This window comes from Heloderma suspectum, chromosome 5 (genome assembly GCF_057233095.1).
Source record: "Heloderma suspectum isolate Gila_16-S chromosome 5, 16-S_ref, whole genome shotgun sequence".
Taxonomy (NCBI): Eukaryota; Metazoa; Chordata; class Lepidosauria; order Squamata; family Helodermatidae; genus Heloderma; species Heloderma suspectum.
Window position 1 is genome coordinate 153,737,276 of NC_139462.1, and position 476,966 is coordinate 154,214,241.

At 43.6% G+C, this 476,966-nt stretch overlaps 1 protein-coding gene across 3 annotated transcripts; it reads left to right on the top strand.

Moving 5' to 3' along the window:
- Positions 1-43,296: 43,296 nt before the first annotated feature.
- Positions 43,297-448,467, top strand: ELMO1 (engulfment and cell motility 1). Of its 3 annotated transcripts, XM_084857863.1 has the most exons (22): positions 43,297-43,577; positions 116,995-117,154; positions 138,200-138,240; positions 140,485-140,557; positions 162,223-162,273; positions 172,231-172,400; positions 180,263-180,298; positions 190,028-190,127; positions 190,537-190,688; positions 191,986-192,064; positions 193,655-193,705; positions 195,866-195,988; positions 197,474-197,605; positions 233,182-233,286; positions 251,676-251,784; positions 318,847-318,983; positions 426,701-426,864; positions 429,225-429,337; positions 431,388-431,495; positions 440,303-440,385; positions 443,871-443,948; positions 447,183-448,467. In XM_084857863.1, the coding sequence occupies exons 2-22, from the start codon at positions 117,077-117,079 to the stop codon at positions 447,381-447,383; spliced, it is 2,184 nt and encodes a 727-aa protein (XP_084713989.1). In that variant the 5' UTR covers positions 43,297-43,577; positions 116,995-117,076; the 3' UTR covers positions 447,384-448,467. The 3 variants fall into 3 exon arrangements, with proteins under 3 accessions (XP_084713989.1, XP_084713991.1, XP_084713990.1); XM_084857865.1 differs by lacking the exon at positions 140,485-140,557; XM_084857864.1 differs by lacking the exons at positions 43,297-43,577; positions 116,995-117,154; positions 138,200-138,240; positions 140,485-140,557 and adding an exon at positions 141,284-141,344.
- The last annotated feature ends 28,499 nt before the right edge of the window (positions 448,468-476,966 follow it).

Genomic DNA, 476,966 nt, shown 5'->3' on the forward strand with positions numbered 1-476,966 from the left:
GGTTGCCTGCACTCATAAAGCCCACTGACAGGCATCCCTTTCTTCTTATCCATGTGGGAACAAATGATACCGCCAAGCAGAGCTACGAAGAAATCATGTCAGACTTTGAAGCTTTGGGAAGGAAACTCAAGAACTTTGGGGCCCAGATAGTTTTCTCATCCATCCTTCCAGTAGTTAGAAGAGGGATAGAAAGGGAACGAAAAATACTCCAGGTGAATGACTGGCTACGAAGGTGGTGCCAACAATAGAGATTTGGATTCTGGGACCATGGCCTATACTTCCTGGAAGATGGGCTGTTGGCAAGGGACAGGTTGCACCTCACAAAGGATGGGAAGAATGTGTTTGGCCACAGCATGAAGAACTTCATCAGGAGGGCTTTAAACTGAATCCTACGGGGAAGGGAGATCTAATATTGGTGGTAACAATGGACGTAGGCGCATGCACTGCAACGGAGAGAACAGCTCTGATAGCACCCAATAATAGTCTTCAGACACATGTAGGAAGAAAGACTATGAAGCACATGGTCTTCGATGTCTATATACTAACGCCCAGAGTATGGGAAACAAACAGAACGAACTTGAACTCTTAATACAGGAGGGAAATTATGACTTGATAGGTATAACTGAGACTTGGTGGGATGACTCTCATGACTGGAATACAGCAATTGAAGGATATAACTTGTTCAAAAAGAACAGGAGGAACAGAAAGGGAGGTGGGGTTGCACTGTATGTGAAAAATACATATCTCTGCACAGAAATACAGGAGGATGAGCTTGGTAGCCCCATCGAGAGCATCTGGGTCGAAATGAATGGAGCAAAGAATAAAAGGAACCTGATGGTGGGAGTCTACTACAGGCCACCCAATCAAGGAGAAAACGAGGATGAAACTTTTGAAAAGCAAATAGCCAATGTTTTAAAGAAGCATGATGTAGTAGTAATGAGGGACTTCAATTTCCCCGATATTTGTTGGGAGACAAATTCTGCAAAACATGGCCCCTCCAGGAAATTCCTGACTTGTGTGGCGGATAACTTCCTCCTACAGAAAGTAGAGGAAGGAACTAGAGGATCGGCTATCCTTGACTTGATCCTAACCAACAGAGATGACCCAGTGGATAAAGTAGCAGTTACAGGAACTCTGGGGGAAAGCGACCATGTTGTACTTCAGTTCTTGGTTCCAAGGGAAGCAAAAGCTGAGTGTAGTCAAACGCGTCCCTTGGATTTTAGGAAAGCTGATTTTCATAAACTCAGAGCAGTGATCAGTAAGGTCCCATGGCAAGTGATGCTAATGAGAAAAGGAGTCCAAGATGGGTGGGAGCTTTTAAAAAAGGAAATTCTCAAGGCACAATTACAAACAATTCCAACAAGAAGAAAAGGTGGAAGACAACAGAAGAAGCCAATGTGGCTTCACAAAAAGCTTAGAGATGACCTGAAAACAAAAAAGGACACACATAGGAAGTGGAAAGAAGACCAAGTAATGAAGGAAGAGTACAGGCAGATAGCACAGAATTGCAGGGATGGCGTCAGGAAGGCTAAAGCTGAGAATGAGCTGAGGTTAGCGAGGGATGCTAAAAACAACAAAAAGGCTTTCTTCAGCTACATGCATAGTAAAAGGCAGAGGAAAGAAATGGTGGTTCAGATATTAAATAAGGATGGCAAAATGATAACAGATGACAAAGAAAAGGCAGAGGTGCTCCATTCCTACTTTGGCTCAGTCTTCTCCCAAAAGAAGGTCTATGACCCCCCTGGCAAAGGCGAAGTACAGGCTGAAGGGGCAGGATTGTAGCTTGAGATCGATAGGCATATGGTCAAGGAACACCTAATTACTTTGAATGAGTTCAAATCTCCAAGGCCAGATGAACTGCATCCTAGAGTAATAAAGGAACTGGCAGAAGAACTCTCAGAACCGCTGTCTATTCTCTTTGAGAAATCATGGAGGACGGGGGAAGTGCCAGATGACTGGAGGAGGGCTAATGTTGTCCATATCTTCAAAAAGGGTAAAAAGGAGGAACCTGGGAACTACAGAGCAGTCAGTCTGACATCAATCCCTGGGAAAATTCTGGAGCAGATGATAAAGGAATCCATCTGGAAGCATCTTGACAACAATGCCGTGATTACTCGAAGCCAACATGGATTTGTCAAAAACAAGTCCTGCCAGACGAAACTGATCTCATTTTTTGATCAAGTCACCTCCCTTGTGGACCATGGGAATGCTGTGGACATCATATGCCTCGACTTCAGCAAAGCTTTCAACAAAGTGCCCCATGATATCCTGATGAGCAAACTAGCTCAAAGTGGACTAGATGAAACGACGATCCAGTGGATCCACAGTTGGCTACAGAATCGGACTCAAAGAGTGCTTATCAATGGGACCTTCTCAAACTGGGGAGAGGTAACGAGTGGGGTACCGCAGGGCTCAGTCCTGGGCCCAGTGCTCTTCAACATTTTCATTAATGACTTGGAGGAGGAGGTGCAGGGAATGCTGATCAAATTTGCAGATGACACAAAATTGGGCGGGATAGCTAATACTTTAGAAGACAGAGACAAAATTCAAAGTGATCTGGATAGACTGGAGTGCTGGGCAGAAAACAACAGAATGACATTTAATAAGGATTAATGCCAAGTTCTGCACCTAGGAAAAAGAGACCAAATGCACAGTTACAAGATGGGGGATACGTGGCTCAACAATACCACAAGCGAGAAGGATCTTGGAATTGTTGTCAATCACAAGCTGAATATGAGCCAACAATGTGATGTGGCTGCAAAAAAGGCAAACGCTATTTGGGGCTGCATTAATAGAAGCATAGCTTCCAAATCCCAGGAAGTACTAGTTCCCCTCTACTCAGCACTGGTTAGGCCTCATCTGGACTACTGTGCCCAGTTCTGGGCACCACACTATAAGAAGGATGCAGACAAACTGGAGAGGGTTCAGAGGAGGGCAACAAAGATGATCAGGGGACTGGAAACAAAGCCCTATGAAGAGAGACTGAAAGAACTGGGCATGTTTAGCCTTGAGAAGAGAAGACTGAGGGGAGATATGATAGCACTCTTCAAGTACTTGAAAGGTTGTCACAGACAGGAAGACCAGGATCTCTTCTTGATCAGCCCAGAGTGCAGGACACAGAATAATGGGCTCAAGTTACAGGAAGCCAGATTCCGGCTGAACGTCAGAAAAAACTTCCTGACTGTTAGAGCAATACGACAGTGGAACCAATTACCTAGGGAGGTGGTGGGCTGTCCCACACTGGAGGCGTTCAAGACAAGGCTGGACAGCCATCTGTCAGGGATGCTCTGACTTGGATTCCTGCATTGAGCAGGGGGTTGGACTCGATGGCCTTGTAGACCCCTTCCAACCATACTATTCTATGATTCTATGTTGGTGGACTGCATCTCCCATCGGCCCCAGCCAACATAGCCAATAGTGAGGGATGATGGGAGTTGCGGTCCAACAACATTTGGAAGGCCACACTTTCCCCTGCTCTAACTGGTTTTGTGATGGTGGTGGTGGTTGAAAGCACAGTATGATTAAAAACGCTGGCTTTTCAGAGGTAAAGAGGAGCTTAAACACAGTTGTCTTAAGGGAGTAAACTTTGTTCGTTATTGGGGCCCTTTGTGGAAAGGGACCAAGGAACAGACCGGCAGTCCTGAAAAGGGGAGAGGGCTGAACACTTGTCTCTCCCATTCTTCTAGTGGCTGTCACCCTTAGTGTAGTATGGGCTGCTGGTTTGTAACTTCCTTGTGGATTCCCATGTGGTGTGGGATCGCCAGGCAGTATTGCATTCAAATTGTTCCATCATGTGAAATGAGTATCCTTTCCAGCTCAACCCGTTGCTCTGAGTCCCTTCATGCAGTGAAGTATTTATGGATATGTTTCAAGTGTGAAGTTCATAACACTGCCATGTGCTGTGTGGGGAAAACTAGAGCCCTACACCACCATGTTTCTTAAGTGTGGTTTGTTTTCCTTAACTATGGTTCAGCAGTATGTCTGAATACCTAAACCATGATTTAAAAATATTGTATTTATAATATACACATATGCAGCACCACTGAATATAATAACACCCTTAAATGATTAAGGACTGACTGCCAGCTAGGATGTGAAGGCATGCCTTGAAGTGGGTTTACAAACCATGATTTGCATTAACTGTTAAGCACTACATCTACACTTAGCAAACCATGGTTATAGCAGTTTCCTTGCTCCTTTGCTTACACGGTGACAAGCAGGTCATTGTGGCCTGTGTTTCTCTGGAGCTCAGCAAACACACTGGAGCTCAGCAAGCTACCCATGACTAGGGCATGGTTAGATAGAGAAGACTTCTTGATTACAGTGTTGATGCACCAAGCTACATAGAAATTAAAATTGACCCCAATAATTCCATGAGGCTGATGTAATTATAGGCAACAGCCAAAACTGTCTGCGGGATTGTGTCTCACACCCCCTTGTTGATTGCAATCTGCTTTCTCCTCAAGTCCTGACTGATTAAATGTCAAGTAATGACCAGTAATTGATGATAGTTAAGGAAAATCACTATCCTGATATCCTTTCCTGATATCATCTACTTTTAGTAATTAAGACCAGACCTGGCACAACCCATTTCAAAGCCAGTATGTCCTTTGGCTAGTTTAAATTTGCAAGTGTAATTAAACCGATTGGAGCAAAATTCCCTGGGGGGAATGTTAGCAGACAAATCCTTTTGAAAAAGAGAAGTTTTTACTAGTGGGAGGGGGCCATCGCACAACACCCATCCTAGGGATTTGCAGCCATTCCTATTATCTTTTATGTGAAGAGCTAAATCCTAGCTTATTAAGAATTAGAGACAGCTTATCACAACGCTAGCAATACAGAGCGGAGAAATTGGAATGATGTTATATGCTTTTAATTTCCTGAGCTGCTTGTTTGTTGATTCCTTATTTTCTGTATTTTACCAGTAACAATACTTTAAAGCTCTAGACTAGTATTTTAGACCAGAAGCTGTACTCTCTCCGCATGTCCAGATGACTTGTATGTTATTGATTTGAAAGGAGAGCATATAGGGAGGTGGAAAAGAACCCATGCCCAGAGGGATGGTTTGGGGTGGCGTAGTCACAGACCTGCCCTTGTAGTGTACCTCCTGAGGACCAAAGGTTTGTGTATGTTCCATGTCAAACCGCTGGAGAGATTCTGCTATCTTTGTGTGTGTCAGTTCAGAACAAAAGCAAGCAGGCAACCAAGCAACATGTCTGCCTACTAAAGAAGTTCCTGCAATGCTGTGTTCAGGAGTTATCAGTGGGACACATGGACGTAGCACAAAGCACATATTATTTTAAAGATGTAGCTAGCAGATAGTCATTTTTTCTTTTTTAATCTAGAGTAAGCACAGGACCCCTGATCTGGATCAGGACCTAGCATGGGGGATAGGAGGGTTTAACCCTTTCCCCCTGTTGCAGTCCCGGTTTCAATCAGGGGCTCACAGTTGTAGTATATATTGCCAAATAGAGATGGGATATTTTGCTTCACCTTATTCAATTAGTGGTACTTTATCTGCTAAGGCAAATATATACCTGACCTAGTTCACAGATGCCATAGGTTAAGCAAACTTCACATAGACCTGATTCTCACATAAGGACAACCCTGAGTATGGGATGTCGTTGAATCATGGCATGTCCTTGCGTGCGAATCCTGCACTATGGTTGAAGTATAGGTTGTCCACCATGAACAACCCAGGAAGAGAACCCTTGGTTTGTTGTTGGGTTGTGCACTCTGGGTTGTTTGTGGTTAACAACCCGTAGTTAAACAGGGCAGGGTTCGCACATAATGACAACTCACAATTCAACAACCACCCACAACGACGACAACCCATACTCAACCCATACTCTGGGTTGTCATTACATTAGGTCATAGATTTGCATTGTCATCCAATTAACCTCACATCCACAGGTGTGTGTGGCATCTACCAATCTCTGAGACACAGCCCAAAAGAGTAGGTTTTAGTCAGAAATTGCAGCACCCAGTAAAAAAAGAAGGGTGTGTGTGTGACCAACTTCCTCAGGTTAGTGATTTGTGACAGACTTTATGGCTGCACTTGCCCTAAGCAGAATGAGGCACTCAGAGATTGTTTTAAGTTAAAATATGTTATCTAGACATAAGCATCAACTCCATAGCACTTTTACATGTACAACACACATCACAAGCATTAGCTAGTTGTAATCCTTACACCAACCCTGTAAGGGGTGATAATATTATTATCACCCATATTGCAGATGGGATGACTGCAGCTGAGAAAGCGAGAGTGGCTTGTTCATGGCCGAGATAAAATATGCCATAGGGGCTCCCTGATTCATAATTCAGTCTTCTAGTTACTATGGCATACTAGGTGAGAAATTGATTTTTAAAACCATAATAAAGTAAAGAATGAAGAGAAAAACCTTCATGTCAATAACACACTGAAGATGGTGAAAGAACTTAGCATCTCACAAATTAGTTGTTATTTGCTTCAACAAGTTTATATAGTGCTTTAGATGTTGAAAACACTTCTTTTTCTTTTTCTCAGTAGTCCTTGCGACAGCCCTGTAAGGTAGGTCAATATTATTATCTGCACACAGTATATGGGTGTGACATTGGTAAAGATGGGTGAGAGCAGCTTGTCTATATTGTATGTAAGGTTTTAACTTCTGTCAATTGCCCAGAGAGCTCTGGCTGTGGTGTAGTACAGAAATGTTAATGATGGTGTGATCTAGTGGGTACATGGCTAAAGCAAGATTTGAACCACATACTTCCTGGAAATATGACCTGAAGGACACAGGAATGACGTATTTGAAAGAGCAATTTGTGTTTTTCATTAAATATATAAGGTACAAACAGAAGAACAAAAGGAATTCTATCGTCTCCCCTCTTTTGTATTTTTAAAAAATGAATGATGAGACTTTCTGAGGAATTGAAGGTGCCTGGGTTTGGTTTGGTTTTTTAATGTCTGTACAGTTTCCAGCTTCAAAGGCCTAGTCAAATGTGTTTCATATCTGATTTTGCTTCTGAAGCTGTGAGGTTAAATTGATAGCGATAAAAGTCTGTGAGAAGTTTGCGTAATCCCTGGCATGTGTGAACCAGGCCTTACCAGCAAAAGACTTCAGAGCCAACAAAGGGAGACAGAATTCCCAACTGCCCCATGTTTGTGTTCAACAGCCCCATTCCTGACCAGTTAAGTTTTTAAAAAATTAAATGCTTTTCACAATCTTTTGGCAAGTAGAAATCTTAATTTTTAGAATGTGATACATGAACTTTGTTGAAGGGTGGTGTATAAATGCCGTAAGACATAATTTTTTTTTTTATAAGGCCTTTTTTGACCACAAATTTTCAATGCAAGCGGTGCCCTTGGCAGAACTCCTGGCTTGGGGAGGTCACTCATAACCATGCAGCTGTGTGCCACTCCGCTGAAGAAAGACTCTGCAGCAATGGGAAGACATTTGCTGTTTCCTAGGTTGCCTTGAACAATTGACTGAAACTGTCTTACAGAATGGAACACGCTTTGAAATTCCAGCAGGACCATGAATGGCGAAGCAAATTCTTTCCTCCAAAAGTTACTTCACAAATTACCTCAGCTTTGAATAAGCAAGGCTGCCAACAGCATCTTTCAGTAAACTTGCTCAGGCAGCTGGCATGGCAAACAGCAACAGGGATCTGCTACATTCCTCCCTGAAAAGCTATGAAAACAAGCTGGAGGAGGGAGAATTATTCAAATCCACAGGAAGCAGGAGCAGCAAAGGAAGGAAAATAGACACTAACAAGTCACACAAAGAGATGAGCGACAGTAGCAGGATGCTGACTGTACTTGGGCTGATCAACTAAATAATCTAGTTCACTAATGATCTGCCTTTTAAATGATGAATTAATTGTCTTAAGCAAACTTGCATATTACCCAAGCTTCAATATAGCTATTTTTAAAAAAAGATATTGAAAGTGTCAGGTGACTCATAATTTAGGCTGCAGTCCTATAGTTACCTGGGAGTAAGTCCCATTCAACTCAATGCAGCTTACTTCTTAGTAGACGTGGTGTGGAGGGGTAGGCTACTGTAAGTGTTGCAATAGCTTTAAGATGTTTAATCTTCCATATGCAAGGTCTCTTCCACCATGCCTTCCATCACACAATAGTGGAACTGACATAGGATGTTAATCACTTGCCTTTCAGTTGCTATGGCAACTGTGGGAACACTTTGTGGACAATAGTGGATAGCTGGCAGGTGCAAAACCTGCAAATATTTCTTGAGAGTTTCCCAAATTGCATAAAGTTGACAGAAACCTAGAATGGGACCTGGTCCTAGATATTTTGCAGCCATGGACAGACATCTACTTTTTGTCCCTAGATATATACCTCCTTCCTCCATCCCCATCACACTGCTGAATACAGTACTGTATACCTGGGGCTGGGGAAGCTCAGCCAGGTGACAATATCTTCAGGGGATGTTATGCTTTGAGTTGTTAATTTAGCATTCGGGACAGGGGTGAATATAAATCTCAGTCTAGACTGTGTCCTCTTCACCTTTTTCCTGACAGTTTGACCCACAAGTAGTTGAGAGTTTCTGCCTTTGTTACTCACATGCAGCAAAGCCTACACTGCAATCCTGTATATGTCATTTGAGATGTAAGTCCCATTGAGTTCAGTGGGATTTATGCCAGATTAAGGGTGCAATCCTATGTTGATAGTTGGCAGCCTCTGAAGTTGGAGGCTGCCGAGTATTGTAATGCAGGGTGGCCGAAGCATGGAGGCGATCCTCACCTCCGTGCTCTGGCTGCCCTGCACTTTTGCTAGATGGGTGATTTCACCTGTCTAGCCACAGCACTTCAGAGCAGGAGGAAAGGAGGCTGGGGTGAGTATAGGAAGCTGTGTAAGGCAGCTTCCCTGGTTTCCTTCCCTCCCTGCCCCTGGGACCGCCCCTTTTTCCCATCTCCATGCTCATCTTTCTGAGCATAGAGAGGTAGCCAGCGTGGTTCTCTCAGAGCTGGCTACGAGCAGGGGGAGGCGGTGGGGAGCACAGTTTCTTGTCTCAGAGCTCAGAGCCCTGTCCCCGACCTTGGAGCCAGTAAACCCAACAATCCTGTAGCCACACAGACACTGTCTAGGGACTATAGGATTGCTCTCTAAGTGTGTATAGGACTACAGCCTAAAGTTACTTAGCACGTGCAATCTTTAGGTGTGAATGCAGAACATTACACTAGGGCAGTGCTGGGTCCAGATATTTTGGGGGTGGGTGGGTGCACTTAGTGGATGCCCCTCTCTGAGTGGCCCATCTTGTTTTTGCCACTACTGCATATTTTTATTTATTATTACATTTATATCCTGTGTTTTTTCCTGTTGCAAGGAACCTAAGGCACCTTACATGGTCATCTTATCCTCACAACAACCCTGTGAGATAGATTAGGCTGAGACTCAGTGACTGGCCCAAAGTCACCCAGCAAGCTTCCATGGCCAAGTGGGGACTAGAACCTGGATCTCCCAAATCCCAGTCCAACACTCTAGCCACTGCACCACACTGGCTCTCCGTCCATTTGCTTCTTTCTCTGGGCCCAATCTGCCTAGAGGGAGAGCACAAGAAACATGGAAGATACTGTTTCATCTCCTTACCTGTAACACTGCTTCCATGCTCAGAGGGGGCAGATGAACAGGCAGCATCAGCAAGGAGAAGGGGAAGCTAGAGGCTCCAAGGGTCAGCAGTGGTCCCCCTACTGATATGGGTGGGTGGGTCAGCAGGTGCCCAATGATGCTGACCCCCACTAGGATCCCTTTCTGAATTTCACAGATTTGTAACTCAAGCGCAGCACTGACACCGGCTAGAAGCTACATCCCAAACGGCTCTCTTTCTATCTCACATTAACAGCATTCACACATATTATACAAGTAGCACTGGGAAGAGACTCAGGGATGCTTTTAATGTCCTGTGTGAAAATGACTTCGACTGCAGAGGGGGAAACGTAGCTGAGATCTTCTTACGTTTAAAGGAGGGCATATTTGTGAGCAGAGGTCATATAGGAGGATGCCTTGCCTGATCATTTGTAGCTCTCCATGTTGGAAGATAAGACATGTTTTCTGGTATGTTGTCTGAAATGGGCAAAGCTCACTTGATGGTTCAAGGCTGGGGCGCAAGAGTAGCTAAAGTATGCTCTGTCCGCCAGGGTTGCCAGGTTCAGACTCCGATGGCTCCTGGACACAGGAGGGATCTGCATTTGGTGGGATGTTCCCCTTCTAATGCAGCTCTTAAGCACTTTGGGGCCACCTCCAAATCGAGGGCTCTCACTGTTGCTATGATCTTAACAGATTCGGACCCTGGGCCCATAGGACACAAATCTGCATAAATGTTGCAGAGGCTGGTTTATATCTATGTATGCAAATGCAGAAATAGGGACTAGGATTCAGTTAAATTTCACAAGAGGCGTGCAACATGTGAGGATGGGAGAGTTGACCCTCCCCTCCCCAGGCGCCATCCCCTTTGAGAACTTCTCCTTGCATGGCAATCAAGCTAAGAAAAAACCTTCCACTGATGGACACTCAAGGCTTTGGGGAATTGATCGAGGGCCTGAATAAATAGATTCAAGGCCAGGGCCGCAGGCCTGGCAGCACCCCTGGCTGGTATCCTTTACTTTCAGCAGTAAATTTCTGAAAAATTTGCTTGCAGCTCCAATTGCCAGCCGCTCAGTTTTCCAGCAGTTGATTACACTTGTCTGGCACGAGATTGGAGTCTCTGTTTCCGACTGATGCACACTCTTTGGTGTTGCTGGGATGGGGATTTGCCCTGTTAATCTGTTGCTGCAGTCACACACAAGGAGCTGTAAAGGTTGCAAAGTTAAATTGTAGGAAATAAAGAAGCTGCTTCTAGTTCGCCTGCCTTCTGTTCCCTTCATGGGCCATTTTAGCTGCACTCATACTGTCTGGAAATAAGTGTCTGGGGATTTTTGTGTGTGGCTCTGACTCAGATAATTCATATGGTCGCCTGCTTTGCTCACATCTGCTTCTCCCTCCCTCCTTTCTTGCTTGGCACCTTTACCTTCTGGTGGATAATAACACATTTTTTAAAAGGGCCAGAATGCTTTTCATTCTCCAGCAGAAATGTTCTGTTTCCTAAATTCTGCAGTTTGCTCTGTCCTTGTTCTCTCTGAGTTTCTCATTACTGGGATGTGATCCGGTCAGCTAGTTTATAAAGATACCTAATACTTCATGTAGCATTTGTCACAAAGCACTCCGACAGCCATGTTCTTACAGATACTTCAACTAACCTACATAGCTCTGCTTCAGAGGTCTGTATCTGTAATGCCTATTACCTCAGAGAAGTAAAAAACATAGTTAAAGACTTGCTGCCAAACACAAATCCATTTCCTACGCAGAAAAGGAGCGCAGAACGCACATCTCTTTGCCCAGTTCAAGGGCCAAGTTGGATGATACTTCAAAAGTCTGATCAAACTCCACATGGAAGCCCCCACACATTCCCACAGGGACAGCCTGTCTGAAGACAATTTCTGTGTAGGATGGCCATGTGCCCTGCCTTACACAGGACAGTCCTCTGTTTGAAGGCATCTACAATTTCAGGGGTGCAGAACCACAGGCCCATGGGCCAAATCTGCCCCCGCCCCGGGATTCCAATGCTGCCCTCTGGGGTTCCCCAGATGGCCATGCCCCCTTTCCCTGGCCCCACCCCTTTCCTCCAACTACCAATCGTTTGGTAATTTCCCAGCTTTTGTGTGTTTTTTCCCCCATTCTAAGAGGTTGAAATGCCTCTCCTAAGGCTTAGTTATTGTCAGGAAGAGCTTTAAGCTCAAACATGCTGTTATGTGTGGTATTTTACCTTTTACCTTTGGCCTTGCCCACCACCTGAGAATAGCCCCTGAGAGCTTCTCTGAAATGGAAGTTGGCCCTTGGACTGAAAGAGGTTCTGCACCCCTGTGTGATTTGATGGGCTGTCCAGTCCAACTGTGGTTTAAAAATTAGGACCCATAAGAAGGGAGCATGGAGGCCTTGAAGTTGCTCATCAGCAGTTAACACTGCTGGGAGAGTGTGATAGAGCACATGCTTTGCATGCAGAAGGTCCTAGGTTCGATCCCCACCTTCTCCACATAAGTGAAGATAGGATTCCTGCCTGAAACCCCGGAGAGCCGCTGCCAGTCAGTGTTGACAGTATTGGGCTAGATGGACCAACGGTCTGACTCGGTATAAGGCAGCTCCCTATGTTCCTATGTAATACCTGCATGGCAGCAGACTGAGCAGGCACGCACATCACTTGGCCAGTTTTCCCCACAATGGTGCCATGTTTTTCTATTTAAATTATAGCAACTATTTCTAAATTTGCATCTATGTATATATGGTAACATATGCATACATTATGCAGATCTGTGTCCTCTCTTTTGGTGATGCATCAATGGCCACCTATAAAATCCTATGTATATAGCCCCAAATAGTGCAGTTGATTCATGCAATGCTGGCCGAATCTTACATAGAGATAGGCCACATTTGGACAAGCCCTTTCTACATGAGTGATGGAGGCGGAGCAGACATGCCAGCTCTGTGTAGGGCCAGATTGGATCATTCAAGTATTTTCCAAACTGGCCCAATCCTTTTTAAAAAGTAAGCTGCTAGGCCTCAAGCCTGCCTGGAAGCCTTAATTTTTTTAGATATGGGGGCAAGCTGGGAATACTCATAAGCAGGAGAGCTGCACTCTGAATATCCTGAGATGCATTTTTGTCTTTATTTTTCATTCACGTGACCCTTGCAAGTGAAAATGAGATTTAAGGCTCAGCCCTGACTCAGCTAAGCTCTCCCTTTCCATTTACATTGGGTTATGACAGCACGGGCAATTGGAAATCCGCTCTCCTGCTGTCTTCCTCCATTAAAAGGGCACAGCATGAGCTCTGCTGGTTAAGAGGCAGCACACTGGACAGATAAGCAAGTTTAAAATACTAAAAAATATGAATAATAAGAATGTTTCCAGTGGAGGCTGGTGGCTCCGGTTTCGGTGGGGCTGTGAATCCTTTCTGGGTATCAGTCAGGACAAGCCAGAACTCTAAAGGAGCTATCCAGGGTGCTGATGATGATCCCCAAAATGGGTTCAGTACCTTGGATAGCTCCTTTAGAGTTCTGGCTGGTTCTGACTGAAACCCAGAGTGGATTTACAGCCCCACCGAAACTGGAGGCACCAGCCTCCACTGTCAGTTTCTCAAAGAAATATCTGGCAGCTGCCTATGGCAAAATGGTCCTCTATAAATGCATTGCTCCAGAACTCAGATCATGGGACTGAATACATTCCATCACATCACCGCATGCATGTACGTCGGAGGAAACGTTATCCTGGAGTCCCCTCTGTTGGAAAACTAGTGCTGACTCTGAGCTGCTTGGTTGCTGTTGTCTTTCAAGTGGTGGTAAGGGTTTCCCTTCAGGAGACATGAGATCCCCGAACTTGCAGCCTAATCTTGATTCCAGGAGAGATCAGAATTTGCCTCTGAATGGCAAGACTCAGAAACGTCACATCAGACTTAGCCATGACATTCTACTAAGGAACACGTCAAAAAGAAGGACTCCTTGCAGTCCATACGGCCACAGATTTTCATTATTCTGTAGATGTGGCAGAACTCTGGACACGTGAAACAGGCCCGTTCAGTATATAAAATCCACCAGCAGAGAGCAGTAGAGTGGTAGAAGCCTTTTCGAAGCCAGCCAAATTTTGATGGCGTCTTCAGACCTGGCTTCCAAACCGTAATCCCTTCCCTTAGCTCAGGGATAGGGAAGGTGTAGCCCTCCAGATGTTGTTGGACCACAACCCCTACCATCTCTCACCATTCGTCATGCTGGCTAGGATTGATGTGACTGGCAGTCCACAGACATCTGGAGAACCACGTGTTCCCCAGCCCTGCTATTATCTCCTTGAAAAATGATTAGGGAACCTTCGTAAACCGATTCCACTCGTTCATGCAGTGTGGAATAGACCTACAAAGCAGACCTTTTTACAAAGCCTGGAGCTTATGCCTTTGTCCTGTTCTTCTCCAGCTGAGCATCAAGTATTTAAGCAGCCCTGAAACATTGTAGAATTGTTTGTCCAGAAAAAAAACATGACCGAATGGACATAATTAGCCTCTCTCTGCTAGTATCTCACAAGCCGAGAGGCAGACCAGCTCCAAAGGACTTACAAGTCACCATCAGGAATACTCACTGTGTTATTGTTTGTTGGTTTGTTATGACATTTATATCACACTTTTTTCCTGCTTGCAAGAAACCCAATGTGCCATACATGATCCTCCTCCTCTCCATTTTATCCTCACAACAACCCTGTGAAGTAGGTTAGTCAGTAACTGGCCCAAAGTCGCCCAGTGAGCTTCATGGCAGAGTGGGGACTAGAACCTGGGTCTCACAAGTCCTAGCCCAACATTCTAACCATGACACCACACTGGTTGCCAATTGATTGGAGGGGGGGGGAACTGGCCTGGCCTGATCCTGTGTCTTTAGCAGCAGTTTGAGCTACAGAAAACAGCAAGAAATGTTTTCACAATTTGGAGAGAAGCCTTATCACCTGCTTATGTCTGTAGATCAAACTACTTCTAGTGGTACAAAAATAAGGGCCAATAAAAAAGGCAACTTTACATAGTTATAAACCTTGTGGTAGGGCCAATCTGTGTGATGAACAGGTACACTAAATGTCTCAAGCTGCAGAGCAGTCCACACAGGGAGGAAAATTATTACTGGGGCCATTTATTGGGAACATATTCCTTACTTGTTAAAACAGCTTCACTGGCTACTGGTTTATTTCCAGGCACAATTAAAAATGTTGAACATGGCTTATAAAACCCTACAATGCTTAGGTACTTGAACTGAGACTTTTTAAAAATTTAGACAGCCCTTTGGCTTGCAAATTGTTGCTCGCTTTTCTGTTGCCTCTTGGGACTTATTGATTTACCTTTAACTGGCTGCTGCTCTGTTTTCTTGGACTGGTTTACTCTATTTTAATTTTATGTATTGGTTGTCTTCTTTAATATAACTATTTTTATTGTGTGTTTGTTTATGTATTGTTATAGCTTGCCTTGGGCGTTGAATGTTGAAGTAATAAATGTGCCATTGCCAAGTATCAACAACTCAGACACCCTGCACTATAAAAATGTCCAAAGTCCTGCTCAATACAGCAAGTGGAAGAGAAGCAGGCAATAGGTCTGAGGGAGGAACAGGTGGGAGAAACTACTTCATTGCCTGGAGAATTTTAGAGGTATACTGCGGTTCCTGGGTTTGGCAACTCTCACTGTGGGAAGAGGCGTCAAGTCAGGCCTCAGTTGCTCTATGTTCCTGTTAATGCAGAGAGTGGATCTTATGTACACCCACATGTAAAGAGGTTTGACACAAACTGTTATCTGAAGCTATTGGCACTTCTTGAGATCCACACTTGATTTTCAGAAGTATTTTAATAATGGGCAACAACATTGCTGCCATATTGCTATCTATTATTTATACATCTCACTTTAGTGGGCTGGACAGCTGAACCTCTGAGGTGGTAGATGCCCCTTGAAAGAAGCTGTGGTGAGGTCCTTGTTGAAGAAACCATATTTAGATCCTATGGTTTTGGATAACTTCCACCCTGTGTCAAATTTGCCATTCTTGGGCAAGGTGCTGGAGCGTGTGGAAGCCTCACAACTCCAAGGTGTTTTAGATGAAACTGATGATCTAGATCCATTCCAGTCAGGTTTCAGGCCTGGTTATGGGATGGAAACAGCCTTGGTCACCCTGGTTGATGACTTACGCTGGGGAATGGATGTGGGGGAGTGCAACTCTGTTGGTTCTTCTGGACCTCTCCACAGCTTTCGATACCATCAAACATGGTATCCTCCTGGATTGTTTATCTGCACTGGGCTTGGGAGGCATGGTTTTTAAAGTAGTTCCGCTCCTTCCTGGAGGAGGAGTCTCAGAAGGTGGTGCTGGGATCTTCTGTTCCACCCCATGGCTGTTAGCCTGTGGGGTGCAACAAGTTTCTATCTTGTCCCCCATTCTTTTTAACATCTACATGAAACTGCTGGGGGAAGTCATCAGGAGGTTTTGGCCGAAATGTCATCAGTATGCGGATGATACTCAGCTCTACCTCTTGTTTCCATCTGCACATCCCAGGGAGGCTGTGGAACTCTTGAACCAGTGTCTGGAGGCTGTTTTGGGATGGATGAGGGTGAACAAGCTCAAATTTAATCCAGTCAAGACGGAGATACTGTGGGTTGGGAAACCAACTACTTCGGATGGAGGTTTACAACTGATCTTAGATGGGGTTGCACTCCCCCTAAAAGACTACATGTGGCGTCTGGGAGTCCTCGTTGACTCTGAGCTAACTGGGAAAGCCCAGATGGCTGCAGTGTCCTGGAGTGCATTTTACCAGCTTAGGCTAGTACGCAAGCTGTGTCCCTATCTGGAGAGAATGGACCTTGCCTCAGTTATCCATGCACTAGTCATGTCCAGGCTGGACTACTGTAATGCACTGTACATGGGACTGCCCTTGAAGACAGTCCAGAACTTCAGTTGATGCAGAATGAAGTCGCCTGAGTATTGGTGGGGGTGAGGCAATTAAATCACATAATGCCTATACTGTGCCAGCTGTGCTGGTTACTAGTATGTTTCCAAGCCCAATTTAAAGTGCTGGTTTTGACCTTTAAAGCCCTAAACGGTTTGGGACCCAGTTACTTGAAGGGCTGCCTTCACCCATATCAGCCTGCCAGCACTTTAACAGAGGCCTTTCTCATTTGCCCACCCATGAGAGCACTTAGGTGGGTGACCACACACGAGAGGGCCTTCTCTGCAGTGGCCCCACACCTTTGGATCAAGTTGCTATCTGAGATCCACCATGCTCCATCATGGCAGGCTTTTAAGAAGGCCTTGAAAACTCATTATTTTACTTTCTCTTGATATGATTGCTGTTGTTGCTGTTATTGCCATTGTTGTTGTTGCTGGCTTTATTGTTGGCTTTTATTGTTGTTTTTATTGCTATTTTATTGTGTTTATGGTTTTTTCCGCTTTTAATATTTTAACTATTTTTATGTGTTTTATTGCTGTAAACTGCCTTGGGAGGGCTTCTGCCCTGAAAGGCGGCCAAGAAATATTTTAAATAAATAAATAATAAATAAATAGTATGACCACTTATGCATTGCCAAAAGAGAGGACAAAATAGGACACAGATTTGCATAATATTTGCATGCACTAAGTTAAATTTATAGGTGCAAGTTCACAAATCATTAATATAATTTAAATAGAAATATACTACATCTCACCACATTGGGAAGAACTGTGACCACGTGACCTGTGTGACTGTTCAGTCTGCTGTCCAGGGGGCTGTCTTCACAGGGGATTTCTTGCTGATTGGGAACGTTTTGAGGTTGTTCGTGGTACATGACATCATGGTCAGTGTGCTGCCAACCAGCAGCTTCCATCTTGAAAAGCCACATTAGCGGTAAATTGTTTTATCCCTTTTTTTTTTTTAGTTAAAGCAGCTCCGAGGCGGTTCTGTTGCAGTGTGCCGTTTTCCTCCACATTAACTCCTGGATGTGCCCTTGTGACCTGGCTGTGACCTGGCAGTCATGTGGTCAAGCGGTGGGGCCACCCTTTCCCCATGCACTCATTTTCCACATTGGCAGTATTATCTCCAGAGAGAGTAACTAGCCTGCCTTTCTGACTCTTCAGAATTGTGCTGCATTTCCTTTTCACCAGTGGGAGTAACTAGCCTCTGTTTTCTCATTGAGAGCCATAATTATGCACTTCTCTGATATCTGCGTTACTTCGCTTCTCTGATTTTTGCATTACTTCACTTTCTGATGTCGCATTAATTAGCTCCTCTGAAGTTGACTCTTTTTAGAGTTATTTATCTTTAAACTGGACTTGGGCTGGGCACCCCTTCAAAGAGAGGACACTGTTGAATAGAGGGCTACAGGGGCATCTTTAGAAGAGGCCCACCTGGGCACTGGCCCTGGATCTTCTGAGCTGTCCTAATTGCCATTTTTTTACATTTCTCCATTGACTTGCATTGGAAAACAGAAATGGTCATAACTTTTTTAGTTTGTAAGATACGTACATGAAATATGGAGGCCTGATAGCCCCCATGAAGCTGACTGAACTTGCCAAATTTCAGACAGTTAGGCATGGTGGCTTTTGTGCTAGTCACAGGTCAAATACGCTTTTTTCAACAAAATCTGTCCAAGCAAAGAGCTATAATTTTTTTGTTCTTCCACATAAGTGCATGAAATTTGGGGACCTGGCAGCCCCTATGGAGCTGACTGAGCCTACCAAAGTTCAGACAGTGAGATCTAGTGGCTTTTGTGCTAGCCATGCATAAAGTTTCCTTTTCTCAAAGACTAAAACAAAAAGTAAAAACTGTCAAGCCACACAGGGGATTAGAGATCTTAATCAGAAGGTGTTTAAGGTGACCATTAGGAGGTCACTATCCCTAATCTCTGGTGTAGGGTTTTGTTTTGTTTTTGAGGTGCAAAAACCCTCTTTCCCCCTACTTTTCTGCTCATACATGCTCACTGTTGGGAGCTTGCTTTCAGTTAAATTTTGAAGAGGAAGATGGAATATTTCCCTGTGAAATATTGGTATTTCACATAGCATCTGATTTCACTGCCCCAAACTGGAATCTTTGGATTCTGCAGAAGTTTAGTAGCTTCAGTACAGCAAAGGATCCAGTCAGCCTCCACAAACTTCTTTCTCCCCCTGCAATTTCTCTAAAATAGCTGTAGGACTCAAATTATTCCAAAAGGAAGGTTAGAACTATGTGGCATCATGTTTGAGGAATTGCTGAGGCTTTTAAATAGGTTCCAGATGGGTTTTTTTTTAAAGCTAGAAAAAGCCCTCAGCCACCTCACTTCATAAAGTTAATTTAAGTACTGCAATCCTTACAAACCCTCCACAGCCTCCTAAATTTTTCTGAAGTACTATTTCTCTGAAAGGAGCCACTTGGCATAAGGAATACTCTCCACCACCCCTGCATTTCCAATCACCATTCTTCTTCCCTCACCTATCCTTTTCTTCCTTTCTCTTCTTTATTCCACCCAGAGCATACCTTGGGGAATTCTTTAAGAGAATTCTCTTCAGTGGGCAAGAAAAGTTCTGAACTGTATTTGACTTTATACAAATAGACAAGAGGGTTGGTTTTTCTCCTTCCCCTCACTCAAGTCTTCATGAAGAGTAGGTTCACATGGTTGCAGAGAAACAAATCTGGGGCTGTTTTGTCAGTTGCCATTGTCCAGCAATAGGAAGGGCTGTAGCTCAATGGTAGAACACATGCGTGGTGTGCAGAAACTCACAGGTTCAATCCCCAGCTTGTCCAGGTAGGGCTAGGACAGAATCCTACCTGAAACTCTGGAGAACTGCTGCTGCCAGTCAGTGTCGACAAGACTGGGCTAAATGGACCCAGGGTCTGACTCAGTATAAGGCAGCTTCCTATGTTCCTATGAACAGAAAGCTTTAATAAAAAATAGGGGGGTTGGGGGGGGGTTAAGTGGAGGGGAGATACTGCTCATTTATACAATCCTATGTATGCCTACTCAGAAGCCCCATCATGTTTAATGAGGCTTGCCTTCAGGAAAGTGAGCATAGGATTCCAGCAAAAGTTACTTTTTCAGGGAGGTTTTCACCTTGATGTTCTGCATGTTTACTCAGACACAAGTCCTGGGTAGTGAGCACGGTAGTGCGAGCGTAATGCAGTGCCTACCCAGTTCCAGCTAATGAATTGACTACCCTTTCAGCTCATTCCTATGCATGTTTTGTCATTTGGGATGGGGGGTTGCTTGAGTCCTAGCTTCAGTGGTGAGGCTGAACCTTGGTGAACTCTTGGCACAAACGAAGTTATGGGGAGGAAGATACAATGAGAGCTTGTTCACAGAGAGGAGCTGCACAAAACAAGGCATCTGTTTTTATGAAGAGTTGCTGGAGGATGGTAGGATGCGGAGGAATGGTTGCATGGACGGGAACAGAATTGGTAGGGGGAGAATGTAAGTGCTCAGTGGTGAAAGAGAAGCATTCTGCATATGCTCGGAGGCACTCTGTATTTAAGAATGTAAGAAGAGCTGTGCTGCATCAGTTCATACATTCTGTTCATACAGTGGCCAACCAGATGCTCATGGGAAATCCCCAAGCAGGACATGGGTGCAATAGCATCTTCCCACCCATGTTCCCCTGCTGCTAAAATTGGTGAAATGTAAATAAATTCTAGTAATTCTAAATTTGCATGCATGGATATCCTTCAGAAACTGCAGGTTTCTTGCCTGGGGGACACCTCTAATGACCTGTGCATTTTCATACCTATCTACCCAAAAACTATTGGGGAGGGGGTGAAGGGAAGGGAAAGTAAAGTATTCCCTCCTCCAAATTGGAGAACTCCCCTTCCACATGAACTGCTGCACCTATCCTTCTGAAACTTTGCTGGTTTCCTATTTAGGGACACCTCTAGGCTATCTGTAATTTTCAGAATAATGGTCCACAAGAAAGGTCAGGAGATAACAATGTCCTCTTTTGGAGACTTCAAAATGTCAAGGCCACCCTTGCACAAACACGCTTGTGGCTATCATTCTGAAATTTGGCAGGCATCATCTCTTCTGATGTGGCAATGAATCCTGAAGTTTTTATCCAATTCTTCCAAGGAATAAAAATGTTATTGGCAGTTCCCTTTAAAAGAAAATCAAAATACAAACCCTGTATCTGTTTTTCTGACATTGGGCAGGTGTTATCCCTTTCTAGGGGGCTACTATGCCTGAAATTACCATCCAGTTCTGAAAAAGAGAAAAAAGTTACAGGTTTTTTTTTCTAATTTCCTATGATAGTCAACAGGAAGCATAAACAGTCATTTTTCCAAACCTTGACTCAGGTTTGGTGCTGTGCTGAAGTGGACTGACCACAAATTGGCACAAGCAGAAGTGGGATGTTTTCCAAAATGCTGAATCGGGGTCTGAGTTGAAGTGGGGTGGGGTGGGTGGGGGTCAGTGCACATTTCTTATGTATGCATGCATGTATGTATGTAATCTATGCACACACATAAGCATACCACATGCACACCCTCCCCCCCACACACACACAATTACAGGTCTACTTAGACTCAGATAGATAGATAGATAGACAGACAGACAGACAGACAGATAGTCAGACAGACAGATACACAGACAGACAGACAGACGTGCATGTGCAAATTTGTGTTATGGGTCCCCAGATCTTTTAAGAAGAACCTAGCAACGCCCCTGGAGGGCTATCCTCTGACACGCCTGCAAATAATCCTCTGTAAAGTAGGACCTATGGCCACCCCATCGCCATCCAATGTATGTTTACTCAGAAATATGTCCCATTGAATTCAATAAGAGTTTACTCTCAACCAAGTCTGTCAGCATACGATTGTACTCAAAAGTAAGCCCGATTGATTTCATTGAGTTTCTCCCAGGTAAGTGTACATCAGAATGCATTCTTCAAGAAATGAAACAAACAAATTTAATGCTCACAAGGGCAGGCACAGATTTTGATGTGACATGTTATTTATTGATGCACTCTGGATACAGCTTAACATTTCCTTTCTGCATCAGAGCACTGAATATTTATTAACGTTTCATTGGCCTTGAAATGGGAACAGCAAGTTCTTTAATAGACAGCCATTTGGTCTTCATTTCACCCCAGTCTCAGTAAATACATAAGTACCATTCTTTTCTTTTTCTTAATATTGCTGTACAGGTCTGGCTTATGCTCTTTCAAGTGGTTGCAGTGCAACAGAGGGAATATGACTATTATTGAAACAATCCTTTAAAGCAGGTGTGGGCAACTTTTGGCCTTCCAGGTGTTATTGGACTGCAGCTCCCATGATCCCTCACCATTGGCTATGCTGGCTAGGGCTAGGCTGGCTAGGGCTAGGCTGGCTAGGGCTAGGGAGTTGCAGTCCAGTAACATCCAGAGGGCCACACATTCCCCACCCCTGAATTATACTAGATATAGGAAGATAGGAAGCAAACTGGAATATAATCACCACAGTTCCCTTTCCCCCTTACACCCAAATCCTGAAGGAAGAAAAGTGCTGGAAAAAGAAGCTTCACCCTGCCCAATTCTTAGATAGTGCAATCCTATATGTCTTTACTCAGAAGTAAGTCCCATTGAGTTATTAGGAACAACAAAACTCTCACAAAGTAGTGAGCAAGCTTTTGAGCTCTCCAGAACTCTTCTCCACGCTGGATAAGTAAAATAGGGTGGGGGAAAGTTGGCTTAATGTTGAAGCCTAAAAGTCTATAGTTTCAACATCATGCCTATCTCTCTCTCTTTCTCTCTCTCTCTCTCGCACAACATACACACGCACACAGGTTTTGCTTAACATCCATCCAGAAGAAAAGAACTCAAAAGTTATGGAGAACTCAAAAGCTTGCTACTTTGTGAATTTTTTTAAAGTTGGTCCTAATAAAGCAGCGGTGTGGAACTAATCTTTGGCCCCCATGAGGCCCTGCATTGGCTGGATTATGTCAGTGTGCATCAGAGGGGGCTGGTGGCACCTTGGATAACTCCTTTAGAATTCTGAGTGGTTCTGACCGAAAGCCGGAGTGGATTCACTGCCCCACTGACATCAGAGCCACCAGCCTCCACTGGCGCGCATGAAGCTCCATGCTATGGAAGTCCCAATGCCGGAGGAAGCGGCACACAGGGGAATCCCCACTGTTATCTCCGATCAGGGATAATGAGCCCTGACCCTTGAAGGAAGCCCAGGAGGCTTTGCAGACTGCATTTGGGAGCCCAGTAGGCTGGGGGTTCTGCACCCTTGCAATAAAGGTATCATCATACTGTGGCTTTTGGATTTTTTCCCCCCAAACTGAGCAACATGGCTACCTACAATTTTTGAGAGGGAAAGCAAGACAAGGTCATAGGCCTAGTTCTCCCCAAAGTGGTAAAACAATTGTGACACACAACCCACTTCTCCAAGGAGGAAGATGTTCAAAGGGTGCAGAGCTCCCCTGGGTTGGGTTTGGAAGGACGTCCCTGGAGGCTTATCGGCATCGAGTCATACCTGTGTTTTATTTACAAATGTACCGGTTGAGCATTGGTGGAGGCCCAAAGCTTAAATACCCCCAACAGTTAGTCCAAAATCCAGAGCTCCCACATCAGATCTCCTGGGGCACACAGCCAGCAGCCCAAACTGCTGTTGGCTTTTCAGACTATGAGGGGAAAACTGCCATTACTCATCTGGAATTTTACAGCAGGTGATCAGCGGGGGATGGGAGGAAACATTTTCATTCTGAATCCAGATCTCACTTGACTAACCAGCTCTTATCTGTCCTTTGTTTCTCTGTCCGATCTTGGAGCCAATCTAAAGGGCATTTGTTCCAGGGCGAGGTGTTGAACCTCTTTCAGGCCAAGGGCTGAATTCCATTTTGGAGAAGCTCTCAGGGCCATATCCCAGTGGTGGGCAGGGCTGAAGGCAAAAGGGGCAAAGCCAACACACCAGAGTATTTTTGCTTAAAGCTCTTACTGCCACTGACTAAGCTTTAGGAGAGGCATTTCAACCTTCTAGAATGTGGTCGGGCTAATGGCACAAAAGCCAGGAACCCACCAAACTATCTGGAGACAGGGGGGCAGTGGCTATCTGGGGAACTCCATAGGGCCAGATTGGGACCCCAGGTGGGTCAAATTTGGGCCCCAGGCCTGAGGTGTTGCATTCCTGCTCTAGGGAGAACAAGCTCAAAGTCAGGAGTTTTCAGAGTGATGGGAGAAAAAGACTGGTGCATGTGATTTTGCAGATGTAACCTAGGGATGCTGGAGAAATCCACCACGGACTCAAATGAGGCTGGATTCCAAAGAATTACTTCTGGGTCTGGAAGAGTTCCTGCAGGCTGGCTCTCCAGCTTCCTAAAAAACACGATACACTAATGGCGGCTGCCATTAGCTCATCGCAGGAAAGTTACAGCTGTAAATGGCATATTGTATGCCATTTGCGGCCATAAAGCACTTATTTTTACCTAAATGGAGCTGTAAACAGTTGCAAATTAGGTGAAAGCAAGTGCTTTATGGCTGCAAATGGTGTAAAATATGCCATTTGCAGCTGTAATTTTCCCGCAATAGGCTAATGGGAGCCACCATTAGCGTGTCGCATTTTTTAGAAAGCCAGAGAGATGCTCCACCAACTCCAGCAGACATGGCAGGGGTCCAGAGGACTCTGTGGGGCCCCAAATAGCCTGAATTGCCCCGCAGCAGACACACCCACCCCCCAGGACTGGACAGTGTGGGGCTCGTACATGCCTACTGTAACCTGCAAATGTACCATCACAGGACTTTCCTAGGTTCCAAATTCAGCTTCTAGTACTATTCTTCCCCTGTTTCTCCCTGCCTCTCTTTCTGTCCTCTTCCTCTGTTGTCTCCCTTGTATCTGCTTCCAGAGTGTAATCCTGCTGAGTAAGGTGTAGTAGATAAACAGTGAGCTTGGAAGGGGAAAACCTGACTTCAATCCCAGCTCAGTGATAAAGCGCCCTTGGACCTGTCACTTTCTCTTCACCTAAGCAACCTATCGGGGCTGATGTACAGATAAAACTGGGAACCAATTGCACTGCTCTGAGCTCCTTGGCCAAAGGGCGGGATACTAATGTAATGATCGACTGCCCAGTGTGCATCTAAAGGAGGTATCACATGTGACAGAGGCTTGGATGTGCATCAGGAGGAAGATCTCTCCAAAGTGTGGGTGGATACACTGGTTAGGTTCACAGAACACAACAACCCACACTCAAGGTTGAGTGTGGGTTGTCACTGAACCATGGGTTGTTGTGTTGTGTGAACCCAGCCGCACTAACAAACTATGGTTTAACCACGAACAACCCACAGTTCACAACCCAGCAACAAACCATGGGTTATCTTCATGGACAACCCACACTCAACGTTGAGTGTGGGTTGTTGTGTGAACCAGGGTCAGTTCACACAAACACTTTTGCTCTACGTTTGAGCCATCCCAACCTTTTCTTGGACAAAGGTAACAAATGAACTGGGTGTTCACAAATACATCTAACCTCAGTCCATAAATGGTGGTGGCAATTTTTCCACTGACTGAGATCACGGGAAATGCAGCTGGTTGGATTAATCATGATTGCCTTAAACAAAAGTTACATTATTCATACCAATGGACAACTGGGGTAGATTAGGAGTGCTCAGGAGTAGGAAAAACATCTTCCTGGAATCTGGTTTCAGTCTGTGGTTTTCCCCATGACCACCCTATTATCACCACTAATTAGCACCTAATGCATGGATATTAGCACATCAGACATTCTTGATCTTTACAATAATAATAATTATTATTATTACATTTATTAATCGCCCATCTGGCTGGTCACCCAACCACTCTGGGCGATGTACAGCATATAATAAAACAGTTTAAAACAATACAATTCTACAATAAAAACATTTTCTAAAATACCCTAACCCACCCCAAATGCCTGCCTGAACAACCACGTTTTTAATGCATGGCAGAAGCTCATTAAAGAGGGGGCATGGCGGAGTTCCCTAGGGAGGGAGTTCCACAGAGTGGGGGCCACCACAGAAAAGGCCCTCTCCCTCGTCCCCACCAGTCTAGCTGTCCTGGCTGATGGGACAGAGAGAAGGCCATTTGAGGCTGATCTTGTTAAGCGGCCTGTCTGGTGTTGCTGGAGGTGCTCCTTAAGATAGGCTGAGCTGAAACCATATAGGGTTTTAAAGGTCAAAACCAACACCTTGAATTTGGCCCGGAAAACAGCTGGTAACCAGTGCAACTCCTTCAGCACTGGTTACTAGCTGTTTTCCGGGCCAAATTCAAGGTGTTGGTTTTGACCTTTAAAACCCTATATGGTTCCGGGTTTTTTGCCTGAAACAATAAGGGTTCCAGGCAAAAGAACAACTCAACTCATTACCTTTTTTTTGTCTGCGGAGCAGCTTATGATACTATTGAACTGTCTTATATCAGTCACTCTTGATCTTCATAGCCTGATCTTTGCAAGTTTACACTGAAGGAAATTCTACTGAGTTAAATGGTGCTTACTTCCAAATAAAAAAATATGGCTGGATCCAGATTTATGTTGCATCAACTGTGCTGATGGAAGTGGACTTCCCTGCCCTCTTCTTCCCACAGCAGCCCTGCCAGCCCCCTGAAAATGCTACAGAACCCTGCTGAATGGGGAGTTGAGGGGGAATAATAAAAAATTGGGTGGAGGAACCTTCCATGAGCGGAGCCCTTCCTCACATGAAAGACAGATCCTGCAGCCATTATTATTTATTATTACATTTATATCCTGCCTTTTTTCCTCTTTAAGGAACCCAAAAGGCCATGTTCATGGATGATGTTTCATGGGGTGTTAATAAGTAGGACTACCAACTTCTTTGTGTTCCTGATTTTTACTCTTATGCCTTTAACAGCATCTTGATCTTCAGAAATTTGCTGATCATGCTCATTTCCATGCTGTGGACAGCTTCACCTGCAGATTTCTGAGGATTAAACTGCTGTTAAAGACAACTGCATTTTTAGGCCTTGGGACAAATTAAGTTTAAAACAATGATAAAAACGGAGCATTTTTTAAATTCCACCCCCCACCAGAAGACTGGAGGCCAGTTATTTTTGGTATACACTCAGCCTGCTATTTTCTGCTGTTACTGAATTTCATGCAGACAATCTGCTGTCTTGAGATCATATTAAAACAGCTGCATAATGCATTTAAACCTCTGGTATGATGTTTGCTTCATACATACATTCAGTGGAAAGGAACGTTATTTACTGAGCCAGAATCTCATTTAGGCACAGCTTTCTTTGAGCACCCATGGGGTCATTCTTGACTAGCCACTCAAGTAGGTTACAATGACCTAATTCGCACATAACACCAACCCATGGTTTATTTTACCCATGGTTTGTTGCCCTACCCAGGGTTTGTTGCCCTACCCAGGGTTTGTCTGGCAGATGATTGAACAAACTGTGGTGTGTGTTTTTCTCAGTTCCTGGGTTGTTTCTTTCTACTCCCACCCCCTATTCTAAATGCCTTTGCTGTGCTATAGTACTAGCATGGAGAGTAGCAGGATTTTTTTTTCTGCTCTTGCCTGCCTCTTCTGTAGCCTTGTGAAACAATCCATGGTTCTTGGATTGCACATAACAGCCCATAGTTTAAACAAGCCAGAGTTCACAACCCAACAACAAACCATGGATTCTCTTTCTGGGTTGTTTGTGGTTAACAAACCATGATTTGTTAGTGCAGCTGGTTTTCCACAACATGACAACCCAGAATTCAATAACCCATGGGTTAAATAAGTTATGGGTTAGCATTATGTGCAAACTGGATGATTCCCCCTGAGGTGTGAAAGGGGCTTGTTCTGGACATCAATTAATGAGGGTGAATTCGCAGGTTCACCTTACAATCCAAAGTTTGTGTTCTCTCTCTCTCTGTCTCTGTCTCTGGTGCATGTTGCTCTTCACCACACATCCGGAGGCACGTTCAAAGGGATGAATTGTAGTTATTTCTGGAAACATGCTTAGAGAGACCACGTGACCAAAAAAATAGCTGTGCATCTTTGCATATTGTGAAAATAATATTCAAATGTTATACATTTTATATTACTTCCTTGGTGCACGTTTCTCAGTATGGCACTTGGCAACAATACAGCATTTTCCATAACTATATCTCATCCCATTTTTGTAGCCCTCCGGGCGATCTATACACATTTACTTGGCAGTACGTTCCACTGAGTTCAGCAGAGCTTACTTTAAAATATGTATGCATTGCACAGTATTGGAGTTGTGCAGTACAATCCTATGCATGTGTACTCAGGAGTAAGTCTCACTGTGTTAAATCAAACTTACTCCCCAGTACTTATGTATAAGGAATTCAGCCTTGCTGCACAATTCTGTGCATGCTTATTCAGAAGTAGGTCTCACAGTATGTAATGGGGCTTACTTCCAGGTAAACCTCTACAGCAGGCATGGGGAATGTGTGGCTCTCCAGATATTGTTGGACTGCAACTCCCATCATCCCTCACTATTGGTTGGCTAGGGCTGATGGAAGTTGCAGTCCACCAACATCTAGGAGGCCACATATTCCTCACCCGTTCTAGAGCATGAACCAGCCTTAACATTTTGTTTAATACCAGGTAGGAAAATAAGGGCTGATGCACACATGCATGGCCCTCACAATGTCTCAATAGTCAGTGTCCAGGGCTGGCCCTACCATTAGGGACAGTAAGGCAATCATCTCAGGTAGTGTCAGGAGCGCTCTGGCGGCCTCTCCCAGTAGATTCCAATAGCCAACTCAAGACACAGACGAAAGGATTTCTTTTCAAAGCTTTAATCCTTTTACAACTTAATGACTCTTTCAGATGCTAATCACCAGCGACTAAAGCAAGGAACAGCAGTGTGGCCTAAGCTTCAAGTAGTCAGTTGATCCCCATTTGAAAGAGAGTCACTTGAAGACCCACAACTTATGGGCTAGGGAGAGATCCTCCCTCTTTCCCTTGGGTCTGTGGGAGGCGGCCATTGCTTGCGCGCCAAATGGGTGCTACGCCTGCTTTCCGCGCCCTCCATCGCTCGTCGCTCTTTGCGTCTGCGTCGAGCATCTAAGAAGCCCCCCTCCCGCATTCCCTCACTGCCAGGGTCGCTATCTATCTTAGGAATGCTGGCAGGAGGAATCTCTGCCAGGTGCTGAGCCTGGGAGGGATGAGCTGGCCCCTCTCCCATGGATAGCTGTTCCTCCTCAGAATCCGAACTGCTCTGAGGCTCTCTAGGCTCAGTTTCCACCCTGACATCTGGCAGATACTGCGGGGCAGCAGTAGCAGCCTCCTTGCTGTTTCACTTAAACTCCCTGGCTGTTCCCTTCTTTGGAGGATAGACCTGTGTGTGCCAAAAACTCCTGGATCACCTAAACTAGCCTGCTGCCTCAGGTGTACCTAAAGTAGACACTTGACAAGGGACCACAGCTCATCCTGGCTCCCTGATGAGTGCACCCATGTTTGCAAATACATTGATCACATCCACACTTCACAGCAGCTTTCTCCAACCTGGTGGCTCTCTAGGTATCTTGGACTTCTGCTTCCATCAGCTCCACCTAGCATGACTGAAATCCTGGGAGTTGTAATCCAAAACATCTGGAGGGCACCAGATTGGGGAAGGCTGCTTTACAGGTTAAGATATACTCATAAAATATCTCTGAGCTGTATATGTAAAAACATGACACCAATGTGGTGTGGTGGCTACAGGACTGGATTAGGACCAGGCAATTGCAGGTTCAAACCTCAGTCAGCCAAGAAGCGTACTCAGTGATTTTGAACTCATCACTATTTCTCAGCCTAACCTGCCTCACAGGGTTGTTGTGAGGATACAGTTGAGTGGGACAGCCATGTGTGCTGCCTTGAACATCTTGCACCTAATAAAGAAATTTATAAAGTGGCTTCTGAGAACAATCACCATGACACTTTTTGCGCAATTAACAGTAAATTGCAGAGTATATTGGCTAGTTGTGACTCTGGTTATCAATATACATTCTGTTTACTATTTTTTTTGTCTTGGCAGCCTTGCTTTATTCTAAAATATAACCCAAGGGCAAGGTCTCCTTTTTTCAAAATCCCTCCCCTTCCCCTCCGTTACCTAAGCTTCCCTTCTCTCTAAGAGCCTAGGAGTACATAGTGCTGTATGTCTGGTTCCTTGCAGCCTGTAGATGGATCTATAGCTTTAAAAGAAAAGCTTCAAACAGAATTTGTCCTGTATTATGTCCACTCTGCAAAAATACACAAAAATGATCTTGAGAGGTATTTGGTAAAGAGGGAAAATTGGCAGTCATCTTGCGGATATGGCTGTGTGGATACCATTAGAACACTGGCTTTCTGAAAATGCATTTATAATAAACAGCTGCGAAAGTGAGATCGTCTCAGCCACATATTGTATGTTTGGCTTAAATGAGGGAACTCTATAATTCTTTTCATACTGAGAAAGAACCAGGGAGAAAGCTGAGGCTGTTTATTTAGTCAATGATCCTGGTTTGGGAGAAAGACATAGATTGTGTGATCATGTGCAAATGTTTTCTTTATAGTCTCTTTTCCTGGTGTGGTATTCCATATCATTTTAAGTCATAGCATTGCCAAAGGCTTGTTCCTATTTAAATCACAATCGATGCAGTTAAACCAAACCAAACCAAACCAAACCAACCAACCAAGACACGAAGTTCCATACTCCAAGGATACCCAACCTTGTGATACCCAACCTCAAGCCTGGGGTCTCAATCCAGTCTCCTGGGGTCCCAATCCAGCCTCTGGTGTTCTCCAGATGGTTACACTTCCTTCTCCTGGCCTCACCCCCTTTCCACTGATCATTTGGTGGGTTCCCAGCTTTTGTACAGTTTATCCCCATTCTAAAATGTTGAAATGCTTCTTGTAAAGCTTAAGTACTGACAGTAAGAGCTTAAAGCTAAAATATGCTGGCATTTTACCCCTCTCCCTTTGCCTCTGGCTCCGCCCACCACTGGAATACAGCCCCTGAGAGCTTCTCCAAAATGGAATTCCAGCCTCAGGCTGACAGAGGTTCAGTACCCCCGATATATTGGCATCAGAAGAAGCAGTGTTATCTGTCTGTTTTTATCTTTTTATTTATTAGTCATACTTATATGCCATTCTTCCTTGAGAAAGCTCAGAGTACTTACGCGTTTCCCTTTCTGACACTGATTATGTCTGCATCCCATTAATTTCTACAATGCTACAGCCCAGAGTTTTACAGTTACACAGTCATTCATCTAAAGGCCTTAACACTTCTGAACAATTGTCACCATACAGATATAAAAAAAAATAATAAAAAAAAGCATTGATGTGGTACTGTCATAGATTTGGTTGCTCAGTTTCAGGTACATTGCTCATGGGCCTTGGAATTCAGATGCTAAAGTCTCAACAGCACATTTTAACTATTAAGCTGCTCCCGGACAAGGCAAACCTCTTTATGACATCAGAGCAAGTAAGCCGACAGGCAAAGGAAATTATTGGATTTGGTTTCAGAAGAATGGCAGTCAGTCAGGTGTGAATTTACCCAGAGATATGTAGTATTTAATGCAGTAATTAACAGCATAAGTACGCTGGTTTGCTAGGGCAGTTGGCAATTTTCATGATTTTAGAGTTGGTTCACATAATTGCATTCACAAGCAGTGAAGGCCATGCCTTTTGCCTAGGGATGTATGAAAGTCACTTACCTTTTCAAAGGGTGACATTCGCGGTGGGGGGGGAGGCACTCCGTCCCTTCCCCCGAAATTCTCTCCGGCCAGCTCCACTCTGTGGAGCTGCTGGCTGGGGCCGCCCGCAGCCGGATATCCAGCCACTGGGCAGCCTGCAGGGACGCAAATGGCGGCTGCCGTAGCTGCCGCCATTTGTGTCCCTGTATTTTGCTGTGATAGGCTACGTAAATATTTACGTAGTCTATCACGGCAAAAAACCCACCAAAAACAGCGGATGCAAATGGAGGCGGCCACGGCAGCTGCCATTTGCGTTCCCTTTTTTTTGCCGTGACAGGCTATGTAAATACTTATGTAGCCTATCACGGCCTCTGCAGGGACACAAATGGCGTCCCTGTGTTAGCCGTGATAGGCTACGTAATTATTTACGTAGCCTATCACAGCTATAATGAGGAAGCGAATGGCAGCCGCAAAAGCGGCCGCCATTCGCAAAGCAGCGCGAACGGCAGCAGGTAAGTGCTTCATTTCACTCGCCTTTCATGGGGTGGGGGGGCGGGGGGCTTCGTTCTGCCACGGATTTCGGGGGTCCGAATGCACTGGCATTCGGCCTCACCGAGATCCATGGTGGAATTCTCTGACATCTCTACTAGGGAAGTACGAAAGTCACTTACCTTTTCGCAGCTTGGAGTCGCGGTTGTGGGGAGGCGCTCTGTCCCTCCCCCTGGAATCCTCCCTGGGCCAGTTCTGCTCTGTGGCGGCTCCGCAGAGCTGCCGGCCAGGGCCATCCGCAGCCGGAGTTCTGGCCATGGCTGGCTGTTGCGAACGCAAATGGCGGCCGCCATAGCGGCCGCCATTTGTGTCTGGCCAGGCTGCCGTGATAGGCTACGTAAGTATTTAGGTAGCCTATCACGGCAAAGGCAGCTACGCAAATGGTGTGGTGGCCACCATTTGCGTGGCTGCCTTTGCCGTGATAGGCTACGTAAATACTTATGTAGCCTATCACGGAAAGAGCAACGGTGCAAACGGTGTAGCGGCTGCCGTTTGCGCCCCTGCGCTTTGCCGTGATAGGCTACGTAAATACTTACGTAGCCTATCACAGCAGCCTGGCCGGACGCATATGGCGGCCACTACGGCTGCTACCATTTGCATCCACAGCAGCTGGCCGTGGCATTTGGCCCCCTGAAACCCGTGGTGGAATGGCCTCCCACCCCCCTGCAGAATCCCACACAGGACGAAGCTTACCTGGGGCGGATGTTCCGGCGGTGGCGGCTTGGGCGGCAGCTGGTCTCTCAGCCGGCTGCTGCGGACGCAAATGGCGGCCACCGTAGTGGCCGCCATTTGCATCCGGCCAGGCTGCCGTGATAGGCTAGAACCTGTGGGAGCTTAGGCTGGTGTAGAAATGCTCTTAAACTGGGGCCTGGTACACTCAAAACCCACACTAACTGGTTTCAAGGATACCAGTATGACTCAAGTCCACCTGTGTGAAAGAATGGCAGACTCTGTCGATGAAAAATGGATGCAGAGAAAGCAAAAGCAAAGAAAGCTTACACATGCCCTCAAATCACTGAAATCCGTGGCAGAATTCTCTGCCATCCCTAGTTTTCCTCTCTTCATGAGGGAACCCAAGAGCTGTAATTTGATAGCTCATTATCGCCAATCTTTTTAAAAAATGGAATAAAGGTCATTTTGTGTGGGAGACACCCTGGAGGTTAATGACATCATCTAAAGGACCCACAAACTTCCAAGAGTAACCAATCTTAATGGCAGGATAAAAGTTCCATGTGAAGAAGCCCTAAGACAGGAACCAGCCCAGAAATTCATGGACAGGGGAAGGGAAACATCAGAGAAGATTAGCAATCAAGTGACATGCAGAAAGCAGGAAGAGCATGGATAAGCATGGCAAGATCCCTTTGCTTCCCAAAAGTTAGAACCTATACAACAAATGCAGCTTATAAAAGACCTTACTGGGTCCTGCTCTCATCTGTTTTTCCAGGAGCAAAGCAGATTTCACATGACCACCAGATTCTGGATATGTCTGATGGAGTATCACTTGCCCCAACAAGCAAGAATATAAATTCCCTCTTGGGCATTAATATTACCCACCAATATTTATGTATTACATTTGTATCCCACCTTTTCTCCTCCTTAAGGAATCCAAGGAGGCGTACATAGTCCTCCTCTTCCTCCATTTTATCCTCACAACAACAACCCTGTGAGGTGGGTTGTACTGAGAGTCTGTGACTGGCCCAAAGTCACTCAGTGAGCTTCCATGGCTGAGTGGGGACTAGAACCTGGATCTCCCAACTCCCAGTCCAACACTCTAGCCATTACACCACACTGGCTCTCAACTCCATCTTGTCTGGATTCAACTTCAGCTTGTTAACACCATCCACTTGCTCATGGCTTGCAATCAGTGCTTTAAGGTTGAGACCGCTGCTTCCAGATGTTTTGATAAGAGAAATGTAGAGCAGGGTGTTATGAGCTTATTGATGTGGCCTAACTCCAAAGGTCTGGATGAAATCTCCCAGCAGCTCTACAGAGGTATCAGATAGCATCAGCAATCACTCAGAGTCATGAGGGATGCTGCAGGTCTGTTCTCATGATGCTGTACTAGCATCCCCAAGGACCACCTGCTGAATACGGTTGCATAGGAATGGCTTAAGCCATTGTATTGCCAGGCCAGATGTCCCAAACAGATGTTCATGCTGGTTTTACTGAACAGGAAGGGTGGGCAGTCTGTGGTCCTAGGGCCACAAATGGCCCTCAGCAGAATTTCAGAAGCCCTCTTCATGCAATCAGTTCAGACCTCTGGCAAGAGGGAGCTGTCCTTTCCCTGGCAGTGCACTGTGCAGGAAGGAAGAGGAAGAGAGAAAGAGAGAGAGAGAGAGAGAAAGGCAGTGGCATACATACACACAGAGCGAGCGAGCGAGATGGAAGAAAAGAGAAAAGGAGTGAGCCACCCACTTATGGCCCTGGCCCTGGCCCTGCCCACTGCTGGCTTCGCCCCCCCCCCCGCCCACTAGCATATGGGCCCCAACAAATTACCCACAAGGGAATGCAGCTCTCGATAGAAAAAAGGTTGCCCCCCCGATCTGTAGCTTGAAAATGTGCTGAGACATCCAATATGAGGAAGTATTCCTCCTGATACCTCAAAACACCGATAGGCCAGCAGGACCACTAATGCAGTCTCAGTCCCATGACTAAGTCAAAGCCCATATTTGAAAGGCTTAAGGGAAAACGTTTTATCCAAAAAATTATTGGAATTGCTCTATTATTTTGGAAGTTTGGGATGGAAGTTTAGTTCTTGGGTCTAAAATTAGCTGGGTAATTCTCTACATGGGACTGCCTTTAAAGACAGCTCAGAAACAACAGTTGCTACAAATTATGCTGCCACAATGTTGGTTGGTGTACTGTGAACGGAGTACATCACACTGATCTTATATGACTGCACTGTTTATCTGTTTATTTATGACTCAGTTTAAAGTTCTGGTATTAACCTTTAAAGTAGCCTTCTTCAACCTGGTGCCCTCTAGATGTTTTGGGCTACAACTCCCAGCAGCCCCAGGCAGCATGGTAAATAATCAGGGATTATGAGTCAAAAACATCTCAGACACTCAGGTTGGGGAAGGCTGTTTTAAAGCCTGGGATGAAGTTTCCTCAAGAACCATCTCTACCCATATAAACCTGTCCAAGCCCTAAGATCAACTTTGGAGACCCTGCTCTCTGCCTCATCTCCATTAGAAATACTATGGGTGGGTACCATGGACGGGACATTCATAGTGGTGGCACAACATACACAATTATTTCCTTAGGGAGATCTGACTCCCTCTCTTTCCTTCTAGGTGGTCTATGAAAACTTTTGAAATTCAGACTGGCATTTGATGTATGATTTCCCGCACCCCACCCCTACACACACCCCCCCCCCCTGATTTTAACTGTTTTGTGCTATTGTAGTGCTGCTTTAGTGTTTGTTTTTATTTATAATAATTTTTAATGTTTATGTTAATATTTTCTGTGCCACTTTAGGGCTCCCCACTCTGGGAACATGATTGAAGGGCAGTATAAAAATATCTATAATAAATACATTTCTGTAGAAAAGTGGGACAAAAATGAACAGGAATTTAAGGAATGGACAGATGCTTTCTTTAACACAGTTGATACCTTGCCTTTTTCAAAAGAAGCATTGATGACCCAAGCAACAGTCCACAAAGTTCATTTTTATTGGCCTTAATGTTCTGTTTAGTATATCTTTATCTAGCACAATGGTGCTTTTCTTTGATCTCTATGATGAATTGCATTAGCCCATAGTTAAAAGCAAATTTCTATCCTTGCGGCCCAATCCTCAAAGTGCTGCACTAGTGCAAGATCCATGGAAATGAATGGAGCTGGCCTGGCACTTGTGCCAACAGTTTGAACATTGCAATCTTACTATATTTTCCCCCAAGTCAAATTGGTCCCCATGAAAGCTATTGTCTTTACCTATTTATTTTAAGTAAAAGAAACAGCCTTCTGCTTAGTCTCGCCAGCTGCTTTGAACAATCCCAAGAGTTTCAGTATGTAAATAGTGCAAAGAGGAGGAAAATAAATCTTTGCACATCTTTACATTTCAGAGCATGTTTCCAGTGTTTGACTCCCTTTTCCTCTCTCTTTCTTGTTGTGGGGGGTCGGGGTGGAATACTCAACAAAGCATCCTAATTGTGAAACTTTACAGACTTGACTGTGTGGTTTCTGCTTGCTCCTTCCATCTCTGGAGAGACAAAAACAACCATTCCTGAAACAAGCAGCCGTATTCTGTGCCAGCCACTCTGTGTTAATTACAAGACAGCTGTCCTCTTTCAGGTTCAAAGGCAATCTGTAGAATGCAGGGCTTCAAGCCACTTAGCAGAAATTACTAAGGAATAGTTTCTTCCTACCTTCGGTGGAAAGGTTGTGTTTATTCATGTACGGCTAGGGTTCCATCTATTTATTTTAAATGAATGGGATTAAATGAATCTATTTATTTACTTTTCAGATTTTGGCAGATGCTCCAGATTTATTTATTTTAATGTATGTATGTTTGTATGTATATATGTATGTATTCTTTTAAAAAGTGCTCACAGGTTTCTACTTTCTCAGCCTCAATTTACAACTTTCCCCTCCCTGACAGCGCCAAAATGGCTTGTCCTCAATTCATTAACGCAGCATTGAACCTTCTTTTTTATATAGCCTCTTACTCCCAGGAAGCAAAGGCACAAATCCTTCTGGTAGGGTTAAGTGTGAAAGATATACCAGAGAAAAAAAGAGGCCACAGCATAAAACTTCTGCTGTGCATGTATTTTGATGTTCTCCCATTCATGTAGACACAGTCACATTGTGAACTGCGCATAGGCAATGGCAGGAGGCCCTCAGAGGTCTACTCTTTTCCATGACTATGCAGGCAATTTTCAGCATGTCAAAGATCCACAAGTACAAAATGCCTCTTTCCTTTAATTTGAATAGACCAGCCTGTCCCAACCAGATGTCCTCCACATGTGTTGGACTATTGCTCTGGTCATTCCCAGCCATCAGAAAGCTAAAACAGACAAATATAATGTATTTCTGTGTTGAATAAATGAGACTTTCCACCATTACACAGCTGTTTTCATTAAGACAGATGATCTTTTCCACAACTTTATGAGGTGGTTTATTAATATTCCCACTTCAGAGATGGATAAACTCAGGGGTGGCCCGGCCATACAGATGAACTAGGCGGCCACCTAGGGCGCCAAGTAAAGTGGGGTGCCAAATTCTGGGGGAAAATACATGTACTGGTGGGATCTCCTCCTGCTCTGCTGCTGCTCCCAGCTGGGCGTGAGAGGCTCCCCGAGAGCAGCCGCTCCCTTTGCCCTCGGAGGGCTGAGCCCAGGGGCTGGTGGTGCTTCATTGGCCGTGTTGCCCCAAGCATGCAGTCGGGACCCTTCTTCTAGGGACATCGCTTGGATGTTGTGGATGGGACTTCTGTTCCTTCGCAGAGCAAACTCCTGTGCTCGTCCCCTTTGTTGTTTTGATCAGACCCTCTGTGCTGATACAGCTTAGTCAAACAACCAGACACATACACAATTTGGGCTTGTTTATTATAAATGGTAATACTTCTGCTTCCAAAGATGTGAGGTGGGGGTGGGGTTGCCTCTTCATTAAACGGAAAAGAGGGTCAAAATGTTTCCCAATTTACCAAAAAACTCAGCCTAGATCGGCTCTTGGGGTTTGGGCGCAGGGGTGTCGACTGCATGGTTTGCCTAGGACCCCAGTTGCTGGCAGCTTGTCTAGGGCCGCCCCTGGCTCAACTGAATCTGAAAAATGTTGAGCTAGATCCCCAAGCTGGTGCCCTCCAGGTGTTTTGGCCTACAGCTCCCATTAGCCCTAGCCAGCATGGCCAAAGATCAGGGGTGATAAGAACTGTACTCCCAAATATCTGGAGGGACCCAGGTTGGCAAAGTCTGCTCTAAGCATAACCAAGAAACACAACTCGAGGCGGGGCTATGTAGATCTCCCGCTTTGAGGTTGTTGGGAGCACCTCTACACCAGCCTAAAATCCCACATCTAAAAAGGGGTTTTCTGTTTCCATTTTAAATGCAGGATCACTGTGGGCTCCCTTTACACCTGCTTCCTCCTACCCGCTTTCCCCCCTTATCCGAGTCTTCCTATGTTTCATTATACAGCTGCTAGATGGCGCTGTGGCCTCGCTCCTCGTATTCCAGCTTTTCCTTTGTCATGAGGGAACTCAACTGAAATTCAAATGCTGTAATTTGATAGCTCATTATCTCCACAATCTTTTAACAAATAGAATAAAGGTCATTTAGTGAAGGAGATGCCCTTGGGTCATCTAAAGGACCTGAAAACTTCCATGAGTGACCAATCTCAATAGCAGGATAAAAGCTCCATGTGAAGAAGCCTGTTATCCAATTAAACCAAAATGGAATCATATTTCCCATTGTTTCAAAGGGGAAAAATATGAGACTGCAGTGGCTAATAGTTATCTTAATTTATATGCCGAACAAACTAAAATGGAAAAACTGGTTGGTAGCCATGTTGTCATCTGAGAATACAGAATGATTTCAGAAGAGCTGTTCTTCCAAAAAACACAACAAACATATTCAGTAGCACTTCTTTCAGTAAAGAAAGGCACTGTGGGGAGGGGTGGGGGAAAATCTATTCATCTTTGGGACAATTTATTTTTCTTTTCTTCAAGCAATCAGAGTAATGGTATTATCTGGCTTTTAACTAAAATGCTCAGGGGCAATAGCAGTAGTTTGTCTAGTATAAAACACTAATCTTTAGTGTTCATTTCCATTTGGGAAAACTTAGCTCAATTTGTTCTCCTCTTTCCCTCTGAAATACCTATTCCCCAATTCAGAAAATTGTGGTACTATGGGGTTAAAATGTTCAGAAGGAAGTGGTTTTATTTATTTATTTGCTACATTTGTATACCGCTCCACATCTTGACAGATTCCAGAGCAGTAAGCAATTTATAATGGCCAGATGCAAAGACAGACAGAGCTCCCATGCTTTTAAATTGCACAGAAGAGGGAATTTTGGCAAATGCTACTTTTCTCACCTCTGTATGATGAGCTGCACTTGCCAAAATTCACTCTTTGATCCAATTCACAACACTGATTTTATGCTCTGGAATTCCTTTCAACATGAGGGCACAGCATTGGACTTATAAATCATTGGCCATTACCCGATGCTTTCACTGAAGCCTCTGGCAGTTTTCAGTGACATATTCTAAAGCTATTATTATTGGCTATTCATGTTGTCATGATATATGCTAGACAGGCTACACGAAAGCAAGTATATTTAAAGGTTCAAAAAAAAAGATGCATTCCAGCAAGCCAGGAGAGTAGATACAGGGCTGATACTGATGACAGCTTGCAGGAGGGCAGACCTGCCCATCTTACGACCAGCCAGTCATGTGCTGCGGGTTGCTTGATAACCCCATTTTAACAGCCTGAGGCAGAAAGCAAAAACACAGCATTCACTGAAGCTCCAGTGGGTCACCACACAACACATGGTCTGTGATATGCAAACGCAGACAACTAGCCTCATTTTCTGTCACGTGGTGCAGACATTTACACCTGTGGAAAGAACTAAATGCTACCACAGATTATGATTGCCATTTTTTAATTGGCCCTGTTCCTGTTATTCACAGAACACAGGAGATAAAGTTTCCCCCCCTAGAGTTGGAGATAACATGGGAGGAGAGGGGAGGAAGGGGAGAAGCTTCACCTGTTGTTATGTACTAGACTTCCAAGAAGCCAATTTTGACTGCATCCTGCAGGTGCATAAAAAACTGAACCAACTCCAGCCGCAACCACTCCCCCCACCCCACACATGGGGAGCGGGGAGGAGGGGAAATAGCCCAGATTAACCTTGCTGCTCAGATCAAACTTTGGTTTATGTTCTCTGACAATGTTGTTCATGCTTCCAAATTATCTTTAAAATGTGCATGTGTGAAGATACTTTGGCATGCAGTTTGCACTCTAATCAGCTCCATGGCCTTAAACATTTCTTTGGCATGGGTAGCATTTTTCAGCCATAAAAATAATCTTCTTTTGTGAAATATGCAAAAATATAACACGACCGAAAAGCAAGGTACTGTATAGGGGACGGGAAATTGAATAATGGTATGCTCATCAAGGCAGAAGGAAGGAAGTAACAACTAGAGGTATAAATAGATCAACATCTGGGGCCCTGCAGAGGTTGCAAACCTCATGTGCATCACTTCAAACTGCAGGTGGGGACTGACATGATACCAAAAAATAAAATAAAATCCTCCACATAGAAACCTAGGGAACAATCCTATCTACTTCAAAACTGAACCACTCAAGGCACAAAAATTTAAAAGTAACTCCTCCTCCTCAGTAATGTATGTCATTGATAACTAGTGCTTCTAGTTTATCAGATGTTGTCAGTAAAGCCATTGAAGGGAGCAATCCTATGGCCGCTAGTCAGCGGCTAGACGGCCAGTGGATATGTGGGTTTCCGGGAACTGACCTCGGAGCCCGTGCTCTGTGGTCAGTTCCTGGAGAACCAACTTCCCCCCTTCCCATGCTGCCTCGCAGACCACACTCGGAAGAAGAGCGCTGTAACGATTGCAGTAATTTAGAGACATTTCCTTACAAGAAACATTGGGATGGGAATTTGGAGATGATCCCTGGAGAGTGGGGTGAGGGGGTGGAGCCTGGACTGGCTGGGAGAGCTCCAGCAAAGAACTTCTTGTTGTTACAAACCTATTTAATAAAAACCACCATGTTATCTTCTTAAAATATGGACCCAAACTTATTTGAAGCGCAGAGCAGTGAAAGCGGGGCATTCCAGGGGCGTTCCGGGGTGGAGAAGGCAGAAATGCCAGTACGTGTCGTCTGGCAGCCTTCTCTCCCACTCTGCTTTCCTGCAACTAGACAGTCAAAATCGGCTGTCTAGCTGGAAACGCAGGTTGGCTGAAGTGTGGAGGGGACGATCCACTCCGTGCTTCTCCTGCCCTGCATTGGATAGGTGTCGCCCCTGAATTTGGAGGCGGCTGCCTATCCCCATAGGATTGCGCCTTAAGTCTAGTTTTCAGAGAATAAGCACCCACATCAAAAAAAAGAACCCAAAACATCTAGTTCCCACATAAACCCTTTGATGTCAAGCTTATTGGATTCCAAGACGTGAATAACCAGTGGAATAGAAGTACATAAAAGTAAATAAATTAACGCACTAGACAAAGGACTATCCTCTCACACCAAACCTGAGACAATTAGATGGATGGTCTGGAAACTTTCATAGTCCTTTCAGTATGGCTGCACTGGATTCTTCTTAGCTAAACAGAAAGCTGCAAGATATTGGCCTGGTCTGCACATAACAGCACCTAAATTACAATTCATCAGCAAGTTCAATTTGATTGCCTCTGGTTTGAATCAGGATAATGGGTTTTTTTATCACACTATATGTGTTAATTAGCTTACCCATGCCATGTTTGTGTTATCCCTAATACTGCTTTCAGGATGTTTGTGTTATCCCCAATACTGCTTTCTGAAAGGTCACTGTTAACGATGTTATTGTCATTGGGTTGGATCCAGGATCTACATTCCATTAATGGAAGGACTCTGCTCACAGAAGGTGCCTCTTCATGGTTTCCAGGGATTCCCCTTCTCTCCTCCACACCACAGCTCACCCCATTCAGCAGGGTCCCCCAAACTTTGGTGCAGCATTTTTAGGTGCCTGCAGGGGCTGATGTGGGGAAGACGGGGAAGGAAAATCCACTTCTGCCTGCCCAGCTCTATGTGTCCAAATCGAGATCCAGCTCACCCTCTGTACTTTCTGCATCTCATTTCCCTCTAATTTCACTGTTTACAATTCCCATCCTTCCCCCAACCATGAATACCTGCAACTTAGGATAACACTTCATGCATCTGATGAAGTTGGCTCTAGTCTACAAAAGCAAATAGCATAATACATTTGTCAGCCTTTAAGATTCTTTGTTGTCCTTGCTGCAACAAACCAACAGGCTTAACCCTTTGGAATATTTGTGTGTACGGTTACAACAATTCAAGGGGAAGAAACCACATTTCTCTCCCCCCACCCCTTTACTGGATTTTTAGCTAAATTGTGTGGATAATCAATTAGTTATCTGGCCTGCTATGCCCAGTGATATGGGGTGGAAAATTTTCCAGTGCTTTATTTTTCTGCGGAAAATATTCTGTTCCATAACTTCACTAGTAACAATGAATGGATGGCAACTGCAAACACAATATTAGCCGAGCTTGGCAGTTTCAAAGTTATAATTAAGATTTTTCAGGTGATTATCCCTAGCAAGTATGTAAAGAAATATATAGGTCATTGAAATACAAATACATCTCAGCGTGAAATGGAACTAATAAGTATGGGCAATGAAAGGTGCTTCAACAACCTCAGTGGAAGAGAGCAGAACACTACTGAAGTAGATGAGTGGCTGTCAGCATGTCATACATAGTTCTTTGAGTTATTAAAATTAATCAGTGCAGTCTTCCCCAACCTGGTGCCCTCCTGGTGTGTGGGGCTTCAGCTCCCAGTATCCCCAGCCAGCCATGCTTAATGAAGGATGCTGGGAGTTGTAATCCAAAGTATCTGGAGGGCACCAGGTTGGAGAAGGCTGAATTAGTGTATCAAGAGTTTTCAGCACTTGTGTTTCTTTCTTACATTTAAAAAATATAAGGGGAGGGAGTACATGTTATTTTCTTTAAATTTTTACAAGTTTTCCAACAAAAATGTCTGCATAGTATAAAATTTAAATCACATTAAGTGAGCTTTAATCCCTACCCCACCCCCAAATATTTCAGGTCAATTACCTGTGATGTACTGGGACAAAAAATTAACAAGGCGTACTTTTCCAGCTCTGTTGTTTATTTTACTTGTATTTCGTAAACACGCTGAACCCTTTCACAACATACAGATAAACATTATCACCTGCTTAATACCACCAAATCAGGCCTTGCAAGCTCAGCTACCGTAGAGGCTGGTTGAACATTTGGCAAAACTATTTTTAGGAGGCGGTGTTTGTGTTCACTACCGCCCTCTTTTGGCGATGATCTGAGCTGTTGAACTACGCCGCAAATCCTTCCGAAAATGAAGAGAGCGAGTTCCCTTGGGTCAAACTACAGCAGCGCGTGTTTAGCATCAGCTTTCTCTAAACCCCCACCCCGGTGAATGAAAAGCAGCTACTGCATCGGTGGCAGCAGTCCGACTCGCAGGGGCATGTTTAGCCTCACACACTGAGTACTAGGTCTCCCCCCCCCCTTCGCCTCTTATAGGTGTGTTTTGAAAGCAGAGACGGGGGGCAAGAAAAGAAAAAATGTCATGCACCTATCTTCATACGAAGGCTTGCAAGTCTGGAAGACCCCGATCGTGGAAACGACTGTGTGCACGGCTGCAATCCTATGCATCTTTACTTCACCCACTGAACTCCGTGCGACTTACTTTCGAGAAAACGTGGTTAGGATCGGATTGTAGATTTGCTGGGTCAGGGAGGTAAAGCGTGACGTCCAAAGGATTACTTATTTATTTATTTATTTATTTATTTATTTGCGGCGAACTCTTCGTCTCCAAAGAAGCGATGCGGGAGTTTCTAGATCATCTTCGGCGCTTGGTGCAGATGTAAGTCGTGTCTCCGGCCAGCAGGAGGAAGGAAGAGGAAGTGAGAGCAGAGACAGCAGGCAGGAGCAAGCGACTGAGAGGCTGTGCGCGCGTTGCGAGTCTGATGATGGGATAGCGAGACCGAGAGCATCAGAAAGCGAGACACCAAAACAAGCCGCGGCGAAAGGCGAACTTCCATGGTGGCGGCGGCGGCGCTCGCGCGCAGCGACAGGAGCTGCTGGGCGCTGTAGTCTCTGCGACAGGGCAGCCAACTTCATTCTCCACCCGCCCCTGCACTTTGTGGAACTGATTCTAGCTGGCCGAGGCTGGTTCTTTTCAAAACGAAAAAGGTACTTTAGTTTCCGATTAGGGGGAGGAGGTGGAGGTGTCTCTCTGATCTGTATGTTTTTATCTGGGGGCAGGGGGAGACAGATCGTGGGTTGCCCTTAGAGGAGGGGACCGAGCAGTTGATTTATTTCATTATTTCTCGTGGGGCACCCGCACTCCGATTCCAGGAGCGAGCCCCGCTGAGTTCAGTGGGGGTCACTCCGGAGTCCGGGTGTGTGTGTGTGTGTGATGCTGCGTCTGTGTTGTTGTAGCGGCAATGAGGCTACCTGCGCTGGCGGGGCTCTCGCTGCCGAGGAACGCGTGCGTGGGAAAGGCGGTGCGAGGCGATGGCAGATGGACCCTTTAATTGCACTAATGAGGCGGGGGTGGGGGCTGCGAGGAAGGGGGGGATGGACGGGCGCGCCGAGGGGGTGGACGCGGGCGGCAACAGAGAACGGTGTCCCCTGTGCAGCGAGGCAAATGGGGGTGCTGCGAGTTGCCGGAGGTTTTGGGGCTCGTGTGGCCGTCTGTAATGGCTCAGTGCGGGTGACCCCTCTCCCGTGGACCTCCCCGCAACAAATGTCAGTGTTTGGCTGTGAGGAAGTCTGAGGGGAGCGCGGGTTGCTCTCGAGTGCACTCCCGGCTGGCGAGAGAAGCGGCGTTTCTCCCTGGGTGGGGAGCTGGAGGCGTCAGCAGCAGCAGCAAAAAAAGAGAAAATTAAAAAAGGGGGGGGGATGTGCTCGGTGCTAGGAGACTGGGCAATGTCTGTAGTTAAACGCCCTGAGCTGGGCGAGGGGGAGGAGGAAATTGCTGCAGTTTGCCTTTGAGGAAGAGGAAGCGCCAGCCCTCGTGGCTTGTCAGGGGTGGCTGAGGCTCGCCAGTCGCTGCCCTAGTTTGAGAGCGTGAGGTCGCTGGGGGAGGAGAAAGGCGACGCGCGCCTCTTCCGAGCTTCCCGCCTTCTTGTCGCTGCCCTAAATAGCGACCTCCGGGCTCAGCCGGTGCCGCCAGCGCGGCTCCGTTTGTCACCCGGGCAGAAAGCGCCACCTCCCTGCCCTCGCTCGGTCGCCTCTGGATTCTCAACCAGTCGCCACAGGTTCCTCAAAAGGCGAGAGAGGCTGTGTTTCGACACCTGACTCCCGGCACGTGTGAAACCCGGCTCTCCCCCCCCCCCTCCAAAAGTCTGATAAAGGCGAGAGAAGCCAGAGTTGACAATGAGCAAAACTGCCAAAAATAAGAGGAAGGGGACAGGACGGAAGTAGCCTTAGAAAATACCTCTTTCCTCTTCCATCCTCTGTCCCCGGAGGAACATCTCATAAAGCAGAAGATGCATACATGCGCACGGAGTGAGAGAGAGTGTGTCTCCGCAGCATTTTTGGTGCCTGAGGCAGAGAAGCTAAGTTTTCATAAGATATGAAAATCTTCCATATAGTAGGCCACATTTTGGACTAAACTGAGTCACTAACCCATTTGTTACCCCACAATATGGCACCTGAGGTGAGTCACCTCTATCTGCCTAGTGGTAAGACCAGGCCTATGTATAAATACACAAAAGTTGCAATCCTGTACTCCCTTCCCATTGAACTCAATGGGGCTTACTTCTGAGTAGACATGCATTGGATTGCATTGGAACTATCACACACTGATTCCTTGATATAATTCAAAAGCTTTACCACCTTTTACCTTCTGAAGCTCACTCAAAAGATTCCACCCTTCCTCCTTTGGTGCCCTGTATACCTGAAGCAGAAACAAATAATATCTTTGTGGTGCCCCCTCTTTTACTTCTTTCAAATCCCTGCTGAAAACCCACTCTTTCCATGAAGACTTTGGCACAATCTCCTAGTTCTCACCTGATTCCTTCCCCTTCCTCTGTTTCCTCTATATCAAATTTGACCACATAATAATAATAATAATAATGTAGGTCAGTATGTTCATGAGTCTGAGAACAGCATGCTGTACCCATCTACAAGTGAATAAATCTGTGTCATGATGGAGTAAGTTACATTAATCTTTCAAACGCATCATTTAACTCAGTGTAATTTAATTCTACTACAACTAGTTAGGCATTGCATAGAATTGAAGAGTGAGGTGTTGAGAGTGGGCGTGAATAAACAGGTGCGGAGTACTAGCAGAATTTTGTGGAGATCTGACTAAAAAAAAATCACATTAATCTCTTGAGTTTACTGTATAAGCAATTACTTCTGACTAAATAGTTAATCTGCTTCCATTGGTGAGGGTGACAAAAAAAAACCCTGCTGCAAAGGGAGTTTATAGTCTCTTGGCAATCCTAGTCTCTATAAATTATAGGGTTACTTAACTTCCCCCAGCTATCTCGGATCCTATTTTTGCACATGTTCATAAACTCTGCTTTGTGCATTTATCAAGGAAGTTTAAAGGGAGAAGGGAAATAAAACTTTGCTATAACTCTTGGGGCAAAAAAGGAGTCAAAATCTTACCAAGACCCTAATTTCAAGTAACTGTTCACATCTATACTGACAACTTACTCAGGAGCAGCAAGGAGAAATGGTTCTAACTGGAGGATCATTTGGTTGCAAACCCTTGTGTGCCATTGAGGGTAGACTTTGGCAGAAAGCTACAGTCAGTCCTGGTCCCTAGCAAGTATGCCTATTTGTAAGTACAGTGTTACATTCATACTTTATATTTTTTTTAGGTGTACACTTAAAACATCATAGATGTGGATTTGAAAAACATGGGATGGGTCCAGGCAAAGTTAAGCACTTTTCGGTCCCACTGATTTAATTGGGAGAGATTTAATCATGTGCTTAACTCTTCCATTTAAATCAGTGGGACTTGGGCTGAATAATACCCAGTGTGTAAATCAGCCCACACTGGTAGTGTGTGCAGTCTGGCACTTCACTCACTGTTTTAATTCCTTTTTCTTTATTTCTTTTTCTACGGTGATGGAGAATGACCTGTTCTGCTATAATTCAAAATAATATTGTAGACAGATTTACGTTATTTAAATGGCACGAGGCAGCAATTGCTGAGAGAGGCTGTGTAAATTGGCACAAAATCATTGGTGTCAGAACACCTGATATCCAGTAGGTATCTTTCTAGTTGGATTATATATGCACATGTATCCTTAGCACATAGGAGTAATCCATACTGATAAGTTGACCTGTTTCTTATGTGTATTAATATTTTCTCCTTCCTCAGTATATGACTTTCAGTTGTTACTTATTAGTTATTTAGTAGCAGCTAATTAGGGCAGCAAGATCTTTGAATCATCCATGAGGAGCAAGAACCCACGCTGTCTAGTGACACAACACTCAGCATCAAACAGAACAAAGCACGACATTCATTACATGTACATAAACTTCAGCCTTTTCAGAAAAGTCACAAAACATTTGTCACTTTAGTTACACAATATGTTCAGCGTGAAAATGTGCGCATAGTCATTTTTGACAAAATATGTAGAATGGCCTACAAAAAGTAAATATTGTAAACTCCCTGTTTCATTTTACTGCCATGTATGGCTGTAGCCTGCAACCTTTTTACTCTGAAAGACTTCTATTAAAGTCAATGGAATTACCCTGGAGCAAGTGGGTTGTGCACTGTATAATATATATTGTAATATATAATATTATATATAATATAGAAACAGTACACGTGCCTTGTAGTGAAGACTGCATTTCCCTTTTCCACCTTAGGTAGTTAGTCTGCTATTTAGTCTCTTGTATTTTCTCTGCCAGGACATGGAAACAACTAGACTGTTGGTTTCTGATTGAAACAATAGTGCGTGTAATAGTACTTCCTCACGGTGTTGCCTTTCTGTGGCAAACTGCTGAGCAGATGTACGTTCGTATGGTGCAGCTCCACCCTTCCTTCCGTCCTTTGTGTACTGAAATCTCTTGGATTGTAAAGTTTGAGCTCGTGTGGGCTTTCTTGTTTTTGCTATGAGGCTTATTATGCTATTGCAAATTGCTTAGGATGTGATCTCATTCTTTCCAAACTGACAAGCAAATGTGGAATACGTTTGCCCTCCTGTCCTTACATTGTAAAGGGATTCCATGTGCAAATGAGAGACTTGATAACACTGGCTGCTGGGGATGCTTGTCCAAAATGTGTTATGTTGGAGAATGACCTGTTTGGGTATAATTCAAAACTAAGGGATTTGAAAAACTGAGGGATGTTATATTGTGTTGTATAGCTTTGAAAACCAGGATGGCCTTTTTTGTTCTATGAGCCTTTGAAGTTATTGAATAAGAAAAACTGCTAAAATAAAGGAACATATGGAAACCCTGCTGCCTTCCAGGCTTGGGTAATTAAAACCATTCCACTGAGCCCTTCTAAAATGTCCTTTCACTAATAAGCTGTACATGTTGCTATTCCTTTGATAAGACCCTTAAAGCAGGCTACCTATCTCTACTCAAAACTGCTTCACATTTTGGACTAAATGTGAGCTTGAAGTTTCTTCTTTAGATACGTAGCCTACCCTATTCAAAAGAGCCCAAGGTAACTAACAGCAATTGAACAAAACATGATGGATGGTTCCTGGCCCCCTAAAGTACTTGCAGTCTATAAATGTCATTAGATATTAATGAAGTTATTGAACATCTTAGAGAGAACCATGTGCTTTGTTGCATAGATTGCATCTATTCCAGGCTCAGCATGCTTTATGTGCAAAGTTTTTGTGGCACTGCTCTGGATTAGAACATATGAAGTGCAAGCACTGAGTCATTCCTGACCCCTAGAGAGACGCCGCTTACGCTGACGTTTTCATGGCAGACTATAGCGGGGTGGTTTGCCATTGCCTTCCCCAGTCGTGACTATCTTTCCCCCAGCAAGCTGGGTACTCATTTTACCGACCTCGGAAGGATGGAAGGCTGAGTCGACCTGAGCTGGCTACCTGGGCGCCAGCTTCGGCTGGGATCGAACTCAGGTCGTGGGGAGAGTTTCGGTTGCAATACTGCCACCTACCACTCTGCGCCACACGAGGCTCTAGTCAAAACATATGAAGCCACCTTAAATCAAGTCAGACCATTGGTCCAACTAGGCCAAATATTGTCCACACTGGTAGTTTTTAGTCATGGAACCTGGAACCCACTTTTAGCCTAGACATGCATTTTGGGACTCACTTTATTATTTTTTTAAACATATATTTGTATGGCTACAGCACTGCTCTTGCACTTTAGTGTAGGATGGTCTGCAATCCAGTAAGTGGGTCTTCATCTACCAGTTCTAGACCAATGGTCTCTATACTGACTTGCAGAGATTTTTTCCAAGATCTTGGTAGAGATATTCCCCAACCCTGCTAAATGAGATCCTTTAACTTCAGGTGCTGAGATTTAACCTAGGAACTCATGTGTGCACTGAAGTATGGGCTCCCTTTTGCTGCAGAGTCTTTCTTGATTTGTCTGGTTTTGTAATTGTTGTCACTGAAAAGTTTTGCATTCAGCCAATTCTATGTCAAGCTGTTGAAATAATTATTCTTAAAGGTCTAAGCAGACAATGAAATGTTGTTCTGCATACATAAATAAGCAGTTCTGGAGGTGGTCAGTGCCTAGATGGGAGACCATACAAGGGCTAAACCATACATTACTTTAATAGAGTGGTTAGCATTATTGGGGAAGGGGGATTTAACCATTCCCCACCTGTGATCATTACAAAAATCCTCCTTCCCCTTGCAGCTATGAGGCTTAGAAAAACAGTTCCCATTGGCCGCTGAAGAGAGAGCATTCAAACATACAGCCACTTATTTGCATCCTGAAATGACACATCCCGGGAAAAGCATTACCACTTGATTCTGCTAATTATATAGCTTGGCTCCAATAAGTGTCTCTTGTATTTGATTGAGGACAGTAACTGTTAGTGGCAGGTAGCTGGATGATTGCTCTCCCCCCACACACTCACTCAAACATCTTAGGGTGCAATCTTATGTATGTTTAGACAGAAAAGAGTCCTACTGTTGTCTGGGGGATGCTGGGAGGTGTAGAAGTTTTTTTTGTCTAAACATCCATAGGATTATGCCGTTAACCAATCTATCTGCAAATTGCAGATTTCTTTGAATGTTTTGGTCTTTGCCCCCATATGTAATCCCATATCTATTATGTATGGTATTGGAATCCCTTCCCCAATATTATTTGAAGTTAGGATGTTACTAGCAAATTGGTCCCAATTGCTTAAATGGGCATCTTTGTTTTTCTTCAATACCTATGTATCCTTTTAACTAGAAAACAAATTGTTGCCAGTATAAGGTAGTGGATATACTGCTAAATCCTTTGTTGCATGGTAGCAACCAAAAAGCTTGCTTTCACCTTGGGAGACCATTTACTTGTTCGTACAGAGAATGGGCAATGAGGAAACAAAATTTTCAGTAATCCTGAATTTTTCTGTTCTCAGGAATTGCATCTACAGGACAAGACAGTTCAAATCTTTTGGCTTAGTTTCATCTTTGTTACTTTTTGTGACAATTTAATCTAATCAATGTAATTAAGGCCACAATCCTATGCATGTTTAGACAGGGAAAAGACCTACAACTCCCAGCGTTCCCTAGCCAGCTTGGCTGGCTGGGGAATGCTGGGAGTTGTAGGCCTTTTCTCTGTCTTGACATGCATGGGACTGCACCCTAAATAAATGAAAATTAATCTAACCTAGTATCTAACCATCTCAAAAGAACCAAAAGATACCCCTCTAAATTAAAATAGATTTAGAACTGTGTAGCTGTAAGAACTTTCCCCTGTTCTGAATATGCTTTTATAAGTAAGATTAGCTTGGAGCAAAAGAGAAACAAGCTAAGTATGCACTGTTAAACTACGGAATTATTTCCTCTTTATTTTCCTCTATGCCTCTCCCCCACACACTTGATCTTAGACAGAGTAGCCAAGCAATAAACTTTTAGAAGTTAGCATATTGGTGGGAATTAAATACTATGTGCAATATCATACCATGTGTTTCATAGCATAAGGTAGCCAGCTATATTCATATGATATCACAAATCTGGGTTTAAAAGACAAGCCAGTATATTGCAACAGTTGTAACTCTGTCCTCTTGTTAGGGGTCTGTGCTACTACCAGGGTGTTTCTTTAAGTGTGTGAAGTCTGTTTAAAAGTGTTACAAAACACAACTGTGATTTATTGATACGTTGGCATCTTTAAGGCTGAATTACTTTGCTTTTGAATAGGGAGTATAAACAGGAAAAGTGTCAGGGAAGCAGGTTCGAGACATTTTACTCTGTGGTTCTATGAATAAAATTTATTTTGGGCCCACTTGCTACTTTTCTCATTTGACACACCAGTTCCTTGCCCTCCCACTTTAGCCTTTTGAGCAATATCCAATGTTAGTCCTACATGGAGTAGACCCATTGAAATGAATGAGAAGTTAGTCACAACTAACTTAAGTCCCATTCATTTCTATGGGTCTACTCTATGTAGGAGTAACATTGGATAATGGGATACTACCCATTATCTCCGATACCATCTTCTAGAAGCTTGGTGAAACCACTTCCCCTGCTAAGTTTACTACAATTGATACTTGGGTCCCAAACTGTGCTTTGAGATCGCTTCATGTTTTATTACTCATGGTTTCAAACCAGAACTAAGGATACGATCCTGTATGCACAGCTACCTGGGGCAAGTCCCATTGAACTCAATCGGGGATACTTTTGAGTAAACATATATACCTGTAAAGAGAACTCTTTTGTCTAGTTCGTGATTTTCCTTAATGTATCCTATAATTTTATATCACTCTGGGACCAGTGGCAGGCAGAAAATAGATCCTTGTTTTAAATCCCAGTTCAGTTACAAAGCTTAAAAGTAAAGCTTTATTTATAAAGTGCTATCAAATTATTAATTTTACATATCTTTAAAAGAGAGAGAGAGATAATGCCACACACAGACCAATTGTCTTTTTCTTTCTCCCGCCCCCACCTACCACACAGGATCCTGTCACAGTGATCACCCCCCAACACACACACACACACACACACACACAGAGAGACAGAAGTGAATGACTCTGACCGGCATCACTGGAAAAGCTTATAGGTCCACAATCAGAAGGAGGCAAAATCTGGTTCCTGTACCAGATACTGGTTACCGATTACAACCCTTTACTTTCATCCATGGAAGTGAAAAAAATTCCATTAACTTCTGTGGAAGAAAGTAAATAAAGCTTGATGGGCACTTAATAAGTGTAATGTAAGTAGTTCATTTCAGCAGAAATACGTAGGATGCTGTGTTCTAGCTATTACATTGTGCTCAACTGTATTTTATTGCTTAGCTACATTGAGTAGGAGTCCTCTGTGTACTATGCTGATTGTGAGGACAGGACTTGAAAACCATTTCTGTTTTGAGTGTACGATACTTAAAACTGTTTTAAGTGCTGCACCAAAAAGAGTGGCAAGCCCTGTGTCCAAAGGCTTATAATCTAAATAGTGGCAAAATAAGAGGCAAGTGGAGGGAGAACTGAAGGGAATATTAGGATATGCAAAGTAAATTAAGACTGCATCTTGTTTAAAACAAGTAAGCCGCCGTGAGCATTTTTTACAAATGGAGAGGTGGGTTAGACATATTTTATAATTAATACATGTTTATAGAGTTGTGTGGTTGTTGTTTTTTAAAAGACAGACACGTAGGAAAATAAGTAGGAAAATTGTAAAGAGGAATATGCTATCTGGATAGACACACAGTTCTTGACGGTAATTTAGTGCACAGGTATGCTTTGATGACAAGTATATTCTTGAATAAGGCACATGCTTTTAGTATAGCCCGTATTAGAGAAAATAGTTGATTTTATGTACCTACCTACTTCTCTTTTGAATGAATAGATACAAAGGAGATGGAAGGTATGTTGTTCTGAGCCCTCTTGCATGCATCCTTTGTACTCTAACTGTATCCTTCCTCTCACTCTGTTACGTAGAATGTAGTAGTCACATCACACATCCATTCTCTTAGCAACAGCCATGGTTTCAGAGCTGAACTGCTGAAACACTTCATCCAAAATGACTAGTACCAACGGTGCTAAAATGGTGCTAAAAGTGGTGGTGCTAAAAGTGGTGCTAAAATGGTGGATTTTAGATTTTGGGTTCTTGTATAAATTAGTTCTTAAGCTTACTCCTCACAACTTCAGACATAAATACTTTAGCCTCGTTGTTCTGGAAATGGAATCTAGCATGCCAAATGACAATCACTGTTTAAAAACCAGTATATTTTCAGTTTAATTTTCTCACCAGACTTTTTGGTGTTTTGTCAAATGGCCCTTTGTAGTACAGTGTGTTCCCTTTGCCAAACTTCTCTCCCCGCTCCCCACATTTTCCAAATCTGGTGCTATAGCAGGTGTTATCTCTCTCCCCGCCCTTTCCAAATTTGTTCTTATGAGAAAAACTAATTTAGGAGGTTTTAACACATGTTGTAACCCCTGTAGGCAGAGCCGTAGTGCTTACACCTACAGTTACCGTTGCCCAATGCTTCCTGTTATACCGGGCTCAAAGTTCTGTTACTTAGAATTGTGGCAAACTAACCACTTGGACTGATGGGTGGAGTAAAAGAAGGAAGTCAAGATAGCAGTAAATTGGGGGATGGGAGTATGGAGCATAAGAGGGTTGTCAGATTGCAGGATACGAACCTGCAGGACATAGAAGGGAGTTTCACAGGAAGGGGTTTGTATGAGCTAATGGTAGGAGGATCTGTGGATCTGCATGAGCAAAAGCATTGACCACTGATAGCAGATCACATTTATTTGCAGGATACAAAGACAGAAGAGAGGGCAGGCAGAGACGCAGGCACACTATTTCAGATTTCAGTTCATGAGCAGAGATATTTTGGGGTGGTGGTGGTAGTGGGGATATTTGGCAAGGTCTAAACTACATGACCTCCAAAGTCCCTGCCAACACCACCATTCTATAAGAATATTTGTTTAGATTATTATGCTTCACAAAATCTAAAGCAAGTATCATCAACAAAATATGGGATGGTCATTTTTTTTCATGAACTAAAGGGATTTGTACATTTGAAATGCTTACAAACTAAAGTCATTCATTGTTTAGAACAGTCTTTACTAATATGGAGCCTTCCAGATGGTTTGTACTTCATCTCCCATCAGTCCCTCTTAGCATGGCCAATGGTCAGGAATGTTGGTCATTTATAGTCCCAAACATTTGGAAGTTACCAGGTTGGGAAAGGCTGCTGTATTGCCTTCCTTATGTTGCTGTCTAGATTGTAAACCGTTGGGGGTAGGGAGCTGGCTTCTTATTCTTTATAAAGTTGACGTCAACATGGAAGGTGCGAAATTAATCCAATGTAGGTGCTGATGAACTACTTCTAGGGTTCCTAGCGCTACCTGTCAGGAGGACTGTGCAGCAATTCAGTCTTTTTTGGCTTAACAGATTTTTGTGGTAAGAAAAAAGTTGGTGTGAAAACATGGGAGGGATTACAAGTGGAAATTGTTATCAGGACCCCCCTGTAAAATTCTTTGAATGAGGCATTTCGCTGATGGTGTAAAAGCCTCATCTGGAATCACCCTAATTCTGAAGTTTAGGGGGGTGCAGATATTGCTGTGGAGAAGGGATTGTATGTTTTTGAGCTGAACTTCCAATTTGTTAATCATGGTTAAGCAGAAACTGGTAATATGCCTCCATTATTGGCCCTTTATGCATTTTGTTTTCAGTTTAGGCTTGACCACCTCCATGAGTCTAATTAATATGATGTTGAAGAGGAATTAATATTCAACAAGCAGATTTTTAGGTTACTTATTACTGAAGTAACAATATTGCGCAGGAATACAGGGTTCTTTTCTTATTGCTGAAATGTTTGCATAATACATGATGCTTTTCAGTAGTCTTGACAAAAACACTCATTATCTCTTTGCTGCTGACAGTGGCTTTTGTTGTATTGCTATCTGAAGACATGCAGAATTATGCTGCAAATGAAACATCAGAAAGTCCTGGCCTGCAGCATTGGTTCCATCAGTAACAGTTGCAGGAGAAATGCTGCTGTCCCTAGGTCTGAATCTTGTGCAACAGCATGCTTAAATGTATTGAGGGAGGAGCAGTTATTTATTGCTGACTTAGAGCCAGTAGGTTTCTGATACAACCTTTGGTCAGAGTAATTCTGACCTGAGGATTTTGTTTTGTGTGTTTTGGAAGGTTGATCTTTTCAGAATTGGTATAAATTGCTTTTTATTGTTAAATACAATATTTTCTACAAGTGTGGGAGATAAAATTTTGGATTTCCAGAATCTGTAATATTTGTATTTGGAATTTATATCTGCATTGTAGGAAGGTGCTATTTTGGAGCATAGAGAGATATACTGAGAAGTTTACCTTAAATCTTTTTGTTTTGTTTTGTTTAAAGTGTAAAATTGTTTGGATTACTTATGCAATAACTTTCTTTTGTCTTTGTTCAGAAATTCCCCAACCTGAAGCCGAGCTGATGTGTTGGACTCTGACTCCCATCATCCCCTGTGGTTGCTGGGGATGATGGGAGATGTCCCAACACATTGAGAAGGCACGACGTTGGGGAATGGCTGTTCTAGGCTTTCTGCTTCTCAAGAAATACAGAGGATTGATTGTCATGTCACTTGGTATAAATGGAGAAGTCAGCCTCCAATATTTTCAACAAGAAATACTGCCATTTTGTATTAAAAGTGGTTCTTGGGGGAGAGTAGAATTGGATATTGGAAGAAGACTAAGCAAAATGATCATTCCTGCCATTCCTTCCTTGATGGGAATAAAAAATAGTAAACTATTGTGGCTTGTCAAGTACTTGGTTTTGTAAGCTGCAAGAGGGAAAGGGAAATTGGAAGGTTTATTGAGCCCTTGGTACGCTGTAGTGTTATGCTTATGAGGAGATCCTGAACAGGAGCAGCTAGAGTCTAGAAAGATAAAATAGTGAAGTGATTAGATTCTGCAATGCTTCTCTGGAAAACATGGAATCCTGCAGTTCCATGCTTGCTCTCCCTAGATAATTCATGCATAGTTTGCTCAATTACAATACCCCCCGCCTTTGAGCTGTGTCCTGCAAGCTTTATCTGTGATCTAAAAGCCAAGTTGCCGGGTTCCAAACATTAGAATTGCTCTTAAACAGCGGTCTTCACAACAAGGACTCCATTTAGGTAGCTGAAGCTATGTGTTGTCAAGCTAGAGCAAACATACCAAGTGTAGAGCAAACATAAGTCTGGGTCTTTGCTGTGCACTTTATTGGGCTCTAGGAAGTGGGAGTAACAGGTTGTATAAATTGGAATGGAACTCTGCAAAGCAACCACATGCAGATGCGGTGCTGAACAGTTTGCAACTATATTGGCATAATGCCCCATCCTGGCTACAGTGCAAATAGATTGAAGGCTGAGTGCCTAGCATGGTGCAGATGTATCAGGCCTCGCACAGAGCTTTCCAAACATAAAAAATACAATAACCTTGGGGTCCTCCCAGTGCATTCTGCAGCACTCCTCCTCCTCCATTCTAGCCAAACCACTGAGCCAACTTCAGGGCCAGGAGGCCAGTGGACTTCATAAAGCTGCCTCAGCATTGTCTGTCTTGTATACTGAAGTGAGTATTTCTCAGCATCTCGGCCTTTTCTGCTGTTTCCTTTAAATCAGCAGTAGTGATGTCAACCTGTGCGGTTAATGGAGTGCAGAGCATTTGAATGGTGTGTTTCCAGCAAGCCAGTGTTTGCAGCCAAGGGGACTGGAATTGGGGATGGAGTGGGTGGTGGTGGTCTGTGGATGATAGGGGTGTTTAGGCTGGCAGGCTTGGAGGGCAAGCAGTTGCATCTGAGAAGGGGGATTCGATGGTGGGAGTGGTGAGAGATGAAGTGGGATACTCAGGCTTAGGTGGGAGCTGATATTTGGGGACAGCAGTGTGAGTGCTGAAGACATTTTCAGAGGCAAGAAGTGGGTGGATGGCACACTGGGTTTGGATGGCAAGGGATATATATTTTCAATAAATTAACCACTGCCAAATGCCTCTCCTATCAAACTAATGCTGTCTCAGGCAAAAATCTCAGCTCATATTGAATCAACAGTTTTATGAGAAAGCACAATAAGAAAGTAAAGGGAAGAAGGTAATTTGTTTTCAGAGCAATCCGGAGGTATGTAGGAATGCAGGGGCACATAGCCATAGAGCAGAGATGGGCAACACATGGACTGCATGCCCCCCTCCCCATGGCCTTGATTATGGCCTCTGCTGTTTTCAAGCCAAATAAGGTCCTTTTGAGTCCCTGTAGTGGTTTGGTCCTGGATTTCAGTGACAAAAAACCAGATTTTTTTGCTGGTGTGGCCCTGGCTCTGTGTGTGTGTGTGTGTGTGTGTGTGTGGAAATTGCCCCCCAGACTGCTTAAAGTTGCCTACCCCTGCCATAGAGAGTGTAGAAACTTGGTCTCGGTGCTGGAGCTGTTTTGTTTTTTAATTGTATACACTTCTGGGTTCGGATTAATGATTGGTGAAAGGATTACTGAGATGTGAAACTCCAGGCATCTACACCAGCCTAAAATCCTGCATTTAAAATGGGGCTTTCTGCTTCCATTTCAAATACAGGATCACAATGACTCACTCTTTCACCTGCTTCCTTCCCCCCCTTCTTCTCCCCGTATCTGAGTCATCCATTGATCTTGCTCCTTTTCTTGCAGCTTTTCCTCTTTTCACAGAGGAAACTGAAGCGGAACACAACGGGGTAATTTGATAGCTCATTATCTGTGATCTATTTAAAAACAGGACAAAGGGCATTTAGTGCAGGACATACCTTGAATGATCATGGCATCATAACAGGGTAATTTGATAGCTCATTATCTGTGATCTATTTAAAAACAGGACAAAGGGCATTTAGTGCGGGACATGCCTTGAATGATCACGGCATCATCAAAAGGGCCCACAAACTTCCATGAGGGAGCAATCTCAATCGCAGGGTAAAAGCTCAGTGTGAAGGAGCCATCTGTCACGTCTCCTGATCCTTCCAGCACACACACTCTGGCAAACTGACATAGGATACCCAAATCAGTGCAACTTCTTTATTGCAGGAAATCCCACAGCAAAAGCTTAATAGTTATACTTTTCAGAAATCATAAAGCTGATGGGCAGTAGTTACAGGCTCTGTGTAATTTCAGAACACTCAAAAGCTAAAAACTACAACCATGACATAGATACACACAACGGGTTTCCCCACTGAAATCTCTGAGGCTCGAAACACAGGGGAAGGGGCTCGGGATTCCTGGGGTCATTCTTCCCAGGCAATCAAGGACAAGAGTCAGTAACGTGAATGATTCCTGGGGTCACCCTTCCCAGACAATCAAAGGCAAGAGTTCTAGAAAAGGCCCAAACAAATCCACACACAGAGAGACTTCATCCAACCGAGAACCTTTTCTGGGATCTCTGTGCTCATGGGCGGGGCTTATTAAGTCTAAGAGTAAGTCCACCCAAGCAGAGAGTTCCACACAGAGAGTTCCACGCAATGAAGATGAGAATGTTCCTAGCCAAGGCTCCTCAGCTTTGTGTCGACTTAAAACGGGAAAATGTGACTGTAAGACACCTCCTCTGAACCACTTGACAGACAAGGGCTTTTGGCCTTTGAGCAAGGCCTCTGTCCAAACAGGGCTTCTCTGTTTGGCCCTCCAGCTTTGACACTTCATTCTGGGTGACCCTTCTGCACACCCCACCTCTGTCAGGTTCTCATGGAGAGCTTCCTTGCCAAGGCCAAGCCAGCAGATGGATGGGGAGTAGGGTGACTTCCCCTGGCTCTGCTCAGAGAACACTGACAGAGATAAAACTCACACAGATTCTGACATTCCAGAGGCTGAATAGGCCCAAACTCTTCCAGACTACTTCTAATCAAATCCTGTCTATAACCTATATGGCCCACTGCAGTGCTGAAACTGGGCCCTGACAAGCTCTTTGAACATTCTAAAGCAGGTATGGGTAACCTCTTTTTGTCAGGGGCCAGCTTGCCCCCCCCCCCGGACCAAGCCAGCAGGCCAGATGATTGGTAGTAAGGATGGACGAAAGTCCCTTACCTGGTCCCGCAGCTGTTTTCGGTGGGGGGGGAGGCGCTCCGTTTCTCCCCCCAAAATTCTTGGTGGGGGGGAGGCACCCCACCCTTCCCGGCTGAAATTCAGGCCGGGGGGGAGGTGCCCCATCCCTCACCGCCGAAATTCTGGCCGGGGGGGAGTGCCCCGTCTCCCCGGCCGCAAAATAAAAAAGTAAATTGTAAAAAAAACAAAAACGTGATAGGCTACATAACGATTTATGTAGCCTATCACGGCTAGATTTTCAAAGTCAGCTGTGATAGGCTACGTAAATCTTTACATAGCCTATCACGGCTGACTTTGAAAATCTAGCCATGATAGGCTACGTAAATCGTTACGTAGCCTATCACTTTTTTTTTTTTACTTTACTGGGAAATGGCGGCGGCGGCAGCCGGTCGGAAGACCGGCCGCTGCAACGCCGCCGGGACCCGCCGCCGAGAGGGACATTCGACAGAGGTAAGTCCCATCCCGGGGGGGGGGCGGAGAATTCCCCCACCAGTTTCGGGGGGCCGAATGCGTTGGCGTTCGGCCTCCCGGAGATTCATGGAGAAATTCTCCGACATCCCTAATTGGTAGTGTAGTGGCAAGTTCAGAAGCGCAGGGTCCCTTTGTGAGTCACAGCCACGCCCCCTCACAGCCACGCCCCTTCTAAGATTGTACAACCTTGTAAGGTATACCGCCTTTAACTGGGATCCAAAAACAGTGCAGATGAGAGTGACAAAGTGGTATTTCAATTGGATGTCTGGGATAAAATGCAGGGGTGTTAATCTTTTTCACCCACTCACTCAAACACAAGCATTTTAGGTTTTCAAAATATGATACTCTATGGAAGCTTCACCCTCTCAATTCAGCCCTCATGGACAGATCCCTTCTCATTTAAACAGCCCCCTTGCACACTCCCTTAGCGCCCCAACTTTTCCCATTAGCCTTTCCTAAGCTCCATTATATCTCCCCATCCAGCAACAGAAATGTCCGCACACCCAGCTGGATTGAAACACACACACACACACACACACACACTTCTTTCTCCCCTCCCAGCAACAGATTTTTTTCTGTTTCGCTTCCCTCCACCGGGGTTTGTTTGCCCAGGCACATGCCAACCTTGTACCAAAAATGGTAGCTGACGGAGCAGTTTGCATTTGACAAGTCCGCTTAGTGTAGAAATTAATGTTCAAGAATTAACAGTGCAATCCAATGTGTGTTTATTTCGAATTAAATGTATAGAGATCTTGGGAAGGCAAGTAAGGCTGCAGTCCTAGGCACACTTACCTGGGAGAATGCCCAGCAATTGAACATAGTGGGACTGACTACTGCGTAAACACACATAGGACTGTGTGATAAATCCTAAAAACTGGCACAAACCAACTCTTACAATGAATATTAATAAATCAATAGCTGAACAAGACATCATTTTGCTTCTCATTTGCACCACCCATCTGCCTCCCTCTTTTTCATGTTCATCAAGATGTGAAAGAAACTTTTCCATAACATTTCTCCCCCCTCCCCGCATTGTGAAGCACGAAAAGGCACCGATCCTAAACACACTTACTGAGGGAGCTGTGTGGCCCTGTTCTCCTTGCCTGCCCTGGGATTGTGGGAGTGGGATAGGATGGTTCCTGGCTGGCTCTGGCTGCTGGTACTGGGGTATAGTTTGGAGAAATATTAAGGGTGATGCAGTAATGAGGCCCCCCACCATAAATAAACCTCAGTTAAGGGTATGTAAATCAGCTTTATGTGTGTTTTTTAATAAGAGGTACAAAACAATGGGAGCATATGTTCAAGAGGAGGACAAGGGTCTAGGCCATTCACATCTCTACACCCTTACTTCCTAAAGGCACAGTATATCTAAATGGTGTGAGGAAAAAGGAGAACATAATAATGATGATAATAATAGCTTGTATAATCAAAAATTAAGTTTCAAACAGCTATGTAACTTTAGATTACAAATTAATTTTAAATTTAGATTATAAGCTTCTAGGGGCAAAGACCTGATTTTTTTGCTTATGATTCTGTGTAAAGTACCACATATATTGTAAACATCAAAGTCTGTGCATCTTCTGGAAGCAGCTGAAGACATGTTTTATTCAAACTGTCTTTTGGTGACCAGCAACAGGGAAAGATAAAGTAGATTGATTAGCATATTGTTTCCAGCCCTGAGCCTTTGGGATGAAGTAGACTATACATCCAACCAATTAATTAAATAAATAATACATCATATATGGACAACAATGATGATATATTTTTTTCTACCTCAGATAAAATAGTAACCCTATCATACGGATAGAATAAAGCCTCATGGCCGTGGGGCTTACTCTCAGGTATGGGAACTTACTCTCAAGTAAGCGCAAAGCACATATATGGAGGAAATCAGTGTGTGTGTGTGTGGAGAGGGAGAACAAGAGAAAAGCTTTCTTAACAAATTTATTTAAAGACCATCAGGGTTGCTGGTAATGTGCACTACGGCCAAGAAGAAATGCAGCAGGCTTCAGCTGCCCTTCCCCAACCTGGCGCCCTCCAGATTTGCTGGACGACAACTCCCATTGGCTCCAGGCAGCATATTGGCTACGCTGGCTGGGAGGGGGGATGATAGGATTTGCAGTCCAACACATCTGGAGGGCACAAGGTTGGGAAAGGCTTGGTGAGAGAAGTTCTGCGGCCCCTGCCCAGAGCTGTGCGGAGGCAGGCGAGGTGGCCGCTTCGTCAGGGCTCCCAATATCCACAACATACATGTCTTCTTGGAAGTAAGCATATAGATTTCAGTGGGGTTTATTCCCAGGTATTTCTTATCCTTTTAATTTAATTTTTAAAATTTTGTTTATTTTTCACTCATATAGACTTCCTCCTCCTTCCCTCCGCCCCCCCCACTGCCTTTTTTGGCTGCTGCCACGCCCCCCACCCCAGGCCCCAACAAACTGACTGAGCTGACCTATCTGAGTCTGACGGCCAGCATGTTCTCCAGTGTGTTGTGGTGTGTGTGCGCTGGGTTGCTGCTGCTGCTGCTCTGGCTGGGCTTGCTGGGGGCACGGGACTGATGATCACGTTCAGCGTTTCCAGCAAGCATCTTAGGCTGGCCCACGTGCTCACACCCTTCCCTGAAACCGGATGATGATGGTGCAGGCACATGCATGGTGGCAGTTCCTCTATCTCTCCCTCTCCGAGTGAGAGAAGGTGGGCTGCAAGAGGGGGTAAATTAACCCTTTGCCAAGTGAGGCTGCCTTGCCCAGGTGGCCTCTCAGGCCAGGGGAGGGGGGAATTTGCCATTCTTCCTGCCCCATGCCTGGAGCTTTGGGGAGAGTAGCTGCTGTAGCAGCAGCAGCTCGCAACAGCATCTCAGGCTCTTCCAGCCGCCTGCCCCACAGCGGTAGGCTGGGAGTGGGAGGGACCTGGCTGAGACCTGGCTCTAAAAAAAGTCCTGGGCCTTTGTCCCAGTGCAACCCGCCACCACTGCACCCCTGCAGATGATGTCAAGGAGGTGTGGCTGTGGACCAAAGCCCCTCTCTCTGCTGTGCCATAATCTGACCAGGCTCCACTTTTCTTTTCTTTGTGCAGAGAGAGTCACACAGCTCTGTGCCTTTCTCTACATGGAAAAAGGTGCTTGGCCAGGGCTTCCTTCCCATACTATGCTTGTCCTAGCTGGGGTGGCATGAGAAGGGGCTCAACAACAAGTACGTTCAGGACTGGATCCTGCAAGTGCTTGCCAAGTTGGTTGCAGCACCTCCTTAGGGGAATTTCCACGTTATTTCTGTTTTCTGATTGGAGATAACAAAGGGATTCCCTTTTGCACTGGTCAGCTTCCCATTGGATTGCTTTCACCCACTTCCTGTCCAAGCCACCAAGCTGGGGTGGGGCTTGGGAGGGGATGAGGCCCACAGATGATACCCAACCCTCCTTGGGCCAGATTAGGAACTTCTGCAGGCTGGATTAGGCCTTTGGACTGGAGGTTCCCCGTCCCAGCTCTAAAAAATCATACAAATGCTAAGTATGATGAAAATGTTTAATCAATTGTGTGTGTGAAAGGCAGAGATGAAATTTTGTTTTATAACTCGTGCACCATAATTTTAAATAATGGTGTATGCAGGAGGAGAGGATGTGAGAGCCCTTTTATGCTGAGGAGAAAGAAATGGGGTTAATATGCTGTTTGGCACTTCATTTCATATTGCTTTACTTGGAAAATAATTACAGAGGTTGCTGATGAATAGAGATAATGGAAATTTCTGTATGCAGTCTGCAGTTTTACCAACATCAAGGTCTGTAAAATACCAGGAACTCTGTAATAACTGACTAAGCATCTCTATTAAATATCTGCTTCAGCCTTTATAACTCATTAAAATATTAAAACTCATTCCAAATGTACAGGATTGCAGTAAATAGATTTTAACAAATGCTTGTAAGTAGTTCCTTCACATCCCAATTCTTTTGTTCTCATCCCTGAATATGTGAACTTTGGGAAAGAATGTTATAAGTGGTATTGTAGCATGATCTTCTTACTTGTGCTTGAGGCTGGTGTGTTATGCTGAAACATTTCACATTTTTAAAATCTGTTTATAATTTTTAAAAATCTATACACTTACAAATTGTATGTGCTATCATTGTTCTTTTTTTCTGGAGCGCTATGTCATCCAGAGAGCTTTGGCTATTGAGTGGTATAGAAATTAAAATAAATAAATAAATAAATAAATAAATAAATAAATGTCATGCACATTGCATCACCTAAGTATCAGTTCATTTGAAAGAATGTCAGGTACATCCAGGCTGCACTACTGCAGTGCTCTCTGTGTGAAGTTGCCTTTAAAAACAGTCCAAAACAAAGTGGCCAGACTTTTGTCTCTCTCTTGCGGATTGAGATATATAACTCCATTATCAAATCATTTACACTGGTTACCTGTTTGTTTCCAGGTTCTATTTGAAGTTTTGCTGTTGACATTTAAACTCTAAGTGGTGTGGGGCTGGGCTATCTTAAGGACTGCTTGCTCCCATATGGACTTGCCCAGGCTTTAAGATCAAATGGGATGACAATGCAAGTTGTTTGAGGGTTCTGAGTCTTTTCAGTGGTGGCATCCCAGATCGGGACGGCCAAATGAACTGCATCAGGCACCTTTCAGTAGAAACTGAAAATGTACCTCTTTGAACAAGCTTTAAATGTTTGATGAACTGTACAATCCTATACATGTCTACTCAGAAGTAAGTACCATTGAGTTCAGTGGGGCTTAGTCTTAAGTAAGTGGGTATAGGACTGCTATTCTATTAATACTTAATTCTGCCTGATTTTTTGGTCTTAATGGTACTTTTGTGTTTATTTTTTGTCTATATTCTATTGTAAGCCACTCCGGGTATGAATATAGATGAGTGGGATATCAATAATAAATTATTAATAATAATTATTGCTGTTAACTATGGACATCATCTGAATTCAGAAATCACACCAAAACTTAGTTTGTGCCATCCATAATTTAGAACCCAAATCAGAGACTGAGCTTTCAAACGTTCATGGAAACCATGATTTAGAGCTGTTTGTCTGCTTTTGTTTTGGACTTGCTCGGCCCTTTTGCTTCTTGGTGTAACTGACCTCCAGAGGCAGAGAATTATGGCTTAATTCAGACATTGCACTAAACCACAGCACAAAACCATGCTTTGTAGATGATGATGATAATAATATATCTAACCATAATTTCTGATATCTGGTTTGCCGATTCAGACATCACACAAACTATAGTTAAGCTTCCTTAACTGTGGTGTGGTGTGATGTCTGAATTGCATTTTTGTTTAGTTATTTAGGCTTTCAGTGGAATTTTGATGCCTAATGCATGAGCTGCTGTTTATATACTGATTAGAGAGCAGAGACTTTGAACTGGGAGGTCCCCTGCTTGAAATCCTACAGCCATTAATTTAGTGGTTGGCCTTAGCAAGCCATCATTTTCTCACCCATTATTCTTTATTTCTAACATGGCAGTAATGGTGGACTGCCTTACAGGACTGTTGTAAGGCTTACTGAGATGTAGTATGCAAACGTGACAAAATTGGTATGTGTAGTCTTTCAGACCCACTTAAAATCAATTAAGTTTTCATTTATTCTCACACTATAGCCCTAATATGGGGCTCTGAAAATAAGGGGTATAAACTCCCCCAACTTGTGATTTTAAACTATCAATCAAAATTAAACATAAAAGAATGTGAGCCTGAGTAGAGAAAGCGAATAAAGTATTTACTAGGCATTTATTGGTATCATCTGTGTGCAATTTGCATTTGGTGTCCCACATCTGCATACAGTGAATAAAAGCACTACTCAGTCTAGATCAACAGTAGGCCCAACAAATGGGGGGGGGGGGGGCATCAGAATTGCTGAAGCTAACGTAGATGTGGATTTAATCACTTCCTTGGATGGATTACTATTTGGAACCCCATGTAAATATTCATTTAAAAAAATCTGGGTCAGTAGTAACCACATAGAATGCAATCCTGTATATGCACTTGCCTGAAAGTAAGTCCAACTGAAGATCTAAACTGTGTGTCAAGAGAGAATTATGACAAATTTATTGTGGGGAGAAAATCTAGATCAGTTATTCATGGTTTTGCACCTTTTCCTTCTATTTAAAGTTGTAGAGGTTTTGGTTGCTCTTACATTTGTAATCCACAAGCAAAACTAACACACAATATTTCAAAGGTTTCCGTCTATTTCAGTACTCTTTGTTCATATTTGTGAAATTGCTACACACATGGTTTCAAATTCTTAGCTTTCGTACTTGACTGATCCTGCACACAAATTACACTCTCAGATGTTTGTATACTGGCATATTTTAAATAATCCTGCCCCCCACACACACCTTATCCATTGGGAAAGTACTAAGTGGTTGAGCTTCCTTTCTTTCTCTTGAGATTTCCAGGCCTGGTTTCACACAAACAGTAGGTGAGATGCTAAAAGTGTTCCTGGTGGACTAGCTCATTAAAAAAGAACTTCCTACATATATCAAGCTAGAATACTGGGGAGAAGGCTAAGCTAGAACACCTTTTCCTTGCATCTGATTTTCTATCTGCAGGTTTTTTGTTGTTTTAAAAAATGGGATAGTATTTAATTCTGCAGTGCCCACCTGCAGCCTGAAGGAGCTCTGTCTAGGAACAGTTGAACCACTGCATATATTTGTGTAAACTAGGACTAATATAAGTGTAATTCTTATATTATCGTATTTCAAAAACTATTGTCAGCCAGTAGGAGATGTTATATGGGACCTGTTAGAGGTAAAATTTGGTGCCATGAATAATACCGGTGTTGCCTCTAGACAGTTTGTTCTGTTGGCAAGACCCTGGTTCTGTTTTTTATAAGTAGAAAACATGTGAATCCATGTGTTGGGTAATTGGATATGCTATTTCAGGGATAGGCCCTTGCCAACATGACCAATGGTCAGGTATTATGGGAACTGTAGTCCAAAACATCTGAAAGGCATCCGGTTGCTTGTCCTTGTATTTATTTGACTTTAAGGAATATAATGGTTGATGGGTTTCTCATGCAGTCAGCTCCCTATTGAAGTCAATGGCAAACTTTTCTTATTTGGGTTTAAATAGTGTTGGACTGCTAACCTATTTCAGTCCCCTCATCTATTACTACATCTATTCTTTAAAAAACACAAACATAGTCCTGGATTCTGGAGAACACATCTGGACAGAACAAACCTCTGGGCCTCTTTACATTTGTAAATCATAGGAGCTTGTTGTCTAGTATTGCAGGCAAAACCAGTAGTAACTACTCTTGAAACTACAAGAGCCACAAGCTGAAAATCCTCTAGCATTCAGTGAGACTTCTTTTGCTGCTTGTTGTCTAGAGAGTCTGCTTCTGTTGTTGCCTGACAGAAGATGCTCTTGCTGCATTAGCAGTCTTCAACAGGACCAGCTGCCCATCACCTCTGCGCTGTAACTATGCATTTTCAGCTTTTGTGCAGACGCAGATTTGCGAGAAAAGGGAAGTTTCCAAACCATGGTGCGAAATCGTAGTGCAAAATGAAAAGATGGCTGTGGAAAGGTCTCAGAGCTTGTCCTGACAGTTCTTCCGAAATTACGTTGCTGCTGTTTGGTCAAAATAAGCAGAATATTTGTCATTATTACTCCCAATTGACTAACAATAACCACCATCAGAAAGGAGGAATTAACCATATCAATGGCACACTGTCTTTGATCATGCCTTTTTTGGTTGTTGGCATGTGTCTTTGCATTGTCTGGGCTTAGTGCAAAAGGGGACACTACAGGTATGTCTATCACCACAGAAAGATTATGCCCCCCCGCTGTGTTTGCCCCTTCAGAAATTGGGGACAATAAGTGGGTTTAAAGATAGGAAAATGCCTTATTTACACTAGCTCTGGGTGACTTTTGTTAATTGCATTGAAGGAAGAGTGGGGCTGTACCTGCCAGCCCCACCCTGTGGCCCCACCCTCTTGCCATACCCATATTAGGGGAGCCTGCTCATAGTGAGTAGGTTTCCTTTCCATGACGTGGAACCCATCTACAGATGTTCCCTCAGCCAATATCTAACCAACAGGAGTGGGGCAGAAGCCATAGCCTCACTCTCCCTCAGCCCTCCGTGTGATTGTTAATTGTGTGAGGGAAATGAATGCCCAAGTAGGGCTAGTGAATCAGACGGTTTCTCATGCTTGACTCTGACATAGGCTGAGATGACCCTTTAGTTGAAGAGCATGACCTGATGGAGCATACAGACCCTGTGGGGCTCCTTGGCTTTAGTGAGATCCCAGGCACCTCTGGCATCCATGGAGAAGATATACCAGGCCCTTCCAACAGCAGTGAAAACCAAGAAACACCCAGATAAGATCCTTAATGACTATTCCTCACTCGAGGTGTCAGAGGAGAAGGCCAAGTGTCTGCCCTGCCCTTGAGTGTGCTGGCTCCAGAAGGTGGAGCCACAGACTGCCACACAGAGGTGAAGCATGTATCTCAAGGCCCATAGCAATGGGGCTCCTCAGGAGTAAAAGCCTACTCAGGAGTAAAATTCTTAATCATGAACAAAGTGTTCAGACTGCCAAAGTGCTGATGACCTGCAGCTGAGTCTTGGGTGGGGTTCTGGAAGCTCTGGCTAGTTGGAGATTGCTAGCTGCTGGAACAACATATTTCTGTTAGCTCCAGTGCCTTGAACTCTTGCTTCCTCGACCTTGCTTCATGACTGATCCTCTGTGCTGCTGACCTTTGAACACCTGGTACCTTCTACTCTTTGGACTTCATTTGTGTTGGACTGCTTACCTGTGTTTTGACCTTGGCCACGCTGTTGAAAGCAACAGCTGATGCTGGATTAGGAGGGTAGTGAGGATGTCAAGTGGTGGCGTGAAATGCTTTTGTTCGGATGTTTAAACATGGGCAGGTATGTTAACAGGAGTTGTCTGGCATGAGTGGCAATCTTTAGCAGCAACAATCAGATCATAAGCTACTACTGTAGCTTATGTTGGCCAGGAAAAAGCTTTTAGCTTCCTCAAGTGCAGGATATCCGCATGGCCAAGTGGGCAAATGCCTGTATATCTTGAGACCCATCTTTCTGCCATAAGAAACGTGCACTATAGCAGGAATGGGCAACATGTGGCTGCAAAATGTTTGCTACAGAATTTCAACAATGAACTGCTACTGAGAGGTAAAAAAAAAAAGTCAAATCTAGTTTGAGAACAAGCTACATTTTACATTTTTACTGTTCTGTAGTGGGTTGCTGCTGAAATCTGAGTGTGGCCTGGGTGGGGGTGGTAAAAGTGGCCCCTAGGCCACCTGAAGTTGTCCATCCCTTCACTATAGGTTTTCCCTCCTATGCATTTTCCTTGCATTTCTTTTCAAGCATCATGGGAAGCTTTATGGCCTAAAAACTGGCTTTTATCATCCAATGAACACATCGTTGCAGCTTATCTAAAACAAGAATTCAGTTCACTTTGTTAATGCATCCCTCTTGGAGTTGTCATAAATCCTGAGTAGTAAGATTCATTTATAGCTTAAACAGTGTATTTCACTTTAATTTAGCACCATTCATGCCTAAAGGTCACACAAAGGCCTTTGTGTATTAATAAGCAGAGGAGGGTGCCAATTCAGTAGGCCCTATTGTCTCTGCAATAGCTGTTGTACATCCTGGCATGCTCAAAACCTGTTACACTGGAAATGCTATTGCTGCTAAATATCATGGAAAGAGGTATACTTGGCCAGACTATCAGGTTTGACTTCTTTCCCTCTCTGTCTTTATTTTAATAGGGGCAGAATACCCTCTTGCTGAATGGTTCTATGCAAGGAACAAACTCTTCAATTGTATGGCAGTTCCGTATTAATTGAATGCATGGGTGTAATTCTAGACTCCTCTGCTGATCACAAAAGAGAGAAGAGTATTTCTGGGGCTGCTTCTGGAAGCTGTCATGTTGAATTGTTGTGTAAGAAGTGCTTTGTTTCCACTGGTGTGTGGGGTGTCCTTTTGTTCCTTTCACTTAGAATGCTACCAATCATAAGGCATGCATGGAAATAACTTCTCTGGCCAGCCAGGAAAATACATGCTTTCTGTTCTGTACCTTTAAGATGATAATGAATGAACGCAACAAAATAAAACTTGTGTGAGGCTGATGGAAAACAATAGTTAAACTTCAGGGTTTCTTTAAAAAGTTTAAAGGGGAAAATAGCCTATTAAATCCATCTGTGCTAGCATTGTGTTTAAACATGCCAGCGTGGCAAGTGTCCGTTTTTAGCTTGAATGGTTTTACAGGTGGATTGCATCTTGGTTTGTCAAGTGCTAGAGTTATCGAAGGGTACAAAAATCAACAGTTAAATGTCATGCCAGCCAAGGCCAGATCTCTGCATGCTTCCATATGGAATGTTTCTTTCCTTTTCTTTCCCCATGGGAAATAAATGCAATGTCCTAGTTTAATTTAGTTTATTATATTTGCAGAGCCACTGTGTCCAAACTTGGCTGAGGAACTTGGCTGGACCAGAATGCTGTTTTTTGGCATCGGAGGTCCAAAGTTCATGTTTTATAGCAGACATATGTAACATCAGCTCAACCAACCCCTTCTTCATTACAAAGTATGCTTAAAGGGGGGTGCGTTGCAGTGGGAAGGGGTGGAAGAAAAGGAATGCCTAACCATTATTTTCCCAGCTATTCTCCCCCCACCCTCACCCTGAACTCTTTCCTAGGAGGAGTTCCTGGGGCTGTTTTTCTTCTACTGTCAGTGTTTCAGAGTAGCCTTTGCCTCACAAACACTGTTCTGGAACCCTGTGGGAGAAAATCAGATGTGGACATGGAAGCTCAGGGTAAATGTTGGCTGGCAGGGGAAGAATTAAGCAACTTTCCCACCATCCTTTCTTTTCTTCAGGAGGGCACATAGAGCTGGGAGGGTGTGTCAGGTGCCAGAGCCAGAGAATGAGGTGGCAGGCAGAACCAGTAAAGATACTGTCAGGAGTGCCCTAGCTGCTTCTTGCAGTCCCCTCCAATAGCCAACTCAGGACACAGACGACGAGGATTCTTTCCAAAGCTTTATTCCTTTATGACTCTTTCAGATACCACTAGCGACTAAGCAAGGAACTGCACTGGGGAAAGATAGCAGAGTAGCCTAAGCTCCAGGTAAGGCAGTTGGTCCCTGTTTGAAGGAGAACCGCGGGAAGACTCTGAACCTATGGGCTATGGAGAGATCCTTCCTTGTTCCCTTGGGTCCTCAGGACGCGACCGTTGTTTTAGCGCCAAACTAGCGGAGCGCCTCCTTTCGGCACCCTCCATCTGTCGTCGCTCCCTGCGTCTGTGCCAAGCGTCCAGCAAGCCCCCCTCCAGCGCTCTCACTGCCAGGGTCACTATCTCTCCCAGGAATGCTGGCAGGAGGAATCTCTGCCAGCTCCTGTGCTTGTGAGAGATGAGCAAGTTCCTCTCCCACGGATTGCTATTCCTCCTCAGAATCAGAACTGCTGTGGGGCTCTATGGGCTCAGTTTCCACCCTGACAGATACTAATTGCCCAGGCAAAGCAGTTACTTGAACATCTTCAGTTCTGTTGGCTTTGTGGATACTCTCACTGTATGGCTACCATTTACTGTTTGATTATCTAGTTTGAAAAGGAAGGTTAGTGGTGCTAGCAGCACCACGTGCTCACTTCTGCTTCCTCTCACCCCCCCCCCCCCCGCCCTGAATATCAGCTGTAGGTTGGACAAGGGCAACATACCAACTGCTTTAACAGTGGGAATGCTTTTGCAAATATGGTGGTATGAGTGGCAGAAAACTGTCAATCACACTTTATTTCCAGTTGGGGAAGTACAGTATATCTACTTTGCTATCCAGGTGCTGGACCCTTCACCTATCCTCCTCTGTGTCCCTTCTTCCTTAAATGTGTAGAAACTTCTTTTATCTGCTTCTAAGTAATCTAGACCAGTCTTGTCCATTTTGCACATTCTGCCTTTTTTTTTTTTTAGTAACAATTCTGGTTGTTCTGGAGGATAATAGGATGTACTAATCACTGATCAACAGGTCTCGCCTGTGGTCTGGTTTGTGTGGTAAAATGAATGTTGGGTTTGACTGTGGATAAGATCTGCATGTTAGCAGTTTGCCTGAAAAAAACACCAGTGTTCAAAGCCTATATATGTTTACTCAGAGGTAAGCCCCATTGAGTTCAATGAGACTCCCAGTTAAGTATGTATAGGGTTGCTGCCTTTTTTCCCTGCCCGCTGTTGCTTTTCTTTGCTGGTGTTACCCATCCAGTTTCTGTTCTGGTATCAATTCGCCAAACAACCTTTGCATCCTACTTAATTGTGCCCTAGGGGCTATCATTTTGTGATATGATCATAAGTAGAGTTGGAGGAGTTTCACTTTACCTAGGAGCCAGCTGTGTAGGGAGCTGAGAAAATTCTTAGTTAAAGCAGACTCGTGCGGTTTTTCCAGCTTTGATCACCTATGGAGTGTACCTGTGCTTCTTGATATGACCTTCCTATTCTGTCAGAAGAGAAGGCTCCTTCCTTCCTCTCCATGGCTTCTAGGATATGGGTGCTAAAGGATCTTTAGTAAACCACTCTGTACCTTGGGTTCAAAAGAATTTTTAAAAATATAAATATACAACTAAAATAACCTGTCATTGGATTGCTACTAAGGCATCACCTTTACAGAAATAATATTGCCCCTAAAAGATGTTCAGGCTTCGACAGACTTCCAAAGGATGAGCTGGTGCATACCTCTCATGGCAAAACGCTCATGAATGCTTGATCATGTCCTGTGATGTGTGTCATGCTGAGGTCTAGTGGAATGCTCGTCTCCTAAGAAAGATCTTGGGTCAATCCTTGCTGTGGCCTCTCAGGTGACAGTCATCATACACACCTTCTGGGAGGCTTCTTTTTACACAATGGATTTTTTATCCCCTCAGCTTGTAGCCTCCATTATGCTGAGGACGCTCTTGGAGACAGCTAGTAGCTGGGGAGGGAGAAAGATGCATCAGCTTGGGATGTGACATCCTGCTGCTGAAAAAGAAGGCAAACTGACGGTTGAGTTACTTGCTGCTGGTTTTGCTTCAATGGGGAATTATGCCAAAAATATTCATAGGCACACTGTGCTTTAGATTAAAGGGGGCCTCATGAAAGGTGGCCCATTGTTCCTTCCTGTTTTAGCCTGAGGCTTACTAAGACAAGGGAAGGAAATGAGTTATTAAGATCTTTGTGATGAGAAGGGCTGAGCTGCCTCTACACATCCTACAGATTTCATGGAAACTACAGGCAAGATGGCTCTAACTTGCTCATCTTGTGGTTGGAAGTGGGGCCAAAGGTGATACTTTTTTTCTTCTAGGAAATGCTTCTCTAGCATTGCTCCTATTATGCAAATTAAATGCCAGTGTGGTGTAATGTTTAGAGCACAGCAGAACTTCAGGTCCAGGGGCCAAATCTGGCCCTTCAAGGTTTCCCTAGAAGGCCATGCCCCTTTCCCTGAACTACAATTGTCTAGTGGTTTGCCAGCTTTTTTGTACTTTTTTCCCCATTCTAGAAAGTTGAAATGCTTCTGCTAAGCTGTAGTTACTGGCAGTAAAAGCTTTAAGCTAAAATATTATTGGTATTTGGCGGGGGGGGGGGTAGGCCCTGCGCCCTTTGCCTTCCATTCTGCCCCCTGCTGGAATGCAGCCCCTGGGGGCTCCTCTGAAATGGAATTTAGGCCTTGGGCTGAAAGAGGTTCTGCACCCCTGGTTTAGACTAGGATGGGGAAGACTTGAATTAAAATGCCTGCTCAGCCATAAATGGCTCACTGGGTGACTTTGGGCCCATCTCTCTCTCTCTCTCTCTTTCTCTGACTAACCTACTTCACAGGGTTCTTGGGAATATAACTTGTGGGGAGGATCATAGTCACCTTGAGATCCTACTGCTAATAAATGTAATAAATAAACGAATGCCTGGACATCTTGGAGATAAGGTCAACCCCATGCAGCCCAAATGTTTGAGTGGCCCAGCACACTTGCTTTAATTTCTCAGCTGGGCAGGGGGCAGAGAATGGTTGCAACTGAAGGAATAAGAAATTAGGTTAAGCATCATTAAACTTTGCAGCTGCCTGAGCCATTAAGCAATGGAAGAAAGGTACAACTCGCACCGAGTTCCATGTTCAGGTTCTTCTATGATTAAAAAAAAAAAGATAATAGAGACTGTGGATGAACCCCAATTTGGACTGGGACCATGATTTCTCCTGTGCTGTTTTCCCAGTTGAAATCCCCTCACTGAAGCTTCTGTTTGTGTCCTGGGGGAGAATAAACTCAGTTATGATACAAATATCTGTATGCTTTACCCATGAAGTAAAGAGTAGCTTCAGCATGGAGATGGATTTAATTGGGGAAAAGGGCATAGAGGGACGGGTAACACCTTGCCCCCAAATGCCTTAGCCTCAGTTTGACTTGCAGCTGCTATTGACTTTATTTATTTAGAACATTTGTATACCACTCCATATCTAAAACAGATTTTGGAGTAGTAAACACAAAAGATAAAACCATAAAAGAATAAAAAGCTTTAAAAACTATACTAAAATTATGCTTTAAAAAACACAGAATGCCAATAGAAACTGCAGCTGATCAATTAAGAAATGCATCCTGGAACAGTGCTGTTTTCAGAAGACACCAGAAGCAACACAGTGTTGGTGCCTGCCTGACCTCCAGGGGCAGGGAGTTCCAAAGAAAGGGGGCCACCACACTGAAGGCTCTTTTCCTGGTGGACTCCAATCAAGCCATAGGTCCATGTGGAACCACCAGGAGCTTGCCCTCCTGACAGTTTAATGAAAGACTGTCAGAGATCCTGATGGGGATCCATTGCATTGTATCCAGTTTGGCTGTAGGCAGCCTAGGGTGGTTGTGGAATCTCCGTTAACAGACGTTTTCAAGAACTGGGTAGACAGGCATTAGTCAGGATGCTTATAGCACAGAATGTCTGATCTGTGGAGCAGGGGCCTTTGACTGGGAGCCACCTCTGCATTCATCCAGTATTTGAACTGAAGCCAGGATAGGCAACCCAGTGCCATCCAGGTGTTTTGGACTACAACTCCCATAAGCCCTTGCCAACATGGAGCATAGTGGTAGTTCTACTCCCAGGTTGCCTAATCCTGCCATGCGGTTGTCCTTTCCAAGTCTGATGTGGAAATAATTCCAGCAGTGTTTGAAAAAGGAGGAATTGTCTAAGGACCAGGTCACATGATTACCCAGTCCACCTATTCTCTTCCTGTGATGGAAGAGCCCCTTTGTAATGTGAGCACTGTTGTAAGGGAAGCCTGACATGAGTGGTTGTGCTCAGCTCCCTAAAGGGGAGGAGATTGCAGGAACCAGGTTGGTGGGTGTTGAAAGGGAGCATGCATGGTTGCTCCTCTACCACAAGAAGAAGATAGTTGAGCCAGGAAAGTATCTTTTAGAGATTTCCCCTTTACGTTTTAAACAAAATGCTATAATTACTGCCTTTTAACTTCACTGAATATTAGTGGGAATGAAAGGACGCTCTGGTGGTTTTTATGAACTTGCTCCAAACAGGCTTTTAATGTCTCTCTTTGTTCCCTTTTAGTTTATCTTGAGACTTTGAATTGATGTCTCTTAATCCAGAGCATACTTATCCCATTTATGTTCTTGCTTTTAGACCCCCAGTCCTGTTCCCATTAGGTCTCTATTCTTCGTGCTACATTTTCATACATTTCATATAGTTTAGATTGTTTCTTTGCAGGCTCTTTTGCCTAATGGCACTGCTAGCAGGACGGTCTGTTAGGGAAGTTAGCCTCTGGGCTTGGTATAGCTATTGCAGTGTGTTTTGGGGTAGGGCAGGGAGAGAGATTTTAAGAAAAATTGGTGCAGTTAATGTAATTACCAGTTGTCCGTTCAGATACCAACAACAGAGGGCAAGTTCAGTCACCAGTAAATCATTCCAAAGTGAGGAATGCAGCCAAGTGGAGGAAATAACTTCTGACCCGGTGCATCCATGCACCTTTTACTGGGGACATCAGAACATAAGAGGAGCCCTGCTGGATCAGACCAGGTAGCATTATTATATTCCCAGCAGTAGTTGCCAAGAAGCCTTTCAGAAACTTGCAAGCAGGGTATAAAAGCAACACCCTATCATTCAAGAATTGGTTTCATTTTAATTCCAGCAGCAGTAATATCTAAGGACTTGGGAGAGGACATTTTATCTTATTGCCCCTCTGGGGACTTCCGTCACTCACCACGGACATTTCTTTTCTTTTTAAAGAATGTTGTGTCCTAGGGTGCTTTGAGATGAGGATTTTATTGTGTAGTTGCCCTGCCTCATTCACAGAATTTTAACATGGCATCCAGACATCGTCGTCTTCCACTTGTACCCCTACCATGTTTTCCCACTGCTGCTTCCGTCTTTTTTCTTACCAAAGAAATATGTTAAGGACGGAAAGATGGAATAGTTGCACCATGTCTTTAGATTGGTAGTGCTAGAAGCCATCTACCTGGAAGCACCATTTCTCTTATTATCAGCTTCCTTGGAGTTTGGTTATTAATAACTAAGGTGGTTCATAAATATTTTTAAATGAAAATAAGTAAAATAATTATTTTGTAAAACCAAGATGGTGACCATTACCACATAATGTGGTACTGAATATTTTTGTGAATGAAGTGAAGTTTCTTTTAGTTGCTACACCCATGTGAACCATCTCCAGATGGGGTGGCCATGTGTCTTCTTTTATAGAGGACAGGCCTCTATTTGAAGGGCTGCCAGAGGGCCGTCCTTTATTTTGAAAAGCTGTCCAGTCCAAGTCTGGCTGAAAGATCAAGAACCACCAGAAGGAAGAGCTGGGTCTTGAAGGTGCCCATCAATAGCACCTGACGGCAGACTGAGCAAGGCACCTGGTCACAGTCTTCTCCACTGTGGTGAAATGTACTGTATTTCTGTTTAAATTATAATTATTTCAAAATGTGCATCTATACATACAACATTTGCAAAATTTATGCAAATCAATGTCCTCTTTTGTCCTTTTTGGGGGGTGATTCACAAGTGGCCACCAAATATCCAGGAAGGGGTGTGTGTGTGTGTGTGTGCGCGTATGCGTATGCACTGTATCAGATATTACTTTATCCACATGGTTGCATCCTTGGGGCAATTGCATTTTGGTTCAATATGCTAACATCTGAATGAGTCCACAGTGGCATATCCAAGCTCCTGCTTTTCATTTGATAAGCTTCCTAGAGCTGTGAGATATTTCCCATAAGCTCGTCTTACTGCAAAGAACAAAGCAAAACTCCCAATAATTGTGTTTTTCTGTTAACACTTTCAGGAAATTCTCACTTAGACATCTGTTTCTATAACATTTTGCCACCCAAGTACCTTTTCATATATAGAATATAAAGTCCTTTTGTAAAATGTAACTGCCTTTCTTGTAGCGCTCACTGAGGTGATGTAAGGATAACTAACTTATTTTTGCCTCACTAATACATAATCTTTTGGGGCTTACCAAGCAGGAAGCATCCGAATCTGGTATTGCCAGCCCAGTGCCTCTTCTACTGGGGTATCTTAAAAATAGCAACTTTGCCATGAGTTTAGTCAGTGGCAGACGAATTGTTAAATGCAGGATTAAGATTCTGTGCAAGGACTGTTGTTGACTCTTAAGGTAAGAGCCATGAGGAGAGTGTGGCTTTCATCCCAAGCACCATATTAAGTTGGATATAAGGGGGAACGTTTGGAAACGTCATTCCTGAGCTTGCTGTATGAGTATGAACACCTGACCTACTGTAGCCTTCCCCAACTTGGTGCCTTTCAGATGTGATGGATTACAACCCCCATGATCCTCAGCCAGCATGATCATTGCCCATGCTGGCTATGATGGGAATTGTAGTCCAACACATTTGGAAGGCACCAGGGTGGGAAAAATGGCTGCAGCAGTGCAAACTAGCAAGTCACTGGCAGAGAGCATCTTCCAGCTACCTGCCAACTTTCTGCAAAGGTTGTGACCTCCTGACAGGCCATGTAACAGCTGCAATAATGTCTTTCTTTATTTAAAAGACTTGTACTGTGCTTTTCTCATAGTGATTCAAAGCGATTTACAATAAATAATGCAAATAAGCAATTTCTGTTGTAAATTAATAATTTGGAACTTCATTTTTGTTGTTGTTGGTGGTGGTGGCGCTCCTTTCAGTGTTTCTTCTATAGACAGCTTCGTTTGCTTTAGTAACAGAGTTGGTTCCCTTCTTCTTTTGGGCACATTCATTCATTTATTTATTTATTTAAAGTGCCATCCTATAGAAGTAAGCAGCATTGGATTCAACAGGACATATTCTCAGGTAACTCTCAGGTGTATAAGACTGCAGCTTTACAGAATGTATGGGCCTCCTTTCGGCATAATCGCTGCATGCTTACTTTACTGCCTCCCCCTTCTATCCTGGGAAAGAGCAAAGTAACATTCCCCTTCTCTCTTCTTTAGTTGCAAATGTATGGGAAGTGAAGATATCCTTAACATTAGAGGTCAAACCTCTATTCTGGAAGCCTGCAGCAGATGCCGAATCTCAGCTGTACACAACTGGATTCATACTGGTCACTTTACTGTACCGCTACCCCAACAACTTAAAAGTCTAGAAGCTATTATCAGCTTAGCAGGTTAGTAGGTTAACAGGCTTCCATTTGTGGAAATGAAATATGGTGACGATGAATAGCATAAAAAGAGAAGCAGTTTGGAACTGTTGTTGTTACCACTATGTACACAGGCAGAGCCATGTTCCCCTTCATGGATCACTGCCTTGTTGTGGCGAAGGAACTTGCGTAACTCAGTGAAGCCATAAGCTATGCCGTGCAGGGCCACCCAAGACAGACAGGTCATGGCGGAGAGTTCTGACAAAATGTGGTCCACTGGAGAAGGAAATGGCAACCCACTCCAGTATTCTTGCCAAGAAAACCCCATGGAACATATCACAAGGCTAAAAGATATGACGCCGGAAGATGAGCCCCTCAGGTCGGAAGGTGTCCAATATACTACTGGGGAAGAGCAGAGGCATTTTCCAAGTAGCGCCAGAAAGAGTGAAGCGGTTGGGCCAAAGCCAAAAGGACACTCAGCTGTGGATGTGTCTGGTGGTGAAAAGAAAGTCTGATGCTGTAAAGAACAGTATTGTTTAGGAACCTGGAATGTAAGATCAATGAATCAAGGTAAGCTGGAGGTGGTCAAACATGAGATGGCAAGATTGAACATCGACATCTTGGGAATCAGCGAACTAAAATGTACAGGCATGGGCGAATTTAATTCAGGTGACCATCATATCTACTATTGTGGGCAAGAATCCCTTAGAAGAAATGGAGTAGCACTCATAGTCAAGAAAAGGGTGGGAAAAGCAGTACTGGGGAACAATCTCAAAAACCGACAGAATGATCTCAGTACGAATCCAAGGCAAACCATTCAACATCACAGTAATTCAAGTCTGTGCCCCAACCACTGATGCCGAAGAAGCTGAGGTTGATTGGTTCTATGAAGACCTACAACACCTTCTAGAACTAACACCAAAAAAAGATGTCTTCTTCATCATAGGGGATTGGAATGCTAAAGTAGGAAGTTAAGAAATCACTGGGATAACAGGCAAGCATGGCCTTGGTATACAAAATGAAGCAGGACAAAAGGTAATAGAGTTCTGTCAAGAGAACACACTTCTCATAGCAAACACTCTTTTCCAACAGCACAAGAGGCGACTCTACACATGGACATCACCAGATGGCCAATATTGAAATCAGATTGATTATGTCCTTTGCAGCCAAAGATGGAGAAGCTCTATACAGTCGGTAAAAACAAGACCTGGAGCTGACTGTGGCTCAGATCATGAGCTGCTTCTTGCAAAATTTCGGCTTAAATTGGAGAACGTCGGGAAAACCACTAAACCATTCAGGTATGACCTAAATCATATCCCTTATGAATATACAGTGGAGGTGACGAATAGATTTAAGGGATTAGACCTGATAGACAGAGTGCCTGAGGAACTATGGACGGAGGTCCGTAACATTGTTCAGCAGGCAGCAACTCAATCCATCCCAAAGAAAAAGAAATGCAAGAAAGCCAAGTGGCTGTCTGATGAGGCTTTACAAGTAGCTGAGGAAAGAAGGGAAGCAAAAAGCAAGGGAGAAAGGGGAAGTTATATCCAACTGAATGCAGAGTTCCAGAGAATAGCAAAGAGAGACAAAAAGGCCTTCTTAAATGAACAATGCAAAGAAATCGAGGAAAACAATAGAATGGGAAAAACTAGAGATCTTTTCGAGAAAATCGGAGATCTCAAGGGAACGTTTTGTGCAAAGACGGGCATGATAAAGGACAAAGAAGGCAGGGACCTAACAGAAGCAGATGAGATTAAGAAGAGGTGGCAAGAATACACAGAAGAACTATATAGGAAAGATCTGAATGTCCCTGATAGCCATGATAGTGCAGTCACTGAACTTGAGCCGGACATCCTCGAGAGTGAAGTCAAGTGGGCCTTAGGAAGCATTACTAACAACAAAGCTAGCGGAGATGACAATATTCCAGCTGAGCTATTTAAAATCTTAAAAGATGATGCTATTGAAGTGCTGCACTCAGTATGCCAACAAATTTGGAACACTCAACAGTGGCCACAAGACTGGAAAAGGTCAGTTTACATTCCAATTCCAAAGAAGGGCAATGCCAAAGAGTGTTCAAACTACCGTACAATTGCGCTCATTTCACATGCCAGCAAGGTTATGTTCAAAATCCTACAAGCTAGGCTTCAGCAGCATGTGAACCGAGAACTATTGGAAGTACAAGCTGGGTTCCGAAGATGCAGAGGAACTAGAGATCAAATTGCCAACATTCGCTGGATCATGGAGAAAGCAAGAGAATTCCAGAAAAAGTCTATTTCTGCTTCATTGACTATGCTAAAGCCTTTGATTGTGTGGATCACAACAAACTGTGGCAAATTCTGAAAGAGATGGGAGTACCAGACCACCTTACCTGTCTCCTGAGAAACCTGTACGAGGGTCAAGAAGTAACAGTAAGAACCAGACATGGAACAACCGATTGGTTTAAAATTGGGAAAGGAGGACGACAAGGCTGTATATTGTCGCCCTGCTTATTTAACTTATATGCAGAGGACATCATGAGAAACGCTGGGTTGGATGAATCACAGGTTGGAATTAAGATTGCCGGGAGAATTATCAACAACCTCAGATATGCAGATGATACCACCCTAATGGCAGAAAGCGAAGAGGATCTAAAGAGCCCCTTGTTGAGGGTGAAAGTGGAGAGTGCAAAAGCTGGTTTGAAACTCAACATTAAAAAAACCAAGATCATGGCATCTGGCGCCATCACTTCCTGGCATATGGAAGGGGAAGAAATGGAAGTAGTGACAGATTTTCTTGGGCTCCAAGATCACCGCAGATGGTGACTGTAGCCATGAAATTAAAAGACGCTTGTTCCTTGAGAGGAAAGCTATGGCAAACCTAGACAGTATAGTAAGAAGCAGAGACATCACCTTGCTGACAAAGGTTCGTATAATCAAAGCTATGGTTTTCCCAGTAGTAATGTATGGCTGTGAGAGCTGGACTATAAGGAAGGCTGAGCGCCGAAGAATTGATGCTTTCAAAGTGTGGTGCTGGAAATTCCCCTGGACTGCAAGGAGGTCAAATCAGTCAATCCAAAAGGAAATCAACCCTGACTGCTCATTGGAAGGACAGATATGAAGCTGAAGCTCAAATATTTTGGCCACCAAATACGAAGAGACAAGTCACTGGAAAAGTCACTGATGCTGGGAAAGACTGAAGGCAAAAGGAGAAGGGGATGGCAGAGGATGAGATGGCTAGATAGCATCACCGATGCAATGACTATGGACTTGAGCACACTCCGGGAGAGAGCGGAGGACAGGAAGGCCTGGCGTGCTATGGTCCATGGGGTCACGAAGAGTTGGACACGACTTAACGACTGAACAACAACAACAAGAGCAATGTTAGAAAGGATTTCTTCAGAATGTAGTGGCTTCTGTTCTGATGAAAATCCAGGCAGTTTGGCTATATAATGATGTGAATGGTCAAATCATGGTGTGATTATACATTTGGTAATAAATGCAATCTTCTCAACTCCCACCTACATCATCTTTTAAAAGTCAAATACGCTGAGCTTCACGAAGTATGCCAAACATGCATTTAAATTATTTGCCTTCTGATCTTTATATATAACTTGTGACTTTTCAGCATAATAGCACGTTGTCTAGCACGAGTAGAGTTAGAATCTGTTCATTCTTATATGGAAGAAATATTTTATTTCAATGCTCAATGAAATTAGTATGCAACCAGTACAACATTACTGGGTGGTGTATATTTTAAAGGTTTGGAAGAGCAGAATAATCATAGTTTCCCCCTTTTTTGGCAATTAGTCAGACCACTTCTAGGGATTTTATCTTATCTTTTGCAATTACAAAAGATAAGATAAAATCCCTAGAAGTGGTCTGATTCAGATGCTTATCTCAGAGCTATGGATACAACTGAAAATAACTTCTGCATGGCTGGAGCAACATATAAGAACATAAACAGAGCCTTGCTGGATCAGACCAAAAATCTATGGGGCAGTGGAGTCATAGGGTCGAAGTGCAGGACTTTTTAATTAACAAAGATGCTGACATCATCCGCCAACCCTTTCAGACATTTTGTTCCTTCAACATCCCACCCTCACTGACTTCGCAAAGACTGAGAAGCTAGCCCCCGCCCTCGCACTGCGAATATTTCAAATGGTGGCGGCTGCCGCAGTAGAAACCCACAGGGAAATTCACCCATGGTAGCTTCTTGTTACGTGCGAAGTAGGCCTGCGTGTGTGTGTGTGTGTGTCTGTCTGTCTGTCTGTCTGTCTGTCTATCTATCTATCTCTATCTATCTATCTATCTATCTATCTATCTATCTATCTATCTCTATCTCTATCTCTATCTCTATCTCTATCTCTATCTCTATCTCTATCTCTATCTCTATCTCTATCTCTATCTCTATCTCTATCTCTATCTCTATCTCTATCTCTATCTCTATCTCTATCTCTATCTCTATCTCTATCTCTATCTCTATCTCTATCTCTATCTCTATCTCTATCTCTATCTCTATCTCTATCTCTATCTCTATCTCTATCTCTATCTCTATCTCTATCTCTATCTCTATCTCTATCTCTATCTCTATCTCTATCTCTATCTCTATCTCTATCTCTATCTCTATCTCTATCTCTATCTCTATCTCTATCTCTATCTCTATCTCTATCTCTATCTCTATCTCTATCTCTATCTCTATCTCTATCTCTATCTCTATCTCTATCTCTATCTCTATCTCTATCTCTATCTCTATCTCTATCTCTATCTCTATCTCTATCTCTATCTCTATCTCTATCTCTATCTCTATCTCTATCTCTATCTCTATCTCTATCTCTATCTCTATCTCTATCTCTATCTCTATCTCTATCTCTATCTCTATCTCTATCTCTATCTCTATCTATCTATCTCTATCTATCTATCTCTATCTATCTATCTCTATCTATCTATCTCTATCTACCTACCTACCTACCTACCTAAACACACATAATACACACACGCACACAGATAGATCAACACAGCTGCCTGTATTTTTGGACTCTTCTTGTAGGCGTGGCTATAGGGACTGTCACAACAAGTGCCTGCACATCAAAAGTTACCACTATACCACTGATATGTAGCCTAGCATCCTGCTTGTAACAGTGGCGAGCTGGATGCTTCCCCGAAGCTCATGAGGAGACTCTGCTTCTCACTGGGATTGCCTGGTTCATGTGGTAATACTTGTGTTACATTTCCATGGGTATTTTGGACCACATGTGTACCATAGTTAAGGGTTCTAGCTTGTGGGAGAAGAAGTACCCTAGCAATTTCAGTGGCCCTATGAGTCAGTGAGGTTGGAGTGTGTTTACGCTAGCCAATGAAACCTGCATTTTACAAACATAGCTTTGTTTCTGTCTGCTACCAGAAATCCAAGTCTGAAGACAGTCAATGGAGTCCACAGCCCAACATTCTGTCCCTCTGTCATGAGGTAAATGTCAGGCCCCTAGTTGTGAGTGTGAGGTACAAAAATGTCCCATTTTCAGGTGTTTTCAGGAATTGGTGTGTCTTGGCTATGTATGTATCAAATTCCAACTTTCTGGATTTATTTTATTTAACATTATGTTCAGTCCACCCTTAAGGGTGGGAACTTCCCTGGCAGCATACATAATAAAAGAAATAATACAACAGTAAACAATAAAAAATTCAATAAAAGGACTAAATGCCGGTGATAATGCAACCAAAATCCAGTACACAGACATCAGAATTACAATTACTAAAGCCATCTGCCAAAAAAATACAATTCACGGAAAAGCCAGTCCAAAAGGCTTTCAAAGAAGGAGCATGATGCATCCCTGATGGAAATTGATTCCAGAGGTGCAGGAATCCTCATATTCACCAGCCTGGCTGCCTTTAGTGGCACACTAATGAGAAGGGCCTTTGCTGGTGGCCTCAAAGTGCAGATAGGCTGGTATGGGTAAAGGCTGTCCTCAAGTAACTCAGGCCCAAACTGTTAAGGCTTTAAAGGTTAAACCAGCCCTTTAAATTGGGCTCGGAAACCAGCGCAGTTGTCTTGGTATTGGTGGCACATGAGCCGACCACCCAGCCCTCCCCAATATCCAGGTGGCAGTATTCTCCATTGACTTGAAGTTTCCAAAACATATTTAAATGTGAGTTTATCCACACTAAAGTGTGGATAACTGAGGCACGATCAGCCCTCTCCAGACAATACTTTTTGGTAGAAATGCTCAGCATTTGGAGGTATTCTTCATCCAACCATTTCTAGGGAGGGATTGCTCAGGATTCCAGCTCCGGAGGAAGCCTGTGTGCATAATAGGCTTCCCTGCTGTAGACAGCCATGCACAATGTGTGGACATCAGAGGCAGGATAAGGGAAGCCACATAACATCAGGGGCGAAGTCAGTGGCCCTGTTGCCCCTTTAACAATGTGGAGCCCCTTCACACAAGTATTGCATGAAATAGGCTACTGTTTCTTGGGTAATGCGTGTACCAATTTTCAGCTTTCAAGGTGGTCTGTGAGCACCTTAAGTATACTTCATGTCCTCCATTTCTGCAGATAGCATTACAAATGTCATCCATTAAACTTTACTGGTAATCAGGGTGTCAAAGGCAACACGTGTGGCAAATGTTACTTCTTGGTATTGTGTAAGCAACTTAACCATTTTTGGTTCACTACAGGGGGTTCAGACTGCTCCGCCTTGCTGCCTTGGGCGTTCAGCATACCAGTGAAGGACTGTACTGCATATATAGAGGTCCTTCACACGTTGGCTGAACATGCAGGCAGTGGAGGGCATGGTTGCAGTGTGCCTTGGTAGGGGTGGGGGCTAGCCAGTGTGACTCCTCCCCCCACAACACCCCCACAGATTCTGTCATTGCTTGGAGGGCTTGTCTGAGGGAGAAATGTTCTCCTTCTGATTTTCCCGCTAATCAGTGTGTCTTGGGACTTGTGTGCAAACTAATTTCATCTTTCTGAGTCATATGGAAGTATTTTAACCATTTTTATACCCAAATAAATCAGTCAGTGAGATGGAGATGTTGTGTGTCCTTTAGAGTCCCAGGCTCCATCTACATGGCACCACTTTCACCCCCCACCCCATTGCAACCACGCAGCATTTCAGCTTCGAAGTAGCTTCTAGTAGTATACACTTGAGGTTTACTGTGCGCTTTCCTAACAGACTCCGCCGTGCCCTTTGTTTTGCCATTATACTTAAATGTGCATCTGTGCAGTCCCGTGAGTGTGGGGGTGCAACACTTCAATGGCTGTTTTGTATTTTAGGGCTCTGCTGTGTCTTTCTGTCCCTCGTTAGTTAAAAAGTGGGTGTTTTGTGTGCCTTCATTTTCATGCCACCTATTTGTCAGTTCCCCAGCCTGAGACTCTCGCGATGGTTCGCACTCACAAGTGTGAGTGGTACGTGCCTACCCATCGCTCCGAAATGGTGGCTGGAGTGAAGTTGATCCTCCCTGCAAGAACCCCCCGGCCCTGGGGCACTGAGTCCAAAAGCAACCGTTGCGAAGATACGAAGGTGCAAAAATGTCCGAAAGTGTGATTAGATTGATGAAAATGTGCCTCTGTGCCTCTGTGTAACTGCACGGCTGCGAACGGATGGGGGAGTAAAGGGGCATCACAGAGCTACGCAAGCACTGCGCACGCCTACAACACACCCACCGCAAAATGCGAAGTCAGTTTGGGGAAGGGACAGACAGCTCGCATCTGCGGGAAACCTGCAGCAAACCAAAAACATTGCAGCAAAACGCCTCCTTGGAAATTGACATTTTCCAGGAGAAAACCACAGATGGTTGTGAAGTGGCGACTGCATGGTCCAGTCCAAAGGACCTCGACGCACACCTGCCCCAGAGTAAACGGCTCATGTAGATGGCCCCCCAAAGGCTTGTGTTATTCACCTTCTTAAGGCGCTTTGAGGTCTCCTAACTTGTAAGTCCTGTTTGATCTTCAGGAAATACTCTATTTTTTAAAGTAACAGTCTATACATTATGGAAAGTAGGAACTAACCTTGGGAACCAAACGTGTTCCTCCTTTGAATGATCATGATTGTTTGTCTAAGTTACATATCGTTTATAGGATTTTGGGTCCCGAATCACAAAACACACATTTTCATTAGCCTTGGGCATGATGACACACTTGTCTATTAAAAGCATATGGCTTCTCATTATAGTTGAAACAAAACACTATGATCATAATTTAAGAAAGGGCCATTGTGAGTGTGTCCTTTAGGGAAAGAGGGTTTGCTAATTAGCTTGGTTCAGCAAATACGTTTAGCCTTCTGAGACAGTGATGGCTTTCAAGGGTGATTTTGAAGAAAAAGGGACATGAAGGCATAAGATGAAAAAGAATGAACAGGGTATGCAGTATTGGTTAAAACATACAAAGCAATTTCACTTCCTCGCGGTTTCAATTGAGAAGGGGAAGGAGTTGAATTTATGAATAAACCAACATTTGGCAACAGTAGGGCATTGAAAAAGCATTAACTTCAGGCAGAAAGAATTTAACGGTGAAGGTTGAGTTGGTGACCTACTTCGGATCTCATGGAAAAATGTCTGAGATTAAAAGGTATGTCGTCTTCAGGGAAAGTACTTCTCCAAACATTCAGCAAAACATGAAATATTTTGCTCCATTCCCCCCCTTCCATTAATGAGAGGACAAGACAGTCACCATCCTGATAAAATGGAATCTATAGCATCTGAAAAGGCCATTTTCACTTCTGTTGGGAGGTTTGGGGTGGGGAGGCATTTGTTTGATTGATTAGCTTATTAAAACATTTTAATAAGAGCAACTGTGTAGGAAAGGAAAGTAATGTAGTGTTGAGGGAACAATCTGTACTCCTGGCAATGTTGGAGAAAGTAAGCCATTATCTGAAATGTGATTTATTAAAATTTTAAGTGTAAAACCAGACCTATCTCTTTTTTGTGTGCAGCCTGTTTAGTATCCTGGGAAACCTGTTGAGGAAGTGCTCACATAAGAGCTGTTCTACATGTTATACTAGAATGTGGTGGTAGACTGAAGCTACCCAAAAACTTTCTTTAGTGATGTGTTAGCTCACTTCATGCATGAATTCTGTGTAATGTGTAGAATAGGTCCTCCTGCATGCCTGGCTGGCATGTAAATCCAGACGTGTTTGAGAGCCTGCTAGGTACAAATCTGCTAAAGCTCGATATTGGCCTTGTAGTGTTATCCACTGCTAATAGAGACGGTGTAGTGTTTTCCAGCTGGTTCCTTGGGATGAGGCCAATCCTTTGGCTGCCAGACTGCAGGGCTGAAGGAAGAGGACTTCCTGCTCTTCTCATTGCTGTGCATGTATGTGTGTGCGAGTGAAGGATACTTCCATTCCAATGCATCAAGGCCCTGGGGATGCAGAAAACAGGGCTGTGCCAGAAGAATAGGGTGAAGGAGATGGGTGGTGGTCGTGGAAGTTGATGAAGAAACTGTGGCATGAACAGCAGCTGGGCGTTGGAGGTGCTAAGCCACCATGTTATCTTGGCAGCTGAACCCGGAGGAGGGGAGCACAGGTCTACCAGCAGTGTTGGCCCCAAATGCTCCCACAGCCAGCTTTTTTGCAAGCCAAGACCGACTTACAAGTAGGTTTTATTACATGAGCCACCCTGAGAATGTTTTGTTATAGGGCAGCATGTAAATAAATAAGTATGGAGGTGGAAGAGAAAATGGAGGCAGCTTGGAGAGCTCCTGATCAAGAGTCAAAAGGAGAAAGTCTGGAGGACGATCTCCTGTGCTGCTCTCAGAGCCAGAGACCCTGTGAAGATGAGGAAAAGGAGGAGCATGGTCATGATAATCAACCCCCTTTCCTCCTCCTGAGGCCTTTGAAGCCAGCTGGAGTAGTCAGGATGGAGAATCTTAATGGTCTCTCCAGGGGGTGGAGTCCCTCCCCCACACACAACATGTAGTCCCCTGGAAACTGGCAGAAATAATGTGCTGTGATGGATGGGGAAGGGAGAGGTGCTGGAGGTACTGTCCTTCATTTGACTATTCTCTTCTGACTGATACTGGCTGCATTTACAGATAACACAAACCCATGGTTTAGCGTTATGAGAACAAGCTTCTGCAAGCCTTGGGTTCATGGAACCCCATCATCATCTGATGCAGCCAGAAGCAGAGTTTAGAAGCTTCTACTTCTGCTTTTGACTAACCACAGCTTAGTGTTAAGTCTAAACCTGGAAAAACTGCAAGTTAGTCTTAAATATGGTTCACTAAAATCAACCAACTTCAAGCTGTGAGCTATGACGTTTGCTTGTTTCAATAAACCATATCTAATATTAACCACAGTTTAGGATCAAGACAGAACTCTAAACCATGGTTAATTAAAAATGGAAGCAAAGCTTCTGATCTCCTTGCAGCCATACCAGCGGAGGAAGGCTCTCACGGGCTCATTCTTATGCATCTGAATGCAGCCAACACAACACTGAATGAAGACAAATGAATTGCTCTTATCCTTTGTCCTGCCCATTTTATTCTTGGGAGTTGCTATCTGGAACTCAGTATAATACCATCGGTGCATCAAATCTGAATAGTAAATTTGTGGTTTACTTTATTTTATTTTTGCTTGGCAATTTGCCAAAGATTCAGCTTCTCCCAGAAGTGGAGCAAAATGTAGTTGTTTGGTCTGGGGTTTGATAGCTAAGGTCAAGTTGACAGACAGAAGATATGACAGGATAATAATTGAAGCTGCCATCCCATTGTGGAGACATGACATATCTACCTATCTATGTCACTGTTAATCATACTCCTGAAGGTTGAGGGGTGTTGATTGCACAATAAAGTATGGTCTTGAGCTACATGGAGATAGATTTAGATTAAACGTGAGGAGGGAAATCCTAAGGGACTATCCGTAAAGTACGTCGTACTTCTGGAGGCCTTCTTAATTTCCCCTTCTGGTCGCATAATACCCTGTTTTTCTCACAGTAACCTATTTGTCACAACCTTGTGATTCTGCCAGCCTCCCTTGAAGCATGGCAGATTTATACTTGACCCCCAAATGAAAGGACATGGTGGCACTGGGGCAAACTTCACAGTGTGGGCATGGAATCTCCTACTGAGGAGGCTTTCCAGAACAGGCTGGAGAAGCTTCTGTTGGGCACTATTCAAGCAGAGGATGTCCTGCTTTATGTTAGCAAGTTACCTTCTAACAAAATCCCTCCCAATTTAGGGCAGTTATTAGGCAACCTATGTTTTTAGAGATTCAGCTGACCCTTGTTAGAGTGTGGGGTAATCAAGTGTGACCTGAAGGCATGTTTAGTATCCTGGGAAACCTTGTTCCTCATTCCTATATCATGGCTACACAGTGGGGAGGAAAAGGAACTATGTTCATGCCAGGTGCACTCTGTCACCACTTCACATATTCAGAGTCTGAGTCCTAGCACTGTAAATAACTTCTGATGTTGAGCCTTGGCTCAAGTTCAGCACTTGGAAGCTCAGAAAGAGTGCATCCCTTATGCCTATTCTATCTAGACAACTATATGCCAGAAGAAGAAGTAGGGTGGGGGAGGATTGAGCAGTGTTGCAGTACAATGCAGTTGCAAAGAGAAAAATCCAGAACTGAGTGCACTGTAAAGTAATTGCACATGCTCGGAAAAAGGGGGACAATGAGATTTGCTACAACCCACCACATTTTAAAAAAAAATGTTAGGAAAGGACCCGCGTGGGACCTCTCCTTCCCAAACCCTGTGCTTCATGCAAAATTTGTATTAAGAAAGAAGTGCCAGGTTGTAGGGCTTCCTGAAAGTCACCGTATGGGCCCTTATTGCAAATGGGAGCTGGTTGTGGATGCTCAATGGAAAGTACTCCACATATACTCTGGATGCCTTCCTTCATGACTACTTTGTATGTTCCAGAGCTCAGACTTGAAGTTTGAAAGTAAGTTCTGTGGTTCAGCCTTGCCTGTTCTCCATTTAATTTTTTAAAAATATTAATCATAACATCATTTGATGACTTATATGACTGTATGATTTCACTAACAAATGGTGCACATGAAAAATCAGAGCTTAATTAATGAAATGTAGCATAAATAAAGAATGCAGCCCCCCAAACCGACTTATCAAGCAAGTCACATACAGTGTAACGCATTAATAAAGGTTCGGATTTGATAACTAAAAGTGTTATAATAATAGGAGCCCTATTTGGGCATTATCCTTCTGGCCCTTCCCCCATGGCCCTGCCATTCATGCATTATTATTTTGAACACTTGCACTATCAGGGTACTAAATCACGGGGAGAGGGGACCATGTGAATGTAGATCAGGGGCTCCCACTACAGACTTACCCCGTAACACATCGACAGGGGTGGTGGTGATGGGGGTCAGGAGCAGCAGATGCAGTCCTGTTCTCCCTCCGTGCAATTCTTAAATTGCATGGGGGATAATACCTAAGCAGGGCTAGAGGGCCATGGCTTGGTTCAGTCTCACAAGGAGAACAAGCTTGGAAAGAACCTTGGACTTACATTTTCCCTCCTCGGGGTGGTGGGGGGAAGGGAGCCAGCTGCACTAATATTTATTAGTGCTGTGCCAGAAATTCAAATTCGTCCATTTTCAGCATTGCTGGGGGGCGGGGGCAAAATGAAAACTCTGGAGAAAGAGGCTGGGAGAGGGGAGGATTTCGAAGGATTTTCTCCTTGGAGTGGGGGACAGGGTTTCCACATACCTTTTTAAGTGTAGTCAATACTTGAGGGGTCTTCTTTCTATTTTTTATTTCTTTTTAAAACACCCTCTGCACTTGCAGGAGCCCAAGACTCTTCTCCAGCCCGGCAGTTCTTTCTGAACACCGAGGAGACCATGTGACCTTGATAGGCATTCAGGAAAAACTCCCGGCTGGAGAAGAATCCTGGGCTTCTGCAAGTGCAAAAGTTGTTAGGAAAGGTATGTGGAAACCCTGTCCCCCTCCTCAAGGAGAAAATTCTCCCCCTCTCTGTGAAAGAGGCAGAAAAAACAATGCAGTTCCTGAAAATAGGGGGCAGAATTTGACACAGCACTAGTATTTATACTTCCTAACATGTTTTGAGAATCTTCTCTATTAAGGGAAATCGATTATTTCAGAACTTCCAAATAATGCTTAGAACTCCTTGCTTCTAATTCAGTTGTCTTCTAACTCACTGTCTTTCTTTTTTTAAGCACATTATGAGCTACTTCATATGTAATGATGTCAGATATTGCTTCTGTGAAGGAAAAACTGTAAGCAGACAAGTGAGCTTTTGGTCGTATCTATTGTGTATGGTGAGAAGGTGCAGTTGACTTCCATTTCCCAGTGTGTGGACTACAGGTCCACACTGACTGCTGCTTTGACTCAGACCCTGATTTGGCCCTTTGAAAAATGGCCCACTTCTGCTCAGATCGATTCAGAGTCGGTCTGCTTCAACTTGGTACTGAACCCAAATCAAAGTTAAAAAACCAAGGCTTTGTGCTTCACATAGACTAGCATAGGTAATAAAAAAACAGCTGTATCATTTTTCCCTTTGTCAGAATTGTATGATACATGTGGTCATAGTAGCCCCTTAGGGCCCAGTGTTGGAAAAATAGGTGCGGGGGGGGGGGGCTGGGTTGTGTTGTACACACACACACGGAACTGCTGATAACTTTTTTATTTCTTGGCAGAATTGGATGAAAATTGTTGAGACAGTTGCCAGTTTTGAGGGGATCAAACATGCCAGATTTCAGAATGATGGCCACAGGGTTTTTTTTTTGTGCAAGAGCACAAAGTATTTGGAGACAAAAAAAGTCTGCAGGCACATATTCTATCTGAAACACGTCAGTCTTGCTTTGGTTCTGTTGGCTTCAGAGGGAAGACCACTTTGCCTCGGGACCCAACAGAACTGGACCATAGAGACCAGGTTCTACTCAGGCTTTGGACTTTGTCCGAATTTGAAGCACATCCCTAGTGCAAAATAGAAACATGTTAGCTTGTCATACATTGTGGCGTATACACATCCAGGTAGGAAATCATCTGTGAAGCAGTCCTGGCACTGTAGCAGACCAGTCTGTTCTTGCCTAACTTGAATAAAGGTCTCTTGACTTCAGAAAGAAACCCCATAACTGTTATCAAGGTCATTATTCAGGTCATTAAAGTACTTTGAAAATTGCATCAGTTTTCCATGTCTAGGCTATGATTTATGCTCCTGTTCTTGAATCAAGCTAGCTTTGAAATGCAGATTCATGCTTTAACTCTTTCTCTAAAGACCTATTTCTGGAGCTTTTAGTGTAATTGTTATTTTTTTAAAATGTCACTGTTTCAAATATGTGTTTAATAATTTGAAAGTAACTACATTATTTGAATCAACACAAATTATTCAGTCAAAAGCTATTTCCCCACACAATTAGCATAACTTATAAAAGGTACACTTAATGTAGTTCTGTGCCTAGCTAGGGAGAACACTGGAGTAGGTGTGGAGTGCTTTTTATGTGATGTGTGAAGAAAATACTACCTTGTTAAAAATGTAAGGCTTCCTTTCAGTATTTAATTTTTATAATATACATTATAATGTAAAAGGTAAGTTTGGATTGTAAAGGTTATGTGACCCAAAGGCTGGTATGAATCTGGCTGTCTTCAGAAATAACATATGCTATTTTTCTCTGTGAACATTTCTGCACCTGAATAAGATGATTCCAGTTGGGAGTTGACTAATGCAACCGTACCAATAAGGACCAGAAAAAACAGCTGTAAGGCTGGAAACCAAAATAACAAAAGAAACAGCTGCACCAATTGAATCCCCAATGCTTTTCGACACTGGTCTTAATCAAGGGAAAAACTCTTAGAGCTTTTTCTGGAGGATGCCCTCTCCCTGGAAGAAGCGAGGGAGAGGGAATCCTCCAGAAGAAGCTCCAGGAGTTTTCCCCTTGATAAAGACCAGTGTTGAAACGCGTTGGGAGTTAACAAATGCGGCCTCATTGAACTGTGACTTGGTTTAGTCGTAATGGAAAATCATAGTTCCCCCTTAAAAGGACAAGTCATGGCATCCCCCTCCCCTCTTTCATGTATTTTGGGAGGAGAATCTTTTAATCGTAAATGAACCACATGCCCCATGACATCTGAGCTTGGGGAACTGTGATTTGTTTAAACTATGGTTAATGAGAATAACAGATTCTGAAACCGAAGTTTGATCCTTCATTGTTCCAATTAGCCATAACGTGAACAAACCACAACAGTTCCCTGGATTTGGGTGCCATGGGGAATGGTGATAATTTAAAATCAGAAACAGAAGCTTTCCATCTCCTCCTGACAGGGGCAAAAGAGGAGAGGGGAAAATGCACAAGCTCACTGTAGCTCCTAGCAGAAACCCTGGCTTCCCATTACGTCCAGCCTGTGTCTGCAGATGTTTTGTGAGGCAATGATTTTAGAATCGTAACCACTTAGAATCTGAACGTATGAGGATAAAATGTGAGTTGGTCAACACTACTGTGTGACTTGCCTCCCTCTCCCCCAGCCTCCCACAAATGGAACAGCTTTTCCTATTTAAAAATGGCACAAACCATTGGGTGTGGCTACTTTTTGTTTTAGTTTTGGTATTCTTGCCCTTTGATTTTTAAAACGCTGTGCTATGCCAAAATAACATTTAATTGCTGCTCTGGCTTGTAAAAGTTTGTCACTGTAATTCCGCACAGCACAGAACTCTATAATTCTACAAAGTACAGATAACAGGGCACAGTTGTGGTTGCAAATTAGGCTGTTTTAATTAACTGCTGTGAAAGTATTTCTTGGTTTTGCAATGTAAGTGCTACTCTACGATTACAGTGTGTATTAAAATAGAGCAAATGGTGGAAGCGCCACAAAATATACTATGCCGAGCATATTTGAAGGAGAATGTTTTAAAACAACATTGTTGTTTTATTTTAAGGGTATGTATGTTATGTGTGTGTTTTAGGCAATGGTTTATTGTGTTTGATCCCCCCAAAATAACATTTCTGTTGGGGCAACTTTCTCATGAAGTGGGAGTTCTGAGTTCTGTGGTTTTAGCCGTCTGATGAATCATTCTGGTTTGCTGAAGAGATCTGCATAACTTGAAAGCTTGCATACCTAACAGACCAAGAATACACACACACACACACACACACACACACACACACACGTATTACTTAATTGAGCCTAAACTAGATTTGAATTGAGTTTTTTAATGTTCTGTATGTATCCTGAGTGTCTCACAATTGGTTTTAAGTACTTTGGAGTTACAACTGGGTCTCTAACCCTGTTTATATTAATGACATGGAAGCAAAATGAGTCATTTGTGACTATATCATTATTTAGTTTTACACTAAGAAGTAGGACTCCCTTGACACTTTCTATTGTACATTTAACGTAAGCCTTCTTTACAATCTATCATAACTCCTACCTTTTCACAATGTTCTACAGCCTTTGTATCAGAGTCACACACTGCTGTTTGCCAGAGACTTCTACGAGTTTATTTTTTCTTCAAGCTGCAGATGTTAGTGGGTAACACTGTCATTATTTCGTATTGCTCTTCTGTGATCTTAGTGGATAGTGTTGGATTTGGATGTGCAGAACAAAGTGTTCAAGTCTTACAGGAGGAGGAGCTTGGTAGCCCCATCGAGAGCATCTGGGTTGAAATAAATGGAGCAAAGAATAAAAGGAACCTGGTGGTCGGAGTCTACTACCGGCCACCCAATCAAGGAGAAGACAAGGATGAAACTTTTGAAAAGCAAATAGCCAATGTTTTAAGGAAGCATGATGTAGTAGTAATGGGGGACTTCAATTTCCCCGATATTTGTTGGGAGACAAATTCTGCAAAACATGGCCCCTCCAGGAAATTCCTGACTTGTGTGGCGGATAACTTCCTCCTACAGAAAGTAGAGGAAGGAACTAGAGGATCGGCTATCCTTGACTTGATCCTAACCAACAGAGATGACTTATTGGATAAAGTAGCAGTTAAAGGAACTCTGAGGGAAAGCGACCATGTTGTACTTGAGTTCTTGGTTCTAAGGGAAGCAAAAGCCGAGTGTAGTCAAACGCGTACCCTGGATTTTAGGAAAGCTGATTTTCGTAAACTCAGAACAATGATCAGTAAGGTCCCATGGCAAGCGATGCTAGCGAGAAAAGGGGTCCAAGATGGGTGGGAGCTTTTAAAAAAGGAAATTCTCAAGGCACAATCACAAACAATTCCAACAAGAAGAAAAGGTGGAAGACAACAGAAGAAGCCAATGTGGCTTCACAACAAGCTTAGGGATGACCTGAAAACTAAAAAGGACACATATAGGAAGTGGAAAGAAGGCCAAGTAACAAAGGAAGAGTACAGGCAGATAGCACAGAATTGCAGGGATGGCATCAGGAAGGCTAAAGCTGAGAATGAGCTGAGGTTAGCGAGGGATGCTAAAAACAACAAAAAGGCTTTCTTCAGCTACGTGCATAGTAAAAGGCAGAGGAAAGAAATGGTGGTTCAGCTATTAAATAAGGATGGCAAAATGATAACAGATGACAAAGAAAAGGCAGAGGTGCTCAATTCCTACTTTGGCTCAGTCTTCTCCCAAAAGAGGGTCTATGACCCCCCTGGCAAAGGCGAAGGACAGGCTGAAGGGGCAGGATTGCAGCTTGAGATCGATAGGCATATGGTCAAGGAACACCTCATTACTCTGAATGAGTTCAAATCTCCAGGGCCAGATGAACTGCATCCTAGAGTCATAAAGGAACTGGCAGAAGAACTCTCAGAACCGCTGTCTATTCTCTTTGAGAAATCATGGAGGACGGGGGAAGTGCCAGATGACTGGAGGAGGGCTAACGTTGTCCCTATCTTCAAAAAGGGTAAAAAGAGGAACCTGGGAACTACAGACCAGTCAGTCTGACATCAATCCCTGGGAAAATTCTGGAGCAGATGATAAAGCAATCCATCTGGAAGCACCTTGACAACAATGCCGTGATTACTCGAAGCCAACATGGATTTGTCAAAAACAAGTCCTGCCAGACAAATCTGATCTCATTTTTTGATCAAGTCACCTCCCTTGTAGACCGTGGGAATGCTGTAGACATCATATACCTCGACTTCAGCAAAGCTTTCGACAAAGTGCCCCATGATATCCTGATGAGCAAACTAGCTCGAAGTGGGCTAGATGAAACAATGATCCGGTGGATCCACAGTTGGCTACAGAATCGTACTCAAAGAGTGCTTATCAATGGGACCTTCTCAAGCTGGAGAGAGGTAACGAGTGGGGTACCGCAGGGCTCAGTCCTGGGCCCAGTGCTCTTCAACATTTTTATTAATGACTTGGAGGAAGAGGTGCAGGGAATGCTGATCAAATTTGCAGATGACACAAAATTGGGAGGGATAGCTAATACTTCGAAAGACAGAAACAAAATTCAAAGTGATCTGGATAGACTGGAGCGCTGGGCAGAAAACAACAGAATGGCATTTAACAGGGACAAGTGCCAAGTTCTGCACCTAGGAAAAAGAAACCAAATGCACAGTTACAAGATGGGGGATACGTGGCTCAACCACACTACGAGTGAGAAGGATCTTGGAATTGTTGTCGATCACAAGCTGAATATGAGCCAACAATGTGATGTGGCTGCAAAAAAGGCAAACGCTATTTGGGGCTGCATTCATAGAAGCATCGCTTCCAAATCCCGGGAAGTACTAGTTCCCCTCTACTCAGCACTGGTTAGGCCTCATCTGGAGTACTGTGTCCAGTTCTGGGCACCACACTTTAAGAAGGATGCAGACAAACTGGAGAGGGTTCAGAGGAGGGCAACAAAGATGATCAGGGGACTGGAAACAAAGCCCTATGAAGAGAGACTGAAAGAACTGGGCATGTTTAGCCTTGAGAAGAGAAGACTGAGGGGAGATATGATTGCACTCTTCAAGTACGTGAAAGGTTGTCACAGAGAAGAAGGCCAGGATCTCTTCTTGATCATCCCAGAGTGCAGGACACGGAATAATGGGCTCAAGTTACAGGAAGCCAGATTCCGGCTGAACATCAGGAAAAACTTCCTGAGTGTCAGAGCAATACGACAATGGAACCAATTACCTGGGGAGGTGGTGGGCTCTCCCACACTGGAGGCGTTCAAGACGAGGCTGGACAGCCATTTGTCAGGGATGCGCTGACTTGGATTCCTGCATTGAGCAGGGGGTTGGACTCGATGGCCTTGTAGGCCCCTTCCAACCCTACTGTTCTATGATTCTATGATTCTATAAGTCCTATCATGGCTACATATTCACTAGCTGTGTTGAGATAGATTCTAAGCCATGGTTTAGTGTTATGAGAATGAACCTAGCCTGCCCCTGGGCTTGTGCACTCCCCTAGTTTCCTCTGCATGGCTGCAAGAAAGAGACTAGAAGCTTCTGCTTCCATTTTAGATTAACTGCAGTTTAGCATGTCATCCAAACCCTGAACTGTGGTTAATCTTAACTATAGTTAGTTGAAACAAGCCAGCTTCATAAAGCTTCTGAACTTCTCCTTGCATCCGTGCTGAAGTGGGGAGCATGTATGCCTGAATTAGACCATTGGTCCATCTGTTGCCTACAGGCTCATTCTCATAACATCAAACTACGGTTTATCATCTTGTCTGAACCAACACCTTCAGTGTCGATGGTCAAGTTTCAGCCTCATTTGCCAAAGTAGGGATTATAGTGACCCAGTTTGCACAATTGCAGGGTGGTTAATAAGCCATCGTGGCTTGTTAACCACCCTGCACATGCTGGTTGCACCCATGGGCGATTGTAGGGTTTGGGGGTGGCTTGTTAACCATGGCAACAGGCCACCCTGGCTGGGTTCGCACAACAGAGGGAGCTGTGCTGCTGAAGATAATTATGCTAATACCCCCAGCAAGTGTGGCGGGGACAGCATGATTGTGTGAACATGGCCAGTGGCTTACTTGGCAGGCATCAGGGCAGGAGATTTCACTGTTATTGTGGAGATTCAAGATTTTACCATAGCAAAAGCAGTAGCAATTATGATTAATGATAACATATGGAGGTAAACAGGAATATGAAAATGAAGAGAGGGATTTAAACAGCCTGATTGAAAGAACAGCAGCTGCCCCAATGTTTATGAAAGTGCTTCTAGCATTATTGAAGATCTGGGATGTTTGCAAGATTTGGGGTGATCCATTATTAGCTGCTGCTGAAGACCTAAGGGTGGAAATGTGTTTGGCATCTTATATAGGTCTTTGAAAATGACTGTTAATTAATTTGCATCCAACTTATGATTGTATCTACTTTGAAGTAACTAACAAAGTGGCCATATGTATATGGGCAGTTTTGGTATGTTTTCCTTCTGGGGAAATAACATCTCCAGTGATTTTTATAATTTAATAAATTGGTAATTTTTACTGTATGATTTTGTTCTCAGTCTGGTTTTATTGGAGGGTGTTATTTTTCTTGGTGTGTTTATTGGGAGGACAAACAAACCATACAGGATGTAAAGCACCTGTGGCTTTCTTAAGTTCTTAAAGGCCTTTGAGGACTAGGGCTAGGAGCATAGGAAGCTGCCTTATCCTGAATTGGTCCATCTCTTGCCTACACTGACTGGAAGTGCCTTTCCAGGGTTTCAGACAGGGGAATTTCCCAGCCCTACCTGGAGATGCTGGGGACTGAACCTGGGACCTTCTACATGCAAAGCAGGTGCTCTCCCACTTAGCTATGGTCCCTCCAGGTAGGAGGGAGGTAGCAAGATGTGGTTGTCAAGAGGGCCTGTTCAACACTAGCTGATTAGTGTGTTTAGCTCTCCGATGCACCGTTACTGAACCTGCTGGCACTCCCCCCACCTCACTTTATTTCCATAAGTGAAAGGACTGATTCAGTGAAAGGGCTTAGAATACTTGGGTTTGGGCCAGGCAAAGAGATCCCAGCAGAGACAGCCGAGCCATAAAATACCTGCTCCTATGCCGTAGCATCAAAGGCTGGTGAAGTTGGACATCTACTAGGGCACGCCCTCCATCTCAAAGTCCGCTTTTGCCCCTGGACCTCCCCACAAGTAATCTCCTCAGATTGGGGAAATGAGGCTGAGTGATGTTCCTTCAGGGGGCTGATTCGGATGTAACACTAAACCATAGTTTAACACCATAAGAATGAGCTTTAGTGAGCCTCAAGCCTACACACATGGTCCTCCCTTCTCTTCCCATGTACCCATGAAGGGAAGCGTTGGCTTCAGTTTTAGATTAATTGCAGCTTGCTATGTTGTCCAAATGTGGAAAAACTGTATTTAATGGAAACAGGACAGCTTCAAACCATAGTTTATGAAGCTGCCTTGTTTCAACTAACTATAGTTAAGATAAACCACAGTTTAAGATTTAGATGGCATGCTAAACGGCAGTTATTCTAAAATAACTTGTCCTTGTCAGAGGAAGAGAGTAGGGAGCAGACTGGAAGTGTGTGCCTGGATCTTGTCATTTTGCATTTATCGTGTGTGTGTGTGTGTGTGTGTAGAGTGGGGAGAGAGTGAAAGTGTGTTTGCCTGCTTTTGTGTGACAACACAAAAACTGTGCCTGCAGCTGCTACATAGGATAGCAGTAGTTAAAATAACAGACTCCTCCTTTAAGAAGAGAAATGTCATTCAAAACTACTTTTCTCATTTCTGGTTTCTGATCTTGAGATTCACCATCTCCAATGTCCAAGCAGCTGAAGATATCAGAGAATGGAAATTGGAGCCAACTGTTTTGGTATACGCTTGTTTCTGAGATGTGATTTGATAGAGATGATAAAGCCCCATTCTTGACCTTAAGCCTGATTTGAATTATGGGGAGAAAGGCTCTCAGCTGGGGAAACCATTTAGGATATAAAAGCTTGCACTTTAAAGAGCACGGTTTATCCTTGAATTAAGCATGTTTTGTATTCAGAATTGAACACTTGGGCCTCTGACCTCTGACCTCTTTAACAGGAAAAGTACCTGCTTTTTTATTGACTTCAAAGCGCAATTGGCATTTTAATTAAGTGACATCTGCTCTCTCAATCTGTGTGCAGCAACAGTTGCTATTTTAAAAAAACTGTAATGCTCCATGATAAGAAATCAAAATGTAACAATACAATGTGTATTTGAGCTTTGCAGGGTGTTCTTTCTTGGACCAAGACTGATGAGCATTTTATTCTAAGATGTAGAACTCAGAAACTGGATGATGAATAGGTTTTCCCTAAAGTCCTCTGTTCCACATTAAGTAATCTTGAAAAACTAAAAACATTAATAAATCAAAGTGTGTTGGGGATCAGGCACGTGGGTTTATTTTAATAAAGGATGAAGTCTAAATCTCACTGAGCTGCCTTTGTTCACCACTTGTTCTCTGGAGTGTATGAATCAGTCGCTTTATTGGTATTGCTTAAGCATTTCCAGTTGGCTATATATATTAAAAGCATGCACAGCATAAGACTGTAGCATATTTGGTTTGGTTTGCCTTAAGAACATATATCTAGGTATGAGGAGGGTTTTGGAGATCTCTTTCCCTTCTTTTTTTAACATTTTAAAACTTGGTTCTGTGTGTGTGTGTGTGTGTGAGAGAGAGAGAGAGAGAGAGAGGGGTGGGGTGGGGTTCTGGATGCTATTGCTAGTTTTTGTATATTAAAAAAAAAAAAAACTTGGCCAACTTAACAGAGACCTCACAGAAGCACACACTGTCCAGATGAGAGCATCTAACAATTCCCCACTGCCCCAAAAGTATTATTGGAAATGAGCATAGAATTTATGTTGCAGAGTCCAGTATTGTATGATGGGCAATTTTGATATCATAGAGGGGCATGCTAACATTAATAGGCAATTTTAAAACAATGAAGAAATAAAGAGGGACTCACTGTGTGATCTGTTTTACCACATGCTTGTGTTCTGTAACAGCCTCCCTCAACCTAGTGTCCCCCAGATATTTTCATAGAATCATAGAATAGTAGGGTTGGAAGGGGCCTACAAGGCCATCGAGTCCAACCCCCTGCTCAATGCTGGAATCCAAGTCAGAGCATCCCTGACAAATGGCTGTCCAGCCTCGTCTTGAAGGCCTCCAGTGTGGGACAGCCCACCACCTCCCCAGGTAATTGGTTCCATTGTCGTATTGCTCTGACACTCAGGAAGTTTTTCCTGATGTTCAGCTGGAATCTGGCTTCCTGTAACTTGAGCCCATTATTCCGTGTCCTGCACTCTGGGATGATCAAGAAGAGATCCTGGCCTCCTTCTCTGTGACAACCTTTCAAGTACTTGAAGAGTGCTATCATATCTCCCCTCAGTCTTCTCTTCTCAAGGCTAAACATGCCCAGTTCTTTCAGTCTCTCTTCATAGGGCTTTGTTTCCAGTCCCCTGATCATCTTTGTTGCCCTCCTCTGAACCCTCTCCAGTTTGTCTGCATCCTTCTTAAAGTGTGGTGCCCAGAACTGGACACAGTACTCCAGATGAGGCCTAACCAGTGCTGAGTAGAGGGGAACTAGTACTTCCCGGGATTTGGAAGCGATGCTTCTATGAATGCAGCCCCAAATAGCGTTTGCCTTTTTTGCAGCCACATCACATTGTTGGCTCATATTCAGCTTGTGATCGACAACAATTCCAAGATCCTTCTCGCTTGTAGTGTGGTTGAGCCACGTATCCCCCATCTTGTAACTGTGCATTTGGTTTCTTTTTCCTAGGTGCAGAACTTGGCACTTGTCCCTGTTAAATGCCATTCTGTTGTTTTCTGCCCAGCGCTCCAGTCTATCCAGATCACTTTGAATTTTGTTTCTGTCTTCCAAAGTATTAGCTATCCCTCCCAATTTTGTGTCATCTGCAAATGTGATCAGCATTCCCTGCACCTCCTCCTCCAAGTCATTAATAAAAATGTTGAAGAGCACTGGGCCCAGGACTGAGCCCTGCGGTACCCCGCTCGTTACCTCTCTCCAGCTTGAGAAGGTCCCATTGATAAGCACTCTTTGAGTACGATTCTGTAGCCAACTGTGGATCCACTGGATCGTTGTTTCATCTAGCCCACTTCGAGCTAGTTTGCTCATCAGGATATAATGGGGCACTTTGTCGAAAGCTTTGCTGAAGTCGAGGTATATGATGTCTACAGCATTCCCACGGTCTACAAGGGAGGTGACTTGATCAAAAAATGAGATCAGATTTGTCTGGCAGGACTTGTTTTTGACAAATCCATGTTGGCTTCGATTTTGGAGTTCAGTTCCCAGAAGCCCCAGCCAGCATGGCCAATAGTCAGGAATGCTGGGAGTTGTCCCAAAAATCTGGAGGGCACCAGGTTGGCAAAGCCTGTTCTATAACAAAAAACCATTAAAGCTGCAATCCTATAGACTTTTGTGGGAATAAATCCAATTGAACTCGGTAGGGCTTACTTCTGAATAGACATGTATAGAGTTGCATTATAAGTGCAGCCTCCTTAAGTAATTACTCTCTGTGTGATTTCAATCCTGTGGAGACAGAGCAGAAACATACCTGCCTGCCCTAGCCCCGCACACTGGGGGTTAAGTTTTGAAAATGTGGAGCCTGACTCGATGCTGGTAGGCTCCCTCCATGATCTCGAACCTGAATCATGCAGGTTTGTGAATGCTGTGGTGGCCAGTGCTTATACAGCATCCTATCTGCTTCAGAGACTCAGCTCCGGTTCATGGATGGCTATCAGGGTATGTAATGACAGGGCCTGTGAGCTCGGCAACACTCTTCCCCTCACACAGTTGTCATTGTGTGAGGGAAGAATGACTGAAGGGGGCTACGTGTGTGTGTGTAAATACCCCCGGGTTTTTCATCTTTCTCATGGCTTTCCTTTGAAGTAGTTGTAATAATTGGCAGCGAAAGGACCTTTACTTGGGGTTATCAGAAAATTTGAGTTGACTATCGTTGGGGAAAGGTGTTTGTATGTGTGTATGGCTTCTGGCCACCCATCCAACATCTCATGTGGCCCTTGGGGCCATACAAGTTGACTTTATATTATAGCCATAGGTTTTTTACCTAGTTGGGAAGAATCCATGGGCGAATATCCCCAGATGTGGAAGGTGAGGTGAGATACATATTTGTCAGTAGAGCAGAGCATGCCCACCAGAAATGTGCTCAGCAACATAGATAGCTTGGGATATACCAAGTCTGATGCTACTGCACCTCTGTAAGACTGGTTGTTAGGATGAAATGTCACTGGGTTTCCACTTTAAATTCTAAGTGTGTCTCCGTTTCCCAGAGCCCTCCATGTCATAAGGAAAGCCAAATAAAAAGTTTTATGATGCCTTTCTATATTTGGTGATGAGCAAATTAGAATGACTCAAAAGCATGAGATGATTGGTTATAAATGAAATGAGCAGAAAAAGCAGAACATTATTAAAGCAAATTTGTACATAAAACAAATCTTAAAATAATGCTCAAGAAAAAAAGAAATATGCCAAGATGAATGAAGAAATGTCACCATAACCATTTAGGTGGTTGTTAGATTAATTTAACCTAACAATAGTAAATGGAACAAAGTTCCTAGCTAGCCTAGAGATTAATATGACCCCCCCGCCCCCGACAGTCCTTAACAGCCTGGCAAAGGTTGATAATTTACAGTTACCAGCATGAAATGGTATTGTTGATTCAAAAGTGATCCTCTGATTATTTGCTAGACCATTCTTTTACAGAATAAAACTTCAAATTAATCTTTCGAGGTTTTGAATATGATGTTCCACTAGCTGACCCAGTCTAGTTTTGTGAGTTTGAAGACTCCTGCATCTGTAGCCCTTGACAACCTTTGCTCAAAACTAGAGATTAAGGCCTGTGGTTTTTTTCCCATCTGTTAATGGCCACGCTTGTTCCTAGCGTTAATGTATTTGACATAACTCATCTTTTCTGCCTCTCACCTTGCATTTCATAAGCACAGATGTCGTATTGGTTCAGTCCCAAACTGAAGACAATATGCCAGTAAATCAGCTGTGCTGTTCAATCTTCAGAAGGTAGATACTTCAACCCATTTCCATCTTAGGCCTACATCTTTCCTTATAGCAAAAGCAACATTCAAAATGGCAGAATAGCTATATTTTAAAATGGCTGAAATATCTGCTCCGGACAACATTAGGGTGGCCACTTATGAATCCCCCCAAAAGAGGAAGTGCAACACCAGGTTGCATAAAAATACTAATTTATACACATATATATGCAAATTTAGAAAGAATAATTATAATTTAAATAGAAATACAGTATATCTCACCGTAGTGGGGAAGACTATGTCCTGTGTGCCTTGCTCAGTCTGTTGTCCAGGTCCTGTTGGTGGGCAATTTCAAGGCCTAGCTCTTCCTTCTGATGGTTCTTTATCTTTAAACCAGACTTGGACTGGACTGGACAGCCCTTCATTTAGAGGACGGCTCCACAATAGAGGACAGTTCTCTGGCATCCCTTCAAGTGGGGGACTGCTTTCTATAAAAGAGAACACATGGTCACCATAGCTCAACATGGTGAAGCAGTGTGCCATTAGAGAGGCATTTGTGAGGATGCCCATCAACTGCTTTGGTGCAGTCATTATTGGGAGTGGGGATAGCTTTCAATAAGCATGAATATGAAGGCCAGGTGGTATGCTCTGCCCAAAAAGTATCATCTCATGGCAAGGTAAAGAGGTTCACAGTGTAATCCTATGCATGTTTACTTGGAAATAACTCCCATGGAGACCAATGGGACTTTCCAAGCAAACATGCATAGGGTTGTAGCCTTAGATGTGGATAACTTCCTTCTTCCCTGCGGTTGGCTAGTTGCTTGGGTGTGTGTTTTCTCCATCCACAGGGTCTCTAGGATGTCTAACATATTCATTCTCTCTCTCTCTCTCTCTCTCTCTGTCTCACACACACACACACACACACACACACTCACTCACTCATGGGCAGGAGTGTAAAGGTTTTTCAAAACCTAGGAGCCAGCAAGATTTTCTAGGAGATTTTCTAGGAGCCAGATAGGGAGAATTCCTGACCACTGTAGCAACCCAGTTGCCAGTTAGTCGGCCCAGTTTTTAGGGTGCTGGAGGCTTTTGGAAACCAGGAGTTTTGCACCCATGTTCATGGATATTTTAAAAGTTGCACACATTTTACTTAAATAAGCTATGTGTATGAGCAGTGGCCGACTTACCCACCCATTCTCCCTCTGTGAGAAGCAGTAACTCTAGAAGATTAAGTTAAGATCAGAACAAATTAGTTTCTACCCTGCGTTAAGTACGTTGGCTGAAAGCTAAACACCATATTCCTTGTTTTTAGCAGCTGAGCTGTTCTGATATAACAGATCAGTCCTGAATTGTGAAGGAAACAACTTCACAATTGATCACCTTCCACCTTTTCCCTGCGGTGCTGCCGGTTTCCTTGCAAAATTATAGCACTTGAGGGGTTTTTTTCCAGAAGGCGCCAGCCCCCTAGGAATCTTTGAATTGCCTACTTCAGTTGAAAACTTTATTTTGAAATGTTTCATGCTGTGTGAACCTTCTTGGAGCTGCATTAAGCAAACAGTGATTTCTCTTGAGTGCAGTTGCTTGGGGGGAATACCGTAGAATAAGAAATTTGGGAGATTAAGAGACTCTTAAGGGTTTTACAGAAGTCTCTGCTGCATTTCTTGGCTCTAGTCATTGGGCTACTTACTCATTCAGTTAGGTTTCTTCGAACAACTTTACCATGTGGATATGGATAATTAGACACAGCAGTTATTGCAATGAATGGACAAGGGTGTATAGATGGGGCAGGGGCAGGAAGGGAGGGCTTCTCTATAAGATTCCCAATTTTAGTTACAATTAAGTTACCATAAAGTCTACACTCTGGCTATGTGGAAATGCCATATGTAGTTTGAAATGGACTACTAATGTATACAAAATGGCTGAGTTGACTGGCCTGATGAACATGTACCTTGTGTGAATATAGTTAATTAAGGTCAAGAGTAGGTCCTGATTGTGGTTGATACATTTTTAAATTCTTGACATATTGGCTGGGATTATAAACATATATGCCATAATCATTGGGTTGTTTTCCTTGGCTGGTTTTGTGTTTCAATACATAGAGCTTTCATACAACGTTTCTCTTTCCTGAATAGGAACTGGTATTGACCAGTGGTGTGTCATGATGCTTGTAGCTGAAGGAATTGAGGGCTGATGCTTTGAAAAAGGATATTATAGGGTCTAGACCAAAAAAAGAAGAAGATTAAGTGGGAACATAATAGAGATTTACCAAATTATGCATGTTATTGAAAGTGTGTATAGAAAGAAAGTGTTCACCTTTTCTCATAACAGCAGGACTTGGAAGTTGTCCAACAAAGTCTATTGGCAGTAGGTTCAAGAGGACAGACAAGTAGAAGTGATTTCTTTGTGGGGATAGCTTTAAAAAGGCAAATTTATTATGGAAAATAGGTATATTGGGAGCCATGAGCCATGATAGCAAACTGAACAGGTTTTGGAATGGTGTATTTATTAGTGCCTGATTTATGGCTGTCAGCTTCATAGGGTTGTATCAAATGTTAGTAATGTTGGATACAATCCATAATCTGTATGTGATCTTCCCAAAGGCTGGAACCAGAATGCAGGACAGATTTGTCCATTTGATCCAGCCTGTGAATTGGCACATAAATTAAAAAAATATTTTTTAATGTTTTTGGTTTTTTAATGTTTTTGGTTTGTGTTGTTTGGTTAAAATTCACAATAAAAAAATGATTTAAAAATTCAAGAATTTCTGTTAGGACATCAACGTAACAATGGTGATGTCCCAGGAAGCCGTGTGTTATTTATATGGAATATGTCAGTTGTATGCTGTTGGTGTTACTCTGGGGATTTTTATAATGTGACCAATGCCCAAGGAGTGCACATATGTCCATAATCTAGAGTAACACATTCTTTGGAATGTGGTACCGTAAATTATTAACAAAAGCCTGATTACGATGAAGGGCTGGGTGTTGTCAATGCAATTAGGTTTCAAACAGGCAGTACTTTAGAGGCCAGTCTCTACAGCCGGGATTAAACCTGGACATTACAACCAAAGGAGATTGCAGAGCAAAGGTGCTGTTGATTCTGAGCATATATGGAACTAGGATTTTACTATGCCATTAGCTTAGAAACTCATATCAAGTACCAGCTGCTGTTTTCTGTTTCTACTATGTACTCTGATATTTCTGTGGACCAGCTGACCAATCCTAATTTAAATCAATTTACTCTTCCTTGAAATTCAAGCAGATAAAATTGCATTAATAACTTCTGAGATGTTTTGAAAATTAACATTCCAACCTCCGAAAAGAAGTTGCTTACCAGAGTAATGTGGCTGCTGTTGTTTGGAATTGGAGTCCTTGCTGTGCAAGTTGAATCTGAGTGGTGAAGGGAAGTTAAGCACTCCATTATTTGATCAGTTGGTTTTGACACTTTGCTATTATTGTCTGCTGGAAACTTCATCCTCACCCCACTCCACCCCCCAAAGTTCTCTTAAGCTGGACCAAAGTTTCCAGAATTGGTCCAAGGGGTATGTGTGCTTCCTGGGAGGACTTGCTCTTTGCCTTGCTTTCACTGTTGAGGCACTGCTGTGGGGTGATGCCAGTCTGAATTTGTCCTGTGGCATGGATGTCAGACACAGGATGAAGGAGTCTGTTGATTTGTTCTACAGTATAATATACGTGGAATCCTGCCTTGGCAGAGGCTGGGAACAACTTCTATTCAGATATTTTTTTGTAAAGCCAGCCAGTGGAGGCTGGTGGCTCTGATGTCAGTGGGGTGGTAAATCCACTCTGGGTTCCAGTCAGAACGCGTCACAACTCTAAAGAAGCTATCCAAGGTGCTCCCCACTTGGATAGCTCCTTTAGAGTTCTGACTGGAACCTGGCACGGATTCACAACCCCAATGACATTGGAGCCACCAGCCTCCACTGAAGCCAGCTTTGTAGACAGGTGGGATAGAAATCTTTTGAATAAACAAACAAGTTGCGAGGTTTTTCAGAGAGCAGAAGGCGTGTATGCTTGTCCCTCTGTCATCTGTTGTCAGACATTGTTTTGGAGGGGGTCAAGGGCAACTGTGCTCCCAAAGAAATGAGTCTGCGCACCAAGAATCACAATGTCTCTGTGGTACCGCTTTCACCTCCAAAATAACTAGCATCTGTTTCTAGCCTTTGTTTGCCAACAGGAGAGCTTTAAAATGCCCTTTGCCATATATCTGATCCTGGTCTTATATTCCGGTTAGTAAGCCGAGATTAAACTACAGTTTCCCAGTTCAGATGTAGTTGGAAACTGCAGTTGAAAGAAGCCATGACAGAAGTGCCAAAGCCAGCGTGAGAGGAGCAAAGAGAGGCAAGCATGCAGGCTCAACCCTCATTCTCAGCTTACTATGCCATGACCGGTTAAGCTGAGATTGTTACATCGGAAGTAGCCCATTGGGTCAGACTGCTGGTTCATCAGCCTAATATTGCCTACTCTGACTGGCAGAAGCTTTTCAAGGTGTTAGGCAGAGATCTTTTAAACTGTACATCCTTTTAACTGGAGATTCCAGGCACTGAACTTGGAAATGGAAATAAAAGGGAAGAGACATCGAAGGAAGTCTTCTTTAAGATATGTGAAATGAGCAATTGGTCAGAGGACTGTCTTGTCTATGCACCCATGAGGCACTTTGAATGTCTCCCAGGGAAGAGAGAAGTTATTTCAAAATAGCGAATTGCTTTGTTGATGCCCTCATTCTAATCAAAGGCTGGGAAATGAGAAGATGCCTGTGTTACCTTGGTTTGATGGACTGATATTCTCTGTTGTAACCCATTGAGAAATACAGTGAATCCTTTGATGCAGCGTTTCCCAGCCTGTTGCCCTCCAGATGTTTTGGACTTCAACTGCCATCACCCCCAGTCAGCATGGCCAATGAATGGTCAGGGATTCTGGGAGTTTTAGTCCAAAACATCTGGGGGGCACCAGGTTGGAGAAGGCTGTTTTACTGTATTAGCAGCAACACAGAGAGAGCATTTACAACTCTTCTAGATCTGGCTGCTCATCTACGCTGTTTTAAATGCACAGGTAACTCTCTTGGGGATCTTAATTTAGTGCTAGATTATCTTTCTAAAACTGTTAATCAGACTTGCTCTCGGAGGGCTCTTCCTATTTGATGCTGCTTTTGTAAGCCTGGGCCTTTAGACTTGAATACAAGTTTTTAAAAATGATTGTACTTGACAATGTGTGTTTATGCAAGATCCCCCAATGGAGTGCAATTTCCCTTTTTTTATCATGCCACGTTTGTACTCACTTGGGTAGGAAGTCATCTTCTCCAATGCTGTAAGAATATACTTGTAGTCATAGTCAAATTATTACCAGTTTCATTTTTTCTAATGCTTCATATGTCAGACTTCACATGGGGGCCTATTAGGAGTCTATTCCAACAGATTGCTAGAAATCTCTGAATTTTTTAAGTACTTTAAATACAAGAAATGGTATAATATTCTTTCGGTTTTCTTAAACACTAAATTTAAATGGAAGCATTTCATGCCTCTGGCTTTCTTCTTCCAAAAGTGACTGTGTCTGTTAAGACTGTGACCAATTAAAAATTTATGACTTTAACATCAAGCCAGCTCTCCCCCCTGCCCCCCCCCCACACTTTGCTTCACATCCATCCTGATGAAGAGTTCTGAAGTTTGCTCACTTTGTGACATTTTGGTTGGCCCTGGTAAAGGTTTGCCCTACTGTGGATGCCGCTGTCCTATATGTGATTGCTTCGAATCAAGTGAACAACACGGAACTTACTTCTGAGTAAATATGCATAGGATTAGACTTTCATTATATTATTTATAGGGCCTAATGGATCTCATGAACATAGTATACTAGAAGAACGCTGATTTTGTGAGCCACAGGCTGGATTGCAAGCCAAGACACCAAGGAAGCATCCCTAACTTTGAAATGACTTTTTCCATCTGTAAGCACAACGAGGTTTATTAGATTCGCATGTCATGACATGAATAGATCTCAGTTTAGAAGTGATCCTAATTCATCGTATGCGCGTCCCCACGCACACACTTTTGAAGCTGAGCTAGATATATATTCTTTGTATAATACTTACGCTGCATTCCTATATGCACACCTATATGATTTGGAGCCAAATAGAGGCACAGTCTGGCCTCCCAGGAAGAACATCATGGCAAGAGGAGAACCAGCATTGTCCCATCCATTGGCTGGGGAAGGAGCAGCTGCCAGAAAGAACGCTTGGTTCCAGCTGCCAGTTCCTTTAGAACCGGAGAGCTGAAGGGAAGTGCACTGCGAGTCCTGATGGCTACTAGTCCTGATGGCTCTATGCCACCTCCAGTATCAGAGGCAGTATGCCTACGTACACCAGTTGCCGGGGAACATGGACAGGAGGGTGCTGTTGTGCTCATGTCCTGCTGGTGGGTTTCCTGTGGGCAGCTGGTTGGCCACTGTGTGAACAGAATGCTGGACTAGATGGACCCTTGGTCTGATCCAGCAGGGCTCTTCTTGTGTTCTTATGTACGCTTTCACTTCTGCTGTTAGCCGGGAGACCTAGGACCTCTGGGGGCTGCAGCCCCTGCCTCTGTAGGTTAGAGAAGGAGCAGCTGCAGGGAGCTTGCTTCCACCCATCTCCCTGCCAGAAATAACACACTGTTCCAACTGCCAGTTGTTCTTGGACTGCAGAACCAAAGGGAAGCATGTATTATGGGATGCTGGTGTGTGTGTGTGTGTGTGAAGAGGTGGTTTTTGGTAGTGTGCTTTTTCTGCAGGGGGGATGTATTACAATCTGTTGCTTGTGAGCTGCCTTGAGCAGCAAAAATATCGGATTATTCATTCCAGCCTCTGGCCCTGTTCACGTGTGACACAGTGGCCACAGTGGTACAGGCACTAGTAACCTCAAGACTGGATTACTGCACTGCACTCTAAATGGGGCTGCCCTTAAGGCCGTTCCAGAAGCTGGAGCTAGTGCAGAATGCAGCTTGGCTGTTGTCAGGAGCTGCCCCCTTTCAGCATGTAACTCCTTTGCTGAGGGAACTGCACTGGCTGCCTATTCACTACTGGGCCAGGTTTAAGTTTTTGGTACTAGTATACAAAGCCCTAAATAACTTGGGACCAGGATACCTGAGAGAACGCCTTCATCAAAGGGCGTGCTCCTGGTGGTTCCACATGGATCTATGGCTCGATTGGAGTCCACCTGGAGAAGATCCTTCAGTGTGGTGGCCCCCTTTCTATGGAACTCCCTGTCTCTAAAGGTCAGGCAGGTGCCAACACTGTGTTGTTTCCAGAGCCCCCTGAAAACATCTTTATTTCAGAAAGCCTTCCTTGACTGACCAGCCACATTTTTTACTGGTATTCTCTCTGTGTGTGTTTTTTAAAAATGTTTAATATGGAGTTTTATTCTTTTATCTTATCTTTTTATCTTTTATTGTTCACCACTCCAGAATCTGCCTAGATGTGGAGCGGTATGTAAATGTTCTAAATAAAATAAATAGCAGGAATTCATGGGTCAATTAACCCATGATTTGCCACTGCTAATTAATTCATGATTCACTGCTGTGAATTAACCCACAATTTGCAGGGTTGCATGTCATGTGCAACCTTTCGCTTTGCATAATCAACTTCAGATTAGAGATTGTTGTGTGATGTGTGAACCCAGATACTATGGGTTATTTGTGGGTTAAACAACCCAAAGTTAACCTAAGAACTAATAATTAACCCACATGCAAACCAGGTTTCTGTTTCCCTCAGAGAAAAGAGGTATAGTATCCCTGTAAATGCAAGCTGTGGAGGAAAAATGAATGAAGATGCAGCATCCTATAAGCTCTGAGCCTGTAGGCTGCTGCTTTCCCTTCTAAGTATTCTAGCTCAGAAGGTAGAGATCAGCAATTGGAAGGCCCAAAGCTGGTCTTTTGAAGGCATGATGCTTGCATGTCAGTTGTCCATGTTGTAAGATCTCTTCCAAATATTCTAGCTCAGAAGGTAGAGATCGGCAATTGGAAGGCCCAAAACTGGTCTTTTGAAGGCATGATGCTTGCATGTCAGTTGTCCATGTTGTAAGACCCCTACCTGTTTGAACTGGTCTTTGAACTTGAAGCTAAATTAGGAGAAAGTGAGTGAATTTCATGTAATCATATTTTTTTCTGTTTTGCTTATTTTTGCCATTAAAATGATAAATCTTATATCATCTTAAAGAATAACAAACTTATAACATCTGATGGAGTGGATTTCAGACCATGAACACTTCATAAATGCATTTAGTCTTTAAGGTGCTGGAGAAGACTCTTACGAGTCCCCTGGACTGCAAGGAGGTAAAATCAGTCAATCCTAAAGGAAATCAACCCTGACGGCTCATTGGAAGGACAGTTACTGAAGCTGAAGCTCAAATATTTTGACCACCTAATGCAAAGAGAAAGCTCACTGGAAAAGACCCTGATGCTGGGAAAGACTGAAGGCAAAAGGAGAAGGGGACAGCAGAGGATGAGATGGCTAGATAGCATCACCGATGCAATGAATATGAACTTGAGCACACTCCGGGAGAGAGCGCAGGACAGGAAGGCGTGGCGTGCTATGGTCCATGGGGTCATGAAGAGTCGGACATGACTTAACGACTGAACAACAAGAAGACTCCTTATTGTTTATGCAGCAACAGATTAACTCAGCTACTCCTCTGGAGATGTTTTGCTATTGTGATCTATCTTTAAGCCTTTTAGATGGGGTGGACTATAAATGTGGATAAATAAAGACCCAGAGGTGAAAGAGCAATGTGGAAGAAATAGCAGGCCATATTGAGAGTTTGGGCTGTTGGTCCACTTGTTCCTGGAAAACTAGTTACTGACCAGAACAGCAGTAATCTTCAAGCTTTTCAGACCCAGCACCACCTTTAGTCCAAATATGCTTTTGGGGAACTACTTCTTATTTTTGTTTACAATATATTTGTATGTTGGTAGTATGCTGTTGTAACCCAGCTGGGAATCCCAACACACCAGTTGAAGACCAGGGTGCTAAAGCATCCAAATTCTAAACTCTCTTTAGAGGCTCCAGTCTGCTCAGTGGGGCTGCTCACATGTAGTGGTGGCATTAGGTGGCAAATCAAGGGTAAGGTACAAAAAACAACCCATGGGTTAAATTCGGGTTGTTTAACCCACAAATAACCCAAAGTGTCCAGCTTCAGATGTCACGCTAAGAACCTATGAATGGGGGACGTTCATAGATGGTTGCTCCAAACAGGAAGCAGTGCAATTTGCCGCCCGATGCTGCTGTTTACATGCGAACCAGGTCACTCCCTGTAGGTGACTGTTCAAACCGATTTAATGCCTTGTCTTCTTGGTGTTGGTACCTGGAGATGTTTTAGATTGGAGGGGAGGGCCCAATCCCAATGTTTTCATGCTGACACATGGGGAAATATCTCAAAATAGTCTCATGTCCTGTGTATCCTTAGCAACACATCCACTCAAATGCAAACTACGTAGTCATTGCATGCACGCTGTTAACTTTTTCTTTACAGACAAAAGAATATTATAAGTGTATGGGTTATAGTTGAACTCATTCGTTAACAAAATCAATGTTTTAGAGACTGAGTATATAGGTTTGCCCCCCAAAATAAACAAAACAATGAAAATCTGTATGTTAATGGCACTGCTCAGGTATTGAATTAATCTTCCAGAGCCTTGTGGATAAATTGAGAGGTAATGCATTTTGCATTAACTGCTTGGATCAGGGATAGTCCTGTCTCTTCCAACTTGTGAGTTAATTACCACAGCACAGAAGGATGTCTCCCAAAAATGCTGCATTGTGCTTGATATTCACCATGCTTTTCCAAAGGAATACACAATGTCCTGACTTACCAAGTTCCAGAGCTTGCACTGTAATGGGGTAATTTAACTTGGTTTTAAAAACTTTTTCTGGCATCCAAATTTCTGATCTTTGCCAAACTTCAGGATGATGTGTAATGCATACTTCTGCAGTTGCCTAAGCCTCATCCAGAATTACGAACTTTGCATATTTTGGGCAGTTGTCAATTTAACACATGTTTAGCATGTCAGGCTTTTCCCCTTCCCAACCTTTTAGGATGTTTTTGATAAAAAAAAATATTGGTTTTGCCTTTATGGTTGTAGTCTGTGAAAAGAGGACATGTTCATAAAAAGAAAAAAAGTGACACTTTAATTCTCAGTCCTGCATGGAGAGCCAGACATATTGAACCCTGTGCTGATATAATCTTCTTAATGCCTAACTCTAAGGACAATGTATATGTTGCTCAGTCATATGCTGGTTTTAGTGACTAACATAAGACATTGCTCTTCTACACTGATTACTGTAGAGGAAGCCAGCAGGGTGTGAACAGAATTCTATTCTTGTCTGTATTTATAAGAGAAATGCGGAGGAGAGTGAGAGACAGGGATGTGGATGGCAACTCTGTATGTCATTCCTATCCCTCTGCACTCCTCCAGATAGAGATGGTATGGGGCTTATTTTTAAAAAAAAAATTCCAGGAAGGAAGAAAAGAGGACTGTCGTGTGAAGAGTGGAAATAGAACAAGTTGATTTCAGGTCTCAGAAAAGTTGTAGTTGATGTAATCCTCAGGAGTGGGCAACTTGTGGCCCTCCAGATGTTTTGGCCTACCACTCCCCATCAGCCCTAGCCAGCAAAACCAGTGGTGAGGCATGATGGATGTTGCAGGCCAAAACATCTGGAGAGCCACACATTGCCCACCCCTGTGACCTAGAGGAATAAGAGGAGGCAATTCAAGAGGTTGGTTTCTCCAGTGATCATACAGCAGCAGAAAAAAAATAGGAGGATGGGGGAAAGAAGGCAGAAAATACATCTAGTTTTGTCGGGGGTGGGGGAGCTTTGTTGCACAAGCTAGATTTGTGAAAACAAAATTATGGCATATTTTACAGTAATGTTCCCATACCAAACATTTTCTCTTCAGTGAATTCTCTTGATTTTGATGGGGTTCACTCTCAAGTAAGCATGTTCAGACTGAGCCTTATTTTGATCCCTAATTTATGATTCAGTTACACTGTGTATGTGAAGAGTGTCTTTCCTTCAAGGAACCACAGGGGACTAGCGATGGGGAAGGCAGATGGGTTGCTTCAGGGCCAGCCTCAAAGGTAGGCATGGTTGGGCACCTGCCCAGGGCCCACACCCCAGCAGGGGACTTCTGATGAGAACCCTCTGCAGCTGCTCCTCCTCTTCCCCATTGCAACCTGTGTGTTCCCCTGCCTCTCACTCTGGCCCAGACAACGATGGTGGTGAGAAGGTGCAGTAGCAGATGCCACTGGCTACTTGCTCACCAGCTCTCTGTCTGCCAAGCAAGCAAGTGGTAGCAATGATGAGGAAGAGGAGCATTAGCAGCTGGTGACGATAGCAGCAAGGAGGTAGACTCAGCAAAGGAGGGGGCCTATTGAGCTTGTCTTGCCCAAGAGCCCTCAAAAACCTGGAACCGGCACTGGGTTGATTGTCATGGGGTGGCACTTGCTTCTTTTTCCTGCCTCCTCTGGTTCCTAACGCTTTTGCAGGTGATAGGCAGTGGGGTGTTCTGGTCATCCACAAGCCAGGTGTCAACTGTGCCAAACCCCTCAGTCATGAGGTAGCAGTACTGGCATGGTGAGGAATGAGCAGCTGTCGTGGGATCGGTGCAGCAGTATCCCATGATTCATTGTCAACACTTCTATGAGGCCCTTCCTGTTTGAAGCTTCACTCAGTGGGGAAGCTGATACCGGGAGCATATTGTCAACATAAGAACATAAGCCCTCCTGGATCAGACCAAGAGTCCATCTAGTCCAGCATTCTGTTTGCACAGTGGCCAACCAGCTGTCGACCAGGAACCCACAAGCAGGGCATGAGCTAAATCCTGTCCATTTAGCATGTGTAAGACATACTCTCTCCCTTTAAATTTTCCTGCTGGATAAATCATGAATGTCGATTACCCTCCCCAAATATGAAAGGCAAATACAGACCCCAACCCTTTTACACTGAACTCATTACTCACCTGAGCCTGCGGCATGCAGAATTGTCAGTGAGAATGTGAAGGGGAAGCTCTGTAGCGAACAAGTTGTTTGAGCTCAGTTGATACGCCAGGTATGAACATACTGGATGCAAAGCCCTTGATGGACTAGGGCCGAGAGGTCCAAGAGGACCCTGCTAGCCTGTTGAGATCAGTATGGGTGGTTCTGGCTTATCTGAGTAGCCAAGGCTGCACGATTTTGGAAAAATGAATTATTTCTTTGTGGGATTTCACTGGAGTCTCCCCACCACCACCACCACCACCTTTGTGCCCCAGAAGCACCAAAGTCTGGAGCCACTGCTGTTTTTTCCAGGCCGTCTTCAAGTTACCTCTCTATCCATACAGCAGAGCCTGGGATGGCCATCTCCCACCTTGGTCCCCACCCTATTTCCTCCAACTGCATATTGCTTGGCAGTCTTCCAGCTTTTATGCAGTTTTTCCCCATTCTAAAAGGTTAAGATACCTCTCCTATAGCTTAATTACTGGCAGGAAGAGATTTAAGTTACAATATGCTGGGGTGTTGGTTTTTTTTTTTGTATTTTTGGCTTTACCCCTTTTGCCTTTTCCCCAGTCCCTTTTCCTTTGGCCCCACCTCCCACTGGAATGCAACCCCCAACAGCTGATCTGAAATGGAATTTAGCCCGTGGCTGGAAGCGGTTCCCACCTCTGCCTTATGGTGAGCTAGTCCCTTCGTCTTGTAAACTGACATTTGTCTTTTGAATGACCAAAACCCAAACAATCAAAATCATGATTCATTCTTTAAAATTGCAAGGCTTGAAATAAAATATGGATGGGCTCATATTATTTGAATTCAGTCTGCTGTGTTCACTACCCTCTTCTTTCAAGCATACATTGACATGAGGGCTAGAAACTTGCCTTTTAATGAAATCTGACTCTTACTAGAGCTTGTATGTTGTCCAGCCCTGAAAAACAAACAAACGAACAGACAAACAAACAAACTACCCATAGTATCAATTAGTTTGCATGGTAGTATAAAGATATGAAATTATTTCATATCATACATAATTAGAATACTATAGCCAGTGTCCCATTTATTAAAAAACAGAAGTATTTCCAAATCAGTATTTCAGAACAGGGACTTGTGTGCATATGTGCCTTCCAACAATAAGGTTGATGTACTATGCGCTTTTTGGGGGTGTGTGTGTGTGAAAAACACTGTTCTTTTTTGCCTTCTTCCTGACACCCTGGTTGCTATAGTGCAATGATCTATTTGTGAACACACAGGAGATCATTGCTGTAGTTAAAGAGAAAATGTTTTCTGGTCATAACTTCATGGATACTCAGCCTTCTTGAAAGGTGATAGAATAGAAGATCTAGCAGGTTATTTGGCTCTTCAAAGAGCTGGAATGTAATGTTCAATCTCTTTCAGACTTTCTCCAATAATACAATTTTTTTTCAATTTTGGATAATTTCTGTTTAAAAGCTAATGCATGGCTGTTCACAGTACATTGTAGTGCTTCAGCCATCTTTTGAGCAGATTGGCTAGTGGCACGCTGTGCGGTATAGTACTGACTGTCTTAAGCCTTTAGTTTGTGCATGAACGTGATCTTTCACAAACACACACACCTTTTGTGTACCTGCCGAGTCATGCAAATAGACATGTTTGTGTTGGAATTTGTTTTGAATGGTACTTTTCCCTTCTCTCCCTCCAGCTGTGAATGAAAGAGAGCGAAAGAGAGACGGCAGCACACAGTGTTCAGTTTCACTAGGTCTGAAGAACAGTGACAACTAAAAATGCCGCCTCCTGGGGATATCGTGAAAGTGGCTATAGAATGGCCTGGTGCCATCGCTAAGTTGATGGAAATTGATCAAGTAAGTGCTTAATTCTGTGTATTTGTACATATCAGTGCACTTTTACATAGGTAATTTTAAAATATTCATTATGACTCCTAGACAGCCTTATCGTACAACTATGGGACTGACACCCTCCCTTTACCTAAACTGAACATTTGCTATTAATTTTGGACGCCTCCTTCAGCCCATGGTTGAATCAAATTTTAATGTTCTATAAGTTTATGGTCTTCAAAATTACATGGATACTCTACAAAGAGGTATGTTTGGATTATAATCCATATGAATGATGGATAAGAATGAATGGTTATAATCCATATGAACAGATGTACAGTTATTGTTTTCTTTGTGACTTCAGATTCTTAGCTGGTGCTTAGCTTGCTTTTAACTAAGGGATGTCTTTAATTGTCTGTTCATATGTAGTTGCTGTTAAGTGTTCCATCCATTTCTTGATGGTGCGGGCTGCATATAACCAAACATGGGGTCAGGTGGGGTGCGTATGGATACATGATTCAAAACTTTAAAAATGGAGTTGCTCTATTGAAGTGTCAGCAGCTGCCTGTGCTGGAACTGGAAGCCTTCAGCTCTGTGTGGCTGCCTGGTGTGGTATGAGCTATTAGAATTTCAGCTAGGAGCATGGTTCATTTGTTTGTTACATTTATAACTTGCCTTTTCCTCCAGGGAGCCCAAGGTAGCATGCATGCTCCTTCCTCCCCTCTCCCGTGAGGTAGGTTAAGCTGAGAGTCAGTGAGTGGCCCAAAGTCACCCAGTGAGCTTCATTGCCGAGTGGAAAGTAGAACCTGGATCTCCTGAGTCCTAGTCCAATACTCTAACCACTACCCCATGCTGGCATATTCCTGGCAGTAAACTGCTCTCAGGCTCTTCGCTGGTCCCTCCCATCCAAGCTCGTCAGTGGGCCCTTCTGGACAGGAAGGGCTGTAAAAGGCTTCCTGTTTGGGCTTGGAACTTGCCTGAATAACCAGATCCATTGGTTCTGGTGTGCTTCTGGGTGTTGTTTGGCTCTGACTCCCAACCTACCTTTGACTGCAGCCTATGGCTCAGCTTTGACATGAGGTGGGGAAAATGGAGATGGTCAGTTGTAGATAATCTTTCTAATATAAAATAATGATGAACTGCCATTGTGGAACCTTGTTATTATTGCAATTGTAGCCATGAGCCGCATGTCTGGTGGAGATAGCTCTATACTGTGGTCAGGAATTAACTCACATATTTCCTGATCATTGGCCATGCTGGCTGGGGCTGATGGGAGCTGCAGTCCAAAACATCCAGAGAGCACTAGGTTGCCTACCACTGCTCTATAACACTTGTTGCTTCATGCAAGTAGAAACCTTTCTGCAGCTCCTGGCTGGCCTAAGGGATTCCGTTAGAATGTGGCAACAGTCCTTCACCTTCTTACCCCATCAAATGCCCCCTGTGTGTTGTTCCTGTATTCATGGGGGCCCAGTGCTTGAGCTAGGGAATCAAGAGCTATAGATGCTTCAGGTGAGGGTCTACTCCTGGCACTAGGATCTCCTGCTGCCTGGCCAACTTTGGTTGATTCAGGCATGGTCCTCAGGCAAACTAGAGGCAGATCCACTTATCAAAGTCAGCAGGGAACCAAAGGTCAAAAGCACACTATACCGGTACAGAAAAAAGGGCAATCCAAAATCAGGATGGAGTGCCAGTAGACCCTCACCTGAAGCAACTATAGCTCTTGATTCCCTAGCTCAAGCATTGGGCCCCCATGAATACAGGAACAGCACACAAGGGGCATTTGATGGGGTAAGAATATTAACAAGGTCTTATCAGGAGTCAGCATCATGAGAGATCAGTCCAAGGTGAAGCCAAGTTTCAAGGTATTGGGAGCTGAAATAAGGTGTGGTTCCAAGCAGCAGATCTCAACTGGAGCCCTACCCAGCACATCAGAGGCTTTGTCAGAAGCCTACTCGTGACCTGATTTTTGCTCATGTGGAGGCCTTTACTGTTGACGAGACCTCTTCAGCAAGTGGGACTCCTTTGCCTGTCCACCATCCTAGTCTGAATCTTAAGACACCGGCATTCTTGAGGGATAGATGGTGGTTTAGCATCCCCCTCTGCCTCAAAGGCTGAGCTGTCTGCCTCTTGAGGAGGCAGATCTGAAGGCATCACCCCTGAGGGCCCAGGACCATCCTACATAGGCATGGGGTCCTCTGAGGTGGCCTGTTCTCTGGGGACATCTGGTGAAGGTTCAAGCTCTTCCTCTGATGAGGAATCCCCCAGGGAAGTCATGCCACTGCCACTGTACAGATGCGCTCTTTGTATCTTCTACATAACACCATACCAAAGATGGTCCAGCCCTCTTTGTTCCAGGGCCAAACACTAGTGCCCTCCTGCTCATACACTGTAAGAAAGAGCACTGCAATTCCAACATGAAATTTCATACAGAAGAAGAATTGGAACGCTGTATGGGATCTTTTCCCCAGTTTCGCCACCCCTCCCATTTCTTGGTATGGGTAAGACCTGCAACCATTCCACATGAGCTCAGGTTTGTTTTTGTTCTTTTCCTCCCAGCCTGGATTGCACCTAGCCTGTGGTAAATTGATCATCTGAATTACTTGTTGCAAGCAATTTCTATGTGCTGCAGTTTAGATTGCCTTAAGGTTTGTGGTGGCATCAAGTATTGCAATTTTTGTTTGTGATACACTGCATACTGTGTGCACAGTGTAGTTCAGACTAGAAAATAATCAGACATGTGGAGAGAGAATGTGTGAATTAGCCCTGACTCTTGCTAATTTTAGTCAGGATCAGAAAAGTGGAATGGCCTCTGAGATTTTTAGAATGCAGATGTCCTTTTTGAAAGTTAATACTGAAGTGTGTCTTCAGTTTTAATCCAACTTCCTCCCCCTGTACCCCAATGTTCCATTATCAAAAGTTTGGGAACTCTAGTCTAGACAAAGCTATAGGACTGTAAAACTGTCATTCTTTTGTGGCATTAGAGCATATGTTCACCACAGAATATGAAGGAGTTGCCTAGACAACACTATTTAGTCGCACAAATAAGGGTGCTGGAGTTCTTTGAGTTGCTCTTACCACACCAGGTCATTACTGCCAATGGAAGTAGATGTAATGATATCCTAAAGGGAGCTGTGTGGTAACCCCCCCCCCCATTTTTTGGCATTGTATTACCACATAAAAACTCTCCTTTACTGCTCTTTGCTCATGCTGTTATACGCATCTCAAAACTAATTTACATTTATATTAATACGATTAAAAAGCTGAATAAAAGGCGTGTAGTTATTAATCTCTCTTCCAAATGCTGCTGCCACTGCCAGAAGCTTCAGGAAATTTAATAGAGGCTTTATTATTGGCCCAATGCACCTGCACATTACAGGGACCATATGTAGGACTTTATGCTAAGCCTTTCCATAAGCGTTGGCTTCCTAAGTCTAGTCAGACTCTTATCTCAGTAGCTTCCTGATTTCTGGGAGTGTGTTTGCTTTCTGCTGTTTTGACTTGTGTTGCTCATCAATACAGTGTATTGTCCAGAGAGAGGATTTCTTTGCTGGTTTGAGGGGAAATGTTATCTGCAGTGATGTGTTGCTTTTCTCAGAACATTGCCACACATTTTATCAATAGACATGCTGTAGAGCAGCTTTCCCCAACCTGGTGCTCTCCAGGTGTTTTTGACTACAAATCCCATCCCCCTGACCATTGGTCATGTTGGCTGAGGCTAATGTGAATTGTAGTCCAAAACATCTGAAGGGCGCCAGATTGGGGAAGGCTGCTTTAGAACAACATTCCTCCAGCCCAACTGACAATTTGTGGACCTTACAAGCGTCTCCAAGCCCAAGTTGTCTCGAACAGGACAGAAAGTAGATTGCCAGATGTTTTCGACTTCAGCTTCCAGAATTCCTGACCATAGGCCAGGCTAGCAGGGGCTTCTGGGAGTTGAAATCCAAAGCATCTGGAGATCTACCATCTCCCCACCTCTAGTCTAGACCTATGAGAGCTTCCAACAACTTTGGTTCTTGTGTCTATCCTAAGACTTATTCAGGCCTTCTATTTCTGAGTAACTCATGAGAGGAGAGAGTGAGAGTGAGCGTGTAGCTCTGCCTCCCTCCATCTCCATTCTTGTCACCCTCCACGTACTGAGGAATGTCTTCTCTGTCCATGTAAATGTCCTTTCTATCTCAATGTGGTGTAGGATCCTGGAAAATCAAGGTTCTAAATGTCAGAGGGAGCCTACGCAGATAGAAAAGGCGTTCCAAATAGAGGGTGATGAGAACAGGGGTGGAACAAGCATGCTCATCCTCACTCTCCCCCTGCCCCCCACTGCATGTTAATTAAAGCCAGAAATAGAATGCTTCAGTTAGGGCTATAGCCAAGCCCTGTTTGGAGGAAATGTGTGGATCTGTGTGTGGAGATCTCTGAAGGAACATTGCCACCTCAAGACTGTCTGGTGCACTCTTATCCTTTGCCTCCCAACTTGGACATTCCCATTAGGACAAACTGCACATTACATACAAATGATGTAACATGACTGTGATGGCTGCTTTTTAGGAAGTTAAACAGCTTTGAAGGGCAGGTGTTTTGAGCAGATAAGTGTTGGATCAGTCCTTTCCCCAATGACTGCTTTCTCATGCCAAATCCCCCTCACTTCCACTATAAATAAACCCCCTTCAAAATGACCCCCCTTGACATGCCCCTGTGGGCTGTGTTACATGCATCTCTGTAATTTGACTCTTAGCACTGATATGTTACTTTAGGACAGAGGTGCAGAACCTCAGATCCAGGGACTAAATCCGGCCTGCCTGGGTTCCCCCCGGGAACCTCACCTCCTTCCCCTTGCCCCTTCCCCTTGACTACAGATAGGTTTTTTTGGTATTCCCCCCCCCTCTTTTGCCCCACCTTCAACTAGAAAAAATCTCCAAAATGGAATTTGGCCCTCAAGCTGAAAGAGGTGTCCTACTGGAGACTTGAGAAACCTCTTGGTTTTGCTGCCTGCTTGTGATTGCAAAAAAGAAAAGAAAAAGTGGTGGTGGTATAGAGCCCTTAGCTTGGTGGGTCACAACTTGTAAAAACTGAACAATGGTGATTTTTTTTTTTTAAATAACTAGCTACAACCTTCTCCAGTGTGATGCCCTCCAGATGTTTTGGGCTTCAACTCCCATCAGCCCAGCCAGCATGGACAATGGTCAGGAATGCTGGTAGTTGTAGTCCAAAATACCTGGAGAGCTCCTAGTTGAGCAAGGCTGAACTAGCATATCTTGACAGATGTACAGTTTGTTTTTCAATCTTGGGTGCCTTGTAAGAAGAAGAAGTTGGTGTATTATATTATGTAAGCAAAAGAGCAGAAGAAAAGACAGAGAAAGAGAGTAGAGTGTTCTGCTGTTTGCCATCAGAATAAGCAAATGACTCAGTGAAAAGCCTGGGCCCATTCGGTGTTGCAGCACTTGTCAAGCTAAGCAGGTGCAGGCTGGATCAGTGCCTGGATGGGAGACCACAGGGGAGCTTTATGTAAGCCGTTTGGAGGATGAACAGTGTATAAGTATAATAAATCAAATCTTGCATGCTTGAAATGCAATCATACCACAGTTATCTTAAATTCACTGTGTCTTCCATGAAACATCATGACTATACAACTGTGCATTCCTTATGTATTCAGATGTCTGACTAGCATGATACTTTTGATACCCTCCATTCTCCATGCGGTTTAGCTGATGGAGGATTGTGATGTGGAGCTGCCCTTCACTATCTGTTTCTTTAAAGCTTAAGCCCATCTTATTTTAATTAATACTTTTCTGGCCCCATCTCCTAGCCCAAAAGGTGATAAAGGGATTTTCTGTAGCATGTCTCCTAGCCCGAAAAGATGCAAAGAGGTTCTCCCTGCTTGTGTGCCGCTTGTCTCCCCTGCCCACCCTGGCCAAATAGCCAAGAAGGAATGTGGTTCTTTAGTCCTTTATCACTCTGGTCACTACTTCCTTTGACCATTCCAACATTCCCCAAACTGGTGCCCTCCCAATGTTTTGGACTACAACTCCCAGCATTCTTGACCATTGGCCATGCTGGCTGGGCCTGATGAGAACTGAAGTTCCTCTTTGTGGTCTCAGTGCATCACACATATGGGCTCTGCGCCTGCGCAGAGACTCGTTCGGGAAACTTCCAAGCTGAACAAGTTTTTGGCCGGAACCCCTCCCCCACCGTCCCTGGTATATATAGCGTGGGTTCCCACCTTCCCCTCAGTTTCTTTTCGACTGCCTTAGCGTTACTTTGTGGGAAACTTCTTGACATTCTGTCAAGCTGCTTCTATCTTTTTCTTGTCTTCTTGCTTTTTTCTTCCTTTATCTTTTTCTTCTTTATCTAAACCAGGGAGAGAGAGAGAGAGAGAGAGAGAAGGAGAGCGTTTGGAGAGCGTTGTTTGTCTCAGCAGCGACACATTTTTCCTCCAGCTTTTGGCCCAAAAGCCTCCATTCAGAAAGTGCACAGCTTGTGGCAGCAAGGTGCCTTCTTCGGACGGTTCACTTTTTATGCCTAATCTTCTTGGGAGAATCCCATAAAGTTGAATCTTGCCACTACTGCCAATCACTATCAAAGCAGGCTTGCAAGAATAGAGCTGATGATCCTTTGCGATCCTTTGGCAACGGGCCCTTCAGGCAGCTGATATGCCTAAGGCCCAAATGCCTCGAAAACAGCCCGCAGTTGTTCCTTCCACAAGTGCAAAAGGAGTGGCTTCTGCGGCTCAATCTTCCCCTCTGTTAACTATAGAGCCGATTCAAGTAGATCCACCTACGCTGGGAAGGAACCTAACTATTTTGGTGGCTAAAAAACTTTCAAAAAAAGGCAAAGCACCCTAAATCGGCAGCAGACACACCGGTGAAAAAGAGGAGAGAGAAAATCTCTAAACAGCAGGAGAAAGAGCAGGACATCCTGGCCCCTCCTCCTCTACTTGATTCTCCCATCCGTGTTGTGGCCCCTTCCACACAGGTTGTGACTTTGGATCTGGCCTCCACGGTCTTGGAGGGTGAGTTGCAGGACACGCCAACCCCACCACTCCGCCCAACTCAGACAGCTCCGGAACAGAGATCCAGGTCTCCAACACCATGCCATCACGATACACAATTACCTCGGTATTGGCTGACACTCCTTGGCAGCTTCCTCGATACCCATCTCCGGATCGATACTGTATGGATCATCGGAAGGGACAATACGACTGTGATCGCTCCTGCTCTCCATCCCGTGATTGGGATCATTTTTCTGTTTCGTTGTCTCCTCCCCATAGACTGCAATGTGATGCAGACTGGAGACTTACGAGGGTTCATGACCTTTTCCTGGATCGCTCTTGTTACTTGGGAGCTACTTCTCCTTCATTACTCCATTTCAACCTGAACAACGACCATGGTTCGAAATGCATGAGACTTTCTGTCCCCCTCCTCCGGTACCAAGATGTTCTACATCTCTAACACTACACCAATCCTGCCGAGACCGTCAAGCCCCACCGCCTCCAATTCCACCTCACAGTGCGACTCATGTGGTACAGCGACCTGCCCCCTCACCGGAATCCGGTGAGGACTATCAGTCCGACTCTTCCTCAGTCCCCCCATTGATCTCATCCCAGATGATGTCATTGGGACACGAGATAGAACCTTGCCTTCCAAGGATATGGGACACTTTTCTGAGCAAGTGCTCAGAATGGCACAATCGTTGGGCATCGAGGTGCAACAACCTCCACAACAACTCCACGATCCAGTGTTCGATGCCATCACGGCAGACATGTCCACCCCGGTGGCCATTCCCTTTCTCCCAGCTTTGTTAAGTACAGTGCAACAGACATGGAAAACGCCTTCATCCTTGACCCCAATGTCCAAGAGGCTAGAATCAATGTACAGGGGTCAAGAGACAGACACTTCTTTCCTCTTTGCACATCCCAAACTGAACTCAATAATCATAGAGTCTGCTCAAGGCTGCTCTCAAAAAACACATGCCTCACCTGTGGATAAGGAGGGCCATAAACTTGATTTCATCAGATGCTGCCTCTACTCTTCAGCAGCATTGAGACTTAGGATTTCAAACTACTAGACAATGATGGCTGGTACCAATTGTTCCTTTGGGAAAAAATAGTTTCCCTTATCACGTACCTTCCTGAGGATCAACGTGAGTTAGTAAGAATGATCCATGCAGAAGCATCCAAACTATCCTGTCAGCAGATCAATACTGTCCATCATCAGGTGGACTGCAATGCCAAAGGGATGTTGGGCTCCATTGCCCTAAGGAGACATGCTTGTCTCCGTTCTGTGGGCCTAACTCCTGAAGCTCGCTCTAGAATAGAGGATCTACCCTTCGACAGCGAGGATTTATTCAGTGCGAAAACAGATGAGCAAATGGACTCTGTGCAAAAAGCCAGAACAACCGCTTGTAAGATGTGTGTCAGCCAAGTCCAGCAACAACAGCACCACGTCCCTTATTGTCAACGTCACTGGTACCGACAACACCAGACCTATGCCCCTCAGCAAACTGGGGATTGAGCACCCAGATACCCACAGGAACAACAGTAGCAACAAAGGAAATGTTATCCTTTCCCCAAGTTTCAGCAAAAGGTGAAGGGCGATGGATTTTCTAAGTGTCATCTTTGACTCCACTCTTTCTCCCCTCTGTACTGACCATTACAAACCACCCTTTGGAGACCTCCTGAGCAAATTCTACTCAACCTGGATGAGAGTGACATCAGACAATTGGGTGATAACTATTGTCCTTTGAGGATACAAAATAGAATTTAGCACACTTCCACCACTGGGTTCGGGGCGGACAACCCCACTCTCAAAGGTCCTTCAGGAGGAAACAGAATCTCTCCTAAGGAGGGGTGCTATCCAGTGCATTCATCTAAACCTCGGTACGGAGGGGTTTTTCTCCAGGTACTTCACCATACCAAAACGGGATGGAATTCTCTGACCCATTCTAGACCTTTGGGACCTGAACAAATTTGTCACTCACAAGAGATTCAGAATGACAGCCCTAGCCACGATTCTCCCACTCCTCCGAAAGGACTCATGGTTCACCATGGTCGATCTCAAGGATGCGTATTTCCACATAGCGATAGAACACTCACACAGAAAATTGATCCGCTTTGCGATCGGCACAGAACTCTTCCAGTTCAGTGTTCTGCCGTTCGGACTCCAAACAGCTCCATGTGTATTCACGAAGTGTGTGGCTGTGGTTTGTGGTTATCTCTGCCTCAAGGGTGTCGAGATCTATCCCTATCTCGCCAATTGGCTGTTAGTGAACCCCTCTTGGGAAGCCCTATTGCCCGCTGTTACAGATGTTCTGAATCTCCTTCAGGCACTGGGACTAAGGATCAACAGGGAGAAATCCCGTCTGACCTCCACACAAATAGTTCAGTTCATAGGGGCCATCCTCAATTCCAGAACTGGCCGGGTGTACCTTTCTGCAACTCGCATCAAAAACCTGGTCAAACATGCCACTTCAATATTCCTTGATCGCTGTCAGGAGCGCCCTAGCGGCCTCTTTCAGTTCACTCCAATAGCCAACTCAAGACACAGACGAAAGGATTCTTCTCAAGGCTTTAATCCTTTTACAACTTAATGACTCTTTCAGATGCTAATCACCAGCGACTAAGCAACGAACAGCAGAGTAGCCTATGCTCTGGGTAGGCAGTTGGTCCCCGTTTGAAGGAGAATTACTTGAAGTCCCTGAACTTATGGGCTAGGGAGAGATCCTCCCTCTTTCCCTTGGGTCCACGGGATGCGGCTGTAGCTTGCGCACCAAACGGGCGGTACACCTCCTTTCTGCACCCTCCATCGCTTGTCGCTCCCTGCGTCTGTGTCGAGCGTCTAGCAAGCCCCCCTCCCGCACTTTCTCACTGCCAGGGTCACTATCTATCTCAGGAATGCCAGCAGGAGGAATCTCTACCAGCTGCTGTGCCTGTGTGGGATGAGGTGGCTCCTCTCCCACGGGTTGCTGATCCTCCTCAGAATCAGAACTGCTCTGGGGTTCTATTGGCTCAGTTTCTACCCTGACAATTGCCGTGCCAAAGCACGTGACATTCGATGCCTACCTGGTCATATGGCAGCAACAGTATCAGTTGTGGAATGGGCCCGACTGTGGATGAGGCCCCTGCAAAATTGGTGCACCCAAACCTTCGACTTGACCAGCAACCCCTACCTTGTCACACTTACGGTACCAGAGGAGGTCGCTTTCAGCCTGAAGTGGTGGATGAATTCCAAACATCTGACTCAAGGGATGCCATTTTTCCCTGCTCCCCCATCCAGGGTCCTGACCACAGATGCTTCCTTACTGGATTGGGGAGCACCTTGCGGACCTCTACGTGCACAGGGTCTTTGGTCATCCACAGACACAATCTACCACATACATTTTCTGGAGTTGATGGCAGTCTGGAAAGCCCTCCACACCTTTGAACCATACCTTTGGCACTGACACATCCAGTTCCTCACGGACAGCACTACAGTTCTATGGCAGCTAAACAAACAAGGGGGAACACACTCCTCCCATCTCCTTTCTCTCACTCTGGACATTTACAACTGGGTAGTTACAAGGGGCATTCGTCTCACTGCTCTCCATACTGCAGGAGAAGACAATCTCTTGACAGACTCTCTCAGCCGCTTCCTCCGGTGCTCCCACAAAAGGCAGCTGGCCAAGCCAACTCTATAGCTGATTTTCAGACAATGGGGTCAACCCGAGATCGATCTCTTCGTGACTCCAGCGAACACGGCCTGCAGACAGTTTTGCTCCAGGGTGGGAGTCGGTCAAGGATCGCTAGGTGATGCTTTTTTCCTGGAATGTAAGGATCACCTATTCTACCTCTTTCCTCTGTTTCTGCTCCTCATGAGGGTGATCTCAAAAATCAGACAGGAAGCCACGAACTGCATCCTAATCGCCCCATGGTGGCCCAGACAACCTTGGTTCAAAACACTGAGGGACCAGTCGCAGGGACATTGCCTACCGCTCCCGCAAATAGACAACTTAATTTCTCGAGACCGAGGTCGAATTCTCCACCCCCGTCTCCATACCCTGAAGCTCATGGCATGGAGGATCCAGTGCCTGGACACTGCTCCCCACTGCTCCCGGTGACAGTACAGGCTATACTCAATCTGGCGAGAAAGCCATCGATGTGCCGCTCGTACTCAGCTAAATGGGCTTCATTTGTGAAGTTTGCATCTGACAGTAATTGTAACCCTAATGACTGTTCCCTTATGGATATTTTATGTTTTCTCCAACATTTATACAGTAGAGGACTGAAATATTCCTCCATCAGAGTATATGCCTCAGCGATTTCTGCGATGAGGGGCAATGTAGATGGGTGCTTCCATCTTCAGCCGCCCCTTATGCAAACAATTCTTACAGGGACTTTGAAATCTGGCTCCCCCCATGAGAGACCTCATCCCTCAGTGGAACTTGTTGCTAATGCTCAACAGCCTGATGTCTGCGCCCTTTGAACCTCTTGCTACCGTGGACTTGAGGCTGCTTTCTTGGAAGGTCGCCTTCTTGGTAGCGATTACAACCCTGAGAACGGCGAGTGAGCTCTCTGCTTTACAAATAGACTCACCTTACACCATTTTTCATAAGGACCTAGCTTTCCTCCCTAAAGTGGTGACAGACTTCCATGTGAATCAGACAGCTGTCCTCCCTGCTTTCTTTCCCTCTCTGACTTCCGATTTGGAGAAGAGACTGCACACTTTAGATGTCCAGAGAGCCCTGTCCTTTCATAAATCACGGACTGAGTCTTTCCGTAAGTCGCAACAATTGTCCCTGTGCTACGGAGGTCATAATAAAGGCTCACCAGTTTCCTCTCAGAGGCTAGCCTCCTGGATAGTACAGACTGTTAGCTTGGCGTACCACCTCTTGGGGAAAGAGTTACCGCCTCAAATCTGAGCACATTTGATAAGGGGAATGTCGACTTCCATGGCCTTTACAAGAGGTGTGCCTCTGGTGGACTTGTGTAATGTGGCTACTTGGTCTAAGCCTTCTACTTTCATAAGGCACTATAGACTAGATATTTGGGCCCAAGCAGACTGTGCCTTTGGCAGGGCTGCGCTCTCATTGGTACTACAGTGAGACACCGACCCACCTCCGGTAAGTTAACTTGTTGTTCGCCCATATGTGTGATGCACAGAGACAGCGGAGAAGAAAGTCAGGTTGCTTACCTGTAACTGTAGTTCTTCAAGTGGTCATCTGTGCATTCACACAACCCTCCCACCATCCCCACTTTGGTGTCAATATGATTATTGGTACCATTGTGTTTTTTCTCCTCGGCCCTGGACTGCTTTGCGGTCTTCAGGAACTGAGGGGAAGGCGGGAACCCACGCTTTATATACCCAGGGACACTGGGGGAGGGGGTCCCACCAAAAACCTGTTCAGCTTGGAAGTTTCCCGAACGAGTCCCCATGCAGGCGCAGAGCCCATATGTGTGAATGTGCAGATGACCACTCGAAGAACTACAGTTACAGGTAAGCAACCTGACTGTCTCATCAGGCCCAGCCAGCATGGGCAACGGTCAGGAATCATCCGGAGGGCACCAGATTGGGGAAGGCTGGGCCATCTGAAAATGCTGGGTGTGCTACAGCTTTCCAGGTGACTCTAGCACTGTATTTTACGCCAAAGAGTTTAGCGCACGTTAGCAAGATGTTTACCATTGGCTTTTTTCCCAGTACCCCTTCTGCTTTCCCTTTTTGTCTCCTATTATATCCCTTCCATAACCATTCTCCTTCAGTTGGATATGAGATTTGAATGTGAGCTTCTGACGCCCCAAGAGAGGCTTGTCTCGCCATCTGCCTAGCCCCTTGACTCACCCATCTGTGTTTACCTATTTGTGCCTAAGGGGAAGTAAGAGGAAAGCAGGCCACCTGCCAACAGTGGCAGGAGTTCTCAGCTGCTCACTACCTCTTCTGCTCCTGGTAGATATCTAGTTCATAGCTCTGGGGTCCACCTACCCAGGGTTCGAAGAACAAGGGGGTGTCAGCAGCAGTCTACCAATCGGACTCAAATACAACTGGCCTGCCTCACAAGGCAGGTGTGGCATGGCAATAATATGGCATTGCTGGTTGGGGAATGAAGGTTGGCCTGACGATTATAGAATAAACAGGGAACCATCCTATTCTAAGTTGCTGCCTAAAGCAATATGAAAGGGCAGTAGGTAGTACACCAATTCTGTATTAATGGAAGCTACTGTGGTTAACACAACCTGCCCTGTAGCCACAGCTGCCTTGTTTTTTGTTAAGCTTGCGTGAGTATGTGAAAATTTAAAAACTATACTGATAGTTTTCAAGTGCTGGTCATTTTTTAAAGCCTGTGCCTGTATCTGGATGGAGAGTTGCATTATGCAAAACAGATGGTAGCCAAGATTTGTGGACCAGTAGGAGGCAAGAGTCGTGGCGACCACCAGAAGCAATAACTATGAGGGAATAGTGGAATTTTTAATATTATTTTTACCCGACTTTATTTTTAGGCCCACTTTAAGGGTGAGACCTTCTCAAAGTGGTGGAAGGCAGAGGATTCACTGCCACATTTTCTAGAATAACAATATTCCTACTTCCTCTAGTTAGCAGAATTGCTACATCCACCTGTTCAAGGTTCATTTTGTGTAAGATGTTTAGTTCAAAGAACAACCGTGTTCTGGATTTTCAGTTTCTCTGATGTAGCTGAAAAGTGTGTGAGGATGTGCATGAATACACTAAAACACACACTAATTTTTAATTGTTGTAATTATCAATACCATGTCAACTTGGAAAGAAATGTAAAATTAAATATAGCAGCAGTGATATGGAGCAGAACATTTTTGGAAATATTTCCAGCCCTTTGTTTTCCTGCAGAAAATTTTCCATTTCACAAGTTCACTAGTAATAATGAAGGGATGCCAAATACAGGTACAATATTAGGCAGGTTTATCTGCTTCAAAGTTGTGATTAATGTTTTCAGGTGATTATCCCTAGCAAGTATGTGAAAAAATACATATATGTCATTGAAATACGTTTCGGTGTAAAATGGAACTAATGTGTTGTGAATAGTGTAACTGAAGGTGCCCCCAATAACCTCAGTGGGAGTTGAATTCTATTGAAATAGAGGACTGGTTGTCAGCCTATCATGCACACTTCTTTGGGTTGCTAGAATTTATTAGTTTGTCCACAGTTTTCAATACTTCATTTTTTTCTTAAAATTAAACAAGGGAAGTTAATGCTATTATCTTTACATTTTTACAAGTATTCCACTACAATTGTCTACATAATATAATATTTAAATCACATTAAGTATGCTTTAATTTTCCCCTCAGATATTTTAAGTCAAAAACTTGTGGTGTATTGGGACAAAGAAATTAACATAGGGTACTTTTTAAGAAATGTGTTTACTAAAGACAAGTAAAATAATTATGCTAAATTAGATCATTTTCTAGGGCATAAAAAAATCCATTGCAGACTTGAACATTTTCTGATGTAAATTACCCTATGTAAATTAATTTGCTGAGGAAAAATTCCCAACATTTTCTGGAAAACCCATATCAATACCCAGCAGTGTACAAAAGGTTAAAGTGGAAGAAATCACCATATCTCCATTTTACTAATAATCATTTGTAAAATGAGTGTATTAGTGTCCTACTTCACGGGAGAGTTGTGAAGATTAGTCAGAGCAACATTGTACAAAACGGTCCATGAAGAGCTATAAATCTATTTTAATAATAAAAACCTGTTGTAGCTGTGCTCATCTTTTCTTTTTCCAGCTGCTAAAACTGGCATCTGGTTAACAGGCTCTTCTAAAAGACTAACTTCTTCATTGCAGTGGCTTGCCACATAGATGTACATTGTCATTCAGCAATGCTTAACATTCTCCTTGTTTTATGGAGCATCACACAAGTGGAGTGCCAGCCTGGGGAAATGAAGCTACCGCTCCATTGACAGAATGAAGGAGGGAAGATGCTTTGGTTTATGCAGAAGATATTGTAGAAATGCATTTTAGCATTAGCCTAAGCTGAGAATTTAGTTGTGCATAAACTAGTCAGCCTGAAAAATCTGACTGAATAGTGGCAATGGGTGTAGAGACCTAGAAAAAGTTGCTTATTTGAGGCTTCAGCAAATCTTTAGATCAGTCTAGCCCATTCCAGATGTGCTGGACTGCAGCTCCCATAATCCCACAGTCAGCTATGCTGACAGGGGATTTGCAGTGGGAGTTGCAGTTCAACACGTCTGGAGGGGGCCAAGCTGGGGAAGGGTGCTTGTCAGGAGCACCCTAGCTGCCTCTTGCAGTCCCCTCCAATAGCTAACTCAGACAACAGATGATGAGGATTCTTTCCGAGGCTTTATTCCTTTATGACTCTTTCAGATACTAATCACTAGCAACTAAGCAAGGAACAGCACTGGGGAAAGATAGCAGAGTAGCCTAACCTCCAGGTAAGGCAGTTTGGTCCCCATTTGAAGGGGAACCACGGGAAGACTCTGAACTTATGGGCTATGGAGAGATCCTCCCTCTTTCCCTTGGGTCCTCGGGACGCGACCGTTGTTTGAGCGCCAAACGAGTGGTACGCCTCCTTTCGGCGCTGTCCATCTGCTGTCGCTCCCTGCGTCTGCGCTGAGCGTCCAGCAAGCCCCCCTCCAGCGTTCTCTCACTGCCAGGGTCACTATCTCTCCCAGGAATGCTGGCAGGAGGAATCTCTGCCAGCTGCTGTGCTTGTGAGAGATGAGTAAGCTCCTCTCCCACGGATTGCTGTTCCTCCTCAGAATCAGAACTGCTCTGGGGCTCAGTTTCCACCCTGACAGTGCTTTAGGTTATGTATTTGATGCTTCGCTCACCAGGCATCAGGTGGTGTATTGTGCATTCTTATTTCCTTTGGTTCTCACATATGCTTGGGGCCTGTTAACATTTATAGTATCCTCTATAAGGTAAGGAATGTGCTGGGGCCACTCATGAGAACTGCTACCTTCATGGTGGGGCTGTTTGCAGGGCGACAGTGTCCCAAAAAAGTGCTGTTGGGTTGTACAAAGTGCAGTAGCTGTGCTTATACCCTCCACATGGAGGTGTGCCAGTTCTCACAATGGCACCTCACTGTGAGACCTGCCTAGTGGCAGCCCCCCTCCTCCCTGTCCCCTTGTCACATAAGTGAGGACTTTGGTGCCTCTGCACTAGGCCTTGATCTGCATACAGTCCATGAATTGTGACTTTGGTGAAGAATTGTGTTCTGTTTAAGAAGCATTAGTCAAGTTTCTTTTTTTTAAAAATCACTTGTTTTTAGAAAATCAGATTGTTGAACTGGGTGGGGGTTAAACAAGAATGATGTTATCATACCAGAACAATTTATCAATTGTTGTTGATAAAAAACAACAATTTCCCCTTTTCCCTGGCACCTGACAAATATTTACAACTGAACAAGACAAACAGTTACATTTCAAAATAGTTTGAGGATTGGGGGTGGCATTGTGTTTGGGGAGAAGAAGAAATGAGGAGACCTTTAATCTTTTTGTTGTTAAAAAGGGCTGGTTGTTTTGCTTCCCTTTTCAGTTAATTGCACTTAGTTCTAAAGTAAAGAGTTTAGTGTTTTTGTTCTTCACGTTTTGTTCCCCATATCAGGTGGTGCTTAGAAAAGGTTCTGGATGCACTGTTCTCACCGGAGAGAAGATCTATGTTGCTTACAAACCCAGCTATCTCTTTCACAGACCGTGACTGTCTTGTTGGTTGGGGGGGGGGGGCATGTTGCATGTGTGGCATGTTGCAGTAATATGTGTGTTACACTTTTGATCTTTCTTCCTTGCCAAGGTCTGTTCTGCAGCCACAAGTTATGTAATTCTGATGGTGCTTGCGCCACAGAAGGAACTGCGGAGGCCTTCCTGGAGTGGTCAAAGTGCATCTTGCTTACAGCTGTTAATGTTTTTGCTTTGCAGACAAATTGGGTGATGTAAAACACACACACAACACAGCAAACAAACCCAAGAGAAGTGTTTTATTATATGGGAAATATGGCTCATGAAGAGGAACGAAGAGGCAGATTCAGATGATCTCATTATTTCCTTGATTTCATGTTTTTGTTAAGGGTTCTTTATTCTAGGGATCTGTAATGTGCTTAGTAGTTACTAAAAGATAACGTTAGATTCTGTGTCCTTGAAGTGCTATGCCTAGTTATTTCTATTGCTGTTAACTAAGATGGCTGGTTGTTTCAACTTGGAGAGCTGCCTTTTGATTTGACAATGTCCTTGTATTTTGAAAAAATAAAACACAAGTGCACATAGAAGCTCAGCATGGCTGTCAGAATGCTTCCCCTCCCTCCCTTGAATGCCTGCTCTCGTGATCAGCCCAAGAAATAGTTGTGATGGTAGACTAAACCTCCTTCTGGTGTTCCTGTGGCCAACAGGGTGCACCATGGTAGGGGCCATGCCTAGGGCTGCCAGTGGGCATGGCTTCATTGCGATGGGGCAGGCACAACATGTCCAGCTCTGACAGCTGTGTTTGCTGTATTAAACTATGGGCTATTCCAGCCCCTGCGAAGCTGGGTCCGTTTGCTAGTACATAATATATCAGGACCCGCTCCAGTGCATTTGTCTTTACTGCTAACCTAAAAACAGGAAGTGGGGAGTTGGGGGAGTGTTCTACTGCTCTGTGGAGGTTATTGCAGTTCCTGGGTGCCACAACCAAAATGACCCTTTCTTGCTACCTTGGCTGGTGGTGGGACCTGAAGAAGTAACTCTAGTGGAACAAAGGTCCTGGGTATAATAGGGCTTCATAGTTATGGAACATAGCTTTGACGTTATATCTTTCCCTTATTTGTGAATCTGTGAGCAAACATTTTGCCATGCCTTGATTTTAAAAAATTGGTAGTGTTACCAGAAGCCAGATAAAATTGCTTCAGATGGCATAAAATGGTCATAGAGCCTATCAGTTCATCACTATCAAGGACTGCAATAGCTGGGAGAGAAATTCTACCTGCTGAAACATTTCCCTTTGATGCTGTTCTTGAAGGCACATGGAAGCCCCTTTCCACTGATAACTCCATATCTGTTCTGGATGTACAGTTGCAACAAATGGAAAACCATTGCCGCAGTTGATCGTCCCCTGTTGTGGACATCAAGACCGATAATGCCAGTGCCTCCAGATGGTTCCTCTAATTCATTCCAGCGAGGACAATTGTGTGGGATGACTTTGTGCCAATAATTCAAACCATATTCCTGTTCAAAGCAGTATAATTGGAGCCCCAGATGTTTCCTAATGAAGAGTTGCATCCTTTCTGTAATAGCACAAATCTTTTAGTCAGTTACAGATCCAATCCACAGCTGAACCACATACTTTGTAGGTGGCTGTAATTTTTGTTATGAGTGCAGTGCTATTGAATGGAACGTGTTAACAGTATTAAGTAGTTCTGTGCCATGTGGACCTCCTGTAAATAGGTGTACTTGATCTCGGGATGCAAATCATCCCCTGACCATGCTGAAATGGCTACAAGCACAGACTATTGATTGATTGATTGATTGATTTCATTTCTATACCGCCCAATAGCTGAATCTGAAGACTATGACCAGGTTTTCATGATCAAAACAAGCCACTGTGTCTTAAAGAATTGAGATTGTCACAAAGATGAGGTAGCTTAATTGCAGGAGTCACAAGGAAACAAACAAGTTGAACAAAGAGTGTGGGCTCGGTTGCATGATCAAAACAAGTGTGCTTGTGCGTCGTGGTGTGTACTTGCATGTGGCAGGAGCAATTTACACAATCACTTCCAGGCTGCGGTTTATCATGTCATCTGCACCTGGGCAGTGCGGCTTGTTGGAGGGCCGCAACCCCCCAAACAACCCTCAAATAACCCTACAACTTCCCATGGGTTATTTGAGAGTTAAACAACCCTCCAACAAGCCACGCTGCCTGGGTTCAGATGACATGATAAGCTGCGGCCAGGCAGTGATTATGCAAATCATGCCTGGTACATGCAGTGACTCACACAACAAGCTACGGTGGCTTGTTTTGATCATGTGAACTGGCCCACAGTCTTTGTTCAGCTGAACAGCCCAGTCTTGTTTGTTTCCTGGTGGCTGCTGCAATCAAACTACCTCATCTTTGAGACAATCTCTTTTATTTTCTTTCAAACAAATAGCTCTTCATTTTTTTGGGTTGTTGTTTTTGCTAGGGATGCATGTGTTTATGGTTACAGCAGTGCTCAGAATGTTGTGACATCTCCAGACCAGACAGTGTTCTTTCTATTTTGGGGACCAAAAGAAAACTAACTTTAGCCAGACTGTATGGTACCATGCAGACTTGCTGCATTGCAGATTTACAGCAAAGTGGGGAGTGTGTTATACTGGAATTCATGAAGACTTTTAGTGGATAACTCATTGAGAGGATGGAAAATGCTCTCTCTCTCTCTCTCTCTCTCTCTCTCTCTGTACACGCACACTGTATACAATAGAGCTAGTTTTGCTAAATTCTCTATTCAAAACACCCTTCAGTCATGACGCATAACTGTTACCGGGAAGCAAGAAAGGCTGCTTAAAAGATCACGTTGTTTACAAGTTAGTTTGTACATCTTTCTGAATAATGTTAGCTGTGGAATCTGAGGCTTAACTTTTGACTCTGTTGGAGATACAAGTGGATAGAAGGACTTAATAGAAACCCTGTTAATGCCCAGTACCTAATTAGTTGCAGCATTAATGTTATGGTCATCACTGATAGCCTGACATCTCCCCCACCCCTCCACTCCTCTCCAAAAACATGTACTAAAAAGGGCATATTAATTAAATGAACATATTTGTGGGGTCAGTGACCAGAGCATCAGGGAGTAATTATGCCAAGTCAATTTTTTCTTCATTCATTATTTAACAGCCTTGTTCCATAACTCTCTTGATTGAGGACCAAGCTAGGTGCAACAGCAGCAGCCCTGCTAGTTTAAATTTGACTCTGCCCCAATTGCATATAAAATAAGGGGTGGGATGGGGGGGGTCTGATTTTTAAAGCAAAAGGGTCATGCAGTTGAAGGGAACCTGAATCCTCCCTACTATTTATCTCCCTGCCCTGTGGTGCTTTTCTCGTATTTGAGCACACGTCTGCTTTCAGCTTTGGATGTTATAAGTCATTCCGGCAGTACAAGTGCTTTGTGCCTCTGCCTTATGTACGTTTCCTGTAATATCCAAAGGGAAGTCTGCTGCGTGTGCGTGTATAAGTCTGTGTGTGTGTGTCTGAGAGAGAGAGAGAGAGAGAGAGAGAGAGCACAAGTTGCATTCCTGGGGTCAACCATTAGTTTATGAGATGGTCACTTGACAGAAGGGATGAAACGTAGTGAGTGAGACCCTACCCCCCATCCCCAAAGTGGATTCCTAGCAAGTCCGGTTGTCACAGCCACCAACACCATGCTTCTGAGCTGGCAACTGGAGTCCAAGTCGTCCTTGGCCCTGAGAGGTCTTTACTGTGTGCACCACCTGAGGCTTGTGCACCCCCTCTCCCATGCAGGTTCCCTGTTGGATGTTGCAGAGGGTGCATATAAAGTGGAAGCAAGGAATCCCTTCTTATTAGAAACAACACAGAGTTTATTGGATACCACGATTAACTGCAGTACAGCGTTATGTCTAAAAGAGGCAGCATTTAGACCTTTGTTTCTTTTTTAAAAAAACCCAACTTCTGGAACTCTCCGCCGTATTGGATACTTTTTGACCAGTCTCCAGTATTCCATTCACTCCAAGGTGCTGGAGCGTATGGTGTTCAAAGTGCTTCATATACATTATCTCAGTATTCCATTGACAATTGCCAAGTAATACAGATCACTGTTGTGTCCCATATTGCGGATAGGGTGCTAAGAGGGAATATCCTTCTTTAAGGCTACCTAACAAGTTCAAGGGGTTAATGTGAAATTTGAATTAGATCCGAGTAGGCACTCCCCTACAACAGGCTGAACTTTAAAAATGGATGGATTCTATGCTTAATTCAGCTTACTTCTTTTATTTAATTGGACCATTTGGTTATTTATTTAAAGATTTATATACCATTTTTCAAGAAAACATTCTCAAAGCTGTTCGGTAAATGTGTATATAAATGTGTACTGGTTATGCTGTGATGTTCATAAGCAATTATTCCCCCCCCTTTTTTTTTTATCCTCAGAAGAAACCATTGACTGCAATCATAAAGGAAGTCTGTGATGGGTAAGTTCTGTTTTTTTGCTGTACTTGCTTTCAAGTCTCAAAATGAATAGCTCTGAAATCGATCCGACCCCCTCTTTGTGGCTTAATTCAAGTATCTCTTAGGAATCTCAGGAATTTTACAGACCTGCTTCATCTTTGCATCTTCAGTTATATAGCCTATACTGAGGTGAACAGTATCACTGTACTGGAAAGAATTAAAAAGTCTCTGAGTGTGGACTTCAATTTTTCTTTAATTTTATAGAATGAACTGGGTGGAGGGAAACACTATTGCATTTATTACATGTATATCCCACCTTTCTTCCAAGAAGCTCAAGGCTCCCTCCACCCCAAGTTTCTCCTCATGATGACTCTGTGAAGTAGGCTAGGCTAAGAGATGGCCCAAGGTCACCCAGTAAGCTTTATGGTTGAGTAAAAATTTGACTCTAGGTCTCCCCAGTCATTCTAACTACTACATCACACTGGTGCAAAGTAGTGTGCTTAGGCAGGCTTTGGTGTTTGTGTGGAGCTGTGCATGTGCAGGAACTGGCCACTTCTCCTAGATGTCAGGGAATGTTTCACTCAGCAATACACATGGAAATGGGAGACCTGTGAGTACCTGTCAGGGTTGGATCGGAGCCCATAGAGCCCCAAAGCAGTTCTGATTCTGAGGAAGAGATAGAAACCATGGGAGAGGAACCCGCGCGCTGTTCACTGGCGCTGCCGGAGGGAGAGCCCCTCCCTGCTCACATTCCTGAGAGTGGTAGCGACCTTGGCAGGCAGGGGGAGGGAAAACTGGAGCTTCAGGACGCTAGGCACCGGCGTAGGGACAAGCAGGAGATGGAGGGCGCCGAGAGGAGGCACTTAGCCTGCTTGGCGCGACGTCAGCAGCTGCACCCCGATGCCCCATGGGAAAGGAGTGGACTTTCGCCTCCTAGCCCTTAAGTTCAGGGGCTTCCCGCCTTTACCTCCAAATGGAGATCAACTGATTCACTAAGGCTAGAACTCCAAGTAGGCAGCTCTCTTAAGTTTCCCTCAGTAGGCTCCTGCAATTAGCATCTGTAAGCATCATTAGGTTGAATGGAAATAAAGCCTTGGAAAAGAGTCCTATGGTCTGTGTGTTGATTCTGGCTACTTGAGGATTTCAGAAGGCAGCAAGGGTGCTCCTGACAGCACCTCCCTTAGTGGTATCTAGCTATCTTCTGTTGTCCATGCAGACTATTCCACTTAACCCCATGGCGATCCCCTTGGAGATCTGCATATACGGGAGGTTAAGGATTGTGCAATACATTAATTTCAAAACAAATCTTGCGTTGGGAGGAATAATTTTCTTGTATTTGTTCTTTTTTTTCTTTTTTTTAAATCCAAGGAATTGCAACACCTGTGGGGGTTGACTGATATTTTTTAAGTGGAGACAAGAGAAAGACAATGACTATGTTCGCACATAACAATATGCTAAAATGTTTAGCTTAATACACCACAACATGAACAAGTTGCATACTGATGTTCACAAATTGTTTGCACTTCCCTTCATGTGAGTTGCAACCGAAACTCTCCCCATGACCTGAGTTCGATCCCAGCGGAAGCCGGGTCTCGGGTAGCCAGCTCAGGTCAACTCAGCCCTCCATCCTTCCGAGGTCAGTAAAATGAGTACCCAGCTTGCTGGGAGAAAGGTAGTCATGACTGGGGAAGGCAATGGCAAACCACTGTAGTCTGTGGTCTATAGTCTGCCATGAAAACGCCAGCGTAAGCAGGCGTCCCTCTAGGGGTCAGTAATGACCCGGTGCTTGCACAGGAGGAACCTTTCCTTTTCCTTTCATGTGAGTAGGTAGTCATAACCTGGGTTTATGGTAAAGTGTGCCCAACAAGCCAGCTTTAAACCAGGGTTTGCTGTTGTCTTACGAATCCTGGCTTGTTTGGGTGCACTTAACCATAATCCTGAGTTTGGATGTCATGGAATATTATTCTTTTCTGGTTTGTTTGCCCCCTCAAGCGAAGAGAGGACCAAACTGGGAGAAAATGAGCAGCTTGTTCACACTGTGCTTTCTTAAACCAGAATTTGTTAAATACAGACATAGCTTATTGTTACATACAGACATAGCCAATGTCATTTTAAAAAATGTTCCTAAAACTATTATCTATATTTATCTTAATGTTCTGTTTAGTTACAGAACAGGTGTTTGTATAAGAAAGGAAAAGCTGAGTGGTGTTCTTGGATTTCTATCGTCTGTGTACATTTTACTAATAAAAGTGTTTGCATATTTTAAGGTGGTCTCTTCCAAACCATGAGCATTATGCACTGCAACATGCTGATAGTTCCAATTTCTATATCACTGAAAAGGTAGGAAGATATTTCTACACAATTTTGGTGTGCTCTGCTTAAAAAAAATTGCTCTTCATACTGACAATCTGATTTCAGAGCTAATGTTGAGGAAAATTGCATTTTTATCCTCATTTTTCTAGTACTTAGACCCAAGTAGGTTATAATGGGATCACTGTGCCTCATCCTATTGGTCTGAACTCTTTCTGGTGGCAGTGTAATAGTACAGTTTTGCGGGTAGAAGTATATAATTGGTCTATTGCAGAGGTTTCTAGCCAAGATTTTAATTGGATAAGTATTGTCCAGATGTTGGCAACAGTTTCTTGTTAATTAAGCAACATGTTATCAGAATTAATTGTGGAAAGGTTTTTGTGAGCCAAATTTTACAATGCCGCTGATATATCAATAGGGCTAGAGAAGGATCTTGAGCTTAGAGCACTTGATTCAAAATAAATATGAATGTGTGATGTGCTGAGGCTAGTTTTTTTTTTTTTAAAGAATGCTTATAAAATAACATGCTTTCTTCGCGTTGCCAGCTCAGTTGAAATTATACTTCTAAAATGTGTCCTTGGTTTATTTTTTCCAATCATTTCTAGCAATGAGGACTACAGAAGAAAGGTGGCATACTCTACTGCTGCCTTTCCCAACCTGATGTCCGCCGGATGTTTTGAACTTCAACTCCCTTGAGCCCCAGCCAGCATGCTCGATGGTCAGGGATGCTGGGAATTGTAGTCCAAAGGGCCCCAGATTGGGGAAGGCTGGTCTACTATTTTCATTTCAAGGATACTACCACCACAGATCTTAAATGGTGAGGCAGACCTGCTAAAGAAGAGGCTCAGGTTGATTCTTACGTTGATGTTGAGGCCCTTCCTAAAGTTTGGTCTGCATCAGGCCTGCCCAACCCATGGGCTGCATGCAACCCCCCAAGGCCTTAACTGTGGCCCCCATGGGTGCCTTGGCCCCCCTACTTTCCACCCCTCCCCCAGCTGATACAACTTGCTCTTTTCCCTCTGCTGCTACCACTGAGGACAGAGCTATCTGTATTGGGATCGCTGGGGAAGGCGTTGGAGAGAAGGCTACACAAACTGCAGATCATACATTAAAACTGTTCCTGGACTGTACCACTTTAGACACCAGATTTGTGTGCATGGTGCGGGTGGGGGTTCATGTTGGAAGGCTCCAGCACCAAAAAATAACATCCTGCATATAGGAAGTTTGCATGAGAAGGCTAAGCTTTAGACCGCTTTTGTCTGACATTTAGTTATAATATGTACATGGAGGTGTTTATTTTTTCACGGTAAAATATTCAAGCATGTAACAATGGCCTCTCTGTAGGCTTGAAGTGGTACAGTCCAGGATCAGGTTTATTGCAGATCTTCATTTATGCAAGTTAATAAGTGTAAGGCTGGCAGGGGGTGGGTGGAGGGAACTTAAAAGTTCCTCTGCTATCAAGAACCCCTTTCTTGCTCTGTAGACTGCTTTAGATAGTAAGTTTTAGCTGGCATTTGTTCATGATCAGGAAGTTTTCGGGAAGCAGCAGACAGGAAACCTGAATGAGACATACACATGGCTGGTTGTTAGGTAAATAAAACCTCATTTGCACCACTTCCCCCCCCCCCCCCAATGGTAGCTGAAGAGAAATCTTATGCATTAATAGAAATCTTCATGACAAGAGATGCCTGAATTCTTGCCATCATGTATATGATGCCAAATTGTGCCCCACCAGGCTGCAGGCCAGATGACATCAGTGGACATGGCCCTATCCCTGATGACAACTTGGGGAGTGGCCATGTCCACTGATGTTCTCACCCACCCACTGTTTTTTTTTTCCTTTTCTCTCCCTCCCCCCCACTTTTTTTTTGCTTCCTGCTCAGAGAGGGCAGATATCCATGCTTCTCTCAGTGCAGAGAAAGGTGAACTTGAACCCATTCATATCTCACTTAGTTTGTGGTTTTACCTGTTCTCACTAACCTTACTCAGTCCCTCTACACCACAATCCACTTCAACAAGAAAGGTCCCTCAACCCTCATGAGAGCTTATTTGGGGATGCAAGGCGGGGAGGGGGTGGCAAAGTCACCTTCCACCAGCCCCTGCTGGTGCTTCCCAGGATCCAAGTCACTTTATTTCTCTTGGGTTATTTTATGTGAGCTGCTTTGGGGGTCCTTTTTAATAATTAATAATTCTATAATTAAATTGTCAGCTAGAATGAACTTGAGCACACTCCGGGAGAGAGCGGAGGACAGGAAGGACTGGCGTGCTATGGCCCATGGGGTCACGAAGAGTCGGACACGACTTAACGACTGAACAACAATAACAATAGCTAGAAATGAAATATTATTTTTCCATGCATTTATCTGATTTATTTTCTAGCCTACCTTTTGATCCAGAAGAACCCTCAAGGCAGCTCACATAAAGTAATACAGTAACATTGCGGCTGCTTCCTCCCCCTTTGGCACGTGGCATAGCTCGGGGGTGGCATATCCCTCACCTGGGACTGCAGGTCTGTTTACTGCCCAAAGGCAGAAAGGGAGGAGACAGGTCCAGCATTTGGACCTCAAGCTGTGATGAAGTTCAATTTCTGAAGGATGTCATGGTTGGTCAACATTCCTAAGAATTCAAATGTAAGCAGTGTAATACAGTATTTGAAATTCATCAAGGTATACTTCGGGGAGGGGGCAAGAGAACTTATGGAAATTCTAACAAATTAAACATTAAATGCTTTACACTTCAGGAGCTGAAATGCTAATTCAGTTAGTGCTAAAATATGCAGAAATAAAATGTTAACAATACAACTGTTAGGGCTGGGACAACATAATACGCTTGGCATAATATGTTTCATAGTGCTTAACCTCCTTTCACCAAGAAAATCCTGTGTTAAGCGCTGGGTTTTAGTTTCAAGATATTTCTAGGCTTGTCCAGATGAAAATCCATTTGGCTTGTTGTCAGAATTTATGCTTCTTGCAAGCTCTGCGAGACTGCTTTATGCTAGCCAATTCACACAGGATGCATGTCTGTTGCTTGGTGGTTCACAGTTCAGCACATGAACTACCTCCATCGGAAGGCTATGTGTTTGAGATGATATGGAAGTTTTGTCTGTGATGGCTTTCCCATCATGCAAGACATCCCTGAATGACGAATGTGCTCCTGTGAAATCTTCTTGTGTGCTTCTTTGGGCAGGACAGACTTGTCTTGCAGGGATCTGAGTAGGAAGCACAAGGCCAAGCAGCTGTAAACTTTTGCATCGTAAAAATTGTCCCACCTGCTTTCTTCCATCCAACTCCGACATAGGTATTCTCCCTGGATTAATGGGTCGTTTGAGAGAATTTGGTATGTGCTGTTTTTGTTGCAGCACCGGTGGTGGTATGGTGTATTTTGGTAGAAAAACACAGACAATGCTGTTAACGTGTGCTCAGGACAGACAGGGACTCTCGTGTGTATTATTTATGCTGCAGGGGAAGACTCTGTTAGGGTTAAGCTGCCTATAGGCTGTCTGAGTCACCCAAGTAAGAGAGAGAATAAATAAGGGCGAGGATTAAATGCCATTGGTATTACTCAGATGTTTGTGACTACTGTTTACATGTTCCACTCTTTACTGCCACTGGCTGAGTGAGGGAGAAATGCCAAGGGTCATGATGACCGTTTAATGGAAGTGTGAATAGATGGCTTCAACAAATGCGCATTCTGAACTTTCGCATGCTAGGGTTCGAACTGCCTTACCCAGGCCTCTTAGCAAAGGCAGGGATGTTATTTTCTCAGAGGAGCAGGAAGGACAGTTTTAGGGCTTTTTAACTGCTTAAATGTCTTCCTGAAGTTGCACTTGCTGACCTGGCAGCCCTTGCCCATAAGTTGCTGCACCCGCAGGCTGATGTGGGTCACTGACCAGTAAACTCATGAGAAGGCATCCCTGTACCTGGGTGCCTGGGGGCAGTGGTGGCCCAGAGTGCTTCTGCCCAGCTGAGGCTCATGCGCCAACTGTGCCCATTCCTTGAGGATGGGTAAGATCTTGCCATGGTGATGCATGCCTTAGTTATATCTCACTTGGACTACTGTCCGGGCTGCCCTAAGGGGGTTTGGGTGGGGTGGCTGCCCCAGGCACCAAATTATGTAGGCGTCAAATGACCCCCTGAAGGTGTTGGTGGCAGTCATGTGGAGGTGGTGGCAGTGCTCCAGCTTCTCTTCTTCCTTCTCCTAGAGGACCACAGCCACACACGTCTCCACTGCTGCCACAGCCAGGAGGGCCACACGCTCCAGAGCAGCGGGCCGATGCCTTATTCTGAGGGGTTCTCAGAGCGAGGCACTGGCCTGCCCGGTGCTCCAGAGAGTCACGCCAGCCATTCTCCTGCTGCCTCAGCAAGAGAATGCCCAGCACAGCTCTCCAGAGGGCTACCTGCCAGATGCTGAGCTCTGAGAACTCCTCAGAGCTAGGCATCAGGCAGGTGGGCTCTCTGGGAAGCCCTACAGCTGCTTCCCTACTGTGACAAATGCCTCAGCAGAAAAGCAGGTAGTGCAGCTCTCCAGAGAACCCACCCAGCCAAAATGCCACAACCCTTCCTGAGATCAAAGCATTTTGGGTGAGGTAGCTTTGAAGATCACCTGTGCTGCCATGGTACAGGTGAACTCCAGGCCCACTTTAAGCAGAATGCCTCTCTTTAGGGAAGTACCCCTCAAAGTGAGGTATGGAAGGTGAGGCAGGCAGCAGCGTGCTGTGCCACCAGGGAAAGTAGAGGAGGAGGAATATGGCGGTGGTGGTGGCTGGTGCTGGAAAAGGAATGGTGATTGTCACCACCACCATGAGGTGGGGAGAGAGAAGAGAGGGCAGTGGGATGGAGAAGAGAGGGAGGCAGCATGTCCACCAGGGTCCCAAAATAGCTGGAGATAGGCTTGACTACTGTACATGTATGCTTTATGTGGGGCCGCCTTTGAAAATTGTTTGGACATTCTGGCCAATGGCTAACAGTTCAGTTTTGGGCCCAGTTCAATGTGCTGGCTGGGATCTATAAAGGCCTAAACAACTTGAGACAAGGTTACCAGAAGGACTGCCTCTCCCCAGTACAAACCTTTCCCGGTTTTAAGATCTTTGGCTGAGGCCCTTCTCTGTGTCCCACCACCATTTAAGTACATTTGGTGGGGAGGCAAGAAAGGGCCTTTTTTAGTGGCTGTGCCCACACTCTGGAACTCTGGCCTCCTGCCAACATGTAAAACACCTTTTTTGTTTAGGCAGGCGTTTGGCCTCCTGAGCTGAACTGTTCACTGTTGCTGCTTTTGCATGGCTTTAATTGTTTTTTAATTGGCCAATTTTTTTAAAACCGTAAACCATGTTTTTACCAATGTATTATTGTTGTTTGGGTAACCACCATGGTTGTTGGGGCAGGACACTGTGACCTCAGCACAACTGAATGTCACAGCCATGACAGTATTTCAACCACATTCTACAGATTACTCAGTGCCATAGGTGCACTAGCTGGAAATGAGGTGGGAAATCACAGTTTACAAGCAACAATGTCATTTCACATTTTCCAAAGAATAACATTCTGTGGGAAGAATGGTCCGAAGGCGCAGAATACTGTTAAGTTATTAAAGCTAAGAAGCTGTTATTGTGCCCAGCCAGCTGGATGCGTCATACATGATGTGCAAGGGTGTCCAAGACCTTCTTGAATGGTGTGCTGTTCAAGTCGCCCTGGTTAGTTTATTTATATACCACCCTTCCATTAAATAATGAACCCACTTACAAAAAGATTTCAAAAATGCACAAATCAAAACAGCCATTAGAACAAACAAATACAAACAGCATCAGTTAAAACATTAAAAAGCAGCAGTGCTAAAACTTCAATCAGTTAATATATATCCACCAAAACCATCCTATATATATAATATAAATAATTAATCCACCAAAACCATCATACACGCATGCACCCCCCCCCCCGATCATAGATTAAAAGCCAGTAAAATTCTTTTAAATTCTAAGCCCTTTGTCTCAAGATGGAAAGGGGCAGCTTAGCAAATCTCCACTGGGATATGGAGTCCCATAATTGCAGTGCCACTACTGAGAAGGCCCGATCTCTATCTGCTCACCTAATATTACATATAGGTTGGCGCAAAGAACAGGTCCTCTAAGGCTGAACTTAAAGACCAGGCAGGTTCATATAGGGGCAGGTGGTTGCTTTTTTTAGAATCTTGGGAGCTCATGAAACTCTTAAAACAAACACCAGGGATGCTACCGCCTGCCTCCGTACAGCAATACATCACCATTTTATTCAACACTTTTCTTTTTTCCTATTTAAATTCAGGTTTTTTGGAAGCCTTTCATTCCCTCACTCCAGTGCAGGAGTGCACATCACTCTCCTTAAAAAGCGGCTTCTGGTCTACAAGAGCCTGTGATGGGAAATTCAAAGGCACCTCAGCTCTTCAACATTTTCTGGCAATTTTTCTAACTGAGTGACACATGCGGAGCACACAGAAACCTATTCAGGTATTCAGGAGAATACACAAGCGCTCAAAGTGTGTACTGGCATAGGGCTGTGCATAGTAGCCCTGCCCCCTACATCTTGGTGTACACAGCCCCTGCACACACCTGCCCTCAGTTCAGACCTTGCCATGTTGATCAGCAAGGTCTAAATGGGAAAACCTTTCCCGACCGTGGTGAGAGTCTTACTCGCATTCAAGCAAATGTGAGTGGAGCTTCTGTTCAGACCTTGCTGTTCAACACAGCAGGGTCTGAACCCAGGGCCCCATCCCAGTACACACTTTGAGCTCTGATGCATTCTCTTGAAAGCCAGAAGAGGGCTCCAGTGCTTCCTCTTTCCTTTCATCCTATCCATCCAGCATAGGGGCATAGGGGCATATAAATAGTTGAGTATGGAAATCTTTCCAGAAGCTGCCTTCATGACAGCCAAACAGTGGTGGTCCACAAAGAACAAGGAAACCAGAAAAGTGCTCCCTGATAGATCAAAGTTGAAGAATGTCTGGTTTAGTAAAACCATCAATATGGTTCAGACATAACAGCCAAGCCTTGAGATATTGGGCAAAATGAAAAAATTCCCATATGAAATATGAACTATATTCAGAACAAATGAGTGGAGGATTTGCTAGCATTTGTCTGGCCAGCATTGCAGGACACAGTGCTTGGTTAGATAGACATTCGGTCTGATCTAGCACAGCAGTTCTAATGTTTTTACTAGGATTTTTAAAAATATTAAAGTTTCTCTCTCTTCATGGCTTATTTCTGACCGTTATGCAACATTTTCTTCTCCTTCCTTCCTGTTACAATTTGCATCTGTACTTGTGTGTCACCAGAAGACAAAGCATAGTATTGTCTGCTTTTAGTTTGGCATTTTCCACTTTGACTTTGTGTGATTAAATGAAACTGTCTTTGCCTGGATTCCCCTCCAGGTCAGTCCTCATGAATCTACCTTCCTTTCTGTGGATTTTATGTCTTGTTTTTGAGCCCTGGACACAGTAGTTAAATTGTTCTGCGTAAAAAGTTACTGTTTCTTGTGACTTGTTTTTTCCCCCTGAATAATATCTGTAACTGTATATGCTGGAGAAACTCTCCCTACACCAAAGCAGGTTTCATGCGGGGGCGGCTATACAAATTAACAAAAAGCAACAAACCAATATTTTTATTGTTTCGATTCTTCACTTCAGTCCAATAATATTCTAAGTCACCCTTCCCCAACCTGATGCTTCCCAGATGTTTTGGACTTCAGCTCCCATCAGCCCCAGTCAGCATGGCCAATGCTCAGGAGTGCTGGGAGTTGTAATTGAAAACATCTGGAGGGCACCAGCTTGGGGAAGGCTGTTCTGTTCTGACTCCATATGTGACCTGGTTCTTTAGCATATGCTAATAGAATAAGGGCTGTGCCTCCATATAGGGAAAAAGTATCTATACTGTCATGTATATAGAAGGCCTGGAGAGTAAAATACACTGTCTTGGATCCTAAGTGAGCCTAACTTAAGAAGGTTCATGGAAGGAAAGTTTCTTGTCACTTCATACATAAGGATGAGTTGTCTTTATGTAGAAAAAGTGCCATCTGTCTGTCTGTCTGTCTGTCTATCTATCATTCATTTATTCATTCATTACATTTGTATTTTATGCTCGTATTTAGAATGTTTGCTGCTATTGCTGTTTTTACTGTTTTTATTACTGTATCGGTTTTCATTATGTTTTATTGTTGTATGCTGCCTTGGGAGACCTTCTGCCCTGAAAGGCAGCCAAGAAATATTTAAAATAAATAAAATATTTCACATTTCTTCCAAGGAGCTCAGTGTGGCATACATAGCTCTCCCACTCCTTACCCTCAATTTTATCATCACAATAATCCTGTGAGATAACTTTGGCTGAGGTAGTGACTAGTTCAAGGTCAGCCAGTGAACTTCATGGTTGCATGGGGATTTGAACCCAAGTCTACCCAATTGTAGTTTGATACTCTAACCACTACACCACCCTGGCTGTCATGAAGTGACTCTAAGAATATTGGTCTTCCTCCTCAACTGAAACAAAGCCTCAGTTATGTATAATTGCATTTGCTTGGATTCCTCCCTCCGTGCTGTCCCCTGATAGTCTCTCCTGCCTCACCCCTTATCAATTTGGATTTTAAGGAGATAGGGACCTGTACCTTGCTTGTGTAACTATGTGAAGCACAATCTATGGATGGCACTATCTGTATAATAATGTGAAAGAATAATCTTGTTACCGCATTTCACCTTCTAAAACAGGGCTGCAGAACCTCAAGCCTGGAGGTGGGGGGTGGGGGGCGAATCTGTCCTGAATGGGGTCCCAATCAGGCATTTCAGGGTTTTCCAGACAGCCACGCCACTTTCCCCAGGCCTATCCTCTTTCCCCCAACCATCAGTCATATGGTGATCTCCCACCATTTGCGTGCTTTCCCCCCATTCTAGAAGGTTGACATGCCTCTCCTAAGACTTGGCTACTGGCAGAAAGAGCTTTAAACTACAGTATGCTGGTATTCTTGGCCCTGCCCCTTTTGCCTTTGGCTCTGCCCCTTTTGCCTTTGGCTCCGCCCCTTTTGACTTCATCCCTGCCCGCCATTGGGATGCCGCCTCCAAGAGCTTCTCTGAAATGGAACTCAGCCCTCAGGCGGAAAGAGGTTCTACACCCCTGTTCTAAGAGCATATTTGCAAACGTTTTAAATATAAATCTTTGATGCTGGTCCTTTGTTCTGGCAGCAAATTAGGGCCCATGTGAATGATAATTTCTTGCAGTGGCAGTCCTGTGCTAGCATTTACCTGCACTGCCATGAACAGAGGGGACAGTGTGACTCTGCACAGATTGAGTTTTAGCATAATTTGCTAAATTATATTGCATAAATATATTGCATAATTTAGCATAATCTGTTCTTTTAAAATGTTTTAATTGTTTTAATTATGGGGTTTTAGTCTTTTATCTTGTTGTTCACCACTCCGAAATCTTTGATGTGGAGTGGTATATAAATATTGTAAATAAATAAATACATAATTTATGGCCAAAGAGCAGCATTCGAGTGTAAAATCTCATGTGCAGGAGCTCTGTGTGTTCTGGCCAACAGTCTTATTTCCACCCATTGCCTATGGCAGTGGAGCTAAAACTCATCCCACGTTGACTGTAACTAGCACAGCTTGAGAAGGACATGCAAATGGACCCCTGACCCTTGCCTTTAATCTAGAAAGTCATTATCTGAAATACAGGGATAAAAGGCTGCTAAAATAGCACCTAACAAAATTCTTGTTCTTTAATTAGCAGGGGACAGACAGTGTGGCATTCAAAGCTCTGTCAAGCTGCCCAATTACATTAAAAATAAAAAAATAAGAAAGGAATGTGACAGACGTAGTTGCAAAAAAAAGATTTGAACATGGGATGAAAATGTTTGGGTTTGGGATGCTGAGGAGGAGACTTTCAGGGATGCCCCACCTGGAAGAAATAGTTGAATAGAAATGAAGTACTCTGTTTAGGGATGTCCACTGCTGGGAAATCCTGTTCTTTTTTTGCTAGATGGACTTCTGTGGCATGTAGAACTCGATTTGCGTTTATGAGCCAATCCACAGGCTTTCCCCCAAACTCTGGGAACCTTTTTTTGCACATTTTTTCCCCACAGGTTCCATGGCTCATGCAGATTTCTGAACAATTTGTGCAGATCATGGCCAAATTTGCACAAATTCAGCCATATTTTGTGCAAATTGCAGAACCTGCAGGAAAAAAATGCATAAGGTGCCTGGAAAATCCACAAACTGGGCCAGCTTGCTGCAGACCAAGTTGGGAGCCACAGTGGGAACTGGAAAGAAGTCGGGGGGGGGGGAATCTAGGAAAAGTAATCAAACTCCATCCCCCAAATGGACTTCTTCAACATCTGTAAATCTGTTTGGAAAGGGGCAAAGGGTGGTGATGTGAGAGGATCCCTTCTCACCCAAGAATGAAAGCTCTAGGTTTTGTTCTAGGACAGGGATGGACAACTTGTGGCTCTCCAGATGTTTTGGACTACAACTCCCATAATCCTCACCATTGGCGATGTTGGCTAGGGCTGATGGGAGCTGTAGGCCAAAACGTCTGGAGGGCTACCAGTTGCCCACCCCTGCCCTCAAGTGTTCCATTTAAGCCACTTCCAGCAACTTGTGTACTCTAAATCATGAATCATTCTTTGTGGGGTTGCAGAAATGAAAGGGTAACAGCATGACAAAACAATTTTCATATACTTCAGTATGTTATTTTCAAAAGACTGTTGCCTCAAATGCAACCACTTTTCCAGTATAACCCTGCTTAACTTCAAATGGAGTCTGAAAATGGTATTTTGATGGTTGAGCTATGACAGCATTTTCCAATAATGCTCTTTTTAGCTTAATTTGAGTGCCTCTCTCTGAGGCCAGTTCTCATGAGCAGCACACATATGAGGATGTAAACCTGGGTCTGGACTGTTATCATTTCAGATAGTGGGTGAGGGCTTACACCACTGTCTTCTCCACACCAAAATAAAATTAAATCCTTGCAAATACGGGCAGTGTTTCCTGTGCCCACAAGGAGGCATCTATTGCTCTGGTGTAGCTCTTGCAACTTCTGCCTAATCCTCCCTGGTTCCAAGTGGAGCCTAGTAAGTGGCAGTGTGGGTCCTGGTAGGGTGGGACTTGTGGGGTAGTGGTGAGAGTAGTTGATTTGAAGTAGTTGGTTGAATTGGGAAGAGTGTGTGTGTGTGTGTGAAGGAATGAATAATAAATGCAAGGATGGTGTTCTCCATTATGGTGCAGGTGATGGTGAAAGCTATTGATGGCTGGGGAATGTTGGGAGTTATAGGACTCTTTTCTACCTAAATATGCTTAGAATTGGACCCTTAAACATTTAGCATACAGCTTGTTTGCTTTATAGGACCAAGGTAGAATATACAGTTGCAGAAATTATAGATGTTAAATATAAAGATTCTTAGAATCTTGACTTGTCAACCTAGAGAATCTTTAATGCTTTTAAATACAAATTTGCAGTTTTTGATCTGGAATATTTTTTAGTACTGTGGTCAGAAACAGAGAGGTTTTATTTATGTAGTCTTCTGTTAATCCAACATCCTTGATTTCACTGGGATTAAGTAGACAGATTAGCGCTGTGTAATTGTATTCATTGAAATTGGCTGACATGCTGAATGCTGTTTCATTCAGCTTAAAGTGGAAAATCCCTTTGGTTTTATTGTGCTCTTATGGACTGTTTCTTTGCGGCTCTTAAGTAATTGTTTGGGAATGGAGAAACAAAATTGGATTTTTAATTGGAGAGCAGATATTTCCACTTGGGTTTGGCTGGGCTGCTGCATTAGAAAGCTGAGGTTTTTGGGTGCATTCCAGTGATGTACATAGGAAATGCTTCGTAAGCCCCTGTTTACCCGTGGCATTTTCAGATTTTTTGTTATGACAGCTCTGGTTGGAGGTGAACCACAAGGGCCATGCCATTGAGAGCTGCAGACTGATAGCACTCTGGTGGTGGTAAGTATATTGAACAGCTCTTAAGAGTGTTCAAAGCACATAACTATCCCCCTAATCCTTACAGCAACTTTGCTGAGAGAAATTGAAATGGATTGTCTAGCCCTAGACTATAGGGTCATCTAATGGGCTTGAGGCAGAGGTGAGATTTGAATCTGGACTTTCCTGGTACACAACTCAGTCTCTCTTAGGTCCAAAGCACACATTACTTTAGGATGTAGCTAGCTTTTTTTTCAACTCTAGAGGGCAGGGTCCCAATCTCAATTGAGACCCTAGCATGGAGGTGGGGTTATGGGGCTTTAATTCTCCACACACACACAGCAGTTTCAGCCTAGATCAGGGCCCCACACCTGCAATGAACATAGCCAAATAATGATCCATTTGCTCTACTGGATGACTATTTGGTGATATAAATTGCAGTGGTGGGGGCCTGATCCAGATTGGGACCACAGCTGGGGAAAGGGTTAAGGTCTCCTATCCTCCAAGCTAGGATCTCAATCCAGATCAGGCCCCCCATGCTTACTCTGGAGTAAAAGAAAGAAAGAAAGAAAGAAGCCACTACAACTTCAAAGTAATGTGTGCTTTGGGACTCAGTCACTTCTGCCCACTATTGCTCTTGTTAAAAAGGTCCTTTCTTGTCAATGCTATACCGATGAAACATCCAAGTGTGGGAGATTTTGGTCTTGTACTTTTAAATCTGGGTTCAGGCTGATGGATGAGATGGAAAAATAGTTGCCTTCAGTGTTCGATGCAGTTTGTTTCCACATTCTTTCACTCATTTGCAGACTGCTGTATGCCCTTGAAGACAGTCATGCGATTGGTGGCTCCTATGTTCAAGTGCAGCCCACAGTTTAAAAATAGAAATTTAACAAGGTGATTGAAGTAGATTTAAAACATTGTGTTTATAGATTCGCTCAATGCAGTGAATTTATATAATGCTTAAGAGCTAGCTGTTTGGAGTGGCATAAGAGGTTGTGTGTTTTTTGTGTCTTTGCAGAAGCATCCTGAACGTTGATCTAAAAATCCATTAAACAAATAACAAATACAACCCATTGATTGTCTGCTGTTTAATGTGAGATTTGTCCATCTGGCTCCCAATGTTATTATATGCCTTTAAAAGTGTACAGAACTTGCAAAATAAAAGAAGTTGGCTTCTTTCTCCTCACTCCAAAACTGTAAAGCATAATCAGTTGACTGATAGACTGGCTGTTTGTTTTGGCTTATAAGTACTGCCTGACCACATGCCAAGGGGTGAGTGAGATATCCCAAGGGAGTGGTAGTAGAAGACATGCTGTTTAGTTAAGTGTCAAAGACACGGGGACTATTTCTCAGACCACTCCTGCTGTTTCCGGAATGAATTACATAATATAGGCCAAGGCTTTCCAAACTTTGTGATAGTGGAACTCCCCTCCCCAGTCAAGGAAACACAGGAGTGTCCCTAAAAGAGCAGCTTACTCCAGTCTAGAGTTAGCCGCTGGGTAGCTCAGCCGCTCCTATAGATTTTCTGTATAACCGTTTTGAGCATAGAACATAACTGCAGTTCCGCAAGAAATTAACTGTACTGGCGGTCTGCCATTTGGTTGTCGTTAGCTTCCAGTTCCCTGATGTTAGGTGTTACCACCGGCTATAATAATCACACTTATAGCCACCGAATACTGAAGATGTTCACAAAATTGGACAATAATGTATGGGCACGGTGTTTGCACCGACGTGTTTTAGTATGGCGTACTCCTCTTCAGTGAACCACAAGGCCTGTGCCTGGTCCCAGTGTTGCTCTGTTAAGTGGCAAAGTCTGAAGAGCAATTCTACCCGCATTCACTTGAATGCAAGTAAAACTCTCCATGTGATCAAGAACCCTGTGTGGGCTCGAGTCCCTGCTCATGCTTAAGTTAATCCTATACATTAGGGCCAGGCAACCATTTTGGGCTGTGGGAACATGTGGCAATTTGATAAATTGTTCTGGGCACCACCACAAAATGGCTGCCACGGGAGGCATCGCAAAGGACAAATAACCTGCTGAAAATGCAGAGTACAGGGAAGAGGTGGGGTCTGAGCAACCCCTTTGAACCCACAGTTTTCAGCACCAACAAAAAACTATTTCACAATCCCAGCTGCCTTAAAGAAAATGTGTTAATAATAATAATAATTAAGAATTGGTTGGGCAGGCACCAAGAAAGGTGTCAGGGGGCACCATGTCGTCTACGCTTACTACGCATGAATACTGAGTTAATTCTTTGAGTTTTTGAGCTGTATGTAGCGAAAGCGGCACTGTACATGCAGAAAAGGAAGGCATCAGCAGGCTTTGGGAAATCCCAAAGTGTTCAAAGTACAAAAAAATGGGGGGGGGATGCCTAAACCCAAAAAACAGCCCGATGAGGGCTGAGTATGCTCAGTATTTGTGGAATACTAGCTGACTGTTGGTGGGAGGATAGAAATGCAAGGGGAGGGGAAGGGGGAATGGAATGGAGTAACCTGGAAAAGGGCATAGGACGTTGTAATATGTTGGCTCTTTATGTCTTTTGAAGCCCTTTTAAGGCAGAAGGGAGAGAGCTCCTTACGCAGACAAAATGGCATTACATTTCTACATCCGCCAGTTCTGGGCACCACAGAGAATTGCAGATATAGGATAGTGGTTAAGACTTTGTGCTATGAACCAAGGAGTCATAATTCAAATTTTGTTTCTGCCCTAAGCCTGTGTGGCCTTAGGCAAGCCACTGTCTTTCATCTCCAGTCTCCATTCTGCAATATGGAATTTCATAATTCTGATCTACCTTACAGCTTTTGTTGCAAGGATACAAAATAATGTGAGATTACACATAATGAAAGAATGTATGCAGCTTTCTTTGAATCACATCCAATACTTTTATTAGGACCAACCAAAATTCCACAAAATTGTGCAAGCTTTTGAGTTCTCCACTTCTGGAGAACTTGAAAGTTTGCAGAATTTTGTGGAATTTTGGTTGGTCCTAATAAAGGTTTTGCCCAAGTGTGGATTTTGGATTTTTTTCTCATGTACCAGCAGAGCTACCTTTGTTTTGTGTTTTACGTGCTTCAAATACTCTAGAGTGCCATTTGTTGTTCAGTTGTGTCCGACTCTTCGTGACCCCATGTACCATAGCACCCCAGACCTTCCTGTCCTGCGTTCTCTCCCGGAGCGTGCTGAAGTCCATATTCATTGCATCAGTGATGCTATCTAGCCATCTCATCCTCTGCTGTCCCCTTCTCCTTTTGCCTTCAGTCTTTCCCAGCATCAGGGTCTTTTCCAGAGAGTTTTCTCTTCGCATTAGGTGGCCGAAATATTTGAGCTTCAGCTTCAGTATCTGTCCTTCCAATGAGCAGTCAGGGTTGATTTCCTTTAGTATGGACTGGTTTGACCTCCTTGCAGTCCAGGAGACTCGTAAGAGTCTTCTCCAGCACCACAGTTCGAAAGCATCAATTCTTCGGCGCTCAGCCTTCCTTATAGTCCAGCTCTCACAGCCATACGTTACTACTGGGAAAACCATAGCTTTGATTAGATGGACCTTTGTCGGAAAGGTGATGTCTCTGCTTCTTACTATGCTGTCTAGGTTTGCCATAGCTTTCCTCCCAAGGAGCAAGCGTATTTTAATTTCATGGCTACAGTCACCGTCTGCAGTGATCTTGGAGCCCAAGAAAATACAATCTGTCACTGCTTCCATTTCTTCCCTTTCCATATGCCAGGAAGTGATGGGGCCAGATGACATGATCTTGGTTTTTTTAATGTTGAGTTTCAAACCAGCTTTTGCACTCTCCACTTTCACCCTCAACAAGAGGCTCTTTAGATCCTCTTTGCTTTCTGCCATTAGGGTGGTATCGTCTGCATATCTGAGGTTGTTGATAATTCTCCCGGCAATCTTAATTCCGACCTGTGATTCATCCAACCCGGCGTTTCTCATGATGTACTCTGCATATAAGTTAAATAAGCAGGGCGACAATATGCAGACTTGTCGTACTCCTTTCCCAATTTTGAACCAATCGGTCGTTCCATGTCTGGTTCTTACTGTTGCTTCTTGACCCTCGTACAGGTTTCTCAGGAGACAGGTAAGGTGGTCTGGTACCCCCATCTCTTTCAGAATTTGCCAGAGTTTGTTGTGATCCACACAATCGACGGCTTTAGCGTAGTCAATGAAGCAGAAATAGACATTTTTCTGGAATTCTCTTGCTTTCTCCATGATCCAGCGAAAGTTGGTGATTTGATCTCTAGTTCCTCTGCCTCTTCGAAACCCAGCTTGTACTTCCGGTAGTTCTCGGTTCGCATACTGCTGAAGCCTAGCTTGTAGGATTTTGAGCATCACCTTGCTGGCATGTGAAATGAGCGCAATTGTACGGTAGTTTGAACACTCTTTGGCATTGCCCTTCTTTGGAGTTGGAATGTAAACTGACCTTTTCCAGTCTTGTGGCCACTGTTGAGTGTTCCAAATTTGTTGGCATATTGAGTGCAGCACTTTAACAGCATCATCTTCTAGGATTTTAAATAGCTCAGCTGGAATACTGTCATCTCCGCTACCTTTGTTGTTAGTAATGCTTCCTAAGGCCCACTTGACTTCACTCTTGAGGATGTCCGGCTCAAGTTCAGTGACCGCACTATCATGGCTGTCAGGGACATTCAGATCTTTCCTATATAGTTCTTCTGTGTATTCTTTCCACCTCTTCTTCATCTCATCTGCTTCTGTTAGGTCCCTGCCTTCTTTGTCCTTTATCATGCCCGTCTTTGCACAAAACATCCCCTTGAGATCTCCGATTTTCTTGAAGATATCTCTAGTCTTTTCCATTCTATTGTTTTCCTCAATTTCTTTGCATTGTTCATTTAAGAAGGCATTCTTGTCTCTCCTTGCTATTCTCTGGAACTCTGCATTCAGTTGGATATATCTTCCCCTTTCTCCCTTGCTCTTCGCTTCCCTTCTTTCCTCAGCTACTTGTAAAGCCTCATCAGACAGCCACTTTGCTTTCTTGCATTTCTTTTTCTTTGGGATGAATTTAGTTGCTGCCTCCTGAACAATGTTACGGACCTCCGTCCATAGTTCCTCAGGCACTCTGTCTATCAGGTCTAACCCTTTAAATCTATTTGTCACCTCCACTGTATATTCATAAGGGATATGATTGAGGTCATACCTGAATGGTTTAGTGGTTTTCCCGACGTTCTTCAATTTAAGCCGAAATTTTGCAAGAAGCAGCTCATGATCTGAGCCACAGTCAGCTCCGGGTCTTGTTTTTACTGACTGTATAGAGCTTCTCCATCTTTGGCTGCAAAGGACATAATCAATCTGGTTTCGATGTTGACCATCTGGTGATGTCCATGTGTAGAGTCGCCTCTTGTGCTGTTGGAAAAGAGTGTTTGCTATGATCAGCATGTTCTCATGGCAAAACTCTATTAGCCTTTGTCCTGCTTCATTTTGTACACCAAGGCCATGCTTGCCTGTTATCCTGGTGATTTCTTGACTTCCTACTTTAGCATTCCAATCCCCTATGACGAAGAGGACATCTTTTTTGGGTGTTAGTTCTACAAGGTGTTGTAGGTCTTCACAGAACCGATCTACCTCAGCTTCTTCAGCATCAGTGGTTGGGGCATAGACTTGAATTACTGTGATGTTGAATGGTTTGCCTTGGATTCGTACTGAGATCATTCTGTCGGTTTTAAGATTGTACCCCAGTACTGCTTTTCCCACCCTTTTGTTGACTATGAGTGCTACTCCATTTCTTCTAAGGGATTCTTGCCCACAGTAGTAGATATGATGGTCACCTGAAGTAAATTCGCCCATGCTTGTCCATTTTAGTTCGCTGATTCCCAAGATGTTGATGTTCAATCTTGCCATCTCATGTTTGACCACCTCTAGCTTACCTTGATTCATTGATCTTACATTCCAGGTTCCTAAACAATAGTGTTCTTTACAGCATCGGACTTTCTTTTCACCACCAGACACATCCACAGCCGAGTGTCCTTTTGGCTTTGGCCCAGCCGCTTCACTCTTTCTGGCGCTACTTGGAAATACCCTCTGCTCTTCCCCAGTAGTATATTGGACACCTTCCGACCTGAGGGGCTCATCTTCCGGCGTCATCTCTTTTAGCCTTGTGATACGTTCCATGGGGTTTTCTTGGCAAGAATCCTGGAGTGGGCTGCCATTTCCTTCTCCAGTGGACCACATTTTGTCAGAACTCTCCACCATGACCTGTCCGTCTTGGGTGGCCCTGCACGGCATAGCTTATGGCTTCACTGAGTTACGCAAGCCCCTTCGCCACAACAAGGCAGTGATCCATGAAGGGGTAGAGTGCCATAGAAAGATATTATTAATTGTAACTAGTGCCCAGGCAACTGGCTAATTACAAATCTTCATGAGCTATATAACTCATGAATTTGGTTGAAGGAGGGGAAGCAATTGTCCTATGGGCTCTGAATTTTGATGAAATGGTCTTATGTGAGTTTATCAAAAAGAAAATTAACTGATGCTTTTTCCTTCCTTCTCTCAATGTGAGATAACATTCTTGGCTGTTTAAAGAAGCAGAGGTTCTTTGATGTCCACATACTTTTGCGTGTACATTAGCATCAGTGCTTTGTGTCTGAGAGGGAATGCGAACTTGTGGTGTCAAATCTCAATGGCCGATTCCAGTGGTTTTAAGATTGCATATTGCACTTATGGGAAACAGGGCACCGGAGGAATACCACTGCAGTGTTACAGATGTTTAATGATGGGTTTCAGCAGACCTACAAACTCCTCAACTACATGACATCAGTTTAGAGTCAAATTTCATAGGGCAATTTAGTTATGGCTTTTACGCAGAATGTGGACTTTAAACTATTGCTTGGAGGCTGGCAGTTGCTCCAAACCTGAGAGCGGCATGAACTTGAGTTTGAAAGGTTGGAAATCAGATTCGGATTATTTTGCTTCCTTTTCAAGAAGCAGAGGAAAACCAGGGTATCTTTTCCCATGCCCCTTTCTTTCAAAGGAGAGAGGAGTTAAAATCCGTCTATACACATAAGATGGGTGGAGAATGAGTGATTGGGAAGCGCTGGTGGTTTCAAAGCCAAATAAGTGCAGCCCTGGAGTCCATCAAGCAAAGAGCATACAGAGGCTATTATACCATCGTCTATGTCTTCCTAGCACAAGGAGGGGGAAGCTCTTTAAGTTTAACCCTCCTTGATCTGGTAACTTCCTGCACTACTCTTTGCACATGTGCAGTCCATATACACAAAAAGCATCCTCAAATTGACTTACGGATAAAAGCTCCCCAAGGGTGTCACAGAAAGATCTGCTGGCATCACAGACGGCAGCCATTCTCTGCAAACATACCTGCTGCTTTGGCAAGGGAGAGGCTGCAGCCCTTAATCTCCAGCCAATCTGCTTTTTAATATGAAGCAACAAGCTGGAACCATCCCCCTCTCTAAGAACTCAGAAAGCTGCTTTACAATGACTGGATTTGCAGCCTGTGTTGCAGCTCAAGTTGGCAAAGCTGCTTTACAATGACTGGATTTGCAGCCTGTGTTACAGCTCAGGTTGGCATGTCATCTGAACCCAGTATGCAGCACAACAGGGGTGGCTTCAAGCCCATCCTACAGCCCATGAAGTGCAGTAGGGGTTGTAGGGTAGGTATGAAGCCACCCCCGCCGCGTGCTTGGTTCACACGGCACGCTAACCTGTGCTGCAGCGCAAGTAATTATGTTAACAACTGGTGTGTGCAAGGCATGCACAGGGGAGGAGGAGAAGCCATGATGGCTTCTTTCACCATTGGGATCATGCGAACCCTCCCACTGAGTCAGATCATGGTCCATCTAGCTCACTTGTTCAACTATGGGGATGAGATGCAGACTATTTATGGGGCATATCTTTGAAAACAATTGATGCAGACAAACCCTAAAGGTAGAATTCCATATCCAAATCAAACTGTGTTCTTTCTTTATAACAGACCGAGGGCCAGATGAAATGCCGGAGAAGCTCTCAGGGGGCACATTCCAGTAGTGGGCATTCCGGTAGTGGGCAGGGCCAAAGGCAAAGGGCTGGGCCAAAGGGATACCAGCATATTTTTTCTTAAAGTTCTTACTAGAGCTGTGCGCAAATGGCCTCTCAGAATTCTCCAGCGTATTTGTGGGCAGAGAAATTGGGGGGACAAAATGGCCTCAAAATGGCTTCTTAAAAATGGCCTCTCAAAATTTTCCAGCCTATTGATGGGCAGAGAAATTGGGTGGTGGGGGGACAATTTCACTGAATTTCTCCTGGTGGAGGAGAAATTCTCCAACAGTTTCTCGGAGATATGGCTTACTTTTGGCAGGCATTTTAGCACAGGTCCTTTCTTTTTTCCTAACGGGTTTATTGGTTTATTGCACTGCTTCTGTAGGTGGCAACAACATCAACTATGTTGAGGCTTCCACTCTTCTGAGGCAGAATGTAGGATTTCTTTTGGTGGTATTTTTGAGCTTACCTAATCACTGCAAGGTGGCCGAGGGTGTTGTGTGTGTTTTCTCTCTCCATTACACATCTTTCCATTGCTCTGCAGCCTCCCAGGCCACCTGCACTTCTTGAACTGAAAAAGCCCCATGGGAGGAATTGCCTCATGATGTCTTTAACTGAAGTGTGGGAAGCCGAGGAGGCTACAGGTTGCCACAGAGATTACTGCACAATGGCAGATAGGACACTCATGCACACGCCTCAGCCACCTCATAAGTAAGGTAAGCGCAAGACCCCTGAACCCAGCTCACGAAAATTTCTCCGAAATTTCTCCTCCTCTGAATTTCTTCTTGAAAGCAATTTGAGGTTCAACACCCCTGCTGTATAAGATGGTATACTTAAATTGCCCCTTGCAGATATCCACATGCATCCTTGTCTTTGAACTTGTTTGACCTGTGTGTGGATGAAAGGCCCAAGGCTTTGTTGGGAATACTTGAATAAATTCACCACTAAAAAAAGTTCATCTTGTGTTTGGGGGGAATGTGTGTGAGCTAGTCCTGTCAATGAAGCCCTGTGCTTCTAATGTGGCTTGGAACAGGAACAATTTTGGAATGCTCTTGACTTTAATTGTTCCCATTAATCAGTGGGTTCCACCTTGAATATAGAGCCAAGGCAAATGTATCTGAATGTTATTAGATGAGACAAGCCTAGGCTTCACAAATATACTTTCTTGTAGGGTTGTGCAAACTCACCTGAGTCTGCCCCGCGACCCACTTGCTGGATCCCTGCCCATTGCTGGACCCGGTTCATGCTGGGGTGCGACCTGGCTGGTGGTTCACAGGGGCCCGAACAGCAGCAGAGAGGGGCGCAGTTGCTCTCTGCGGCAGGAAGGGACGTGCCGCTTCCCTCCTGCTTCCCTTCCTGCCATCTCCATCATCGCCTAGAGCACTGGCAGAGAGGGGCGGAGTTGCTCTCGGCAGCAGGATGGGAATGCTTCCCATCCTGCCATCGCAGCTTGGGCAAGGAGTGGGGGCTGCCGCGCTTGCCCAACTCGGCATGTGCCAAGTCGGGCAAGAGCAGGAAGTTGCAGACTGGCACCCGGGGGGCTGAATTGGTGGGAGCTTGAGCCCCCAGATGGATGCTCGCAACATCCCTACTTTCTTGTAGCTATTGTTAGTAAGCAAACACAACAGATGCACATTAATTTTCACATGCAGTGGGAAATGCCTAATGAGTGCTGCAGAAGCAGTCTATTCTGTATACATTGCATGATCGATGCAAGGTGCTTTTTTTTTTAAGCCTGAATTATGGATGTTTGACATTTGCAATTTTCTTTTCCAGAATCGTAATGAAATTAAAAATGGAACAATTCTTCGATTAACTACATCACCAGTAAGTTACTGATATGTTTGCATCCCTTTAATTTTCTTGTTTTGTTTTTAATTTGTTTTTGACATGTGTTAATAGAAGGGAGCCCTTACCTATATGTCAGTGATCTATACCTTTATTAATTCAGAGAGAAAAATCAAACAGATTTTAAAAAGTGGTTCACACTGTGTGCCCAAAATGTTTGGTGGCTTTGAATCCCCTGATGATGATCATCAGTGTTGAGAGATTTTTGTGCTTGGTCAGGTCTTGTGGGAATAATGCTGGAGCATTATGATGCTTCTCTTGTTCTCTTTCATTCGTGCACTCATCTTGGCAAGGCAGTTAGGTTCAGAGCATAGCCATCACAAATCCTTCTTCAGTGAATTACCACTCCAAAGTAAGATTCAAAGTGCAATCCTATGCTTTCCTACTCAGACTTCAATGGGAATTACTCCCAGATAAGTGTGTATAGGGTTGAAGCCTCATAAGATCTTCATAATTAAATGTCACTGCATTTGGAAATGGGATTGAATGACTCCACAAAATTGGCCTTCACCCCTACCTTCACTCCACTACATATTAAGACAACATTGTTATGGAATTACCTCTTGCTGTTTTAATGTTTGGCTAAGTTGCATTTTTTTTTAGTGTGCATCATTGCACATGCAACCTGTTCAGTTATTTCCTTTTCTCTATTTGAAAATTTCATGTAATTATTTATTACACTAGGTTCCCCCCACCCACCCCCACTTTCAGAAACCTCTGCAGGCACACTCAGTTTCCTAGGTTACAGAAGTACTGGCTGAATTTTCCCAATTTCTTTACTCTTTTCTGCTCTTGCTATGAATCATTCCTCTTTTATTTCTCGGAAAACTCTCCACCTCCTACTTTTTTTCCTATAGATGTATCAGGCTCTTAGGATCTGTCAGTCTCATTCCTGTCTTTGTACAGCCCTGTACTCCGGTGCTGTTGTAATTTCAAGCACTTTATTATGGAGAGCTCCACATAGTTCCTCCATTCCTTCCATGTCATTTCTAGTCATCATCAGACTTCAGAGGCTCCTCCTCTTCTTCCACAGAATTGGAAAAAAGGAGCCCATCATCCAAAACCCCCCCCAAAAAATCTTCTACCTCAGCACTATTGTTCATCCCACATCAGATAATCTCTGCAACTATAGTGGAATTTATTAGAGCTGAATGACATGGTGTATAGCACAATATTTTCCATATATTTTATACTAGCTATGCAGATGCAGCATTCTGAGAGTGAATACTTCTGCAGATTCTTCAGTAGTATTGTAAATCTGGTTTCCAAAACCCACGAGCTTTGGATTTCATTTTTTCCACTTTTATCCTACAAAGGGTGTTTAGAAATGAAGCATTATAAACATTACAATATAACCCATCCAGCGTTAGACTTGCTGATATATGTATTTTTTCACATGCCAAAGAGATGTAGCATCGCTTAGTTCTTCCCGCCCTATCATGTACCAGGCAGTCTGTCTGCCTGTTCTTTTTTTAAAAAGTTTCACAAATGGTTTTAAAACAGTTGTAAACCTACTTTGGACATTGGGATGAGGGAAGTGTGTTGCTGGAGGCACAGGTGCTAGCCAATAGCTTCCCACTACACCTGGCTTTTCACTGGTTCATCCTGAACCACAGTAAAACGCCCGCAGAACTGGTTTTTCAGAGCTTGCCCCAGAATACTGACTGATGTGTTCAACTCTGTTTTTGTGCAAAGTGTCCACGTTTTTTTATTTTAACAATATAATCACCTTGTGAATTTGTTTTTTCCATATTTACCCTATAAGGGGTATTTAGGAATAAAAGCTACAGCAAATGGTGGTCCAAGAAAATATATTATCTTGATCTACTTTATGACCTTGGACAAATCAGTTACTATCTTTCTAAATTAATTCCTTTTTAATTATTTGAAGAAAAAAATTACCCCTGAGATTTTGTTAACTTGTTCAGTGCATTGAGCATGTAAGACCCAATTACAGAAGTTTATTATAGAAATCCTAACCTATTTTGCTTAGGCAGAAAGGCCTAAAAACTAAATATATTTCTACCCATAATGCAGTTCACTTAATCCAGTGCTTTAGTAAAGTGCATGCTTCTCAGTGCAGCACAATGTAGTTGTTTGGATGAAGTGACAGCATGAAATAGATTATGTTTCATTGGTTGGTTTGGTGTAAAGTGTGATGAATTAGGCTCTTTATTGTTGCTTGCCTTCTTGGCTATGGGGGATTAGCCATGCGGCTGTTGCCCATATAAATAGCAAGGATGTGACTAATATATCTACATAATATGACAGGAGATACAATGTTGTATTTCATTAGGTTATGTCACATGACTGTGTTTGGCACGCCGCAGTGGTTTTAGAACAGTGCCATCTTTTTCCCTTTTAAATGGATATGTTAACTCACTCTCCCCCCTGCACACACTTCTTCATCATCATTACTTTTTAAAAAATGGATATATTAAGATGTAAAACAAGACAGTCTTTAAATAGATTAAAACACCACACTTCCTACCTAGTAAATGCTTTCACTAAACTATTTTTAAAAATTAATTCTACCTCAATAAAATTCAGTGAGCAACTTGTGGCCCTCCAGATGTTTTGGCCTACAACTCCCATCAGCGCTAGCTAGCATAGCCAATGGTGTGGGATTATGGGAGTTGTAGACCAAGACATCTAGAGGGCCACAAGTTGCCCACCCTTGTTCTAGAGCTTTAAGATATTAAAGACAGTGTTTAGTAATTTGGGGTAGGCAACCTGGTGCCCTCCAGATGTTTAGGACCGCAAGTCTCATAATACCTGGCCATTGGCTATGCTAGCTGGGACTTCAGGGAGGTGTGGTATGGTATGGTTGCCCTGAGCCTTTAAAGGAAGTGTTACAACTGGGAAACCTTTAAAGAACTTGTTAAGGCACTTGGTCCTTGTATTTGGTACCACTGAGGTAAAGGACTGTGTCTGGCCACAGAATGAGATCTTTAACAATGTCCTAGACCTGCCAAATGACAATGCAACATGTACAATCCTGTAATGGCTGCAATTTTCCTTTCCACCCCTAGGGGGTAGATAATTTTCTTGTCCCAAAGATCTTGGCTGCATATATATGGCCATATACCACCAACAGTAAGGATATAGCAGGGGTGTATTTTTCTTTCTGGGCATATATGTGCTACAAGTGGAGTAAATCGGGGATTATTACTCCCCCAAACATGAATTAACAAGATCAACACCAGTGGTGCACATCTGGAGGGCACCAGGTTAGGAAAGGCTAGAGTAGGGGATGGGATACCAATCTGAGAGATGAAATGGTTAAATAGTACAGATGGTTGTGCAACACCATCAGTATGTAGCGCTAGCCTGATGTACACACCCATTTCCACTATTGTACCAGCGCTGGCATTAGCTCCTGTCAAGAGTGCAAGCATGACCAAGTTCGTCAGTAGTTATTAGCAGCATATATAACTAACTTGATGCAAAAGAGAGTGTTATACCAATAAGGATGAGGCATGTGTTCATCTGTTGTACCCTGTCTCAGCCCCACTGGTGAGGTGAGGTGAAAATGGTGGTGGTGGTGGTGGTGGCAGATGAGTTGAGGTGATGTGGAACCAGGGAGTTGCAGTGGATATGGAGATAAGAAAGATGGTGTCACATGTAGCAATGATTTTTGGCTCACGCACTTGTATAATAATTGGTTTGGAGAATTTGGTGTGTATTTAAATTCAATTATTTGTAGAGGAGTACAGCACTGAAACAATCTGGGTGTTGGACCTGTGCCATAAAGTTTCCATAGTGGGGACACACTGGGTAACCCAATTGTCCAGATTAACTGATGGTCCCTGACAGCAGTTGTAATTTATCTATAATGTTGCTGCTTAATAATCTTTTATCACAGGGGTATTCAACTTGGTGCCCTCCAGATGTTTCGCACTACAACTCCTAGAAGCCCCAGCCAGCATGGTCAGTGCCCAGGAATTATGGGAGTTGTAGTCCAAAACATCTGGAGGGCAGCAGGTTGCCTATCCCTGTCTTACCATATGAACACAGGAAGCTGCCTTATACCGAGTCAGACCATGGGGCCATCTTGCTCAGTATGTCTGCTCCAACTGGTAATGGCTCATCAGGGTCTCACCTAGTCCTTCTGTCAGAGATCCCTTTAACTGGAGATGTCAGAGATTGAATCTGGGACCTACATGCAATATACTCTACCACTGAGCAATTCCCAACTGATGCAGCCTTAATGACCTCTGACTCCAAAGATCTGGTTTGTTTTTAATGCAGAGTTCCATGTCTCTTTGGCTCCGAAAGCTCACTTACTCTCTCTCGTTTAACTTAACAACCTTGTTAAATTGTCTCAGTTGTTTAAAGCATTACAGTAGAAGGGGTAGCAGTGTCAGCCAAACTCAGACATGGAAGCCTTTTGAGAAAGAACATTGAACCTGTTTCCTCTGTCATCCTCAGAGTGGACATGCTGCGCAGAGTAGCTTCATTCTTTTCAAACAGCAGCATCCCTTTTCAAATCTCTCCCAATACTGCAGAAGGTTTTCAATAAGATGAATGTTTCTATGAGGATCGTTTTTGCGTTTTAAAAGCAAAACTAAGGATAGCTTTTTAGTAACCAAAATTCTATGTCCTGATGAGCTGCTCTCTCTGCTGTCCTGCCTACCATGGATCACAAATTGCTGAATGCTCCTTGGAAACTGCTCACAGTACATGTCCTGTAGGTGTCATTTTGATGTCACAATGAGAGAGAGCGAGGAAGTCTGTGCTCCATAGGAGTGCCTATAAAGCACTATGGAAACAAGAGCTAGGCTCAGTGAAGGCACCACACTGAGTGAAGCAATGTTTCCATCTCTCAGTCGTGACAGCAGCCAATGTTACTCCTGGCCAGTTGCCGCAAGAGACAGCTAACAGTGTTAGTTTTTGGTAAACGAAAATATTTGTTTAATCTGTAATCACGATAAATCTGTTCTGCCTTTGTTTGTTCTGTTTTACAGAGCATTGCTGCACTAATTCCAGAAGGTTGTTTGTAAATGAGATCCCCACCACCACTTGAAGAACTCTTATGGCTTTTGTTGATTCTTTCAAAGCAATGTTTGTTTGTTTGTTTGTTTATTTCCTAATATGTAATACCCTGCCTTTCTATAAAAATTAAGACAGTATATAGTAATATAAAAACAAAATGTCAGTAAAGCCAACAATAATCTTAAAACATTGAAAGACTAAAATGAGGCAGTACCAGCAGAAAACAACTCGTGGCGCAATCCTATGTATGTTTAAACAGAAAAATGTCCTACAACTCCCAGCATTCTCCAGCCAACCATGATGGCTGGGGAATGCTGGGAGTTGTAGGACATTTTTCTGTCTAAACATGCATAGGATTGTGCCCTTACAGTTTTTGCCTACAAAAACAGATGGTTGCCTACAAAAAGCTGGCTGAAACTGAACAGTGTTTGCTGCCATCTAAAAGCGAGCAGTGTAGGAGCCAAGCAGGACTATCCTTGGGAGATTGTTTCATATTTTGGCCACAGTGGTTGAAAAGGCCCTATCTTAGGTACCCATGTGCTGTATTTCTGATGGTGTGGGGACCTAAAGTAGGGGTGTCAAAGATAAGTGGTCAGGAAAGTTCATATAGAGCAACTTATGGACCTCCAGATGTTTTGGCCTACAACTCTCATCACCCCTCATCAGTGGCTATGCTAACTAGGGCTGATGGGAGTTATAGGCCAAAACACCTAGAGGGCCACAAGTTGCACACTCCTGCTTTAGGTCAACAAAGAACAGAACAAATCCCCCTTTTACCCCCACTTCATAAGCTCAAAGTACTATTGATAAGGTTTAGTGAGTAACTGGAGCACCATGACACAACAGCGTCATTAAGGCAGATAAAGTTGAAGTCATGGATGTCTTTGATAATTCCACATCTTGCAGTAGGTAATTTTCCCATGTTGCCCACCCCTGATATAGAGGAAGGTGATTCTTGAGATATTCTGATCCCTTTTAAAGGATTTTTGTGAGGAGCCCCAGATATGGCCCATCCATTCCTTGGAGGAAGGACTAAAACCAATTTCAAACACTAGCTTCAGACTCCGGCTTTTTAGGAGAACAGCTAACTGGGAGTCTTGGTTCAAACATAACCTTACGCTTTTTCCTCCTAGTGAGTTCCTGGATACTGAAGTTGCTCCTGCTGATGGGAGGACTCAAGTGGGAGCAGCCTTCATCAACACTCTTACTCGTGAATAATATGCCAGGATTTACCAGAATTCTGGTTTATCATTTTGTTTGAGCATGGCCAATGTAAATGGTTACTGCTGTGAAAAAGGCCTCTGCACCCATGTTGAATATTTTCTAAGTCATTAATTTTATTTGTTGGAGAATTAGGAAAGTGAGGATTACCTTGTCTCAGACTTCAGTCAAATGCATAGTCTTAGGCATCTCAATAATTTATAACAAAAACGGTTAAAGGGAGATTCCAGCATGTAACTGCTGATCTGGAATTCATTTGCAGATTTGAAACTATCTGACTCAGTAGAGAATAGAGACTGGGAATGATAATTCAGCCAGAAATTGTCAGTCATCAGGTGTCCATCTGGTACCTTCTAGATGTTTTGGATTACAAGTTCCAATATGCCTGACTGGCTGAGGCTGATGAGAGTTGTAGTCTAAAACATCTGGAGGGCACCAGGTTGCGGAATGCTAATATACAGTTTTGCTTTGCTAGTTCATTGCCAATTTGGAGTGGGTCATGCCCACTCTGGTTGAACTGTTTGCCCTTTTCACTGGAGCTTGTTTGCATTTGACTCAGGATAATAATGGGCCACACGTATCTCTTCCCTTCTGGTCTCAATTTGTAATAACATTTCTCCAACTCTTCTGTCTGTTCCTGTGTGTGTGTGTGTGTGTGTGTCTGCCAACTGAGAATCAGACTTCATGCATCTGAGTTCACTAATTTATGTGTGCCTTTAGCCAGCCAAGACTTCACTGCATCCCAAATGTGGTGATAGCCTTAAAGCATTGTGCAGGAAACTGAGATCATAAATTTAGAGCACCTATAGATACATATAGTGTTTGTGTGGCCTATGGTAGAATATGGCTTGTGACAGAATGGAGTATGTCTTGTAAAGTGATAGAGGTTCAGACAGTAGAACAAATGATAGCCTAGGAAGCCTGTCAGAGTCTCATCATGTGGTAAATCTGTTCTTAGATTGTACCACTTCAGGCTACAGAAGGGAAGAATCATATATTGAATATTTTCCCATATTAGAAAGAAAAGAAAACGCCCTGACATAGAGAACTAAGCACCAGGAAGTAATGTTCTAACCTAGCTAGTATCCTTCTTATATGAAGCCCCCACTCTCCATGAGAAAACATTCAGAGAATCTCTACACCAGGCTGAAATCCTGCATTTAAAATGGGGCTTTCTGCTTCCGTTTTAAATGCAGAATCACGATGACTCCCCTTTTCACCCGCTCCCCTCCCCGCCTTCTTCCTGTATCGGGGTCTTCCATGATCTTTCATTGATCTCGCTCCTCTTCTTGCCGTTTTCCCTCTTTTCATGGAGGAAACCTAAGCAGAACACAATGGGGTAATTTAATGGGTCATTATCTGCGATCTATTTAAAAACAGAACAAAGGCCATTTAGCGTAGGAGACACCTTGGACGTTCACAGCATCATGTAAAGAGCCCGCAAACTTCTGTGATTGAACAATCTCAATAGCAGGATAAAAGCTCCGTATGAAGGAGCCCTCAGTCATACAGTCCTCTGTCTGCATTCTGAAATGGAACAGTCTAGGAACCATTTTACCACATGATAAGCCCTTTGTCTTGAAAGCTACAACATTTCTGCAATTGATAAATCATGTGCTTTGTTGTTTTTAAACTAACTTCATTGCTGTAGGGATCGTACCTGATCAAGTTTAATATAAATGATATGTGTTATATATTTAGCTTAACGTATGTGAGACTATTGTTTTGTGATGCAATTAGATTGTTCTGTTTTCTTTAAGTCTATGGTAAACAGCTATGTTACCTAGCAAGCTGGTGGCTTAGATGCTACTATGAAGCAAGACAACCTCCATTGTTCCCCATGAAATTCTCCTGACATAGCTTCCAATTGGGGGGAGGGGAGTAAGAGAGAGCCCTCCCTTTCTCTTCTCCCCATTCCTTTTCTACCCTCCCAGTCTCATAGCTGACTAGAGCTCCCATTTTCCTCTCTTGATTGCCCAGAATTGGTCTCCTGCTCATTTGGGGCTTCTTCCGTATGTTCCTTATTACTCCAGGTTACCCTGAGGAATACCCTACCGAGTAAAATTTGTCAGGCTCTGATGCTTTATTGCTTTGTACAGTGAAAATATGCAGAGGCTTTTATCTGAATGCTCTCTCTCTATATATATATAAAATTAATTTTGGGATAAAGCCATGCCAGCTTTCTCTACTGTTCTTGGAGATTATTTATTGTTGTTGGCTTACTATGTTAATATTGGGTGAGTTTGTTAAAAAATGTCTTTAGAGAGAGTGGATGTGATGCATATTTTTAAATGTTGTATGATTTTTTAAAAAAATGTTAGCCATCTTAGTTCCATTTTTAGAAATAAGGCAGGATGTAAGGATTTGTGTTTTTTTTTTTAAGCAATCCTATGCATGTTTAGACCATAAGAAGTCCTACAATTACCAGCATGCCCCAGCCAGCTGGCTGGGGCATGCTGGGAGTCGTAGGACTTTTTCGCTTTACACATGCATAGGATTGCACCCTAAATAAATTAATAGATGGAAGGAGCAATCCTACGTCCCCTAGACAGCATCTGGGGGACATAGGATTTTTTTGGTTTCCTGGCTTCAAAGACAGGACTCAGAGCCAGGAAATCATGCTCCCCGCCTCTTCCCCTGCTCCCTCGTAACTGGCATGGAGAGAACCATGCCTGCTGCCTCTCCACACTTGGTAAATGGCGTGTGGAGATGGGGGAAAGGAGGTGTTCCTGGGGGCAGGAAGGGAAGGAAGCTGAGCAGCTAGCTTATGCCTTTTCCTATTGCCACCCCAGTCTCCTTCTCTCCCCTCCCCAAAGCCTCCGCTAGACAGGCAAAATTGCCCATCTAGCTAAAATGCAGCACAGGAGGCACAAGGTGCCGCCCCCTCTGCATAAAATACTCATAAGCCTCTGAGTTCAGGGGTTTACGAATACCCGGGGTGCAACCCATAGGATTGTGCCCTTAGGCAGTGCAGCCTATGAAGCAGTGATGGCAGAGCCATAGGCCTTGGCTCAGTTGGCTGGCCAGATAGAAGCCATCTATCAGCCAGGTTTGGCCTGGAGCAGGGGGCACCGATGGCTGGCAGTGTAAATGGTGGGGAAAGTGGCTGATGGTATATCTACATGGCAAAACTGAAATTGGGCAAAGGGAGTACCTGGACAGAGTAGATGTGCACTTCAGTGCCTGCAGTATGAATCCAGCCCAAAGCCAGCTGCTGCATGGACAACCAGGGGCAGGTGAGAGAATAGTTTGAACTGACATAGTCTGCACGGGTAGACTGCTCACATAACTGGATTGAACATACATCAAATGCCCTTCAAATCTACTATGTCGGGGTGAGCAACTCCCAGGGGTCTGAACCCACTGTGGGCCACAGCCCTGCACTGCACTGCTGAATTTGCTGCACGGCAGCAAAAAAGGGCTGCTTTTTCTTTTCAAACGGCCCTTTCTTGCTGCAGCAAAATTTTGGTGGCAAACGATGGCTTGTTTTATTGAAAATCAGTGGAAATTGGCCCCTTTTTGCTGCTCTTCTGCAGAATTTTGCCCACCCCGTACTATATAGATGAATCCTGCAAAACCATAACACTCACTTTATAAAATGTTGCTTCATTTTTTTAATTTGTTTTTCAACCATCTGATAATTTCACTTGAAATTAAGGTCTGTGTTCCTTTCTGTCTCCCCCTACCCTCTCTTCTATCCAATGTTCTGTCTTTGGTGAGACCCAAAATGCCCTTCTGCTCCATGAAAGGATCCAATCTGCTAGTATGGATGCCAAGTTGGAAGCACTGAAAGACCTAGCTAGTTATTCACGTGATGTGACATTTGCCCAAGAATTTATCAATCTAGATGGTATTTCCCTCCTAACGCAGATGGTGGAAAGCGGCACCGAGTAAGTATTTTCCTATAATGCTATGTGTTTTTGCACGTTTTCATACTTATATTACTGAGATAAGCCAAACAAATTACTTTTGCTGATTTTTTTTAAAAAAACACCACTGTCAGAAACTATAGTTTCAGCACCTAATTCTGTGGAAATGAACAGAAGTTTTAAGTGTGGCAAATTAAAGAGAATTAGGGAGGAATCCTGTGGTCCCTGGGCGAGCATCCCAGACACCATAGGGTTGTTTGGAGTCCCCCTTCCAGGATACAGTGCTCCGACCTCAGAAGGGGGAGTCAGAGATCTGCCCCCTCACAGCTGGCATGAAAAGAACCACACTGGCTGCCCTCCAAAGTCAGAAGTGTGTCCTCAAAGGAGGAGGAAAGGGGGCATTCCAGTGGGCAGGGAAGGGAGGAGATTGGAGAGGCCAGGATATGAGTTATCCTGAGCTTCCTCCAGCCTCCTTCCCTTCCCCTCTGAAATGCCCTTGCTTAAAACCCATCTAGCAAAATCTGCAAGGACGGGGAGGCAAAGATTGCCTCTACCACTTATCCAGCCCTGTATTGCATGATTGGACACCTCTGAGTTCAGGGGTTCCTCTCACTGAGGGTGCAATTAATGGGATTGCCCTTTAGTTACTCTAGTAGAGGGCAGTTTTTATCAGTTATCTGCCACTGGAAACCCTGAGATTAATACACCTTCTCAAACCTAGTCTTAAATACTATAGACCACATTGTATTTTAAAGTATAGGCAACGTGGGGTATACTAATAAAACACTAAGACACGAAACAAGCTTTAAAGCAAACATTTCTGGTTTAAAAAAGAATATGCGAATATGGAGAGACAGATCAAAGTTGAATTTCCAAAACTTCTGATACCTACGGCATGCTTCTTTACTCAGTTACAATTGGAGTCTGTTACAGATTTGGGAGTGGGGAGTGGCTTTCCTAAGTGGTGGTCTCTTCTTTATAAGGAGGAGGAAAGGAAGGGAGGAGGAAATACAATTGTGATGTGCTCTTCATGATGAAGTGTTCTCTGCAAGGCACCTTCAAGCTACTGTCTTCACCAACATCCAATATTACTCATGCTGAAAAATGAGTTGATTAACTTTGGTGCTTAACTGATTAAAGCATGTAGCCCTAGTAAGCAGAGTTGGATGTATTCTGCATAGCCATGTTTTGTGTGACAACAGACAAGCTGTATTTGGAATCCACAGGTTCCTACACTTTGCACCAGCCCCAAACTTAAAACAAAGTTTCTAGTCTTCATGGTTCTGGAGAAAAATGATTTGAAAATGTGTACAAAAGGCAGTGATGGCTGAAGAGACAGCACATAGAGACAGTGCACCCTGGAGAGGTGGTATCATATCCTCAGGAAGATGGAGCACAGTTGTGGACATGCAGTTCAGCATACTAGACTGTATGTCCAGAACTATGGACACGCAGTCCGTACAAGACAACTGCAAGGTGTTACCACACAACTGGAAGATGTTTTAGACTTCATTTTCCCGTTGAAGAGCAGGGTATGAGAATGAGATTTCATTCTCATTTAAAAATATTCTAAAAGCCCTGAACTTACAATTGTGGTACGCTTAAGACAGGGACACAGATGACTAGGCAGCATTTTACATTGGAGATGTGATACATTCTCCCCTTACGTACGTGGGAGTATCGGTCTTCCATACATCAGAATGTACATTGGTTACTGAACTACTTTCTTTCTGCTCTTCTAAGAATTCCGCTCCCATTGGAATTCTTAGAAGAATTGGAATTCCATTGGAGATGCTGTAGATCACAGTAGAGTCCTTGGAAGCAGAAAGGGAGTACACTGCATCTTTAATTTGGAGACGCATATGTCTCCTACCTCTGGTACATTATCTTAAATGAAGCTATTTGCACCAGCAGCATGCTAACTAAATAATTCCTTTCCCCTGAGCATGGCTTAATTCTGGTAATGGCAGTGGTGTGGTGGTTATAAGGCTAAATAGTAAGGGTGTTCGTGTGCGAGCTATATAGTGGGCCATCTTTTCTGTGTTTCCTGTGGCACTCGTTCTCTCCATATAGGCCTCAGTTTCTGCCTATTATTATATGCATCCTTTCCTCCCGCCCCACCCCACCACTGCCTTGACCCCTTGTGGCCTTCTGCCACAATTCCTTTGACAATTCTTGTCAAAATATTTGAAGTTCTAGGAAATCCCCCATCTTGCAAACAACATATCATCGTGTGGACCTGTAGCTTTGCAGAATTAATCTGTGTATAGAATTTGGGTTTTCCTTGGGGCAGGATTTAGGTTCTTTTTTTACAAAATATGCATGGCCCTGAGCCTCAGACAATCATTCTCTGCCCCCCCCGTGTCCCCCCCCTCAAGTTATCCTAACTAAACTTGAAAGCAAGGGCCTTTCTTGATGTACAACTAGCGTTTTTGCCAAATAAGCCACAAAGGAGTGGGTTTCGTCAGAACTGGGGAAATTTGGCTCTGCTGGAAGTTGCTCCTGGCAGATACTGGAGTTCACATTCAGCAACTATTAAGCCTTTGTGGCATGAGGAATTCCAAAAGGAGCTGCTGTCCTTTTGGAAGGGAGCCAACAATGTAATCCCGAGTCCCTTCCAGGCCGGACAGTGAGCATACTGTGGTAGACAAATGTCTAAGCAAGCATCCTTTCACTATTATTCTTTAACATTATATTGCTATTCCCTTTCAGGTTTTTTTCTTCTATTAAAATTAACCTGAACAGAAGTCTGTGGTTGGTTGTTCATATGGCTCGAGTTACCGTGTGTGTGTGTTGTTGTTTATACTGGTTGAATTTTGGGCTCTTTTAAAAGGGGTTCAGTTTTCTCAGAAAGCTGCTCTGAATTATTGGGATGCTTCTGGCCCACTGATTTCAGTGTATCAGCCATCACTCGTGACCCCCAAAAGGCCAAATATTGTGACTTCAACCTTTGGAAATACATCATATAGAACAAAGACATGACCAGTCTGGTTAACCTCACAGGAACTTTTCTGACAAGCAGGATCAGTTTGAATTTGCTTGTTTCCCTAGATGTTTTGTTTAGGAAATTCCAGGTCTAGGGAGAATATTCCAGTTAGAGTAGTGATTGCTTCTCCTTCTAGCCTGATATAACATGGAAAATGTATTCTAATCACAGCTTTTGATAGATCTATTTCCTGAGCAGAGGTGGTTATAACCTCAAAAACCTGCTCATCTTTAAAATGCTGGGGGCTTTTCTAAAACACAAAATAAACCTATATTTTAAATTGATCTAAATGTTAAAGTTTAACTTGGTTTCACTGCCCACGTCTGTACTTCATGCCACATTTGAGAGGGGCAGCATTTTCTACAATAAAGGCTGTGCCTCAAGTACCAAAGAATTCTTTATTTAAAACAATTTTTTATCCTCCTCAGCCAAAAAGGCTCCTAGTGTGACTTACATGCAATCAATAAAAACAAGACAATATTAATAACAATTTTAAAAAAAACATGATGGTGATTTTTTTTCATATGAGGAAAAAGCCCCCCCCAACTCAGAAGTCATCTGTGATAGCTTCATCAAAAATTAAGTTTCAAACAGCTATGTAACTTTAGATTACAAATTAATTTTAAATTTTGATTGTAAGCTTCTAGGGGCAGAGACCTGACTTTTTTGCTTATGATTCTCTGTAAAGTACCACATATATTGTAAAAAAAAAATTTCTTTGAAACTTCCATTTCAGAGTTCTGATTCAGAACATATCTGATCAGGAATTTCTCCTTCACAAGCTGAATGTTGTACAACTGCTATTAATTTCAATAGGACTCATTCAGAAGATGTTCATAGTGGATAATGTCCCTAGAGTCCATCTTGGGGGAAAACCCCAAATGTTAACTATAGTTAATCTTATGTTGCCCAGATTAAGTGAAAGAGTTGGGACACCCAACTAACCCTGTATAAGTGGTGCTCACATTTGTATCAGGATTGTGCCATGGCAAATGAATTGTCCACCTTGTACGCTATCATGCCCTGTCATAGTAACTTGTTCTTGTTACTAGTACAGCACCTTGGTTTGATGCAATCTTCTCATGCTTTGTTGTGCCGTTTGGTGCAAGTATTCTGAAACACAAGACGTCAGGTTGCCACTAACAGTGATTCCTTGCTGCTTTATGTGACTACTAGGAAATCCAATATTTTTAGTACAGGAAGACTGACATGGCAATATCGGTAGCACTGATAACTTACTTTTTACTAATGAAATTGCATTGTTGACTCATAGTTTTTTAATAGGGCAAGTAAGGAGAGTGACTATAAATTCTTTAATAAGGACATAAATTATTATTTATTCAGTTTGTAGCTTTGATGCTGTAGTGTCTGGTGGTTTATATGGGCTTTAACAGTACAAGTTTAAAGTATCCATTCTTACGATATACCTGTGGGTAGCTAATCAGCACGCGTAATAACATAAGTACCCTGTGTATCTTGTTCAGTTGTCTTCTGCTCTATATGCAGCATTTGGACATCTTTTAACTGGCTCCTGTCATTCACAAATCTACAGTGACCAGCCTGGTGACAGACTTCCCCTAGCCATGCTGCTCAGGGACCAAAGCCATCTGTCAGCACTGATGCTACGGAGTCCCTGAATAGCCTAGTTGGGAAAGGAAGCCACCCAGGCTGAAGAACCTGGTAGCGCCCCCTCCCAGTACTGAATGAGAGGATGCACCAGAAGCTTTCCACAAAAACCTCTGGGGCATCCCCTTAGTTTACCTTGGGAGGGATGCTTTTATGAACCATAAGTCATTTCCAAAAAATGTTCATGTTGCTTCCCGTTGTTGTTCAGTTGTTCAGTTGTGTCCGACTCTTCGTGACCCCATGGACCATAGCACTCCAGGCCTTCCTGTCCTGCGCTCTCTCCCGGAGCGTGCTCAAGTTCATAATGCTTCCCAGCTCCTGCAAACTGAGGCGGGTGCTGGATGTGAACCATGTGGGGTTGCATTTGTCAGTTCTGCTTACTGTAGAAATTAATGTTCAGGAATTAACAGTGCAATCCAATGGGTGTTTATTTTGAATTGAATTTACAGAGATCTTGGGAAGGCAGCTAAGGCTGCAGTCCTAGGCACACTTACCTGGGAGAAAGCCCAGTTGGCAGTTGGACGTAGTGGGACTGACTTCTGTGTAAACACACATAGGACTGTGTGATAAAACCTAAAAAGTGGCACAAACCAACTCTTACAACGAATATTAATAATCCAATAGCTGAACAAGACATCATCTTGCTTCTCAATTGCACCACCCATCTGCCTCCCTCTTTTTCATGTTCCTCAAGATGTGAAAGAAACTTTTCCATAAAATTTATCCGCCCCCCGCCATCCCCCTGCACTGTAAAGCACAAAAAGGCACCAGTCCTAAACACATTACTGAAGGGGCTGGTGTATTGCTGTGGCCCTGTTCTCATTTCCTGCCCTGGAATTGTGGGATTGGGTAGAATGCTGCTCTAGCTGGCTCTGGCTGCTGGTACTGGGGTATAGTTTGGAGAACTGCCAAGAACAAGTTTAAGCATCAGGAGGTTTAAGGGTGATGCAGTAATGACCCCACCCCTAAACAAACCTCAGTTAAAGGTATGTAAATCAGCTTTATGTGTGTTTTTAAATAAAAGATTACAAAACAATGGGTGCATATGTTCAAGAGGAGGACAAGGGTCTAGGCCATTCACACCTCCACACCCTTACTTCCTAAAGGCACAGTATATCTAAATGGTGTGAGGAAAAAGGAGAACAACATCATCATCACTTCTATAATCAAAAATTAAGTTTCAAACAGCTATGTAACTTTAGATTAAAAATTAATTTTAAATTTAGATTATAAGCTTCTAGGGTCAGAGACTTAACTTTTTTGCTTATGATTCTCTGTAAAGTACCACATATATTGTAAAAACCAAAGTCTGTGCATCTTCTGGAAGCAGCTGAAGACATGTTTTATTCAAACTGTCTTTTGGTGACCAGCAACAGGGAAAGATAATGTAGATTGATTAGCATATTGTTTCCAGCCCTGAGCCTTTGGGATGAAGTAGACTATACATCCAATCAATTAACGGTGCAATCCTATGCATATTTAGACAAAAAAAAGACCTACAACTCCCAGGATTCCCCAGCCAGCTAGACATGCATAGGATTGTGCCCTAAATAAATAAATAAATAAATAAATAAATCATCAGATATGGACAACAATGTTGTTGTTTTTTTAACCTCAGATAAAATAGTAACCCTATGATATGGATAGAATAAAGCCTCATGCTTACTCTCAGGTGTGGGGGCTTACTCTCAAGTCAGCGCAAAGCACATATATGGAGGAAATGAGTGTGTATATGTGTGTGTGGAGAGGGAGAACAAGAAAAAAGCTGCTTTACTTAAATTTATTTAAAGACTGTCAGGGTTGCTGTTAATGTGCACTTTACGCCCTCACCCTCTGCAGGAACAGCCAAGAAGAAACAGCAGTCTGCAGCCTTCCCCAACCTGGCGCCCTCCAGATTTGCTCGACAGCAACTCCCATCTGCCCCAGGCAGCATATTGGCTATGCTGGCTAGGAGGGGGGGATGATAGGATTTGCAGTCCAACACATCTGGAGGGCACAAGGTTGGGAAAGGCTGGGTGAGAGATGTAATGGAGAAGTTCTGCAGCCCCTGCCCAGAGTTCTGCAGGCTGTGTAGAGGCAGGCAAAATGGCCGATATCCACATATATGTCTTCTCAGAAGTAAGCATATAGATATCAATGAGGTTCATTCTCAGGTACTTCTTATCATTTTAATTTAATTAAAAAAAAATATTTTCATTTATTTTTCACTCATATGGACTTCCTCTTTCTCTCTCTGCCCTCCTCATGCTGCGACCCCACACCCTGCTGCCGCTGCCCAACAAACTGGCTGAGCTGAACTATCTGGGTCTGATGTTGGCCAGCATGTTCTGGGGCGCAGGGCACGTCGTGTCTTTCTCTGCAGCATCCTATGCATGCTGGGTTGCCGTCGCTCTACAACTGGCTGGGCTTGCTGGCAGCACAAGACTGACGATCAGGATCAGCATCTCCAGCAAGCAGCTTAGCCTGGCCCAAGTGCTCCCATCCTTCCACAAAACCAGATGGCTACGGTGCAGTCTCAAGCGCTGCAGGCAGCTCCTCCATCTCTCCCTCTCAGAGCGAGAGAAGGCGGGCTGCAAGAGAGGGTGAATTAACCCTTTGCTGGGTGAGGCTGTTCCCCCCCCACACACACACACACACTCCTGCTGTCGTGGCCAGCAGCACCAGCAGCCCTGAATGGGTGGCTGGTGCTGCAGGATGACGAGGGCAGCGCTGGGTGCATAGGCATGGAGCAGGGATGAGTGGAGAAGCAGAGAGCTGAGGAGGAGGCGAGAGGAGGCTGCAGAGCTCCCTCAGGCTCCCCCTCTTGCCCCCTTTGTCTGGCCAGCTCTGTGTGGTAGAGGAGAGGCAGCCGCCAGCCTCCCGCACTCCCCCCCCCCTCTGCCCTTTCACTTGCTTCTGTGGCAGCTATTAAGATTGGGAGGTAACTGGGAAGGAGTGCTGGAACCCTTTGGCTGAGAGGTGGTGGTGTACTGCTGCCCTCCATGCTCAGGACATTCTGATACACAGGCAGAGTTCTTAAGCGTTCCTATGAATAATTCAAAATGTGTGTCTCTTCCCCTTTCTGTCGAAGTAAAAAGAGTGTTGGGTTGCCTTTCCTTGTTTCCTTCCGAAGATTATTGAAGCGTATTACCATCAAGTCAGCTTCAGTTGAATTATTGCCAGCTGCAGTCTCTCTGGTTGTGTTCATAAGACCTTGTAAGTCGTACAGAGATTCGAAGAGTAGATGTCCTAAAATCTTTCTCCTTACCTGAAAGTTTTTGAATTTTTGCAGACGATATCAGAAATTGCAGAAGATAATGAAGCCCTGGTAAGAATCTGATTGGCTCATGTCCTTGCAAACTTCCTCTTCTTTGCATGATTAAATTCCAGGCTTCCCTGCTGACTTTATTTATTTAAATATCTGTGCTTATTTTGAGCCAGGAAATATTTTGCTTCTCTTTCTTGCTTTTTAATGCTATATGCCAAAGTTTTATTACACAACTTTTAATTATTTTAATTTTATTTATTTTTTTTTGCATCGCTTGTGGAATGGACACTTCCTTTTTCTGTGCCCACTAAAGCTATTTGCTGGTGCTGTTTCCTGTGGCTGGGCTCTTTTTTTGCTTCATCCTATCAACTCTTTATTTTAAACATCACAACATGTTCCTGCCTAGTACTTCTGCAATGTTGATAGACTTAACCATAAACTTTAGAGTCATGGTCACTTTAATTTCTAGCATTTTGTAATATGGTGATATCTGGTCGTGTGTGAGTCCTGTAACTGTGTTCAGCTCAGTGTGCTTACACTGCCTTTGAAGATCTTCCCTGGCAAAAGAGGGGGGGAGAGGTTGGGGGGAGGGGTGCTGTATGTGTCCCTGGGTCCCTCCACACTTACAGTGAACCCCTCTTTGGAGAATGTCTGAAGAGGGCTTCTGTGTCCTTGTTCTTGTAATATGTACTCTCAATCACTGCTGAGATGAATCTACCTAGAAGCTTTGCACATATTTTTTTCTCCTGTTTTTCTTTATGTATGGTGCTCCTCACCCTTTGTTATGGGTATAGTATACAAAAAGCAAATGGCAGCACATGGAAAGGCATTTTGCTCATGTGCCCCTCTGCGTCCTGGTCAGGACCATGCAGAGGGGAAAACGCTGGCAACAGAATGTCTAATCCTTCTTTTAAAGTTGTCAAAACAAGGTTCATTTATGGAAACTTGGTTCCCATTCATACCTTATGTAAACAAAGACGCTTCTGTATTGAGCCCACTGATCACCTTTCATTTTGGAGAGATTCCGTTACTCGGAAAAGAGAGTGAAGAACATTATAAGCTGAATAATTCAGACGTCATGCAATATATTATAGAATATAGACTGATTTTTTTAAAAATACTTTTTAAAATACTTTTAAATACTTGTTATAATGCGCAGTATCCAATCTCGGTAATTTGCCAGCTCTTGTGGTAATGGGAACAACTGCTAGTACAACAGGAGAGTAGCGCTTGCTAGTGCAACCCCAGAAACCACCCAAAACTAGCGCTTCTGGCATAGGACACATCAGTGGAGCTCCCTTCCACGATCTCCACTGACGTGTCTCATTCTGGAAGCCGTAGTTTCTGGTTGTTCCTGGTTGTGGTAACTACTGCTACTTTCCCATTGCACTAGCAGTCATTCCCAATAGTGAAGCATCAGTATTAGATATTGTCCAATATGTTGTTCCTTGTTTATTGTCTAGTTAAAAATAAATGTGTGTTTTTTTTTAAGTTGCCTGGTGAAATACATTTAAAATGGATTTTCTTGATCTTCATTCTATCCAAGACCACTAGGAAGCTAACTTATTTCTCAGTGTTGAGGTAGTAATGATAATAGCCTAGATTCTGGGGAAAATAGGGACTAGAGAAAAGCATTTGAATCTCAGGAGGCATAATTTGCTACAGCCCCTGCTGATGCATGATTCTTTCTTATGCATTGTGGTGCCTGATGTTTCTCAGTTTTGGGAGCATGAAGGCTACTGCATTCATGAAGTTGTAGTTGACTTTTCTGTATCCCCTTCTCCTTTTTCTCAGCAGGAGTGTGGTATGGCTTGATGATTTGTTCATCTTTATCCTGCTTATTTCCACAGATCTGTTTCACAATATCCATGTATCACCAAAGACTCTTACCTTCTGCTCCTAAAAATACAGTGCAGTTTGGGGTTTTATGTGTTGTCTGCATCAGTGATGTATACAGCTTTAGTTCACATCTCACTTTTAAGAAATGTGTATGAGGATGATTACATAAGTTTCATAAATTCAAGCTCATTCTATGACTTTTCTCTGAATTAAAACAAACAGTCCTGCATTCTACTGAAATGGGGTTTTCATACTGAGTAAGTCTGTATTCTGGGGATTCTTATACATTAACTGCTTTCAGTAGATTTCTGCAGATGCCTCCTCTAGGTGGGAGAATTTAGTACTGTCTGAAGATGCACTAGAATCACTCATTTACACATCTGATCAGCAATTAAATGCATTGCAGAGATGTTGTTAATGTGACAGTTAGATACGGTGATCCAAATTTGTAAAGTCAGGATGTAAAGCAGTTACAAAAATTCTAGAAATTGTTCTTTAAAATCTATGTTGCCATGCACCATAGATTTTAAAGAATAATTTCTAGAATTTTTGTTGTGGGGGTGGTCTCTGGCAATGGATTTGTTGTGGGGGTGGTCTCTGGCAACGATTGGCTGAGCTACCCAATGTCACAGAGGATTGGAGGGTGCAGAAGGACCTCTAGCTGCCTTTGGCTGAGATGCTCTGATCCTTATGAGGGACAGGAGGACAGGTAGAAGGACTTAGGAAAGAAAGGATAGAAAAAGCGGGGTCTCAGGAAAGGTGGAGGCAGGGACCTTGCCAGGAGAAGCAAGGAGGCTTAACACATGAGGGTTGAAAGAATTGAGTGGTCTAGAGGAGAAATCCAGTAGGAAGAATATGACTGGAAAAGAAAAAGTAGGAAGCTGAATGGCCTGGGGAAATGGGAGCACCTGGTCATGTGATATAGTGCATGGGAAGTTCACATTTGAAATATGCTCTGTGCAGGCATTCACCTGCTCGTGTGTAGGGCTAAAGTGGGGAAGGGGACGTGGTTGTACATGTAAGACCTGCCCCCAACATTCCAGTGTGCCTGGCTGCTGGTTAGAGAGAGGCTCTTTAAGCACGTTCAGTTAAACGCACTTACAGAGCTGATTGTGAACTCTGCCTTATCGGGGTTTCTGATCACAGGCCGATTGAACAAAGTTGCATTTAGATATGTGTTGTCTCTGTGTATACTGTCTGTGTGTTTTTTATGTTTTTAAATTTTGTGTATTTCAAAAGTGTTTAACCTTGGTAAACTACTCAGTTTTGGGGCCAGATGTTTTTGGGCCCTAAAACAGGCATGAACATTTGATGGGGCCACCTAACTACTACAAGGTGATAATGACTCATAACATCTTTGTTGATTACATAGTACAGTCTGAGTCAAACTTTGGTTTTTATAGCTACTCTGAAATATTCATACTGACACAGGAGGAAATTATTGAGAAATTCCAGAGATTACCTCATGCGGAAGCACACGCCCCAGCCCTAGTCACAAGAACTGCTGAGTCCTGGGTAACTGTAGAACTGGCATCATCCAACAGCAGCCTTGAAATGGTGATTTCAGCCGTTAGATCAGGGCTGGGCAACTTGGGACCCTCTAGATATTTGGGCCTACAACTCCCATGATCCCACACCATTGGCAGTGCTGGCTAGGGCTGATGGGAGTTGTAGGCCAAAACATCTGGAGGGCCACAAGCCCCCCTCCATTTATTTATTTATTTATTTATTACATTTCTGTACCGCCCCATAGCCAAAGCTCTCTGGGAGGTTTCCAAAAGTTAAAACATTAAAATGCAATATACAAAGTTTAAAAACCATTTACATAAAAGCATACAGACAGTATATACAAACAACATAGAACTAAAAACAACTTTGAACTAAAAACATTTTTTTAAAAAATCCAACAATAAAACAACACAGCTTAAAAATAGTATGCAAGAGTTCGCAAAAGGAACAAGTTCTCAGAAGGGAAGGCCTGCTGGAATTATACCTTCTTTAATTCCTGCTTAAAAACCTTCAACGAAGTCAGCAGACGCATTTCAACCGGCAGGTCATTCCCCCACTGAAGGGCAGCAAAGGAAAAGGTCCTCTTGTGCATGGCTGCCAGTCCCACATTAGGCAGCCGTAGCAGAGAGCCCTCAGAGGAGCTTAAATGGCAGCCTGGGACATTGGGGAGAAGGTGCTCCCTAAGGTACCGTGGACCTAGACCATGTAAGTCCTTAAAGGTAAGAACCAGCACTTTATCTTTTGCCCAGAAACAAATTGGCAGTATGTAAAGATTTTAAAACCGGTGTAATATGGTCTCCATGAGATGTCCCAGAGACCAACCTGGCTGCCATATTTTGTACCAGTTGAAGTTTCCGAACTACATATATGGGCAGCTCAAAGTACAGCGCATTACAGAAATCAAGCCTAGAGGTTACCAGCACGTTCACCGCTGTTACCAGGCCCTCATGTTCCAGGAATGGGCATAGCTGGCAAATCAGCCGAAGCTGATAACAGGCACTTCTCACCGTTGCCTCCACCTGGGGTGCCACGAGCAGGGTTGGGTGGTCCTTCAGGGGCAGTGCAGCCCCATCCAGAACTGGTTGACATACCTCAATATGGATATAGATGGATATATCAATTTAGATGGATATAGTAGTAGAAATGTATCTAGAGCCAGTGTGGTGTAATGGTTAGAATGTTAAACTAGGAGTGGGGAGACCCAGGTTCTAGTCCCCACTCTGACATGAAGTCATTGAGTGACTTTGGCCCAAAGTCACCCAGTGAGGTTTATGCCAGAGTGGGGACTAGAACCTGGGTCTCCCCAGCTAACTCTCAGCCTGAGCTACCTCACAGGGTTGTTGTGAGGATTAAATGGAGAGGCGGAAGAGGATCATGTACACCGCCTTGCAGGAAAAGGCAGGATATAAATGTAAGAAATAAATAACTTCCCTTGTGCTGTTGCCTTGTGGTTCTTCAGTTGTTCTATACTTACCCAGGATGTAGTCATTGTAAACTGCAAAGCACTTCCATGTAGGACATTGCACGTGCGCCATCACATGGGACTCATGTAGACCTGTCTGTTTTGCCGTATGTCAGTGGAGCCTGGTGGTTCCAATGTCAGTGGGGCGGCGAATCCTCTCTGGGTTTCAGTCAGAACTATAAAGAAGCTAGCCAAGGTGCTTCATGTGGGTCCGCGTGTGTTTGTCAACATGTGTTTGTCACCTGTGCAAAGGTGGAAAAAATCCTTTTCACTTTTCCCTTCCTCCTTGGGGGAGAAACTGTAGAGCACGTGGCTTACATGCAGACGGTCCCAGGTTTTCCAGTGAAAAGCAGCAGATAGCATGAAAGTCACTACCAGTCTTAAGTGGGCCACACTGGGCTAGATGGACAAAATTGTCTAACCTGGGGTAAAGCAGCTTCCTACGATAACCCATGCAGGAAATGTACATCATCTGTAAAGCATCTCTCCTCTTCAGTCTGTAGCTATATGCACTGTTGTGGGAATCAGCTGAGCCTGGAGGCAGCCTTCTTTCTGACGGTAGCTGGGTTGCTCTCTGCCTCAGGGCTTGTCCCCCCTGTGGCCTTTCCCTGCTGCATTAACCTCACAACTGTTGCCTTAACTGAACATTTCCACTTTTGGCACTTGTTCGTACAAAGCAGATGCCAAAGGAACGTCATTGACCTGAGGCAGTTTTGGGCTGCTGCAAGCAGGGGAAGTACATTCCTGCTGCAGTCCCGCTGCACACAGATGTGGCTGAGCACAGGATCCCAGATGAATCCCACTCTCTGCTGGAGGAGGCAGGGAGGAAAACTCCTGTTCCTTCCTTGCCCCAGAAATGCAACCCTGCTAGCCTGTTTATGAGATCTTGAGAAATGAATGTGAGCATTAAGAGGCTGCCCTTTTACCACGTATGCATTTACTTCACCTGGATTTGAATATATGCCCCAAACATGCTATATAAATTGGGCATTGCTGTGCAATCCTGCGCATATTTACTCAAGTCCTGCTGTGTTCAATGCCCAGGTAAGTCTGCATAGGATTGCAATGTCAGCAATTTAGGGTGCACTCCTATGCATGTTTAGACAGGAAAAAAAAATCCTACAATGCTGGGACTTGCAGGACTTTTTTTTCTGTCTAAACATGCACAGGCCTGTGCCCTTAGTCTTCTGTTCAGAAATCTCAACTTTTTTCTAGGATGGTTCTTTGACTCAGTTAAGAGCACTTTTTCTTCACTAGCCTGCCTTGGGAAGCTTTTCTGGTGCTATGCTGACATCTAGTGGGAGAAGAATAAAATGTCCCAATGGAACATGTAGAAACTGCTGTCAGACAGGATAACAGTTATCTGTATTTTTCTCATCACAACTAATAGCAACTTGGGGGAAGGTAGTCATGTATGGGGAAAGGATTCAAGGATTCACCCTTCCATAATGCCACAGCCCTGATCCAAAGCCCACCCACACCCCTGTCTTTAAGCAAAGAAAGATGTATTTGGATATCACACGTCTCCCTCATCACATCTAGTTTGGCATTGTCTTCCAACATTTCCTGTCAATGTGCCCCTGGATAGATATAGACAATTAGATTTTTCTCCCTCCCTTTTGTGTTCTTTTTGATGATGTTGTTGATATAGTTGTGATGAAATACAATACTAAAACAGATTTTGTTGAGTTGTCATGGCTAATAGCCATTAATAGGCTTATAGCCATTTAAGTCAGTAAAAAGGTAAAGGTGTCCCCAACCAGTCGTGTCTGACTCTAGGGTGTGGTGCTCATCCCCGTTTCTAAGCCAAAGAGCCAGCACTGTCCGAAGACGCTTCCGTGGTCATGTGGCCGGCATGACTGAACACCGAGGTGCACGGAACGCTGTTACCTTTCCCGCCGAGGCGGTACCTATTTACCTACTTGCAATTTCTTGCTTTTGATCTGCTAGGTTGGCAGAAGCTGGTACTGAAGACGGGAGCTCACTCCGTCACACAGCACTCGGGTCGCAAACTGCTGACCTGCCGACCTTCCAGTCTGCAGTTCAGCGTCTTAACCACTAAGCCACCGCGGCCCTACCATTTAAGTCAGTAGCCATCCCCATATCTTGTGATAGCAGATTTCATACATTAATTATGCACTATGTGAAGAACTGATTTCCTCCTCTATATCTCTCCTTTTGGTCACCTGACTCTTATATAGGAGTTCTTCGTGTGTGAGGTGGTGCCGAATAATTCATAGAATCAGAGAATAATAGGGTTGGAAGGGGCCTATAAGACCACTGAGTCCAAACCCCCATTCAAGCAGAACCTTAAGAGTGCTTCATATCTAAAGCATGACCTGTGAATTTTGCACTTGAGTACAAACAGAAGCAGCGACAACAACAATAAAAACCTTGTTTGAGAGAGCTCTCTTTGGTTAGTTCCCCTGTAATGCCAAACCATGGTTTATCTGTCCTCAGACTTGTGAGGTCCCTCCTCTCCACTCCCTGACTTCCTGGTTCATGGCAAACCATAGTGTGCTAGGTTCAGATCTAATGGCTACTTCAAACCAGGGAGCCAGCAAGGAGGGAGAGAGCATGAGTCCAGGGGTGGCCAAACCATGGTTTGGTGTTGCAGCAAACCCACCAAGGGACTCCACTGCTCAGGATACCTAACTCCTCCCAATTGTACTTCAAAATGAAATTGTGGAGGGTGTCGTATTTGCTGCTGCATGTGAGGAGCAGCGAATGTGTGTTATTCCATGAATATATGGCAGGGTAGGGGAGCTGCAGCTGATCCCAGGTGCCTGGTACATGCACTTATGCAACGTAAGTGTTGCATGTAGATAGTACATTTTAAATTGCATTTGTTAAAAAAAATAAAAATGGAATACATGAAGCCACTCTCAGTACTTCAAGATATCAGGTGTCATTATAGAAGGGGCAGTTCCATGAATGTAAAAGGAACTTTGTCAAAATGTGATGAGCTACTGCTAACCCACTCTGGCATTTAAAAATGCAAGTAAAGGCTGTAAACAGATTTTGAATGTGCATAACTTGGTCCTTTATGACAGACTAGGAAGCCCACTAAGAAATAACTGTGGCTGCTAGGAAACTGGAATTCACTAATCCCAGGAAATTCTAGCATCCTGGACAGCTGATATGATGACACAATGGAGGTTGTCATGGCACTAATGCGTGGGCTTAGTTTATCCACCAGGACCACATCGAGTGAGCTTTTATCCTGACTGATCCTAAGGACTTATTTCTGACCAAGTGGCCTCTTGGGCTGAATTATCATGGTCTGGAGGTACCTGGTTAGTTTTTGAATTAAGTAGAATTGTAAGAGAAGGGTAGTTTTTACAATAGAGATCCATTAGTACAAGCTTATATCCTGATTTATATTAGATCTGCCAATTGGAAAATGGTTGCTTTTTTAACACAGATTCTTAGTGCAGTTTTATTCTCAAAACCTAGCAGTCTGCTCCTTACTAGTTGCAATAGCATATAGCTAGTGGTCAAATTATTGTAGCAGGTGGAGGATCTGTGGATGTAACATGCTTCATGCCTTAATTATGGTTCAGAGCTCATGTATTGCCCTCCCCCCTCTGGTATGAATCCCACCCTTCCTCTGCTAGATGTAGCCATGCTTAAGGCTTACATAAACACTGGCATTAAGCAGGGCGTTCTCTTTTACCATGATTACGAAGCCAGGATTTGATGTTCCATTTCCAAACTCTGGTTAACAGCTGACAGAGCGCTTCTCCCGGTATGAACCTATCCATACACTACAATCATCATCTGAGGCCCCCTTCCAAGCGCCTCCTCCCAAGGAGGTTCAGAGGATGGCAACAAGGGAGAGGGCCTTCTCACAGGCAGCTCCCTAATTATGGAACGTTGGCTCCCTAATTATGGAACGTTCTCCCCAGTGAGGTCTGTCTCTCACCAACATTGCCATCTTTCTGGTGCCAGCTTAAGACTTTACTCCCAGGCATTTGACGGCATATGAACATTTTTAATGGGTCCTGCGATTTGAATTATTTGTGCAAAATTGTTTTACAGTTTTGTATGTGTATGGTTTAATATTACATTTTATATTGTATTTTTAGGGTTTTAATCTTTGAAAATTGCCCAGAGAGCTTTAGCTATTGGGTATGAATTAATGAGGGGCCACGGTGGCTTAGTGGTTAAGATGCTGAACTGCAGACTGGAAGGTCGGCAGGTCAGCAGTTCGAGACCCGAGTGCTGCGTGATGGAGTGAGCTCCCGTCTTCAGTACCAGCTTCTGCCAACCTAGCAGTTCGAAAGCAAGAAATTGCAAGTAGATAAATAGGTACCGCCTCGGCGGGAAAGGTAACGGTGTTCCGTGCACCTCGGTGTTCAGTCATGCCGGCCACATGACCACGGAAGCGTCTTTGGACAGCGCTGGCTCTTCGGCTTAGAAACGGGGATGAGCACCGCACCCTAGAGTTGGACACGACTGGTTGGGGACACCTTTACCTTTTTATGAATTAATGAGCACTGTGTAGTATCAACCACAGTTAAGGCTGGTGCTGATGTAAGCCTGAAATGTGGTTAGGTCCAGTAGGCAGAATTCATGCTGGAGAAGGGCATAAGTGACCCTGTAGCCTGTCTCCATGTTTGGATGTGTATGTCCAAAAGCAGGACATGATTTAAACAACGATAGATCTATCAGTGGAAAGAGAAGCATTTGTTTCCTCTGTCTATCTTTTGCATGGGCAGGATGAAATCCTCATCAGCGATTTTTCTTGGGCATGATCTTTTTCTCGCAGAATGCAGACACATTTTATTCCAGGTGACAGGGCTTTGACTTCCACATGGAATCATTTTGATGCTTCTTTGCTGCATGGCCTTCATTTTATTCTGCTTCTGCCTCTTCTTGCATATCCTTGCTTTGTTGCTCCTTTCCCCGCCCTGAGCTTTTCACTTCTCTCCACATCGTCCCCCACCCATTACTGCTGTGGCTCATGTCTCTTCCAGCTTTGGAGATATGTTATCCTTCACGCTGACTGCATTTGTTGAGCTGATGGATCATGGAATTGTATCCTGGGACACTTTCTCTGTAGCGTTCATAAAAAAGGTATGTTTATATTAAGGGCCATGCTAGGTGAGATGGCATTGGCCACATTTATTTATATTAGCATCCAGATTGAAAGCCTGTAGGCAGGGTACTTTGTCTCTTGATATTTTGTAAAGTGCCTATTGGTGATGCAGATGTTGGCCTTTAACTATGGCTTCAGAAGTGAGGTGGGGGATTACGTGCTTCCTTGTCACATGCTGATTCCCCCTTCTACTGTTACCCATAGTTCAGTGTTACATACATGCTGATATTAATGTTTCAGACAAATGTGAGTGTGCTATTATCCCACCATTCTGACACCTAGGATTTATCATTTTGGGGAATTACTCCCACTAACTTTTTTATTTTGCTGGATCATTTCCTTCTCATCCAACCATTGTCTCATGTAAGAAACTTGATTTATTTACAGATAGCAAGTTATGTGAGCAAGTTTCCTACTGACATTGCTATACTGCAGCGCTCATTAGCCATCTTAGAGTCAATGGTGCTGAATAGCCACGATCTATACCAGAAGGTGGCACAAGAGATAACAATTGGCCAGTTAATCCCGCATCTTCAAGGGTGAGTAGCTTTTGATATTGTCTTGGTTTATTTATTTTAGTCTGAGAGTAACATTTAAGATAGAGTGGATATACATAATTTCTTTTTAAAAATGCCTCACAGATTAACGAAATCTCATTACACCCGATACCATCAGCCCAAGACCAAAGTTCTTACCAAACCTTAGCCAAAATACAGCCCTACCATGAGTAAAAGGCAGGGCTATGCCCAGAGAACTAGAAGCTGATGAATGAAGATCAGTGGCTGATGAGGAGCCCATCCTAGCTTATGCCGCCATTTCCTCCCTAGAGCAACTCACCTGGCGGTGCTGTATGATGCTCTCTTTTCTCTGAGTGTATCCAGTGACTGTATTCTCTGTGGAGCCACTCATTCTCCTGGTGTCTTTGTTCAGCCATGAATCTCACTACCTTGTCTTCAGCAAGTCACTTACCTCTCATTTTAAACTATCTCACAGGAATATTTTGTTCCTGAGGAAAACGTCTGCCACCTCATATATGGCCAGCATAGGCTTCAAAAAAGAATGAGAAACAAATATGATAGATGGAGGGAGCAATCCTATGGCTGCTAGTCAGCGCCTAGATGGCCACTGGATATGTGGGTTTCTGGGAACTGACCTTCCCCCCCTCCCGCACTGCCTCACAGGCAGCTCGGAATGGCCCCGTGCTCCACACTCAGAAGAGGAGTGCGGAGTGGCAAAAACGGGGCATTCCAGGGCAGGGAAGACAGAAATGCTGATACAACACATCCTATGTGTCTTCTGGCAGCTTCCTCCCCTGCTCCACCTTTCTGCAGCTAGACAGCTGAAATCGGCTGTCTAGCCACAAATGCAGGGTGGCTGAAGTGTGGAGGGGATGATCCCCTCCATGCTTCTCCTACCCTGCAATGGATAGGCAGTCGCCTCCAAGTTCAGAGGCAGCCGCCTATCCCCATAGGATTGCGGCACAAAACTGTTAAACTGACAACTTGCTTATTACAATCAAGGGTGCAATCCTATGCATGTTTAGACAGAAAAAAGGAATACAACTCTCCCAGCATTTCCCTGGCCAGCCATGACTTGCATAACTTTTTTCAGTCTAAACATGCAAAGGATTGCTCCCTAAGAATCTTTATATTAATTTTGAATGTAATTCTTTTAAAGTGTTGCCCGATTCCTGCCTCTCAAGTTATATTTGCAGTTTAATCTTCTCTTTTCTCTTCTGCAAAACAATAACAATAATGACAACAAAACCCCAAACATTTTATGATGCTTGACTTTCATATACTTTTCTCATTGTTTTACAATTATATTCTGATGCAGGGCAGATCAAGAAATACAAACGTACACCATTGCCGTAATAAATGCACTTTTCCTTAAAGCACCTGATGATCGGAGGCAGGTGAGCTGTTGCTGTTAATTGTTAGGGTTGTTATTTTTAAAATTACTAGGCAGGCCTTTCTGTGGTGGTCCTCTAGCATAGGTAATAAACAAGGGGATTCCATGGTACAAAAAAGACAAGAAGGACAGAAAGGAACAAGACAGATTAAGAGGGAACTTTTAAGATGGCATACATAGAGGTGTCACCTAGAAGGGCTTAATACTGAGTCCTGCAGTGCCATTGCTCCCTGTGTGAAGGGAAAGGTAGGCATGCACCCCATATATATATATATTTCCAAACTGAGTTTCATAGTTTGGGGATGAAAAAAATTGAACCTTATTCTTTTTGTTTGAGTTGGATTCATCCCTAGAACAGACCCATTTATATCAATGGGACTTGCATGCACCTGCTGACATATAGGGCTAAACGGGGTAGGGGGAGATGGGTGCTCACATAAACCGTGCCCCAATTGTCCCCGTGTGCCCAGCTTCTGTGTGCGTGAAGGACTGAAGTGGGCTCTAAACGTATGTTCAGCTGAATGTACTTACAGATCTCTTGTGATCGAAAACCCTGAAAGTCAGGGTTCGTGATCATGGGAGCTCTGTAAGCGCATTCATCTGAATGGACTTACAGAGCCTTTTTCTAACCGGCAGCCAGGCACATGGGGGGCAGAGCCTTACCAGGATTTCTGATTAATTTCAGTGGGTCTACTCTAAGGATGACCAAATCTGGATCCAACCTTTTCTTCTCATAATGGCCTTGTGTGAATTAGGTCAGTACCATTCCCATTTCACAGGCCTAAGGTCACTCACTGAAGTTCATCTGATGAGCAATGTCATCCCAGCTTCAAGTCCAGAATTCTTTCTGCTGGTTCTGTCCATTTGAATCTGTTATTTCTGTTGCTCATTCTCTCCAGCTGAACTAGGTGGGGATTGGGTGGCTGTCAGCTGTCCCAATGTGTCTGGATTTCAGCCAAACAGTGTATGTTTTGAGCAGTTGGAGCTTGAACCCTTTTTATATGAAAACTTACATTGGCAAAGTTGAGATGTTCCACCCTGCTGTAATTAATAAATTTATTCTGGCAAAGGTGTAGTATATTGGTATATTTCTGGCATATTTTTGATATATTTCTCTAAATTGTGTTTTAAACTTTCAGACCACCGTTCTTGTAAAACCTACAAAAAAAAAAATTAAGCCTGCACCAGGCACTGCTACCATTCTTTTTTCTGAACTCAGAGTGTCATCCCTTTTATATCTTGGCTTTAGAAACAAAATAGAAAATGGCACCTTACTAGTAGTTTTACCCTATTCAAATACTGCTGTTGTTCCTTAAAATGCAAAATGACTGGCAGCTCTGCAGTAAAATCACACTGAAGGTTACAAAGTGTCAAGTTCCTGCGCTTGGGAGCAATGAGATCCTAGCAATCCTTAGGAAGAGATCCAGTCTAGTCAATTTTTTTCCATGTTTTGTCATGCAAGTGAGCCATAGCAAGGTAAATGTTTTGTTCTGTAAAATAGGTTATAGTTTGCTTCTAATACTGTATCAATGCTGCCTTAGTAGATCATATACCCCCCAATTAAATTATTACTTCTTCTTTTTTCAAAATTTAGGAAATGGCAAATATTTTAGCACAGAAACAACTTCGGGGCATCATTTTGCAAGTGAGTACTTTTTCCTGCATCTGTTTTTCTGCAATTTGTGCTAAACACACCTTGTTTCCTGCATTTGTTTTTCCAATTTGTGCTAAAGTAGCAGTTACATGCTAATCTTGCAGTATCAAAATTGAACCAATTTGTGTTTCTCTACTCAGTATTTTAAAGTAACTGTGATTGCATTGCATCATAAGCAGGAATTTGGGCTAGTGCAGCCTACACAATTTGTGAGTCGACAAGCCAGACTCAGCTCACCAGTGGTCCTAGGCAACCCCTTTGTTTCTGCTGTCCCAGGCAGGCAGGCAGGCAGCAAGAACTGGTGGTTTTATTGATCTGGAGGGCTGATACATGTGGCTGGTGTGTTTGGTTTGATGGGTCACATGTTGTATAGCCTGTTCTAGAGAATGGAGAGGATGGATGGGAATGAAGGGAGGAGCAAAGCAATTATATTAGGAAAGGGATCACTAGAAAAGGAAGATGGACAATTGCTTACATGAAACTCCAAAGTGTTTAATTTATTTACAATAAAGACTTCTATGCCTTGTCCAAGTTTGGTCATGGAGGATCATAGAGGGGCTATTGCATGTTTCAGAAAATAAACTCTCTTCCCTCTCTGCCCCTCCTCCAAATTGAGAAGGACTAAAATATTGTTGAGCTTGAAAACTCATTTCTATCATTTGTCTTGTATCCTCAGAATTATCCTACATTAATAGGATAATTTAAGTCATTTGTCAAGGCTGCATCCTAATGATGTTGCAATGAACTCTGGGATATGTATTCCCTTTACACAAGGTCAGCTGGAATTTGCCCTGTGCTTAGGCTGAATTTACATGATCATTTGGGACAAAAAACCATCACCATGAAGTAATTTGTTTCTCATTGTTCTCTCATAGTGAAGCTTACCCTTGGATCCCCTTCTTGCTTGCCTAAATGTAAACATTGCTTAGAACTGCCTTCTCCAACCTTGCCTCCTCCAGAGGTGTTGGGCTGTAATTCTCATCAACCCCAACCAGCCCAGCCAGTCATCCTGCCTGGAGATGATGGCAGTTGTGGTCAAGCTGCCAGGTTGGGCAAGGCTGCCCTAGATGAACAATAGAAATCTCACATTTTCCAGGAGATCCTTGTCCAAAATATTTGTGTAAATTGTTGTTTGCTTTGGAGCACTTTGAACTTGGCCATCCAGCAAAGTGGACTTGACATAATTTAATGGTACTAGAACTTGCTCTGTGGTATGAACATGTTAAAAATATTTCCATCAAACATGAAAGTGCATTGTGTGTTTAGGGGAGTTTAACTTTTAAACAACTTTGCATATGCAGAATGAGATGACACCTATAGATCCAGTTTGCATGATCAAAGAACCCATGGTTTGTTAACCATGGGTTGATTGTGAACATGCGGGAGAGAGTGTGTGCACTCTCCTGACTGCTCGCCCACTTTCACTTTGCTAAACAACCCAGGAACATTATTCTCCATGATGTCTGGACCCAGAACTCTGGGTTGTTGAGGGAAAAACAACCCAGAGTTTTGACCCATGGTTTGTTCTTGGAAATATCTGGGTTGTTTCTCTCTCAACAACCCAGAGTTCCAAGTTTGGACATCACGGAGAACAACCCAGGAACATTCCTGTGTTGTTTAGCAAAGCAAAAATGGGCAAGCAGTCAGGAGCCAGCATCCAATGCTCACTCCTGCGCTTGCCAAACTGGGTCTGTAAGAGGGTTGTGGGACAGTCAGATTTTTATGCCCTTGCAGCAACAGACCTTGGAACATTCATTACATGAGAAGCATGGATAGATATACTCTACAGCTTTGACAGCCATTCATTTTTTTTTAAGCACACATTTTTCACAGGCCAAGAGCAAAACAGAAGTGACTTTTCAACTTTCACCTTGTATTCATCAACACGATCATATGCATACAAATATATGACAGAGTAGTAGTTAAGCTGCATTAATACCAGGACTTCTAACAAATGGCACCAGTTAAAAACAAAAGCACATATTCCAGCCTTAGCACATTTCTAGCTCTAATGTGCCCTTTTTCACCATCCACCAATAATCATGTACCATTCCTTAAATTTCCACAAAGAAGAATGGAGTGAATCACTGGCAAAATGCACGCAGGTGGATGATCTACTGATTTTGTTCTTGCTGCTGCTGTTGTTTTCAGCATGTTATCAGAGCTCAGAGGGCCATCAATAATGAAATGGCACATCAGCTTTATGTTCTGCAAGTGCTCACCTTTAATCTACTGGAAGACAGAATGATGACCAAAATGGATCCTCAAGATCAGGTAAGCAAAACAGTGCAGTGCTACCTTTATTCTGTAGAGATAGGCAAAACATTTCAATTGGATTGGAAACTTCTTTTATACATGAAGGATAAATAGTGCGCAAGATTTTTGAGGCCATGAAGGAAAGAATAGCATGTAGTTCCTATACACCTCTAATCAGAGTTAGGCATCCTTTGCTTCCTCCCCAGTTGTGCCTCCTCTGAGGGCAGGAAATACATTTCTGCTGCAAAATCTAATGGTTTCTGATCTAAAGCTGGGCCTGGATGAGAGACTGTCGGGGAAACATATGTAAGCTTTTCAACTCCTTGGAGGGAGACCAGGGTATACATATAAAAATAAATAACAAAATATGTCAATTAATAGCCTCTACTTCAGTATGCACAAGTGCTTAGGATGCTAAAAAAAACAACCCACAACCAAACAAAAAACCTTGAAGCAATCTTACTTCATTTACCTTCTAAAATCAAGAGGACATTAGAGGGAAACAACTAGTAAATATGTCATGTCTCGTTGTCCTCATTTGTTCACTAAATCCATAATCTTATTTGACTGGTGGTACTGAAGTCCGTCAGCAATGTTTCATTATTACTGTCGACCTTTTTCAGTCACTCTTGTGCAGAAATAGAAAGGAGCTTCAAGTAAGGATCTTGTGAAGATAGCTTTTTAAAATATAGCATGTATAGGCAGTTTATAACGTTTTTATCAAAACTAAATCAGTTCTTGTATATTGGCATAACTTAGTGAAATACATTTATGTATTTTTCATTTTATTTGCAGAGGACGTAAATGGTTTTGTTTTACAGAGTATACCTAATTACAGTCTTGCATGAATCACTCAGATTTCTGCTACTGTTCCATCCTTGCAATGTGTGAGCTCTAATTAAACTGACACATATCATCTGTGCTGTATCAGATGCTGCCTGTACCTCCCAGTTCTGCCAATTATAGGCTGTAACAGTGGTAGAGCATATGCTTTGCATCTCCAGGTAGAGCCTGCTTGAAACCTGGGAGAGCCACTGCCCTTCAGTGTAAACACTACTGAGCTAGATGGATCAGTGGTCTAACATGGTGTAAGGCAGTATCCAATCTTCCTATATTCCTAGCATGTGACATAGAAAAGTGGATTTCTGGTAGACCAGGCAAAACTAGTTTTTAAAGGAATTTAAAAGAAAAAAAGAAGTACTGACTGGGAGGGAAGAATTGAGGGCCATTCCAAATATATGTTATAGAATGGAAAAGAGATGTCAACAAATAGCAATATGCAGTTTCAGGAAATTTCTACAAGGAAATCATAATGTAAATTAGTACATAAAGTATTCTGAGTGCTGAAAAAGTATTGCATCACGTTTTCTTTTTTTTAAAAAAATTAACAGCTGTTTATCAAATTATATTCAATTAAAATAAGGACAGGTGCAGATGCTACTTTTATTCCAAATGGCTCTTTTAAAAACCTTTTACAGTGTATTTTTTAAAAAATTCCATCAGGCCCAGAGGGATATCATATTTGAACTTCGAAGAATTGCTTTTGATGCAGAATCTGAACCCAACAATAGTAGCGGCAATGTTGAAAAACGCAAATCCATGTATACCCGTGATTACAAAAAGCTTGGGTTTATCGTGAGTATTCTTGCTTAATTCTAGTATCTTTGTAACTTCTTTGTTATGATGCCTATAAGTTGTTCCACAGATGAGTAGAGTCATGCTCATTTCATATGTTTGGATGTTTATCTTATTTTGGCTAAATTTGTACACGCCTGTTGGTTATCATGTGCATAAGGATATGCAAAACCTGCCCCTTTATATCCTTGGAGTTTTCCAGATCAAGGTCTTGAATATCTGTGGAAATTTCACAAAGTGTTTTCACGCATCTTTGTGTTTTCACGCATCTTTGACTTTCGGAGCTGCAGACATGAATTGGATATACATCAGAATGTGCATTCAAATGCAGAAGTTGTCCATAGCCTTCAATGCGATGTGCACCAGAATGCACATCCTCAGTCTTTAAACCCCGACACAACTAGCTTGCAGAAGGGAGGCAGTTACCCTCCAATAACTTCTTTTATTCTCAATGGAAAGTAAACTGGATATAATCAGGTGAAAGTGGGTTCAGGATAACTGTCCATACCAACAGAACTACAATAAGTTGGATTCAGATTTATGCTGCATCAACTGTGCTGACAGAAGACTTCCCCATCCCCTCCTTCCCACAGCAGCCCCTCCAGCTCCCTGAAAATGCTACACAGAGAGTTGGGAGACCCTGCTGAATGGGTGAACTGTGGTATGTGTGTGTGTGGGGGGATCCTCAAAATCAGATAAGAGGGTCCTTCCACAAGTGGAGCCCTTCTTCTCAAGTAAGGCAGATTCTGGATCCAACCCAACATCTGTGTTGAAAATCAAATCTGCATGGTTACTGCAGCATAACTAGTTCAGCACCACAAAGGCTACGTTTTGTTTCTTTTCATTACATTTCAGTGTTTGTACCCTGCTTTTCCTTCCAAAAGGGAGCCCAAAGCAGCTAACAATAACAAAGCAAAACAAATATGATAGTCTGAAAAACCAAAGCAATCAGTATTTAAAATTATGGGTTGCATTCAAAGTTATGCTAGCAGAAAAATTACAAGAGTTGCCCTTGTTCTGCTAGTGGAACAGCACAACCACTAGCAGAATAACTACCACAACTAGCCTAAGCTGCACCTGTCAGGGTTGGATCTGAGCCCATAGAGTCCCAAAGCAGCTCTGATTCTGAGGAAGAGATACAATCTGTGGGAGAGGAACCCGCTCGCTTTTCAGAGGCGCAGCTGGAGGGAGAGCCCCTCCCCCGCTCACATTCCTGGGAGCGATAGTGACCCTGGCATGGAGAGGGAGGGACAACTTTAGCTTCTAGATGCGAGGTGCAGGTGCAGAGACAAGCAAGAGGTTGTGAGCGCTGAGAGGAGGCACTCAGCCCAGTTGGCGCAACGACAATAGCTGTGCCCCGATGCCCCATGGGAAAGGGGGGGACTGTCCCCTCCTATTCCTTAAGTTCAGAGTTGTCGCGCTTAGGGATGGCGGAGAATTTCTCCCCGAATCTTCGGGGGGCCGAGTGCCAACGCATTCGGCCCCCCGAAATCAGCAGTGAAATTCTCCGCCCCCCCTGCCCCCCCCGGGACGGGACTTAACTTTGGTGAATGCCCCTCCCGGTGGTGGGTCCCGGCGGCGGTTCGGCGCAGGCGGGGGCGGTGGCCGGTCTCCCGACCGGCTGCCGCCACCGCCATTGCAAAAAAAAAAAAACTAAAGTAAAAAAAAAACAAAACCCCCGTGATAGAAAAATAGAAACTCTATTTTTAGAGTTTCTACAAGTGGTAGACGTTTCATGCTAGCAGAATGACTGAATTGGATACAACACTATATAAGAATAAAAATATTATAATAATCAATGTCATTGGAATTCAATCCTTACTGAAAAATTAACGAGTTAATAAAATTTTAAAATCATGAACATTAGATCCATATATTCTTACAACACCAGCATCCCAATACATAAGCAGCTTGTAATAAGCAGACCAGAGCAGGTAAAACACCCATTAATATGATAACTGCATAGGTAACAAAGAGCCACTACGTCCCCCCAAAAGTTCATGTCAAACCTGTCCTCTCAGCCCTGTTCTGGCGGGACTAGTGCCTGTGAGTCAAGCTGAAATCTGATAGGGGAAGCAGGGCCAGTCCACCAACCCTGCTGAAAGTCTACTGAATTTTTTCCTCTTCTTTTTCCACCCCTTTTTCCTTCTGTGTCGTGTCTTTTTAGATTGTAAGCCTGTGGGCAGGCTCATTTTACTGTAAGCATGTAAGCCATTCCGGGAGCCTTTTTGGCTGAGGAGCAGGATAAAAGTGCTTCAAACAAACAAACAAACTTTCCCTAAGGAATTAGAAGCCATCATTTTCATGAACCTGATAAAGGCTCGTAGTTGAAACAGACTTCATAGTAGGCTGTTTATAGCATCTATGACATTTGAGATTTATATATATTTAAGAATCGATATGTTTTCAGCCTTTTACTATAGTACAATATAGGTGCTATTTGTATATAATCGGGTCTCTTTATTTGCTGTGTTGTTCATTGTGATGAGACTCTCATTGTGTGTATTTTTATAACTATATCCAAGAGTGCTGTAGCTACGTATTGTACTAATTCCTTCCTTACCCCGATCTTAAGATATTTTATTTATAGTTGTTTTGCCCCACTCGTCAGCCCCCCCAAAAAAGGGGGAAAGAGAGCAGCTTACAAAGATCTGCCCCTGCTCTTAGACTTACCATCTAAAAACACGAGCTTGGGAAAGAAGTGGGGAAAAGCAAACCCAGGCAGTCATTCTTAGTTACAAAATTTGTATAATGACCAGGTAGAATGGAAACAGTTCAAGGAGAGGAGGAGACAAAAGTTGCTTGTTTCTGAGCTGAGCCAACGGAGTGGCCCTGCTTCTCTTCAGTCCCTCTGCTGCAGTCTGATGGAATGGCTGTTGCCAGGTGAAAGTTGAGGGAGAGGAAAATCCTGGTGGAGCTGCCTTCTCAGCAGAGCTGATGGAGTGGCCTGCTTCTCTTCTCTCCTTCTACTGCAGCCTGATGGAATATTGGATATTGGAAGTGATCCATCTTGTTTCTCCAGCTAAGACTGTAATGCTAACATATTAGGTTCTGGTAGTGCTAAGATGATTGCAGTATTAATGAAAATAACTTTATTGAGCTTGAATCGTTCCACCAAGAATATCCTAGCTTCCCTTATCCCCTGAAGTGATGACTGAGGCGTCTCTTTCTAGTTTCAGCTTTGGAAAGAGCTGCCCTTTGTAGTTAAAATAGTTACCAGGCTCTTTGAATGCTCTAGTATCAAAATTAGTAAAACTAGAATACAATCAAAATGTTGTCTACTTTTCATTAAAAGGATATTACTTAGTGTAATGACTTCTGTAACCAAACTAGTTCACGTCTTCTGAAATAACCATTTAGCCATCACTGATTAACTGTATCTACAGGCATGGAGGACCCGAAGGAAAAGGTACAATCAGCGTGATTTGTAAGGAAGCCAGAACTATTTGTATGGAGCAGATTAGTTGCAGTTAATTAAGCAGTAAATTGGGGACAGGCTTTAAAAAAGGAGAATTTCAGCAAGACATGTGGGGCAGTCACTGTGCCTGGCAGGAATATTTAATCAGAAGCTGGATTCCAGGTCCCATAACTGTCTCAAATCATTAATTTAAACAAGGTTTCTATAGCCCCTTGGGTCCTCTATTTTGGACATCTGGTGTCGCTAGTAACAGTTGTTCATTAAACAAAATGTTGAGACATTCTGGCCTAGAACAGTAGAAATAAACCAGAGATTTGTGCATGTGGGCAACTCACTTACTCATTCTTTTCCCAATACAATTAAGAGGCAGTACTTCTATATAACAAAAAGAATGACCACTAATTATTGGCAGTAGAATGTCAGTTGAGGGCAGCAGGCACTTGAGGGCTTAGAAAATCAAACTAAAGCAGACTGATGTGAAATGTTGTTTTGGTTGCCTTTTGTACAGATTTCCTGTGATCTTCATCATCATCAAGTTACAAATGTTTAATAAACAACACAGAAGTCATTCAGACAATGTATTGATCCAGTCAACATTCCTCACAATAAGACTAATACACGAATTAATGTGCAGAAGTAAAATTCAACATTATCACTTAATTTACAGAGGCAAAATCCAAAAGTATAGTTCAGGTATCTCTATTCATAACCCCTCCCCCTGATTACTCTAATTAAAAAATATTTTAGCCCATATCCTCATTGCTCTCAGCAAATATTTAGCTGCAATTTCTGTAACAGACCCTTTTGTATTAGAGAGAAAAAGAACATAGTATTCATATGATCTTCTAGGATACAAAGAGATTAATGGATTAATTAATTTACTACAGAAATCTCTGTAAAAATTACAGAAAAACATGGCTTACTGTTTCTGTTTCTTCTGAACCACAAGGACATAATCTGCTGGAATAAAATATTCCCCTGAATCATCCATCCAAGAGAACTGAAGGTATCACATTAAACATGCAAGGATGAACACCCCCTTATATTTTGAAATACTTAAATTAAAAGTATGGCTTGAACACTTTTTACACAAACTAAGCTACAGTCCTGGGCACATTCACTGTGGAGCAAGCCCCATTGAACACAGTGGAACCTTGAAGTAAACAATGCATGGGATTACACTGTAAGGGAGTTCTCCATATACATACAGTGCATTCTGCTGTTGACTCCCTGAATGACGATTTTGACATTTAAACTGTGTGTGCAGCTGGCCATTCCTTTGAAGAAAAAGAAGGGGTAAGAGCTTGCAAGTTCCTATCTCCTAGTCTGGGGACATTCCTGGGCTGCTTATTTATGCTCAGTCCACACACAGAGACAAATGCCTAAGAATTCGGTGCAAGTAAGACCCTGCTGGTCGAGTGCTTACAAGTATATGCACTGGCCTGAAGGCCCGCAGCCATTCCCCACCAATGGATCTACTAAGACTGTGGCTTCCTGTTTCATACTCCAGATCCAGCAAGTGGGATGGACATATCTTCAGCCCTGTCTCCCCTTTCCACCCGCTGATTCTCGGATGAAAAGGTGTGCTTGGTGCAGAGGCAGTCTCAGGGCAGCTTTGGGAATTTTGAAATAGTGCTGCTAGCCAGAGGTCCAGACACTTCTGTATTTGCATGCTGAGTCAGACAGAGAATTTTCAAATTTCCCCCTAACATGAGATGTGCAACTTCCTGCATGTCTTAATAGAGGGAAAAGAAGACTGAAAGTTCCTCTTTGGATATTGCAGAGAAATACAGCCAGCTGAATGTGGATATCACAGCACAGTACAGCCATCTGACTTTGCTTCTTTGGACCTTCTGAAGCCATCCTTAGTTGGATGGCTTAATGAAATGGAGAAATAAGCTATGTTTCTTTTAAAGATTTATTATAGCAGTCACAGTTTAGTCCACATTTTGTGTTAAACATTCTGGATGTTCTTTTCATTTTATTATGATTGTGAAAATATTTTCAACAGTCCATGATGGCCTGTCTAATTTACAACATTTTATCTCCAATGAAATCAAGGTGACGTACTTCCAAGTAAATCTGCGAAGGGATTGTGTAGTTTTATACTGCTTTATTTATATTGTCTGCCTTGGGTTTGAGGAAAGGATCTGGAGAAGGGAGGTATTGCATCCATTCCCCAGTCTTAAAAGTGGCTTTTCTCATGTGCAGTAGGAGAAGGTTTGGAGTTTAAAGATCAACTCTCCCACTGTGTAGACAAGTAGGACAGTGTAAATGAGCACATGCTCAGATCCAGCAATTACTCTCAGTGCAGAGAGAGCTGTGCTCATGCATGGTGCCTCAGGCTGTCCATGCAGTAATGATACTATTAGTATTATTAGTATTAATAATAATGTTCCTATTACTATTATGCCAGAAGTTTTCTACTGTTGTAAATATTAAAAACCAACACAGTTCCTGCCTGCAAGCTTACAATCTGACAGACATAATACAGTAGGAAAAAGGGATGGGGAGGGAACAGGAAAACAGGCAAACTCAAGCATTTGTTGTTGTTCAGTCGTTCAGTCGTGTCTGACTCTTCGTGACCCCATGGACCATAGCACGCCAGACCTTCCTGTCCTGCGTTCTCTCCCGGAGCGTGCTCAAGTCCATATTCATTGCATCGGTGATGCTATCTAGCCATCTCATCCTCTGCCGTCCCCTTCTCCTTTTGCCTTCAGTCTTTCCCACCATCAGGGTCTTTTCCAGAGAGTTTTCTCTTCGCATTAGGTGGCCAAAATATTTGAGCTTCAGCTTCATATCTGTCCTTCCAATGAGCACTCAGGGTTGATTTCCTTTAGTATGGACTGGTTTGACCTCCTTGCAGTCCAGGAGACTCGTAAGAGTCTTGTCCGGCGCTCAGCCTTCCTTATAGTCCAGCTCTCACAGCCATACGTTACTACTGGGAAAACCATAGCTTTGATTATACGGACCTTTGTCGGCAAGGTGATGTCCCTGGTTCTTACTATGCTGTCTAAGTTTGCCATAGCTTTCCTCCCAAGGAGCAAGCGTCTTTTAATTTCATGGCTACAGTCACCGTCTGCGGTGATCTTGGAGCCCAAGAAAATACAATCTGTCACTGCTTCCATTTCTTCCCCTTCCATATGCCAGGAAGTGATGGCGCCAGATGCCATGATCCTCGTTTTTTTAATGTTGAGTTTCAAACCAGCTTTTGCACTCCCGTCTTTCACCCTCAACAAGAGGCTCTTTAGATCCTCTTTGCTTTTTGCCATTAGGGTGGTATCATCTGCGTATCTGAGGTTGTTGATAATTCTCCCGGCAATCTTAATTCCGACCTGTGATTCATCCAACCCGGCGTTTCTCATGATGTACTCTGCATATAAGTTAAATAAGCAGGGCGACAATATGCAGCCTTGTCATACTCCTTTCCCAATTTTGAACCAGTCGGTCATTCCATGTCTGGTTCTTACTGTTGCTTCTTGACCCTCGTACAGGTTTCTCAGGAGACAGGTAAGGTGGTCTGGTACTCCCATCTCTTTCAGAATTTGCCAGAGTTTGTTGTGATTCACACAATTGACGGCTTTAGCGTAGTCAATGAAGCAGAAATAGACGTTTTTCTGGAATTCTCTTGCTTTCTCCATGATCCAGCGAAAGTTGGCGATTTGATCTCTAGTTCCTCTGCTTCTTCAAAACCCAGCTTGTACTTCCGGTAGTTCTCGGTTCACATACTGCTGAAGCCTAGCTTGTAGGATTTTGAGCATCACCTTGCTGTCATGTGAAATGAGCGCAATTGTACGGTAGTTTGAACACTCTTTGGCATTGCCCTTCTTTGGAATTGGAATGTAAACTGACCTTTTCCAGTCTTGTGGCCACTGTTGAGTGTTCCAAATTTGTTGGCATATTGAGTGCAGCACTTTAACAGCATCATCTTTAGGATTTTAAATAGCTCAGCTGGAAGACTGTCATCTCCACTAGCTTTGTTGTTAGTAATGCTTCCTAAGGCCCACTTGATTTCACTCTCTAGGATGTCAGCTCAAGTTCACTGACCACACTATCACGGCTATCAGGGACATTCAGATCTTTCCTGTATAGTTCTTCTGTGTATTCTTGCCACCTCTTCTTCATCTCATCTGCTTCTGTTAGGTCCCTGCCTTCTTTGTCCTTTATCATGCCCGTCTTTGCACAAAACGTTCCCTTGAGATCTCCGATTTTCTTGAAGAGATCTCTAGTCTTTCCCATTCTGTTGTTTTCCTCAATTTCTTTGCATTGTTCATTTAAGAAGGCCTTCTTGTCTCTCCTTGCTATTCTCTGGAACTCTGCATTCAGTTGGATATATCTTCCCCTTTCTCCCTTGCTCTTCGCTTCCCTTCTTTCCTCAGCTACTTGTAAAGCCTCATCAGACAGCCACTTTGCTTTCTTACATTTCTTTTTCTTTGGGATAAATTTAGTTGCTGCCTCCTGAACAATGTTATGGACCTCCGTCCATAGTTCCTCAGGCACTCTGTCTATCAGGTTTAATCTCTTAAATCTATTCGTCACCTCCACTGTATATTCATAAGGGATATGATTTCGGTCATAGCTGAATGGTTTAGTGGTTTTCCCTACGTTCTTCAATTTCAGCCGCAATTTTGCAAGAAGCAGCTCATGATCTGAGCCACAGTCAGCTCCGGGTCTTGTGGATTGGCCACTGATGGAGACAGTTCTGAGAGAGGAGCCAAATACAATAGGTCCCACCTGAGCCAAAAGAGTAGGTTGTGCTATTTCACTTCTCTCATTCATATCTCTCTCTCCCCCCCTCCCTCCCTCCCCCCCTCCCTCCCTCCCCCCCCCCTCTCTATGTATCACATATATTTTTTAGAGAGGTGCTTCGGCGAAAACAGATTTCTTTCTTTTTTCATGTGGTTCAACTTAAAAATAGCTTAACTGTCACTTTTAGGAAGAAATAGCGAGCGTCCAACTTCAGCCTTCTTAAACAAACTCTGTTTCACACAGTTTAAAACTGCCCCCAAAAAGAGTCCAAATGAAAACGTCTGTGGTTTTAGTGCTAAATTTGGAATCTAGGAAAAATACAGTTGATCAATTTCACAGCTTGAATTCTTTGATACAATTTTGATCCTGAGATATGTGGGATCATGACTAGAGTGTGGAGGGGTACATGTTCTTTTGTTAACATAGTGGTATGCTAAGTTTCAAAGTGACATTTAATAAGTTCAACGGAGTCAGATCTGTTTTGGGGAGGCCTGTTGCCCTTTAACCAAAGGAAGCTGAGGTCTGGAAATGGTAAAGAGTAGAGGCGGCTTATTGCATTCCTACATTTTAAAACGTATATGAGAATGTGTATCTAGGGTGGGGGAAGCTAGTGTAAACATATCCGTAATAGACAACTGGTCTAACGCTTTTAGTTTATGTATGCATTTTTAATAGGGAGTCTGGTTCAGTTGAGTATACACCGTTGGTTTAATGCAGAAGTGGGCAATTTGTGGCCCTCCAGATGTTTTGGCCTATTACTCCCATGATCCCTCACCTGGCTAGGGCTGATGGGGGCTGTAGGCCAAAACATCTCGAGGGCCACAAGTTGCCCATCTCTGGTTTGAAATGTAAGTATTTGGTTTATTCTTTGTGGGTACCACTAGAGGTCAGCAACTTACCAGCAGAGCAACAATAAAGGGTTCACATGCTGTTGGCTGCACAGCAGTCGATCAAGCACAAGTACATCCTGATGTTTGACCCTGTTGTTCATTGCAAATTGTCACTCTTGTGTGGGAACCTCACACTGGTAGTTGTCTGGTGTGAAAAATGCCTTTTATTTACAATGAAATGACAGGTAAGAGCGTTTTCCTGTGTGCTGGGAAGGAAGGAATAACAGCATGGTAGATGTTACAGCAATAAAAATGGTTGCTCCTTAGTCTCCTCTCAACTGCTTCCTTTTCTTCTATGAAGCATTCTAATTGTAAGTGTAAAATCAGTCTCCTGCCATCCACACCTATCATCAAGGTTTTATTTCTCCTGCCAAAAGCACCTACTATTTGCTTTTCTGTGTATCAGGTAACCCCTGATTTGTCAGTTAATACTGGTGGGGCTCTAATAGGGATGTACAGATTTTGTTAAATCCTTTCCATCTATGTTTCATGGATTGTCAGGTGTCTTTCATTCTGTTGTCCAGTCATAAACAGAATCAGATTTTTAAAACCAGAATTTCATCGATTTTCACTAATTCGCATTTGTGCAAGTTTGCACTTGCGCTAATGTAGATTAGCATTAATGTGCAGATTAGCGCTAATGTGCAAATTAGCCCAAATCCACCCACCCCCCAGTGAAAAAGCAGTCCACAGGTCCTAGAAATCTGCATGACTTGTAAAAAGCCAGTCAGCTGCAGAATGCAGAAGTTGGATTCATAGAAGTCTGAACACATTTGAATCCATTGTGGATTTTTTGACATCCCTAGGGTCTGACAAAGTGAGTTTGTCTGGAGAAACATGTTTGAGGATGGTGGAAGTTAAGAGGTCAGGAGTAAAGGGGGAGAGTTTTGTCATGTACTCTTTTTTCCTTCTGCAGTTTGGGATGGGGGAGAAATTCATTTCGTTCAGTTTAATATGAACTGACCTAATTCCCACTTCCCAAACTAATACCTGGATGCAATTATCCTTCATTTTTTGCACATCTCCAAATTTTGCAATACAGTTTTCCAATCAGAATTTGTGTGCAGAAATGGGTTAATCAGGAGAAATTGCATACAAAAAGGACATATATTAGGGAAAAGTTCTTGCAAAAATGCACAGATCAGGGAATATTGTATTCAAAAATGCATCCGAAATTTCGTGTACAGATGTTCATGTGGACTTAAAAAAAACATTTGCAAGCTGATACAGAAATAGGAGAGAATCAACTTATGCTTGAAAATATGCTAACGTTATAGAAAGTGAAACAGATTTGTCCATCTTTATATGAAATCAGACCCCCACCCTGGCTGTCCACTGTTTTGTCTGTCAAGTTAAGACACTTTTATGGCCTAGGGCTTAAAAACAGTTGCAACAAAAGATTGATTGTGCGTAAAATTGGAAGGGGAAATTTTACTGAATAAATACATAGGTAAATATTATTCCCAGGAAACACCGGAAGAAGGGACAGCTGGCTAATTCAAGACTTCTACCCTACAGTTTCTATCTGGATTTAAATACCTGTTTGGCTTTAGATTGTAAACTCCTCAGAGCAGGGACTTGTCTATTCCTGTTTATGTTATTTTAGGGTGTCACGTGTACTGGTGGCATTGTGTAAATCATATAATAATCTAGTGACAAAATGGCAGGCTTATTGTTGCTTTCATTTGATGCTATTTTAGAGTTACTTCCTACATGTTTATCTCATTCTTCCTTCAAGAAACTCAGAGCAGTCTACAGGCCTCCCTACCCCTGCCCCATATGTTATCCTCTTGACAAGTTTGTGATGGAGTCAGGGAGAGAGAATGTAACTGGCTCAACATCATCCTGTGAGTTTAATTCCTGAGTGGAAATTTAAGCCTGGGTTTCCCTGGCCAAAGTCCCACAATCTAGCCCTGCCTTCCCCAACCTGATGCCCTTTAGATGTGTTGGACTACAACTCCCATCATTCTCAGCCAGGAGTTCAACACATCTGGAGAACACCAGGTTGGGGAAGGCTTATCTATCTTCTATACCACATTGGCTATCCAGTAGTCCAAATTTAATTTAATCTCCGATATAAATAATGGTCATGAGCTTAATGTTCTACAATACAAGATGTGACTTTGAAAGGTCCAAGAACTGTGATATCTTTGCCATTGACTGCACTAGAGCATTCATAGGTGGAACTCTGTCACATAGGTGGACCTCTATCATGTGAATGACTGAGACAGATCTGCTGTCTTTTTTGTGGACTGCTGTAATCAGGGATGTTTGTGTTATGTGCAGCAAAAATTAAAAATGTTATACTTGGGCAACCCAAATTCTTTATCAGGAAAAGTTGAATCTTATAATCTTGTAACTATGCAAATGGGAAAGAAATGTGTTATTTCTCTTATTTTGCCTGATTCATTCTTCATTTTTTATTCTACTTTTGTTAATCATGGGACAGGACAAGGGTTTTTGCAGGGCCATGAAAGCCCACCTCTCATCAGTGGGAATTTTGTTCACCCACCTCTCTGGCTTCTGAGATTCCAGGAGGCATTGCTCATATGCTTTGCTTTCAGGCATATCTCCACCTTCATGATGTCTAGAAAGTGGATTTATTATGATTTTAAATAAAAGCTGACACTCACAGGAAGTTGAATTCTGTGCCAAATACCAGAATCGGTGTTTTTTCTGTGTTCCTGTAGAATTGCAGGTTATACATACACCTGGCCCCTTCATGGATCACTGCCTTGTTGTGGCGAAGGGGCTTGCATAACTCAGTGAAGCCGTAAGCTATGCCACCCAAGATGGACAGGTCATGGTGGAGAGTTCTGACAAAATGTGGTCCACTGGAGAAGGAAATGGCAGCCCACTCCAGTATTCTTGCCAAGAAAACCCCATGGAACGTATCACAAGGCTAAAAGAGATGACGCTGGAAGATGAGCCCTTCAGGTCGGAAGGTGTCCAATATACTACTGGGGAAGAGCAGAGGCATTTTCCAAGTAGCGCCAGAAAGAGTGAAGCAGCTGGGCCAAAGCCGAAAGGACACTCAGCTGTGGATGTGTCTGGTGGTGAAAAGAAAATCCGATGCTGTAAAGAACAATATTGTTTAGGAACCTGGAATGTAAGATCAATGAATCAAGATAAGCTGGAGGTAGTCAAACATGAGATGGCAAGATTGAACATCGACATCTTGGGAATCAGCAAACTAAAATGGACAAGCATGGGTGAATTTCATTCAGGTGACCATCATATCTACTACTGTGGGCAAGAATCCCTTAGAAGAAATGGAGTAGCACTCATAGTCAACAAAAGGGTGGGAAAAGCAGTACTGGGGTACAATCTTAAAAACGATAGAATGATCTCCATATGAATCCAAGGCAAACTGTTCAACATCACAGTAATTCAAGTCTATGCCCCAACCACTGATGACGAAGAAGCTGAAGTTGATCGGTTCTATGAAGACCTACAACACCTTGTAGAACTAACACCAAAAGAAGATGTCCTCTTCATCATAGGGGATTGGAATGCTAAAGCAGGAAATCAAGAAATCACCAGGATAACAGGCAGGCATGGCCTTGGTGTACAAAATGAAGCAGGACAAAGGCTAATAGAGTTTTGCCAAGAGAACACGCTGATCATAGCAAACACTCTTTTCCAACAGCACAAGAGGTGACTCTACACTAGGGATGGCGGAGAATTTCTCCATGAATCTCCGGGAGGCCGAATGCCAACGTATTCGCCGCCCCCGAAATTGCTGGAGAAATTCTCCGCCCTCCTGCCCCCCCCGGAATGGGACTTTCCTTTGGCGAATGTCCCTGGCACTGGCGGCTCCCGGCAGCGGTTCGGCGGCGGTGGCCGGTCTTCCGACCAGCTGCCACCGCCGCCATTTCCCAGTTAAAACAACAACAACAACAAACGTGATAGGCTACGTAAAGATTTACGTAGCCTATCACGGCTAAATTTTCCAAAAACACTGTGATAGGCTACGTAAATCCTTACGTAGCCTATCATGGCTGACTTTGGGGGGGGGAAGCGCGTACGCAAATGGTGGTGCCCATGGGCGCCGCCATTTGCGTTCCTTATTTGGGCACGTGTAGTCTACGTAAAGATTTACGTAGACTACGGCGAAAATATTTTAATTATTTAAATATTATATTAAATATTTAAATTATTTTCGCTGTAGTCTACGTAAATCTTTACGTAGACTACATGTGCCCAAATAAGGAACGCAAATGGCGGCGCCCATGGGCGCCGCCATTTGCGTACGCGCTTCCCCCCCCCAAAGTCAGCCGTGATAGGCTACGTAAGGATTTACGTAGCCTATCACGCGGCTGACTGCAGGGACGCAAACGGCGGCGGCTATGGCCGCCGCCATTTGCATCCCGGCCGGCCAGCAGGATTCGCGGCTGAAGGGACAGGGCGCCTCCCCCCCGCCAGAATTTCGGCCAGAGGGACGGGGCGCCTCCCCCCCGGCCAGAATTTCGGCCGGAGGGATGGGGTGCCTCCCCACCAGCCAGAATTTCGGCGGGGAGGAACGGAGCACCTCCCCCCCACCGCGAAGCAAGCTGCGGGACCAGGTAAGTGACTTTCGTCCATCCCTACTCTACAAATGGACATCACCAGATTGTCAATATCGAAATCAGATTGATTATGTCCTTTGCAGCCAAAGATGGAGAAGTTCTATACAGTCAGTAAAAACAAGACCTGGAGCTAACTGTGATTCAGGTCATGAGCTTCTTGTTGCAAAATTTCAGCTTAAATTGAAGAACGTAGGGAAAACCACTAAACCATTCCGGTATGACCGAAATCATATCCCTTATGAATATACAGTGGAGGTGACGAATAGATTTAAAGGGTTAGACCTGATAGAGTGCCTGAGGAACTATGGATGGAGGCAGCAACTCAATCCATCTCAAAGAAAAAGAAATGCAAGAAAGCAAAGTGGCTGTCTGATGAAGCATTACAAGTAGCTGAGGAAAGAAGGGAAGCGAAAAGCAAGGGAGAAAGGGGAAGATATATCCAACTGAATGCAGAGTTCCAGAGAATAGCAAAGAGAGACAAGGCCTTTTTAAATGAACAATGCAAAGAAATTGAAGAAAACAACAGAATGGGAAAGACTAGAGATCTCTTCAAGAAAATCGGAGATCTCAAGGGAACGTTTTGTGCAAAGACGGGCATGATAAAGGACAAAGAAGGCAGGGACCTAACAGAAGCAGATGAGATGAAGAAGAGGTGGCAAGAATACACAGAAGAACTATACAGGAAAGATCTGAATGTCCCTGATAGCCGTGATAGTGTGGTCACTGAACTTGAGCCGGACATCCTCGAGAGTGAAGTCAAGTGGGCCTTAGGAAGCATTACTAACAACAAAGCTAGCAGAGATGACAGTATTGCAGCTGAGCTATTTAAAATCCTAAAGATGATGCTGTTAAAGTGCTGCACTCAATATGCCAACAAATTTGGAACACTTAACAGTGGCCACAAGACTGGAAAAGGTTAGTTTACATTCCAATTCCAAAGAAGGGCAATGCCAAAGAGTGTTCAAACTACCATACAATTGTGCTCATTTCACATGCCAGCAAGGTTATGTTCAAAATCCTACAAGCTAGGCTTCAGCAGTATGTGAACCGAGAACTACCAGAAGTACAAGCTGGGTTTCGAAGAGGCAGAGGAACTAGAGATCAAATCGCCAACTTTCGCTGGATCATGGAGAAAGCAAGAGAATTCCAGAAAAACGTCTATTTCTGCTTCATTGACTACGCTAAAGCCGTCGATTGTGTGGATCACAACAAACTGTGGCAAATTCTGAAAGAGATGGGAGTACCAGACCACCTTACCTGTCTCCTGAAAAACCTGTACGAGGGTCAAGAAGCAACAGTAAGAACCGGACATGGAACAACCGATTGGTTCAAAATTGGGAAAGGAGTACGACAAGGCTGCATATTGTCGCCCTGCTTATTTAACTTATATGCAGAGTACATCATGAGAAACGCCGGGTTGGATGAATCACAGGTCGGAATTAAGACTGCTGGGAGAATTATCAACAACCTCAGATACGCAGACGATACCACCCTAATGGCAGAAAGCGAAGAGGATCTAAAGAGCCTCTTGTTGAGGTTGAAAGAGGAGTGTGCAAAAGCTGGTTTGAAACTCAACATTAAAAAAACGAAGATCATGGCATCTGGCCCCATCACTTCCTGGCATATGGAAGGGGAAGAAATGGAAGCAGTGACAGATTGTATTTTCTTGGGCTCCAAGATCACCGCAGACGGTGACTGTAGCCATGAAATGAAAAGACGCTTGCTCCTTGGGAGGAAAGCTATGGCAAACCTAGACAGCATAGTAAGAAGCAGAGACATCACCTTGCCGACAAAGGTCCGTATAATCAAAGCTATGGTTTTCCCAGTAGTAACGTATGGCTGTGAGAGCTGGACTGTAAGGAAGGCTGAGCGCTGAAGAATGGATACTTTCGAACTGTGGTGCTGGAGAAGACTCTTACGAGTCCCCTGGACTGCAAGGAGGTCAAATCAGTCCATCCGAAAGGAAATCAACCCTGACTGCTCATTGGAAGGACAGATACTGAAGCTGAAGCTCAAATATTTTGGCCACCTAATGCGAAGAGAAAACTCTCTGGAAAAGACCCTGATGCTGGGAAAGACTGAAGGCAAAAGGAGAAGGGGACAGCAGAGGATGAGATGGCTAGATAGCATCACTGATGCAATGAATATGGACTTGAGCACGCTCCGGAAGAGAGCGCAGGACAGGAAGGCCTGGCGAGCTATGGTACATGGGGTCACGAAGAGTCGGACACGACTGAACGACTGAACAACAACAACATAGACCTGGATTTAGTATATGGGCTGAAATAGCGAATAGGGAAGAGCAAGCTTAACAAGATTTATTTTTAGGGATACACTTTTAATCTCTGAGGTTTCTCATCTCTTCTGGAAGTTATCATGGAATTCTGTCGATGAAAACATTTTTGTAAATGTGGCCTTTGCAATTCTGAAGCTGCCTTACAGCAGGTAATGATAATTCTGCAGTAGGATTTGCTGGCAACATGCTTAGTTTTGCAGAGTCCATTTTTGAGCCCCCGTCATCATTGGAAACGTGGTTCACTGCTCAAACAGCCCTGTTGGTCGTGTCCAGTAATCACATTCAGCAGAATATGTCAAAACCACAATCCTCTTCCTCTTTTGAGCAGCATCGTGCAGCCTGCCAAATTTGTTTGGCATACAGCACTGAACAAATAACAGTGTGTGATGCAAATTGTTAAAAGAAACAAACCTCCTTTTAGCACATCCATGATTTACTTGCTAGATTTGAACCTGGCAGAGAAAGATGGCTTATTTTATTTTATAGTCTCTCTGTAATTTCCCTTTGGCTGTGAAGAGATGCTCTGTTCCTCCATGAACTGACGGCATCCGATTTTGATGTGCTGTCAACATGTTGCAGCATTAATGTTTTAAAGATTATGTTTGAAGAAAATAACTCAAAGCAATGTCTTGACTTTTCTTTTAAAAGAGTTGGACCAGATCAGTCTATTTTTAACTGGAAGAGTTAAGTACATGCCTAACTTTCCCCCAGAACGTTCACTTGACTGGTTTTAGGCCAACCTTCCCCAACTCCCAGCTTTCCTGACCATTGGCCATGTTGGCTGGGGCTGATGGGAGTTGTAGTCCCAAACATCTGGAGGGCACCTGGTTGGGGAAAGCTGCTTTAGAGCCAGAACATATAAAATCAATTCAGAACCAAGTAACACTTTTGTCCACAACACCAAGTGCTGTGTCAATTTCACAAGTGTGTAATCAATCCTACATTTCAATGAAGGAACCTGACTCAATATCTTCATTCTGACTTGTGCTGATATTTGAGCAAGGATTGATCGGAGCTTGCTCGCTCTCGTGAAAATCATTCTCACAACAACGCTGTGAGGTAGACCACTGTTTTCACTGTCTTACAAGTGGTGGTCTGCTTAAGGTCACCAGGAATCTATGGCTGAGCAGGAATCTCAATCCAGGTTTTGCAGGTTAAAATCTAATGTTTGCATAGGGGCTGTTGCTCAGTATTGTAAAAGTAGTGAATATGCAGATTAAGAGGGGACAAAGGGCAGTTTCAGACCAGACAAGCAGTAAATTCTTCTATACAGGAGACGCACATCTTCACTGTAGATTGATCACTGGCTCATGAGAGAGGTATGAATAAATTACGTTTAGCAGAAGAGACAATCTAGAAGAACAAAAGGGGATTCCTAGATCAAAGGAAAGTGTAAAATCACAATTTTTGTGTGGTTCGATTATTTTCCCTGGTCAGCAGCTAGCTTTAGTGGAGGGCTTCTATCTAGAACCAATGGGGAGTTACATGTTTCTCCCTTCCTAAAATGGACTTCCAGCAGATCACAGTGAAACACCTGTTATGTCCTCAGCATAAAACTTGCCTTTGGGTTGGCAGTGTTGCGGGGAGGAATAGTACCCCTTAGGAGGCCAAATTTGGCCTTGGGGCTGCCAGTTTCTGATGCCTACTGTACGTGGAACTCAGTAAACAAAATACAAATAAAAAGAAGCATCATATGCATTGCATTTAACAGTCTTCTGTCCTTCTGTCAGTCAGTGAGGCACCTATCATGGGGTGGGGTTGGGGTGGCAGGGAGAGAAGGGTCTGCAGTATGGTGGTTTCTGGAAATGCATCCACGCAGAGTCATTTTTATATGTTTTGCTGTAGATGGCCGTGTAGAATCCGCAGTTTTTTCCCCAGCAAAACCTAGGCAGTGTGTGTGTGTCAGACAGATCTGTGTGATGAGCACTGAACACAAATAGCTTAGTACATAGAAAACCCTCCTTGCAATTGCATTTCTAGAGTGAGAGTCCCCATAGATGCATGGGACAGAGTCCTATGGAAAGAGAAGTTGGAACTGGGACCCAGGGGTTTTGGATACTTGAAGCCTTACTCAGACAAGTTAACCCAACTTAACTGCAAAATGAGACCCATTGTACTACCAGCAGCACTCTCCTACCCTTGGGACATAGTTTCTGTCCGTGCATAACATTTAAACTGGGTTGCCTGGTGTTGAAATCTTAACAGCTGCTGCCCATGTTTCCTAGGCAGCTGGTAACATTCAGATGGCTGATTCATTTTGAGAGGCTGACTTCTTTTTGTTTGAACATGTCACAGTTTGACCCATTCTTCTGTACACACAATGAGGCACTGTTGGCTTGTTTGGAAAGACACATTTTCAAAATGCTCACCTGAATTTCCTCTTCTGAATGTGTCACAGGATCTTCCATTCGTCCTTTTAGAGATCTGATTCCTTGATAAACAATAGCCACCATTTGCTATAGGTGCTATTGATTTGTGCCTGTTAGCTTGCTCTTAGAAGCCAGGGGTGTTCATCTACAGCAGGGGTATGGAACCTCTTTCAGCCTAAGGCAGAATTCTGTTTTTAAGAAGCTCTCAGGGGCTTCATTCCAGCAGCGAGTGGGGCTGAAAGCAACAAGGGTGTTGCCAAAAATACTAGTATATTTGAGTTCAAAATGCTTACTGCCATAACTAAGCCTTAGGAGAGGCATTTCGACCTTTTTTCGGGGGGGAGGACACACTACCAAATGAATGGTGATCAGAGGAAGGAAGTGGGGCCTGGGGAAAGGGGTGTGGCAATCTGGGAATCATGGTGGGCCAGAGTTAGCCCCTGGTCCTGAGGTTCTGTACCCCTGATCCTACAGTATTTTGGTAGATGTTAAAACGTACCCACATTGTCTGTATCTTGAAATACTGTCAAGACATTATATACTTTCATTACGATATGGTCACCTTCCTGCCTTCTAGGAGGCACGTATACATCAGAATCCATGTGTGAAGGTTTGAGGCCTATAGAGGCAAAGGTAAAAAGGGGTTTTGTTTTTGTTTTGTTGGGAAGGGATAACCCTGAGAAGAGTAGTTTCATTTCCCCAGTTAAGTTTCATTTTCCTGAGTTAGGTTTCATTTCTTCAGGTTTGAAACAGTACTTTCAGTTTTGGAGGAGGAAGGGATATAAAGGAAGAGAGAGCCAGTCAGAGTGAGACCAGAGAGAGGAAGACAAGAGCATGAAGAGATACCAGGAAGAAGCAGCCTGGAGAAGTCTTAAGTGCAGCTAGGGTAGAGGAACCTACATTTTTGCAACCTTTAGTATCTCTTAATGCCTTTTGTATCACTCAGCTCTATTCTGTAAATACCTTTAGTTGTAACTTGCTTGCTTTAATTTACCAGTAAACTGATATAGTTAACACCCAGGTGTCTGAAGTGCCAATCACCCCATGCCTACAGCCTAAACCCCACATTACTGGAAAGGGGAATGTAAAAGAAGGAAGGTGGGACTCTTAAGGAGGCAAGAAATCCTTAAGGAGTTATTCAGGGGTCCAGGTCATAAGGGAAACCCTGACATCATATATGATAAAGATATGCTTTGCCTGCAACCAAAATAGGGTCCTGGGCTCCATCTTGTCTTCTCACCTGGCTTACCTTCCCAGAAATAGTCTTAATTAAAATGGAAAGGACTCATGCCAAACCTGCCCTGCCTACCCCTTTTTGTTCTGCTTGATTCTCTGTACATAAGCAAGGTGGGAAAGAGATGCTGAATTATGCAAGGGTGAAAGGCACATGACTGATCCTCTTTTCTCTTGATGCTGCAGATTCATTGCATCAGGTGATAGATATGACACTGCCACTGCCTCAAGACAGTGGGGAGGGAGGGTCCATGCTCCTTGAGCCATTCAACCCACAGTTGTGGCCAGACTGCACAGAATCTCCCCCGCTCCACACTCAGCCTTCAGAGACATCTGAACCCTACAGCCATTCGTGATGATAAGGATGATGCTAGTTGAGATGAAATATCCCCACCTAATGTTCCCTATGTCCATGGTTGAATGCAGGGATGGGCGAATGAGCGATGTTCAAGATTGCCAGCATTCTCCAAACATTGTCCCGCTGCTCGTCTTGTGCCCGATTCCCATCTCCGTTTGCGATAGCTACTCTATTTGCGCAAACAGGAAACTTGCACACATAGAGCAGCAATTGAACAGGAGATTTGTGCAAATCCCCCCAAATTTGTGCAAATTTCCTCCACAGGCTAAAGCAGAGCTGATTTTGTCTCCTGAGGAAATTTGCACAAATCCAACTGGGAATTGGGAACAAGAAGGATGCGAGCACACGTTCGTCAATTTACGAATATCTTCGGCGGACATGTGCTTGCGCTTGCATTGGGAGCTTTGAACAGGGCATGCTCACATGTTTTGTGAGCAGAAATGAAATCTTCCTACATCCCTTGTTGAATGTAGATCGCTGCCTTTTGAACTGATTCACCAGCCTAGGTAAGAGAGATACTGTTGGAAAGCACAGAAGAGTTGGTTTTGGCTCTCAAAATAAAATGCTTTGCAGCCATGTTAATATTTTAGCTCTAAGAAATTACAGAAAGAGATCAAATATTTCATAAGTGACAGACCAAAAGTAATGCCATTTTAATCCTGTTTTTGCAGTTGCGTAGAATTTTGTGTCAGTACTGCTGAAGAAATAACTGTAGTGCTCTGGTTTTATTTTTTTGAGACATTTTTGTTCATGCATTATTGCATTATAGTTGAAATTGGAGGTGCTGAAGAAGAATTTAACACTGCGGATGCCTCTTGTATTAATGATTTGTGCTAAAGGATCTTAAGAATTTGGATATCTCCTTTAGATTTGTGAACATCACTCTTTAAATTGGTATATGCAGATGTTAGATTTATGTTTAGCAGTCTGCAAGGTAAACTTATAGCTAAGGATGTTATGATCTTGTAAAGCTTTAGACTATAAAACACACATTTGCATATTTTGTATCTTATGTTTTCTAGTACTTTTCACCCTCAGAATGTTATGAATTTAAAAGCTCTGATAGTATTGTCATAACTTATTACATTGAGTTATGAAAATTCTTCTCTAACCTTTTATAATGCATTACTGTTAGTTCGGTACTTGCTTTACAAGAATATTTTTGTATTTGCGTACACAAGCCAGCCCTAATACAAAATGCATGAGCACTCCATTAAGGATGAAGCAGTAAGCCTGTGTAAATTCAGGTTGGTGTCTCTTTCAAAGTTTTAGGGTGGATGGAGAAATTTTGGGTAGCTTTCCTGAGTTTAAAGAGACCTATTTCCGCATGCATGCATGCTCCATGCACAGTTAAGTGAGATTTGGACCTAAAACGAAGACGTTCATATTTTATTTATTATTTTTTAATCTGCCCAACAGCCAACATTCCCTGAGATTACAAACAGTTAAAAGACTAAAATCTATACAAACAGTTAAATGTATAAAATACAATACAAATATTCTAAAGAATAAAATACAATTGTTGTTGTTGTTCAGTCATTCAGTCATGTCCGACTCTTCGTGACCCCATGGACCATAGCACGCCAGGCCTTCCTGTCCTGCGCTCTCTTCTGGAGCATGCTCAAGTTCATATTCATTGCATCGGTGATGCCATCTAGCCATCTCATCCTCTGCCGTCCCCTTCTCCTTTTGCCTTCAGTCTTTCCCAGCATCAGGGTCTTTTCCAGACTCATAAGAGTCTTCTCCAGCACCACAGTTCGAAAGCATCGATTCTTTGGCGCTCAGCCTTCCTTATAGTCCAGCTCTCACAGCCATAGGTCACTACTGGGAAAACCATAGTTTTGATTAGACGGACCTTTGTCGGCAAGGTGATGTCTCTGCTTCTTACCATGCTGTCTAGGTTTGCCATAGCTTTCCTCCCAAGGAGCAAGCGTCTTTTAATTTCATGGCTACAGTCACCGTCTGCGGTGATCTTGGAGCCCAAGAAAATACAATCTGTCACTGCTTCCATTTCTTCCCCTTCCATATGCCAGGAAGTGATGGCGCCAGATGCCATGATCTTCTTTTTTTAATGTTGAGTTTCAAACCAGCTTTTGCACTCTCCTCTTTCACCCTCAACAAGAGGCTCTTTAGATCCTCGTCGCTTTCTGCCATTAGGGTGGTATCGTCTGCGTATCTGAGGTTGTTGATAATTCTCCCGGCAGTCTTAATTCCGACCTGTGATTCATCCAACCCGGCGTTTCTCATGATGTACTCTGCATATAAGTTAAATAAGCAGGGCAACAATATGCAGCCTTGTCGTACTCCTTTCCCAATTTTGAACCAATAGGTCGTTCCATGTCTGGTTCTTACTGTTGCTTCTTGACCCTCGTACAGGTTTCTCAGGAGACAGGTAAGGTGGTCTGGTACTCCTATCTCTTTCAGAATTTGCCACAGTTTGTTGTGATCCACACAATCAAAGGCTTTAGTGTAGTCAATGAAGCAGAAATAGACGTTTTTCTGGAATTCTCTTGCTTTCTCCATGATCCAGCGAATGTTGGCGATTTGATCTCTAGTTCCTAAAATACAATACAAAACAATAAACAGCACAGAAATAGATAAAAGAGCCATAAAAACCTAGAATGGTCTCTAAAGTCCCTGGGAGAAAAGAAAGGTCTTTCTCTAGTGCCCAAAAGATAACAACATAGGCACCTGGCAAACCACTTTGGGGAGGGCATTCCATAAGCAGGGTGCCACAACTGAAAAGGCCTTCTCTCTTGTAGCCACCCATCTAGGTTCCTTCAGCAGGGGAACCCAGAGGAGTTGATACAAGCCTATTTTTGCCTGTAAAATATTATTTCATTAAAAATGGAGTTGCATATTTTAAAAAGTGGACTTTAAAGTAACACAGAAGAGACCACTAATATATAAGTTAGTGGTCACTGAAGTCTTTATCCAGTTACCACAGTGGCATGGTGCTGAAGTAATGCGACAGATCTCTCAACCATCACTGCCATGAAATGCCCCCTCACTTCACTTTCCTTGTCAGTGCTAACTGTGGTGTACAATACGTATGTACTGGCTCTAACAGTAGTTAACATTAACCAGAGTTTGAAACCAGGGTGTGACACTGGTTTTGCTAATCCTGGTTAATATAGGTGCGGCTGTAATGCTACTTATGGAATTCACTTGTAATGCTACTTATGGAATTCACTTAGGAAAGGGATGGAGGTTATGACAACATTACACCTGCACTGGGCTAAGGATTAAGGAAGATATCTGTTGTCTTCAGTGAGCTTTTATCATGGCCCAATATTATTTCCCACAGATGTGACATTATGCGCTTATTTTACTATATTTATTTCACTGATATTTGGTACCTAACTTGGTATTTCTCCATTGTGGTCAACTTGAAGACAAAATACCTACTTTTTATTTGTTTCAGCTAAAGCTTAATTTTCAGTTACATCAGTTTTTGTAAATATGCAGTGCAATTATATACAAGTTGGCTCAGAAGTAAGGCCACTTTACATCAATGGGACTTATTCCTCGGTAGGTTTGTGTAGGATTCCAGCCATAATTACTTACATAGATCAGTATAAGAGATGTGAAGGCATGGGAAAAAAACAGAAAAAATGAGTGTGGGGCAGGGGTAGAAACATTCAGCAAAAAGGTTTTCTCCCCAATTTTCCAAAGGTTCCTGGAAATAATGGGGAAAGTGTGTGTGGGGGGGGGATTTACATTTTTCTAGCTCTCTCTCCCCAATTGTTCCTGTTTTTTTTTTTTTTTTTACAGGCCATATCTCTAATCGCTACATATCAGCATATGGAGCTGTCTTATGAATTTAGCTGTTATTTTATCTAGCCTGTCTTATTTTGACCAGTTGCAGCAGGATTTGTGACCCACATTCTGGACAGTCCTACTGACTGGGTTCCTGAATGCAAGGTGAAATATTGAACCTGCATTTTGATATTACCACAACCTATAGCTCTATATGTTAGTTAATGGTTCTGGAACCTCTTCCATATTGAGGACTGCAGGTACATTTTGCTTTCTGTGTCACCCACCTCCATATTAATGTATTGGTGTGTGTTTTAAATATGGCAATCTGTCACACTTCATTATAATGTGGATCGATTGTTCATGGATGGGAACCCAGATGTGGTGTGGATCCGTGATCACTGCTGAACCCTGGCCCACCCTATGGCTCCATACTGTATCAAGAGCAGTATTGCATCCCAGTTGACTTTGCTCATCAGAATCTTGTACGTTTTGTGCTCGGGGCTTAATGTGGGCTTATTTAATATTAAGGCCATTATACATATTGTAAAATATCCATCCAAGCAATGCTGCAGTAGAAACCCTCAAACATTTACCATATTCAAAGCATTAGTTGGACTTTTTGTATGGAGACCCAGTGTGAACAATGGATATGGAGACCAACGGCAATGTGGAAGAACCCTTTTCATGATATGACTCTTGCTGTGCTTGGTGTTCATAAGAACATAGGAAGCTGCCTTAAACTGAGTCAGACAATGGTCCATCTGGCCCAGTATTGTCAACACTGACTGGCAGCAGCTCTCCAGGCTTTCAGGCAGGATCCTTCCCTAGCCCTACCTGAAGAAGTCAGGGATTGATCCTGGGACCTTCTGCATATAAAACATGTGCTCTGCCCACTGAGCTGTGGCCCTTCCCCTAAAAAATCCATTAGGAAGTTTGGAGCATCACCTGTAATAACAGTGGTGAGACTTGTATCTTCTTTTTATTGGCTTCTTGGGGGGAAAAGGATGAATTCTTTAATCTGGGTTGCCTTCACTCATATGTTGTATTCCTAAAATCCGTAGTCAGGCAATACGGTTTTTAGGATTAACCACATATGCACAAAACTGTGGGCAAGCTTTTGAGATCTCAAGATCTTTTCATCAGGCCAGATGTTACAAAAAGCAGGGGGTGGGGAGAGAAGAAAAGGCTGACTTGATGGATTGGAGGAAAAGTCACAGGCTTACATGGATTAAACTCTGCTAGATGCCATGCAGGTTTCAGGTCACACCTAGGGATGCTGGGGCAAACAAACACATAATGGCTGAACTCCCCATTTTTGAAAATATATAATACAGCAGTTGCTCAGATTTATCTCCAGCCTTACTTGAAACACACAGGTTCCTTGGTAGGCAGAGAGCAAAAGTGAAGATAAACATAGCAGTTTTTATATAAGCAAAGCTGGAGATTAATTCTGCGAAGTAGTTGTTTGAATACAAAAGAAAAAAGGGCATACTTAGGAGGCATTTCAGTCCCCAAAATCATAGCTTGAACTAATAAAACAAAAATATGTTCCCCTTGCTGACAAATCATCACTTTTCTTCATAAACAAAATTGGCCCACCACCTGAAGTCTCTGATGGTTGAGCTAGATACTTTTTTATGTCGAAAAGGCACGTTAAGACTTATAGATAAAAGAGTTTCTAGATAACTATTGTCTAGAAAACCGAAATCAGAACTCAAGAATTAAGATCCAGAACAAGCATGTTGGAAAGTAAAAGACTTTGATGTGTATCATACCACATAAGAGGTGTTTCCCCCGCAATGCTGTACTTTAAAAAAAAAAAACTCTCTGAACTGATATTTTACTACCTGATATTTTCCATGGCTCCCATTGAATGATGTACAGTACCTAACACATGGTTGGTACGTAAACACGTTTCATAGTAGCAGTACATTCTTGGGAAGAAGACCGAGTATGATGCTATGCTATGTTCCTAGTGAAAAACAGCAACTTCTTTGGTGCCTTTGCAAAGCAGATGGTAATGATATAAAGTAGCTTAAGAGAGGAAATGAAGGCTGCTTTCTCCAGCTGCGACTACAAGAGAATATTAGGAAGGCAGAATGTAATTTCCAAAACTGGAATCTATCCAGAGAAGCTCTAATCTGCCAAAACATGCCATGAGCTGCTTAACGACCACAAGTAATCACAGTTTTAGATTTACATTTCATCAAAGCAATGGCATCTCTAGTAGCACAATCTTCTATTAAGCTGACTAAGGTTCACAGAGGTTTTCTAATCTTTATGTAGCTCCAGTTGCTATGCACTATTCAGAACCAGAAAGGTGGGAGTGCAGTATATAGTCTACTATATACTGCTAGGCACTTTGCTAGGCACTTGGAGGAGAAAGTCGCTCATATTCGCTCAGAACTTGAGGCCACAGTTATCGCAGAGTCTGGGGAGGTGTCCAGCATTCCATCTGGTTGTGTTTCCTGGGATCAGTTTCATTTGTTGCAGCCTGATGATGTGGACAAGACAAGGGAGAGGGCCTTCTCTGCTGTGGCACCCTGGTTGTGGAATGCCCTCCCCTTGGAAGCCTGATTGGCGCAGACATTGGTCTCATTTTGGCGCCAAGTAAAAACATGGCTTTTTTACCAAAGCCTTTGAGGGCTAAATGCATTCCCTAGCACATTGTTTTAACTGTTTTTTTTTAGATTTTAACTGGTTTTAGCTTGTTTAATATGTTTATAGGTGTTTAAATTCTTTATTGTTTTATACTGTTTACAGTGATTTTATCTGTATGCCACTCTGAGATCTTAATGTTATAGGGCGGGTTAGAAATGTTTTAAATAAATAAATAAAATAAATACTATGAAAATATATAAATAGATCTTGGGTTCTTTTGATTTACAAGCCAAGATCTGTAATCTTGCACCCAGTTACATGCACAGTCAGCTTCGATGGATTTCAGTGGGAGTTACATGCACATACCAGGTTTAGGACTTCAGAAAATGAAGGTCACTTCTGCACTACAACAAACTCTTTGGGGTTGAACACAATATTTATTCACAGTATCTGGTTTCCTTCAATTGAGTACTGAGTTCAGTTATGTCTGGCCATGTGTTCTTCCATTGATCCCTAAAACCACATCTAGTGCCTAGCTGCGTGGCCATATATTTTGTAGTACCCTTTCTTCTTTTTGAAATTAATTGTGCATTTGGTTAGGGATGGTATCTGTTTCTTTCGTATCTCCATCTCACATTCAGCTGCTACTCTGTTTCTTTCTTCTGTTGTCCACTTGAACTCCTTTGACATCCAGTATTCATAGCAGTAGATAGAACTCCACTCATCCTTGGCTCTTTTTATGGCTGCTTCCACTGCCTCTCTTGTGCCCTGAACATGTCTCCTTGCCTAGTCTTTAGCTTCCTATCTTCAGACATGTCTCCCATTGCTGTGGTGCTTTGTTCTGCTGGCTTACACAGGGTGCTATTGCCTGTCTATGCCTCCTGTCCCTCAAAATAACTTCTCAGCTGTCTCCCTTCCCTACTTCCTCAATGCAGTGTTATCTCCTCATCTAGCCCCAGCTCCAGGTTTGCAAGGCCCTTGGGCAACACACCCTCAGTGGGCCCCCTCCCTCAGTGCGTCTGTCATCTTATCACCATTGTCACCAGCTGCTATTGCTCCTCATCCTGTTTCCCATCGTTACTACCACTTGCTTGCTTGACAGGCAGAGCCAGGGAGCAAGTAGGCCGTAGCATCTACTGCTCCTCCTCCTCACCACCCCCGTTGCCTGGGCCAGAGTGAGAGGTAAGCGAACAAGCAGGCTGCAATGATGAATAACTCCAGGGGGCTGTTGTCAGTGGGCCTCAGCTGGGGTGTGGGCCCTTGGCAGTTGCCCAACTATGCCTACTTTTGACACTAGCATTGTCCCTATCACGTTTCATTTTTGGGCCAGTTTGCATGATTGCAGCAAGTGGCTTATTTATCTTGCCATGCATGCTGGTCACATGCCAGCCAGGTATCCCTAATTACCCTCAATGCTTCCCATATCATCTGAATTCAGGCAGCATGGCTTGTTTGGAGTGGGGGCAGCAACCTTCAAATAATCCAACAACAGCCCATGAGCTATTTGAGGGTTGCTCCCCCCTCAAACAAGCCATGCCACCTGGGTTCAGTTGACGCAACATGCTGTGCCAATGAGGGTAGTTAGGGAAATCCAGCTGGCACGCAACCAGCATATGTGGCAGGGTTAACAAGCCACCGTGGCTTGTTAACCATGGCACGTTTGTGCAAACCAGGTCTTTATTTCTTACCACTGAGATGTGTATGCAACTTTTTAAACATACCTTCAAGAAAGAAGCGGAGGACAAACTGGCCCTGCAGATTCTACTTTTGGTTGACAAAAAGAATAGACCCTGTATAGGATTTGTGAAATTTGCATCCACACATCTGCCTACAGCATCATAACTTTAAGCAGGCATATTTCTTCTTTGGACTGGCACAGTTTTCAAACTAACATTGCATTCTGCTGCTTCTACGCCATTCCCATATGTTGTCAGTGCAAGTGAGGCTAGTCAGATGTGTGTTAATGATCCCACACATCTGTACTGGTAAATTAGTGGTGGAGAGGCATTAGTTTCCTTGAACAGCCCTTGTACAAGGATGGCTGGCCCAGTATTAAAGCACATCTCGCCCTCCCACACTCCACTAATGGACTATTAACTAGAGGAGTTACTGGTTGCTGGGATTCTTGCAAAGAATGTTGAACTAAGTGGGTTTAGACTTGGCCAACAATGTGCCAGTATTATGTATCTTGGGCAAAAGTGCATACTTGGGATCACTTGGCAGATGAGTGATGGTTTTGGTTAGTATGTAAATGTTTTATTATTGTAAGCCATCCAGAGAACTTTATTGGGTGTTATATAAACAGTGTTGATGATGATGTCTTAACTGTTTAGAGACTGTGAGCAACAACCCTTGTTTTGCAGATAATCGAGATTCCAACAAAAAATAGGCCATGGAAGACTGAACTCAACCCCCTTGTTCTTATCAGTAAACCCTCTGTTTCCTTTCCCAGGAGCTTTGTTAGGTGGCTGCTGCACTGTCTCATTTAGCTTTTGCTGACCTTGTTGTTGCTTGCTTCCTGCATGGACAGTCTCCTCAGCTGGCCTCAGTTCTTTTGCTTGGGCCCTCACTACCTCTGCCGCCCTACATACCTTGAGAGTTTTTTCTAGCGCGAGATCTTCTTCATGCAACAGCCTTTCTCGTATGGCATTCTCCCTAATACCACAAATAATCCTGTCTCTGATCAGAGAGTCTGTTAGGGTCCCAAAGGCACAGGTCTTCCTAAGAGTTTTGAGCGCCATAGCATATTGCTCTGTGCTTTCCTCCATTTTCTGCATGCATGTAAAAAATCATGCCTTTCAAAGGTCTCATTCTTTTTGGGTATAAAGTACTCCTCAAATTTTAACATTACTGCACTGAACTTCATGTTTTCCCCTTCCGCAAGCTGGAAGTTATTGTAAATCTCTAATGCGTCCTCCCCCACCACATGAAGCAGTATTTATGATTCCCTTCAGCCCCTGTGGCTGCCAAATAGAGGTCAAATCTTTGCTTGAATTTTCTCCAGTTTTCTGCAGCATTCCCAGACATTTGCAGGCTAGGTGGGGGTTATAACAGCTCTACAGTTACTTTGTGCTGTAGAAGCCGGTGGGTCTGCTACTCAGTCGAGACCAGGCCATAGGCCTTTGGGTAGGGCCCTTCTTGCCCTCAGCCGGCCCAAGGCAGAAGAAAGCTACACAGCTTCAGAGGCCTAGTGGCCTCCACTTCTGACACCATGTAATAAGTTTGGGTCCCTATCTTAAGAAGGTAACCTGGTGGTTTTTATTAAATAGGGTTGTAACAACAAGCAGTTCTTTGCTGGAGCTCTCCCAGCTAGTCCAGGCTCCACCCCCTCACCCTACTCTCCAGGGATCATCTCCAAATTCCCATCCCAATGTTTCTTGTAAGGAAATGTCTCTAAATTACTACAATCACTACACCTTTTACTTGGGCTTTCTGCAGCAAGAGTATTTTGGTTTGACTTAAAAAAAAAGACAACCAATGGTCCTTCAACATAAGGCAAGTATGGTGTCTGGGGACCCCTCCAAGGCTCAGACTTAGATATGAGATATCTGCTGAACCCTATAGAAAATCAGCCCTTGGTGTGTCGGTCTATTCTTTCAAAACATATGTTAAGTGTATTTGGTCACTTACAGTGCATTCCTGTATATGTCTTACCTCTAAGTCTCATTTTACGCAATGAAGTTTACACCCTAGGTAAATGAGTATAGGACTACAGCCTTAGTTTACCTAAATGCCTACTAGAACTTCACTTGGGAAAGTCGGCCTTCACCTTGAAGGACTTCATAGTGCAGCTTGGCTCATTATGTTTAGAGGGGATGTCAGATTACCAGGGATCATATTCTGTTAGCTAAAAACTTAGGACTGCCTTCAGCGTTACCAGAGGCACCTGAGAGAATGTGCATTTGAAGGTTATTCCTACAATCTGTTGTGGATACTAAAATGTAGGGGTGTATGAACCCCACTCACTCGAGTCCGCTGGGGGGTCCGCAGCGGGGGAGGCGATCCATTCCTCCCCCCGGAATCCTCCCTGGCTGGCTCCGCTCCGTGGTGAGTCCATAGAGCTGCCGGCCAGGTCTGTCCACTGCCGGACTTCCGTCTGCTTCCGGTCTGCGGACGCAAATGGTGTCCGGCGCAGTGGACGCCATTTGCGTCCTTGCTCTTTGCCGTGATAGGCTACGTAAATCTTTACATAGCCTATCACGGCAAAGAGCAGGGACACAAATGGCATCCGCTACACCGGACGCCATTTGCATCCGCAGACTAGCAGCGGACAGCAGCGGAGTGAGCAGACAGACACAGACCCGGCCAGAGGCAGGTGGGATCCAGCCGGTGCGAACTTTGCAGGGTGGCAGAGGTGAGTGGTCCATTCCGCCACGAACTCCGGGGGACTGGATTCTTTAGAATCCGGCCTCATTGGAGTACATGGCGGAATTCTCCACCATCCCTACTAAAATGTCACCATGAAATACTGTACAAACATGTCGCTTTGAAGATGAGACCATTAATTTATAAGTGGGAAATAATAAGCAGACCTTTGTTTTCCTGTCCATTTTCAGTCTCCAAAAAAGAGAAAGACTGAGAAAAATAAAAAAATGAATCAGCCAGAGAAGAGCTGCAAGATGGATGCAGCAGTGGCCTTCTGATTTGCAGTTACCCAGCAGTAGCACTCAACAGCTACATAACTAGCCAGCAAATGTCTGACAAATTGAAGGTCTGCCTGTTTCAGCTATATGTTAAACACAATGGAATTGCATGTTGCCTTAAATATGGGGGCACCTCCAAAAATAGCATCTGCTTGTCTAATTCCCCCTCCCCTAGAAATGCACAATGCCATGATGTCAAGACTCAGGTTCATTCTTCTAGATGTGAGGGAAGGGGAGGAGGGATTAAACACACAGGTGCTGCTTTCAGTGGCAGCTGCATGTTTAAAGTCAACATACAGTGAAAAGTGGGTAAGAAATGTCTCAGTTAAATAAATAGATAGATAGCCATATAGACAGATAGCCTGCCTGGTATACTATAGTGTAGTTTAGTACAGTCTTCCTCAGTCTGGTTCCTTCCAGATGTTTTGGACTATTACTCCCATCAGCCTCAGCCAGTATGGCCAATGGTCAGGAATGCTGAGGGTTGTAGTCCAAAACATCCAGAGGTTACCAGGTTGGAGACGGCTGGTTTAGAAGATATTCTAATGGACTCAATACCTTCTGGTGATTAATCTTAGTGCTCATTTTTCTTTTTTCTTTCTCCCTTTTTTGAATAACCCTTCTACTTTTCATTCTCTGCCAGTCATCTGAAAGGTGTAGAATGATGAAGGAGAGCTCTTGGTTACCTGCTGAAATATTCTGTGCCTACTAATCATTTCATCTCAAAGGTTGGGGGACATAACTAGTGTGATGGAGGCATTGCACATTAATATGGGGCTTCTGACGGTATTCACCCATTTTTCACCCATCCCAACTCGTATATCGATCAGGTCCCATAGTTTGATTGATTTCTATACCATCCAATAGCCAGAGTTCTCTGGGCGGTTCACAAAAATTAAAACCACAAAGCGCAGCATAAAACGATATAAAATATGAAAACTTTAAACCGCAATATAACAGTTCAACCAGAATAAAACCTAGCAGCAATACAGAGAATTAAAATACAGATTTAAAACACCAAAGCTAAAAGTCTAGGAAGCTAAAATGCTAAAATACTGGGAGAATAAAAAGGCCTTCACCTGGCGCCGGAAGGAGTACAACGTAGGTGCTACTATAGATCCCCCCTTGCTCCCCCCTTGCCCCATAAAAAGGGCTTGATGGGGAAAGTGAGGTGATGGTGCTTTTAAATTCTTGGTGTAATGGGCATGAAAGATTTCATAGCTGTTCACAAGCCAAACAAAATCAAGTTGTGTGTCTTAACTGTCCTTGGCTAAGACAAGGATACCAATTGATGCTTGATCCATCTGTTAATCACGTTGTATTTATATTTTAGTATACTAACTTGACAGGATTTGTACTCTGATCCAAATCCATGTTGTTGACAGGTTTCAATAAATCTATCATTCACTTACTGGTAAGGGATTTCATGGTTTTGAATTAAGTTCATATCTTATTGCTTCCTTCCTTGGCCATGGAATTTGGATGGATAGTTTTGTAAATACCCTTGTTAAAGCATTTTCTCCCCCACCCTCCAGTAGGACATGGATCAGGCTGATGGGGAATAAACAGGTGGCATAAGAAATCTATGCTATTGTTACAGAGTTGCTTTCCGTGTCACAGGTGTTCTTTTTGAAAACTCATTCCCACCTGAGTCTTACACAGTGCATATGAAAAGCCAAAGACTTCTTGGTGCATTAGAATGGGCTGAAGAAATTGAAAAAAAGTCCCTTGACAGGAGCATGCATCAGGAAAGTTAAGAATTTCCAAAGGATTAGCACCTATGCAGTCTCATCTTTGGGGAGTGGCCACCAAACATGCTAACTTTAACAGCAGTTGAAAGCTGCTGCGAGGAATGCTACAAATGTTTAGGATCCAAGCTAGGAAACCATGTGAAATATGATTGCAGGTGTACCTAGTAGTGGTAGGAATCGTCATTCAGGTGGATCACCGCCGTGCCCGCAGCCATGAAGAGAGAAAAAAATTGAGCAAACCTGCTGGGGCACGCACTCCCTTCCTCCCATACTACTCGCTGGCTCCCTTCACTTGCTCTGTGTTGCTGCTGGGCAGCCACAAGCTTCCTTGACTCCTTGCCCAACTTCAGTTCTTCTCCTGTGCATGTGTGCACAAGCACAAATTTCCTCCTCCCCAGCCAGGAAATAAAGGATGAAGGCTTGGCTTGGAGGGTGACCTTGCCAGGCATGCCTCCCAAGACACAGGAAGTAAGGGGGGTGGGAGGAACCCCGCATTTCTCAGGATCCTAACCAATCCTGATGAAGTTCAAGGCTAGGGAGGGGGGGGGGGCGCTGAATGGGCAGCAGTGAGGCAGCACAGACCACTGAGAAGAAGAATGAGATAGAGTCAAATGTGCTTGCAGTGGGCCAGTGGATTTTTTTCTGAGTCAATTGTGGTGTCTGGTGGCCATTTTCTTTTCTTTTTTCTTTTTTTGAGCCATTGATGCTTGTTGTGGGGTAGTTGTTTTAATGCAAAGCAATGCACTTTAAAACATCATTATTGGCTGTGGCTTGACTAATTTTGTGTCTTTAGAAAGATGTACCTCAGCGGCCAACTTTTCCAGAATTCTTTTTTCCATTGTGTTGTTGCACCAGGTAGCATTGCATAAAACTGCTATGTTGCACGGGCTTGCCAACTTCCATGCTTTACAAGTCTCCTCCACCCTGGCTCTGTGCTTCACCGTGTAACTTTGTGTAAAACTGCTATGCGGCATGTGTTTGCTAACTGTTCTGCCTTTCAAGTCTCCTCTGCCCATACTCTGTGCTTTACTGTATAACGTTGTATACCGTTCCTGTGCTGCACATGCTCGCCAACCATTCTGCTTTTGAAGGGTGTTTACTCTGTTCTTTAACATGTAAAGTTGTGTAAAACTGTTTAGCTGCACATGCTACCCAACTGTTCTTCCTTTGTTCTGGAGGCTGTGCAGCAAAATAGGTGTGCTTGGCTCTGCCCATGGTGACTCCTTGGCTCCGCCTCTGCTGACCTGATGTCACAGTGGAAACTGAGCCGATAGAACCCCAGAGCAGTTCTGATTCCGAGGAGGATCAGCAATCCGTGGGAGAGGAGCCAGCTCATCCCACACAGGCACAGCAGCTGGCAGAGATTCCTCCTGCTGGCATTCCTGAGATAGATAGTGATCCTAGCAGTGAGAAAGTGCGGGAGGGGGGCTTGCTAGACGCTTGACGCAGACGCAGGGAGCGACGAGCGATGGAGGGCGCGGAAAGGAGGCGTAGTGCCCGTTTGGCGCGCAAGCAACGGCCACCTCCCGTGGACCCAAAGGAAAGAGGGAGGATCTCTCCCTAGCCCATAAGTTCAGGGTCTTCAAATGATTCTCCTTCAAACGGGGATCAACTGCCTACTCGGAGCATAGGCTATTCTGCTGTTCATTGCTTAGTCGCTGGTGATTAGCATCTGAAAGAGTCATTAAGTTGTAAAAGGATTAAAGCCTTGAGAAGAATCCTTTCGTCTGTGTCTTGAGTTGGCTATTGGAGTGGACTGAAAGAGGCCGCTGGGGCGCTCCTGACACCTACCCTCCGCCCCACCACTCCAATTGGCCACCTGCCACTACTGGGTGTACCCTTTTGTTTTTTGCCGAACTAGTCACAAGACTCCCTTGGGTCAATACTTCCAATTTTCACCCATTTTACAAAAAATGACCAAGCTTCTGTTCTCATTTGTGTACAGTGTCTAGTGCACAAGAGACCCCTTTGTTCTATCCAAGGCAGGGCTCAAAGCCTGGGAGAGGTTCTAGCCTGACTGGGACATGAACTAGGAACATGCTGCAAGTCCCAGGTCAGGATCTAGTAAGCAAAGTCAGGCCAAGGAGATGTCAGGTTCCAGCAGGGCAAAGTCAAATGAGTCAAAGTCAGGTTCAGATAAGAGAGGCCAGGAGAAGCAGAGGTCAAGCTTTGATAAGGCAAAGCAGGTAGCAGTGCCTTATTCAGAGACCTCCTGGTCAGAGGACACAGTTCTGTTATCATCCTCTGGCTCAGAATGAGTCCCCAGCAGAACCTCCATTTTCCCAACTTCACAGAGATCTCAGGCTACAGGCCCTTTAAACAGCTCAGTCAGCTCCTTCAGTAGGGGTAGAGCTGACCACACTACAGATCTTGTCAACCTACATAAGTCTTCAGTTGGCTTTAGCTCCCTGTTGAGACAACATCCTCCTACTGTTGTACAGTAGTAGGAGAAAGTTCCAGCTAGCAGGACCCACTTGGAGCTATCTAATGTCCTGTTTTCTTCTTGCTTTGTTCTGACTGCCATCAGATGCTACCAGCTTTCCCTGTGAACCTCAGGGACCAGAGAATGGGACATGTAGTCCTGATGACAATTGGATCCCCCAACACCTATAGTTAAAGGAAACACAAGCATATTTGCATGCTGTGCATTTAGCATAATATGTAGTTTGGCCCACAGACAAGGCCTGTTCCCTGCTTCCCATCCATGTGAACTCAGGGTGGGGGAACATGGAGAAGGGCCTCACCAGGTGATCTGAAAGCATGGGAAGTTCATACAGGAGCAGGCAGGCCTAGAGAGAATCGGAGGTTGTTGGAAGCTAAACCCAAGCACCTTTTGAGGAACTTTGAAATGCTTGCATTTTGTTTGATGTGCCAAGCAACTAGTTCAGTTATTTATGTGACAACATGTCTGATGGTCTCACTTGTTGCCTTTTCACAGAATCATGTGAACCCTGCAATGGATTTTACGCAGACTCCTCCAGGAATGCTAGCCCTTGACAACATGCTCTACTTTGCCAAACATCAACAGGATGCTTATATCCGGGTAAGAGTGCTTTCTTATTGTGGGAAGTGCATCATTTTCTTTTTCTGTTTTTTTTTTTGTTTGTTTTTTTGAGGTGGGGTCCATCATTCTAGGAAAGCAGATGGGCTAATGACATTGCAAATAGCAAGTAATTGCTGGAAGGCAATGCCACAGAGAACCATGATTTTTCTATGTAAGCTTTGACGAATGCTGAGCAGTGGCTCCAAATTTATTTTTAAAGGAATATAAATACCATCCTGATAGATGATTTGAAGACCTGAAGACCTCTTCTGCATGGTTTGATTCCCAAGAAGAAGGAATCTGCTGTGATTGATTTTACTTAGACATGGGGGGATAAAGGAAGCGTGATTCATCCTTCTATTTTCCTTCTCTCATTTCCTACCCACTTCTTGCCTACTTGGCTTATTTGAAAGGTAGCAGTGAACTATATTTCGTTTCTTTTGCATATTCTTCCTGACATTTTAGCAGAGCATGCCTGAGTAAGCTTCATAAACTTTCCTAGCTGACATGGAGGCAGAGGAATGGAGAAGTTCTGAATGGCAGGGTACAGATGTCATCCAGTATTCCTAAATCTGGTTGGCTTCAGTTCATGGAAATAGAGAAATAGCCTAAAATGAACTTTAAGTTGCATTAGTGAATCTGCAACCTTTATTCAAGCAGGCATAAAACCAAAGCCTCTGAGAGTTTTGTAAAGGGCACCTTAACATCTAAGAGACAAAGAAAGAGAGACTTCTAAATAGACATCACCGGGTTAGAAGACAATAAAGGACAGTGACTTTCAATTCTGCATTTTCAAAGATTTCTCGTCCCAAATCTACCATGGCCATTAAAGCGAGTAATGGTAGCGTGGATCACAGTGAATGTTAAATGCATCATAAAATAAGATGTTAACAGCAAAATCCTTGGCATATCTACTCAGAAGTCAGTCCTGTTAAATTCAATGAGGCTTACTCCCAGGTAAATGCGCATAGGATTGCAGTCTTAAAGACAGATATATGCTTTAAAAGTTCAGTTTTTGGAGTTGTAGCAGAGAATATGATAGTGTGTGTATCAGGTTATTCTTTAAACGGGATGTGCTCAAGAAAAGTTAATTATACCTTGTATATCTTGAATACTTCATAAAGTCTATGGCAATCTCTTGGTTCTTTTCTGGGCTAATGGATTTTTCTTGATACTGTCTTACCATATTCTGGAAAACAGCATCTCCTAAATATCAAAGAAGAGCACAATTACTAGTCACCTTTTGCAGAAGCTTCTTTCATGATCTCATCTAAGATTGCTTATAATTTGAGTCCAGTTTATAGCCACTATTACATATGGATTTTTGTCCTCCATTAACTTTGCCCATGTATTTAGCCTTTTAGGGAAGCTATTATTACCAAGATTTTTTCAGGTGTTTTTATTGGAGGGTATAGGGAGTAAGTGGCCTTTAATGTCCTGGTGTATGGCAGCTGAGGGATTAATCATTGTTACCCTTCCTATAGAATATTTTTAAGTGGACAAATTGTTTTATGGTTCTTACTCCATTTATCATTTAACAAGTAATGCTTTGAGTTTGAATTCATATAGAGGGGACGTGATTATTTCTTATGGTCTCCCTAACAAGAAAAAAATGTTGTATGAGGCCCAGAAAAATTGGAATGTGCACAGAGTTAAAGTTATGAGTCTTTCCGCCCAACTTTCCAAGGCTTGTGCATTGTCTCAAGGAATATCCCTTGTCCTAGAGTGTGCTGTTATGTTTTCCCTTCTTACAGACTTCTCAAAATCAGTCCAAATGAATGGGAGGGGGACATATAGAAATGGGAAGGGAACTTGGGGAAGGTGAGGTAGGGGTGTGTGTGTGTGTGTGTGTGTGTGTGTAGGTGGGGAGGGAGAAAGCTTGAGAAAGGGGAGAAACTGAAGTTACAAATCCTAACCTTGATTGATTCCTGTCATATAAAGAGCTGAATCTTTAACTCAAACCCCTCTTATGCAGAAAGTTGCTTGGCCCATTCTCTTCCTGAGCTGCAGGGCATGCTTATTAGCAGCCCATTCTATACTCTGGCTATTTAGCACTCCTGGAAGTGGATCAATCACTGCAGTTCTGCACAGCACTTAATACAGTATTGTATTACATCCCCCTTACTATCCTGCAATGCCCATTTCCACAGCAAAGGCAAATGTGGGTGGTACATTATTACACCAGTGTAGCAATCCCAAGGAAATATTTTGAACATATGTCCACATAAATGTAACATGTCTATTGCCACAATGAAAAGGTACCTTTAAAAGGCTTCTATTTAATTTGTGAATGGAAAACCAGCCAAGGAAGCCTGCCTCTTTGCCTGCCTAAATGACTTTCTAAATGATGCAGGATGTAAGCCATGTGTTATGAAAATATTTAAAGCCTTGGGGAAAGGTGCCTTAAAACTGCACTTTTCTCCTGCTTCAGATGTGAAAAGGGCAGCATTCTGGTCAATTTCAGGCAACTTTACCCAGAGTTCTGGGATTCGCACTTCCCTCCATATCTTTATGCCACCCTTCTTCGCTCTGCTATCTATTGTCTCAGTGTTCCTGACTCCCTCCCAATGGAGCAGAGATCCCAAGAAGAGCAGTAGCAGTTAGAACACGTTTATTTAAATATATTCATTCTGAATTAGCACACTTTCACTTCCGTGTGAAAAAGGAAATGAGAAAAGAGCCAAGAAATGTGGGAAAGTAATATAGGGGAATGGACTGCTTTTGGGGATATGCAATAGTGGTGGTGCAACCAAGAATGGCTGGGCAAGCACTGCAGAAAGACCATCTGCCTCATGGACTACTTCTCTACTAGGTGAATTAATAATGCCTTGCTAGTCCACACTGCACAGCTGGGACTGCACCTGTGTTGAAAGTCAGAAAACTGGACAAAAACATGGTCTATTAAAAGGAGGAGTGCAAGAGGGGAAACACCGGAGTGCAACAGTTGCAACCTCTGAGGGGTTGAATATTGTACCAATTCTGAGTGACATGTCTTGACCCTCAGTAAGGGTTTGCTTAGGCCAGGATGGGCAACCTCTGGCTCTCCGGATGCTTTGGCCTACAACTCCCGTGTTCCCTCACCATTGGCTGTGCTGGCTAGGGCTCATGGGAGTTATCTGGAGGGCCCCTGGCTTAGGCATGTGGTCCTGCATCAATGTCTTGTAGTTCCCAACACGTTTTGAGAATATCTCTTTATCAAGTGAAATTCTTGATTTCATCTAAAACTTCCAAATGTTGCTTACAACTTCTTGCCTCTAACTCACTCACGTACTTCCTTGAAGCAAGATGCTCTAAGCAACATTTGGAACTTTGGGATGAAATCAAGAATTTCCTTCAATAGAGAGATGTTCTCAAAATACAACTAGACTACAAAACATCAGTGCAGCTGATTTTTTGCTGCCTTGTTTTGCTTATATAGTTGTTTTTAAATCCCTTTTGTTGTTGTTGCACATGGTCCTAGCCATTTGCTAATAGTGTATGGATGCTTGCTCTTTAGAAATGCATTATTTGGCGGGGGAAGGAATGGAAACACACACTTCGCACAATGTGGTACTGTGTTCCTTGGCTTGTAAAACTAACTCACTGTTACATTTTTAAAGAACATTAGAAAGGTGGAATTCTCAGAAAAAGATATGTAGAAGCATTCTAGTCTTGATCACTTGCAACCACTTAATAATTCAGGGTTTGTTTAGAGTCATACTTTTTTTTTTATAGGCAGTTTAGTTAAGTTACTATTTGCCCTTTTAATATTTCTTTGAAACATCATAAATCTTGATGTAGGAGGAGGTTTGTTTCAGAAGTCATAAAGGTGCAGACAAATGTAACCGCTCTACGTAGACCGTTCAAAACTTAATTAGGTTGAGTCAGTCAGATTGTGTGCTGTATATTTCATAACCTGTGCATTTGTTGTATAGAAGGCAGCCTACACATCCTTCCGCTAGCTCCAGAAAAAGCCTTCTGCCCACTCATGTTATCTTGATCAAAAATGAGTTGCCTGATATGTTGTGTGATAATTTCTGAAGTTAAATTCAACACAATGCTGGTAGTGCTTACTGCATACTGCATTCAGAAGTATGCAGATAGGAATGCAATTACCTTTGCAAAAAATGAGTAGGGTTGTAATTCTTTCCCTTTCAACAAAAGTAGAAAAGAGAAATATGTTAAATTTCGCTAATTACTTTTTACTAGGTTGCTTTTACTAATGTAACATATTCAGAACATTGCTTAAGAGACTGTTATGTTCCCAATCTGTTGTGTGATCATATCTTCACTGTGTATATTCTTTCTGGATCCTCTTCATCTGTTCTTCCTTTCTTCCTTCTCCTCCAGCCCTTTCTGTGTCTGCTTCCATTTTTTTTTAGTCTTAACAAATATTGCCCCCTCCTTCCCCCTTGCTGATTCTTAAAGGCCATTTCCAGGGCTGTCTGAAGACATTTTCGTATCCAAGGCAGAAATCAAAATGGTTCCTGAGGAGGAGGATACATTAAATAGCTGACAATTTGCTGTATTTACTAGTGCTTGTTCGAACAGCTCACTAAGAATGAATGGGGCCATGCATGCAAAAGGTCCCAAATTCAATCCCAGGGATCTCCAGGTAGAGCTGGAAACATTCCTGCTTGAAATCCTGGAGAGCCACTGCTTGTCAATGTTAAGAAGACTGGGCTAGATGGACCCATTGCTTGTTTCTATATAAGGCAGCTTCCTAGGTTCCTAGAACCATAGAGTTGGAAAGTACCTTGGAAGTAAATAATCGAGTTCTTTTCAATAAGGATTTTTAATGCAGGCTGAAGCTCACTGCAACAATTTTTTAATAAAGTTCCCAATTACACCTCACCATTTGGGAATGCTGCCTCAACTACAAAACCTTTAACTGCTGCCACCTAAATAAACCCTCCATACCTAAAGGAAAGTCAGTAGGTTGGTTCGTATGGCATAGGGATTGACACCACTAATACAGACAGACTTTTTTTTTTTTTAAGATGTTTATTAAGGGGACTTATTTTCCAAAGGGAATAAAATGTCACTCTTGAAAATAATAGGTTGAGATTGCTTAAAGGTTCTCAAATTAAATATGCTTGGTTAACTCCCTAGCTAAATAAGCTCTCAATACCTTTTCCTTCAGACCAGATTTCCCTAAACTCCACCCCAACCAATTCCTCATAAACAGGAGCAGATGCTGTACATAAGTCTTCTGCCTTCAGCTCTTTTTGTTTCTTCTGACTTCTAGAATGATTCAGATGCTTCAAGGACTATTGCTGAAGTTCTAGTCAGACATAAAATAGGAATCTAAAATGTATTGTGCATAACGTGGTTTGCTAATAAAATTACCATGTTTGGGTCTATTAAATTCAAAAGTATAGATTACTCAGATAATAACTACAAATTTACTAACTGAGTTTACTTTTAAATGTTTTTAATGTTAATGATAATTTTATGAGCAAACTTAGTTATATATAATGCATTTCATGTTCCTAAACTAGCAAAGTGACCTTAGATCTATTAAGGGTGCTAAAAAAATAAATATTGCATATTTTTAAGATTTCCCATCAAAAAACATGGCTTTAAACTTCCTGGAAATTTCACATCTCTGTCTGTGGCACTCCACTTGAGACTCCCCTCCAGGTAGACACAGAGTCATTAAGGAGCACTTACTGGGTACGGTTGCTCCACCACCTGTGGATCCATTCAACAGTAGTTTTGTGCAGCCTACATTCTTCTACATCTTGCCAACAAGGATAACATGGGAGATTTTGTTAAATGCATTGTTGAAATCAAGATACACTATGCCCCCAGCATTCCCATGATCTACAAGACTAGTAACTCTGTCAAAAAAGGAAGTAAGTCATGACTCATGCTTGATAAACCCATGGTGGCTCCTAGATGCTTGTAGACAGACCAGCTTCATTTTCTCTAGGGCTGGTCTTGGGTATTTCACATGCTACACTTAAAGTACCTCATTATGACTCACCATGTGAGCAGCTTTTTCACTGCAGGTGTACAGATACTGCACCTGATAGTGGCCTTCTGATGTATGCATTGCAAAAAAAAAAAAGAGAGAGAGACACACATTACAAATAGTATGTGGTATGCATGCTCTTTATGACTCCTAGTCACAATGTTGGTAAACATCTGCTGTCTGGAACAGAATTTAGAAGGGAGGGATTCTTAATATCCTATGTCTGTATGGAGGATTAATTTGTACAGAGCTAGTTCCAAATAAAACAAGCCAAGATGTTGCAAGATTAGAAATAGCTGCCTTGTAAAAACCAAACTGATGTTCTGCTTAGCCTAGTACAATCTATCCTGCCTCCCAGCAGTTCTCTAGGATTTCAGGCAGATGTTCTTCTCAGCTCTGGTATACAACATCCCTTTTAATGGAGGTTCTGGGTCCTGAACCTGAAATGTTAAAATAATATGAATTGTTCTATGATTGATTGCACCATATAACTATGCCTAAAAGGGGAAGCAGCTTCAAGTGTAATAATTTTGGTCTGCTTCAAAAGTCACATTTCTAATGAAATTTCCACAGCTGTTGCTTAAAGGCGTAGCTATGCAAGGGTCATGTCTGATTCAGTTAGGTTCCAAGCTAAATCCTAGGTGATAATTTTGAAGCTTTAAAGCTGTGAATGGCCTGGGTCTAGGGTAATTGAGATCAGGCATTCTCCTGTATCAGCCTTTCCTAACCTGGTGCTCTTCAGTTGTTTTGGACTTCAACTCCCATCATCCCCAGCCAGCACAACCATTGGTCAGGAATCCTGGGAGTTGTAGTCCAAAAACATCTGGAGGAAGGCTGTCCTATATGAACCTTCTTGCCAGATATCAACACATTTTGGCTGGTGTTTGTGGCCAGTCACTGTTTCTAGTAGCCAATGGGACTTAGTTTTCTGTTCATAGAGGCAACAAATTCATCCCTTTTGTACCCACTGTCCAGCAAGGGTTTTATAATGGAGGAACAACAAGGTTGTATGTATGTGCTCGTAATAACGTCTTCCCAATACCTTATGCTACTGATGTTTTATGCTGAAACAAAACACAAATGAGGGTCATTTTGAAACAGGCATGCACTGCATCTCTATTCTGCCAGGGATGTTCAAAAACATCCCTATCATACAGTATAGACTACAGGCTTTTCCTGCTGGTAATTAGAATCAATATATGGTAATCTAGCTATATTGGGTGCTTCTCTCCTACATATGACGATCTTTGTGTGACATCTTTCTCTAAGGTGCCTTCCTTGTCTGAGTCAGGTTGACATCCATTAGGATCAGGGGCTTTGGGGCAGTGGCACCTCCCTATTGGAATGCTCTTTCCCATGAAATCCACAGGGCATCCTCATTAACGGATGTTAGGAAACTAAGAAAAGCTTTTCTTTTTTGTCAGCCATAAGGGGATAGTACTATAGCTTATTATAACTGTTTAGGTTTTGTTGTGAATTGTTACTTATGTATTTTATTTATTTATTTATTTATTTATTATTAAATTTATTAATCGCCCATCTGGCTGGTCACCAAGCCACTCTGGGCGATGTACAACATACAATAAAAACAGTTTAAAACAATAAAATTCTACAATAAAAACATTTTCTAAAATACCCTAACCCACCCCAAATGCCTGCCTGAACAACAACGTTTTTAATGCATGACGGAAGCTCATTAAAGAGGGGGCATGACGGAGTTCCCTAGGGAGGGAGTTCCACAGAGTGGGGGCCACCACAGAAAAGGCCCTCTCCCTCGTCCCCACCAGTCTAGCTGTCCTGGCTGATGGGACAGAGAGAAGGCCATCCTTCTCAAGGCCAACTACAAATAAAATGTAGTTTTATTTAGACTTTTAAAAAAATTGCAAGGCTTTTTAGGATGCTAAATTTGACGGATGAGTTAATCTGCCTCTTTGAAAAGTTCTTCTGTGGCTGTTTTCTTATGTTTTATTGCATTAACTTATTGATGCTACATTGTTGTTGAAAAAATTGTAAACTGCGTTGTAACGCTGTATACTTGAAAAGCAATATATATAAATACTTATTTACAGTACATATTTTAGGATGCAATCCTATCCAATGCAGGGCAGGAGAAGCACAGAGGGAATCATCCCCTCCTCACTTCAGCCGCCCTGCATTTGCGGCCAGACAGCCGATTTCAGCTGTCTAGCCACGGGAAGACAGAGCCAGGGAGGAGGCTGCCGGACGACACATAGGATTTGTCAAGCCAGCATTTCCACCTTTCCCACCGTGAAATGCCCCCAGGAACACCCCATTTTTGCTGCTCCATACTCCTCTTCCAAGCGAAGAGTGCAGGGCCGTTCTGAGCTGCCTGCGAGGCAGCGCAGGAGGGGGAGAAGGTCAGTTCTCAGGGAACCAACCTCAGAGCGTGGGCTCTGAGGTCATTTCCCAGAAACTGGCATTTTGTTGTATCAGTGTATTTATTTTAAATAGCAGGAAGGAAAGGCGCCTTCTCCCTTGCCACCTGCCAAGTCACTAAAGTCATCTGATGAGGTGCTGCTGGTAGTTCCACATGGACAACAGCTCAGTTGGAATGCACCTGGAGTAGAGTCTTCGGTGTGGTAGCTCCCTCTCTGTGGAACTCCCTGCCTCTGGATGTCAGGCACGCACCAACATTGTTTTATTTCCAGCGCCTGCCAAAGACATTTCTATTTCAACAAGCCTTCCCTGACTGACTAGCCACAGTTTTTATTGGTATTCTGTTATTATTCTGTTTTCTAAAAAACATGTAATATTGTGTTTTGTTCCTTTTATCTTTTATTGTTCACCACTCTGGAATCTGCTTAGATGTGGGGTGGCATATAAATGTTGTAAATAAAATAAATAAATAGCATCCAGAGCTTATTATTTTCCTTAGCTTGGTCTGTTTTTAACCTGTTCAATATTTCTCGCTCCCTACCACCACTCTTTCAAGCCCTGCCCAATTTTTCAGAGTCTTCTGTGACATTACTTAACTAGTATTGGGAAAAAATATTGAAACAGCAGAGCATGCATCTGAAGTGATAATGTTCTGTAACAAGAGGCACCTTAATTAACAAAGCTGTGGGAGATCACTGATAGAGATGATGAAACTACCGGGAACCACAAATGAGTTTTTGTTCATGTAGCTGAATATTCATTTTCATGCTCCTTTAAAAAAAACATTTTGAAAAATCTCTCTCTCTCTCTCTCTCTCTCTCTCTCATAAAGAATAATGAAAGATCGGGAAGAAAATACCAAATTTTATGTAAAAGAGCATGAGTTCATCTAGGGTAGATCATGCACTTCTAATCTGATATCTGTTCAACAAGCTATCTCGGAGGAAGGGGAGGTCTTTTTAGTGTAAAGGTAAATGATTTAGCCACATGGTAGTCTAGCAAACATTTTGATGGAGTACCATGTAGGATTTTTCTATTTAGAGTGCTTCTGAACATTGTTACAATATTGACTTCTAGAAACTCAGATGTTCTGGATCTGACAACCTAATCCACGTAGGATAAGGCAGATTCATATGTTCATAATGAAGTCAGAGCATTGTCCATCTAGTCCAGTGCTGAGTAATAGGTGATTACTGACCATGGTCCCAAGCCCCAAAGGTCTTTTCCAGCCTTCCTTTAACTGGTTATGCTGAGGGTCAAACCTGGGACCTTTTGCATGTAAAGCATATGGTCTGCTATGGGCCCTCTTCTTCAATCTGTTTTCTGTAGTGTTATTGTACTGGACATATTGAGGGTTTTTTTCTGTGATGTCACAGCACTACAATGCCTGCAATATCTAGTACAACTGCTCTTGGTTGTTTGCCTACTGTTCATTACCATTGTTTGATTCTGATAGCAAAAGTAATATTGGACTTTGTGGAAGTACTTAGGATAGCAACAGTATTGGTACTAATATCTCCCTGTCACTCTTGCCTAAACATCAGATAGCACCATTTAAATATACCAGTTCTGTTTAAAAACAGTTTCTTGCTTTTGTGTAAGTATGTGTGTGTGTGTGCATACATCTAACAGAATAGCAGAGCATTTGGAATGATGGTGTTTGAGTTAGGGTGCACGCAGGTACACAGCTACCTAGAGTATTTGTTTAATTTTGTTTTCAAAATGACAAGGGGCAAACAAAAGGTGAAATGCAGTTTTACAGTTTGTTAGCATTAATGAGCAACAGGTCTCTGATCAGTTTATAATTGTGAACATTAAGGAGGGGAAAAGGGTCTTCAGACATAGCCTCACAGCATAAGTAACAATTCACCTATACCATGTTTATCACAGGGATGTGGACTGGAGGACAGCAAATACTATTGCTTGAAAACTAGCCTTCTGCATCACTTGCTAGTTTTCTGGGTGCAGGGTTTTAAAAAATCTGGTAGAGCGTGGGTAGGCAACCTTTTTGGGCTGTGGGCACATTTAGCAATTTGAGAAACTGCCCTGGGCACCACCACAAAATGGCTGCCATGGGAGTCATAGCAAAGGACAATTAACCCGCCCAAAAGACTGAGTACAAGGCAGAGGTGGGGCTGAGCCCCAACACACTAAACAGCTCCTTTGATCCCACACTTTAAGCTCCAGTAGAAACCTACTGCATAACAATGCCAGTAAGAAAATGTGCTAATTTAAAAAAAAAAAGTGGGAGGGATAGAGCATCTTTGGGGGCATCAAGAAAGGTGTTTAGGGGTGCATTGGTGCCCACAAGCACCATGTTGCCTACTCCTGTGGTAGAACATTAAACATGTTGAGCCTCACCTGAAGTGGTACAGTTCAGCAAGACCTGAGCTATATGATTCTGCTGATGTTGTTGCTTTGCTTTGGGTATTTTTTGTTCTCCATTTCCTTATTTAGCTTCTTCCCCAGCCAGAGGTTTTAAAGGAAAAATAAGCAAAACTATATATTTGTCAGCATCATCTGTACTATGTTGCAACAGATTATGAAATACTGCAGTATTACAGCAGATTATCCGCATGCTTATTGCTTTCAATATTTATTGCTAAGCTTAGTAATGATTTCTTTCTGGTTGTTTACACTGCTGGCTTCCAATGTACGTGTGTTGTCATAAATGTTGATCAGTAAGTTTTTGTCATTACATCCATGGAGCTAGATGTGGTATAACTCCTTCCCTGTTGCCCAAAATAAATTTTTTTTGCCTTGTTGCTTGTTCTGTAAATATGGATAGCTAGAGAATACTGCTTTGCATATTGATTACTTAAGATGCCATTTTATTTGCCACATTGTAAATTACAACACACTTTCTCAATGATTCTCAGATAATCTTACTGACTGCTGTAACCCTGCCTTATGGCACATGCAGAAACACTGTCACCATTAAATACCTTACCCACTCATGAAATCTTAATATATAGAGGCAATGTAAGAATCGGCAAACGTAACTGAAAGAAAAAAGATATTGCTGAGTCTGATGTCTTCGTCCCTATCCTTTCATTTTACTTTGCCTCTTCATTGATTTTTATTACCCACTTATATTAGCTGTATCTAAATTGCCAACAGAATGGCGTCCTCTGCTATGTAGGATTAAATTTTTGTTATGAGAATAATGCTGATCTAATTTCAGTGATGTTAGATGCTGTGGTTGCTTCTTTGGTCGGATCTTTTTATCATCTCTGTCATACTTCAGAACTGTTAGTTTTCACCATGAAAGGCTCTAAAGCTGAAGGGATGACTCATTCAGTAAGTACCGTGTTCCTGAAGGGAATCTGTAGAAATGTAAAAACAGAAACTGCAGAAGCGTTTCTTAGGTTACCTACAGTACTTTATCCATAGCATTTCAATTAGGTGTAGTTTAAACCTTTATTTTTGGCAGCAAGGGGAAAATTCTTTAGGAAGCCAAGGACTGAATCCAATTGTGCCTTTCCATTTGTCAAAGGGCTTTCGATCTAGCAGATGCCTCCACTAACAGAAGAGGAGGGGAGACATTTTTTGCAGATTCCCACTTCTCCCTGCACCTCTAAAAACCTGTTCCAGATAATGGAGTGGGGGAAGAAGGTATGGAGGGCTGCAGGAAGAAGGAAGAAGTGGCAAAAATTGCCTCTCTTCTGCAAGTGGAAGGCCACCATTGGATTCAATCCCAAATGTTTTGATTTCTCTGCTGGAGTGTTAGCCTGGACTGTTGTGCTTATGCATTTTACTCCATCATAGGAGGCTAGGAGGAGCCAGAGACATTTAGCAAATCTATCCATCAGCAGCCATTTTCTATCATTTTAGTGGCTGATGCCCGACATATCCATGAGGTGAAAGGTTTCATTGCCTGGATGCTGGTAGTGGATTGTTACTGGCACAGAGATCTTACTTCATCACCTATATAATGTCCCAATGTTAAGATGCTATAATATGTGTTTGTTTGTCACATTTGCATCCTGCCTTTCCGCCAAGGTGCTCAAGGCAGCATATATGGCCTTCCTCCTCTCCATTGTATCCTCACAACAACCCTGTGGGGTAGGTTAGGCTGAGAGTCAGTGACTGCCCCAAAGGCACTCAGCGAGCTTCATGGCCAACTGGGAACTGAACCTGGGTCTCCCCATTCCTACTCCATTACCCAAACCAGTACACCACACTGGGTCCCAGTGATATTGGATAGGGGCAATTTTTTTCTGGGGTTCTTCTTTATATTTAAGGATTAAATGTAGCACACATATAGACTGTTTTAGTTGTTTGGATGTTTTAATAAATTTTCATGAGCTTTTGTGGGTTACGACCCACTTCATCAGGTGCTATAAATGGAACTGGAAACTTTCAGTCCAAAAAGACAGTTAAACAGGTTAATCTGCAGCAAACATTCTATTCCCTTAAAGCAATTGTTACAAACCACAGAATGCACTAAATTTATTTAAATGCAAATTTATTAAAACATCTGAACAACTAAAACAGTCCATATGTGTGCTACACTTAATCTTTAAACAAAAGGCTAACATGGTTATACTATAGTATTTATATATATATTTATTTGATTTATGCCGACTTTCCCTTGAATAACCTCAGAGTAGACATGTAGGTTTTCACAATCATGTCAGGTCCATTGGGCTGAGAGATACTGTCTTTCCCAAGATAACCCAGCTTCATAAAGGAGCATGGATTTGATTCTTCTGCACTACTCAGAAGGCTTCTCTTATCTAAGCCTGGCAATCTTAACTACTATACCCTGCTGATTCTTCTGCACTACTCTTATTCAAAAAAACTGATACAACACAAAAAGAAAACTTTTTCTACTGGTTTATTTCCCCTCCCTTCCATAGTAGAGAACTACGTGGTAGGATAGTTAAAATTAATAATGCACTTTTTAAAAATCACCATGGATCACATCTTTTTAAACCCCAAGGAACACTTCCATTGAAGAGAAGTGAATAAGCTGGACAAACAGTATGAGGCAGAGTGACTTGGTTTTATATTTTATTTCATTTATTGTTATATTTTCCTGCATGGGGAAGCATTTGGAATCTCTGTCTCAGGTGCCACAATATCTGGGCCCAACCCTGCAAACTGCCTGAGGTGGAAAACTAAACTCTTCTTTATATTCTCATCTCCAGAGCAGTTTGAAGGAGTCTGGAGTCTATTAAATATTCGTGAGGTCTCAGTGAAAAGAAATGGCTCCAAGATACCCTATTTTCATAACTTATCTGTGTGCTCTTTCTTGATGTGATAGTCTAGTCACTCCTGGCCCAGCAAAGATATTCTGCCTCCTTAGGCTATGGGTATGAATTGTTCAAGGGCTGCTGGTTGTAGTAATACAAATTAATGGGTATTTCTTTCCCTGGAAACCCCCAGATTCACTCAGATACCTAGAATATAATCCTTGGTTACTTCACTTTCTTTTTGTAGGTGTTTTTCCCTGTCAACTCTCTTGTTTGTATGGAACTTTTTGAGTACTCTACAATGCAGTTTTAGTTTAATGTTCTTTTGACTGAAATAGTTGGGTTTTTATAAAAAAAAAATAGCATTCCAAGATTTATTTCCACACCTCCAGACTTTCCCATTTGTTAGCCTCTGTAATTTTTCTATACCCAAGACACACACACACAATGTGACTTTTGCAGTTTTTGTCCAAACCTTCATCCTTCAGATCTGTTCCACACAAGTAGTCTTGGATCCCTAGCATGGGGTGAAAGAGCTTTGAGCTTTTCTTGTGCCAATTAAAATAAAGCCAGACGATTTTGTAGGTAATGCACATCAATAGAAAGTGAGGTTGGCAGAAAGAAATCCCACAAAGAGTTCTATTTTAAATGCTTGTCTTTCAAGGAAATTCGCAGTGCTTCCAAGGTACTGTTTGATATGAAGGAGACATTTGAAATGTTTTGATATTTGGGCCAAGTAGCAGTTGCTTGGAACTTCAGCTTTTCTGCCCATCTGTTCTGAAGAACTGGTAGTAGAGCTTATCACAAAACACAGTTCTCTGTAGAAAATCATTCTGAATTATTTTCTAGACCTAGGTTTTCTTTAAAGTTAAATATAAAAAGCATGCATTATTTAGAAGCAAACTCTAGCTTTTTATCTCTCTCTTTACGTTGCTCATTGAAACTCTGGGTCTGAAGCAGATGTGACAACAAACACAGATTGATCAGTGGAAATGGCAGTCTCAAGTCCCTCCCACTTCTTGGCCCATAGCATCTAGTTACAGAACCATGTGACATGATGACACATAGTCATACTTCAGCATCCCTGCTCCACATGATTGGCTGCTGCTCGAAGTGGCTAGGGGAGAAGAAAAACATGACATGGCAAACATCTCATGTTACCATTAATTCATGCATATTATTGTAATGGAAAGGGGTGAAAAAATATATGAGGGCCAGAAAGTATGGAATGTGGGGAGTCATAGGCAGTGTCTCAGTGTTGTAAGTATTAAGTGGGGAAAAAACCCTGACTATCAAAACCCTAATCCAGATGTTCTGTTTATATTTTTTAGTAGAAACCATCATCATATTTTTTCAACAATTATTAAGGCTAGAAACTTAATAATTTCTATATTAAGAAATTATTAACATAAGAAGAGCCATGCTGGATCAGGCCAAGGGTCCATCTAGTCCATCTAGTTCACACAGTGGCCAACCAGCTATTGGCCACTGATTTTTCTTTTTTAATGAAAGCTAGAGTTCTCAGGATTCAACTCAAGTCCACCTTCCAAGTAGATATTATGTTAGGTGCTGCATTTTGTGCTTTATAGTGTGATTTCCAATGTTGTTTTGGCCAAGGCTAAAATAAACAGAACTCTGCTTAGGTTCATGTGTGATAAGACCTGCCTCCTGTGGAAATGAGTTGTTTCTCAGCTGTATTGAAACTAAGGTGTATGCATAAACTCAGCTTTTAGACTGCCAGCATGCTAAACAAACCTTTCTATCACAAATATCATCTCAAGATGGAATTCATTGCTGTACAGATAGCCCACGCAAAAGCCTACACATCACTTTAGTTTCTTTTTAAAATGCTAATTTGGGAATTAGGGTGGGATTTTGTGCAGGTATATTTTTCATCCTTAATCTTTGTGTTTAAAATATCTAAAGATTGCAACATAACTTCTAAATGTATTTTTTAAAAATCCTTTACCTTAGTATTTATCATTTTACTCCATGTGCCTGTTCACACATCACACTTAACCCATGGTGGGTGATAAGCTATGCAGAATAGGTTGTTTTGCAAACAACCTACTTTGCTCCCGTCAGATGATCAGGCAAACAAGCTATGCAGCATGGTTTAATTCCCCCCCTGCCTCTCCTCCTCCTGTAGTCCCTCAGCTGAGCTGGGCAGGTATCCCAGCTTCCTTTGCTCTGGAAACTATATCCTGCTGTCCCTCACGCTGCCACTATGATTTTCTAGCCAGATTTTCAAGCTTTTGCTGGGTCCCCTTTCTCCACCTGTGTGCAACAAAAGAAGTTTGCATTTCTGCAAACTTTTGTTTGCAGAAATGGAGCAAAATTTAGTATACAGATTCCCCTTATGAGGAAACACCACGTGCATTGCTGTATAAATGTGGGACATTGCATTTTCAGGGAAAAGTGAGGATTTATCCTCACATGAAATGAACTGTTCGCTTCCTTTCGCTTCCCTTCCCTTCCCCGTCCTCCTCCCTCCTCCCCAGTCCCTATTCCTTACCCACCACCCCAGTTTCCAAGCCTTTGGTGGGAAACAAACAATAAAAATTCAAAAAACATTTTATTGGTGCACAAAGCAGTGTACTGGACTTGCTTAATACTGCTTTGAATCTGTTAAGGAACTATTTGGCATCATTTTGGCATTGGGGGTGAGTTGGCTAGCTTGGGGGGTGACAGTGGTGGTGAAAATTGTGTGTGGGCGGAGAGGTTTAGTCTCATGGGTTGTGGGGAGGGGAGGCTGCATATGCTGAGTTGGGAAGGAGTGGCCTGACTGGAACAGAGGGATGCTGACACTAAACCTACCCAAAAGTGGGAGGGGGGGCAAATTCTTGAAAGTTTGCAGGAATGGGACGAAATGTCCCATTTATACAAATGTCCCATATATACAGGTTTCCCTTATGGGGAGCCACCACATGAACTACTGGATAAATGCATATCTTTGCATTTTCATGGAAAAATGAGGATTTATCCACATGTGAAACTGTTTGGGAACCACGCTGGGGGTGGGGTGGGGAGCTGATTTGTAGTCAGAGAGACAGCTGAATATGGCAGGAAAACAAGTTTGCTCAGTGATTGCTCAAGAGGAGCAGAGTGGCAGCAGCAATTTTGGCCACTCTTGCCAAGCGGCTCTGTAGGCGATCGCCGTAACCCATGCTGCCATGCCAGATGACATGCTAACCCACCATAGGTTAAAAAAAAACACCCTACTGCAGACCATGGGTTCTCAGGGTGGGTTGTTTGAGGGAAACAAGCCACCATGGGTGGGAAAAACAGTGCATAGATGATACGCTAACCTATCATGGGTTGTTCCAGAAAACAGCCCATCATGGGTAAGCATGTCGTGCAAACCCAGTGCATATGTATCTTTGTACATATTAGTGCAGTGGCTTTTAAACAATGTACTTGGGGGGGAAACCCTGGGGTTCCTTGGAAGATCACTAGGGGTTTCCTGAAAGATGGCATTAGTTACCTTCCCTGGCATTCCACAGTGTATAATGTAGCACAGAACTCTTACAGGGAGAGATGGCTAGGCCCAATAGGCCTGTGTGGCAACCAGCATGAATGGAGAGTGATCATATCCCATAATCCTCTGCAGCACATAGGAGGTTTGAAACAGATGCACAGGGGTTCCTCGGCAGACAAACTGATGTGTAAAGAGTTGCTTGAAGGAAGGATTTTTGAAAAGTACTGTGTCCTGATCCATCATGGATTCTGTGGCCAGATGAATGTGACAGTAAGCAAGATGTTGGGAGGCATACCTGGGAGCTAGTGCTGACCTGAATCAGGACCCCGGACAGGACTGATGGTGCTGATCTAGAGAGAAGTAGCTTGGCTTCAGGACCACGGCCAGCACTCCTGCTGCTAAGGCATGAACACAAGTTGCCTCAGGGATGGCCTGGCGCAGCTGCCAGAGATTTATGGTCCTGCCAACAGCATTAGTCTGAAAGCACCCCTCCCAACCGACTGCTGCATCTGGCCAGCTTAAGAGGCCAATGCCTTTTTATGCAGTCATTTGCTTCATTTTGGGCAGAGGTGGACAAGTAATAGCCCACACAGAAGCCCTGCCCTTCTGTGCGCCCCCTGCTGGTGAATTAGCGGCACAGCAACAAAAAACAACAACGCTAAATAGGCCCTTGTTTTTGCTTGCTACCATGCCATCCAATTTTGGCAGCCAACCAGTGGCTTTCTTCCTGCCCCTGCCACCACACTGCCAAATTTCAGCTATGAGTTTGGCACCAGGGGGCAGGGGTGCAGCTCCTGGTGGGTTCTGGGGTGGGGGAATTGGCCCCTGGACCTACCAGAAGTTGCTTACCCCTGTTCTCAGGGGTGGTGAGGTTTGGAGTGGTGATGACATAAGTGAAGAGAACTGGGGGCTTTCTTGAACTTCAGAGAGTCTGATGGCAGTGGTACCTTCCTGGGTTCAGGGACAGGATGCTGGATCTGGAAGCGGAAGAGACTTAGGAAGGAGTTGGGAGTGAATGTGGCCCTTCCTCAGGGCTGCTGCTATTTGAAGGCTCCATGTCCAAAATCTGAATCCATGACACACTGCAGTAGTGGGATATATGTATTAACATGTGGTGGCAATGCATGTCTGCCCTGAACCAGATACATTGGTTGCTCTCTACATAGAACAATGCTGAATGTTAATTTGCCCAAGGCAAGCTAGGAACACAGATTTTTTCAAAGTTCACCTAATTTTGCTAATTTTGACATTTTGGAAAAAAGAAAAACTCCTGTTTGAAACCAATTCATATTTTTTTATATTGCTCACTGAACAGATAAGGGCATACATTTTCTAAACATCAGTGGTTTGTTCTGTTTCAGATTGTCTTAGAAAACAGCAGCCGAGAAGACAAGCATGAATGTCCATTTGGTCGAAGTAGTATTGAATTAACAAAGATGCTGTGCGATATCCTGAAAGTCGGAGAGTTACGTAAGTCTGTCAGTTCACTGGCAAAGCAAACCTTCTGAGATGTATCAGTAGAGTGCTGGTGGAACTGTGTCACAGTTGTGGGTGAAAGGAGTGGGGGGAAATAAAGAGACAAGACACAAGTAGTTGGTATAAAACATGGGCCACGTTTACTAAAATTGATCAGATCTGCGAGGGGAAACTTAAGTGGGCAACTTCTCAGACCCAGTGCCTACCTGGCATTATATCGGGTGAGACATTCGATGCCTGTAGCGTGCCATCAATCAATCGCTCTTTATTATGGTCTAGTGACCAAAGTAGCACAATAATCAACATAAAACATATTGACCAATAACAGGAGATAAGACGATATATGTATAAAACCAAAACATTATAAAAGTTCTAGACATTTCAGAAAAGTTCTAGACATTTCAAAGAAAAAAAATATTTTTACTGAGTGAATTGAGTAAATTCTTGACCGATTTTGCTTCCTGCTGCAAAAAATTTGGCAGCAGTAAGAGTAGTGGATGCGTTTTTATCAGAAAGAAATAAAAGGACATAAAATGCAAACGAGCATCCTGGCAGTTCAGATAAAATGGGATCAATAAAAGTTTTACAAATGTCACAATAGAAAAGACAGTACAAAAGAACATGGGTCACTGTCCTTGTTTGCCACCCTACAGGACTGCCCAATTCTTGGGACAGGAGGCCTTCCCCTGTCATCCCCCTTCAAGCAGCAAAACTCTGAGTGAGGATAGTTGGCCTCAAAGGTAATCCATATCTTCCAACAAGGACCGCAAAACCCTGAGCTGGAAGCCTCAGGTGTTGCCAGTCACTAGAAACGGTGTCTCCGAATGCTTCCCACCCCTGCTCCCCACCTGCACATACCTGCCTATTTAGAAAATGTGACTAAATCACCAAAGTATTTAAATTGGACCAAAACAACCCTAAATTAGTTCCCAACCCCACTTACAACGTGAAGTAGGCAAAAGGACACATTGCCAAGTCCAATCCAACTATGAGCCAAACATTCCTACTCGGCCCCCAAAAGGACGACCAGCATAGCCCAGACTGCATACAGGGTGGGAGGGAGGGAGGTGTGTTTCCAAGAGAGTGCGAGGGAAGGGCCCCACAGCCTAATTCAATTGGTAAGCCCCACTCCTCCCCGGTGGTGCCACCTCCAAACGCCAATGGCCTTTGCCCTTCTCTGCCCTCCTCCCCTGCACAAATCCTGTAAAGCAAGCTGGCCAAACAAGCTGGACGCAGGGGAAGGGACTTGTAAAATAACTTTTGCTGTTGACTCTATATTGCTACCCAAAGAGTAGATTGAATGACACACCAAGTTTCAGTGGAAGAATTTTCCTCTGTGATAGTATAGTGTTCTACATACTTACATTTTGCATACACAGACACCATGGTTTGGGGTATTAATTTCAGTTCATTGCTAAATGAAGGTGTAAAAGTTTGAGATGAGGTTTTGCAGCTTCTAGTGTCTCCAAGCCCCTTCATGGATCACTACCTTGTTGTGGCGAAGGGGCTTGCGTAACTCAGTGAAGCCATAAGCTATGCCGTGCAGGGCCACCCAAGACGGACAGGTCATGGCAGAGAGTTCTGACAAAATGTGATCCACTGGAGAAGGAAATGGCAACCCACTCCAGTATTCTTGCTAAGAAAACCCCATGGAACGTATCACAAGGCTAAAAGATATGATGCCGGAAGATGAGCCCCTCAGGTCGGAAGGTGTCCAATATACTACTGGGGAAGAGCAGAGGGTATTTCCAAGTAGCACCAGAAAGAGTGAAGCGGCTGGGCCAAAGCTGAAAGGAGACTCAGTTGTGGATGTCTCTGGTGGTGAAAAGAAAGTCCGATGCTGTAAAGAACAATATTGTTTAGGAACCTGGAATGTAAGATCAATGAATCAAGGTAAGCTGGAGGTGGTCAAACATGAGATGGCAAGATTGAACATTGACATCTTGGGAATCAGCGAACTAAAATGGACAAGCATGGGTGAATTTAATTCAGGTGACCATCATATCTACTACTGTGGGCAAGAATCCCTTAGAAGAAATGGAGTAGCACTCATAGTCAACAAAAGGGTGGGAAAAGCAGTACTGGGGTACAATCTTAAAAACGATAGAATGATCTCATTACGAATCCAAGGCAAACCATTCAACATCACAGTAATTCAAGTCTATGCCCCAACCACTGATGCCGAAGAAGCTGAGGTTGATCGGTTCTGTGAAGACCTACAACACCTTGTAGAACTAACACCAAAAGAAGATGTCCTCTTCATCATAGGGGATTGGAATGCTAAAGTAGGAAGTCAAGAAATCACCGGGATAACAGGCAAGCATGGGATGGTGTACAAAATGAAGCAGGACAAAGGCTAATAGAGTTTTGCCAAGAGAACACGCTGATCATAGCAAACACTCTTTTCCAACAGCACAAGAGGCGATTCTACACATGGACATCACCAGATGGTCAGTATCGAAATCAGATTGCTTATGTACATTGCAGCCAAAGATGGAGAAGCTCTATACAGTCAGTAAAAATAAGACCTGGAGGTGACTGTGGCTCAGATCATGTCATGAGCTGCTTCTTGCAAAATTTTGGCTCAAATTGAAGAACGTAGGAAAAACCACTAAACCATTCAGGTATGACCTAAATCATATCCCTTATGAATATACAGTGGAGGTGAGGAATAGATTTAAGCGATTAGACCTGATAGACAGAGTGCCTGAGGAACTATGGTCAGAGGTCTGTAACATTTTTCAGGAGGCAGCAACTAAATTCATCCCAAAGAAAAAGAAATGCAAGAAAGCCAAGTGGCTGTCTGATGAGGCTTTACAAGTAGCTGAGGAAAGAAGGGAAGTGAAGAGCAAGGGAGAAAGGGGAAGATATATCCAACTGAATGCAGAGTTCCAGAGAATAGCAAGGAGAGACAAGAAGGCCTTCTTAAATGAACAATGCAAAGAAATCGAGGAAAACAATAGAATGGGAAAGACTAGAGATCTCTTCAAGAAAATCGGAGATCTCAAGGGAACGTTTTGTGCAAAGAGGGGCATGATAAAGGACAAAGAAGGCAGGGACCTAACAGAAGCAGATGAGATTAAGAAGAGGTGGCAAGAATACACAGAAGAACTATACAGGAAAGATCTGAATGTCCCTGATAGCCATGATAGTGCGGTCACTGAACTTGAGCCGGACATCCTCGAGAGTGAAGTCAAGTGGGCCTTAGGAAGCATTACTAACAACAAAGTTAGCGGAGATGACAGTCTTCCAGCTGAGCTATTTAAAATCCTAAAAGATGATGCTGTTAAAGTGCTGCACTCAATATGCCAACAAATTTGGAACACTCAACAGTGGCCACAAGACTGGAAAAGGTCAGTTTACATTCCAATTCCAAAGAAGGGCAATGCCAAAGAGTGTTCAAACTACCGTACAATTGCGCCCATTTCACATGCCAGCAAGGTTATGCTCAAAATCCTACAAGCTAGGCTTCAGCAGTATGCGAACCGAGAACTACCGGAAGTACAAGCTGGGTTTCGGCAAAAAGCGGAGAGGATGGCAAATGGCAAATTTGCCCTAATGGCAAAAAGTGAAGAGGATCTAAAGAGCCTCTTGTTGAGGGTGAAAGAGGAGAGTGCAAAAGCTGGTTTGAAACTCAACATTAAAAAAATGAAGATTATGTCATCTGGCCCCATCACTTCCTGGCATATGGAAGGGGAAGAAATGGAAGCAGTGACAGATTTTATTTTCTTGGGCTCCAAGATCACCGCAGACGGTGACTGTAGCCATGAAATTAAAAAATGCTTGCTCCTTGGGAGGAAAGCTATGGCAAATCTAGACAGCATAGTAAGAAACAGAGACATCACCTTGCCGACAAAGGTCCGTCTAATCAAAGCTATGGTTTTCCCAGTAGCAACGTATGGCTGTGAGAGCTGGACTATAAGGAAGGCTGGGCGCCGAAGAACTGATGCTTTCGAACTGTGGTGCTGGAGAAGACTCTTACGAGTCCCGTGGACTGCAAGGAGGTCAAATCAGTCAATCCGAAAGGAAATCAACCCTGAGTGCTCATTGGAAAGACAGATACTGAAGCTGAAGCTCCAATATTTCGGCCACCTAATGCGAAGAGAAAACTCTCTGGAAAAGACCCTGATGCTGGGAAAGACTGAAGGCAAAAGGAGAAGGGGACGGCAGAGGATGAGATGGCTAGATAGAATCACTGATGCAATGAATATGGACTTGAGCACGCTCTGGGAGAGAGCGCAGGACAGGAAGGTCTGGCGTGCTATGGTCCATGGGGTCACGAAGAGTCGGACACGACTGAACGACTGAACAAGTGTCTCCAAGTTCTTAACAAGACAAAGAGCTTTGATGTTAGAACTCCATGCATCGCCTATCGTTATTATAATTCAGTATGTGACTTTCTTCCCAGCAAGACAGCACTAAGCCCCAGCAGTGAGGACAGAGCACCATGCTGTCAGATGTACTTGCTGACTTTAGGCTGAGAGCTGATTCTGATGTGCCGAAAAATAGTACAGGGTGCATCCCTTGGACCAATGTGAGATGGATTGTATATTGACAGACAAACTTGGTATATTCTGGCTGGCTCAGATGTTTTCTACGTAATTTGGAAGCATTACTAATTACTTCCTCCTCATGAAATATTGAATGGTCAATGTGTTCTTCAAATGCAAAACTCGTGAATCAGCTTTCAAAAATAAAAATGGGCGAACAAACATCTATTAGTAAAATGCATTTAATTCTGATGACATTGTGACTGCTCAGTCATATTAAACTCTATATCAGGGGTGGACTTCTTGTGACTCTCCAGGTGTTTTGGCCTCCAACTCCCATCTGCCCTAGCCAGCATAGCCAATGGTGAGGGATCATGGGAGTTGTAGGCCAAAATATCTGAAAGGCCACATGTTGCCCACCCCTGCACTAAAAGGTAGTAAAACACCAAATTAGATTTGCCTGTGGTTCTGTGTCAACTCTCCTTGCTGGTATGAGTAAAACAGTTAAGGTACAGAGGGAAAGGAATGCATGAGCCAAAGGCTCTCTCTTGCTGTTACTGCAATGACTTACCGGGCAGAAAAGTAACCTCTCATTATTAGGCTCATAAAAGGCATTTTTGGTGGCTGCCCCAAGAATGTGGAAGCCTTTTGGAGATTTGATCAATTCCAAACCTGAGTATATATTACAGAAGTGCAGTAAGTAACGTGCATGTGAACTGTTCTCATTTATGGTCAAGTTCAAGAAAGCGGTGGTACCCTTGACAACTTTAATATGCAGTACTTCGCAATCTAGTTTTCATTTTTAGATCTTTGTTTGGAATTAACAGGGAGTGTATTCAACAGTTACCAGAGAATATATATATTTTTTTGCAAACAAAAGTATATTCCTTCAAAAGTAAATATGTTGTTCTGACAAAACGGGTCCTCTCTGCTCCACAAACAAGGAACACATCTGATTTGTTATGCTGAGACTTGCAAACTCGAGCTGTCACTTCAGGAGAGTACACAGAATGATTCCTTCAATTGACAATAAAGGCTGCATTGCTCAATAAAATTTGCAGTGCTAAAATCATCAGTCACAGTCCAGGGCAAAGTTATATCTGACAGCTTATATGTGCAATATTTCAAAATATGTATTAATGCTGCAACGGTTCTTTCTGTAGAAATTCATCGTTTGCTAGTCTTGCACTTGAATGCACTTTTAAAAGAATAACTTCTGAGATACATAATTTAAAAGACATGATGAATTACTTCCTCCTTGTGGAATAGTTAATGGTCCAAACTTTCCGAAAGTGCAAAGTGGTGATTCAGTCTAAAAGTGTTTTAGGGCGCAATCCTATGTGGATTGCTGGCAGCCTCCGAACTCAGAGGCTGCCGAGTGCCGACTATCCAATTCAGGGCAGGAGAACAGTGGAGGCGATCTTCGCCTCCGTGCTCCAGCTGCCCTGCATTTCTGCTAAACAGGCAATTTTGGTAGTGCCTTGGAGGGGGAGGGAAGGAGGCTGGGGCGCCCATAGGATACGTTGTATTGTAGCCACTCTGGTTTCTTCCCCTCCTCTTCCCTGGGAACACCCCCTTCTCCCTGTCTCCACACTGTTTTCCGAGCATGGAGAAGTAGCCGTCACGGTTCTCTCTGTGCCAGTTATGAGGGGGAGGGGGCAAGGAGCGCAGTTTCCTGGCTCCGAGGTCAGAGCCCTGGCTCTGGGGTTGCAGCCAGGAAACCAAACCATCCTATGTCCCCCAGACACTGTCTGGGGGACATAGGATTGCTCCTTTAAAAGCCTGATTACATTGTATTTAAATACCCAAGGTACTAAAAGCCATAACTGTAGTTTTGTTAGCAGAGATTAACAAGTGCTATACTTAAGAATACTGCTTTGCTTTCAGCATTTTTGCAGTGCTCCTATATATGATTCCGATGGTATTAAGACCATGCAGCTTATTTCTTCTACTTTGTCTGCAAACCTGAGGGCAATTGGCTATATATAATAATGGCTGGAGCTGCAGTGGCTACTAGATGTTCCTAGATGTTGTGGATCAGATCTCAGGTGGCTTCATCCTAAATGTCTATTTCCAAATGTGAACCGCATTGCCGCTGTTGTCATTTTGAAACACTGAAGTTGGTGGGTGGTGACCAGTTGGTGGCTGGTCAGATCACTCTTTTAGGTAAAGGCAACTCTTGTGCTTTTATCACATGGCTTGCTACGAATTGATCGAATACATGGAATTTCTATTTGTGCTTATCTTATTAGCATGTGACCCACTTTAAGGGCCAAACTATTTGTTACTTTTAAATGCATAGCTTCCACTATTCCCTCCCCACCCCATCTCCTAGTAACATTTAGTTAAGTCAGACATTTAACATGATGTCATAATGCTCAGCATTTCCCTTCTCCCCTACAATCAGCAGCCAGTTAAGTGGGATGAGAGAAACAAGGAGGAAATCTGGGTTGATAATAGCTGTGTGTTTAAGGTAATGTGTAGTTTGGTCCTACAAACAATTCTTTGGCAACATTTGCAGTGATGTACTTAGTTTGGATCTAGGCTGTGCTCTGTGGCAAAGTGCTCAAGCTGCTTTGCCTCATAGCGGAATGGATGGAAAACAAGGGCAAAAGGGTCTGTGTGGATTTGCCATCTGTGTTTGGGTTTGCAGCCTGTCTCTTGCCACTTAGTCTTTGGTTTCTTGCTGTTATTGTTCATCATTCTGTGCAAGTTAAAGTTCCTCTCTCTCTGATATCCATAGCTTGATGTTTATAGGCTAATTTCTGAAACCATCAAGGATAACACAAAAGTGGTTTGAGGGCCCTTGAACTGTGAAATAATGGGCGTGAAAGGCAGGCAGCTTCATTTTGGCTCAGCGATAACATCCAAGCACCATGAGCTGCATGTAATTAAGGCATAGTTTTTGAGCCTGTTGAAATTAGACAGATGTTCAGCTCTGAAAGTTCCCCCCATTGGTAGCATTTACCCCCTTTGAAAAAAACCTGCACTTTTATTACAAACCATCCAGGATTGTGTGACTCATGTTGTTTATAATTGGGGCAGGGGGGGTTCTCAAACATCTTTCAGTGTGTCTATGTGTGTTTTTAATGTGGAGGCATTCAGATAGGCATTCATAGAGTTAGCCTTGTTCAGTATTTCCCCTGAATTTATTGACAAAGTAACTTTTAAGGCAAGTGAATTCTAACACCCAAGAAGGCCAAAACTGAAAGAGAGGTGAGAGAAGAAGAATAAATAGTGTCATGTTTCCACAGTATGGGCAGTAGCCAACTGTGTCATTCTGCAAACTCAAATAGTGCGAGTGGAGCTCCACTTTCCACTACACAAGCAGTTATGCATTGCACGTATGCACGTCTGGGGATAAAATACTTCAGGAAAGCATCAAGCTTGAAGGAAAAGGAAGTGTTTAATTATTGGTTATATCTGTATCTGTATCCCTCTGTTCCTCAAGGTGGCAATTGAGCCTCACAACAGTCCAGTGAGTTCTTGATCCACACTATTGAACATGTATTGCACTGATTGATTTTTTTTATTTTTCTGTTTTCCTCCCCAGTTTTTCCCTCCAAGCCTTTACATCTTTATATAACCCTTCTGTGCCTCATACAAACAATATAATTTGTGGCCAGGCTCTGAGGGGACATCAAAATATGGTTTTCTAGATGAAGAATCCAGCAAGTTCATTGTGGAACTTTTTTGTTCTTGTTTTTATTTTATTGATTGTGAAGTGGTGAAACAGTCTCCTGATAAGCACATACAGTGGGATCATATCAGGATTAAGTATATGACAACATGGAATCTTATATAAGAATACAGTAGTGTAAAGCTTATTATTAGAGCTCTACCAGAGCAATTTTGCTCATTTTTGTTTTAAACTGAAGCTTGAGCAGTATAGATGTGCAGAAAATTTTGAAACTTCAAAAACGTTCAAAGCTTGAGCTTTGGGCATCTTGGAAAAGAAGAAGGGAGAGCGATGAGGCAAAGGGGAGGTTAATGCATATGCCCCACACTGTGCATGTAATGTAACATGTAACACACTGTGTGTTTGTACATATAATAATGCTTACTTCTATGAGCTCCTAGAGTGCTCAGCCAATGAAAGGACAGGCACTAGATGTTGGGAAAGGGGCTGAAGAAAAGTCAGTTGGTGATAGAGAAGGAGGAAGAAAAGCTGAGAAGAAAGAGCTGAAAGGACACCAGAGGGAGAAGAGAGAGAAAAATCTTACATCGTGTGTTTTCAGCCTCAAACTTCAAGAGATGTTAAACTATCTTTTAAAAAAGAACATCTTTTTTTTTGCTTGTTTTCACCTTTGCCAGTCTATTTGTAGTACATTTATTTTAAAAGTGTAAAGTTGTTCCAGTCACAAGGGAAACAGGCAAACATATTTGGTACCCAACCATTCTCAGACTCCTAGCCCCCATAGCGATACAGGATTTACACTAGTCTTCTAAACGTTTAGATGGATATCCAAAATAAGGGCTTCCTCCTGTGATGGAATACTCGGGCAACTGCTTCATTACCAATACATTCAACCCATCCTCCTTACATAATCCTGACCAAAAAAAGAATGACCACAAAAAGCAGATGTCAGAATCAGCCATAAGACTTGCCCCGCAGGATCAATTGGAACCAATTTCATACAGGGAAGGAATTGTGCATTGACAATTGTGAATTTCTCATTTGAGCCATCTGTTTCACAATGTTTTGGGTGTGACTGGGGAAACTTGACGGGCAGATGTCCAAGGTTAATATGCAGAGAGGGCAGCAGAATTAAATCTGAACTGAAAATGTGTTTGTTTACATAGAGCATACACACACTCTCCTTCCCCATCATCAAAACCACCTGAAATGAAGTGAATTCCTCCTACAGTTGCACGGGAAGACAAATACAGGCATGCTGAGCACTGCACTAGTGCCACAGCATAAAACCAGGATATTTTGTTAGACATTGCCAATGACTGGCACAAACCACAAACATTTAGGACTGGGTTAAGCTTTCACAAGCGAAACATAGCTTGCATGGTGTTCACTGACAGGACTTTAATGGCTATGAGCAGTAGAAGTTGGGATCTTATTATGTTTTAATGTGGGAGTTATGTATTATGTATGGTTGTTACTATGCAGTAAGGTAGGAAACGTTTATTTAAGATACTTATGTACTCCACTTCATCAACAAATTCCAGGGTAGTGTATGCAGTTAGTTAAAACGACAATTAAAATTGATGTTAACACACACACACACACACACACACACAGTAAAACAGGAAATCTAACAAAGCGAATCATAAAAATCAGCAAAGTCTTGGTCAAAGAAACACATTTTCAATAGGAGCCCAAACTTCATAAGGGTTGGTGCCTGTCATATTGCAGAGGCGAGAGAGTTCCAAAGGCACCACAACTAAAAACACTGCTCTTATCAGTGGTGTCTCTTTTCCATGGGTGAGCAAACTGTATGGGGCTGACCTTAGTATATAGAGTCCCTTAGCACAAAATGTCTTGCTCACTGTCTTTTTAGGAAATATTATGGAAGGCCAGTATCTTCAGTACGTATGTCTTAAGGCTGGGATTCATTAGGTGAAACCAAAGACTTGAGCAAACGAAGCCTTTGCCTTTTCTTTGTACAGAAGGCACATCACACATGGTTTTGAACGTTCCCTCAGTTTCAGAAGTGGCTTGTTGCATTGCATTGGGTGTGAGGTGGTGCGGTTTAAAAAGCTGGAGCTGAAAGACCCCTTGGGCACACAGAATTAGTTATGCAGTTCCTTGGATTCCAGCCAACATACTCAGCAAGTATTTTAACTGACACAGCCAGAGAGCTGAAAGGGTTACAAATGCAACAGGGCTGTATGGGAGAGTGGCTGAAGTCTTTGAAAGAATCTTCAAGAAAGCCTGACTTTCCAGGGGGTTAAATTTATCAACCGTCCATTTGGCAGCAATGTTTAGCTTTGAAATATTAGAAAATTTAAGAGGGCATCTACTGCTTTATTTCTTTGCCAACAAATCCTTTTGCTTTGGCCCATAAAAATAATGTAAATGAGTAATCAGAAGAGCCAGAACTTTACAGTGAAACCAGCACTGCAATTAGGGCAGGATTCTTAACTCCAGGACACTGATGTTCCAGTCCATTTTGAAGTCTCATCTATCACTTTCTTTCCTGCCTAAATGTTCTTGCTAATGAAGGCCTTAAGAAAATTAGCTTCTAACTATTACACTTTGCCTGGCCTTCTCAATGATCCATAGATCAGTTTAAACCATGACCAGGGAAAGCTACAAGCTTTTGCAGACTTTTAAAGGGGTCTGCTGAAGTTTCAGTACTGCTGGCTCAGTAAACTGGAGGGCATTGTAGCATTTTGTTGAACTGCATTTTGCTTTGGCTGTAAATTATAGCGAGGGAAAGATGACCTAGATGGCCATCTATTTTTGGCATTTAAAGCATATGTATGGAGTGTTTCCTGCACAGGTAGGGGAATTGTTGCAGGTATTGCAGGAACCATGTAACTGGATATGATGAAGTTTAAGGGCATAAACTGCACATGTAGCTGGAACAAGAAAAAGCTCTGTAATGGCCTATGTGCACATTTGACAAAGTGCATGTACTGAGCTCAGGTTTATGCCCCAGCAGCTGTCCTGCCCTGCCTCTGCACATTTAGTGTGACAGCTAAAAGGGGCATGCATCTGTATTAGTGCTGTGCCAAAAATTCTGATTCTTCCATTTTCAGCATTTCGTGGTGGGGGGATGAAAACTCTGGCAAAAGAGGCTGGGGAGGTGAGAATTTCAAATAACATTCTCCTTGAGGAAGAGGACAGGATTTCAGCTTATCTTTTTAAATGTAGATGGTGGCTGAGAGGTGGTCCTTCTATTTTTTTTAACACCCCCTGCACTTGCAGGAGCCCAGGACTCTTCTCTAGCCCAGCAGCTCCTTGAACTCCCAGGGGACCACATAAGCTCTCCCTCTCCAGTAGGCATTCAGGAAAGGCCCTGGGGCTGCAGAAGCTGCTTTGCAAAGCACAAGCTATCGGGGATTTTAGAATTTTAGAAACATTCTCCTGTTCCTTGCAGCAACACAGGGCAAGCAAGATAAACATTTTTCTAAAGCACCAAAAGTCCCATTTGTTCTTTGCAAAGAAGTGTTTTACAAAGAAGCTTCTGTAACCCAGGAGTTCTTCCTGAATGCTTGTTGGAGAAGGCCAGGCCACATGGTCTCCTGGGAGTTCAAGAAGTACAGCCAGGCTGGAGAAGGGTCTCCTGCTGGTGGTGTTTTTCAAGTAAAAAAAGAAAAAGATCCTTCAGCCACCTTCCAAACTTAAAAAGGTATGTGGAAACCCTGTCCCCCTCCCCAAGGAGAAAATTATCCAAAATTCTCCCCCGTCCCTGGGAAAGAGGCAGGAAAAAACAATGCCTCTTTTGCAGAGAGAGGAAAAGTTCCCCCAAATAGGGGGAAGGATTCGGCACAACACTACTCTGTATATGCGATAATGGGCAATCTGTATGGATCAAGACTGAGTGGGTAAAAATTACACTGAACTTGTGAAGATGTGGCAGGGATACAGGACATGTGGTGTCATGCCCAGGTATTAAATATATACAATTTATATTTAATATGTATATGCTGCCCCTTTAAAAATATAAAACATCACCACATATAATTGGATCAGAAGTAATTTATGTAGATCTACATTCACATTCATACATTGCATTTAATACAACACGATATAATATAGGGTTACTGCAGTTGCGGTTGGAGTGGGCCTTAATGTACAAATAAATTTAATTTTTATAGCTCCTTTATGTAACCTGTGCATGTATGGGTAAAATAGAGATATATGGAAATAAAAGCAATCTATTTTGCAAAAGAAACGCAAAGATCATGGGTTGGATTCAGAGTAAGTTAGTTGCACTTAGGTGCCATTCAAATCAATGCAACTTAGGGTGCAATCCTGTTCAGGTTTAGAGAGAAAAGAGTCCTACAACTCTCAGCATTCCCCAGCCAGCATGGCTGACTGGGGAATACTGGGAGTTGTAGGACTTTTTTCTGTCTAAACCTGCATAGGATTGTGCCTTTAAGGACACAATCTTATGCATGGTTAGAGAGAAAAAAACCATTCTGGCTGGGCCATGCTGGGAGTTGTAGGACTTTTTTTCTGTCTAAACATGCATAGGATTGCGCCCTAAGTTAGTCGTGATTAATTTTTCACTTTGATTTCAATGGAACCTAAATGTCACTAGCATGCACTGGATCCAGCCCCATGTGCCTTCTCAATGTTCTGATAAATTTAGCCTTCTGCCCTCTCAAACCACTGGGTTTTGTTTTGATTAGAGATGTAAAGGCCCAGAAAAAAACAGAAATGAATGGGGGTTTTCCTTTTTTTTTCTTTTTTTTGGAGGACTCTTTTTGTTTTTTTTCCAAAAAATTGGAAAAACTGAACAGCTTTGGATTATGAAATATTTTCTATCATCATCATCTTCATTTTAAAATTTAAGACAAAGTATTAAATTTGTCTTAAATTTAAGTATATATTGAGTATATACTGAGTATATATTGTTACTCAGCCTTTACTCCCTCCAAAATGATTTCTGAAAACTATGTAATAAGAACACTTCTACAGAAAGACTAGAGATATAAAATGTGTGGAAATAGGGTAACTATTTTTTTAATCCTCTGTAAGATTCCCAGCATAGTTAGTTCTTTCATTCCTTATTAAAATTATTGATCTAAAGTATACTTTACTGATAGATATTTATGCTCAATTTCCCAACATGTGAGTAGAGCCCACTATTGTGCATTCTTGACAGTAAATGTGCACTCTTGACAGTTTGGGTTTTGTTCTATAGAGGCCTGTGTTTCTAGTGCTGTAGGAGTCATTCAGTGTTGTTCCAATCTACTCAGACAGTCATTACAAATTTACTAACTGAGTTTACTTTTAAATGTTTTAGAATATAATGATAATTTTGTGAGTAAACTAACTCATACATAAAATAACTTTAGGAACAGAAACGCTGCTTTATTTTTCTAAACATGTGTTTCTCAACCATGTGGCTGTCTCAGTTTGCCATTGGCCCAATACATGAAGCGTACCCTTGATTTGGTTTTTCCTCCATGTTATGAGCTGGGTAGTCTGAAGATTGAGGGGGGGGGGTTCCCAAGTAGCCCCATTGTCATGGTCAGACCATTTCCTGGTGATATTTGAACTCATGGTGCCACTTCCCTTCTGCAGGAGTGGGAGACCCATTCAGATGGTCCTCCCCAGGAGACTGATGGAATCTGATGGGTTTCTGAATGCTCTTGGGGATTTTCCAGTGGAGAAAGCTGGTGATCCAGCTGAGTTCCTTGCCTCACGGTGGAACAGTGAGATGCAGAGGGCCATTGACTTGATTGCACCTGAGTGCCCTCTCCCGCGCTGTAGAGCCCGCTCTGCTCCTGGTATACTGGGTTGGTGTGGTCAATGAAACAAGCTGGACATAAGCTAGAGCACAAATGGTGTAAGACTCGAAGCAAAGATGACAGAGCGTGCTCTAGAGCACATAATTGTGCCTATTGCATGGCAGTGCAGGCAGCAAAGAAGGCATATTTTGCTGCCTCCATTGCATCCTCGAGTAGCTGTCCAGCAGAACTCTTCCAGGTGGTCCAAGGGCTGTTAACACTCTCCCCAACAAATGGGGCCCTGGCCCCGTCAAGGACCTGCTGTGACCTTTTTGCATTGCACTCGGAGGACAAAATCACTTGCCTTCACAGCAAACTTGACACTGTTGTTACCACAGTTCCAGTCAAGGTGTCTGATACCACCATCTGCCTGATTTTGTGGGATCAGTTCCAGCTACTGTGGCCTGATGATGTAGACAAAGTGCTTTCAGCAATGCTACCAACCACGTGCCCCCTCAACCCCTGCTCCTCTTGGCTAATAAAAGCTAGCCTAGGAGGTATGACTAGGGGTGGACGAAAGTCACTTACCTGTCCTCGAAGCTTGTTTGCGGTGGGGGGGAGGCGCTTCGCTGCTCCCCCCGCGAAGTTCAGGCCGGGAGGGGAGGCTTCCCACCTCGCCCGGCCGAAATTCAGGCCAGGAGGGAGGCTTCCCGCCTCGCCCGGCCGAAATTCAGGCCGGGGAGGAGGCGCGTCGCCTCGCCCGGCCGCGAACTCCAAAGTTTTTTTTTTTAAAAAAAACACCCCCGTGATAGGCTACGTGACGATTAACGTAGCCTATCACGGCTAGATCTGCAAAGTCAGCCGTGATAGGCTACGTTAATCGTCACGTAGCCTATCACGGGTGACTTTAAAAAAAAAAAGCACGTACGCAAATGGCGGCCCCCATAGGGAGCCGCCATTCGCGTTCCTTATTTGGTCGCTGTAGTCTACGTAAATCTTTACGTAGACTACAGCGACCAAATAAGGAACGGGAATGGCGGCTCCCTATGGGGGCCGCCATTATCCGTACGCGCTTTTTTTTTTAAAGTCACCCGTGATAGGCTACGTGACGATTAACGTAGCCTATCACGGCTGATTTTGCAGATCTAGCCGTGATAGGCTACGTTAATCGTCACGTAGCCTATCACGGGGGCGTTTTTGTTTTTTTTCTTTTATTGGAATGGCGGGGGCGGCAGCCGGTCAAAAGACCGGCTGCCGCTCCCGCCCCGGACGAACACCCGCCGAACCGCCGGCCGGACCCGCCGCCGGGAGGGACATTCGGCAAAGGTAAGTCCCGTCCCAGGGGTGTGTGCAGGGGGCGGGGGGGGGTGCGGAGAATTTCTCCCCGAAACTTGTTCGGGGGACTGAACACGTTGGCTCTCGGCCCCCCGAAGTTTCGGGGAGAAATTCTCCGCCAACCCCAGGTATGACTGGGTGGGTTCAGGAAGTGATAAATGCTTCCCTACGGGAAGGAGTGGTCCCTGCTGTCCTTATAGAGGCAGTGGTGTGGCCACTCCTGAAGAAGCGCACTCTGGACCCAACAGTATTAGACAACTATCGCCCAGTCGCAAATGCCCCTTTCTTAGGGAAGGTAGTTGAGAGGGTCGTGGCGGAACACCTGCAGGCACTCTTGGAGGATACTAATTATCTAGACCCATTCCAATCTGGGTTTCGATCTGGTTAGGAGATTGAATCAGCCTTGGTCATCCTGATGGATGCAGGAGAGGGACAGGGGGAGTGCAACCCTGTTAATTCTGCTTGACCTCTCATTGGCTTTTGAGATGGTCAACCGTAGTATTCTCCTGGATCGATTCTGTGGGATGGGTATTGGAGGCACTGTGCTACAGCGGTTCTGGTCTTACCTACAGGGTAAGATACAGGGCCGATTTCAGAGAGTAACATTTGGTGACTATTCCTCATCTCCTTGGCAATTGAGCTACAGTGTGCCGCAGGGTACCATGTTGTCCCCAATGTTGTTTAACATCTATATGAAGCCGTTGGGAGCGGTCATTGGGGGATTTGGAGCTAAATGCCATCACTATGCTGATAACGCGCAGCTCTGTCTCCCTGTGACATCTGAATTGGGAGAGGCTGTGCAAGTCCTGGATCAGTACCTAGACTCAGTAATGGGCTGGATGAGGGCCAATAAACTGAAGCTGAATCCTGGCAAGATGGAAACCCTTTGGGTGAGTGGTTCCCGAGTCTGAGAGATAGGCTCCTTGCCTGTTCTGATTGGGGTTGCGCTCCCTCTGAAAGATCAGGTTCATAGTCTGGGGGTACTCCTAGATCCATCATTGTCACTGGAGGCCCAAGTGGCCATGGCAGCTTGGAGTGCCTTTTACCAGCTTTGGCTGGTTCGCCAGCTACAGCCTCTCCTGGACCGGGATAGCTTGGCCATGGTGGTACAGGCATTAGTAACCTCAAGACCGGATTACTGCAATACGCTGTACTTGGGGCTGCCACATGAGGCTGGTCTGGAAGCTGGAGCTAGGGCAGAATGCAGCAGCTTTGCTGTGGTCAGGAGCTGCCCTTTTTCAGCATGTAACTCCTTTGCTGAGGGAACTGCACTGGCTGCCTACTTGCTACAGGGCCAGGTTTAAGGTATTAGTACTAGTGTACAAAGCCCTAAGCACCTTGGGGCCAGGATACCTGAGAGAGCACCTTCTCCTTTACCAACCTGTCCAATCACTGAAGTCATCAGAGGGCATGTCCCTGGCATGTCCCACACAGACCCATGGCCCAGCTGGAGTCCACCAGGAAAAGAGCCTCCAGTGTAGTGGCCCCCTTCCTGTGGAACTCCCTGCCTTTGGAAGTCAGACAGGAGCCAACATTGTGTTGCTTTCAGTACCTCCTGAAGACACTGTTATTTCAAGAGACCTTCCTTGAGTGACCAGCTGCAGATTATCAAGTTCAGAATCTGTTTCTTTTAAAACGTTTTAATTGCTTTAATATGGTGTTTATTCCTTTATCTTGTTGTTCACTGCTCTGAGATCTTTGATGCGGAGCAGTATATAAATATTGTAAATAAATAATTAAAGCAGCCCTCCCCAACCTGGTGCCCTCTGGATGTTTTGGACTACAGCGCCTAGCATTCCTGGCCATTGGCCATGCTGCCTGAGGCTGATTGGAGCTGAAATCCAAAAGATCTGGGGGGCACCAGGTTGGAGAAGGCTGTCTCAAACCAACAAAGTGACTTTAGATCTGTAAAGAGCGCTAAAAAATAGATAATTGCTTATTTTCCCATTTTTCCAAAATTTCCAATTTTTCCAAAATACCCAGGAAAAAAACTTTTTTCTCCATTGCCCCAAAATTTCCAGAAATCTTACATCCCTATTTTTTATTGCTGTCCTAAGGGTCATACACTATCTAAGTTCAAGCATTTTGACATTTTACCTGGGGAGGGTTGGGAGATGGGCATTGATTTCTGCATCAGGTCTGACTGATCACCAGATTTGTGTGGGGAAACTTTTTTGTCCTAAGCCAGATCTCTAATAATCCTGTTCCCCCCTTCCCCCTTTGTATTATGCTGTCTTGTACACTGTATGATTTGGCTTTGGGGGAGTCATCTGAAGCTATTTGCTCTGCTTATAGCTTCCTACAGGGCACCTACTCGCTAATTGTGGTGTACTGTGGTCTAGATTAAGATCAAATGTATGGAGGGTTGCTGAAGGATGGAATTGCTTCTTTTGGGTGCAGTGCCAAACGTCATCATCACCCAAATATTCATGTTCACAAGAAGTGTGGCACATGCTATTTTTATTTATTCCTTTATTCATTGTATTTTATGTTTTTAACGTATATCACCTAGAGGACTTGGGTTATTGGGCAGTGTAAAAGTGGAATAAATGGTAAAGTGTGCCCCAGTTTATATGTTTCCCACAATGGCCTTCAGGTGATGGAGGAGTCAGTAAGTTACCCTACCTCTCTTTTATCCCCTCCCTCCTTTTTCTTGAGGGAGAGAAATTGCCTGAGTTGAGCTTCTGTTTAATCAGGTATCAGCGTGGAGGCCCTGGTTCATATATTCCTTGGAGTTCATGGTCAAGAGGACATTTGCACGTTCTTCCATCATGCAAGAGCCATCAGAGGCAGCAGCATGTCAACTGGGCTGTGTCGGAAGAAATATGACCCATTGGTTAGCACTGGCAACCATGTTATCTGGCTGTGCACCTCTCACCTGGGGTGGGGGAGGAGCAAGTTGGGGCTGCCTTTGCCACACCTTGCAGCTCTGATTCTGTGCAGGAGTATTGAGTAGATTCTAGCTATTCCACAGGTTAATTCTCTCTTCAGGGGAGCGTAACACATCCTCCACTTAGAATAATTTGGATACCCTACTGTAATGGTTAAGAGAATAGAAGAGAGTTAATTTGAGCTTCCCAATATTGGCTCTAGGGATCTGAATTTCTTATATTAGACAGTAGGTAGGATTGTGGGTTTCTTTTCTTTCTTTCTTTTTTTGTTCTTTCCAAGATGTGCAGACTGGCTGCAGAAAATAGTGTTTCTGTGTATGTCTAGAATGCTTTCTCACCAAGTGCTTTAGTGAGATTACCTAGATCCATTTCAGTCAGGCTTCAGGCCTGGTTTTGGAACGGAAACTGCCTTGGTCACCCTGTGTGGATGACACCCAGCTCTACCTCTCCTTTTCATCAAACCCAGGTGAGGCAGTGACTGTACTGAATCAGTGCCTGGGCATGGTAATGGACTGGATGAGACAAGACAAGACAAAGGTACTGTTAGTGGGTGGTTCGTCTGCCCGGTTAGGTGAAATAAGCAAATTAAATGAAATAAACAAATAAATAAGTGCCTGCAGGTAGGCTGCTTCAAATATGCAAGGAGAGGGTAGTATTTCCAATTCCGAAGCGGTAGCTTCGAAATAGATTTTGGCCCCTACTAAATGGTAATAGGTAGGGTAATTAAATAATTATTTCGTATTCCTATCTTCTGGCTTTAAAAAAAAGTGTTGTGTGAGGGGGAAATGCTCCACCACTAAGCTGGGGAGCCAGTAAGATGCTTCTCATGCTGAGAGTTATAACAGAATGTTCCTTCACTCCATGCTGTCACCTAAATATTATTCAGCTACACTTTATAGTTGTAGAGAGGGAGTTATGTTTAATGACCAAAGTCAAATGTGGCAAGAATTCTATTATAAAAATATTTTTCTGCTCAGGCTTAATTAGAGCTTTCCAGAAAAAGGAGGTCTGCAACCAGCCATGAATCTAGTGGAAATGCTTTTCTCACTCAGTAGCAATGGAGGAGGACAGAATCATAACATAGGAGTTTTATTAGCAGGACTGTCTTTCCCCCCTTAAAAACCATTTTCAATTTTTCTCAAGCTAGATGAAATAATACTTTTTTAAAACCTTCTTTCAAGGGAGGAAAAAGCAGCCTTGAGGTAGCAATAAGAAGAATTAAATTAGAAATTGGAGGGTGGAAATAGCCATTTATCTTTTGTATGGAAGTAAAGGCTGTGTTGAAAATGAACACAAAAGCCTATTCCTATACAGATCAGGCACCAGATAGCCATTGGGTTGTAGTATCAAGTTTGAGAGATGATAACAAATTTCTGAGCCCCTTTTAGCTCCTTCAGAGCAGTTTGTCATCTGTTCCAAACTTGCTTGAATGTTTTCTGTGGCAGATCTGATCAAATGTAGAAAAAGTTATCAGTATAACATTGGACAAAAACAACAGCCCAGCTCAGACATAACGGCCCCAGTCATGTCAGGTCCCTTGGTTCTCTCCATTGGCAATCACACACTCCAAGGCACCAGGCTTCAGGCCCACTACTTTATTAGTTAGCTACCAGGTTCCTTACAAATGCAAATCCTCAGAGACTGTCAGACTACAAAGGAAAACAGCTACTCCACATAATTACGAATATAAATAGAGGAGCCAAGTGGGAATCAGAGATGTTACCAGCAGTTTGAACAAGAACTTGCCAGCCAGAATAACTTAGGGAGGAGAGCCCCTCCCTTACAGTTGTGCCCCCCTACGTAAGCTATCATACATAGCCAACCACGTGGAACGTCTGAGCTCCGCCTCTAACTTTTCCCACTTCGCTCTGTGCTGGATTCTAGCATCCCACAGATCACACCCCGCACTCTCCTCCTCCGAGACCTGGGTTCTCACAGGGGAGGAAAGGGGAGGGCCTTCAGGTCGAGCCATCTGCAAGCCAATTTAATGAGAAGAACACCTATCCATATCTGAGCTCACTAGGGAGGAAACCTCCCCCAGTTCTGGCTGTTCCCAATCTGAATCTGAGCTGCTAACTATCTCCACACGCTCAGAATCATTCCTGACAAGTCGCCAGACCTCCAACCTCCATGTGTTGGAGATGAGGAACATGCTACAGCTTTATGCACTCCCTCTCTCAGTTTCACAGGAGTGTCTTCACAGGAGCAAAGAACACATAGCCTAATAAACTTGTGATGAGTCGTGGAACACCTTGTGTAATGCCTTGCAGACCATCTTGTTCAGTGGCTTGCAGAACGGCTTGCACAATGGCTTGTGCAAGCAGAATAAAAGTATTGGATTTGACACTTGCACCACGATGAAAACAGGATTTCCGCAAGCAGTAGAAGCTTTGCATTAGCAGAATGACCTCATTGGATCCAACCAATAGTAAGACTAAGTCTGAATCCAACCCAATGGATGGACGCCAAGCAGATGTCTACAGTGGACACATTCAGAAACTATAGTGCAGACACAGGGTGGGATAAATTCTTGTGTTGTTCAAGTAGATTTTTGTTTAATGGGGGGAGCTAAGCATGAGGCCCAGGGGAAGCGGACTGCAACATAGCATTCTGTCTGTTCTGAGTCACATCAGACAAAACAGGAGTGACATCAAGACCTTGGATAGCACACTGCCGGAAGTGCTGGCTGGAGTATTCTCTCATAAGGAGCTGTTGTCCCAGCGAAGGACCGCAGTCAGCTTAGGCTATAAGAAAACTGGCAGAGCCTGGTCTTTTAGAGGCTCCATCCCTGCTCGATGCTGACTGAAATTCTTAAGGGGCCAGTGTTTTACCACAAATAAAATACTGCAGTGCAGTAGTGGTTAGAGTAGTGGACTAGGACTGGTTTTAAATCCCCACTGAGCCATGAAGCTCACTGGGTGACCTTGACTAGTCATTGTCCCTCAGCCTCACCTACCTCACAGCGCTGTTATGAAGATAAAGTAGATGGGGGAGGAACAAGAGCCTTGGAGGACAAAAGGATTGAAATGTGGTAAATACAATAAATACATTTGTATTACGAGGTGCAAATTCAAAGTTTGATTGGAAAAAACTGTTCAAATCCACATGTATAGAAAGTACTAATGATACGGATTTCAACAGTGGTACCCATTCCTGTTACCTAGGGCAGTGCAAAATCACCTACACCATTTGAGGGTAATATTTTCTATCTGTTCTGGTTAATTTTCTGCCTTCAAATATACATTGCAAAACATAGTGGCACATATAATAAACTGATAATATGTTTGTATTTCTGGCTGTGTGTGTGTGTTTTAAAATATGCTGCCCTACCATTTGGGGTGGGTGGATTGGAGTCTACATAGTATTTGTCAAAGATTTTTAGGATTCATTTTAACTGTGTTTCCAATCTTTGGTCTAATATTTGCATATTAATAAGCAATTGAAAAACATTATGTAAATTTTTATAGTGGTGAATATATTATAAAATCAAATGGCCTTTAGGGATAATTATACCAAGCTGCTATATCAGCTAGGGAGCAAAAGCATCACTGTTGTTTAATATTTCACATAAAGTTTGGTATTAAGGCTTCTGCCTTTATTTAGGCCATTCTGTTATAGCTGATAGAATGGTTTAATTTCACAGCAAAGTAGTGAATTAATTTCTTTGGGGATACACTAGTATATTAAAAATGCTGTGCCTTAAGTATTTTAAATAGTTGAAAGTACACCAGGTAGCAATATTTTGTGCTATTAGGAAAATACATTTTCATGTAGACTTTCATTCCAAAATTTTGTCTGATTTCTAGGTTAAAAATAGGGGCTTTTAGATTCTTGGGAAAAGTGTATATTCTGTAAAGTTTAAATAGTGGCACATTTCCCCACTACATTTACGGATCAAGAAGCTGACATACACCACAGTTTTGTTATCTATGAACATAACAGTGAATATGACCACTGACTGGCATTGAACAGTTAAAAATGCTTGTTATGGCATGGAGATGGATCCACACGCCATGCAACACTGAACCATACTTAGTGCTAACGAGGGCCAAACCAAAATGGCTCCAAAGGTAGGCAGTGGCACCATGACTCTGCAGTCACAATTTACCTTCTGCCACCACCTGCTCAGGTCCTCACACCTGAGACTCAGAGGAACTTCTCAGATACCCAAACACACAGCCTAATATTCTTGGCTGGTGACCCACTGAATTTAACATTGGCCCAAGGGAAAAAATAGCAGCACAGAGTATTGAGGTAGATAGCTTATTTACAAGCTAGGGATAGGAGGACTGGGAAGAGTAAATGGTAAGAAAATACAGAAACCCAAGAAAGTAAAACCCTTACTGGAAACCCAATACAGATAAAAGAAGAAAGCTATCTGGCCTATGCTACTTACTCCAAAGTAGGGTCCTTGACATCATAAGCCACAGCAACCTGCACACACGTCCACCAAGACTGGATGGAGAAAAAGGGCACAGAGCTGAAAATCCCCCCCCCCCCCCGGCCAGGCTTTATACAATGTCTAACTCAGCTTTGACCACTCCATCTTCCCCCCTCCCTCCAGAGGAAAGGATGGCATATTCGCACCTCACCAGCTGGGGCTACTCTGTGTAGGCCAACATGGTTTAGGACCTTGAGATGTAGATAAGAACCCCGACCAAAAACTAACAGCCTTGAGATAAGCCAGGCCATCCTGCCTTTCAGGTGTCGCAAGGTTGCAGTGCCTCCTTCCACGCGGCCCTTAGCCGTCTCCTGCTAAAAAAACTATAAATCCCTAAGCTAAAAGCAACACAGTTCCTCTTAATACTTTGCCCCTTACTTCCAAGACATGAATAAAATGGAGGGCAGACTCCCATATAGAACCCCTTGTTCTTTACAATGGCTGCCCCAATTTTTCAGTGCCATTCATAGGTGGCAAATTAGGGTGGGCATTTTGGTTGTTTTCAGGATTGGTAGGGTGGGGGCCAAGCTGCTTTGTCCAGTTTGCTGCAGGGGGTGGAGTTTACCAGCAGTAGCGGCAGCTGGTTCTTTCAAACAAAAAGGTTTAAAATTCAAAGGAGTGGTGGCAGAGAGCTTCGTCTCCCCCTCCTCTTCCCTCCTCTCACATTTACAGTCAAAGCTGTGAAGGCCATAGCGATATCCAGAGGCATGCTGGGGAATGGGGAAATGTGGTGGTGGTGGTTTGAGCTCTTGCTCCAGCTGCTGTAGCTACGCTTTTAAATGTGGGGAGAGGAGAAGAAGGCCGTCACCACTCCTGGTTGTAAAGGTGTTTGCTTTTTTAAGCTGCCACTCTAGTAAATGCTCTCCCCCAGAATAGACAAACTGCTTCTGCCCCCATCTCCCCTGAAATGGCAGCCTCTGGGGGGAGGGGGGTAAAATGGCATCCTCTGGGATTGGGCGGGGGGTAAATTGTGCATCCCAGCTTTGCAGGGTGAACCCTGAAACTGAGAAAAATGAGCCCACCCCTGGTGGTAGCCATGGTTTGTTGCCTTAATGCTGCTTAAAATGCCAAGCACACAGTGCAACTTTGATTTAACTTGCTGAGCTAAACTCTAAAACACTAAGGGAGCAATCCTGGGTCCCCAAGACAGAGTCTGCGGGACATAGGATTTTTTAGTTTCTGGGCTTTGAGGTTGGAACCAGGGCTCCAACCTCAGAGCCCAGAAACGATGCTTCCCACCTCCTCAGAGCCAGTGCAGTTCTCTCTGCGCTGGCTATGTCTCCACACTCAGAAATGGAGTACGGAGACAGGGAAAAGGGGGCAGTCCTAGGAGTGGGGAGGGAAGGACACCACAGAAGCCATGTTATGCAGCTTCCTATGCACCACACGGCCTCCCCCTCCCATCCTGAAGCTGCCTTACTAGACAGGAGAAATCACCTATCTAGCCAGAAATGCGGGGTGGCTGGAGCACAGAGGTGGGGATCAGAGGCTGATAACTGTCTCCATAGGATTGCACCCTAAGACACAGGCAAGACCTGCTTGCTCCCTTCTAAGAATATAGGTGGAAAGGTGCCTTAACTGTGGTTTGCTTGGGTCAGATATAGTGGTGCTATCAGGGCAGGATTTGGGGCAGAAGTCCCCAGACTGCAGAACAAGGAGGAGGGCCCTCAAACACAGCTGGGCAGGTTTACCACATTTCATTTTGAAGTCAGTGAAGTAATACACATTACATCTAAAGAACCTCCCTCCTGGCAATAAAACCATTAAGTCCAGAATCTAAAATGACCTATGGTTCAGATATAACATACAGCCTTATTTAACACAAATAACAATATTCAAAACCATGGTTTTTACATCCTTGTGATTCAGCTAAGCATACAGGAAAGTTACCTACCCCCAAGGTGTGGAATGATCAAAAACATCCATGACTTCAACATTATCTGTCTCGATAACTCTTCTCTGTCTTGCTGCTCCAGTTTTGCACTAGATCTTATCGATAGTGCTCTGAGCAGATGAAGTGGGGGTAAAAGGGGGATTATTTGTTTCATTCCTTGTTGACCTACAGCAGGAGTGGGGCAACTTGTAGGCCAAAACACCTGGAGAGTGTTTAGCATTGCCACGGATACGGGATGAAGTGCCTTGTAGGTCAAAGTAGAGCTGTGCACAGACGGCCTCTCAGAATTCTCCGCCTTATTTGTGGGCAGAAAAATCTGGGAGATAATTTCACTGAACTTCTCCAGGGGAAGGAGAAATTCTAAACAGTTTCTCACAGGTAGGGCTCCCCATTGGCGGGGCTTGTAGCACAGTTTCTTTTGTTTTGGGTAAGGGTTTGAGCGGAGGGATTGTGCTGCAACAGTATCAGCTCTGTTGGCAGGCTGGCCCCCATTTTGTAGGGATGTATGAAAGTCACTTACCTCTTGATGAAATGTGATTCGAGGTGGGGGGGAGGCGCCCCGTTCCTCCCCCCAAAAATTCTGGCCGGGGGGGAGGCGCCCCGTCCCTCCCGCCACAAATCCTGGCTGGCCGGGAACACAAATGGCGGTGGCCGTAGCCACCGCCATTTGCGTCCCTGCAGTCAGCCATGATAGACTACGTAAATGTTTACGTAGCCTATCACGGCTGAGTAAAACACAAAAACAAAAACTGTGCGTACGCAAATGGCGGCGCCCATGGGCGCCGCCATTTGCGTTCCTTATTTTGGCACGTCTAGTCTACATAAACATTTACGTAGACTATGGCAAAAATAAGGGGAACGCAAATAGCGTAGCATCTACGCGTACATTTGCGTACGCGCGGTTTTTGGTTTTTTGTTTTACTCAGCCGTGATAGGCTACATAAACATTTACGCAGCCTATCACGGTATTTTTTAAAAATCTAGCCGTGATAGGCTACGTAAATCTTTACGTAGCCTATCACTTTTGTTGTTGTTGTTTTTACTGGAAATGGCAGCAGCGGCAGCCGGTTGGAAGACCGGCAGCTGCCGCCACTGGAGCCGCCGCCGCCAGGGAGATTCACCCAAGGTAAGTCCCGTCCCAGGGGGTGGCGGGAGGGGTGGCAGACTGTTTCGCCACCGATTTCGGGGGGCCGAATGCGCTGGCATTCGGCCTCCCCGAGATTCGTGGCGAAATTCTCTGACATCCCTACCATTTTGCATCCATCACAGTTCAGGTGTGGGGGGAGGGTAGTGTAGTGTCAAGCTCCAGGGATGAGGTGGAGTTAGTGCTTTGCCAAAATCCATTAGGGATGTCAGAGAATTCCGCCACGGACCCCAGTGAGTCCATGTGAGTCCAGTGACTCCCCCCGGAATCCGTGGCGGAACGGCCGTGGAATCCCCCCGGGACGGAGCTTACCTGGGGTGGGCTCCAGCTGGTCTCCCGGCCGGCCACTGCCAGGCTGCTGCGGCCGCAAATGGTGGCTGTCGTAGCAGCTGCCATTTGCATTCTTGCAGGCAGCCGTGATAGGCTACGTAAGTATTTACGTAGCCTATCATGGCAAAGAGCAGGGACGCAAATGACGGCCAGTACGCCATTTGCCTGGCTGTCTTTACCATGTTAGGCTACGTAAGTATTTACGTAGCCTATCACGGCAAAGAGCAGGGGCGCAAATGGTGGCCACTACACCATTTGCGCCCCTGCTCTTTGCCGTGATAGGCTACGTAAATACTTACATAGCCTATCACAGCTGCCTGCAAGGCGCAAATGGCGGCTGCTACGATAGCCGCCATTTGCGGTCATAGCAGCCCGGCGGCTCCGCGGAGCTTCTGCGGAGCGGAGGCAGCGAGGGAGGATTCCGGGGGGAGGAATGGAGCCCCTCCCCCCCACTGCAGATGTCCCGGCGCAGAGCCAGGTAAGGGTTTCGTACATCCCTAAAATCCGTCCTCCCATTTCCGGAAAGTTTTCTTCCGCCATGAAAGGGGCTTCCATTGTTCTGCCTCATTCTCGGAACAGTCTATAATTTATGTTGAATTTCTTTTGGTGGTGTTTTTGAGCTTACCTAGTCACAGCTAGTCTGGGCTGCCTGCATTTCCTGATCTGAAGAAGCCCTAACGGTGGAATGAACTCATGATGCCTTCCACTGGGCTTCAGTTGAAGTGTAGAGAGCTGAGGAAGCTACGAGCTGCCAAAGAGGTGATTGTACAATGAAAGACAGAACATGTGTACTCGTTCCTCAGCCACCTCCTAAGTAAGGTAAACCCAAGAAACCCAAACCCAACTCTTGAGACTTTCTCCGAAATGCTTTCGGTATTGAATTGCTTTTCAAAAGCAATTTATCTTCTATCAAATTGAATGAGAATGGTAAAAAAAAAAAATGTGGTAGAAATTTTCGGCACAGCACTAGGCCAAAGCATCTGGAGGGCCACAAGTTGCCTACCCCTGACCTAAATTGTTGTTGTTTGTTGTTTCTTCTTCTTTTGGATCGAGGCATACTCTCAATCAGTAAATCTGTGCAGGGGATGCAATGGGGTTACCAAGAAAATATGAGTCTACTGACATTCCATATAGATTGAGGTTGGGCCTTATTCCATTGCAGAAGAAACACTTCCCATGTGATACTGAGAACGAAATAGTTTCTGCCCCCATCCGTTGCCTCCCATTCCGTCTGTCCACAGAAATAAATCAACCAGTGTAAGGGCTTTATTTTGTGCCTTATTGCTGTAAAAGCATATCAAGCTGATTTGGTCTATGGTTTATGAATTTCCAGTAACAAGGCGGCAGAACCCTCTCTCTTTCCCACCTGTGCTTCCAGCGCACTATTGGATTTTTATTACAGTCTCCTCTGAGGTCTCACAAGCTTGATCTACCCTGGGCAGATTTATTGCTGTTTACACTCTGGGCAATGTGTTTTCAGGACTGTGTATTTAATTTTGAGATGATACATGAACAAAAAGAGTGCCAACTTATTTCAAATAAGGGAGAATCAGTTCTGTGCGCCAATAAATGTAAACATCAGTGGAGGGAGTTTCCTCCTTATTCAGAACGTTATTAATGGTACCTTTTTAATTACAACCTCTGCACTGTGTTGGTACCAAATTAACATTTGTAAGGTCAAGTTGAGAAGATGTGCCAGTTGAACTTGATGTTTCTTATTTACTGTGTTTAGTCTGTCTGTATATGAAACATAGTCCGCCTTTTGGAGGCAACTGATAGATTTTTTTTTCTCCCTCTCTCATAATACTAGAACCAGGGGACACCCATGAAACTGATTGGTGGGAGATTCAGGACAGATAAAAGGAAGGACTTTTTCACACAGCAGAGACTTAAACTATGGAATTAGCTACCACAAGATGTAGTGATGGCCATCAACTTGGATGGCTTTAAAAAGGGATTGGACAAATTCATGAAGGAGAAGGCTAACACTGGCTATTAATTATGATGATGATATGCTGCCTCCAGTATTGGAGGCAGTACGCCTTGCTTGTATACCAGCTGCTGGGGAACATGAGCACTCATGTTCTACTGGTGGGCTCCTCACAGCTTGTTGGCCAGTTCTAAACAGAATGCTGGATTAGATGGTCTGATTCAGCTGAGCTCTTCCTTTGTTCTTTTTAAATCACATCAACTGAGATCCAAAGAACTGTGCATCCACTTGTGTAGGCTTTGGGCATGTAGTTGTGTACCCCCCCCCCCCGGCATATGGCAAGTAGATGTTGAAACCAAATTTGGGAGGTTTCTGTTCAGACAAGAAAAAGGATTAAAAAAAAAAAATCTAGGCACACCTAAGGTTTTGGACTTCCCTAAAGTAACTCTTTGGACCCTGGCCTTTATATTGCTCAGTTGTCGTAGACTAGCCTTGGAAATGAAGGACTGAGGTGGGGTGTCTACTCTCCTCCTCCTGTCCTAGCAAAGCAAGGCATATCTATAGCAATGGCTACTGTGACGATGTGTCTGACATCACACTTCATCTCATCACATCATCCCCCATCTGCAGAGGTCCTGATAGGCTGAGAGAGGATGTAGGATAGTAGGAAAGGGTGCTTTAATTTATACACCGTCGAATAGGTTGTATTGGTCTTAATGTGGTTCATGTATCCTTTCCAAAGGACATAGTTCACCGAGGCAATTCCAGTGGGTGAATATAATTTTTCGTTTGATCACTATTAAGTTACCCTAAAGGCCAAAACAGACAGTACTTTAAATCTCTATCTAGCAGCTATGTCTCCCCTGCCCCCCCCCCCGACACACTTTTTTTTACTCTAGAGTAGGTGCAAGAGACCTGAGCTGGATTGGGATGTTAAGATCCAGGTTGGGCCCTCTGCACCTACTCTACAGTAAAAATGAATGAAAGAAAAAGATCTAGCTGCTAGATAAGGATTTGAAGTAATGTCTGTTTTGGCACAGTATTTGTTTCTTGTGCCTTTGGGGTCTGGAATTCAGGCAGTAGCAACTCTTTCCTCTCAGGCGTATCTGTTCATCCAGGCATTTCCTCTCATGAATCAGATTTTTTTTCTTTTGAGAGGTGGGAAGTCTTGTACCAATAGTCAAATAACTAAAGTAAGCAAATAATTGATGCGGGAATATGGTAAGAGTAGTCTAAGGACATAGAAAAGCAGTATCATCAGTCTTGTTCATGAGCTAAATATTTGAGGCCCCTTTTTGTCAATGTTCCGAGGGGCTCCTACAAAGATAGAGAAAAGTCACCCATTGTGCAAGGGAAGGGGGAGCACGTCCCCATGTAGCTCAAGCATGCGCAGGGCTGCTTCTTTGTTTTCCAGTGCTGTGCTATAAGCTGCCACAACAGCAGACGAATGGCTGTAGCTCAGTGGTAGAGCACCTGATTTGTATGCAGAAGATCCCAGGTTTGGCCCAGGTAGGGCTGAAAAAACTCCTGCCTGAAAGCCTGATAAGCCGTTGTCAGTCAGTGTTGCCAGTCCTGGGCCAGATGGACCAATAGTCTGACTCAGGATAAGACCGCTTCCTGTGTCCCTAAGAACAACATGGAGGATCAACAGCGGAGAGAAGATTGTTGCAGTTGCAAAGTTTATGACAGCCTCAGGAGAAACAAAGGTATGTTTGGGTTTTTGATCCCAGGGGGCATTTTGTGCCCCCTAAATCCTCCATTTTACCCCAGACTTTATAATGAGCAATAAATACTTCAACACGACCCTAAGCTATATATGTATCTATATATCTAGGAAGGATTTTAATAGAGTGTTAAAAACTGATGCAGTTCTTTCCTTTGGAGTCAGAGTATCAGATTTGTCCCAAATTGAATTCCTAGAGCCTGAGGCATCGCTTTTATGACAATTTTATACCTATTGGTGTATGGTTTCATCTTGGCTAGTGAAAGGCTAACTAATCCTGTCATTCCAGAAAGCAGCTTCTAAAATGCGTGCAAATGTTTCAAGCAACCTCAGTCACTCGAAGAGGAACACTCCACATGCTTCTTCATTGGTGGGAGTAGGAAATGTATAAACCTAGAGAGCTTAATCCTATGCTGAAAGCTCTATTGATTTTCCATAGAAAAATAGTGATGCCTTTCCTTCAGCTGTATTTTCTCTCTCTTTGCTTCCCTGTAACATGACTTACAAAGAAGCTTGCAAAGTTATTTTGTTTTGAAATCATGGTTGGTCTGTTGGCTTGGGATATTGATTTCTGCATGCCATCATAGCTTTGTGTGGAATTGAAATGGATTTGAGAAGGAATTTCAGAATAACAGAAAGGGAATAAAGAGAGGCTTTTGATGGAGGAAGTGGAAATGTGATTAACCTGTGCTGTTCTGAGGAGAATGCAGAGATCAACCACTGTGAAGAAGTCACAGCTGGAACGGTAAATAACTTAAGTGCAAGTTCTACGACAATGTATTTATAAGAACCATTTTATTTCAATGGGTGATTGCTTTCTTGATGCCAAATGGTTTTCAGAGTGAAGTAAATGGCTGGGACAAATCTCTATACGTGTTTTTCCCTTAGCTTGAGCTATGAATTTTATCCCATTAATGAAATAAAAGACATTTTATTTATTATTCAATATGCACATTTTAAATATGTTTTTTAAAATTTGCAATTATTGATAATGGAGGGACTGGATATTTAGAGACTGGATGTTTGAGGACTGGAGCTGTAAAACATGCACTGAACGTAATTTGCTTGTCAGGGTTGGGGGGGTGTTCATGCCCCATTTTCATTTAAAGATTTTCATGCATGGGCAAATACTCCTTTAAAAGCAATGGCAAAAGTGATTTGTCATGCTATAGGATATGTAATTGTTTCCATTTTTACCCATTTGGGCTGGAAATCAGGAAGTGTGTAACTCTTAGAGGTCTAAGATTCTTGCTACAGAGAAAAAACAACCCTGACGACAGAATTAGATACCTTGTGACCCCCGCTGTGTTATCTTGGTTATAGCCTATTGAGTCAGGAGGGGTTCCCCTACTTGCATCCCTTTCCAAACAGGCACGTGTGCAGACGCACACACTATATATATTAGGCTTTCTCTGTGTCGAGAGCATCGAGGACTAGCACAGGCTCGAGAACGGATGTCGCAAAATGTCAGGTTGCGCCCCAGTATGAGTTACCTTGGGAAGAGTCAGTGCATAGAAGAGGGGTGCACAACTTGTGGGCTGCATACAGTCTCCAGAGACCTGTTGTGTGGCACTCATGCCCCACTGCTGCTGCTGAATTCCCACCCCCCATGACAGGTTTCTCTGCTTCCATGCTGCTAGTGGTTGAGGTCACTGGAAGGGGAAGGAGGCTAAAGCCAGTGACCCAAAAGCAGCCTCCTTCCCCGCCCCCCAGCAATCTTCAGCAGGATCACTGGGATGGGGCAAGATTACAGCTACCACCACTCCATGTATATGCAGGGCTCCACTGATACTGGTTGTGGCCTTTGGGGCTGAAAAGGTTGTGCATCCCTGGGGTAGGGGGTTGTTTATATATGGGGGCTGATCACCATATCTGGAGGTCAATTGGGAATCTTTTCCTAAGCCAGAATGACTGCAGATTCTGGTGCTCCCCAGGGCCGTAATTCAGTGGCAGAGCACTTGTTTTTTCAAACACATGTACCCAGGTTCCATTCCTGGTACTTGAGCTCAGATAGCAAGGCTGGGAAAGTCCTCCGGCTGAAATCCTGGAGAGCAGAGCAGGCAGTATTTGGCAAATGGATAAGCCAGTCGTTTACAACTGGTTTATCCATTAGTGTAAGGCAGGTCCATCTGTTGATATGAATACATTTGCCTGTGTCCCTGCGGAGTTGCCCTCCAGATGTTTTGGTTTACAAATCCCACAACCTCCAGGTAGCATGGCCAATGGCCTGGGAATATGGTGGTTGTAGTCCAAAACATCTGGAGGGCACCGGGTTGCCTAACCCTGCTCTAAATGATTCATGTTCAACTGGTTAGCTGTACCAGCAGCACTACTGCCATTTCCTTTTTTTAAGTTTCAGAGAATGGAGAGAAGGCAAAAGGTATACAGTTTTAAAAACTGACTTCTCTGTTGTAGGTTAGGATTAAAAGAGGGTCCTGGCTGTGAAAAGATTAATGACCACTGATCTAGTGCAGTGGCCTTCAACCATTCACCCAAATACGGAACCCACTTTTAAAATGCATATAGCTATCCAGACAGATTTTTTTTTAAATGCTTTTGAATAGTGTTTGTGCCTCTAGGGCTTTTTATTGAGATAAAATATGAATAACACATTTCTTACTTGAGTGAAGCTGCTCTGAATAATTCACTTGAATCTGTACCTGTGGCATAAACATAAGAAGCACTGCTGCATTTAATAACTATTTTTGGTGACATTGCAAGCTAAGGTATCACAAGATGGGACTTTCCAGAAAGCCTGTCTCACCTTGGATAATGTAACACGGTAGTAACTCTCAACATCTTTAATGAAAGTGTACGATTGATACACTCTCAAGAACTACCCCATTAATTTGTTTTTAAACCATTGCACTACAATTAGTGTGGCTGTGAAGTGTCTGCGTGCATATAGGTTCACACACCAAGTTGAGTGCTGTGGGGATGGATGTGGGTGAGGGAGGCTTTGGAACAGAGGGAACTACAGAGGCCGAGGCATGGACCTAGCAGAGAAGGGAAGATGACCAAATGGAAAGCCATGTGAAAAAGAGGAGTAGAGGAAAAAGCGAAAAATTGAGCCGTTGACACTGAATCACAATGTACTGAACAAGTGGTATCCGAACCGAGGATGGGCACCCTAAGAACATGCTTTCTCCAAGCCCACTCCCCACCAAAGGCTCCTTTATCCCAAGGGTAGGCAATTTCCAGGGATCAGGGGGCTGCATTGCCCCTTGTATCCAAGTGAGGGGGTGCCCCCCTGTCCCCTTGCCCTGCTGCTGCCCTGTCAAAGTTTGGTGGCACAGCAGCACGGGGGGAAGCTCCCTTCTAAAGGAAAATGGGTGGTGCAGCAGCAAAAAGGGGCTATTTTAAACAGGGCTGTTTGCTGCTGCTGCCACTGCACCACCAAAATTAAGCAGAAACCCAGCAATTTCCCTTTAAAAGGAGTTTTTTTCCTATGCTGCTGAACTGTCAAAATTGGGTGGGGGGATTTTGGCTACAAATCAAAATCCACAGGTCTCACTTGTGTTAATTTATTTTTTGTGTCTGTGTGTCATGCCTGTAATACCAGTGTACTTGCAATGTAGGTTATCTAGTTATGCACTATACTGAAATGTATCCATGCTTTATTTTTATTATTTTTTTTACCAAGAACGTGTGGCTGCCATTACCTTTACCAAGAAGCTGTTCAAACTGCCTCGTGTACTTGGAGGAAACAGAAGTGTGTGTTACTGGCAGCGATTGCTCCCCACTCATTGTAAACAGCAAATAGAGAAAAGGCTTTTAGTATGCACTGCATAGTTTAACAAACCTTAAATATTCTGCAAATCGTTGTATTAGATAAAGCACATTAGTGCACTGAAACTGAGTTCTGTTACATTTATGTTTCTTGAACTTGTCTTTGAAACTATAATTCTACAAGAGGGTAATCCATTCTGTGGACAAATACCTATTCATGAGTAGGGCTGTGCATGGACCCCCTGAACCGACTTGGAAGCCGCTTTGGGGCTTCCGAGGTGGGCCCGATTTGCTTTGGGCCGATTCAGGGGGAGCCCCGATCCGCCTCGGCCCTAAAGCCGAAGCAGGATTCGGATGTCCGAATCTTGTGTCGGGGTGCCCCCTGATGCCCCAGCCATGCTGCAGAAACCCACACTTCCTTACCTGGGCCCTTGGGACATGCGCCAGCAGCCATCATGAGTGGGAGTCACCATCGTCGTCGCTGCCACCGCCACCACCAACTCCACTGTCACTGCTGTTGCCTCCGCCTCCATCGCCTCTGCCGTTATCGCTGCCGTCATCTCCGCCCACCGCTGCCAGCTCCTGAGCCCTGGACACGTGCTGGCTGTTGTTGTGCGGAGTCACCAGTTTTAAAATGGCAACTTTTAGGAAGCTGCCATTTTAAAAATGGCAACTCCCTGCAACAAGAGCCAGCATGCATCCAGGGCTCAGGAGCTGGCAGTGGCTGGCGATGATGGTGGTGGTGGCAGTGGAGGTGGCGGAGGCACCTTGATGGCTCAAGCAAGGAGCTGGAGGCAGCATTGTGGCTGGGCCGGGGTGCCGAATCCCTGAAGCACACCAGAGCGCTTTGGAGAGCCCCCAACCTGCTTCGGGTTGCTTCGTGCCCCCTCTGCTTCGCCTTGGAAGGGGCCCGAAGCGGCCTGCTTCGACTCAGGCTTTGGGCCGAGGCGGTGCACAGCCCTGTTCTTGAATACAATACCAACAAAAATGTCCCTCTACTTTTTAAATGTATCCAATTAGTTCAAATCTCTTTCGGGCATATTCTCATTAAGTTGGTTAAGATACTTTATGACTTCAGCCAAATGGATATGTAGTATTAATTGACTACTTATGAGCAGAGTGAAAATTAAAGGAATTGAGTCCACAACATTCATGGACATGAACTGGTTATTCAAAGTTCAGAAAGACTGCCCTGCCTTTTAATGCTTGAATAATGTCTGCTGCAAGCAAATCCTCTCTAGTATTCTTGCATCCTGCTGAAGTCTAATGACTGCTGTTGATCCTAGCTGGCCAAAAACAGTGTTGAACAAAATAGGACCCCCACCCTATTTGTTTTTGGTAATGCATAGTACATTGTGGGAGCCATATGGCTCCAGTGAAAGCAGCAATCCTGCATCTCCTCTTCCTCTCTTCCCCAAGTTACATGTAACAGGGATCCCCAACCTTTTGGCTTGATGGGCACTTTTAGAATTTTGCAAGAGTGTTGTGGGTACTCTCACAAGATGGCTGCCATGGGGCGGGGCTTGCTCATATATAAAATGGTTGCCATGATGGGTGTGTCCAGTCACAAAACACTCATTTCCCAGAAGGCAAATGGTGAGATTAAAAGAACAGTAACTTGCCCAAGATCCGAAGTACAAGGCAACATGGGGTCTGAGCTCCAAAATGCAAAACTACTGTTTTGAACCAAAATAAAGATAGCGCTGGAGGGTAGCACCTTATTTCACAGTATGCCATCCTCCCAGTTAAAAATAATATTCTTATCAAAAATAAAATACATAAATAAAATAAAATAAAATAAGAATCAGGAGAGGCAGGGAACCTGGTTGGCTGCAAGAGAGGTGTCTGTTGGCACATTGGCACCCACAGGCACCATGTTGGAGACCCTGGAACTAATATTACAACATATGTGGCAGGCATCATTATGTTGCAAATTTTCTCACTTCCATATAGTAGTAGCCAATGAAGCGTAGTGTGGATGGGAAAAACATTCAGCACAGTGAATTTTGTAGTTGGATCCAGCATTTTGCAGTTGGATCCAGATTCCATTGTTGTGTCAGTGGAAGGATATCACTGTCAGAATGGGTCTTCCACATCTTCTCCACAACTTCCACATCTTCTCCACGAAGATGATCAGGCGACTGGAAACAAAGCCCTATGAGGAGAGACTGAAAGAACTGGGCATGTTGAGCCTTGAGAAGAGAAGACTGAGGGGAGATATGATAGCGCTCTTCAAGTACTTAAAAGGTTGTCACAGAGAGGAAGGCCAGGATCTCTTCTCGATCATCCCAGAGTGGAGGACAGACAATAATGGGCTCATGTTACAGGAAGCCAGATTCTGGCTGAACATCAGGAGAAACTTCCTGACTGTTAGAGCAATACGATAATGGAACCAATGACCTAGGGAGACATTCAAGATGAAGCTGGACAGCTATCTGTCAGGGATGCTTTGACTTGGATTCCTGCATTGAGCAGGGGGTTGGACTCTATAGTCTTATAGGCCCCTTCCAACCCTACTGTTCTATGATTCCTCTCCCCTGCAGCCCCGTCATGTGTTTTCCAAATCTGTTCCAGAGGATTGAGGGACCCTCCAGAGCAGATTTGGAGGACATGGGTGGGGGGCTGCAGGGAGAGAAGAAGACTCAAACAGATCTGGATCCAACCCTAGATGTTTCAAGAGTGGGAAGAGTAGGAGACATGGGGCAACAGCCACATGACTCCTATAATATCTAGTTTTGGCCTTGCATTTTGACATGCTATTATCTCTAATCTTTCTAATCTTTCTCAGTGGTTTTCAGATTTACCAGGTTAAGAATCACTGGTCTGAAAGACCTAATGTTATTCTGGGAGGATGTATTTCTTTCCTTTCCTTTTTTCCTGTTCCAAAGGGCAAATAAGTATTCTGGAATTATGTGTATGGCACTTTGCAGATTACAGTGGGGGGCAGTTGCCACGTTCAAGGAGTTCACCATCTAAAGTTACACCAAAGAGAGAAGAGCAACCTATGGAAACCTGTAACGTACCAGTGTTAGCAATAAAAGGCTAGTAGAAAACAAGGAGTCTCAAAATTGATCAGCTCTTTTTGAGTTGATTCATATGTTAACAGGAGCAGCATGGAAGCCTCTGTACTCATTCTATTGCCAGTAACATTTAAAGGAGGCATGGTGGCAACATGACACATCTCACGCATCCTTCACCAGCCTTCAGTGCAGAGCAGTGGTGGTGTGGAAAGTTCATTGTTGCCCCTTTTGTATGATACACTTCTTCAAACATTTTTGGGAGACTCCCAGGCAGGCTTTTGTTTTCCCTTTCCACCTCCACCCACCTCCAAGCAGTTCTCTGATTATGGCCTGGATGTTGTAGAAACTCAATATTCCATTCCTGAGTATTATTTAAGACAGAGATGAGAGCAATGTTTAATAGCACTAAATATATTTTTTCCTGGTTTTGGCTTTGCACATCATTTTCCCTACATTTCTTCTGGGATTACTAGCAGCTTGCTCTTACATTTGCTGGATGTATCCTATTATGTCTGAAGGAACAACAGGCGTGCAGAGAGTCTCTTGTTGATCTATTAAAGGAAAGCCTGGAGTTACTAAATCAGGACAGACTTGAAATACGCAGAGCCTTTACTGTATTTTCAGTGCAGTTCTTATTTAACTAGTTCAGTTATGACAATTTTCATCTTAAATTGCAGCATACTGCTTATTGTTACATTACTGGAATGACATTTTCTTTAAAATAAAGAAGAAGCTAACATAGAAAAGAATATAATAGCCATACTACTGGGTTTACATAATAGTCTGCTCCAGACAAGAAGCTGTACAATTACATAACAGTGTTTTTTTTCTGAAAACATAGAATGCACTAGAGGCTTGCAGCCAAAGATTTGGCAGGTTGTTTCTAATCAATATGGGAAATGTAGCAGCCTAACAATGTGCAGTACTTTTGATTCTTAAACTCCGAATGATCTCAGACTCTCTTCCATTTCCCTCACAGCACCACAGCTAGATATTACAAGGGCTCATAACACTAATATCAGGATGCAGAGGGGCAGGAAGGCACTTGCAGGGTGTGGCAAAGTGTATGCAACGGTACTGTGGTGGGTGAACACGTAATATTTTAGGCGGGGCCATCTGCCTCCCAGAGGCAGCATAGCAAGAAGTGCATGTGGTGGTGGTTGTGACTGTTAAGATGGCTATTAGAGGCTCTAGGCCTCTCTTGGGTTTTATACTAAAATAAACAGTTTAAGTTAATTCATAAGAAACTGTGTCAGTCTTAGTGGAAGCCAGAGAGCAACACCAATAGGGAACACTAACACGTGTAAGAGTGATGAGGCCACATGTGCATTGGCCCAGTGTCTCCAACCTCCCTGTGCTGTGGCTTCTGTTCGCATTCACTTGAATGCAAGTAGATCCCTTTTCACAATCATGAACCCCGATAAAGCAGAGTTCCCAACCACATACGAGCTTCTACTCACATTCAAGCCAACACAAGAAGAAGCCCCCTGCAGACCTACCCACTCAACACAGGGAGGTCAGGGACATTGGGGGCACGGCCGGCATATGTGGCCCAATTGGTCTTACACATGTAAGTGTACAGGGCTACAGCATAGAACCCTTCCCCTACTGTGCCTCCCCTGGCAATTTTTAAACTTTTCCCCAACCTTGGTTGTGAAGTCAGAAGTGAACCAGGGGGAGCATGCTTCAGGTGCCATTTGCAGAGGGAAATTGGCAAACACAATGGGACTTTACCACCCCTCCTACCCACCCACTAATCCACTAATCCTCCCTTGTACATGCCCTCCTGGCATTCCATGTTAAATTAACAAATGTGTGTTTGCTTAGATAATGTTTAGTTTGGCCCCGATTTGTCAACATTCTGTGACTGGTTGTTGTTCTCCTTCAGCAACTAGATATGTGAAGCCACAGGAGATCAGACAGTGGCAGGAAGGGAAATGTGCAGAGATAGCACACCATCAATTAATTTAGCTTGTTTGACCAAAGGAACATACTTATTTCTCTCCCCAATCCCCAGCTGCAGCAGGGGCTGACCACTGATGGGGTTGGGTAGAGAAACAATTGTTTCTAAACAGGGATGGCAAATGCAGGCTGGGATCTTCAGAATGGTTCTTGCATGCAGTCGTACACAGTGGATTGTATCCAGTGTTAGTCTAACAATGATTCTAAGTAAGACTAACTTTAGTTACAATCCATCGTGCAGTAATGCAATTTTAATGGATCTTCAGTAGTCATATAGGAAACCAAGCAATGTTCTTATCATTATTCATGGTCGAGAAGTTTAGCTCTAGTGAAATACTGATTGTTTTTGTTTTGTGATACTTATTTTAAACAGTGTGATGTTAAATAGTAAGAGGAAAGGAACAAGTGACTCTGGGTTGGGTCCAAAGGTGCTTATCTGTGAACGGAAGGAGTCCAGTGCAAATGGTTTATTTTTGCAGCTCCCATGCCACCTCCCACACTATTCCAGAGAGCCCCTCAAAACTGTGGGGGAAACTTTGGGGAACCAGAACGGAATGAGAACCACCCCTGCCCAAAGGATGAGGCTGGTGGTCAATGTATCTGCAATCACACTTTATTACCGGAACGTGTATACACAGGTAGCCAGCAAAGGAACTACAATTTGGGAACAGGTTACATGGGTTTTTAAAGGAAAACAAAGTACATAGTAAAAATATGAAGAGAAAGACTTTAGCCAATTTAAAGCTTACATATGTTATCTATATCCAATCACATTAGGGTTGGGGGTACTCACATATACATCAGTGCTGCCCAACCATGAATATACCCCTAAAAACAGCTGGGGCACAGTGATCTGCAAATTCCTCCTGCCAGGCAGTACCTTATCTCAGTAGGGAATGGGTTTTTTTTCCCTACCCATTGCCCATGAGTAGGGATGTACGAAAGTCACTTACCTTTTCGAAGGGTGACATTTGCGGTGGGGGGGAGTCGCTCCGTCCCTACCCCCGAAATTCTCTCTGGCCGGCTCTGCTCCGCAGAGATTCCACAGAGCCGCCGGCCGGGGCCACCCGCAGCTGGACATCCGGATGCTGGACAGCCTGCAGGGACGCAGATGGTGGCTGCCGTAGCCGCCGCCATTTGCATCCCTGTATTTTGCTATGATAGGCTGTGTAAATATTTACGTAGCCTATCACGGCAAAAAAAAAAAGGGAACGCAAATGGCATAGTGGCCGCTGTTTGCATTTGCTGTTTTGTTCTGTTTTTTGCCGTGATAGGCTACGTAAATACTTAATTTAATTTAATTTAAGTAAATACTTAATTTATTTAAGTAAATACTTACATAGCCTATCACGGCCTCCACAGGGACGCAAATGGCGTCCCTGTGTTAGCCGTGATAGGCTACATAATTATTTATGTAGCCTATCACATCTATAATGAGGAAGCAAATGGCGGCCGCAGATGCGGCCGCCATTTGTAAGTCAGTGCGGACGGCAGCAGGTAAGTGCTCCGTTTCGCGCACTTTTCGTGGGGGGGGCTTTGTTCCGCCACGGATTTCGGGGGGCCAAATGCACTGGCATTCAGCCTCACCAAGATCCGTGGCAGAATTCTCTGACATCCCTACCCATGAGAAAGGAGTTGGAGCCTGCTTTATCTGTATGCAGGAATGTTCATTCTACCCTCTTACCCAGTTCTTTGTGTCTTTTTTTCCTCAGCTACTCCCTTCCAAAATTCTCTGTATTTTTCCCACTTGGAAACTTTGGTTCAGGCCTTATACACAGCTCTCAAGGGCAGATTTGGGGGTAGGGCATAGACAGACTTCAGAGCAGAAACTAGAGAGTGCCCCATTCTTTAGATTTAATCTTCTGGCTTTACCTGTTACTTAGGGTAGAATGATGCTAGTCACCCACATGTTAACCCATGGCCCTGATGGGGAGGAATTTCTCGATCAGATTTCAAAACTGCTGACATCAGGCATGATCATAGGTGAAGGATGAGAGTGGGAACACTGCATTCTCCACGAGTGGAAATCCTCTTTTCATAAAGGAAGGTATCTAAAAAGATTAACTTAGCCCACACATTTGGAGACTGAAATCACACCAGGGTAATGGCATTTTAATGTAGAATACATTCCTTCTCTAGAATCCTATTTGCAAGGTTTCCCCATGATGAATGGGGTCTCCACAAACCTTAAGCTGATGGCTACATATTGACAAATTACCCCCATTAATGCATGCATTTTTCTTTTTCTCTCAAGACCTTGTATAAGCACAAAGTCACAGAAAATTCTCCAGATATTCCCCCTTTGTGTCTTTCAAATACTTCCTTTCCATCCCAAACTTCCACAGTCAAGATGGTGATGATGATAATAATAGTAATAATAATACCAAGTTTAAATGTACAAGTTTAATGATCCTTAAATGGCTTCCTTTTGCTTGACAAAACTTTTATTTTTAAAAGGCCCTAATTTTAAACAGGGTGTTGGTGACATGCAAGTGACAGATTCAGGACTGATTTAAGTATTACAGAACCCATGTGGAAGCCACCCCAAAGCATTTCTGCATGGTAGCAGATGTAATGTTTGAAATCCCCTTACCCAGTCACAGTGGTCTATGTCAGCTTTAGACATGTTCCTTGGGACTTTCACAGGGCTGGAAATACTGCATGTAACTGGGATAATGGACTTCTGAAGAATCATATGTCCGCCTCATGGAGCACAAAACACTCAACTGCTAAGGCACTTCTCAGGGGCCAGCACATGAGGATCATAACACAAATAACATTTTTGGAGGCAGTTTTTAATATTTGCTGAAACTGCTCCTTGATTTGATTACCCACTTCCCTGCTCTGAACTTAGCCTCAGTTCCAGTTGACGTTGATCTGCAAGCTTTATTCAGTTTCCTGAGCTCAGTTGGCTGATTGGCCTCTTTAAGACTGTTTCAACTGTTGGAAATAAGTTGTTGATGAAAGAATTTTCCTGTATTGTAATAAGGCTATTATATGGCTCAAAATGGACTAGTTGCCATAAATTTCAACATACCTACCTTGGTTGGTTGGTTGGTTGGTTGATTGATTATTAAGCACTTAAAATTTGATTAAGTACTGTGCAAAGAAAAAGCAGAGAGGTCCCTATCAGAATGGCTTGCAATCTAATAGACACTGCAGAAAAGGAAGAAAAAAGAGGGGAGGGGAAGAGGAAAACAAGCAATTGCAGATATAAATTGCATAATAACCTGGCAGGAATGGCCACTGATGGAGGCAGCTCTGGAAAGGGAAAAGCCAAAAGTCAGTGGGTCCCATCCAGGTTAGTGGAGATGGACTCGTTGGTTCTGTTCACATGACACAACAGCCCACCATGGGTTATTAAAATCATAGTGAGTCTGAGGAGCATGCGAGGTGTGTGAAGCCATCATTTTGAATATGCAACCCCCAGTCAGGGGTTGTCATGTCATGTGAATCCAGCAAGTGTGGGTTATGCCATGACAACTATGGAGCTGTCTCAGTTCATCACTGGCCCAACACATGTGGCATACCTTGGACCTGGTTTTTGCTGTTGGGCGGATGAGGGATGATCTGGTTTTGGGGGGTGTTTCAACAACCCCGTTGTCATGGTCAGATCATTTCCTTGTGAAGTTTGGATTGGCAGTAGCATATCCCCCCTGCAGGGGTGGGGGACCAATTAAGATGGTCCGCCCCCAGAGACTTATGGAATCTGATGGATTCCTGAATGCTCTGGGGGATTTTCCGGCTGATAGGGCTGGCGATTCGGTTGAGGCTCTGGTCAAACTATGGAATGGTGAGATGGGAAGGGCCATCAATACAATCATTCCCAAGCGCCGACTCTGGTGCTGTGGAATCCATAATTCACCTTGGTTTACAGAAGATCTACAGGCAATGAAACAGGCCGGACGACGGCTACAGTGCAGGTGGCGCAGGTCTCGGAGTGAGTATGATCGACGATTAGCAAAGACTCTTTGTTGTGCCTATTATGTGGCAGTGAGGATGGCAAAAAAAAAAAATCTTACTGTACATCTATTATTTCATCCTCAAAATGTCACCCAGCAGAATTGTTCTGAGTGGTGAAGGGCCTGTTGGGATCTCGCTCAGGCTCAGAGAAACTGGGATTGGAACCCTCGGTCATCTGCTTTGAGACGTTTGCTAGGCACTTTGAGGAGAAAGTCGCTCATATTCGCTCAGAACTTGAGGCCACAGTTATCGCAGAGTCTGGGGAGGTGTCCAGCATTCCGTCTGGTTGTGTTTCCTGGGATCAGTTTCAGTTGTTGCAGGCTTATGATGTGGACAAGACGCTTGAATCAGTCCAGCCCACCACATGTAAGCTTGACCCTTGCCCATCTTGGTTTATACAATCTAGTAGGGGTGGATTGGCTGAGTGGGCCCAGGGAGTGGTAAATGCTTCGTTCTGTCAGGGGGTGGTTCCTGCTGCCTTGAAAGAGGCTGTAGTGCACCCTCTCCTGAAGAGGCCCTCCCTGGACCCAGAGGTGTGTGAGAACTATCGCCCCATTGCCAATATCCCCTTTTTGGACAAGGTGCTTGAGCATGTGGTGGCTGGGCAGCTTCAGGTGTTCATGGAGGACATTGGTGATCTGGACCCATTTCAGTCTGGTTTCAGGCCAGGGTATGGCACTGAAACAGCCTTGGATGCTCTGACTGACGACCTACTCCGGGTGAAAGAGAGGGGGAGTGCTACCTGTTGATCTTCCTGGATCTCTCAGTGGCTTTTGACACCATTAACCATGGTGTCTCACTGGAGCGGCTCTGCGGGATGGGAGTTGGGGGCACTGTGCTACAGTGGTTCTGCTCCTACCAGCAGGGCTGATTCCAGAGAGTGATATTGGGATATTCATGTTCTACACCATGACTTTTAAGCTGTGGGGTGCCACAGGGTTCTATTCCATCCCCCATGCTGTTCAACATCTATATGAAGCTGTTGGGAGAGGTTATTAGGAATTTTGGGGTGGGGTGTCACCAGTACTCTGACGATACTCAGCTCTATTTCTCCTTGTCGGAGTTGGCTGAGGCAGTGAAGGTGCTGGACCAGTGCCTGGAGGCTATGATGGGCTGGATGAGGGCCAATAAACTGAAGCTAAATCCTGACAAGACGGAAGCTCTGTGTTTTGGTGGTTCCTGAATCCGGGAATTGGGTAAGCGACCTGTCCTGGATGGGGTTGCACTCCCCCTGAAGGAGCAGGTGCGTAGCTTGGGAATACTTCTAGATCCATTCTTGTCACTGGAGCCCCAGGTGGACTCCGTGGCCTGGAGTACTTGGGGCCAGCTTCGGCTGATCCTCCAGCTACAGCCTTTCCTGGACAGGGATAACCTAGCCACAGTAGTGCATGCGCTGGTAACTTCCCGATTAGACTATTGCAATGCACTTTACGTGGGGCTGCACTTGAAGACGAGTCAGAAGCTGCAGCTAGTGCAAAATGCAGCAGCTAGACTGCTGACCAGAACACCCCATAAAAACCATAACACCGGTTTTAAAGGAATTGCACTGGCTGCCAATATGCTTCTGGTCAGAATTCAAGGTTTTGGTGATGACATTTAAAGCCCTAAACGGCTTGAGGCCTCGATATTTGAGGGAGCACCTCTCCCTATATATGCCCGCCTGAGAACTGAAATCTGTTGGAGGGGCCCTCCTCTGCATCCCACCAGTATGAGACATACACTATGGTGGGACATAGGAGGGAGCCTTCTCTGCTGTGTCAACCCGGTTGTGGAATGCCCTCCCCTTGGAGGCCCGATTGGCACAGACATTGGTCTCATTTCGGCGCCAAGTAAAGACATGGCTTTTTACCAAAGCCTTTGGGGGCTAAATGCATTCCCTAGCACATTGTTTTAACTGTTTTAGATTTTAACTGGTTTTAGCCTGTTTAATAGTTTAATATGTTTTTAGGTGTTTAAATTATTTATTGTTTTATACTGTTTACAGTGATTTTATCTGTATGCTGCCCTGAGATCTTAATGATATAGGGTGGGATAGAAATGTTTTAAATAAATAAAAAATAAATTAGGCAAGCATTAAACAACCCTTGCATAACCATAGTCTGTTTGTTTAACCCTTACATAACCCATGCTCACCAGATTCACACAACATGGCAATCCCTGAGCTCGGATTGCATATGTAACCTGACACCTAGGAGTGCCATGGGTCATCATGAATTAACTGAGCCATGATGTGTTGTCTGAAACTAGTCATTGGGCTGGTTCGCATGATCAAGCCACTAGCTGTGGCTTATTTAAGCCACAGGTGGCTGTGGTGTGTGCGGGCAGCCATACTGAATATTCAGGCTGCAACCACGGCTTATCATGTCATCCAAACCCAGCGAGGGTGGGTTATTGATGTGGTTAACAAACCACACACAACCCTAAAACAGCCCATGGATTCTGGGTAGTTGGTGAACCACGCCAACAACACAGCCTCACCAGGTTCACACAACACAACAGGCTGTATTTGCATCTTGAATATGCAAAAGTCGCCCGGCACACACCACAACCTGTGGTAGCTTAAATAAGCTGCAGCAATCATGCGGACCAGGTCAGAGACTCACCTCTCCCTCTGATGTCTAGTTGGGCATGGGCCAGAGAAACTAAGACATAATTAAGTCCCACTGAAATCATGCAAACGGTGTTTATAGTTGTCTGAATTGTTTTCAAGATTTTGATGTCTGTCCTGACAAAGTGTAATACAGAACTCTTGTTTATAATATTAAACAGTTTAAGGGAAACGTAACTTTTCTTTTGAAGACCAGCTCATCTTGGTTTCCTTCAGATTAAAGGAAAGGCTTAAAAGAGGGTAATGGCAATATTGAAATATCCTACAACGTGCCCTGTACGTCACTAGATCAAGAATGGCCATGGTCCCGTCATATGAGGGAGAAACAAGCAGGAAGGGCAACCTTAATTAAAATCTTTGTGCTGGCAAATTAACGGAGCTTCCAAAAGAAAAAGAGGGTAATGGCAAAAGAGAAAGATTAAGGAGGCAATATTTAGTGACCAGTTGAAACCCGATATCATTGTGAAGGATGAAATGGAACAAGCCATGATGTTTATTAATGCAGTTTGATTGGCTGCTTACACAAGTGCCAGTCGTTAATCTTTGTTCCACCCTGAGGCTTGTTTCTGGTCTGTTCCTGATTGGGCCTGTCTCAGCTTATAAATGGCATTGCAGCATACACTCATTTGTGACTGAAGCTGCCATTTTATGCCAAAGCATTTCACATTTTATAATCTGTTTATTTTAAATATATATATTTTAAATTCTTTTAACTGGATGTGAGATTGCTGGTCATTTATTTGTGGAGTGACATAAAGCGAAACCTAGCGCAAACGCACAATCATTCAATGATTTTAAAAACATACTGGTTTAAGACCAGAGGTAAGATAATCTCATGTTGACTCAAGCTCCACAAAGCCAGGAAATTGGATTGTGCAATGTCATGAATTGTGCTTGCTTACAACTTACCCTCCATGTACCCACACTTTTCCTGGGTCTTTCAGGCACAAATGCAGATGAGAAGATGGAGTGCTTGGGACCAGCAAAAATGCCCCACATTGTCCTGGCCCTGTATTGTTTCATGAAGCAGTTGGACCTTACTGTATTGCTAGAGGAATCCTTCTGTGAGTTGACCCATGCCTATTTGTTGCTTATAAGCAAGCATAATTTGTGGCATTGCACAACATCATTACTAATGACAGGGCACATTCGTTAAGGCATCAGCCTTTAGCTTCCAATTTCCTGGCTTTGTGGAGCTTGAGCCAATGTGAGATAGCCTTAACTCAGGTCTTAAACCAGCAGGTTTGTTTTATCATTGAATTTCCCTGGTTTTTAAAAAGGAAACACAAACTCAAACAAGCCATTAACTGAGTAGATGGGTACAAATGAATAGATATGTCCCTCTATGTTCAGAATAGCTTACTTCTGAGTAAGATAGCACAGGATTCCAGCATAGGGTTTTCCTTTCCTCCCTCTCTCCATCAGTGGGAGTTACTCCCTCAGCCTTCAAAATTACCTCACTCTTACCTCAAGTTGACAGATTCCTGCTACCCCTCCCTCACTGTCAGAATGCTGACAGGATCCGTGGAACTGAAAACACTGGCAGCGTTCTAGACTCAGAGTGACACTGAGCATGCCCGACAGAACTTCACCAGCAGTTGCTGCCATGAACTTTCATGGAGCAGAAAAACCTTGATAATTTTTAAACTACTGCTCAGAATTTCACCAAACCAATGAAAGGCATACCTCCTCAACAAGCCTGAATAAAGTAGTTTCCCCCAGAATTTGAAAGAAATGTATGATATGCCAAGTCATAGCTTGAATAAAAAGTACAAATGTGTCGATTTCCATCACTTGTTAACTTGCTGTATCTAAGGTAATTTGTATCAGATTAGTTTGAAATTATTCATGATTGTAAACTTCATCAGGTAGATTATGGATGCCACGTTTCAAATTATTAGCTCTACAGATAAGGGACCGGAATTAGATAATGACATCTGAGGTCCTTTCCAGTCCCATGAGTTGATAGTTCTGTGACTCTGAGCCTTACTTTCACAGAAGTTTCCATCGAGGGATTTACATCAGTTAGTCTACAGTCTTATGTACACTTACCTGGGAGTAAGCCCCATTGACCTCAATGGGACTGACTTCTGAGTAGACAGCTTGCATTGCCAGATGAGATAGCAAAATAATGTTAAACGAAGGACCGTACCATTTCAAGCAGAGCCCTATACATCCTTTTCCTGTCTCCTCATTTTTATTTGAACTGTGTTCAGATGGCCTTTCAAAATTCTCCAGCCTATTTGTGGGCAGAGAAATGGCGGGGGGGGGGGGACAATTTCACCAAATTTCTCCAAGGGGAGGAGAAATTCTCCAACAGTTTCTCACAGATAGGACTGAGCACGGGGTCTTTCTTTTTACCTAAGAGTTTTTGTTTATTGCACTGCTTCTGTAGGTGGCAACAGCATCAATTGTGTTGAGGCTTCCACTTTTTTGAGGCAGAATTTTGAATTTCTTTTGGTGGTATTTTGAGCTTACCCTAATCCCTGTGAGCTGGCTGAGGGTGCTGCGCGTTTTCTTTCTCTCTCTATTACACATCTTTCCATTGCTCTGCAGCCTCCCAGGCTACCTGCACTTTCTGAGTTGAAAAAGCCCCATAAGAGGAATTGCCTCATGATGTCTTCCTCATGATGGCTTTAACTGAAGTGTGGGAAGCTGAGGAGGCTACAGGCTGCCACAGAGATTATTGTACAATGACAGACAGGACACTTGTGCACATTCCTCAGCCACCTCACAAGTAAGGTAAGCACAAGAACCCCAAACCCAACCCATGAGAATTTCTCTGACATTTCTCCTTCTTTGAATTTCTTTTCCAAAGCAGCATCTATCAAATGGAATGAGAATGGTAAAAACAATGTGGGAGAAATTTTCGGCACAGCGCTACTTTTTATAAGCAATAGACTTTGGAGGCCTATAATGGCAGAATCTTTTTGTGTGTGTGACTCACCTTAACTAAAGGGGTGCTCCCATAACCCTCTAATTATCATAATAGATGTTTACAAAGATTATTTAAATTCTGCTTACCAATCAGGGCCAGGACATTTTGCTTCCTGAGGGGAAGCACAAGATGCTCCCCTCCCATTCCCTGTAAAGAAGACAACCAGACTGGCAGTTGAATCTTACTTCAACACTGGCAACAAGATGGCATACCGGAGGCAGCAGCTTCCCTTAGGGGATGCAGGGCAGGCTGTGTGGTGCGCACAGTTCTATCCCACAATACCTCACTGCTGTCCCTACTCCCTACCATCTACTGCCCAAGGCTGCCACCTCACTCTACCTAAGGGTAAAGCCAACCCTGTATATAAAAACATGACAGGCTATTTAACAAGTCAAATAAAAAGTCATATCGTCAAGGGAGGAAACTTGAGGCAGGCACAGAACAGAAAGTAAAACAAATCTCATATCAAAATTGTATACGGTATGTGTGGATGTGTGTTTGTGTGTATTTATATAATACACAAAGACACACAATATAGATGAAATAAAAATAGTTCAAATGAACAGAGGTGTTTTATTCTTGCAAAGACCAGCAGTTGATCAATGGCAATTTAATGTGAAAAGTAATATGGGAACCAGTACTTACTGTAAAAGTGTTTACATATATTGTTTGTTTTTCATTGTATGTAGAGTCATGGAGATGCTCTACCTTATATCTTCCAGAGCAGAAATAATAGTTTTTATGCAATGGAGGAAAATGCCACGCTGAACAAAAAAAGGAGACTTTTACAAAGTTGAACGGTGGACATTTATAAGATTTTTTTGTTTGTTTGCAGGCAGTAACAGAACTCAGCTGTTCTGAATTCCAGTTATGTGCCCTGCTAGTATGACCCATTCTATTTCATTCATGAATGATGAATGAGAGCATTTAAAAGGAGATTCTTTCTGTCACAAAGTACAGTAGTTGCACTGCAGGACAGTTGCGAGTTTGTTGGAATACTGATGAGGTGCTTGCAGTGCTGGACTGGGATGCTTCATCTGAAAAAAGGCAGTATAATTTTTCAGTAAAATTACATCTTAAAACTATGTATTCTTTCCTTGGTTACTGCATGAAGAACAAAGTAAAGTTGGGGAGGGAACAAATGAATAGCATGGCTCACAGCTGATTTTTGTAACTAAGCAAGTGCTTGTTTCCATTATCATGCAGTGTATCTGTGCAAACAGACTCTGCATTCACAGTAAAACATATATCACTGTCCCTATTGGTTTAACAACTCTCTTTTGCCAATCTTCCAACATCTTCATCTTTGGTCACTAACCCATCCTCTTGAACAGTGTCTTTTACTACGTAAAATGACATAAACCATCATTAGCTGTGACATAAATGCCTGGCCTTGAAAAGGATCCATCCTTACATGCCAGAATAGTGAAATAAAACTCTGTTACTGCCAGTTAAATTGATCTGGAATTTAATACATTAATCTTTTCCAGAATAGTAATCATGAAGTATAACTAGCCTCAGTTGAGGACAGACAATTCATATCTAATTGAACACAGATAATTTTACTTTCTTTTTGCAATGGCCAAAGATATGGCCCATAGCAGCTTCTCCACTTTAACTGTAATTTAGCACCAGTAGTTCCATCTGGGGATGGAGGTGGAGGTTGGTTCTTTTTAACTTATTGTCAGTTTCATCTGTCTATAAGACAGTCAAGACAGAAATGGCAATAGGATCCTTCTAGGAAAACTGATTCCTCTTAAAGTATCTGCAATGTAGGAAACAATTTGCCCAATTTCTTTAGAAGCTCGATCCATGCTTTGGGCACCACGGGGAATGCAAACTATGGCTTGGCACAATGTCTGAATTGAGCTGCTATCTTCCAATCAATCAGAAGACTGACTTGGGAGCAGGTTTTTGGATGTCCTGTAAAATTGCAAAGACAAAATTTTCTGGCTGGCCAACTAGAAGAGTGCTTGCCTTCGCCTCTAAGTCCTGACAGATCCTGATTCTAATCTAGTAGGAGACAGCACCTGTTTTATTCTCGAGTTTGTCACCATTGATTGCATGCCGATGGGACAGAAATTAAACAGAGTTACACTGGGATTTAAGTGTTTGCACAACACAATGCAATGTGTTGTGCAAATAAACACGCTACTGGAAAGATTTGAGGCTATCCTATATTTACTTGCAAAAAGTAAGGAAGTGTGGATGATACAGCTTTAGAAATGGAAACCTCACACGATTATTTCTTTTCAAAAAGAGCAGCAGCAGTTCTGACTCCTGGAGATGCCAGTAGTGTCCCTTTGATGCAAAATGTCATTGTTTGGATACTCCAAAGTGTCATTGCTGCTTATGATTTAACACATAAACCTACATGTTGAAAGAGGTGCACTACAGTTATTGGGCATTTCTAGTAGGGTGGCCATATGTCCTCTTTTACAGGATGCCTCTATTTGAAGGCATCCTTGAAGGGCTGTCCTGTCCAAGTCTGGTTTAAAGATAAAAAACCATATGAAGGGAGAGCTGGGGCTCTGAAGTTGCCCATCAGCAGTGAGCACCTGGGCAGCAGACCGAAAAGGCAGGCACATACGATACCTGGTGTCAGGCTATGCTATGGTGAGATGTATTTTATTTCTGTTTAAATTAATTAACATGTAATTATTTCTAAATGTGCAACTCTGTATATAAATTAGGATATGAAATTCATTATGCAGATTGGTATCTTCGTTTGTTGATGTATTTCCTCTTTTTTCGGCAATTCATAAGTGGCCACCCTAACTTCTAGTGGTAGCACCTGGAACAAACTTAGTAAAATATTGGATTGCAGTTTGCTTAACACCAGCTGAACCAAGAACCCTTTACTAAATGTACCTTACAGAAATTAACTGAAATAACTGTGGTATTTACAGAGCGCTAGCCAAGTCAATCTGTAGCAAAAACAACAAAGAATCTTGTGGCACCCTAAAGACTAAAATGTTTATTCTGGCATGTGCTTCCATGGACCTTTCAACATTTCATTTCCTTCTAACCTCCCTCTAACCATCCCAATCCCCCCTCATACACACACACTCGTGCGCGCGCACACACACACACACACACACACACACACACAAAGTGCAATCCTATGCATGTTTAGACAGAAAAAAAGTCCTACAGTTCCCAGCATTCCCCAGCCAGCATGGCTGGCTGGGGAATGCTGAGAGTTGTAGAACTTTTTTCTGTCTAAACATGCATAGGATTGTGCCCTAAGGATGTGTGAATCCGGCAAAACCCGAGATCGCTGAAGTTCTCCAAATTCCATCTCGAAAGTTGTTCTGACTTGAGTCCATATCAGATTGCGTGCTTTGTTTTTGTTTTTTCCCCCATGAAATTCCATGCATATTTTCATGCATATTTCCCTACATGTATGCATCAATTGTGCACATCTTTGAAATGTACGCATTCTTCTCCCATTGATTAAGAGTGTATTTGTGTGCATTTTCAAAAGTACGAATTTTTTCATGCACATTTTTCAAATATACACATGCTGTCAAATGAATTTTGGGGGTACACAAATCACGTTGCAAGCATGGAAATGTACAGAGTTCTACCACAGTTTGCGTCCAAGTCCATGTTCAATCTGGAAGATACAAACTGGGTAAATCCTGATCGAAACTGAATTGAAACCAATTTCTCATACATCCCTAATAAATACTGTACAACTTAGGATAAGGCTTCATGCATCTGATGAAGTGGACCCTAGTCCATGCAAAGTTATGCCATAATATGTTTATTAGGGCAGAATCCAACAGGGCGCTTCTGCTCCCATTGATTGTCTTCTGTCCCACCAATTCCGTCACATAAGCGGCCCCCAGCACTTGTGCGACAGAAATTTAGTGCTTCTGGGGCAAAACAAGCAGAAAAGCTCTGGCTATGGGGTGGTATAGAAATGTAATAAATTAATAAATAAAATGCTGGAAGGAGGTAAGTCGACAGAGCTCTGCCAGCCTGCCTCCTTCGAGAAACAAGTGTTTAGGAAGTGCTAAATCCCCCTTGTGAAAGTGGTGGGTCCTGCTTGCACAACGGAATTGGTAGGACCCACTGTTCGCAGAATGGAATCAGCGGGGTGGAAAGGAATCAGCGGGGGCTTAAGTGCCCCGTTGGATTCTGCCCTTCATCTTTTTAGCTTTTTAGCTTTCTAAATTTTTATCTTTGCTGTTGTAAATTTGTATTTTAAACTCCTGTACTGCTGCTAGGTTTTATTGTGGTTGTATTGTTATATTGTGGTTTTAATGTTCTATATATTTTAAATTGTTTTATTGTGTGTTGTTTGGTTTTAATTTTTGTGAACCGCCCAGAGAGCTTCGGCTATTGGGCGGTATAGAAATAAATAAATAAAAATAAAATAAATAAAAATCTTTAAGGTGCTACAAGACACTCAGAAGTGTTCAGCCCAAAGGCCCAGCTTCTTTTAACTCAGTATCTGTTTCGCCTGTCCCCAAAGCAATATTCTGAATTAGCCTGAAAAGAGAGCCATATAATAATCTAACTAACGTTCTTTTATAAGTGTGACCATGTTTTCACCTAAATGTACTAAGCACTGGCAGAGAAAGGTATTGAACTGCTGAATTTACGCAGATGCATGAAGCTCAACAAAGACACCAGGCATTTTGCGCCCTCAAGAAATCTGTATTTTAAAAGCTGCTTTGGCTCTTCATCCCATTGCCTATTTGGTTAAGTTTGATATGTTAGGTTAAAATAATTTTTCATTGGATTCTTGACTATTTAATGTATGCGGAATGTGCTGAAGGTGTAAACCATAACTCGCTAAGCATTCTTACCGCTGTGATGATCTGGAGGATCACAGCAATGCAAATAAGCAGGGTATGACCAGATTTTGGTTATAAGTCATTTATTCGACTCTGTTTCCCCGCTGTTCTCCTTCTTTGCGCTTAGTAGCTGTTAAATCATGTGTGAGTAAGTGTCTGGCTAGAAACCTGTGCTTACTTTTTGTGAGCATCTCTTTAACTTTGTGGCTCAACAGATTAAATATTCTTCATGGGAAAATGGTAGTCACTTGCAAGGAGCAGTGTTGTTTACAGCACGGACTCCACACTCAGGCACCCATTACATACCTGTCTGTCATGGAGCACACAAGGGTACAGGACCCTGCATGGAACCGAGTAGTTATCAACCAAGTAGTAATGAATAATAGCAACTGGAGCACATAATCCCTGGATGCACAGTAGGTGTTAGTGAGGACGAAGAGCCGATGCGCCTACCTCTCCGTATGGGGAGAAGTTGCACTGAAACTCCACATGGGTGGATGACAGCTTGTTCTGCTCCATGCATCCAGGCTGTGATCCTGCCAGGCAAACATGTCCATGGGTGTTTGCCTAGCAGTAGCAATGGTTGGAATGGAGTGTCTGGCTTTTGCCAGTAGAGAACTCACCTGGATGTGGGTGTGAGTGCCACCCCTATCCTGTGTGTGGGAGACACAGTGTCATGGGCAGTGTCATCAGAACATAAGGAGAGCCATGCTGGATCACACCAAGGGTCCATCTAGTCCAGCATTCTGTTCACACAGCGGCCAACCAGATGTTGACTGGGAACCCACAAGCAGGGCATGGGTAAGCTTGATTGAGCGCCTGCTGACGGCCACAGCCCAGCAAGGCCCCACTAACAAGGTGTCACGTTCCTTCGTCCTCTCCCTTCACAATCAACACACTGAGATACCAGGCTTCAGGCTCACTACTTTATTAGTTAACAACCAGGTTCTTTACAAATGCAAATCCTAGGAGACTCTCAGGCTACAAAGGAAACAGCTACTCCTCACAATTATGAATACCAATAGAAGAGCCGATATGGAAGTTAGAGAAGCTGCTGGCAATTTGAACAAGAACTGCCTGGGCAGATTAGCTTAGGAGAGATGCCCCTCCCTTACAATTGCACCGTCCTACATAGGCTATCATGCATAGCTAACTGGGTGGAGCGTCTGAGTGCCGCCTCTAACTTTTCCCACTTTGCTCTGCACCGGACCCTAGCATCCCTCAAGTCACGCCCCTCGCTCTCCTCCTCCCCTGAGACCTGAGTTCTCATGGGGGGGGGGGCTTCAGGTCAAGCCATCTGTGTACCAAGGTCTTGAGAAGAACGCCTTTCCATATCTGAGCTCACAAGGAAGGGAGCCTCCCCCGGTTCTGGCTGTTCCCATTCTGAGTCTGAGCCGCTAACTATCTCCACACGCTCAGATTCATTCCTGACACACGGGCCCCCTGGAGATAGGGATGGATGAAAGTCCCTTACCTGATCCCGCAGCTTGCTTCATGGTGGGGGGGAGGCGCTCCGTCCCTCCCCCCAAAATTCTGGGCGGGGGGGGAGGCGCCCCGTCCCTCCAGGCGCGAAACCTCCTCTCCTGCCGGGACGCAAATGGCGGCGGCCGTGATAGGCTACGTAAATCAGGAAATAGCGTTCCCCTTATTTTCGCCATAGTCTACGTAAATGTTTACGTAGACTACACGTACCAAAATAAGGAATGCAAATGGCGGCGCCCATGGGCGCCGCCATTTGCATACGTGCTTTTTTCTTTTCTTCAAAGTCAGCCGTGATAAGCTACGTAAACATTTACGTAGCCTATCACAGTGTTTTTTGAAAATCTAGCTGTGATAGGCTATGTAAATCTTTATGTAGCCTATCACATTTTTTTTTTTTAACTTGGAAATGGTGGCGGTGGCAGCCGGTCGGAAAACCGGCCGCCGCAGCCTCTGCTGCCGAACCACCGCCGGGAGCCGCCGCCGCCAGGGACATTCGCACAAAGTAAGTCCCATCCCGGGCGGGGGCGGGGGGGCGGACTGTTTCTCCACCAATTTCAGGGAGCCGAATGCATTGGCATTCGGCCTCCCCGAGATTTGTGGAGAAATTCTCTGACATCCCTACCTGGAGTTGCTCCTCTTCATCAGAGCAACCTTCTTGTTCATCATTGTGTGACCCAAATAACAGTGATGGTGCAAAGGAGGAGCAGTAGATGCCATGGCCTACTTGTTCACCAGCTCTCTGTCTGTCAAGCAAGCAAGTGGTAGCAATGGTGAGGATGAGAAGCAATAGCAGCTGGTGACAATGGGGTGAGAAGGTGAGGAAGGGGGCTCATTGAGGGTGCCTTGTCCAAGGGCCATCCAAAACCTGGAGCCAGCACTGCAAAGCTCCGTGCTATTTGGGGGAGAGTGTTGGAGCAATTCAGTTCAGACACATGACCATATTCACAAATGGTAAAGGGGTGTGTAGGGAAGACATGGGAGACAATTACAGCGGTTCTGCTTTGTAGCACAGTTGCCCCCTTCCCTTGTTTTTCTGTCCACTGCACACTGTCCTGGACTCCCCAGTTTTGAGAGTGGAGTGGGGGTTGCTGTTGTATGTTTGCATCTAGAGTCCCAAGATGGGGTACCTGTTAGGATTCTAGGCAAAGGAGTGTTAGCAACGTATTCACGTTCTTGGGAGTGTTCTGGAGACAGGCTGCTTATGCAAAGTGCTCCCTTTTTGTGTGAAGTGTCCTTCTCCCTGTTTCTAACTGCCAAAATTCCCCCTTGTGGGTTCTAAGTGTGCATGGCATGCTGGCCGTATACCCTCTTGCCATGCACTCCTATCATCTAAGTCATGGACTCTGTATGAGGTTTATATACTGGCAGTGTCATGCTGTGGTTTGGTATTGAGTTACACCATATCCTATGCTCTGTTGTTGCAGTGTGGGCAGGGCAGTTGTTGACATTGTTGTTGTTCAGTCAATAAGTCGTGTCCGACTCTTCATGACCCCATGGACCATAGCACGCCAGGCCTTCCTGTCCTCCGCTCTCTCCCGGAGCGTGCTCAAGTTCATATTCATTGCATCGGTGATGCTACCTAGCCATCTCATCCTCTGCCGTCCCCTTCTCCTTTTGCCTTCAGTCTCTCCCAGCATCAGGGTCTTTTCCAGTGAGTGTTGACATAAGGTAGCTATTTTAAATTTCCCACCTCTCCATTCAAGTCAGCCAGGGGAAAATTCTTTGCTCCAGATCCAGGGCTGGTGCAAAAGCTGCTCTATGTGTTGATGGAAGCATAACTGTGATTTGGAGGAACATAAGATACGATGTAAATGTGCTCCTCCCCTGTATGAGGACCACTCATGACTCCATTCCATTTTATCTGTTTCTCTGGTGTACCTTCACTGATGGAACAGCTACATTGACAGTGTACATTGATATGCACCAGCATATCTGGGCAGTTCCATTGTCATGGTAAAGCTCACACTCCTGTAGCATACCGAAGGTTCTGCCAAATCCTGTAACTCCTCAGGTGGCGTAAAGTGAGTGTAAGATTGTGCTGTTCCTCAGGCTGCATGATTAAAACAGTATTCTTTAGGGAGTAAATATGCATCTGGAACAGGATGTTGTCAAATTCTGTTTACAGTTCAGTTCAATCTTGATTGTAATGGAGAAAGCAAATGATCTGCAGCTATCCAGAGACAAAGAAGAAGGTGGGACAAAGAAGAAGCAAATGGAACCAGCAGATAGCCAAGCTTTTTTCTAGCACTAATCCAAACTTAAAGATTCTGGGTAAGACAACGGACAGAAATAAAGTTATCCTTATGTTAGCAAAACCAGGAAGCCAGTTTTAGAAGACACGTGAGGTACAGACATCATTGTTTTAAAATTTCTACAGTTCATTGTGAAATCTGCAAAGCTCAGTCTATTCTGCAATTAATCTTTCACATTGTCAATAATATGAAGCAGAAGATATTAAAAAAATTAAAAATGGCTATTATTTAGCAAAACCGGATGGCAAGACCACTTGGAAATCTAGGTGAAGCCTGCTGTCTTTGCCATTGTGCTTATAAACTGCAGTGGCGCTGCCTGTACTTTTGATACATATCAACCATGTCTGCTGGGAAGGTATTTTCTACATTGTGTATTACCAGTTTCCTCTGAGTGCATCTTCAGAGAATCCTCCTTAATGACATGAATTGTGTGGTGATTTCCTCAAGCCAAACTCTGTGTCTTTTACCATGTGGGTTTTTAATTACTCTTCCTCTCACCACCACCCCACACTTCTCATTTCCTTGTTGAGCTAATTCCATCATTCTGCCAATTCCTATGCAGTGTAGATATATCAACAAACAATGAAGTTCAATTGTATTCTCAAGGAATTTGCTCCTAGGCAGGGGATTTTGTACAGCTAATTTTCTCTGAGGTTTACAGTAACAGCTAGACTCCTTGGAAGCCCCGTTTATAGATGTGTGCCTTAAGGACATATGGATTTAATGAGTCCCCTGGGCTACCCCAGTCAACCTGTTCCCCCAGGCATATATTTTGGAAGCTGTGTGGACTATCTCTGAACTCCTTAGCCAAACTGTAGCATCACAGCAGACATTCTAGTACAAGAATGAGTTGGTGTCTGTGCTCACTGTCCACTTAAAAACGTTGCTTTTCTACATCATTTCATGTGGTTGCCCTCCATTCAAATGAATGTGTGGGGTCGTGGGGGGGAGGCTTGTACAAGTTCACCCCATACCTGAGCCCCCTCCATTGTCTACTTGTTGGACTAACACATTTTCATACAAGCCTATATACAGTCTCTACACCACAAAGCTGTGTGTGCATATTACACAATTTAGGCTTACCCATATTGGCCTCTGTGTGCATAGGTCTCAATGCAAAAATGATGCTCTAAGTGAGGACATAAGAAGGGATCCGTGGTAGAGTGTCTGCACCAAATGGGGGCAAGGCAAGCTGGTGCAATCAGTGCCATTGCAGGTTGTTTCAGTATCTGCATAGAGCTACTGCCTGTTTCCTTCGTGTAGAAAGAGCTAGTATTTGCCATGTGGAATAACGTCACGGAAAACTAAAACATTTCCCTGACTTGCTAAACAGAAGATCTTTCCATGCGAGAAAGTATTTAAATGAAAGAAATTGCCACATGAAAGTAACATGGCAAAAGTATCTTGTTGTAACCCTCCACACTGAAAAATAATGTGCAAAAAACCACTTCATAAATGTGCTTCCCTATCTGGTAACCCTTGGAGTTCCTCCAATTCCATGGAGCAACATCTGCAAGCACAATCTAAACCAGACCCCCACTGGTTTTGATCCACCAAGCCAAATACAGCCCAGTAGCCTTATAATGTAGCCTGCCAAGTTCTTAACCATTCATCTTTTTGTAGTTCCAGGAAGACAGCAAAAACTGTTGATTTATCAAGCACCTGACAGCTGGCTGGGGAGATGCATTATCGGTTTCATGGATCGAAAATCATGCATGCCTAGTCTAAAGGCTGTTGCAGACATTACATTTTGTTGACATGGCCTTTCTGGCCTATTTATTGTATGTAGAGATCCCCTCTGAATGGCTGAATGTTAATTTGCATGCATTTTTATCTCTTGAGGTGCTGCTCAGGCATTTGGGAAGAAACCCAAATGTTATTTCAGGAATGATGCTGATGTGAAATTGGCATGCACCAAATAATTCGAAGGCGACCCTGGGCATGGCTTTTAAGAAATGAGTCTTAAGAACTGTCACAATAAAAAATAGCACATGAAGCTGCCCAGAGAGAACTTTAATACATCACAAAATCAGCTCATGTCTTCCACCTCATATCCATCCCATCTCCATTAATGTTATGATGTTTGCATTAAGGGCACTTTAAATACAGTGTGAAATGTTTAGTTATATTTAGTTATAAATATTTAGTTATACATGGGTTGGATCCATACTTAATCATAGTTAGAGTAGGCCCATTGAAATCAATGGGACTTAAGTTAGGCTTGATTAAATTAAATTTCACTGATTTCAATGAACATACTCGAAGTACAGCTAAGTCTGGATCCAACCCAGGGACTGCAAGCAATAGATGTTAGCTGACTTTGGGTGAATTTTTGGCACCTGGAGATATCCATTTGTAACATAATCTATTCATTTTTAGACCATAACCTTGAATTATTCAAAGCAGCATCTGTGCCTTAGCACCATCTCCTTCTTGGCTTGGTTTGGTACCTTATCCATCTGCTCATTTGTTTTTCTTGCTTTCAGTTCTCCTGCTGCTGCTCACTTGTAAAATTGCTCTTCCTTCTTGATTATTGTTTCTGCTGGTTATTTGAAGCAATAGCCCTGAAAAAGAAGCCAGTAGGCATTATCATAGGCCAAACACCATGCACACCAGCATGGGAAAGCATATCCAAGTAGACCTGGCTATTTTAACCAATGGCATTTTTTCTGTCATTCCATTTTTCAATTTTTCTGGAATTTTCAGGCACTCTCAGTCTTTCTTATGTCTGAGACTGCATGAAAATTCCACCTCAACACATGGATTCAAGCATGCATATGAGATGAGATGCAGATGAGCTGTTGCTGCTGTCACAGTAACTACTGTTAATATAGCTTGAAAGAAACCATGGTAACAACACTGGCTTGCTTGCTGGGTAGGTGGGTCAATGTGAGGGAGTAAACAGTGCCATGTAAAGAAGGTTGCTCTCCAGGGACAGTATGGGTGGATCTGGCAATAGGGGAAGGGGTGATCTCTGAAAACAATGTAGGCGGGGTGGAATTGTGGTTTCTGTAGACCAGGCTGGAGCTAGTGAAGAGGAGGATGCTAATGGCAACGTAGCCATGAGAGGCAGTTGTCAAGGTAGGTAGAATCAATATGGGTTTGGGGGGGAAAGGTGTTATGAGAAGAGTGATGGCATCTATTATGAGAGTACCATTGGTTGAGCAATACTTTAGGCTCCTTAGTTCCTTTTGAAATTTCATAGAGACCTTGTTGGCACTGGTCACTTCTCTGATACCAATACAGTATGAGAGAGACAAACCATATTCTTACTTTTATACTGAAATCATGTAGCATTATGCTTTGCTTAGCAGTATGCTACACTTGAAACTAGCTGAGTAAAATAAATACATTGAGGCAGCTAGACCCCCTACCTTTTCCTTTACATTCAAAATCTCCCAATAAATTACTTCTTGACTCATAGGCAGCTTATTAACTATGAATAACATTTGATCAGCGTATCTAGCTTACATGTTCTTTTCCTATATTGTCAATTTAGAAGAGAAGAATTCTGTGGCTTTTATTTTAAGTAACTGAACTTTTTGTTCCAGTGCAATGAAAATGACCAAATTAAACACTACCACTCCATTTTTATACTCCTGGTTATAACACTGTCTCGGTGACACTTTCTGACTTCAAATAATGTCATTTTGAAGTAGAGATGGGGGATTTTCCTTCAGAATTATTGTCAGTAAGCTGTTGGGAATGGCCTCGATAGACTGATAATGGCACCTATTTCTGCTGAATTCGGTATGTTTTATGTATTGTATACTTTGTATAGACTTGCCTACAATGTACATTTTAAACATCCAAAACATCTGGAGGGCCACAAGTTGTGCACCACTGTTCTCTATATAAATACATGTCACAATAGCTTTATTTGGGTGCTGTTCCCCCATGTGTAGTCAAATGTGTTCAGGAGGAGCAGAGCCATGTGCTGCTTCCAAGGTTCCTGCACCTACCACGCCACCTTGACCTTCGTGTCTTCAACAGAAAGGTCCCAAGGGGCCATCACACATTGAAAAAAAATGCATAAAGACTCCCTCTTCAGACCGTCCCATGTTTAGCACGATGGTTGGAGGTGGAGCTGACACACGTGGGGATATAGAGGGCTAGTGTGTGCACCCTATTTCCTCTCTCCATGTATTTTGACAACACCTGGAAGCCTGCATAGGGTCAGCGCCTCTCTAAGATAGATGTTTAAAAGTGTACAGTACTACAGTAAAATACTTTCCACTAGTTTGGAAAAGTATAATAATGAGTTTTAACAGTTTCAAATGTGAATATTGGCTTGCTTCTCTTTGTATTGAAATTTGCATCTGTGATAAGCCTTGTTAAAGTGATTCAGCTATAAGACTATTGCATGATTACTTTGAGTTCATGTTACTGGATTTCAATTAAATTTCAGTGCTTTAAACTTAGAAGTCATGTTAAATTAGTTTTCATTAAAGAATGTTGAATTTCAAATCCACAATCTTTATAAATGATCAGTTTTGCTAGGGAGCATTTGAGTGTCTGTGCCAGCATTTTAAACATTGGCATTTGGGTGTTTTAGTTTTGAAAATTAAAGATTAGAATTACATTCCTCAGATATGGAGTTCACTTTGGATATTATTTCAGCTCAAGCTGAAACTTGAGCCAATGGCCATCTTGACACTTGGAGAGCAATTATAAAAACATGTTGTGACATCAGAGGGCTTGGCTTTCCTTTGCTTTATGGTAAGTCTGCACCAGCCTATGTATAACAGCTGACCAGGATTCAAGGCACCTTCCATTTTGGCAGGTGCCTAGGACTGCAAAAACAAGGTAGCTACTCTGACAGGCCAAATCATGTGGCTAATGGGCTGCGTCTAGCTTGGTGGGTCACAGGATGTACAGACCTTGCCAAGAGGAAGAGCATAAAAAGGGCAGAGACATTCCTTTGAGGGCCATTCACAACTGAACCAAGTAGGTTTCAGATCTAAAACTGCTGCAGAAGATGTATGGTGGGTTAAACGACTCTACGGAGAGGATTAAAGATCATAGTTGAAAAGTTACGTGTGAGCAACCAGTCAGGTGCAATAATTGTGAATGTTACACAGCTCTGTGAATTTCAGTGGTTCTGAGATCTCATGAAGATAGGCAGAGTAAGCAGATAGAACTGAGGCAGAGGAGGAAGGCATCTGGTGACACAGAAGGCTTGGACAATGCATTGGGAATCAGCATCCTTGGGCCCATTGCTGACCTCCAGAGCCTTTGGCTGTACTCCTTCATTTCCTCCTCGCTGTGGCTGCCTGTTCACCTGGTCCTTTCAAGCAATGATACAATCACGGGGTGTGCAAATAGCAACAAGAAGGAGAAGAAGAAGCAGCCTCCACCAGCCTGGCCCTCTCCTGGGCAATGATGCAGATTAGATCCACAGGGGAGAGGGCAAGTGAATGGACAGTGCTGAGAGAGGCAAGGAGGTGGGTCTACTAAGGGAAGAGGGCTTGCTGACAGCATAGTGCCCAATCCCTCCTCCCCCTGCTCTCCCCCCCCCAAAAAAAAACCTGAAGCCAACACTGCAGTCTGCTAGATTGTTATGCCCTCGGGTAGTGTACTTTTAGGTTATTGCAATCCCAGAACATGTGCTGAGTGTGCAGGTTTAGGTTTTGCCACATGGGGCCATGGATCATTCCACATTTCATATAATGGAATCAGAATTTGACATGGATACAGCGTTGCTGTCTTGTAGTGCTTAAAGCAAGGCTCTGGTATAGTGGCCAAATGAAGTACGGGCAATGGTTTAGTGGATTAGTTAGTTGTGGGTCAGCATGTCCAAAGTCATTCTGATTTCTTTCCAAGCTCTTCTCTACCTCAAAAATCAAAAGGAAAAACATTTTAAAAATTCTGCTATGCAAAGAACAAGCTGATTTTACGTGAACTGCTAGCTGACTATTCTTAAGAGAGCATCTTGATAGGAGGGTTCCCCCTTAGATAAATGGGTTCAAGTAAAGCAGGAAAAAGACAACTGAAGAAAATAAGGTGACCTTTTCAGAGAGAAAGAAGCCATAAATCTGTAAAACTGGAAATACCTGGGACAGCTAAAAGAAACGGGCATGAATACATAGGCAAAAAGTCCTTTTGTGAATCGCACACTTAAGAAGAGCTTTACTCTACAAGGCAGAAATTACTTGCATATCCCAGATGCCAATTATGATGAGTGAATGTTGTTTTATTTGCTTTCCTGAAGTCATACCTTTCAAGAGCTAGAAATGTGAAGGATTTATTGCGGACTATTAGAACACACACACTCACACTCTATTAAAATAGTTCCAACACAGAGCATTGAATGTTCTTTGTGTGATTTGTACTGAATTTGTTTTTCCATTGGGCTTGTCATTCCAAGTGCATAATGGCAATATCTATCTACAGGAAAATTATCATGGTGGTTTAACATCCTCAGGAATTGCTGCATGTGTTTTACTTATGTTTGGGTTACCAGAAATTGATTTATATAAGTGATAATTTCAGTGTGTGCTTATTCTATAGTTTTACATTTAAAAAAATGATTTCTATCTTACCTCATTCCAAGAGCTCTGAGTGGGACAGGAGGCAATGTTTAAAAACAAAGCAGTAAATACAGTAGAACAAAATGCTCACTAAATAGTAATACTATGTCAAAACATTTCTTCTGGAAATGTTCAGACTGAGGTATGGTGTACACAAATAGTAGGTCATCTCATAAAATTGTCCTAGCCTTGTATCATTTTACACTCCAGGTGGTAGATGCCATGTCTGAATGTCTCCTACCCACCCACCCCCATACATAAAATACTAGCGTATCAACTCTTCTCCCTAACATCTATTCTCTATCCACAGGGAGGTGTTTGTTTTTAATGGGAGAGCATTCAATCATACAGGTCTCTCTCTCCCTGTCACGCACGCACATACGCACGCGTACACACACTTGGAGTATGAAATAATACAATCCAGGAATTGCTGTTGGTAGAGACTGGGCCTTATATTTTCACTAGCAACCAGCAGAAAGGTGTTCCATAGATTGTGCCTATGTTTATATAAGATTAGCAGGGCCAGCCCTAACATTAGCCACAGTGAGTCACCTCAGGCAGCAGAGGCTGGGAGGTGGCAGCAAGGTGTTGGAGGAGATTGCTGTGGGCCATGCAGACTGCTCTGCACCCTGTAAGTTAGCCTGCAGCCTTCAGGAGCAGTGGAGAATGCTATCCCATTATCACTGTTGAAGACAGATCAATCTGCCAGTCCTGTTGCCATTTGTACATGGAAAGGGAGGGGGCACCATCTTGTCCTTCACCTCAGGCAGCAAAAGGTTTTGGACCGCCACTGAAAATTAGTAACATATGCCAGTTGAGGCCAGGCATCAATTTCTTCCCCTCCCATTTCCCTTCCCCAGCTCAGCTGCTATATTCACTATGGCAGAGTACAATAAGCTGAACAGGGGGATGCCAGTTCTTGAGCTTGGCGAGATAGGATTCTAAAATACCTCAGTGCCGTTCTGCCGATGGCCTGCAGTTCCAGATTTTAAATAAGAATTTCTTTGGATAGAATCTTAGGATAATCATCTGAGGATTAGTAAGCAAAACATTGGTGACCTTCCCAACTTATCTTATTCCTGATACCACCTGCTGCTGTTAATAATAACGGAAATGTCTGGAACCAGAAAGTTGGTGTTTTGAAAGCAACAATAAACTTTTTCAGTTTTGTTTTATCTGCTTTTGCAAAATTGAACACTGAGCATCTGAGGCTGTGAGAATTTTTTTTCAAAGACCTTGATGTCTCAAGGCCATTGCCTAGTTTCATCCCCTTGTTTGTGCAGCACCATTTCGGCACCATTGTTTTATTTTTGCTTGTGCTTAATAGTGTTTGATGACAATTACAAGTTCCCCTTGGGATTGCTACTGTTGTGTTCAATTACAGACTGAAGGTTTGATGATCAGAAATACTGTTCAGACACAGCTGCAGTCAGAATGAATGGAAATTGAAGGTGCCATGCACCCTTGGAAATGAGACCCCTGACACCACTCATTTCTTTTAATGATTCAGACCTGACTTGTAGTTTGAAGCCAATGACTTTCATAACTCCCCTTGAGTATCCAGCCACAGAAAATAATGAAGTCATATTGGATCTGGACTATTAAATTAACTCTCACCCTAACCACATCACTGATAGAAATTGATTGGATTTTAATCTTTCTGACATTACAATTAAAATGCATATTTAAAAAGAACCTTCAGGCTTTGTTTATATAATTGGAACATGGCACCTTGAGAAAGGTCTGGGGCCTCAGTTCTATGGGATATCCTGGAGGATACAAACACAGTGTGCTGTAGCAACAGCCATGGCCAAGGTGAAATTTCCAGAAATCTTTACATCTCTGCAATGAATTTTGAGGAGCCTATAATGATCTTTGGTATGTTGAATTGTGAGTTTCGACTTCACACTGTGTTGATTGAAGAGGGGAGATCTTCTAAACACAACATTGGAAAAAAACATGCCACAAAAAGTTGAAGGGTGGGCAGATCTGGGAAGTAAATAGGAATGGGGCGGATCGATCTATTTTGGTTTCTCGTTTTTCAGGCCTTCAGTTCATTCCACTGTTTCCACATCAGTTTGGTATGTATTTTTTTTAGTCTGTGTGGAAATTCGTATGGATTTTTGTTCTCCTTTCTCAACATATAGGCATTTTTGTACATACTTCTAATATACATATTTTTGGTTTGGAGAACTGAATCACAAAATCTGGAGAACTGTAAATGCCAGAGGGCAACTGCATTCCATTTGCATATTGATTCAGGAAGTACAAAGTTGGTAAATTTGTTCCAATATGTGAACTAAATGGAATTATCCCCCATTCCAAAAGTAGCAGAGGTGGTGATGGTGGTCACTCTACCTGTAAGGGTGGCTGACATATCACTCATATAGGGAAGTTGGTAAGGGCATTTGTAGAGGAGATTCAGTATTTGAGCTAAGAGTTACACATCTCCTTGTACCTACCTATTCTCCTCTGCATATGGCTTGCCCCCTGCATTAACGTTACAGGTTTAACATGGGGTTGAGAACCCTATGTTTGCCTTATAAATGTATTGTTCTTTCCGAGTGTAGTATACAAAATATTAGTAACAAAAAGTGTCATATGACAGTTGCAGGATATGTTCGCTGATGGTTCAGTTTGGTTCGTTGTTACTTTAACAACCGCTGTCAGCTGGATGCGGAGGTCAGAGTAATGGCACATAGGGAATTTGTTAAATGTGTAGATGCCTGTACTTTTCTATATATACCTATATGGACTGACAAGATTTTTAGAGGGTAAAGTGACAGCAGACAAATGCTTATTAATCCTCTCAAAGTGTCAAGAAATGCCATTCTCTCCTTTTTTTTCATTATTTTTGGGTGTGTGAGGACTTTGAGTCTCCCATTCATAGAGCATTTCCTGTCTGTATTTTTTTTAATGTAGCATTAGATCATGATGTCTTTTGTTAATTTTATAAGTTAAAGAATAAAACTTAAAAATTTAACACAGACATCACTATTTTTTTCTATAAGCCAAGATAAGATGTATTTATAAACCATTTGGATACCTGTTACACATGTCAAAAACACTCTAAAGATTTCTTCTAAATCTCTTACCAAATTGTCCGATTTCCTCTGGAATTCCTCTCGGTTTCACATTATACTTTCTTATCTGTGTATCCAACTGTTCCCAACTAAATATGTTGCTTTGTAGTTACTTCTTGAATTGCAATTTTACATTTTTCATCAGTAGCTTTCATCTTAATACAAATTTTTTTCTGTTGTTAAACGTTGACTTGCAATTTTTACAAGTGTCATATCCTTTATGATAAAATAAAACAAGTTTATATTTGTTGAACTTATCCTTTCCTCCAATTTCTTTTCTCTTTCTTGAATTAATTTTCCTGTTCTTTCTTCTCCTTGTTTAACTTGCCTTCTAATAATATTTCCAATATTTTCTTTCTGTGTGTGTCTTTCTCTTCTCTCCTTTCCTCATTAGCAAATAAATCCTTAATATCCTCTGCCATTAATTGTACATTCTCTTTCCTGTCTCTTTCTTAGGTGCCATGCTAAAACAGTAATTAATTTTGCAGAGAATCATTTCTCAGTGAAGGAGCCAGGGCTGCTCAGCCTTGCAGGAGAGGTTGATGGAGGTGGCAGCAGACATAGGATGCTGCTCTCCCGCATTCTCCGCGTCCCACTAGGTTATAAGAATTATATATGAAGCCCTAAGGCCAGATGTATAGCTAAGTATTGAGCCAGCCTGTTGTTTTCCTCCTTAGTGATTCAGCAGAAGGAGCACTGGTGCATAGTCATTCTGAAAATGGCCATCTTTATTAGAGCTAGTTGAATAAGTCTCAGCAGTAACAAGATTCCAAGGCATGTTCTGAAGACACATGAATCAGCAAATGTCCTGAAGTTAAGCAGAAGGTCTGGCACATGGCACATGTCTGAATGAGAGACCTCCTAGGAACCCCTATTTATATCTCCTTGAGTTTCATTATGGAAGAGAGGCAGCAAGATAACTGAAAGAGAATAAATACGATTTATCCTCACTTCTAATACAAAATAGTGTGTTTTCTGGAGAGGTGGTGGTTTGATCTGTTTGCTACTTCTTAAATTGCTCTGATGTGCCTCTTTACTCTCTCATTATCTCAAACTAGTTAATCATATTGTTGCTGAATATTATTCTAGTAGGACCTATTGTCAATGATTTATTAATATTTTTATTTACCTATTTTTTTTTAGCCAGTGAGACCTGCAACGATTTCCACCCAATGTTCTTCACACACGACAGGTCATTCGAAGAGTTCTTCTGTATTTGCATCCAGTTGTTGAATAAGACATGGAAGGAGATGAGAGCAACTTCTGAAGACTTCAACAAGGCAAGATTATTGGGAAGGAAACATTCTGAAACATATACCACTTTCTTGGCTTATCCTTTATAGAATGTCATATGTGTTCTCTGGGCTAGTTTGGAAGGTGATTCAAATGTCTGAGGAAGGGAGTGAAAAATGCTGTCGAGTTCAATCTGCATTTACACTGGATCAACTGCACTAGTGGAAGTAGACTTCCTCACCTCCTCCTCTTCCCACAGCAGCACCTCCAGTCTTGTGAAAATGCTACACAGATGATCAGGGAACCCTGGTGATGGGGTGAGTTGAGGTGTTGGGAGGAGAGTTCCCCAAAATTTGGGCAGACAGACTTTCTACAAACAGAGCCCTTCCTCTCACAGAAGGCAGTCCCTGGATCCAACCTTATGTCCTCTCATGAGATTGTACCATTTATTTGAAAGAATCCCCTCAAAATTTTCCTGCACATGGAAAATGTACATGTTGGGAGGCTTCCAACTTTCTCCCTGAGACAGTAGCCATACATCTGCAGGGAGCTTATGCCATGAGGGTGCTTTCAAAAGAAGTGCGATCCTCTATAACTTCTGCCTCTGAGGTAGTACAGTACAATGAGAGGACTGTACCATGTGCCTTCATAATGGCTTGAATTGGCATTTAGTAAACGAGGAGCCACTGTACACCTAGGGCAAAGGCATCTTGTATAAAAACTTGAATTTCACCCCAAAGTTTGGAGGAAATGTGACAAAATATAGCTTGAAAGGAAAACAGAATTTACGTTGCTATTATTGCTTCTGAAGTTCTAAATAACTGATGGGAAATAGTGGAACAACTGTCTCTTTATGAGGCATTTTTCTTCTGTTATATAGGTTGCATGCTAATATGTTAAAACTTTGAGTAGACAAAATTATGCTTCAGTTTAAATATTTGGAAGATTTCAGCAATCTTCTGAAATGCATTAGGAGATTTAGCACTGTAAGGTGAGCTCTCGGAAGAGATTTGAATAGTCAAATGGAGCAGTACCCTCTTGCTGTTCAAAAGCTAGTCAGTGATTGTGGTTTTGGCCCAAGTTTTGTTGTTACTACTGATAAGAGCTGGCATCAGAGGTAGACATCGTTGGGCACCTGCCAAGACCCCCCACCCTAGGAGATGCCCACTGACAAGAGGCCCCTGGAGTTGTTCCTCCTCTTTACCATTGCAACCTGGTTGTTCACCTGCCTCTTCCTCTAGCCCAGAAAATGGTGGTGGCGAGAAGGAGGAGCAGTAGATGCCACTGCTTACTTGCTCACTGGTTCACTGTCAAGCAATCAAGTGGTAGCAAAGATGAGAAAGAGCAATAGCAGCTGGTGGCAATGATGGTGAGATAGTAGACTCACTGAGGGAGGGGACCCATTGTGGGTGTCTTGCCCAAAGGCCCTCCAAAATCTGGAACCGATGCCGCTGCTCGTTCTGGGTATTATCAGTGGCAAATAGCATATAGTTAGCTGATAACGGTGGCTGCCAGCCAAAGACATTTATGCTGTTGTCTGACTTCTGATCATTTGCTCTAGGCTTGGCAGTGAGAAGGCACTTAAATGAAAAATGAATGTTGAAATCTCTAGTGGGTTGCATGTTCTGAAGAGTGTGCAAGGCATTTATATTGGTATCACTCTTGGATAGCTACTTATGCTTAATGTCTAAGCATCTACTTCCCAAAAAGTAGACTTTGTGGGTTTGTCAATTCCAGAACTGGAAAATGAAGCTGTGTAATTTTCTCTCATATTTTGGAGTTCAGGTACAGCCTGTAAAGTTTTTAGCATGCCATCAGCATCAAGTTTTCTTGCTTTCACCTTTCCAGTCCTTAAGAACGGGGGGTGGTGGTGGTGGTGGTTCAGCAACCTTATTGCAACAACAGTATATTTAACTACCACTTCCATATATTTTTTTTATTCCCATGAACTGTGTGTGAGAGAGGGGGAGGGAAAGTGATAATCCCATATCAGATTTGATTGCAATTACAGAATATTGGATTCTGGCTCCCGGGACCCAAATATCTTCTGTAAAGCTACTCAGCCAGTTTTAGTTTTTAATCATAACTGAAGAAGGAAGAGCTCTTTCATTTAAATTTTCATTAATCAAACAAAATTGTCTATTCTAATCTAGAGGTAGCAGGGTTTTTTCAGTCTGCTTGAGCCTCTGTGCACAGTTATGGCTTTCTCTTCCGGGAGGACAATTGTAGTTCTTCTGTGGTTTGGCTGTTACCTTCCCCATTAGTTCAACTTTTTAAAAACTTTATTCCCAATGCTGTGACATACCAAAGAAATTTTACTCTGGTGTGTCAAATTTCTCTAAAATTCCTCATGTACTTTGAACCACCTTATGTGAGGTAAGCAATAACTAGAGTTCATTATTTCTTTTTTTCTTAAACTGCCTTGTAAAGAGACATTTTTGATCTCCCTTTCATTAAATCTTGGCTATGGCTGTGACAATAACATGTCCTAGGAAGAGGCACATAACTTTCCTTCCTCTTAACAGTTGGCTCTTGCTGTAGCCTTTGCTTTTGCTCTTCATTCTAGTAGTGTGTATTAACTTAATTCTATTGGACTGCTTCAGTTTTACTGTGCCATACCTGGATGCATGAATTATTCATACCCTGTGGGTATTATAGGAGAATGAAAATGCAGTTGATTCTCTAGACACACAAAGGGCAACTGTTAAAACTTCAGAAAAACAACAACCTTTTCCAGTTTTTATTTGTGAATTGAAAGCTGACCTAAGGACTCCCATGCCAGTTTTATAGAAGGTGCTATGCATGTGAAGTTTATAAATGTAATAGGTAGTATCAAACTTGCCCCAGCACCCCAAATTTCAGCAGCAAACCACCAATTTTGTCCATTGCCTTAGGAAACTCTAGCTATGTTGTGCAAGCATTGGTTTGCACTAGTGCAACATCATTAGCATTAGTGCTGGGGCACAGTTGGATATTACGCAATATTCCCCATCCTTGGTGTATGCAGTTGCACAGTGCATTGGCCAGTGTGTAGACTTATGCAGCTAAATAATCAGAAATAATCTTTCATGATTTAGGCTGTGAGGTTATATCTGTTCTGGATCAGCTGATTTCAAAATGGTCACTGCACAATTGTTCAGCATTATAAGACGGGAGAACACTTTGCTTGTTTGGCCTCAAGGAGTGAACTGGTTTTGCTAAGATGAAAATTCCTATATAGAATCAAGCTGTTTTCTCTCTAACACTTTAAAATCAGAAAGGATTAGGTGAAGCTGGGGTTCCTTCAGCCCACTACAGCAGCAAAATGTTTTATGCTTGGTTACTTTTTAAAAAGTAACTAATTTTTCTGTAACCAATTCTGATGATAAATGGTATATTTTCTAAAGGCAGCTTCCAAATTCATATGTAATTTCAATGATAAAAAAGTAATGCTACCACATACAGTCAAGAGAAATGAACTGAAACTATCCCAAAAATAAGAAAGCAGAAAATACCAAGGATGAATCGTTTTCTTTAACTGAGGTATCCTTAACAGCCAATTGCAGGATATCCTGAGAAGCAGAGAAGAAATAAAGGGTGGGTAAAAACTCATTATTTCCCACAAAAATGTGTTTCCTTTCTATCATAGCCTAATACCAGGTACTGCCAAATATGCTGGCTGTTATATTCTATTCTATAATGATGTGAATATTCCACACGCTAATTTTTGCTGTGTAAGCAAAGTAACCCTCTGCCTATGATACATCCCCTAAATCAGGTGTGGGGAAACTTTTTTCTGTTTCACATTTCCTTGGGGGAATCTGTTGGAGGTTGCACACCAACAATGGCCAAAGCCAGAGACAAAAGTGCAACTTTGCAGGATTATACAGCACTCTCTCTTGCTCTCTGCCAGCCATTTCTCTGTCTCTCTCTGTGCCACCATGTCCCCACTCTTGCTCTAAATACTTTGACACAGGGCAGCTTTTCACACAACACAGTAACCCACACTCAGTGGTTGAGTATGGGTTGTTTGTTGAACCATAGGTTGTTTGTTGAACCGTGGGTTAGCATGTTGTCTGAACCCAGGGCATTTTCCGCAGGGTGGCTTGTTAACTGGCCTGAACAAATCAACAACAAACCATGGGTTCTCAAGGTGGCTTGTTTGAGAAAAACAAGCCGCACTGCATGGCTAACAAGCCACCCTACAGAAAATGTCCTGGGTTCAGACAACACAGTAAACCATGGTTCAACAACAATCCATACTTAACCACTGAGTGTGGGTTGGTGTGTTTTGTGAACAACTCCAGTGTGAAATACGGCTTAAGTATTTGTACTTTAGCAGACTTTGGAAGCTAAAAGAAACCTGGTCATGGAAGAATTTGAAGAAAGTATTCAAAGCAGTATTTCTTAAATCTTCATTATATTTTACATGTAACAGTAGTGAAATGCACAAGCTGCGAGAGCTTGTTTCCTAGGTGAGGATAGGGGGGCACAGAAAACAAAGTCAATTACAGTTACTTCCACACTCTTTTCTTCCTCCAAAATGCATCTGACCATGCAGCAATTTTTCCTAATCTGAAAATGGCACTTGTATCCTAAGATGGTTGAATATGACTTAAAGGGGAATTGTAAATATTAATAACTGGAAACAGACAGAAATGAATGGTAACAAGATAGCAAATAATAGCAGCATATTATACACCTCAAAATTTATTAGGGATACAACCCAATTTTAACAAATCATATTACTCCTATGAGTTTTAGTCAGGTTGCAATCCTACACCCAGTTTCCTGGGAGTAAGCCCCATTGAACTCAGTGAGACTTACTCTGGAATAGACAAGCATAGTATTGTGCTGCTAAATTTTTCATTTAAATTTGCACATGGGTAAAAATAAAGGGTTGTACCCAAACTAAATTAATTGCACTTAGTTGCCGTTGAAATCAATGGAACTTAAGTTAGTCATAACTAACTTTTCACATTGATTTCAGGGAGACCTCAGTGTGACTGACTTAGTCTGGGTCCAACCCAATGTTTCTGAAGCAAAAGGCTTACTTCCTTTGTTTTAAGATGATGCACGAATATGCTGTTGTAGGCATAATCTCAGAACAGGCATTCTTCCTGTGTGGAAAAGAATCCCTCTTTTATGATTGCACTTGCCCAGTTAATTGGGGACACCTTTTAAATATTTTTAATTATTTGATTAATCTAAATGATTAATTGAATTAATATTGCAGCCATTAAAAAAAACCACCTTTTTAACAAGGCTGATTGCATAATGGTTGTCATCTCTGATCCTTGCTTTGTGTCTTCAGTGTTTGTCCAATGTGTTTGCTTATTTGCTTTAATTATAGACACTTTAAGGGGAATGTGCTATGCTTTTAAAAATGTGTTTTTACTATACATCAATGCTTAACCAGACTATGTACATTTAACATTTTAAGCAGATATATCTTTCATATACAATATTGTAATTAAAAGCCCAAGTGAATGCTGAGATATTTGAAAAGAGCTGTTTATTGCTTGCATCATGAATGGTTTGTCTTCCCTGACAAGGTAACTGAACATGCAAGGAGCCAGGACATAAAGATAAAAGATGTTCCTATTTTGCTTGATGAAGACTTGGGCATGCTGTTTGGCTGCCTTCCCCCAGTGGCTTCTCTTTGTAGCCATAGTTAGGAATGAATAATTGCTCACAGTAAATGACTAATTGTCCAAAAGCTGGATTTAAAAAATGAATAATGTCTTATGCTACTTCCTTAGAAGAACAATGTCTTACAGTACATCAGCATCAGCAATGAATGAGTGGTGTATTTCATATGCTAATTAAAAATAGGGTTGTGAAGTACAGATGTTCAGGAGAAACAAAGTTTGCACCTTAGAGGTCACCACAGCAAAGTCAATGGTGGTAAGGGAGGCAATACTGTTCCTTCAGTTGGCATTTTATGTTTGCAAATATGAACTTTCTGTAACTTTTTAAAAAATCCTATTTGGAAGCTGCGATTCCCAACTTCAAGAGCTAACAAGGCTCTTAGAAGGCAGCTGGTGTACCATACTGTTCTGTTCCTTGGAGAGCAGAGTGTAAGTACAGAACTTTCTGGTGGCACTCTCAAGTTGCTTGTTGCTGAACACATTCACAACCTCCAAATACATTATTCAGAGAGGGCTGCTGGTTTGTTTCCACAGTCACTTATCCTGGGCTAACACTCAATGTCTCTCTTCAGTTTCAGGCCTGTTTTACACATGCATAGGTGAATCAAAAGCTAAAATGAGAAAAAGACAAGAAACGGTATCAAACTGGGGTGTTCTCCCATAAGTGATGATACAAGCAAAAGCAAGACAGATGTTTGATATGCATAGGCGAATGCAGAGTTCCTTGTCAACATACAGTGTGAATGATCCAAGGCAGTGAGCATAGCTGAAAACCCTGCAATTCCTTGTATACATAGAACAGCCTTTTCAATTCATATAGCCCTCTTTGCTGGCAGAGCCAGAGCCATTTGGGGGGTGAAAGAAGGTGGCAACAACTGCAGTTGTCTTCTAATTCCTGCTCGCTGTACCTTTTTGAGGATCTGAAATTTAGAGCACATTTATCTGAATATATGCCCACAAGTAAATTACGTGGTGCTAAATCAAACACATGGGAGATACTTTGTCAAGGACATTATCTACACTAGCCTGTTTGAAACAAATGGGAATAGGGTAAGATTATGCACCCTCATATCAACAATGTGAATTTTCCTTTAGATTCTGCCCATCGTACTTTTCTTTTCTTGCTTCCTAAAGGGTGGATCAACTTTCTTGGAAACATGGCCCAGCAATTCTTCTTGGAGGAGAAAAACAAGTATCTTGATCTGAGCCCTTCTCAGTCTTAAAATATATTTAGTTTAAGTATTCTCTATGCTCTCCCATCACACATATTTTTGCTGTTTGGAATGGCAGCACAAGTGCCAAAGACCTCTGGTTGGATGATATTTGTAGCATAATTGTTCATGCTTTGGAAAGCTGAGCAGAAAGAAGAAAGTCAGCATTCTTTTATAATAGATTTTTCTAAATCTCAATTAAATAGAACTACTATTATTTGAAGCCTATTAAGACATATAACTCGGATTTGGTTGTAGAGCATTTATTTGAAGGAAAAGAACTGATACTGAAGAACAGACCTTTAAGTTAGCCTGGTAATTGAAGGATGCCCTGTAACTCAATCAAGCATGGAATTCATTATTTAAAACAGTCTTCCCTAATGTGGTGTTCTGCAGATGATTTGGATTACAACTCCTATCAGCCACAGCCAACATGGGGCAATATTATTATTATTATTATTATTATTATTATTTACATTTCTATACTGCCCTGTAGCTGAAGCTGTCTGGGTGGTTTACAATATTGGGATGATGGGAATTGTAGTCCAAAACATTTGGAGGGAACCAAGTTGCGCAAGGCTGAACTAGAATATAAACTTTCCCCTTTTTGTCTGATGCTGGTGGTAAGTTCAGAGATGTTAACAAATGTAGTTATTGTTTCCTTGTGGTCTTTTTGTAAATTTGCAAAGGAGATGAATGTAATTGCTTCTCTGTTGACCTTCTAAAGCAAATCTGTTTTACCAAAGACTCAAGGGAAATGCTGGTGAAGCTGAAATATTATGTGCCTCTCAGTTGATCATAATATAATTTCATTTGACAGTCATGGGTCTAACAAAGAGAGGTCCTGCAAAATAAAATAATTTTAGTCAGGGTAAATTTTGCCATTCCAGCTCTTGAGCAATCTTAGTGCAAATTATATTCCGCATCATTAGCCTTCAACAACATAGTTTTGCGAATGAATTATTCCTCTAAATATATTGCTGTATCAATTAGGTATTATATGAATACAAATAAAAATTTTCTTTGGTAATTCTAACTTACTTTACAGCAACCTGCTACTTAGCTTATGTAAAATGAGAGAGGTTTCTAATTGAAAAAATGGTATTCTGCTATAGTGAAAACCTGTTAAGAGACAATAATTGGGTGCAGTGAAGGTTATCAGGTCTACTTCATTAGAATCCACTTCTTTGAAAGGACATTGGAGCATTATGCTGTGCTGTTTGGCATATTTTGCAGAGATTATATTAATTTAAGGAACATCTTGTATTTGTTTCATTTTTTGTTATAAGAACTCCCTTTTTAGCATGCTGGAAATGTAGCAAGTGGATTTTTGTTGGCTATTTATATATAAAAGCTGTGCTTCATTTGGCAGTCTGTTTTTGAGCATTCATATCTTTGGATCTGTTCACTTGTTACTTTCCATGGAGAGAGTTCTACCCAGTAGGAGTCTCAGGTTCTTGTGTGTCCCCTTTGACTCCCTGTGGGGGAAAGTCATAAAGGGAGTGGCTTAGGCTGTGTTTATTTGAATGCAGTATCTCCCTGACCATTCAGTCTGTCCTTGGAAAGAATAGGGGGGTTCGACTAGGTGGTCAGGAAGATACTGCATTCAAATAAATAAATGCTCTGATTCAGCTCTTTACTTCTTCCTTGTAGTGGTGGTGAGTGGTGTTCCTATGCCTAAGACTTGCTCCAGGTCATGGTAAGTAATGAATATATAGGCCCTTTGAATCCATATATATCTTGTTGTTTGGGGAGGTCTACCCTTAAGTGGGATTTTGTCTCAAGCTAATAATTAATTTCCCTATATAAAAAGGAAACACTGGCACACAGCAAATAGGGAATCTTACTTTACCATTGTATGGAACTTTACCTTGAGCCGGAACGTCTGTGTATTGCAAATAACCGTATTTGGAATGTAGTCATGCCGTCTGGCAGTTGGCATAGTGGTGTGATGTTTGTCATGATGCTTTTTGGTTAGTCCAGACTGAATGTGGATGTAGTGAAATCATCTCCCAGTTTCAGATAGATAGTTTGCAGTGGTGTTCTAAATTGGGGTCAAGAGCACTGAGTTTGCTGATAAGTCACTAGAGGAAGAAAACATTAGGTTTCTATGGTTCAAACCAGCCATGTAGATGAAAAAATACTTTAAGCAGGGTTGATTTGTCACCAAGTGAAGTGATATAGTCTGGCTTCAGTTGTCATTGCAACTTGAATAATTTAATATATTGAAAGCGTCCGTCATTGTCTACTTAAAGTTTTGATGGAGATCATATTGTCACACTGGGGAGGAGGTTAGGTTTTTTGTTGTTGTTTCATATGTTCATATTAGCTAAATTAGCAGTGCATGGTATATGGGGTTTTTTTGCTGCATGGATTCCTGCTGATGTAAATGTCAGTGAGCATATAACACCAGAGTTTCATTTTGCGAGTCACAATGCATGGAATTCAGCTTGAAAGCTCCCTAGACTATAGACTTCATTATAGTTGAATAGTAGAAGGGGAGAGGGAGGGGATAATGTTCCAGAGGTTTTGTTTCAGTGGAAATAAGGTTATCACAATGAATGATGCTGTTGGCAATGAGATTTTTTTAATAGCTCCTCTTTGCCAAGGAACAGTTGTTCCTGATGCTGTTGCTTTTTCGCTTTAAGTAACTGCAATCTAGATAGCGCAGCTGTCCAAGCAAGGGAAAGGGATCCTTTCAGATTTCATTTTGTTTTAATGCAGAATTCTTGTGTTCTGAAGCTTTTATCTCTCTCTGTTACCTTGAATAGATGTAATGGGTTGCTGCTAAAATGCAGCTTTTCATAGAATCATAGAGCTGGAAAGGATCAAAGGGCTATGGGGTTCAGCTTCATATGCCCAAGGGCAAAACGGTCCATCTACCAACTTCCAAAGGACTGTTTTTATATTACCAGAGCAATGCAATTATAACTCTCTCATGGCTGGATCCTATAATGCCGTTTTCAGATGGTCAGAGGGATGTGTCGCTAGATGTGTAATTTCACAACCACATGCACTTATTATCATAGCTTTGTCCTCCTGGAACTAATGTGTCTTCTGCGTAAATATTTGAGAAGGAAAAATAGTTCATAGAAAGCTGGAAGTCAAGTAATGTTCTGGCACATCGTTACTGGGATATGATGGTGAAGCCAGGAAAAAGCCGGTTTTTGGCACAGTGGAATATTGTATGACATTGACTTTTCCAAGTAAAATGAATAAATGGAAGCACTGCACGTATTCCAAATGATCGTCATTTTTGTTTGTTTTTCTGTTTGTATTCTGATTGTGGTTAACTGCAATTAAATCCATTAAAATTGTAGTGTAATTAAAACAACAAGGTCAGCAATAAAATCATCAGAGCATAACAATATGGTAAAAGCAGGAAACACCATAATTTCTAAACCAGCAGCTTACGACTCAAATGCCTGAGCAACAGGAATGCCTTAGCTACTAAAAATACAGATTGCATGGATTTGGCAGTCTAGGGTACGCTAGGGTGGCAAATCCATGTTATCTAGAAAAGGGTGGAACTGACATAGGAGCCAAAAGTGATACAAAGCAATCCTGATCATAGCTGCCACCTGGGAATCCAAGAACAAAGCCAGACCCAGTTGAACCCCCAGTCTGCAAACGTTGATCCTTCAAGAAAGTGTGACTCTATTTTGGAGAGGCATATCCATAACCTCCCAGTTCCCCCAGCCTTCCCCTATAAGCACTTCCACCTTATTTGTATTGAGTTGGTCCACCCTCAGGCAGGTGTTCAAAGACCATACTGCTACACCTTTGTCTAATGAAAAGAACTAAATTGGAGTACTGGTGGCACATCTTTCCAAAGTTCCCTGTCCAACATTTCTGGACAATTACTCCTAGCAGTGTCATGTAGATATTGAATAGCATGAGGGCTAGAATATATCCCCGTGGGACCGTGTGGAGCAACTGCCAAGAAGTTGAACAGCACCACCTTTTGGAACTTAACTACAAGCAGGAGCAGAGCTACAGCTAAGTATGTTCCCCAATTCCTGCAGTTGATTCAGAAGGATACCAGGATCAATTGTATCAAGTGCTGCTGAGAGGTCTAGGAAAATCAACATGGTGGTCACAGTCCCCCTGCCTCTCTCCAAGAGGAGAACATTTGCCAGCATGAATAAAGCAATTTTTGGTCCTGAATCCTCGTCAGAAGCCAGATTGGAATGGATCTATAGAAGACTATATATAAAAGCAAAATGCTTTTTATGTCTGAAAAAAGCAACATGATGGTGAGGAAGCTCTTCCTTGAAAATGGATTGTGTTTGTCAGTTTCTGCAAGTACCACTGATTTAAAAAAAAAATGCATGTGTTTCTAAGATTGGCAGTGCTAAAAGATGATGATTTTAATGAGTTACTTCTAGTGATGTTGGACAAATACACAACAGATTCAAATGAGTTCAGATTTCTACAAATTTAACCTGTGGATTTCTCAGCAAACCAGCTTTTTCCATGTCATACAGATGCGACAGACGTGCAGACCATCTCTTTTTTAACTGTGGGAAGGGGGGTGTGCAAATGCGCATTTCTGCAAGTGCACACTTGCGCTGAAGAGCAATTGCAGTCAGAAACAACATTCTTGTACATCCCTTTAAAAATTCCAGTTCCATCAGTGAGTGGGCAATGGAATGGATCAAAGAAAATCTGCCTGTCCCTAGCTGTTTTGTACTTAATTTCAGAAATTAAGTACATTTCTTCTAAAAAGTTCAGAAGAAAAGTAATTTCTTCTGAGAATGTTCAGTGGGGTAAGTAGGTGCAAATGTTATATTGTTGACGGTCAGGTAGAAAAGAATGGCCTCTGTCCATCTCTCTTACAATCCTATTACTGAGGCTTTGAAAGAAATGGAGGCTAAGAAGAATAGCATTCCATGTTGGACTGCTACTGAGATATCAGTGACTGTGATATCCGCAGAATAGGTGGCATCGCTAGCATGTGAATGTTTGTGAGAGACACTCAGGAGATCAGTTCCTGGGAGACTTGTTAGATGAAGGGAAGCACTGAACAGATGCAACAGCCTTGGGAAACATGAGCCAGAAAGTAGACGGATTTTAGAATTGGACCTGGTGAGTGGGCTGAATCTGAAATAGGTTTCTTGGAGAAGAAAGTTCAGAGAGTGCTTTTCAACAGCTGGTCCTTCCTACTAGAAAGAACAGTGTCAACAGTCACATGTACTTTTCTGAAGGATATACAGAAAAAGTTGGCAATAAATTCTAACAGAGTGGGGAAGAGTAAGCTCTGTAAGTGGCATCAACTATGCTGGCACGTTAGGAAAGGAAGAAATTGTTGGCCATCATTCTTATCACTTATACAGCATGTTTAAGGCAAAAATATCTGAACTCTTATGTTACTCTATCATACAACCACCATGATATCCCCATGCCTTTAAGGGTTTGTGCAATCAATCATTCCCTCTAGTTCCAGTTTTCAGAAGAGAGTACCATTGTTTATGTAGCCAAAGTGACACCACACCTGCACAAGAAGGAATTATCAGCAGATTCGGGAGGACCTAAGTTATGCACAAAATTCAAAACGGTGTTAGCAAAAAGGGAAGTAAAAGCAACAACCAAAAACAGAAAAAGGGGAACTGTGCATGTGTATGCTTACGTGGGGGTGGGGAAACGATGGAAGGAACAGGGAATGAAATGGAGGGCAGGAGGCTGGTCTGCAAAGTTGCCTGCTCTACATTTTAACCATTAAGGCAAAGTAATTGTGCTGACTCTTGGCAATGTATGAAGAGAGGGGGAAGAAGCGGGCGGGGGGGGGAAGCTGCAACAGAAAGGGCAACAAGAGAAGGGGGAAGAAGAAGAGAGCTAGGAAAATGGACATGGAGGAGATGAACACAGAGGAGGGGGGGAAGAAAGGGGCAACAGATCAAAGAGGAGAAAAGAAGGAAATGGGAGCTTGAAGCAAGAAACAGAATGGCAGGCAGGGAAAGAAAGCTAGAGAAAGGAGTGGCTGTGTGGAGTCTACCAGGGACACAGCATCTTTAGCACCTCTTCCCTTTTTCTTGCCTTTGGCAGTTGTCCACAACCTAAACAGACAAGTCTGCAGTCTTCCCTGCAAGGCATTCTGTACCCTGTGTCTGGCGTGGGATCTCTCTGGCTGCTATCTACGTTCCTGGCAGACTTCTGAAGTTGAGAAATAGCTGTTCAGGACCAGAAGCAGCCTGAGTCCCCTTTCTTTTTCCACCTTCCAGAGCATATCCAAGCAGCCTAGGCGCCTCCTTCCTTCAGCTTCCTCCATTGCCCTCTCTTACCACCTACAATCCTCCCTCTCCTCCTCTCCAGCCCCTCACCTATCCCTTCAGCTCGCCATAGATCAGAGCTAGGAAGCATCTGTATGCTGGAGCCAGTAGCAGCCCAGGGAAATTCTCCTGCCTGCCTTCCCCTGCTACCCACAGTTCCTACTTCCGATTCTTAACAGCTTATAGTATCCTGGAGGAGGAGAAGGTTGGCTGGCCGCACCTTGCACAGGAGCGCCCTTTTAGAGGTGAGGACCTACAGCAACATTGTCCTAGAGGTCCCACTTCTTCCATTTATTTCTGATGTTCAGGTTGAGAGTGCTTCTGCAGCTAAAATGGCAGCGCCACGCACAAGAGGGAGGTATCGGCAGACTCAAGGGAACCCCGAGGCTTACAGTACAAAACATTTTTAGAAAAAAATCCCTCAGGGGGAGGAAATCCCCACAAACAACCCAATGAAAACTGAGGACACTAGCAGCCACAGAATGCTAACTGGCCATTTATTATTTATTATTTATTTAAAATATTTCTTGGCACCTTTCAGGGCAGAAGCCCTCCCAAGGTGGCTTACAGCAATACATAAAATACATAAAAACAGTTCAAATATTAAAAGCAATAAAAACCAACAATAAAACCAACAAGATGTTGACAGCTGTAACAGCAACAATAGCAGTCTTATCAAGAGAAGGCCAAGGGAAAATAATATGTTTTCAAGGCCTTCTTAAAAGTCTGCAATGATGGAGTATGGCAGACCTCCGATGGCAGCTTGTTCCAAAGGTGTGGGGCCACAGCAGAGAAGGCCCCCTGTTGCAGAGGGTGGAGACAGAAAACTGGGTGGAAATTACAAATTTCTTACAACAATCAGCTTGAATGGAAACAGGGAGAGGAGGAGGCTGATGGAGCTGGTTTCTCAGCAGAGCTGATAAGAGAGGTCCTGCAGCCCCATTTCTTCCTCTGCTGCAGCCTGATGGAATGGCTGCCGCGAGATTACAGTTTTGAGAGGAGCCCTGCCACTGATTGAATGGCTGCTGCCAAGTGACAGTTGAGCAGGGAGCCTGATACAGCTGGTCTCCCAGCAGAGCTGGTGGAATGGCCCTGCAGCCCCATTGCTCCCTCTGTTGCAGCCTGATGAAATGGCTGCTGCTAGATAAATGTTGCTGCTTGTCAGTGTTGGGCCCTCAGGCTCAGACCACAGGCAGGAGAGAGTGAGTCAGACCACAGGGGAGCCCTGCAGATGCTGTCAGAATATGGGTGGAAGTTACAAACTTCTTACAATAATCGGCTTGAATGGAAACAGTTAGGAGTCTTGGGGAAGGAATGGTTGAGCCTGATGGCTCATGCAGCTGAGTCGTTAGACTGCATGACTGACTCCCTGGCCGAGGTGCTTGAAGTGGTCTCTGATGTGCGTGTACAGTCCCCTAACTTATTGGTGTTGGGGGACTTCAACGTACATTCGGAGGCCGTCCTCACAGGAGCACCTCGGGACTTCATGGAGACCATGGCTTCCTGGGAGCTGCACCATATTCTAACTGGGCCCACCCGTGTAGCCGGTCATGCACTAGACCTTGTGTTTGTTTCTGGAGAAGTGGGGAGTGATCTGGAAGTCGGGGGTATATCCACACACACCCCTTGTCATGGTCAGATCACTGTCTGGTGACATTGGACTTCTCGGTTCCACAACTCCTCCGCAGGGGTGGAGGACCCTTTAAAATGGTTCGCCCCAGGCGTCTTATGGATCCAAATGGATTCCTGAACGCGCTTGGGGATTCTCTGGGGCACGCCAACAGCCACTCGGTCGAGACCCTGGTGGGTGGCTGGAATGCTGCAATCACTGGGGCATTAGATCAGGTGGCTCCGAAATGCCCTCTCCCCCTGAACAGGGCTCGGACTGCACCATGGTTCAATCTACAGTTACAAGCTCTGAAACAGGAGGTGAGACGGCTAGAGCGCCGGTGGCGGAAGTCTCACTCCAAAGACGATCAGACACGGGCTAGAGCTGTATCTTCAGCCTATCACGTGGCGGTGAAGGCAGCAAAAAAGGAATATTATGCTGCCTCTATCGCGTCTGCAGAGTGCTGTCCCAGGAGGCTGTTCCAAGTGGTCCGGAGCCTGGTCGGTCCTGTGGCTCCTGAACCACTGGAACATTCTAAGGCCTCCTGTGAGGCCTTGGCAAGGCACTTTACAGATAAAATTGATCAGATCAGGAGTGTTATTCTGGTGGATAGAGTTAGTGAGCAAGAGGCGGCCTGTGGCAAACTGGTTTTGTGGGATCAGTTCCAGCTTCTTCCTCCTGATGAGGCGGACAAGGTGCTTTCATCTGTAAGGCCGACCACCTGCTTACTTGATCTTTGCCCATCTTGGCTCATTATGGGCTGCAGAGAGAGACTGGGTGAGGGGATCAGGGCGGTGGTGAACACCTCCCTTGAGGAGGGAGTGATGCCATCAGTCCTCAAGGAGGCAGTGATAAGACTGCTCTTAAAGAAGCCCTCCTTGGATCCTCAAGTTCTGAACAACTTTCGCCCAGTCTCAAATCTGCCATTTTTGGGCAAGGTGATTGAACAGGTGGTGGCGATACAGTTGAAGGCACACTTGGAAGAAACTGATTATCTGACCCATTTCAGTCGGGCTTCAGGCTTGGGCATGGGACAGAAACGGTCTTGGTCGCCTTGGTGGATGATATGAGGAGGGCCCTGGACAGGGGTGAATGCACCTTCCTTGTTCTCCTCGACCTCTCAGCGGCTTTTGATACTGTTGACCACGGTATCCTCCTGGACCGCCTGGAGGGGTTGGGCATTGGAGTCACCGTATTGCGGTGGTTCCAGTCCTTCCTCTCCAGCAGGTACCAGAGGGTAGCACTGGGAGAGGAGGTTTCGGACCCGTGGCCTCTCACTTGTGGGGTGCCATCCTCTCTCCGATGCTATTTAACATCTATGTGAAGCTGCTGGGGGCTATCATCAGGAGGTTTGGGGTGCAGTGTCATCAATATGCGGATGACACGCAGCTCTACCTCTCGTTCAAATCTTCACCAAGGTTGGCTGTAGAATCCCTGTCCAAATGTCTGGAGACGGTGAGTGGCTGGATGGGGAGGAATAAGCTGAAGCTGAACCCTGACAAGACCGAGGTACTTTTGGTGGGAGACAAGAGGAGGCTGGGGGATGTTGACCTGGTATTGAGTGGGGTACGGCTACCCTTGAAAGACCAGGTCTGCAGCCTGGGGGTCATTTTGGACTCCCAACTGTCCATGGAGGCTCAGGTGTCAGCTGTGAGCCGGACAGCGCTGTATCAACTCCATCTGATATGGCGGCTGCGCCCCTTCCTTCCCGACCATCTGCTCCCATTGGTAGTACATGCCCTGGTCTCCTCTCGTTTAGACTACTGTAATGCGCTCTATGTGGGGTTACCCTTGAAGACGGTTCGGAAGCTGCAGCTGGTACAGAACGCGGCGGCTCGCCTGATTAAAGGCAGCCGCCGGCGAGATCACATCACTCCAGTGCTGAAGGAGTTGCACTGGTTACCAGTTGTTTTCCAGGCCAAATTCAAGGTGTTGGTTTTGACCTTTATATCCCTATATGGTTCTGGCCCAGCCTATCTTAAGGAGCACCTCCAGCAACACCAGACAGGCCACTTAACAAGATCAGCCTTGGATGGCCTTCTCTCTGTCCCATCAGCCAGGGCAGCTAGACTGGTGGGGACGAGGGAGAGGGCCTTTTCTGTGGTGGCCCCCACTCTGTGGAACTCCCTCCCTAGGGAACTCTGCCATGCCCCCTCTTTAATGAGCTTCCATCATGCATTAAAAACGTGGTTGTTCAGGCAGGCATTTGGGGTGGGTTAGGGTATTTTAGAAAATGTTTTTATTGTAGAATTTTATTGTTTTAAACTGTTTTATTATACGCTGTACATCACCCAGAGTGGCTGGGTGACCAGCCAGATGGGCGATTAATAAATTTAATAATAATAATAAATAATAAATAGACAGGTGGCCCCAAAGATCCTGAACTCTGTGAGAATTTTCCCGATCTTAAGTTTGGTTCATCCCAAACACTGAGGGTTTTTTTAAGTTTGCATGAAAATGCATACACATATTCATGCACATTTCTCCGAATACATGCAGTTTGCATGCAATTTTGCCTCATATGCATATTTTTACAAGCAATTTTCCTAACAGAATGCAGTTTCAAACATTATGTTCCCTAACATATGCATTTTTATACGCACGTTTTCCTAATACACACATTTGTGCACGAATGTTTGGATTTGAGAACTCCATGGCAAAATTTGGAGAAGGGCAAATTTCAAAGGATTGCGGAGTTTTGGTTCGTGTATTGGTTCAAAAGTGCAAACTTAAGGGGAGTTCATATTAAAATATGAAAGTCTGCATTAAAATGTGAACTGAATGAATCCCCCCCCCCCCCGCAAAATCTGTAATGATTATTAGCTTTGCTGACTCTCTAGCAGAGTGTCACTTCTTCTACTTTAATCTGTAAGGGAAGGGGAGGATAACAGACAGGCTTAGGGAAGGCAGCCCTATGTTAGAAAGAACAAAAACAAGGGAAGACCCTGGCTGCCCAGTTCCCTCACTGGGCTCACTAGCCTTTGGGCTCAGTCTTGGGGAAGGAGTGGTTGAGCCTGATGGCTCACGGAGCTGTGTCTTTAGACAGGTGGCCCCAAAGATCTCAGGTTCCTTGGGAATGCTGGCCTTCATTCTGCTCATGCTTCTCTTGGCTTGTTGAGAGGAACTCCTCTGCTGCAGCTTTTGCGGCTGCCTCCTTCTCCCTGTCAAGAAGATGAAGGGGCCAGCATAAACATAGCCTTTCTTGTTGACAGCTCCACCGCTTCCACGCCTTTTCTGGCTTAGTTAAAGTGGTAGCGTTGGATCAGAACTATGGTAACACTCCTTTACCCACCATGCTACACTTGTATTTCTCCATGAGCTTTTGGGCTTCTCCATTGTGTACCTGACCTCTAACCATCTCTTAGGTCAGGGATGGGGAACGTGTGGCCTTCCAGATGATGTTGGACTGCAACTCTTATCATTTAACATGTATTATTTATTTTATTTATTTACAGGATTTATATATCAGTCTACATCCAATAAAATTCCCAAGTGGTGAACAATAAAAAGGAAAGAAAAGGATCAAAATATAAGATTAAAATCTTTAAAATCAAATTATGCCAATAAAATTGTGGCTGGTTAGTCAGGAAAGGCTTGTTTAAATAAAACGGTCTTCAGCAGGTGCCGAAAATGAAATAATGTCAGTGCCTGCCTGGCATCAGCACGCAGGGAGTTTCATAGAGAGGGAGCCCATACCCTGAAGGTCCTGCCCTGAGTGGACTCCAAACGTACCACAGGTCCATGCAGAACTACCAGGAGTGCCTCATCTGATGACCATAATGACTGGGCAGGCTGATAAGGGAGAAGGCATTATCTCAACTATCCTGGTCCCAAATTGTTTAGGGCTTCAAACACCAATTACAAAACCTTGAAGCTGGCCCAGTAGCAAATAGGCAGCCAGTGCAGTTCCCTCAGCAGAGGTATTTTACATGCTAAAAAGGGGCAGGTCCTGACAACAGTTAAGCTGCTGCATTGTGCTGCTGCATCATCCCTTAGTATTGGCTATGCTGGCTAAGGCTGATGGAGCTTGCAGTCCAACAATATGTGGATGGCCACATGTTTCCCACCCATTTTAGGTAGTCCCACTGGAACAACAAGAGACTGGACCTATTTACATGTCTATATGTAACCCTGCTCTGGCTGAAAAATCACCTAATTAAATCTAACACTGAGAGAATGGCTGAGGCTAACCTCTGAGCATAAACTGAGTGCAAAACAAGAATTTATCAACAACAATAAGAACATTTTCCCAGTTTACCTGTGGGTTGAATTACATTTTCCATGATTACATTTTGCATATGTTCTTCATTAGCACTAGAATAAAGGGGTCAAATTAATGTATATGCTTCCTTTGTGTCCTAATCATGTGCATATTGCTCCCATTAATATGAACTTCTGATAATCTATATTTTAGATGTTTCCCTGTCCTTTCAAACATAGGATATAATATGGTTTTGGGGGAGCAATTAAATATATAATTTCCTCTACCTGTGATGTGAACTGGTAAGTAAAAGCTGCACCTTGCAATTGTACTGATTGTGTTTCAAATCTTGAGTAAAAAGAGTTACTTAATATAGTTATTGCAAGAGGGACCTGCAACAAAATGTTGCAGTGTATTCTTACCTTTTGTACTTTTGCATATCTCAGGGTTCCCCCCAACCACGCTGAAAACTCGTTCTTGTTTCTCCATGGCCCATTTTTACTCCAGACCTGTCAGCACTTACCACCTGAGTTCACTGTTAGAAGGAGTGATCAGTACAAGTATGATGTAAAGAAATGAAGACAACAACCTAATAACCAGATCCATTGATATTACAAATTGTAAATACCTAATATAAGAGGTTTGTCATTTACTTTGGTAACTATACAGAGATCCCCATACCTCTAAACTATTCTAAGGGCTTTTCTAGTTTTCGTCATAAGTAATGGGCAGTTGTTACCTATCTGTTGTTTATAGCTTCGTGTATGTGCGTGTGTATTTAGCAGGATGTAGTGGAGTGCCCTTAGATGCATACTTATTATCTGTATGTGCGCTCTCTCTCTCTTGTCTCTCTCTCTCTCTCTCACTCACATGCGTGCGCGCGCACGCACGCACACACCCCATCTCATGTTTTAGCTGTCATAGCATGCATATAAAGTAAACTCCCAATCAGATAAACAGTAGGAGGAAGGGGGGGGGGGAGATGAGATTGCATTTGATTATGAGCCTGGCAGCAGATGTTCTACACAAATCCAGCTCACTGCATCCAGTCAGTTTCCATGGTGATGGAATCAGTAATTGTTGAGCTCAGGCGGTCTCCCTCCTCTTTTCCCTACAAGGTGGAAGCTGGGAATGCATCTGAACCCTCCCTAGACCATTCCTGAGCCCTAAAAATATAGCAGGGAGGCTAATGGGTGAGAGGTATACAGAGAGAAAAGGCGTTATTATTTTTTCTGCTTAAGAAAAAAGATGCCAGGAGCAAGACTATCCTCCTAGGAAATATGGTCTCTGAAGATGCTAAATAAATGGGCAGGAGTTTCCCTGAAAAAAGCAGACTCACTGATTGGCTGCTGTTTGCTAGGTGCTTGCCAATCGGAGCACCACTGGTCTTCAGCTCTCTAAACATAAGCAAAGCTACATGCTTATTCTCTTTGACTTGAACTGTACACCAAGCAAAGGTGTGCAAAGGGGCTCTGTTTTCACATGGCGAACTGAAAACGGATCTCATTAAAGAGCTTCATCAGAGGCCATCTGCTGTTCGAGAATACTGTTCCTTCTTCATAAAAGCATTAAGTCATTCTCTTGCTGTGGTACCAAAGGGGAATTGGTTGTCGTGAATGATGGAGCCACAGGATTTCTGTAAGTAAATATCTGTGAATTTTTTTAGCATGGTCTTTCAGCTGGAGAAGAAATTAGGATGAGCACCAAACTGACAAGTCATTGACGGTTTTTGTTTGTTTGTTTTCAAACCTACAAGATTGTGCTTTATTTAATGGATCTAAATGTACAAAGGTATAATATGTATTTATTAGCTATTAGAACTGCCCTGCCTTGATTTGGGCACATTACTAAGGCACTTTACTCTATTCAAAATTCCTTTGGTTCCAACAATTATTACACAACTTAATCTTTCATCCCAAGAAATGAAATTAAAATGAAAAAGTGGAAGTTTCCCTAATGTGATTTTCAATGTTTATATTATTAAGACACAGATTTTACAATAGCCATTAAAAGTTAATTCAGGTAACTAAGCAAAAACATTATATTTGCTGATCTGTATTCTTAATACACTGAATTATCACTCCATTCTGTGTATAACTACTTTAAAAAAATAATATTTCCGTTCAGAAATAAGGTTTTTTATTAATTTTAATCCTAAGAGGTGTAACACCTGTTTCTGTCTTGGACAGATGAGCATGGTGGAAATTCAGTTTTATCTCCTTTCTTCTTTGAATTGGAAACTGGAATTTAATTTTCCCTGCTTTTCCAGGTTACAGTGTATTCCAGTACATGTCTACTCAGATGTAAGAACCATTGAGTGTAATGGGACTTACTTCAGTGGAAGTGTGTATAGGATTGCAGTCTAACAGCACAATCTTTTGCATGTTACTCTAAAGTAAGTCTCACTGAGTTCAATCAGACTTACTCCCAGGTAAGTGTGTAGAGGATTTACTGTGTTGCTGTACAGTCTCTTTCAAACCTTTCAAACACCACGGAGAAAACAGCCAGGGAGAGGAGGAAACAGAAACAACATGGGTCAGGGAAAGTTTGTTTTTACTTTTCAGAGTCCATATGGCTAGAAGCTTTGGGACTCTCAATGATCACATAGGATCCAGAAAGCTTTGGGAAGCACAAAGTGTCTAGGTATCAGTTTCAGGGCAGTGTGATTAACTGAAGTCTTTGCTCTGAAATTGTATGGATGCAAGTTGCCACACTCTGTATCTTTGAAATCTCTCTCCTGGGGTTGGTTTTCCCACCTTTGTTCTTAATGCACTTTTTCGATCCAGGTATTTCCCATGTGTGTTGGCAGAGATGAATGTGCTGTATGAACGTAGTCTGATCTCAGATTAGCTGCTGAATAGTCACATAAATTTTTTGATCGAACTGTGGTGCTCTGGAGACTATGAAATAGGGGCTGTAATAGGGTCTGTGCACTTTACTTGTGAACATTTCCAAGAGCATTCTGAAAGAGATTTGGTTGAATTTGTTCATGGCATTGATCAATATTTGTTACATTTGCTAGTAAATTCCAGATTTTCTTCGGTCAGCTTTTATCCAGCTCTTGGAGGGTACCTAGTAATATAATGCATTGGATCCAGACTTACTCATCAAGCTCAAAGTAGACTAATTGAAATCAATGGGATACATGCATCATGACTAATGTAATTCCTATTGATTTCAATGGGTCTACTCTAAGTATGACTAAATCTGAATTCAAACAAATATAAGCAAGTCACTTTGCTTATGCCCAGGTCTGTTATTGGAGAATTTAAGATGATCTGTCTCTGATATAAGTAATGGAAATGTTACCCTTGAAATGAGACATTATTTCTTCAACACAGTAACTTATTCCCTTTATTTATCTGTACCTTTTTCATTCACCATTCTATCACAGACAGCATTCTAAGAAGAGAGACAACACACCTCCTGAACATCAGACTCCTAGTGGTGAAATGTGCAAATGTGTAAGGCATTCTGCGTGTGACATTCATTACTACTCTTATGACATTTGGGTAGTGAGGAACACAGCCCTCAGAACTATAAATTAAGCAACTTTCTCAAAAATTAAACAAACGCTTAATTTTAAACACACCACTAGTTTTACTATCTGCCTGTTGCCATTCATCCTCACTGGGAAAAGGAATTTATTATAATATCATCATAGTACAAAAGCTTCCAGTTAGTTCTTGCTAACACTCTGGAGATGTAATTCAAAGAGACTATAAATCTGGCAGCTTCAGTTACTGTTGATAGCCAAATAGTTTTTGACGGCTAGAATTCCTGCAATTCTCCTATAACCTTGTTTGAAGAGATTTGTTTACTTATCTATCTCTCGGCATTAATGGCTGAACGGCAAAGGGATTGAGGAGGTAGGCTTTTAATTGCTAAGCTTTGGGTCATGGATTGTGACTGTCTTGTTGGTTTCCAGGCATCGTAACGTCTGAGTTAGAAAAACCAGCACTGCACTTAAAGTCACCTATGATATGAATTACAGTTTGGGCCTGAATGTTGAATAAGAGCTTAATTTGCTGTCAGTACAGAGCTGTTGGGCATCAGACTTCAGCTTCATAAGGAGCTTGTTTCAGCTTCATTGGGCCCAAGGATTTGGGCAAGCCAATCGACTCCTGCAATGGTTACAGCTTGGCAAAAGCAATTGGGATATACTGTAGCTGTAGTGTGGCTGTATGCAATTTTAAGGTGCCGTTCATTGGTCTGAATTGATATGGAAATCACTTAACGTAATGGGCTAACCCTGCCTTCAAACATTTTAAACCAGATTTAAATAGAAATTGATATGGATTCTAGTTTTTCTTCAGAAACCCTTTTAGCAATGATATGTTATTTTACTGCCTTCCCTGGAGCAGAATCAATACTGTTAGTAAAGGTACAGCACAGAGTGAGAGATAGCACACAGTAGATTTCTCCTAGCTGTTGACTAAACCCAATTGTCTTTAAGCTTTATATATTCTTTGCCTTAAACCATGTATACATTGTGGATGCTGCTTATAAAGACTCATTTGCATTTTTTTTTTTTTAAATTAACAGTTACAGTGGCATACAAGCAGTGGTGGCTCTCCTTGTGGGTATGGGACACTGCTGAAGGATGTGGCTTTATGCCATTGCTTAGCAATCATACTTTTTAAAGTAGGAGTACAGTAAACCATGTTATAGCCAAATTGCTTGAAGGACACTGAGAACACTTAACATTTAGATAAAACAAAACTGTTCTTCCATTGGTTTTACAGACATTGGATTAGATGGTGTTGCGGGGAAGGACAAGCTGAAGTTTCAGTAATGCAGATTCATATTGTACCTAATTACCAAAGTTATTTTGCTGCCAGATTCATCACTGGCAAAATCCACACTGACTGGTTTCCTTTAGATTATTTAAGATGGATTAGGTTTTAAATTTTTTCTGGGAGTAATTCTGTCTTGTTCTACTACCCCTCTGAATCTTTTCATAACTACTTGCCTACATTTTGCTAGTTACTTTCTTTTCATGGGTTTCTACCTTCCTATGCTCAAGAGGATTTTAAGGCTGGACAAGACCTAAACATCACGCAAATTCAATTCTCCTCTGCCTGAGGCAGTAACATTTGCACTTAAAACACATCCACACATCATACAGGTTATCTCGCATAATCCCAATTATAGAAAGCCACAAGCACAGAGCATAACTGAAGTAGGTGCATTGCACCAGAGAACTAGTTTAATGAAACAAGTGAAAGAAGCTGCGTGCTACAGGAGATTGCTAGACAGATCTATGGGGAAAAATTGATTTTGGCCCCCAAAGACAGCCATCAGTGAGGTAAGATCCTGAATTGTATGTAATATGAAACAAAATGCACCTACAAGAGCTCTCCAAAACAACATCATCTCCTGAACATATGACTTAATTCTACCCAACGTTCCATCCTCTGTCATCACCATTTCTGATCATGGAACCATGTGTTTATTTTGAAGATTTATGCCCTGCCCTTCTATTGAATGATCTTCAAGGTGGGTTGCAATAGACTGCAGTAATACAAAACCAAACCATCTCACACATAGATATAGTCCTCTGGCCAATGGATAAGGTCTGAATGTGATTCCCTTCCATCCCAGGGCAGCCAGCAGTCGGAGCAGAGTGTTATTTTTTGGTAGGGAAGCAGGTAGCAAACTCCCTGCCCCTGCTCCAGCTAGATGTTTTGGGAAATGTGGCACTGCCACTGTAAAGATTTCCAAGATTCCTCATCCTTGCCCTCCCCACAAGCAGCAGCCAATTAAGGAGTGATGGCAGGGAAACATGTCATGACATCACATCACAAAACTAATTTTATAATACATTGCTAAGGAGGAGGAGGAGGAAGCACTGGAGTTGTGATTTTATCTGTAGCCATGTATTTTTTATGAAGTCCAGTTCCACACTGATCCTTCAGAGGAAGGTCCAAGGGGCATGGTTTGAAGGCACATAATGTAACAACCTTGCTGAAACTAAGCAAGTCTGCTCTTGGTCAGCAATTGGATAGGAGACCATTTTGGAACCCTGTGTCAAGGGAAGGCAATGTGGTGCCTGCAGGCACCAGTGTGCCCCTAGACACCTTTTTTGGTGCCTGCCAAGATGCCCTACCTCTCCCATTTCTTTTTAATTAACACATTTTCTTACTGGCAGCTGAGATTGGTTCAAATAAAAGTGAGGGCTTCCAGCCACCGCTGCCTTTATTTCCCATGAATGCCTCTGGGCTAAACTGTAGGGCTCAAAGGCATTCTTAGGAGATGAAGATGGCAGGTGGCCATGGCAGCTGTTTTGTGGTGCTGCCCAGGACAGGTTCTCAAATTGCCAAAGGTGCCCATGGGCCAGAAAAGATTGTCTTACCCCTGCTTATGTTATGCTGACTTGAGTTGCTTCCTATGGTATTTCTAGTAGTAGGCTCGGTCAATTCAAGCATTTTCTGCTAATAGAACTAAGTCGCCCAACTGGTAAATTATATCTTTATAATCACTGATCATTGCTTCTTTCACATGTTGACAAAACTTTGTATTCAGGTTCTGTTTGCCTGATGATGCTTGTGAGGAGAAGATGAAAATCGATAACAATAGCCATCATATCACTTGTGTTTAGTAAACTAGAATTTGCATTCATTTGTAGTTGCTGTACTTAAGAAAAATTTGACTTGAAAAGATAAGATCCCAGGAGTTTTTTGGTCCAACTTAAAAAAAAGAAAAAGAAAAAAGAACAGTAACCACAGGCCTCTTTCTTCTCCTCATCCATCCACTCTTCTGTTTCATGCAAACAGAAACTGATAACACTAAATGAAGATGAAATAGGTAAAAGCAAAGTAGATGGAGCCATGAGCGTGCTCTGATTAACCTGACACTTATTTTTTGTTCTGGTTTGTTCTGGAAAACTTCTGCATTTCCTTGAAGTTTCCTGAACAATACGAACTGTCAGCTCTGACAGTTTTTACAGCCCCACAATTGTTCTTGCATTGTCTTGGCATTCTTCTATTAGCAGGCAAAAGTGAGATTTTTTTTTGGCAGTTACTCAAGGAGTGGTCTAGTCACAAAGAGCCACGTGACTATTACCTCTGTTCCACTGTCACAAGTAGAATGCAGTTCATCGTAGAATTCCAGGAGCACACTTTGCGACTATCCTCTTACTCTATTCTGTAACCGTTCCCACAAAAGTATATCTTATTAATCATAAATGTCTTAAATGTTGTCATTAAAGCAAACAACTCAGTACAGCGAAGTATGGACAAATCAACATATTTCTAGTCCATATCAGTTTCTTCTGTATTGAGTTATAAGTCTTCTCCATCCAGTTACCTTATCCAGTGCCAACTCCAAGTTTTTGGGGGCCCTTGGGCAAAATACCCTCAGTGGGTCCCCTTCTTCAGTGAGTCTACCTACCTTTTCACCACCAATATCACCAGCTGCTATTGCTCCTCATCCTCTTTCCCATAGTTGCCACCACTTTCTTGCTTGACAGGCAGAGTGCCAGTGAGCAAGTAGGCCATGGCATCTAGCACTCCTCTTCCTCCTCCTCACCACTACCTCTGTTTTCTGGGCCAGACCAAAAGACAGGTGAACAAGCAGGTTGCCATGGTGAAGAGGAGAAGCAACTCCAGGGGGCTCTTGTCAGTGAGTCCCTGCTGGGCTGTGGGCCCTTGGCAGGTTCCCAACCATGCCTACCCTTAATGCTGGCCCTGACCACATAAGTCTGCAATTTATTGGGGGAGAGGGGGTAAAAATTTACATTTATTTTCGTGCACAATTTCCCTTAATGTATGCATTTTGTACGCAATCTTCCCTAATGAATACATTTTTGTATACATGTTTCGAGCTGAAAACCACATCACTAAATTCTTGACAACTGTGCAGTCTGAAGGGTAACTGTGTTCTGATCCGCGTATTAGTCTGGAAAGTGAGAATTCGGTCAGTTCGCTTAAAAATGCAGAACAGACAAAATTCCAAGCCCATTTCTAGTGGATGTCTTCTGATTGGGACTTGACTTAAAATCACCATAATACAGCATCAGCATCAGGTAGCCTTCTCTGAAGAGTAGCCATTATGCCAAATTCCACATGAGCAAGGTTAGATGCAGTCAAAGCTTTCCCCAGGCTTGGTGCAAGGAGGAATAAATGTAGGTTCACTTCATGGAGGGGAAATGTTTGCAGCCTTTTCATGACTGCAGCTTGTACAAATGACCAAACTGCTTTTTAACACCTGGTTTGTCAGGATAGGAGTATCACTTCAGGGTTATTGAAAGTGGTTTGCTTGATCGTGCAAGCAAACCATGCTGGGAGAGGATTGGAAAAATCTTCCCTCCCCCTTGTACTGGAGACTAGTATGGTGGGGAGCCCACATTGCCTTTACAGGTCTTGCATGCTGACCTTAGAGATTCAGCCAGCATAGCAATGGTATAGAAATTCTCAAGGGTTAATCCCACTGCAAAGCCTGCAATATGGTCTTCATGCAGTTTCAGTCATTGTTTTAGGTTCATGCATAACGCCAGTGTGTAGGAAATAGATGCGAGGTGCAGGAGTGAGCTTTGAGCTTGTGCGTCTCACCCTAGAGACTGAAATGTTGAGGCACAGCCTACATGGCTCAACATGAGGCATTTACACAACAGCCTACCTGTGTAAATGCCTCAGGTTATTTATGATACAGTGGGTAAAGATGCAAATGCCCACAGCTCAACCCCAAACCTGCCCCCATGTAGGTCTTGTGTGTAGACTGTATATATAAACTGGCCCACTAATTTCCAGCAATATATAGGGTATTTGTTTTTTTAAAAAAGCCAGTTTCCAGGACAAATGTTTGTATCAAAAAGTGTGGGTGTTTTCTGCTGTAGAAACAAGACTGAGCCTGCATGGAACCGTGGTTTGGTCTTTTCTCTTGCAGATGCTCTAGTGCAAGTTCAGGCAGTTTTAATCGCTTCTAAATGTATACTGTATATTTTAACATGAAACATTGCATTTAAATACATGAGTTCTTAACAGACCTTCATGCAGCTAAAAGAATCTGTTCCCAGAAGCTCAGGCCTTTGCAATTATATTATTCTGAGGTACTTTAATATTAAGTTGCAACAAACAAGTAATTGCTAATGTTTAAGCACTGCATGAAACAAATAGATCAGATAATAAACTTTAAGCTGAAGAATTGGTAACTGCCTTTCCGTTGCTATTGTTGTAGCACTTTGTATCCAAGATACTGGGGGTTGTTGTATCCAGACCCACTGAAATCAATGAAACAAGAAAGTCATGACTAATGTCTCACTGATTTCAGTGTCTCACTGATTTAGTGCGGCTAAATCAGGATCCGACCCAGTGATCAGTTGTATGTGCACATGTGTGTGTGCGTGCACACACACTTTCCTTCTAGCATGGAATATCATTTAGCAAAATTAGCATTGCAGGTTCCCCACTTTGAGCTTCATTTCTGAGAGTCCATTAGATGCTTCACAAACAACCTTTCAGCAAGCTTTTAGATATTACTTACCTCCCACCTTGGCCTACTCTGAGAACTACTGTCTCTCTTGCATTTTCTAACTGGAGATAAGCCCTGTTCAGGCATACTGAAACTTAATAGAACAAACGCGTGAGGAAAGGGACCGCTGCAGCCCCATCCTGCTCTGTTGTCACATTTGTCATCCTCAACTCATGGAGGGTGACTGTTTGAAGAGGAGACCCTCCTGTATCTATTGAGGTTTTTCATGTGAATCAGAGCACTGGAAAATCAGGGTTCTTAAAATCAGGGTTTTTATTTATTTATTTATTTCATTTCTATACTGCCCAATAGCCAAAGCTCTCTGGGTGGTTCACAAAAATTAAAAATTAAGGGTTCTTAATCGGAGAGCTTCCACAGATACAGGAGGCTCTCCTCTTCAGACAGTTGCCCTGCTTAGGCCGAGTGTGACAAGTGTAACAAAGGAGGGGGCAGGGCAGGAGTGCGCCTTCTGACACATTTGCTCTATTCAGGTTCAGATGACCTGAATAGGGCTATAAATGTAGAATGAAATGCAACTGGACAAGGTGCCTGCAGCAATACGACCAACCACATGCCCCCTTGACCCCTGCCCTCTTGGCTAATAAAAGCTAGCCAAGGAGGTATGACTGGGTGGGTTCAGGGAGTTATAAATGTTTCCTTATGGGAAGGGGTGGTCCTTGCTCTTCTTAAGGAGGCAGTAGTGTGGCCACTCCTGAAGAAGCCCACTCTGGACCCAGCGGCATTAGACAGCTACCGCCCAGTCACAAATGCCCCTTTCTTAGGGAAGGTACTTGAGAGGGTTGTGGTGGAGCAATTACGGGCACTCTTGGAGGATACTGATTATCTAGACGCATTCCAGTCTGGGTTTCAATCTGGTTATGGGACTGAATCAGCCTTGGTCACCCTGATGGATGACCTTTATCGAGAGAGGGACAGGGGGACTGCAACCCTGTTAATTCTGCTCGACAACTCATTGGCTTTTGATACCATCGACCATGGTATCCTCCTGGATTGACTCTGTGGGATGAGTATTGGAGGCACTGTGTTACAGTGGTTCCAGTCCTACCTACAGGGCCGATTTCAGAGAGTAACATTGGGTGACTATTCCTCATCTCCTTGGCAACTGAGCAACGGTGTGCCGCAGGGTACCATGTTGTCCCCAATGTTGTTTAACATCTATATGAAGCCGTTGGGAGCGGTCATTAGGGGATTTGGAGCTAAATGCCATCACTATGCTGATAACGCGCAGCTCTATCTAACTGTGACATCTGAATCGGGAGAGGCTGTGCAAGTCCTGGATCAGTGCCTAGACTCAGTAATGGGCTGGATGAGGGCCAATAAACTGAAGCTGAATCCTGGCAAGATGGAAATCCTTTGGGTGAGTGGTTCCCGGGTCCAAGACATAGGCTCCTTGCCTGTTCTGATTGGGGTTGCGCTCCCTCTAAAAGATCAGGTTCATAGTCTGGGGGTACTCCTAGATCCATCATTGTCACTGGAGGCCCAAGTGGCCGTGGCAGCTTGGAGTGCCTTTTACCAGCTTTGGCTGGTTCGCCAGCTACAGCCTCTCCTGGACCGGGATAGCTTGGCCATGGTGGTACAGGCATTAGTAACCTCAAGACTGGATTACTGCAATGCGCTCTACATCGGGCTGCCACATGAGGCTGGTCTGGAAGCTGGAGCTAGGGCAGAATGCAGCAGCTTTGCTGTGGTCAGGAGCTGCCCTTTTTCAGCATGTAACTCCTTTGCTGAGGGAACTGCACTGGCTGCCTATTTGCTACCGGGCCAAGTTTAAGGTATTAGTACTAGTGTACAAAGCCCTAAGCAACTTGGGGCCAGGATACCTGAGAGAGCACCTTCTCCTTTACCAACCTGCCCGATCCCTGAGGTCATCAGAGGGCATGGCCCTGATGGTTCCACACGGACCCATGGCCCAGCTGGAGTCCACCAGGAAAAGAGCCTCCAGTGTAGTGGCCCCCTTCCTGTGGAGCTCCCTGCCTTTGGAGGTCAGACAGGAGCCAACATTGTGTTGCTTTCGGTGCCTCTTGAAGACACTGTTATTTCAAGAGACCTTCCTTGAGTGACCAGCTGTGGTTTATTAAGTTCACAATCTGCTTCTTTTAAAATGTTTTAATTGCTTTAATATGGTGTTTTATTCTTTAATGTTGTTGTTCACTGCTCCGAGATCTTTGATGTGGAGCGGTATTTAAATGTTGTAAATAAAAAATAAATAAATAAAATAAATAAATAAATAAATAAGTCTGTAGCATAGTCAACCTATTCAGAGAGGTATCTAATGTAATGGATAGCAGAGAGCAGGTGAGACTGTGAGAATAAATAAATGGTACCAGTTGTATTACAGGAATGTCCATACTGCCTAAAAATAAATGGCCTTCATTTGAGGAAACAAGCCCTTACTACTACAGATGGGTTGAGTATGAATAGTTGGTGGTGTTCTTTCCCTTATATTAGTCTTGCTAAAGTAGTTTAACAGATCTAAAAAGTCAACCGTGTAGCCACAGACCCTTTGAAATATAACTATAATGGTAATGTGGTGAGAAGACACTGGGGGTGGATAATACTGTACTTGTGGTAAATACTTTAGAGGATAATGTGTTGCCCTTCTAGTAAGTTACATTAAAACTCTCCTCCCAGCACAGTGCTTGAGTAACTTAGCTGGATTCCCCAAAGGAAGAGGGTAGAGAATCCATTCCAATAGCCTGTCCAGTGATAGCTGCAGCCATCGCTGCAATAGTTCCTTTGGCCATGGTTGACATGAGCAAGTGTATATCCATAGCGCAGTTCAGTGGAGACTATTTAGTTTAATTTGAGCTTGAGGTCAGCCAAAGAATCTTTGTTCAGGGCCAGAGATTGTCCTTTCAGCATATAAAGTAGTGAAAGAGTGCCTCTGAGAATGTGCAGAATGCATTTCCTTCTGAGGCGAGTAACCCTAGCACATTCCCACCCAACTGCGATTAAAGAGGTACAAGGTACTTTAAGACAAAAGGGTAAGACATCTCCAGGCAGCCTTCATCTCCAGCACCTCAACCACTAGGATTAAAAAGACCCAAATAGTTATTTATTATGTTTTTGTCTATTTTAAACAGCAGAAGGCTATTTCTTCTCCTCCACATGGTACAGATCATTTGCCAAGGCTTGTCTGCCTAAGACAATAATAATTTAGATATTGCATTAGAGTATTCAAAGTGCTAAATGATCTAGAGTATTCAAAGTGCTAAATGATTAAATGATCTGTAAAGTCCTAATGACAACCCTGTAAAGTAGGCCAATATTATCTCCATATTGCAAATTGGTACCTGGGGGGTGGGGAGTGCTGAGGCTGAGAGAACCGTGGCTTGAAGTGGGTGAAGATGGAGGAGCCTAAAAGAGTAAGACAGGCATGCGCTTCTCATTTTCCCAAGTCAAAATTCAAGTATGGAGGCAATGGAAACAAGTCACATATCCCAACAACTACCCTTCAGCGCAGAACCTTTCTTAGGGAATGTAATGCCTCTGTGATCCCTCTAGAAGCCACTTCTGGTTATGCTGATAGGCTGAGGGACGTTGCCCAGGCCTCTGGGAAAGTGACTTACACTTGGGAGCTGGTGACCAGGGCTCAGAGTAGGGCGTAGGCAATGTAGTGCCCATGGGCACAAATGCGCCCCCTGGAACCTTTCTTGGCACCTGCCAAGATTCCCAACTCCTCCCACTTTTTAAAATTAACACATTTTCTTACTGACAGCTGGAGGGTCAGGGAAGCCAGCAGGAAGGGGTGGGGGAGAGCAGTGGGAGCAACCTGGAGTTTGGGGGGAGTTCTGTGTCTATATTTCTGAATGCATGGGTGCTGCATGTGTGTGAGAATGAGACAGAAATGGTTTATGTGGGATTTTGGACTGTGGCTTTTCATGTGTTTGCAGAGGGGGTGAAGGGAGGGGAGGGACGTATGATGACTGGATTGTGCGTGTGTATGTGTGTGAGAGAGGGAGGGAGGGAGAACATAGAGAGAGAGAACTTTTGTGCAGGTGACTTGTTCTTTGTGACTAGCCATGCCTCCCATAGAAGTCTTTTTGTGGTGGTGCCCAGGACAGCTTCTCAAATTGCCAAATGTCCCCATGGGCCCAGAAAGATTACCAACACTTGGTCTAGAGTAATTTTGGTTATGAAGCTGCCTTATACTGAGCCAGACATTGGTCCATCTAGCCCAGTATTATCGATGCTGACTGGCAGCAGCTATCCAGGGTATCAAGCATGATTCTTTCCCAGCCCGCCTACCTGAAGAAGCTGGGAATTGAACCTGGAACCTTCTGTATGCAAAACATGTGTTCTCCCACTGAGCTTTGGCCCTTCCTTATTAGAAACGTGTGGCCTTGAACGAGTGAAGCCCCTGAGAGATTGGAGGCAGGACTGCTACTCCTGCCACCACTTCTAGTATCCAAGGATTCCGTAATAGCTCCTTCAACACCATTCCTGCTCCCTTCCATGATAGACAGCAGAACAGAGACAGAAGGTTTCACTACCAAGAGCTAGAGGATAAAGTATGCCACTTTGATTTTCTCGCTATCATCTTCCTCCTGTCCTATTTGTGCTTTTGCAATAAAAGGGCCTTTTCCTTTTCAGTTCCCAGGGTCCCACATTTCTATATACATACATAACACAATTAGGCAGGATTTGTTTTTAAAAAACCTGATAGGTAATTTCTCTATTTCAGTGGTCCTCCCCCACTCTGTTTCCATAAAATAGTCTGATGAAAAATTCCCAAACAACATTAAGAGGTATGTGTTTTGTTCCCGCAGGGAGCATCACCCTCTGGGTAACAACATCCTGTATACCTGCAATTAGCAATAGGAAAAGAAAAAGATATATCTTACACATGTCATTATCATCTAGGCTAGAGGGTACAATTTAGCAAGATCCATAACAGTAGATAATACTGCGGCTTTTGTATATAACAAACCATTTTGGTCATTGCATATTAAACCAATTATCCAATTTAGTCTCTCACTTTTAATAGTAAGTTGACCAAATTGCTTTTTCTGAGAATTAAAAGAAAGAACAAGAAGAAACCCATAATAGATTCAAAGCCCCAAAGAGAGCACAGCATCACAGTTTAAATATAGCTTATTAAAATTTGAACTACATGTTTCATATGCTTGGTTGAAACATGATTTAAAAGATTCATTGAACCAAAAGTCCCAGAGGTTGCAACTACTGTTTGATACAAGCCATGACTATCAAAAGATTATCACAGCACATCATTCCTGTGATCATCAAGATGTGTAAATTTTACCCAGATCTCTGTTTAGAGCTGAATTCTTTTTTTTGTATTATTATAGGCATATATTCCATCCTTTCTGAATCCCTTTCAAGCCCCTCTGAACATTGTATGTGCTAAATGCATCCATAGGCTGGCAAAAAGCACAGAGTAATTTCATCAGAAATGTGTTGCCCTACTGTATACTATGATGTCCACTAGAGGTAAAACCACTTATGAATCGATTCTCCACACTTTTATGAAATGAGAATACTGTGGATTTAGGGGAGACTGGTTCCACCTGCTGTCCCAGCAGAGAAGCCCTGTACCTATGTCTTACTTATATTCATTTATTTGCGACATTAAGCCACCACACACAGTCCATAACTTTTCATGTGTGTGTGCTTCCCCCTCCCACAAACATAAACAGACAGACACATGTGTGAACCTGTCTTATTTGCAGGCAATCCTACAAATATGGTATTGAAGATCACGTGAAAATGACTGGTTTCCCATCAAGGATGGGCAGCTTCTATGGCCCCATGCACAGCATGTGGTGGTGGGTGGGAGGCCACACACATGCGCACACAGACAAACACACTTTTTCTTGATTGCTGGTGTGGGGGAGGCTTCACGCCCTAACCAGCAATTTTGAGCAGCATCACTGGGATGGCGGTGAGGTTAAAGCTTCCCCACCACCCCAGCAAAACTCCTCTGTGCTTTAATCTTCCCTCCACCTCCCCTCTCAGGCAGTTCACTTACTTTTCTCAGTCAAAGCAGCAGGAACAATAGCACCACTGCACCTCTGTGGTGCAGGAGGGTGACAGAGTGTCCTCCATACCATAGAGCACTGCTCTGTGTGGGAGGACAGAGCAGTATGTCTCTCAGATTTCTGGGTGAAGGAGAAGAGGGAAGAGCAGCAGAGAGGAAGAGAGGTGGTAAAAAGTTTTGCTAAGAGGCAGAGGCATCTCTGTGCAACTAAGCTGGGGGAACTGGTAAAAGCAGCAATTTCAGTGGTTTTGCTCGATGGCAGTAGAGAAGAAAATGTATCCACTTTTGAGGGGTGGCTGGCAGCAGTGCCATTTTCAGCAGCAGGGGAGGGACATTCGTGGGGGGAAGGCCCACAAACAACCATCATGGGCTGCATACATGGTGGTGGGACAAAACGTGTTTGAAAAATCACAAACCTGGATAGACTTTGCCTCAGTTATCCATGCACTAGTGATGTCAAAGCTGAACTGCTGTAATGTGTTCTACATGGGGCTGCCTTTAAATATGATTTGGAAATTTCAGATGTTGCAGAATGTAGCCACCCGAGTACTGGTAGGGGCAAGATGGTTGGATCATGTGACACCTATACTGCCCCAATTGCACTGGGTGCTGGTGCATTTCTGAGCCCAATTTAGTGATGATTTTAATCTTTAAAGACTTAAATGATTTGTGACTAAGTTTCTCACGTGCCCACCTCTGAGAATAACTAGGCTGGCAGGAACAAGGGAGATGACTTTTTCAGCAGTGGCCCCATGCTTATGGAACACATTGCCAACTGGGTGCATCAGGATCCATCTTCTCATGCCCTCAGAAGAGCCCTAAAGACATACTTGTTTTCTCTGGCTTCTCCTTAAATAGGTTCTACTGGGCTGCTGAATTGAAATGGCTTTAGCTATAAGTATGGGATTTTATTTTTATGTTTTACATGGATTACTGGAAGCCACCTTGAGATGATTTTTTGCCCTTGAAGTTGGCTTCTAAATATTTTAAATAAAGAAGTAAAATAAAACTTTGCATGGACAACAGATATAAGAATCGACTCTTAATCCTGTTGTATTCAAGGGGCAGTCATCACCTAAATGCCTACCTAAGGAACATATGAAGCTAGCTTATGGTGAGTCAGACCGTTGTTCTGTTTGCCAAAGGTTGGGGAGCCTTCCCCCCACACAAGCCCAAGAGCCACATTCCCTTGGGGTTAATGTGTTGGGTGCTGCCTGCCAGCTGTAGATGGAGCCAGAGCCAAAAGTGGATGTCGTCACCCACATGACCATGTGTTGAGGGGTCATCCATCATGACCACATGATGGTGGGGATGTGTGTGCACACATACCCCCCCATCCTCTCTCTCCTCCTCTTTCTCTTTTTCTTACACACACACACACACACACACACACTATTCATGCATCATCCATTCATTCTCTTTCTCTCACACTCACACACACACACACACACACACACTGCAATTTGCAGTGGAGGGAAAAACTTCAATTCACTCCTATGTGAAGTTTTTTCCCAGTGCAAATTGCAGGTGCAGGGAGCCCCATCCAGATCAGGACTGTGGCATGGGGGGGGGGGTTTAAACAGGGTCTTTAACACTTCACCTCCCTGTGCTGTCCCAATATAGCTCTAGGGCCCATGCTTGCAATTTGCATTGGAGGGGGAAAAACTGAAATTGGGAGTGAGTAGGACATTTTTTCCTCATGCATATTATAGGCACAGGGGGCTGATCGGGAGTGGGACCACAGCAAGGAGCAAAGTTCTCAAGCCCTCTCCCATGCCAGGCAATTTGCTGCTTTTTCATGCTGGCTGTGGAGGAACAGGACCCCTGCCACCATAGCCAACATGGGAGCCAGGGGGTATGGGTATGTGTTTACACATCACCTCTATTTGAAGGGCTCCCCAGTCCAAGTCCATTTTAAAGATAAGAAGGGAGGACAGAAGGGGCCTTGAAGTTGCCCATCAACACCAGACTGAGCAGGCACACACACCACCTGGTCAGAGCCTTCCCCACTATGGTGAGATGTATTGTATTTCTATTTAAATTTAATTGTTTCTAAATTTGGATCGACACACATAAGTAAGCATTTGCAAATTTTATGCAAATCTGCACCCTCCTTTGTACACATTTTTATGATGTGTTTCCTCTTTTTTTGGTGATGCGTAAGTGGCCACCCTAAGGAGAGGGTGAACTGTGGAAGAGAAATCTTGTGAGCTCGCTGGGAATCCTCTGAGGACCCTATGTTCCCTGTCCCTGATCTAGCTCAACATTGTCTATGCTGATTGGCGGAAGCTCTCTAGGGTTTCAAAGAGGTCATTCCCAGCCCTACCTGGAAATGCTGGTGATTGGGCTTTGGAGCTTCTGCACACAAAGCATATGCTCCACTCACTAAGCGATGGCCCTTCCCCTAAAAGGTGTATTTAAAATGTGCCCTTGTGAAATCCAAGGGTATTCATACAGGAATTGTGGATACTGAAGTCGAACTCCAGCCTCCTGCCCATTTGAGTGGAATTACAGATCTGTCGAATTATAAGCTGGACACACGTAGCTCCGCTTTCCCAAGGCAGGGCTGGATTTGAGTTTCTCAAACCATAATGGCCCATGCCAGATAGCAAACCTCTTTTGAAGTGGAGGGGAGTGTCATAAGCACCTTTTTATATAACATGTGGTTCTATTGTTCAAAGGAGAAAAGTCAGCAGCTCCACTGGACACACCCAAGGCCTTTAGTGTGCCCAAAATAGCTCCTTAGATTCCAGCAGCAATATAGAACCATATCCTTTTTCCCATCGACGAGGGATGGGGAGCAGGTTATTTGGCATTGTAAATGTAGTTCCGAAGCGAGGGAGCTTTAATTAAAGGTAAAGTAAATGCTATTACTAATCCATTACTTCTGCACAATTTTATTATGCCCTGCAGTGCTGGAAACCTTGCTTCCTAATGTGAGCCATTATCATGAGAGAGTGCAAATCCTCCTTTCAGAATTTATGGATCTCGATTTTATATTTTCCTCTCTTCCAACTATCTTTGTAACACAGAATTGACAAGATGATATTTTCTGACTTTTAAAAAAGTGTTTTTAAAAACCTAATCTAAAGGAATGAACACAGGATGCTGAAGATGAGGAGGAACAGATAGAAGCCCATTAGAAGTCATTTTTAAAAGCACTATTGAGTCCTAGAGAGTTTTTTTTTAACAATGTGACTTCAAAAACAAAGAGTCAGGAAGGTCTGCAATTTGATGCATGAGATGGTGATTAAAGAATGTCTGACAACAGCACTCAAGTACCTGAGTGGAAATCTGACCAATCTGCTCTTAACCCCTGGTACTGTATAAGCACCATACTCCAACACTAGGCCACAACAGCCTCCCTTAGCTATTTGTCATGCTTACAGACTGTTTTTGCCTGGCTTCTTGTGCTGCACTAATGCAGCGGTTTGGCCCTTGTATACCACATGGCCACTGGTCTACTCTCTGTACTGATCCCTCTAGGCCACTTGACACTGTACAGCAGGGGTGGACAACTTGTGACCTTCCAGCTGTTTTGGCTTAGAACTCCCATGAGCCCAAACCAGCATAGCCAATAGTGAGGGTTGATGGGAGCTGCAGGCCAAAACATCTGGAGGGGACCACAAGTTGCTCACCCATGTTCTAGGGGAGTCATGGAGTCAGCACTGTTTTAACGTGGAGGAAAGTACCCCAAGCCCCAATAAATTGTTATGGGCCATGTTGGCACATTTTTCAAAGTTCCCCTTTTAACTTTGACCTCTAAGAGTGAAATCTAATTAATGGAAAAATCAAGGCAGTAGATCACTCCAGTTATCTGAATGGTAAATTCATAGTCACCTGTAGGTTAGAAGAAGCTGGGAAACTGAGTTGCCAAATCTGATTGCAGGGGAAGCAAGTGATCTAGAAAGAAAGCAGTTTAATTTAGCCAGCGTAAGTAGTTCTAATATCTTGGCGCTAGCCAACTGAAGTCAGGAGTTCTGCTGCTTTGGAACTGACAACATTTGGTGAACTAGCACAGTCTAAATGTGCACCTATTTGCTTGCTTCCTGCTCAACTAAATACATATCAATAGATATTACAAAAACACACACAGGTATGGGTAAGGTTTCTTTCAGGAACGTATGAAGTTGCGCTGAAGCATTGAGCCATCTATTTGATTGGATATTGCTCTGTAAAATGGCAGTGCAGGCAACTCCTCTAAGGATGTGCCCCTAATCTCTTCATGAGTAGCACTATTTCTGATGGTTTTACAATAAGGTATATTTAAAGATGAATATAGTAACATATGTCAAACAAAGGGAAAATCAGTAGCTGTGTTTTTGTCTGGGTCACATTACATAACATTTATGCAAACATGCCCCGTGACCAGTAATGACTTGTAATGTCCCCAGTTGTGCTTGCTTACAACTTACCTTCTGTGCATCCACACTTTTCCTAGGTCTTTCAGGCCCAAATCCAGATGGGGAGGATGGAGTGCCTGGGACCAATAAAGATGCCTCACATTGTCCTGGTCCTATATTGTGTTATGAAGCTTATGAGCCTTACTGTATTGATAGAGGAATCTTCCTGTGAGTTGACCCATGCCTATTTGTTGCTTGTAAGCAAGCACAATTTATGGCATTGCACAACATCATTACTGATCATGGGCCATGTCTGTTAAGGCGTCAGTCTTAGCTTCAGATTTCCTAGCTTCGTGGAGCTTGAGCCAACATGAGATAGTTTAACCTCTGGCCTTAAACTGGCAGGGTTTTTTTATCAGTGAATTTCCCTGGTTTTTAAAAAAGAAATGTATTATTTCAGTGTTTTGAAAACACACACAAACACAAACTGAAAACCAAATGACTAACAAGTCATTCACTGGGTAGATGTGTACAAATGAATAGATATGTTCCTGTATGTTTGGAAAGCCTTACTTGTGAGTAAGCCTGCACAGGATTCCAACATGCCCTTTGTCTTTCCCTCCCTATCTCCTTTTCATCAGTGAGAGAGAGAGTGAGTGATTCCCCACAGCCTTCAAAATTACTTCACTCTTACCTCAAGTTGACGAATTCCTGCTACCTCCCCCCCCCCCCCCGTCAGAGTGCTGACAGGAACCGTGCAACTGACAACACTGGCAGCATTCTAGATTCAGGGTGAAACTGAACGTGCCCGAAAGAATTTTGCCAGAAGTTCCTGCCATAGGCTTCCATGGGGCAGAAAAGCTTTAATAACTTTTGAACCACTGCTCAGAATTTCACCAAACCAATGGAAGGCACGTTTCCTTGACAAACCTGAATAAAGTACATCAGTAGTTTTCACCAAAATTTGAAAGAAATATATGATACGCTACGCTGCAGCTTAGAATAAAAAGTACAAATGTGTCTATTTTCCCAGCACTTCGTAACTTGCTGAATATGTAGCCATTTTTATTGGACCACTTTGAAATTGTGCACAATTGTAAACCTCATCGGATAGATCATGGATGCCAAGTTTCACTAAACAGGTGACATTTTTATAAGCAATAGCATTTTGAGGTTTGTAAGGCTGGAACTTCTTTTTTGCAATTCACCTTAATTAAACAGGCCTTAACTCCTGTGCGCCTTTAATAAAGTATCTTCTTCCAACACTTATTTTCCCTACATCCCTTTCCTCTTCTCTCCTCCCTGTCCTTTTTTGTATCTAAAAGTATCAACTAGAAAAGCACTGTGTCTATGCCTTCGAAGTATGGCAACTTTATCTTTCAGAAATATAAACATAGAGCAGTGGGCATAGTCAGCCAGCTAGTGAAACAGCCATACATCAAGAAGGTTCATTATAATGCTTAGCATTTTCATGAAGAATAAATGTGTAAAATTGGTCAGAAGCAGGAGAGAGGCCTCCAAAACCAAGTAACTTGAAACTTTTAGCAGCAGTGGCACCTCCCTGCCCCTACAGAGTGGATACGGGAGGGAATACTACTGGCCTGCCTATGGTGTTGTAAACGTGTTTTAATGATGATCGTGTAGATGCCACTGCCTGCTCACTAGGGATGTACAGAGTGTGTAAAATTCATTCCACGTTTCATGGACTAGCAGGCACCTTTCATTTTGCAGTCCGCCCATCGCTTCAATTGGATGATTTGTTCCCAAATTTGCGCAAATTCACACGGGCGAAAATGCACAAATGCCCCCAAAATGTGCACCATCCCTCAAAATGTGCATTTTCATGCGTTAGCCTATGGGGAAATACGCATTTTGGCTGCGGGGTTTTGTTGCATATTTTTCGATGAAAAAGTTATACAAAATTGGGAAAGTTAGAAAAATGGTCCACAAGTTGGTGGAATCCACCCAACAAGGAGAAAACAGGTCCACTGCAGAATCTGCTGCAGAATCTGATGGTCAAATTCATCAAAATCCGAACTCATTTGTTTCCATTGCCATTAATTGGCATTTCCATTGCCAATTAAAAGGCAGAGAGACAGTGAGCAGTAGGGATGTCTACTACATCCCTGCTGCTCACTGTCTCTCTGCCTTTTAAGCAAGCGCTAGTGGTAGCAGTGATGAGAAAAAGAAGCAACAGCAGCTGGTTACAATGGTGATGAGAACATTTACTGAAGGAGGAGGCCCATTGAGGGTGTCTTGCCCAAAGGCCCTTTACAATTCTTCATTGGACAAGATGCTAAACAAAGCGAAAGGAGAGGGAGGAAAAAAGTGGCTGATGTTGCAGCCATAGGGTCTGCATTTGGTTATAGTCTTAACATGGAAAGTGGGAATGGCTGCAGATATTCAGATTAGGTCCTGGGGTGGTTTCAACTTACAGTTGGCATCTTCTCATGGGTTGCTAGGGAGAATAAAGAAATAGACAATGGTAGACCCCCATTTTTGAAAATGTAAAAACCAGCTGTTTACTCAGAACTGATACATTCTTAGGTGAACCACATCAATTTCTTGGTAGATGGAAACAGAAGTAAAGAGAAACTAGACAGTCTTGGGGTTCAATGCCAAGAGTATGCTGACGACACCCAACTCTGTCTCTCCTTTCCATATAAATCCAAGGAAACTGCTCTACTTCTAAATCAGTGTCCGATGTCAGTAATGGACTGGATGAGGGCAAACAAATTGAAACTTAATCCATACAAGACAGATATGCTCCTGGCTAGTCAAAAGAGAGATCTTTTGTAACATGTTCTACATGGGAAGGCTTCAACAATTGCTCAGAAATTTCAGCTGGTCCAGAATGCTGGAGCCAGATTGTTGACCAGGGCTGGTTACAGGGAGCACACAACTGTCTTGTTACAACAGCTTCACTGGCTTACCAGTCTGTTTCCAGGCAGAATTCAAAGTGCTGGTTATGACCTATAAAGCCCTATATGGCTGGGGACCAGGATTCTTGAATGTCACCTTCTGCCATACAAGCCTGCTGCCTTCAGAGGCACGTTTGGGGATGACCCAAGAGAGGATCTTCTTGGTGGTTGCTCTCAGGCTGTGGAACTCCCTGTCAAGGGAGACTGAGCTTGCTCCCTCTCTGCTGTTCTTCCACCAGCAAGCAAATACTTATTATTCAAGCAGGCCTTTGGTGTGTAAGCAGGTCTGTTGGATTGGTTTTTATTCTGCTGTTGTGTTTTTAATTGTGTTTTAATGCATTTATTTTATTGTTTTAATCAAATTTTATTTATGATTCTAAGCCTCCTTGAGTACCATTTTTCTTGGGAGAAAGGCAGGGCACAAATCAAATAAATAAATAAATAGGTAGGTAGGTAGGTAGGCAGTTCTTATATGTCAGAGCTGGAGATAATTTCAGATGGTGTGCTAGGTAAAATCATATTACAGAATAGTAGGGTTAGAAGGGGCCTACAAGGCCATCGAGTCCAACCCCCTGCTCAATGCAGGAATCCAAGTCAGAGCATCCCTGGCAGATGGCTGTCCAGCCTCATCTTGAATGCCTCCAGTGTGGGAGAGCCCACCACCTCCCCAGGTAATTGGTTCCATTCTCATATTGCTCTAACAGTCAGGAAGTTTTTCCTGATGTTCAGCCGGAATCTGGCTTCCTGCAACTTGAGCCCATTATTCCATGTCCTGCAGTCTGGGATGATCGAGAAGAGATCCTGGCCTTCTTCTCTGTGACAACCTTTTCAAGTACTTGAAGAGTGCTATCATCTCTCCCCTCAGTCTTCTGTTCTCAAGGTGAAACATGCCCAGTTCTTTCAGTCTCTCTCCATGGGGCATTGTTTCCAGTCCCCTGATCATCTTTGTTGCCCTCCTCTGAACCCTCTCCAGTTTGTCTGCATCCTTCTTAAAGTGTGGTGCCCAGAACTGGACACAGTACTCCAGATGAGGCCTAACCAGTGCTGAGTAGAGGGGAACTAGTACTTCCCAGGATTTGGAAGCTATGCTTCTATTAATGCAGCCCAAAAGAGCACTTGCCTTTTTTGCAGCCACATCACGTTGTTGGCTCATATTCAGCTTGTGATCAACAACAATTCCAAGATCTTTCTCGCTTGTAGTGTTGTTGAGCCACATATCCCCCATCTTGTAACTGTGCATGTGGTTTCTTTTTCCTAGGTGCAGAACTTGGCATTGATCCCTATTAAATGTCATTCTGTTGTTTTCTGCCCAGCGCTCCAGTCTATCCAGATCACTTTGAATTTTGTTTCTGTCTTTCAAAGTATTAGCTATCCCTCCCAATTTTGTGTCATCTGCAAATCTGATCAGCATTCCCTGCACCTCCTCCTCCAAGTCATTAATGAAACTGTTGAAGAGCACTGGGCCCAGGACTGAGCCCTGCGGTACCCCACTCGTTACCTCTCCCCAGTTTGAGAAATTCCCATTGATAAGCACTCTTTGAGTCCGATTCTGTAGCCAACTGTGGATCCACCAGATCATCGTTTCATCTAGCCCACTTTGGGCTAGTTTGCTCATCAGGATATCATGGGGCACTTTGTCGAAAGCTTTGCTGAAGTCGAGGTATATTATGTCCACAGCATTCCCATGGTCCACAAGGGAGGTGACTTGATAAAAAAATGAGATCAGTTTAGTCTGGCAGGACTTGTTCTTGACAAATCCATGTTGGCGTGGAGTAATCACGGCATTGTTTTCAAGGTGCTTCCAGATGGATTGCTTTATCATCTGCTCCAGAATTTTCCTAGGGATTGATGTCAGACTGACTGGTCTGTAGTTCCCATGTTCCTCCTTTTTACCCTTTTTGAAGATAAGGACAACATTAGCCCTCCTCCAGTCATCTGGCACTTCCCCCGTCCTCCATGATTTCTCAAAGAGAATAGACAGCGGTTCTGAGAGTTCTTCTGCCAGTTCCTTTATTACTCTAGGATGCAGTTCATCTGGCCCTGGAGATTTGAACTCATTCAAAGTAATTAGGTGTTCCTTGACCATATGCCTATCGATCTCAAGCTGCAATCCTGCCCCTTCAGCCTGTACTTCGCCTTTGCCAGAGGGCTCATAGACCCTCTTTTGGGAGAAGACTGAGCCAAAGTAGGAATGGAGCACCTCTGCCTTTTCTTTGTCATCTGTTATTGTTTTGCCATCCTTATTTAATAGCTGAACCACCATTTCTTTCCTCTGCCTTTCACTATGCACGTAGCTGAAGAAAGCCTTTTTGTTGTTTTTAGCATCCCTCGCTAACCTTAGCTCGTTCTCAGCTTTAGCCTTCCTGACGCCATCCCTGCAATTCTGTGCTACCTGCCTGTACTCTTCCTTTGTTACTTGGCCTTCTTTCCACTTCCTATATGTGTCCTTTTTTGTTTTCAGGTCATCCGTAAGCTTTTTGTGAAGCCACATTGGCTTCTTCTGTTGCCTTCCACCTTTTCTTCTTGTTGGAATTGTTTGTGATTGTGCCTTGAGAATTTCCTTTTTTAAAAGCTCCTACCCATCTTGGACTCCTTTTCTCATTAGAGTCGCTTGCCATGGGACCTTACTGATCATTGTTCTGAGTTTATTAAAATCAGCTTTCCTAAAATCCAGGGGACGCGTTTGACTACACTCGGCTTTTGCTTCCCTTAGAACCAAGAACTGAAGTACAACATGGTCGCTTTCCCCCAGATTTCCTGTAACTGCTACTTTATCCACTGGGTCATCTCTGTTGGTTAGGATCAAGTCAAGGATAGCTGATCCTCTAGTTCCTTCCTCTACTTTCTGTAGGAGGAAGTTATCCGCCAGACAAGTCAGGAATTTCCTGGAGGGGCCATGTTTTGCAGAATTTGTCTCCCAACAAATATCGGGGAAATTGAAGTCCCCCATTACTACTACATCATGCTTCCTTAAAACATTGGCTATTTGCTTTTCAAAAGTTTCATCCTTGTCTTCTCCTTGGTTGGGTGGCCGGTAGTATACTCCGACCACCAGGTTCCTTTTATTCTTTGCGCCATTTATTTTGATCCAGATGCTCTCGATGGGGCTACCAAGCTCCTCCTCCTGTATTTCTGTGCAGAGATATGTATTTTTCACATACAGTGCAACCCCACCTCCCTTTCTGTTCCTCCTGTTCTTTTTGAACAAGTTATATCCTTCAGTTGCTGTATTCCAGTCATGAGAGTCATCCCACCAAGTCTCAATTATACCTATCAAGTCATAATTTCCCTCCTGTATTAAGAGTTCAAGTTTGTTCTGTTTGTTTCCCATACTCTGGGCATTAGTATATAGACATCGAAGACCACGTGCTTCATAGTCTGGCTTTCTTCCTACATGTGTCTGAAGACTATTATTGGGCGCTATCAGAGCTGTTCTCTCCGTTGCAGTGCATGCGCCTACGTCCATTGTTACCCCCAACATTACATCTCCCTTCCCCGTAGGATTCAGTTTAAAGCCCTCCTGATGAAGTTCTTCATGCTGTGGCCAAGCACATTCTTCCCATCCTTTGTGAGGTGCAGCCTGTCCCTTGCCAACAGCCCATCTTCCAGGAAGTATAGCCCATGGTCCCAGAATCCAAATATCTCTTGTCGGCACCACCTTCGTAGCCAGTCATTCACCCAAAGTATTTTTCGTTCCCTTTCTATCCCTCTTCTAACTACTGGAAAGATGGATGAGAAAACTGTCTGGGCCCCAAAGTTCTTGAGTTTCCTTCCCAAAGCTTCAAAGGCCGACGTGATTTCATCGTAGCTCCGCTTGGCGGTATCATTTGTTCCCACATGGATGAGAAGAATGGGATACCTGTCAGTGGGCTTTATGAGTGCAGGCAACCTTTCAGTCACGTCTCTAATCTGTCCTCCCAGGAGACAACATACCTGGCGAGTCCACGGGTCTTCGCGACATACTTGGGTCTCGATCCCATGCAGCAAGGAGTCTCCCACTACTACCACTCTTCTCTTCTTCTTGTTGTAGGCCAGCTCATCTTCCTCCAATGTAGAACAGCTAAATATGGTACTCTTCAGGTCACACAAAAAGTGAAGTTACTGTTCTGGCCAAAAATAAAATTCCAAAAGGAAAATCTAAAATCCATGTTGGCATAATGCTGTACAAGCTTTTGAGTTCTTCAGAACTCTTCCGTGGAATGCATTTACAAGATTTTTAGTATAGAACCTCTTCAATTTATTGTTTTTATTTGTTCGTTTGTTTGTTTGTTTGTTTACTGTATTTTTATCCTGCTTTTCTGACAGTTGTTGGCTCCCAGCATGGCTCACACCAATGAAAAAGAGAGGCAGACCCTGCCATCAGCCTTACAAACTAAAAAGAAAAGATACAGAAGGGAAGGGAAGTAGAGAGAATAGGTAGAGGAGGGAGGTTAAAGAAAGCAGAAATGCCATGGAGGATTAAACCTTGAGGGTGTCTACAGAATTAAGAAGTTACGAAATAATACTTTTCTATGTATATGATTCTAGAATTTGAGGGTGTTTTGCCATGTGACCCCTTTCTTGGGTCATTTGCAGGTCACAGTGCTTTTCTGTGGAACTGTGAATTCCCCCTTAAGGTTTTAGTTATCCAATTCAGCTTTCCCTAACCCGGTGTCCTTCAGATGCATTGGACTGCAGCTCCTATCATCTGGAAGGCACCAAGTTGAGGAAGGTTGGTCTAATTGGTGAGCAGTGAAGGTGAGTCAGAAGTCCTTAGCCCTGTCCAGGTTGGTCACCTTACATTGTGCTTCCTTTCAGCATCATGATTTTTTCTTGATCATGTACAAACCCAATGCTCAAGACACATCCGGCTGAGGCTGAATATTGTGTAAACAAGTCCTATGTCTCTTAGGTGCTAGACCTAAGATGGTAGGTCAAAAGCAGAATTTACATTATGCACCATAATTGCTTCGCCCTCCTAGAACTGTAGCCTAACTCTGAAATATTGTTGATCAGTAGCAGCAGCATCTTCTCTTCCTTGGTAGGCTGTGTGGCTACTACTTCTGACTGATTCAGCACTGCTTGTTTTACTAATTGTGTTTAATTATTCTATCCACCCCTTCTCTATTCAGTGTTCTCTACTCAATTTTTATAACGAGTAGCATCTGGGGGGGGGGCTCTCTAATATCTGTGCTGGAGCCATTTCTATACCCCATCTAAGCATGGAAATGACTTTATTGTGGCTTTGACGTACTTATAAACAATTCAGTAGCAATTTAAAACCATGTTACATAAGTGGATTTTGCTTGTGCCTCGTACCAGGGGCAATGACTGTATGGATGATGGAGAAACAGCTTTTCATTGCCCATTTGTCATTCATTTTAGCAAAAAGGAGTTTATGATGGAAGCAAAACAAAAACTCGGCTGAAAAGCATTGTGTTGCTCTTAGCGTTGCTGATTTTCCTAGAAAAATGGCATCCAAGTTCCCACCCTCCAAGGGTGCTGAATATGTAACTTGAATTAGTAGGGAATGTGTGTTATCTTTATGACTTAAAAGCATTTATTTAAAATAAGTCTGCCACTGCAGCCAGAACATTCCATCCTGACTACGCTTTGCCAAACATACAAAACTAGAAAAGAATAATTAACAAAAAATGAAGTTTATAGTGGAAGGAAGAGGCTAAAAGTGGATATTAAAAAAGATTAACCTAGAGAAGAGAGCTTGCCTATCCCTTAGCCAACTTGCAAGTCCATCCAAGGCAGCCCGATGAGAGGATGTGTAGTACTTTTTTCTCATTAGGGCATTTTCTTGCACATGTCTGGGAAGGGGAGGGTGCTGATGCATTTCACCCCTCCAGGCTTGCCAGCTGAGGTCTGGCCTCTCGGTGCTTGGATAGAGACTGGCTGTACTCCCACTGCAGTGGTTTCTGTGAATGACCCCATGTGCATTCTCTCATACAAATCAGTAGCTGCTATTGACACGAACACTGGAGACCAGTGTCAGTGGTTGGGGACAGATGTTGGACCCTAGCAAAACAGGGTTCCCAGGTGCAGTAGTCCAGTGCATGGCTGCGAATCTCTTGTATAGGTGCAAGTAACCAGGGAATTGGAGCCAGATGTAAGCTGAATCAACTGCACTGACGGAAGTGGACTTCCCTGCTCCCTCGTTCTCACAGCTCCCCCTCCAGCCCCCTGAAAATGCTACACAGAGTCCAGAGACTCGGTTGAATGGGGCCAGTTGTGGTGTGGGGAGATCAACATCAGGTGGAGGGACCTGCCGCAAATGAAGCCTTTCCTCTCACAGAAGGCTGATCCTGCATCCAGCCCAAGGTATACTCTGGAACACTGATGGGCAAAGCCTGCCCCTTTCTTGTCCACCTTGACACAGGGCTCTGTGGCTCTGCTGACAATGACCCTCTTGAGTGGGGGGATATAGTGTATCAACGCATGCTAACCTGGCCTTCAAAATAACAAACCTTTAGTTAGAACCACAATGAGAGCATTGTGGTAGCAACTGGCTGATGTCTGTACAGATTTATCATCTGGGAAGATCAAAAGATGAGTGACTTCCATTTTCATGGATCTGCTGCTTTTATCCCAAGGCAGTTAGTAAGGACTTTTGCTTGTGATCTTGCTGATGCGAAGTGGTGTCTCATTTCCTCGTTTTCCCTCCCCTCATTAGGACAAGTTCTAATCAGAACAAACATCTTAATTACATATTGGAGAGGAAAAAATTAAATATGAGGATTCATCTTCAATGGCACAAATTTCCAAAGACCACTGTGGAGTTTCCATCGTTGAAAGTCTTTTTCTGAAAGCTAAATTACTTTCATGTATTGTATATGTATTGTATATGCAATACATATTTAAGTTCCCTTCATCTCTAGAATTCTGCTATTCTACCATTAACTGCCCTGTCCAATTTTGGCACAGCCTGATGTGTTAATCTTACAATCAGTGATACTGCTTGCTATAATTCTTTGAACTGGAAAGCATCTGCTCTTTGAATCACCAGACACTGAAACTGAATAGGACATGATGGATGGATGGTTTATTTATTATTTAGAGTCTTTTTATCCTATTACAATGTATCCTTTTTTCCCTCCTGCTTTCAGTCAGTGTTTTAGAACCTGACCAGACATTTGGGAGAAAACCCCCTCACTAGAGCGGGCAACATTGTGCCTTGTGTTGGCAGTATTGGCCCCTTCCCCAACCTGGGGCCCTCCTGATGTTTTGCATTTCAGCTCCTGTCAGCCCCAAACAGCATGGCCGATGGTCAGGGATGCTGGGAGTTGTAGTCCAAATCATCTGGAGGGCACCAGGTTGGGGAAGGTGGGTGTAGCATCCACCAGTCCTGTTGTTGCAGTGTGTCCGGTATGCACACAAACTGGAGGCCCACACAGCCTGAAAATCTGTGGAGATGGGAGGGTGGGTTGCTGGGATCAGATGGGCTAGATCAGGAATATGCTTCCTGGTGCCCTTCAGATATTTTGGACTACAACTCTCATAAGCCCCAACCAGTATGGCCAGTGGGCAGGGATTATGGGAGTTGCAGTCTAAAACATCTGGGGGAGCACCAGGGTGCCTATCCATCGACTAGATCCTCCAAATAAATCATTGATGAGATGCACCAGGAGATGTAACATTTCCAGAAATTTTGAATCCTTCCAGAAATCCCATTGGTGATGGAAGGGGGGCTGGGAAAAAACAGAAATTTTAGGAAATTTTGAAATACTTTCTTATCATACCTAAATTTAATTTACTGTTGTAACAACATAAAATGCATCATTTATATTGAGTGTCAGGATTGGGCCCAAGCTCCCTGGTTTGGTTTTGGACTCTGATGCAGCTTCAGAGGCAGAGCTAGAACAAGCCCAGCCAAGATAGGGAGTGGGGGAGGAAATTCCCCAAGACTATCCAGGAGGCATGGATGAATCTGCCCAGGGGCTTATCGAACAGGAGGCCCAGGTTCAGAGACCATCTTCCCCCCTCCCCATGGGAACTCAGCCATTGTCAGATGGGGGGGAGCACTGGAATGGAAAGATGCCAGAGTTCGGTGCAGAGTTAAGTGGGCAGAGCTGAGAGGAGGAGGGAGGCAGTCCGCCAGATTGGCTGCCCATCAGAGGTTGGGTCAGGAAGACCCTCCCTGAAGGAGGAGCCCGGTATCCTTTTGAGTTGACAGGCAACTGCCTTGCTTTGTTTAGCTAATTAGGCATAATGCTACAGGTGTGAATAGGTGTTATTAACTGAATAAAGATTTTGTGGATTGCACAGAGTCTCTGTTGCTTCACTACACAGCAGGAGGGCTTAGCAGTCTCTTAGCTAGCTGTAAAAATGTACTATTTTGCATTTTATGAAATTTTCAGAGCAATCCTGTTTACTCAGAGGTAAGACCCACTCTGTTTAGCTGAGCTTTCTCCCAGGGAAACATGCATGAGTCCTAGCTGGGAATTGCAGAGACTGAATCTGGCACCTTCCGCATACCACGCATGTGCTCTACTCTGTGTCCTTGCCGTAGTTTGCCAGTTCATGCTAACATTTCTCTGTGTAGTTATCTAGCTTTGTATGTTATGAAGAAAATAACTGGCTGTGGCTTTGAATCTTAATCCTCCCACTCCAGTGAGCCTGAAAATGGTGACATTGTGCAGCAGTTTGAATGCACCCTTCTTGGAGCTGTAACGGTGGTTTGATACCAGGTTGACTATTGCCATCTAAGAGTGTCCCTGAGGATGAACTGTTCAAAATGAGTTGGGCTTAATAAAAGTATTTGTTCTGATGCAGCTGGAAATTCCTCCCTGGCTAACTGATGTGGCTGTGTGCAGCACTCCTCATATTCTTAGGCAAAATGGTAGTCAGTTGGTTTATGATACGTGGATTTCTATGCTATTACTCTGACTCATTTTGCTTCCTTGTATTGTGTTGTGAGAGGTTTTCTTTTAGAAAGATACACAGGATTTTTCATTCTTATGGAGGTGTGGATGACATCAGCTGTGCAGCAGATACAAGACCAGTTGGATATTTGACCTAGGGACTGTCAGACATTCCCACAATACCTCAGCTTGGGCTTACCAAGGACAGACGAGGCTCTTGAGTCTGGATAGCGTTTCACAGCATAACCATGTTGTAAACATTGCCAGTTTATGTGTGTGTGTTGGGGAGAGGAAATTTCAGAAACATGTTTAGGGTATTTTCTCTAGGAAAATTCCACTATTTGATATGAAAAATAGCCAGGGGTAATGACAAAGATGGATAGCAAAATTTGATATAGCCGACAGGTAAATATTGGCATTGCACAAACAAGTTTCTATAAATAACTTGTCTGCTCCAGAAACTCCACAGATGGCAGCAGGGCTGCCAGTGTATTGATTTAGCCTGAGTGCTCAGTGCTAAAAAGCACAGCTGTCAGCTTTGCTGGTCTTGTTCTGAGGGATACTGCTGCTCCTACTAAGAGCTGTGAGGCTCCTTACTATTTTTCTCAGGCAAGGAAAGAGAGAGAGAGAAGTTAAAATGATGAAAATCAGGGGGAAAACCTTGAAAGGGGGAATGGTACTAAAATGAGCCAACAGAAAAGATAAAGGATAAGAAGCATGGTTATCCTCCTGCAGGCTCCTGACCTATCCATATGAACTAATCTGTTTTAGATAATTCAAAGGATTCTGTTCCACTGGAAGAAGGTGAAAATTTTTTCATCCTTCCTTTCCTTGCTTCCTCCCTCTCTCCTGCTCAAGCCAGTATTAAGTAAAATTAACAGTTCTCATTCTCCGTCTTGGAAGGCTCATGGACAAAGGGTGAGAGGACACAGTTGGGGATATGGAAAGACATGAATCAAAGCATTACTGGGTACATTGGAGACAGCGCATCATTCATCAGGCTTCATAAAGTTTCAGTCTTACATAAATTGTGACCTGTCAAGCCAAACACAACCAAGTGTGCGGTTGCCCACTCTGCATTCAGTAAACCACTGGGTTTTTCTACCTGCCTGGAATGGCAAAAACAGGGATTGGCAAGCATAAGACAGATCGTAATACAGCCTTCCAAGACCTGGTGCCTTCCTGATGTGTTGGACTACAAATCCCAGCATTCCCCAGCTGGGGGATTATGGGAGCTGAATCCAGCACATTGGGAGGGTACGAGGTTGGGGAAGGCTGCCATAATACGTGGGCTGTGCTCAGCTTGATGGCTCACTAGTTGTGCAGGCCAGATAAAGATGGTCTTTAATCAACTCAGTATTTCTTTCAATTATATTAGAATGTGGCCGTTCCACTAAATAAAAGGACAACTCTGTTAGTTGTGCTGAAGGGCTCCAATGTGATGAAGCTCGTGTCGTGCTTCTTGTTTTCTTAGGGTATTTTAAAGCATAATTCAAAACAAGGCTCCATCTGAGCAAATCTCATTTTTAATTGCCTTCTTTTCTTTATAGCTATGTATTTTATCTATGCCCATCCAGTTTGAAATATTGCTGCTGTTTATAGTGGCATTCTGGATGTGATGATTGATGTACTGTGTCCTCCAAAAAGCCTCTCCATTTCTGTAGCTTGCAAGCAATATGGTGCTCTCCCATCCCCCCCAACACCCCCTCCCCACCACCACCGCCAAACTGTACAGCGTACCATAGCTGAACAGCGTTATTTTCAAGCCAAACACATTATGCTATACCTGCAAACATCTCAATTTGTTTCTTCACCTTTCTCACTCATGCTGTATAAATATATTATTATAATGTAACCTAGATAATGATAAGCGATCCCTGAAGCCAGGCTTCTCTTTTCTTTTGAAATCTCACTTTTCATGTCATCAGCTTCTTCAGAAGGATTAACAAAGAACCCTGTCTCTCCAAGGAGACAAAGAAAAATGGATCATAAGGAAAGAATATACCATAAAGTGAAGTTACTTATAATTACTTCATAGTAATTAGAGGCTTTTTGGCTGATGTTTCTAGCAAGTGCTCTCCCAAGGTGATTTCAAGTAGCAGAGTTTGGTATGAAAGAAGATGTCATTTGACTTGGCTGGCTTTGCTGTGACTGCTACTTATTCCTAATAAAATATTTTCAGAAGGCTACCAGAGTCATCTTCATTGTCATCATCACTTTTAACTTGTATGCCACTTTTCCCCACAATGTGCCCAAAATGGCTCACAACACAAGAACAGCAATACAAAAACAAGAATGCATAGCAATACATCAATTGGAATAACATGCCATTACAGCAGCAACCCAAACAGTTCATTTCACTTATATTAACATCACATTTATAATTACAAAATAGGCAGTATCAACCATGAAGACACAATATCAGTTTATTAGTAATGCATACTCCAAAGACAAACACACCAGACCTTTCCAATGCATTAAGGCATCAACAAACACACAACCAGTAACCACTTTCCTCAAAAGTGTCAAATGCAAGGAATTCTTATGACCTGCAGCCATTGATCTCTCCCATGCCCCACTCTCTCATTCTGGTGCAGTTCTTTGGGCTCCAGCAAAGACAGGTGGGGTGGTGGTGGTGACATATATTCTCTTCCCCTGTGCTCTGGATGTTCCTGCCGAGTCTCATCCTGGGTAGAATCCAAATGGTGTAGGTGTGACCAACCAGGTCAGCTTCTCATGCCACGTTTTGTTCTTGGTTACAAGACTGTTTAAACCAACACAGGAGGCTGTTTGCCTTTATGTTTCTCTTATTGGAGCATGCACCCCTTCTAATAATTCAGGAGTCGAGGATGGACTTGGACAGGGAAGGAAGCAAAAATCATAGATGCATAGTGTTATTCACAAAATAGATTAATCACAAAATAGAAAATGTAAGATGCCTGGATCAGGAGAAGGTAAGCCCATAAGCCTTGTTCCCACAGTGCATGAGCATTCAGGGGAATCACCATATCCCCCGCCCCCAATTACCAATGTTGGCTTTGCCACCTGAGTCACCATCTCAGCTGTTCATCTGACTCCCCCACTGAGCAACCTTCATGTATTTTGCCCTCATTGGACTTTGCGTGCTATAAAGTAATTTGATAAGTGGGTACAGCCTTTTGTCTCCCTAGAATGTAATTATGAAACACAGCTAACTTTCTTAATATTACTATGAGCAAATTAATTACTGGGAAACCAATGGACAAAGCTGCTCTCATTTGGTTTTCTTTGTTCTGCATGCACATTTTTTCTTAAGATTATTCTGCAGTGCTCACATTCTTACAGCTAATTAGGCTAATGCTTCTCACTACAGACTGATACGTAGAACATTAGTCCATCTACTCTGTTAAATGTTGCATCTCTGCTGCCAGAGAACTTTTATCTAGAAGCTGTTAGGGACTGACTGGTAAAGTCTAAGTCTATAATCCCGAATTTAAATCTTGACCCCAGGAACATAGCTGTTAATTCAGAGTTCATACACATCCCACATAGAACAGTTCGCATGTTATGCTAACAGTCTTTTCAGAATCTGGACTTAGACAAAGGAAAGTACCATTTGGGGTCAAGACAGGTAGTTGGAAGAGGCAGGTTGTGCAGGTGTGAAAATAGGAATTTCAGGCCAGGCAGGCAGGCAAGGGATGGGATGGGATGGGATCACAAAGGCCAGGCTTGATAGGAAATTGGGAGCCAGAAAAGATCTAGGATCAGGCTTTAGAAGAGGTTCTAGGATATACAAGATGCATGGCCTGTGCTCATGCTTGGTGCCTTTTAATTTTATATGTTTGGAATGAAGGCATGATGTCATAATACGGACTTGAACAAGACAAGATCCAGGAGTGATAAGGCAAATAATCGGGGGCTGAGAGGGGATCAGTGAACCTCTTGAGTTCCTCTCTTCAGACATGCTTTCAGGATAAGTGTGCATGATCAGACCAAAAAAAGTATTGCTAAAACACTGAGGAGGGGAGGTAAGACACAGGAGAACATAGACAGGAAGGGGGAAAGGGTCAGCCAGTAAGGAATCAGTTTGATGGTGACAAGGAGACGCCTCCCTGGACACACACGCAGCAAGTATTTTTATCTTGTGGAATAACCAGCCATTCAGAAACAGAGGTATATGGAAACCTCAGGACAACATCTGCCTAGTTACTGGACTTGGGGCTATCAAGAGGACTGCTACGGTCATTTAGCATCAGTAACGTTGTCATTGCTTCCTACCAGATCTCCAGAATCTCCTGGTTATAAAAAAAACCCTTGTGTTGTCATAACCCTCAGTCAGACAGACTGATTGAGTATATCTGCTGCAACGTTGAGCTATCCGTGCAACTGGCAAGAGTGGCTCCCCAGTGGGCAGAAATGGGAATAGCTTCATAAACAGAAAGGCTTTTGCCAGCAGAGTGAGTCGCATGGAGACAGGAGTGAAGAAAAAGAGGGCTGATTGTCAAGGGTCAAAACAGGGAGCGAGGAGGAGAAAGTGATATTGGGAATGGAAGAACCACAAGCTTGAAGTTAGTGCAGAGAAGAACAGGTATCCAGTGCAGAATCGTAAGCTTGAAATGCCAAAACTAGCACATAGTTCCTGAGTACATTGATTCCAGGGCAAGGAGTAGGCCCATGCAGTAATGTGCTACTCCATGAGCACTGTGAAGTTATTGTTTACTTGCTTGGTCCAAATCTGTGTCTGGCTTTCTGTCATTTAGTTTTATTTATAAGAAAATAAATAGTGTCATATAAGATAGCTTTCTCTCTAGAAAATGTTTTGAGATTTTAAAGAGTATTTCTTACATTTAGCTTAAAGGTTTGCCCTATGTCTGCATAATAATTGCCAGAAGATGTAGTCTTGGCTACCACTACAAATATCTTTCTCTCCCCCACCCCCCCACTCCCATCTGAGACTGGCTCAAGTGAGTGTAAGTGGAACACCCTTGTGTTTCATCATGAGTCTAGTTTGCCTTGCTCTCTGCTGGGGTTATGGCTGCTCTTTAAGTAGGCCTTAAGTAGGCTTCTAAGACAGTGATGTGATACCCACTTACCTGGGAGTAAGCCCCACTGAACTCAGTGGGATTTACTTTGAGTAGACATCTATAGGATTATGCTGTAAAATGACTTCAGTAAGCAAGAAGCTCTAGCAGGAAGTGAAGAGATGCACTAAGTACTACTTATGCTTTGCCAGTGGAGGGTTCTTTACTGGATGAGCATCGGGAGATTGATACATGTGACATCCATTAATACTACTGGTTATAGATTACTGAGGAAATAGAGTGACATACGCTTTTGTGCTATAGTAGACATTGTTCAAAGGCAATGTTCAAAGGTACTTACCAGACATGAAAATGGATATTGAGGTGGCTTTCTTATTTTTGTGTGATACATGATTGCGATTATTCCAAGTTACCTTATGTGAAGACGTTCGCAGAATTTCATAAAACAGATGTTGAATAATTCAGTAGAATTTATTTAAACAATTCACATTTTATATTTGTCCTGTAGCTTTACAATTAGATGTCAGTACTAGACTGCAGCCATTTTACTGAAGACTGACTGCATTTCCCTCCAATGTTTTCCCCAATACTTAAATGAAAATCAATCATAAATAACCCACGCCTTTCAAACCCAAGTCACAGTCTCTGTAAGTGCCTCAAGATTTTACTTGAGCTTTAAGATAGCTCAAATATCTTGTCCTTTTAAAAATTACATCTGTAGCTTTCAGAATTGTGGGGGAAGTGGCATCAGTGGAACTCTGACAGCAGTGTATATCTTCAGCAATATGGCTGAGGTGCAGCTGCTATGGCCGCATGCCAACACCAGGGAGTTCTGTAGTAATACCATGTCAGAAATCAGACCTCTTTTAAGCCTGGTGTGTAGGCAACCAGCTAGCAAAATATGTCTTGCCTCCCTCTTTGGGGCGTTAGTGCATTTCTAATGCCCCAGATACTGTCGAGATACATAAGAAACCATTTTCCTGAGATACTCCAAGTTTTACTGGTTTGTTCTCTTTTAGACATATATTGGTGAGAAGAACATAGTTCTACAGTTCATCAGTGTCTAAACTGTATTGGGGAATCCTGGCTCAATGGAAGAGTCCATCACTTTTTGACCTCTGTTAGACAACCATGCCCCCATTCCCCATGCCTGCCTTACTCTGAGGGACATCTTGCTTTTGGTTTCTTTAAGCTGACCTGCCTATCTGTCTTGGCTTTGCAAAGTCCCAAAATCTTGTGCTACATGTAGAATACTGTCCAGTTTGGATCACTTCATACATTTTTCCTACCTGCTGATAGCCATTGAGTAGGGGGAAATGTCATACACATTGTCAGCAATTGATTTATTAGTGTACTTAAACTACTTGATATCATAAGATCTCTAAGTAGTTTACATCAGAAATATATAAAATACCATATAAAGGCCAATATAAAAGCAATATAAAGTAATACTTACATTAAAAACATTGGAGAAACAATAAAACAGAGCAGTGCACTTGCATGTCAAGGAAAGCCCGAGTAAGCAGGTGCGTCTTGAAGAGGAGTCTAAAGTTTGCCACAGTTTCTGCTTCTTGGATCACACATGGGAGTGTTACAGCGAAGGCCCATTTAGGTGCCATTACTTGATGACACATCGTTGGTTGTGGGACAACCAACAAGGCCACCTCAGTAGACCTCGGGGTCAATTTGGTCTATATAGGAAAAAAAGGTTTGCTAGGTATCCTGGTCCTAAGTTGTTTAGGGCTTTGAATGTCAACACCAAAGTCTTGAATATGGCTCAGTAGCTAATGGGCAGCCAGAGTAGTTCTTTCAGTGTAGGTGTGATGTATGTGTAGGTAGATGCTCCTCTGAGCATCCTAGCTACTACTTTCTGTACTAGCTGCAGCTTCCGAACTAGGCACAAGGGCAGCCCCATATAAAGCGCATTGCAGTAATCTGATGGTGAGGTTATGCAAGTCTTTACTACAATTCATATATTTGGAAGCCATTTCATGCTACATTTGGCATGCAACATTTTCCAAACACATGTAATTGCCACAAAATATACACTTTGCAGCTTTCACAAGTGACAGTGTTCTCTTCTGGTATGAAAATGATCTCCTATAGCAGGAGATTATGCTATCTTGGTACTGGCTGGGAATTATGGGAGTGCAGTCCAACACATCTGGAGGGCACCAGGTTGAGAAAAGCTGTCCTATAGGAACCATTGCACGTGTGAAGCATCCAAGGCAAGGGAGGAGGGCCGCATTAAGTCCAAAGACAACAAAATGAGGCAAATCTCAGAAGGTGCTAAGAAACATATTTATTGAGGAGCTCAAGAAAATTTATTATGCCTGGTGCATTTTGAGTATGATATAACTCTTCATCAGAGGAAATAATCATTTCATGTCTGAAACATGAAATCTTTTCTCCTTGGGAGAGTGTCTGCCAATAAAAGCACCTTTTGAGCTTTGCCTCGCTTAGCTGGGTGTGTAAAGCATCCTCCAGACTTACGAGTTTTGGACACTTTGGTAACAGAAGTGCCAGTCTGGCTATCTGAAATCTGTGTGAAGTATACAGTTATATTTCTGTCAGGCACCCATTTCCCATTGCTGCCATTTGAGGAGGAAAGACTTGCAAGGTGACACGTCTAACCAGAACGTTGTATACCAGCAGAACAGGGCTGTTTTATTTGCCTGTTACTTTCTCTTATTAGAGCCTGTACCATATAGTACAGAGCTCTATGGAAGGACTGGATGGTGGTGATGGAAAAACTTTAGCCTCACAAATATTTGAATAAATGAATACAGTAATAGTGCTGCGTTTTCTAAATTATTTACTAAGACAAACCACAGCATTCCCCCTTACAGCTCCTGGAGGTAAGCTGTTTTTTTCTCATTACTACTTCATCCACAAATTATTACTGTCCAGCAAGAAGAAGCCCCATATGATCAGTTTTTAGAGTGACCATAACAATTAGCCAGGAGAACAAGTTTATCCTGTTCCACTAGGTTTGAGGCTTACAGGAAAAGCGGAAATCATCAGGCCAAGTCTCCTATGAGTGGGTCAGGTCAGGCATGGTCAGATCCAGCCAGGTCAAATCAGCCAAGGTCAGGCAAAGTCAGGTCAGGTCAAGTCCTCTAAGCAGAAGTCAGGACTGTGAAGAGCTCCCAGTGGTTACTGCTGGCTGGAGCTCTCCCCACGTTGTAGCTGTAGACAGATGTTGTCTCAGTAGAGATTTGAAGCCTTATGAAGACTGAGAAGGTCTCTACTGTAGTTGGCCCACCCTCCCTGGAGGAGCTGGCTGTATTCTTAAAAGGGCTGTTGGGGATTCATATTTCTGAATCCAAGGATAACAATAGGACTGCTTCCTCTGATAGGGAGGGCATGAGAAAGGGTACCTAAGATTCTCTCCTGGATGGAGCAGCCTGTACCTCATCCTCCTTTAAGTCTTCCTCTGGGTACTGTGGTACCCTGGTGTCATGACAAAGTCCTAGTGAGTACCTAAATACAATTTTAGTTTCAGAATGTTTTTTTAATTAAATTTTTATTGTGAAATTTCAACCAGACCAAACCATAAAAGAGCGGGGCGGGATTGCCACTACATAGATTTGAATATATCAATTTCAATACATGCATATGAAGTGTGTATGTGTGTAATATATGTATATATAGATGTAGATATGAAAATACAGCTTTCTAATAATTATACATAAACTTCAACAAAAGCAGGCCAAATATCCATCTAAGTATCCATTCACAAATGGTATATATATACTACCTGTTCAAATGTTGAAAGCACTGTTAAGTCCACAATCCATTGCATTACAGGAGGTGGGTGTTTATCCTTCCAATGTTGTACTATCTTTTAGCTGTCAAATGGGCGTGGAGAGTCCATTTGTGCTGACCATGCATTAACTTCCAAGAAGCCGGTAGATAATTCAAGAGAACATGTACATCAGTAAGTACTGAAGAGTGTTCCAATGTAAAGTTTATTCAAATAATAACCTCCTCCCTAAAAGAGGCAATTATTGGGTGTTGCCAAAGCACATGGTTAAAAGGAGCATTAGCTGTATTATACCTCCAGCATTTAGACAGCTTAAACTCTTATTAAATAGATGTTGTGGTGTTCAATAGACACAGAACAAGAGTTTTTGCTGAAGAAGACATAACCTGAGATCTATAGATACTTCAGATACAAATGCTAAAGCAGTGATCGATTAGGCAAAATAGGGCAGTCGACTTCCCTGTTCCACTCCTGCTTAAGACCTTGTGTGTCTTATTTATTCAGTGATAATAAGCATTTATAAACATGGATTGTGGATCAGTATAACTGATCAGTCTCAATAAGTGCTTCCAATAGCAAAGGAGACTCTGAAGCTGTAAAAGCAGCAGCACCAGGTCTAGATTCTAACAGATGTTGCAATTGCAAGTATTGCCAGTCAGCCATAGCAGGCAAATTGTATTTAGCATGCAAAGCCAACAATGTCAAAAACTTATCATCAGCACCCAATAGTTGATCCAAGGTAAAAATCAACTTCTCCATCCAAGTCTGCCACAGAAACATTTTCTTACCCATTTTTAAATCTGGGTTTCCCCATAGAGTCATGAGAAAATCAGTCAAAATGTAATTGATGTGGCATTATATGCCACACATCTCTAACAGCCATAACTGTGGAAGGAACCCTATACATTTTAATGTGCCAAGAACTAATGCCATCCATTTAGAGAGAGGATCCAGATACGAAGATTCCAAAACTGACCAAGGTAGAAAATCTAATCTAAGTGGAAAAGACCAGAATTTAGTACAGGTCAACAAATAGGCCCAATGATATAAAGTAAGATCCAGAAAGCCAAACCCACCTTCTTTAACTGGAAGGTGCTTCCTTTTCAAGGATATTTATGACAGGGAGGAACATACCTTTTGTGCTAACTATTGACCTATTTTGTTAATTAACATAGATATGAAAATATTAACTGCAATTCTGGCTGATAAATTGCAACAAGTTATCACAACACTGGTTCAACCAGATCAGGTAGGATTTATTAAACATAGACAGTGGGCTGATAATCTTAGATTAGTTGTTTATCTGATAGCTTTAAATACTGATCAAACAGACCAGGCTGCCATTGTTTTGTTGGATGCCGAAAAGAACTTTCACAAAATTCAGAATTTTTTTTTCACTATGTTGAGTAATTTCAGCTTTCCTGTAGAATTTCTGTAATGGGTCAGAATTTTATATTCAGCTCCAAGAGCTCAAGTCAACCGTCTCCTTTTGGCTTTCTTTTCACTTGGGAGAGGTATCAGACAGGGATGTTCACTTTCTTCTTTGATATTAGATTTATGTTTGAAACGTCTGGCATGTGCTGTTAGAATAGTAGTATTCATGTTTTTGTGCATGATTGTTTAGAATTTAAGATTATTCTTTATGCTGATGATCTTTTACTGTTTATCTTGAAACTCCAGTCATCTGTTCTGGCCTTGATGCAGTTTTGTAATTTGTCTGGCTATTCAGTTAACTGGTCAAAGCCTGAATTGATGCTGATTGGAGATACTATATCTCATAGTGTGGTGCCCAGATGTTATTACTTATTTGGGAATACTTATTCCCAGAGACATATCTCAAATGATTGAGCTAAATTGGAATGAGTTAATTAATGAGATCTCACAGGACAGAAATAGATGGGGATCTTTAAAGTTGAGTTTGTGGGGTAAAGTGAATACACTCAAGATGAATATTATATCTCGCATTGTTTTTGTTATACCTGGGCTTCTTCTATCTATGCCTGGCAAATATTTTCAAAAACATAGTGGTCTGTTTCATAAATTTGGGGAGGAATCACAGTAATATAGGGAATCACAGTAATATAAGAATAATTTAACGATGAAGAAAGGGAGCCTGGTTGAAAAATATGATCATAAAGACGATTAAGCTTTGGAACTAATAGGTTGGAAACTGTTTTATACCACTTGGTTGGAAACCCATCCAGACCAGGTGATTTCCCGGTATTCATATTCCTAATTGCTTTCAAATTTCCTCAATACACAAGGGAGTTGAAAGATACTGCTGTTGTAAGAAATCTAAACATGGAAGATCAACATGGGGGGGGGGGGAAGCATCTATGTCCTGCTCCAATGTTTCACTACCCGACCTATACAAATCAGTATAAAACTTTCAGAACTGTGAGTTTATATCTACGTATGAGAGAGGTGTATACCATATCATTCTCATCTTTAATAGCTAAAATAACATTTTGATGTGTCTGCTGTTTAAGACGATGTACCAGAATCTTACTGGGACATTCACCATTTTCCCAATATGCCCTTTGTAAACAGGTTAAGGCAAATTCTGCCTGCTGTGAAAGAATATTATTCAGCTTGTATTTAACATTCTACAAGTCCTGATAAAGTTGCACAGCTGGGCAAGTGGCAAACGGGGTTATAAGAGATTTCAACTTACTTAGATATTTGTTGCATTTTTAAAAAAATCTTTTAAAGAGGCATAGGTGACAGTTCAGCCCCATATAAAATTTTACTGATCTCCCACTCAGTGGCACAAGAATCAACAGTTCCCTCATTAGTTTTTAAAAAGGTGACTAACTCAGTAGAAATCTGTGATTTTAACACCTCATCATTAAGAGAAACATTAAAGTGTCAGAGACTGGGGGGAAGGGGGGGCCTTGGCAAATCTGAAAATTGCAGAATGTGAAGGAATAAAAATTGAATGTGTTTCTTTACTTTAGCCTTTACTTTTATATACTCCCAGTACAACACATTCTTCTATCTCTTGTGTTTAAATGTGTCCTGTATAAAAATAATTTTGTCTGTGGGTGCATACAAATGTACATGCAGATGAGAACTCGGAGCTGCAGCCTAGCTTCCCACATGATCTTCGCAACTTATTTGGTAGATGTACTGACCAGTGAATCAAATGCTGATTCAGTAGTGTCCTACCACTCCCCCTTTGCTTCAAGTAAGGCCGTGAACCTTCTTTATATTTAAAGCATCATGTTTATTTTATTAAATATAACTTTATGTGCCCCCCCCCGAAAAAAGCAACAACCAGATAAATCTTTAAAATGTCAAACTGCTTCAGAGAGTAAGCAAGAGGTGGATTAGAGATTAGTTCAGCCAATGAGCACTATGCAAAAGCAGCTTCTGCTGTAAACACTCAGAACTGGTTTCTCCTCAGCTCAGTGTGAAGACTGTACACCTAAAGCAAATGTGGTAAATATGCTTCCACAGTGCCTTCCCCCTCAAATGTATGTACATCTACACACTCCGAATCATCTAACAGCCTGTGAACAGTATTGTCCCTATTTAAGTACTACATCTAGTTGTAAGGGAAGGAAGGAAGACTTGCTTCCTGCCCCCAAATTAAATATCACATTTTAGTTTAGAGATGCCCCGTTGCATGTTTTTGTATAGGCCTGACCCACCAATTGTTCATGATAGCATAATAAATGATACCTGAGCTCTAGCAAGCCCCAGGCAGGCCTTATGGAAACAGCCTTTGGCATTTATCAAATGTCATATTTTTCCTACCTTATTTATATTGGACCTAATCCCCCAGAAACATCTCCTGTGTAAGACTCAGTGATGAAATGTCTATCTCTTCACTGTCACAATTCCTATTCATTGCAGTGGAGCCAACATAGCAGAAGCTCTGGACAAAATGCTGCCTTTGCAATTAACCTATTCAAGTGTTGAACTCCTGTGCCACGTGCAGTTTTCACAGAGCCCAGTCTGCTGTACATTCTGGCTTATCTTGGTGGTTTTAAAGTTTTCTGTCTTCAGAAAACATTTTCCACACTGCGTCATCTGCTGAAGATCCTCTTCATATCTGCGGTGGGGCCCCTGCATGTTCTGGCTCAGGCCTATCAGGCCTCACTGTTGCCAGGCATGAAATCAGAGTGTGCCCTCAAACTCATCCCTCTCTCCCCTTTAGCTGCACATTGCAAGGGAAGGACTGCAGTGACTGACAACCTGTCTTTAAGGAAATCCTGGCTGCCATAACATAGGAAGCTGCCTTATGCTAAGCTCAGACCATTGGTTCATCTAGTTCGATACTGTTTACACTGGCTGACTGTGGCTCACTGAGATTTCAGACAGGGGCCTTTCCCAGCCCTACCGGGAGATTCCACGATAGAACCTGGGACCTTCCGTATGCAAAGCATGTGCTCTACCCACTTAGCTATGGCTCCTCCCAAAGGTCTAATCGGCCCATGCAGAAACAAGGCCATCATCCCATGCAGATCTCCTGACTGGTCCAGGCACCATATTCTCTCAGGTGTGCAGAATTTGGGGGTGGGGAGGGGCTCCCAGCCTTTCTCAGTTGGGAGGTCGCATCCTGGATTTGAACCTCAGACCTCCTACCTGTGTGACCTGAGCTGTTCCACAAAGCTAGGGCTCCTTAGAAGATGAATGATATTCTCATGTTAATCCTCAGAATAATCCTAGTTTAAATCATTAAATGAGCTTTGCGGAGGTGGGGGGAGTCCATTCTTCTATCATTGTGTAATGGAACCTTGCTATGTCTGTGATTGGTGCATTAGAAGTGTTTTATAACAACAATATTCTTAGGCAGGCTCTGGATCTACTTGACAGATTGCAGCCTTCTTTTAGCAGAGCCTGAAGCCTTTCAGCTATGGAAAATAACAGCACTTGTTCAAGTCTCCAGGCAAAGACAATCTCCCCCCCCCCCCCATACACACACACACTTTCCTCCTGCGAAGGAAAGATGAAATTTGGAAGGTTTGCCTAAACATCTCATTTTCCACAGTTCAGCTAGTTTTACTGAAAAGCCAAGGCAAGCTTCTCTAAAGACATTTAGGCAAGCGCAGACAGCTCACTGAACCCACACTAACCATGGGTGGGCACCAGGAGACAGATACTCCAGCTAGAAGCAAATGTTTGAATATGCTTTTGTTGAACATTTAGTTTTATAGCCATCTTGACTGGAATTATGTGCTGCACCACTATATCAGGGAAACAGTCCTATAACTGTTCCTATAACTATTGCCTTTACGTATTAGGTTTTGAGAAGGATTGAATGCTGCCTCTTTTTATTTATTTTGTTATTACATTTATATCTGGTTCTTTCCCCTCTTGCGACGAACCCAGGCAGGTGTACATAATCCTCCTCCATTTTATTCTCACAACAATCCTGTGATGTAGGTTAGGCTGAATCAGCGGCTGGCCCAAAGTCACCCAGTGAGCTTCATGGCTGAGTGGGAACAAGAACCCGGATCTCCCAAGTCCCAGTCTAATACTCTAACCACTACACCACATTGGCTCTCTTTGCAGCTATCCTGGTTGAACTTGTGACATCATATGGCAGCAGTTTCCCTACAAGCAGCTACAGCACTGCTGCCTGTGAAACCTTCCTCAGGGCACTGTGTAATATTACACCTGAGATACACAGCCATTTTTTTTAATAGTGTTACCTAATGTAAAGCAGTCTTGTTATGATACATCTGGTGCTCCTTTTTCAAGGGCTGATTCACACTCTTGGCAATCCAGTCTACAAATCCCGTATGTGTAGTAGGGTGCAAACCCACATTTGTAGTATAATAGATCATCTCCATTGGATTGTGATTCTTTCACTTCAAATATGGGTGGAAAGAAATGACAGAAATCAGGCAGTAGGCCTGCAAATTCATTTGTAGTTATGTGCAAGAGGGAATCAGTGTTCGTGTAAACACAGACAACCAGTGCCAAATAATAGCTGTTGCTAGGGGGCAAGCAGTCACGTAATCTGTGTTTAGTTTAGCGCTACATGAACAAGTCTCAGGCTCACGCACTCCCCTCTCTCTTCTCCTCTGGCTGGGCCAAGCCAGGGGAAACTGTGGTGAATTTTAACTATAGTTTGTTCAAACATGCCAACTTCAAATCCTGGTTTGGAATCCTGGTTTGTTCAGATAAACTGTAGTTAACACTAACCACAGTTCCCAGTTCAGTGTTAATGACAAACTGTGGTGAGTTGAAAACATAAGCAAATGCTTCTAGTTTCTCTTTAGAGGAGAAAGAAGCAGGGAGCAAGTTTGGGCACATAATTTAGCATTACAGTCCAAACCAGCCCATTGAGAGCTGGTCTCCCCATGTGGTAACAATTCAACAGCTCCCCTACTTTCCAATATTCCAAATTGATTGTGTGTGGTAAAACCCATCATGTTGGCATGTACATAGTCCATTTCCTGGGGTGGGGGCGGTATTACCCACAAAGATAAGTTACTGCCTGGTAAGTTATCATTTGTATTCACTATTGGAAACATGCATAAATGCAAAATTTCTTGCATCCTTAGTGGAGGGAGAGGAGCTGTGGGATAAATATTGGAAGGGATTAAAAAATGTATGGATATGTAACAGCTAAGTGGAAAAATATGCTTTCTGAGTTGCAGGGAGTTGCAAATGTATGTTGCGGTCTTCTTGGCCTGCTGGGGACATGCTTCAAAACCTGCTTTAAAGTGCTTGTTTGCTCACTTAACAAGTCTATCTGTTTAAATTTGTTGAATATGGGGGAGTGTAATGGTGCAGCAGAGGATGAAAAAAGCTCATGCCATGTGTAAAAATGGCAAGACAGGGAAAGTTTAGATAAGTTGGGCTATAATGCATAAGCTGCAGGACAATTAATACTACATTTTACATATTTGGCATGGTTCAGAACTGCCTCTGGAAATTAAAAAGGAAATGAACAGGAGTTTGCAATTTAACATGGTGTTAAGCCTGTACATTAAGGGTGCAATCCTATGCATTGTTGAGACAGTAAAAAATCCTACAACTTCCAACATGGCTGGCTGGGGCATGCTGGGAGTTGTAGGACTTTTTTCTGTCTCAACAATGCATAGGATTGCTCTATAAGTCACTTCATAGAAGTCATAAAAATAGAATAGATCTGGTAGTATAACCTCTGAATGCTGCCCATTTAAAGTTAAATTCTTTATCAATGGGCTTTTTTAGGCACTAGATGAATGGCTCAATCACAGTAGGAGTTCTTGACTGTGTGTTGTTTGCTTCCTATCCTTCACATTGTTTTAGAATAAATAAAATTGGTATTCGTTGAGGCTTCTGCTCAGACATACTGTTAGCCTTCCAGATTGAAATCCTGTTTCCCAATGTGAATCGGGACTAATTTGCTTGACTGAATTGGCAAGCTGTGCGTGTAGGTTGATCAGATCAGCGTGCGGGAGATGTTCATGCAATTGCTTCATGCACACAACTTGCAGTTCAGTACACATTTACAGCACCAAATTGGGCCACCATGGCCATCCCCCACCCACCACCCCAGTGTCCTTTGCTGCTGAATTTGCTGCTGCTTGCAGCAGCAAAAAGTACAAGCATTTTACAGGAAAACAAGGCATGCAGGAAGCCTTGTTTGTTTGCAAATGTGGTGGTGGCAAATTCAATGGGGGCAGAGGGCAGCCCCCAGGGGGGAGGGCAGCCCCCAGCCCCCAGAGATTGTGCACCCCTGATGTATACATTCAATGTGTGTGAAAACTCAATGATGATCTAGTCATTCAGCATCTAAATAATTCCAAAAGGGCATTTTTCCAAAGTAGTTTTCACATTCAAACTCATAACCATGTAAAGGTTGTTCCTATCCATAGGTTCAATATCTAATGTTCATAAACCATCAATAGACAGGCATGGAACAACTGAGTTTGCCAATATTTTTATTGTATACAAAAGGGTCACTGGTTTTATGTATTCTAGCTTAAAATGTTAGGATGGCTGAAACAAATTCCTGGACTGCTCTGGCTATTTCTACTACTACTTTACTCAAAAGGTAAAGTGACTGACTAATTTTTATATTTCATTCTCATTGAAATATCAGACACATGATGGAAAATAATAGCTTGGTACTTCTTTTTTAAAGGTAAAAGTATATGACAGATGGGTTTGAGGAAAGTTGTTGGCATAGTTGTTCCTGCAGTTTCAGTATACCTCTGTTCCCAGCATGTTAAGAACAGCTATTTGTCAAATGTTGGTGTCTCATCAGCCATGTTCATTTCTTCTTCCAAAGAACCCACACTTTGTTTCTTGCTATTTTCAAATGTGAATGCTTAGTGCCCTAACTATACAATTACTACAGATCTTTGTCTTGCAAAGGTATCTCCCCTCCTTCCATTAACTACATCATCTGAGAAATGCCCTGGAGGGAGTTTCCCATGCACTGTTTTGTTTTTGATAGGGAGAATCGTGTATTTCAGTGCCTAGGACCATTTTAACATAATTTGAAGGCACTGAGCAAGGGTTGTTACTTGCAAAATGTCTAGCATTGCTGGTAGTGGGCATTCTGACCTGGCAGTTGATTCAGCAGCAACTGCTTTTCTGCAATGTGCTTAGGAACAGGGGAATGTAATCACAATAGAGAAAAAGGTAGCTTTTAAAATGTATGTACGTTATGCATATGTATATTAACATGTATGTACTTTATTGATCCCTCAGTAATTTTAGAGTGTTGATAATTCCCGTGAATTTAAATGGAAATTTAAAGTATGAATTACATTTAGGAATGCAACTGAAGGACTTATTTGTGAGTTCCATTCTTCTTGTTAATTTCCCCCCTACAACTCAGGAGCTGTGTGGAAAGAAAAAGAGATTGCCAGAGGTGGCACACAGGCTTATGCTCCAGTCTCATCAGATAGACTCAGCTCCTCTTTAGGTTTTAATAAGACTCATTTAGAATTTCCTGGTATTGGAGGGTAAAGTAGGGGGGTTACTTTGTCCATTCTTTTTGCAGTATTTTGTGTTTGGGTGTACTTTGCTGATTTGTCCTGGGGATATTTCTGGACATTTCCTATTGAGATCTGAACAGGTGGGTATGTGCAATTGTTGTATCTGCACTTACATTTGTGCTGGTGAAATTAAGTTTCCCCAAGCAAATGTTGGAGAGAGCCAGTCTTGCCCAACAGTAGCACATGGAAGCAAAACACAGGTAGCAGAACATCATTCATGGAGGAATCTCCAAAGGAAAAATGCAGCATAAAATCAAGACTTGTGGGAAATCAGAGGCCAGTCATACATTTATCCAACATGTGGCAATAGTTCAACATATTATATGCGTGGTTGTATCAAAGATCAAAGCTATGGTTTTCCCAGTAGTAATGTATGGCTGTGAGAGCTGGACTATAAGGAAGGCTGAGCGCCGAAGAATTGATGCTTTCGAACTGTGGTGCTGGAGAAGACTCTTATGAGTCCCCTGGACTGCAAGGAGGTCAAATCAGTCTATCCTAAAGGAAATCAACCCTGACTGCTCATTGGAAGGACAGATATGAAGCTGAAGCTCAAATATTTTGGCCACCTAATGCGAAGAGAAAACTCCCTGGAAAAGACCCTGATGCTGGGAAAGATTGAAGGCAAAAGGAGAAGGGGATGGCAGAGGATGAGATGGCTAGATAGCATCACCGGTGCAATGAATATGAACTTGAGCACGCTCTGGGAGAGAGCGCAGGACAGGAAGGCCTGGCATGCTATGGTCCATGGGGTCACGAAGAGTTGGACAAGACTTAATGACTGAACAACATCAAAGATAGATGGGGCATTGCAGGACCACCCGAAGTAGGTGTTTCTAATAGCTTAGTCACTTCCTGATGTCTCTGTGTAAGATTGCCCCATGCTGCATATCCAAGAATCATCTAATTTGTTTAATTAGGTCTCTGTGACTGGACGTGTGTGTGTGTGTGTGTGTGTATTGGATTGAGGGGAACACGTTATAAAATTAATAACCGTCTTTAATGTCCAAGTGGGTGTTTATGGCAAAATGTCCATATTAGTACCCAGTAATTGCATAAAGCAGCTGTAGAAGTCTTGACAGTAATTATGCTAATTTGTTTTGTTTGAGTGGAGAGAGCAAAATCTAGTTGCACTAAGACAGTACTGCAGGAGGCAGGAGCACAGGGAATGGAAGCTGCCGAAGGAAACTCTGTAGGGAGAGAAAATGATTAAAACGAGATGGATTGGTTGGGTCTAAATTGTTCATCTGTATTCCATTCTCTACTGTGCTGCAGAGAAGGGGGAGAAACAGCCACTCCTGACAGTCTGCAATAGGGAAGAGAAGAAGGGGGAGGGGACAGTATCTATCAGAAGCAACAGGAGAGTTTAATTTTCCAAAGACTATGATTAAACAAATGTTTTGCAGACATTTGTTGGGACAAAATTACAAGGAGGCAATTTATCTGCAGGAATAGGCACAGGCAGGACAGCCTAGGCTATGCATATTCCTAGCCGCACTTCCTCCTAGTTCTGCTTGGCGCCTGTTAGCAAATAGATTTCCAAGGATTGCTGCAGTGAATGAAGTGGAGCAGATTTCCCTGATGTCCCCAAGATGTGTATGTTTGCCTTACAAGTTGGAAGATGTACTTATCGAAAGGTGTAGCTGGCCATACTTTCCAAGTGCAGGAAAGTGCTGTGAAATGCCTTTGATAATTCCCTTTCTGCTCTTGTCTGTTGTACCATCCAGTGCATCAAACCTATTCCCACCCTGGTCTACCTCTAAAGGCCCAGTCTTTTGTACAGGGTAGGATTGAAGTTTCTAGTCTCACGATAAAGGCTTGCTAGCTTACATGTCCACAGATCCCTAGACTGAACATGTGTGCCCTTTAAAAAAAACTTTTGTAAAGCTTTGGTACCTGATTTCTTGGAAGCAGTTCTTACAACAGGCAAGTAACTATTTGCGAATGTACCTTACATACAGAATGTACCACATGCTACTGTCATCTGAGCTGCACTGTATATCCTTCTTGCTATTTGATTATATCCGTGTAGCACCCCTACACACACTCCTTCCTCTACCTGTTGCTTCCTTAAATTATTCTGATGCTGTACAATATGGCAATTATGTCCTTACTGAGACTCAGCTGAAATAAAATGTTTTAATAAGGCATTTGTAATAAAGCATTTGTAACAGCAAAATATATGTATTTTTTAAAGATGAAAAGAAGCTGTTGCCACCACTGCCCACTCCACAAAGTCTTGGGAAAAGGTGTAGAAAAAAAGCAACCAAAATGATCAAGGGGATGGAGCAACTCCCCTAAGAGGAAAGCTTGCAATGTTTGGAGCTTTTTCACTTAGGAAAAAAAAGGCAAATAAAGGGAGACATGATAGAGTCATATAAAATTATACATGGTGTGGAGATAACCTTTTGTCCCTCATATACTAGAACCCAATGATGCTGAATGGTGGGAGATTCAGGACACACTAAAGGAAGTTCTTCGTATACAGAATTCCATTGTTTAACTATGGACTATCACAAGATGTAGCGATGGCCACCAACTTGGATTAGGCAAATTCATGGAGAATAAGTTTTTCAGTGGCTACTACACATGATGGCTATCTGTTGTCTTCAGTGTCAGAGGCAGTATTTCTCTGTACCCCAGTTGCTGGTGAATATGACTGTGCTGTTGCTCTCATGTCCTGCCTATGGTCTTCTCATTGGGGCATCTGGTTGGCCACTGTGTAAACAGGATGCTGCACTAGATAGGCCTTTGATCTTATCCAGCAGGGCATTTCTTAAGTTGTTAATAGACGATGTATTTAGAAACAGAAATCCAGACCACAAAAGGGGAAAGATACAACTCAGTTTTGTTGATTACAAGTATTATACATTGGCCCCCAAGGGTACACTTCAATATATTTGCTCCCAAGGATACCATATGATACAACTTAATTTCCCATAGGTCCCCAACCACAACAGGGGATATAGAATCATAGAATAGTAGGGTTGGAAGGGGCCTACAAAACCATCGAGTCCAACCCCCTGCTCATTGAAGGAATCCAAGTCAGAGCATCCCCGACAGATGGCTGTCCAGCCTCATCTTGAATGCCTCCAGTGTGGGAGAGCCCACTACCTCCCTAGGTCATTGGTTCCATTCGCGTTTTGCTCTAACAGTCAGGAAGTTTTTCCTGATGTTCAGCCGGAATCTGGCTTCCTGTAACTTGAGCCCATGATTCTGTGTCCTGCATTCTGGGATGACCGAGAAGAGATGCTGGCCTTCCTCTCTGTGACAACCTTTCAAGTACTTGAACAGCGCTATCATCTCTCCCCTCAGTCTTCTCTTCTGAAGGCTAAACATGCCCAGTTCTTTCAGTCTCTCTCCATAGGGCTTTGTTTCCAGTCCCCTGATCATCTTTGTTGCCCTCCTCTGAACCCTCTCCAGCTTGTCTGCATCCTTCTTAAAATGTGGTGCCCAGAGCTGGAGACAGTACTCCAGATGAGGCCTAAGCAGTGCTGAGTAGAGGGGAACTAGTACTTCCCGGGATTTGGAAGCTATGCTTCTATTAATGCAGCCCAGAAAAGCATTTGTCTTTTTTGCAGCCACATCACATTGTTGGCTCATATTCAGCTTATGATCTACAACAATTCCAAGATCCTTCTCACTGTAGTGTTGTTGAGCCAAGTATCTCCCATCTTGTAACTATGCGTTTGGTTTTTTTTCCTAGTTGCAGAACTTGGCGTTTATCCCTATTCAATTTCATTCTGTTGTTTTCTGCCCAGCACTCCAGTCTATCAAGATCACTTTGAATTTTGTTTCTGTCTTTCAAAGTATTAGCTATCCCGCCCAATTTTGTGTCATCTGCATATCTGATCAGCATTCCCTGCACCTCCTCATCCAAGTAATTAATAAAAATGTTGAAGAGCATTGGGCCTAGGACTGAGCCCTGCGGTACCCCGCTCGTTACCTCTCCCCAGTTTGAGAAGGTCCCACTGATAAGCACTCTTTGAGTCCGATTCTGTATCCAACTGTGGATCCACCAGATCATTGTTTCATCTAGCCCATTTTGAGCTAGTTTGCTCATCAAGATATCATGGGGCACTTTGTTGAAAGCTTTGCTGAAGTCGAGGTATATTATGTCCACAGCATTCCCATGGACCACAAGGGAGGTGACCTGATCAAAAAATGAGATCAGATTCGTCTGGCAGGATTTGTTCTTGATAAATCCATGTTGGCTTGGAGTAATCACTGCATTGTTTTCAAGGTGCTTCCAGATGGATTGCTTTATCATCTGCTCCAGAATTTTCCCAGGGAATGATGTCAGATTGACTGGTCTGTAGTTCCCAGGTTCCTTCTGTTTACCCTTTTTGAAGATGGGAACATTAGCCCTCCTCCAGTCATTTGGCACTTCCCCCATCCTCCATGATTTCTCAAAGACAATAGACAGTGGTTCTGAGAGTTCTTCTGCCAGTTCCTTTATTACTCTAGGGTGCAGTTCATCTGGCCCTGGAGATATAATGGCTCCCTGCAGCCTACCTTCACATCTTCTGCAAAGGGGATGGCCAGTTCTCCAGTCTTCAACTGTCTTGGGAGCAGTTGACCAGGGAATCCTTTTGAAAAGCCTAAGGATCTTAAATCAACACAACTGGAGCTAGCGGTGTCAGATAATTCTTGCCAACCCCATTTTATGTTATTTTCACCAAAGGCAGTATACAGAGACACAAGCCACTCCCTATGCTAACCCGCAATACTGAGGTCATCCACACAATGTAATGATATCCACAAGCCAATATAGTAAGTTCATCAGAGCGATGCAGGAAACCTAATCAGCGAATTCACAAATGTTCAGCAACATGTCCTGTGACTACACTTCTATTTAGATCTTATGCAACATCTAAGCCACTTCTACCCCCTGAGTAATGTCATCTTCTCACAGACTGTTCTCTAGGTTTCTCCTTCATGGCTCATATCCATGGCCCTCTGTCCTGCCATGCAGGGACATTGCTTCAGGGATTTAGCCAGGGTCAGCTCCAAAGGCAAGGCCAGTAGGCAGTCAAAAGTCCAAACACAAGGAGGTCAAGAGATGAGCAAGGGTAGGAGAGAAAAGACAAGGCAGGAATGTTGGTAGCTGGTGCACAAAACATTGTTCCAGGGCTCTGTGCCTAGAACTGAAAACTTTAGCCCCACCCAGAGCGCAGCTGCAGGCCATCAATCCAGCCTGAGAAATGGTCTACGCCTTGCTCATGAGTAGACCTTTAGTCATAATGACACCTTGCTGCCTTGTGCTGAGCCCAATGGGCTCCTGCTCAGACCAGAATATGACACTGGGCCTTCGGGGGAGATTGGTATCATACCTTTCCCTCAAGACACACTTAGCCCCCTCTTGGATTTGGAGGCATATGCTTAGCCCTAGCCCCAGGGAACACAGATGCCTAAAGGTGCAGACTCCACCAGCTACAGAAGGCAGCAAGGCAGGCCAGAAATTGCAGCACCCAGGAGAGCTCCTACTGAACAATTTGCTCCACCAAAGTCTGAGACCAAAGGAAAGCCTTTTACCTACAGTCCTAGGCACCGCCCTTTCCTACAAAATCGAAGTCTTAAAGGGACAGGCTGTGGGAGAAGGTGGTGCTGGAGCTAGGCTCAGGGGTCTCAGGTTCTGCAGTACTGCTTGGGTCTGGCATTCCCTCTATTAGTACCACTGGCCCTCACGCATGCAAGTCGCCAACCGCCTTCAGCATCACATCCTGGGTGATGTGTCTGAGCAGGGCTCAATTTCTGGGTTTTGTTCTGGGAAAGACTGATACCTCATCAAAGAGGTGGTAGATTTTCCCACACTCTCCTTGTCCATACATTGCAAGAAAGACTGTCCCCTTCACCTTGCTGCTTGAAATATTAAGGTGGAGCACCCATGAGTAATTGTATGTACAAGGAAGCTCATGTCAGTTCTTCCCAGCTGACTGCAGCTGGTGACGATAACTCACTGGCCAATAATAGGGTCGTAAACCTGTCCAAGGCTGGGAGAGGAAAAAGGATGCTGAAGCGGGAAACTTTACCAGCTCGTTCAAATCCAAGGCAATGTGGCAAAGAGAAGTCCATTTCCTGTACAGAGTCCAACAAGGGAACATGAGCAGGGCTGAGGTTCAGGTTTGGGATTGAGGCAAGGCTGACAAGATCTGGCGTGTGAAAATGATGTTGTTCTCCAGCAGCCTTGCCCCTGCCTGCTTCCTGCTTTTAACTGCAGCGTCTTGAAGCAGCTGCTTACAATAAGTCCTCAGACCTCTGGGAACCTCTCTGTCTTAAAACGACAGAGACCCTCCTACGTTGTTCTTTTATGTGCAGCCACCTTCGCTCTGCTGGGGTCGGTGGCATTTTACCCTCTGAATCCTCTGAGGAGGCTGCAGCCAGGCATGGAACATCCACGGAGGTGAGGGGGCTTGGGCTCCTTCTGCACTGGTCCCTTCCCCTGGGTCTAGGGCCTGCCATTCCCCTTCATCCTCAGAGGAGTCTGAGGGAGGCGTGACAGCTCATTTAAAATGCAAACTGGAAGAGTTCATCACAAATACAAGAATCTGATGCCTCCCTTTATCTCATAGTTCCACACCGTTATTTCCACACAGGCATGGCAGACTGACAAAGAAATGAAAGTGAAAGGGACAGATCAAAACAAAGTGAAATGAATTGCAAGAAAAGGTTGTGAGACAGATATGTCTAAAGCAATTCACAGATGGACAGCCTGTCTACACAGCCTATGGTAGAGCGTCTGAAAGAAGCCTTAGGAGACTGCAAAGGAACCCTAGTCATAGGAATTTAAGAGGTGCTGATAAGCAAAGGCAGGCCTAGATGAGAACAAGCTTATTGTCAGATTGGATCACCTGGCTAAAGGAGATGTTAGTGGAAGCCTCTTCTGTACGGCCTGTGCAAGTAAAAGCTCTCCGGTAAGAAAGCCACTTGGCTGATCAGAGAACCACAGCTTTTGTCACACTTTGAATGTCATGATTTGTGAATCAGTTTGTCTTGTGCATCAGCAGTTGCAGTGGCCATGGCAGCTTAGACCTCATCAATTCAGCTTCCTGCTTTAACATTTGAGGGACTCCATTTTATGGTGAGGTAATTCCACCTAGAATAATTTATTTAGGGGTATAAATTCAGCAGCTCTCATAGAGATCATTTTGATGAGCTGAGATTAGTCAGTTGTAATAACAGCCCGCGTTGATGTAATGGGCACAGGCTTTTAGTATCCCAGTCTGTCAGTTCTGACTGTTGTTAATCCAATACAGAAAGCCCAAGAGATCCATTCTTTCTTAAACTGAATGTGTGCTCTGGTCTATGTGGCACTTACACTACATTGACAGACATGAGAAGTTCCAGTGGAGTTCTTACTGTCCCAACTGAAAACTCCGTAACACGGATGTATCTCCGATAGCTCAGCTCCTCTACTTCCCATAACATACAGCTGGTTGCTCAGTTCTGGCTCCCCCGCTTTCTTCCTTTGAAATGTCTGCCTACATTCTCCTTAGTAGCCCCTCAACATCAAAAACCATTCCCCCACCTCTGGATAACCAGCCTCACTCCATCAATCAGCATCTTCAAAACAAAATGAAAGACTCAAGGTACTTCCAGATGGACAGCTCCTAGCGCTACTCATCCAAAGGCATTATATGCTGTTCTGTCTTTCCCTCCCAACATTTTTCTGTGGTAAGAAAAAGGATAGAAGTGATGGGAAAATATAGGGTAGGGAAAGATGACGTCTGGGGTGCTTCCAGACAGAGGGCTCCTAGCACTACCAGTTAAAAGCTATTCTGTCTTTTTCTCCTTAAGATATTTATTTTCTGCTATAAGAAAAAAGACAGGGAACGTGATGGGAAAAGGTGGGAGCAGGGGCGTCATCAGAGGAGGGCCCACCTGGGCATGGACCCGGGAATTTTTTTGAGCCGTGCCCCGGATCTTTTGAGCGGTCCAAATTGCCTTTTTTTTTTTTTTTTTACATTTTCCCATTGATGCATTGGAAAACAAAAATGGCCATAACTTTTTTAGTTTGTATGATAAATACATGAAATTTAGAGGCTTGGTAGTCCCCTTGGAGCTGATTGAATATGTCAAATTTCAGGCAGTTAGGTCCAGTGGCTTTTGTGCTAGTCAAAGGTAAAATTTGCTTTTCAAGAAAATCTGTCAAAGCAAAGAGCTATAATTTTTTTGTGCTTCCACATACATGCATGGAATTTGAGGACCTGGCAGCCCCTATAGAGATGAAAGAGCCTGCCAAAGTTAAGACAGTTAGGTCTAGCGGGTTTTGTGCTAGCCACAGGTAAAATTAGCTTTTTCCAAGAAAATCTGTCAAAGTAAAGAGCTGTAATTTTTTGTGCTTCCACATAAATTCATGGAATTTGGAGACTTAGCAGGCCCTATAGAGCTGACTGAACCTACCAAATTGCAGACAGGTCCAGTGGCTTTTGCGCTAGCCATGCATAAAGTTTCCTTCACTCAGAGTCTAAAACAAAAAGTAAAAACTGTCAAGTCACCCAAGGGATTAGAGATCCTAATCAGAAGGTGTTTAACGTGACCGTAAGGAGGTCACTATCCCTAATCTCTGGTGTAGGGTTTTTTTGAGGTGCAAAAAACCTCTCTCCCCCTACTTTTCTTTTCTGCTCTTACATGCCCACTGTTGGGAGCTTGCCTGCGATGAAATTTTGAAGCAGAAGAAGGAAGGAAAGAAAGAGCTCCATGTGAAATACTGGTATTTCACACAGCACCTGATATTACTGCCCCGAACTGGAACCTTTGGATTCTGCAGAAGTTTAGTAGCTTCAGTACAGCAAAGGATCCAGTCAGCCTCCACAAACTTCTTTCTCCCCCTCCACTTTCATTTCTCCTAAATAGCTCTAGGACTCAAATAATCCCAAAGGGAGGGTTAGGACTATGTGGCGTCTAGGGATGTACGAAAGTCACTTACCTTTTCGCGGGGGTGCTTCGCGGTGGGGGGGAGGCGCTTCGCTTCTCCCCCCGAAGTTCAGGCGAGGGGGGGAGCCATCCCGCCTCGCCCGGCCGAAATTCAGGCCGGGGAGAAGCGCCCCGTCTCCCCGGCAGCGAAACAAAGTCTAAAAAAAAACCAAACAAAAAAAACCCTGTGATAGGCTATGTAATGATTTACGTAGCCTATCACGGCTGACTTTGGAAATCTAGCCGTGATAGGCTATGTAAATTGTTACGTAGCCTATCACGGGGGGGGGGGGTTACACTTTGTAATGGCGGCGGCGGCGGCAGCCGGTCAGAAGACCGGCTGCCGCCCCCGCCCCCGATGAAAGGCCGACGAACCGCCGCCGGGACCCGCCGCCGGGAGGGACATTCGCCAAAGGTAAGTCCCATCCCGGGGGGGGGGGCGGGGGGGCAGAGAATTTCACTGCCGATTTCGGGGGGCCGAATGCGTTGGCGCTCGGCCCCCCGAAGATTCAGGGAGAAATTCTCCGCCATCCCTAGTGGCGTCATGATCGAGAAACTGATGGGGCTTTTAAATAGGTTCTACAGTTTTTAAAAGCTAGAAAAAGCCCTTGGCCACCTCATCTCATAAAGTTCATTTAAGAACGTGCAATCCTTGCAAACCCTGCACAGCCTCCTAAATTCCTCTGAAGTACTACCTCTCTGAAAGGAGCCACTTGGCTTAGGGAATTCTTTCTGCCCCTCACCCCCGCACACATTTCCAATCACCATTCTTCTTTTCTTCCCCCCCCCCCCATCCTGTTCTTTCTTCCTTTCTCTTCTTTATTCCACCCATAGCATATCTTGGGGAATTCTTTAAGAGAATTCTCTTCGGTGGGCAACAGATGTTCTGAACTGTATTTGACTTTATACAAACAGACAAGAGGGTTGGTTTTTCTCCTCCTCCTCACTCAAGTCTTTGAGAAGAGTGGGTTCACATGGTTGCAGAGAAACAAATCTTGGGCTGTTTTGTTTGTCAGTTGCCATTATCCAGCAATAGGAAGGGCTGTAGCTCAGTGGCAGAGCATATGCTTTGCATGCAGAAGGTCCTAGGTTCAATCCCCAGCATCTCCAGGTAAGGCTATGAAAGAATCCTGCCTGAAACTTTGGAGAGCTGCTGCTGCCGCCAGTCAGTGTCAACAAATCTGGGCTAGATGGATCCAGGGTCTGACTCCGTATAAGGCAGCTTCCTATGTTCCTATGAACAGAAAGCTTTAATTTAAAAAAAATAGGAGTTTGGGGTTTGTTTTTTTGAGTGGAGGGGAGATAAATATTGCTAATTTATGCAATCCTATGTATGCCTACTCAGAAGCCCCATTATGTTTAATTAGGCTTACCCTCAGGAAAGTGTGCATAGGATTCCAGCACAAGTTACTTTTGCAGGGAGGTTTGCACCTTGATGTTCTGCATGTTTACTCAGAAATAAGTCCTGAGTTGTGAGCATGGTACTGTAGGCTTAATACAGTGCCTACCCAATTCCGTCTAATGAAGTGACTACCCTTTTAGCTCAATTCTATGCATGCTTTGCCATTTGGGGGAGTCTGGGGGACACCTCTAATGACCTGTACATTTTCATACAAATTTATCCAAAAACTATTGGGGAAGGGGTGAATGGAAGAGAAAGCAAATCACTCCCTCCCCCAAACTGAAGAACTCTCCTTCCACATGAACTACTGCACCTATCCTTCTGAAACATTGCTGGTTTCTTACTTAGGGACAACTGTAGGCTGTCTGTAATTTTCAGAACAATAGTCTACAAGGAACATAGGGAGATAAGTATGTCCTCTTTTGGAGACCTCAAAATGTCAAGGCCACCCTTGCACAAAAACCCTTCTGGCTATCATTGTGAAATTTGGCAAACATAATCTCCTCTGATGGGGCAATGGATCCTGAAATTCTTATCCAATTCTTCCAAGGAATAAAAATGCTATTGGCAGTTCCCTTTAAAAGAAAATCAAAATATAAACCCTCCACCTATTTTTCTAACATTGGATAGGTGTATCCCCTTCTAGTGGGCTACTATGCCTGAAATTATCATCCAGTTCTGACCAAGAGAAAAAAGTTAAGAGGTTTTTTTCTCATTTCCCATGGTAGTCAACAGGAAACATAAAGACTCATTTTTCCAAACATTGACTCAGTTTTGCTGCTGAGCTGAAGTGGTCCGACTACAAACTGGCCAGAGCAGAAGCAGAATGTTTTCCAAAATGCTGAATCGGGGTCTGAGTTGAAGGGGGGGGGTGTCAGTGCACACTTCTTATGTATGTATGATAATCTATACACACACCACACACACCCATATATATATTAGATGTGCACTTAGATGTGTGTGTGTGTATGCAAATTTGTGTTATGGGCCTGTGCCTCGGATCTTTTAAGAACCTAGCAACGCCCCTGGGTGGGAGGGTTACAAATTGAAAATGATGTCAACTGGACCCCCTATAAAATTTGTGAATGAGGGCAAGACGATGGCACCATAAAAGCCTTGCCCTCAGCTCTTTGCTCAGGCCTTCCTATATGATCTTTTCCAATACCCCTTAATTTTACCAATCTCCTTTTTAATGTCTTATACCTCTCATAGACTGTGAGTTTGCCTCTTTCTTTAGGAGTCTGCTTTGCATAGTTCTAGGAATTACAGAGTTCTGAAATGAACAGATGACTTCCTAAGAATAATTACCATCAGTTGATGCTGCTGGGATCCCTCCAATAATACTTATTCAGAGAGTGATAGTTGTAGAATGTTCCTCTCCTTTCTACCAAATCAGAATACAATCCTGGTGTGCACTTCCACACATTAATGAGTTAATAGGCCTCTGTAGCTCCTTTGTCTATCAGGACCACTTGAAGCATTATAAGAGAGTGAGAAAAACAACAACACCCACATATAAATGGTCGTGTGTGACAACGGCACACACATCTATTTAACTATGCATACATGCAGTGAAATACTCATATGCACTCTTATCATATGTGTCAATATACACGTGACTTCTGTGAATACTGCTTGAGGAAGATTTTTCTCCCATCAGTGGCATTCATTTAGCGGCAAGGATGGCAACTTGTGGCTCTCCAGATGTTTTGGCCTACAATTCCCATCAGCCCTAGCCAGCATAGCTACTAGTGAGGGATCATGGGAGTTGTAGGCCAAAACATCTGGAGGGACAGAAGTTGCCCACTCCTGATTTAGCACACAGAGCTTGGTGTTGGGGGATGGGCAGGATGTTAACCTAATTAAACAGAAAGGGTCTTACCTAAAATAGTTGTTTCCTTTTCCCCATTTTACAGAATCAGGATGTTGGGACTGGAACAATTTTGCAAGATAAAAATTAGGCCAAATTCACAGACTTCCCCTGCCATCCATCCATCTCTCTCCTGTGCCCTTCTGTTGATTGCTATCGTTCTTCCTTGTAATGACCACCAACTGAGAGAACATCTTGTGTTGTTGTTGTTTTAGAGAATGATTAATGATGTGTTGAGTGAGGTAGAAATGTTATCACCTCTTCTTCCAGGACTAATAAATGAAAAACCACAAATCAGCTTGGATGGCATTTTTGTCCACGATTTCCCACACTTAAAACTAAAAAGAATAAAGCACGTATTGGCTCTTGTAAGGCTCTAAAGCCTCAGTGCATCATATGCACAGATTTGGACTTCTCCCCCATCCTCTACCACCCTTGGAAGGTTGATAGACTTATTAGGGACACTCTTGTGAAGCTCCATGATGGATGTGCTGTTGGTATATTACTGTAGCCCATGAGCGATCTTTGCTACTCTTACCAGAGGCTGCAGTTGATTTATCCAAAGCTGAGCAGGTGTGACCATTCGATGTGGCTGCTGCCATTCAGACATCTGCATTCCTCCAGTCCTGCCTTTGCTCAGGCTTCTATGCTTTCACTTCTAAGGGAGAAGTCAGCTCTTTGAATCCTTCTTCTCTGGCTGTCTCTCATTTGGTCTTCACTGCCAATTTGCGGGCTCTGTGCTACCTGTTTTGCAATCTCTTTTATCTCAGGCAATGTATTCTTGTGCTTACAAGGGTCGTCTCTGCCTGCCTCTGTCTCAAAATACAATTTATAAAGTGTTTGTGGCTGATACTAGTGCTGGGCAAAAATTTCTCCCACATTTTTTTCTACCATTCTCATTCAATTTGATAGAAAATAAATTGCTTTCTAAAAGAAATTCAAAAGAGGAGAAATTTTGGAGAAGTTCTCATGGGGTTGAGTTTGGGGTTCTTGTGCTTACCTTACTTATGAGGTGGGTGAGAAGTGTGCATGAGTGTCCTATCTGTCATTGTACAATAACCTCTGTGGCAGCCTGTAGCCTCCTCAGCTTCCTGCACCTCATTTAAAGCCATCATGAGGAAGACATCATGAGGCAATTCCTCCCATGGGGCTTCTTCACTTCAGAAAGTGCAGGTGGCCTGGGAGGCTGCAGAGCAATGGAAAGATGTGCAATAGAGAGAGAAAACATACACAGCACCCTCAGCCACCTCACAGTGATTAGGTAAGCTCAAATATACCACCAAAAGAAATGTAAAATTCTGCCTCAGAAGAGTGGAAGCCTCAACACAGTTGATGCTGTTGCCACTTGCAGGAGCACTGCAATAAACCAAAAACCCTGAGGAAAAAGGAAAAGACCTATGCTACAACCCCTGCCAATAGTGAGCCCCCTCTGTGAGAAAGTGTTGGAGAATTTATCCTCCCCTAGGGTAAATTTGGTGAAATTGTCCCCCCAATTTCTCTACCCACAAATACGCTGGAGAATTTTGAAAAGCCATTTGTGCACAGCTCTAGCTGATACACTCTTCATATTTTCAGGAAAAGAGTGAGAAAGGAAGGCAGTCCTATGCAGTATTGGCAGCAACAACTGATAAAGCACAGAGCAAGTGGGGAGCCTCTTTCTGTGCGAAGGCCGAATTATATTTCGGAGAAGCTCCCAGGAGCCGCACTCAAATGGTGGGTGGGGCTGAAGGCAAAGGGGCATGGCCAAAACGCTAGCATATGTATCTCAGAGCTCTTACTGCCAGTGTGCCTTAGGAGAGGCATTTCAGCCTTGTCAAATGGGAGGGTGGGGAGACTGCAAAAGTAGAGCTGTGTGCAAAGGGTCTCTTGAAATTCTGCACCTTACTTGTGGGCAAAGAAATTTCACCAAATTCCTCCAGGGGGAGGAGGAATTCTCAACAGTTTCTCCCAAGTAGGGCTCTCCATGGGTAGGACTTGTAGCACAGCTTCTTTTTTGGTAAGGGTTTTGGGGGGTTTCATGCTGCAACAGCATCAACTGTCTTGGCAGGCCGGCCTCCAGTTTGCATCCACTGTAGCACTGGTGGGGGCAGTATGGTGTCTAGCTCCAGGGATGAGGTGGAGTTAGTGCTTTGCCAAAATCTATCCTCCAATTTCCTGAAAGTTTTCTCCCCACATGAGAGGGCCTTCCATTGTTCTGCCTCATTCAGGATGTTTTATAGTTTCTTTTTATGATGTTTTTGAGAGTACCTAATCACAGCTAGCCCCCCAGGCTGCCTGCACGTGCTGATCTGAAAAAGCCCCATGGGAGGAATTACCTCATGGTGCCCTAAACTGGGCTGTAATTGAAGTGTAGGAAGCTGAGGAGGCTATGGGCTGCCAGAGAGATGATCATACAATGAAAGACAGGACACTTGTGCTCACTCCTCGACCACCTCCTAAGTGGGAGGTAAGCCCAAGAAACCCAAACCCAAGCAATGAGAATTTCTCCAAAATTCCTTCACCATTGAATTTCTTTTCAGAGCAATTTCTCTTCTATCAAATTGAATGAGAATGGTCAGGAGGGGAAATGGGAGAATTTTTCAGCAAAGCACTATGCAAAAGCCATGAAGCCACCAAATATGTGGCAATCAGGGGAAAGGGGATGGGGCCACAGGAAGGGGGCGGGGCTGGCTGGGGAACCCCAGAGGACAGGATTGTATGCTGGGTTTGGCCCATGAGCCTGAGGTTCTGCCCCCCTGCCTTAGAGAAACAAATAGCAGGCAGACATAGTGCAGGGAGATGCTTTTACTGACAGCCCACAGGAGCTTGAAGGCAGCCACCCCATGTCCTTAAAAGCACTGGTGGACAGTGGTGCTGAGGAGAGCATGAGAGAGAGAGAGAGAGAGAGACTCCTGTCTGGTCTGGGATGCAAAGGGCACCTTTTTCCTGACGGTAGCTGGCAACATGCATGCATGAGGGCCAGTTCTCCCCTCTCTCCATGTAGACAACAGGGATACATTAGCCGGTTTCTCTCTCCTTCAGTTGGACACCATCAGCAGGCAGTCATAATGCAGCCACACACAAGAGGACCTTTTCCTTTGCCACCCCTCAGTTGTGGAATGACCTGCCAGTTGCCATGCGCCTGCTGACCTCTTTGAAGGTCTTTAAGCAGGAACTAAAGACTCTGTTATTCCAGCAGGTCTTCCCTTTTTAGAACTCTCATTCCTTTTGCTGACTCTAGCGTACTGTTGTTAAGCTGTGTTGTTTTAAGCTGTGCTGTTTTATTGTTGGATGGGGGGGGGAGTTAAATTGTTTTTAGTTCAAAGTTGTTTTTAGTCAAATGTTGTTTGTATATATTGTACATACGTTTTTATGTAAATGGCTTTTAAATTTTGTATATTGTATTTTAATGTTTTAACTTTTGTAAACTGCCCAGAAAGCTTCAGCTATGGGGTGGTATAGAAATGACATAAATAAATAAGGGCGCAATCCTGTGCATGTTTATTTTATTTTATTTATTTATTTTATTTATTTATTTCTATACCGCCCAATAGCCGAAGCTCTCTGGGCGGTTCACAAAAACTAAAACCAAACAACACACATTAAAACAATTTAAAATAAATAGAACATTAAAACCACAATATAACAATACAACCACAATAAAACCTAGCAGCAGTACAGGAGTTTAAAATACAGATTTAAAACAGCAAAGATAAAAATTTAGAAAGCTAAAATGCCTGGGAAAATAAAAAGGTCTTCACCTGGCGCCGAAAGGAGTACAATGTAGGCGCCAGGCGAACCTCACTAGGGAGCTCATTCCAGAGCCGGGGTGCCACAACAGAAAAAGCCCTCCTCCTAGTAGCCACCCGCCTCACTTCCTTTGGCAGGGGCTCACGGAGAAGGGCCGCTGCTGATGATCTTAAGGTCCGGGCAGGCAAATATGGGAGGAGGCGATCTTTCAGGTAACCTGGCCCCAAGCCGTTAAGGGCTTTGAATGTTAACACCAGCACTTTGAATCGGGCCCGGAAATGGACCGGCAGCCAGTGCAGCTGGAAAAGTACTGGCGTAATATGAGCTCGCAGGCCAGTCCCTGTTAACAATCTTGCTGCCCTATTTTGGACCAGCTGAAGTTTCCGGACCGTTTTCAAAGGCAGCCCCACGTATAACGCATTGCAGTAATCCAGACGAGAAGTTATCAGAGCATGGATAACTGTAGCTAGGCTATCTCTGTCCAGATAAGGGCGTAGTTGGTATACCAGCCTAAGCTGATAAGAAGTGCTCCGTGCCACTGAGTTCACCTGTGCCTCAAGTGACAGTTCTGGATCCAAGAGCACCCCCAAACTACGAACTAGTGCAAACTAGTGCAACCCCCTCCAGAACAGGTTGATTATCACCTAGCCGGGCAGACGAACCACCCACTAACAGTACCTCCGTCTTGTCTGGATTGAGTTTCAGTTTATTGGCCCTCATCCAGTCCATTACCGTGCCCAGGCACTGGTTCAGAACAGCCACTGCCTCACCTGGTTTTGATGAGAAAGAGAGATAGAGCTGGGTGTCATCCGCATATTGATGGCACCTCAGCCCACACCTCCGGATAACCTCCCCCAGCGGTTTCATGTAGATGTTAAACAGCATGGGGGATAGAATAGAGCCCTGCGGAACCCCATGGCACAATTGCCATGGCACAGAGCAATAATCCCCCAGCACCACCTTCTGGAATCGGCCATCCAAGTAGGAGCGGAACCACTGTAGTGCAGTGCCTCCAACTCCCAACCCAGTGAAACTCCCAATGTTTAGACAGTGAAAAGGCCTACAACTGGCTGGGGCATGCTGGGAGTTGTAAGCCTTTTCTCATGCATAGGATTGTGCACTAAATAAATAATGGGCACTCCCTCTGCTTCAGGCAGCATCAGCATGAGCTCACAATGGCCAGTCCCCTCTCGTTCAGACAGGCAGCATCAGCATGCAGGCACAAGGCCTCTCTCTCTCTCTCTGTCTCTCAGAGGTAGGCGGGAGCATGCAGGCACCATCTCTCTCAGCAAGGTGGGTAGAGCGGCCACCAATATCTCTCTTACTGATGAGCAGCAGCGTGTAGGTAGAGAAGCAGCAGACAAGGAGAGGAGGAGAGCTGGCAGGTGGGCACCCCAGCTATTACAGAGCTTCGACTTATGGTGAGTACCTCAGGGTGGCCTGGCACCAAAGAAGGTAGAGGTAGTGGAGGTGTGAAAAGGCAGCACCCCAGACATAATAGGGTGACAGCTGGTAGGCTCTGCCAGAGCTCGGCATGTTTCAGCTGGGTACTGGCAGGCTGAAAGTAGGCAGAAGAGTAACAGGCAGTGCTATGACACTCCAGATACAACAGGGCCTTAACTTTCAGGATGCACCCCATAGAGGAGCAGGGAGGGAGAGGGAGAGAGAGCGAGCAGCAGTTGGTGGGTGGAACTACAGCAGTGGGCAGGCAGAAGCGTTGTCTGGCACCTCAGATACAGCACTGTTTGATTTGCAGCATGTGCTGGGGGGGGACTAGGAGGGGGGGCATGTGGTGGCTGGCAGGCACAAGAGCAGTAAAAAATAGCCCTATTCAAGCATTCCTGATCTGTGATATTTAAACACGCAAGGAGGGGGACTACGTTAGCCCTGCCCCTGTCCCTTATCATTCTCATTACCCTCTACATGTGAAGGGCGGCTTTGTGAAAAGGAGAGTCTCCACTATCCATGGGAGCTCTCCATGTGATCCAGGATACTGGTTATCCAGTAGGTCCCCCCCTGCCCATTCCTTAGGCTTTTCAGGAGGCACAAGGGGCTGTAATATGAATGTGGAGCAGAACACCACATACTGGCTTTTAGATCCCATCTGATGTTAAGAACAGGGATGGGAACCTCTGACCCACTAGCTTAATCAGGTGGTGGCCCCCAAATTATGGGATGATCTCCCCGATGAGGCCCACCTGGTGCCAACTTTGTTATCTTTTCGGCGCCAGGTTAAGACCTTTCTCTTCTCCCAGCCATTTGGCAGCATATGATAAGTTTTAATCAATCCTGGAATGTCTTATGGTTATGGTTGTTTGCTTTTGAGATGCTTTGAAGTTGTTTTAGATATATGTTTCTTTTGTGTATATTGTCTGTGCATGTGTTTTTTTAATGTAAATGGTTTTTAATCTCTGTGTATTGTATTTTTAATGTTTTTAGTCTTTGTAAACCACACAGAGAGCTTTGGCTATCAGGCGGTATAGAAATGTAATTAATAATAATAACAACAACAATAATTAATCAGGCCCGTGGAGGTTCCCTGTCCAGCCCAGCAGCTTCTTCTCCTGGCCCCGCCCCCTCTGCCACAGAGTGTAAAGCTCTGATCTCCTATCAGCAGCTGATCAGAGGCTCCCTTTCTCAGTGCTTAGCAGGGGAAAGCACTTATCTCCGATCACCTGCTGATCACAGATAAGATTGCTTTTCCCTGCAGGGCCAGGGAAGGAAGCAGCCAAGTGATTCAGTCTTGCTTCTTTCTGAGCTTTGACCTGCAGAGTCTTCTCCAGCTTACTTCTGAGTAGTCTAGTGAAACTAACATTTTGTCTTCAATAACTCTGGTTACTTGAAAAGCCTGAATGTGGGAGAGCTTTGCTTTTTCTAAACTTGGACCATGAAGTCTGCCTCAGCAGCAGTCAGCTCACCAAAATTTCATTCCATCTGTGCAGGACTCCAAGAGTTCCAAATGAGGTGCATGTTAGGGGGAAGGGAAGCTTTGCCCTAATAGTAGTCTCCTGGTGCCTATGTTATCTTTTGGATGCCAGGTGAAGACCTTTTTTATTTTCCCAGACGTTTTAGTTCTTCAGTTTTAAAAATTGCATTAGTCCGTTTTAAAAAGATCTTTGCACTCCTGCCAGCATTCAGCCTCTTCTTTTACTTTGGTTTTCCTCTTTTAAAAAAACAACCTTAAGGTCGTTAATATTATGTTTTACAATGTTGCTATAACTTATGGTGTTATGTTTTGTGAACCTCCCAGAAAACTTTGACTGTTGGGTTGTATAGAAGTATAATCAATCAATCAATAAATAAATAAATTTAGTGATGGACAGAAACATTATTCTGAAAATGGGGCAAGTTGTACATGTGTGGGATTTCACCATTGTACAGTTTAACTGTCCTCCAATTGGTGAAGAAGGAGGGATTTCCAGTGGCAGCAAGGAATGTCTTGTAAGTTTGCAGAATGCAAGCTGTGCTTACGAACAACAGTTAAAAACAACCTCTTGTACAAACAGGAATCTCACTGATGATGAGAAGGGCGGGGGAATCTTTTCAACTAAAATCGTTTCCAAAAGATTTTTCTGGTAGTCCGCTTCGCAGATGAACGATTGCTGCATTTTCACATTGCTATAGAACTATCTGGAAAGCATATCTCCCTTACGTATATGCATATATCCCACTTCTCACTAGTGTTTGTGGTGGGGGAGTAAGAGCAATTCCATATCGGATTCATTTTCAAGGTGTTCCATTTTAGACAGTGGAGGCTAGTGGCTCCGATGTTGGGTGGGAGGGAGTGGTGAATCTGCTCCAGGTTTCAGTCAGAACTCTAAAGGAGTTATCCAAGGTGCTTCACACCATAGATAACTCCTTTAGAGTTCTGACTGAAACCCAGCGTGGATTCACCGCCTCCCTGACATCAGAGCCACCAGCCTCAAGTGGTTTTAGAGATGGGGAAACTGAGGCTAGAACCAAAAAGGTTATACCCAGTGCTTAATGTCTGGATGAGACACTACTCTCCCTTGAATTCATACCTTCTCACCAGGAGGGCTTTCCCTCTAGTTCTAGATGTACAGCAGCCTTCCACTCCCTGATATGTCAGACTATAACTCCCATCATCCCCAGCCAGCATGACCAATTGCTATAACTGGGGATGAAGGGAGTTATAGTCTAACATACAGGTTGGGAAAGAGTGATGTGCAGGGTCTTACATATTCAGTGGAGGCTGTTTGCTCCAATGTCAGTGGGGCAGTGAATCTGCTCCGGGTTTCAATCAGAATCAGTTAGATCTCCAAAGGAGCTATCCAAGGTGCAGAGCACAGATGGGTCCTTTAGAGTGCTGACTGAAACCCGGTGCGGATTCACCACCCCACTGACATCAGAGCCACCGGCCTCCACTGTATGTAGTTACTCAGTAAGAAAGGAAAGGAAGGTCATGCTACACACCTTCTTTGTTGCACTGTCATTTAGATCCTATAACTTCATTGTCTACCCCTTGAACGGGGGCTATATGCTATGTTCTGCTATGCTGTGAAGGATTCAGCCTGAAGTTCATCCCATAGGTAGCAAATCGGTTTGGAGCGTAGTTTTTCTTCCAACTTATCAGAATGGATTTTATGCTGCTCTCTGTGCCTTTCTCTTGATCTTGTTGTTAGTGTTTGTTGTTCTCTTTGTGCCAAACGATCCTGTTATCAATTATTTACAACATGCTGAAAGAGTGCAAGGGAACTGACCTTCCATAAACAAGTGTTTTCAGCTCAATTTTCGTCATTGCTTTCTGAGTAGTAAAATAGGTGCTTTCCTGGAGAGCTGTTAGCACGATTAACATTTGACCAAAAAGAAATACTGATGCATTTGCCTATATAAATAACTTATCCTTGCAACACACTAATTAACCACATTGTTCAGGGGCCTTGTGTCTGTTCCTTTACTGATGGAAGTTGGCAGTTGTGTGTATCTGTGCTAACATACGTCTACTAGAGATCTGACCCTCTGTAGTTATTCAGAAGCTTATACATTAATGCAGGACAGGATCTGGATGCACAAGAGCAATTCTGTTCACTTTGCTGGCGTTTATAAAACATTTCTGCATGTCTGCCTTTCACTTCTTCTTTACCATACAGTTAACAAAGTCCAGGAAGTTCAAAGGTATTCAAAATGGAGGTGGCAAAGCTGGGCAATATCATTGTCATTTCATCTTATTTTTTTAAATAAATGATACATTTTCCGTTTTTTCATCTCACAGTGTCTGAGTTTTTCATGTTGCAGCAAATGGCTAGTTGCGAACATGAACACCATGACAACAATGTTGACTCATCTAGTGTAGATACTTGGTTTATATCTTTACTCTATAGCCCAACATAAGTTTTGTTGACTCAGCAAATTGTGTGGGTTGAAGGTGATGTGAGCAGACGGTTGCACCATCACACCAGCATAGGCCCTGAGCTTATGCAGACACCTTAGAGCAAAAATATCCTTTTAAGATAAAATATTGTGAACTTGCCCCAAACCCTATTGCTAAATTTTCATGAACAGGCTCACTCAAAGGTTGTGGGTAAACTGACACAGATCCGTTGCACATTACATGTGTCACCTGATCTGCATTGTGCATTGCATAATCTGCAGGTTAACTGCACAGTGGATGGAGAGTATTTTTATTTAGTTATTCATTTATTCATCTGTCAGGGGGCTTTCCACCTCCAAAAATGGAGATTCACATGATGATTTACAGAAGAATACAATACAAACAGCAATAAAAATGATATTAATTAAAAAAATTAAAAATGCAAAGCAGCAATTTAAAGAAGTAAGTATAACACAAAGAAGAGCCTAAGTTTACTTTTTAAAATAAAATTTAAAAAAATTACACAGTGGATAAACTGAAAGCTTGCTGGAAAAAACAACATTTTAACGTAGTGATGGAACACCAAAAAAGTGGAGGATGAACAAACCTTAATGGCAGGGAGTTCCACATTCTGGATGCCACAGTAGAAGAAGCCTGTGCCTCCACCAGCTGAACCTCAGAAGATGGGCAGATCCATACAGGGGGAAGTGGCCATTTATTTATTTATTTATTTATTTATTAAATTTATTAATCGCCCATCTGACTGGTCACCCAGCCACTCTGGGCGATGTACAACCCACCATAAACAATTTTAAAACAATAAAATTTTACCATAATTTTTTTTTTAAAAAAAAAAATACCCTAACCCACCCCAAATGCCTGCCTGAACAACCACGTTTTTAATGCACGACGGAAGCTCATTAAAGAGGGGGCATGACGGAGTTCCCTAGGGAGGGAGTTCCACAGAGTGGGGGCCACCACAGAGAAGGCCCTCTCCCTCGTCCCCACCAGTCTAGCTGTCCTGGCTGATGGGACAGAGAGAAGGCCATCCGAGGCTGATCTTGTTAAGCGGCCTGTCTGGTGTTGCTGGAGGCGCTCCTTAAGATAGGCTGGGCCGGAACCATATAGGGTTTTAAAGGTCAAAACCAACACCTTGAATTTGGCCCGGAAAACAACTGGTAACCAGTGCAACTCCTTCAGCACTGGAGTGATGTGATCTCGCCGGCGGCTGCCTTTAATCAGGCGAGCCGCCGCGTTCTGTACCAGCTGCAGTTTCCGAACCGTCTTCAAGGGTAACCCCACGTAGAGCGCATTACAGTAGTCTAAACGAGAGGAGACCAGGGCATGTACTACCGATGGGAGCAGATGGTCGGGAAGGTAGGGGCGCAGCCGCCGTGTCGGAGTTGATACAGCGCTGTCCGGCTCACAGCTGACACCTGAGCCTCCATGGACAGCTGGGAGTCCAAAATGACCCCCAGGCTGCGGACCTGGTCTTTCAAGGGTAGCTGTACCCCATTCAACACCAGGTCAACATCCCCCAGCCTCCTCTTGTCTCCCACCAAAAGTACCTCGGTCTTGTCAGGGTTGAGCTTCAGCTTATTCCTCCCCATCCAGCCACTCACCGTCTCCAGACATTTGGACAGGGATTCTACGGCCAACCTTGGTGAGGATTTGAATGAGAGGTAGAGCTGAGTGTCATCCGCATATTGATGACACTGCACCCCAAACCTCCTGATGATAGCCCCCAGTGGCTTCACATAGATGTTAAATAGCATCGGGGAGAGGATGGAACCCTGTGGCACCCCACAAGTAAGTGGCCACGGGTCCGAAACCTCCTCTCCCAGTGCTACCCTCTGGTACCTGCCAGAGAGGAAGGACTGGAACCACCGCAATACAGTGTTTCCAATGCCCAACCCCTCCAGGCGGTCCAGGAGGATACCGTGGTCAACGGTATCAAAAGCCGCTGAGAGGTCGAGGAGAACAAGGAAGGAGCATTCACCCCTATCCAGAGCCCTCCTCATATCATCCACCAAGGCGACCAAGGCCGTTTCTGTCCCATGCCCAGGCCTGAAGCCCGACTGAAATGGGTCTAGATAATCAGTTTCTTCCAAGTGTGCCTTTAACTGCACCGCCACCACCCGCTCAATCACCTTGCCCAAAAATGGCAGATTTGAGACTGGGCGAAAGTTGTTCAGAACTTGAGGATCCAAGGAGGGCTTCTTTAAGAGCGGTCTTATCACTGCCTCCTTGAGGGCTGATGGCATCACTCCCTCCTCAAGGGAGGCGTTCACCACCGCCTTGATCCCCTCACCCAGTCTCTCTCTGCAGCTCATAATGAGCCAAGATGGGCAAGGATCAAGTAAGCAGGTGGTCGGCCTTACAGATGAAAGCACCTTGTCCACTTCATCAGGAGGAAGAAGCTGGAACTGATCCCACAAAACCGGTTTGCCACAGGCCGCCTCTTGCTCACTAACTGTATCCACAGTGTGCAGAGTAACACACCTAATCTGATCAATTTTATCTGCAAAGTGCCTTGCCAAAGCCTCACAGGAGGCCTTAGAATGCTCCAGTGGTTCCGGAGCCACAGGACCGACCAGGCTCCGGACCACTTGGAACAGCCTCCTGGGGCAGCACTCTGCAGACGCGATGGAGGCAGCATAATATTCCTTTTTTGCTGCCTTCATCGCCACTTGATAGGCTGAAGATATAGCTCTAGCCCGTGTCTGATCGTCTTTGGAGCGAGACTTCCGCCACCGGCGCTCTAGCCGTCTCACCTCCTGTTTCAGAGCTCGTAACCGCGGATTGAACCATGGTGCAGTCCGAGCCCTGTTCAGGGGGAGAGGGCGTTTCGGAGCCACCCGATCTAATGCCCCAGTGATTGCGGCATTCCAGCCACCCACCAGGGTCTCGACCAAGTGGCCGTTGGCATGCCCCAGAGAATCCCCAAGCGCGTTCAGGAATCCATTTGGATCCATAAGACGCCTGGGGCGGACCATTTTAATGGGTCCTCCACCCCTGCGGAGGGGTTGTGGAACCGAGAAGTCCAACATCACCAGATAGTGATCTGACCATGACAAGGGGGTGGTGGATATACCCCCGACTTCCAGATCACTCCCCGCTTCTCCAGAAACAAACACAAGGTCTAGTGCATGACCGGCTACGTGGGTGGACCCAGTTAGAATATGGTGCAGCTCCCAGGAGGCCATGGTCTCCATGAAGTCCCGAGGTGCTCCTGTGAGGATGGCCTCCGAATGTACGTTGAAGTCCCCCAACACCAGTAAGTTAGGGGACTGTACACGCACATCAGAGACCACCTCAAGCACCTCGGCCAGGGAGTCAGTCGTGCAGCGGGGTGGACGGTACACGAGCAGAATCCCCAGACTGCCCTTCGGGCCCAACCTCCAGTACATGCACTCAACAACCTTGGTCTCCCGGAGAGGGGGTCTGGTGAAGACCAAGGACTCTCGGTAGATAACAGCCACTCCCCCTCCCCGATCCCCAGCCCTCGGCTGCTGTGCATACGAAAATCCAGCTGGACACATGGCTGCAAGGGTTAGAGCAGCAGCCTCGGCCAGCCAGGTCTCCGTAATACATGCCAGGTCTGCACCCTCATCCAGGATCATGTCATGGATGAGGGAGGTTTTCTGGGTAACAGACCTGGCATTGCAGAGCAGCAAACGAAGGCCAGAAGATGGGGTCATGCCTCCCCCAGCCATCCTTTGGCTCTGGACAGGCCCGGAGCAGGGGACAGATACTACACATCTCTCCCTTGTTCCCCTTAGCTGGCATGGCCTGCCCCTAGCGCTCCGCCAGCGCCTGCCGCCCAGCCTCGGTATGTTCTGGCCCCCAACACTCCCCCCACTGCCTCCATCAGGTGGACACATGCCCCCTCGCTCCCGCCTATCAGGCAGGCTACCCACCCCTAAAAACACAACAAAATCCCCCCCAACAAAATAAAACAAACAAACAAAACAATTAAAATCCCCTTAAAAATGCCAGGCAGGAGTCCACAGGGAAGGCCTGGAGGCGGTGGTAGCGGCGACGGCGGCAGCAGACCCAGCGGCTGCAAGCACGCCTCTTCCCCGGTGGTGGTGGTGGTGGCTTCTCCTGCAGGCCCTGGCTCTCCCTTTTATGTTTGGGGGTCATAAGCCGTGAAGGGCTTTAAAGTTTAAACTTTAATGACTAGCACCTTGAACTGTGCTTGGGGTTTGTAAAGGAACTGTGAGATCTACATTGCAAATAAGTTCAACATCAGGTGCAATGGCAGGGATGGTTAATTATTGTTGATCCTGCTCTACCCAAAATGGCTAAATACAAACTGCTTAAATGGTGAGTATGGTAAGATTAATTATATAACCAGTTCCTAAAATGAGCAGAGTTGATGTTCAAGTCTGCGTAGAACAGGGAAGGGCAACTTCCAGGCATCAGGTGGACCCATTGCCCTCCCCCAGAACCCAGTGTAGGCTGCATCCCCATGGGTTGCGGTGGCAAGAATACAGCAATTTTGCAAGGAAACAAGCAGAAACACGCTCCTGGGAGCATTTCCTGGGAGAAATACAATTCCACTTGCAAAAAAGGTGTGCACTCCCCATCATGCGCCTTGTTTCCTTGCAAAATGGGTGTCCTTTTTCCTGCTGCCATGGCAAATTCAGGTGCAGCCCCCCCCCTACAAAAGCAGCCATGGGAGGGGGTCATGTGTTGCCCTCTCCTGGCTTAGAAGATGCACCCTCTGCTCTAAAGCCCATATTTCCAGTCCTCGTTATGTGTGGCCTGGTTGTAGTTACTTAATGGTAATGGGGTGCCAGGAGTATTCCGTTTGTAGCTTGTGGCAGTTGCTCCGTTCTTTCTTCATGCTGGAGGACTGTGATATGGCAGTAGTGAAAGCTCTTGCCTGTATATAATTGTGAATGAAAAAAACAGAAGTGTCAGAAGGCAATGTTCATTTTCTTCATATCACAGTGTAGTAGAAGATTTTGGGTTGGCTGGAATGCTTTGCTGTTATTGGCTGTCCCTAGCCAATAGGATACTGAGTTTCAGCAAGGGTCTTGTAAAGACCCTTGGATAACATAGTGGCTTCTCCCTTTGCCAGTCTGCAAGCCGGAAGGGCTTGTCAGGAATGCCCCTGTTGCCTTCTGAATCCTCCAATAGCCAGAATCAACACTCAGACAAAACGGCTGCTTTCCAAGGCTTTAATTCCATTCAATCTAATGAAGCTTACAGATGCTAATTGCCTGAGACCCAGGGGAAATACAAAGGAACAGCCTAGTAGGGGTTTCTAAGAGTTAGGATGTCAGTTGGTCTCCATTTGGGGAAAAGCGCGGCAGCTCTCTGAACTTAAAGAGTAGGAGCGGGAGGTCTCCCCCTCTCCTGTGGGCCTCGGGGCGCAGCTGTTGACGTCGAGCCAATCGGGCTGAGTGCCTAAGCTCAGCTCCCGCAACCTCTCGCTTGTGCCTGCGCCTTGCATCTAAAAGCTCAAGTTGTCCCTCCCTTTCCATGCCAGGGTCACTGTCGCTCCCAGGCATGTGAGTGGGGGGGGGCCCTCCCCCTCCCCCTCCAGCTGTGTCTCTGAAATCTGAGAGAGTTCCTCTCCCATGGATTGTATCTCTTCCTCAGAATCAGAGGTGCTTTGGGACTCTGTGGGCTCAGATCCAACCCTGACAGGTCTGTAGCTCAGTGGTAGAGCATCTGCTTTGCATGCAGAAGATCCCAGGTTCAGTCCCCAGCATCTTCAGGTAGGACTAAGAAAGGATCATGCCATAAGCCCTGGAAAGCCACTGCCAGTCATTGGCCCAGTTATCATGTAAGGAGAAGCCACCGTCGGTGAATTTCCCCGCAGGGCTTCTCATCATGGTGGTGGCCACCATTTCAAACGGTGGGGGGGATGCTGTAGCTTCTCGTTACATGTGAACCTGGTGAGGGAGGATCGCTGGGGTGGTTGACAAGCCACCTCAACTCTAAGACAGCCCATGGATTCTGGGTGGCTTATCAACCACCCGAGCAACCCACACTCACCAAGTTTCACACGTAACAAGAAGCTACAGCGCCAGCGCCACCACACCTGAATATTCAAAATGGCGGCCTCTACAACAGCTAGAAGCCCCACAGGGGAAATCAACCATGGTGGCTTCTCGTGACACATGAACCAGATCAGTGTCAACAGCACTGAGATAGATGGACCAATGGTCTAACTCAGTATAAGGCAGCTTCCTATGTTCCTAAACCTTTGTTTCCCCTCCTACCTTGATATCTAATAACAAACAGATTGGAGGATGGCAAGTTCCCCCACCACCACCATTTTTATTTTTATTTTTTGCCTCTGAGTACAACTATCCACTCCTGATATGGAGGAAGGGGAGACAGATAAAACATTGCTGGAAAGATTCCTGGATAATCCACCACCTGCCAGGCATTGCTCATGCTCTATTTTGGTCACAGTTTGATCAGACATGGGGTAGGGGAAGAAATAGCATCGTTCCCAACTGACCCAGATTTCAGTGAAGTAGTAAGCAGTTTCCCATAGACTATGGGAAACTGACAGATTTGGCTGTCACATCCTTTTACTTGAGCAGTTAAACCTTTGTATGCTGTAGTCATTTCATGCCTACTTTGCCCCAAGGACAGAGAATGGCATAGAGATGGTTGTTTAAGACCTTTGTGTTTTGTTTCTCCCTTCTTCCTGTGTGTGTGTGTGGGGGGGGGGGACACGTGCTGCCAATGCAAATATTATTCTCCTGGAGATAACAAAAGAGAGATTTCTCTCATACCCTTCTCTTTTTCCCATTTAACATATAATGATTGGATAATCCACATCTTTGAGGCCAAATGCAGGTGAGTAACAAACCTAGTTGTTCTTTAAAGCCTTGTGAGCACCAGCAACACACTTTGTTACTGCCATGGGATGAGAATTCACCGAACTGGTTTACCTAACTATATTACTTTACCTTTCACACCTCTTTCTGATGGGATATGTGCTCTATAATCTTCCCTGTTTGACCCATCTGGCCACTGCTAGTCAGTTTGGGCATGTCCAGATGGCTCAAATGTATTATTACCTATTTAATTTAGATTTGCCTTTTCATCAAAAAATGGTGCTTAAGGTAGCTAACAATGAAATACAAATTAAGAACAAAATCTTAATTAAATCATCACACAACAACAGATGCATAAAAACACAATTAAAAACACAACAATAAAAAATAAACAGCACCCTAGCAATTATAAAACCCCCTTCAGCAACAGACCAGCTTACACACCAAAGGCCTGCCCAAATAAAAACATCTTTGCCTGCCAGCTGAAGGATAACAGAGAGGGGGCCAAGCTAGGTTCTCTCAGCAGGGAGTTCCAGAGCCAGGGAGTGGCCACCAAGAAGGCCCTCTCTCATGTCCCTAGCAGACACGCCTTCGATGATGGTGGGACAGAGAGAAAGGCCTCCCCTGAAGATCTTTGAAGGCTCATATGGGAGAATTGCAATCTTCCAGGTGGAACTTTAGTGGATCAGATTCCAAATGCTCCTGATACTCTCACTGCAGGGTGCTAATGTGATCACTACATGGTGAAGAGTGGCCAGCATGATTGTCTTTCACCACCCACTCAAGATTTTCTTTTACCCTTCTCCAAGTCCCATTTAACATGTAATGTTCCCATGCTCCTAAAGCACCAGTCTGGGAGTGCAAGTAGCTGCCATCCATATATGCTCTTGCCCACAAGTCCCACTGCCTGCCTTGCACTTCAGGGTGCAATCCTATGGGGATCGTCATCCGCCTCTGGACTTGGAGGCGACCAACTATCCAATGCAGGGCGGGGGAGCGCAAAGGGGATTTTCTCCTCTGCGCTCCAGCCACCCTGCATTTGCGGCTGTATGGCTGATTTCGTCTCCCTAAAAGGGGTGCCGCGGTGGGGGGGGGAGGCTGGACAGCACATAGGAAGTGTTGTAATGGCATTTCTGCCGTCCCCTCCCCACCCCCAGGAATGCACCCTTTTCCCCCACTCAGCACTGCGCTTCCACACGCGGAGCCGGGGATGAACTCTGCCACCTATGAGGCAGCGGGGGAGGGGGCAGGGAGGCTTTTTTCTGGGAACCGACCTCATAGCTCTGGCTCCGGGCTCAGTTCCCAGCAAACAAAAAATCTTACGGCCACCTAGCAGCCATAGGATTGCACCCTTCGATATCGTTGATGCTCCATTTTCCTTACAGTCACGTAAGTTCATCTTTCACCTGCTTCCCACTGTATCACTCTCTGAGCGTACAGCTGCTTCTTTTTATTTTAATATTTTTAATATGAGTCCTCTCATTTGATAGGTATAACCCCTCTTCCATGTTGATGCTTCTGCAGATTTTCCAGTTAATGAAGCAAAAGCATTGGGGCCTTGCGAGTTGTCTCTCTGCACAACATTGATGGTTAAAGATGTTTGGATGTGTGTGTGTGAGTGCAAGTGCGCACTGTCTGTTTACATGTCTGTATGTAAACAGTTTTTATATTATGTACAATAATATATTTAATCTTTGTAAATCAACCAGAGAGCTTTGACTGTTGGGCAGTATAGAAATGTAATGAATGAATGAATGCACCTGCAGGATTTCAGTGATGTGCCATTCAAACCCAAAGGACCAAAAGCCCACAGGAAAATAATGGTATTGAAGTACACAAGAGGTGTATGACTTTTTCCTGTATGCCTGTGTGGTTTGTTCATCTCTTACAGTCTGATACAGTTGTTAAATCAACTCACGTATTCATGTTCAGTTCCCTGCAGACTCTTCTCTCCTTGCCGGTAGATCTGTAGTAATTCAAGAAGTAATGTGCTTATTTCAGCAATTAATGATCCATTTCCCCTGAACTATATTTATGGAAAACTCACACATACACATCAACGATGACAAAGCTGTTTTCAGATTCTCAGTTGGATCATTTTTCTAGTTCAGCTGTGGGAGCTGTGCAGGCCTCCACTCCTTTCAAACTCCCCCATTCTCAGCTGCCCTGTACCACATTAGTCATCTAATTTCCCCTGTAGTCCTAAAACACATTCTGAATGTTAACCTTGAACTGGTAATCATCTCCTCCCAAGAACCCTTCCTTCAAGAAGAGGAGGGGCTGTGGCTCAGTGGGTAGAGCACCTGCTTTGCAAGCAGAAGGTCCCAGGTTCAATCCCTATCACCTCCAGATAGGGCTGCAAATTTCCCTACCTGAAACCCTGGAGAACCACTGCCAGTCAATGTCAACAATGTATCTATCTATCTATCTATCTATCTATCCTTATTTGTACCCTGCCTTTCTACCAAAAAATGGCATTCAAAGCGACTTAGAGAACTATTTAAAATTGAATAAAACTATACATTAAAGTACAATAAAAACATAACAATTATGACAATACTAGGCTAAACGGACCCATGGTCTGACTCAGTCAATATAAGGCGGCTTCTTATGTTCCTAAGAACTCATTGATACATACCAATCTTGGGGTGACATCTCTTTCTGCATCTTTGGACAGTGTGCATTCCATATCACCTGCACATTCCAGAATGTTTTAAGTTTTCCTTAAAAGTGAAACTGACAAGACAAAAGGCTGTGTGCTGCCTGTCTAGCCAGTTTCACCAGTCCACTTACTTGAATGGGACTAGGGCAAAGCAGCTGCAATGTAGAACAGGAGAATGGATCAAATAGGATTCCCCTTCCTCCCATTATATTTGTGCAGCAAGCTACTGAAGCTCCATGAGGACTAGTACCATGCTCGTGCCAAGATAGAAGTTCCTTCCTATCTGCTGCAAAAATTACTATCTGTATAGAACCTTAAGAGAGCACAATAGTACATGAGGTCAGGTGGTCTCTCATATATTATTATTGCATATTAAAACTTCTCAGCTTTTCCTGAAATATCTTCAAAGAACAAGGATAAGTATGGGTGAAATAAACAGGTCTTCCATTTTTGAGGATCAAATATAAAAATACTATTCTATGATACAATATACATCTGAATTTACACATGAATGTATATGTCTGAATATATATCTGAATACATCTGAATTTACATATTCAGTGTTTAAAGGCATCAGAATCATAATGACTTTGAATCAAAGGCACATTTCATTGATTGATCCTTTAGCTTGCAGTTCATGTCAAGAACTGCTGTTCCCAGGGCTTCTTGCAGGGGAATAATAATGCTTACATTATTTTAATCTCAGTGTAAAGCATTGTACTCATGTTTAAAATGGAACTGCCTCAGTAGCAGCAAGAGTTCCAGCAGGGGAAAAAACACCAAAGAAGTTCCTATTGTATGTGAGATTCCCCCAACTGCACATAAACTGTTTCCTTGGATTGCAACCAGTCTGTAAAATCAAGCTAATCTTTCAGGTAGGGACAAACTCTTTACCATTAATTTGTGCAGTTAATGTGGTTGTCCCTAATTGTTGGTGTAAAATGCTCATTTGTCCTGATGTCAGTTCACTGTCCAAATATAAGTGAAGCATTTAAACACTGTATTCTAGCATAGTTTTTAGTTGCACCTGCTGTTTAAGCTCTGTGCTCATGATTGATTCCTTTGACTGTCATTTAATTTGCCTTCTTGCTGTACAGAAAGCATATCAAGAAGTCTGATCTTCCTCCTAGGAAAGAGCAATCATTATTTTTGCATAAAAGTAAAATCTGCAGGATGAGATAAGAGAGTGAGAATGGGGAGAGAGGAGAATAGAAGCGGGAGAAAATCAAGGATGGTGGTGGAGGAAGCTATCAAAAGGTGACCAGACAGAGATGAGGTCAAAGTGATTAAAATGATATATACACAGTTAATCTTACGTAGCGGCAGGTGGCTTTGAAATACTGTTGGCTAGAGGTTAAATGGTATAAATATCCTGTCCAAACAAGGCATGTAGATAAGTGATGTAGATAATCACTTATCTACATGTTTGTGATGTATGTTTTACTTTGCCCCTCTTCTCTTCTGTTGATCTGAAGAGATGCAAAGATTGGAATTGGAGCAATGTCTTGGGCAGTACTGTATTTATAAGTGTTCTGGATAATGATGATGATAATTCTTATAACCCACCCTTCCCCCCAAAGCAGCACACAGTGGCTTAACAATATTAATTAAACATGTACCGGTAAAACAACAATAAAATCCTACCATCATAGTAAAACAGTTTAAAATACAACAATAATCACCTTGCCTAAAAGCACCCAAAACCAACAAGTCAGGAGCCAAATGCTTTTGTAAATAAAAAGGTCTAACTTGCATGTAGAAGTATTCAGTGGGGGCTAATCACACCTCAGCACGAACTGGGGCCTCCACTGAGAATGCCCTATTTTGTATCCCCACCCTCCTCACCTCATTTATATGGGGTGGGGTGGGGACAGTGAGGAGGGCATATCCGGCATGTTGGTGAGCCCTAATTGGATGGCAAAGGGGAGGCATTCATTTGGTAACTGTGTCCCAACCCGTTAGTGGCTTTAGAGGCTAAAAGAAAGACCTTTCCTGAGGCATTGGCTGGTTGCTGTTGGAGGAAAAATAATGGACTAGATCTGAAGTCCCAGTGTGGTGACCCAGGCATCACTGTGGCTGCGACACCTGCCTTCATTCCAGCAGGGGCTCCCCGTCCCTCATGATTTAAAAAAAATAATAACTTGAATTTTAAAGAAATCAACTGAGAGGCTGGTCTTCTGCAAAGCAAAGTGCCAGCCTCCAGTGCCAGCCTTGGGGGCCAGAGTGGGTGGTAGAGAGCATGGGGGGAGTGTTTTGCATGTGTTGTGTGCATGTGAGTGTGCATGTGCTTTGCCTGGGTTCATGTGTGTGTGGGAGAAGCACATGTGTGTTAACAGGTTGGTTGGTTGGTTTGCTTTGGTGTATGTTTTGCCCAGGGGTTTTGTGTATGTGTGTGTGTGTGTGGGGGGGTGTTTTGTGTGTGTGTGTGTGATGCCCCAACTGGAGGAGTCCTCAGAGGAGGAACCAGAGGCCCCAGAAGCCCAGGATACCCCAGACCAGGGACTGCCACTGACCCACAGGAGCCTGAATGCTCACGGGAAGTGGCTGCTGGGTCATCCTTGTCAGGAGAGAGGGACTCCACCTCTGAGGGCAAAGGCTGAGCCACTCCCTGATCCCTGGGAGTGTTGTCGCCTCAAGAGACAGGCTAGCAGGGCTCCTGTGCGAAGAAGTGCTCGCCTCCAGAAGAGGTCTCCTTGGGAGAAAGGGACTCCTCAGGAGTAGGCTCTGGGCTGGGAGCTCTGATTTCCACAGCTGAGCTCTGGGTGGGGTCTGGCTGGCTTAGAGCTTCAAAGCCTGCACTGGAAACTCAGCCAGTGTTGGAACAATCTAGTCCTGCCAGTCTCTTGAATTGTGCCCTGTGTCTGATGCTCTGTTTCCTGACCTTTTGGACTGCTCAACAACCCTGCTTCTGGACTTTGTAATTTACCTGACTGCTTTACTGTGTTTGAACTGTTGCTTGAGGTCAAACAGTACTGTCTTTGACCTTTTGGCTGCTGCTGCCTGATCCTTGTTGCCTGACGGACTGCTGATGTTCTGACCTCTGCCTGGATTTTGACCACTCTGCCTTAGCTTAAAGCTCCTTGGACTGAAACCTGTGTGTTTGACCATTTCCTTGCCAACTTGACTACTCTATTGCCTTGCTCCCTGTACTAGCTTGCAAACAGCCAAGACTTGTTCTAGAGCAGGACGGTGTGTACGGTAAGGGGAGACATGATAGAGGTCTGTGAAATGATGCATGGTGTGGGAAATGTAGCTAGGGAGACATTTTTCTCCCTTTCTCAGAATACTAGAACCCAGTGGGTTCATCCCATGAAGCAGACTGGTGGGAGATTCAGGACAGATTAAAGGAAGGACTTCTTCACACAGTGCATAGTTAAGCTATGGATGGAATTCGCTACCACAGGATGTAGTGATGGCCACCAATTTGGATGGCTTTAAAAGGGGGTTGGACAAATTCCTGGAGGAAAAGACTATCAATGGCTACTAGTCTTGATGGCTATGTGCTCCCTCCAGTACCAGAGGCAGTGAGCCTATGTACACCAGTTGCTGCGGGACATGGGTGGGAGGGTGCTGTTGTGCTCATGTCCTGCTTGTGGGTTCCTGGTCAACAACTCATTGGCCACTGTGCGAACAGAATGCTAGACTAGATGGACCCTTGGTCTGATCCAGCATGGCTCCTCTTATGTGTTGCCTGGGTTTTTGAGTGTGTGCAGGGCAAGGTGTATGGCTGGGTGTTTTGCCGTGTGGGTGTCTGAACATCACCAATATGCCTGCTGTGAAATTGGCATTTTGTTGTGTTTTATGAGGGCAAGTATGTGATGTGGCACCTCACCTCTGCCTTGAAATCAGTTTCTTGTCTCTGAGCCTTATTAATTTGCCTTCTGTGAAATGAGTTTTGGAACAGAAAACTATAGGTTCAAAAGAGTGGTTTTGGAACTCAGATCACTGGTGAACTGTTCTTGGGCAAGGTACGCTTCTTTTAGCTGCACTAGTTTGCCTTCTGGGAAACATGTGTTTTGTTTGTGAACAGGCAAGTTCCTGTGGCAGCCATTTTGTGAGAGTACCCGTGTCACTAGCAAAATTACAAATGTGCATTGTTAGCGTCAATTATTATTGCCCTGGATATACAGCAGAGCTAGTGAGCAATCTTAGAAGAATTCTGTGGGTGAAAAGAAGCTTCTGCTCTAAGTACAGTTTTTTTGTTTTTAAATTATGGATTTTTTCCCCTTAGGTGTCAAAATGGGCACACTTAATGAGAAGTTGTCAGCAACTACCTGAATAATGCAGGTTGCTGACAGGAACAAATTAGTCTTAACTGGAAAAAAACTGAGCTTCTTTGGAATGTCTTCCTTCAGTGATACTGCATAATTATTGCCAAAAAGGCAGAAACAGAACGATTAAGCTGAAGGGTTCTAAAAAAAATCCAGTCTGCCTAGCATTGGCTCCTGAATAAATGATAAGAAACATAATCGTATTCCAGGACTCTCTTGAGTCTTTTTCTGTTTATATTCTAAACATTTGTAGTACTACATCCAAAGCTGAATAAATCCCGTGGACGTGTTTCAAATTGTTTCAGTAAGGGTTGTTTCTGGCCATTTGGTTTGGAATAATGCCGTAACTTCTGTTTTAGAGTCAGAGAGAAATGGCGAAAAGAGATGAAATCACAATGCTTTTAATTTTTTGGCAGGGATGTTAATAAGCACTATTCCTTCTAAATTAGCAATCAAGATTGCAGAATTCATCGTCAAAATGGGCTCTTAATGTAGTCTCCTGCCAGGCAGATAACACTGCTGTTGTTTGAAAGTTTCCTCTTTAAAGGATTAATCTTATTCCAGATATCACAACCTCACATAACATAATGGATGCCTTCTTCTAAAGACCTCAAGGTAGTAAATGAATGTCCCTTATTCTAGAAATGTTGATCCCAGCTTTCTTATTTTCTGAAAAAGTAATATTCTTTGGTTGTACACAACTGGCTTGTAAATGGGTCAAGGTCGTCTTCAGCATTCTGGAATACACTCTCACTTGCACCCAATGGTTAACCATTCTCTCTTATGAGAAGAATATGTTTGGCATGTTCCTAAGAAATAGCAGAGTGTCGAAGCCTCTTCATAGATGGACCTGAATTTTGGCAGGGCTAGCATCAAGGGTAGGAATGGTTGGGCGCCTGCTTGATGGCCCAGACCCCAGCTGGGGCCTGCTGACCAGAGCACCCTAGAATTGCTCCTCCTCTTCACCATTGCAACCTGCTTATCCACCCACTTCTGGCCCAGACAATGGTGGTGGTGGTGCAAAGAAGGAACAGTAGATGCTATTGCCTACTTGCTCACTGGCTCTCTGCCCGTCAAGCCAGCAAGCGGTAACAATTCTGAGAGAGAGGATGAGCAGCAACTGGTAACAGTGATGGTGAGAAGGGAGACTCGCTGAGGGAGGCGATCTATTAAGGATGTTTTGCCCAAGGGCCCTCCAAAACCTGGAGCCATGAATGGGGGAGCTAGCTTAAGACAGCTGGCCACCAAAGATGAGTATGACCAAGGTTCTCAGCCACCACGCTTGTGTGAAACTGTTAACTGGACTTCTCATGCTTCCTAAAAGGGATACAGTTCACTCTGGGCATTTGTTCTTATGCAAGCCCCGCTAATAAAAGTGGGAGTTGCACAAATAAGAGTTCTGCTCATAGCAGGAGGGTATGTGGTTCTCTTTGGTCTTACATCAAGTCAGGCCCAAGTGATGTCTGGCCTTACACAAATCTTACTTGTTGGTCTTGGTCTTACTTGTTGGTGTTGGTCTTACACAAGTCAGGCCCAAGTGATATCTGGAAATAAAATCTCCACAAACTATTCTAAAAACTGCAGCCTCTTGGTTCGTGACCCATTTGTAAAGTAAGCGTGGCAGCTGGGCTAGTTGCTAGCCCTTTCCCAGCCTGCTCTAGCAAAAAATAGCTTTGATCTTGAGCTTTGGTAGTTCTTTATTTTATATTTTTAGTGATAAATCTGTGAGGGGTGTTTTAAAACGCTTCCTTATTTGATAGAATGCTTGTGGGGTTATAGGTAGATAAATACTTTGAGATATTTAATTTCATCAGGCCTGACAGCAAGCCAAGAAAATGTGATGTATACTGTTTGCATTGACACACACACCCCATACACACTCACTTCTCTCCTTTCCCGCATGTTAATTAACTGCATCTCTGTAGAATTTTCTTCTGGTTAAATAATTAATATGCTGATTTACTGTTCTTGCTTTGCTATTTCTCATTCTAATTCTCTAGATTGCATTGTTCATGGTTCTCCTTCAGAACCCCTCTTGATTTTAAGCTCTTGTTTGAAGGCTCTACTCCTTTATAAATACATGAAAATTAATAAACAGTTTTGTATGCATGCTTTTTTTTAGCTCTAGGCAAAAATATATATATGACTGATTAGAGGTGAATTAATCCCTGCATAAAGGGACTTGGTCAAATGAAGATTATATGCGCCAGTTGAAGGAAGGGGCAGAATGAAGGCCCAAAGAGTTTAATGCTGTAGTTCAGGGGTGGGCAGAAGGTAGATTGGGTTTACAGGTACATCGCCGGATGATTTTATTTATCTATTTATATATACACACACACACACACACACACACACACACACAGCTCCACATTAAAAGATGTCGGAGCAGTGAACAACAAGATAAATTAATAAAACACTATATTAAAACAATTTAAACATTTTAAAAGAAACAAATTCTGAACTTCATAAACTGCAGCTGGTCACTCAGGGAAGGCCTCTCGAAATAACAGTGTCTTCAAGAGGCACCAAAAGTGATTTGCAGTAGATCAGCAAGGGTTTCCAACTTCCGATTGTTTAACAATACCAATACACAGTGTCCCCCACCCCCGATCCAAACTAGGCTGTTGGAATCCCTGTACTAAACTAGATATAAATTTGTACTTGTATTCGTACATCCATGTCAACATAAGAGTCATGGAGTACAGTAGGTAGTTAGTTCCACCTTCTGAGCCACCAGTTTGCACCTGGCTCCACCCATCCCCAGCCACTATTTTGTATGTGACTCTGGTTGGTGGACCTCAAGATTCAAGTAAAAAATAAAGTAGTAGATCTCACAAGCCTGAAGAAGTCTGCTCATGCCTGCTATCAGTAGCCCTTGGCAATGCATCTCTGTGCCTCACTGTGGAGCAATGTTTGGTTTTTCATTTTTAAAGCTAAACCAAGCAATTGCTACCTAGCTTTGCTACAGCTACAGATACCGTTGGGTAGCATCTTTACATCATACCATGCATTTTCTGCCTTAAAGGGAGCTTTATCCATCTCATTTCAGCTTCCCAAAGCAGGGAAGGAGAACCTGGCGTGGCTTTGTTTGTCTTGACCACTTCAGCAAATCCTCCTAAAATGTCAAGGCAAAGCCTGGAGAAGGCCCTTAGCTGGGCTTTGTATCAGGACCTGACTTCCCAGAGATGAAGCCCGATTCACAGTAAAACCATTTATTGCCGTAATTCCAGTCAATGCCTTTATGGCGGTGGCTTAGTGGTTAAGACACTGAACTGCAGACTGGAAGGTTGACAGGTCAGCAGTTCATGACCCGAGTTCTGTGTGACGAAGTGAGCTCCCGTCTTCAGTCCCAGCTTCTGCCAACCTAGCAGTTCAAAAGCAAGAAATTGCAAGTAGATAAATAGGTACCGCCTTGGCGGGAAAGGTAGCAGCATTCCGTGCACCTTGGTGTTCAGTCACGCCGGCGTCTTCGGACAGCGCTGGCTCTTCGGCTTAGAAACAGGGATGAGCACCTCACCCTAGAGTCGGACATGACTGGTTGGGGGCACCTTTACCTTTTTAAAGATCCACAGATAACAGTTGTCAGCAAAAGAGTTAAACTAGGTTCAGTTCATGAGCAGCAACACAAAATCCCACTCAGTCCTGTGTCTTTCCCCCTGCCGGCTGGCAAGCACTGAGTTCTCAGGCTCCTTGCCTTCCCACAGATGGTCCTGATTCTGCAGTGTCTCCTTCTGACTCGGAGTCAGAGCCTGAACTGGGAGAAGGCCTCACACTTTGAGAGGAAGCTGCCAAGGGTACTCTCCAGTTTTTTGCCTTCACACTTTTAGCAGGAGCCCCTGAAGACAAAAAGGGGTCTCATCAGTTTCACATCCCTCCCTGGATTCTAGGCCAAACTAGTCTGATACTGCAGTCCTTTATACACTTTCCTGTCAGCCCTGTTGAGCTCAGTAGGCCTCGCTTTTGAGAAACATGTGTTAAATTGCATGGCTCAAGTGATAACTCGATGCATAGGCTCTTCCAATGTTTTTAAAGGTAGTAAAAACAGCTGTGTCTAGTATCTTTTGTAAAATGTTTGTTTTGTATTGGTCTGTTGACTTTATATACATTTTAAAAATCTGAAACTGAAAAGTAGCTGTGGGAAGTACTTATCTCTCTTCAGACTGTAGCACCCAAGGGATAGGGATGGGTGTGATATGGGGGAGGGTCTTGCTCCTGCCCCCTCCAAGAACCCATGTATGTGTAGGGCTCTGGATAAAAATGGGGCAGGTACCAGCAGTATACACAGGAGATGAGGCGGGGGTTGCTTTCTGGGGGCCCAGTGGCAAATTGCCCAATTGCGTTCTAGTATGAGACGTTAAGAATGGGGATGTCCTGATTTATATTGCAGAATTGGAGTTACAGCATTTTAACACTTTTGAGGAACAGTTGCAGATTGTTTCTGGATTAAGATTTTGCTGTGAGTGCCCAAGGAAAGGGCTGCTCAGGTGATACTGAGACTTTTGTTTTAATCCACAGGTAATGCAAGTGGTGAGGGAGCAAATAATGAGAGCGCTGACCACGAAGCCTAGTTCTCTGGATCAATTCAAAAGCAAACTTCAAAATCTAAGCTACGCAGAAATACTGAAAATCCGCCAGTCTGAGAGGATGAACCAGGAAGATTTCCAGTCTCGTCCAATTTTGTAGGTGTTCTCCTGTAAATGTCTTGATTCCCTCTCTGCTGCCTCCTTGGAAGGTCTGACTGATGCGAATGACATTTGTGAGCTCTTCAGAAATCACCCTGGGGAATAAAAATGGTTCAGGGCCACTGTTTGAAAGCAGGGCAGTTGCATCTACTTGGCATGCATTCACTTCCTTCTGCAGGAATAAAAAAATGTCTCTTTGTGTTCACCTAAGTGGATTATTCTAGTCCCTGTAGGGCTCTGAGTAGTTTATTTGCAGCAAATGATGCTTTGGCATCTTCACCCTTTGTATGTGTGTTTGCATGTGCCCTCTATGAATTTTTCTCTTCTGCCCAGTTCCTCACAGAAAAGAAAATGTCACCATCCATGAATTTGGCAAAATGAAGGCTGAAGCAGAAACTCAGAGCCATAAGGACCCCATGAAAACAGACTGGATTTCTATCCTAGCTCTGATGCCAGTAAAAAAAAAATAGTTGCTTAACTATTAAATCATCTTTCTCATACCATATGTTAACTGATATTTAGTGTTCCCTTTGCATCATTTTGGGCTATTGGACCTAGAGGAAGATTGCCATCCCATCTTTAAACCTCTCTCAGGCCCAGTTCACATGTTAACAGAAGAGGCATGGTTGCCACTCCTCCATGGCAGATGGCAGATAATTTTTAGCGATCAAGTACAATGGAGCTGGTGGATCTTGCTAGTTATATAGCAGTGTTGTGTGATTTACAGTCAAGTTTATTTTGAAACTGAATCTTCATATTTTCTTAACAAATCTAAGCATGACTATAGCCTAATAGATTGAGGTCATCCAATGCATCCTAGTGGCAGAATGTGAAATCGAGTTTAAATGCTAGATAAGCATACATTTTCTGCCTGAGGGGCTTCATTTTCAGCTGATTTCTAAAGACCCGGGGCATGGCTGATGCAGGTTTGGAGGATACGATTTCTCAATGCACTGTAAGATTTTGTTCTTCAGTTTACTGACAAAATGAATTAATTCTGAAGAGGCTATTTATAGTACTAAATTACACCAGAGGCCTGCATTCAAAGCTTTGGTCCATAATATTCAAAAACATGTAGAATTTAGTCCATTTGAAATCCTCAGGCAGCAAAATGTCTTGGGCCGGCGCTGCAATCCAAGAGTCGAAGTTCTAGGGAAGTAGCAGTGCTTCCATGCTAATTTTGCATTTGTCCCTTACCTCTCTCGGTGGAAACCATGAATGAGCCCCAGGAATCCCTGCCTGCCTAGCTCCTGATGGCCCAAGTTCCAGGCATGCAGCCATGCTTCAAAAGCAACAATGCCTTCTCCTCAGAGAGATTCAGTTGAGGGTTCAGTTATTGGTCATGTTGCCACTAGGAGACACAAAGAAGGTAGAACTAATGGTGTGAGGCAGACTTATTGACAGGATGACATTCAAATTCCTCAATACATTTTGAATAAAAATGTTCTCCCTCAAGGGAAACTACTCAAGGTATAAATCAAAAGCAAATTGTGTGTGTGTGTGTGTGTGTGAGAGAGAGAGAGTGAGTTTCCTTGCAGAATAAATGAAGAATTTCACTACTAATATGGATCAGGTTTCCTGAATGTAAAGAGAGCTTCATACACCTCATTCTCACTTTGAGGATTTGCGGGGGAGGGGGATTTATACTTTTATTTTGGTATTTGTGGGACAGCCACCTTTTCTGTCTTCAGTGCTGTTAGGCGAAGGTCTAGTGTAGCCTTCTCTAATCTGGTGCCCTCACGATGTGTTGTACTGTAACTCCCATAATTCCCAGCTAGCGTGGCCATTGGCCATTTTGGCGGGGAATTAGGAGAGATGCAGTCTAAGACATCTCAAGGGCACAGGTTGGGAAAGGCTGGCCTAGTGTTTGCACCAAAAGGCCCTGCCCCTAGAGGCTGGGCACACAACATACCCCCACACATCATCAAATACGCAATGTTTGGGACAAGTGCACAAGTGCAATACAATATAGAGAGGTTCTCCAGGATAGGTGGGTCATATTACGATTTGGGCATTTGACTGAAAGGGATAAAGAATTGTACATTGAATCTGATTTGCCAGTCGATTGCTTCATTGAGCTCAATAGGAAAGAGCTCTTTCATATTGCCCTTGCAAATAATTGGCAGCGTTGCAGAGGAGGCTGATACCCCAACTCACAAAGAGGATAAACAGCTTGCCTGAAGTAGAAATGCACTGCAGAGTGCAGACTCCGGCTCCCTAATATAAACGGAATGGCTAGAGCTGACAACCTGCCTGGAAAGAGGCTGTGTGTGTAGTGTGAGGTTTTTCTGACATGCTAAGAAAATCTAGTGAGATGTGACTAAGTCTATGTGGGGTTGCTTGTGTATTTCCTCTAGGGAGCTAAAGGAGAAGATTCAGCCTGAAATTTTAGAGTTGATTAAGCAACAGCGTCTTAATCGTCTTGTTGAGGGAACCTGCTTTAGGAAACTCAACAGTCGACGGCGGCAAGGTACTAACCAGAATTGTTTTCCCTATCTGTTCAGCCTTGCCCCTCTTTTAATTTTTCTTGATTACTGGAAAAATCCTTTCTGTTGCATTGTTAGGATGCTTTCAGAATAGATGAAAAGAGCGCCTTTTGGCCTCTGAAGTACCACTCTTGTGTGTGATTTATGCAGTATAAAAGTGGAGTAGAACCATTGTACTGAGGTTAGATCTAGATATTATAGCAAACATAAAACTGTTGTTGAAAACAGCAGCCCCATGTCTTGTTCCATCCCATACATCACCCGTCCTCATGACTTGCAGCCAAAGAAATGGAGTGGTGGGACAGGGGAATTTGCATTGTGGTGAAATCTAAGCATGAATTGAAGGTCTCTAAACATTACAGGGAAGAGGAGAGAACAAGACACAGGTTTGCTTTCTGGGATGGCAGCAATATTGTCATAATGTCTAGCTCTGTCCTGAACATGTGTTCTGTTCATGATTCTTTCATGTGATTTATAGACAAAGTGATCAGAAAGTTAGAAGCAGTGCTGTACCTATTCTATATGTTTGGGATTACTCTTAAGAATGTGGTATCCAAGTTGGAATTTGGCATCCCAGATATGTTTTCAATTTCTAAAAAAACCAGTTTTCTAGTCTTCAACATTTCAGGGTGATTTTTAAAGGCTATAGGACCATACTGTTAAAAATTCCTTAGCTTAACTCTACTTTTTCTATAAAATATGATGGCAAAAGACAAACATTTATTTTGAATTTGTGTATTTCATGGATGTTCAAAGTATTTGTATTTTTGTATTGGACATTCAAATTGTATTTTTGCATGGACATTCAAAGTCCCATTTTAAATAACAGCTCTGGTTTAGGTTCCTCTCTAATTCTCATATCTAGAATTTGCTAATGACTTCACTGCCTGTTTTTAATGCAAAAATTCAGATAATGTGCACAGTTTCTGCTTATGCTGAACCAAAGAGATTTGCCACTCAGCCTTCCTGAAATAAAAGCCTGCTTATATTTTGGGCACATCTACCCACTTACAGATAAATGCTTCCTCCTTCTTGTGCTAATCACATGAAGGCCATTTCATGTGAAGCCTTCATGTAGCCATTTTCTGATGGAGGGGGGTTAACCACACATTATATTTTTCTAGTGTTATGGGGACTTGACAAAATATGGAGTATAGTAAAAAAAAAAAAAACTTACCAATCAACAGGTGAAGCTGGTGGTTACTGTAAGTAGAGGGAAGCAAGCAATCTAAGAATATTTTCTAATGATACAATCCTATGCATGCCTACTCCGAAGTAAATCACATTGTGTTCAATGGGTCTTACTCCCAGATAAGTGTATATAGCATAAGGCTGCTATCCTATGCCCACTTACATGGGCATAAGTCCCACTGAATTCAACAGGGCTAACATCTGAGTAGGCATGTATAGAATAGCACTGTAAGATAAATAAAATGAGGTAAAGTGGTGACAGACCAATGGCAATGTAACTAGAGATCACAGGGAAACACTCAAAAATATTCTCTGGTTTTCCCTACTCATCTTAACCACGGTGACCAAACCTACTCAGATCAGGAAGCAGTTGCAGTTTGAATCACTGTTGTCTGATCTTGTTTTAGATGGGTAGGAAGGAGAGCTACAGTTCAGGTGCAGCAAAATTGCATTTCTGACAGATCCATGTTCTATGGCCTGTTTATTAAATAAAGGTGTTCTAGGAAGAAGGGCTCTCTTCATTTCAAAAAGGGAATTGGCTGGCATTGACCTTGTATACTCAAGACTCCCAACAAACACTTTTAAGAAACAATATATAGTGGGAGAAGATGAAGGTAGTAAAAGATGTAAATGTATGTGGCGTCTTAAAAGGGCTGGAGTGCAAAACAGGGATAAAAATACACCTGGGGTGGGGGTTGGGGGGGGAGGTCCCTCAAAATATTGGTTGATAAATCTTACTTATTCCTTGCAAGGTAGCAATCATTTCTTTCTTTCTGAATCACATTCTTTTGATTGTTACAATACAGGTGAATAAGCTTTAACAACATTTTGTTCTTTTATCAGACAAGTTTTGGTATTGCCGACTCTCGCCAAACCACAAAGTCTTGCATTATGGAGACCTGGAAGAGAGTCCCCGGGGAGAGGTCCCACATGATTCGTTACAGGAGAAGTGTAAGCAGCTCTTCTCATTTTTGTTTTATATTTAGTCTTTTGCAGTGAGATTGTGAAATTTGTGATGCCAACCAAAGCAGGGTTTCAAAAGAGCAGATGGTAGGAGGGAAGGCAGAAAGGCTGGAGAAGTGAATGACAGATGAATGGGTCCTTGGATCATTTTTGCTTTCACCCCAATACCTGAAACCATTTTTTCAGCTGGACTATTTCTCGGAGTTGTCAAATGTTAGAGCAAGTAAGCCCTTCTCCTTCTGCTGGATTCTGGGTAGGAAACACTCCTTTAGGGACTTTGCTCAGCCCTTCTACTACAGGCTGAGTAGTACCCTATTTCATCAGGGTCATTGGTCAAGAAATTCACTCAGAGCAGATCATTTCAGGAAGTCCTGAAAGAAGAAATGAAAGAAAGTCACACGTCTTGTTCATCTACTTCCAGGAGCTAACACACCTTGGTGAAGGTCTGTGTTTCCCCTTCATGAAGTGAGATTCAGTGGCGCTTCTTCATATCATGCAGAGCCATGCTCATTACAACAGAAGAGCCACGTTGGATCAAATCAAGGGCCCATCTAGTCCAGCATTCTCTTCACACAGCGGCCAACTAGGTGCCCACGAGAAACCCACAAGCAGAAAATGATTGCAACAGCACCCTCCCACCCATGTTCCCCAGCAACTGGTGTACATAGGCATACTGCCTCTGATAATGGAGGTAGCATAGAGCCATTAAGACTAGTAACCACTGATAGCCTTCTCCTCAGTCCTCCTGTTTCTGGTCAGATGCTGGAGCCAGTTTCCATCCTCCCAGTTCTGTCCCAACCTCCTCTGTCATCCTGGCCGAAGTCTACAGCCCCCTGTTTGTTTCAGAGTGATACGAGAGCTCTTACTGCTCATGCTTGGCACAATTCACACAGAGACATCTGGGAAAGCATCAAAGTCCACTCGTGCATTTCTAGGCAAATCATTTGTTTCATCTCCACGTTCATGTGGCACTGCAGTTTGAAATATCTCCCGTGTGTGAGATATTTGCACCAGGCTTCTGCAGTCTGTGACAGACTTTGCATCATCTAGCTGAGACTTTTAAGTCACCAGCCCTCAGGCAGAATGCGAGGCTAATGGGTAACCAGACCAGAAGAGTGCAAATTGAGCCAGTTATTTTGTCAATAATAACCACCAGTGGGATTATTCCCAAAGAATGCTCCATTTGTCACATCCTCTTAGGAAAGCCTAAAAGAACAGCAGGACCCTTCCTGTCGCAGAATCTTTTGACTTGGGTTGAACAGATCCATCATGATGCTGATGTAGAACAGCTCCGTAGGCTTTTGCAATGAGATTGCAAAAACGATGATGTCAGCCAGTCATAACTCTGATGGAGAGCAGCTTAGAAAAATCCTCCTTTAAAAAGTCTTCATTAGTTATTGATCATAGTCAAGAGCTGATGCCGCGTCTTGGCTAAAAGTATGACTGGGAGTTCTATGGCTCATACTTCCCTTTTGCCCCCTGCTCATTCGGCAGCTGTAGGCAAAGCTGTGTCTCGTCCTCAGTACCATCTCCCCACCCCATCTCCTGCCCCCATTTGCAATATGGAAATAATAATACAATCTCCATTACAGAGCTGTTTTAAAGACTGCTGAAATAATGTATGTGAAACACTTTGAACATTTAAGAAAGGAGTGCATGTATGCTAAATATTAAGTTGGGTAGCACTTAATATACCAATATATTTACCTCTTCCACAACCAATAATTCTGAAACTGTAATATTTTAGAAAATTTTATAGAATCTAATAATTCTCTAAGCTGATAGCTAAAATCAAGCATAATAATCTAAGCACTGTGGTTTGGGTCCAGAATCTGCCTTCCATTAAAGGACCCTCCACATAATTGTGGGGCATCCTCCCCTCACACACTACAGCTCACCCATTCAGTAGGCCCTCTTGTCTCCCTGACCTGGTTCCCACATAAAGAGAAGCCACCTTGGGTGAATTTCCCTGCAGAGCTTCTCATCATGGCATCCACCACCATTTTGAATATTCGAGCCGCAGCAAAGGCACACTGTAGCTTGTCACGTGTGAACCTGGTGTGGGTGGGTTGTTGGGGTGGTTAACAAGCCCCCTAGAGCCCTAAAACAGCCCATAGGTTCTGAGTGGCTTGTCAGCCACCCTACAAATGACCCTTGATGGGTTCATCCATAACGACAAACTACGATAACACACACACACACACACACCAAGGCTTGAATATTCCAAATGGCAGCTGCCACCACAACAAAAAGCACCACGGGGAAATTCACCCACAGTGGCTTCTTGTTATGTGTGAACCCGGCCATTGTGCAGCAATTGTAGGGAGTTGGAGGAGCTGCTATGGGAAGGAATGTATGGGGAAGTCCACTTCCAACAGCACAGTTGATCCAGCTTAAAGCTGGTTCCAGCCTTCTATATTTTAAATTTTAAAAAACCCACACAAGCAGATCATCCAGTGCCTGAGGCAAAAAGCTTGAAATATGTTTGAGGAGAATGCTAGTGCCATGGTTTCCCTCCTGCTGGTTGGCTGAGAGATACAGGGTTAAGGACCTCAGCAGAGCTTAACCACACCAGCATATAGTCATACTCACTTATTTTCATTGCTTCTGAGATTGGCCTCAAGGCTATTCCAAGCTTTCTACTGCAATCCTTGGTCAGAAACTGGGACAATGTTTCTTATAGCTCTGGCATTTGGAGGAGCTGTTTATTTCACACTTAGAGACTCTTATGAGTCCCCTGGACTGCAAGGAGGTCAAATCATTCAATCCTAAAGGAAATCAACCCTGAGTGCTCATTGGAAGGACAGATACTGAAGCTGAAGCTCAAATATTTTGGCCACCTAATGCAAAGAGAAAACTCTCTGGAAAAGACCCTGATGCTGGGAAAGACTGAAGGCAAAAGGAAAAGGGGACGACAGAGGATGAGATGGCTAGATAGCATCACCGATGCAATGAATATGAACTTGAGCACACTCCAGGAGAGAGCGCAGGACAGGAAGGCCTGGCGTGCTATGGTCCATGGGGTCACGAAGAGTCGGACACGACTGAACAATAACAACAGAATGATAGAGTGGAATGAAAGATGATCACGAGGTCCGTCTTCGGTAACTTTGACATGTGTATTCAGTAGCTGAATTTCCAGGCTTTATTATCTGTGAAAGCGTGCTGTGCAAATTAAGGCCATGCTGGAAAAACGTGAGGCACCTGGCTGGATTATCACAGACATTTAACTTTCAGGTAGAGTTGTTATATTCGGTCCTGAAATGGGCTTCTGTCCTTTAAGGGTGAAGTTCCACAGAAACCACTTTTCCTGTTGTGATAGTATTGGGGAAGAATACTGCCTCTGCTGAATGTTGCCCTGTTCTGAAAGGAAAGGCTGGCATCACATTTTATAATATAAGATATCAAGCAGTGTTGCAGACAGGTCTACAAAATATCCTAGTCCAAAACCATTAATTGTCATGGCTGCCTACCTTCACATACCTCTGTTAAGACAATGGTGGCTCAAAGGAAAAAAAAAAACCTGCCCTCTTCCAATTTACAGATGCTTAGTAGTGTAGCTCTTGCCTTCCAGTCCACAAAGGTGGAGCTATACCAAAGCTGGGGGGGCGGGGGGAGATTTAAGCACGTTACCCATTTCTGAGGACAAGGAAGTCTGTGTACCGCATGAGAAGGCAATGACAACCACTCTCATAAAATTGTGTAACAGAAGAGTGAGCAGAGGAAGCACCTCGACAGCCCCAGCTGCAGGAGAGATCACAGGACAACAGGCAGAGGGGAGGAACTCAGTTTTTGGCTGTGAGGTTCCTGCTCTCTGAATCCATGTCCATGGCTTCCCCATCTCTCCCCCTGCCCAAGCTCTTATTATCGTTTCCTGCAGGAAAGGGGAGAGTTGATAAAATTGTGAAGAAAGGCCTCAGAAAGAAAAGTCAGGGGACCCTTACCTTAGTAGAATATCTTCTGATTGCTTATTACGTATTTTTAAAGTTTTATGAGAAAGTAATTAGTTTTCTAGATGTGCTATGCAGAGCCAGGAAGCTATGAAAGCAGGTGGTCAAGAGAGATTTCTTCCTTTAATTAAAATAGTTCTTTAATTTGTTGTTGTTCAGTCGTTAAGTCATGCCCGACTCTTCATGACCCCATGGACCATAGCATGCCAGGCCTTCCTGTCCTCCGCTCTCTCCCGGAGTGTGCTGAAGTCCATATTCATTGCATCGGTGATGCTATCTAGCCCATCCCATCCTCTGCCATCCCCTTCTCCTTTTGCCTTCAATCTTTCCCAGCATCAGGGTCTTTTCCAGTGAGTTTTCTCTTCACCTTTGGTGGCCAAAATATTTGAGCTTCAGCTTCAGTATCTGTCCTTCCAATGAGCAGTCAGGGTTGATTTCCTTTAGGACGGAAGTTCTTTAATGCGTGAGTACAAAATTCTACTCCGTAGCTTAGAGCGCAGTTCTCTAGGCTTTGTTGTTACAAAAGCCTGTGCTCATTTTCGATGGGTTTTGTGTGGGAACACCACTTGGTCGGTTTGTATCCCTAATGTTTTCAGTGGCCATCTTCTGAACAAACAACAAAATGCTTTGCATTTTGTACTCTGTACTGTATGTTCTGTATTGGCTCTGTATTGGAAATGGTTTACAGAAAAAACGTTTACAGAAACAAAAATAAAAAAGAGCTTGTGTCCTTGACAGGAGAACTGACAAATAAAACATATGTTGAATCCTGCCCAAAATGGGAAGGGAGGTGGGGGTGGGGGGTAGGAATGGTTCTTAGGTTGTTCAATATGATGCTTTTCCAAATAAAAAGTTACAGATTTAAAAAAAAAAAACATTTGTCACAAACTTTCCCTATGATTCTGAGAAGCAGATAGATATTTTTCCTGAAATGGTTCCCCTAAAAATGGCTTCCGCTTGAAACCTATTTCTTTCTCTGTCTCTCTCTCTCTCTCTTTCTCTCTCTCTCTCTGAGTTAATTTGCTTGATGACTGAGCATTGGGGGGGGGGGGTCCAACCTGTATTGTTGCTTGCTTATACATACATACATTATTTAAAATTAGTCCACAGGCCATTTACATTTCTTTGCAAATAAAAGGAAAATAGAAACAAAATATATGCTCATAACAGTATAGGGACAGCAGTTGCATACACTTAATGTTAAATGAACAAAATCAGGGATCAGCATTTGCAAGCATCTTAGGTCTAATTTTTAAAGCTGTATTTAAAAACAATGCAAGTTTCTGGGTAATGTTGACATTACACCATGTCTGAACGGCCAGAATAGGCTAAATCCATTTTGCTCTGGCTTATAGCAAGTCGGTTGTGTGAGGGCTCCACTATAAGCCCAAACCATAGATGGTTGTGCTACTGCAAGCCTTCCCGCAATTACTTGAACAGCTGTCCCTGGGGGTCCACGGTGCAGCCCTTGCACATGACACTTCTGCTTAGGAACAAATGGCAGTGTAGATGGGGGTGGGGGAGCACCTGGCCAGATGCCTAACGGTGTGGTGAATTGGCCCACAATGTTCCTGTGACATCAACGAGTGTCTTTCTGTGGGAAATTCCATTCTTTGCTCTGCAGTAATGAGTGCAATGTGAATGGGTGGTTGCACCTCTAGGACAACGATGGAATAGTACCTGTAACATCACTGGTCGCAAGCCAGAGTGCTGCGCATGAGCCAGAATGATGAGGCTTCTCGATGAGGCTTTGTCGTGTTGTCACTCTGGCTAATTCACAGAATTTTACAGGGAAGTCCAGATGATAGCGTCTTCTACTCGTAAGCCTCCTGTGTTTTCCCATCACTTCTTCCATCTTTTTTCTCACTGCAGAAAACCCATTAAGGGGGGAAAAACACAAATAGCTGCACAATACCTTCTTACTGGTAGCTTTGGGAGCCCTCCATCTGGAAGCAGTCATACATACACATACCAATTCATAAACTTGTTAGAAGTCTGTTGTTTTTATTTTACGACTATTACTTTAGACTCTGAAGTAAGAATAAAATAGAACAATAGATGTTTCACAAGTTCAGAGGCTGCATATTACCAGCTGCACCACTCCCAAGAGTGGGAATTCCCATGTAACTTTTTTTTTTCTAAGTAGCTGATGTGATCGGAGCTACCCATCCTGTTTTAAAAGGCAAGCTGCGAAAAAGGGGTCTTTCAGCAGGTCAATAGGGAAATGCCTGTTTTGATATACACGGTCCATGGGGGGGGATTTTGCCCCCCACCCACCCCGCAGTTTCTGGATTGTTCTTTATATCCCCATTTTGCACAAAACGGGCCTGGGGGAATCTTAAAAAGGGGACCCAACGAGGGACTTAGCGGTATGTCAAGGACTCCTTGGAGGGCTCTCAGTCTAATCCAGTAGCCAAGTCCAGACACAGACAAAGGGATTCTTTTCAAAGCTTTATTCTTCTTTTACAACTTAACAGCTATACAGGTAGCAACTAGATCTGAGCAGCAGCATCCCTATGCCCTAAGTTAGAACAGTTGGTCCCCGTTTGAAGGGCAATTACTGGCAGACCCCTGAATATAAGGACTAGGGAGAATCCCTCCCCTTTTCCCTTGGATCCTCTGGGCACAACCGTTCTTTGAGCGCGAACCATTTGGCGCCTCTCTCTGCGTCTGCGCCGCGCATCCCCCCCAGTCAGCTATCTGTGCTGAGTCACTCCCTGGACTGTTTTCTAAACTAGGAATGTGGCTGGGAGGAATCTCCGTCAGCTGTTGGTCCTGGGAAAAAAGGAGTGCGCTCCTCTCCCGAAGGAGCGACTGCTCTTCCTCAGCATCAGAACTACTCTGGGATTCTATGGGCTCAGTGTCCACCCTGACACAGCAGACAGTTTGGGTCTGCTGCCAGATCCCCTGGGATGCAGACTGGAGGACTGAGGCGGGAGGGAGGGCCGAGGGGGGAGGAAATAAGATACCCACAGTAGCTTATTTGCCTAATTGTGTGATGGGCACAGTGGCTTATAAGCTCCTAGGAGTAGTTTATAAGCCACCATGGCTTAAAGTGACATCCAAACACAGCCAGTGGTTCTCTATCCATAGCAAGGCAACCTCCCCATTAGTTGGGGTCAGAATATAACACCGTTAGCACTGGACTGGGACATTTAGAATAGTGCTAAGAATAATATTTGGTTTAGAAAACATTTGGAAATACCCCTTAAAGAAATAATTATCATGGCTTTGTGTCCTACATTTAAACACATATTTTCTATGATAATTAGGAAAAGGCAGTTATCTTTTGTTTATTTATTGTTGTTCAGTCGTTCAGTCGTGTCCGACTCTTCGTGACCCCATGGACCATAGCACGCCAGGCCTTCCTGTCCTGCGCTCTCTCCTGGAGCGTGCTCAAGTTCATATTCATTGCATCTGTGATGCTATCTAGCCATCTCATCCTCTGCCGTCCCCTTCTCCTTTGGCCTTCAGTCTTTCCCAGCATCAGGGTCTTTTCCAGGGAGTTTTCTCTTCGCATTAGGTGGCCAAAATATTGGAGCTTCAGCTTCATTATCTGTCCTTCCAATGAGCACTCAGGGTTGATTTCCTTTAGGATGGACTGATTTAACCTCCTTGCAGTCCAGGGGACTCGTAAGAGTCTTCTCCAGCACCACAGTTCGAAAGCATCAATTCTTCGGCGCTTTGTTTATTTATTACCACATTTCTATCCCACCTTTCTTTCCTCCAAGGAACCTAAGGTGGCTTACGTGGTCCTCCTCTCCGTGTTATCCTCACAACAACCTTGTGAGGTAGGTTAGGCTGGGAGTCAGTTATGATCCAAAGTCACCCAGTGACCTTCATGGCCAAGTGGGGACTAGAACACAGATCTCCCAAGTCCCAGTCCAACACTCTTAATGATTATACCACACTGGCTCTCCAGTGTGTATTTGTTGCCTGAGGTGAGGTTGAAAGGTTTTGGCCATAATATTTGGTCTAGAAAGAAAAAAAATCAAAGAGGAGCACGCATTCCTTTCACAACTGTAAGGACAGATAAGCTTATGTCTTCCCCATGCTGGTGCCCTCCAGATGTTTTTGACTGCAACTCCTATAATCTTCCACGATCAGCCATGCTCTCTGGAGCTGATGAGAATTGTAGTCCAAAATCTCTGGAGGGCACCACCTTGGCAAAGGCTGCCTTACATTACTGAACCTCCCTCCTTAGTGGGCTGGTATGGCTTTCATTAGTGGAAAAGGCCATGCCCGTAGGAGCTGTTGCATCATGACAGTGAGAGGCAGATGTGATAGTGAGGAGCATCATCTGGAAAACCTGGCTATGCAGTTCGGCTCCAAGAATTATGTTATGAGCAAGATGGTAACTAATTGTCTTCAGGGACCACTGAGGGGGAATCGCCTTAATAATGTAGGAATTTAGACTAGATACTACATAAGGGGATTGTCTAGGTTCAGAGGCGAGAGCATAGAAGAAGTAACATTCAGGCTGTATTTTATACCCACTTACCTGGGAGTAAGCCACATTGAACACAGTGGGGCTTACTTCTGAGTAGACATGTTTAGGGTTGCGCTGTTAAGATTCTCAGCAGCCCTCACATTCTAATTTCTATTATGAAAGAGTAGAATGGCTGTTGACATTTTCATCTGTACATGTGACACTTGACTCCATTGTCCCTTTAGGACTTCCTGATTTCCTGTTTGGTTCCTTTCTCTCATCACTTACTACAACATAGGTAGAAGGGATGTCACTTCTGACACATCAGTTCCGTTTTGCCTCTTGTTTCATGCCATGGGTTTCTCACATCTTGGAGTCTCTCTCACACTTTGTTTTTTTTTTTCCTTTTGATACAGTGCCTGTGGCAGATATAAAAGCAGTTGTGACAGGGAAGGACTGCCCTCACATGAAGGAGAAAGGAGCCCTTAAACAAAACAAGGTATCCTTTTCAGTAAAATCCAGTCACCTTTTAGTTATACACATTGCTCATGACAAAACAGGTTATTTGTTCTTTCTACTTCAGAAGATTTGTGTGTTTCATTTTGAATGGGTTTTTATTATTCTTTTTAACCCTTGCCATGGAAAAGGGTTGAAGAGGGTATCAAGACTTAAAATAGCCTCTCATAAATCCAATGGAATAACATCTGTTCATAAATAGAAAACACAGTATTATGAAACCATTTTCTGTTTGCTTAACCCTGACCAATGTTAGCCAGGTGAAATCAAATAGCACTTCCTGCATTTCATCATTTGGAAAGCCCCAGAAGGAAAGGAACTGCATAGCTGTCGGACGATCTCTGAACAGCACCCTTGTCACCAAACTGTAATTTTCCAGAGGATTGCCTGGCTTCTGCATAGACAGCTAGCCCTTTGTGAAGGGCTGTAGCTCAGTGGCAGAGCGCATGTTTTGCGTACAGAAAGTCCCAGGTTCAATTCAGAAATCTCCAGATAGGGCTGGGAAAGACCCCTTCCAGAAATCCTGGTGAGCCGCTGCCAGTCAGTGTTGACCATACTGGGCTAGACAGGCCAGTGGTCTGACTTGGTAGAAAGCAGCTTCCTGCATTCTACTTCCTAACTATTTGTGTACTTCTCCTCCTTCACCATCAAAGCAATTTCTCTTTTCAGAAAAGGAGACACAGGGCGCAATCCTATGCATGTTTAGACAGAAAAAAAGTCCTACAACTCCCAGCATGCCCCAGCCAGCTATGGCTGGCTGGGGCATGCTGGGAGTTGTAGGACTTTTTTCTGTCTAAACATGCATAGGATTGCGCCCTAAGCTGATTTTGCTCAGAAACACCTCAGCATTTCAGTAATTTGTTTTTGTTGGGGAGAGGAGCAAGAGTTGCTTCTTAGGTATAACCTCAGCTACTGGAGTTAGTGGTGGACTATATGAGGGCTAACAAGCTGAGTATTAATCCAGACAAGACAGAGAGGAGCTTTTAGTCAGTAGGAAAGCTAACGTGGGTTTAGGGGTAAAGCCTGTTTGGGGTGGGGTTGCATTCCTCCTGAAAGGTCAGGTTCGCAGCTTGGGAGTGCCCTTGCACCTGGCCATGCTCCTGGATGGTCAAGCAAAAACTGTGGCTAGCAGTGCTTCAGCTGCGCGCTTCCCTGGGGAAAGCAGATCCGGCCAAAGTCACAGAAGCCAGGTCAGACTGTGTGGAGCTGCCTTTGAGAAGTGTTCAAAAACCACAGCTGATAGAGAACACTGCAGCCAGGCTGCTATCAGGAGCCCCTGGCATGAATCACACACTGAAGAAGTTTGCCTTTTTTTTTTAAACGACACAACCTTTAAAGGCATCTTACACAAAACCACTGCACCTTTAAAATCCTTTTTTTAACCTCAGTGGCATAAGGAACCAACAATAGTGCTCTTTGTGTAACGGCTTTCTTTAAGGTTTAAGAGCAACATACCATGTTGCTCTTGGAACATTAGTCCACCACCAAAGCTAAGCATCATAAGAAATATCCGTGCCCAAATGTCTATTCTATTTTTTCCAGACTACTACTACTCACATATATTTTGCCTATCAAGTTTTCTATCTCTCAAGGGGGCTGTTTTCTATAATAATGTGACTAGAGCAAGCCAGATCTTAAAGTATTGAAAAAGTGGGGATCTAATATCACCCCGCCCCCCATAGCACTTCCATACTCTAATCCAGCCTTCCCCAAGCTGGTGTCCTCCAGATGTGTTGGACCACAACTCCCACCAGTGGCCATGCCATCTGGGAATGATGGGAGTTGCAGCCCAACACATCTGGAGGGCACCAGGTTGGAGAAGGCTGCTCTAGTCCCATCCTCTAATTTTACCAGAGGCACAGAAGTTTCCAGAACTAGAGGAGCGCCCCATAGTTAGGTACCATTTTTAAATCATCATGGATGCTTCCAGTCTTCTGATGTGGCCTTTTTATACCACAACACATGTACTATACATGTTATCTAATCATTAGACTATAAATACTTCAGTTCTACATCTATTTTTAATGCGATCTCGTTCACATGTTACAACAAAAAAATTAACCAAAATGCTAAATTATAATAACCTGTGGGAATAATCCTGCCCTACAAGGCAATCAACTACCAAAAGCGTTTAGCTTTCTGTAATCTTGTAGACAAGACGGTATTTCTACAATGATTAAGCAATTCCCTAAAAGTTAGTAATTTTTTTACTTTTTTTGTTTTTGCTTTTTTATGTTTTTATGTTTTATTTCCATGGTGTATGTTCATAGCTTGCCATTTGTTAAATGTCAGTAATTTGCACCACTGCACAAAGAAGTGATGCCAGATTTGTGAGGACAGAGATAAATTTGGCTCTCTAATGGGGCCATTACTTTTAATATACCAGAGCTGAGACTTCACCTAAAAACAGAAAATGACTGCCTTAGCTCTGAGGAAATTGATAGCAGAGTGCATCAGTAGAGCCAAGAGATACAGTCTCTGCTGATAAGTTCACCTACAGAATTTTCTTTTGATGTGTTCTAGAAATATAACAACCTTTCAGTAACAGCAAAAGTTAGATTCTGCCCCCCCCCCCCGCTGCCACCACCCCAGAGTCACAAGGCCACCCTCTCTATCCAGTTAGCTCTGCCATGTAGTAAGTATTTAAGAGGCTACTGTGTGGTGTCTCTTTACTCCCCTGGACTTGCCAGAGGTGGAATAAAAACTGTAAATTAGATTTCTTTTACACAGGTGAATATGACAGGGTCATTTAAGTTCTTGTGGGATTTGTTAATAGAAATCAGGCCAAACCGTGGATTTACCACACTGCTGAGACTATAAAGAGTCTTATAGCTCCTTAAAGACTAACATATCTGAGTTCACACAATCACCCTCCCCTCTCTTCCTCCAGCATGGTCATGAGAAGGAGATTGGAAGTATCCGCTTCCTGTTTTAAACTAACTGGTCTCTCATTATGTCCAGACTAGGAACTCTGGTTAGTTTAAACCAACCTTCCCCAACCTGGTGCCCCCCAGTGGTTTTGGACTTCAACTCTCAGCATTCCTGACCATTAGGCATCCTGGCTGGGGCTGATGGGAGTTAAAAGTCCAAAACATCTGAACGACACCAAGTTGGGGAAAGCTGGTTTAAACTATGATTTGTTGAAACAGGCCAGGATCATTGATCACATTTTGATCCTGGCTTGTTTCAACAAAGTATAGCTTAAATTAACCACAGTTTGTCTTTTTCAAATGTAATAATAAACAGTGGTTAGTTTAAAACAGGAAGTGGATGCTTCCATTTTCTTCCTCACAGTCACACTGAAGGAGGGAAGATGGAGGAGCGCACAAGCCCAAGGCTTACTGCTGCTGCTGCTCTTTCATGTAGTGCCAAACTCTGGTTTAGCATTATGTGTGAACCAAGCCTATGAAACTGTTTAATAATCATAGCTGAGTCCTCATTCTGATCATTTTTATTCTCTCTGTTCAGGAGGTGCTTGAGCTAGCTTTCTCTATACTGTACGATTCAAACGGACAACTAAATTTCATTGCTCCTGACAAGCATGAGGTAAGTGTTTGTGCGCGCGCATGTGTGTGTGTGTTAAAAAGAAAACTGAAGAGAGAAGGAGGAACAACTATTCTGCCTGTCCAGTGGCTGGTATGAGTAGCACCCTGTTGAATTCCTTTGGTTGGCAAATGGGGAGTTCAGCTAAACTATTTCAAGGAATCCAGAAGAATCAACCAGGAAAATATTGTAGTGGTTTGCAGCAGGAGTGCTAAATCGCTTATGATCTGTGTGAAACACTCTGACAAGAGCTGGGGCTTTCCAGAGATCTCCAAGATGCTGGTTAACTGACCATGGATGCTCATTTCACTTGGTGGGATTATGCTGTCGCAGATACTCAATTATTCCCACCTAAAAATTATACTTGTCAGAACAAAGTAATCTGGGCCTAAATTAGTATATTTTCACAAAGAAAATGAAGAAGTAAATAGATGTGGCCATGCTGGGTGTGGGTATAATTAGTAACTCATGATTTTTGGTCAGAATCCACAGTTGGGATAATAATAAGAGAGCTTCGGCTACTGGGAGGTATAGAAATGAAATAAATAAATAAATAAACAAACAAACTTTGTTAGGGCCAACCACAAAATTACAAAATAGTGCGCAGGCTTTCATGTTTTCCAGAATTCTTCATAAGGATAGGTGGTACAAAATGCAGCTGATGGGGGGGGGGACACAGCGGGCAGACAAAAAGGTACCAAAATTAGGCCAGATGTTGGGGCCATGTGGTCTGCATTTTAGACCCAGTCTCAAGAAGGAGATTGCAGACTGTATGAATTAGTCAAGGCTAGGTGCTACAGTTATCAGGTTACACCTAGAATTCCGGGACAAATCAGCAATGGCTGACCCCCATCTCTGAAAACTTAAAGGCCAGCTGTTACCCAGATCTATCGTTTGCCTTGGGTGAAACACATAAGTAGTTGAAGGAAACTGAACCCTCAAAATGCAAAGTCTGTATTTGGGTCAAGGCCAGCATCTAAGGTCAACATGGTTGGGCACCTGCCGAGGGCCCATACTCCAGCAGAGGACCTATTGACAAGAGCCTCCTGGACCTGCTCATCCTCTTCACCATTGCAACCCATGTGTTCACCTTCCTCTTTCTCTCTCTCTCTGGCCCAGACAACAGTAGAAGTGTGAGGGAGGAGCAGTAGATGCTACTGCCTCTTTGCTCATTGGCTCTCTGCCTGACAGGCAAGCACATGGTAACAATGAGGAGAGCAGTGTTTGGTGACAATGCTGGTAAGAAGGTAATGGAACCAAAGAAGGACGATAGAACTACATTTGGTCCCCCCCCCCCCGCCGAGCACTCTCATCCCATCCAGAAAAAAGGAAGAGGTTCAAAGTGTATCCAGCTGAATGTGTGGGGCCAGAAATTACCTGGAACAGGTCCATGGTTGCCATGATGGTCATGAGCCCCTGAGCCTCTCCTGACGTTGACATCCACCAGAACAACTAGCCTGAGGAAAACCAACATCATCCCTGAGACCACATTGGACAGCTCAGGCAGGGACAGCAGGGCAAATATGGTAAACCAGCAGAATCCCTAACCTGTCCCAAATACCTAACCTGAGAAACACATGCTCAGAACCCAGGAAAGGCTGGATGGGGCACCTGATCAGGGTGATGGAACCCCAATAGATCACCACCAATCAGTGGAGGCTGGTGGCTTCGATGTCAGTGGGGTTCTTTAGAGTTCTGACTGATTCTAATCAAAAGCCAGAGCGGATTCACCACCCCACTGGCATCAGAGCCACCAGCCTCCACTGCCGCCAAAAGATCCCACCTCCCATTTAGTCATGTTCTTTTCAGCTTCTTCTCTCTACTCTTATAATGTTCATATAACAATTCTTTCATTTTCTTTCTTTTAAAAAACAATTGGGCTGTGCACAGTGAACTCTAGCTATTTTTAAGCTCAGTGCTATTTTGTAGTACACGGTCAGCTAAATTTAAAATCCATCCTTTGTCATGGAATTGAAGAGAACCCTTTAGATGATAAAAACACTGCTATGGTTGATTTAATTTTCTACTTGCAAACTAGGACACAAGCCGATGTGATTGAAATCTTTATTTTTAGACAATACCATTCAAGTGCTTTTGTTCACAGTTGCATAAATGGTTTTTAGTAATAAATTCAAGTGGCTGATTGAATAGGATTTGACTGTCATTCATGAAGTCCCCTAGGACTGTTGCTGATTTAAAACAGTTACTTAGACCATGTTTATCTGGAAATGTCAGCTTTGGGGAGATATAGCAATTTCTTTTTTTCCTCTTTCTTTGTTTTTTTTTAAAAAAATGGAGACTAAATATTAGAATATTTTTTTGTACAGCTGAATCCAGCATCCAGAGTGCCAGGGGAGTTTTAAGTCAAGCCACAATGACGTAATTCTAATTCATAAGAGCAGGGCAATGCAGGATTTCACTCTTCCTGGCATAGACCCAGTGTCATAATATATGGACTTTATGTTAGCGTAACATATTTCTAATAATATGAATTTCCCTTTCATGTTCATCAACAAAACCAAGATCCGCACACTCATACATATACACATGCAAAGATATATGTTGGGTCAGGCAGGAATGGATGTGGGAAAATGTCAAAAGTCCTGATGAACTGAGACATCAGCTTTTGTTTCTTTTTAAACATGATGACCCAGTTATTTGCCACCAATTTGTTTTGATGATCAAGTATGTATCCAGAGTTGAAGTAAGTTCCCAGGGAAGAAAAGAGGCCCTGGATAATGAGGGGTTCTTAAAAGGGGTTGCCTCTGCTGGCAAAGATCAGTATCTATCTTTAACCACAAAAGTAAGTATTTGCACAATAGGGAGGCAGGAAATGAACTGATGGAGGGAGGCTAGGCTGCATCATGTCTTCCATACCAAAGAATAGATCTTGTTTTTCTCCTCTCATGTTCTTAATATGCCAATATCCCCAGAATTTGTCAACTTTGGGCATTTCACAGAAGTGGCGCTTCCTCATTTTATCTTTCCAGTGTAATGTCTGAAGTGGGAACTGGTACATCTCCCCCATGTGAGAACAATGTGTGTGCTTCGGATATAGGCAGAGTTCACACATCTCACCACAACAGAGAGCTGCTGTTATATATCCATTTTAACTGAAATGGCAGGGCATAAATATACTGGAGATGGCATAGTTTTGCAGATGGATACCTTTATAAAAGCCAGATTGATGCAGAGCTCTCTTTCTCTCCCTCCCTTTTTTTCTCCCTTCCCATATAGTACTGTGTGTGGACAGATGGCCTAAATGCCCTTCTTGGAAAGGATATGATGAGCGAACTGACACGCAATGACTTGGACACTCTGCTCAGTATGGAGATAAAGCTGCGCCTCCTGGATCTGGAGAACATACAGATCCCTGATGCTCCGCCACCTATTCCAAAGGAACCAAGCAACTATGACTTTGTATATGACTGTAACTAAATCTACTCTCACTGCTGAGACTCACATTTCAACTGAAACTAGTATAACTGGAGAGGCATGTTTTTTTAAAGGAGAAAAGAAGAGAACAAAATATGCACATTGGACTTCATTTTGGGGGGACTATAAAACACTTCCTCCTTGCTTTCCACCCTTCTGTCTGGTATTATCTCCCCCACGGCTAGTGAAAAACACTTGATTTCATTAACTTCTCACTTTTGGGCAAGGTCAAATGAACATTCCAACTGAAAGGGTGCTCTGGGAGGAACTTCCTTATTTTTGAAATGCTGGAGTACACATTCCAAATAAAAGGACAGTGTGGCCAAAGCACACGACCACTAAACCAAATCCAGCATTACAGGTGCTTTAACTGGAAGAAACGAAGAGGTAAAACTGTTATAAGTGGAGGGTGGCCAGAGATGTCTTCCCCTCACCTTCGCTCCCAATCATGGAGTCAGCTAAATAGCCAACCTCAGTGAAAATGAAGATTATTAACGGCTTTCAGCTTCTACACCATTGTTGTCATGACCCACCAGTACTATCCTCTCCATTAACACCAGCATCTATCCTCACCATTTGTGCTATGTCAAGTGACGGTTTCTTAAGATGATGAATCCACAGGTCTTTGCTGAAAACATTTCTAATCTCTTAATAGCCACTTAATAATATCTCACCTACGTGATTTCCACAGTTTTAATGAAGCCACTTGCTGTTTTATGTCCCTGTCATGTAGTTACATATCACTAAAACTGGTGGACATTTTTATGTCCTAGATGGGGTGGATTATTTTGCGTGCAAAGCAGCAGATGCCATAGATACCGAAAAGTGTGATGTATTCAGGTTTACGTCCTAGAACTGTGGAAAGTGTTACAAATTTGCAAGGGATTTGGTTTTGTACAAAACACTTGAAGAATTATTGCCAAATATATATTTAATTAAGAACAAAATTGTACTGAGTGTTACTTTAAAAAAAATCTGTGTTTTAATTTCTGTATGGCAACTGGAACATTGCCCTTGGAGAGAAAATATGCACCAACATTCCCAAAACATTGCTGTTGAATAAAATTGGACTTGTGCTTATTTTTGGAAATTGTGTCTTTATTCTCAGGCTCCCATTACCATTTCTGATGGTTCTGCACTTCGAGGGTGAAAAAGCAAGACAATTGTGATTTGAGTAGAACCATTCTGCTGTTACACCTGGCTTGAAGGAAAAGGTTGTGATCTTCTTTACACTGAACGAGAGCAGGTGTGAGCAACTTGTGGCCCTCCAGATGTTTTGGCCTATATCTCCCATCAGCCCTCATCATTAGCTATGCTGGCTAGGGATGATGGTTGTTGTAGGCTGAAACATCTGGAAGACCACAGATTGCCAACCCCTGAACTAGAGAACCACTGAGCTCGAAAAGGACCCTAAGGGCCATCCAGTCTCAGAGTCTGGACCGTATATCTACCAGGCCCACACAGATTAGTTTATGCAATCCAGACTACAAAGAACCACAAGTAATGCCTGCAGGTCAACAGCCATAGATGTCTTATGCAAGTAAGCCAAGTCAGGGGAAGGCAAATTACTTTCAGGGGTGCTAGTCAATAGGAATTGGACCGGGGTTTCATTCCTAATTCCAAGTGTGATTATCAGTCTGTCCCTCAGCATGAACAAAACTCATCTACTAGGTGCTGCTTCTCACTTTATATTTTGTGTTCAGCTGTGGATGCTTGAATAGAAAATATTTGTGCCGTGTGTTGAGAATGGTGTATGCCCACATCTCTTTGTTAATTACATGGAAGCATAACCAGTAATGATTTGGGGACCACCTCCATGTATTTCCCTAAGAGTGCTTCCACACTAGCCCTTTTCTATGAAATGTTCATTCTCTGTTCACTTGCTTTTTATAGAGCATTCACATGACAGTTACCCCTTGAGTTCCTGTACTTTCTGAGTAATCCTCCCATGGTACTTTATTTTCTGATTTGCTGCTTGAATAACCTCTCTAATGTGCCCCAATACCAATTTCTCTTCATGAAAGGTGGGAGAGAAGCCTCAGAGGCTTTACTACAGGGGCAACCTGTGACCTTAGTCAAAAAAGAAACAGCTGCACCAATTTAATGCCCAACGCATTTCGACACTTGGTCTTTATCAAGGGAAAAACTCTTGGAGATTGTTTCGGAGGAGTCCCTCTCTAAGGATGCAGCTGTTTCTTTTTTGACTGGTTACCAGCCTTACAGCTGGGGGAGTTTGTTTTGTTTTTTTGCCCCTATTGGCACTGTTACAACCTGTGGCCTTCCAGATGCTTTGGACTACAATTCCCATAATTCCTAGCCAGCATAACCAATGGTGAGGGATAATGGGAGTTGTAGGCCAAAGCATCTGGAGGGCCACAAGTTGCCCATCCCTGCTTTAATAGCACATTTTGCAATTAAGAGAGAGCGATAGAAGAGAAATCAGTAGTTAAAAGTCTCCCCCTCCCCCATGGGAAGAGAAATTGGGGCTATTTGTGGGCAATTCAGGGGCTGTTTGTCACTATTCCCACAGCCCAGATCAACAGGAAGCATTAAAACAGGCTGAAGCTGCAAATAGGAGGCTTTCAATTAGCATGAGAAAGGACCTTTGCTGAATGGAACTTCCTAATAAATAGACACTGCAGAAAGGTCTTGGCCATGGGGAAAGGCATTGCTAGATGCTATAGCAGTGTATTATGTGCTGTGTGGAATGTCTCTTTTAATTCCTCTTCCAGCTAATTGCAGAAAAGAAAAGCAGTGTCTCGGTTGCTTCCTCTAATGTGGAAGGCCCCAAGAAAAACAGTGATTATACAAAGTACATGTATTTTGTATTTGGGTATCCATGCAGGGACCTAACAGAAGCAGATGAGATTAAGAAGAGGTGGAAAGAATACACAGAAGAACTATACAGGAAAGATCTTAATGTCCCTGATAGCCATGATAGTGCAGTCGTGGAACTTGAGCCCGACATCCTCGAGAGTGAAGTCAAGTGGGCCTTAGGAAGCATTAGTAACAACAAAGCTAGCGGAGATGACAGTATTCCAGCTGAGCTATTTAAAATCCTAAAAGATGATGCTGTTAAAGTGCTGCACTCAACATGCCAACAAATTTGGAACACTCAGCAGTGGCCACAAGACTGGAAAAGGTCAGTTTACATTCCAATTCCAAAGAGGGGCAATGCCAAAGAGTGTTCAAACTACCGTACAATTGTGCTCATTTCACATGCCAGCAAGGTGATGCTCAAAATCCTACAAGCTAGGCTTCAGCAGCATGTGAACTGAGAACTACCGGAAGTACAAGTGGGGTTTCGAAGAGGCAGAGGAACTAGAGATCAAATCGCCAACATTCGCTGCATCATGGAGAAAGCAAGAGAATTCCAGAAAAACATCTATTTCTGCTTCATTGACTACGCTAAAGCCTTTGATTGTGTGGATCACAACAAACTCTGGCAAATTCTTAAAGAGATGGGAGTACCAGACCACCTTACCTGTCTCCTGAGAAACCTGTACGAGGGTCAAGAAGCAACAGTAAGAACCAGACATGGAACGACCTATTGGTTCAAAATTGGGAAAGGAGTACGACAAGGCTGTATATTGTTACCCTGCTTATTTAATTTATATGCAGAGTACATCATGAGAAACGCCGGGTTGGATGAATCACAGGTCGGAATTAAGATTGCTGGGAGAATTATCAACAACCTCAGATACGCAGACATTACCACCCTAATGGCAGAAAGTGAAGAGGATCTAAAGAGCCTCTTGTTGAGGGTGAAAGTGGAGAGTGCAAAAGCTGGTTTGAAACTCACCATTAAAAAAATGAAGATCATGGCATCTTGCCCCATCACTTCCTGGCATATAGAAGGGGAAGAAATGGAAGCAGTGACAGATTTTACTTTCTTGGGCTCCAAGATCACTGCAAACAGTGACTGTAGCCATAAAATTAAAAGACGCTCCTTGGGAGGAAAGCTATAGCACACCTAGACAGCATAGTAAGAAGCAGAGACATCACCTTGCCGACAATGGATCGTATAAGCAAAGCTATGGTTTTCCCAGTAGTAATGTATAGCTGTGAGAGCTATAAGGAAGGACTATAAGGAAGGCTGAGTGCCAAAGAATTGATGCTTTCGAACTATGGTGCTGGAGAAGACTCTTACGAGTCCCCTGGACTGCAAGGAGGTCAAATCAGTCAATCCTAAAGGAAATCAACCCTGACGGCTCATTGGAAGGACAGTTACTGAAGCTGAAGCTCAAATATTTTGGCCACCTAATGCGAAGAGAAAACTCCCTGGAAAAGACCCTGATGCTGGGAAAGATTGAAGGCAAAAGGAGAAGGGGACGGCAGAGGATGAGATGGCTAGATAGCATCACCGATACAATGAATATGAACTTGAGCACGCTCCGGGAGAGAGCGGAGGACAGGAAGGCCTGGCATGCTATGGTCCATGGGGTCATGAAGAGTCGGACACAACGACTGAACAACAATCCATGCCCCAGTATAAAATGTAAGTGATAAAATGGCCTAGATATATCCCAAGGGGGATTCTACAAAATTTAATTCTATGCCATCCAACATCCTCTCTCTAGCTGGGGGCAATCTTTGGTATATGTGAGTTCAGTGAGTGCTGTTAGTATGAAAGCTTAGCATACGTATCTTGTTTCCTGTCTTCAACAAAGATACTAGTGAAAGAGTGATATTAAAGATATTTTCTTCACGTAAGTGGTTTGTGGTTTTCCTTGTCTGAGCAAAACCAAAGTGCATCTAGTGGATCTCTTCCCTGTGCAGAAGACCTTTTCACACAGTAAACTGTGTCCATAGATCGCCTATGCATATATGAACTTTATGCACAGTGTTGTTAGTTTCCTTCCATTCGTGGTCCTCGGGATCCCAGCGTTGCTCATTTTATGTCTGTGCAGGGGGCAAACCTCCTTTGTTTTCCTAAGATTCATTGACAAAACACTTTCCAACATCCTGCTCAGTTATTTATATAGAAGCTGGGGGGCTACTGCTCTGACCCAAGGCCTTTGGCTTATGGGATTCTCAATCTTGCCCCCCATGTTCCTTAATATCTACATGAAACCATTGCTTGAAGACTTCCAGAGATTCAGGATGCTTGAATAGAAACGTCATCAGTATGTTGATGATGCTCAGATCTATCTCTCATCAGATCCAAAGGAGGCAGTGACAACTCTCAACCAATCTCTGGGGGCAATGAGGGACTGGATGGATGAACAAACCAAAAATTCAGATAACATTAAATAATTATGGGTGAGGGCTAGTTGATCAATGTTTAGTTGTTCAGCCTGCACTGGATGGGGTTGCACTCCCGCATAAGACATGGGGTTGCATGAACCTTGATCTGTTATTGCTTATGGATGACCCCGTAAAGGCAGTGACTGGGAGTGGTTTGTATTTGCTATGGCTGGAACACCAATTGGGCTCTTTCCAGGAGAAAACTAAACTGGCAACACTCATCCATACTTTTCTAATCCCTGGCCTGGACTACTGTAACGTGCTCTACATGGGGCTGCCCTTGAACACTGTTCAAAGCAATTAGTCCAGAATGCTCCTGCCAAATAGAGCATATTATTCTGGTATTTTATTATTTCCACTGGTTGCCTTTTTCTGGGGTTTAATTCAAGGTGCTGGTTCTTACCTTTAAAGCTACCTAAATAGGCGGGGATATACAGGCCACACCCACCTGTATATGTCTGCCCCCTGCCACACTTCAGTAATCACCTGATGTCCTGCTCCTGGTTTCCTACCAGTTGAAGGGAGGGCTTTTCAGTTGTGCCCACACACTATGCGACACCCTGCTTAGGGAAGCCTGCCTGGCCACTTCTTTGTGTTCTTTTAGACACCTCATCAAAATGTGGCAAGCCTTTTGAGGAGGCTGGTGGTTTTGCTGATTTCCATTGTGTTTTGCTTTGGGTTACCTTCTTTTAGCCTTCTGATTGCTGTATTACTGTTGCTGGATACATTATGCTGCCTTTTGTTTTACATTCTGTATTTTACAGTCAGGACCAGAAATATTGGAACAAGGATAACTGTTTTGGCAGTTGGCCTCTGTACACCACCACATTGAAGTTGAAAGGAAACACACCCAGATGGGAGCAAAGTCAGGACTTCCAGCTGTAATTCAAGGGGTTCTGATAGGACACCGCTTCATATTGCAGATGGATAATAACCCAAAACATACAGCAAAAGCTACCCAAGAGTTTCTCCAGGCAAAGAAGTGGGATGTTCTTCAATGGCCAGGTCAGTCACCTGATCTCAACCCAATAGAGCATGCTTTTCACTTACTGAAGACAAGACTGAAGGCAGAAAGACCCACAAAGAAGCAGCAGCTGAAGGCAGCTGCACTAAAGGCCTGGCAAAGCATCTCGAGGGAGGAAACTCAGCATTTGGTCATGTCCATGGGTTCCAGACTTCAGGCAGTCATTGACTGCAAAGGATTTTCATCCAGGTATTAAAGGCGATCCTTAAGTTCGAAATGATGTTGGTTTGTTCCATTACTTATGAGCCACCAACGATGGGTGTGTGTGTGTATGCCACTGGCTGTACTTCCTGAATGGTTAGTGCCCCACTTTTGTCACACCCCTTGAATTACAACTGAAAGTCCTGACTTCGCTCCCATCTGGGTGTGTTTCCTTTCAACTTCAATGTGGTGGTGTACAGAGGCCAACTGCCAAAACAGTTATCCTTGTTCCAATATTTCTGGCCCTGACTGTATATATTCTGTATTATTTTTTGTTCATTAGTTCTACTGATCATATTGTAAAACTGCTATAAGGTTTTTTATTTAAGAAAAGCAGGATAGCATTTGTTTAAATAAAACCTACAGATTCCTGCATCCCAGTATATATGTGTGTGTGCGTGCGTGCGCGCGCGCGCACGTTGTCTTCCATGACATTGTGGTTTGTTTTGAATTACGTTTGTCTACTTAAATTGTCACTGTGTGATTTGGAGGGCTGATTGAACACTGCAATCATGGCCTCCTTAGACTAAGCCTTGGAAGTTTAGTTTTAAACACTTGTCGTGCAACACAACTCTAAACTGAGAGGCATTTTCCAAGATATATCAGTGTTATATCACTTCATCTTCAAACTGTCTTGTAACCAATCCCCTCTTCCCACTCCATTCACAAACATGCCCTTTCCACTCTCATTGGGAAAATATCTACTAGATTTCTGCCAATTGTGCTTAATTTGCCTCTTTACAAATTATTTTTTGTGGGCCCTTTCCTCTCTGTGTTGTGCAGCACCAAGTGGTGTGACATCTCCATCGTCCTTAGCCCACTGTGACATCAGATGTCACCATGGGCTGTGGCAGGCAGTGATGTCACAGCCCCTCTGCCTGCTATTGGCTTGGCTTCTCTGATGTTGGCTTTTACTAGGCAGCACAGTACTAAGGTTACATGAGAGAACTCTGGAAACCTTAGAATGGAAAGCTTTTGATCACGTTGCCTTCATGCCGTGGGCTTTTGAATGAAAACCTGTTGTTGAAAATTGATTGAAAGATTGTTAAGCCTTACATTTATCACTTAAGATACATGTAAGAAACCTATATGAGAGATGTTGCTATTTATCTCTTCCAGTGGAATTATGTCCTGTTTTATATTCCTTTTTTCACTTTCAAAGCTCTATAGTTTATTCATATTTGATTTGGCACATCTGACATAAATGGGTGTGAATACCTGATATAAGTCCTTTGGGACAAGCTTTGTATATCAGCTCAGATTATAGTGTTATTCCTTTATGAGATCAAGCAGGGAAATTGATTTTGTGTTGCAAACCTGATGTTCCCATTTAAAAAAAATGTTGTTGGAAAACTTCCCAGCTTTTCTAGCCATCATTAATTATCAATAAGCTTGAGCACAAAGCTATATTAATTGCCAAAATGTCTTATTTTGCAGGTTTGGGAAAGCCCAAATGTTGCCTGTGAAATTCGGATATCTGAGTTGTCTGTTGCAGAGTTTGGCAGAGAATGGTGTAAAATTGATGGTCCACAACCCACATTTGGCCATAGTCCTACTGGAGGTTATGACACTCCTGGAGAAAGAAGATGGATGGAGAGGAGAAAGAAAAGATAACCGTAGGAGAGATTGACTGATCTGGCTAGATAGATATGTAAAGCATAATATAGATATCCATAATCTAATGATATCATGAAAATAATAATAATAATAATAATAATAATAATAATAATAATAATAATAATATAATTGTGCCCCATGTTGTAGGTTGTGGCTTTAGATGGATCTGGGAAATGTTGAAGCTAATTGATATTTAAGAAAAGAAAATTTGAATAAGGTTGATATTGTCTAATAGCCTCCAATACATTCTAGTTATACATTAAATAAGAATGTTTTGGGCTCATTTTAAAATTATGATCCTCTGAAATATGATGCCTTAAGATATAGCTCTTAGCTGGCACATAGTTCCTGACAGAGGCTCTGTCTGGAGTTTTTGAAGAAAGATTTGTAGAATTATTGCCTTGTATTTCAGAATATACTCTTAACATGTTTCAGAATGTATTTCTGAAAGGCACTGTCATGGTGTCATATCATTTCAGGTTTAATATTAACATATGAACATTAGTTTTAGCTTACTAATGCGGAGAAGTGTTTGTGCTCAATTGTAATTTTGCTTCTGAAGGCTTCAAGCATCAGCAATAAACTTCTGTTGACATCCCTCCATGGGTTGGATCCAGTTGCTTAGATAAAAAGGAATCAGTCTAGCAAAAGAACATGGAATTTCATTCTGAAATTTTCATGCAGCTAACACATTCTTCTCTCTTGGAAGTGTTTGGTATGCTGTTCAGAATGATCAAACAGATGTGATATAGCACAATGAATGGGAATGAATAATTTATGACATGATCCTGACTACCACATCAGGAAATTGAATGTTTTGTGAGACACATCACCTGCCTATTGGGAGACGAAACAGAAGGTTGCTCCGTTCTTGCATCTATCACCTGATAAGCAACCAGATTGTGCCATGCATAATGATGCACCAGGGACAAAGATTTCTATATATAATCAATGCACACTTTAGCTTATTGTTAGTGGCTCTATATTTCTAGGGGACAACAAGATCTTAATAAAAGTACACTATCCTGGTTAAACCCTCTGTGTTACATTTCTTTGGAGCATGATCCTACACAGTTCTAGATAGGTAGAATGCATTTGCTTCAAACTCCTAGTAAGAGGGAGGAATTCCACCAACTAGTCCAGTAGTCACTGTCACAACTGGCCCATTCATGGAAGGTCCTGCAAGTTGTACCAAGAGAGACAGGCAGTCAGGGACCAATAAACTGTAAATGTCTGGCAAGATGCAGATGAGGCTGGGCTGGGAACCAAACCATGGGAGTCTGTCTGTAAGCAGGGTAGATAGGGAAGCAAACTTGGCTTGAGCTGTGGCATTCTATTCCATTATGGAAAGGGGCCAACAGGTATGTTGTATTTGTAATCCAGGAATTTAACAAAAATACACACCACAATGCAAGGTAATAAAAGCACAATAGACAGTCTCTAACATACAACATTTAAAACAATTTTAATAGATAAAACAGTTACATTATGATAGTGGACCTGATAAAAGCAACTGACATAAATGTTCCATCATATGCCTGGGAGTAGAGGACAGTCTTAACCTGATGCCGAAAAGATGGCAGTGATGGAGCCAGGCAGACCTGAGTGGGGAGAGCATTCCTTAACTGGGGGGCTACTGCTGAGAAGGCCCTCTCCCTTGTTGCTACTTTCCGAGGCTCTCTCGGAGGAGGCACTTGGTTGAAGGCCTTTGGTGTTGATCGTAGTGTCCAGGTAGACTTAGGTTGGGAGAGGCAAACTTCAAGCTGCATTTCCTCCACAAGTGGAAAGCAACTGGGTCCTGGGGAGGCTTATTTTGAATGGAGGGGGAAAGGGTTAAGCAACCCCTTCCCAGGCCACAGTTCCACTCAGATTGATAGAAGTTGTACAAACAATTTTCATGTTCTCAATACATGTTCTTTTTTCTCATGCAAAAAAGGGGTCTGTGCATCACACTGTGTGCTCCTGAAGCAGGGACAGTTTGTGCATTCCTCCCCCTCTCACAAGGAAGAGATGCACAGGATTCTTCTCTGCATACATCCAGAAGCACGAGGAGATTACACACAAGTCACTTGCCCTTGTTCTTTCAACAATCCTGGGCGCTTGACTTAAAATGTGTACTCTTGTATGAATAATATCTTAATCTGCATTTCTACATGTTTTATATCAGTGCTCAAATTATGGGAGAAAGTTAGGGGAGGACCCTTGAAGAAATCCACAAGGAGCACTTCCTGTCCCCCTGCAATTTTAGCCAGATAATTTATCCCGTAGCCTTTTAAAAACAGCAGCGGGGGGGGGGGGGGCTCCTGTATAATTCAAGCACAGGCTTACATCAAAGTACAAATAAAATCTACATAAATCAGTTGAACATAGTTGTAAATAAACATGTTTGGCTTTAGGACAGCAGCCACCAGGAATGGAGAAACCCTCCAACTAATATAGCAATGCAGCAGTCATTTAAAACAGGTGTATCAAACATCTTTCAGCCTGAGGGCTGAGTTCAGTTTTCGGAGAAGCTCTCCTGGGCCGCATTTCAGGCGCGGGCATGGGAGAAGACAACAGGGGTGGGTCCAAAAATACCAGCATATTTTAGCTTAAAGCTCTTCCTGGCAGTAACCAAGACTTAGGAGAAGCATTTCAACCTTTGAGGATGGAGGAAAATGCACAAGAGCCAGAAAACACAAAACCATCAGTGGTCTGGGAAATGGGCCATGGCCCTCTGGGGAACCCTAGAGGACAGGATTGGGGCCCAAGGCAGGCCGAACTGGTCCTTGACAACCCTGATTTAAAAGGACTGTGTTATTTGTTTGTTTGTTTGTTTATTGCAATTATATCCCGCCTTTTCCCCTCCGAGTAACCCAAAGCGGTGTACACAATCCTCCTCTCCATTTTATCCTCACAACAATAAGCCTGTGAGGTAGATTGAGCTGAGAGTCTGTGACTGGCCCAATGCCACCCAGTGAGCTTCATGGCCAAGTGAGTGAGGACTAGAACCCGGGTCTCCCAAGTCCCACTCCAGCACTCAAACCACTACACCACACTGGTTCTCTGACTGTATCCCAACAAAGATTGCAAAAATTGACTATGACCTCTACCCAGGGCTGCCTGGAGGGTTTCTTGGGACTGGGCCAGGTGTGATGTTGCCACTGCTCCCCTACAAGGAGCCATGGGGGTATGGGGCGAGCAATGTGGCAGGGGCCAATCTAATGCACAGGAGCCGAGGCAGATGGCCCCTTGCTTTGCAGGACACCCAGGGCAAATTGCCCCTGCCACTCACTCTCTGGGCAGCCCTGACTATGACCACTGTGCTTTTTTTCACACTTGACCTGCCTTAGCTCCCCCTGCTAGGGCTGATTCAGGCCCCTCGGTGTTGCCTTTGAAGAAGCCCCCCTGCCTGCCTCTCTTCACACTTGGCGGGCTTTTCTCTGAAGTGTTTTTCATGCCTGAGGCGATTAAGTCAAGGCTCTGAGTCACTCACTGCCTGATTCTACCCTGGCAGACACGGAGCTCTCCAAAAGCAAAAAAGCTTAGAAGGTGAACCAGCAGGGTTCTTATCTGACCTACTTTTAAAAAAGAAAAGGAATCTTGTGTACCTTTTGAGGGCTGGAAGAGCTAGAACACACAAGTAGATTCCCTCCTGCCTGGTTTGTGCGAGTGGCTGGGTTGAGGCTGCCTCCAGTGTTGAAATTAATCCCCAGAATGATTTGACACGAGGCCATGTTTCTTGTTTTCTTTCTGAGGCTGCGAGAAAACGTTCCCTTCCCCAGCTCGCAGCCATAGAGGGAACCATGTGGGGAAACATTAAAACAGAAGTGGAAAAGACTGTGTGTAGGACAACAGTAGAGGTAATAAAGTCTATATATTGCTTCCCAGTATAAACATATCCAGCTCATTCAGTGGGTGGAAGGGGAGAGGATTACTATGCAGAGGCGCTTCATCCTGCAGTAAAAAAGAATTATTTTCTAAATGAGTAAAGGAATTATTTTCATTTAAAATGACTCTTGTAGAGGAGTCACAGGATTACATGATTTGGCCTTTTCCCTGAGATGTGTATTTCCAAGCAAGTCATGTTAGATATGCATTAGGGGCACCATTCAGTAAGGGTGGCCTTCATACACCTCAAAACCCACCTTTTCCATGTGTCCATTTCCTTATTCTTTGTTCATGTTTGATATTTTAGCAGGATTTCATATTTTCAACAACAAAGGATCAAAAAGTTTACCTTTCTTCCTCCCAGCAGCCCTAGAGGCAGCTCCAGCAACTGCAGGTGAAACCTGAAGCCATCACATCACATCACCTGCAGGAGCCTTATTTGAATGTCTGCAGACTCTTCTCCTCTATTCCATTTGAAAATTGTGATTATGCAGACACCATGACTTCAAACAATAGGCCAGCTTTTCCCCCTCTCTCTCCCTTTCTCCCCATCTGCCAACCTGCTTTTCATAACATCTTGCTTGATTAAGAGATCTGGAGATCTCGAAAGCTTGCACATTCTTTGTGATTTTTTGGTTGGCCTGATAAAAGCATTAAACTAATATGCATTTTAATGCCATTTTAATGTGTGTCTACATGTTTGTGAGTCTTTTAGTATAGTTACTTTTAGTTTTGCCAACTAATGGGGGGGAAACGTTGAGAGCCTCAGACATTTCTATTCCCCGTGGGTTAACCTGGCACATATCCAGGCCTCAAACAGGGTGCCAGCCAGAGTCACAGGTCTGGGGATCATCCCTGCCTGGAATATCTCTCTGACAGTGATTTTCCCCAGCAGTTTGCCTTGCCTTCCAGTGTGGAAGAACTCCACCAGTTGTAGCAATCCACTTCAGGACATTGTTGTTGCAGCTTGCTGTTATCTTCCTTGGCTGTTGGGTTACTGCAGCCGGTGAGTCAAGGCTTCCCCCTCCTCTTCCCAGATTATTTTCACTCTATACCCCTATAGTTCTGTTTTGCTCTGCCTCGTCTCTGTTCCTTAGAGCTGAGAATATATGGCAGACAATGGATCAGGTGGGTGTCCTCACTCAGTGAAGAGGATAATGTAACAGACAGAGACAGACTTTGAGCAGACTGCTGCTTTCTACGGACAATTTCTGGGATAGGTGGTTGACTTTTCAGATCTTTCTTGGCCCTTTACCATTGCTTCCACTATCCCCCCATTGGGCCAAGGTTGAGCGACACCATCACTGCAATGTGTAACTGCGTTTGCTCTCGTTCATCTCCTTTGTGACCCTTTGTCTCTCTTCCCCAACTGTTGATTTTAGAGTGTGAGCTCCTTGCAGGCAGAGGCTTTCCTATTTTGTGCTTATGAAGCTCTGCAAAGTATCAGATACAGTGATGATACTTTTCTGGCCAACACAGTAGTTCTTCTTGTTGAGTCAGCATTAAGGATGAAATGGGCCTATGTACTCTGTACGGATACCAAAGGCAAAATGTCTTTGCTTAAAAAGGGTGACTGCCCTGTACAGATAACAGGTCCAGCCAGCATCAGCAGGCAGCATCCTTGGGCTCAGCACATTTGCAGGGTCCACACCTGATGCCTGGACATATAAAAAAGAAAAAAAGGGGAGGGGAACCCTACCAGCAACAATATTAATATGTCCACAGGATGTTCCCAGTATTAAATTAGATTTTTTAAATGGCTTTCAACATTGGCCTTTTGGACTAGTACCTAGACATTTTATTTCCTTGTGATTCAAACTACAGCTATTTACCCAATCTGTGTGAGAGTAATTGAGGCCACCTGTTATCACAACAATTTCTGTTTTAGATATCACCATGATTTCTTTCTCCATCTCAAGATCACCTTTAGCATTTTGGCCACAGGATGGGGGTGTGATAGTATGTCTCCAGTAGTACATTCAGGCCTGATATTACTATTTACAGTGATTCTGTGAAGGAGGATGCTCCCCTTAGGTTTTCTAAAGTACTGGACTTTATGTCCTAACACTTATAGAGCTACACCACCACCACCACCTGATACAGCCCTTTCTGCCCTTTCTTTAGAGTTTGTACCCAGGGATAATTGCACCTCATTGATCCTCCCCATTCCACCAGGCTTCCGTTATGTCCATTGCATTATGCTCATTTACAAACCAGCTCTCCAATCTTGGCTCAAAGGTTTCTAGTATTAGCATATAAGCACCTGTAATAGGGATGGGGAACCTCAGGGTAGGCATGGTTGGGCACCTGCCGAGGGCCCACACCCAGGCAGGGGCCCACTGACAAGAGCTCCCTGGAGTTGCTCCTCCTCTTCACCATTGCAACCTGCTTGTTCACCTGCCTCTCTGCCTCAGCCAATGGTGATGGTGAGAAGGAGAAGCAGCAGATACCACTAACTACTTGCTCATTGGCTCACTGCCTGTCAAGTAAGCAAGTGGTGGCAATTATGAAAAGGAGGAGGAGGAACAAGACCAGCCGGTGACAATGGTGGTGAGCATCCTCCCACCCATGTTGCCTGGGAACATGGGTGGGAGGATGCTGTTCTGCTCATGCCCTGCTTGTAGGTTCCCGGTGTCACGGCAGTGGCTCAGCTGGACTTTCAAGGACCACACCACACTGATACGGTCTGCACTCGCAAAAGCTTTATTCAAGACGGTATATTGACATCGCAATGGGTCACTCCTCTACAATTGAGTGACCCCGAGTGGAGCTTCCAGCTCCCTAATATAGGCAGTGGTATGGTTTTCCCAGTAGCAATGTATGGCTGTGAGAGCTGGACTATAAGGAAGGCTGAGCACCAAAGAATCGATGCTTTCGAACTGTGGTGCTGGAGAAGACTCTTACGAGTCCCTTGGACTGCAAGGAGGTCAAATCAGTCATTCCGAAAGGAAATCAACCCTGACTGCTCATTGGAAGGACAGATACTGAAGCTGAAGCTCAAATATTTTGGCCACCTAATGCAAAGAGAAAAGTCACTGGAAAAGACCCTGATTCTGGGAAAGATTGAAGGCAAAAGGTGAAGGGGATGACAGAGGATGAGATGGCTAGATAGCATCACCAATGCAATGAATATGGACTTGAGCACACTCCAGGAGAGAGCGCAGGACAGGAAGGCCTGGCGTGCTATGGTCCATGGGGTCACGAAGAGTCAGACATGACTGAACGACTGAACAACAACAACAACAACTGAAGATGGGGCCCACTGAGGGCCCTCAGGTGTCTTGTCCAAGGGCCATCAAAAACCTGGAGCGGGCATTGGTATTGGCACACCTGTCATTTATACCAGCTTCGTATATCTGCAGCTCCACTCTGGTAAGATTGCTCAAGGCAGGGGGATAGCACTCCCCACACTTTTATTAAATGTTTTAATGCTACGCCCAGGAGGAATAACTCATATTAACTGGATGAGAGTTTAAAAACTTGCAGACGGTTTTAAAAACCACCAAAAAAACACCCTCTGCTATTTTTATCTGCGAACGTGACAAAATTGTGTTGTCCTGAATCTGAGTTGTCTTCAAGGGTATGAGAAGTGTGCCTTCAGCTTCCTTCCCCCAAAGCAGACAAAAAAATTGTACGCCTTGGTGCACTTTACTAAAAATGCCAACGAGGAGGATTTATGTTGTGTCGATGTTGTTCACCAGCATGTCACCAAGTGCCTTAAACTGAAGCTTTAAGCAGCTTAAAATATAATGAGAATCCTCAGCTTCTAATACAGGAAGAGAAAAATGCCTATAACCAAATTATATGCATAGAATTTGGTAGCTCTGTGTGAACGACATTTGGTAAGGGGAGAGGAAGAACTGAAGACATTGCCTGTAAAAGGGCTGTTTTGTGTGACAGTCATTGCAGACACAGAGTATAAAAATGTGAAAGATAATATTAAAGATGCATTATGCCATAATCCGTATTTTAACTAGTAGCGTGAGCTTTCCTTAATAGACTAACTATGCTTTCATTGATTAATCTGCCAGAAACCATTTTAATTGGTGGGCTGAGGATTAAGGGTACATATGTATTTTTGATGCTACTTTGGTTCTGGCAGCACCAAGGCATGGGTGCCACTCCAGACAAGTATCTTACCTCCCCACCACACACACACACACACACACATTCCTGGAACCCTCTGGTTACTAAGTTACTAAGGTGTGCACCAAAGGCAAGATGCAGTTTGGACACAGAGGTGAACTGGTAAATTCTGAAATGCAGATGCTCCTCATGTCAATCCTCATAGCCATTCCCCCAAGGAGAGTCCAAAAATGCAGGCAGCTGTGCCTTTTTAACCTCCCATTTGGGGGGTTAAAAAGGGATTCACTCCCCCCAGTTTTGTAGGCAAAACAAATGTCATTTTTTTTTAAAAAATGACATATATCACGGAGGTAAGTAACCCACTAGATTTCAGATAGGTGCAGGGGTTAGGATGAATGAAAAACAGTTTAAGGCTTTGTTTTTATTCCTGGTTCAATTCTAGACCAAGCCACTCCAAAATACTTTACAACAAGGGACATTATATTGTTGCTGGGAAAATTCATCCCCCCCCCCCCCCGCCTTACTGTGAGGACTGCAGCTAAGCTCAGAGAGAACAGGGAAGTCTGGGGGGCAGGGGGATAGTGACAGATGATGTGAGCCCCAGAGCCACTACACCACCATTCAGACCCCATGTTGGTGCTTCAGAATGTCAGCTGACTTGACTCGGACCATGTTAGACATGATCAACTTTGCCTAACGAAGCAGAAACCTGCTTCAGAAAATCCAAGGCTTCATGTGTCTCTCCACTGACTTACTGAATGAACAAACAAAATGAGCAAATTGCTATAAATGTATTAATTTTTGACAGAATTAGATGAATTATGTAGACATGATAGACAGGTCTTCTGTGTAGATGAAGTCTGCCAATTTTCACACAAACAGGTGCAGGAATTACGTGAAGGACAGCCTTTACCATTTGGGGAGTTAAAAAGGGATTCATTCCCCCCGCCCCAGTTGTGAGGGCAAAAAAATGCCATTTGTATAAAAATGACATATATTGTAGAAGTTCCCAATGGTAAGAAACCTCCTACGTTTCAGACAGGTGCAGGGGTTAGAGAGTTAGGATGAATGAAAAATAGTTTAAGGCTTTGTTTTTGTTTCCTACTCAAATCTAACTGAAAAGTTTTTCCTCCTACATCCCCCCACCCCCTACATCCACTGAACTGTGACTGGAAGTAAAAAGAAAGCCATGGCAAAGTTATTCCCTGATTGGAAGCTAAAGCTCTCAATTACAAAACTACACCCCTCCCCTCTCTCCCCATTCTCCCATGCCTGTCATTTTCCGTTCGAGGATAGCTTGGATGGGTAATGTCACCATTTTTAACAGACAGCCTGAGAATGTCTGACTCTGTCTACATCATCTGAACCTCCAGTGCAGACCCAAAGTTCTGGGTGCAGCCCAGTTCACTTTGAGACAGTTCGGTGAAGGACCGCTTCACCTTAGACCAAGACTGGCATAAAGGGTAGGCATATTTGGGTACTTGTGGAGGGCCCACTCCACAGGAGGGGCCCACTGGCAAGAGCCCTATGGAGTTTCCACCCCTCTTCACCATTGCAACCTGCTTATTCATCTGCTGTTTGCTCTGACCCAGACAAGGGCAGTGGTGGTGAGAAGGAGTGCTGGTGAGAAGATGCCATGGCTGACTTGCTCACCGGCTCTCTGCTTGTCAAGCAAGTGAGTGGCAGCAGTGGTGAGAGAGGGGGTGAGGAGCAACAGCAGCTGGTGGCAATGGCGCTGAGAAGGTAGATGCACTGAGGGAGGGGGGCCACTGAGGGTGTCTTGCCCAAAGGCCTGGATCTAGGGATGTACGAAAGTCACTTACCTGGTCTCGCAGCTTTTTTCGCGGTGGGGGGGGAGGCGCTTCACTTTTTCCCCCGAAGTTCAGGCAAAGGGGGGGAGGCTTCCCGCCTCGCCCGGCCAAAATTCAGGCCGGGGGGGAGGCTTCCCGCCTCGCCCGGCCGAAATTCAGGCCGGGGAGAAGCGCCCCGTCTCCCCTGCCACGAACTACGAAAGAAAGAAAGAAAGAAAGAAAGAAAGAAAGAAAGAAAGAAAGAAAGAAAGAAAGAAAGACCACGTGGCCGTGATAGGCTACGTAAATCGTTACGTAGCCTATCACGGGTGATTTTGGGAAAAAAAAAAAAAAGCGCGTATGCAAATGGCGGCCCCCATAGGGAGCCGCCATTCGCGTTCCTTATTTGGTCCCTATAGTCTACGTAAAGCTTTACGTAGACTACAGCGAAAATAAGGACAACACAAATAGCGTTGCCCTTATTTTCGCCGTAGTCTACGTAAATCTTTACCTAGACTAGACATGCCAAAATAAGGAACACGAATGGCAGCTCCCTATGAGGGCCACCATTAGCGTACGCGCTTTTTTTTTTTTTTTCCAAAGTCACCCATGATAGGCCACATGATTAACGTAGCCTATCACGGCTGACTTTGCAAATCTAGCCGTGATAGGCTACGTTAATCATTACGTAGCCTATCACAGGGGCGTGTTGTTGTTTTTTTACTTGTAATGGCGGCGGCGGCGGCCGGTCAAAAGACCGGCTGCCGCCCCCACCCCTGACGAAGACCTGCCGGACCGCCGCCGCGACCAGCCGCCGGGAGCGACATTTGTGAAAGGTAAGTCCCATCCCGGGAGGGGTGGGGGGCGGGGGGCGGAGAATTTCTCCCCGAAACTTCGGAGGACCGAATGCCTTGGCACTTTTCGTGGAGGTTTCAGGGAGAAATTCTCCCCCATCCCTACCTGGATCACTCTGAAGCAGCCTGCTTTGGTTCTGGATTTGGGCTTCATCCAAAGTGGATGCATACCTCTACCTTGAAGGAAAGGCACACTTCACATGAAAAAAAAACTATAAATGCATCGTAAACTTAAAATTAAATTGAAGGCTGCAAGACTGAAAGAACTGGGCATGTTTAGCCTTAAGAAAAGAAGACTGAGGGGAGATCTGATAGCGCTCTTCAAGTACTTGAAAGGTTGGCAAAGAGTGGAAGGCCAGGATCTCTTCTTGATCATCCCCAAGTGCAGGATGAGGAATAATGGGCTCAAGTCAGAGGAAGCCAGATTCCGGCTGAACATCAGGAAAAACTTCCTGACTGTTAGAGGAATACGAATGGAACCAATGACCTAGGGAGGTGGTGGGCTCTCCCACACTGGAGGCATTCAAGATGAAGCTGGACAGCCATCTGTCAGGAATGCTTTGACTTGGATTCCTGCATTGAGCAGGGGGTTGGACTCAATAGTCTTATACGCCCATTCCAACCCTAATATTCTATGATTCTATGATCCTGTTTACTTGTACATTGACAATCAGTATCGAAGGAAATATGTGTAGGATGGGAACATTATTGTGAAATAAACCCATTATTTCACTTTCAGAAATCTAACATGTGGGAGAGACCTCCCTTCCATCACACAATGCACTCCTCCCCTTCTCCCCACCCCCTCCATTTTTATTTCTGCTGCCATCTTTGGTACAAGTGTAAAAGGAATGGAAATGAAACATTAAAGGTGGTCTTTCCAACTAACAATGAGCGTTAGGGTTGTTTTTTTTAATTAAAAAAATGATAAATTCTCACACTTCCATCAATATCTCAACCCCCGCCCCCAAATGTGTCAAGGTTTTGACATGTACATGGAACTGACTGAACCTCAGCCATAATTCTTTAATTGGTTGGTATAGCAAGAAGAATAAAGAGAAGGCTGGAGGAAGGAGCCTGGGAGGGTAAGGAAAGCTGGGCAAGAGGAGGATGCTCATGGCTAGGAGGAGCAGCAGTGGAGAGAATGGCTTATTGCTAAATGATAATTATTCACTGAGGATAAATATCACAACCAAGTAGTTTTGCCATCTTATGGGAGAGTTCATCAGTTGGAAATGACTGAAGAGAGAGAAGATCCATGGGGGTAGGCAGTGGTAACAAAATGATACCAGTGTGAAGACTATCCAAATAAGGTCTGTCATGAAGCTCTAGGATGTATGTGGTGAGACACCGTCAACCGGAACAAAGTCTGGCAAGAATTTACTACCACCATAATTAGACCAAGTTAAGGCCTCCATGACAAGCTTGTAGGGATGTACGAAACACCTACCTGGCTCCGCGCCGGGCAATCCGCGGTGGGGGGAAGGCACTTCGTCCCTCCCCCTGGAATCCTCGATGGGGGGGAGGCGCTCCGTCCCTCCCCCCGGAATCCTACCCAGCTGGCTCTGCTCCGCGGCCAAGCCGTGGAGCCGCCAGCCAGCTCCAGCCACCCGCAGCCGACATCCAGCCTCTGGGCAGCCCTGCAGGGATGCAAACGGCAGCTGTCGTAGCCTCTGCCATTTGCATCCCTGTACTGAGCCATGATAAGCTACATAAATATTTACATAGCCTATCACAGCAGGGGGAAAAAACCCAGCGTACGCAAATGGTGGTAGCCACCGCCATTTGCGTACGCTGGGGATTTTCCCCCCCCTGCCGTGATAGGCTACGTAAATACTTCTGTAGCCTATCACAGCAGGGGGGGAAAAAAACCCAGTGTACGCAAATGGTGGTAGTTGCAGCCATTTGCATATGCTGGGTTCCCACCCACCCCCCGCTGTGATAGGCTACGTAAATACTTACGTAGCCTATCACGGCCTCTGCAGGGATGCAAATGGCATCCCTGCGTTAGCCATGATAGGCTACGTATTTACATAGCCTATCACGGCTATGAAGAGGAGGAAGCAAATGGTGGCCGCAGGACGGCCACCATTTGCAAAGCAGTGCGGACGGGAGCAGGTAAGTGCTCCGTTTTGCACGCCTTTCGTGGGGTGGGGGCAGCGGGGACTTCGTCCCGTGCGCCTTTCGTGGGTTGAGGGGGCGGGGGCTTCATTCTGTGATGGATTTCGGGGGGCCGAATGCAGTGGCATTCGGCCCCACCGAGATCCGTCGCAGAATTCTCTGACATCCCTACAAGCTTGTGGTTCCCCTTCTCAACTAACCCTACTATTTGTTTAGTTGGCTTCTGTACTCAGAAGCAAGCAGAACTGAATCACTCAGCAGCACTTTCAAATGGCATCCCAAATACCTCTGCATGTCTATTCAGAAGCAAGCGTGAGCAGGATGTCTACTCACAAGAAAATAGGACAAGCCTCAGAAGTAAGCAAGTCTGAACCGCTCGGCAGCTTCCTCCCCAGGCCCAGGCCTCTTGCCCCAGTGGGAGAAAACTTTTATCTCTGATCAGCAGCTGATTGCAGATATTTCCTGCTGAGCACTGAGAAAGGGAGACTTTCCCCCATTAAAGCACCCAATCCATGAAAACACTGAGAGAAAAGCTGGGGTAGGGGAAGACAGATCAAAGGTAAGAGGGGGCAGTGTTTTCATAGAATCATAGAACCGTAAGTTCGGAAGGGGCCTATAAGACCACTGAGTCCAACCCCTTGCTCAGTGCAGGAATCCAAGTCAACGCATCCCTGACAGATGGCTGTCCAGCTTCATCCTGAATGCCTCCAGTGTGGGAGAGCCCACCACCTCCCTGGGGAATTGGTCCCATTGTCATATTGCTCTAACACTCAAGAAGTTTTTCCTAATGTTCAGCCAGAATCTGGCTTCCTGTAACTTGAGCCCATGATTCCGTGTCCTGCACTCTAGGATGATCAAGAAGAGATCCAGGCCTACCTTACTGTGACAACCTTTCAAGTACTTGAAGAGCGCTATCATATCTCCCCTCAGACTTCTGTTCTCAAGGCTAAACATGCCCAGTTCTTTCAGTCTCTCCTCATAGGCCTTTGTTTCCAGTCCCCTGATCAACTTCATTGCCCTCCTCTGAACCTTCTCCAGTTTGTCCGCATCCTTCTTAAACTGTGGGCCCAGAACTGGACACAGTACTCCAGATGAGGCCTAACCAGTGCTGAGTTGAGGGGAACTAGTACTTCAAGTGATTTGGAAGCTATGCTTCTATTAATGCAGCCCCAAATAGCATTTGCCTTTTTTGCAGCCACATCACATTGTTGGCTCATATTCAGGTTGCTGATATTCAGCTTGTGATCAGCAACAATTCCAAGATGCCTTCTCGCTTGTAGTATTGTTGAGCCAAATATCCCCCATTTTTTAACTGTGCTTCAGGTCTCTTTTTCCTAGGTGCAGAACTTGGCATTTATCCCTATTCAATTTCGTTCTGTTGTTTTCTGCCCAGCGCTCCAGTCTATCAAGATCACTTTGAATTTTGTTTCTGTCTTCCAAGGTATTAGCTATCCCACCCAATTTTGTGTCATCTGCATATTTGATCAGCATTTCCTGCACCTCCTCCTCCAAGTCATTAATAAAAATGTTGAAGAGCACTGGGCCCAGGACTGAGCCCTGCAGTATCCCGCTCGTTACCTCTCCCCAGTTTGAGGAGATCCCAAAAGGGGGTGTGTCCATGTGTTCTACAGAGGATAGTCTTCTATTTGAAGGACTGCCAGAGGACTGCCCTGTATTTGAAGGTATCCTCTGTTTGAAGGGCTGGCCAGCTGAAGTAGAGTTTAAAGAGAAGAGAACTGTAATTAACTGCAAGTAACTGTTGCCCCTGAACAGTTGGCACCCTGGACAGCAGACTGAGCAGGCATGCACACAGACCACTTAGGCTTTCTTCACAAGGAGCTTTTATCCTGCGACTGAGATTGCTGCTTCATGGATGTTTGCAGGCTCTTTACATGATGCTGTGAACCTCCAAGGCGTCTCCTGCACTAAATGCCCTTTGTTCCATTTTTAAATAGATCGCAGATAATGAGCGATCAAATTACCCTGTTGTGTTCTGCTCCAGTTCCCTCATGAAAAGAGGAAATGCGGCAAGAGGAGGAGTGAGATCAATGAAAGATCATGGAAGACTCAGATACTGGGAGAAGAAGGGGGAAAGGGGAGGGGGGAAAGGAGGTGGGTGAAAAAGGGAGTCGTGACCCTGCATTTAAAATGGAAGCAGAAAGCCCTGTTTTAAATGCAGGCCTTTAGGGTGATGTAGAGATGCCCTGAGTCACAGTCTTCCACACTGTCGTGAGATGTACTGTATTTCTATTTAGGCTATAATAATCATTTCTACATTTGCATGTATATAAATTAGGATATGGAATTTTATGCAAATCGCCGTCCCTCTTGGTCCTCTGTTTTGGTGATGCAGGTCGTCTTTTGCCTTCCCCAGTTACCACGCTTGCAATCAGGATCTGGATGAGACCATTACAGTAGAAGTGTTTGGTCTCACTGCCAGGGGGGTTGTAATGTCTATGATCCTCATGTCCCTTCTAGTTATAGGAGTGACCTCACTTTTCTCTTAAGTGCTTTCCCAGCTATCCAACTATGGCAGTTGTAAGAGAACCAACTTTTGTGAAGAAACAGGTGGCCATTTTAAAAAGAATAGCTGCTGATTCAACATTTCCTCATTTGCTTCTTGTGTGGCAATTAAGCTCTTCCCCAGTGGAGAAACCTTAGGCCAGAGGATCCACAATCAATGTGGCTGCTTCCTTAGAGAGAAGGAAGTTATTAGGGAGATCTGGATCTCATTTATGGAGGGAAGATTATGGAAGGTTGGGGAACATGCATCCCTTGGAACACTAGTGCCCAGAATAAAGCAGGATCCAGTAAAGAATGGAGGATGGGTTTTAGATAAAACTTACAGATTTCTTTAATCTCCAGAGACTTTTATTCATTTCCTCCAGTTGTCAGAAGTAACCGCAGCATCTGGGATTAAAGAAACAGACTGATGTCAGTACATGAATAATGAATTTTTCATCACAGTGGAAAGCTTAAGATGGCTTTTTGCACGATTATGGTGAATGTGTACATTTACAGCAAATGTTTGCAACTTGAAAAGAGAAGGAAATAACCTCCCTCTTGTTATTTAAACTCAAGCTCCCTTGGCTTCTCTTGCTTCCTGGTGTTTCTTTGCTTCCTTTCTACAGACTTTGGTGAACCAATGCGAACTGCAAACGTCAGGTTACTAGTAGATAAATAACCTAATCCTGAAGTAACTTCAGTATTGCCATTTGTGCTACAGTATTGCTCTTGACAGATTACACAATACACTAATGGCTAGGTTGACTAGATGCAATTGGACCCTACTGAACAGAGGACAGAACGCTTGAATCTTTATTCATTGTGCAAGAGAGGGAATTTTGGCAGGTGCAATTTATTACCCCAAGAGCACTGTGACAAGTCTGCACTAGAGCATATTGCTTTACATGCAGAAAGGTCCAGGTTCGATCCTTGGTATCCCCAGTTAAAAGGAGCAGGTGAGTGATGAGGAAATTGACTCCTCTGTCCCTGAAGAGTCACTGCCAGTCAGAGAAGGCAATACTGGAGCCGATCTACATTGCATCTGCCATCGCAATGAATTTGGTGTCCCGTCAGGTTAAACGCTCTCGCATTAAAATGTGATTATCCACACTCACCCATCTTCCCCTTTGCGATGCTTCATCGAATTCGTGAGCTCAGTTCACACTCGAGCGCGGCGCTGTTTTCCTGCTCTTAAAGATGGAGGCTCCCATTGGAGGATCAGAAACTCTTCCTGTTTCTGCTGATTCCACGCCCACCACGCTCACAGCTCTCGACGGCCCGATGTCATCTTCCGGCTACTGATCGCATAGCTTCCTCAGCACTCAATGTTTCCTCAGCAACAAGCAAAAGGCTGGATGTGCACGCACTTGTCTGATCTCAGAAGCTAAACAGGGTCAGCCCCAGTCAGTAGTTGGATGGGCGACTCCCTGGGAATCAGGCTTCCTGCTAAGTTTTACCCCCTCCTATCCCTCGCTCTGGATTTTTTTTAAATTAAGGCACTATCTTCGAAGAATCGTGCCTTCTCCACGATGTTTTTTCCTAGCTCAGGCATGATCTTCGAAGAATCGAAGAATCGTGGCTTCTCTGTGATTTTTTTTTTTCCTAATTCAGGCATGATCTTCGAAAATTTGAAGCTGTAAAGCTTCACAGCTTCGAAACTTCAAAGATCATGCCTGAATAAGAAAAAAAAAAAAAAACATTGCGGAGAAGCCACGATTCTTCGAAGATAATGCCTTAATTAAAAAAAAAATCCAGACTGGGGGATAGGAAGGGGTAAAACTTAGTCTCATTTGAAGGGATAGAACAACCCCCTGCTCAATGCAGGAAGCCTGATTCCCAGGCAGTCACCCATCCAACTACTGACCGGGGCCGACCCTGCTTAGCTTCTGAGATCAGACAAGCACGCGCACATCCAGCACTTTGCTTGTTGCTAAGGAAAGACTGAGTGCTGACAAAGCTATGCGATCAGTAGCCGGAAGACGACATTGGGCCATCGAGAGCTGCGATTGGACAGGAGGGAAATACAAACACCACCGTATATGGACAGGCAGGGGAGGGGACTACGACCGGATACAGTAGTGAAGGCGGAAAATCAGAGCACATTAAGGGGAAATACTGGGATATCAGGGTATTGAAAGCGGGAGCACGGAAACAGGAAATTCCAGCTCCAATTTGAGGCGGCTACTGCGTAGTGTGAAAGACGGGAGGTGAAACCTCATTGGAAGCAAAAAAACTCGTAAGTGTAGATCCAGCCCTGGGCTAGGTAAACAAATAGTCTCTGACCTGGTACATAATAGCTTCCTGTATATACAATTGCTAAAGATGCAGCAGCCCTCCCATCTGCCTGCCTGCTCCCATGTAAGCCAGAGAATTAAGACCAGCATTGGAGGCCCTGCTGTGTGTTATGTTGCTATCAGATGTGTGGCAGGCAGGCATGAGCGTCAGGGCCTCTTCTGGGGTGATGCCTGTACTCTGGCATGCCCTCCCAGGGAAGGTCTGCCTGGCTCCATCACTACCACCTTCATAGCTCCATAAATTAACAGAAGCAAAATAAGCAGTGATGCTTGGCTCACCTGCTTTACAGAGCAATCCTGCACTTATTTGCTCAGCTGAAGTCCCACTGTGTTCATTGGGACATACTCCCAGGGGAATGTCCAAGTAGCAGAATTCAGCTTTTTTTGTTGCAGACCTTAGATATTAAAAGGCAAAACACACTATGCTTGGAGGGGACCCAATGCTCTTACGTTGTTAAACAGATCACAGCCTGATCAGTGCCTACATATAGACTGCCTTGGAGGCCCGATATAAGTTCCTGTGAGCATCCTTAGGAAATCAATAAAAAGCCAAAAATAATAAGAGCAGCATAAGTTTTTAAAAATGAACAAGGTGCTTTGGCCTTCACAGTCCCACATCATCGGGCCACACAACTGGTAGGGGTCTTGGTCTGTCCTGCATGAGAATGGGGTGCCTGTTTATCTACCTACACCATTCTGAAAGCACCAGTCATTGCAGAATCCAAGCAAAAGAGAACCAGTATAAAAACTTTGGCTGAGCTTCTTGAAGTTTCCAGTCGTCATCGTCGTCGTCATCGCAGCTGCTGCCTTTTCATGGCTCTCACATACATCTTGTATTACAAGATGTGCTTTCTCCTTAAAAGCTCGGAGCACGTACACGGGGATGGATCAATTGATTTGAAGCAGAATGAGATGAGAACAATTTACTTGGCTAGACTTTGCTAATGCAAATGCCTATATTCTGCCCTCCCACCAGTTTGCGCACATATAAATAAACCTTGCACCAAGAATACATGCCAAGATACCTGCAATAGCATGTAATTATTAACTGAACAGTTTTAGAAACATTTTAAAACATATCCAAGTTGATAGAAATGCTTCTCAGCCAGTATTATAACAAGATGTGCATTTATCAGAAATACTATTTATATTTAATTGAATTGGCAGCTACATCATTTGAAAAGGACAGCAGGAAGGTCAGTAATGAGAATGCCACTCAGTCAACCAGTCAGCTATCCCACAGAGCACAAAAGTAGAAGGATTGCAAGGCATGATTGAATTATTCCAGCAGGAACCATAAAGCCAGAGACTTTGTGGAAACATTTTGCATTAAAGCAAGGAAGCTGCAGAGATTAATGCCCTTCCAATCCCCCCCTTCCTTATTTACACCATCTTCCATTGATTTCTCTGTATTGACTTCAGTAGAATAAATGACAGGAAAAATGAGTTTACTATCTCTGAGGGATGCTTCATATGAGCTATTTGTGTACTTGGTTTGGATTCCTGAGTACAAACTACATGTGTGAGTACGATTGTCCAATTTTTAACCTGTCCTTCCTCTAGTACTTTTGACACCAACTTTATCTGCAGACATTAACCAGCAATAATTGTTACCTCCATGCCATGATGAGCTGATTTCTCCAGATCATGACATCGTTAAAGGTACAGGGGCAGGACAGGTCAGTTTTTTAATGGTCAGTTGGTAACCCTAGATGTGAAGTGTCCTTGTGTATTTCTGCCCTTTCATATGGGGAGCATTGAGTACTGTTGCATTTCCATCAAGACATGTTACTGGGTCTAGATCTAGACACTGAATTATGTAAGTGCTAGATATCATCATTCCCTTTGTGTCTCCTTTCTGTCACTCCTGCCATGTGGTTAAAAATCCTGCCTTACTAGGAATGGTTGGATGGGGCAATGATAAGGAATTTCAGGTTAGCAGGGGATCTGTCCAAGAGGGAGCACAGCAAGATAGATGTTGTTTCAGCAGTGGCTAGGCTCCAACTGAACAGCTTTATAGGTGATGTTGCTGCCCCTCTGTGGCCAAATTGCCCACAAAAGGCGGGGTGGGGGGAGGCAATTCCTTTTAAAAATACCCCAAACATGAAAGGATCCCCATTCACTTTAACAGTATGCACAAACTCCACAATGCACAGTTTCATATATTTTCTCCATTAAGGATCATTGATCCACTCCCATCAAGACTGAAACACTTAAAGGTCCTGTGAGTTTAGTGTTGTTAACTGAGCAGAAAAACAAAACAAATAAAGACACCCCCCCTTCAACTGTTTTCATTCATCATAACAGCATACCCGTACACCTCTGCTTCTGAAACTTTTCAAGTTTCTTATCTAGGAACACCTCTATGATATATGCCATTTTCATACAAGTTTCCCAAAAAAAAAACATAAGGGGAAGCAAATCCCTTTCCCTCCCCACAAAAAAAAAAAAACCTTTAAAGACTTCCCTTGCACAACGCTGTCTGTACCTATCCTTCTGAAATGTTACAGGTTTCTTATCTATGGGCACTTTATGATATATGTCATTTTCATATATATTGCCCCCCAAAACAACACACATAGGAGGGTAAGCAAATCCTTAAAAAAACATACACACACACAAACCTTAAGGACTCCCCTTGCACAAACATACCCACACCTATCCATCTGAAATTTGGCATGTTTCATCTCCTTTGAAAGGGGCAATTACGCCTGCAAATTTCTGCCAAGAAATTAAAAATGTATAAGCAGTCCCTGTCTTAAATGTAAAATGCTAATTTAGGGGTGTTGAAATTCGGCCCTCCTGGGATCCCAAATGGCCATGCTCTCTTTCCTTCAAAGTGGATTGCTTGGTAGTTTCCTGGCTTTTGCACAATCTTTTTTTCCTATTCTAAAAGGCTGACATGCCTTTCCTAAAGCTTAGTTACAGTCAGTAGGAGCTTTAAGCCAAAATATGCTGGTATTTGGGGGGCAACCCTTTTGCCTTTGGCCTCACCCACTGCTGGAATGCTGTCCCCAAGAGCTTCTCCAAAACTGAATTTGGCCCTTGGGCTAACAGACATTTAACACAACCTACTTGCACAAAACCCCCTGCATATATTTGTCTGAAATGTGGCAGGCTCCATCCATTTAGAAGGAGCTACTATGCCTGCAAATTTAATCCAATGCTGTCAAACAAATATGTTTATTTGTTTATTACATTTCTATACCACCCAATAGGCACCCAGTAAGCTTTCTGGGAGGGTTACAAAAATGTTATTTTTTTTCATTATAGTCAATCAGGAGATAATCAGGAGCTTTGATTTTCTGGCGTGCGGTTCTGATTCAGCCCCGAGTTGAAGCAGGTGGCCTACAAACCAGTCCAAGTCAATCTACGGCCTTTCTGAAGTGGCAAAGTGGGGTCTGAACCAAATGTTGCCTTTGGAGCACATCTCTAGAACCAGGTGGCTTTGAAGTTCACACTTAGCCATACCACCACACCAGATCTCTCCCTGAATGGTTTTGGATAGCTCATGTGAGTATTTTTTTTTTTTAAATGCCATGAGGATGTATAGCCTTAAAGAAAAGTCCAGGCTAGTAGAAAAGAAGAAGACAAAAGCCCAGTCCTAGAGAGAAGAAACCTGTCTCGAAACCTTCATGTTTTGAAAGTTTTGCATCTGGAACAATGCCTTATTATTTAGGTTCCACACTTTTCAAGCATTTCTAAGAGTCATGGGATACCGCCTGATGTGCCTTTAAAAGGTTCTTCAGATGATTAAAGGAAATGTAGGCATCATAATGTGCTCCCTTCTGAACAAAAGGTTCAACTGAAAGAAAGAAAAAGGGATCACTAGACCAGGTACAGAAATGTCATTTTGCATTTAGAATACCTGGCTGACTGCTATGAACAGAAGAGGCGTCAATTTTTCATGGCTGCTAGTTCTCTTTATGAAAATTAAAAGACTGTAATAGTTTGAATAATCCAAATGCACAGTGTGA

Excerpts from the sequence above, each read along its gene's own strand:
- ELMO1 (XM_084857863.1), top strand. The coding sequence starts at position 117,077 with ATGCCGCCTCCTGGGGATATCGTGAAAGTGGCTATAGAATGGCCTGGT. Across the intron at positions 138,241-140,484 it reads ATAAAGGAAGTCTGTGATGG|GTGGTCTCTTCCAAACCATG; the intron begins GTAAGTTCTGTT and ends GCATATTTTAAG. Across the intron at positions 180,299-190,027 it reads CAGAAGATAATGAAGCCCTG|CTTTGGAGATATGTTATCCT; the intron begins GTAAGAATCTGA and ends TGTCTCTTCCAG.